This window comes from Periplaneta americana, chromosome 6 (genome assembly GCF_040183065.1).
Source record: "Periplaneta americana isolate PAMFEO1 chromosome 6, P.americana_PAMFEO1_priV1, whole genome shotgun sequence".
In the NCBI taxonomy this organism is placed as follows: domain Eukaryota; kingdom Metazoa; phylum Arthropoda; class Insecta; order Blattodea; family Blattidae; genus Periplaneta; species Periplaneta americana.
Genome location: NC_091122.1, coordinates 326,269 through 902,984, shown reverse-complemented (window position 1 = coordinate 902,984; position 576,716 = coordinate 326,269). Strand labels below are relative to the sequence as shown.

General features: G+C 38.4%; 20 protein-coding genes and 1 non-coding gene across 48 annotated transcripts; 15 read left to right on the top strand and 6 right to left on the bottom strand.

Annotated features, from left to right (window-relative positions):
* The first annotated feature begins 196 nt into the window (after positions 1 to 196).
* On the top strand, positions 197 to 7,034 carry LOC138700859 (corepressor interacting with RBPJ 1). Its single transcript, XM_069827235.1, has 6 exons — positions 197 to 449; positions 542 to 636; positions 2,531 to 2,680; positions 3,782 to 4,031; positions 6,035 to 6,132; positions 6,399 to 7,034. Exons 1-6 carry the CDS (start codon positions 378 to 380, stop codon positions 6,955 to 6,957), a joined length of 1,224 nt encoding a protein of 407 aa, XP_069683336.1. The 5' UTR covers positions 197 to 377; the 3' UTR covers positions 6,958 to 7,034.
* Positions 7,035 to 10,336: 3,302 nt separating this feature from the next.
* On the bottom strand, positions 10,337 to 36,271 carry Sf3b1 (splicing factor 3b subunit 1). 2 transcript variants are annotated; one of them, XM_069827228.1, is made up of 21 exons: positions 36,162 to 36,271; positions 35,782 to 35,960; positions 32,218 to 32,301; positions 30,801 to 30,927; positions 25,524 to 25,603; positions 25,000 to 25,185; positions 24,314 to 24,530; positions 23,892 to 24,185; positions 22,600 to 22,740; positions 22,270 to 22,451; positions 20,133 to 20,414; positions 17,981 to 18,338; positions 16,197 to 16,342; positions 14,607 to 14,879; positions 13,998 to 14,219; positions 13,724 to 13,906; positions 13,462 to 13,650; positions 13,117 to 13,292; positions 12,731 to 13,003; positions 12,420 to 12,636; positions 10,337 to 11,646 (listed from the first exon to the last, which is right to left on the bottom strand). In XM_069827228.1, the coding sequence occupies exons 1-21, from the start codon at positions 36,226 to 36,228 to the stop codon at positions 11,488 to 11,490; spliced, it is 4,035 nt and encodes a 1,344-aa protein (XP_069683329.1). In that variant the 5' UTR covers positions 36,229 to 36,271; the 3' UTR covers positions 10,337 to 11,487. The 2 variants fall into 2 exon arrangements, with proteins under 2 accessions (XP_069683329.1, XP_069683330.1); XM_069827229.1 differs by lacking the exons at positions 30,801 to 30,927; positions 32,218 to 32,301; positions 35,782 to 35,960; positions 36,162 to 36,271 and adding an exon at positions 27,704 to 30,461.
* Positions 36,272 to 36,590: 319 nt separating this feature from the next.
* LOC138700857 (coenzyme Q-binding protein COQ10 homolog A, mitochondrial) lies at positions 36,591 to 39,019 on the top strand. The gene is made up of 3 exons (XM_069827230.1): positions 36,591 to 36,739; positions 36,956 to 37,084; positions 38,397 to 39,019. Exons 1-3 carry the CDS (start codon positions 36,660 to 36,662, stop codon positions 38,854 to 38,856), a joined length of 669 nt encoding a protein of 222 aa, XP_069683331.1. The 5' UTR covers positions 36,591 to 36,659; the 3' UTR covers positions 38,857 to 39,019.
* Positions 36,873 to 47,888, bottom strand: LOC138700858 (peptidyl-prolyl cis-trans isomerase H). Of its 3 annotated transcripts, none has more exons than XM_069827232.1 (5): positions 47,674 to 47,888; positions 44,492 to 44,668; positions 43,205 to 43,300; positions 40,547 to 40,752; positions 36,873 to 38,867 (listed from the first exon to the last, which is right to left on the bottom strand). In XM_069827232.1, the coding sequence occupies exons 1-4, from the start codon at positions 47,755 to 47,757 to the stop codon at positions 40,555 to 40,557; spliced, it is 555 nt and encodes a 184-aa protein (XP_069683333.1). In that variant the 5' UTR covers positions 47,758 to 47,888; the 3' UTR covers positions 36,873 to 38,867; positions 40,547 to 40,554. The 3 variants fall into 3 exon arrangements, with proteins under 3 accessions (XP_069683333.1, XP_069683335.1, XP_069683332.1); XM_069827234.1 differs by having other exon boundaries at positions 36,873 to 38,861; XM_069827231.1 differs by lacking the exon at positions 36,873 to 38,867 and having other exon boundaries at positions 40,049 to 40,752.
* Positions 47,889 to 48,136: 248 nt separating this feature from the next.
* On the top strand, positions 48,137 to 72,084 carry Ptpmeg (protein tyrosine phosphatase Meg). 2 transcript variants are annotated; one of them, XM_069827213.1, is made up of 18 exons: positions 48,137 to 48,201; positions 49,042 to 49,108; positions 52,789 to 52,971; positions 53,260 to 53,388; positions 53,479 to 53,521; positions 53,720 to 53,887; positions 56,706 to 56,826; positions 57,642 to 57,729; positions 58,695 to 58,847; positions 58,924 to 59,156; positions 60,836 to 61,006; positions 61,089 to 61,239; positions 61,647 to 61,932; positions 62,012 to 62,263; positions 63,549 to 63,665; positions 64,594 to 64,826; positions 65,891 to 66,175; positions 68,241 to 72,084. In XM_069827213.1, exons 3-18 carry the CDS (start codon positions 52,822 to 52,824, stop codon positions 68,322 to 68,324), a joined length of 2,664 nt encoding a protein of 887 aa, XP_069683314.1. In that variant the 5' UTR covers positions 48,137 to 48,201; positions 49,042 to 49,108; positions 52,789 to 52,821; the 3' UTR covers positions 68,325 to 72,084. The 2 variants fall into 2 exon arrangements, with proteins under 2 accessions (XP_069683314.1, XP_069683313.1); XM_069827212.1 differs by having other exon boundaries at positions 48,142 to 48,750.
* Positions 72,085 to 74,546: 2,462 nt separating this feature from the next.
* On the bottom strand, positions 74,547 to 100,872 carry Mettl2 (methyltransferase-like protein). Of its 3 annotated transcripts, none has more exons than XM_069827226.1 (5): positions 100,850 to 100,872; positions 80,500 to 80,865; positions 77,939 to 78,052; positions 77,692 to 77,864; positions 74,547 to 75,785 (listed from the first exon to the last, which is right to left on the bottom strand). In XM_069827226.1, coding segments are annotated over exons 1-5 (807 nt in total). In that variant the 5' UTR covers positions 100,852 to 100,872; the 3' UTR covers positions 74,547 to 75,633. The 3 variants fall into 3 exon arrangements, with proteins under 3 accessions (XP_069683327.1, XP_069683326.1, XP_069683328.1); XM_069827225.1 differs by lacking the exon at positions 100,850 to 100,872 and adding an exon at positions 81,960 to 82,234; XM_069827227.1 differs by lacking the exons at positions 77,939 to 78,052; positions 100,850 to 100,872 and adding an exon at positions 81,960 to 82,209.
* shep (alan shepard) lies at positions 82,330 to 186,177 on the top strand. 9 transcript variants are annotated; one of them, XM_069827216.1, is made up of 15 exons: positions 82,347 to 82,461; positions 82,565 to 82,750; positions 82,894 to 82,983; positions 98,046 to 98,158; positions 145,384 to 145,623; positions 153,318 to 153,529; positions 153,612 to 153,670; positions 158,608 to 158,732; positions 164,973 to 165,130; positions 166,060 to 166,222; positions 166,305 to 166,493; positions 166,609 to 166,692; positions 166,783 to 166,881; positions 171,710 to 171,861; positions 181,890 to 186,177. In XM_069827216.1, the coding sequence occupies exons 4-15, from the start codon at positions 98,051 to 98,053 to the stop codon at positions 181,897 to 181,899; spliced, it is 1,599 nt and encodes a 532-aa protein (XP_069683317.1). In that variant the 5' UTR covers positions 82,347 to 82,461; positions 82,565 to 82,750; positions 82,894 to 82,983; positions 98,046 to 98,050; the 3' UTR covers positions 181,900 to 186,177. The 9 variants fall into 9 exon arrangements, with proteins under 9 accessions (XP_069683318.1, XP_069683317.1, XP_069683323.1 ...); XM_069827217.1 differs by lacking the exon at positions 82,565 to 82,750 and having other exon boundaries at positions 82,330 to 82,461; XM_069827215.1 differs by lacking the exon at positions 82,347 to 82,461 and having other exon boundaries at positions 82,488 to 82,750.
* A 5,218-nt stretch (positions 186,178 to 191,395) lies between these two features.
* On the top strand, positions 191,396 to 204,975 carry LOC138700851 (zinc finger protein 260-like). Of its 3 annotated transcripts, XR_011332405.1 has the most exons (7): positions 191,397 to 193,490; positions 194,354 to 194,629; positions 198,762 to 198,932; positions 199,013 to 199,202; positions 200,622 to 200,749; positions 203,574 to 203,670; positions 204,838 to 204,878. XR_011332405.1 is itself a non-coding variant. In XM_069827209.1 (6 exons), the coding sequence occupies exons 1-5, from the start codon at positions 192,709 to 192,711 to the stop codon at positions 200,742 to 200,744; spliced, it is 1,542 nt and encodes a 513-aa protein (XP_069683310.1). In that variant the 5' UTR covers positions 191,396 to 192,708; the 3' UTR covers positions 200,745 to 200,749; positions 203,553 to 203,670. The 3 variants fall into 3 exon arrangements, 2 of the variants coding, with proteins under 2 accessions (XP_069683310.1, XP_069683311.1); XM_069827209.1 differs by lacking the exon at positions 204,838 to 204,878 and having other exon boundaries at positions 191,396 to 193,490; positions 203,553 to 203,670; XM_069827210.1 differs by lacking the exon at positions 203,574 to 203,670 and having other exon boundaries at positions 204,838 to 204,975.
* On the bottom strand, positions 202,643 to 215,406 carry LOC138702146 (protein I'm not dead yet-like). The gene is made up of 12 exons (XM_069829753.1): positions 215,324 to 215,406; positions 211,573 to 211,838; positions 209,658 to 209,772; positions 209,447 to 209,490; positions 207,808 to 207,939; positions 206,396 to 206,515; positions 206,033 to 206,320; positions 204,824 to 204,918; positions 204,446 to 204,535; positions 203,774 to 203,967; positions 203,563 to 203,700; positions 202,643 to 202,744 (listed from the first exon to the last, which is right to left on the bottom strand). Exons 1-12 carry the CDS (start codon positions 215,348 to 215,350, stop codon positions 202,643 to 202,645), a joined length of 1,611 nt encoding a protein of 536 aa, XP_069685854.1. The 5' UTR covers positions 215,351 to 215,406.
* A 4,163-nt stretch (positions 215,407 to 219,569) lies between these two features.
* PIG-S (phosphatidylinositol glycan anchor biosynthesis class S) lies at positions 219,570 to 252,557 on the top strand. Its single transcript, XM_069827208.1, has 12 exons — positions 219,570 to 219,645; positions 237,364 to 237,427; positions 238,577 to 238,645; positions 240,117 to 240,347; positions 241,825 to 242,031; positions 242,864 to 243,082; positions 244,331 to 244,522; positions 246,620 to 246,900; positions 246,979 to 247,101; positions 249,626 to 249,849; positions 251,184 to 252,242; positions 252,380 to 252,557. Exons 2-11 carry the CDS (start codon positions 237,418 to 237,420, stop codon positions 251,302 to 251,304), a joined length of 1,677 nt encoding a protein of 558 aa, XP_069683309.1. The 5' UTR covers positions 219,570 to 219,645; positions 237,364 to 237,417; the 3' UTR covers positions 251,305 to 252,242; positions 252,380 to 252,557.
* A 19,680-nt stretch (positions 252,558 to 272,237) lies between these two features.
* Positions 272,238 to 305,584, top strand: LOC138700849 (protein I'm not dead yet-like). Its single transcript, XM_069827207.1, has 13 exons — positions 272,238 to 272,394; positions 288,390 to 288,561; positions 289,240 to 289,333; positions 291,619 to 291,733; positions 294,165 to 294,286; positions 294,569 to 294,697; positions 294,777 to 294,899; positions 296,779 to 296,982; positions 297,063 to 297,154; positions 297,360 to 297,446; positions 298,944 to 299,137; positions 301,066 to 301,203; positions 303,016 to 305,584. The coding sequence occupies exons 1-13, from the start codon at positions 272,296 to 272,298 to the stop codon at positions 303,175 to 303,177; spliced, it is 1,731 nt and encodes a 576-aa protein (XP_069683308.1). The 5' UTR covers positions 272,238 to 272,295; the 3' UTR covers positions 303,178 to 305,584.
* A 6,977-nt stretch (positions 305,585 to 312,561) lies between these two features.
* On the bottom strand, positions 312,562 to 314,456 carry beag (IC cytokine homolog beag). Its single transcript, XM_069827211.1, has one exon. It carries the CDS (start codon positions 314,299 to 314,301, stop codon positions 312,772 to 312,774), a length of 1,530 nt encoding a protein of 509 aa, XP_069683312.1. The 5' UTR covers positions 314,302 to 314,456; the 3' UTR covers positions 312,562 to 312,771.
* Positions 314,457 to 315,219: 763 nt separating this feature from the next.
* On the top strand, positions 315,220 to 346,383 carry su(w[a]) (suppressor of white-apricot). Of its 2 annotated transcripts, none has more exons than XM_069827203.1 (16): positions 315,220 to 315,459; positions 321,991 to 322,166; positions 323,917 to 324,113; positions 324,192 to 324,411; positions 324,488 to 324,561; positions 326,747 to 327,036; positions 329,471 to 329,634; positions 329,701 to 329,943; positions 331,571 to 331,867; positions 331,944 to 332,108; positions 332,179 to 332,302; positions 332,383 to 332,465; positions 333,590 to 333,719; positions 334,143 to 334,250; positions 335,927 to 336,107; positions 344,506 to 346,383. In XM_069827203.1, exons 1-15 carry the CDS (start codon positions 315,272 to 315,274, stop codon positions 336,099 to 336,101), a joined length of 2,634 nt encoding a protein of 877 aa, XP_069683304.1. In that variant the 5' UTR covers positions 315,220 to 315,271; the 3' UTR covers positions 336,102 to 336,107; positions 344,506 to 346,383. The 2 variants fall into 2 exon arrangements, with proteins under 2 accessions (XP_069683304.1, XP_069683305.1); XM_069827204.1 differs by having other exon boundaries at positions 315,321 to 315,459; positions 320,141 to 322,166.
* Positions 346,384 to 347,074: 691 nt separating this feature from the next.
* Miox (Myo-inositol oxygenase) lies at positions 347,075 to 355,197 on the top strand. The gene is made up of 7 exons (XM_069827205.1): positions 347,075 to 347,214; positions 347,652 to 347,838; positions 350,899 to 351,107; positions 351,404 to 351,540; positions 351,712 to 351,846; positions 352,365 to 352,460; positions 354,706 to 355,197. The coding sequence occupies exons 1-7, from the start codon at positions 347,203 to 347,205 to the stop codon at positions 354,812 to 354,814; spliced, it is 885 nt and encodes a 294-aa protein (XP_069683306.1). The 5' UTR covers positions 347,075 to 347,202; the 3' UTR covers positions 354,815 to 355,197.
* A 4,269-nt stretch (positions 355,198 to 359,466) lies between these two features.
* Positions 359,467 to 409,799, top strand: LOC138700861 (small G protein signaling modulator 2-like). Of its 4 annotated transcripts, none has more exons than XM_069827241.1 (23): positions 359,467 to 359,611; positions 375,921 to 375,964; positions 377,307 to 377,382; positions 378,959 to 379,121; positions 380,878 to 381,069; positions 382,054 to 382,121; positions 383,220 to 383,362; positions 383,513 to 383,653; positions 383,734 to 383,858; positions 385,930 to 386,007; positions 388,248 to 388,315; positions 388,401 to 388,565; positions 389,277 to 389,396; positions 389,485 to 389,683; positions 390,316 to 390,595; positions 392,035 to 392,277; positions 393,383 to 393,554; positions 394,008 to 394,099; positions 396,955 to 397,057; positions 399,249 to 399,762; positions 401,273 to 401,382; positions 401,673 to 401,840; positions 401,924 to 409,799. In XM_069827241.1, exons 1-23 carry the CDS (start codon positions 359,593 to 359,595, stop codon positions 402,010 to 402,012), a joined length of 3,372 nt encoding a protein of 1,123 aa, XP_069683342.1. In that variant the 5' UTR covers positions 359,467 to 359,592; the 3' UTR covers positions 402,013 to 409,799. The 4 variants fall into 4 exon arrangements, with proteins under 4 accessions (XP_069683342.1, XP_069683341.1, XP_069683343.1 ...); XM_069827240.1 differs by having other exon boundaries at positions 380,875 to 381,069; XM_069827242.1 differs by lacking the exon at positions 385,930 to 386,007 and having other exon boundaries at positions 380,875 to 381,069.
* Positions 409,800 to 413,389: 3,590 nt separating this feature from the next.
* Positions 413,390 to 433,108, top strand: car (vacuolar protein sorting-associated protein 33A). Its single transcript, XM_069827202.1, has 12 exons — positions 413,390 to 413,548; positions 414,126 to 414,319; positions 417,513 to 417,597; positions 420,124 to 420,228; positions 421,662 to 421,953; positions 422,027 to 422,144; positions 425,778 to 425,938; positions 426,698 to 426,852; positions 427,911 to 428,063; positions 429,679 to 429,919; positions 431,600 to 431,722; positions 432,363 to 433,108. The coding sequence occupies exons 1-12, from the start codon at positions 413,390 to 413,392 to the stop codon at positions 432,467 to 432,469; spliced, it is 1,893 nt and encodes a 630-aa protein (XP_069683303.1). The 3' UTR covers positions 432,470 to 433,108.
* Positions 425,432 to 425,504, top strand: TRNAN-AUU (transfer RNA asparagine (anticodon AUU)). The gene has a single exon. It is a non-coding gene; the product is annotated as a tRNA-Asn (tRNA).
* A 1,642-nt stretch (positions 433,109 to 434,750) lies between the features above and the next one.
* LOC138700844 (uncharacterized) lies at positions 434,751 to 455,337 on the top strand. Its single transcript, XM_069827199.1, has 9 exons — positions 434,751 to 435,086; positions 436,830 to 437,106; positions 439,515 to 439,739; positions 440,262 to 440,588; positions 441,115 to 441,303; positions 443,789 to 444,140; positions 446,035 to 446,371; positions 447,073 to 447,203; positions 449,944 to 455,337. The coding sequence occupies exons 1-9, from the start codon at positions 435,026 to 435,028 to the stop codon at positions 451,198 to 451,200; spliced, it is 3,156 nt and encodes a 1,051-aa protein (XP_069683300.1). The 5' UTR covers positions 434,751 to 435,025; the 3' UTR covers positions 451,201 to 455,337.
* A 6,808-nt stretch (positions 455,338 to 462,145) lies between these two features.
* Positions 462,146 to 483,094, bottom strand: LOC138700845 (zinc finger protein 605-like). Of its 2 annotated transcripts, none has more exons than XM_069827200.1 (13): positions 482,434 to 483,094; positions 481,277 to 481,476; positions 476,189 to 476,602; positions 474,827 to 475,057; positions 473,312 to 473,488; positions 470,779 to 470,911; positions 466,873 to 467,420; positions 466,622 to 466,799; positions 465,676 to 465,852; positions 465,143 to 465,309; positions 464,779 to 464,876; positions 464,541 to 464,705; positions 462,146 to 464,149 (listed from the first exon to the last, which is right to left on the bottom strand). In XM_069827200.1, the coding sequence occupies exons 2-13, from the start codon at positions 481,448 to 481,450 to the stop codon at positions 464,083 to 464,085; spliced, it is 2,529 nt and encodes an 842-aa protein (XP_069683301.1). In that variant the 5' UTR covers positions 481,451 to 481,476; positions 482,434 to 483,094; the 3' UTR covers positions 462,146 to 464,082. The 2 variants fall into 2 exon arrangements, with proteins under 2 accessions (XP_069683301.1, XP_069683302.1); XM_069827201.1 differs by lacking the exon at positions 482,434 to 483,094 and adding an exon at positions 482,269 to 482,389.
* Positions 483,095 to 491,006: 7,912 nt separating this feature from the next.
* D1 (D1 chromosomal protein) lies at positions 491,007 to 504,239 on the top strand. Its single transcript, XM_069827198.1, has 3 exons — positions 491,007 to 491,819; positions 491,898 to 492,043; positions 503,493 to 504,239. The coding sequence occupies exons 1-2, from the start codon at positions 491,122 to 491,124 to the stop codon at positions 491,905 to 491,907; spliced, it is 708 nt and encodes a 235-aa protein (XP_069683299.1). The 5' UTR covers positions 491,007 to 491,121; the 3' UTR covers positions 491,908 to 492,043; positions 503,493 to 504,239.
* A 488-nt stretch (positions 504,240 to 504,727) lies between these two features.
* On the top strand, positions 504,728 to 576,311 carry LOC138700842 (eukaryotic translation initiation factor 4E transporter-like). Of its 7 annotated transcripts, none has more exons than XM_069827196.1 (24): positions 504,728 to 504,861; positions 520,039 to 520,148; positions 522,187 to 522,260; positions 527,291 to 527,399; positions 528,352 to 528,506; positions 529,456 to 529,620; positions 529,693 to 529,826; positions 532,937 to 533,059; positions 534,395 to 534,723; positions 534,809 to 534,938; positions 537,384 to 537,602; positions 540,124 to 540,269; positions 543,010 to 543,099; positions 545,904 to 546,140; positions 549,158 to 549,416; positions 549,496 to 549,612; positions 552,601 to 552,732; positions 553,134 to 553,208; positions 558,014 to 558,143; positions 558,669 to 558,880; positions 559,005 to 559,127; positions 562,113 to 562,319; positions 566,247 to 566,393; positions 573,415 to 576,311. In XM_069827196.1, exons 2-24 carry the CDS (start codon positions 520,056 to 520,058, stop codon positions 573,672 to 573,674), a joined length of 3,666 nt encoding a protein of 1,221 aa, XP_069683297.1. In that variant the 5' UTR covers positions 504,728 to 504,861; positions 520,039 to 520,055; the 3' UTR covers positions 573,675 to 576,311. The 7 variants fall into 7 exon arrangements, with proteins under 7 accessions (XP_069683297.1, XP_069683295.1, XP_069683296.1 ...); XM_069827194.1 differs by lacking the exon at positions 504,728 to 504,861 and adding an exon at positions 504,901 to 505,236; XM_069827195.1 differs by lacking the exon at positions 504,728 to 504,861 and adding an exon at positions 504,911 to 505,059.
* The last annotated feature ends 405 nt before the right edge of the window (positions 576,312 to 576,716 follow it).

Here is a 576,716-nt window from a genome sequence, read left to right as displayed (position 1 = left end):
GTGAAAAAAAAAGGTCACGTACTTGTTTGTTAAATAAACAACAGAATTTTGAAAATATAAAAACCTGTTTTTTTTATCAACTATAATACGTCTTGTATTTTCAAGACTTTCCTTGTTATTGTTGTAATCACTTACTCCACATTTAGCGTAATATACTATTGCAGGTTGGCATTTCTGCATGAACAAACAACACGACCATACCAGATAAGAAACAAGATGGCGGCGACAATTAGACGAATAGTGACGGTAGAATAGCGTAATTGTTAAAAGAAGAGTGAGCTAGTGACTGAAATGTGTAATGTGTGCGAGTCTCCCGATTTAACTTCAAATCAATACATTTTCTAGGGTTTTGACACCAGATAAGCTACACAGCTAAAATGGGGAAAGGTTTCAATAATTATATGTGTAAAAAATTTTTCCATCCTGCTTCTCGGGACAATCTGAAGAGGGTAAGAAGTAATTTTTGTTAGTACCCTTACAGACATTTCCATTTAAATGACCAATTCGTAAAACTGAAATTTAATTTTATTACGCTCTGCAGGTATGGATGGCAGAACAGAAAGCAGAGTCTTATAAAAAGAAGCAAGAAGAATTAAGAGTGCAATATGAAAAAGAACAAGATCTATACACAAATAAGTATGGTTCATTTTTGTGTTTAAACAGTGACTATTAATTTATAACGAATTAAGTTAAAATAGATAACGATATTTGATAATTCGGTAGAAAACTTTGGTCCGTATGACAGACATCAATAACATCATCGAGGATCAGTGACAGGTTAGGTTTGGTTGTTTAGGTTTTTGGTATGACTTGCATATACGTTTCTTTGGTAGACATACCAGAAACCTGAACAAACCAAACCTAACCTGTCACTGATCCTCGATTAGGTCCGTCATATTGACCAACGTTTTGTATCGAATTACCAGATATTTTTGTTTTAGTTAGCCTACAAGAAAAAGTCGAAAAATAGCAGATGCAATATAACCTATTTCACCTTATCCTCTTATCTAAACTCACTCCAACCTTGTCGCCGTTCTCGGCCCTCTGTCACTCAGTTATTCGCTCATCTAACTTTGGCACTGTTTTCAGCCTTCTGTTAGCTATTCGAAGATGTACTCATGTCTTGCAGAATACTCCTCATGAGATAGGCCTACGTGTTATAACTTCGCTGGAGGTTGTTAGTGCTGTAGTGGGCCAGTCCTCAATATCTCACCACACCACACGTGGGAATGACGTCTGATTTATGTTTCATTTTGGGTTAGCTGGGTTAAATGAGGGGATAGCTAAGTGACATGTGGCAAGGTTAGTGGGGATACCTAAGTGACGTAAAGCCGAGGATTGTGACAGTGATTTAAGTTCGTTTTCTTTCCCTGTGTAGTGACTATTGATGTTTCTTCCTATAATGTTATGTAGATAAATTAAACATTCTGATAATGTCTGGATATAGAATTTTCCATACCATACAATAGTAATAAAATTATGCCTTATAATCTTCATCTTACGATGTTTGGTGACGTATACACGTCCGTTGATGTGACATATTAATGAATTTAAATACTATTATAGTCACAATCATGCCATGGTATGAAAGAAAAATTTCACAACCTCGAGCAGGAACTGGTTGGCGAGTTGGTATAGCGCTGGCCTTCTATGCCCAAGGTTGCGGGTTCGATCCCGGGCCAGGTCGATGGCATTTAAGTGTGCTTAAATGCGACAGGCTCATGTCAGTAGATTTACTGGCATGTAAAAGAACTCCTGCGGGACAAAATTCCGGCACATCCGGCGACGCTGATATAACCTCTGCAGTTGCGAGCGTCGTTAAATAAAACATAACAACATCGAGCGGGAATCGAACCTGCGACTTCCTGTTCTCCGCTCAGGCGCTCTACCACTGAGTTCGTCTCACGCCAAAGGCTTGGAAATTTTTCTTTCATACCATGGCATGATTGTGACTATAATAGTGTTTAAATTCATTATGCCTTATGTTTGATATTGATACCTACAATATATTGCTGCTAATTTTACTCGATATTATTGAATTTTGAAAAAGTTAAATGAAGCTTAGTCAAATTAACGAGTCTCACGGAGTCTTGATACGTGGGGGCGTTGGCTGAAAACACCGTTATGTAATCGTTGTTTGAAAAGTTCATAGAAATTAAACAATTTTAATTTCTCGACTCCCTCTGAGATTCACACAGTTGGTCCAAGAAGCCTAATGGAGCGAAATCCGGTGAGTAGGAGGAGGGGCTGCGGCAACAATTTTCAACTGTAGTTCGTGTAGTTTAGCAACCACGATGGCAGACGTGTGAGCAAGTGCATTGTCGTCATGAAACAGCACTTTCTTCTTGGCCATACCCGTCTCTTCTCGCAAATTTTCCCTTTTAAGTGCTGGAGGAGTGCAAAGCCCAATTACTTTCGTTAATGATGTGCGAAAGAAATTAATGGAATTAGTATAAACATGCGTGGTTTGTATACATTATTTCTGCGGAATGCTTTGAAAGCTGGCATCAGGTATGACTGTTGTTCGCAGAGCGATTCTGAGCAAGGAGAGCAAGGACAAGCTGAGCGTGAACTTCATGTACGAGCCTCCCCCGGGCACCAAGAAGGAGCGGGAGAGGGAGGACGACGAGCCGGAGTACAAGTTCGAGTGGCAGCGCAAGTTCAATGCCCCGAGAGAGGAGTGAGTCTCATACATTTATTACACAGGTTGTCAAATTTTTGTGATAGAACCACCAATACCAGCCACCTTTCTCGACACCCATTGAATTGCAAGTTTTTACTGATTTGAAAATTAGCCACTGTCACATGAATAAAATAATAGAGCTCTGAATGCTGTGTACACAGGAGGATGTATTCGAAGTCGCATGTTGCACAAACACTTAATTCTTGTAGTTCGTCATTAGAGATTAAATATTGTAGACGATGTCACAGAACTTGAAAAACAATTTCTTTTTGAGCAGTAAATTTTGTTGCATTCAGTCATTCTCTAAGTTGAAAATTGACAAAGTTTTATTCTATGCGTAAAAGTCAATCTTGGATTGTAATATACAGAGTGTTTCAAAAGTAACGCTTAATTGCAATTAAAATTGAATGAGGGGATTTTGGACAAAAGCTCAGACATGTCAAACTTAATTTTTGGAAAGGAATATTTTTGAGACTATTGTTGTGCAAGCCATTTAAAAATTCTCCCGATGACTCATAACTCGCATAAAAAATATTTTGTTTCCATAAAAATATTCCTTTTTAAAAATAAAGTTTGACGTGTCTGAGTTTTTTGTCCAATACTCACTCAATTTTAATTTTAATTGCACTTATCTGTTACTTTTGAAACACCCTGTACATCTTGAGCAGCTGCCATATCCAGTCATTGCCTTCAATATGATCTCTCTGTGAACAAAGGTGCGTTACCGTTGTCAGTTTGAAATGAACGTAATTTAAGTTAATTGTTGTTAGCAGATAGGCTTGAACACCAATTTATGATATTACCTGCTCTCTTTCTTTTACAGTAAGTTCAAAGTTTCAGTGACGCTTGGCATATAAATGATTATTATTGTGAGAAAGTAAATAGGTATTTTCTCTTGTTGAAGAAACTTAGGGAACAGAGAACTTGTTTCAGGTCATATAAGTTAACTGTCACTTCATTTAAAAGTGTGCTTTTAGTTTATCATAAGTGACATTCTGGATGATTGATCACTTGCAGGTATGACAGAAATTATTAAGTTGTGTGACACGAACATCTCTCCTACACTTATGCATATAAGTGAGTTGATTGTTGTTGCAGCTACTGTAAGGGCGACTCGGAGATAAGAGATCAGCCATTCGGCATTCAGGTCCGCAACGTGCGATGCATCAAGTGCCACAAGTGGGGCCACATCAACACCGACAAGGAATGCCCCATGTACAACCAGGCATCGAGCTCTGACCAGACGGGTCCATCGCTGGACCCACTGCTCCTCATGCAGCAGATGCGCGAGGACGGTCTGGCCATGAAGAGAGGCCTCCAGCAACATGTGCACTTCTCGGGCAGCAGGGTGAGCACTCCACCAGTGTAACCCTGTCGAGCAGAGAGCTTTCCAAGCTGGGGAAGACTTCATTATTTTCCGACATCAGATGTTATGTCATGTTTTTTTGCTGTTATTTGTACAATAACATATTTGTGGGAGGTTTCAGTATTTTCTTTTTAATAACATTTCACATTATTTTCTAATTGTTATTTGTACATAACATAGCTGCTTGTGAGAGATTTTTTTATTTTCTTTAAAATAATTTGACTTTTTGACATCAGTTTTTTCCTAATGTTGTTTATAGGCTACATAATTATTGGTTTTCAATGTCATTTCAATACTTTAATAGGTAATGGACTCTTGCCATTTTTGTTTCTTATGTATTGTGGATCCCTATCGCCTTGGCATGGCGCGTCCTCAGGTTGAGGATAGAGGAGACGTCTTCCAGATATGGAGGGTAGCTGCGAATATAGTGAATAAGCAGTGGCAAACAGCTGATAGAGATGGTCCTCCAGTTTGGGGGTTGGTGAAGGGCTAACAACCCATCACTATAAAAAACAGCTTGTTACGAAATCCCAACATAATGGGACTGATTCTCTGGCACGAACACAGCAAAGGAATCTCGTACTTGGAATGTCATAAGTCTATACAGAACAGGAGGGGTAAGATCAGTAGCAAAAGAACTAGCTAGATATAGAACAGACTTTGTGGGAGTTCAGGAGGTTAGGTTAGATGGGAATGGCATATCACAAAAATAGAAGATTACTTGTAATAAGGGGAAGGAAACAATAATCACCAATTAGGAACAGGATTCTTTATTCATAAAAGAATAAATTCATTCATAATGTTCTGCCCAAGGGCAGGTCTTTCACTGCACACCCAGCATTCTCCAGTCTTTCCTATTTTCTGCCTTCCTCTTTGTCTCCTCATATGATCCATATATCTTAATGTCGTCTATCATCTGATATCTTCTTCTGCCCCGAACTCTTCTCCCGTTCACCATTCCTTCCAGTGCATCCTTCAGAAGGCAGTGACCTAGCCAATTCCTTTTCCTCTTTCTGATCAGTTTCAGCATCATTCTTTCTTCACCCACTCTTTCCAACACAGCTTCCAGCAGTAAAAATGGTTGAATTTATCAGTGACAGGTTATCGTATTTAGTACTTGAGGGTAAATGGTGCGATATCGTAGTTGTAAATGCTGACGCCCCTTACAAAAGGTTTTTAAGGAACCTGCAGGTTCATTGCCGCCCTCACATAAGCCCGCCATTGGTCCCTATCCTCTGCAAGATTAATCCAGTCTCTATCATCATATCCCACTACTCTCAAATCCATTTTAATATTATCCTCCCATCTACGTCTCGTCTCCCCAAAGGTCTTTTTCCCCTCTGGTCTCCCAACTAACACTCTATACAGAAGAGAAAGACAACCGTATAAAAAAGATACGTTTGGAAGTTAATCCCGAAAAGACAAATATCTTGGAGCAACAGTAACAAATATAAATGACACTCGGGAGGAAATTAAACACAGAATAAATATGGGAAATGCCTGTTATTATTCTGTTGAGAAGCTTTTGTCATCTAGTCTGCTCTCAGAAGCTGAAAGTTAGAATTTATAAACAATACCATTTGTTCTGTATGGTTGTGAAACTTGGACTCTTACTTTGAGAGAGGAATAGAGGTTAAGGGTGTTGAAGAATAAGTTGCTTAGGAAAATATTTGGGATGAAGTTACAGGAGAATGGAGAAAGTTACGCAGCTCAGAACTGCACGCATTATATTCTTCACCTGACATAATTAGGAACATTAAATTCAGATGTTTGAGATGGACAACTGTTTTACTTAGCATTGTAGAAACATTTACAAGTATTGCCACAATGTGCTATTATTAGTCTTAGAGATCTCAACGAAAGAAATTGAGCAAAACTAGCCCATTTTCTTAAAAGACAATTTTTATATTGCCCAGTCGAGCCACAGCATGGTATGTGCTGTTATTTGACAATTATCAGCTGCAGGATGTTATGTTTTGTTTCAGGACCTGATACCAAGTGACGATGAGGCGGAAAGGACCAGAGTGTCTGAAATGGAGTTCCTCAAGTCTCTGTCAGTGAAGCAGAAGCGGAAATTGCTCAGGTGAGACCTCGCCATTATTATGAAGAGCAATGCAGTGTGAACTCTCACAGTAAGGTCATAGTAAACAGGAAATTGAAATTAACTTCAAGTGTAAGAACACGTTGCTCATTTCCAGTTGGTATCTAGTTTTAATTGCAAGACAGCAACAGTCCAATGCACAATCATTCAATAATCTTTTTATTTAAAATGTGGGTTACATATTTCATGCTAGTGTAACATCGAGTGGGTAAAAAATCCGCCTGTAATAAAGTCTGTGTTATTGGCAGGAAACTAGAGAAATTAGAGAAGAAAGAGAAGACTAACAAGATCAACAAGAAGAAAACGAAAAAAAAGAAAAGATCAAAACAGAAGGTGAAGGTGGAGACCTCTGACAGCAGTTCAGATACACAGCGCTCCGAAGAGCACAAGAAGAAGAAGAAACCGAGCAGGAAGGAGAAGGAGCGACACAGCAGGACTGCAAAGGATGCTTCGAGTCCGAGCAGTGATTCGGACAGACAGAGCCTGGAGAAGGCGCTGGGCAGGAGCATAGACTTTGACGGCCCCAAGAATGTGAAGAAGGAAAGAGTGACAAATGGACAGCAAGCCCATTCAAGTGGTGAGAGCACTTCTGAACGGCAGGCACATCATAAGAGGAAGGAGGAACGGCACTGTTCAAGTGGTGAAAGCTCGTCAGAACGGGTGAGCTACAGGAACGTGCCCCACGGTGAAAGTTATGCAGACAGACCTCGCAAAGCGGTGGGAAGGAATCATGAGAACAGAGACAGGACCCACAGGAAGAGGGCATCGGATGGGAGTGACAGTGCCAAGAAGCGACAAAGACAATAAGCCTCCATATTTATTTTGTTTATATACTGAGTCTTGTAAAGCGCCAACAAGCAAATAAAAGCCAATTTTGTGTACAACCCATTTGTAGCTGTAACCTTTCAGATGTTCGTAGAGGTATTTTATCTCCTTCCTATATAACATTTTGATTGCTGATATATATATATTAGCTTGCCTAGTATCAGTAAGCATATTACCATATTTACTCTCCAATAATACCCTTCCTCTTAATTTTTTGAAGACTTACAAAATATATAACATTTTTTTTTTGCCTTATACCATATTTACTTGATTAATTTTCGCACCCAAGAATTTAAGTGCTTATTTTGGATTTTTTCATCATCGTATAATTTTCGAATTTTTAATAGCAACAAAGAAAAGTTTAACCTGTGGGGATGTCTGAACTTGAACAGTTGTGACAGCATTTTTTTTTTTTTTTTTTTTTTTTATCTTCAGACTCATGTTCCCCCATTCTGGCTGAAGATCATTAGTAAGAGTAGCATTCGTTTCTGGGTGCTGGATGCTGCAGGTTTGCTTTGGGATTTTGACCATTTTGAAATGTATATAGGTAATACTCGTATATTACAATGCAGTTAACTAATGCTGAGTTCTCTGATCAGAGAATTCTTAACGGATTTCCACTATAAAACTCAATTTCGTCCGTGGGTGGACTTAATACGGTGTGGAACGGATCTCCTCATATATTCCTTTTTCACAAAAATTCTAAATGCTTTAGCTTACCCTGGATGCATGTAACTCATGTGTTTTTTAGATATGTCACTCGTACCCCTTTGCTTCTGACCCCCTCACATATGAAATGCCCAAAGTGGCCTCTTCCTACCTGATTACAGGTCTCCGCCCATCTTTGCATTGAGTGCTGAACACGAATAAAAAACTGTGTGGTGTAATGCGCACTGCATAGAGATCAGTGTAATACACCAAAGGTAAAAGTCTAGGGTATTTAAATCAGAAGAGCCAAGCAACTGCTCCACTTGTACCAATCCAGCATCGGAGACAATGTGCATTAAGGTGCCCAAGACTATGGGAAATCATTTTGGGTGTGAAGAGGTATTCACGTCAACATCAATTTATTTCGCAACGTAAGTTACTCGTGTAACAGTTGTAACCGGAGTCTCGCATTTTAGTCCAGTGATCAAGGCATGTCGGCATGCACTAACATTAATGAAAGTTCAGATAACTATGTAATTACGCATTTCCAGACTCGTAATGCACTTTTCTTTTTCTTTCTATATGAGGAATCCATTCCTGAAGTTTTCCCGTCGAGTTTTGATACACCCTGTATATAATATGAATACATGGATTCAGAAGAAATGTTCTGTAATAACATAATTCCAATAATACGTAAAATAAATTATAAAATTATATGTGTAAATTAATTTGCAAACAAAATTATCAATAAATCGACAAAGAACAGTAAATGTGATATTTATATGGAAGTAATACCATACAAATAGTTTCTGAAAATTGCCAGAGTATTTCATAATTGTAAATACGAGTAGCTTAATTTCGAAGATACTATCAAAGACTTTGCTGTCATGAAAGTATGCTGAGTGAACTTTTAAGAAAAAGGGGGCATCTATTACAAATTTTGTAATATTGATGGTAGTACAGTGTTACAAACTGGGATTTTAAAACTTACGTAATTTCATTAAGATTAATAGAATTTGCATTTCCTTTCCTTTTTTTTCCATTTCAAATAAACTATTTCTGCTGAATCATGGTTATTATTAGGATGTGTGTATGTTCTGTGTTCTGACCCTGGATAATGGTGACAAACACGAAGACATCGTAAATACTGGCACAGATACGTAGATTACATACCCTACTAATAGGAAACAAGAAACAGATTCAAAATCTACACCAATACATAAACAAAATACATCTAAACTACACTGCACACTAGAAACTGAGAACAACAAATCCATCAATTTCTTAGACGACACAATAAGATCGATAATAAACATAAGTTCAAAATTTATAGGAAAACCTCTAATCACACAGCACAAACATGCAGCATTTCGATCCACGAACCAACAGGACTGCAAGGATGGAATGCACACTGTCAAATAGCACAAGAGAATCGATCACATATAAAAAAAAAAACAAAACACAAGAACAGAATAAATATACCAACACACGAAAAAAATTAATTAATAATGATAAAAAAAAATACAAGATTGTATCTTCTTACAGGAAATTAAAATACAACATTGCATACAGAATGCAAAACACGCAAACAATGTGATATGTGTTTAAAAACCGCGCATATGACGTCAAGCTATTTGCATCATGCTTTTTGGCGATTATTATGTTCTGAAGTTGGGGCACTCTTTAGGTCGAATTCGTTAGCCCTTTATGATAGGGTAACATGAGTACGGAAGTAGGCAGAATGGATGATGAAATGAACCCATGGAAATATTGCAAATTGAAGAGAAAATCCAGAAATTAAACAAACTAGAACAATACGAAATTTATACATATGCAAAAACACATTAACAGTCAACTGAATTTCAAAAAACACCCTTTTCGATGCAATACTACATCATAAACACAACCACCAGCAAGAAGAAAGCCTAAGACCTCACTAGCAATCTGAAGATGGCGTACATTCCTGCTGAAACCAGTCATTAAGGTAATTACCAAATAGTTTCAATAGTCTATTAACACACTAAAGTTATAAAGTTGTTAATTTAACAAATTTAATGGTTAAACACTGATATGCAAGTGTGTAACCAAGAATGAAGAATAATAACAATAGACGAAATTGTTCAGCAACATTTATATCTAGCGACGTCAGAGATTGCCGGACACTCTGTTTAAAATTAAACTAGAAAAGTATGTTCTGTCCTTCAAAATGCGTTACTGGAAAGTTGCTAGGTTCGTGCACACAATGCTCTTAACGTTAACATTTTAGTAATGTTTTTCTTATGTTAATGTAATCGCTTTTATTTTAATTGTATCATTCCTTAATATGTTAGACCAATTTGTATTATTTTGAACTTCTACTGGTATGTGCAGTTTTTTTTTTTTGTCACACATTATACTTGATTAATTTGCATGGTGATGCACACTTTTCTCCATAGCTGTATGACATTTCTGGCGGCCAAGCTCCACCAGAGTAAATAAATATCACAGCTGAGTGTTCCTGGTGTCGTCTTTTTTAAATTATTTGACATGATACGTCTCTGCAAATTACATTTTCTTAGTTCATCTTTTGTTAATGAATACAAAGTGGCAGTTCGAACACATGTCCATGGCAATGTGGCAACAGGTCCCGGCATTTATAATGACTCTGACGTGAAGGGCAACAGCTGATTCCTGAGAAGGGGGCCAGGGCACAAATAAAAACGCTCACAACTGGTTACTCGTCTTTCAATTTATTTATCATATAACTTGATTCATATAAAGAAATTCAGGAGATGATTTCAATGTGCAACTTGTGCCAAGTGACATCTCTCAGACCCTCGTAACCTCTCACAACTTCACTTTAGTCTGTGGTTCTAGAATGTTTTCAATTCATGGTTTAATAAAGGAAATATAGTACAAAAGAAATATAGTAATAAAAAATCTGCACACACACTGCCAGCATATATAGCATAAGCCACTAGAATGGAACATTTACAGAATTCACCTTATGTTAAAAACTCTGAACTATAGTTGACAGGCAAGGAATTAAGAGAATGCTAGACTCTTCCTCTATTTTCCAAGTAGGACAACATCTTAGTATTCGGAACCCTGCCAGTGACCACTCAGGAAACAGAGTACAAACATACTGTTTGTAACTGAAGTCACACTCCAATGTATTTTTGAAATACAATTATGACTTTTACATAAACATTTATGTCTGGAATGCTATGTCCGATAAACTACAGTTCTGCAACAGCAGATGTCACCAGTTTGCAATATGCCTTACATACAATAAATAAAACTTCATGGCATACCCTGTGAACTAACAGGGAGATTGAATTCATTTCTGCTCCTAAAAAATTTGGATATGAGAAAGTCTTTTTCTCCATCTAACAGGAAATCTTACTGTAACACACTACAACATAAATACTCAACTTTATCTTTAGGAATACACTTGCGTGTAAATAGAATGATTTCCACTCTGCTTGCAAAATGGGAACTGTTAATGTCTTTTGTCAAATTAGGAAATCGTAGTCAGAAGTGAAGGGGATACGAAACATGTAGAAATAAGTAAAAGTAGTTCTTGTTATGACAGCCATCTGCTTGGCAAATGTGATAATGGAGTTATGAACTGGCCACAGCAATCTGTTCAGGGTCTGCATCCTCAAAGAAAGAGTTCAGGTTGTACACGGCACATTCCCAACACTGATGGTTACACTAATTCGGATTGTTTTCATCTTCTTTCTGCTCAACTGTAAAGGAAATCCCATTCTGACCAACACAAAAGACGATGATCAGAGTTGGTGTGAGAATCCAAACTCTTTACAGACATCTTCGGTAAAAAGAAACACTATGACACACTATGCTACATTTAAATAAATTTATTCAGAGAATGTAATCCAGTTCATATCGAATGTATTGGTTCTTAGGGTCATTGACTATCCTGGGGTAACCAGCCACCAAAGCATCCTGTCCACCGATATAGAGCGAATTGTAGATCTTCCAGTACACGTCCCGCACTTTCCTTGCTGGATGGAAGAGACCCTGCAATGAAATATTGTCGCACTAGTTAGAAAATATACACATAATCTGCACTACTTAAGAAAACACAGCTGAATATGTATTAAAGCAAATTGTACAATTTTTGCGGAAATGTGCATTAACCCTTTAGGTCCACTGCCCTCTACCTTTGAATCAACTATTCATAAGCTTCACAGAACTTTTCAAGATTTGCTAACAGTTTACAGGTTTTATTGTCAAATCACTTACAACAGTTTAGAAGTGTTTGATTGTCTTAAAAGTGGATAACAATATGTTCTAATCGATCAAAGACTTGACAATTCTTTGAAGGAATTGATAAATAGAATTCGAAAATATTATGGTGCCAAGAACCACAAAGCACATGGCATCCTGGTCCACCACAATCAAGGTGAAGAAAAATAATGCATATGGTATGAGGAAATTTCAAGGCAAATATCAATACATGATATATATTTTGTGAATGTGGAGATTCTAAGTCTCTATTGATTGTAAATATTTCGTTTAAAACAATAAGCAATCACATTCTTCATTTTATGGTACCATATAGTTAAGTAATACAAATATTATTCTCCAAAGATTTACATACTTATATTGTAATATCTGGTAGGTAGGCCTACATAAGTAATTTTTAATAATAAAAACGGAATTACAAAATTTCGCCTGTCTACCGTTAAACTAACATAAATTGCTCAAAAAGGAAATGACAACTGTCAGATGTTGGCGGCTTTCAGCAGCTCTATATTACGAAGTTCTACCATTTCCCCACAATGTAGTACCTGCAACACATATTGAAGTATCTTGTTTGGTCCCAGGGCAACTCGAAGGCCTTCTATGGAGTCCATGAAGGCTTGAACGAGATGTGGAGAAGTTTCGAATATATTGGGCCACACGTGGTTCAGCAAGTGTATGAGTGCGTCCTCGCAGCCAAAGCCGTACACCCCCAGAGCCATGTGCTTGATGGCCGCGCAGGCCGTCTGTCTGTGCACCAGATCCCTGCAACACAGCTTCGTATTTGTATTTCACGTTCATTGTGAAGCAAATTATGTTTTCGAAAACATATAATCTGATCCTATGTTCCTCACAGTACCTGTCCATCAAGGCGTCCTCCAGTAGCGGTGTCACGGCATAAATGTAGTCCTTGCCCATTTCCCCAATGTATTCGAAGAGAAAGGATAATGACTTCAAAACGCCATTTTGTACATTCAATTCTGGAACCCTGTATTCATTCATAAGAGCTGGCAACACTGTGAACGGAGAGCAGGTTTCTGCCACAATAGCAATCGCCACTGTTGTACAAACTCTGTTCTGACGCTCCTGCACCTTCAAGTTGTTTAACAGGGTTGCCAATACATCGTGTGGACTGAAAATGAGCAATGCAACACTCTTAGGTCTTATAACAAATTAAAACAAGCCAGTGACGTCCTCAACTTTTATTAATTTAATCATAATCTGCAATAAAATGCTGTTACATACCCGATAGCCTTTGCAATATACCCAAACGTATTGACAGTGGCTCTTCTGATGGCCTTCTTGTGGGCCTTGAGCAACTCCAGCAGTTCGAAACAAATTCGCATCCACTCCCGAGCGGACACGTACTCAGGACCTCTGTCAGCAATACGACCCACCAGATCGATACAGTTCTCTTGTACCTGTGCACATAAACCTCATTCATTAATTCAGGAACATAAAGAGAAATCACATACAATAACTTCACTATAGTCTACCATTCTTGCTGTAATCGCCGATCACAGTACTCCAGGCAGAAGAGTTCTTTACTTATCACGTTTTCTTGTTGGAGTAGGTTAGTGTTGGACTCACCTTTTCATGTCGATTCTTCAGGATAGGTGTAAGCCTTGGAAGCAGGTCTTTGATGGGTGGCGTCATTTTTGTCATGCCAATAACGTTGACAATTGCCTTCAGAGCCCCGAGAATGCTGCCCAGCACCTCTGGGTATTCCTCTCCCAAATACTCGTACAGCACAACGCCCAAGTGGCCCATCAGTTTTTCCTGCAACATCACAAACTCAGTTACTGAGCCACGCTCTGTCCTCTGTTGAGGGTTACATGATTCCGGCACTCACCTCCTGACACGTCTTCATCACAACGGCTATTCTCGAAATGAGATCCGCAGCCTGCTGTCGCACTTTGGCAGACTTGTTATTGAGTCGCCACAGGATGGTGCCGCAGATCTGGGGCAGGTACGGCTTCACCCGCTTGCCCAGCTGGTTGACAATGGTGCCAAAGCCATTGAGCATCACAACGTCCTGCAGGCAACAAACATCGGTCAGTATCAAGGACCATCAAGTGCTGATGTGTTATTTTCTACATTCCAACTTATTGTTTACACTGTGTTACCTCGGTTGTCTGTTCCTGGAATGCATACAGGATTCCATCTATCAGCTGCTCCTCCAGGCGGGAGTCGATGTCTGCAGCTCCAAGATTCCCCATGATCTTCTCTATAGTCTCCATCACCATTTTGCGGTACTGCTCATTTTCATCCTTCAAGTCGTCCACCACACGATTTATGATTTCAGAGGCCCCGACCTTGTTGGCTATCTCCACAGTCGTGTCCACAAGCTGAAACAGACGATAAACAAAGTGCATGCAGTGTGAACAATCATTTATCAAGAATGAAAGAAGTGCATTTCACAGCAATGTAGTGCTTACCAGCAACTTGAAATGTCCCAGACATGAGTATTCATATTTTTTTCACTCTTATCTGGTGTTTCTTAGTTACATTTTTTGACCGACACTTTCATATTAGAAATTGTTCCTGTTGGAGTGAGAGTAAGATTTCTACAAATCAATAAAGAAAAAATTAGGGAAGTATCATTTGTAGTATGTACTGAGGACATGGACAAATAACCAGTGCATTGTGTCTACACTCTTTCCCTTCTATCCTCTATGACAGCAGGTACCAAGAAATGAACAAGGAGCTGGCAAAGCAAAGAGAGAGGTCCCTACCTGTCTGTAGTTCCTACGGTCGAGAGCCATGCGGTGGTTCCAGAAGTGTTTGAAGAAGTGGGGCAGGATCTCGTCCTTGATGTACTGGGACTCCACGCCGTCAGTGCCACAGCACTGCTTCACCACCTTCAGCACGATCTTCTTCATCTCCTCGTCGGGCGACTGGAACTCTCGAATCAGGATCAGCATCACTTCCCGAGTGTAGTAGTTGGCATACTCGGCGTCCATCAATGGGATCAAGTAGCCGATGGCCTTCAGGAAGGCAGCCAGACCCTAGCAAAGGAACAGACTGGATAATTCCTGCAGGCTTGTATGTGCTCCACAAACGTTCTAGTTATTAATTGCAAAACTTTCTGGAATTCACAGTGTCATCAACAAGACTTTATTCTCCATAAAAATTTTGGTTTATAATTTTCGACTGAGGCGATCCCGAAAGAGTTCCTATCTCAAACTGATACTTTTGTCCTTCTCCAGCATCCCTGAAACCCGTCACCATGGAAAACCCTACATAACTTTCTCAGACACTTTTGAAAATGTTCTTAATAATGATAACGATAATTAGTAATAGAAGATTTATCTTCCTTTTGTATACTGGTTTTACTATTGAGTATATTTAAGTCTTTCTGGAAAAATACCACACTTCACTGACAAACTCATAAGCAGCTTAAAGGAGGAAAAATTATTCCAGAACAGACTTCTAGAGCTTTGTCCAGAGGAATTTTTTATTTGTAGGTGTTTTAACACATACATAACTTCTGCTGCAGATCTGGAAATGTATCTGTTAAATGCCAATTGCAGCACAGAAGTTGTTAATGGAATCTGCAATAAAATTTGGATCCTTTACTTTATGATCATGAATTTCAATAAAAGAAGTATTTTCATTCTTTGGATATCCACTTGATTTCATTTTTTTATAATATTCTAAATACCTAAAATATAATTATTTATTGTATTTTAATTATATTTTAAGAATTTAAATTCATGAACACTGTTGAAAAGTGACCACATTGCATATTAAAGGTAGGCCTATATCCCAAAATAGTTTTGATGTTATTTTCAGAATTTTGTATTTTTTTTTTTTATTCAGATATATTATTTTTGTCTATTTTGTAACATGTGATAAAATTCTGCAGTAAAGCTTATAGTGGTTAAGAATATCAGAATCATTATTGTTCTTACTCATTAAATATTGATTCATGAGGTTTTTTTGTCCCTGAGTTGCCCACATGTTTTTACTTTTGAATTTTTTCACAACCTCAACTGGAGAATATTAATTGAAATCATTTGTAAATGTAAATAAAAATATAATACATTAAATTAGTATTAATATCAATATTATATACATTTTCCCAAGAATAATTTTGTAGAAATGAATTTAAATGATTGATGGAGTCAGCATTTATATTTTATTCGATTTTTAAAATTGATGTTTAGATTTTTCAGTGACATTGTAGAAAGGATTTGAGCATTCTGATCAGACAGGCCATTGATTAAGAACTGATAATGCGACTTGACAATCCTGGCATCCTGCAACTGAGTCGGTAAACAATCAAGCATAAATCTGCTTCATTCTGTGAGTGTTCTGCTCACCTTTCCTCTGTGTGTTCGGATACCCTTCCACAAAGGCTTCAGGACAGAGTCAAAGCTTTCGATGCCGTACGGAGTAGCAGCTTCTGCAAGCGCAGCAATGGCCAAGGCAGTGATAGTCCGAACCTTCTGCTGCTCGTCGACAAGACCTGCGAACACACCAGCACTAATCATAACAAACAAACAAAATGGCTCGTCTACTGCTCTGACCCTGCGAGTTGGCAGCAATAGCACCGATACTGGTTTTGAGGGGGCTCACCTTCCAACAACACTCGCTTCCTCTCCTTCAACTTCACCCTGACATCTTGTATTACGTTCAAATCTGGTGACTTAGATGGCCAGGCGATCACTTTGATCAGCATTGAACAGCCTGTGCTGTGTGTGCTGAAAAGTTATCCTCCTGAATAATAATCTTCCTTCGGGAAAACATTCTCGGGCAGATGTGAGGAACACATTCTTCAAAATGCGTCTATACCATGCTGAATCCAAGCGGCCATAGGTCCTCTCTAAGACATGTGCCCCATCCGCCACGCTACGGCCGAGCTCCCGATAGACTCCAACAGGTCCGCTGTAATTGGTCGAGATGGCAGTTTCGTCAGAGAAAATTACTTTTGTCCAATCGAAACCGTCATCTACACCAGTTACAAAGGCGAGGCAGTCTACAGCTTGTTCCTCAGTCATTATTTTTATTCACTGCCCAGCAGCATCTAATATCAGACAGTTAATAACCATTCGTAAACATGCAGATGTCCAGAACCAGGACGTCTACTGATTTCCCCATGATTCTGATAACAATGAACAATAGGCTCACCGCTGAAGCTGAAAAGCCATTTTGGATCAGAACAATTAGTTGAAACCTCCGGTCCGCCACTGGAAAGTGGACATAGCTCCACTACTTGGATCGACATAATTAATAATGTTTATACACGTTTAAATCCAGACGTTTGAGATGGGCAGGGCATGTAGCACGTATGGGCGAATCCAGAAATGCATATAGAGTGTTAGTTGGGAGGCTGGAGAGAAAAAGACCTTTAGGGAGGCCAAGACGTAGATGGGAAGATAATATTAAAATGGATTTGAGGGAGGTGGGATATGATGATAGAGAATGGATTAATTCTGCTCAGGATAGGGACCAATGGCAGGCTTATGTGAGGGCGGCAATGAACCTCCGGGTTCCTTAAAAGCCAGTAAGTATACACGTCTAATAATGATGATAATAACAACATTATTTAACAACGGTTTTCAACTCAGTATTATTTTAACAGTTTTACATTAAGGTATACTTTCACAACAAATGTAAGAAGCACAAAATTAATCTGAAAGTAAGGTCAACTTAATGACGAAAAGCTATTCAGTAAACAAATGCGAGCAGTATAATATGATAATCCCAAGTATGACACTTCTATTCAATTGTTCCGATACCTCTGTGCTATCATGCCTGCTCATAGACCAGAAGGTTGAGGGTTCAAATCCTGGTGCAGAAGATGTTTTTTTTCATTATGCAGGTTACATTTTGCTGCAAGATTTACAAATATTCATCCACTATTAGTAACAGACTACTTTTCTTCGCATCTTTTAAAATGCTTTGTGGCTTGCAACAACAATCGAAGTACAGTAGCTGCCAAAGCGATCGCGTGTGTACCAGTCTGCTATAACTGGAACTTGGAGAATTCAGGCGGGCCTGATTTTGTTTCTGGCTCTGCACCTTAATGACTTCCTACAACACCTTTCTTCTATCATATTAATACTTCTGGATTCCCTTCTAAAAATTAATTTTGATCTCTTACCGTGTTCTATGATCTCCACCAGACTCTTAAGATGGGGCAGAATTGCACAGCCCATCAAGATGGCGATCTGCTGCACTATTTTGATGCCGGTGTGCCGTGCTTGCCACGACTTCTTGCTGCGACACACTGCTTTCAAGAAGGGCAGCAGAGAGGGGATTCCCAGAGCTGATGCCACCACTGCAAAGGCTCTTGCTGTGGTGTTACGCACGTACTCATCGATGTTGTCAATGTCAGGCCGCATTGTGGAGATCATGGTTGCCAACCCAGCAGCTTTCGCCAAGTTAGAGATGATCTCACGACCTTCCACACGTGCATAGTAGTCTTCATCAATGAGCAGGGGCTCGATCACCACTAGAATCTGCAGATCACAACATAACATTACACTAGTACAAGAAATAACGCATTTCAAGGTTGACTAATACAATACTGACTCAGAGAATAACACATCCTAGTCAATGAAATGTTGACCTCACGATTTGAGTTTGCGAACCACCTAATGCAGTCCTACACACTGGATATCAAGGGATTGCCACTGCCACGTATTCATCTAATATCAACTTGAAAAAGCTCCCACATCACCCAGAAATGGACCAAGAACAAAAGACAAGTGCACAGATACATATAGAAAATTCTGTTGAAATGTTTTATTTCATTTGCACCATGAACGCACAGTATCTACCAGCTCTTTGTTATTGATTTAAATCAATACATTTCGTTTTAAAACTCTTCTTAGTAACACGAACTTTATCATATATACTTAAACTAGGGTAGGCTACGTGTTACATTTGCAAGCAGGTACTCAGACTCGAACAAATTTAAATTAACGCTCTATGTATGTTACGAGACGTGGTGGGAAACAACTGACAGACACGGCCTCTGCGAGTTCGTGTTTTCTAGTCTTTTGCGCATTTTTCATTCGCAATTTCTTTTCAATTTTTTGACAAAAATCATTATTTATACTAATATTATTTTTAATTATAGTAGGCCTAATGACTTACTGATATTTTTTCCTTTTATTCTGAGATTTTACGTATACAACTTTTAAAAATCGCACGTCTTTAATTAAACCAAAAGAATTGATCAATAATTGCTGATACAGAGTGACATGACACCAACAAGTTACGGTGAATGTGACACATAGCTAGAGATAAGAGTGCCTGCATAATATAATTTTAATCTTGAGAAGTTTTTAAATATTATATTCGCCAGTAATTTTTGTCTGGATTTTAGGATGAAAAAATTGGGGTGAATATTATATTCGAGTAAATATGGTATATTTGAATAATTTCGAGGGAAAAATTGTTCCGGAGCTGGGTATCGAACCCGGGACCTTTGGTTTAACGTACCAACGCTCTACCACTGAGCTACTCGGGAACTCTAACCGACACCGATCCAATTTTTCCCTCTATATCCACACACCTCAAAGTGGGCTGACAACCGTCAAGCAACCAACTTCGAGTGCACACTAACTCCGTGTGACTTAAATTGTGGTTTTCTGTTAACGAACAGTGACGTGTATTATGCAAATCAAGATTTCAGGTATAACTCCCTGTAAAGTTGATTTGAATAATTTCGAGGGAAAAATTGTTCCGAAGCCGGGTATCGAACCCGGGACCTTTGGTTTAACGTACCAACGCTCTACCACTGAGCTACTCAGGAACTCTAACCGACACCGATCCAATTTTTCCCTCTATATCCACGGAGTTAGTGTGCACTCGAAGTTGGTTGCTTGACGGTTGTCAGCCCACTTTGAGGTCTGTGGATATAGAGGGAAAAATTGGATCGGTGTCGGTTAGAGTTCCCGAGTAGCTCAGTGGTAGAGCGTTGGTACGTTAAACCAAAGGTCCCGGGTTCGATACCCGGCTCCGGAACAATTTTTCCCTCGAAATTATTCAAATCAACTTTACAGGGAGTTATACCTGAAATCTTGATTTGTATGGTATATTTTTTCATTAACACATACTGACTGTCCAACAAGGTAGGCATTCATCACTGGTTTAAATTTGAAAAGTTACGTCACAACCTGCGAACTGGAGTGCAGATCTTTTCCCAACAATGACTAGCAATTTGGTCCAGATTCTGAATCACACAGGGTAATCATTTTAAAGCATGAGGAATTCCAGTCTCATTAAAATGCTGCTTCAGAACTAACCTTGTGGACATAGGGCCTCACTAAGTCGTCCAACTTGTACAGGATGCGGTCAATGACTTTAACCAGTAGATGCCTCTCCTGGTCCTCCAAAGTCGGCGACATGAGCAGGGGCAAGATCTGGTTGAAGAGGGGGCCTGCTCCGAACTCACGCGCTTTGTCTGTGATTTGACGGAGAGCAGCCTTGCGCATGGGAGGTGTGCCGTTCTTTATCTTGAGCAGCAGCTTCATGATCTTGCGCTCCTTCTGCTCCTCCGGGCTCAGGCTCTCCTCGTCCACCTCCACCTGGAAGCCAAGCAAGCAGACGAGAAACACTTATTACTGCAAAGCAGTGGAAGTCCATCCACACAATCATCATCATCATCATCCTCGTTGCTGTCATGTGTTTCAGCCCACCGCACTAACATCCCTGCAAGTTTTCGACTGTGTTTTGTTTTCTAGCATGTCAGTAGTATTCATGCCCCAAAGAAATTACTGAAGTATCTAGACGAGTTTGATTCGACATGCCATTCAAAATTTCCACGTTCAAGAGTGTTCTATTCCAACTACAAGGAAATTGTTGCCCAAATTACAAGATACTATTAACTTTCAAGGGAACTGCACAAGCCTACAAAGTATTGTAAAAAGTCTTGGTTTCTGGCGATGAAAACAAAATCTAAGAGAAATTTCGACAGAAAAACATGATATAGACTCTAAACAAGAGGCTTACTGGGCATGTTTTCGAAAACACCGAGATGAAAATGGATCAATCTTTCATCCAAATGAAACCTACGTCCACAGCAGCCATAACATCCCAAAAAGTGGGACTAATGAAGGCAACTCGGGTGTTCTAGCACCTGTATCAAAAGGAGAGCAACTTATTATAGTTCATGCAGGTGAAAGACATGGTTTCAACCCCAACACCTACCTCATTTACAAATCAAAACAGAAGACAGCCAATTTCCACCAAGAGATGGACACAGAAAATTACACGAACTGGCTCACAACAATACCAATTCCTAATTTACTCCTCAATTCCATCCTAGTTATCAACAAACCACCTACATCCAACTCCTTGAATAATGACGAGAAAGCATGGTTAAGACGAAATTGTAAGATGTAATTAAAACTCATAGTGACTATCAGATAATGGCATGCAGCTCTCAGGTTACTGCTTTACCATACAGAGTTAAACTTCATGGGATTAATTTGGGAAGATGTCTTGCACTAACGTCACTGTAAACTTCAGAATGTAGAACAAATGTGTCGCCAAAAATTTGCGAAAATTGGTCAAGCAGAATGAGAGAACGTATATCACTATGTTGAAGAAATTGAAAACCATTATGACGAGGATGGAATTACTGAATGGACCATCATGAGAATTCTCATTCAGGAGATAACAATGCCGGAGTGAAGATGAAAGTGTCAGGAGTGGAAGAATTAGAAAGTGGTTGATTTTTTTTAATCTCTGAGATTCCTCTTTCATGTCATTCATGTAAAAATTGAAATAAAGTGTATTTATTAGACAGAACAAATAAGAACTGAATATTGCTTGGTAGCGACTGTACAGATCCTGACAACAGGAAACCCAGCATATCGATAGGGGAACAACTCAAAACTGAAAACTACATTTTAAAGCTATGTGTTGCTGTGAAAAATCCAATTAACACACACTAATCTGAAACTTATAGTATAATTATACAAAACATCATTAACAAAATTTGGAATAATTTCAATGATCCTTGGATTTTTCAGAAAAACATAAAGCTTTAAAATGCACGTTTATCAAAACTTTAAATTTTAAGTCATTTCCCACCTGAACTGGGTCGTCGATAATCAATAATGCTGGTTCTACTGATACGCTTGCTCTTGGAGATGGTGAATACTATCATGAGGAAATTTTCATCTATACCCAATACTTCTCACATATATTGTCACGCTGGATATTGCAGAGGATGAGATCAGCAACTTAATTTTGGTTCAGAGACATGCAACGTATTGCCAACTTCTCAATGGAAAATACTGCCATCTTGCTACAGGTTAAGTTTCCTCTGAAATCCAGCTTGCAAACAACGGCCACACAATGACAGAATGATTACTGCTTCAGCCACAAAGATCGAACTCTGCCCCTTTACTAAGACAGGAGGAAGGTTTACTTTACCAGCAACTTGTCGAAGTACTGCGCGTCTTCCGGCTTCATGAAGGGCAGGTTCCCCTTTGGTTGGTTGTCCATGTACTTGGCAGATTTGTCCTCCTGCTGGATGAAGAATCCTGCAGGTGTCCCAGCTATTGGTGTTGGCGTGGCAGTCAGTTTGCGTGCTGGTGTGCGGATGGGTATGTAACCTGTTGAACAGTCACAAGTGCCGTGTGTCATCTACAAGTCATTACAAACATTTTCATTTATTTACATCGAACCTCGAAACACACTGACTACCAGTACTGTAATGAATGGAAGAGTAATAAAGCAAATACTGCACACATGTATCCGTACCTGCAGGTGGAGTCAGCACTTTGTAGCCAGGGGGAAACATGGCGTCCAGTTCGTCATCAGACAGAGGGCGGTTCCTCTCGTCTATCTCTCGCTCCCAGCGATAAGCCTGCAGTTGCTCCGGCGTCATGGTGGCCAAATGTCCTGAAGCAACAGAACACATCAAATCTGGGCACTGCACAATACATTACTTAAAAGTCACTTTTTCGTTACTGGGAAAGTTGAAAATACGTCTTTCTATCAAAGTATAGAAACTCGTTTTTTTTTCTCTTTCAACTTAGTATAACAGGAAAGCCAACATGTACTGCACAAAGAGAAATGTTAACGATGAGCCAAACTTTATCATTACTATTAATTACTCAGGAGACTTATATATCGTATCCCTCCAAACTTATCTCCACCACCAGCACTATCATCACTTCATTGCATAGGAGAATCCCCTGCTAAAATAAACTCTTTCCATCTTTTCTTTGGTCATCCATATAAATAAAACATATGAGAAATGGGCAGTAGAAGGAGATAGTCTGCTTCTAACCCCAGCACTCAATTTGATAGGAGGGTCTGCAATGAAAGATCCTGGCAACGAGAAAATTCCAGTCACCATCTGGGATCGAAGCCAGGACCTTCCAGTCTGTTGCCAGCTACTTTACCATCCTTATAGCACTAGATATCAGGCAGTCATATCATCTAGTTGGTCGTGTTCTCTTTTAGGTCAGTGGTCACATTGTTTGTTTGTTTTTGCCATTCCAACTGACTAAAATGATGATGATGAAGGATTCAGCAAGAGGTAATCCCATATCCATCACGTGTAATACCTTTAAGGCCCCAAGGTAAGCAGCACTGGTATGGAATAATTAATATTAAGTACTTATTTCCCTCTAGCGTAAACTATTGGTAAGAAAAGTTAAGGGGATAATGCCAAAGCTAAAAGCGAAATTGGCTATTATACTATGAAATGCAAAATGCGTCCTAAGCCCAGGTGATTTGTGGTGTTACTGTACCTTGGCACAATAAGATCTTCGTGTGCAACCCCTCAACAAAAACTAATATCATGGTAAATTTGTACAATGGGTCATAAACAAGCAACTGGTGGAGGGGGGAAAGATTGACTAAGTCCAGGAAAGAGTCATCGCTGCATCCAACTCAAAAACGATATTGCTATACTGTGTTATCAATAACATGACATATTTGAGTCATGTGGTATTATTTTTTTAATTTTATCATATTCGAATCAAGAAAGATGAAGTTTTCTCACACTTTCGAATGTGAGGGATGCTGTATTTCTAGGAACTCACCAGGGGTGGGTGTGGCCATTGCCATCGCCTTTGTCCCTGTGGGAGTGACACCGCTAGGCGTCATGAGTGAAGGAGTGGCATGGGGGGTTCCATGCGGAGTGCCGTGGGGCGTGTGTGGAGTCCCTGGTGTCTGGGGGGTCATAGCCCCTGGAGTCATCTGGCTTGATGGCGTCTCATCCCATCGACTGCGCCGTTTGCTGGCAGATGGTGTTGGTGTCTCCTGGATCAGGTCTCCAGCTCCAGTGCGATCTGTTCTGGGTGTCTCTGCCCACCCACTGTTGTGTCCAGGCGTTTCTATGTGCAATAAGAAACAAAGATAAGCACAAATGTAAGGAGAATAAAGTTCTAAAAGGTTATGTAATTTATGCATTAGTCAAGACACAATCTCGGTTGTGTTTCCAGTCCATGTAATAATCTTTCACCTCTCTCAGTTTTGGGGGTCTCATCCCACCGGTTCCTCCTACTTGACGCCCCCTTGTCATGACTTGGGGTCTCCCTCCCTGGTGTGGCGTGGCCTGGTGTGGCGTGACCAGGGGTGGCATCCCACATGCGAGTGCTCTGTCCTGGGGTGGCTCCTGGAGTCTCTCCCCCTTTGCCATGACCAGGTGTCTCGTCCCAGCGAGTTGATGCAGGAGTGGCCTAGAAGAAGAACCCAACTTATTTATAAATAGTAAGCGAAGCTGCTCCATTTTGGTGATGCAATACATGCACAGTGTACTAATCTCTTAATTCAAATTAACAGCAAGTTTCATGACGGAATAAATTAAAGTTGTTTACAAAAGCTTTCTTATTATTTCAGAATTAAATCATACTTGAGTGTTTATTGTCTATATATGTGAAAATTGATTAATTTTATAGGATCGAAGTTAACTCTTCTTTATCTGGACCAAAGCTTTTGAAAAACCAGAGAACAGTGTCAGAGACCGTCCCTCTTGATTCAAAACAAAGAGCAACAACTCGAAACTTTCACTGCCATACTGATGGGAAAATCTAGTAGTCAGTAATTTTCACAATTTTCATTTAGCTTGTCTTTCATTGTGAACTAATTTACAACGCAGTTAGAGAAAAACCTGAATACATAGTCTGCAAGTAAAGAGGACAGTCTTACATCTTCCTTGTCCCACGAGGAAGACACGCTGTTGCTGGTGGCTTTCTTCTTCACTGGAGTCACTCCTTCATCGCCTCCAGTCTGGTCCCATCGCCCGCGCTTCTTGGGTGCAGATTTAGGAATATCACCGTTACTTACAACCTTCAGCGTTCCGTCTTTGGACTTCTCAACAATCTGCTTTCTTAGCTGTGAACAAAGTAAGCAGAAAGGTCACTTACACATTTCAGTTATTTTCACAGGTTAAGGATGAGACAAGCCACTCGCACTTCAGTCTGAATGACTGGTCAATTTTGCCTGTAGTCGTCTCAACTCTCTTCTGTGCGAAATCCACTGTCAACTGGGTTTGAACTCAGATCCAATGAGATAGTAATACAACCTGGTGGTCACATTAAATCGAACAGAAATATATCTGTTTTAAGTTCACAATGAGAATTTGGTGGACCCAAATCAATTTCAAAAACAATAATTTTCGTGATGATACACTCAAGTGAATATTGATCAGGATTTGTTTAGAGTTCACTCACCTCTGTCTCTTCTCCACGGAGCATCTGTTCCTGCATAATCACGGTGAACGTTCGAGAGCCGAGGTCTGGAGTCTTGCCACCTGCAAGAACCAATTAAAGTCACGCCGAGCGCAACAGTTAGTCACAAGCAGATTCTCCCATGCTACCCCGATTACTTTGTCTCAAATCAACAATAGCAAGTGGCTTTGAAGCTTAACTGAGACTTGCATGATCAACTTTCTTTCAAGACTGATAGAATATCCAGCACTCAGAAGTGGTTTCAAGAAGCAAGTCTGTCTGGTCCAAAGTGTCTTCAGAAATCTTAATATCATAAATGTGAGCAAACAGAGAAATGTTCAAATTAATCTCAATGTAGATTCACAATAACATGGCTGGCTATGTCTGTCTAACAAGGAACAACATTAATAGGTGAAAAAGTTAAAAAAATGAACGCATTTCCTATCCTTATGTACTCGTAGACTTTCTCACTTCTTGAATCTAGCAAACCACCCAGTTATTTTTCGAAGAGACTGTTGTTCGTTGTAAGGACAACATGAACCACAAATAATTACGCAAGTTTAGACAAGTACCTACTGAAAATACTTGTCTATAATGGTGAATGTCGAGTATGAAGATTATCAAGCCTCCTCAAACTACATGGAGTAGAGATTTTCAAAGAAATCCTTTTATTTACCATATTCCCTCGTGCAATATTCCCCAAAAATTTTTAGGACATAATTTTCATAATTTTTTGTCACGTAATTTCCCCTCCTTACATTAAAAAATAGACACATCTTTACCCTTCAAGACTGTCTTCCGTGAGGATTCGTAATATCTTAAACATATGCAGCATAGCAAACCCAAAGTCATTATTATAAAATGCTCATGATTTCTCTAATGGCCCATAAGATGATCTTATTGAAGCAGCAGAATGTTCATTATCTTTACGTAATTAATGAATTACGAATATTTTACGCACAAAGTGTAACACCAAAGTTAGTCAGGACCAGCTACCAGCTCTAGAATGACACGCAATGGTAAGCTGTACATGGGCAGGCCTATGTTATGGTTATTTAGCACTGAACATTAGACTATGAATTGTTAGAAGTTATTTATCACCAGTTCATGCCCGATACTTGGTACTCATCATATAATTTCCTCCCTCGATTTTTGCGATTAAATAAGGTATTTATTTTTGCAACCATCATACCAAAAGGAAAATTTTTGGATTTTTTTGGTATGCTGTCTAGTAGTTTTTTCCAAGCACTGAATGAATTTACTTTATATTCAATACTCACAAAACAGTTCATCCAAGGGTTGAAGTACTCAAGCAAGTGGTCAGCCGATACAATTAATGTGTTCGGAGTGTTAGTTGCCAGGCACATGGTTCAGGGTTTGGGAAGTGTTATTGACCAACTTCCCTGCAGTGGGAATTAGTTTTTATTCTGCAAGAAGGGTGGGGAGGGGGGGAGCTTACTTGTTTAGCGATTACTTTAACTGTTACACATTTATGTGTTGTTCAGTGTACCCACTAAGCAGGCCTGTATTGTATGTCAGCTGGCAATGACATCCATCAGAACTCGAATACTTCACTGATCTGCTGCTCAGTTTCACGTTATTAAAAATGGTTCAGCAGTGATGATAAAATGTAACCATCTCAGTTAACCCGAATTAGGTTTTTCGGTATTCCAGGACATGGTAGAATACCCTAGAACCTAATCCTGAGTCACCGTGAAAGCCTAATACTCATGTTATTTCATTGTTCAAAATGAACTGACATTGTTTCAGATGTTACATGCAGTCTGGCTGGAAGCTGCATGTGGGCACTACAATGAAATACTGAATTCTATCTCACATACAGCACCTGGGTAGTGTAAGTTCCAGTGAGGGCAAGATTTGCATACTAGGGTCTGCTTTGTTTACTAACACTGGAATTTTTAAATCTCTGTGTGGGTTTAATCTAAACTACTCATTGTGCTTTTCGATTTTCTGTAAGCCTGATGAAGTTCTGACAGGAAATTAAAATAATGTAAAGAACAATTTCAAATTACAATTTATTCTTCTTGAAACTTGACACTTCTGAAAACTGCCCGCTACATTTAGCCAAGTGAAAGACATAGCAACTGTCACACCCAATTAGTAATTTTGAAAACAATGTCTTTGCAGTTGGGTAAATGCAGCTCTGCCTCCTAGATACGTACGTGACACTTCTCCAGCTCACTTCATCAAAACGGTTGAGTTTCAAACATCTTGAGCTGCTGTGATGAATTTTACTAGCCACCTAGAAAAAAGCTGGGGTGATTAATAATTTTCTGATAGCTCACACACACTCTCACACCAAGGGGGGAGTAGCTTCAAGCTGATGGCAGTCGCTGATCCAAGCCGATGTCCACTTAGGTTCCAATGGAATTGATCTCACTGCAATTTACTTCTTGCTCTTTAAATTTTCAATCAAAAGACTATGCAGTAGAGTTCACTCTATTTGAATGTCAAACCCTTGCGAATATTCACTGTAGTGAACATTCCTAGCAAACTTTTGTACTAACACTGAACCGTGCTTCGAAATCCCAGATTGGCGTTGTAGATCCAAGACTCCGCTGTGGAAAATCCTCGGATGGGAAAGAAAATTGAAGATCATTAGTAGAAGTGATTCAATTCTATATGTCCTGCCCAACCCTCCCCATGTTGTGTGATATACTACCCCTCCCAGAATGCAACATCTATAGATCAAGCACATTACAATGCAGAGCCCTCTTGCATACACACACACAAACACACCCTCTCACACGCCAAGCAACTGACAGATATGGAATGGTCACCCGCATCCTAGCACCCGCACACCAACTGACATGTGGGACGACATGCACAAGTACGCCACAGCTGCTTGTAGAATGCAGTGCAACTCACATGTTTAAAGTCATGGATGAAGCAGTATTGACCAGGTGAGTCTTCATACTTTTTTTCTTATTTGTGTGTCTAAAAAATCTCCAGAGAAAATGACGCAATAAATTATAAGCCTCATAATAAATATGCTAGTAAATAACTAAAATAGTATGTTTTGTAGCGTAACGATTCAGTATGTACAGATATACAACATTTTATACTTATGCTTATCATTGAACACAAATTAGATTTAACAATAATTGTGTATTATGTATATTAAAACTTTTTTCAAATTGATCAAAGCTCAGTTAATCTATCGATTAAATTCAAATAGTTAATCAATTAAATATTTTGATCGATCAACAGCATTATTAAAATGCATAAAATCGTTACCAATGCAATTCAAAGGATCACATAAAAATGTAATTTCTGTGTAACATGCAGTTCTCCACTCAAAACCATTGTTATGGCTTCACGACTGTGGGCATGCTAAAACTCAAGTCATTAAATTTGGAAAACATTCTACCAGCAAATCTGGAATGCCATTATGAAAACTAGTTATATCCTATTTATGTTCAACCAGCCAATAGAAAATTTTGAATGCATGTCATCAGTCAATCTTTTCGATTATATTTAAGTCTCAGAACGGTTTTAGTTCATAGGTATTAAATGTCAGATGCAAGCTCAACTTTTATAAAATTCACTTTCATACATTACATAAAAATTAAATTTACTATCTAAGCACAACTGAATTCATTAATTTCTTTTTTCGGCACATAACTGATTTCACGTCTGTCCACACAGCAGACTGCAGGGTACTGGTGCACGACTGTCCACAGCACAGCAATCAATTCATCCTCGTGGTGAACGAGCTGAGATATATTTGATATTTTTGGCATTATAATGCAATACTTTTCTTTATAACAGAAAATGATAAACTTTTTAAAAAGAGAAAGCTTACAGTATCGTGTAAAAATAAAAATTTGAAATATTCAAATTTGTAAGACCATTATCTTAGAACATCACCACCACGCAGAAGAAAGTGTTTAACTTCCACTAAGTGTAGGGTTGGGCGTTTTCCTGTCCCTTAAACACAAGATGGTTCATGAATCTTCCCACAACTATCAAAGGACGCAGTCACATGCAGAGGAGAAGTTCCTCTCTTTCAACTGCTAGATCTTTTGCAAAATGTGGTAGCTTGTAGCTCTTTCCATTAGTTTTTAGAGGGATCGGATCGACTCGTACTACTATTATTATTCTGCCATTTCTCTCTGATATAATAGTATTATACCTTGCAAATCAGACAGCAAAGGTTTAACACTGACTGAGGTTCTGCACATCTATTTTTGCCAGGCAGTACATCTCACTTGACGATGTGTGTCAGAGGAAGAACGATTGTTTGTATGCAACTGAAGTCTGACTAGTGTAATATGTAGCTTGTCAGTGATGTATGCAAAGGAACTGGCCAACCTACCCCATTATCTCCTGGTTTAGTTGCCTCATAATTGGTGCCTTATTGGTGAGGTTCAGACCTATCTTCAGACAGTTGACTAAACAACACTATTTTCTCATCTAAAAATGTTAAGTGTATTATACATTGTAATTCAATAGAAATGGTTTGTATTTCACAAAAAAGTTATACGTACTTTATTACAGATTTAACATCACTGCACTGCTGATAACATTCAACTAACTGTACTTCAAGTTACCACCATAATGTTTGTGGATATCAATGCTTGTATATTTCCTAGTTAACTTCTCAATTTCAAAGCAATGACAGTTAGGACATTTATAAATTAAATTTTGCTCATTCCTCATTCCAAATGATATCAATTTTGAGCTCAGACTAAGGAACTTCCTTGTAAAGTGGTATATGCCGCAAAATTACAGCTTTTGCATTCCAGACAGAACAGGGTTATCTTGGAAGTTCTGTGGCATTATTCCTGTTGATAAAACTATTGATAGTTCAAATCTTTAAAGTTTGTTCATATCAGTGGAGGTAACAGCAAATTGTTATTATTATTATTATTATTATTATTACTGCTACTACTACTATTATTGCTAATCAGAAGCCAAGCTGGGTAAACACCTCTCACCTCTCTCTGTCTGTGTGTGTGTGTGTGTGGGGGGGGGGGGGGTTCTGTATGCAGACATTTCTAACTTACTCAAGCAACTTGCAACATCTCATAGTACTAATCTGATGAACCAGCAAAATTCTGTCACAATGGTTATACTCGGAAACTAAATATGAGCAGATGAAACTCTAATGTCCAATGGTGAGTTGAGGTGAACCTCTGCTTCAAGAGGGACAGGAGCCCTTGCGCAGTGGCAGCTGGCAGTGGGGTGTTGGGATGCGAGTGACAACAGATTCACAGCAACAAAACAACTGCCGCAAGTATGAGCTGGAGGACAAACCTTCCTCAAACGGGTCAATTCGTGGTGGTGATATGATCATCTGCCTTCTCTTCTGCCTGTACTCGTCCTCCTTCTCCGCCACTGTTGGACGTCGCCGCTGCTCAAACGGGTCGTAATCCTTCTCACTCTGAAATATCAAGACAACCACATCACAACCACGTCACAACCACATCACAACCGTGCTGACGCGATGTTATGATAACATTTTCAATCACATTTGGTGCATGTAGTTACCATAATCACACAAATACTGTTCTGGGGTAAGTTGATAAAAGAAATGTTTCCTTCTTCTAAATTAAATTTATTTTTTATCATATATTAAAAATAGAATTATATTAACTAATACCAAAATTATTGTTTACAACTGTTAGTAATAATTCAGCTACACTTGTCTAACACTAGACTTTCGTCAAAGGTAGACTGGATATGCTTACTATTTCTCCTTACATGTTAAAACTATAGCAAACTTCTTTTATCACCTGATTCCATTACGATCCCAAAATGAAACTTTGCGAGGTGGAAGATGATAGCATAAAGTGTTTTTTTTTTTTTTTCAAAATTATAAACACACCATCTTCTAACAAATTTGGATCTTAAAATTTTGTTAGATTTTTATGAAAAAAATTTATATTGTAACCCTCACATTACATATAAAATTAAAGTCAATAATGAGATATTGCCCAGGTCTGTATAACATCTTGTTCCAGAGAAAATGATAATTAACCATTTCAGGATGCAATTTTCGATTAAAAAAATATAAAAATACTCAGCTTTTGAAGGAAAGACACATTTTTTTTTTCTTATGATTTTCATCACTTGTTACGGCAAGTTTCATCAAAATTCCAGAATGCCAGTCAGAATCAGTGTGTTGATTTAACATGGAATGGCTCAGAAACGATCCAGCCAATGTGCTAAAATTCGTAATGGTAAGTTAAGGTTATTGTAAGAGATGAGTTTCATTATATTACGCAATAATGTTTCCTTGGGACTGCAGGAGTTGTTATATTACGAAAAATGATTTAACATTAACCCTTATGACGTAGGTCAAAGAACCAGGAAAATGACATGTTCAAAGTGGAGACAGATTATATGCAGGATCGTTATGTTCAGGTTTTACTGTATTTCATTAATTATTTTTACTTACACTCCCTGCCACCCTCACATAAGCCGCCATCAGTCTCTATCCTGAGTCCCTAGCATCATACCCCACCTCCCTCAAATCCAATTATCATTAAATTATAAATACTTATAATTTAGAACACTGCAACTTTGTTCCTGCACAATGTGTGTGTGTGTTGCAGTAAACAAAAATAAATAATATTTGTAATTTTATTTAGGAGCACATAAAAGTGTAAGTAATACTTTTTTTATGAATGGTGTGTATCGTTACTTAGTCCTAACAACTGCAGTTCCTCACCTGAGCCACATCGTTGAGTAATGCAGCTGGAGCCGTGTAGCCGGGACGCTTGGTGTGGCTGAGGGACACAATGTCATCTTCATCCTGCGAAATTACACAATGCAACATAATGTAGTATGACTAGTCAGTGCATTCTGATTTGCTCTGTAATAATCCCATTCATAAACTCAAACAGAAAACTGATATGCAGAGTTTCTGTGGCTGTGAGCTCACCTCCCAATTTTTTACTCATAACGACACCGCACTATCAATTCAGCATCAAATTAATTGTTATAGTGAGACGAGTACAAGAATTCACAATGGGATTACCTCACCTTTGCCTTACAGTTGGGGAGAACCCTGGGGAAAAAGAAGTCTACCTGCATCATGCACATCTTGCTTGTGACAGCTATGGTGTTGAATGTTCTGTCATATTTTTGTCATATCTTAATTTCGCAAACAGCACCAAAATTTTTCCATACTGGATGTACGATATGCTATCTGATAATGACTGGATGTGCACAGTTTACTTTTTATATAATGCATCTGAGTGACGTGTTATAATGGCAGCATTTCAACTGCCGATGTACTGGGCCTACGCATCTGACTTACGTATGTCAGCAAATGAAAATTCATTAGAATAGCAGATGCCATGTGTGCCAGCACCACAGATTTCTATCTGATGAACTGCTGTCCAAAGTAAAAGTTTTTGAAATTATGTAGGACTCAAAAGCTGTCCTGTGCAGCTCATAGCTACTCAATTTGTAACACACTTTTCCGGTGTACTGTATTTATTACGTCACCTTAAAAGTATTGTAGTCTACCTCATTCAATCACTTTATGTTTTCTTTCATAATGCCCTGTGTTATGGTATCAATGGTGTCAAAGTAGGCAAAATACTTATTCTGCAGAAGAAGACCCTAGGAATTATTACTAGTTCATCTCACAATGCCTACTGTCGACCATGACACACAATTGTCTGATATTCACAAAGATGAACTTAAATAACTATCTTTGATTTACAATGTGAACTCCGCAGTTACTCCACCAGGTATTAACCATTTAATAGCAGCCACTCCTAAAGCAAGGTTAATTAAAACAAAACAATGGTTCTATATTGCAGTAAATTTGCCAAGTGATGCCCATTCCACTAGCTTAAAGAAATTTGGTCTAAATTTGTTTCAAAAATTTGGCCAATCCATTTGATAATATTGAAGAATTTTTTTTAAAATTCAAACACCTAACATTGCATTTTAATGTGTTTATGTTTATGTATAATGTTGATTTTGCCTAAAACTTCTGAAAACTGTAATCTTTTACAATAAAACTGATTGAGTGTTCGATCTTTAACTAATAGATTTCCCTCTCTACACATTTTTTCCCCCATTTTTAACCAATAACATTTGGCATGTCATTTTAACGTCTCCATCAGCTGTGAAGTAATGTAAGGTAAGTCATACGGACTAATTAGGTGAATATCATTTCTTCTACTACTTCCAGTTAAAATCACTTCAAAGTATACGCAGTGTCGTTGGTTCGAATCCTATAGCCTCCAATGTCTGCCAATAGGCTATGGTATAGAATGGAACAGTTGATTGAAAACAGAAGAGAAGAGATGTAGACAGAGAGAGGAAAATGAGGGAGAGTGGGAGAATTCCAATAGAAAGCTATAACCATAACCAACTTTAAACTTATTTGTCTCTAATAGGTCGCTGCTTTCGTGCAACAACAGTTCAAGTCGCATTATATGTATTCTAGACTTTTACAGACTTTGTTGAGTGTTTCTGCGAGAAAAAAAAAGTGAAATTGCTAACAGAGATGGTATCCCACTTTCCTCAGCAGCCGTTTAAAGCTTTTCCAAGACAAACTCACTCTAAAAAGGTAGTTTTCGTGAGAGATGTCTGATCTTATGATTAATATGAGAGTAAAAAAGTGTGTGTGTGTGTGTGTGTCTAATGCTCAGGATTTAACAATGAAATTATCTTCCTTCCTGCTTCCCATTATCTGGCCATAAGATACATAGAAGTCTCAAGAGCTTCGCAATTTGCCAGATGTTTCATGTCCATATCCTCTTCCTTTATGTACATAACAACCATTTGAAAGCAAAAAATGATAACAGAATTCATGATAGGCCTATAGATTTTTTTTGCTCCACTGCAAATTCTTCCCTTGAACAATTAGTAAAAGTAAATATGAAATAATGACTGATTTTATCAATGTTTATTGGAAGGCCTACGACTTATGGCATCTATACCAATTTTCATAAGATAGAAACTTTTTAGCGTTAATAAACCATTTACCTCTGAAGAATTATGTGCACTACTTGAACACTAAAATGAATTTTACGAAGAATTCCGTGTCGTTAGAAAAATCTTGCCAGCTATGATGGAAAATCACTCTTTGTCCCTGAAAATACTTCCACACCTACATATTAATAATAATAATAATAATAATAATAATAATAATAATGATTTATTTTAGCTGGCAGAGTTAAGGCCGTAAGGCCTTCTCTTCCACACAACCAGCAAAAAGTGTATATACATATGCATGAACTTACAAAGAATTCAACAATTTGATTTAGATGAGAGTTACATGTATACAAGAGTTATTTACGAATTAAACAACAAAATACTATGAACTATTAATTAAACACTGAAATAAACTGGGTAGCAGAATTAAACTAAAATACATAGAATGTTAATATATTTCAAATTATATTAGATAATAGAAAGAGATTATTATGAGACAATTTTGAAAATGCAGCACAATCAGGATGATGTCTAAAGAAAAAAAAGCAACAGTGTAGTCAGTAATATTTTAAATTAGTATGATTGGAGTGAAATGCTAATAAGGTTATCTTTTAAGCTGTTCTTAAAGGTGTTTGTTGTCTTGCAGCCCCTAATACTTTGTGACAAGGAATTCCATTGACGCGAGGTGGATATTGTAAAAGATGAGGAATAACAAGATGTTCTATGAAGAGGTATATTTAGCGTGCCACAGATAAGTGATCTGGTATTTACGTCGTGGTTAGAGTATAGATAAGAGAAACGAGACGAAAGGTAATTTAAAACCATAACAAAAGGATTAAGCTAACATGAGGTTCGGACTTTGGTAATGAGAAACCCTAAGGTACTTGTCGAACTGTGCTCCAACCAGGAGAACGCATCTGAACAACGCATAGGGGCGAGGCTTGACATCGTACTGTTACTACTCACTAAGAAAGTAACAATCAGGTACAAAATCATAATGCAATGTTCTACTAAAATATACGAGGAGAATGTTTTCAAGTCTGATATAAATTGAGAGACTCGTCTTATCGCCAGCCAATTACAAATCTAGAATCCACCTGCGAGCGATAGATTCCCCAGCAATGGTGTACCACTGAAGTCCCCTACATGCCTTTTTGCTGTCGTATGCATTCTCCTGCTTGGAGAATTTATATAGCTATATAGGCATAGATTAACCTAACCGCAAAATGAAATGAAAAACATAACAAAGATGAACAATACAATTTTTGATTGCCATGTCGGCACGGAGCCAAATACAATACATTAACACTAATATGCAACGAAAATTACTACTTACGTCCACTTCATCGTTAGCTGCAATTGACGTTACGTAGCCGTCGTATTTATTGCCGCCACCGTCATAAATATCCCTGTCATAAAATCCACTTTCACCCAGCCCAACTCGCTCTTTTTCTTTCATCTCATCAATAAGGTCTTTCTTCCGGGACTGAATGTCCCGAATCTGTGCTTCAATATCTGAAATATGTAACATTATATTATGGTCAAATTGTTTACGACACCCACTGTTGCAGATAATGAATTAAACTATATTATGTTGAAAGTATAATTTATAAATTAATTGCAAATATTTTAGATCTATCATTCCATATATGGTTCAATTTGTTATTCTTCAGAATTCATGCTTAAATAACGTGAAAATTACTATTATTTACTCACCTTCATGGGTTCTCGGTATAGCCTCCATCTTGTACAAGTTATTCCATAGATGAAGTGCATAGAACATACACTGTTTACAGGGAAAGCCGATTGAGTTTCCACCTATTGAAGAAATAAAACTTCCATGCCGCTAGATGTCTCTCTTTTACATTCATGAAATCTTTCCCTTTGGTTGTATCGTAATAGGGAAATTACATCGATTTAGATTAAAAAAAAATTTCCTTCACAAAATTACCGTCCAGGATCTTCTATTAAGTTATTTTTATTTAGAAAAACTTCAAACCAGTTAACATTGGCAGACCACAAGGATCTTGAATTATAGAAAGCAGAAATTTCTGGGTGTTTAAAAACAGTAAATTATATAAATTTTGTTTGGTGTTGAATACCAAAAATTGACTTCACTATATTAAAAAAAAAACCCATAATAGGAATGCGCACGAGAGCTGTATTATCTGTGCACGAAAGTGACCATCCTCAAACAAAAGCGCCCAAATCAATATGGCAACTCTAAAGGGCGCAAGCGGTTGGCGAATTCTTAATAGTTATTACAATGAAGCGAGGTCTTTCGCGACAATTAGGTATACAACATGAATTGATACGGTATTTTATGTATGTGTAAATAAAACAGAATGACCTAACTTATTGTAACTCATACGAAATACAGTAGTAGTTCAAAGGGCGCGTTGGAGGATTTAAATAAAAATAAACTGCTCGTTTTTATGACATGCAATATAAACATTTTTTTTCTTTTAATACGGTATGTATACACTGTATTACCAATTTCACTATTACAGGTTTGCAAAGCCAGAATATGAGTCACCAGTCATTCAACACTGTTTAATTACAGTTCCAATTCGAGGATTTTTCAATCTGCCAAAAATCACTGACAAGAAGAAGGAATATGTGGGCAAGAAACTCGTAGGGTGAGTGTCATACTACATTTCCCTGTCTTACTTGAGCTAAAAATGAAAATGATTAAATCATTCTGATCTACTAACTAGAGTGTGTGACGTTCAGACCTGAACAGCTTGGGGAAGGGGGATTGGTAATTAGTCCCTTTTTTTCCGTTGTAATTTAAGTGATGATAGTTGGGCGTGTTGTTTTCAGATTGGTATTCGTTAGTACGTGATGTGCTGTTGGTTTAGCAATCGGTGGAGGGTCAGTTGTTTTCTGATATTTTTTTTAATTTATGTGATAATGTGTGTATATGGATAGGCTAATGCTGGGAGAATATATTTTCTGGTAGTGTTAGATTACGGTAATCGCACTTGATATGGCACAGATATGTCATGTCACCCTGTGAGCCAATAATGCCCGTTTCAAGGTCTTCATTGCCCTTCCATGCAGCGAGTTTTGTGATGGTGGTGCTAGTTTATCTGGAGCCATTCAGCAGATAGCAGCACATCCTTCAGTACACGTTTCTTTTCCTCTTTCAGTGCCGAATGTGACAAGAGAGAAACGAGGACTGCATAGTGCGATTGTTAGAAAGAAATGGAAGGAATTTTGAGGTTGTGATTTAAACAGTCTGTAGTGGGATAGAGTTTTTTGTAAATTTTTAATAGGTTATATTTCTCCCCCCCCCACCCCTTGAGCTGTTGTTTATGCACTTTTTTCTTAGCACGGATTTTAAGGGAATTTTTTTTTACGTATGAAATATTGTAGCGCTATGTCTGCAGTAGTTGGTTTGGAATAAGTGTAGATGAAAGTCTGTCTATTGTTTTTGATGCTCTTGGCTGTCCGTGTTTTTGAGGAGATATGGTGTCCATGTTGGTCTCCTTTCCATGGCAGCGAGATCTTTCATTTGTATAGCAGACGTTAGAACTGCTACAAGACATTTAAGATTGTGGGTCTAATTATCAAGTTGATTCGTAAGTTGGAGCATAAGTGTAACGTTACAGTGAGTCTTATATTATACTGCGGCTATTACCTATCTGTACCTGTTTGTACAGAGTGGTTCACGAGGCCACTTTGCTATTTGTGGAGCATATTCTAGGGACCAATTTGCGCGATGTTCTTGTGAGCTTGTCCAATTGTCTATTCAGTGATTTAACAACTGAAACTTTTTCTCTCAAGTTTGTAAAATATTTTTTTCTGATACACAAAAACAGTTACTGTGCTGTAAAGATAATAACATAATTGCTGGTGTGTTTGTGTGTGGTAGCAAAATTTCACTTGGACCAATTCACATCATGAAATAATCTAGAGTCTGACCCAGCCTTGTGATTCCCTGTACAGATATTCCATGGAGCAGATGTACACCGTTGTGTCGGACGTGGAGAACTACAAGCAGTTCGTTCCGTTCTGCAAGAAGTCCACTGTATGGGCGCGGGGACCACAGCACATGAAGGCAGACCTGGTGATCGGGTTCCCGCCCATCCACGAGAGCTACACGTCACGCATCACGCTGCGCAAGCCCAGCCTGGTGCGAGCCGTGTGCACGGAGGGCAAGCTGTTCAACCACCTGCTGACGGAGTGGCGCTTCAGCCCCGGTCTGAAGGGCAACGTGCACAGCTGCATCATCGACTTCTCCGTGTCCTTCGAGTTTCGCTCTCTGCTGCATTCGCAGCTGGCGCACGTGTTCTTCAATGAGGTGGTGCGGCAGATGGAGGAGGCTTTCCTGCACGAAGCCACCAGCCGCTTCGGCAAGCCGTCCGTCAGAACCCAGCGCCTCAGGGTTGTGTCCCTCGGCTCCTGATGACACTGCACCTTAGACCAATCAATTACATCAGCGTTACCCTCCTCTGTAAATAATGATCCCAATCAATTCAGCGTCCTTTCGTCAGATAGTAATACATTTCTTGCCTGTACATATTTTTCTCTGTAATAAATTATGATGTACATTTTTTATAGTAAACAAAGTGTATCACTTTAGTGAAATAAATGTTTCCTTCATTTTACAAAAGAATATCACAGTTTTCAGGAAAATGCAAGCATGGCAGTAGTCCTCTTGGATTACTATCAGGTGATGATATGACGAGAAATGAAAATGACAGGCGAAAGTAAATTGTAAGGCTCACTTGTCTGGTAGGGATTATCATAAACCAAGCCTTTTGTATCACGTGCACAATGAGTGCCAGCTCTGAAGACTTAAACTGTCCTGATTGGTACAGACCAAGTCTTAGTTTAGCTACGAATGGTAGTTGGGATGGAGCCTAGCCAGGATTTGGAATGGATAGGAGGGAGGCCTCTCCGCCTCCTGTAAACTTTTTATTATATTATAATTTGTTTCGGAGGAAATCATTTCATTATTTTTTTTTAAATATGAAGACTAATGACCATTAAAAAAATGTTCATATTGATGAATTTCCTGACAAGATAGAATCTCATATTTCAGATACATTCCTGCTGTAGGGAATATATTTCAATCAAGAGGCCTGTCTTGTCAAAGCACAAACCGTTATTAGCATCAATAAAATAAAGAAAGTACGAAATATAGAAACACTTAATATTAGTGGGTCATTCCATGCCAATTCAAACCTATCTGGACACACTTTCCACCAACCATTTCTGATATAGACATCAGTAAAGCAGGATATTAGTTTAATATGACATATGGAAGTAATTTTGTTGCATTTCTTTCACCTATAATTAATATTATTTATGAAACACTTCTACGCAGGTATGCTCTTTTGGGCTTAATTAAGACGTGCCACTGCTTTCATGTTTACGAAAACTTAAGTGGGGCTATTTTGTCCGCATTACAGTGAGCAACAAAAGAACAACTTGGCAACTTTTAAGCAATGGAATATGGGACACGACCCAACTAAAACAGACACTCTATGTTCTTATCATAAATGAAGCCAACATCACTACAAATTGAAAGAGTACTCAATTTATGCTCTATTCAAAGCCAGACAGGTATAAAAATACCTCCATGTTTCAGTATGTAACGGTTTAGCATTCTTTTTATTTGTTTATTATAAATTCGCATATATTGTGATTATTTTGTTACAAACAACTTCAGAAGCATAAAAAAAATTTATGAGTGGTATGTTATATGGCTATTGAATGAAAAAATTAATTCTTTCAAGTTGTCTTCAACAGGAACCCCTCCTTGTAGTGAAAAGTGAATTGCTTTAAAAGTTTTGTAAAAATAGAAGACATCTGGTCTCGATCAAATTGGTACTGTCATTTAATTCTTCGACGAAAACATTTCATTTTGATATTATTACTTAAAATGTTTTGCTAAAGCAGGCAGTAGCTCATCAAGGTGCTTATGTAGAGAGTAGCGACCTGAATGACTGGAACCAAGTTTTCATTTACAAAATGCATTACTGTGAGCCACATGATAATTATTTAACCTGGTTCACAATTTTACACGATGTCCAATCAGCAGCACATTCTGTACAGTGTTGCCAAGACAAATGATGTAACACTTCACTCACGTGTCCCCTCACATCTGTCCGCACTGTGAGATGACCACCGGGATCTTGGGCTTGTTGTTCGGGCCTGTGGGGACATTCTCTATCTTCCGCATCACCAACAGTCCATCCACCACTCTGCCGAAAACCACATGTTTGCCATCCAGGAAGTTGCACTTGGCACACGTGATGAAGAACTGGCAGCCATTTGTGTCCTTGCCGCTGTTTGCCTGCAACGCACCATCACAAGAGTTGTACGACATCTCAAATAATGCAGACTGTATCTGCTCGCATCATTTTCCTCCCAACATATTTTTCAGAATTTTATTTTCCTCCAGTAATTTCTCCCTCTTACAGTAAATAAAATTTCCCCTGAAAAGCGTCTTTAATGAAGATTTCAAGTATCGAGAATATGAGCAAGGTCATTATTCATTTATTCTATGATTCCTCTAACAACATTTATTTATTTAACCTGGTAGAGATAAGGCCATCAGGCCTTCTCTTCCCCTCTACCAGGGGATTACAACTACAATATTAAGAACACAATTACAATTAATATTAAATTTACAAATACAATAAAAATCAAAGTACTAAAAGATTAACTCATTAATAAAGGCTAGACAGTTTATTGTAGAAGTTAAGAAGAAAGAAAGATTTTTTTTACTTGAATAAAAATTAAACCTATTCTATGTAGTAAGAAAATGCTTAATAAGTTTGTTTTTGAACACTGCTAAATTCCGACAGTCTCTGATGTCACTGGGTAGGGTATTCCACAAGCGCGAGAGCGAGATTGTGTATGATGATGAATACGATGATGTCTTATATGTTGGTATGGCTAGTATGCGGCTATTTTGCGTGCGTGTGAAGAGATTATGTTATGATGACAGGTAACTGAAATGGGAGGCAAGGTAGGTAGGTGTAGAGGTGTGAAGGACTTGGAAAAGGAGAACAAGGGAATGAAAATTTCTACGTTTGTTAACCAGTAGCCAGTTTAGAATTTGGAAGGATGGGGTAATGTGGTCAGCGCGACGGACATCGCAGACGAAGCGAACACAAGAATTATGAACACGTTGTAATCTTTGTGACATTGAGGTCAGTTAGGAATCACAATAATGAAAGTGGGGCATTACTAGTGTTTGCACTAGTATTTTTTTGAGTGATAGCACGAGAAATTTTCGAATGCTGTTTAAGGAATGTAGTATGGAAAGCACTTTTTTGATAACAAGAGTTACTTGGTTATTCCAGTTTAAATGTGTACTAAAGTAAACTCCAAGGTTTTTAACACGGGAAGCAAAAGGGATTATTATGGAAGATGAACAGGATTTGTTGTGTTATGAACGTTGTGGAGGGTAAAAAACGTTTATTTTCTTTATGTAATTAACAAATACAGTAAGTTGATTTAATACGAATATTTCACGCGTAAAGTTTAACACCATGATCTGAGATTAGTCAAGGTCAGGCTATGTGCATTAGAACTGACATACAGGGTACAAAGAAAACCCACAAGATTGTTCATAAATACTCAAATTGTATGAACTTATCTGTAGCTATTTAGTATTAAGCATTGTTTGATATCGTTATTCTCAATATTTTGTAGTCCTTGCGAAGTTTAGAAGAAGGTGGGACATCACATCAGTAAATGTGGTAGATACAATGTTGCCACATCATATTCTCACTGAATGAACAATCAACTATCAATGCTGTCTGCACTGTTCTGCATCTAATAGTTTATGGATTAGGAATCTATAGTCGTCGTATACACAGGTAGGAAAGTGCTTCTGACTAGTCTGTTCAGTGGAAGTAAACAGAACATGTTGAATTAGAATTAATCTTGGAATCAAATATCTTATCAATGTCGTACGAATCTGTCAGATACAATGCATTGCAAGTTACTTGTGTTTAATGGAGATTATGTGGTTTAGCCCATTTAATTTCAAATGTACGTTTGTAAAGTTTCTTCCTTGTTTGCAATGAAAATCAAATTCTTACTACCTTCTTCTTCTGGTCAAGATCAAAGTTACGTGTTTGATGTTTTCCACTCCCCTCCAATGTAGGCTGTACAGCAATGAAATAGTTCCACATACTATTTCCAACATACAATATAAAAAATATCCGAAGATTAGATACAGTGTCACATTCAACTTGCGGGATGATAATGAACAAAAAATAAGCAATTTGAGTCCATAAATATAAGCCATTACAATTTGAAACATTCTTTGTTACAAACTTCTGGAGAGCACCACAACAATAATATGAATTTACAAATGGCACCTATCTTTGTACCAAAATCAGTCTTAGCTAAGAATAAGTATTTACTTAGTGTAGAAATGCCAAGAAATGTCATCTGCGGTAGGAAAATAGTGAGAATGAATTATCTGAATATTTCCTATACTTATTATTTAAGATTTTGTTAGCTATTCAGTTCCTCTTATATTGTTAAACCTGTAGTTCTATTCAAATAGGACAGCCGTGAGAGATATTTTAAGTTCCCCCTTCTACGTCATAGGTCAATGGCTGCCTTACAGAAACAAGTTCCATATATTACTGCTAGATTCTGCTGCCAGCTGATTAAGACATATTGAGAGTGCAGAATGACATTTTACTTTTTCCTTGACCTGACGAAGAGCACAGCATGTCATGTTATACATATAAGAAAGTGTTGTAGTCGTGGTTAATGCTCACCATTGACAACAACCCAGGGGCGTCGTGCTTCAGGTTGAAGTTCTCATCTGCGAATGTCCCCCCTCCATAAACGCTCATCACCCCTGTGCCGTCACCCTGCAATCAATGAACTGTCATATTACACTGCAGTGGTACAATAATAGTTTATAATGTAATACCAGTCTAGTACACACAGTCACGAAGCTCAATAGGTATGGAATATGCATCCATTGACAGTTGAACTTTAGTTGCTAGCTACTATCTCGTCATCACAGACTCCTTCCCTAGCAGGCGACAAAATGCATTATATTTTCTTTATCGTGTTCTTTTGGAAAAATTAATACCTTCCTTCCATTACTGAAATATTAAATACATAAGGTTTCTTTATTATTTTCATGAAGTATTATAGTATATTTTATAAACTCACTTTGCTGGATCTTTCGGAAGGACACCTCTGGCCTCTTTTTCTTACAATTTATAGCACTACAAACGTCTCCTCCTTGTCCCATATTATTATTCCAATTATTGTATTTTAGCCATTAACATTTATTACAACCGATAACGAACATTTCAGAGTTCACACAACTTTTCTTTTTCTTCACAACATTGCAAAATATGGCACAGTCTACTGTTCCTAGTACTCCTAGTTGCTCGCTGCTTGGAGCATTGTATCGCGAGAAATGCAAAAAATCACCTCAAGCTTCGTGACTGTATATACTAGCCTGTGGTAATACTTCATTGCACGAGTCAATATTTAGGAAACGAGCAACGCAAATTTCATAATTTTGACAATTGCAGTAACTGTATAACATTATAAACGTGTTTCATATGTTATTTTTTATACAACAGCATTATAGAACAATTAATAAAGAAATAATATCAGATTTGTAATGATGGGTAGTTTCATAACATGGTCTATGAAGAAATGGGTTGCTATGACAACAGATGTATTAAATATTACAGCATGGCAAATCGTTTCATAATGTTAACTTTATGGCACTAGTTATGCCATCATAATAGAAGTCATCACGTTTTAGTTGGCATGGTAATGTTTTACGGCACTGTGGAATATTATACACGATTTTCAATAATGATAAGCAATGCTGGAGATGCTGAAGTAGAAAAAAAAAGTATTTATTTTTTATTATTATTTTCCATTAGTTTGCTCTCTTCAAATTATTTTGGAAGTGTCTTTCACACACACTGTCGCTTACGTGAGTTGTAAGATAAAGTTACAGAAGTGTATCAGAATCATATTGTCAAAGTTATGGCAACACATGTAAATTATTAAAAGTGCTCCCTACGTACATTGACAAAGTCTCCGCCTTGAATCATGAAGTCTTTAATAACTCGGTGGAATATGGCCCCCTTATAACCAAGGGGCACACCATCTCTTCGGTACTCGCCTGTGCAGAACTCCCTGAAGTTCTCACATGTCTTCGGCACAACGTCTGCAAATAGTTCCAGTATCATTCGCCCAATTTCCTGAAATAAAAACAAATGCAGTTCTATGACAATGTTCACATATATAACTAGATGTACTATAACCTAATCCCACCTGAAAGTAGTGCTTCATATGTAGACATGAAACATATAATGCCACTGCTGAAGTGTTCGCGATTATTAGCTTGTGCTCACAAACCTGAAAAGAGCCTCTGAAGGCACGAATACCTACACTTGCTCTGATAGCCAGGCTGCACAGAGTCGACTGCACTCCAGGCTGGTTGAAGAATGCACAACTACTCTGGAAACCTTATCCATATGAAACAAAGTACGATGATCCTAGGATGCAGTAAAGCATACAACTCGCCACGCTTGAACTGCCAATCAATGCTATGGCCCTGAACTCTGTCAAAGTTCAAACAGGTTTACTAGTAGAGATCTACACCAGCCACGAGGCAGGCTTTGGAAAGGAGAACTTTTAAGTTGAGTAACTGGACACTGCCATGGGAATAAGCTTCTATACTTAAATAGGCCTCACTTGTACAAAATGTGGGATGGATGTTCAGTCATCACCTCACATTCTGCTGGGGCATCCAGGTCTAAGCCACATCAGGCATATGGAAACGCAGTCATGCTGCCTGCTGAAGAAATAAACACAGCATCATCGTGAAGCTGTCACACACTGCGTCTGCTGGGGTGATTTCCAGTTATGGTATGCACACTGGGTCATTCGTGCCTAAGTCCTACAGTAGCAGTTTATACCACTATTATTATTACTACTATTATTATTCTACGAAATTTCAAATAGTAAACGATGGGAGTATCTCAATGTATATCAAAAAATAAGAATTTCTTAGTATCCAAGGAAAAGTGCAGTTGCATTCTTTCGATTACTTGCAGGGCATGACTGTTTGTCAAACCACTTGAACAAAATTGGAATTATTTCTTCACCACTTTGTCCATAGTGCAGTCTTCAGGAAGAAATGGATCAGAATCATCTTCAGCGATGTCCAGTCTTTTCTTCTAAACTCACTGTGTGTGAGAATATTGAAGAGCAAAGCAGTCAATGTATCTCTGGCCTAGAACTCAGCATTAATTTAACACCAGCCTTGTATAGGATGAGGAAGAAGAACAAGAACAAGACTAAAGCTTCACACAAACAGGACACGAATCTAGCCTCTATCTTGCAAGTTTGCCTACAGGTAAAAATGGGAAAATTTGTATTTCCGCAGATAAACAGCTTAAAATTCTTAGTTCACTTGTAATACATCACCCCTCCCGAATTGCCCTGTAGTCCCTACAAGCATGGTTCAGTGGTAGGCCATAAGGCATACTTTGAGGCGTAACTTGTGATCAGAGCCACCGGCGTAGCTCAGTCGGTTAAGGCGCTTGCCTCCGGGGTCTGAAGCTGCGCTTGGGCGCGGGTTCGATCCCCGCTTGGGCCGATTACCCGGTTGGGTTTTTTCCGAGGTTTTCCCCAATGCCAGGTAATCTATGGCGAATCCTCGGCCTCATCTCGCCAAAATACCATATCGCTATCACCAATCTCATCGACGCTAAATAACCTCGTAGTTGATATAGCGTCGTTAAATAACAAACTAAAAAAAAAAAAACTTGTGATCAGAGGTGCAGATTCGAACCCAACTTGGACTGATTCCCTGGCTGGGTTTTGCAGCAGAAGTGATCATCACCAATGACAAAACGTGACTCGTGTCTGTTTACATCAATCTTGGCACCTCCTTCAATGACCTGGAGACGCTTGTACTCACTCAGTAATCTTGTATTGTACACACCAAAGGGGCCAGAAAGGGATACGGCAACATACCAATCTTTATGTTCGGTGACTTCTACTTGAACATCAAAGAGTTTATGTCCCAAGATCTCAGCATGGAGCATCACACTGGGTCAGCTGCTTTGTGTTGGCATTATTTGTAAAATTTATGTAAGTCGTTTCTCACAACATTATGGCGGTGATACATCCATATATTACTACGTACAACAGTAGTTGTGGAGAATATTGGGTGCAGGAAAGTAAAATCACATGTTTACTACTCTACAATAGCCTATTTATGGTGCGCAACTGGTAAAGAAAAAATGGTGCCTCTTTGGTTTAGTTCTTACAATTCACGCATTAATCGCACGACTACGTACAAAGTCCTCTTTTTCAAATATCTTTGCTACATTTTTGGACCACCTGAATGTAAATTACAGTGATATCTTGACCAATATGCCCCCGCTTCGTCTACAAATAGGCTAGGAAGGCATCAATAATCTGGAATTCCTACTTGTCAAGTTTCCCCTCATTACTTTGCAATCATTTTGTTAGAGCGCTCTTTCACAGTAGTCTGGGTTGCCCACTTGTTTAGTCAACTGTCCAAAGACATGTCTGAACCTCACAAATGATACCAACAAGGCACCACTTATGAGAGAACTAAGCCAGAAGATAATGGGATAGGGTGGCCAGTTTCTTTCTACCTCCATTCCATACATCGCTGACTAGTAACATATTACACTAATCAGACTTCAGATGTACAAACAACTGAACTTTCTCTAAAACATATCGTCAAGTGAGATGTACTGCCTGATAATGAATGTACATATCAGCCAGCACCTCAATTCTAGTGTTTTTTTAGTGGTTCAGAAAATTCTCTGGAGCAACTCTAGACCACAGGTAATTACATAACAACCAGCCCCTAACATTGCGGCAAACCATACCGGGCATCCTGCAATTCATAATTATTATCTATGACGAAAGGTACCTGCGGGTTGAATGGAATTCTAGTTTTCAAGGAAGACACATCTCTCTCCTCTGTACTTGACATTGCTTAAATATTGTGTCAATTCCGTAATCTTCGTTAAAAGAATGGTTTCCAGAAGTTAAGTTTCAATGCATCAATTAACTACGGATCTTACTATAAAGCAATTAAGTTTATATAATTAAAATGAGTAGAAAAAATGATATTCGATTAAAGATAATGTTCCCTTTATTTTAATGTCATAATTTCCAGATAAACATTCTATGAACTTGCAAGAGGTTGATTACTTACTGTTGTTCCCACGCTAATATCAAAAAATACAACTGGGTTGTTGGGATTTCGTAATTGTGACTGAATTTGATTCCACGTTGGCATGGTACAGTTGTTTTATTATTTCACGCTCGTATACACAAATACAAATCCCATTTAGAACTTCAAACTGTTCAATACAAAACGACCACCGCCTCCATGTGTTGCCGTTTGTGTTTTCGAGTGTTGCCAACGTGAAATAATTTAAGTTCAGTATTGTGATGAGGCCAGGGAATCGATGGCTTGCTTCAACATAAATATCCCGGGTTCATATTGAAATTATTCCGCGAACCTGGTGGCATAATATTAAACTAGAATGCACCCTCTAGCTTCGGCCCATATTTCTTATGAGCAGTTGGAGTCTTCTCAGATAACACACAGTGCTGTTCAATACCGTGGCTTATGGTAGGCAATGAATCCCGTTGCCTATAATCTGTGCCCAATCGGACAATCGGTGTGCTGTGGTGTTGGTGTTTGTTGTCGGAGGGTGGAAGTGGAATGAAAGTGAAGGAAGGTTTTTTTTCTGATTTTGAAATAGTATTTCCACATCATCTGTGATACAAATATATAATTAAAATAATTAAATTCTTTTTTGATACAAATTAAGTGATATTTGTGTGTTAAAAATTGAGAAAATGTCTAATTTAAGCACGTCCTTTTCTAGCCCTAAGGCAAATGGCTGTGGCCCTTCTGTGATACCCACTGATTAGGCCTATTTGTTAATAGATTGCGAAACTCTTAACTCTTGTCAACGAAATGTTTGTTTATATGCCTTCACTGCCAAATGTTTAGTATGTGGTGTAAAAGGCTATTTGGGTTGAATGTAAGAAGGGAACGATTTGTGCAAAGATATCGCGTGCATAGAATCCACCTAAGAGCCGTGTAATCTCGAACGTGAGAAACAACCGATCCATTTCACACCTTTTAGCACACAGGTATCATTTAAGTACTAGATGTGTGTTTCTTCATACCGCAGTATTGAGATGTGTTGTACATATTTTCAAATATTCACCATATAAAGTAAATATTGCCTGAAAAGTCTCTTCATAAATACTCGAGGTTAGTGGATTTACTTTTTAATATAAATGTTTGGCTTTACAGTGTACTTTACATTTTTGGAAGTCATAAAATTTAAGATCGGTTGGATAAGCTGGTTTCATAAAAAAATGTAGATTTTAGAAGATATTTTATTGTAATCTTTTTAATAGCTTGCTACAGCTTCTTACCTCAATGTATAGTTGATGAAGTATATACCGGTACTGATTATGTAGATATGTCACTGCCATATGAAATATTTTTCACTGTTTTTAAATGAATGAATGTATGAATTCTTACAAATTTGTTTTACAGAGTGCCTTTCAGAACGTGCCGCATTCGGCCAGGTTGAAGGTGGAGAGGGTTTAATATTATCATGATCGTAAGTATGTTTCTTTGGAGTACCTAATATTTCAGTATACGGATTCCTCACCGATAGTTATATCTTAAAATACTAAAAAGAGCAGATTTGCCTGCGTTTGTCGAATGCACATCATCATGCTTACGAAAAGACACTTTTCAGTGCCAATAATTTATTTTGTGTGCACAAGGTTGGAATTTTGAAGTAAGAGGGAAAGGAAGGAATCCGTGTTCTGAAATTTATCCGTTGCAGAGAACCTTGTATGAAAATTGTAACTGAAAGTTTCCCAACTCATTGGCTCTCAATTAAGCTGTTTTTGGGACTGTATCCAAAAGAAGGGACGTAATCATGACAAAGAATGTGGGCGCGAAGATCGTGTTACAACAGTGCTTGTGGTATTGTTATCCAGAAAACTACTAAGAACAGGTTTCTGTGCACTGTAACGGCTTAATCTGAAAAACTGCTCTCTGGCCACTGCTGCTACTGTAACACTGTCACTCACTAGTAATGCGCATTCAACACCTCGTAAAATAACAAGAAGCAGCAGATTTTAAGATTCTCTCCATTTACATACGCCACTAATAGGCTAATTCATATTTTCTTTTGTATGTGCTTAGGCCTACTATATTTTGTGGGATCCCTTTCCATTTAATAACCCTTGTTTGCTGCGCACTCATGCTTTTTGCCAAGTATTGTACGCCTAAACAAAGAAACATTGTAATGGTGTGATTATAGCAGATTGTCTAGAAATCATGGTCGTGGACTTTGAGGCTTCGCATATTGCTTCCTGATGTTTTTTTTTTTTACGTAATTACGGCATACTCGATCTGAAGAAGGTGAAAAACTATAGAAGATTCCTGGGTAATTATATTTCTGTTTCGAGGTTAAGCACCTGTTCACAAAACATCATTCTTACAGTGCTGTGAAATCTGATTTAAGCACCGCTTATCTCGTGCTTTGTAATATAAATAAATACTAAAATTTTGCCCCCTCAAGGAATTTGCAGCGTGTTATCTGTTCCTAAGGCCTGGCACACATCCTGTCTGGAATAGAGATTAGATAATGTTAAGTGTATCCAGTTTCTGCAGAAGAGGAATAGGAGGCGGAAAGAAAGTATAAAATTAAATACCGCACCTGAAAAAAATAAACTGTGTCCCTCAATGACATATTTATGCACTAAGTGTGGAATATTTATTTAATGAAATGAGTGGAAGAGAAAGTTTACAGAAGGATACCTAACGAATTGGTCAGAAAATACCTTTGCTTTGGTATATGGTGCATATATTTCTTCTGATTTCTTTTTTGATTATCAATCTGTTAATTCATTCCATTTAATAGGTGTAGTTATTTTCATGTTAGGCTAATGAAACGAGGTTTTATAGATAATGAAATATCTTACAGATAACGAAAGGTTACGAAAATGGCTGCAGAGAAGAACTGGAACGAATGTCAAGTGCAAAACATTACGAAATCTATGTACAGAAACAAACTACATTGTCAAAGATCATTAGGAAACTATGGCAGAATCAATTTTGTTTAGAGTTAGAATGGGTCAAGAGATTTTAATCACATTGTAGACGATGATAATGATTCTTTTTATGTTTCAAAAACTTGTTGATTTGGGATATATTTATGTAATTACTACAGATATTCGTGAACATTTGCGCATATTGACTACTCAGCTGTTTTCTCACATTAACTGTGTTTATTGTGTGTACACATTTGCCTGCTTGGCGTGTAAATATTCATGTGTTCATTGCAGTAAAAGAGCATATGACAATCCTGTTATTTGTTGGGCTATTCAGAATTGACGCAGGGGCATGCTCTGTCGTTGAATCGTTCTTGTTCATGACAAAGCCCGCCCGCACACTGCCAGGAAAACAAAGGAATTGCTGTGTGGTGAATTTCATTGGAAAATGTTTAGCAACCATCCTGCATTTCAGACTTGGCACCAAAGATAGAGCATCTTGCTGAATCAACAGGCAGCCACTTTTTACAATAAGTGCTCGGTTATTATGTGCAGAAGTAGTTTAAGGTATAGGGAAAAGCTTGTGTGTTAAATTTCTTTAACATTTTAACAAACAAAAAATATTTTTTGTGGCTGAACATTCTTTACATTACAAATTGTACAATATTTGTACACATATATCAGTATTATTTCATTCAACACTCAAACGACGATTATGGCCAAGTTCGAGTATATGACAGGTATGGGTTCAAAACTGTGTCATTTCATTTTCGGGTAGAAGTTGTGATATTTCATCTGTAAAAGAATTAAATCATATTGGACACAGCTCATGATTGTAGGCAATTGTTACATCATCACAGTGACTGCAGCTTCATAGGAATAATTTTTTGAGGAAATTATGTATGGTGAGTTGTCTTCAAGGACAGCAGTATATTTTTAGGAATGATTATAGTTTATATTTTCATTGTTAAACTGACAAGGAGATTGTGGCGCGCATGTTGAAACTAGACACATTGATCTTCATAGCAGACAGAGAAATAGCTCCCCGTATGAGCTGCAAGGTTGCAAAATGAAAGATTGAGAAGCCCGTGCTCACAGCTGGGAGAGACTGCTCTCTCATATCTCGTGGCAAAGTAGGCATTTACAGTCAGTGTGGCCAGCTGTTTATCTGCTGTGCATGGGCTCATCAACAGTTGTAAGTCGTGAACATTATAATAACATTAATAAAAAACATTCCCTTGTAAGAGTACTTCTATGCTTCAGAATATAGGAACAACTGGATAATATGCACGATAGACCAACGTCGAAACGACGTTGCTCACTGGCCACTAGCACTGGTCCGTACTGAGCTGTGTCAGACAAAAGACAGTCGAATTGGTGGTAGTAAAATTCGCAACTATATTCTTAAATAATTTACTGCATTAGTCAAGTGCAATGTTTATGCAGTACAACGGCGGTGTTTTGAATGCACCAAAAGAAAATGTAGATGTAGTAAGATCTTAAAGTAGGTTATCACAATGAAGTAAAGGGGGGGGGGGGGGAAGGTGTGTTGTGTGTTTTGGGGAATATCATTCAAATGAAGGAAAGTAAATTTCCGATTAATGTTCACCAAAGTGTTAAGTAAGTAATTATAACAGCGTTGCTGTTTTATTTGTGGTATAGAGATAATACCTCGTCTTTTACAAAGAAAACTTTCAGCAGCCATGAAATTATTGACTGCTTTCATCTTATTATAGTTTATCAATATTACGAAACAAAAACTATCATAAGGGCCATGACCGATAGGATCATTTTGGCTGTCTGCACGTGCGCGGACTTGGTTAATAAAAACCTAAACTAACCAAACCTAACCTTTGTATAATATGCAAGATGTGTAACCGGAGCAAGAAGAGATCTTCTTGAATTAATCTGGAATTTACACGCGAAATTAAATTCAAGTAAGGATCACGCTGCCACTGCATGAGAGGTCTGCGCATGCACCACAGCAAAACTGTTCCTGTCACAAGTCCGTCATCTAAGCCACGTAAGCTACTCGCAATATTTATGCAAATACATATTCTCGCTAACAGTGGTGCTATCTCTCAGTAATGTTCAAAACGAAGGAGGTAGAGAGAGAAAAAAAACAATTTCTTCTTCTAATGACACCACAGACAAATGTCATGTCCTTATGTTGGCAACATTGTGTGTTTAGTTCAACTTGGTCGTAACCGCAATGGCAATGTGTGTTTTGCAGGTTGTTCTGCACCCCTGGGAGGCCGGCTGAAGGATGATTGAAAGTGTCTCTCGGCGTGCATTCAGTGGGTCAAGTGGCACTTACAACGTCCGGGCGTCAGAATTGGCACGTGATCGGCGTCTGAAGACACTAGGTGCTACCGTTGTGTTCCTGGATGACACGCAACACTGCTTCCAGGTGGAGGTGCGCCAATTATATTTAACCGTGTGTGGATGTTTGTTGATCCTGGACTCAGGCAGACTAGTTATCAAGAAGTTGCCTCAGCATCGTGTACAGAATGGTTCAATATTCCTATGATTTGTGAAGTTGTGAGAGTACATTAATAGGAACTAGATAATACATCCCTGTATCACCATATAAATATATATTTTCCTGCTTAAGTACCTTAGACATGACAGATTATGTTAATTACAGCACGAGAAATGTACCTATTCTCTCTCACTGAACAATCATGCTGTTCTGTGTTCCCAGAAACGTGCCAAGGGCCATGTCCTGCTGGAGATGGTTTACCAACATCTTGAGCTTATAGAAAAAGATTATTTTGGTCTCCAGTTCTCTGAAAATGGAATGCTCCCAAGCTCTGGAAACTCTGACATCATGGTGAGACTTGAGTGCACTAGTGATAACAGTGAAGAGGAGGTCTTATTCTGGTACACCCACTGATTTGTAATGTTTATGTTCTCCTTGCAGCGATGGGTCGATCCCTCGAAACCAGTGAAGAAACAGATTCGAGGTAAGAATCATGGTGGAATGTCCATTTGTTTGACCTAGGCTCCAGAAGTGTCTCTCATCTTATTTTCAGGTTTTGTAAATGTATTTTATGTATTTTATTTTGTTCAATATATGATTCATAACAAAAAGATTAGATAATGGATGTGGAAGTTTAGCTCTTCACAGGTGAGGTGTTATCTTGACTGTTTGACTCTCGTAGGTGGGCACTTCTACTTCCGAGTGAAGTTCTACGTGTCAGACCCCAGCAAGCTGCAGGAGGAGTACACGCGCTACCACTTCTATCTTCAGATCCGCAGGGACATACTGCAGGGCCGCCTTCAGCTGCCTCCAAGCACCGCATGCCTTCTAGCCAGTTACACAGTACAGTGTACGTATGACAAAGGAAAGAACAAGAGTTAATGTTGACTGCCATGTTAATATTATTTATGACGTCTGCATTCTCAGCACAACTTCTGGAACACAGCAATCTAAGTGTAATTGAATATCAACGGAAAATCCCAGTTACATAGGCTATTGTTCAGAGAAATAAACATTCCAAGTTTGAACGCAATCTTTTTTACCTTTACCCTATTGATGAAAGATTTTTTTGGTGTAATTTGTACGGTTACTGAAATATCTGAAACAGTAACTAGGACGCTTGTACACTATTTAACATAGCAGAAATAGAGATATAGAAATGCAATTATTATGAATTATCGAGTAAATTTTAAGCAGGAGTATAGTGTGAACTTCTTCCATTGCTGTTAATGAATAAGGAATTCACAACATTTCGAATGGTGGCTCTGTCTTCGTCTTCAAGTGAAAAGAAAAGAGGGAGTGAGAAAGGCATTCTGTTGTTACAAAGCACTCTTCTGCTTGACTGAACCCATGGGGTGTGGTAGACCCACGTGAAGATGAAGCTGGAGCTGTAATCTTGTTCATTAAAAGCAATGGAGGAAGTCTAAACTGTGCCTCTTTTTAACAACGCACCATTGCTTTCTAGATCAAGTAAATTTCTTTTTCTTCCTGTCACATATTAGGGCTAATGTCTGTTATGACCTCATTCCACCAATTTAGCAGGTGGCCCATAGATGTCTTTCCTTATTTCTGTATCATTTGGCAGAGTATTCTTTCAGAAGTCTTTCTAAAGGCAAGAGTTTTCATTTGTTCTGTAAAATATTGTGAATGTTCTCCACAATTGGATCAGTTTTTTTTAATTGTTACGAAGTGACATTCTTCTTCTTTCATCTTAAAAATTTAATTTAATTGGCAGTGATTTAATGTTCATTACATTTTCTTCATTACCATGCATGAGGAATATCGTCATGCCAGTGTTTTGCCTAAGCTCTAATTCTAGCATGTTTTTAAACAAAGAGGGGAATTGAAAATTGCATTAATAATATTCATTGTGTAATGAAACTATTAAATTTTGCCAATATATCTTTCTCCAATTCATAGCTTAAATGGTAGTCTGGGCATTTAAAACATCAATTGGAATGTATTTTTGAGGAAATTTCGGTTGTAATGGGTTTCATAGAAAAAAATTGTCAAGTAAATTTTAACGCGCAAAAAGTCTTATCATTTTCATAGTTAGTGTTAGATTAATCGTAACTTCCGCCATTCTTTATCGTCATTACCAAATCACATCAGATTGATACTGGTAGTCCACACCTGTGGAGTAACGGCTAGCATGTCTGGCTGTGAAACCAGGTGGCCTGGGTTCAATTTCCAATCGGGGGAAGTTACCTGGTTGAGATTTTTTCCGGGGTTTTCCCTCAACCCAATATGAGCGAATGCTGGGTAACTTTCGGTGCTGGACCCCGGATTCATTTCACCGGCATTATCACCATATCATTCAGATGCTAAATAACCTAAGATGGTGATAAAGCATCATAAAATAATCTATTAAAAATTTATACTGGTGGAATAAATTGAAGTATTTCTTGTAAGTCATATTTTGCCTTCTTGTTAGGACGACCATCAGGATATTTTGGCACAAACTGATCAAAAGACACTGGTTCTTGTTTTTGATGTAGATGAGCAGTTCTACTTTCTCTTTACAATTTCTGTGTTCTCACTAGTAGGTTCTATCCATGCCTTTTTTCTGTTCAGTAATGTAACATTGTTCATGTCGTCTTTCACCATTGCAAACAACAAAAGGGTTCTTTTTTTGGTGCATTGGCAATAAGTTTCACCCTCTCCTCTGAATAGTATATAAGTTATATTGCGTTTTTTTTTTTATCCATTTGATTACTTCAAAATCCCCATCAGTTGGCATATTAGAATGGTGGAGTATAAAGAATGTATGTTTAATGCCGTTAACAGTGTCTGATTCCATAGTAAAATAATGGTGAAACTTTACTCTTGTCTGGGACATGAATCTTTCCAAAGATAAGGTTGCATTGTTCATTCAGAATTTTTGGCCAACAAACGCACTGTCACCTGCTGAGTTCAGCCATGCTCTTAGGTTTAAAAATACCAGAGAGCAGGAGCTGATGCTGCCCTTCACCTGGTCGAAAGTTAAGTTAGCTTCCTTCTTGACAATATCGTACATGTGCTTCTTCTTCTCCGTGCTGTCTTTACTTATTGTAGGCTTGAAGCTTGTTTTGTACAGAATCCTTCCATCTTTTCCCAGGACTTCTCTTCTGTCCAGGTAATGCATCCCTCACCATTCTTACTGCTCTGTCAGGTATGTGATTGTTCCATTCTGTTCTTCGTTTTATGATTCAGTCACCTATTTCTTGAATATTACATTTTTTTCTCATGGCATTACTTCTTTGTCATTTCTTACTATTTTTCTGAGAATAGCTGTTTCTGTTGTCTTCAATAACAGGCATGTTTTTACACTGTCTGGTCATGGTTCAGCTGAATATGATAATGTTGGATGTAAGTCGTGCATTTTTGTTTATTCTTTTCCTTTAAATCACAAGGGGACAAAAATAAATATGTCTGGCTCAGAGCCAAATGGTCCAAACTTACTTCTTTAGTATCGTAGGAAGAATGTGGGGAGAGGAATTTGAAGAGAAGAGAAAGTTGACAATTGGAAAATTTTACTACTCATTTGGATAGCCTGATTTTAATTAACTTCCCAGAACCAATCAAGTGACCGTCATTACACAAGAACAATATAGATATCAGCTTGAAAATGATAAATGCGTCTTTGTAATCTGAGTAAGATGTTCTGAGGGGATTGTTGCTTGTTGCAGCGGAGCTGGGTGACTACCAGATCGAGGAGCACGGACCCGGCTACCTGTCCAACCTGCAGCTGATGCCCAACCAGTCGGAGGAGATGGAGAAGAAGATCGCTGAGCTCCACAAGCTGCACAAGTAATGCAGTTATTAATGTAATCTTATGAACAGTGTGTTGCGTTTTGCATAGCCATCTTTACTATGTCTATTTTATTTATATTATTATTAAATAGCATGTTTCCATTTTTTTGTGGGTTTTACAACATTTTGTAAACCTACCATATTCGGTTTCTGTACACACTGTCTTGTAGAATTCAGGAACATAACTGAAAGAGAGTAACTTGGAATTGAAGTGATTTTGGGCGTAAGTTTATTTGACTTTTTAATTGTTTTAATTTCAAAATCTAATTTAAGTGGAAGTGTCAAAAGTCAAGTTTTTTAAGAAGATAATTGAAGACTTCCTTGGAAGAAGGCTGTAACATAAAATTCTTGAAACATGTGATGTATGTGGAAAAAGTAATTTTAAAGCATTTATTTATAACAAATTATTGCGTTGAATGGTTGAATAAACGTCAAATGGTTGTGATATTAAATAATAGGCCTAATGAAATATGCCCCTGAAATTATTTTCCTTTCTTCTGAAACATGAATTACAGTTTTGTTGGTTACATTCTCATTCTGGGATAGTCTTCAATTGTTCAAATACTGTGGGAGCAGTGGGGGGGATTGGATTGTGTGAACAAGTCAAAATTGGTAAGACAGTACTTTCTCCACTTGATCTTTTTGTGATTTCTATATAATTCTAATGATTTCCCATTTGTCTAAAGCAAAGGAAAGCAGGTTTGAAATTTATTCATGGCAGAGGTTACCATGTGATTGTCAGCTTTAGCATTAGCTTGTTTGCCCCCTATAAACAAAGCAGCAGTTGAGTGAATTGAGATATCTTGTTGCAGGGGGCAGACTCCTGCAGATGCAGAATTCAACTTCCTGGACCATGCAAAGCGCCTTGACATGTATGGAGTGGACCTGCACCGCGCACGGGTAAGGCAGAGGACGAACAAACGTATTGTAAATTAAGACTGGATTTATAAAGAATGGGAAGATCATGAAGTGCATTTATTAAGTACTGGCTCACATAGGAACAAGAGAACCATTGCATTGCAGTGGCAAGTCACAAAGATTGAAAACTGAGCATGAGTGAATGCGAACACTTGCCCTAAAGCAGAGGACAGACAGAATCAGGATTATTGCTGATCTGCTATTGTGGCCAAGAAAGCAAAGTTTTACTATCGAAGTGCATGTCAACAGCAAAGCAAGCTGGGTTGATATGGGGAAGTCTAAGTCAGATAGCTTGGCTGTGAATCTATCTTATGATGACAGGAATTAAAAATGGAGCAAAGCTAAGACATGCAGGCCTGTGTGAGCATGTTAGGTGTTGGGAGGAATCCGTGGCCAAATGAGATTACAACAGTCACTTCGTAAAAAGAAGTTAATGCATTGGATTTACCCTTTAAGGAATAGGCTTTAACTAAATATAAAGATGTTGAGATTGTTGTCACATGTCAGTGTGCAGGTTCTTGTTCTGGATGAGATGCAACTAATAGATAGACCAGGTGAGTCATCTGGAACTGTTTCCATTCACATTGTACACTTTTGTTACGTTGTTACTTTCCTTGTTCAATTAAAGCTTTCATGATTTGATGAAAGAGTAATGGAACAGAGAAAAATTCTCTCCGGTGCCGGGATTTGAACCCGGGTTTTAAGCTCTACGTGCTGATGCTTTATCCACTAAGCCACACCGGATACCACCCCGGCGCAGAATATCTGCATGGAAATATCATATGTACTTCGGTACATTAAAATAATATATTTCATGATTTGGTTTTTGTTGAAAATAATGAAATGTTTGACTGCCTTCGTATCAATGTATAATGTGAGAAGATTGATATGGTCAGATCGTTGTTCTTACTGACAATTGAGTAATTGACTGAATTTATTTGTTGCAGGATACAACAAACAAGGAGATACAGCTGGGAGTGACATCAGTTGGCTTGGTGGTGTTCCAGAACAACGTGCGCATCAACACATTCTCCTGGTCGAAGATAGTGAAGATCTCGTTCAAGAGGAAGCAGTTCTTCATCCAGCTTCGCAGGGAGCCGGTGAGTGTTGCTTGCTGCGGTGTGTGCTGTGCTGCGGTACGTGTTGCTCTCTGATGGGCCGCTTGCTCTCTTGTAGTCAGAGAACTACGACACGCTTCTCGGCTTCAACATGGTCACGTATCAGTCCTCGAAGAATCTGTGGAAGTCGTGTGTGGAGCACCACACCTTCTTCCGCCTTCACTCCCCCCAGATCCGGGGCCGACGCTTCCCACTCACCCTGGGCTCGAAGTTCCACTACTCAGGACGCACCGAGTTCCAGACTGTGGAAGAAGGACGGCAGCGGGCACGACTTGAGAGACACTTCATCAGGCGAGTAATGAGTATTACTAGCAGAGTTGATGCCTAACTTTGTCAGGATGCAAAATCTACAGTGGCTTTCAATGTTTGTGCTTGTGTTTCACTTTTTTACTTAATTACGTATGAGTACTTTACATCACTGGGTTGATTGTTGTTGTTTAGCCAACTGGAAGCTCATAACCCAAAAGCATATATATGGTTGCTACCCCAAACATTATTTTGGTTGTCAAACTGTCTCGATGAAACAAATGTTAGGAGCACAATAAAGCATAATTTAAAAAATAAAGCATAAAAGCATAATATTTAAAATAGAGCATAATACAAGTTTAACGGTTTTATGGCCAGTTCACACTCTGAATCAGAAGGGTTCACATCTATTTGATACCAGCATGCCGAAAACATCTGTAACTGCGATACAAAGGGTTCGCGAGTTTCCTACAGACAGTTTTGTGGATGAAAAGGGGAAACTTTTGTGTACCTTATGTTCAGAGTGTATTAATTTCGGGAAAAAAAAATTCATTGTGCAGAAATATGTGGAAAGTTTTAAGCATAGATCTCGGAAACAGAGTGATGGACAGAGTGCAACTTCAGGTGGTCCTAGCAGCACGATACCTCAAGTATGGCAGCGTTTGAAAGATCTTGTGGAAGCATTCACTTCTGCATGTTTTCGTAACCAACAATTTCGTCAGTGGATAGCAACAGCTACATGTATGCAGCTGGCTCTAAGTGTGCTGAAGACGACCTTCAGGAAACTAAGTCAAAATGTGAGGGAAATTGTGTCTACCTAGTGGTTGACGAAACAACAGGTATAAAGAATCGCAAGGTGGTGAATGTTCTTCTTGCTCCACTGGGTGTTGTGAATGAAAAACCCCGTCTTGTGAGAACCAAAATTGTTGAACTCTGCAATGCTGATGTTACAGTACATTTAACACTTGATACACTGGATCTTAATGTGTTCACAAAGCAATTTTATTGTTTTAATATCGTATTTGAGAACCAACAAAAATATCTAGAGTTATTATTTTTATATCTGAGTCTGTAAAATTTTAAGCAAAGTTATTTGAAAATAGGTTTAATTCTTCCATTATATCCCATGTAATATGCAAAGGGAACAGCAAGACTTTAGAAGGATCTACTAAGGGTTCATTGGGATGCCAAACGGCCACTTTTCCATCATTTTCTCAGTTTCATTACACAACCTCTGCAGTCTTTTTGCAGTGTCCATAGTTTATTTTGATCGCCTATTTTGTTACCAATGTAGGAATAGCAAGAACTACTTATATGAGTAGTTTAATATCAAAGACAGACATCTGTCATCTCCATAGTTTCGATCTACAAGCACTTTTTTGTTTCACAATATTCTTTGTAATATTTTAACACAATTTATTTTGTAAATGTAGTGTTAGAGTTTGCTAGAATTTGCATATGGTTTCACCATAACTGAAAAGAGCATGAAAAATTGTATAAGAATCCACATTATCTAAATTTCGATCTGAGGGTCAGATGTCCGCCTTTGATATTAAGCTACTTATATTCTGGTGCTGCTTTGCTTGGCTGTAACAGCCAGAATAAATCAGGATTGTTTATGCATCCCTGTTTATACCAGTAACACAAAGTTCAGAACACGTACTGTGCTCAGGAAACTGTTTGCACTCTGAACTTGAAGCATTGTAATGTAGTGGTGTGCACAGGTCTCCCAGCAAGAGGTTGGTCCGACAGACTGTGCCCCCACCGTTGGAGGAGAAGGCCAAGCATGTGGCGCCTCCCTCACGGCCTCCTCGGCCCTACGACAACAAGGTGACATCTCTGGGCGCCAGGGAGCCCCGACGAGCTTGGGGTGAGGCAGCTCATCCGTCTGATGAGTAAGTGTCAAAGTCTGCCTTGGAAGTTGAAATGTTGATTTTGTTTTAATCAGCTGTTCTGATGAGTCAGCTTTGGTTTCAGTGAAGGCGGATTCCTTGATCGAGGTGAGGAGTTGCCCCCGTTCACGCCAGTGATGCCAGCGCGTGCCCCACCGTATGCAGACGAGGAAGTGGAGTCGGACAGACCGACCAGCCCCCCGCTGTACGAAGCTCCTCCTTACACTGAGGTCCAGGTATGTTTGGGGTGCCCAATGTGAATGTTGCACACAGCCGGCGCGGACTGCATGTGATGACTAGTAAAAGGTCTGACTTGGGGAGTGGGCAGTGGCGGACAGTGCTGTGTTGGCAGCCGAGTCTCTGTGACACCACTCTGTGCAGTAACAACAGAGGTAGGTTTTCAGTCACTCGGACAGCATCCCACCTGCTGCTGAAAGTGGCTCTGTTAGAGACAGATAAGAGCCAGTCACACGCAGGTAACATGACAGCCACCTCCCATCTGCCACACAACACAGGTTTGCCACTGTTCCCTCCAAGGAATGATAACAGCACCTTCTGAGGCAGCCACTGTCGCCAAGCATAGTTAAACTGCTTATGTTACAAATAATGTAGGACTAAGACTGACTTGTGCTGATGTGTGCAGGCAGTGGAGGAAGGCCTGGTGCTGATACGGATCTGCCCCGACGACCAGGGCCGCTTTGGGTTCAATGTGAAGGGTGGTGCAGATCTGAACATGCCCATCCTGGTGTCGAGGGTGGCTCCCAACACGCCCGCCGACCGGTGCTACCCCAAGCTGAACGAAGGCGACCAGGTGCTGTTCATAAACCAGCATGACGTCACAGGCATGATGCACGAGCAGGTGGTGAGCCTGATCCGCGCCTCCCGGGACACTCCGTCTGGCGAGCTGGTGCTCATGGTGAAGCCGAGCGGTGCGTTAATTGAGGTGCAGGCAGAGTGGGGGGGGGGTGGTCAGGTGACACGGGCTCAATGGTGGTTGTGTGTTGGCAGCTGTGTACGAGGCCCACGAGGAGGAGGAAGAACCCCCGTACCAGTACGTGCCCGACTTGCCCCACGTGGCGGCAGGCACTGACCAGGCAGACGCTCTGGCGGAGTCCATGTTGCTGCTAGCAGACGGACTGGCCAGTGGTGCGTTGGTGGCACAGTTCGAGCAGCTGTACCGCAAGAAGCCGGGCCTCTCCACAGACGAGGCCAGGAAGAGCGAGAACCAGAATAAGAATCGGTACCGGGACATCTCTCCATGTGAGTCCTGGATGTGAATGAAATGAGATCGTAATCGCAGGCCAATGGCAAGTCCTGTTCATCTTATCTTGTTGGCAGTATTTCAAGTGTCTTGCAAGTTCACTAGAATTTCCAAAATCAGATTCACATGGCACACTATTACTGTGTCCAATTATTTCGCGATTCCTAAGTCCTCTATTATGATTACAGCAGAACCCCGATTATCCATCACCCTATTAACTGATCGGCGAATTATCCAACTGTCTTTCTCTCTCACTTGTTTTTTTTTTTGGTGCAGAAAAAAAATTAGGTAATGTACATTATGTTAGTATGTACTTTTTTTTTAGAAAGAGTTATTACAATGCTTTGCGTTATACAGTATGTATGGGAATGCTGCCACAGTCACTTTTTGTGGGATGTTTCTCCCAATGTGTAAAATAGTCACTACATGCTTTCAAAGAAATGACCCCAAGATCCTCCACAATACTACTGCAAACCCAGTCATTGTCCCTACTATTCCAGTGGCCGTGCTGTATAACTTCTATGCATAATGTCTTTCCTGGCTGTCGAAAGAAAACTTGGGATGTGCTGAGTATCGAAAAAAAGTGCAAATAATTGAGCAGTTTGGCAAAGGAGAATCTGTGGCTTATCTCGCATCAGAATATGAGATTGGTGTTAGAACTGTGTGCAGATCTACAACACAAAACCTCTACTATTCCCATCACAAGGCCATTAAAAATCCGTCTTTGACAGCCAGACTCAAATGAGGGAACTGCCAACTATGCATGACCACAGAGTTAATTACGAAGCTAAGTTCATGCATTTAATTGATAACATCTTTTATAGAACAGTTTATTCGATCCTTTGATTAACCGTTCAGTCCGTTCCCCTCATAATACAGGTTCCACTGTATATTGCAAGCTATTCTCTCATGTGCCTCCTTCCTTTCGTTGTGCTTGTCTGTCTTTGTTGTAAACCTCTCAAAGTAAAGAGAAGTCAGTCTCTTATTGCTGCTTCGTTAGCAGTCTGTTAATTGACTTCCATTATTTATGATGATTAGGGACTCTCTTTGTAATGTAATATTATTCTATTTCATCTGCAATATCTGTGCCATAGATTGTATTCGAATACTCATGTTTTTATTAGACGTCTGAGCCATTCGAGTAAGCTTTGGGAATCTTCACCTGTTTGTCATGGCCTTCGGACCGGTAAAACTTTATGAACAAATATTAGACTGCAAGGAACCAATGACGTGAATGCCAGATAGGGTAGCATTGGTCAAATATAGCTCATTGGTGTGTTGCAGATGATGTGACGAGGGTGATTCTGGTGGGAGGCTCGTCTGGAGACTACATTAACGCCAACTTCGTGAACATGGAGATTCCTGGTTCTGGCATCATCAACAGATACATCGCCACCCAAGGTGAGCTGGACAGCAGGCTCTTTAGTTTAGGTTTTTGAATTCTTAAATTACTTCTGCACTACTCTATTGACAGTGCAGCTTGAAACGTTAATAGTGTAGAGTTCATAATGTTACAATATCTGTATGTATGTATATGATTAATATTACGATTTTGAATCTTCCATGAACCTTAGAACATTATCACATTACCTTCAAATTTTATTATTTTCTCATGTGGATGTTTCAAAACAAATGCACCTTCATTCATTCAAATGTAGTTTATTGCGTAAACAGTACATCACAAACTAAATACAGCATTCGTTTCTTCACCCCTCCATAATCAAGATACAAGGTATCCTTCACGTCATTAAAATAATTTCCACAACAAAGAAAGTTCTTGTGGAAGCTTCACAGGATGTGCGATATTACTTGGCTACTGCGTCCATTTCAAAAAGAAAAGCACTCTTGTGCAGGAGTCGCTGAAAGCAGTCTGACAGTATGAAGAAGTTACAGTCCGACATTCTCTACAAGGAAAAGTCATTGGATATTGTTGATAGAGCCAAGACGAGACTTTGTGCAAGACAAAACAGAACATTTTATTCTGGAATTTGCACCATCATCCTGTGATGTGAGACATTTTAGCCTATGAATTGACTTTATTGAATAAGCAACATAGATAGGCATTCCTGCATCACAATTAGTTTAGCTCAGGGACTCCATTTTGCCATTTGTGTAAGCAAAATAATTGCGAAAGGTAATAATGTGAATTTAATTATATCAGTAAATTGTTTTTAAGAGAGTTTTAGTTGTATTCATTATTTTTCACTGCTTCTGTATATTTTGTTAATTGATATGAGGGAGCAGCTTAAGTCCAATTAAAGTTAAAGTAAGCTTGCTACTTTTCAGTCTTACATCTTGTAGCATTAACGTTGAGTGTTGGTGACCACAGGTCCACTGCCAAACACAGTGGCGGATTTCTGGCAGATGGTGGTGGAGGTGCAAAGCACACTGGTTGTGATGGTGACACCGCTGGTGGAACGGGGTCGCACCAAATGTCACCAATACTGGCCCGCCCTGCTGCAGACTTTAGAGCTCGGCCACCTGCACATCACGTGCACCAAGGAGGAGATGGAGCCCACAGGCAGCTTTGTGTTCAGGGAGTTCCGCCTCACCAATCTGGAGGTACGTAGTATTGTTTTGTCTTAATAGAAAAATGAAGCTCAGAACAAGGTACATACACAGTATATTTGCGTTTCTGTAGCAGTCCTACTTTGCTACCAAATTTAATAGCTTTGTTTTCCAACATTTCCATTTGGTTCTGCTTTCCTGTCTTTTGGTGGTAAATAGTTCTGAGGTCATGTTTGAAGCTCGACAAACTCTTACATCAGCACTCGCTGAATTGGGTAATGAGTAAGCAGTGCTTCGTAATATACCCTGTCATGCAGCAGGAAAAGGGAGAGAGCATACCTGCCAGCAGCCATAGTGCAATCTCTTATCCGCTAGACCAAGGGTGCACTGTGCTGATGACCACTGCTGTGTCCCCGCCAGGAAGTAATAAATTATTGATTTTATTTTACCTCTACAACGCCGTGTAAATTTATGAATATATTTAAAAAATGGGTCACTGTAAGATTATTGAAGCATACATTTAATTTGATCCAATGCGTGCATTGTAGAACTGCGAAGCAGGCTGTTAAGGGGTTGAACAGTTTGTAAACTCGAGGAATGCTCGAAAAAGCTTGCATGCACTTGATGGTTCTGATTATTGAACCATGTGACAGCATGTAGTCAACTACCTCAGCAGAAAACATCAAAAATGGGTTGCTGGTGTGTTAATCGGCATGTAATGACTCGAGGTAAGCAGGTATCTTGTGTTGTTGCATGGAAAGACTCCAGCTGATGGTAACAGTGTCAGTGCTGAGTATTGTCTTCTTGAAGCACTGAGCTTCCTTTGCTCTGCTACGCCTACTTGATAGAAGTCGGCCTCTGTAGCGCTGGCCTTCTATGCTCGAGGTTGCGGGTTCGATCCCGGCCCAGGTCGATGGCATTTAAGTGTGTTTAAATGCGACAGGCTCATGTCAGTAGATTTACTGGCATGTAAACGAACTCCTGCGGGACAAAATTCCGGCACATCGGCGATGCTGATATAACCTCTGCAGTTGCGAGCGTCGTTAAATAAACCATAATTAATTAATTGCACTTGATAGGCTGCAACACAGTAGCATGAAGCTGAGGTTCCCTTGCAGACGGAGGAGGAGCGCCACATCAGCCACATGCAGTACCTGGCGTGGCCCGACCACGGCGTGCCTGACGACTCGGCACAGTTCCTGGAATTCACCGACAGGGTGCGCAAGGCACGGGTCGGCATGGTGGAGCCCACCGTGGTGCACTGCTCAGCAGGCATCGGGCGCACTGGTGTGCTGATCCTCATGGAGACCGCCATGTGCCTTATCGAGGCCAATGAGCCCGTGTACCCACTGGACATCGTGCGAGCCATGCGGGACCAGCGCGCCATGATGATCCAGACAGCCGTGAGTTGAGTCAGGAATTCTGCTTTACCATATGGCGAAGAATGTATAGAATGGAGAAAAATTCTCTCCGGCACCGGGACTTGAACCCGGTATTTCAGTTCTACATACCACACTGGATTCCAGTTCCAATGCCGGATTGAATCCTTCTCAGTTGAAGTTCTACCTCTGTGTTCCCCTACTCTCATGTATTGTGTCACAGAATATGTGACAGTGGCACAATGTCCAGAGGTGCAGTGACCGGGGTCCGACGGAATAATGCACTGTCTTGAATCACAAAGTGATTACTTACGCTTATCATATTACTATGGTGTACTGAAGTAGTTATATTTCCGTGCGTTACCTTAGGAAAATGATTTGTAGAAGCTAAATTTAATTGACACACTTCCACCAAGCTTGTAAACCAAATAAATGTTCTTTAGTTTTCGATTCATTGTTGCAACCAGATCAGCTATCTAGATCGGGTGAAGCTCATCAAGCGGCACTCCACCTGTTTACTGAGCGCAGCTTCTCCTATTTACAAGTATTTTATTTTATTTCACTTCATTACACTCCGCGTTGTGATATGTTCTGCACTGTGAAACACTCGTCCCTTTGTACAGTAACTTGTCGCGAGAGAGGGGAAGGGAGGAGTGGAGATTGCAGCTATTTTCCTCTTCCCAAGGCATAGCTAATTTGTTTATGGTAACCATGGCAATGAACCCTTGTAAGATTTTTATAGAGCCTTTTCTCTAGGATATTTGAATTTTTTATAACACATTTGTTTTGTAGCTGCAAGCACTCTTGTAGCCTTTTGACACGGCTAAATCACTAATGTCACATGAGTACATTAAGATATATACCTTGTCTGTTCACATTTCCTTCTTCCTCTTCATTTCAGTTTGTGAAACGTGTGAATCACTATTGTGTTCTGTCTTATTGCTAAAACGATCATTTAGAATATTTCGTAATTATTTTAAAGTAGTGACTCAAATATTTTTATTAAAATTGGGGAATGTATCCTATAAACGATATAGTGTGTAGTGTGTTACAGACACCATTTTCCCTAAGACTGAAGGTGATAAAAGAAATGTATTATTAGCAGAGAAACAAACACCTCTTCTTAATTTATCATCAGAAAAGGTGCAAGATCTTACACCAAACATTTTGAAAGTGCGTGGTACAGTGAATATCAGTGGCTGTGCGGTAATTCTTATTTGGAAAGATTGTTTTGTTGGCCCTGTTTGTTAGTTGGAATAAAAAACACGGAGTTTTTAAGTTAATGTTTGCAACTTTGAGGAACTGTCCTTGAGGTTAATTTTAATATGGCCATTACAAATGCTAGTCACACTGAAATTGCTGTTACTTAAAATCGAAAGGTATGTTAGTGGGTATCATAGGAATGTGTGGGATAAAACAACTTCTCCTTTCGTTTAGTAGTTAATATTGTCACTTCTATTACTACGTTTTGAATGAGTTTTTTCACACCAATTCTTGTTCCATTATATAATTTTGGTGAGTCAGTATTTCGCAATAGTACTATTGGTGATTCAATATTAAGTATTAAATTATATGGTAGTAATCCTTGTGGTTTCAAAGAATTCAAGAACTCAGTTGGATAAAACACAGTCTGCTCACTACGTACAACTGCATCGAGAAATTCATAATACGGTCCTGGATTGTGTAAAGATACTTATTGCATGAATTGCCTAGTTTTAGCCTTCATGATGTGTATCAACAATGTTATTCAATTTCGTGTTATAATTTCTATGGCCTCGTGAAAATCGATGTTGAATATAACAGACAATAATAAAAAAACAATTGACTATAGAAGATTGCATTTTAATATTATGCATGAATGTTTGATCGTGTTTATTTCTATTTTTTATTTTTTAATTAATTTAGCGTCCATTTGCACAATTTTAATGTAGCCTATGTTTTTCTCCTGGTTATGGAGGTTAAATGTGCAAACTTTGGCACATATCGGTCAAAGCATGTAGATTTGTATACATATCCACATTAACTTTTATATATTGAGATATAACAGAAGACTGAAGTGAACACAATGTGTTTTCTCGTGTGATTACAGAGCCAATACCGCTTCGTGTGCGAGAGTGTGCACCGTGCCTTCACTGAGGGCATCGTGAAGCCCCTGCCAGAGTTCCACAGCTGAGTGAATAGTATTAGTCCCTAACATGCCGTCTCGTTGCACTGAGTCAAGCCTTAAGCAGCCAGCATTGCCATTTGAAAACAAGAGGCCTTAACACACGATCATAACGTGCACCTTTTGCCAGTTTTTCATTTATAAAAACTTTTTCATTGGGTGTTTTTTTACTGTAACAAAAGCATTCACACTTCCTTTTGATATGGTGTACACAACTCGTCCACATGCCATGGCTGGCAGGCAGCTGGGCTAACTTTTCACCATGTAGCCTGCTCAGAATCTTAAGAAAGGCAGCATTGGGAAGTTTTTCTCTGTCAGCAGTGTGGTGGCCATGGTGTGTGGACCTGCACATATCCCTACTGCAGCGTGCCTTCGACACCAACCGGTTGGAGGCCAGTGGTGGTGGCAGCGGCCACACCTCCTGGTTTATTTTGTCTTCCTGCCATAGAGAGTTCCTCAGTTTCGGTATTGGAAATATGTACAATGTGAGGTGGATGTCTCTGTTCACTTTGAATTTGCGATTATTGTAGCATTTGACGCCAATGCACATACCTGAAAACGTGTTTTTGAAGTATCAAATGCAGTTGAACCCCGCTTTTACACTTTTCAGGGGACCAAGGAAAATAGTATAAATTTCAAGATTTTAATTAAAGGAAATGGAGATATCTTAGCAAGTGGTGCTACACCAAATAAACTCTATAGATAATATGACTGAAAATATCCATAGAGAAAACCAAAATAATGGAATTTCAAGAAAAACTCCCAAGCACAAGTAAGATTATTTTAGAAAACAAGTGTTTCCAAGTCGTGCTCTCATCTCAATGCCACAGTGCTTCGTAGGAGCAGCTGAATTGGTTTAGAGAAAGTCAGTACCTGCGATTATCACCAAATTGCATACATTTCAAGGTGCCTGTGGTGCATTAACAGAAAACAAGAAAAGAGAGACAGCTGAAATTTTATAAAACATTAGCAGTCCCATTGTTATTGCATGGTTGCGAGTCGTGGATAATGAAGCAAAGATATGCATCACAAATAGTCATCAGAAATGAAACTTCTCAGGAGAGTGAAGGGATTACAACGCTGATCAAGATTAGAAATGACCAAATGAGAGCAGAATTAGAAGAAAAGATCCAAGATAATAGAATTTGTTGAACTGAACATCTGTCAAGAATGGAAAATAAAAGAATTGTAAAGCAGGCAATCTTGTATACACAACAGAAAGAAGAGATGTTGGCCGTACAAGACAAAGATGGAAAGCTGAAGTCAGAACAGGATAGTTCCTAACCTGCGAAGTGAAGAAGATGATGATGGACATGCGAGTGAAGTTGTATTGAATAAGCAGTTGTTGTTAGTGGCATATCAGATCAAAGTGGTTATGCAACCAGAAAACTAAATGTGTTCCATGCAAATCAGTTGCACAATTAATCATTAACAAAATTACTCACACTTTATCAAGTCTTAGTCACATACATCCATTGTATTTATCCGAAATTAGATTTTAAAAAATCTTTCCAACAGGCACATAATTTTTCTGTATTTTTTACAACTGTTGAATGTTGGTAGCTGACATTTGTTCGTTGCCTTGTGGTGATAGTGTTAATGATTACAAACAAATTCCCAAGTTTTTGCTGATGGTACTCATATTCACCTTTGTAATATAGGGTTTATCATGTAGGATGCAATCGCCTGCCCACATTTCCCACGGCCCGGCTTGTCTTCCCTGAGTTGTGCGTAAACTAAGAAGTAATGTGACTAGATTAAGCTTACCTTTATTTACAGAAGCTGCTCAAAATGACATCGCTCTGCTGCTAGAGAAATCTGGCACCTTTTGAACAAGTTATTAAGCACTTGACGAATTTCAGCTGCCGAAATTGTTGAAATCACATGCCGAATACTTTCTTCTAATTCAATTCTTCGAGTGTATGGAAATTGTTTGCGTACACCTTTTCTTTTAACATGGCACGGACTTGGATCAGGATCGAGGAGGCCAATACCTCGCAATGTAGTGTGTGCTGAAATAACTGTATGGCATGTCGGCACCTCATTGGTGAAATACTAATAGGGAAATGGGAGTACCCCACAAAACTCACCAAGCACTATCTTTTTTCCATCCCAAATTTCACTTGGACCTCCTGGAATTTGAACGTGTTGTAGAAACGTGAAGTGATATTTGTAATGTAATTTTATTTTATTATAGTTAAGTACTGTTTTATGTTGAAGCAGTTATATTGACCAAAGCTAATATAAGTGTAAATTGCTGATCGACTTCATATTTGACATGGGCAAATACAGAGCAAGAAAGGCTACTGTACATTGTGAACATATGACAACAAATGGAATCCAAAAAATGTGTGTACTGCTTGTGGCAGAAAAGATGTAAATTGTGGGGATGTCAAGGCGTGGTTCAACTGTATATGAAGCTAATATTGAATATGGACTTGTTTCATTAATGGGATGTATTAGTTTGAACTTTTTCCAATACTGAAATTGTTAGGAAAGTACAACATTTCGAGGGTTGAATCTCCTCTCGTAGGATTTGTACAGACTAGATAGGTAGATCTAATAGCCCCGTGGTTAAGATTCGCTTTCTTACTGATAGCACCTTCGAAACGTGTTGCTTTTTGTTATTGGACTGATTACCCCATTCATGACACCATTATTTCATGAGCTGTCCTGTTTCGTTGTGTCGTAGAAAACCATCAAAAGAAATGGGTTTTTATTTTACTTACTAACTTGATGCCGTGAGATCTTTGTCCAGATAGTACAAAATTGACACATGGATCTTAAGGCAGTCGTAGAAGTTACGTTATGTAGTTCGACCACGTGGCAGAAGGTAAAGCAGGGTAAGAGAAGTGCATCTCGCATATTGCCGCTACCCATCACATGACAGTTGCAATGTGTGTGATGCACTTCCAGCACAGGCCACAAAAACTAGGGACAGCTCCTTCTGATGCGCGCAGACTGCCACTCCGATGAGCAAATGTGTTCATTATCCTGTCTGAATAAGAATAACCATATACAAGTCTCGTCAGAATGGCAGACAGCCACGTGATCAGCTTCTGGGTGTCCTAGAAGGTCCTCTCCCCTTCCCCGTCCGAAAGACTGGCAGCCACAGCATCAGAGATAACTAAGCAGTTTAAATTTCTTCCCCTCTTATTGTAAATAGAAAAGCTTATACAGTATTTATATATATATAGGAATGTTAATGTATTTGTGACAATGTGGTTTTTGAAACTGAAACTCGATTTTGTAAGAATTCAATATTTATGGAATTTTTTCCTGAACTTCTTTTCTGAAAAGAAGCATCTTAACTGGTACAGCAGGCACCTCAGTGTTGTTTACTTATACTCGAATAAATGCCTGGCGAATAATTTTTATACAGTTTTCTACGTGTTTACTACATTGTTGTGTAATGTAGTCTGTATTGAAGGTCCAGCACAGTCGCTGCACACGAATGTACATGTATGTTCATTTGTAGAGGGGCTGAAAAACCCACATAAAATGCCATTTGTCTTGACACCATAAATTCCAACTGGTGTGCAGACTGTTCTCAGCAGTGACTGCTCTGGAACTTCATGTAGGATTGGTCAATTGTCTGTGTAACTTCTTAATCCTGCAAGCAAACACCTTTGAAGATTGAAGCAGCGGAAAATCTTGTATAGTTGTAGTTGAGGTTGTTGGCAGCTGAATTTTATAGCAGGAAACACCCAGGCATTTATTTTTGGGATGTACAAAAATTCTTTAAAAGATAAAGTATATATAATAAGAATTTATTTGATTTTGTATATTTATCCTGTTATTTTGATCCCAAAGTACCTAACCCTGTGTTACTTCCAAAGGTGTAGGAGTGTGATCGCAGTGCACAAGTCAGTTCCATACTGATGTAATAGAGAAAGAAGTCATATCATGTTTACTAATCACAGCTGCCAGTAATGTTGGAAATTGTATAATATTAGCCTACCTTTCATAGCAAAACCTGGCAAAAATGATGGCAAACAGACTGATAAATTGCATTTGGATTCAGGAAAGGTAAAGATTTATATACTGTCTATACGATATGTGAGCATCACTCTTGACGGGATGGAAAAAACAATGAAAGACAATAGCCACTTTTATGTGACATGCACACTTTAAAACATCCATTCCCAGTCAGGGCAAGTTACCTGGTTGAGATTTTTTTCTAGGGTTTTCCTTCAACCCAATATGAGCAAATGCTGGGTAACTTTCGGTCCTGGACCCATTTCACCGGCATTATCACCTTCACTTCATTCAGACACTAAATAACGTAAGATATTGATAAAGCATCGTAAAATAACCTAACCATCGACACATTTATGATATCTGACTGAGGTCGGAGTAATGTGGATTCCATGACCATGAAAACTCACATTAAAGAAATCTTCGAAGTACTGTACTGCAGTTTCACCAATTTTGCAATGCAAAATTTGAATATGCATGTAGCCTCATAGCATTTTCAATATAATAATAATAATACGAGGGTCATTTCATAAATAATGCACAGGTTAGCAGTACTGCAGATAGAGTAACGCAACAACAGTGAAAGCTTTATGAAGCAGCATGGGTTTTTCATCCATAGCATATCTGTGTTTAAATAACGAGAGCTAGAAGTGGAGCCTGCAAGTGTCTCGGTACTGTTACTGTGAAGATCGAAACTCTACCTGGCAAAAACGCCACAGAAATCCACAGTGCTTCAAATGGAGTTTGTGATGAGTTCACAGCGGATTGTAGCAGTTTCTTGTTGGGCTCATCGTATTTGTAGTGATCCAAGATCAGGAAGACCGAAAACATAAAATTAACCGAAACTTGTAGCAGATGCTCTGAAAAAGATCATAGAGCAACAAATGGGGAACTTCCTGAAGCCACGGAGATTCCACCAATGGTCAGTATTCCGTATTCTGACAAATAATTTAAAGAAGAGAAAAATTTCTGTGCGATGGGTTCCTCACTACTCGACTGCTGAACAAAAGCAGAAACACCTGGACATTGTAACCTTGCTTAAACAAAGATTCGATGTTGAAATTCAACCATTCTTGCATCGAATTGTCGCTATTGATGAAACTTGGGTTAGAGACTTTGAGCCGGAATTGAAATCACAGTTCAATGAGTGGAGAGGTTCAGCTTCCTCATGATCAAAAAAATTTTGACGACCTCAATCAAAGGTGAAGCAAATGATCTTTGCTATGATCACCAAAGAATCATCATGACAGCTCCATCATTGTCTATGCAGAGTTGGATACGTCTCCAGATCCTTTGTGATGTTTTACGTGACTGCTGTAGCATTACGTCTGTCACTGTGTCTTTCAGTTCGTTTGTTTGATACTGTCTAGCAACCACTTTTTCTTTTGTATACTCCCACAGGCTGTTGTCCAGTATTGTCAAGCTGGGACTTCGTGGAGGCCATGGTAATGGTGCTGGTAATCTGTCGTGTGTTGAGTCTGACAACTGGTCCACCACTTTGACGCTGCCAGTAATGAACGCTCGCTTCCCCCAAGCTAACAGTGTTGCTCCCGGTCGGGGCAAGTTACCTGGTTGAGGTTTTTTCCGGGGTTTTCCCTCAACCCAATATGAGCAAATGCTGGGTAACTTACGGTGTTGGACCCCAGACTCATTTCACTGGCATTATCACCATCTCATTCAGATGCTAAATAACCTAAGCTGTTGATAAAGCGTCGTAAAATAACCTACTAAAATAAAAAAAAACAGTGTTGCTTTTCTGGGTACGGCCTTCCAAATCTTCTTCCAAACTGTGTCATAATTTGCTGCATTGTCTGCCCCGTGCTGCCTTTCGTGGATCCAAACACTCGCAACCAACCACTCTTCAAGCGAATAATTACTCGTATCTGCCATCTTGCTCACAATTCCACTATCATTATTCAGCTGTTATTGTCACTGCTACCAAATGTTTTGGTCATTGTTGTCAACTGTCTTTCAGTGTTGCTGCACCCTTTTGTCATCAGGTTTAGTGATTAGTAAATCTACAGTATATTACGTTGTATATATCTAAGGGTACGGTGACTTATGACCCACCCTATACATTTCCATGATTGTAATGTATGGTTAGGAATTACATTAAATGTGTATACTAAACTGCTGTTGCATAAAATAATTTGTCGATGGACAATATCAAAGAACAAGGAATTTCATATGACAGATTGCAATAAAGCAACCATATTACTCTAGTGATCGAAATATTTAAATAAAATTAAACAGTAAAGTATAAATTAGTGTTTATTACAATGCCACATATCAATTATTATACAATTACATATATATTTTTTTGTTATTACCATTTTGGGTTTTCATACATAAAAAAATTGTACTTCTGCAGTTTCAACAATGTTATATTATCTGTTACTCTGCGACAAGGTTCACCTTATGTTATACATGCTGTGATAATTTGATAAATCTCACTCGAAACGTTGTTGTTTTCTAATCCCAGGCGTTTGACAATAAAGTCATTTGACCTCTTGCACTCCAATATTTTTCAAAGATATTATCATGACCAGCCAATGAAACATTTAACCATTCACTCGAAACGTTGTCACAGTCCTCAGCCAGCCAGCAGTGAGCTGAATGAAGGGAAGCCATACAGTCTGCACAAATTTCCGTGGCAGCTTTTCTTGTGCTTCCTCTACTAATATCTACTGCAGAAATCCATGAATGGTTGCTGTTCCAACGTTGTTATCTGCTGGTACTGCTTTTTACGTTGTGTTTTGAAATGTCGCACTATTCTTTCCTGGACAGAAAACTGTGTGTATCTACTGCCTACCCATTTCGTTTGCATGATTCGATTTCCACATGTTGCAGATAGATGATGGGACTGACCCATTTTCAAATTGCACACCACTGCGGCAGGCCACGTCATACATGATGTGTAGCTGTCGTGCACTAGGGTGAGTGTGTGTGTAAGTGTGTAGGGAATGGGTGAGGACGATGGTAGAACAGCACAAGGAAGCTGCTACGCTTAATGTCCCTGTCTGACATTAACAGTGACATATGCCTTCGGACAGAAAACTGTTGTTTTTCAAATGTCTAAACATTTGGCAACAAAGCCATTAGTCCAATATTCGGACAGAAAACTTTCTGCACTTAATAATTATCCTCTCTTCAATGTGGTATGGAGCTAATGGTCATGTGCAGTCCCAGTTTCTCACTTTCCATGGTCACGTTTAATAAACACCAATACAGAGCTCAACACACTTTTACACTAAAATACACAATTGTAACTTGTAGCACCCGCACTGTCTTGTACCATACAGTCTTTGCCTTCTTTCACATTGGACTGTCTCCTCGTGCGTCACGCCGTGTCTACAGGTGGTTTTCTGTACTTGGCCTGAATCCACACACGATACATGGTCAGCAGCTTACCACGATTCACCTGCAGGCGTCGATCCACGAGGTTCTGGATCTCCTCAAAGCCAGCTGTTGAGAACAAGTCCTTCACTTCATCTGCAACATAAGATGGAAATGGCTAACTTGAGGTTAGTGTGTCAGGAATCGAACTGCAAAACTCGCACTCCAACATCGCATTACTTTAGATCACTTTTAAAAATAAGGAACTTTACACTGTTATTGATCACCGTAATCTATCGTGTAAAATAACTTGCTATTGCATATAGTTACTAGAGTTGCCAACTTTTTTTTTTAAGAAAATGCTATGGAAACGACAAAATTTCACATAGAAAATAGACAAATTATTTGGTTCAGTTACAAAAAAAAAAAAAACTTTATTCTACCCTTCGTCAACTAGAATTAAATTACGAGTATTTTGAGACAGATTTTGTCCCGTGTAATAGTTGAAGTCGACTGCAGTTTGCAGCTCTGATTTGATTAAATATGTCGTGCTCATGTTTCGAACATCTGTCCAATTATTGTTCATGAGCTGGAACAGCCTCTTTGTATGAGCATTACTACTTGGTATGTTTAGAACAAAACTAGCCAGTTTTTCCAAATTTATAACATTAATACTGTTTGATTTTAAACGGGTGAGCACTAAAATCCATTTCTGGTGAGCATTACATTCTATAAAGACTGCATATTTTAATCCATCTCTTGAACAACAAAACTCATCATTGTAAATCATCATTGATGGCAAAACCAAATATTTAAAATAAAAATGTTTACATTATGCAAAAATAAGGGAGAAAAATAATACGGGAGACTGTTAAAAATTAGGGTTAAACAGTGAACAATTATGTCTCAAATAAATCGTGATGTCGTAGAATTGTAAACCTGTGTTGAATATTGTAATAATGTTACACTACCAGACTTGAAGAAAGACAAAGGGATGTTACAGCTGTATTATTTTAATGTACATATACAATGGGACCTTTTGCTTTCCAGCAATCTGTCAGTAGTCATAGGTAACTGCTAATATTATAGGCTGATCCATTTCGGACCACAAAATGCTGCAACAAGAGAACTGTTACTTGTTTTTTAGTAATCTGTAAATGCATTCTAGAGGCATGGGAGTTCACACCTCAGCATGCCACACAATACAGTTCATATAGGCTAGTCAGGCTTATTCCTAACATCTCAAGGGTAGCTTTCCAAATCTTTGCTTTGAGATCATCAATGTCCCTGGGCTGCTCTGCATAGACATCATTGTTCACAAATCCCAAAGAAATCCAGTGGCATCAGGTCCGGACAATTGACTGCTGTGTAATTGGCCACCAAGTCAGTTGATGTCGAATGTTATTCACGAACTTCTTTTCCTCATTGAACGCCATGCCCATGTTGTTTTTCCTGTTGCAGCTGTGCTATGAAAAACAAGTGTTTCCTTTCTGGATCCACATCATGTAATGCCTGAACACACTGCATGCAGAAAGGGTGAAGTTAAGTTCCAGGTAATGTATGACGTAGCTATCTCTAAGACTCTTCTTGGTACTCGCTGTCATACCAGCGCTAACAAAAGCTTCGGTTTCGAGAACACGCCTATGGCCACCAAGAAGTGTGGAGCTCTCTGAACAGCATAGCTACTCAACGATGTTGAACTGATGTTACTCTTTCAAATTCTGCACAACACAACATACATTTTGCTAATTCCCTTACAGTCGCTATCGAGTGACAATATGACTTCTTTTGTTCTTATATTCGTAAAAAGAATGACAAAGACTCACGTGTTTTAACGTCATATTGCAACTAATATAACTAGTATAGTTGTTACAGTCATTTGATTTTACGTCTTCCCAGACTAACGGTAAAACATGTTCTTATGGAAAGATTTTCATGCAAGAAAATACAGCTTCAACAAATAATTGTACATGTACTGCTCTCCAAGTCCATCCTGCCTAGCAATTCATAATAAAACTACAGCATGGTTAGAGGAGGGGAGAATCTGGATGACGTGATATACCTTGAGTGAAGAAGTAGACCCTGGTGCCATCACCCCTTACATAAAAGTTGTCTGAAAGGCACCTTCCTTTCTTGAACCTCAGCTGTGCCATATCATACCGCCCATAGTCCCGAAACAAGAGCAGGCCGCCTGGACGTAGGTACTGGAACACCTTGCGCAGCACATGTGCCATCCTGCAACACATGCCAACCTCTGCACTGAGCTGCACTAATACCATGACTGCTATGTCCAGGGGAATGGTACCTACCTGTCAGGATTAATTGCTGACAGAACAAATATCATGACTGCTATGTCCAGGCTGTTGGGTGGAAATGGTGCCTGCCAGTCGTCGTCTGTCACATCACACACAAAAGCCACACATCTGCAATGGCCAGAATGATGTAACCTATTTTAATATAAGCTAAGTAACTGATTCAAGCTGAAATTAAAGAAGGATTTACAGCTTATTTAAATAGAGCACTTACTCATTTCAAACAGGAATCATATAATGAAGTATATGCCGAGCAAATTGAGAACGTTTTGGGAATTTGCATTGAAACTTATATAATACAAATGTGACTCTGGAAACTGGAAATTTAATTTACATCAGCGTAGTTTGCAGTAGAAATGTGTGGTAAAATGTTCTGTATGCAGTTTAATGTAATAGGGGATTTTCAGCAGAAAAGCATTAGCTATTCTTCATTTTTGGCTTACAAGACCACATTTTTTTATTAAATTTTTAAACCTTAATAATTACTACTTTTCTGTTTATATAATCTGCGAAAACATACACAAGAATGAAATTTAGAGTGAAATCTTAAAGTAACTGCACAGTATAATCGTTAAAAATACAAAACACCACATTAATAGCCTGTAAGTTGGCAGTAGTTACCAATGACATAATGAAATAGTAAATTTTATATAGACAAAGATGGCAGCACAATGGCGACAGGTAACATGCAATGTAAAATGGCTTTGCCACTTAAGACATTCGCAAAATTACAGCATCAATCATCTGTTTTTTGGGTAGGTCCCTAGTGAAGGAGAACCCTTATGAAATTCATCACAAAATAAGTTTCATCGTGGTGATGCATAATGTGTATGAATGCAGTTATGTCCTGCCGCATAGGACTCAAGGTATCATTTTTCATTTATCCCGTCTCCTGCCATCATTTCACGTTCCCCAACTCCCTGATCTCTTCCTTTATAGTTCAAGTGTTACACGTTTTCTGGATCTTTGAAGGTTCCAATCTATTGCTGCTTTTTTTTTATGCATTCTTCTGGCTTTCTTAGCATATGTTTGATCCAGCGCCATTTTCTTGTTAGGATGTAGTTGATTGCCAACATTGCATGTCTCACAGACATGTAAGAGTAATGACTTCACATTTTATAAAAAAAATTCTAATTTTTTTCCTTTTTTAATATTATACAACTTCTCCATATAGGGTATAATTATATAAAGGCACTGTTTGCTTTTGGTTTCCACATCCTCATCTGCACCACCATCTTTATTTACCGTACTTCCCAGATAAGTGAAAGATCAATTTTTCTATTTCTTTCCCAGTGAAAAAGACAAGTATTACTTGGAATTTAAAATATTCGGCTATGATTTGCGTGCACAATTAACTGTAGAAAGTTAATACAAGATTGGCATTACACATAGATGGATAAATAATAATATTATGAGATATTCTTATAATACAAGATACCAGTTATCTGCTGCTCAACAACAGTTCTTTACTTTCCTCTTAATAGGCCTAGTGCATTGTTTTAATGCATTATTATTATTATTATTATTATTATTATTATTATTATTATTATCATAATTATTATCATTATTCGAGGATTGTCTGTTATTTATAACATTTTATTCTGTCCGTTAGACAAACTTAAATCTTACAAGAAATTGTATTTATTTACTCTACTGCAATCATAAGGATTTCCTCACATCCCTGACACTTTTAGTGTGAAATACTTTAAGTAAGCTGGATTTCTTCAAGTGGAGCAACAGTAAAAGGTAAAGGTATCCCCGTAACATGCCATGAAGGCACTTGGGGGGCATGGAGGTAGAGCCCCATGCTTTCCATGACCTCGGCACTAGAATGAGGTGGTGTGGTCGGCACCACGCTCTGACCGCCTTTTACCCCCGGGAAAGACCCGGTACTTAATTTTATAGGAGCAACAGTAACAAATATAAATGACACTCGGGAGGAAATTAAACACAGAATAAATACGGGAAATGCCTGTTATTATTCGGTTGAGAAGCTTTTGTCATCCAGTCTGCTGTCAAAAAATCTGAAAGTTAGAATTTATAAAACAGTTATATTACCGGTTGCTCTTTATGGCTGTGAAACTTGGACTCTCACTTTGAGAGAGGAACAGAGATTGAGGGTTTTTGAGAATAAGGTTCTTAGGAAAATATCTGCGGCTAAGAGGGATGAAGTTACAGGAGAATGGAGAAAGTTACACAACGCAGAACTGCACGCATTGTATTCTTCACCTGACATAATTAGGGACATTAAATCCAGACGTTTGAGATGGGCAGGGCATGTAGCATGTATGGGCGAATCCAGAAATGCATATAGAGTGTTAGTTGGGAGCCCAGAGGGGAAAAGACCTTTGGGGAGGCCGAGACGTAGATGGGAAGATAATATTAAAATGGATTTGAGGGAGGTGGGATGTGATGGTAGAGACTGGATTCATCTTGCTCAGGATAGGGACCGATGGCGAGCTTATGTGAGGGCGGCAATGAACCTCCGGGTTCCTTAAAAGCCAGTAAGTAAGGATTTCTTCAAGTTTTAGCAGTTTGTATTCCCTCATCAAACCAACCTTTTGGAGTCATACTCAGGATTCTCCTTGAGAATCTCGATTGCTGCTGGAGAGAAGTCGCAGCAGTACACGAGCAGTTCCGGATCTGCGCTGTATTGCAGGATGGGGAACACAGTGTTGCCTACCCCACAGCCGATCTCCAGGACCCTGGAGCGCTGCTGTGGAGCGAGCTCGGGGAACTCCGTGAAGAGCCAGTGTCGGTCCTTGAAGAACCTGTTGTGGTGCACACCATAGAATGCGTCCCAGTAGCTGCTCGCTCCACTCTCGTACTGGTCCCGCTCCGCCTGACTGGCCAGCACGGACGAATTCTGCAGAACCTTGCACTGCGCCAGCTCTTCCTGTGCAGCATCCCACTGCACGTTGTCCCTGCAAACAACCCGACTAGATGACACTCTGTCTACTGCTACAGGACGAGGAATTGAAGGAAATCGGACAATATTATTTAACAAGTACCTCCAGAATCAAAATAATGTACAAAGGCAAAGGCGACAACACATCGCCTGATTCATATAGAGGAATAGCTTTGGAAAACACAATTTTCAAGGTATTCACGAAGATCATTATGGAATACAAAGCAACAGTCCGGTTTCTGAAACGGAACACCCTGCAGGCAATAACCAATTAATAAAAGACATGAAGGTATATCTAAGAGAGCCAAAAGGGGAGGAAAAAAAATTCCGATCTCCTGACTGCTCCAAGACAATAAGAAACCATTGACTGGGAAGACAACTACTGCACATCAGTACAATAATCATTAAAGATCACTGCAGTACAACAGATTACACGTGGGAAACTTCAAAATCTGGGAAAGCAAAGTCACATTCATGACGCATGTCAAAATACACGCACTACAAATCAGTACATGTCCCTGCTCTTACTAGAAACCATTATTAATAGAGAAATGATTCAACCTTCTGCTGCCACCTACTGTGGTGGTGTGAAAGAAAAGGCCTGGATAAACTTAACATGGTTACCTTCCTTCTCCTCTTCCCCCAAAATCCCAACCTTTGTATACAAAATAAATTACCGACACTGCCTTTTAAAACAAGTTGGGTGCACTGTACGCAACAAAAACGCTAGTCTCCAGACTACGACAACAGTGAGATGAAGTGGGGGTGAGGTTATGTTTATTGGTGCAAACATTGTGTAAATATACAGTATATAGTCCTGAATGTTATATTATGTGCCTTCCTTGGAAATATGTACGTTAACGTGGATATGTTACCAGTTTGTTTTAGAGTTTACAAATCTCTCTAGTGGGCAGACATACCACGCATTGAACTCAAACACCTTATCGGGATTTGTTAAAAATCTTGTTCCAAGCTGAGATCTTTTTCTGAATCGAGTGTGACACGTTTTCACATGATATAAACACCACAGAAAATTAAAGGTAAGCTTTCTCTGCTTACTTAATAGATGTATAATAGAATGCATAACTGCTAAACGTCAATATGTCCTACCAAGCATTGTGTTTGAATATATTGTCGCCATTTTTAAGATATCGATTTCCAAATTGTGGCCGCGTTCCAGCAATTCCATCTTGTTCTGCGTTTTGTTTTCCTTCGTCAGCCATGAATATTCTGTTTCTGGTCGTAGTTTGTTAATAAAAAATGAGGAACTATTTTTTTCAACGCTACGAATTATCAAATTCCGTATTTTTAAGTTCACTGGCGCTTTCGGAAAAAGATGGGATCAACGAGCACAGAGTATTCTTTGGATGTGATCAATGATGATAATAGGCCTACCATAGATAATATATTTATCCATGCTCTCGTATCTATTGTGCTTCGTTCGAAGTACATTCTCTTGTGACCTACGCTCGCTAGATGGCAAGAGAGTAGCTATGGTTATAGTAGGTAGTAATCCACGCCCACCGTACGTTTGCTTTTAAAAAGAAGCAATTTCGGGTTTACCATTCCAAAGGGCCTTCTAGATTGAAATATAATGTAGAAAATTTAAAAGGTAATTATTTTGTGCCTATAATAAGTCTACATATCGGACAGAAGACCTTAGATTCAATTTCCGAAAACTGTCAAAATCTGTCAATATTTTTACTTGTCAATAGGCACTGCCCATCCACAGCAGCCGGGTGTCAAATACGAGGAGGAAGGGAGTGTTTTTAATTAGTGTTTATTTCTTTGAAGTCTGTTTCTTCCTAACAAAATTCTAATGTATTCGTTCGTGCCAAAAGACTGACGACAGTGCCTTTTGGTTTGTTGTGTTCTGTGCATTCGATTTTGCGTAATGATCGGTAAGTTTGTGCTCCAAAATGGTGAAATTTTATAAATGCGATTGAGGAACAATTTGAACATACGAATGTGTTTTTAAAATGTGAGGGAATAACTTTTGACAATTTCGATTGAAGTATGGAACAAACTATCTTTTTTTTTTCAGATAGTTGCTTGATCAGCATGAAGCATCCTGAGTACCTCTAGTTCCTCTTAATTTCTTCCAAATCGGGAATTTCCGCAGTCAGCATTCAGCGTAAGTTTCATCAACATGTACTCTGTCCCCTAACTATAGTAAATAAAATGTCGGTCCTCACTGACTGCCTTGGAGTACAGCCATTACAATGCAGTATTTAGTGGCAGTGAGGTGATATAATTATATAATGCAATACGTTTACTTTTATGAAGTAATTAGGCCTATAATGGAACACCTAACCTATCTCAATCGGAAACTACAAACCTGACATCTGATAAAATAGCCTAAATGAGAAAAATATTTAAGTAGGTATGTTTGATTACACCAATGTTTATACAATAACTGCATATTTTATTTATCGCACATAAAAAAAACGAATTGCATATTGTGTTACAAACGCATTAATAACACCAATTGCATTCTAATGACTGATAGCCCTGATTATTGTCAGTTACACGATTACAAATGTAGGACAAGAAAAGGGAAATAATTCAGATCCAGAGACAATACTCTTGAAGTATAAATAAACGAAGTATATATAATCTCTACATTCATATGTATGTATGATAGGCTATTAGAATTCAACATAGAGCATCTGTCATGAATTAGATATCGATATTTATGTTTACACATATTTTGATTGTTATAATGCAATTACGTTTACATTAATGTCATAATGTTGATTCTAATTATAATTAACAAAGGCATTGGCCAAATAGGCCTACGGTAGCATGTGAGAAATTTGGTACTAGTATTTAAGTATTGTGAGCGTTGTTCCGACTGCAGCCGTAAATAAAAGGCATATGGTTGTTAAAGGAGCGTATTGTTCGTTAGCGTTTCAGTTTCGAATGGTTTAATGTGTTATTAGGAAAATTTAGGAAATTAAAGTTTGGTAATTCTCCAGCAGAACTACACCAAAGTGTCCACACTTGTGGAGTAACGGTCAGCGCGTCTGACTGCGAAACCAGGTGGCCCGGGTTACCTGGTTGATGTTTTTACGGGGTTTTCCCTCAACCCAATATGAACAAATGCTGGGTAACTTTCGGTGTTGGGCTCATTTCACCGGCATTATCACCTTCATCACATTCAGACGCTAAATAACCGTAGATGTTGATAAAGCGTCGTAAAATAACCTGCTAAGTAGGCACATCTTCGTCCCTCCCTACTAATTACCAATATAACGTGCGAGAGGTCCAGGACGAATTACTAGGAGAATGGTCTGTTCCGTGACTGGACAATTTGCCCAAGAATATTTGTCGCAAGGAATAGGCGAGGTAGTTAATGTACATAATTAGGCCTACCATCCCAATACTGCTGCCCGTCAGCCCCGCCCCTGACGTCTTCCCAGAACATAACTTGCAGCTCGTCAGCTATTTCGCCTTTGTTGGTGCACATGGTCAGTGCAGGGAATGAGTGGAACTGAACACGAATTTAATTATTATTATTCTCATCCATATACAAGTCAACAAGATCTTCAGCCTGCATATGACGCCACATGGCCTGTGAAAAGTGAAAGAAGTAGCGTGTAATTTGTACTGAGTGCTATCTCGTAATCAGTTAATACATAATCGGGTTTAAGTACTCCCGAAATTTGCCTTGTACATTTTCTCTTAATATATTGAATATTTCTCCATATGTTTCTTGATTTTTTTCTAGTAGTTAATGCTAGAACCACGCTTTACGCGCTTTACAGTGGATGCTATACAACTGGTTTGGAATTTTGTGTGACAACTTAAACGTTCCATCGCATATCCAATATTTTTCTTTTTTAAGCATTCGCAATTGCCAACCAATCAAAAAAATTGCTATTTCCCAATTTGCATCTAAGGGCCGGTTTCACCAACAGGGATTATTTTCTGCATGAAGAGAATTCGTGAAACGCACACAAAATAATCTCGATTAACAAATGAGAATAAATATATACTGAGATTAAGTTACTTGTGACAATAGAATAATTAATTCTGTTTGGTGAAATCGGCTCTAAGTGAAGCAGCCAATGTTCCCTGTCTTTAATAACCTCAAGTTATACCTGTCTGGCAGATTTTCTATATCCTCAATAGATGTTGGTTTCACTCTCCTTGTCCAACGTACAGACTTTTTCAGAGACTCCTCGGAAGGCAGAAAAGATTATACAGAGGAACCCTGATAATACCTGCCCCTTTGTTACGCTACACCGCATTATACGTTCTTTTCGTCCAGTCCCTTCCCATCCCTATATAAAACCATGTAAAATCCATCGCTTAATATGCTCATCATCCTGTTTAATACATTCTTTCTTCTGCCGGAAACTCTAAAATATCGTACTTTAAAGGATACTGAGAAAATTTTCCTGGACTTCTACATTTACCGTACCGCTAGCGCCTGCATATTCAAGGATTTGTAGGAGTCTTTGTTTGGTGAATACAATAGAATGGAATGCGACCCTTGAGTACCTGCAAGACTGCTGTATTCAGAGCCTATCCTTGCTGGCAGTTTTAAATCGCATTGTCAGTGAAGACTTGACGAAGAGGAAGTGGAAGCGGTACACATTCCATATCCTTTCTGCAAGGAACCCTTGCCATGGTATCTGTGATTCGTAGATTCGTTAATGTTTCTAGTAGTCAAATTACTGATGTCACTTTCTATTAATCATGTGGAAAATGCAATTATTCATACTACTGGATCAAGTGCATGATGGAAAACAATTTTTGACTTTTTTAATAAAGGAACACTTTAATTGATAAGACAATGTATTTTTTTCTGACATTTTCTGAAAGTAAAGAAAATAAAATGACCTTTTATCCTGCATAATTACAGTATTTAATCCTTAAATTTCTTCAACAAATGTTTCTGCTGATTCATACCTTTGTGTTAAAATTGAAAAAATCCAACAATGACCCACTCTCGCTAATACACGGTCCCGTTTAATACGCTATTTTTAAATAACACCGTGAGTTGCCGACGAAAGTCAGTCAGTCGCGAGTAAGTCAGTCTTCAGTCAGCCTTCAGGTCTTGGACAGCGGCGACGTTTCTGGAAGACTTCAGTTCGATGTGCATTGAACTTGAGAGGGTCCGTAACTGTGGCAGCGTCCGACGAGTGCGGCATATCTGGAAGACCTGAGTTCGATGTGCAGTGAACTAGTAGAAGAACTAGCCAGGGCAAACGAACTATGAACCGAGAACTGACAGTTTTGTTCTGCACATAGTGCTTGTGAACATTAGTTGAAATTAGGAGTACATTGTTGTTCTTCTCAGTAATACCGTGTATTGTCATTGTCGCTGTGTGGAGTGCAATAACGACTACTGTGTTGAGTGGAATACCCATTGTTGATAGGTGTGGTGGTTTAAAGCAGAATAAAAAGTTACAGTATTTACCGGAAGTAATATATAATTGTACAATATTAGGACTTTTTTTTAGTTCTTTTTTTTTTACAGAGAAATACGTCCAATTAGAGGAGTCTCTAGGCGTGGCTTTACGTTTTTCTCACTTGATGTTCCTTGCACTAAATTCTGCACAAGACTCGCAGCTGATTCTACACTAGAGCTAGATCTTTCTTTTATTTGTTGTTTAAGTTGTGCAGCTTGACAGGAACCCAGTCTGGTGCATGGCTATGAACATTTTCACTAGATGTGGTGCAGCTCCAAGATACAGAATTTCTCCCTTTCAGATCTTATAACTCTTATGATTAAGTTTCTTACTTCCGTGGGAAGTACTTACATTAATATTATAAGTTATGAAATATTACTCCAACATACAAATTATTGTATGCATAGGATCTGCTACACCAACAACAATACAGGACGTCTGGTCTGTCTTGCTTCTGGTATCTTGGATTTTACTGAAAACTGATTATGATAAATGTTAAAATATACATACAGTAACTGATACAAATAATAAATGTGACATTTTGGTACCTGTAACAAATTGTCTGTGTTACAAAATTTCTTGGGTAAAATGTCCTGTAATTGGTTCGTTCCCCTAGTATTGCGTCCCGGACTCCACGTGTTATGTTGGTAAAAAGTAGGAGGCGAAGGAAGGTATGTCTCCTTAGGTGTAGGGCCTAGTTTTAGTGGAGAGTTGCCGTGCCCGAAGTTGTTTCTGCATATTCGAGCAGACACAGATAATTGCTCGGTCTGCATGATGTACACTTCGTTTAGCAGCTCAATGTGTTGTGTGATGTCCTCTGAAATTAGGAACAGGATTGGATCATTGTGGACATGGCAACATAGAATTAAAACTGTATTAATATATCTGTCGCAAGAAATTGTAATTTAGGAAGCTCTGTGCAGAATTCAAACATATTTCAATGTTAAAAGAGAGACTGCTTTTTATTACAAGGAGGAATGTGAAGAAATGTTAGATTATTTGTTTCCGTGACTTATCTTCTTCTTACATATAAGTCAATGTGGTTATGTATGTATGTACTCTATATCAATCTACACGCTTTGACCGACATTTGCCAAAGTTTGCACATTTAATCTTCAGAAGAAGAACATAGGCTACATTAAAATTGGACAGATGGACGTTAAATTGTTGAAAACAATAAAAATTAGAAAGAAATACGATCAAACATGCATGTATAAGTTGGACATGATCCAATCTGAAATCAGAAACGCAGTGATGCTCATCTTTCTCCGTTGTAAATGTGACCATATTGCTACTGAAATATTAAATAAAATAACATTAAATTAAAATTACGTAAATGAGGGACGATCTCTTGATTGAATGTGTTATATGGCATAAATATACAATATAATGTGGCATAAAACACATTTTTGTGTAATATTTAAGAATTCAAAATCAAACATAATAGGCAGCAAGCATGAAAGTATTCATAACATGTAAATTCAACCACTTTACTACATACGGTAGCTCTTTATAGCGTAGTGCAGGGCTGGGCACCAGGAGCGAATCCAAACTCTAAACGAGGACGCTTAATATTCATTCATCATGGCATCAACGCTGCACAGAGTACAGCAGGGAAGAAAGGGGTTGAAGAGAACTCATATGGCTCCCCGTGAGAGAGTAGAATTCGCTCTTGGTGCCCAGCTCTGGCATAGTGGTACAGTCAAAGGCTTTGTTGTAGGGGGACCCAGGTTCGAACTTGAGATTAACTGATTTTTTTTATTATTTTGATAATTTATTTATATTATTTTAAATACGTTATTTTATTTTAACTCTACATAAAGGGGGTTTTACTACATAAATAAAATATCCGTAGTATTTTATTTATGCAGTCTCAAAGTTACCATACAATTATGTAAATGTAAATAAGCTCACTGAAAATAACAGTGTATTAATTCTAAAATATATATCTTTCAAAATATTGTTGTTCATGTCCGAATATGTATTATTGCTAAATTATATCTGTATTGTCATGTCGAAATGTACAGTAGTATGTATGTTAAACCTACTGGAAAGAACAATCTGTTAATTTTTTAAATACGCTTCTCTCAAAATATTTTTCTTCAAGTCCAAAAATGATTTATAGGGAGATTATACTGTATTCTGTACAAAAAATAAAAATGACATAATTATTATACAGTATTATATACGAGTATTTGTAAGACGTAATTTTTCAAGTCATATTTAAGAAATTGGCTATGACATAAGTGGGCATAAAGCGGACAGGAGGTACAAAATTCTCCAATTCTATTATAGCCTATATATTTTTATTTACATATTGATTCTTGATACGACCGATAAAGAGGTACCTAAATTTTAACTCACTATGATACCCCAAGCAGTTCAGACTGAGAACAAGAGAATTCCCTCTTTATCGTCAGCTATCTTTAAATGTCAAGCAAAAGCACACGTAGACAGGAAATTATATTAAATTTGTGTCAACACAGCTTTAGATCAATGTAGAACATTGTGTTTATGCTAAACAGGTGTAAAGGGACAAAAGGGGATGTTTTTGTTTAGCTAAACTATAAGACAAAACTAATTAAAAACAAAAACAGTAAGGCACATGATGACATCTTTTCTATGCCAGATCTTCAGTTGTTTTAAATTGTGTTAATCTTGGGAGGCGTTTTGGCTAAGGTCATTAATTCGTGTCAATGACGCTATGTAAACCAGGGACGAGAAAAGCTTAGTAAAGACAGCAATTCGTTTTGGGTTTCTATAGTTGAGTTGTCGAGATCTCCTTAAGTCAGAAGCAAAAAGGAAAATCCAGGCAACGCAGGATGCTTTTAGCTAGTGTATAATATTTGTGAACATTTCTCAGTTGGGATATGGGTACTTCATCGGTTGTCTGTGCTGCTTTCCCATACAACTAATGTACGCCAGTAAATCCAAGACATTGTCATACAGTATATCAGTTTAATGAGCTTGACTTAACATCACATATGGTATCTCCATGAACAGAACCCATAGCAATGAAGTAGTCAATATTTTTGCAAGACAAGTTGTGCTGAGCACGGGTTCGATTCCCACTTGGACTGATTAACTGGTTGGGTTTTTTCCGAGGTTTTCCCCAATAATAAGGCAAATGTCAGGTAATCTGTGGGAAATCCTCGGCCTCATCTCGCTATCACCAATTCCATCAACACCAAATAGTTGACCTGGTTGGCGAGTTGGTATAGCGCTGGCCTTCTATGCCCAAGGTTGCGGGTTCAATCCCGGGCCAGGTCGATGGCATTTAAGTGTGCTTAAATGCGACAGGCTCATGTCAGTAGATTTACTGGCATGTAAAAGAACTCCTGCGGGACAAAATTCCGGCACATCCGGTGACGCTGATATAACCTCTGCAGTTGCGAGCGTCGTTAAATAAAACATAACATTTAACAACTCCAAATAACCTCGTAGTTGATCCGAGCTTCAAAATTTCCAAATAGAAAAGTGCACATGGAATTGAATTAAGATTTAAATTACTTACAAATGTTATTTGAAATTACATCAAACGTATATTTTATTTATCTTCATTAGGGACTGTAACGTTTGAAAATATTGACATAATAATGGCAAGTTATCATAAATAACCGCAGTTATTGGCGCTGGTGTTGATTGTTCTTTGAATATGTTATTGTTTTCTAATGCTAGACGTTTGACCTCTTGCACTCCAATATTTTTCAAAGATATTGTCATGGTCAGCCACTGAAGCAGAGATTTTGAGGTGTTCCGAATGTTCTTTGAATATAAGAGATAAATAAGAAGAATAGGAAGAATACTGTAGGCTATATATAATTATAAATTTAATTCAATATTTGTAAGTGTTAATTGATTCATTAAACAGTAATATAATACAAATTTATAAAATAGAAAAGTTCGGGGCAGAAGAAGATAGTTAGGTGTCATTAAGATACTGTATGTATATGGATTGTAACAAAGAGGATAGATTGGAGAAAGCTGGGTTTGCAGTGAAAGACCTGCCCTTGGGCAGAACACTAAATGAAATGAATATGGATTGTATGTGGAGACTGAAAGGAAGGCAGAAAATAGGAAAGATTGGAAAATGCTGGGTTTGTAGTGAAAGACCTACCCTTGGACAGAAATCTATGAATGAATATATGTTGTGATTACATTCTGATTAAATTGTTGTTGAATCAATATAATTGTTTTTGGGAGGAGGGGATAGCTGTAGAGTAATTATATTGATAATAATTTGATCCTGCACATCTTTACCAATTTTGTATGTTCCTCTCCATTGCACAAAACATTTTGTAATGGTACTATGTGGACCAAAGAACAGGCCAGTGAATTTATTTTGATTCAGTTTATATTTTTCCAAAAAAATAATTTATAGTTGGCTTGTAAATTTTTTTTTTTCTCTTCCTCAAGAGGTTATCTAATCGAGATTTCAAATCTGACTGTAGGGTTACTATTTCAGCAGATTCTTTCTGTTAATAGCTATTATATCAATCCTTCTGTTGCTACACTCCTCAGAGAGACAAAACACGTCATACAGCTCTTGACCTTTATCACATAAAGCATTTGTCAGTGTACTTCGGATGATGATGATGTGGCATTTTATTGTTAGGAATTCTCCCTGAGAACAGTTCCCTAACACATGAGGAAGAGTTTCTACCACACTGCATTGCCTGCTGTGGTTTGTGTTACCAGATAGATCTAATGGGTGGGACCATTGCTGTCATGTGAACCGAACAGTCCATGGCTTTGCGGACAGAGAAGAGATCAACAGGGCAGTTCCTCCGTGATTTACAAGGCGTGATCGTAATTATCGGACAGATGGATGTTCATCTGACTCATTCATCTTTAATTTAGTGACACAAGTTTTGTGAATCTTCTCATAATTCTATACAGCATTAACACGTTGGTGACTTGCATTTTGTAGCGTATTGTTAATATTTATTTGTTGCAAATAAGTTTCCCATTAATTTCTGAAAATTGCTAGTCCCTTGTTTTTTTTTTATGGCATGTATAAAGCATACTTTTAGGTGTATTGCTTGGCAGTTATTGTAAAATTTGCTTATCTGCACTTCTTATATTGTCTGATGCCTTCAAAAATTTCAGAGGAATGTTATCTACAGAAACAGTTTGCAACTGGTAGAGCAGTCTTGTGCCAATAAATTGATTATAGGTTAACAGCTGGAAAAACTCCGTTGTAGGAGGTTACTAAACCTTACCGCTGTGCTGGAGTTTCCCTCCATTAATCTGAACCATTGTCACTACTGATTGACAAGTCATCTGACGCATCACTGCTATCAGTTAAACATCCTCCTATCGAAATTATTCTGTCAGTTTCACTGTCTATTACCTAAGCACTGGAAAAATATTGTTATTTGTTATTTTTAACGTGATCAATCGATCAATCATCTACCTTTGGATTCCTCAACGAAAGTCGCTACATTTTTTGGTCTCGATTTCGTTACGCGTAGCGGAATTACTCTGCTGTTGGTAACACTGCAAAAGTAGTGACGTCTGATCTCACCTGTACATTGCGTTGCCGCTGTGACTCACCGTCACGTGCCTGCAGATAAGCTGTGAGACACGAATGCTGTTCTTCCCCGATCCGATAATACGGCTGCACAGTTAGTGGTTCATATATACCAGTTGTTTGTTTACGGTAGGTACTCTAGTAATAGTTTGTTTAGAGTCGGTTCATTATTTCTTCTAAGAAGTAAAGTCTGAAAAGTCGTAAGATAGTTTTGCCATTCAACGTCGCATACCAGCATCAGCCAAACCCACAGATTAGCAATAATTGCCTCAGATAGTGGCACCAAGTTATATGGGTCCATGGGACCCGAGCTCACCCAATAATTTGTCTGTGTTGTTGGCGCCACTGGTCTCGGATATGATTTATTGCAGTGCGTTCAGGTAGACTTCTATGCTGGTGTGTAAACACAGCACAAATGTGACATTTTCAGTTCAAAAGTAACACCCAGGGTGTAGCCTAGTCACGTTCCGATATTGCTATGCGAAGTGTGTGAAGGTTTTTGCTTCCAAATTCAAGAGAATTAAAAGATTTGAGGCTACTATGCTTTATAATGTGTATGAGGATGACCAATGACGCGGCACAATAATTCGCGATAACAGAGATAGGCCTAATGAAAAATTAAGTTATGGAGTTGCCTCCATAGACCAGTGCAGTATGTATTTGAAGGACTGTAGTACATAGTCATTATTATTATTATTATTATTATTATTATTATTATTATTATTATTATTATTATTCTACACCTGTAGAGTAACGGTCAGCGCGTCTGGCTGCGAAACCAGGTGGCCCGGGTTCGAATCCCGGTCGGGACAAGTTACCTGGTTGAGGTTTTTCCGGGGTTTTCCCTCAACCCAATACGAACAAATGCTGGGTAACTTTCGGTGCAGGACCCCGGACTCATTTCACCGGCATTATCACCATCTCATTCAGACTCTAAATACTAAGATGTTGATACAGCGTCGTAAAATAACCCAATAAAATAAAAAATATTATTATTATTATTATTATTATTATTATTATTATTATTATTATTATTATTATTATAACTATAGGAGCTCATGCTTCGTGGCATTTTCATATATTGACATTTCTTTTATTGCTTGATGTTAACTCTTAGAAGCCGCTATTGCACGCAAATGTCTAACTCTTAACCAGGGGTTCGAATGCCTGCATAATCGGGTAAATTCGTGTTGGGTTCGTTAGCTGAGCTGTTTAAGGCGCACAAGATATGTCCTGCCAGCTCATTGTGCCTAAGATCGCAGGTTCGCGTCCCGGCCACTGCAGTCAATTGAGCCTGTTGTAAAGGATGGGGAGGGCCCATGTAAAACTATCGGTGTAATGGTACGCATGGAAACTGACAGAGTTTCAGTTGACTGCAGTTGAAATGATTTTGGTTCTTTTTTAAGAAAAAATACAATTTTGTTTTGTTTTAATCAAGTGCAATGTCCTTAATTTATATACAATTAAAGAATATCAACGTATTTTATATATAACATACATCGCGTCATGACCATAATACTGGCTGGCCACTATAATGGACGCACGACGATAAAAATCTTTGTTTTTGAACCCACATAATTAGCGTAACATTTAATACTGCACGTATCCGCGTGTGTTTGAACCAGGCTGCCGTCAGACGTGATTTTGTCAGTCATGTTTTTATTTTTGATTACATTCATAGACGAAAATTCTACTTCGCAAATATATCTCAAACCAAATTTGTTTTCAGAGTGGAACTTGTAATTAGAGGATACTTATTCCTGTCCACGAAAACTGACTAATCTTTCACCACATTCGGGCAAAAGGGTTTCAAGATGTCACTTAAAATTTGGAAAAGGGAGTGGCTGTTTGAATATGCAGTCCATAGCTTTACTTTTTAGACTACTACACTTGCAGTGGAGTGCCCATGAGGTTTTTTCCGTTGTAACGTTTTGGAGATGAAGGAAGCTAAACGATACGTAATCAGGCTCCTCGTAAAATTGACCAGGAGGTCATTTAAGGAACTCCTTGGTCCGATCCTAGTAGGCCGGCTGCCTGAGAAATCAGACGCCATGTTCTACATACAAACCATTCGAGCTGATAATTTACTACTTTTGAGACGTGTTCAGATTCCAGTATGTCTGAGCTGCTGCTGTGAACACGTAAACATGCCGAATGACTGGATTTTGCTGACTGGAGTCAGTGGCAATTTCTCTTAAGCAGGGTTGAGAAAAACCCGGGTATTTAAAAAAAGACCCAACCCAGTGGGTTTTACTGGGTTTTTATGGGTTTCTTTGGGTTTTTATGGGTTTTATTGGGGTTTTCTCTAATGGGTATTAAATAGTTCAATTTCGTGACTAAGTGATTCAGAACACCAACATATTCTGAGAACTACTTCATGAGCAAAAACTGGTAAATTAAATAAGCAAAGATTGGTAAATTATTATTAAATATTCTTAAGCTGGCAGCCTGCATATTATCAGAATACTTTAAGTATATGGTTGTTTTGCTTTCTGTGAATTGTGAAAATCCATGTTTTGCTGCAGCATTGGATTCAAATAAAGGTAAGTGTATCTTACTTATGAGTTTATCATTCTATATCTTTCCATAGTATATAATATTTACTGAACACAAATCAAATAAACTTAAAATGCTTTGTTGTGTACTTCTAACCTAAAAATTACCAACAATCTATCAAAATCAGTGTAACAAAGAATAACCTCCTTTAGAATTGAATTTAATTAAACAACTTAGTTTAATTATTATTCTTACAGGTAAAATTCAACATCATGCCATTTGGGGCTGGAAGGAAGGCATCACCAGAATGGTCGGAGGTTTTACATGATGATGATAAGAAGAAAGTTTTTTGTAAGCATTGCAATGTTGAAGTCAGTGCTAAAATTGAAAGAATAAAATGTCACCTGAAAAAATGCACCATGAGAAACAAAAGAAAGGACTTAACTCTCCTGGAAATAGAGTTAGATGACTTAGCTGCACCAACACACAATGATAATAGTTCTATATTGGATTCTTCCTCTAGTGGCAGCAGCAGCAGTGCAATAGTAGTAAGTCATGCCAGTGAATATTCAGTCCCATTGAAAAGGAAACAGACCAGCCTGGGATACTTCGTAATTAAAACCACTGATCAACAAAAAGAACAACTGGATCTTTTCATAACAAAGTTCTTCTATGCTAATAACATAGCATTCAATGTAGCTTCAAGTAAAGAATACAAAGACATGATTCAAGCATTGTGGCCTGGTTATGTTGGTCCTGATCACCTCAACTTAAGTGGGATATTACTTGATAAGGTTGCAGATGAGGTCGATGCAAATATAAAACTTCAGTTACATGAACATAATAGCATTGTACTGTTGCAGGATGGGTGGTCTAATATAAAAAATGGCCCAATTATAGCAACTAGTATCCATACAGGACAGCAGGCATTTCTACTAAACGCAATTGATTGTGAAGCCAACCAAAAAACAGCTGAATATTGTGCGGAGTCATTAAAAAATTCAATTAAAATGTGTGAGGATAAGTTTCAGAAAAAATGTGTTTGCTGTTTGCACTGACAATGAAAATAAAATGCTAAAAATGCGACAGCTTTTAAAAGAAGACCTGCCTGAATTATTGACATATGGTTGTTCTGCTCATTATGTTAATCTACTCGAAGAAGAAGTAACACCAAAAAGTGTAATTAAGCATATTGCTGAAGTCCACAAGTACTTTCGGAACCACCATCAACCACATGGTTGGTTAAGAGAAAAGAAAGGTCTTATGCCACAACTCCCAAATTCCACTAGATGGAATTCTCAACATGATTGTCTGCGTACTTTCATTGATAATTATTCTAAATATGTAGAAATTATGACAGAGCACTCTGAAGAAGTTCCTGCAAATGTTAGCAAAATCTTAGATAGTGTTGTAATATATAAGGATGCCACTTATCTTCTTCGCCAACTGTCTGAGGTTTGTAGAGTCCTGGATCATCTTCAAGCGGACAACACAAATATTGCACAAGCTGTAGAACTTTGGATTGATCTCCTAGAAAATCCTGACATGGAACCATATAAGGATGCCATTAAAAAACGAAAGGAACAAGCACTAGAGCCCTTCCACTATCTTGCTAATATGTTAGATCCAAGATTCAGAGGGGCAAGAAAACTGCAGATCAAGAGGAAAGTGCAGAAAATTGGCTCACAGAGATTCATCCAGAGTGGGTGACAAGTGTTATGTCTTTTAGGATTGCTGATTCTGATTATTTTCCTGCTACTATGTTTTCTGACGCAGTTGTACAACAGTTCAGTCCAAAAAATTGTGGAAAATAATGGAATTGAAAACAACAAAAAAGGGGAACCTGCCAACAGGATTTATTAGCTTTGTGAAAAGTTTAATTTCTTGCCCTGCCAGCACTGCATCCATTGAGAGAATCTTCTCCACCTATGGGCTTGTTTGGTCAAAGTTAAGAAATAAGTTAGGAGAGGAAAAAGCTGAGAAATTAGTGAAGATCTACAGATTTCTGCATGTTAAGAAGGACTGAATTGTGATGTAGTTAATATTAATACCATTCTACAATAAAACACCGTGTTGATGAAAGTAGTTTTTTCTTTATAATGAAACATTACCTAATTAATAACTTCTGCTGACAAATTGTTATAGTAAATAAATATGATGCATCTTTTTGTAATATTTTGTATGTTGATTAAATTACGAGAAATAAATATATGGGTTTTTTTGGGTTTTGTGTCGGGTTTTATTGAAGGGTTTTTTTTTTTAAACTCATATGGTTTTTTTTGGGTCGGGTTAAATTACAACAACCCTGCTCTTAAGGAGCACAGGAGCAGTGCACCACCTCTTCAAATAACACATGGTTTTAAATTTATATCAATGAGCTGCAGTAGACTATGTGAGCGACATAATTCTTTATTATAATACTATGTAAAAATAACACTTCATGTGTACTGTTCTTGTTGACGCCTGGAACTTACGTTTACCGCTCGACACTTGCGGCACACTGTTCCATTCGAGCATGCGCAATAGTACTGTTTCACTGGCAGGCTTCGGAGCATGGTAGGGAGGCAATACAGTGTGCGTAGAGGGGGTTAGGAGCACTTTCAGATGTGTTCTCAAGCTCGTTCCATCATAAATGTTACTATGAATAGTGAGCAAAATCTTTTAAATGTGTAATTTTCTGTAAGACCTTTACACGAAAAGATCAAAATAAAGAAGATGGGTAGACCTACACATGAATTAAAATTATAAGTGACGAAGAACAGTAATAGAGAAGTGACAAGAAAATTCGACATTCGGACTTACGAAAAATGCAATATGCGGCTGCAATATAAAAGACGCTGTATTTTGTTTTCCTTGTCTATTGTTCGACGGCGAACATTTATTGACAAAAATAAGTATCATACGTTTTATGAATTTTTTTTTTTTCTGTTTGAATTTAGGACTGTGCGTAGTAACTAAATAATTTTGATTACCGTTCTGCAGGTATGATTGATTTGAAGCACATGAATGAAAGAATTAAAAAACACGATTCATCAGCTGCACACATCAACAATAATGTTAAATTAGCAGTGTTGGGCCAAACAAACATAGAGACATAATTGGATTAAATTGGATTGTTGCACTTCACAATGATAAAGTTACCAAGAACAGATATGTGCGTGCGGTTTTGTGGAGCTTTTGAGTTGGCTTTAAGAGGTCACGAAGACTGAAACTCATATTTAAACGCTAGTATTTTTTTGGCCTCATCAATTGTAGTTCTGAATTAGACGCACTCTTAAGGAACATTTGGAAAGAGGAACAGTGTTTAAGAGCACGTCAAACACTATACAGAACGAAGTCCTTCAAGCCATTTTGATGTATGCCATGATGAGATTTCAGAGAAATTAAGAAAGCTGCTGACTTTTTAGCAGTTAAGGCTGATGGGACAACACACGTATCGAATGCTTGAGAACGTGTGAACTGTGTTATAAAACGCAATATAGCGAAAACAATATTATTTACGGTATGCTGCAATAGAAATTGAACACTTTACTTTGTTATTACTGGACCTACATAGGAAACTGATTAACTGCAATTTCTTGACTAACAAAATTATGTAAATCTATACCTACGTAACATATGTAATAGTTATGTAGTAGTTAGTACCTATAATAATAATAATAATAATAATCATAATCATAATAAATATTTGTGCACCACCAGAATTATTTATCCCACACGCCACTGACTGAGTACTGATTGTTGCAGCGGCGATGCAGCAGCAGACGGCCCCGATGCAGCATGGCGGTGCCTTGTACAACTACTACCGACCACCCAGCGCCCCGGCCGCGGCGCCCCGCGCGCCCCGCCAGCACGCCAACGTGAGTTACCTGTTCATTCTAATGTGAAAGTGTGCATGTACTTTCCTCTGGCAATGACGTATTGCACATGTGACGTCAGAATGCAAGACAGGAGCGCGCCACTCAGACAAAATGGTGGCGCTTCTTCCGACTTTTATCTCGTCAGGACTAAATTAAAGATAACTTACTGGGTGTCTCAAAAATAGACCGACAAATTAATTGTGGTAGTAGGCCAGGGAAAACCCCCAGTCCTGTTTTAAATATTTTTCAAGTTATTCTGTGAATTTGTTAAAGCCCAGTGTGAAAGTTAGACATTTTCTGAAAGGCCGAAAGAAGGGAAATGACGTGTTTATTTAGGAAAGACATTCCCAATATTTTGTTTATTTTCTTTCAAATGATTTCCCATTTTTAATAGGTAAATACAACCTAACTCAATAGTGATTAGACAGTGTATGGAGAGCGGTCCTATGATTCCGCGACGAATCAGAAGTCAACAGTTCGATGCCAGGTGGTGTAGGCTATAACACATATAACACACTGCCTAATCACAAATCATGTTTATTTGATATGTATCAATTTTATTATTTGAGTTGGAAGATTGACACCTTTTGAATTAATGTTTTTTTAATTGAGCGTTGCAGAAGATTTTGTGGGTTTGTTTTTGAGATACCCTAAATAATACAAGCCCACACATCCTCGAAGAACTGATAGTTAATATCCGTCAGAAGATTTCCACCACAGCGAGTCTTGAGGTACCGAGAATATGTAGATAGTGAAGGCGACGAGCACCTCCTCCCATAACTTGTTAAGGACGGTGTGTGCATGGTTGCCTAACTACACATGCGTTAAACGCCGCAAGTGTTCGCACAGCGTATTTCATCGTTATTTAATATTGGCAATATCAATACCATCCGGATGGGTGAAAGTAAAAGGCCTATTGAAGATTTTATTGTTAATAACAGTAATAAGTTTATTAATAATTGATCAGTTGTGATGAAAAGTCTTACAGTGAGCTGCAGAATGATAGAAATTGTCTGCAATATTGCATTCCACGCAAGTGCCGGCATTGTCCACTAGTTTCTGTAATAGCCTCGACTGACTTCAGTAACTAGTGTTGATCAGAGCGTGCCGAATGCGATCCAGAGTTTGTGGTTTGCTGCTTAAACCTCCTTCGCCCAAACCTACATGACGTGAGGTCAGGACTCCGTGCTGGCCACTAATGCGGTCACATCCTGCATCCGATAGTTCCCTGACAAGTGGTGCAACTTCCACGGGCGAAAATTTAATTATTTTGAACAGTTCGAGCGGCCTGGGGGACTTGGAGTGAATATATCCTACACCAAACGCACATTTTCATTTGTGCTGGATGTCACCACTTCTGCCACTGTCTACCACAGGTCCCCTGTTCATCAACTTGATGGCACTGCAGCCACCGTACCACACTTCACTAATATTTACAACTTTTATGAGCAGTTTCTTGTCACCAAAAAATCCTGGAGTCGCCATTAGTATATATTGTGAAATATTGAATTGCGCTGATCTCAGAAGGGGCTTACGTATTCGTCATCAGAACAGCTAGCATTAGCAGCTCGCTAATAAACAGTTGAATGTCCACACCTGTGGAGTAACGGTCAGCGCGTCTGGCCGCAAAACCAGGTGGCCCGGGTTCGAATCCCGGTCGGGGCAAGTTACCTGGTTGAGGCTTTTTCCGGGGTTTTCCCTCAACCCAATACGAGCAAGTGCTGGGTAACTTTCGGTGCTGGACCCCGGACTCATTTCACCGGCATTATCACCTTCATTTCATTCAGACGCTAAATAACCTGAGATGTTAATACAGCGTCGTAAAATAACCCAATAAAATAAAATAAAAATACACAGTTGAATGAGAGCAAATTGTACAGTTCACAGTTTTATTCATTGAGTTTTTTGAGCAATTTGGCTGTCAAAAACGTAACATCTTTTGAAGAATGTCATTGGATGATGAATGACGTTTTTAAAAATAAAATGGACATTTACATTAGTGAAATATTTTTTTTTTCGTCTTAATCTCATATAAATGTAGAAATTTCGTATTTTGAGGATTTTGTAAATAGATGAAGCCAATGTATCAGCTAATATTAAAAACTAATACATACAATTACACGTGTTTTGGAAGCAGTTCGCATTAATATCTATAGTGACAACTCATCGTAATGCTTAAGTTTGCTAACGTCCATTCTGCGAGATCTGGCCAGACACGAGCAAAAAAAAAAAAAAAAAAACTAATGCTTGTTTAAAAAACAAAGGTCCATCAATAATAGGACGACAACGGTTCACAGCGACAGTAAAATTTCTGGCAGATGAAATTAATTACTTTAAAAAATGGACATGGATTGTCGTGGACCACGCGGGTAGGCTGTTGGTTTTAAAGAATGCAGCAAACTGTCGGAAGTTCTCCATGAAACCGATAGAACAAAACATAGTTAAGATCTTGAGAAGTGAGAGCTTACGAATGCAGGGATGGGGGAAAACAAGCACTTCGGAGGAATGGAAGTGAAGTGTTTGAGGGAAACCTGCTCCGCTGTCCACTGTTGCAAACATATCGTCCTACAATCTCGCTAACTTTTCAACGAAAAGTAGCTAAATCTCTCCAAAGTTTGTTTTAAAAAATCCCCAGAAATGTCGCTAAATATTAATAATAAATGTCACTAAATAAAAATAGGAAAACCATACATAGGCCTATGTGGAGAAAATTATCATTTCTTCTTCATCACCCTCTTCTGCGGGGTCTGGTTACACTGTTGACGGCTGTGATGTTGAGGTGGAACAGCTGACTGTGAATACACTGCACTTAATCCAATCATTGACACTAAGTTACACTTCGTGGCAAATTGTAAGTGTGGAAATTTTCACCTAAGTGTTTGACTACAAATCTTTCTTGTGAAATCTAACACTTTTTAAATATATTAAAATCAGCAAAAACTACAGTCTCATTTGCTTCGCACGAACTGTCGGCACAAAATTCCAAAACTCAGTTGCCTCGGGTCGATTCCGAGTGGAAAATCTCCGCGTTGCGGGGAAGAACCAAGATTGCATTAGCCGCAGCCCGCGTCTCGTCACGTGTCAGTCAATGGAGCAGTAGCATTGAGAGAGACCTAGCCCGTGAGAATCATTGAATGAGCATCTTTCACCCCTGATCACTGATCACAAATATATGAGATCAGGGCTTTCACGTATGAATCATTACACTCATGCACCCGTGCCTCTTCTAAAACTAAGAAGTGCATGACTTCAGTTGAATGTTTTAACTTAAAAGAAAGAAAAAAGTGGAAAAATATAAAAATCAGCAGAAAAGTCGCTAATCATATTTTACAAAATTTGTCGCCGAGATTGATTCAAAATTCCCTAGATTTAGCGACTTATCGCTAAATATGGCAACACTGCCGCTGTCCGTAGTGTGCGTTCTTAATTGGCCGCTTGTTTCCAAGGCAACAACCATGACGTCACCGAGTTTTGAGTACTAATTGCGAAAAGTCCGCGCCCAGTTGCGGGTTGCCTAGCAACGCAACGCGGAACAGCGATGACCCATTCATGAATGAGCAGAGCAGGCGCAGCCCCCACGAGGCGCCTCTCGTCAGAGTTCACTCACTCGCGCATTCCACAAGGCATCAGGCTCCGGCCGTCTTGTCTGCCACATCCGCTAGTAATGTGATGCAATACTGGCCAAGACAGGGATGATTATTATTGTAATGAGATATACCAAGATCAAGTTCTTTAATCCTTTCAACATATGATTTTCATTCCAGTTTAATGTCTTGTTTAAAATTTGACTGAATGCATCAGAACTGTATTGCTTGGGAAGCAAAATAGTTACCAAGTTTCAGAGAACTATCTTATTAAACAAAGCTGAATAATATTGTAATCCATGTTGCAGATCAGTTGTTATATCTGAATTACGCACACACTTAAACTTTTGATATTAAAGTTCATAGCACGCTCAGTTCCCCGTCATGTACTTATTGTATGTTCCAGCCCCGATCATTGATTTCTCTTAATGTCGCCGTTGCTACGTAAGATCAGTCCTACGCGTTAGCTAGTTGTTTACATTCCATTGCATGAAATGTTGCGGGCGGTTATTGTTTGAAGGAAGTCTTGGTGTTCCAAGAACTAGTGAGGCACACATCTTGTGAGTCATGGGAATAATTGCTGATTATGTTTATGAAGTTCGTTATTAGCTTCAGCTACAGCCAGTATCACATCCAAAGGTATGAGAGAGAACTTGCGTAAGACCATTCCGCGAATAATAAATAAATAATAATAAAAAGACGATATCGCTATTAAATAAAATGTTCCAAGTTGCTAATTTAATACATTTCATTGGTCGGCCTCTGTATCTGGAAATTCCTGTAGAAAGTGAACCAGCAGTATTAAATATTTGAGCTCATAACATTATATTTCGTACTAGACACTTTCATTCAATGAGTTACGGACAACATGAGAACTCTTGTGATGTTTGATTAAAACTATTTCGACAATACACTCGTATAAATAAATAATTTATAATATTCAGGAACAGATTGTTGTAAATTAAGATATTAATTAAATATTTATTGACAGCACGGCCATCACGCAGTATCACGGCCCTCTGTATTGTTAACAATGAAAATATTTAACATCTGAATATCAGATGCGACAAGAAATTAAACAAATGCTCCTCACATGAACAAGATTGGCTTTGATGGTCGCAAATCGCTAGTATATTATGTCTGTTATAAAAATGCGTATTTGGTTCCTAGGTTGCGAAATTGTGATAATATTCAAACTGACATAAGCAAATCGCAGTTATTGCCATTTCAGTCCACCTCAGGCTTCTGCATGCCTCGCAGGCGCCGCATCTGAAACAGAAGAGCGTCTTTGGGCTGCGGACTCAACAGGTGTCGGAGCTTGGACGCTGGCTGTGGTTGGCGTATCGAGATATTATGTATTATATTTTTTTCTTCATTCTTAGAAAACCGTTGTTTAGGTCTTGCACTTCAATTAGCCCTCTAGGAAGAAGCAAAAGACCACCTTGAAGTCTCCCCCTCCAGCACAGTTCTGTGGGTGAGAGGCGAGGCAACTTCAAGAACATCTGATTGAAGCTCAACATTGTTGGTTAGGCCGAGCGCGCCTGGTTCATCAGAATGCGAAGTGAAATACAGAGACACGATGTCTGGAAGAGAGCAGACTGACAACAGTAGAAGAGCACTTGACGTTCGTTTTGTGTTGCCATGGAAGTATGGCGGCAGGCACCGTGAATAGAGATAACCTCAACGTTGGAACACGTCTTCTGTTTGGTTGGTTATTTATCGACGCTGTATAAACTATTAGGTTTATTTAGTGTCTATGTAATAATTAATGATAGCAGGATGGTATTGGACGAGATGAGGCCGAGCATTTGTCATGAATTACCTGATATTCGCCTTACAGTGGGGGGAAACCTCGGAAAAACGTAACTGGGTAATGAACCCAAGCAGGAATCGAACCTACGGCCGAACACAGCTCCGGAACAGCAAGCTGCGTATTAAAATGGTCTGCATAAAATCAGCCACATCTGATTCTTGGCGAGAGTGAACAAAACTTTGACCAAGTGCTGTTATCAGCGATCGTCTGGGAAATGAGCCGGCCAGCATGTGGGATAGCATTTGTCGTTCACTGGCAGCGTCGTGTTCAACTTTTGACAGTTCATTGATGGGCTAAAGAAAATCCCCATGTTATCGATCAGTATCAATGCTGGTGGGACTAGTTATAGTTGTTTTAGTTTTAGTTTATTTAACGATGCTGTTATATTACCGGTTGTTCTGTATGGTTGTGAAACTTGGACTCTCACTTTGAGAGAGGAATAGAGATTAAGGGTGTTTGAGAATAAGGTTCTTAGGAAAATATTTGGGGCTAAGAGGGATGAAGTTACAGGAGAATGGAGAAAGTTACACAACACAGAACTGCAGGCATTGTATTTTTCACCTGACATAATTAGGACCATAAAATCCAGACGTTTGAGATGGGCAGGGCATGTAGCACATATGGGCGAATCCAGACATGCATATAGAGGGCAAAAGACCTTTAGGGAGGCCGAGACGTAGATGGGAAGATAATATTAAAATGGATTTGAGGGAGGTGGGATATGATGGTAGAGACTGGATTAATCTTGCTCAGGATAGGGACCAATGGCAAGCTTATGTGAGGGCGGCAATGAACCTCCGGGTTCCTTAAAAGCCAGTAAGTAAGTAAACGATGCTGTATCAACTACTAGGTTATTTAGCGTAGATGAGATTGGTGATAGCGAAATGGTATTTGGCGAGATGAGGCCGAGGATTCGCCATAGATTACCTGGCATTCACCTTACGGTGACTAGTTGTATATAATGTAATCGAACAGGTTTTGGGTGTGAGTTTACATTATAACAGCGACTTTAACAGAGTTGCTGGATGTGCCTTTTCACTTACCTAACTAGGCAAACCAAGGAAAGTAGTAGGCAGTGCGTGAATCAAGAAATCAGTGCGTTATCTGGAACTGTAGACTACCAGCACTGCCACAAAACTTTACACCTGTGGATCCCAGTCGTCTCTTGTAATGTTTACAACGCATTTTTATCTCTTGGAAATAGAAAGGTGGTGACAACCTTGGTTGCAGTTTGCGCAACCGGCACGTAGCATTTCTGGGCATGTACAGTGTTATTCAGTAGCACACAATTTATTTGTGTTTACGTTTGTTAACTAGTCGAGTTAAAATATCCTTACTAATTTGTCCACTTACTTTGTAAGAAGAATATTGCAGGAGTTCAATAAAATCCCGTTAGAAATTCTCTGCAACGTCCGCAGCTAATGAGTGAGCAAACGAAAGCCGCGCGTGGCAGCGGTTGGTTGAATGGCGATTCTCTGTCTCATCTAGCCAAAATGTCAGTTGAGACAGCTTCGTGTGTAGGTTTTCGCACAGATGTAGCCCTACATGCCGTGGACTGTCATCACTCCCTCACGCCGCGCCGGGTGCGAGAAGTGGGGACAGCACCGCAGAGACCTCCCTCCCTGTGAACTAAAATTTTGGAAAGTGTTTTTCAATAAAACATTAATTTAATGCAGTCCTGCCCCTCCCCTTCCTGCTTGGTGCATTACCTCTCCTCAACTGATCAGCAGGATTTTGGATAGTCGCCGTTAATCCATACGACCTCTCGCTTCACTGAATGATCTCAAAGCCATGTAGCGTGCAATATGTCAGCTTCAAAGATCTGTTTTACGATACAGTAACTTCTTCCACGCATTAAAATGCAGCAAGAAGGTACCTAGCCATGCAATTTACTCTGACCTGCAAGGATTCATTTCATTTTCTTGTGTTACTTCTCGCCCTGGGTGGCATAAACGTACAATGAGTTCATGTCGAAACCTCCCCTCGTACTGCACAAAGACAAATACAAGTGCTGACTGTAACAGTGCTCAGTCATTTCACACGAAACGCGTCAGTTATTAGCCTTAGTGTACACTAAAATTGATAGTAATCTAAAGTAAACTAACTATTTAAGTGTACAGATTATAAATAAGCTTATACCTTTCTTAGTTTCCTGATTGTTGGTACTTTTCTGACTACCAAATTTGTTTGAGCGAAGAATGTTGTTTCTCACCAGTTGAATACGTGTGGAAATCCAAACAGGATAGACGTCTTCAATTAAATTTTACGAACATAATTCTTCTAATGGATTTCAGACACTTCAGTCATGAAGCAGTTCAAAACTTTGAGCAGTGTGTCTTGGTCTCAAACCAGGCTTCTTGTTACTGCTTCATTCCATGAAAACTTCCTTTTTTTAATTCCGAGAATAGGCAAGTCCGAGGGAGAGATCTGGGATGGTTAACCAACTTGAGACTGAGCAGATGCATGGAGTTGCAAGATCAGCCTCCAAAAAAATGAAATCACTCGAAATATGGTTTGAATATTGGATTCATAGTTATTTATTTATTCATTCATTCATGTATGTAATTTATTTATTTATGTATGTAATTTATTTATTTATTTATTCTGCTGGAGTTAAGGCTATCAGCCTTCTCTTCCACACCACCAGAAATAAAATACAACTACAAGAAAAGTATGTATAATGTATTGAAATAGAGTCGAAATATGAAATTCAAAATTTTGTTCATAAATATCAATCTTTAAATCAAAATTTCATAAAGAAAAATAAAAATTCATCTTGAAAAACATTTGTGCTAAAAAAAATTTCGCGTATTCGCAGAAGTTCGCGAGTTTAAGCTTGCGTTATTTTGATCTGGAAGGCTCGAAACATAAAAGTTTGCATTTGTCAGCTGAAGAACCGTTTTTCGCGAATCCGTGGTTGGGTATCCCCACTGATCTATTTTACCTCACTATTTATTATATGCAAGATGGTGAATAGCGCAGTTTAATGCATGGCCGCGATCTCGTCTTCACATTTGACTGAGTCGTCTTAATCGTTATCGTTCGTCGTGATGTCGACTTAATGGCGACCCATTTTTAATTTCTGCGTCTCTTATATATCGGCGGGTATTGTTAGACAGAGAAGGCTGTATGTGTAGATCAGAGAGATTTTATATCTGCATGTTCCCACTCTTTTCTACGAGAGGCTTCCACAACTGTTATCGTAACCGAAAACGCCGTAACGATGGGTTGTTTTCTAATTCCATACATGTTTATTCAGTGCGCTAAATCTGCTGTGTGGGACCATTGCTTCTCTTCTTCATTTGATATTTTGATTCGCCCATAGACCCCTCGCTTTCGGCCAAAATCGAACTCAGAACCCAGCACGGCAACCGCTAGACATGACACATTGAACTCATCGGGTTTGCAGCCATTTTTCTGACGCGGATAATTTAGATGGGAAGACCGGCTGAGCTGAGGCAGGCACGATGAGCTACAGGGTGTTGGTAGCCGGACGTGGTTTGTGCGCCCCCCCCCCCCGCGCGTCTAGCAGGCCCAATCAATAATTTAACACCGGACGGAGCTCTGCTGCCATCTATCAGTCTTCATGTGTCTGCCGTTCCTCGCGATCGAACTCGGCATGACAGAAACCTTGTCTATAGTGTTAACAGGATTTTCTGACTCGTTACTGTAGCCTGTGTCGTGCTATAGGCGTTGACATCTTGTCTACAATAATGGGCCATGTTTTGCAGAAAGAAACCAACCCTAGGCGGAGAGAGGGGAGAGAGGCAAAGCAAAACCATAGAATCCCCATATAACGGGGTTATGGGGGACATCATTTACCTTCTCCCAGTGGTATAGCTTGAACGTGGTACAGTATATCGGAATATGATTATTTAATAAAGGTATTTTCGGGGGGCATGTATCTTACACTTTCTTCCATATCCGCGTTGTTCGGACCGAGTTGTACAGGGCTTGAACTGTAGGTCTACTACAAATTATAATAGGGCATAACTTAAAACAATCTCCCTCTTTTTCTCTCTCATACAGAAACACAAGCATGCATCAATAAAACTACGTAACAGTGCTAACAGAAACTTTTTTTATGACGCTTACCTTCCTGAAGATATATCATATGCAATGTAAACTCTATTTTATTTAATCTCGTCTTTAAGTTCACACATTATACCGGGATCACTTTTCTTTTTTCTGCATTTTTGTGCAGTATGTTATTCATGTTTCTGCAAGTGGCGGCCTGAAGACCTGCAGACATCAAACACATGAATACAGGCTGTTACAAAAGAAACATTACAGTGCTTTCGTTCCTCAAATGAGGTAAAGAAATTCTTATATATTCAGAAATTTAAAATAAATATTATAGTCCGAACACATGATCTGAAGACAATTCGTCAGTTTAAGCACAGGAACTCAATCATTAACAAAAGCAAAAAAGATCTTTTGAATTCAATATTTTCTAACGCGAATAGAAAAAAGAAAACGTTCAGACAAGTTTGGGGGGGGGAAGTGCCCCCTCAAGGCCCCCCCCCCATAACTCCGCCTATGGAACCAATGCACATTACACTTAGTCATAAAAATTCACTTTAAATTTAAACGTGAGTGATAAATTCACAAGTAAATATAACTACATACTTATTGCTTTAACCAAAATTGATACTTTTGGAACCAAGAAGAATCGACGCCTGGACCTGCTGTATAAAAATATCAGGTAAGGAGATTTTTTCAGCCTACCGGTATTAATTGTACTTTAGCTTCGCCACTGCATAAGATATTCCCATTTGTTGAAAAAGATGAAGCGATATCCAGAGCCATGTCCCATGTTATCTAGGGTTCTTCTGCGAGTGCTGTACTCTTCTTATCAAGAATACTTCCCGTTTCACGAAATTTATTTACCAATCTTTGAGTCAAACATTTTGGAGTTCCGTTTTACCTTAAAAAATTCGAGACAGACTCGGAAAAAACAAAGTCTGTCGCGGCTAATGCAGGACGTCTGGTCACCTTGTTAAGATTGCATTCAGGAAGAACAATTTGGCGGCGTAAATGATGCTTTTGTTGCAGGAGTTGCTTTTCGTAAGTCGAAACCCCCCCCTCCCCCAAAAGAAGTTTGATTTCAACTTCGATTGTTGATGATTTTAACGAATTCAAGCTCTGGGGTAAAAGTAATATGCGTTACAAGAGCGGTATGTTGAAGTTTTCATGTTCGAGGAAAAGTTTGAAAAAGTGAAACGTAGTTGAGCTTTTTTAATTTCCGAGAATTGAAAGAAAACATACCGCTCGTGTATCGTACATTATTTTGTGCGAAGATCGTTTATTACATACCTGAAAGAGGAATTTCTAATTAGTTGCAATGAAATCTCCATCTTGGTTTCTGTTCAATGACGGCAATTTTGGAAAACAAAAATATCTATCTTCAACATTGTTGCTTTAAAATGTTTTCTGTGTTTGCATACTCCAGCAGGCCGTGATATACGTCTGTCTTTTTTTCCCCCCAGTCTATAAATGCGAACTTAAAACAAACGGCTTCCTTAATGTTACATGCATCAGAAATGCAGTAACTTTAGTGGAGTTGTAGAGTTTACTTAATTTTTGCAAATATTTAAAAACAATAATTAACAGTGCAATTTAGGTGAAATTGCAGTGGTAAGTTTCCAATTTATAATTATAACTATATTGAACGTCTCTAAAAATAATATGTTAAAAGCCTAAAGCAGTAAAATGAATGTCACTTAAGCGGTAAGAAGAGGAAAACTGTTACGTGTGTTAGGTTGGGAATACTGAATGTGGAATTTTAGACTTACCGCGTATTGGTTTTGTGCGGAAACCAAGCAAATAGGCACGATCTCGCACAAAAGAAGTTTCAATGCTTGAAGACGTAGGCTTACGTATGGCCACTGTTGTTGAGGTATTCTGAGCAACGCCCGGGGATTGTCTCTTAGCGAATTTCGTAAAAACTTCAGTGCTTAGCTTGCAGTCGAATGTATACATAATATAAAACTGCGACCAAGCTTCAAGGAAGCGATTTAATGTAAGTTTTTCATTTCTATGCCATGTGCATCTTCTTGTATTGTAAGCTTGATGCTGTTACAAGAGGCTTTAGCTATTTCCACTTCAAGCATGCACAGGGTTCCGAACTGGTGAGTGAAATTATGGTGACATAATAGTGAAATTTTCGTGTTAACCAAAGATTGAGACTTCATCTTTAAGTTTAAAACTTAAATAATCTTTGCGACAAAAAAACTTCATAAAATGCATTAAAATTCACGCCAATAATGCAATATAATGAAGTACCGTGTCGAAGTGCTTAAGGTACTCAGTGGTAAATTACGGTAAATTGTGTCGATTCATTGAAAACATTTTTAAATGTACATTAAATCGTTATTCTGGGTGATAGTTATTTCCTGATTACAAGAAATAAAGTATAAAGTTACTTTTTTATGTAGTGTAGTTTATCTTTATGAAAAAAAAAATACATTTCGAAATGTAGTCTCGTGAAGAGCAAGCGTGGGAATTAGCACAATGTTGACTAAAAGTAAAAAATGTTGAATCGAACGCAGATGACATTATTCATGCAAGAAGAGACCTGACTTCTCTCACCATGATTTACATTTTATTCACTTGTAATATAAGTTAGTGGCATTAAATGTGTGTCTCTTTTTCTAACAACTTCATATTTTCCTCCAAAAATTGCTTCTCTTAGGTAACTACCAACATAGGTTAAGGGTGTTTGAGAATAAGGTGCTTAGGAAAATATTTGGGGCTAAGCGGGATGAAGTTACAGGAGAATGGAGAAAGTTACACAACACAGAACTGCACGCATTGTATTCTTCACCTGACATAATTAGGAACATTAAATCCAGACGTTTGAGATGGGCAGGGCATGTAGCACGCATGGGCGAATCCAGAAAAGCATATAGAGTGTTAGTTGGGAGACCGGAGGGAAAAAGACCTTTAGGGAGGCCGAGACGTAGATGGGAGGATAATATTAAAATGGATCTGAGGGAGGTGGGGTATGATGATAGAGACTGGATTAATATTGCTCAGGATAGGGACCGATGGCGGGCTTATGTGAGGGCGGCAATGAACCTTCGGGTCCCTTAAAAGCCATTTGTAAGTAAGTATGTAAGTAAGGTAACTACCACATAGACGTCAACATTTTGAAAAGGCAGGGGATTCTTGGTTTCGTTTTTGAAAAACAGTAACAACATTTTAATCAATATGTGTAACATTTTGAAGTTACACTGGCTGTTAGTAAAGTACATTCACTCTTCATATCACTGTTATTTTATATAGTTCACTTGTTTAATTGTTCTGTTCTTAATAGTTTTCATTAATTCACATTATTAATGATACCCTCCTCATTGTTGCGTATTATGAGAAATGTTTGTGCGTGTGAATGAGGAAGGAGAAGCGGAAAGTGCGTACAGCTGGATGCTGGAGCTGTCGATCGCCATAGAGATGAGACAGTCGTGTATATTTCAGGATTAATAGATTAGGGTACTTGCAACTTTTTTAGCTAATCGAAATATTGCTAGTATATTCTTGGGCTACGTTTTTAAAGGAATATAAAAACTCAAAATAAAATGTTAAAATGTTGTCAGCACACAAGCTTATTCCTCGTCACCGCATACAAAAAAATTACAAATTCGACCAAGGTTAAAGATTACAACTATCAGTGCTTTGTAGAGGTCAACAGTTCACACCTGCAAAGGAACCGCGTGCTCACTTGAGTACAGGCAGTCAGCGGCCTTATCAGTTCGTTTCAAATTAATGTTATGTAAGTTTATGGAGCTCGTCTGCGATCAGTAATCGTACAAAATAAATAGAAAAAGAAAACTATTTTATTATAATGTGAAAAATTGATTCGTATTGTAGGGAGGATTTTATTACCAGACTGGCATATAGTTTGTTGGATGAAATTATGGAAGAAAAAAAAAAAGATATCCTAATTGATTATCGTACGACTGAGTAACCAGCGATCTGTCAAACTGCAGATGGTGTAATCAGGAAATAGTCGGGAGAGATTATTTTATATTCCACATATCTCGTAGCACCGAACCCTTGTCCTGTCGCTTCACAGTGTAATGTCCCGAATTAAGCATCCAAGGCAGACTTGATCAGTGCGTGCGGATTAGGTGAGTTTGGCTGTGCCTCTCAGCTGATTTGGAAGCCGGCATGTTTCTACGTCACTCTGACGTGATCAGCTGGTCGGGGGCTCGGGAGTACCGCTGACTTCCGATCACCCGACATGTAGAATGTACAGTGCAGTCAAGCGACACGTTACATAATAATAATAATAATAATAATAATAATAATAATAATAATATCATTATCATCGTACTAACCGACGGCATGTTTCCATTAATATCTAGCGGAATCAAATACAAAAAATAAATAGATAAAGAAAAAAAACGAAATTTAAGTAGTTCCTGAAATTGTCGTTTATATAAACTATTGTTGGCAAAGAGTCCACATTTTTACTGTGTAAGTTAGCAATTTTAATACACCTCGACGCTGAGAAAATAAGAACAATAATTCTGACTTATCATGCCTTTCAAAGGAAAATATTAATAACAGAACTGCTATATATCACCAGACATCTATCTTATAATTGGAGCATTCTGTATCATGCTTCAGTAATAAGTAGTTTGATATAGCCGGAGTTCTTCATGATGTAGTCAACATGGTGCTTGACGGAGTGACGTGAGTTATTCCCAAATAAAATAAAAATATACGGGTTTCGTGTGCACGTATAAAACTAAGCGACAAAGAATTAATACTAATAAACAATAATAATACTTTAAATGATAAAAAGTTATTATTATTATTATTATTATTATTATTATTATTATTATTATTATTATTATTATTATTATTATTATTATTATTATTATTGTGTATGGCGGGCCTTTTACAGGTTATCTCTAGCAATGATTAAAAACAAAGCCTTCCTAGACAGAAATTAATTGTTGCATAATTATCTCAAGTTTTTGGCGAATTTGCGTTGTCCTCTGTTCGTGTGCTTATTAAATACAAACTCGACCGCTGCTGTACCATCGCGCTCGTGCCCTCACACGTCGCTATTTTGTTTGATCGCAGCGCTGTCTGGCGGCGTGTGCCACGAACTCGCTGTCATAGTCAAGATGGTGGCCAGTCCGGCGGCGAGTGTCTGCTGTGTAGACTTTTCTGCTTAGAGGATTTCGGATCCAACCACAAAAACAAGAAGATTCAACCTTTCCACGTTAGTTTTTTGAGAGTAGTGCAACTTTCCGCGGTGGCCTTGGAGTGCAGTGCAGTGGGGATGGCGCAGTGACGGGTCGGCACACCCCTGCGACTTGTCAACGAAGCAGTGTTGTAACCTTGAAAACATGGCAGTCAGGATGGAAAATGCGGCGGCAGCGCCCAGGAAGCTCAACTATAAGATGATGGTAAAGTTATTTTTCTCTTGTTTTTAGTCGGCAGATTCGTTGCTAGGACTTTGGATATTTCTTTTGTCTCCCTCTTCACGTCTACTCCTCCCACTTCTGCCCGATACTATCTGTTGCGCTTTTCGAGCTAGACGATCAGTTTGACATTTGCTCCCTCTATAATTTTTTTTTGTCAATTCGACCCCACCCAGTTTTTGCGTATAATAAGGTTTTTGAACCCACTCAATTAATCCCTTTCGCACCTTTCTTGGGAGGAAAATATATACATATACGTATGTACACATTTTGTGTATTTGAATGCGAGAGAATAATTGGTGTTTCTTCATTGGTAGGAATTTTATGTGTAATGTGTCCGCGTCCATTCTCCGCCTTTTCGACTTTCTCTGGATCATCGTATCGACGTGGAAGCCAGTGGTGGTGAATGGTGATGCAGCAGCTGGTAGATGGGTCATTCCACTTTACGAAGTCACTCCCACCGGCTGCGGAGCGAGGAATGACGCAGGCAAATTATCAACAGTGAACATGCAGGGGCGGTCCGGACCGTGCTGAAAACGCATGTCACTGTCACGAAATCACAGCTTTTCAGGGGAAAAAAAATTCCTTTCGGCAAAGAAATGTGTGCACTGTTACCGATAGAGGAGCGAATTGCGACAGGAAGTGTGTTCGGTTCAAGGTCCATGTCAACACGTGAATGAAGTGTGTCAGAGCCCCATGTGACGTCATCATTGCGCTCTCATGTTTCGGAAGTGTATGTCTATACCGGAATTTGAGTTGCTAGTTTTCCGCGTCCTAAGCTGGTAGTTAGGAGTCCGAGCCAGGAGGATGTGGTGGATGTTTCGTTATCTCTGCTGTCACCATCGTGTGTTGCACCTCACTAACAAGTCCTACCGTTAACGGCACATCATGCAAGGTAATGTGACATGCAATCGACCGTAACATTATTGACTTATAAAGATCACGGGGTATCCCGCTTTATTCGCTTCTCCTCTCGTGACTTCCTATTTCTTGCATTCTTTCTTTCTTTGAATTTCATTACCAGAATATCCACTTTTTTTTTATCGTTGTTGAAAGAGAAAATGTATTTTTTCGCTGCCTGTCATTTCCTAAAAGATTTATGGTCCTGTTAAAGAACAAAATAATTGAAGAATCCGTAGTAACTTGAAATTAGAACAAGTATATAAGGAACCTAATATAGTAACTTCAATAAAAATTAGAAGACTTGAATGGGTAGGTCACTTAATTAGAATGGAGGACGAAAGAATGGCGAAGATGATCTACACTGGAACACAGGAGGGAAAGAGAGATAGGGGTCGTCCAGATTGAGATGGTTAGACTGTATTGAGGAAGATTTGAGGAAAGTGGGGATAAGGAGATGGAGGAAGAGGGCAGAGGACAGAAGTGATTGGGCTGTTGTTTTGAAGGAGGCTTTAGCTAAACTATAAGAGCTGTATGCCAAAAGAAGAAGTCATTTCGTAAATTGTATGTTCGCACTCAGTACCCAAGCAGTGAGGGTGTACATATTAATGTGAGAGATTTTAATCATTTCATCTTTGGAAGGCTGGGGCAAAAACATATCCCAAAACTGTTGCCGTACTAGTGATTTCTGTGCCTAGGTGCGTGCGGTAATTTTATGTGTGTCACGTCCCAGTCAAGCAGCAGTGATTTATGTGGACGTGCGTCTCGCTAGTCAAAGCATTGCCTACGAAATGCTCGATTTTGTAATTTTTATCGTGTTTTCTTTGGAACTTGCAATATAATTCTTATTTTAGTGTAGACCTAGTCATTGATACTGTTTCTCCTGGCATTGGTTTTCAGCTGATGTTTCAAGTCTTATCTCTACTGATAATGCTGCAATAACCTTGTATTTTATTTTGTTTTCTGCGTTGTCATAGGAATTGATATAATTATTGGTTTTCATTTGTTTGATACTTTAACCCCAGTTTTTTTTTGCAATAATTGTGCTTTTGTTATTTTACTAATGCAGGCTTGTTCGTTTTGGAATGTACGTTACTTGTCAGAAAACATATACAGTATTAACGTAATTGTCGTTCTTAGAACTGGATTGCACCGTTGTATCCCGACATCTTTTCAGTTCCTTAAGAAATGTTTTGGAAAATAAACAGATTCAATAATATTTGCCCAAGTTACAACAGGCTGAAAGTCTAACGCAGGGTTTATGAAGCTTGTGCAGTACTGTGGACATTGTCAGTTCGGGAGCTGGCGAATAGGGGCGTGGTTTAAGTAGCTGTTATAGTTTAGGAAGGTGTAACTAATATACCGGTTTACACAGTGTGAAGCACGTATCGTGAAGTGATAATGCGACATGTAGTTAACTACTTAGGCCATTGGTTCGCAACCTTTTGAGGGCCACGGATCCATATTTCAATTCGACGATAATTTAGGGTAGTATTCATGTAATATCCATTAAACATTTGCATAATGTAGAGAATTAAACATCCTTAAGGCCCATTCACAATGAAAATTAAACATAACGTAAGCATAAAACCTTGTGTCCATGTTATTTAATGAAAGCATTCACAATGAATTACATAAGCATAAACTTAATCTTAATCATAAGACGTTAACATGAAAGTTTGCAAACTCCAAACTTTCATGCTTATGTTTATGCGATTTGGAAACAGTACACAAGCGGAAAGCGTGTTTTCAATTTTTGTTTAACATCTCATGGGCTTTGCCTACAGGCAATATTTTGATCTATTGGCCGTGATGATAGCTAGGCGCGCAACATGGAATCATATGACGAAAAGTTGATTATTTTACATCTCCGTTTCTTTGATTTCAAGTATTTGAAAGCCATGTTAGTTATTAGAAACATAAATTGAATAGCTACATCGTCAGTCATTGTGCAATTCTCCGTTTTTATGTAATATATTCTGTAGTTTTGTTGATTCGGTATGTTTGTTTCCACACACGTGTTATGTTTAATTTTCATTGTGAATGGGCCTTGGCTACTTAAGTTTGTGGCATATGTTTATGTGCTTATGTTAATGTTTACGTTATGTTTAATTTTTATTGTGAATGAGCCTTTATTCCATTTATTGCGTGTGATCTGAAAATACGTAAATACAAAGTTGCCTGACATTATATACGGGTTGTCTTTGCTTTTGTAGGCTATGTTACGATACAGGTTGGGAAGTGCTTTTTACAAAATCAAGGAGAAGTTTGAAAAATGAGGCAGAGCGAGTTTTTTTCCCTTCGAGATTTTGTAATGCACTTCACAAACGTGTATTGTACATTTTTTGCACGATGATATTTTTAAAATTGCAAATACAATATACTTTTGATTGAAAATTTAGAGCAGTATTATTCCATGGCCTTCGCAAAACTGCACTGTAATGGTAACTAAATAACAAAAGGTGCACTGTAATGGGTCCTTTTCAGTATAGTTTTATGTTGTGAAGAATGGTTTCCTAGCTACAAGTTTCTGTGTGGGAATTCTAAGTTTCAAGGCCAAACAACAATAACGGTAAATACAGAAAAAAAACACGACTGTGCAAAAAGATTTTTTTAGACCCACAATAAGGTTATCTCATTGGGATGACTGATACAGCTTTGCGAAGTCTGGCTCTACCTCAACGTCTGTATTACTTCTGTATTCTTCAAGAAGATACGACAGAAAATGTATCACACACAGGAATGATTATGTTGTATTGCAATCTGGAAACATTGGAATAGCAATATAGGTAGTGCATGCAAGGAAAATTGCAACTGGGACATTATAAGAGACGCGGTTTTTAAACTCGAACCACAGGGTAATTGTAGTTGTTTTATACCGGGCAAACTGTTATCAACAGTAATCTCACTAGACGTTTTGATTTATCTAGAGAAAATCAAAACTCGAATGGGTTTTAATTGACTATTACATGATTAGAAGAAAGTATATAAAGATTAGAAGTAACGAAGTACTCTAATACAATAAAATATTAATTGACTTACGAAAATACAACTGTCTTCAAATGTATTATTGTACCATCTCAACATTACAAATATTACGCTAGATGCATGCTAGATGGCAGTAGTGAGCAATGCCTTCTCGTCGAGAAGTTCTCGATCTATTATACACGATGGCAATGTTACTAGTCAAGAAGGCTTTGTTGATTCAGTTTCATTTTTATTAAGACAGTTGCATTCCACTTCAATTATCCGAATCCCAGTAATCAACGTCACTTGATAGATGATTTTCAATAAATCTTAATATTAAACAATCTCTGATACGTGACTATCCATAATATCATATAGCAGAAGCTATAACATAACCTAACTAATATACACAAGTGTTAGAAAAGTTTTAATTAACGACGATGACATAAAAAATAAATACGAATAATTTTAAAAGGAATAATTATTGAATGTACAATTTTCAAATTTGAATGTGCTTGGTGCTTCAATTGATGTTATATTGGACGTGTGCGTAATAGAAGTGGAACTCGTTGATTTAGGCCTACATGGTGTATTCAACTTATTCAGGATTTCCGAATGGTGCTCTTCATTTATTTGTAAATCGGATTTCAGAAGATGCATAGGTATGATAAGTGATTTTTATTAATTCTTGTTCTTGAAAGCCAATGCGAGTCATATTTGAAACTGCTGTGCATCGACTGGAGTGGTTTGTAATTTTATATATATTTTTGACGTCCAGACCAGCGCAGTTTCAAATGTTGGCAAACAAAGAAACAAATGCTAGGGACGCGATAAAATTAAACAAATGCTAGGGATGCGATAAAATTAAACAAATGCTAGGGACGCGATAAAATTGTGCGATAAGCAGCCATGATTGGTTGAAATACGTCCTTTCGTACCGTTTTATTGGTCAAAAGTAGTATGACGTAGTAAGAGTGTAATAGTCACCAAAAAACGATTTTTCATGTAATTGTTTTTGCAGTTGCAGAAATAAAAGTATTCCTTTAATTTTAAGATCGGTCAATGAAGATGTTTTTTTTTTTCTTTTTACTTCCAGAAGAATGGGACGCAAGTTAATGTGTTGCTAGAAAATCACTGAGCGTGAAAATGACCCTAATTCTTCATTGCTACCTTAGCTACACCACAAATTTAATTTATTTATCGATGCTTGAGTCTTATCCTGAACTGTGAACAACAGTTAAAGTTAGACCCTGAAGGTGGGGATTTAAAAATTTTAAATGTTGGACAGGTACGCAAGACTTGCAAGCCATTCCTGTTAAACTGTGTCTCAAAAGTCTGAAACAAGGAAAAAAAATATTCCTCCCATCTGATAAAATCAGAGAACATGATATAGTAGAGCTTTGTCAGTTAAGATACCGTTTGAAAAGATAATTTGGTTCCGCGAAACACAGATTGGGAATCGCTGGCCGAGACTTGAAAATTGTGCTGATCCCAAGCATTGCTGGAATAACATTGTGTGAAGTCATTCCTGTACCAGCACCGCTTCATGGAAGTTAATACACTCGTAGTAAAATAATAACTTACCAAGAGCAAAAAGCTGCACAAAACTGAATAAAATAAGAAATTAGATATAAGACATGAGTTCAGTAGTTGAGAAGGTCGTGGAATGTTTGTTTGGAGTGAGCAGTGCGACATGCCTACTGTAATGCGTTGAGTTAAATAGTTGCAAATGAGCAACGGCGTTTTGTCATTTTGTACTATTAATGCCAATATTTCTGAAAGTCAGATTCAAACTTCGACATGTCGTGTTTCTCGCACGTCATCAGCTTGTGAACAATCCCATACATGTTATAGGTGGCGTCACCTTCGCTTCTTCGTAGCTCTGATAATGTTTTGTTACAATAATTAATTAATGCAAGCGAGTTAAAACGGCAAGGTTTCCATAGCAACTGGGAGCGTGGAATGCCTTGCATTGCGTAACGTGGGCCGAAGTGACGATGCACTTATTCGCTCCTTCACTATAGAGCTATTTTCATGAAATTCAGAAGCCTGTGGTGGATGTATACCTGAGCAGCAGAGAGCCCATGTTTCATAACCTACCAGGAAATATAATAGTAATAATAATAATAATAATAATAAATACATACATACATACATACATACAAATGGCTTTTAAGGAACCCGAAGGTTCATTGCCGCCCTCACATAAGCCCGCCATCGGTTCCTATTCTGTGCAAGATTAATCCAGTCCCTATCATCATATCCCACCTCCCTCAAATCCATTTTAATATTATCCTCCCATCTACGTCTCGGCCTCCCCAAAGGTCTTTTTCCCTCCGATCTCCCAACTAACACTCTATATGCATTCCTGGATTCGCCCATACGTGCTACATGCCCTGCCCATCGCAAACGTCTGGATTTAATGTTCCTAATTATATCAGGCGAAGAATACAATAATAATAATAATGTAACAGTTCCGTATAGTACACAACATTCCATACTGGATAATAATTAACAAAGCAACATCTTCACCACGATTTGTGACTTTACCATTATTGACAGTAGGTATATCAGTCATTTTAACTTCATAAAATGTCAGATGGAACTATGATGTATTTAGTACTATCATTCTATCCAAAGGCTGTCCATTTTGGTGCAAGGATAATTCGTTTAACATGTTTTTAATTGCTATTGTATTCAGATAATAAAAATGCCATAATTTTGGTCCAGAGAGCACATATTTTGGTGCAAGAATAATTCCTTTAACATGTTACTTAATGGCTATTGTAGTGTATGCAGGTAACTAAAATATAATCATTTTGGTCAGGGTGCATCCGTTTTTTGGTGCAAAGAGAATTCGTTTAACACGTTTCTAAGTTAGTCTCGAATACATTCTGTAATTAATTATTTCAAAAGAATGTGAATATAGCGTGGATTGTGCACGAAGATTTTTTTGTGCATAATTGTTTACGGAAATAAAGACAAATAAAGTGTAATGTGGCACGTAAACATTATATTAAGAAGTGCAGGAAACAGCCATGAATAATATTCGTCGTTCTCAATGATCTTGGAATAGAAAATAACAATAAAATAGAAATTTCATATTGGTGAGGGTGTCATAAACAGCAATTAGAACCTGTAATAAAAAAGTGTGCCTCACGGAATAACTGGACTCACTGCGGGGCTTCCTGACGTGTTGTCAACACTGCGAAGACGTTACACGTACTCTCATCGAATGGAGATAAATCTATCCCCATGTCGAGAATCGAACCTCGCGAATAGTGGCGGACCCACAAGGTATGGCAAGAAGTCAGTTGCCGTGAAAATACGAATTACGGGATTTGACCTGCTTGCTGCCGTCAGACAGTTGGAACCTCATAAGTGACACCAATAAGGCACCACTCATGAGGTAACTAAGCCAGGAGATAATGGGGTCGGGTGGTCGGTTTCTTTTCCCCTCTATTGCATACATATTACATTAATCACACTTAAGATGTATATAAACAAATTGTTCTTCCTCTGAACATAACATTTGGAGGGAGTCCATCTGTGTGTAGGCAACAATTTACACGACAGTTCACATGTACAGGGGCTCTTGTTTACTGTAAATGCGACACATACAATAAGGGAGCTCCAGATTTTATTTCCGTATCTATACTTATCTGACAGAACCTCAGAATCAAATGCTGGTAGAAATGTACAGTCTTGGAAAAAAGTTTTGTCGCACAGATAATTTATAGGCGGTACGCATGATCAGATATACTGTACAACGAAACAAATATAATTTTATTACCTCAACTAGGGTTACCATAAGAAGAATTTCTATAGGAGGACATGGAATCTAAAATATGCTGAAAAAAAAAAGGAGGATTTTTTAGAAACTGGTATGAACAATTAAAGATAAAAACAACGACTCACCTTAGTTTTCTGACTAGATGCTGGATCAGTATTACATCGATGGAGCACAAGAGCCTGACGAGACAAACTTACATCTTGCAACCAGTGCGGGAAGTGAGACGGTATGCGTCGGTATAGAATACCGCCACTGGTTTATATGGTCCGAAAACATACCGTTAATGAAAACTGACATATCGTCACTGACAAAATGCGATCCGTAAAAATTTGTTTATACATTTCTTCACAGCAAAGAGTAGGTCTACTATCTGTTTGCTTCGTAAATCTAAACCACAGCCTTCTGGAACTGTATTCAACGTGTAATAACTAGATCATTGAGTTCTATAATATTGAGATCACTGATTTAGATACGCTTATTTGATAAGTCAACCCCTGGCTTAGAGAAGGCTGTGGTCCGTAGCTTGTGGTGGCTGTTATTGCCAATTTAGTGACTGTCACTTTTGATGTTGCACTTCTTATAATTAAATCAGGCACTTTGAAGCTTTAGCATTATTTTAAATGATAAGTCTCAAAGGACAGACATACATTGTGCGAATATCATAAACTACAACGCAGAGTGAACCGTTGAATTCAGGGGGTTATTGTTTAATATAATTTTGTCCATTTTTGCTTTTCGACATAAAATTGTTTTGTATGAAAAATTGCATAGCGTGTTTCGAGAAACTATTGAATTAATTTCCAATATGCTCAGTCAATTTAAGAGAGCAGTGTATTATGATAATAAATGATTGAAAGAATTTTAGTTTTGTCCTTTAAATGTGCAGAAATTTGATGCGAACAAAACGTAATATTGTAAAAGTCCTTTGCTGAACGAAATGTTACATTTGTTCAGATCAAATTTTGCATATTTAAAGGACAAAACTAAAATTCTTTCTATCACTTCTTATCGTAATACACTGCTCTAGTATATTGACTGATCTTGTTGGGAATTAAATCACTGGCTCTTTCTAAACACGCTGTGTAATGTTTCATATAAAACAATTTTTATCTCGGAAAGGAAGTAAAAACGAACAAAATTTTGTTGAACTTTTTTGTTTGAAATTCTCAGAGACTAACCCCTGAAATTAATGGCATTACTCAGGTTCATCCTGTGTATAGCTCCGGCAGCTGCCTCCTGATTGGTAGCTCAGCTCCAGTTCCGCTGTAACTTACTACCAAATGCTTGGAATCACACCGTTCTTGCACTAAAGAGTGGATATATTTCTTAACGTATGAAACAAGCAGAACGTTAATTTGATAAAATAAAGTGGAGCCAGCCCCCTTTTGCAGAGAGCCCTTCAATTTCTAAACGTAATAACTTCCAAGTTCTTGTGCAGGGCGGTAACACTTCTGATCCGATATTTTTATTATAAATAATTCACTTTCGTCTCAAACATTCCAGCAGAATTTAAAATTGAAATGCAAAATAATTAGGCCGAAAGAAGATTTTACATAAAATAAGGACCAAGTTGCGAGAACAGTTAGCTTTATGGTAGCATTTGTTCGCTGAGCTAACGTCGTCACTGTAATGGAAATGTCCATTCCATGTTAATTTTGACATAATCACTAAAATATTGCAGTCAGTTTTTTGTGGATTACGACAAGTTATAATTAATTTTATGGTCATTGGCATATCACAACCAAATATTGTTCCTGTGTGTTCTGTAACATTCCAGATTTTCTAATTTAAAAGTTAATAAAATTATTTATTTATTTACATATTGGTTTAGTTATTTATTTACTTATCTATTATACGAGTCTGAGATTACCGACCCTGAGAGGAATGCAGGACGGTTGTATCAAGTCTTCACTTGACGCCACGCCCCTATTCCAGAACTGATAACAGACACAGTTTAAGCTACAAACATATGACTCATAACTATGCCACACATATAGGAGCCATACACAATATAAAACGAATTTGTTTTACATTCAGTGTTGCCAAATTGGAGATTGTCACGAGTTCTGGTGTTTTTGGAAAGCTACTTGGTGCCAAAAAATGTCATTTAGCGACATGTCGAAATTCTTGTCTTTTAAAAGTAAGTCTAGTGATAAATCTGGGGTATTGTAAGCACAAAATTAATATGTGATTTATTTTGGTTTTTCTTTTAGTTAACCTCAAATCTTAATTGATTGAGGAAAGGTTGGCATCACTTAGCATTTCAAAATAATGTGTAACGTCCCCACGTGGGGATTCCCCTTCCTATTAACTCAAAGAATAGGAGTTACGAGGTCATGAGCATGAGGCAACAGAAAGTAGGTACAGAACTTCCATTTCAGTAGCCGTTCGCTTTGTTAATCCCTACGCAACGGCCCTTTCAAACTGTTAGCAGTATTTTATAAGAGAAGTGCAGTGTGGAGTTGTCTTTGTGGTAGTGAAAATCCCTTTTTTTGAGCATGCTTGGATTCGACAAAATCTAAATTGCGAAATAGAATGAAGTTTGAAACACTTCATGGTATTGTGTGCTTTAAATTCGGCTTGAGAAAAGTCAACAAATCGGTAGGCTACCCTTACAGTCATATGCGTCCGCAGCGATAACTTCTCTACAGGAGGATCTCGTCTTTGGAGAGGAAATCTTCTAAGCCTTAAGGTGTAATTATTTTTGAGTAATGGGACATATCTTTTATTTGTATTTTAACACACATGTTCCCACATAAGTAAAATTAATAAACTTAGCCAAGGAGTCTGCTTGATCACTTCCATAGAGTGACAGTGACAGGTATCCACTGGAGAGCAACTGACAGTCTTTTGTTTCTGTTGAACCAGGCCGAAAAGTCTAATTGATTGGATAGCCATTCTAGAGTCGCAGAGGATGACTAAGTTGTAATGCCTGAACAGGCTACTATGCACGCATTCAAGTGTCCGGCTATTTTGGATCCATCGGTGAAGATGTGGGATCCTGGGCGTCTGGTGTGACTTGCTGAATGCTATGGAGGATCTAACAGTGGTCATTTCAAGAAGGTTTTGGAGATTTACCAATGGTTGGCTGCCTATTTTTAGATGAAGTTTTGATTTCAGACTGAATAAAGCCTTCATTTGTGTTGTAACATAACTGCGCCACAATTCATCTGAGCTCTTAAGAATTGTTTCATGGAGAAGAAGTGCTCTTTCTCCAGTCGGGATTAGCGTTGCACCCTTAGGTGCTGTTAATATTCGAAACGCTTGATTTTGAAGTAACACTGTATTGTCCGCGGTAGTATTATGATTTGTAAAATTACATTTTTTTAAATTTCATTTTCTGTGGTTTGCTAAATTGTGTTGTGCAACTCACAATTTTTTTTTTTTTTTTTTTTTTTTTTTTTTTTTTTTTGTTTTGAAGGCAGCCATTGCTTCTTGTTTAATTTTGGAGGGAATTACATGTTCGTTATAGATTCTTCAGTTTTTATGCTAAATATATTAAGCACATTTGCCTTAGCATAGTTAATAGGCGTTGATATCACACTCACAATCTTCATACAAAACGTGAATAATAAATGTTTTTCATACATTTAGAATAATTAGTACGTGTTTATCATTTTATATAAACATTATGTATATGCAGATATCATGGTATGTCATTAAAATTTTTAAACAATGTCACAACCGTCACATACGTTTAAAGAAATATCCACTACGCAGAGCTATAGCATAATATCACTTAGGAATATAGTAATAATAACCACCTCCATGTTAAAAAAAAAACTAAGTTGTAAATTACCAACTTGACTAGTTTCAGCTTCGTATCAGCCATCTTCAGAATTAGTGAGGTCCTTCTGGCTTTTCGGTTGGATATATAGGATTTCAGTGTCTGTTTCTATGTTGCTGTAGCTGTGGTTGGTGTATGTGATTTGTTCTGCTCATTTGGAGATATGTGATTTGCAAATATACTATAATAATAATAATAATAATAATAATAATAATAATAATAATAATAATTCGTGGCGCTACAGCCCACGAAGGGCCAAGACCAACCAGCCGGCTGCTGGCCTCACGGCCACATGCCGAAGCAGAGGTGGACGATCATCCAATCAGAATAGAGGTATCGTGTGGTTAGCACGACTGCAAATACTATAGGCTCCAACATGTGTGTCGGTATATTTCGTACTATAATTTAATACAACTTATTTTTTATTTTAACTCATGAAAATGGTTATTATAACAATATTCCTAAAAAGTGTGCAATCAAAATGTAACACCATATATATGAGCCCTTACGCGTTGCTATCTAATGTATCAGGAAAAAAAAGGTGGATATTATTTATTCCAAAACCTCACAGAAGTCATGCCTTAAAGAACTCTTGTGGGAACTTTGTCATAAAATGGTCACAACCGCCACAAAAAAGTATGTTTTGTAGGATCGACAATCTCTTTTATAATTATGTTATGTTAGAGATTTTGAAGTAGTTTTGTAAATACTGTGCAAATACATTTTTAACAAATTTGAACATGTAGTTTATTATTTTAAAATATTTTCTTTCGTGAATTATAGTACAAATGTCACAACCGTCACAGTGGAATTACCCATATACAGAAACCACAAGATAACATTAAAGACGCATATGTTTCACGTGTGTGTTTTCGCAATATCTAATACGTTACAAGTCATTTATGTCTGCTCAAAGAAATATTTTCCACTTTACTGCACTGACGAATGGAGTCAAATTGTAAGTTGTGAGCATTACAGTGACTGATCTTTCGAGCTGTATAATTTGTAGCGACCACAGAAATGTTACGGAATAGAATATCGGTTGTAGATTTTGCGCATGTGGTTTCTCTCTCCTTTGCACTGCGGTGTAATGCTGGGTGCATATCTACAGGGAAAATACACAAGAAGGACATCACACAATATCTGGCCGGTGATCAGCAAACGGACAAACGTCTTCCGTTTTGTAAGTCCAGAGCATCTGAAATCGTAGAACAAGTGACTAAATTTAATGATGTAGGTGGCAATGCCTCTGATAGGCACGGACGTTGAACTGCAGATGCTAAGATTGGAAGTAATTGAAACTGGCGTAGTGTTATCACTTACCAGAATCAGGGACACGGAAAACAAGAAATAAGGGATGCTGTGCAGAGCGTTTGGGGTCTGCGAAGTGAGTTAAACTTGTCCATTGCTATTCCCTTACTGTTTTCTATATTATCTACATTTATTTACATTTTGTATTATTTTCATATTATTTACACAAAGTCAAAGTGCAAAAGATGATCACAGAGAATAGATGATTCAGTAAGTATCCTGTGATCAAACCTGGTCTAACGCTGTTTTATGATTATTGCACCGTCACTCTGTTGACATATCAAAAAATTAATTAAATTTCTGCCTTGAACATTCATAGTGAAGTAATTTCTCCGTTTCGTCACATATTGGAAGCATGTCTCTGAGACTGTGCGAAAATATCTTTCAATCCAGACTAAATCCAACAATCTCATTGGAACGAAAATCAGCTGTAAATGTCTACTATGCCATGAAATCGGGATATTTTGATGTGTGCAAATTATTTCGGGACACGGGACGCAATGGTCGAGATCAGGACCGCCCCTGGAAAAACGGGACGGTTTGCAAGCCTAGTGATAGAACACGATGGATTGCCGACATGAAAATAGTTAATGTTAATTTAAATACAAATAATGTTGGTGGCCGTCATTTCTCTATACTTATGAGGTACAAAATGGTACGTTATTTTATCGTCACACTCAAAAGGTGAATGTCGACAATCATTTGATACCCAACGCTCACCGCGTGTTCACTATTTTACTCGTTTGTTTCCCGCGCCAATTGTTATATCTACAAAGTAATTTGGATCAGTGAAGGGAGAGGTCGAGATCGAGGTCGGCATTCAGGTCTTATCTTCACCTTAAAAGCGTGCAGTATATCGATATCTTGTAAGAAAGAAAAAACTCGGTCAATGTTGCTAGCGAGATCTGCGAGTGATAGTTTGTAGTACAGTTAACAGTAACTCTTTGATTTGACGACGTTAACCATTTGAGTGAGACGATAACTGAGATCTTTAAATGATATGGGCATAGTTTTGAAATGTATATAAGTGTAAATATATGTAAATGATAATTGTACTTAAATGTAGATAATAAGTGTAAATAAATGCAAATACTGTAATAAATGTAGGTAATATGGAAAACAGTAAGTGATAGCGATAGACATGTTTAAGCTCTTATCTCCTTAATCTGACTTCGTAGACCACAGGTTCGCTGTCTCAAAAAGTTCTGTAGAGCATCCCCTATTTCCTGTTTAATTCTGTACGTCTTACGGAATCACCCTGTATTATGTGATAATTTCCTCAAAGTTAGATAGTCAAGGCCAATGGTCTGTTAATAGGCACAGCTGGATAATTCTGTTCCTAATAGGTGACTGAAGTGTGGATGTCACCTGAAGGCCTCCCCTCCCTCGCCGACTCATCTGCTGCTTATGACATCATGTGTCTGCCCTCCCACAACAGTTGGCAGCACATCCGGCCGTCGAATTCGCGGAGCACATCTTACATACTGGAAAATTAGCCTTTCACATTGATAATCTCCATCGATCGTGCTGTGAGAAACCTTCCAAGTCTTTTCTGAGTTCAGATTTTAATGCTATTTCGAGGTTCCAACTGTAGTTTGACGAATCGGCTCTCCCACCAATACACGGAAATGCGTGCACAGTGTGTGGAAGTCAAGTCAGGGGTTAGAGAATATGCGGTTTTCAGCGTATATACAAACAACACAAAATACTGTTTGTTTGAACGGAGTTTTCGGGTAGACAGGTTTCTCATTGCACCATTACTCCTGTCACCCGACTTGCCTCGTACATTGAGCGCCTGAATTCCCTGATATGCTGTTGCTAGGCAACCAGACTGAAGCTCCTGCTATCTGTGGCCGCTTATCTCTTATCTGGCAGGACGTTTCCTCTCTGTGATGACGCCTTTCAAACCTCACAGGCCTGTGTTCATGTTGGCTAAGACACAAACCAGGGTTGCCAATTGAGTATTAAGGTAGTCACGTATTTTGGAAAAGCTTTGGCCAACTTCTTTTCTTAATTTAGCAATGTCTAGTCATATTCATTTGTGACATTTTTATTGTGGATTTCAGCACAACAGGTTATGAAAATATTTGGAATTTAGGTCATTTTGTAAAATAATTCTTACATTATTTACGAGTAAAAGTAATTGGGCTTCCTTGTTTACGACTAAAAATGTCGATTCGACTGTTCTCACGAGTTCGTCTCCCTAATGTTTGCTTATAACTCCTGAGTGGCGTTTAACATTGAAGGGGATGATGATGATGATGATGATGATGATGATGATGATGATGATGATGACGATGATAAAATGATGGCATATATTTTTGTTACGTGAGTTCTAAATAATTGTTACGTAAGTTAGCCCTTTATCCTTCTCCTTATCTCTTAGCTGTAAAAAGTATTTTGTTTGTGTTTACACACATGACTAGCTGCACTGACTTCTGATTTCTGGCCATTTTCGTCTGCAGGCGTTGGTAAACCTGACAAACATTTTCATGAGATTCATTCACGTCATTCATAGTTCTCTGCCCAAGAGTACAGATTGCGCTGCTCGGAGCCCTGATTTTTTACTCCAGGCAATTTGAGAATTTTTGAGCTACTAGAAATTTGGACGGATGGAAACTTGTTATTTTTAAACGTCTAATCTTTTTCATTCGTTTTTCTTTGAGTTTATACTTTTCATAATATGGTTTGTTGTCTATCACCTGATATATTTTTCTCCCTTGAACTTTTCTCCCGTTCACCAGTCCTTCCAGTGCATCTTTCAGTAGACAGTTTCTTCTCAGTCAGTGACCCAACCAATTCCTTTTCCTCTTCCTGATCAGTTTCAGCATCATTCTTTCTTCACCCACTCATTCCAACACAGCTTCGTTTCTTATTCTGTCAGTCCAGAAAAGACTGTAAGGCAAGGGAATAATAGTGGAAAAGGATAAGATGCAAGTAATAGCCAGGGAGTGGTAATAAGTAAGTAGTGATACAAATATAATAAAGAAAGTGGGAATGGAAATGTAATGAAACTGTAGAAACTACTTCGTCTGAAAATATGCAGATCAGATTAATGGGAATAAGTGGTCAGTGAACGTTAGAAAATAAGTTGACAACTATGGGAGAGTTCAACTTAATGTAAACAAGGAATTGGGAGAAGTGATCGTTTAGTTAAGTGAGATTAGTAATAATAAGATAGATAACTGCGAGAGGAGGGTGAGTAGGAAAAGAAGGACGGGAACAGAGGTGAGAGACGTGATAGAAAAGTGATCAGGGTCATTTAAATGTAATGGCCGAGTGTTTAAAAAAGCGTAAGCAGGAAATGTATCCTGGGGAGTATGCAGAAATGTGAAGGGCCATCACGACCGATGTCTGTCCACTTCACACGCTCCATTCTTCTCCATATCCACATTTCTTCACTTCGTCGTAATGTCCATGTGTTAGAAACAAGTGAACGGCACCAATACCGGTATGTGGGTTGAGTTACAATTGGGATGGATGGAGGCATCCCGTCTGCACTGGTTCCAAGGTCGGTCGTGGGTTCGATGCTCGGTGGAAACGGTATCAGCCGAGCACGGAAGTGGCGCAGGTCTCTGTCCCGCATGACCGCGCACAGGGCTGTCCAGTGTTGTAGTTTAAGGTGATATCAGTTCCCAGCGAATGACCGCTTGGCTTAAGGACCCCAGTTCGACAGGCGCATCCTGTGATGGAGCCAGGACTCATTGACAGACGAGTAGGCCGAAGACTTGACCCCAGCCTATTTTTAATATTGCGGATGATAGATGAAAAGAGGGGAGATGGAGATAGAGGGAAACGGGAGTACTCCGAGAAAAACAGTCTGCAATGTCTGCTTTGTTCACGACCTGGCCGGGGGTCGAACCCGGGCCGCCTGGATGCGAGCCGCAGACAATAAGACGCGTGGCTGACGATGGCCACTGACATTCCAGTGGACAAGCAGGTGGCTGCTACGCGCTGGTATGTAGGCCACGCGAGGTCACCGGCTGGCTCGTCCGTATCCTGGAGCTCTTTCTACGAAATTTTCATCAACTCTCTTTATTTTTCCATTATATCGATTTCGAGATTTCCACGAAAATGCGAAAGAGTTGTGTTCCGTGTACAGTGATTCTCCTCTGTTCGATTTAATTAAACTGACCCTATGCAAATGAAGTATTCATTCATAGTTTTCTACCCAACGGAATGTCTTTCACTGCAAACCCAGCATTCTCCAACATTCCCTCTTTTCCGCCTTCTTCGTCTCCGCATATCTTAATGTTCTCTATCATTGATATTTTCTCCTGTCCCGAACTTTACTTCCGTTCACCATTCCTTCCAGTGCATTCTTCATAGGCAGTTTCGATATTTGCAGTCTTCTATTCGGAAAAATATAGTCCGATCATCGGCTCTGTGCCCCCGTAAGATATGCGAACTGAACCCTAATTCCTTTTCAGCCTCGGCAATTCATTTCTCTCCCTGTATTCCTATTTCTCTCTTTTCTACCCCCTCTCTTTCTGTCCCCCATTACTCACAATTTTGAGCCTTCTTGCGGGACAGTTTATTTGCACTTGCAGTCCAGTGTTGTCAACTCAACATGAATACTGTAGCACGGAGTGGCGAAAGAAATATTATTAAGCAAGTACGTAATAGCATTTTGCGATTAAGAGAAACAAACAGGTCAATATCTGTTTCCTATAAATCAGGCAACGAAAAGGGCAGCTGCGATCACAGATGAGGCTTATTTTATTTCAATTGATTACGTATTAAAATTACTTACTTAACTAATACTAATATAATACAACTTTTTTTATGTAATTTATATAGACAGGTCAGAGCGCCTAAAGAAAATCAGGAGAGAGGGAGTCTGTGCAGGAGATGAAAAGCTAGAATCACCAGGGAAGAACAGACCAAGGGAACCTTTAATTCTTGTAGATGATATGGACAGATGTATTTTAAGAAGAAAGATAGGCCTACAAGAATTTTATACGATGCAGAAAGAAGTTCCGACATTGGAGAAATTATTGAAGGTTGCGAGAGAAGCAATACATTTCCAAGGAGGGAGAGAAACAGCACGGAAAGTGATTCGAGACATGGGATTTAGATTTAAAAATGTAGAAATACAAGATGTATTTTGAATGAAAGACCTACTTAAATTAAATTATGAATAAGTAATAATTAACCTTACATTATTATAAGCAATATTCAAGAGACATGACACTGTTTGCCGGAAGTTTGGCAACATCCCTATTCGGGAAGGTTCGTGGTCTGCTGTTTGACGTAGTGGGAGAGAAACGGGTGGAATGGGGTGAGTAGAGGCGTTAACTTTTCCAAGAACAACGACAGCGCTGAAGGGGCACAGATCCGATGGTGCGACAATAAATGGTGTAGTTTTCCGTTGCTTTTCGCACACCACTCTGTCTTTCGCTTCTTAAAAGATTCCAGGGTTTAGCGTGGGCTTGATTAATAAGGCCCTCCGGTCTTCACTATACCGTCAAGTGAGATGTACTGCCTGATAATAGATGTATAGGGTACACATCAGCCAGAACCTCAGATGCATGATTAGAAGCTGTTTTATAGTTGCTTTGGAAGGGGATAAATAATGTGGTTCTGCTCTTGGAATTATTTGGTGTTTGAATTATGTCTACGTTTATCATAAGCGATTTACCCCCACCAAAAGTAATCCGCCGTTTTTGTCCCAAAAGACGAGGTGGAGCACTGAGCAGCAGTTGACTTCGGGCTGGCCCTAACATTCGTTTGTACTGCTTTTGCTTGTTGGTTAAGACACGAATAAGTTCCTGGGATATTCTTGGACTGATCAGAATTTCCTCTGTATCTAGTGTGTGATGCACGAATATCGAGTGTTTCTTAGGATCAATAAGTCGTGTAGTCAGATGTTGCTGCACTCCACAGGTTGCCATAAAATGCAAATGCAGCAGTTTTATGACGTGTGTAACAAGTGTCAAGAATACAGATTCGAATTCTCTTATTTAATCGAATTTCTTAATCCGTCATGCAGATGGCGCTCATTGGTTTTCTTTTGTTTTTAACACTCGGTAATTGGGCACTGCTGTACCTATGAAGATATTATTTGTCCCTTTATTTTCTTCTGGATCCCGTATTTCCTGATTGTATATTCTTCTCATCCTAGGTACCTGTGTGTGTCATATCGCGTATTCCGCCTTCCCCAGCTTTTTCAGTTTTTCTCATAAAATCAGGCATGTGTTGTTTTAGTTTGTGGTTCCCAACCTTTTTTGACTGACGACACACTTTACTGAACGCCCACGGTATCGCGACACACTTGTTTCTTAATAATAATAATAATAATAATAATATTTATTACTTATGGCTTTTAAGGAACCCGAAGGTTCATTGCCGCCCTCACATAAGCCCGCCAGCGGTCCCTATCCTGTGCAAGATTAATCCAGTCTCTATCATTATACCCCACCTCCCTCAAATCCATTTTAATATTATCCTTCCATCTACGTCTCTTAAGTGCAAGTTTGAACCAATAAAAGTATTGAGATTTGCGATAGATTAATTAGTTAGGAAATTGTATATTTATTATGTAGAACTACATTTGTATATAGATCTTTTGTTAAATTATTAAGTTTTGTACTTTTGTGAACAATATCAATAAAGCTATCTATCTATCTATCTATCTATCTATCTATCTATCTATCTATCTATCTATCTATCTACGTCTCGGCCTCCCCAAAGGTCTTTTCCCCTCTGGCCTCCCAACTAACACTCTATATGCATTTCTGGATTCGCCCATACGTGCTACATGCCCTGCCCATCTCAAACGTCTGGATTTAATGTTCCTAATTATGTAGGGATTCGTAACAAGTTGTTTTTACGGTGATGGGTTGTTAGCCCTTCGCCCAACCCCCAAGCTGGAGGACCACCCCTTATCGGCTGTCCACGACTGCTTATTCAATATATTCGCAGCTACCCTCCATATCTGGAGGCCGTCTCCTCTATCCGCAACCTGAGGACGCGCCATGAATAATAATAATAATAATAATAATAATAATAGTAATAATAATATAAACTTCTATTTAGTATCGTACATCCATTCTATTCAGGCCGATGATAACACGCAGTCGGGCGCGTTCTTAGCTTCTTCCTCTTTAATTTCAGATAAGAGTGAATGTCCAAATACGTGTTTTTCTTTTTCTTGTTTTGGCCAGGAAATGTCGATAATGTGCCACTGTGCGATATCTAGAAATAATTGTGTATAAAATCATTTCTTTCTCGTAGCAAAAGTTGTTAACTTCTTCGTCCCAGCTATCTGTTTGTGCCGAATCCGGGAGTTGATCATCGTTATGTTTCTGATTCCAAGTATTGTTGTTTAGTAAACTGTCGGAAGACAGTTTGGGACCTCCTAAGTGACAGCAATAAGGTGCACTCATGAGACAACTAAGCCAGGAGATAAGGGGGTAGGTTGGCCAGTTCCTTTCCCCCTCCATTGCATACATCGCCGACTAGCTACATGTTACACTAGTCAGACTTCAGATGCATACAAACATTGTTCTTCCTCTGACACATATCGTCAAGTGAGCTGTACTGCCTGATAAAAATAGATGTACATGTCAGCTAGAACCTCTATCAGAGGTAACTTCTAATATAAACCCATTATTTTAGTAAACTATATTTTATGTACATTGTTCCCGGATAAATAGACTTACAAATATTGAATATGAACAAAATGCATACATTTAGACACTTATTTACTACCATAACAAAAATGGGAAGTGTTCTTTCGTATGAAATGTAGGTCTGTTCTGAATACCGTGAAATGGATACTCAATGCCTGCTGTATTGGGAACACGACCCTGCAGACAACTCAAAACTGATGTTTTCGTAATTCCTACATGATGGCTCTGCTGAGTCTGTGAGAAACTAAAAGTTATGATGAGGCTGGACTCTTGTCATGTGTTGTCTCAGCGGAGGCCTATGCCTTGCACTGGCGCGCACCAAGTCCTTGACGAGAATGCGCGGAATGCAAGCGAAGTGAACGACCCCGGCGACCGACGGAATCTGCGCATGCGCACGTCGCTTCTTCTTGTCCCAGTTCACACCCTCGTGCTGTGTCGTCTATTCCAATGAACCAGCTAGTACTCCGACAAATTAATTAGTAACGAAGAATATACAATATGAAGTCGGTACGGACGCGAAGTAAAGCTGTCGATCCGTTAACGGGATGCCTTTAATCGATCAATCGACCGGTGAATGGAATTTTAAGTGTTTGTGTAGTAACAAAAAATTTTAGTTGGCACACTTATTTACAGTCAGCCAAACACGTCACTGCGTTCACATTTTACTTCACAGTTTGTTCGTTATTTCAGTTTCTGTAACATAGGCTTCACTATTAGGTGCAGCAACGTCAGTAGACGGATGACTTGTTTAAGGTGATATTGTGTTTCCGCTATAACTGAACGATTTCTTACCATACACTTTTCTTTTTGTCCGTCACCTTTCCACAGTCGTTTAACTTCCACAACTTTTTCCGCGCAAAGGTTCATAAGCCGTATGTGTAGCTAAAGTTCCAAAAATATTAAACACTGCTTTCTGAATACCCAGCAAACTCCCACAATTTTTTAACGTAACAGTTTACCTCACCAAGTGATATACAGATTTCCTGCTTGCCAACTTTCGTAAGTAAAAATTATGGACACAAACGTTGACAATTTTATTGCACTAATTATTTCCACCTATCAATCTACATATTCAACAGTGGTACTTTATTATACAATATATATATATATATATATATATATATATATATATATATATATATATATATATATATAAAAGAAATGTTAACTCGTTGTGAACTAGGGACCCATCATATAGATGTAATTACTAAACTAATATAAACTTAACGTAAACTGAACTAACACGAACTATCTTAACCTACCTACACAAAAGATTTCAGCCACTCTTCTCGGAAAACACAGAGACATTTACATGATTTATCACCAGGACTATCAGATCTTATCACACTGCGGCATTTTACAGGTCTTTGCTGTGTCTATATCTATCGTGCGAAACTGAAGTCAAAGTGCGCAAGATGAGCATAGAGAATAGATGAATCAGTAAGTACCCTGTGATCAAACCCGCCCTAACTTGTGTATTATGATCATTGCACCGCCACTCTGTTGACACGTCACCGTGAATTAAATTTCTGCCTTAACATGCGCAGTAGAGTCATTTCTCCATTTCGTCACATATTGGAAGCATGTCTCTGAGACTGTGCGGAAATATCTTTCAATCCAGACTAAATCCAACAATCTGATTGGAACGAAAATCAGCTGTTAATGTCTAATATGCCACGAAATCGGGACATTTTGATGCGTGTGCAAATTATTTCGGGACACGGGACGCAATGGTCAAAATCGGGACTGTCCCGGGAAATACGGGACGGTTGGCAAGCCTGTGCTACACAGACTTCACCACAGTGTGTTCTGTCAATCTGTTAAAACACATTTGATCGGTTAATCGAATTTCAAAATTAGGTTTAATCGTTTCGATTAATTCGACAGCTCTACGTTTGTAAATCCGTATTTCGACAAATGTGAGTATTTGTATTTGTTGCTTGTAAGATGTATTTGGTAATATATCGCAAAGCTGCAGTAAACCACTAAAGAATTCGAAATGGCAGTGTAGAATACTGCTCTTCCTCTAACAGCATTCGTAGAATACTATGCTACCTTGGATACACCAAGGTTATGGTAGTTGCATATGCAACAGGAGACGTTATCTATCATATACAGTAATAACCGGATTCTACAACACTGCTTTGAGGTCTAGCTGTCAGCATTACCTACTGCAAATCATGAGATCCGGGCTCGATTCTCGTTCTGAGCATGGGAATTTGTCCCTGTTTAATAGTCCCTGTTTAATACTTTCACTACACCACCTCATTCTAGTGCCGAGGTCATGGAAAGCATGGGGCTCTACCTCCATGCCCCCCAAGTGCCTTCATGGCATGTTACGGGGATACCTTTACCTTTTTACCTTTTTAATACTTTCACTAGAAGATGTTTCTGGAATTCGTCAAGTTCCAGACGTTACCTGCGTGATAGCATATTAAGAGATTCAATACGAAAAGCACATTGGTCCTTACTGGAAATAGATTCGATGTTTCTGGAACTCCTAACGATCTAGAAGCTGAGTGAGAGTGTAGACAGGGGCACACTTTTGTCTGCGCATACTATGTCGTTTACAGAGGACAAGATTTTTTTGGAAAAAATAAATCAAATTTCATACCCACTTAGAGTTTTAAAAATGTGACAGTAATTTCATGATTTTTAGCATCATACATTCTTGTACACGGCGTTGTATTAATAATTTGCAAATCCGCCTTACTGTTACAAAGCCGAATCCTGCTGCCGAGGGGAGTAATAGGATTACCCCACTGATGATTTTTGAGTATTGTTTTCATTTTTGTCCATATTTATTTTTTAAATTCCTTTATTTGCCTCTTATATGTCTACTTACATTTTAAAATAAGAATAACGTAAATAATTCGTCTACTTTAAGAAGTAATTGGTTTAATTCATGCGGGGTGATCTTGTTACCCCCTTGGTAGTCTGTGCCACGAAAATTCCATGATAATAAATTCAATCTGTAGCTTAATTTTCTTAATTTATGAGTTTGACCAAATTATTTTCTTTCGTGTTCTTTATGCCATTACTCATATTTGTATCTATATTATCATAACCTTTGGTTTCTATTTTTTTTTACTCCTGCGTGTTATGGTTATTTTAAAAGCGATTTTCTTAGAAATAATTATTAGTGAACCCCTTTTTTCCGAGATGACCATAGTATTATAGGCGGTGTTCGAATATTTGAATTTCAACAAAGAATTCAATTTTGTTTTAGTGGATTTATATTTTTATTTATTTATTTTTAGAAGTTTTCGTAGATTTTTTTTTTTTTTTACTTATTGTAGGGATTCGTAACAAACTGTTTTTTACGGTGATGGGTTGTTAGCCCTTCGCCCAAACCCCAAGCTGGAGGACCACCCCTTATCGGCTGTCCACGACTGCTTATTCAATATATTCGCAGCTACCCTCCATATCTGGAGGCCGTCTCCTCTATCCGCAACCTGAGGACGCGCCATGCCGTGGTGATAGGGACCCACAATACATGGATAGATTTTTTTTTTTACAATTTTATTTTATTAGAAACAAATATTTTGAAGGTGTTCGTGATTATGTAGATTGTATTCTTATATTTAAATTTCAAAAAATAATTGAAATGATTTCCAGTTTATATTATAGTACTGTGACATCTATAGCTTATAGCTGTGTTGCCCACTATGTCAGAACTATATAGCTTTGAGGAGTTTGTCTTGAAATGGAAGTGAGGCAAGTTTACATTACTGCATAGTGCATACCCGTATGTTATCTTATGGTGTCACCTGTAACATATCTAAAGTTTTTTAATTTTGGTATACGTTTTCAGCAATAAGGAACGCCGTGTATATTAAAGAAGAGGACGGTTATTTTATATTTTTACATTTTCTGGAGGTCTAGAGTCAATAATACACTGTCTCTGCAAGTTGTGTTCCGGGTTCGATACCCACGGCGTCAAGGTGAACTTGCCTGCAAATATGCGGACATCGGCATAACTGCTCGCAAGAGCCTTGACCCAGTGAGGCGGCGCTGTCACCTGCGATCTCATTTACGAGAGCGGATAGTTCTGATAGCGGGATTCGGAACTGTTAAACTATTCCAGAGGAACTACCTTAATTACACTGCAGGATGTGTACTACCCTGCAAAATATGAACGCTGTACAATAGTCTTTTGAATTGTATTTTTTCCTGCCCAAAGTTACGGGCTACCGGTGCTGTTAGTAACGAAGGATCAACATTGGCTACATTAGAACAAAGATTTATTCTCTACAGTAATTACAAAGATTCTAGATTGATGGGACACATGTATGTTTCTTTTTTTAAGTAAGAGGTAACTCTAATTGCTTATATTTTCTTCATTTTCTGTACAATCTTAACAATTCTGGCACTGCACAAGAAATAGGATTTTTCGCATCACCGTATGTGTCGACCGCTGTGTTCTTTTACAAGTGTGAGTACATCGATGTATTTTTTTCTGTGAAAGAGAATATGAATTCATATCAGTTTTCTGCAAATGTGAAGTTCTTCAGTAAACATTTGAGGTGATATCATAACACTTTATTGTGAAATATGTTGTATTTAAACTCACAAGAGAACAGGTCTTGGTGATTTAATTTAATGAAAATGCATATTTAAGCTAATTTTCGTTCGTACAGAAACGTGGTGATAGTCCTCGTTTACGAAATTGACTTGAAAATCGATGCTACTTATGCCGATTCTTGCGCGCACTCGGATCCTCATATAGTGAGGATCAAGTAAGAACAGTTCCTAAACAGCAGATATTGCCGTCTTGTCAGTGTTGCCAACTGTTACCAGATATCACACGATCCTACATACTGAATGACTTATTTACGTACCGTACTTTACCTTAATGTTGGAATGTTATTCTAAATAATTCAATAATTTGTAACATATTTTCGTAGGCAAACTATACGAAAAAGGGATCAACATGTTAGGTATTTTGTCTGGCAATACGAAATTCATTGGTTTGACTAAACAATTGACTCACGAGACCTAACCTAAAAATGTATTTTGTTTGACCACATGAAATTGTTAGTACTAACTCCGAAAACTTACCTGACCATAGTCTTGAATTATAACCACAACGCAACACATAAAATAACTATTCTGTGTTAATATTAATTAATATGTTCAAATTTCACTGTCTTCAAGTAACCGGCTCAGAAAATCTAGTACAATTTTAATTTCATGGAACTCCAGTACTGGCAACATTTGTCTCATCTGCCAACATAACAGTTACAAAATCACTACCATTTGTAGTATTTATCAGTATCGAAATTCTAAACTAAGTTGGTAAAAGAAAATTCAACCTGCAAACAAGAAAATCACCAAAATCCACTAGCATATGTAGTAATAGGGGAAAAATGGTTAGGTTTCACCCTTAGGGTATGAAGTAAGGTGATCCGGACTATAGTTCAGCGATACCGCATCACATTAATGCTCTAGTCCAGGCATTTCCAACTGCTGGCTCTGTGACGTCACACGTCTCTGCTCTCGAGCTCCTTAAGAGGGGAAGCAAAGTAGGGAGAGCGGCAGTGGAGGGATGGAGATCTTTAACACATCATTAGCCTCCGTCACATGCGGAGAAACGTGCTCCGACGTCACAGGTTGTCCAGTTGGAAATGACTGCTCCAGTCAATTTTCTGTTTCTCTTTAACTCACATTAATTTAGTGCTCTTACTCAAATACAAATTCAATATCATTTTAAAATATGTTTTAACTTTCCGCTGCAACTTTTTTAGTATTCATGATATTTCTATTTTTTTTTTTTTTTTTTACTGGCATGTATTCTGTAGTCAATTGTCCCAAGACAGAGTTGAACCTCATAAGTGACACCAATAGGGGATCAATCATGAGGCAACTAAACCAGGCCATAATGGGGTAGGGTAGCCGGTTCCTTTCTCCTCCATTGCATACATTGCTGACTAGTAACATACTGTAGTATAAATTCAGTTCAATTCTTTCTCTGATACATATCGTCAAGTGAGATGTACTGCCTAATGACAGACGTACATATCAGCCAAAATCAGTCAGAAGTGTATTCCAGCTGGTGAACCATTAACATTGTCAACTTTTGTGATCCAAATGGCGCATAATACTAGTGGGAAAATGGTCAGATTCTAATGGATCCCTGGATTCTGTAACGTAACATCTAGTCATTGCCATTCATTATGTTTTATATGCAACTGCAATTGCAAAGATATGAGCTATTATGGCATACTTCAAATCTAGCCTGTAGAATGAATGCTCATGTTAAAGCCGTAGTTCAGTTCGTTCACCGTGCTTCTTGTTTTCGAGTAAATGTTGCGGGTTGCAGCCGCAGTCCTCTGTGCAGAACGGTGCATGCAGGTGAATGCGCCGCGGCACGACACTGGCCGCATGCATGTAATTATGCCAGTGAATTTGGCAGCGGAATGGAACAGGTTTCCAAATACAGAAAGCTGCATGTGTTACTGACAAAGTTACGTGATGCCATCTGGAAGCGGGAACCTGTAACATTCTCAAGGTTAAGTAGGCGTATCGTCACCAAGGCAATGTTCGGTATTCCGTGATTTTGCTGTGCCATGACATCCGCGGAGATGGTGGTGAAAACCTGACCATGTATTATAGCTGAAATATTTAATTATTTCAGAAAATAATAGTCGCTTGGCATCTCAAAGCGCATTACACCCTGGAGGCAGTCTTAGCCTGTGGTTTCCATTATGTTCGCTTTATGATTGCTGACGGGTTCAAGAGTCGGCATTATAATAATCTACCACATGTAGATTTATACAAATGTGGTAAATACTTGCATGTCCGCCAAAATTCGAGGCTGCAGGCCACAAGGTAAGCAGCACTGGTATGGACTCTTCTTGAACCTTTATTAGTGACATTAATGCTATGAGATTGATTTATGTATTTATTTCCTTACTACTACTACTACTACTACTACTACTACTACTACTACTACTACTACTACTACTACTACTACTACTACTTACTGGCTTTTAAGGAACCCGGAGGTTCATTGCCGCCCTCACATAAGCCCGCCATTGGTCCCTATCCTGAGCAAGATTAATCCAGTCTCTACCATCATATCCCACCTCCCTCAGATCCATTTTAATATTATCTTCCCATCCACGTCTCAGCCTCCCCAAAGGTCTTTTCCCCTCTGGCCTCCCAACTAACACTCTATATGCATTTCTGGATCGCCCATACGTGCTACATGCCCTGCCCATCTCAAACGTCTGGATTTAATGTTCCTAATTATGTCAGGTGAAGGATACAATGCGTGCAGTTCTGCATTGTGTAACTTTCTCCATTCTCCTGTAACTTTATCCCTCTTAGCCCCAAATATTTTCCTAAGAACCTTATTCTCAAACACCCTTAATCTCTGTTCCTCTCTCAAAGTGAGAGTCCAAGTTTCACAGCCATACAGAATAACCGGTAATATAACTGTTTTATAAATTCTAACTTTCAGATTTTTTCACAGCAGACTGGATGACAAAAGCTTCTCAACCGAATACTAACAGGCATTTCCCATATTTATTCTGCGTTTAATTTCCTCCCGAGTGTCATTTAATTTGTTACAGTTGCTCCAACATATTTGAATTTTTCCACCTCTTCGAAGTATAAATCTCCAACTTTTATAGTTCCATTTCGTACAATATTCTGATCACGAAACATAATCATGTACTTAGTCTTTTCGGGATTTACTTCCAACCCTAGGTCTTTACTTGCTTCAAGTAGAATTCCCGTGTTTTCCCTAATCGTTTGTGGATTTTCTCCTAACATATTCACGTCATCCGCATAGACAAGCAGCTGATGTAACCCGTTCAATTCCAAACCGTCTCTGTTATCCTGAACTTTCCTAATGGCATATTCTAGAGCGAAGTTAAAAAGTAAAGGTGATAGTATATCTCCCTGCTTTAGCCCGCAGTGTATTTGTTTCCTTATAATAGAAAATGTAGTGGAAAGTACTGTTATCAAAGGAAGCTAGGGCATATTGCGTTGGGTATTCCAAATCAAGCGTGGAAATGACAGTTTCATTTTCTAATGCATAATGTGTTATAAATACAGACGGCGAGAGCGTTGTGTTTCTGCACAGTACACTGTTGTTTAGTCAACGGTTCGAAGATGGGTTAAAACCTCATAACTATGACACCAAGAGGGCAACTGAGCCAGGAGATGATGGGATAGAGTGGCCAGTTCCTTTCCCCCTCCATTGCATACATCGCTGTCTAGTAACATATTACACTAATAACACTTAAGAGCGCAATACACTACACACAAGATTTCTTCTGGTACAACTTTTCAACAAAGAAAGATGTAAATTTCTTGAATGTGTGACAAACAAGCATTTGGCAGAAATGAAAAATAACTAACTGTAGGGAAGAATAATTCACTGTGTGCTGTTACGACGACATATCAATGACGTGATGTATTGTATAATTTTATCCCATTTCATTTCATTAAGATACAAATTCCCTACTAAATAGCCATTTTTGGATGAAAAATAAAATTATGTATGTCCCTCATTGCTTCTGTTGCTGTTATATTTAGCTTCTCTCATCGCTGTGCGTGAACCAACAATTTAAATATTAGTTACAGATCATTCGTGAAACCAAATGCAAGCGTGCGCCGAGGCTCGTAGTAAGAACCTAACGGTGGGGGTTATTTTTCTGTAGAGGATTCAAGCTCAAATGCATTCTGCATATGGGGCTATTCCATCAATTGACCAGTTGCCATACGAACGTCTACCTGTCACAGAGCTTCTGCTGCAGACCTACACAAGGTTTGCGCTCTGTATAAGGGTGGACTGGAAGAAGGGGCGGATCTCGTACAAAATATACACAAAAAGGCTTTTGAAATGAATTCCCGTTCAGTGTTTGCAGAACTATTCTTGGACTATTATTAATTAATAAAGAAATATATATTTTACAGAAGTAATAGATATTCTATAGCTACTTAAATGTACAATATCATTTTGTTATATTTTTATTTATCAGTACATCAAAACGAGGTTTTATGCTGTTGGCAGCTGAAAAGAACAGTAGCCTACTGATCGTAATGAAACATCAATTAAATGTTCGATGCCTGCCTTTGTTAAAGTTGATTATAGAAAACAGTTGGTCACAAAATATATAAATATTGAGCCAAACATAGCAATCATTTTCACAGCCAGCCTGTGTAGTCGTGTATATTATTGCTAATGTTTAGTCTTGTAAAACTCAACCAGGCTAGTAATATTATTCAAACGATCTTTAGCCTTTAGGTCACATTGAAGACAATAAGTTCGAGCTGTAAATCGTTAAATGTTAAATGTTATGTTCCGTCTTTTAGATTCCTCCATACTGTACTGTAGCAGTAGGTAAGCAACGTGAAACAGTTACTGAGAATAGGCCTACACACTGCACTCCACTACATAGCTGAGTGGTTGTTTCCCTCTCTTCTACCTATAGCAAGTCTATGTCATTCTGACGTATATTCCTCTCCGTTTCGGCGAGCGGTAAACACCGCTCTCCCGCTCCGAAGGAGCTGTTTGTGCAGGCCTGTTCTACAGTGTACTAGGCGTGGCATGATTTTTTCTAAACCTGTAATCATTTATAGCTAGCTGCAAGTGGAAGCGTAGCGAGCCAGTTGGTTTCACGAGATAAGGAATGACCTGTAGCCATTCGGGTATTTCTCCTGCATTTCAGACGTCAACAGTGGACACTAGGTTTCTAGAATAATATCAGTTCTAGCATTAACTTATGTTTCCTCCTTCAAGGCCTTAATATCTTTAAAATTATCTTTTGGCTCGAATTAGATCATGTTCTAATCTTTAAGACTAATTTTTGCCAAGAGTCCGTCAGATCTTTTCACACTATTCCTCTTTTTTTATTCAATATCGTTATTTTTACTATTGGCCATTCTTTCTCGTGGTGAACGTTTTGAGATGATACACTCCACCTTTTGAAAGGTCTTATTTTCTGTTGTGTTTCCAGTGTTTCTCCGCCTGCTTTTAATATGTTAGTTTTCAACAGATCTTAACATTTTCTGATCACTTTAATCGTTAAATGTATGTTTGGAGTTCGGAGATGTAATTCTACAGGCAGTAATTTCTCTGACACATTTCTGGGCTATACACCTTTCAATTACTTTACGTAGAGTTATGTGAATCTGTTGCTAGGGAATCGTTATTTTTGGTGGGTACAAGAAACATTTATTTCACAAAAACTTTCAATATTTTTCATTGCAATTATAATAAGAATCTTTGGGATTCGAGTACTTAAATTAGCGTCCATGGCAGAAAAATATATTAATTTGAAGTGCAACATGACAACGATGAGGAATAAAATCTGTACAGTAGGCTGGCATGGTCACAGCCTTGTCTTTTTAAGGGAATGAAAGTCTCGAAACCCGATTATTGTTGTTCAGTCAGCTGTCCTAAGACAGGTCAGAACGCGGCTATTTAGTAAGTCTATGGTCTGAACTCACAAGTGATACCAATAAGGCACCACTTATGAGGCTACTAAGACAGGAGATAATGAGGTAGGGTGGTCAGCTCCTTTCCCCCTCCATTGCATACATCGCTGACTAGCTACATATACACTAGTCAGACATCATGTGTATACAAACAATTGTTCTTCCTCTGACACATATCAAGTGAGATGTACTACCTGGTAATACATAGTTATTTGTTCTGAATAATATTTTGAAAATACAGTGGAACTTGGTTATAACGACATCCAAGGGACCTTAAAAATTATGTTGTTATAAACGAGTGTCGTAGGAACCGAGATTTACATTATCAATCTAGTGAGGTGGAAAATGAAAAATAACAAACTTAATTAGACTTATTTTAGATTTATGTATTGACTTTTAAGCCTACAAAGAACATAATAAAATACATGTAGGCCTACAATTATAATTACAGTATTCTGTATTAAAACAGTTTGTTCAGTACTCACCAAACTATTTTACATAGAAGTGAAGTAATCAGTCATTTTACTCTGTTGTCTTCTACTTGCCCAATACACACTTTCTAGGGCTAAATTAATTTCTATGTTCATAATTTCAGTTGCAATTTCACTGCTCCCTTCCCTAGCTTCATAGAACATGTTCATAATTCTAATGGCTTCTAAAGCGTCACTCACTTCTTTTAGTGGCCATATTGTGTTAAAATGCTTGCACTTAGTGAAAACTTCCTGTCGAAACTGATCTAATACCGCATGAATTCGGGCAGGTTACAATGGGGTGGGGAATCCTCCTGTATTCCAGAGGTCTATGACAGAAGGAGACTGTAAAGAATTTGTCAGGATCAGATTTCAATAAAATATTTCTTAAGATACTTTGTTTCTTAGAAAATCTTATTCCAAACTGACGTTATATGCGAGATAGACGCATATGCCTTTGCCTTATTAAGCAAGGTAGGAAAGCATATGTCTCATGGGGAATTAGTTGGGACCACAGAATATGTAACGTTATAGGCGAGGTGTCGCACAAAACGAGGTCGCTATAACCAAGTTCTACTTCTGTATTCCAGAATACGTATAACAGTGCCCTTTCAAATCTGAGGTTATAATAGATAATAAAATATTAGAACAAGTGAATGTGTTCATTTATCTGGGATGCCAGTTATATTATGTCGGTAGAACGACTTTAAAACCAAGAATGTTAAATACAGTTTTTGAGCCTAACCGAAACCAAACACAACAAAATTGAATGCTTATGCGCCTTGGCAGTAGGCCTAAAGCATGTATAACTGCGAGATTTGTATCCTTCGGTATGACGGCAGAGATTACATTCACTTCGCTACATCACAAGAGAAATTACGAAATTTTGCAGGAGCTACTGTGGAAAAACAATCCATTCTCTACAAAACTATAAGCACAAATATGCATATGCTACAAAAATGAATGAATACAGCCGAGAAGGAATAGCAAGACACTAAATGTATTTGTTTGCCTGGTGGTAGTGTAAATCCTGAGGCGCTGTGGTGCTCTAACGTGGTGGTGATGTTCTTGTTGCAGGGGACCAACGGTCCTCGACCAACTTACACGGGAAACGGCGGCCAGGGTAAGAGCGGACCCCGGGCCCCCCCTGTAGGCGGCAGCATCACAACACAACCGACCAATATGGGGGGAAACAACATCTACCGAGGGGGTACGTGGGGCGGAGGGCCCAATCCGTACACGTCACTGAGATATCCTGCTCCGATGGGCCCCGCTAACGCCACCTCATACTCGACAGCCTACACGCATCAGCCAGCGGTGAGTAAAGACACGAGGATACTCCGTGAGTATGACCACAGTCTAGTATATACAGTCGCGAAGCTCAATACGTAGTAAATATGCAAACATTAGATAGTTGCTCACCACTAGGATCGCTAATATCGCCTCATTACAGGCAATGCAAAATAGTACCGTCACAGTCTATTGTTTCTAGCACCCTCAAAACTCAAGCTTCGTGACTGTATATAGTAGACTGTGGTATGACATTGTTCGGTTACTTTATATAAGGGCGCCTGTTTGATAATGGTTCGGATGAACGTGAATGTTGTATGCGAGTAGCAGAGGCAATGTATACGGGTTGCCGAGTTGCAAAGCCAAATGATAGAACTCTTAATGGCTGACAACTTATTTGTAGTGAAAGTTCTAGTCTGCACTTAGCTTGTTCTGTCGTGTAGTCGAACGTCAGTCTAGTAAAAACGTCCCAAGTTCGTAGCTCGGTTAGTTTACCCTTTTCTTATATTTCTTTCAAGCCACGTTATTCTTCCATAGAAAGGACAATTGCCTTTCCTCCACCCTCTGAGATTAATATTTAAATAGTATCGGTACTACAGAAGAAAAGAATGTCAACAGTGTACTGTGAATATTAAAATATTTCACTCTTGTAAACGCTTAAGAAATAAAAGACGAGCTAGTTGATGACTTTGCTCAAATGAAACCAAGGCGTTAGTTATCCTTTGCTATATTAGTGGTTGTTACGTATTGAAAATAAAAGTGCTATTTATTTTGTTAATTGAAGTTAAAATTTATTTGTCAATAAAATTGTGTGTTCATTTGTTCGGACCTACCTCATATGATCAGCACGTTCATGTAAATGATGTATGGTGTAAGGCCTATAAAGGATGAAGGTAAGTTGAGCAAAATTGTACGTTTGACTGATCTGACAAGGAAAGGGTTTCGGCTCGAACAGGAATTTTTGGTTAAATATTTGTACATAGGCTTACCTCACAATGGTGATGAAGACCGTAAAAGCATTCATTTGTGTAACTCTCCGTTTGGTTGATATTGGTCAATACACTTCTTTAAAAATGTACATGAGGATTCTCTATAAAATGCATGAAACAGCATGGAGCAGAGCAATAAGCACAACACGCAAAAGCAACACCTGAACAATCTTCTGAACCACACTCCAGTGCTGAACAATCAAATGCCACCTGACTTACATTTTTGAAGTCCAAGACTTGTTCACCAGCTGACTGCCAGGAATACTGAAGCATAGGGCGGTATACTGGAGCAGACAACTGGTTATGAATAAGAGTGCATTTTCATTATAAACACTCGATTTCCCAATTTAAGTTCTGGATTCTCAGCAAGAGTCCTTATGCAATCTGTTATCCTCCGAGCATATAGTTTATATTGTCTAGGGAAATATATATCCTGAGGCTGGAAATACTTAGTTTTTTTTAGGTGGAATGATCATACATTTCATGTCTTAGCCTTGGAATGATTCATTTATTAAGGTTGTGTCCTTGTGCACATTCAATGACTCGCACAACAGTCTACATTTTTGATTAGCTGCAATATTTTCAGACAGAATGTTGGAGAAAAATATTCTTAAATGGGCTTTAGACATTTTACCACTCGCACTAGCTTCTAGGTTAGGCTAGGCTTACGGGTAAGGTGTCCCATCCCCTCAACTTGTGCAGTGCTCTAACAGACAAACCACACATTACACAAGCGAATGCTTTTGGGAGCTTTACAGAGATGTAAAGATGGGCCTGTATACAAATTTTGGATACGAAATTCCTGTTCGAGCCGAAACCCTTCCCTGGTGAGATATCACTGTAAGTAGGGTAAAAAGTTAAAATTAGGCCTTGTGTGGTACTGTGAAGTGGGGTAAACTTCACCTTAAAACAAAAAGGTCTTCCCTAAAAAATCTTGCTTCTTCACCCCAAGCAAAAACTGAAATAATGCCTCTGTATTACTGTGCTTTGTTTGTAATGATTGAAGAAAATAAATTTCGTTTGCAGTGCTTTACCGAGTTTACGTCCAAAGGCGTGCGAGGGGGGGGGCACAGGACAACCATTCAAAGCCTCTGTTTTATCGCGAAATTAAAATTGATACAGCTTAGTCAGCGAACGGGCAGTGGCTCAGCCAGTTAATACTGAAGTACTACTACCCGACGTAATCACGTGTTCGATTCCAACTGTTTTCCTGTACAACTTTTCTTTATTCGGAATTAGAATTCCATTTTCGCCGTAATTGTTCAATGCAGAACATGATGACGATGATGATGATGATGACCTGCAGTGAAAAGAGTAATTACATTCGCGGAAAATTATTAAAGGATTATATTTAAAAATACTTCTATTAACCCTTTATCACAGTCTAGTATATACAGTCGCGAAGCTCAATACGTAGTAAATATGCAAACATTAGGTAGTTGCTCACCACTAGGATCGCTAATATCGCCTCATTACAGGCAATGCAAAATAGTACCGTCACAGTCTGTTGTTTCTAGCACCCTCAAAACTCAAGCTTCGTGACTCTCAATACGTAGTAAATATGCATAACATTAGATAGTTGCTCACCACTAGGATCGCTAATATCGCCTTATTACAGGCAATGCAAAATAGTACCGTCACAGTCTATTGTTTCAAGCACCCTGAAAACTCAAGCTTCGTGACTGTATATAGTAGACTGTGCCTTTATCATGTGATAGGCCGTCTTCCTATAACAACCTCCAGGTTTGACATTCAGTGCTTCGTAAATATTTCTGTCTTGTATTATTATCGCCGCGCTCTCATGGTTAACATGTCGGCGTGATACAATAACGTGCGGTGTGCTTTTAAAACATAATTTTGCCTACCGATTGTTGCTCTGTAGGTTTCACTCTAAGCGTCACGTTGTCACGTCTACTTCCTCGATAAGAATAAGCACTAGTTTGTTATATTGTTAAATGACTATTATTATTATTATTATTATTATTATTATTATTATTATTATTATTATTATTATTACTACTACTATTATTATTATTATTTCATCATATACGATTACGTTGACATTCTTAATACTTACTGGCTTTTAAGGAAGCCGGAGGTTCATTGCCGCCCTCACATAAGCCCGTCATCGGTCCCTATCCTGAGCAAGACTTTAACTCTTAATAATAATAATTTTAAATCATATACCTTAATGTTCGTCCTCAGCACAAGACGTCGCAACCTCGGTTTTAGTCCACGTGGATTAGACAAGTACGTGTCATTTAATAATGGAAGTAGCGTATTGGTTGCAATATTGAAATTGAGGCGAGTGATTGGAGCGGCGACATAAGAAATTGAAAACAATAATATAATTAAATTTCAAAGACCTGCCGAATGTTATGCACGAGGCCGCTCAAAGACCTGCCGAATGTTAACCATGAGTATGGATATTAAAACTTCGTGTTGTACTAGTATATTGTAAAACTCTTCTGCATATGTTTCAGCTGGACTGTGACTATAATAAGACTTGCTAGTGCCGGTACTATTAAGATTTTTTTGACATGTTCCATATTCTAGTTATGAAGTGATGTACGAATACCATGGAATACAATAAGATGTAGCTTAATATGTGAGACTAGTGGGGTCAGATAATGGTTCTTGAATAATGGCTGTGCTAGAACGAGTAATGCTGAAACTGACCACGAAGAGAAAAAGGAATTGACTGGGTCACTGGCTAACAAGAAAATATCTAGTGACGAATGTACTGGAAGGAATGGTGAACGGAAGAAAATTTCGGGGCAGAAGAAAATATCGAATGATAGCAACATTATAATATATGGATTGCATGAGGAGACGAAGACCATGAATGAAAATGAATTAATTTTTTTCAGACCTATGTAAATGTTAACTCTGCTTGGCCATTCTTTTCTCTTCCATAACTCTTATATCCTGTTCACGCAAGAAACGAAGATTTTTCTATACAATCACTTTGGTGACCCATTAAATAAACAGTAACGTAGTATTCTACTTTCTACAATGCCATTAACTGTACGAAAGTAATTTAGTATCATCTCCATGATTTCTTGATTTTCTGTTTACCTTGAGAATTCCAAAACAGTGATAGCGATTTCTCCCCCTCCCCAGTTCTTCTGAACCCATAATCCGTCCACACAAGTTCTACTTACCAGACTCGGGGCTTGTCATTATCCCCTGAACTCAAAATACGCGTTTCACAAAATCACTTATTTTCTATCTTTGCTTTGGAAAATCTGGATTATTTGCACATCCACGACTTTGCCTTTTAAACGGACAGCACTGAACTTCAACTATCACTGTGAAGTGATAGCCTGGACTTGGGCCAGCGTTCACTAAACCGAGAGGGTGAAGTGCTTGTAATTGTCGTAAAATCTGAGGAGGATGAATTGGGAGAGAGTATTCCATCTTCTGACCTTTTCCTTACAAAATGTAGACAGTAAGTGCTTAACAAGGAAACACTTCTACGTAGCTCAAATGAAAGACAATGGAACTTTGGGAACCCTCTAGATTAGAGCATTTTTTAAATATATATAACATTGAAGCTTCATTGTTCCCTTTATGAAAAAAACAAAATTCCATTACGCAAGTTATTCTGACAACTTTACAGGGAGTTATACCTGAAAGCTTGATTTGCATAATACACGTCACTGGTCGTTAACAGAAAACCACAATTTAAGTCACACAGAGTTAGTGTGCACTCAATGTTGGTTGCTTGACGGTTGTCGGCCCACTTTGAGGTCTGTGGATATAGAGGGATCGGTGTCGGTAGAGTTCCCGGGTAGCTCAGTTGGGAGAGCGTTGGTACGTTTAACCAAAGGTCCCGGGTTCGATACCTGGCGCCGGAACAATTTTTCCCTCGAAATTATTCAGGTCATGTTTAGTTTAAATTAGTTTTAAATGAAGTGTTACAATTCAGAAAGCAATAAATTACTGGAATCGAAATACATGCATCTTACTTGTGAATTATAAAGATTTCCTTCGCACTTTCTTCACAGAGGAAGCATTGATGACGGCATTAGTCGATCTGACGAAGCACATCAGACTCGATGCAAAGAAACATTCATCGTTGAAACAAAATTGATGGCTGTGGTTTATCTTTAAGCATTGGTTTTGTTGGTGGTATAATTATTACCAGTATGTCTTACTTCCATACGAAGTACAGGGACATCATTTTATTTTTACTAACATTTCTAATATTAACCTGGCTATACCTTTGGCTTAAAGGTTGTGAACCGGAAACACCCCTTCCACTGGAGTTCAATGATACTGGCGTAAGATACAAACAAATCACTTTACTAGGTATAGGAGGGATGAAAAGTAGTTCATCCATTTACGTAAAGTAGGAAATATCGCAATTTTTAGTTTGATAATTTTCATTAGGTTTTTCTTTAATCAAAATACAGTAAAATATTAACAATAAGTGTTTTTACTCACGAACTGAGCTGTCCGTTCGGACGTATTCATTATGCAGTGTATATTATACTGTCTACAGCACATTAGCGTACAATATAGAGAATGAAGTTAAATTGAAAAATAATCATAATATGGATATTTAAACACATATTTGAAAATGATGGCCGTTCATTTCTATACAGGTTTCAATTCTTTTTTGCATATTATCGCACTATATACAGTACTATTGTACCTAACTCCAATTACCAGTTTCGTCTTTCGTACTACTAACTTATGTTGAAATAATTCTGTACCTACTCTATAAAAGAGTACCTTACGTACTGTAAATTCAATCTTCACTTCTGTCCGATCCGAAAAGATAAAATTATTCAGACATGCTATTTATTATCCGTTCAAATGGTTTTGTCGAGAGTCGTAGAAAGGAGGGAAATCACGTGACAGTTCTTTGACTGTATGCGCTTGGTTCTGTGTGGAGATCGGTTGCAAGTTCACTAGTAGAGGGGGTGGGAGTGAAGTACATTCAAAAACTCAGGTACAACAAAAATTGAAGTAAAAATAAAATGATGTCCCTGTATAAAGTAAATTGAAAAATAAACTGCAACCCTTGGCGAAATAAACTTTTCATATGGAATTACTGTATATAGTGCACATGCTGGAAAGTGAATAAACATTATTGTTGGCGATATTGGAAATGTAACTGAGAGTTATGGTTACTGTTCATAGCAATAAATAATAAACACACATCCGATTTGATTTTCAATAATGCATTCTTGTTTATACAAGCACTTTCATAGAATAATAACGTGATGCGACGATGCGAAAACAAAACAATATCCAACTTCCACAAGGTGTACAACTGTGTTCAAGAACAAACTTCAGAAAAGATTTACTGGTACCAAGAAGTGTTTTGAAATCAAATTTCACTGTAAAATGAAAATAAAAAAAAGAAGAAAAAAATAGGGAGAGAGAGAGAATGCCGCCTCCTGGAATTTGCCGCCCTAGGCCTATCAGCACATGATATTCTATTTGGTTTGTGCTCATCACAAGTTACGACGACAGTCATGTAAAGGGCTCCTCAGTCTGGGATGCTACAATATTCGTGGAGTTGAGTTGTGTGGACCTCCGTCAAGCGAGGTCGCCGTGCCTCGTGCTCCAAGGCCGCACTCGGGATCGTTGACTCCGTCCATCGCGCCTCAAACCCCGAATTGCACTGAATGTCTTGGTAACGGTGCAATGTTCCGACCAGCTATGTACCATCGCAGCTGAGAGAGTCTGAGTTCACGACTGCAGTAGACTCAGTGGTGTAATCTATAACTAGGCGTGAACTCATAACCTACCCCAAATTGAATTACGTTCTGGCATTGCGCGGGACAAAACTGTTACAGAACGGCGTTCTCCATTGTGGAACAGCGGTGCGCAGTTGTGTGACATGGCATTTACATTTAGGTTCACACACACACACGCATAAAATTACAGTTAAATTGTAAACATTAAAGGAACATGTCAAAAGATATGGCGTGATTTTATCCTGACACATCTTGTTACTCAGTCAAAATCATCCACTACCATACCACATACACTTTGTTTGTGTGTGAACACTGGACGTAAAGAGATCGCATAGGTAGCCAATATTCTACCACCAGCACCAAACAGATTAGTTGAAAACTAGAGATAACAACAAAGAGGGTATTAGGTAGGTCACATTCCTGTGCTGTTCATACTGTAAAAACTAAATACACTATTTGAAAAGAAATGTAAGAACCTGTATGTGGTGGGGCCATTAGAGAGATTCTTATTTTTTTTTTACAAAAAAAAAAACATAAAAATGTCTCATAAAATATGAAGAGTCCACTGCAAGAATGATGGATGTCATTTGGAATATATTTTGCAGGAGAAGCAATTGGAAATTTGAAATGCTTAGCGCTCAAAGCTTAACTGTGATTTTCCGATCATTACTGGACAATGACTATCAGTGTTAATGCCATATAACTCTGTATGTACATTCTATATGTCTTAAGCTATGCATTGACAGTCTTGGTTCATTTTCGACAAGAAAGTGACATCCATCATTCTTGCAGTGGATTCTTCATATAATATCGCTGTTATTTAGTAGAATCACATACATTTCGCATTTTGTACCCAATTTCGTATTTTATCGCAGATTAAATTACCACACTAATATACTTACCAAAATTATTTAATTTCGACAGCATTTGGGCACATTTCGCATTTATCGTGATGCGAAAATCTACCATCTCTAATAATGATTAGTTAGAACATGGCAATTGTGACTGATTGTTGCAGTATGGATCTCAGCGAGTGCCGACGGCCACGTCGCCCTCGAACACCAGCAGCTCCAGTTCGAACACGGGTTCGCAGAGTGGCACGCTGAGCACCAGCCTCAGCAACAACATGGGGCCTGCCCCCACGGGCGAGCAGCTGTCCAAAACGAATCTGTACATACGCGGCCTGAACCAGAACACCACAGACAAGGACTTGGTCCAGATGTGTTCAATGTAAGCTGCAGTCATTTGCAGATGTGTAGTTGTATGCTGAATAAGCTGAAGTCAGTTGCTTATCTGACGTTGTTGTTTGCAGGTATGGCAACATCATATCCACAAAGGCAATACTAGACAAGAACACAAATAAATGTAAAGGTATGTTCAACTTCTCTCTTCCAATGATGGTTCGTAGAATTTATACACTTTGCTGTGGGAGAGGCATCAGGGAATACTTGTTGTTGTTGTTGCTATTCTTGTGCATGCTTGTCTGGGAACTGATCTCTCTGTTATAGTTGTCATTAAAATGTACTCGGCTCTGTTACAATACAGTGATTACTGCAAGCTACATCTGAAATCAGTGAATAGTAATGTCAGATGTGTATACTGGGTGTTCAAAGTGTGTCATGACGTCACTGTTGATGAGTCAGCGACTTGAAGCGAGTTTCAGCTTTTGTGTCAGAGAAGTTGCCTATTAATCAAGTCGTTCAATCTGAACTTGAGAACGTGTACGGTATTACTTGAACGTCGTAGCAACAGATGGCAGTCTGTGTGCTACCATAACCTCTTTCGAACTGTGTTTTGCGCAGGCAAGTCTTACGCAGGGTATTTGTTATCATCGGTTGCGTACGGCAACATTCCACAATACAAATGATCCGTGTCCATGCTGACTGTCGAAGTTAATGTCAACAAATACGTAAGTAATCGTCTTAACCCTCTCCCCATATCCCGACAGTAAGAAAAAAATCACCTCAGTACATGTTTCGAAACAGTTCACATTCCTGCCACTGCCTGCGTTACCGTACATATCGGTAAGCACTCTTCTGAATGAACGCCGTACTTGCTAGGCAACTTCTCTGGCAGATAAGTAATACACCTCTGGGGAAGTGTAGGAAGATTGAATTCTCTAGGCTCATCGACTAGCCACGTGACGGCACACAGCGGGCCACGACACACTTTGAACTGAACACCCAGTATATATATATATATATATATATATCTTTAATATAGGTCTAATACTTTGAGTATCGTTCGCCATGCTGGATATAATTTTGCAAGATATGTGCTGGACACCAACAACAATTCTAATGTTTGGTCCTACAGAATATATCTGTTATATGTTATATATGTTATCTAACCTAACCAAAAAATCAATGCAGTTGCAATTTTTTTGCAAGATGGAAAAAAGTCGGGTTGTACAGCATTGTTATAGCTACATGTAGAAACAAGCAGTTCAAAACACAGAAAGAATGGGGAAGAATTGCTCCAAATTTAAGAAATGATTCCAAGTGAGTGAGGTTGTCATGTAGTACTCTGTCACGAACCTGAACTGTGTAAAGGATGACTGTGCTCCACATAGCCAGTGGCCATTTTATCTAAAGATGTCGGAGTTCCTGTGTGGCATAATAACCTTTTTTACTTTGAAATAGTAATACTGCTGCTTGAGGACCAACACTGTTGAATTTTATTTAGCTATTCGTTATATTCGCCCATCCTCTGTTTATGTGGCTGTGCTAATACTCTCAGAATGTAGGAAGAAGTTTCTCGCATAACATTGCAGAGGTTTAGGCAAGTGTTGCCTACCATGGACCATCAAAATGAGTGTTGGTACCGCACACTTTGGTATGGATTACTGCTCTTTACGAAAAGGTAGCTTATTGTCAGAATATTACAAGCGGAAGGAGTAGGGAAGGGACAGAGTAAATTGTACTGGACTCGCAGGATTATGATGATAGTGAACAATAATTTCCTTGACTGGTTTAAGAAGTGGAACCGGGATGTGCGTTTTTCTTGCGTCTATAGCAGATGTCAACTATTAGCAGAAGCATTGAGTGGGGAATAAAAGAAAAAGTGAATAGCCAAGATTCGTACAGTTCCTTATCGTGGAGTTCCAGATGAGCCTTCAGTGTAAGCTTTAGGCCTACTTCATGTTGTCGTTGAAGAGAAGGCGATGATAATATCTTGTATTACAATTCTGTGGTTGAACTCTGCGACTTCATGTAAATGATGTACCCTATTTGTCTGTACTCTGTAATTTACCTGTTGTATTAAATTATAAAGTAAGAATTTTATCTTGTAGATTACGACTTTTATCCAGTCCAGTTTTTCTTACCTCGATTTACTTCTTTTCAAGTCGGTTTCTGATCACGTTAGACTTAGAATTTTAGGCTCTTACGGCCCTCACTTAAGCCTGCCATTGGTCCCTATCCTGAGTAAGATTAATCCGGTCTCTACAATCATATCCCACCTCCCTCAAATCCATTTTAATATTATCCTCTCATCTACGTCTCGGCCTCCCCAAAGGTCTTTTTCCCTCTGGCCTCCCAACTGACACACTATATCGGTTTTCTGGATTCGCCCATACATGCTACATGCCCTGCCCATCTCAAACGTCTGGATTTAATGTTCCTAATTATGTCAGGTGAAGAATACAATGCGTGCAGTTCTGCGTTGTGTAACTTTCTCCATTCTCCTGTAACTTCATCCCTCTTAGCCCCATTCTCGAACATCCTTAACCTCGTTCCTCTTTTTTTTGGAGGGGGGGGGGAGCTCTAAAGTTAGATTTTAGGTGACTAAAATAAACTCAATAAAACTACGAAATGAGCTCTAAAAATTGAAAATAGGTTGTAAAATTCATATCTAAAATGACCTTTCATCACATCTTGCTCAGAATTAATACAATTTGCCTTATTCCTACTATCATTAATTAATTGAATATTGAATGTCCTTTAGAAATTGCCTTAAATAGTAATGTAACTGTCTATAGAGGGATATACTAAAATGGAATGGAATTTTTTTATTTGGTTATTTAACCATGCTGTATCAACTACTAGGTTATTTAGTGTCGATGAAATTGGTGATAGCGAGATGGTATTTGGCGAGATGAGGCCGAGAATTCGCCATAGATTACCTGGCATTCGCCTTATGATTGGGAAAAACCTCGGAAAAAACCCAACCAGATAATCAGCCCAAGCGGGAATTGAACCCACGCCTGAGCACCACTCTGGATCAACAGGCAAACAAGCTACTGCCTGAGCCACGCCAGTGGCCGGAATGGAACTAATCAGTAATGAATGATGGTGAAAAACTGAAGCATTATTTTCTTCCCTAAATTCACTTTCAATTGATTTTTATTCTGTGCTTTTCTTTTTGTTTGAGTATCCGTACTTCAGGGAAGGGCTGTTGTTTCTAAAAAATTGTATAACTAACAGGTGTGAGAATTTTTCCATACTCCTAATATTTGTATGAATTCTACATTTTTTTTTTATTGGAAAGCACGACTGCTAATGGCTTCATTGCCAAATGCAAGGCACTAGACAACAACAACAACAACATTTTTTATGAACACTTCTACTGTAAACAATAAATATGGCTGGAACTTGTGACTACTTTCTTGAGCTGCAGAGCTTTCCTGTCGTAACATACATAATAACATAACTCCCTTACTTGCTTCTTGATACACTGCCAAGCAGAAAAATGGTTTCATGATGTGTTGGATATTTCTGCTGCTATTAACCAGATGTGGATAAAGCCAGTTTTTTCGTTTTTTCTTTTCTCTCTCTGTTCTATAAGTATGTGTTTGAGAGCTTCGGTTTCACGAATTTTGCAAAGAAAGTGGGTGAAACTTCGATATCTCCCACCTCACACAGGAAGAAAAGCTTAATTACAACATTGAAAATGACGCCAGAATTGTTCTAGAGAGACAATGTCATCGTAGTCGTCATTATTATTATTATTATTATTATTATTATTATTATTATTATTATTATTATTATAGAGTGTTAGTTGGGAGACCGGAGGGAAAAAGACCTTTAGGGAGGCCGAGACGTAGATGGGAGGATAATATTAAAATGGATTTGAGGGAGGTGGGATATGATGATAGAGACTGGATTAATCTTGCACAGGATAGGGACCGCTGGCGGGCTTATGTGAGGGCGGCAATGAACCTTCGGGTTCCTTAAAAGCCATTTGTAAGTAAGTAAGTATTATTATTATTATTATTTTACTGTTCATTCACTGCGTTGCTTCCCAATACAATGTCGATGGGATCACTGTGAAAGTGGTTTGTGGACCATCTCGAACTCTGACCACACCCCTCTGAGCGCAAATACTTGTCACTGTCACTCATGGCCTACTGCTATAAATAAGAACAATTAACAACAGATATATCAGTCATAACAACTTCATAAAATTTCAGATGAAACTATGAGCTAATTAAATAATTAAAATACGGTAATTTGGTCCAGGGAGCATCTGTTTTTGGTACAATGATAATAATTTAACATGTTTCTTAGTTACAATTTGTATTTAAATAATTAAAATATATCCATTTTGGTTCAGGGAGCATAGATTTTGGTGCGAGAATAATTCGTTTAATACCAACTGTGACAAAAATAGTTAATAAAATAAAAGTAATAAATAAACTAAGAATACATAAAACACATTTCAGTTTTTTCTCTCTCTGTCTCTTTCACGTTTCTAATAATGGTATAATTTTTAAATTGTTTTGAATACATTCTTTAATAAATCATTCCAAATAAATGTGAATTTAGCGTGGGTTGTGTAGGGAGATAATTTTTGTGTTGACTTCATTGTGCACCATTACTTACGGAAATAAAAACAAATAAAAATTAACATGGCGCATAAACATTATTTTGAGAAATACAGGAAACAAATGGTAAAGGAAGTAATAAAGAATTTGTACCTTACAGAACAATACATACTTAGTATGTGCTGTATGTGTATTTGTAAAGATATTCCACCTCTCACTTCATTTGATTATGAAATAACGTAACACTAGTGAGACATCAGCCCCATCATGTGTGGTGTGAGAGAAAATCGAAGCTTCATTGAGAACTGTCTTCTTCACAAAATCTATATGCGTAGAAATCTGTTGTTGTTTGTGCCATCCTTGCTCGAAATTATCTTCTTAGATGTCTGTGTTGTTTACAGTTTTTGTAATACAGTGTTATTTCTTCCAGAAGCGGAATTAGGGTAATTTATTTCGTTGATGGTGAACTTCCCTGGCTGTTGCATTCTGGGTGTAGAGTGCTGTGACACAGCCACTTCTTCACTCTGATTGTTTGTGCTTGCAGGTTACGGGTTTGTCGACTTTGAGACTCCAGCTTCGGCCGAGTCTGCAGTTAAAGCACTCCAGGCAAAGGGAGTGCAGGCGCAGATGGCGAAAGTGGGTATCTCGTTGCTGCGTAGACTGCCCAGTGTACGTTACGTTGCATGACGAGCAGGGAGAGTACATTTACACTACATAACCTACCTACCTAACTGCTAGCTGCAAGGTCTTACTGCTGCATGAGGCGTGCATGAGGGCAGCACACCGGCAGGGTTATCAAAAGTATTTTATTGCTCCACGTCTTCATTGCACCAGCTTCGAATAAAAATAAAGCAAGACACAAGCTTTTGGTTAGGCAAGAAGTAACATAAGTTTTGCATGATCCCTTCACAGTTGAGAGTCAGTCTTCAGTCTGAAGATATGGACGGGTGGGTTACAAATTCACAGCTTTCCATATAGCAGCGTGGTTGTGGCCAGCCTGCCGACTGTAAGAGATGGAGATGAATGCAGTAAAACAGTTCAGTATAAAGTTTTGTCCCAGAAACAGACTTTTAACATATTCCATTATGCATTGCTCGAAGGATAACTAACAGATAATAACAAATGTAAGCCACTTTGCATAAGACAATCTTTATATAAAAGGGAGAAAAATTTCTGCAGTGCTGGTGCAAGCCACTTCGTGCAGGGTCTGCTACATGCGTTCCCGTTTCGTTGAGTGAAGCAAATGAACTGTGACAGAAATCCTCAACTCCTGTATCTGTCACTCTCACTGCATTGTGTTGAACTCTGGATGTGATGCTTAGTTTATTGATGAGAGATTATAAATTGAGGTAGAACAAAAAATTATAAAAGTCGCGAAGATCTAGCAAAGGAAGATGCCACGGGACTAAAGAAAGCTGTGAAACAAAACAAAACTGTATAGGGAAAATTAAAATTGTCAAATATCAAATTAAGGAATAAAAGACATGACGAAATGGATAAAGGAATAGACTAATCACACGAACAGAAAAAATAGCTCCAAATCAGTAATGTTAGAAGGGCTGTAGATGCAGTCCACAGAGACATTTGAGAAGAAGCACGGAAAGTATCTCTGGTTGACATGAAGCAGGGGACTAAGTCCTGCATCATATCACTTCTCTGCATGTGAATGAGGGCATCTGCGCAACTAAATCTCTAATGAATTGTCAAGCTTGTTAAGTAACGCGATAGATAGGCGCATGGGATTCATCTGGTAGCAAGGGCTCCCTGTTAACCACAAGAAGTTCTGTTGAATTTCAGGAAGTGAATGCAGTAGAGTTGTGACATGGTAAGGCCTTGCAACTTGAGCACTCCTGGTTTTAAATGTGACTCAGCACACTCTTACCTTAAGGTTGTGATAGCGAACTTGTCTTGTGTAGTGTTTTTCCTCCATGCAGTTATTGCAACTATTTCATTTCCCTTTCGAAATTGATATTCTTTGAGAATGAGGTGTTGCAACCATAGAGCGATATAATTTCAGAAAAATATTTTAAAATAGTAGTGATTGTCATTCTCCATTTCAGGCCGGATGTCTGTAACATCTTGATGTTAGCTCATATGTAAATGCATTTTTATAATTTGTGTTGGAGTGAGACAACCGCTACTCAGACAGAGCTGCCCTCTAGAAGTGTGAACAAAACTTTAATTACTTACTATTCTAGGCCCTGAATTTCTCTGCGTTCTTGTACTGTGCAATTGATATTGGTGGGAAATATGTTTTGAATTGTTGATAAGACTTCAAAGCATGTAGGTGGGCCTCCAGGTTGACATTGAGAATTGTCACTTCTTTGTATTGTCACTTAATCTTGACAGTTCTCCTCCTACTTGAATTTAAAACATTTGTTGACGTGATTAAGCTGAACTCTTACGAATTCTGCCATGAACTAAATTTGCTTTTGTAAATGCATAAGAGCGCCAACCCTGGTAAAAATAATTTGATGATTTTTTTTTAATAGAGACTGTTAGATTTTTCCATATTACAGTGAACATTCTGATAATCACTGGAGAAGCAGAATTGTGCTTCTCTACTTCGAGAAAGTTGAAACATTCACATAGAATGCAGTGATTGAAGGCCTTACTGTATACTAACAATGTGTTTGATTGGAATCACTTTCCATAGAGAAGGGCCGACTATAAACAGATAAAGTGATATAGTCCATACTATGAAATAAGGAGTTACTTCATTTATCATCCCCCAAACCTCTAAGAACCCATTTTATGCCCCCACTTTGTATGTCACAAAGGTAAAGATATTCCCTTTACACTCCCTCGGGGGCATGCTGGTAGAGCTTCATGATCTCGTCACTAGAGTGAGGTGTGGTGTGGTCTGAATGCTCTGACTGCCTTTACACCCCCCCCCCCCTTCCCAAGAAAAATCTGGTACTCAGTCTGACACGAAGCTGAGTGGACCCTAAGGCTGCTCTGGAAGTTCCAGCAAAAAAGCTCCACCTCCCAAGATTGAATTGGGGACCTTTTAGTCCGTTCCCATTTGTTGTCTGTCAGAGCTTCCCAGATTTCGAAATCACGAGCTGCAGTTAATATTGTGACTACTTTCTGGTAACTGTGCTTGGGAATGCAAATGTACAGTATTTCATAGTAATAAATTAAAAAATAAAGAATACTGTATACTTTTGTCTTGTAGGCCTTGAAATCCTTTCAGAAGTTAAAAGTGAATGTTAATTGTATTACTGTCTTAGCCAATTTAATATTCAGGAATTGTTATACGGATGCAAGCATATTGCTTGGTTACTAAATCATGAGATTCTCGTCCTTATGGCCCTGGAAAGTTTCCTATGGTTTTGGATGTTACGTGGACTGATCCAGTGCCCACTCTTCTTACCACATCTATGGAAACTCTTTAAGAAATATGAACTATTGCGAACAAATGGCAAATTTGAGATTTTTTTTTCAAAACTGGTCTGAAATTTAGTTTGTTGAACCATGAAAAACACTATCCCCACATGTGACTTCACAGAAATGCGTGGAAGAGGGCAGCACCTTCAGCTAATATGCTGCTGTCCACCAGAGAAGATAGTTATGTACAGAACATTAATTTGCTGATTAGAGATTAGCAGGTAGTTCAGTAGCACACATTCATATTTTCTGGATATAACTGGATTTCTATAAATTATCCTTGCAGTTTTTTTTTTTCTCGAATTTTGCATAATGAGTTAATGGACTCCAAACTGATTAATTTTCCATTGCAATAATTGAGATATTCATTAAATTAGATTGTTTTTCGATCTTAGCTAAAGCAGTATAATTATCAAGTTTGATGAAATCCACTTAACACATCTCATAAGCTGATTGCCTTTTCGAAATTTATATTGCTTCATGGGTGAGAAGTAAAGGCACTCTGTGAACAGGCCTGAGTTACATTGCCAGACCTTCCTGTAGCATCTGACTTACTGTAGCTTGGGTTGGAAGGAGAGCATGTGCTTTACTATTAGATCCAGCATGAAGCTGTATCAGCTGCAGCGGTTATTCAGAGTTATGAAAATGTAGTGCAGTCCATACCATACACTGTCTCTGTCTTCTATCCAGAAGCGTTCTTCGACATTATTTTGCAAAGGTGAACCCTCTCATAATGTGTCGTCACCTTGGACTTTTAGCTCATTGTTCATAGTTTTTAGAATATTAAATGTGGGAGACACTGTCTTTTATAATTCCTTTATTATTATTATTATTATTAAGTGAGAACGAGACAACTGTTATTAGGTAACATATAATAATCGTCTGAGCCCGGATTTTATGTAATTATATATTCTGTTCCTATAAATGTAACTATAAAAAAAGCTAAAATGTCGGCGAATCACACCAAAAGGGTCATTATTCTGAAGTTTTAAGTTCTATGTTTTTATATATTTTGAAAGAATGCACACTTTATTCACCAATTTTCCCTCGACTTAATTCATAAGTTCTAAGTTTTAAAATTGTTTATAAAGCTTGTCCCTTCATCTCTAATGTATAACAATAATTTAATAATTTTTTTGTTTGTGTGTGTGTGTGTGCATGCGTGCGTGCGTGCGCGCGCGCGCCTGCCTACCCACTTCACTTGCGTGATTCGGGTTCTGCATATTGCGGATAGATGGCAGAACTGTGACCCATTTTTCTAGTTGTACACCACTTCGGCGGGTCACGCTGTACATGATGTGTATTTGTGGAGAGTTATGTCGTGTACTAGGGTGAGTGTATGTGTAAGTGTAGTGTCTGGAATGAGTGGTGATGATGATGAAGATGAGGAAGGGAGAAGGGGAAACCCAGTGCCGGCACGTAGCCTACTCCTGTCGAATAGCATCAAGGGGGCCGCCAGGCTTAACGTCCCCACCCGACGGACGAATCACTATCAACAGTGACATATGCCTTCTCTTCATATGCACTGCGGAGAGATTTGTGATTAACCCAGGCATATTGGTGCACAATTTAGTGATTAGAAGTCGTGCACCGCCATCTCTCCTAGTCCCGAAGTAGAAATTTTACATGAAAATTTCTGACCCCCCCTGGGAATCGAACCCGGGCCGGCTAGTCTGGAGGCAGATATGCTACCACAGAACTAACTCGGTAGACAATTTAATAATTGAAAATAACATATTCTGTCAAAGAAAAATGGATATCCCTTTGCCATGCTAAAATTTTGTGTAACCCTTAAGAAGTAACGGTAAAGAAGGAACAAATATCAATGTGAAGGGTGAGTCATTGTATTGATATCGCAGTGAAGCACAGACTAAAAATTACCCTGTGGGTGTGACCGTTTGGCACAAACACCACCGATGAGTTGCTCTGAAAGAAAACAGTAGCTCTTTCAGCTTTCTTAAGAAGCTTACTCTGTTATCAGAGCTAGCTAGTCTACTGCTATGATGCCAGTCACATCCAAGTTAAAAGATGGATTTCTATTGACGATACTTTTACTGGTGATAGTAAAATCGTGCTTTTCAAAGTGTGTGATAAATGCATTGGGTGCTCCATGAAATCACAGTTGAAGACCTCCCTAGAAAAAGGATGTAACATCAAATTAATGAAATATGTGACTTTAGTGGAAGAAGTAATTTTGAAGCATTTATAACAATAAATGAATGCATCCAGTAGCTGAATAAACTTGTATCCTTGATTGGTCAAATGCTTCTGCTACTAAATACAGCCTAACAAAATATGCCCTGAAATTATTTTCTTTTCTTCTGAATCGTGGATTGTAGATTTGTTGGTTCGAGAGAGGTCTTCAATTAGAAGAACATTTAAAAACTGAACTTGATGTGAGAAATATAAAATGCGTGCTGTCGAAAAAACAAGTTCTTTGCGCACAAGTGGTGCTGGAACCTTCTTCGGCTTTTATCAGTGAATTTAATAAAGATTTTTGCATGGCAGTGGTTGCTGCAAACATGTCGTGGCATAAACCTGGAGTGCCAGAGTTTCAAGCATTCCTACACAAACACCGCAACTTCAATATTCAGGATGGATCAACATTCCGGCAAAATTATTAGAACTCCTGCTACACTGACACAATGGAAACGATTAGAGCTTAATTTGGCGATACCTACATATGGGTTGCCATTGACAAGACAATCGACTGCAGAAAATATGGAAAAATATTTAATAATTATTAATTGCACATCCAAATATAATTAAATGAAGTTGAATCACATGTGCATGTATAATTTTTTATCAGTGTGCAGAAATACATTGAATAAAGTTTGGATTTTAAGTTACATATTTATGTACTGTACATATTTCTCATTTTCATATTACATAAAATCCGGGCTCTAATCGTCTGACTTTGCTTACTTGAGTACATGAATAGAATTGCTAATATAATAATGTAAGCTATGAAATGCTCGCCGTCACATTGCAATGCATGTGCATGCGGCTGTTGTGCAACATGGAACAGATCTCATAGAAACGGATTTGTGTGAAAATATTTGGTAATGACTGTGGCTAACTTGACGTTTACTTACATAATTTTAAACTCTGTTTAGCTCGTAGATTTGAGACATGTATGTAGGTTGACGCCCCTCAGACAATGTCCCTAGTTTACTCTTCATTCCTTTATATCAGATAATTATGTATGTGGAATAGTGTATAACATAATAAAATTGTTCAAGTTTTAAAAAAAAAAGAAAGTACATATTTGTGGAGTGCATTACTTAACTGATCTTGTATAATAGTTCAAGCATCCCGAAATCTGTGTAAAAAAGTTTATAACGGGTTTTTTTTTTTTTTTGTATAAGAATCTAAGTACTGTAGTTTTCACAGCATGAGAGCACATTCTAATAACGATTAAAGCACAACAGCAAGGAAAGGGATTATTAAAATGCAGAGTGTGTTAAGTTTGATGATTTGAGATGCCAAGCTCACTCATTGCTCGTTTGTGTTGAACAGCAACAAGAGCAAGACCCAACGAATTTGTACATTGCCAACTTGCCACTCACGTTCAAAGAAAACGACGTAGACAATATGCTGGCCAAATATGGACAGGTCATCTCGACGAGGATACTGAGGGACACGACTGGGCAGAGTAAAGGAGTGGGCTTTGCCAGGTGAGTGCTGCTCCTACCTCCATTGCTTTGTTTCTTATTCCCTTTGTTATGGGTCATTCCATTTTGATGGCTGTGACAATTTTACATTGTTTCTTGAAACATGAACTCAGACTTTAAGATACCTTAATTAGCACTTTTTATTACAAACTTCTTGCAGTTCCAATTCTTGTTTTGTTGGCATTTGCTTCAAGTTCTTTTATAAATCTAACTTTATCTTGTAGCTCTTTCTTTTACTGTCACACATGATTGCTAGACAGGCACTGATTGACCTGCAGCTGTTTTCAAATGTTTGGAAAAAGTTCTGTGAGAAAAAAAAAAAGATAAGTTAGCATACAAAGACAGAACTTGTCAGCTCTGTATTCGATGAAAGAGTAATGGAACGGAGAAAAATCCCCTCCGGTGCCGGGATTTGAACCTGGGTTTTTTTCAGCTCTACTTGCTGATGCTTTATCCACTAAGCCACTAATATATAGCTCTATATTCGCCTGTGCTGTGAGAGTTTGCTGTCATATCAATATGAGTCCCGTAACCTTGTCACCACTAATATAAAGAGGCAGTGCCTTCACTGTCGCATGGCTTATATGTTCTCCGTATCCCTTGGCTGTCATTGAGGATTGTGTGAAATTGTTAAAATGTATTCATCGTCGTCAGACAAATCATGTGAAGTTAAAATGAAGCTTTATTACGTATCCAAGCAAACAAAAATATGTACAGTTCAAATTCGATTTTACTAATTATTCGTACTTACAAAAGTGCTGTTCAGCAAAAGTGAATTGCATATTTTAGCATTACTTTTCATGTAATTTATGTACATATAACCCAGGCTCTGTTTTTAAAATGGTACATGATATGTTTGGTACTGTTATACTAATTTGATTTGTCTAGTCGATGCTTTGTATAATGAGAAAGTGAAACATTATTTGTTGTAGGATGGAATCCAAAGAGAAATGTGAACAAATCATCCAGATGTTCAATGGCAGCCCTCTGGCAGGGTCAAAGGAGCCGCTGTTGGTGAAGTTCGCGGATGGCGGCAACAAGAAGCGCAGCCTGTACAAGAGTGCAGATCAGCGGATGTGGCGGGATGGGGGTGAGGTGCGTGCCGCTCGGTTACTCCAAAGTGAGTGTGGCGTGATGAGTGCTGCTGGGTTCATGTGGTGTTGTTTGTCTGGCACAGGCCCCGCCGGTGACCTACGACCCCGGCAACATGACGCAGAACGGGGTCACGGCACAGCACATGCTTCCCACGGCTCTCACGCAGTACGGACGACACTACGGGGGCACCATGCCCGGCTACTCGCTGACCGGCACTCCGTGGCTACCCCAGTATGTGATGCAGCCCGCACCGCACATGACTCAAGTCGAAGTGAGTACGAGCTGACTGCGACTTGCCTGAACTTTGCTCGAGACTGACAGACAGCCAGCAGGCTGATGTGCTTGCTTGCTTGTGTTTTAATCGGAGGTGCCTGCCCTGTTTTCAGGACCAATTTGCTTGCCAGGTGGCCACCACCTCCCACATGCATAGTTACAAGAGCGACAATCAGCACTCCAGGGCTGTCTCTGTGGTAAGTGGCGCCACAGTCGTGGTCCCGAGCAAAGCTCTGGCGCAGGGTGCCGGGTGGCAGCGCGGTACTGAGGACTGGCTTGTGTTTCAGATGATGCCAACGTCGGACCCCAGCTCGGTGCAGTACAGTTCCATGATCCCACAGCTGACAACACACATGTCGGCCCTGCAGCTCGGCACCACGGGATCGGTGAGTTCTTAAAATTTCTACATCTCTGTTAGTTCAGTCGGTAGAGTGCCGGCCTTCTGTGCTTAAGGTTGCGGGTTCGAGCCTGGCCCAGGTCGATGACATTTAAGTGTGCTTAAATGTGACAGGCTCATGTCAGTAGATTTACTGGCATGTAGAAGAATTCCAGCACACTGGAGATGCTATATTGCTGACTGAGAGCCAGTTTGTTCTATCTCCATTTCTTTACTATCTGGGAAATTGAATTTAAAAGTTTCACATAATTCAACACGCATGAACAAATATATTATATATTTCTTCATATCATAGAATTTAGAGTATTGAAGACAATAAAAATGTGTAATGCCTCTCTTCCTCACATTTACTGAAGACGAGATTCAGGTGGGGCAAGAATGGAGATAGAACAATATGACTCTGACTTTTCAACGTTTGTGTTACAACCATATTATTCTATCTGCATTTGGTGATTGATATTGTGAAATAAACATAACATTTCACAAGTTATATAATGTTATTTTACTCTTTACTTAGGATACACTCTTTTGTAAATCTGTGAAGACATTTAACCAACAATAGGTCTAGAATGGCCTTTGAAAATGGCTTCATAAAACTGAATGTTAACTCGCGAAAATATAGACAGAGAACTCTGATATCTTTTTCCTTTTCAGTGGAAATCAGTCAATTTTGTCTTTTTACTACATTTAACTTCATTGTCAATCCGATTACAGCAGGCCTAGAGTTTCTTCTTGCAGAGCAACAGTTGATGCTGGAGACGCTTCTACAAGGCTGATTTTATAAACTACAGAATCTATGGAATAGTCGGGGAGCTTCACAGAACAATATGGAATCACTGACAAATTTGTAAATACTGATCTTGCTTTGAAATAATTTGAAATTACAATTCTTGTAAACTATTTCTGGCTACAATTGAATGACTTTATATTTGCGGTCTTACTAATAAAAACTCTATATACAGATGTTTAACTGTCTTATACTTATACATTGAGTAGCTCGTTTATAAGTCGTGTGTAAATTCCTTACTAATAATCACTACATACTTTGTGTATAACAGTATAACTGTTACACAGCTACGTCATAGTTTCGTCATTACTTCGTTACGAACACCGTATTCCGAATCTCACCGGTCCAGTGGTATCAATGACGTCACATTGCAGCGAAATAAGGAACAAAACTGCTGGAAGGATCGATGGCTGTCATGGCGACTGTACAAGTTGTTGTCTGTGCTACGCTAGCAAAATTTTGCGAAATTTTTCCTACTCCCATCTCGTTCAAAGAACAGATAGCATAAACAATTTATTTCTTGAACCAATAGTAATAACAGGTCCGTTGACATGTTCACTCATAAGCCATTAATATATTGTTTTTACGTTCTGCTCATTACAAACAATACAGCAGAACTAAAGCAGAACACACCGCCATGACACAACAGTGCACGATGTTATTCGTCTGCTAATTCCCGCCCTACACAAGAACCAATCAGATTCACTGATGGCGGCTGATGGAGACTGCCACCACCTCTGCAAGTTGATGGCACCGGTGCGACACCGGTGGAGCATCAATGACGTCATTGGTGGAATTCGGAACACCGTGATGCCATCAGATTGCTCACCGGTGAGATTCGGAATACGCTCGAAAGGTAATAGAATATCTGAGGTTCTCTATTGCATCCGGTAGAGCGCTCTAGTGTGGCGTGTTAAATATCGATAGTACAACTGGCTCTAATCGATTACCACACTACATTTTGGTCAAAGAGTACAAGCTACTGCAATATTATTCTAATAATTCTATGATCTTTGGTTTGTTCTTCTGTGGTTACGAGGTAAACATCATCATAAAATGACAGTCGATACGAACAGCTGTTAGAGGGACGGCCATTTTTTCGCTATATACAACGCTTAAACAAGGGGTTTCGTGTATATAACTACTGCAAAGCAATTCCCATTGTATAGTTACAGCCTGTTTATACGTCCATCGCTTATTCACGGTTTATTAGTAACGTTTTCTGCCTCAACTCTGCGTAAGTCTCGTATAAAAACTATACACGGTTTATAGTAAGACTGTTGGAAAACAACTTTAAAAAACTGGGTGTGACACAGGCCTGTGCAGTTCATATTGCATCTTCAGTTTCCTATCAATAGCAGAGAGCATACTGTCCACTTCTGTGACCTGACTGTACAAACTGACCCTGGCATTTCTTTCATTAGCAGTACTCATTACTGAATTTCTGTTTTTGAGCCACACATGAATCAGATCACAAAATTATTTTTTTGATATCTGGAAATTCTGAAATTTAGTTCTTTAATAGAACAAAGAGCACTGGCAATTTCATTTAGTCCCCTACCTGCTAATTATTCTTCATACCAAATATCACAATATGACTTTCCATTCTTTATTGCCTTAGCAGTCAGGTTATAAACAGCCAAGTTCCTTGAATAATAGAACACTGATGTATCAGATTCTGGACTTTGCATAATACTTTGCAAATCAAAGGAAATAACTTCTATGATTTTATCAACGTTTTCGGTGTCCAGTTTTTTCTCTTCCTTGACTGCAGCCTTCTCAGTTCCATGAATGTTGTGTTGATTTTCACATTCATAATAATAAAATTAATGTTTACTCATCTAGATTTGTCTTCATCGGATGTAATACTACTTCGATCAGATATGTCAACATAATCTGGATCGTCAGTATCTTTCTCAATATCACTCGTTATTACTTTTTTCTCGAATAAACAAACTTCTTATATTGATGAAGTTGTATCCTAGCAAGGAATAGTGACGTGATTACAAACGGGCGTCTCATTGGGTCACGCAATTGTTGCAGTCCACTCGGAGATAGAACAAATTGGTACTAACAGATTCTAATCGAGTGGACATGGAACAAATTAATTCTTACGATATTGACCTGTAGAGTGCAGATAGAACAAATTGGGTACAAAGGAATATGTAGACTGGTATATAGAACAAATTGGCTCCAAAATCTAAAAAAGGCCAACAACAAAATGGTTCTCAGCCAGCGATATAACTAAAGCAGTTGCGAGCATCGTTAAATAAAGCATAATTTACATTTATTTCTTATTAGTTCAGACCCATGCAACTCTGAACTGTGACAGGGTATATAATAACCATTCAACCAGTGGCAAAGGGTGGCTTCATAAGTAAGGGGTTTATAGCTAATCACTTTGATTACTACTACTACTACTACTACTACTGCTACTGCTACTGCTATTATAGTAGAATTCCTCGTATCCGGCAACTGTGGGGACAAAACCAGTTCCGGATAATTGGAAAATATGTTTATAGGTTATGTAAAGACACATGTATTACACAAACATTTTTTTCATTTAGTAATTTTTATATAGATATTTAAAAATAAAGTTTTGAAATACGTACAGTGTTTATTTTTAGTACTGAATAAGGTAATGTACATTAATCAGTTCATACTTATTGTAATACATAATAGTGTAAAAAATACTAAAAGTTTTCATAACCTTATGACGGTCGTGAGTCATGTGACGTTAAGAGCAGTGTAGCCAACATCGCAGATATGAAGACTATGAAGTAACGCTCGATGATTTGAGCGTAAGAATATTTCGCTTGCATTTTGCAGAATCCATTGTGCAACAACAGCACTTAGTGGTAATAACCATGATACTATCTACCACTCGAATGAAATTTTTACACGCTGTAGGAACAGAGAATTTCACACTTTCCTGTTTAGACTCGCCCAACACTTCTTCGAAACGGGTGAGTTCAAGTGCTAAATTTAAAGATATAGTCTCTGCAGATTGTTGCCAGGCCCAAGTGACAGCTTACTAATGCTACCCGATCTACTCCAGGGACATAACTATGTTTTCACCCGTGAACAATGTAAAGAGTAAACACAGAATGCGACATGTGCGACCCATGAAAATCAGTCACATCTTTATCCAACTCTTCCCTTTCGCATGAATATCTTTTTTTTTTTCCCCCCTAGCCAAAAGTGTCGTTGTTTTGGTATTGCCAGTTATTTTGGTGCCAGATATGAGAGATATTACTGTACTACATTGCACACCAATCTGTCCACATCCATCTGCTTATGCTTACACATGTGGACTCAAATAGAGGAGGTGAGGGTTTAAAAATAAGTAATGTAGCACATTTTACAGAGCTACCAAGTATTACGGATTTCCCCCTACTATTATGATATTACAGGCAAAGGGAAAATTATTGCAGAAAAGCAAACTTCATGTACATGTATAGGTTTTTATGGGGGTCTGAAGAAAAAAGAAAACATGTAAGTGAGAAAAACTTACAACTGAAATGGCATTAATATAATTAATAACATGTGACTAAGTTACAAACACACTTTCTCTTTCTTCCACTCACTGCAATTCAAAAACCAATTAGCAAACTTCTCATCATATCAAGTTCAGTCTACTGTGAAAATATTTTCAGTTTGGAGGAGTGTTAAGGTGGTTGTATTCAGTGCAGTCTCAGCTTTGGCGCTGGATCCTCAGTGTTTAAAATGTTCCATTTCTCCCTCTCTGAATTGATTCTCCCACTGGCACAAAACCTATTTACTGAAGCTGGCAGTGCGAAGACAAGAATGGACAGCCTCGAATCTCTAGAAATTTCAGTGCCGCCACATCTTAACAATGTACCATATTGGTGTGATTATAATACGCAAAATGTCTTCTTGAAAACTGACAGAAACAGCCACTGCGAGTTCGTGTTTTCTCATTTTTTGTGTAATTTCTTGTTCATTTTTGATAACAATCATTAATATTTTTAACTACGAGAATGACTTCATAACTTTTTTTCTGTTGCAGTACATCACAGCCAGCCCCCACCCGTACCCCTTCTACCCCGGGCCTGGTGCATCCATCATTCATGCGGTGCCCATCGCGGACTCAGAACAGACTTCCAATGCTGCCTCACCTGATGACACTTACCAGCCTTACCAAACCAACCAGCCACCCAAGTAAGCAAGCATGTGGTAAGTAGACCCACACAGCAGCCTTGCTTTGGTGCTCACGATCGTCTGATAAAGAAGCGGGACTCAGCAGGCGGTGTTAAGCTAGTAAGGTTTTTACTTCTTACTGGAGCGACATGATCGTGCCCACCACCAGAGCATTAGCTGTGTGGGAATGACTGTGTTGTGAGTGTAGGCTGCGCTTTGTACTGAAGTACATAGTGTCACCGTGAGACTCCTCTATCGTATGGCGATATTCCATTATCAGGATCCTCGACATACAAAGCTGCGGAGATCAATGTAAGGGTACGTACACATTGAAGCAACGATAAATGATAAGAGAATGAGCTAGCGACGCTTTGGTATTATCAAAGAATCAAGTGTTCATATCGGAGCAACGAGGACGCGGGAAGAGAACATTTTGATTTATCAGTAGAAGATATTCTATGCATCCACTTAATGAAATAAGATATATAGGAAATATCAGCTGCTAAGTTCAAGGTTAATATAACTTAAATACGTACAAAATTAAACCCGTTTCTCATCCCAAAGATAGTATACATTCGTTGTGTTGTGATTGGTTCTTGTGATCACATAACATATGACGAATAAATACACAACTGATCATTTGCTAATATCTACAATAATTAATTTAATACGCTGAAATAATAATAAATCGATTAATATTCGGATATATTGATAACCACCGGTAATTATACAGATTAATATTATCTTAATCAGAGATCATATGAACCAGAGACCTGCAAGAGAGCGATGCTTAACGATATCTGAGATCGGTTTTACCGAATGCACTTCGTGTGTAATCGCTCGAGCTCGGGTTTGGCCTGCGCTCGCTCGAGCTCGCCCGGGGGATCGCTCCCCTGTCGGAACGAGCGCTCGCTTCAACCACTGTACGCGAAGCAGTATGCTACAGTACTACGTAGTACAGCATTGGTAAAAATCGAATGCATTCATTTGATTATCAAAACCATTCGAAATAATAGAAATATTCACAATATCACTTGATTATTCATTGATTTTGCTTACCACCACAACAAGCCGTATGAAGTTACACAAAATATGTACTCGCATAACAGAATATGTTCCATTTTAAGATAATGATAAGAGCTTCGAGTTCAGAATCATATGACGCAAAAATAGAATGATAAGCTTCGAATGTTCTGTGTGGTTGTAGCGTAATGACTCTTCTAACAGCCCCAGAATCTGACCCTGATCTTTATTAAATTAAACACCTGACCTACATGGTGATAAGAAAAAAGAGCGCTGCTCTCAGGCTATAGGCCTACGTATAGAATGACTAATCAACATACTGCAATGTTATTGAACAATTCATTCATGCATTCGAATGATTTAATCCTACAATGGAATAATCATAGAAATCATTCGATTGTTTTCAACAATTATATATTTTAGTGGAAATTTAATTAATTACACATTTTTCTTTGTTTAGATTGAAACAGCCTGAAATGATTTTCTGTATAAATATATTTCATTCCTACTCAGTTTAACATTTAACTTCAAAAACAAACTGAGACACAAATTTAATCGTGATAATATTGTAAATGCAAATGAAATGTTTGGTTATATTACTATAAAATGTATATAAAACCGAGAAATTACATTTAATACGTGATAACTAAAAATGTCTATCGAAGTATGAAATGCAAATAATAAATTAGTAGCGATATATTTTGTTTCATCTCGAACGTAATATGAACTTCACTCATTAACTTGAGAATATTTTTATTTTAGTAGGTTATTTTACGACGCTTTATCAACAGCTTAGGTTATTTAGCGTCTGAATGAAATGAAGGTGATAATGCCGGTGAAATGAGTCTGGGGTCCAGCACCGAAAGTTACCCAGCATTTGCTCGTATTGGGTTGAGGGAAAACCCCGGAAAAAACATTAACCAGGTAACTTGCCCCGACCGGGATTCGAACCTGGGCCACCTGGTTTCACGCTGACCGTTACTCCACAGGTGTGGACAATCCTATGTACTTTAAGGTATTCTTATCGCTTACTTCTCCGAATTTAGTCCAAGCAGAGCTAGTAGGTAACTGCTTTCCCTTTTCTTCCACTACTCTGACTCTGCTGATTTAACTTTATTTTCGGCATATACTTTTGACATCGTGTCTTGTAATCTTTTACCATCAACAGAGACGGTGTCCGAGCCTCTGCTTGAGATCGACGTCGATACTATTGAATCATCTTCAACATTCGTTTTGATGAAACGTACTGATTAGACAAGCTTACAATTCGCAATTCACCCACTGCTTACTGCTACCGGAAGAGCACTCATGAACACCGAGCGCTCGTCGTCAGACCCGATCGCTCGGTGTGTTGCCTTACTTCGTGATTTATCGGAACTATTCGTATATGATCGCTATTCATTCAGTCAGTGCCTTCCTGGACTGAAAGCGATATCCCGCGCTCGCTCTCTTGCAGGTCTCTGATATGAACGACAAGAGCGAAGAAAATGGAACTTTTCATTTTTGTCGCTTTTATCGTTACTCCAATATGCACACTTCAATGACAATACATGCTTCAATTCTCTCTGATATAGCATCGCTGCTTCTTTTATCGTTTATCGTCGCTCCGTGTACGTACCCTTAAGAAGCCAAGCGATGAGAGAACTTGGAAGGAAGCTGTTGACAGTTCACAAAGTTCTTCAGCATCGTATGCTTGATCAAAGCCAGGATCAGTATACTGAGTAGCATTTCACCACGCATAGTGTTTTCGGACCACAACAGAGAAATATTGGAGAGCAAGAACGCTAATGGCTTCGTTGCCAAATCCCGGCATTAGATGACAACATGTTTTCGGACAAAGCCACCATTCACATTCCAGGGAAAGTGAATCGGCACAGTATACGAATTTGGGGCTAGTCATAAAACAGATGACGGTAGTCCAAAGACTAGTGTTTGGTGTGGTGTCCTGCATAATCACATTGTTTGGCCTAATGTTTCTAGATATGCCGTATCATAGATAGCTACCATGCAGCCAAAAGTAACTTTCCAGCAAGATGACGTCACACCCATTGCAGTTATGTCTGAATGACATATTCCTGAGCATTGGATAACGACAACATTCCTCAGACGTGAAGTCCAGCTCCTTGGTCTCCACATTACTCCATTAGATTTTTTCTTGGTGGGGGTACGTCAGAGACAGTAACACTGCAGTAGTGAACAACATTTAAAATAGCGTGTACAGATGCCATGGCAGGCACGCTGAATGTCACAATCTACATGCCACCAAAAGTGCCATGTGAAAACTTGTGAGTTTCATGCATAGTAATGTTTGTATACGCGTTTTTCTTTTAACTGCATCTGTTTCGAACGTTGGAGTCTCATGATGAACACTGTGTACATGGCTTTTACTAATCTGCTAACTCACATGCAGTTTTAAGGCCTCTGGACCCAAATTCTAGATAAAGCTGCATGTACATGAACAGCAGTGTATGTAAGCTGAATTCCACAATGTCCACGTAGTGACTTGAGATTACATGCCAACCAAACCAATCGCTCCACTGCGGAAAAGTATGAAATGAGGAAAGTAAATTACTGGAATGTTACAGCACTTTTTAAGAAGAGAAAATAAAATGTTCGAAATCTATAATAGCAAAATTATTGAAATAGTATAAACCAACGGCAAGTAAATTTGGTGGATTTTGCATAAGTAACATCATCTTTCCAAATAAGGGTACTAACTCCACAATTTGGGACATCTACAGCTCACCACTAGGATCCAGAATACAAAGCACAGGTTAAATTAAAAATAGAATACAGTATGATTTGCGGAGAAAATACAGAATAATGATACATTTAAAGATAAAGTACTGTTTGATTTCGGAGAAACATGAGATGAAAGTACAATTAAGCAATTAAGAGTAATGAAGTGAAGTAAAAAAAAATAATGGATAATGAATCTCTCAATACCATTAGACAAATTTTGTTAATGTCCTCATTAAAAAATTTAAGAGAAAGGAGAATGGTTTTGGTTAACTTAAATGAAGTTCCCCTAGCACCAAAAAGAAGTCCTTTCACTTCCCATGTGTTAATATTAATTTTGTATCTCTCACTGAAGTGAGGAATACTTGAGTTGTAAATAGACTTATTTTCATCGTTAACGTTATTGGCTTGTTGACCATTCTTCTCAAAACGGACAGTGGGGTCAAGAATGAGGCGCGATCGATGCCTATAATGTCTGCTCTTCTGAGTGACCCATTCTCAGCCAAGCAGTGCACTGCTTCATAAACCTCTCACTTTGCCTTCCGAAGAGTGTTGTGATCGAGCTTCTCACTTTTCACGTGTTCAGGTATCAATTATTTGGATTCATGTGAATTTCATTAAGCTGTGATTTCCTTGGTGCTCACTTCTTGCCCCTCGCCCCCCCCCTTCCCCTGGAGTGCTGCATGCTGCACAACTCTGCTTGCCTTTGAGCATGAACTCTTGCGTATTCGGGGTTCCAGTCCTGTGAAAAAACGAGAGCAAAGATGCCAGTCTGGGATGTAATTTAGTGCCCACTACTCGTGAATACGTCTATGAGTTCGATGCCATCGACCGACACTGGCCAATTTTTTTCGCGTCTGTAATTTCTAGACTACACGACATATTCCAGCGAAGTAAACGGCAATCTATAGATGAAGGATCAATGTATCCAATGTGATCTTTAGTTGGAGCAATGCATAGGAAGGGAGAAGCATGAATTGACAGTTAATATTTTAGGAGAAAAATTCGCTCCGGCGCCAGGGATCGAACCCGGGTCCTTGGTTCTATGTACCAAGTGCTCTGACCACATCGAAGGAGGAGAGTTCGGTCCGGTACTGTGGATTGAATTCGGCATAGTGTTTATGTTCCCATTGTGAATGTGCATCTAGTGTCATTGTTGATTTCTTGTATAACATTTTGTCGCTTACTTAATCTCCCATATTTTCTTGAAAAAGAGTTGGCAACCCTAGTGAGGAGAGAAAATTCGCAATGTGAGGCATGTGCAGTGCACATCCAGAGAAACAACTGTGATACAGCCTACTCCGATTCGATTTTTTTTTTTATGGAGTTTAGAAGTTAAATTTTCTCGTTACTTTCATTTACGTGAATATTCGTAGGAATAGTACTATTCTGCAACTGTCATCAGCACATTCATTATGCTGTCTTACCTTGTCGCTTGACAATAGAAGTGTTTTTTTTTTATTTCAGTAGGTTATTTTACGACGCTTTATCAACAGCTTAGGTTATTTAGCGTCTGAATGAGATGAAGGTGGTAATGCCGGTGAAATGAGTCCGGGGTCCAGCACCGAAAGTTACCCAGAATTTGCTCATATTGGGTTGAGGGAAAACCCCGGAAAAAACCTCAACCAGGTAACTTGCCCCTACCGGGAATCGAAACCGGGCCACCTGGTTTCGCGGCCAGACGTGCTAACCGTTACTCCACAGGTGTGGACAATAGAAGTGTGTAGGTGCGGTGTTGCACTAATTTCTTTTTATAGTAATATAACCCATGTCTGCACCTAGTTTGGCTTTCTTCCAATAAGACATTTTGATTACCAATGTTTCTGGAATCTGGTGTGGCTTAGTGGATAAAGCATCAGCATGTAGAACTGAAAACGCGGGTTCGAGTCCGGTGCCGGAGAGAATTTTTCTCTATTCTATCCATCCTTCACGATACGGTAACGCAGATTCCTGCACGGAAATATACGTACTTCGGTACATCATAGTAATGTTTCTGAGGCCGTAAAAGTGATAAAGTGTGAACAGTTCTTGTTCATATAGCACTTCACACCTTTTCAGTGATCCTTCCTCCATGTTGTTACGTCTTTTCAGAATGATGTTATTTCATTTCTCAAATCGTCGGTCTGACGCTAGTAGCTGTACTGCATTGGAATATCACGAAATTAAATTAGACCTGAAAACTTGAGCGTGTGTTTCAGTTAAATAAACATCCTGCTCACATCTCGTGAGAACATTCACATCCAGTGTAGAATATTAGATTGGGTAGTACTGCACGACAAGAGGTGAGATAGTTGTTGAAGGCTGGTAGCTGTGGGCTGTTCAGATGTTTTCTATTGCATTCAGATGGGAATAAAATTAATCATGTTTAACAATAGTTGGAATAACGGAACATTATTTTGAAAAAGTAGATCCGAGACTAAGTGCAAACTCAAGATTATATTAATAGGCATATCTGTCCATTTATCACCACGGCATGGCGCGTCCTCAGGTTGCGGATAGAGGAGACAGCCTCCAGATATGGAGGGTAGCTGCGAATATATTGAATAAGCAGTCGTGGACAGCCGATGAGGGGTGGTCCTCCAGCTTGGGGGTTGGGTGAAGGGCTAACAACCCATCACCGTAAAAACAACTTGTTACGAATCCCTACAATAAGTGGATTTGAGGGAGGTGGGATATCATGATAGAGACTGGATCAATCTTGCTCAGGATAGGGACTGATGGCGGGCTTATGTGAGGGCGGCAATGAACCTTCGGGTTCCTTGAAAGCCATTTGTAAGTAAGTAAGTATCTGTCCATTAGTGTTGGAGAAAAGAGATGGTCGACTATATCCCACAAGCCTAAGTCGTGTTTTTCTATGGAAAGTAGGGTTGCCATGGAGAAAATCTGGCACATTTTACTTTCATCTTTAAAATTTACGAATTAAAAAGGACAAAATTGCATTAAATGGTGTAGTAAATATAAAATGGCCTCAAACTTTAAAACAAACGAAGTACTTACTGTAACCAAGAAGTTTTCATTTAGGATACAAACAAAACAACACAATCTTTTGGGAAGCATTGCAAATTAAATCGGGTTTCTTGACAATGAATGATAGACATAATGCACCTGACAAATACAGAAGCTGTGCAGATAAATTGATTACCTTAAGAATCACGTAGATAGTGTATTTTATTGTTCAGCACTCAGCACCAAATTAATTGCTACTGAGATCACAGGTCGGGAGCAACAGAAAGATTGAAAACTTGTCAATCAGAATTATTTACTAGTAGGTCTTTACAAATTTTTCTGTAGCATATAATACAAAATATATTTCCATTCCATAATTTTATGTTTTTGAACAGTTTCCGTTGTTGAGTGTCCAGCATAATATTGGTAAACTGATAAGACTTGCCAACAAGAAACGTAATTTTCTTCTTGGGATTGTTGTGACAGCGGTTCTAAAATGACCAAGGAATTTAGTATAAGACATTACTGTAACATAAAACGAATTTCAATCAAACTAAAGAATGAGGCATATACACGTCATTACAAACAGTAACATACCCAAGCGCTTCCTAGTCGAATGTTGCATGTATTCATCAAGTCCTCTATTTTCAACCCATTTGAGCTGCTGTAGCCATAAATAAAATTGAAGAGAATAAGATAGTACGAAAAGAAAGGACGTACTAATTTTTTATTCTTTATTTCTTTCTTGTTTGCTGAAAACTGGGGCATTTATGCATCCAGACAATTATTTTCCGGATGCCAGGATGCAGATCTCGATTCCAGTATGGTTCCAGAAAATTAGGGACTGATGGCAACCTGAAATAAGTTCTTTGTGACACTGAAATGCTTATCTTACACCTTGCGTAATAAAAGAGTAGTAGGGCTGTAGAAAAAATCCACCTGACTTAGACACACAGTCAGACATTCGTCATTCGTGATGTAAGGGACTGCAGACAAGCTTGAAGTATGCTTTGCTGTTGATAAGACAGACTATAGAAAAATGAATATAAGAAGAAGTTGAAGCAGACTGCTATAACAATGTTGTTGTATCCAGGGCTGGGCAAAATACTGACATCCAAGTATTTCAAATACAAATACAAAATACTTTTAAAAAATTAACCAAAATACATTTGTATTTCAAGTACTCGATACAATATATAAAGAAATAAGAATATTACTGAAAATCTAAGTATTTTTACCTCGAAGTTTTATATAAACACTGTAACTGAACATTCTTCCTTTCCCCAGTCAGCAATGAAATTATGCTATACATGAATAATTACTGCTCCCTTTCAAAAAAAACAGTTTCTCAAGAAGTTTATCAGATAAGGATCCCCTTGCTGGTGAATGAATAAATCCTGCAAAACAGAACAATCTTTAGAGTGCACAGGGTTGTCTCTTTGCCATTGAAGAATTGTATAAGGTCATACTCTGCAGTAGACAAGTTCTTTTTTTTTTGCTTTTCAGTGTCTGTTGTACTTGAGTTGAAAACATTAAAATTGTTTTCATCCTCTGAACCGACCAAAGGTGTAGCAGAGAACTGCTCAGCTGATTTCACGCACATATTCTGTATCCTCTTATCATTTGGTGAGGCAGCCATCTCATCTTCAATGATGGGTGGAAGCAAGCTGCCAAAATAGCTCAATTTGCTTCTGGGGTCAGATCAAACATCGCTTTAAATCTTGATGAAAGCGAACTTATTAGGATTGGAGTTACTTGGAATAGATGGCATAGATTACTAGATAACAGAATATGTAATCTTTTTTTGACGGAAATTAATGTGGACAAAAGTTGCCCGTAACAGCACGTCTTCTCATTTTGCATTAAATCAAGGGCTACGGCAATGGGTTTCAGAACTGCACAATATATTCTTCAAGGTACTGAAACTCAACATCTTTGAAGGTTGGCAATCCCAGTTTTTCACATATACTGTTTATATCATGTTTGAATTGCAGTATTTGAGAGATAGAGTCATAAAGAGAATTCCATCGAGTTGGGCAAGGAAACTTTAATGAATATTCAAGACATCTGATCTAATTTCTGAGGATTTGGGTCCCCTAGACGCATTCCATAATGCTGAACATTTAGCGAGTGTTGGGTGATGGATCCTTGATGCTGTTGGAGATTTCTTTATGGCATTAAGGAAATCACTTGTGGTAAGAAAACTAAGTGTATGGCTAGCACATCTGAAATGGGTAAACAAATAAGACAAAAGTTCATTCTTCAAATCCAAATCCAAAACTTGGACAAGAAGAAGAAAGTATTTTGAGTATTTGAAATACAAAATACATCAATTTTATGTATTTAAATACAAAATACTTTCGAAAATCCTTACAAATTACAAAATACAAATGTATTTCAAATACTGCCCAGCCCTGGTTTTATCAGACAAAACTGGCAATAGTTCAAACAGTAAAAGCTGCTGAGCATAACCACATCAGCCGGTATACATGCAAGCATTGACTACAGGAAGGGACGTGTACGAATCTCCTGCATTGAACTTACGAGTGTACCATGTACGTATTTTAGTAGGGGAACAGTGTTCATGCTGGCCCTCACTTTTTGTACGCATTGTGGGTTAGGAATTTAACTTCGTCGTAAAGCATTTCACTTGCACATGCAAAACGTTGCAAGTAAGAAGGAGCATGTGAACCATAAAACTGAATGAAGACTGAGCACTGAGCTGTGTGGACACTCTACAACTCAGACGATTTACTTGATGGCTTGCATGCGCAGTTCTACTTGATGACTTACTTGAGCATCTGTACGGGCTTAAAGAAACTTACGTACATAAACAATGAAGAAATAACTTAAGAGGCCATGTTTTACAGATTATCAAACCCTGCTAATTTCTGAACACAGTCACCTGATTAAGTTATTTCGTAATTGCTTTGTAGTACATAGGTTTCTTATGGCGATGCTAACCTAGAAAAAGAGAATCATGAAATTCCAGAAGCTGTTAATAGGGCTCGGCATGAGTACAGAGGCTGCAGTGACTGCTTTGCATGCCAGCAGACTTCCCAGTTTGCTGTGTTTATATAAATGCCTGAGTCAGCAAATTCAAGTGCCATTTTCATTTTACTGAATGTCTTGAACCTAACAAAGTGGTTCAAAACCAACTGACTTCCTTCAGAAGGGAATTGAAGCCGGAAGTCAGTCCCATATTTACACATCAGTGCTGTCTCCACCACGAGAAGCAAGCAATGACTAACAACAATCCACCCGTATTTTTAGACTTGTCTTCCTCCCTCTGATTCTCTGATGGAAACTGTCGAGTGATTGTGTGTGGTGATGTGTTACAGATTTTACTAGGAATGTTCGAATCCATTCTTTATGTGAATGGAGCCCCACTGACACAGTTTTCAATGACCGTGAAGGGAGAAGATTCCTGACAAGACGTTACACCTGGAGCTGTGGAAGTACGAGCAACGTGGAGATGGCCACTTAGAACCGACCCCGGACTTGCCACCATCTGCTGAAACAAAAATAAGAAACAAATATATATAAGATAGTTTATTATTTTTTTATTGTAGTGTGGAGATATGTTTAGCTGCGCTGTCGATTTTCCAATTGTACGTATTTTTTATTATTATTACTATTAGCTTCTTTTGAATTACAGAAGAGGTTAGAATGATTGTTAATAATGGAACATGGACGCCAAATATTTCCATGGCATTCTACCAGATCTAATGTTATGTAAGAATTAGCTTCTTACAACTGTTGAATCGCCATTGCTTGGCGTGTGTGTGGCAGCGGTAACGTATAAGCATATCATCGTTTCATTGACTTGCATGCTGTGTATATAGTTTTTATGTTGGAATTGGAGTTGCCCCAAATTGAACTACTGAGCTCTTGTCAGTAGAAGATCTTGTTTTTTTTTTTTTTTTTTTCTTTTTTTCTTTCTCGGATCGACTGTTGCTGAACGAACGCGTCCCACCCGCCCTCCAGACGAGAGGATTGGTTGTGCTCAGTGGGCGGGTGTGACGCACTCGCAGCTGTGAACGAGAGGAGAGATTATTTGTGATACGTTTTAGTTTACTCGTGCCATGGAACATTTGGCACCCATAGACGTGAAGTAATGATCACTACTTAGGATTAGGGGTTGTGAACCCTAAAATAAAAGCTGCTCACATCAAAGATTTCTTCCGACATACCTTCCAAAGCTGAAACTCGAATGAACGAGTTAATTCTGTTTAGTGCGTTTTGTTTTGTTATCTTTCTTTGTCCGGCACTGTAGAAAGGAATGCCATTGCATCTGCAGGGATGGTGCATCGCGACCTTTCTTTTTCTCACATTCCAATCAAATGGCGAGCATTGACTTTGTTGCCTTGTAGCAAATTTTTCTGTTTTTGTTTAATATTTTTCTACGACTTTAACTGTTGTTAGTGCAGAGTTTTTTCCAGTGTTGAAATATTTTTTTTATGAAAATGCCTATATCAACCGTACGTGAAACGAGTTTTTAAACTGTTTCGTTCTTTTTTAAAGACATATTTTTTTTAGATATTGTGCCTTTTCATGATAATTCAAAGACAGGGAAATAATTATATATATTATAAAATACTAATCACGAAGCCAAATTTATCTTCTAGTTGCTGATTGTTTCAGTGTTGTAGCAGTTCAAAAATGTACATTAAGTTGATCTAGATGGAGAGAGCCTAGTTCTTCATGTGACTCAGAGCGACGTTTTGATAAACTGATCGATATTTCCGAATTAACCGAGAACATATTTGTAAAAGTTATTTTTTTTAACCGGACTCGGAAAAGAGAGCTCCATTTGGTTACTTACCGAACCTTACTGTGGACTTTTTTTGTGGAAATAACTGTAGATTTTGCATAATTTGTAAGGTAGACGAAGCATTTAAAGTCGTGAGAAATCTGCGGAGGCTGAATGAGTGACATGAGTATTAACGCAAACAGCTTTCAACCAAATGCATAGTCTGACATGATTGTTTGTTACTAATAGAGGTAAATATAATTGTTTATCAGTTTTGCCAGGACCCGGTTTGTTAGCCGCGTGGCCAGTAGCTCAGGTCGTTGGGTCCTCGCGACAAAGAAATCCGGTCTTGGCGTGATTACTCTTATCGAGGAGATCTTCGAGCCACCAGGTTACTAGAAGTTTAGAGCTAATATCCCCGTAGTGCATGCGTCGTATTACTGTATTGAGAAGTGCGGAAAAGAATTTTACACTGTTAAAACTGATGAAGTAAAAATAAGAGATATTTAGTTTATTTTGGTACATCTGAATTCGATGGCGAGATGGTAACTATTTTTTAAGGATCACATTACTGACAAAAGAGTCCATATTACCTAATAAAAATAAAATGGTGTGTTGTATTTACATGTTTCGTAACTCGAGCAAGACAAAAGTACACACTTTTTTAGGGTTTTGACAACATTTACACAAAGAGACTTGTTTGTTAGTTGAAATGACAGAACTATGTTCCGCTAATCTCGTTTCTATGGAATAAACAGATGGACGGACAGAATCTTGTGTGCAACTCCATCACAACGGATGGGGACATTGTGAATTAAATAATAATAATATTATTATAAGTAAAAAAATAACAAAAAAAAAACAGAAGACTTTTGATGTTAGTTTCCGCATTGTGAGGAAAAGAACACACACACAGCTTTACAAGAAATGTGAAGGTTGCACCTCATGAACTTTGGTGCGAACATTACAACTTAGATATAGTTACTAGGATTAAATCTGTAGATTTAGTTTGTACTGTACATGTTACTGTGAGTGGAATTTGGATGCCGTTGCTGCTTTTCCATTAGATTTAGGGTAGAACCATTGGATTATTGGTAGGTTTAGTGACATTGTTTCTTTTTTTAAAACAAATTGTGACTGAAGAAGTTTGTAGGTTTTTAAGGGGGAAAACAAAATCCAAGTTTCACGTGATCTTCTAATGTGAAACTACATATGTAGAGGTTAGGTCCAAGTGGTTCTTCATTTTATTGTAAAATAACATGTAAGTGCCCCACTCTGTTTCTTTTGTAATGTGCGTGTAATTTCAGTTCGTATCCGTAATCTATGAGAACTAGTTGTCGTGTTTGTCCAAGATGTGTTGGTTTCATGTTTTCCGTGTGAAAGAAACAGTAGTTTGTAGTCGTACTAGGTGTTAAGCGGATGGCAACAGCGAGTTGCGTAGAGTAGGACTGGTAGTTTAGACAGAGAGGCTGAGTCATAGCAGGTGGGACAGTGGCAGAGAAGAGATGGTCGTTTGGTCGAGTTAAGTGTCCTTAGTTGCTTTTCTTCCTCACCACCTCCGAAAGGGAAGTCCTAGTCTAGAAGCTGTACATACACCTATTGAGTATCTTTATCCTTAGTTGGAGGTCGATGGGCGGGTCCTCCACTGGACAGGAACCAAGAGGCACAACTTAAAAAAAAAAAAAGAAAAGTTTATTTTGTTACAGAACCTTTTTGTGAAAAAATAATGTAAGTCTTTTTCTTGTTGTCGTGTTAAAACAAGAGTGCTGTGTTTAGGTAGTTGTCTCTTCTCTCCAACAAACATCCTAAGAAGATTGGGAAGGTGAACTGGACCGGAGATGAATCGCGACGTGCTGCTGGCGAGTTCCTTGTACATAATATCTAGAAGCTATGTTTCAGCCTCGTGTAGTTAGAGTATACATACTTAGCTGTAAGCAGTGAGAATGCTGGACATACGGACCAAAGCTCAGTGCTGGAAGAAGCAAGAGATCGAACAGTGTTTAGCATTCCAGTCTTCCCCACGTCCGCGAGTGCCGAGTGTTGGACTTACTGAACGTTTGTGAAGATGCCAGGCTTCTTGCTCTGCTGACGCAGTGGTTGAAGTTATTCGTTGATGTGCTGACAAGCCATTGTTGCACAAGAATGGCGAGCTCGGCTGAATGCTCGTTGGTTTGTGTTGGCAGCAGTGGGTGTTTTATTGTATTATATTAGCGTAGTGAATAGTTGTGTTACGACTGGCGAGACACGCTTCCAGGCAATCCAGATTCTTTCTGTTGTGTACTGGGGAAAACGGCTCACGTTAAATTATATATAGGAAAGTACCATATCATAGTAGCGCGGTGATTAGGGCCTATGAATTGTTACATGGGAGTTACTTTCCAAAGGACTATATGACTCTTGAGTTCCGGTGTATCTCTCCACTCCACCACCTGTTTGACAGTCCGGGCTCGCAACACTGACGATATCTCAGCCTGTGATATGAATCGCATTGCCTTGACGAGCACAGGTACACCGCAGTCTCCTCTATTCTCGGAAGTGCCTCATCGGAGAAGCTCTATTTTGACATATAATGAAGACGATGTTTTCTTTAAAGCAGCTTTCTTGTCAATATACATATTCCTCCACATTTACATAGCAGAAAGGATGTACGAATATTTTTTTCATCCAAAGACGTTTTGTAACATGCAGCTCATTTGTGGTCTAGAGATTGACTGGAAGCATGGCGAAGCCAGACTCGAAGCAAGGAGCTTGGCACCGAACGGCAGATAGGCAAGGACAGTAGATAGTTGGCTTGATGATGTGCAGACCTGAGCATCGTCGTCTTGTTGCCAGTTGGGCCCCCTCTTCTGATCAATAAAGATCTTATGTTGGAAGAAGTGTGTTGTTTGTTGTTGTTGACCTCACCCACTTCCAACCAAATCGTAGATTTATACCCATTGTAATTGAAAGAATTTAAACAAATTGAATTTTAAAAATAAATGAATAGCTGAAAGCAATAATGATATCTTAAACCAATTTATAGTAATTTAGCAATTACTTCTGATGAGAAAAATTGGTTAAATATCCCAAACTGAGCAAGACCTTACTGGATGATAGGTGTAAGACTGATGTTAGAGAGTTTGTGCTGAATAAATAAGTGCGCAGTTTATACAGAAGGCAGGAAGCTTACGAGACATCAATTCATCTCATAAATTGCAATTTATGGTTTTTGTGTGCTTTGTTGAAATGTAAACCAACGACCGCAATGTAGTCACATCAAATTCTGCACATTTTGTACGAGTCTTTCCAGAAGGATGTGAGTGCATGTCAACTCAGAGGCAAGGACAAGTGGAATGTAGTTGAGATATAATGCTGTACGATTTCTTACCAGCACATCACTTTTACAAAGCACCTCCACAAACATTAGTAATATGTAGGCTCTCTGGCAAAAGGAGATTACGGTATTTTGAATGCCAGCTTTCACCTCGTGCTCCTTGCATCAGCATTGGTGCGGTAGTTCAGTGTCTGCAAAACATGAAACAGTGAATTATGCAGCATGTGAATGTGATACAATGTGCAGAGAAACTAAGCCCTTTTGCTTAAGGAAAATTTGAACTGTCCTCAAACTCTGTATAATATAGATTATGGTATTTCAGGAAAAATTATGGCAGCCCTCGTATACAGCTTCTTTTGACGCATATAATGAAAATTCAGTCATGCAGATTTATGGTTCTGCCCTGAAACAACTCTATGCAACATATTATTGAGATACTTTCAAATGTGTGACTATCCCCAGCATATTACAAATGATCTCAAGATTCACTTTTTCATGCTAACTGATTTGCATGTGAACACCCACTGATCATTGTCGTCATTAGTTTATTTCTTCTCGGTGTTTTTTATGTCATTTATCTGAGAGAACACTCTCTGGGATGTGGAAGAGAAAGAATGTCCAGTGAAAAATGTGTACAGTTTAAACCAAGAGCTAATTTTGGAAGTACTGGAATGGGGAGCTCATCACTTTCTGCTTTTAGTCCTTGAAGCTGTAAAGTATATATAAACAAATAAATATACATTTATAATTATATAGGATGATTCAAAACCTCTGCGGCAAACTCTGAGGGGTGATAGATCTAACAATAAGGAACCCTTTTTGTTAACCTATGTCTTTTGATGCATCGTTTCGAAGTTATAGTTGAAAATGTTTTTGCGCTGGCATACGGCAATGTATGCGAATGTGTGCACCCCTGTTTGTTTGTTGAGATGTAAGGGACGAGAAGGGTTGTTGTTTGTTTACGTTTAATGTTCCATACCTTTTCCTTTGAGTTCAGTGTAATCATCAATTGAGAATGGATGTCTGCACTTTTTCCAAGTTAGCTGACATGGTAATGTGTTATGGGGAGGCTCACGCAAACGGAAGAAGAGCTCTCCACATGTACCAACAGCAGTTTCCAAACAGAAAACACCCTCACCACACAATGTTTACTCGACTTTATCAGCCCTTCGAGATGATGAGTCTCTTTGTTCCTGGCGTGAAACAAGGACACCTGCGTTTGTAGAAGAGGTGCTTGAGAGAGTGCCAATGACCTTTCAACTGGCACACGTGTCATTGCCCATGCTATGGGTTCAAATCAATCTTTAGTGCTGCGAGTCTTGCAGGAACAAAATCTCCATGCATACCATCTCCAGAAAGTATAAGGACTTGGGCCCGACGACTTCGTACCTCGTGTTCGATTCGTCCAGTGGTTTTTTCAATGAAGTATCACTAATCGTGCCCTTCCTGCACACGTCTTGTTTACTGATGAGGCCTGATTCACAAGAGATGAGTACTTCAACAGCAGAAACAGCCATGTCTGGGACGACGAGAATCCTCACGCAGAGTTCACCAGGCGAGATTTGACGTAAACATCTGGGGTGGAATTGTTGGCGATTATCTGCTGGGACCTGTTATCATTCCACCCTATTTGAAAGGGACAACTTACCTGGAATTCCTTCAGAACACGCTTCTGCTGCTCATGGAGGAGATACTCCTTGCAATACGCAGAGAAATGTGGTTCCAGCATGGTGGCGCTCCACCTCAATTCAGCCTGGTTGTACAAACACATCTGAACAGATCCTACAGAGAGAAATGGATACAGAGAGGGGGACCTGTTGCATGGCCAGCACGATCACCCGACCTAACATCCATAGATTTTTTTTTCCTTTGGGGACTTATGAAGAGTATTGTGTACATTACCCTAGTTAACATAAGACAAGAACTGAATGAATAAATATTTACTGCGTTTGATCAAATCAGATATGCCTGACATGTTTGCCAGAGTCCGACAGGCGATGATACGACAACATAATGAGTGTAATCAGGTGTAGGGCATACACTTTGAACACCTCCTGTAATTTGTTCCAACCTGCAGAATAAAAATGAAGTCATAACAGAGCACCTATGTTTCCTTCGAAACAATGCATCAGAAGATACAGGTTGTTTAACAAAAAAAAGTTCCTTATTGTTAGATCTGTCATCCCTCAGAGTTTGTCACAGAGATTTTGAATCACCTTGTATAATAAGCAGTGTAAAATTTAATACTGTTCTTATATATCTGATAAAACATTCAGAAGATTAAAATTTTTATTTTAAAAGCAAGAAATATGAAGTCAGTTGTATTGCACATTGCTTTATTGAATTTTTATCAAATTTGTTTCTTTGATATTCTAAATTTAACTCTTCAAAATATTTTCATATAATACTATCACTATTTTCATAATCGTAATTAAAAACAACAATGTTTAAAAGATCGTTATTTTACATCATACCTTGCTTCAGAATTTATAGACTTCAGTGGAATCCTTCTTTTCACCTCAAAGATTAGGAATCAAGTACGGCAGATTTCTCAATTATCATGGAAGTCCTGTATTCCTTTTGCCTCTTGCAGTGCTAGTCCTGGTACAAGACACATGAAAGGCACAAAAGAGGGTGTGACATCACGTTCGTTTGCCGATATTGCTTTCTGAGGAGACATCAAAGGCAGAAGTCCAGAAAGAAGTTTTTCAAAATTGTGATGCTGCTTTATTCCCAGGCAAACAGCAATGAGGAATATCCTACATCTGCTCTTGAAACCATGAGCATGATCAGGTTTTGCTGCCATATCAGTTTTGACATTTGCATCATAACACTTGCATTCAGGTAAAGCTGAGAAAAGAGGTTGCCTATATTCTCTTTCTGGATCAATATCTTGAAGATTTGATTTCTTTACATAGTATCTGTTCATGAAAAACAAGATAATTTCAGTGTACATATTACATGTACAGAAGAGGTTGCAACCTTTTCAGACTGAAAATATTGATTTAGGTCACTGACTTTAGTAATCAGCAGAAAGTTTCTCTTCCAGTCACTGGGAATCAAAAATCTAAGAGCATTCCACTGTTGAAGTGTGTGGTTAACGACTGTTTAGGGAGAGCCATCTTGTCTGACTGGGGTGCAATAATTTCAGAACATCTAAGCCTAAAAATTTTGAAACTGTGACTCTCTCTTGGAGCTGCTGTGAAAAAAAATTGAACCCATTTCTGCACAAGTTCGAGGATAGACATTTGCAGGGTTCACTTTCCACAAGATTAAGAGAGTGGAAAATACACTTCATTATCATTAAGTCTGGACATTGGTCTTTGAAATGTGAAACTACTGAGTTGCATCTACCCATCACAACACTAGCCTCGTCAGATGCAAAGCCAATTATATTTGTAGAAGGAATATTCCACTTCAAAAACAGTTCTTTGACTAGAGTGAACAGACGTTCTCCAGTTGCTCCTGCTTCAACTCCTACAGGGTAAGATGAAAAAACTTGGACGAAGTCCCAAAACAACTCCGCACACACAAAAAAAAAAATATGACAATGATGCATAATGTTTTTACAGATCAAATATCCGTTGACTCGTCAATTATTACGGAAAACTTAACACTCCACAAAACAATTGCAAGTAATAACCTCTGTTGAATGGTCCATGGGCCTAAATGATATATTGTATGCAGCCACAAACAATGATAGTTTCAATTCACTCTTGTATCCAGTGGATCTTGGTCCTGAAAATTCTTGAATTAGAGCTGCTTTAATTAATTTATTTTGACTGAATATCCATGTAACGTTTTTGTTTTTCATCTTGATTATACAACTTTTAACACTATATCACTTCACGTGTTAATTAACTAGGTTACCTTGTTGACTAGTTTCGGCCTGGGGGCCATCATCAGAATTGGGTAGTCTTCGCGGCGCCTTCTGATTCTGTTTCCTGCGGGGGCACGGTTCACGTGATCCATATATGGAAACATGGGAAACCCCGTTGTAAGAAACTGCGATATCAATACATGTTGGCGTTGTTGCTTGGTTCAGTACCGGTATTTAAGTTACATTCAAGTTCAAAGCTGTGCGAACGAAGTTATATTCGGTTATATCTAGTGCAACAGTGTGTAGTCTACTTAAAAAATGCCTCCCAGATATGAGCATCTTTTCGGAAAGAATGGTTAAATGACCCTTTCTTTAAGTATTGGCGTTTAGTGGTCCCTGGTGAAAGTGATAAAGCAAAGTGTACATTTTATAAATCCATATTTAATGCCAAGCGATTTTGTGCAACATGTTAAAACAAAAAAAAAAAAAAACACATAGGCTAATACATAATCCAGTACATTTTCTTCTTAAGAAAGTTGGACAGCTGTAAAGATTACCTTATTGCCAATAGATTTGATATGATATGTAAAGTAGGGACAACAATAAGATTTGAGGGAGGTGGGATATGATGGTAGAGACTGGATTCATCTTGCTCAGGATAGGGACCAATGGCGGGCTTATGTGAGGGCGGCAATGAATCTCCGGGTTCCTTAAAAGCCAGTAAGGGACACGGACTATATGCAAGAAGGAATCAAGTGACGACTTGCCGAGTACTTCACATACATCTACTAGGTATATTGCCGACACTGCAAAGTTCTTCATTGCTACTGAACATCGAGTATCCAGACATTGACCCTGATGGTCGTGAGAAAATCTCTATTTAAATCAGGTAATAGTTTCAATATTAAAACGTGATATAAAATTAACAGTTCTATAAATTAAACTTTTAATTGCTTGATTTTAAAGTATTTTATGAAAATCTAGCTTTTTTTTTTCGCTCGAAAATATCTTAGATTTATGCCGGTTGGCAACACTGCATCCATGCTGTTGCGTACAGATTGAAACTTGCTCAGGTTTCTGTCTAGCGACAATTCTGATATAGCATGGTCAGATATGGACATGCTAATATTATTTAGTACATATAATTATTTGTCATTATTGTCAAATTCTCTAATACTACATAACACATTCGGAAATCAAGTAAAAAAAATGTTCCATGTTTACCGGCATCGCTTGAAGTTTAGCGGTATTTGCATTAGTAACGGGGTAGCCAATTTAGCGATTTTTTACGCTAGATCTGTTATATTTCTGTGTTTAACGTGTAAAAATATACCCAAATTTGTATTGTGATATAGAAATTCAGCGGTTTTTTTTATCCACACAACGGAAAAATACTCTTCCCATTAATAATATATCAATTTAGTGGCTTCTGCACTCTTATAGTGGGTTTTAAGAATTCGTGTTGGTAACGGATTTTCAATACTACAACTATAAAATTCGGTGTTGTCACGGTAGTCATTTCATTCTGTGTTCGTAGTAATATTATGACAAACAGACTGTGATGAGAGTTATTTTTTTTTTATTTTTTTTTTTTTGTGGAATTCACTTCATGATGGTTTTATAGCTGAATTTTAAGAAGAATTCTTTTTCACTCTTTCGAAGTCTGTTTAGACCTGCACCTAACCTCATTAATTCATTCATAGTGTTCTGCCCAAGAGCAGGTCTTTCACTGCAAACTCAGCTTTCTCCAGTCTTTCCTATTTTCTGCCTTCCTCTTAGTCTCCACATAAGTTATGATCCATGTATCTTACTGTCATCTGATATCTTCTGCTACCCCGAACTCTTCTCCCGTTCACAATTCCTTCTAGTGCATCCTTCAGTATGCAGTTTCTTCTTAGCCAGTGATCCAGTGATTCTCTTCCTGATCAGTTTCAGTATTATTTTTTCTTTACCCACTCTTTCCAGCCAGCTTCATTTCCCATTTCACACGCTCCATTCTTCTCCATATCCACATTTCAAATGCTTCTACTCGTTTCTGTTCACTTCGTCGTAATGCCCATGTTTCCGCCTCATACAATGCCACACAAAGCACTTAACTAGTCTCGTCCTTAGTTCTTTTTCCAGAGGTCCGCAGAAGATGTACCAAATCTAAAGTTGGCATTAGGATGTCATAAAAGTATCGGTACCCCATCCCAAGCACTTGTGCATTTTTGTTATATTGACGGCTTCGCATATCTGCGGTTAGAATGTTTTAGAATGTTGTGAGGAGGTGCGATGTTCGCCGGCACATGTAGTAAAATGACGTACAAACTTAGTGCCTTCTGCGGAGTGAGCAATGAAGCAGATTGGTATGGACATCGTTTACTGGAAAGGAGTATCAGAGAAGTGCCGAAAACAGATTCAGGAAGGTGTAATTCTGTAACAGATAGTCACAGTGCATATAATTTATTTCAAAATTCACACCAAATTTGTACTTTCTCAAGTGCCAATTTAAATGTGTCACCATTTAATGGTGAATACTGGCAACAAGATAGTTCGATTATGGATAATGATTTGTCTTCACGCACAGTGCAAGATGGAGGTAGAACCTCAGTTTCTCTGACCTACATAAAAGAGAGTAAGCTTACGGAAGAAAAAATATCTCCGCGAAGTTCCCATGTAGATATAAAGAAGGCAGCATGTAACGTTTCCTCCGAAGTAAGTGCAAAGTTTTCTAGCAATTTGACAGTAGATCAAAGATGTCAGCGCTCGATTGAAATTAAAGTGGAAGTGGATCCGAATGTGTACGTGAACTGTGAGGACAGCGGCAAGCAGGGCGGGAGCAGAGCAGCCCCGATAGAACTGGACGGCGACGACATGGATGCCCGGCTGCGCCGCTTCTACAAGCTGCAGTGTGAGCGGTGCCACGATGGACGGAGTTTCGCGGACTTCGAGCTGCTTACGCAACACTCCAAGCTGCAGCACCATGCCGCTGCCAGCGTCTCTTGCTGCGACCGTGCCCTGTGGGGGCGAGGGCAGCTCGTGGAGCACATGCTGGCTCACAGGGACTCCTACAGGTCGGGAGGGAGCGTCCTCGAAAAGTCAGCGGTGAGCTCACAAGAGCGCACCTGCCAGATGCCTAGCTCACTAATGATTTCTTTGAGATCGCTCCCACTAATATTTGTAGCTTGATAGTATCTGGACATCGTGCATTCCGAGATAATGGCCTAACCACAATCCCTGTCTAAATATCTTAGTCACGATTGTGACATTGATTATAGGTCTACAGCAGCATACGGTACTGGCATTATAGTCAGTGCCACATGTGACTGTTAGAAACTTTGTACTGTCAATCATTATGCCTAAAATAATTGAAACTGAGATACGGTACGTATATTTTATGGTAATTATGTAGTAAGCCAGGCAATCTTCTCGCAGCAGAGGTCCAGTCCAGGGCTCATACATTACCAATATGTATGCATTATTAAATGACATAATGTCAGCCTCTTTACTCTCTAACATTAAAGTATGTGCCCTGGACCTCTTGTTCTGTAGAAATGTAACAAGACTGTAATGGCACGTCCTTATGTTGCTCTTAACGGAATTATCAGAGCCATTCCTCATTGGCCTAATAGTCTGGCTCAGGCACTTCTGTCACCATAGCAACAGTGTGACAGAGTGCATTGCTTTCAAGTTAGGCAGTTTCTGTATATTTATCTTCGATAATTAATTTCTGAGTTATACCACTTAATTATACGAAAACAATTTGTAATTTACAATCAGCCAGATTGTCAATCCAGAAGCTTTTCTCTGAACAACATTGTGTAATCTTGTGACTGGTGTTTCATAATCATTGTTGTATTGAAACATGGAGGATAGTCGAGCTTTCAACTTGGAGTTGCTAGGCATGCAGCACGTGAGTGACCGAATTCTGTTGCAGATGTGCGGAGTGCTGCAAGGCATTTGACAGCAAATCTGTGTGGCGGCAGCACATGAGGCAGCACGTATTCCGTTGTCTTCGCTGCGACAAGCAGTTCAGCTCCAAGCACGGACTGGCTAACCACAGGAACCTACATCTGCCCGAGGGGGAGCGTCCCTACAAGTGCCAGCACTGCAACAAGGGCTTTGGGGCGAAACACGCGATGACCAAGCACGAGCGCACGCACTTGCCTGACGAGGAGCGGCTCAGCTACGTCTGTGACGTCTGTGGGAAGAGGTGCAGTGGTGGCAGTATTTGATGCTGTGGAACTTTTGGTGTCCATATTTTTATGCAATACACATTTTCAGCATTCGTGATTCAGTACTGTCTGCTAACAGTCGAGCAGATTTTGTCCTTATTCAGTAATGATCAATAAGAAAAAAAGAATGAACCCCTGAGGAATATGACTGAGCCAGTACCAGTATTCATAGTCGGTGACTTCTAGGCCTACGTCCTGAACATGTTAACTTACATGATATGATATTCACAGTTGGCTATCAAGTCGTCTCTAAGTTTAATTTAATATGTGTTATATATAGACAAAAAAAGTCGAACTACTTCCTCAGTATGAGGAATTGCAAGGCCATTGCCACAAGAATATGAATCAGTTAGTCATTTTTCTTTTATCTCGAAATTTGTGTGCATAGCTTCTGTACGATTACATTATTATTGAAATAAGGAAAGAAGAAAAGCAAGCATGTTCAAAAGTGAACAGAGATTGATCACCAATGACAGTATAAATAATGCAGAAAGTAGTAGCACAACTCCTTACATCTTCACTATTTACTTTCATTCTAACAGTAAGAAAGCTTTGATTAACCTTATTAATAATCAAATTTCATGCATATTAAAGAAATCTATCTAACCGATCTATTAAATGCCACACATATTACAGTAAATAACATGAAACTTACCTGAAAGTTCCCAGAAACATAAAATCTCAAGCAAACAAGAAGTTATATTACTGAAGGAACTAGCAAACCTTGCTGGTTTGGTTTTGCAAGATTTCTTTCCACTTTCGGAAGTATTGATTCAATCCCATGCTTTTGTGAAAAGGAAACTTTTTAAATTCAAGATCATTATAAAATTCAAAGAGGTCCATGACAATTGGATATAACCTTCAGAGAGTGAATTCCCTGCATTTCAATAACTTCCTCAGTGAATTCTTCAAAATCGTTATTAATTTTTAAGTTAAAACTGAAATAAGTCGAGGTCCCCTTGACTTGATTAAGTTTAACTTTTTCCTCACATAAATCAACCATGCCTCGGACAAAGAGTTAGAGCTAGCACAAGCGTTAAGACTTAACTGTCGGCCGACCGTCCTGCATATAGCTCGTAAACAACACGACACTTCAGTCCATGAGCAGGCTTACACATACAACTAAACCGTCATTGTCTTACGTTCCACATCCTTCTCTCTGTGCTCGCAGAAGTTAGCATTGTTACAAGAAGAGAATATCGAAAACACCCTGCTGTATAGGGCAACAAATCACTGCTGTTTATTTTAATTGGTTTAATATTAACTGCTATCAAGTCGTTTGAATGAAATTAAGGCGATAATGCCAGCAAAATGAATCCAGGGTCGATCACCAAAAGTTACTGTAATGGGTTGAGGGGAAACACTTGAAAAACTTCAACCAGGTAACTTGTCCCCACTAGGATTTGAACACAGACCCGCTCGTTTCACGGCTAGGCATGGTAAGATAAGATAATAACTGCCTCCCATTGGAGGTAGCCCAGAAGGACTCAGTATACTCTCCTACATGAATTTTACAATATTAAATGTTTACATAAATTTTGTAGAAAGAAAATGAAAATAAACATATATGAATATAAAGTGAATAAAAAAAATTAAACAGAGTGAATATGATGACTCAGAATTTGGCAAGAGCGTTTCAAAACTGAAGTTATGATGTCAGCAGTAAGTGTCTGTGGTAGTTCAAAAGTCTTCCTGAAGCTTTCAAAGAACTTCGGAATCGCACCATGAGCTCCAATAAGAAGACCAATCACCTCAATGTCTTCAAGCTGGTATTTTGCTTTGAAGTAATCAACTGTTGGCAGATAAATGTTGATCTTTTCTTTATTGACATCCTCCGGCTGGCTACTACAGCAGTGGACCAACTCTGGCAAGAGATTTGTTCAGCTGTGGTACCAGTATGAAGCAAATTGTCGCCCAGAAAAGAAACTGAAGCAAGTTGTTGTCTGTCTGAGTGGAGTGTTATGTCACCTCCCGTTTCTGCTGGCCCCTGTGTAGAGACTTGTAGATGGACTGTCTTAGCTATTTCCTGAAAATATTTACTGTTAGGAATTGAGACTTCTATGTGATATTATATAACTGTTTCAAATAAAGGACCCCGTTAAGTAACTGTCACGTGATTTCTCCCATTTTGATGACACTGCGACGTAACTGCTTGGATGGACAGTAGTTTGTCTTTTATTTCATTTCAACAATTACTTTTTAACAATTTAAGTTTACACTTGCCGTATAGGCCTATTTACTTGATAATATATTATGAACAATTTCATCACACTTTTATGGTTGAATTATTATTGTGTATCAAATTAAATGCTCTTTTATCTTATAAGACATAAAATCTGCCATTCGTGGTAAAATGCTTCTTGTATTCATATGGCTTATCTATTACATTTTTTCGTATTAATTTGGTGTTGATCCTTGAGGTGAAATGAAAAACTTCGACAAAAAACTCTTAATATCTGTTCCACAATTGCATATGATATTTTAAGAGGACACTCCTATACAGTATCAACGAAACGTATGCTATCCTTAGAGTGAACAAAATTACGAAGTACACAACATGCCTTAATTATGCAGTCAGAGAAGTCGATGCTAACATCTAGTTCGGTCTAACAATAATAAAAAGTTCATTAAAACATTGTGTATCATGCGAAAATATGAAAATAATTTTGGAGAACAATTCAGTTGTGTTTCGTCCATAGTATGGAGTTTTCCTTTCAACAATCTCTCACTATATAACGGATGCACCCAGCAATTCCTTTTCCTGAGGTGAACCACAAGTGCACATTTAGATTGGCAACAGGCCATGATTGTTTGGCTAAACACCTGCATAGAATTGGAATATATCAGTCCCCTAACTGCCCATTGTGCAACTCAAACCAAGAAATTGATTCGGAACACCTCAAAATCTGTGCTTCATTGGCTGGTCATGATAATATCTTTGAAAAATATTGGAGTGCAAGAGGTCAAATGACTTTATTGTCAAACTCCTGGCATTAGAAAACAACAACAACATACTGGAATAATATCCACAAAATCCATGTTTGACAATCCTCCACTCTGCAAATGCTCTCATGAAATGAAAGCCAGAACAACTGAAAGGTCGTTCGTGGGAACTCTATCATATATTTCGAAGGGCCAATGATAGTTGGCTGACAAAAAAACCTGAGGTTGTTTGCAGAGGTAACCAACTACTAATCTTGTCGTTGTTGTGTCGTAACAGTGTGTGCATCTCCATATGTTCTAAAGGGCCTTGTGCAAACAACTATACAGTCATCTGGCTATGTCTTAAGTTGCGGTAGTCCTTAATGACAATAGAAATGCAAACATTACGTAGCATCACAGAAAGACAAATGAGGAGATTAGGATCAAGTGTGGAATGCAGGATGTAGTAAAATGGACAAAGGATGGAGAGAACATATTTTAAGGATGACTGATGACCGTCTATCAAAGATCGCCATGAGTAAAAAGCCAATTACTACAAGACCTCTGGGACGACCTCCAAAATGATGGAAGGAAAGTTAAATACCTGATGTCCAGTAAAAGGAGCATCAGTTAAAAAAAAGCAAGACCGAGTCCTAAATAGGAGGAAGAAGAAGAAGCCCTTGAGTGATAATAAATTTCAAAAAGCTCATTTCATGAAGACAGACTTTATAAAGTGAATATTATCAAATACGACTTGTTTTGGCCGCAATCTGCAATAAAGACGAGGTGTAGGAAATTCCTATCCTGTGCAGATGGCCTGCCAAACAATCATGACATGATTTATGTGGCCCTTGGGGTTAGTGAATAAAATTTCCCAAATTTTATTTTTGCTTCATCTGAATTTTGTTGTTCCTGAGCAGATGTGACGCTACTTCCTTTTAGTTGTTTACTGAATAAAATGGAAGTCCCGTTCTAATTATTTTAAATGTTTGCTGAAGTCTCTTTGATACCACGCAAAAGTAATGTCAGTTTCAATGCAGCAGTGAATGTAATGCATTTGTTAACATCGTAATTTGTAGTGTAATTTAGCTTATTGAAGACATTAATTATTGTATCAGTTCTTAAAATGTTATCACCAAGAATTGATTTGCCATAGTAGTTGATTAGTGTGTGATGCTTTGCGAGCAGGTTTGGATACGCGAGCACGCTGGATGGCCACCAGAGACACGTGCACCAGAAGGAGCGTCCATTTGTGTGCCACGTGTGTGCCAAGTCATTCCCCATCAAGGGTGCTCTCATGTACCACCTGACCACGCACGAGGCCCAGCAGCGCGTGCAGTGTGCGCAGTGTGGCATCTGGTGAGCAGGGGGCAGTGGGCTGTGCTGCTAGTAGTGACGCTGCGAGGCTGTGCACCCAGCAGTTGCGTTGTGTGTTGCAGGCTCAAGAACGAGAAGATCCTGCGCATCCACAGGAAGTGCCACCAGGGAGAGCTGTTTGCGTGTCCACACTGCGACAAGGTGTCCAGCACGCGCAACAACCTGCGCATGCACATGAAGCGACACAGCAACACGCGCCCACACGGCTGCCCCCTCTGCTCCCGCGCATTCAAGACTTCGCGCGACCTCAAGGTAAATGAATCTTCATGTGTCCTACAAATTCTTCCTTTACATATCGGTGTCTGTTTCGTTGTCTCTCTTTATTCACCCCTGGTATGTGATCTTGCCATTTGTATGATCGTGGATGTTGAATTTTCCCAAAGAAGTATTATGTAAAATTTGTTATTGTATTTTGTTTTAAGAAACTATCCATATTCTGGAAACTTCTTGAAGCTACTTTGTATAAACAAATCTGGTCAGTATTCATAGAAGACCATAATGATTGAAATGCAGTATATTCTTCTGCAGTGGTGATCATGATGATTTAAAGAAATCTGGTCTTAGCACAAAGACTCGCAGTTTTATTCCTCACAGTATGGCCGGTACTTGTCTGTTCGTCATTCACCCGTATGAAGCCAGTTGTGTAGACCAATTCACCAACAGAGTCGTTGCCCAGGTTGCGCCACAGGAGGCTGGTCTGCGCTACACTCGTGATGAGATGATGATTTGTTGGGATGCCATAGGGCAGTGGTCATCAGCACTCGCTGAAATGGATATTGAGTAAGCAGTGGATCGTAATATGCCCTGTTGTGTAGCAGGAAGAGGGAGAGAGCATACCCGCCAGCAGCCACGGATGCACCACAGTGCAGTGTCTTATCTGCAGATAAGAGACACTAGCCCGAGGGTGCACTGTGCTGATGACCGCTGATCTAGGGGAACCAGTGCTCCTGGAGAAAACCCCTGTGTTACCTGGACCACGGGCTTGTCCGACATAAGTTATAAATCGGGAATCAAACCCAGTCCGCAGCACCCTAGTCACTACTAGACCACATGATGGCGTATATATTATTATTATCATCATCATCATCATCACTATTATTATTATTATTATTATTATTATTATTATTATTATTATTATTATTATGTTTTATAAAAATTTATGTTCTTTGCTGCTGAATGTACAACATGGTGTGAACTGACTGTATCAGTATAAAATATTTCCAATTATTTATATTTAAAAGTGTAATGTTTTTTCCAAATAATCTTGAAATTTCATCCGAGGATGCCCTAGCAGAATATTCCTTCCTTGTTGTGCTCTAGCAGTGTGTCCGATCCTGCAGATTCTTTGTTTGTTTGTTGCTACAATATCTGATTATTTATATAGCAGGAAAATTTTATCATTCATTAATATTCTCCATTCCTATGTTACAGGGTTTTTTATTGTTTCAAAAATCTTTCTTAATATTTTTCTTTAAAATATTCTGAGTTTTTGTTCTTCAGTCTTCATGCTTCTCAAGTGTAGTTAGGGTTGGGTGCAGTTTACTGTCCTACACGTTGTTTTTTAAAGGACATCAGACGCATGTGTGAGTACTTTTTCTTTGGGGGGGGGGGGATTTTTGTAAGGTTCACTTGATTACAAGTAACTACAGTGCAGGGTGTTGCATTGCGCAGACGCACATGGTGCAGCACACAGGACAGAAGCCCTACAGCTGCCCACATTGTCCCAAGACATTTGCTAGTCCTAGCAATTTCTACGCTCATCGCAAGACGAAGCACAAGCCACACCAGTGCTGACAGAGGTAATTCCTCCAATGATCTTATTTGTGCCAGTCACAATTCGACAAAAATACTTTTAGGTTTCGTAGTGAAACGATTCTTTATGAATTGTATTATTACTGAAAAAATTTAATTTCAACCTTTTGCTCATACCTTCAGTACAATACAGTTAATTGTGGTACTATCTTCATTGTGTGGCACATGCATTGACATTCATTTAACTTTCCTCTTACATCTTCATTTTTACTGCACGCAGATATGAATTTAAATATTATAAATTCATATTCGTTCAATTTATTTAAAATTATTTTTACTCTTAACATCATCATTGCCCAGACAGTTCACAACCATTAATAAAATGTGGTAATTAAGTGTAAGGCACTAGATTTTATGACTTTTGATATATTCCTATTTATATTTGGATACCCGGGGATTATTCCTGTGTTCGTCCATGGCCTGGAATTTAGGTTAAGTTTAGATTTAAGACCTCTCCCGGCACCACATTATCATAATCATCCTATCACATCATCGGGGTAATGTAACTCCGCCTTCCAGATGCCCCAACCTCAGAAGTGGGTAACAACTAAGCCACGGCCAGGAGAGAAGACCAGAAATGTCGAAAGACAACCTGGTGGCATTGGATTAAAAAAAATATATATATTTGGATACCCAAAAGGGAAAAAGATCTTTAGGGAGGCCGAGACGTAGATGGGAGTATAATATTAAAATGGATTTGAGGGAGATGGGATATGATGATAGAGAGTGGATTAATCTTGCTCAGGATAGGGACCAATGGCGGGCTTATGTGAGGGTGGCAATGAACCTTTGGGTTCCTTAGAAGCCATTTGTAAGTAAGTAATAATAATAAGTAATCTTATGTGTCCCTGCTCCTGTACCATTACTGCTACTAAATCTGGCAACACTGAATTCGTAGTGCTAACTCTCCCCCTCCCACCCTCGCTCGCTGCTCCTTCCCAAGACAGCCAGCACTCATGTCGGGGTTTCAGTTCCATTTGTCAGTTCATATATTAACTGAATTCAACAACATTGGACAGTCAAGCATATCACTTTCAAATGTTAGGTCTTGTTAGAACACAATTGCAACTACACTATTTCTGTAAAACAAGGAACAGAAAAGGGACCACCAGCATATAACAGGGAAATATAATTTTTAAAGCTTACTTGTTAAAAGGATAGAGGGATATTATAGATACAAATCAAATAGAGTTTGCAAATATAAAGAGACACGTTAACATTGGGTTTGAAATTTTCTTCTACATTGTGGTGAGGAGATTGTCTGTTATTGTGTGAATTCCGCTATTATCACACGCCACTGTCATGTTTGAAATATGCAGATAATATTTACAAGTTATCTTTATTTCTTAGGCATCTGCTTATATGCAAAATTTCAAGTAAGGTTGTGTGCTTCTCTAAGTTGACAGTGAGTTGTGAGTTACAGCTCAAATTTCAGAAATTGTACATACATTTGTTCTACCTGTAAATATACTGTTTATATACATTAATTTTTATAATTGAAAGCATTTCTAAATCCTTGTCACAGTCCACCACTGACATCAGACACACCCAGTCATAACGGGTGCACTGCTTGGCTGTAGGAATCAAACCTGGGTCTGTGCCACAGTGGAGAAATTAAAGTTTTTATAGATAATGTTTGTTTCCCAACTACAGAATTTCATGAATTTTGTTACTTTCAAATCGAACTATGCTTAACAGAAACTTCCCAGTCCTATATTGCTCGATGCTGTTCAAACATCTCATCACACAAATTGTAACAGATGTAGTTACATAAAATATTTTGTTACTCTGAAACTTTGCACATTTCGTTTGTAAGTGCATCTTAAAAAATGTAGTGAAGTGCAGTTTATTAACATTAAAACTTGAAGTACTACACACATTTATGAAACATTGTGCTCCGTGAATAAGGGGCCTGAAAGCAAATGGACGAAAACTGTGGTTGAAATTAAGGTGAAGACTGTTGGTCCAGTTCCTGCAATTATCTGAAATGTAGAACAATTTGCATTGTAAATCATACACTAAGTTAAATATCTGAACGGAAAAACATTGCAAAGGACATTTCATTTTCTATTGCAATATCTTAATATACTGTGGTGAACTCGGTTGAAAGTGGAAGCACAGCCTTCTATATTATAGGCTGTAGAACCTAGGGATTACAGTGCTGAGCATCAAGTATTTTTCTGTTCTTGTGAAATTTTAATTTGGCGCTTGCAACATTTTTGTGCATAGCTATTCAATTTGAGTCGAGTGGATTGTATAAGGGGCTGATTAGAAGGGATGTCTAACAAACCATTATTATAATCTGTTTTGCAGCTTGGATAGACATAGACAGCGGCATAATAAGCACTCTCCTTCTGTCTCAACTTTATGTGGTGTATAATTATATTTCTATTTCTCCTTATATGAAGAATAAAAAAGCCCTGAAATTTGAGGAAGGAGTAGTGATATTGTAGGATGTGATACACGAGCATAATCATCCATAAAGGATTCAGCACTCGTTCTCCCAGCCGAATTTTGTAGACGGTTCCTTCAGTCTTCAGCTATGTAAAAACATGCACAGTATGTATACCATTGAAAACAAATAAGAACTGGAGAGAGTGCATTTAACTCCTTGCAGGGTAAAAAGGGTAAAAAGGGTTGCTGGATATCCGAAGTTTTCAAGGGCATGCAGCATTGAATTGGTAAATTTTTGTAAGCACAAATTCCCTCTTTCGACATATACTTCCAAAAATGAGAAAGTAAAGATAATTATAAGTATTATTTTGTGAACCGATAAATGGAATGAAGTAGTGAGTTTCACCATGTCCTCAGTCCTGATGTTGGCCATCCCTGCAACTACGGCATTTGGCGGAGTTCCCACTGGCAGCATGAATGAGAAGGAGCAGCAGATGGCGACGGGGACGAACAGGTAGGCACCATTCATGTCGAGCTCCAGACCCTGCAGTTACACAGTTTGTTACTGGCAGTTGTGATTCGTGAATTGGCGTCCATACAGAACGGGCAAGTCTCACCATGGATCCGATGACAGGCCCCAGGATGTTCAACACAGCAACATTAGACGTGAACTCCGTGATGTTGGTAGCCATGAAGCAGCAGATGAAGACGATCCAGAACTGAGGCACGTGTCTCAGGGCAGCAAGGTAGCTGCCAATCATGGAGGACATGCCGGACACGCTGCTGGCCTCCGCTATCGCAAAGCCACAACCTGGAAAGGTGGTCTGTCTGTCAACAGCAGTTTCTCCTAAACTATTTGAAGATTTCGTTCATATTCAGTGTATTCGGAAATAATGCACATGAAATATAATAATTTTTAGCAAAAAATTCCTGGATATTTATTTGAAATCAAAGACACTGGGTGGTGATGTGTTTAAAAATGAGTCTTTTCTTCATGACATGGTTAAACTGACAAATGAGATGAAGTTACCATAAATACAGAATTATTTCTACTTCTCGTTGCGAATTTCGTCAGAGTTCTAGCAATAAACAAGTGAGGAAGAGTCAGATATACCTCTGTTGTAAGAAGATTGCCGTTCAGTTCTGTAATCACTTGTTACACTTGGGTGAACATAATTTTAACTGCTCTGACTCTATTGCTTCTCATCTGCCATCCTGTCATCACCCCATGATAGGCCTGCCACCTGTCTGACACACAAGTCATTGTGGAGCACGTGCTTGAAACCTACCTATCACAAAAATGAGTCCCCAGGGCATCCTCTGCTGCACGACCTCCCACACCACGAGTGCAGGACCCTTGCTTCCGGGGACCTTGTTGGCTGCAATCAAGTACCAAGACAAGGAGGCATTACTGCAGCGTGTCTAATAGCTTATGTGGCTGGCATTACAAACACAAGCAAATGCAAGTGGAACAAATTCCAGGCACATACAGCAAACCACATGCCTTGTGTATCGCCCATCAAGTGTGAGTTGTGACATGATTTTACGTAGACATTATTCACAGTTCAATATGCGACACTTACTTAATGACACTAAAATAATACCGGTAAGTGTCTTTGTCATGATACAAGGATTCGATTTCCATAGTGCTGACAGACATATTTTACCTTTTGGGTTGCAGAAGTGCAAGAAGAGAGGCGTGCCAGGCAGAGTGAAGAGCAGCAGATCCACGAAGAAAGCCGCCCCCGCATCCTTCATCCTGCTGCAACAGTTAACGGTGTGGTGTGAAGCATGCAGATACTCACCTTTATGGTTAACAATTGAGGCTTTCCTGGAATAACAACTTAATGTACGTCACTTCGTTTTTCCATTTCCAGTATATATTGAATCCTTAATAACACATTTCTCTTCTGACAAAATATATTTCCCTCCAACAAACACAGGGCCCTCTAGAAACATTTGAATGTCGTCCTGCGCAATGCTGTTATACCAGATCTAAAATGTATGATGTTCTGTATCTCAAATTCAAGAATTTCTATATATTATTTTAATGTACCGAAGTACATATGATATTTCCATGCAGATATTCTGCGTCATCATACAATGAGAGAGTAATGGAACGGAGAAAACTTCCCTTCGGCGCCGGGATTTGAACCCGGGTTTTCAGCTCTATGTGCTTATGCTTTATCCACTAAGCCACACTGGATACCCACCCCGGCGTCGGACAGAATCGTCTCAGATTAAGCTCCAACTCTCGGGTTCCCTCTAGTGGCCACCCTCTGCACTACGTCATAGATGGCGCTTATTCCGTTGGATCCCGGCCAACTAGTCACTCATAACGAGTGCACCTCAGCACATGTATGGACTTCGGTCTTACGTTCATAGACATCTATGATGTAGTGCAGAGGGCGGCCACTAGAGGGAACCCAAGAGTTGGAGCTTAATCTGAGACGATTCTGTCCGACGCCGGGGTGGTATCCGGTGTGGCTTAGTGGATAAAGCATAAGCACGTAGAGCTGAAAACCCGGGTTCAAATCCCGGCGCCGGAGGGAATTTTTCTCCGTTCCATTACTCTCTCATCGTATCAAGAATTTCTAGTTAAGTTCTTGTTCCAGAGAACGTCTTAATTTCAAGGTTGATGAGAAGGAGAACTTAAACCTAATTGAATTCTGTTCGCTTTGATGAGGAACTGTAAGCCATCAGTCAGTGCTCATCTTTCATTAGTTATTAAAATTAAATAATAATTAATTGATCTTAAACAGTGAAGCGAGAGCTTGTGTGGCTGAAAGATGGACTGTTAATCAGGACGTGCACAGGCTCATCACTTAAAGCATGGATAGCGCGAAATTGGAGCTCCAAGCCAGTGCAGGACTCACTATTTCTTCTTGAGAACTGTGTTGTTTTTCTGGGGCAGGCTGGGGTCGTTCATATAAGAGAGGTCCACGATCCTGTCTGCCCAGCCCGGGATGACCTGAGGCGCCCTCAAGAGCCACAGAAACACGCACAGCACGAACACCAGCCCCGTGAGCACCTCGTTCCATCGGATGGGGCCCAGCGCAGCATACTTCTCCTCAATGACCTTCCGGATTGTCTTCTCCATCTCCCTTCTCCTCTGTTTGCTCTCCAGGAGAGTCTCCCTGATCTCTGGGTCGCAGCCTCCCTTCCTGAAACATGGAGCCATCAGTCTCTCTTCCTCCCTTCTGCATGCAAAGTGGAGATTAAAACAGTAGCATCATTACCACAGTAGTCCCAGGAAAAGAAAGTTCATCCACACCCAGAGACACCCGATATCCACAAGCATGGGTGGGATTGCCACTGCCATCCATCTGTGGAAAGCTGGTAAAGAATTCGGGAAGAACCTGCACATCACACAAGAGCGCCTTAATATATGAAATCAAAAAGGAACTTGGAATGGTAACAAGGTGAGGTAAAACTAAAATAAAGTTTTAGAGATAAAGTGAAAGTCAGAACTTAATAAATAGTAATATTCGATAAAAACAAATGTAATACTATGGACATATTGAAGGGCGTGGGAAGAAAGAATCCAACAAAGTTTTGGAATGGACTTCACCTGGAAGAATAAAGAGGCGAAGCTCAAGTGATATAGGGAATACAAAAGGGTGAGGAGCAAAATGGTTTTATAGATGTGATAGCATTGTAAACCGAAAATGTATATAAAAGAATAATTCACGTTTTTAAATAATGAATGTTTTTCAGACTGTAAGATGTTTCCACTCATTCTCTAGTGGTTATTTAACAACACTGTGTCAACTGCGTGATTCCTTAGCATCGATGAGATTGAGGACTAAGAGGATTCGACATGGGGTTATGTTACATTCTACTTACAGTTTGGAAAATCTGGACAAAAAAAATCAGCCTGGCAATTAGCCTGTGCCAAGCAGAGAGAGTCTGCATCTACCTGTTCAGGTCAAATTTGTACTGTGACAACAATATTTATAACAGAAATAAAATTCATTGTGACTACTGGAATCTTGCACTTTGAAATAAATGAAGAAATACGAAACGAATTACGTATTGCAAAACAGGATGCATATAATTGGAATTAAATTACATGAGATCACATTTAAGGGGAACCTTAAAAAAGGCTGGAAAATGAGCTTAAACTAAACTATGCTGTGTAGCTTATGATGGTGATGGTTACTTCATATCTACTTTCAGCCTTGTAGCTGGTCAGATGCCAGTGTGCTTGAGGATGTCTTGCTGACTGGAATTTCGTCAAGACGTGGAGAAAATGAGACAATGGGAGCTTGTGGAGACTGTCTTTATCTTTCATTATTGTATTATATTCAGTGCTGGCACTACTGTATATGGAAAATATTACATTTCAGCGTTTGGACTCAGCTTTGTTTATATTTCAATAAAATTCTGACTTTCCTTAACTGCTTTTACAATAATGATAAAAGAAACTGGCTTCCTTCTTTATGCCTGCTGGCTTCTATACCAATTTATAGTGTATCTATTTTCGATTATAGTAAGAATTTCTCATCAAACTCTGATTATTTGAAATAAATCAGTAATAGGCCTATAATTTATTATAGTAGTTAGCAGCAATGATCATTTTAATTCAACTTCAGAATTTTTAGAAGTCGGTTAGTGAATGGAATAGTAAGCAGAAATCTGGATGGCTCACTTCTCAATCTGATCTCTTGCACTCAGGTTCGTCCCAGTACCCACGTAAGTGCCTGTTCCCCCAATTGACGCACTGTAAGCTATCCCCAGGAAGTAGCACAGTGTTGTCCTCGACGGTTTGGGAATGGTAGCGCTGCAAGCACATGAACACTGAAGCTGTATTTATGGGGTTTTCCTCAGCTTATAATTATAGAATTAGCGAGATGATTGAATGAGGATAGAGTACCTATTTTGATCTACTAAGATTTGAACCTGGACCATTTAGTAAGAAGCGTGACTAGGGTTGCCAATCTTCCCATATTTGCCCCAGATTTTGAACAGTCTCTCGACTCCTGTATTATTCTTCTCTTCGAGCATTTTTCTCCCTTATTTCTGCATAATATAAAAGTGCTTATTTTAACATTTGATTTTGCCGTGAATGATGATTAATTATAAATTCAAGACAGGTGTTAAAATGTGCAGTCTTTTTAGAAAGTAATGGGTTTCAGTGCTCACCCGTTTAAATCAAACCGTGTTAATGCTATAAATTTGGAAAAACTGAAAACATACCAAGTTGTAATGCTCATACAAAGAGGGTGTTTCATCTCATGAACAATAACTGAACAGATGTTCGAAACAGGAGCACGACACATTTAATCAAATCAGAGCTGAAAACTGCAGTCAACTTCAACTATTACACGAGACAAAATCTGTCTCAAAAATGCTCTTAATTTAAGCCTAGCTGCCGAAGTATAGAATAAAGTTGTTTTTCAGTAACTGATGCAAATAATTTGTCTATTTTATATGTGAAATTTTGTCGATTCCTTAGTCTCCTGTATTTTCTTAAAAAAAAAGTTGGCAACCCTAAGCGTGACAGTACTACAATTTTATTAGACCCTTAGCAATGATCAGTAAAGGCAACCATTGAAGTTAACATCTACAGTAAATGTTATGAATCATACGACTTTAAGAACTTGATTCTTTACAGTTTAATTCTGCATCCTAATGTACAGTCTTAAACAGTTTACAAGAGCGGCGTGATTTGTAACAATTGTTGTGACAAGTGTGTAAGAGAAATGTAATTTTGTAGTTAAGAATCGAAAAAAAATTCTGTACGAAGCAATTATGGAATCACAACAATTTTAGCTTCAGAATACTAACTGATTAAAGAAATGATACTCCCAATAGTTCATTCTTTATCTGTAATATTCTTTTACCTTAAATCTAAAGAATAAAGGTATTTTACAAAGAACTTCAAATTAGTGTAACTCTGAAAATATTGACAATAGAACCCATGTTTATATGACAGTTTTTGCTCAAAATGTGTTTGGAAATTTGCTCTGTAAGTGCCGGTAACTCCTCGTGAATCACTCTGCATATAATATTTGTATATGAAAGAAAGAAACAGGTAATGTGAATAAATGAACAAATATGAACTACATAATCAGATAATATGTAAATAAACAATCAAATATGTCTCTACTTCCAGTTATGTGGTCTGATACTATAGGCAGACACTCCCAGGTTCTATCCAGAATTTTTCTCTGGTGTGGCAGATAGTAATGAGTTATGGAAGAATTATGTAATGAGTAAACCAAAAATCGTCCCTGTTCATCACGAATTCCAGATTTCCAGTACAAACATTGCGCCAGAGTACTCACGGGACACTTTCTGGCGATGTACGGAAGTATTTGCACATGCCTTCCTGCGAACAGAGAAACAGCGTGCTAAGCAAAAAGCATTGCAGCAGGTTGGCAGGTGGAGGGGGGATGTAGCACCACAACCATATTTGTCAGATCTCAAAAAGTGGTTCGTATGAAAATTACATAGAATACAATGCTTCTTCAGCACATGGCAGTTCTGTCCTCTCACCTCTTCAAGTGTCTGCAGAATGGCTGTGACGATGGGCGCCATCATGGCAGTGGCTGCCGTGTTGGTGATCCACATGGAGATAAACATGGTGACCAGAAACAGCCCTGCAGACAGCCTGCAATGCACAACATCATTTCATATATTACAGGCACTTTTGAGCCTGACCTCCTTTTGAGGGTTAATAGAAAAATAGGCTATGCAGAAACAGAGGAACTTGCAAATGCATATATTCGTTAGCAAGAAGCAGCAGTCAATGCACTAGAAAATAGACTGCAAAGTTGTTACTGGTTAGAATAATGTGGCACTGACAGTGTTGTACTAACAAAAGACTGTATTTCATGATTTTTACCATTGAGGTATTAGGTCTTGTTATATCAATCATTATTTTACAGTTTTTAAAGCCGACTTTAGGTGTCTAAATCTACATTTTTAAAGCCTAAAAATCCGAGATCTATTGATTAAACAGTCAAGATACTTTAATATTGTAACAACTTCATACTGGTATTTTTTTAATCGTTATACAAGGATATGAAAAGTCCTTATTTTAACAGTTCAGGTATGTACATGACTATACAGTCATGGTACCTTAATATATTTTAACAGTGAAGGTACTTTACAATTTTTATAATTGAGGTACTGGATTTTCTTATACCAATCACACTTTTATGAAATTCAGTACAACTGACGTTTGACTCACATATTGTACTATATATCCAGAACTGCCCTAATTGACGTACTCCGTCTTCTTTCCAATGAACATTTCAACGTATATTACGACACTGCAATGTGTTGGCTTGCAAATATCGCTTTGTTTTCAAAGTAACAAGTTGGACTGCAGCCACCAAAGTAGAGTTCAGAAGTAAGGATCTGGCCTCACTCAAGTGTGGGATTGAGTCCTATTTGGACTTGTTGTATGATTGGGTTTATTCCTCAATTGTTGGTAGAGGTGTGAAATTATAGCATTTTTTTTTTTTTTTTGTATTTATAGCAAAAATGTTTTTTATAGCATTTCTAGCAGTAATTATTTTGTGTATGAATGTATTCAATGCCTACTTTATGTGATTCAGTTTCCGCATATAGCAGAGGGATGGCAGAACTGTGACCCATTTTCTGGTTGCACACCATTTTGGCAGGCCATGCTGTACATGATGTGTATCTGTTGAGAGTTATGTCGTGTACTAGGTGTAGTGTATGGAATGAGTGATGATGATGAGGAAGGGAGAAGGGGAAACCCAGTGCCGGCACATAGCCTACTCCTGTCAAATAGCACTAAGAGGGCCACCAGGCTTAACATCCCCGTCTCACCAAAAATAGTTCTTGTTAGCTACAACTTGTTTTGCTGCTTGATGCATTTGAGTGAGGTAAATATAAATGGTACCACTAATGGACATGCCTGGCTGTTGCCCCTTTTCCCTAAAGAAAAAAGAAACAAGCAAGCAAACAAACTCTATGACATTCTTAAAAAAAATAAATAAATGAAAACACAGTTATATGTTGAGGACAACCCATTTTTCTATAACAGTATAACACTGAATGGACGTTTGTGTTTAAATTCAAGGCAACTAACAATTATTGTAATTTCAAAATCAACAATCGAAATATTAGAAATGTCTGGTGCCTCCCTTCATCCCTGCCTGGGAAAAATGTCCATGTCAGTATCAGAGTCTAGTCCACGTGCTAACATAAATTCACATTAATGAAACTGGCTTCGAAGAGTTGAAAAGTGAAAAAAGGAGCAAAAAGCACACTTCTTATTTTTAATAGGTGCCTCTAACGATAAGCGATCCAATTGCACAGATGCCAGATAAGCTTGAAGTTCTGCAGCATTGTTAAACCCGATTTAAAAAAGAATAAACAAAGATAACCAGGAAGGTCTTTTTGAACTGTGAATGGTCAGTGAAGTATTTGACTAGACCTGCGATGCGAGGAGCCAATGAGGAGGAGGCATTTGAGAGCGAACCGGACGTGCAGGCCAGAATACTCGATTGTGATGGCAACAATGAGGCTGCCCACAAACATCATGGTGGTCTCCCTGAAGTAGCACATGCACGTGAGCTCCGTGTCCAAGATGCCCAGTGCAGGGAACATGAAGATGGGCAGCATGGACGTCACAGCAGGGGGCAGCGCCTCCGTCACCCAGAAGGTAGCCAGGATCAGGATGCAGTACAGACACAGGAACTCCTGCAACATACGCTTTTGGCTTGGTTAAGGGCTCTCTGGTGAAGTTAATCCATGTCTTTTCTTTGTTTCTGAGGGGATTTTGTGTTCGTCATTCTAATACGTGATGTGTGTTTGAAGTTTTAGTTTGACAAACTTTGCAATATGGACTGTTTGTTATTAAAATCTGTTGGAAGGGTTAATTTATATACCAGTACCGGTATTATGCGTTTCTTTTGCTTCATACATTTGAATTTTACATTCTTAACGTTGATAGATAAAGATATTGTCTTGAGTTTCTATGTTATAAAATGTTCTTCTGGAAATCGAAGTCCACCATAACTGTATTCACATTTGAAGGAATTTACGTATTTTGTTGGTAGTGGGACTAAATATTAAATTTATCTGGAGCATGCAGCAAGTTTTGCCTATTTTAGCTATTAAATCTGCAATATCATCATTAATTTAAAAATAAATTAAAATGACTTGATGTTTACTACATTATGACGTCATGATTTTTACCTTAAGCAGACCATCTTGTGCCACATCTTATTTTCTGCAGAATATATTTATATGGATAGCATTTACATACAAATCATTGTTTAGGAATAGGAAGTATAATGGGCCTACAGATAATTATGAACCAACAAAATGGAATATTAGGCAGTAGGCTAACTGATTTATATTTAAATGTGAAAGATAAAATCAACAGTAAGGGAAACTTCAGTATCTGTGATTACTAGTGCAAAAAAAAAACTCGTAACTAGACCTCATCAGAGTTTAGGCTAAATGCCTACATTTTTTTTCTACAAGATAAACTGAAAGAAGTTAAAAATACCTTCACGTTTTAATTATGTAAAATATGAACGTTTGGAAGGGGTTTTATGGTGCCTAAAATGCCTATTTTGCCCATTGTGATCTATTTTAAAGTTTCGGAGTCTAAAAATGCCTATTTATATGTCGTTAATACCGTATGTGTTTTTAATTTTTCGTCTAGCAATGAAAGATAAAGTTATGAATATCATGGGATGAGTTAGGTTCAAAGAACTTGTAATAGTTTGGATGTAGAAATAAAGAAATTCCTGCAATGTGATGTTTTTGTTGAGCACTTGAGCAGGCAGTAGAAGTACAAAAGATCAATATCTCGTGAAAAAATTGTCCGCTTATAAAGTGGTTCTGTCTGACAAAAGGCAAAGTGTCACAACGGAAAATTTGAATTAAATCATTGTTACATACTGAAATGCCAATTATGAATGTTAATTGTAAATCTCCAGCCATGGACGGGGATCCTTCTCTTAATCCTTTCATATGTGTGAGTGAATGTTTGTGTTGTATTGGAAGTGGCCCTGGCATTGAGCTGATCCCTCATCCAAGGAGGCCTTCCATGTCCTTGTGCGTTCAAAAAAGTATGTGTGTGATCCAATAGACTAATTCCTCTCTCAACAGGTCACGTGTGGTGTGGGTCATATGAATGAACCTAGAAGGGAATGGTTAAACTAAGATAAAGAAAGAAAGAATTGTAAATCCATTATTAAATTAATTAATTTAATTGTAATATTGACACTTGTATCAGGAGCCATAGAGCAATGACATCAATGAATTCGTTAAGTCATAATAAAAATAAAGTTTCTAACCTCAATAATGTTTCACTATTTTTGTCACTGTACACCGTAATACTTAATATTCACAAATTAATTGCATTTTTAGAGTTACTGTAATTTGAATAGCTAGAAACACATTCAGGTATATAAAATCCTAATTTTAGCTGCCTGAAATTGTATTGTTAGGTGCCTAAAACTGTATTCTTAGTGCCTACATTATGATAATTTTAGAACTTATTTTAGGAGTCTAAAAGTTGGTTTTTAAGGACCTAAAGTTCTGAAGTCTTCTCATCACCAATCGAGTTTTTTTGCCTCCACTGTGTGTGTGTGTACCTAATGCCTACCCACTTCACTTGCGTGATTCGGGTTCCACATACTGCGGATAGATGACGGGACTGTGACCCATTTTCAAGTTGCACACCACTTCGGCAGGCCATGTTATGCATGATGTGTATCTGTGAAGAGTTATGTCGTATACTAGGGTAAATGTTCGTGTAAGTGTAGTGTAGGGAATGAGTGAGGATGATGATGAAGGTGAGGAAGGCATAAGGGGAAACCCGGTGCCAGCACATAGCCAACTCCTGTGGAATAGCACCATGGGGCCCGCCAGGTTTAATGTTCCCATCTGACGGACGAATCACTATCAACAGTGACATATGCCTTCTCTCCATATGCACTGCAGAGAGATTAGGGATTTAACCCAGGCATATTGGTGCACAATTTAGTGATTAGAAGTTGTGCACCGCCATCTCTCCTAGTCCCGAGGTAGAAATTTTACATGAAAATTTCTGACCCCGCCGGGAATCGAACTCGGGCCGGCTAGTCTGAAGGCAGACTTGCTACCACAGAGCTAACTCGGCAGACTTCACTGTATGTAACATTTCTCTATTCCAGCCTGAATCCAGAAATTACATTTCAAGCCCCCTGTTCTCCTATAATTGGCTTCCCACTATTTCAGGGAAAATACGCCGTATTTTTTTCATGTGGACTTAAATTTTGAGCATAATTTATGGACAACAAATACAGTATATCGTATGACAGTGTGATGAGAAAACTGCTCGAATAAAAAATATCATCAATATCGAATTAACCCATAAATAGACCTATTTTGACCTCATTGGCTACTCTTTTTCAAAGATCTTCTTTTCTGCCTTTAACCTTGTGATTTGTGATCTATTATTTTAGACATTCTATTTTTGTCTGTTGAGACCCATTTACTTATGTATTATTCGATTTCGTCATTTTCCTATCATTTTCTAATTTTCATGTCCAAAAGTATGTATCTTCTGCTTCTTTTAATTTCCTCCTCCTCCTCTCTTTGCCCAAGTTTCCAGAACCATTGGTCTCTAATGGCTCAGTGTCTTTGGCAGCAAGTCAGCGAGTCCACATTGCAAGTTCCTCCTTTTGATGACTCTGGGTAACATTGAAACTAGTTGAATACTCGAGCACTACTACATTTCTGAGATAAGTGCATCTGAACGTCAGTAGGCACTTCTTTCTAAATGCAGCAAAATTGTAAATATCACTATTTTCAGAGCTTGAGACAAACACCATTTTCATCTTCAAAGACTTGTTAAAATCTCATTTAAACTGCTATCTTTAGTCCAGACTTCATTACGATACAACTGATTGTAATTTTTTTAACTTTTGTAGGTTTGAAAGCATTCTGAGATTGTGTAATTTTTTTTCTATAAATATTAAGTAGGCCTAATATTGGCAAAAGAACTAGCCCTGCCTAACTCCATAATTTATTCCCTTTCATGTCTGGTCTGATTCTGTACCGTATATTAATTTCTTTGCTTGTATAAATTAAGAAATATGTAGGTCTACTACTAAAAATATGAACTTAATATATAATACTACCGGTACTGTTCGAAGCACCTTTACAGTAAGGTACACATATCTTACACTTTTATGAGAAGAATCAGCAAACATCACTGGAATATAGACATATGGAGTCACGATCACAAGAATTGACCGCCAGTAACATTGTATGAAGAGCAAAACAAGCTTCCTTTTACCAGGACTGTAAAGTAACGTCAAGTAATTATTACCAATGTATTGACAAAAGAAACATTTCTAGTGTTATATAAAATTTAAGTTTTATTCTAAATGCACTCTGTTATGTAATACTAATGGACCATGAAAATCTACTCTGGAAATCTTTACTGAAAGAGTGCTTTGACATCGCTTATTTTCATGGGTGCCAGCAGGGAAACAATTGCCCCCACTGAGAACTTGAAAATTTTTTACTTTTTAATATAGGTATGTAGATTTTTTAAACATATTGTGTTCACTGTTACCTATATTGTCTATGTGCGTTAGTTTCATTACAATAATATATTGGGGAGAAAGATAATCAGCATAGAACATTACTCAAAAATAAACACCATGTGGATATTGTGGAAGTAGCCCTACTGAAAAGAAAACCTGTTGGTACTTCTGCTTATTTTGACTAGAAAGTCACACACACGGGGTATATATAAAACAGCTTAACAATACTTAAGCATCTTCCTGTGCCAAAATTTTTCTTCTCCATTCTGCTCTATCTTGCCAGTCTTCTTCTGCCAATCCTTTACGTTGCATAGTTTTATGAATATAAACTTCTTTGTAAAAGTTCATTAATAATAACTATATGGTATCTCATTTTAAATTATGCATGTGATGTACTGTATAGCCAATTCGTCTGTATCAACTACAAACACTAGATTAGTAATTTAAGTAGTTTAGGATGAGATTATTGTATGGTCACAAGTTAAACTAAACACTTAATATTATAAAAACATTTATATTATGAATTAAAATTTTGTGAGTTGATTAATTTTATAGTAACGAAAATAAACCTCTGCCCTTCTTCCATTTTACTAATTATTCGAGAATTCTTTGTTTTATCACTGATTAAACAACAAGAAATCAACACGATTGTGAATGATGACGTAATGAATAACAATGGATTAATTGCAATTGTTAATTGACAGTCGTTATTATTCACATCATTGCTTACATTCACATTCCCTTATAAAGCTGTTTTTTTTTTTTTCATTATAAACTCAAGAACTATAAGTGACTTGGTAGTTAGCAAAACTACCAAGATGAAAATCATGAATCACAAATTAGTGAGGAAATTAAAAAAAGACGAGCAGCTGTATTAAAACTAACAAGTGTTCTGTGGGATCAGGCCACGATTTCTAAAACAAGAACGCATATTTATCATGCTGTAGGTTATAGTTAAAAGTATAATAATTGCATAGACCTCTGCAGCAGAAACGTGGAATTGAAAAGCAAGAAATGTAGCAAAATGGAACTCAATAGAAAAGGATTTTAGCAATGGTCACCTAGAATTTATAGGAAGGACAAAATGAAGAATTCAATAATCAAATAACGAATGAACGTACTTAGGTCCCTTTCGGATGATATTAAAACAAAATAATTGAAATGATATGGACTGTCACGAGGATGGAAGAGAGCAGGTTGCCAAAATAAGTTATGGAATGGTATCCATCATGAAGACGGAAACGAGGCAGACTCAAACTTGGTTACAAGGAATTGGCGGAATGATAAGAGAGAAATGATTCATGAACGGAGATTGGGAGGGCACAAGTGGAGAATGATGATAAACTAAATGGGCAGTGAAAGATGCAGAAACAAAAACTGAGCATGCACAGTATGTTATAACTGGAACTTGGAAAATTCAGGTGGCCCAAATTTTGTTTCTGGGCCTGTACACTCAGCAGAATAAATTATATACATAAGTACTGTACATACATCCACTCTGAATTTATAATTTGTACATCTTGATTACACAACTTTTAACACTATATCATTTCGGAAAACGTATTATGTCTTTCTATTGTTAAATTTTACCAGCAACAACCAGTTCTGAAGATGGCCGATAACAGGCAGAAACATGTTAACGAGGTAATGTAAAAATTTAACATGAGAAAGACATAATACGTTTTCCGAAGTTTGAGTACGCCCATAGTCCGTTTCCTTCAGACCCTCCAGTTCCCCTGTGACATCCTAACAATACTATCACTACAAGTGTAATGTAGATCCACCACTTGTGGTACACTCTGGATGAAGTCTTTGTTTTTAGACTAGTAGTAGCCTATCCTATCTGTTAAACAATCACATTATGAAATTTTTACAGATAAAAATTAACTTAAATCCATTGGTTCCTGTTGCCCCTTGCTTGAAACGGATTACGAATTACAACTTGAATCAATGCATGCGAAATAGTCAAATTTGCTTCTCTTCATTAAGCTATAACCAAGTATGATTGAGAAATGACTATACCTGCACGTGAATAATAAGTATGTTAGACTTCAGGCCTGCAAGAAGTGTCTTTATAAAATAAATTTAAATGATGTTTTAACGAAATAAAATAATTCACTGCTTATATTCTGCTCTAAGAAGCGTCTTAAAAGAATTCCTAAATAAACATAGGCCTAATTCACGGATTTGATTTACCATTAACAATGTACATTAGCCTATAGCAGAAAAAACAAATTGCTATTCCTATAGTTATATAACATACTGTGGCACCCATCTGGAACGTTCTGGTCACGTCGGGGAGTTGCACGCGCCTCTGGCGAGAGGGAGGGCGCGGGGAAACGGAAACACGAACCCCTGACGCTAGCCCCGGTGGGGAATGAGGGGAAAGAAGTAAGGAAGCATCTGGAGACCGATTGTTGTGGAGGTCCAGAGGCTTCGCGACGCAGAACATTCTAGATGTTCGTGGTAAGTAAACAACATCGTGAGTTGCCGACGAAAGTAAGCCTTCAAGTCGTGAACAGCAGCGAGCAAGGTGGACCCGAGTTCGAAGTGCAGTGAACTTGAGTGAGTCCGTAACTGTGGCAGCGTCCGGAAGACCTGAGTTCGATGTGCAGTGAACTTGAACAGTGAGCTAGAAGAACTAGCCAAGGCAAGCGAATTGTGAACTAATTGCCAGTTTTGTTCTGCACTTAGTGCTTTGTGAACATTAATTGAACTTAGGAGTATTGTTGTTCTTGATAATACACGTGTATTGTCATTGTCGTCGTGTGGAGTGCAATAACGACTATTGTACTGCTATGTTGAGTGGAGTACCCATTGTTGTAGGGCAAATTATTAAGAATGAAAGTCACATTGATGACAGGTGTGGTGGTGGTAAAAGTAAAATAAAACGTTACAATACTGTATCTGTAGCCAATTCGTCAATTAGAGCCGTGCTACGGCTTCTTACAATAATTGTACCGTGGCCGTGCGCAGGATTTTTTAAAAGAGATGAGAGTTTTTGAGGAGGGAAACTTTTTTATTTTATTTCCCAGTAGGTACCCTAGATCGTAGTACATGATCTCACGTTAGATGTGTGATCCAGGCCAGTACTGAGCATGAGGTCGGAATCATTCACGATTTCAAATTGCGTACACCTCCAGTGTAGTATATCACATTGAAATATTTCACTTTTTAAGTGATTTCCCCCAAAATCCCCTTGTGTACTGCCTGACCCACCCTATTTTTCCATACCCACGATCATAGCGGCATCATGGATAAATATATAAATTATATATTCATCCAGTCCACACCTGTGGAGTAACGGTTAGCGCGTCTAGCCGCGAAACCAGATGGCCCAGGTTCGATTCCCGGTCGGGGCAAGTTACCTGGTTGAGGTTTTTTCCGGGGTTTTCCCTCAACCCAATATGAGCAAATGCTGGGTAACTTTCGGTGTTGGACCCCGGACTCATTTCACCGGCATTATCACCTTCATCTCATTCAGACGCTAAATAACCTAAGCTGTTGATAAAGCGTCGTAAAATAACCTACTAAAATAATATATATATATATATATATTCATCCATGGCGGCATTTTGGCGGCTTCGGAACGAATTCCTTGTTTTCATTGGGTACACTGTGTGGTGATTGTTGTGTTGAACGATGTCGCCAATTCAGTGGTTTTCCCGCTTGCTTTCACATGTTTGCTCATTAGGATTTATTTAGCAAGGTGTTTAATACTTACAGCTGAAAAGTAATCCAATTAATCTTATTTTACATTGATAATATCAATAACAGTTTAGCTACTTCTGCTCTGCTTTATAGCGGGTTATTTAGAATCATATTGGCCATACTGGTGAATGTGTCGACTGCTGATGTCAGGTGTCAAAATGTTTCATGTATGGATCATGGAACTTTTGTTAGCGCCGTTGGTGTAGCTGAATTGAGTGTTTTTTTGTTTGTTGTTATTTGAAATGGGTATAATCCAATAAACTGTTGCCAAGGCGAACTGTCATGGCGGACGCGCGCAAGGCTACTACGTAAATCAAATTAAGCATGTATGCATGGGAGCCAACACTACACTCCTTAGCGATAGCGATGAGAGAAAAGCTGCCATCATGTATTTCAAAAGGTAATAAGTTGTAACTGTATTAAATCGTGGACGTAGTTTACAGACAGAACACCAGAGTCGCAATGACACTATGCTTACAGCTCAAGATACCCGTACGGCAAAGAACTGTACAACAAACAAATTATTACCCGGGTTCGAACCCCCGAATAAATGCAATCCCAAAAAATATGTATGAGTATGACAGATATGCAAATTGTTGCAAAACCAGATCATATAATCCCCAATGACAGGAAAGGAAATACACTGAGAGCACATACAGTGGACTGAGAGGACAGAGAATGGACTGAAAGAACACTGCGTGGACTGAGAGGACATAAAGTGGACTAAGAATTCAGACAGGGGAATATGAGTACAGAGAGAGTACTGGTTTGACTGTGAGTGAACTGAGAGGAAGCAGAGAGGACAGAGAGTGGATTGAGTGCACATAGAGTGGACTGAGAGGACAGAGAGAGGAGTCCAAGCTCAGAGAGGGGACTCAGTGGGCAGAAAATGGACTCAGAGGACAGAGAGTGGACTGAGAGGAACCACATTGGACTAAGATGAGAGAGAGAGAGTGGACGGAGAAGAAAGAGTGGCCTGACAGGACATTGAGTGGACTGAGAGGACATAGAGTAGAGTGACAATTCAGAGAGTGAACTGGTGGGACTGTGAGCGGACAGAGAAGAACCAGATATGACTGAGAGGAGAGAGAGAGTGGGCCCAGAGCACATAGAGTGGACTAAGAGCACATAGAGTGGACTGAGAGGACATAGAGTGGACTGAGAGCATACAGAGTGGATTTAGAGCACATTGAGTGGACTCAGAGGACATAGAGTGGACTAAGAGGACATAGAGAGGACTGAGAGGACATAGAGTGGACTGAGAGGACAGGGAGTAAACTAAGAGGACATTGAGTGGACTGAGAAGACAGGGGGTGGACTGAGAAGACAGGGAGTGGACTGGGAGGACATAGAGTGGACTGAAGGGACATAGAGTGGACTGAGAAGACAGGGAGTGGACTAAGAGGACATAGAGTGGACTGAGAAGTCAGGGAGTGGACTGAGAGAACATAGATTGGACTGAGAAAAAGGGAGTGGACTGAGAGGACATAGAGGGAACTAAGAGGACATAGAGTGGACTGAGAACACAGGGAGAGGACTGAGAGGACATAGAGTGGACTGAGAGGACATAGAGTGGACTGAGAGGACATAGAGTGGACTGAGAACACAGGGAGTGTGTTCTGAGAGGACATACTGTGGACTGAGAAGACGGAGTGGACTCAGACGACATAGAGTGGACTGAGAAGACTGGGAGTGGACTGAGAGGACATAGAGTGGACTAAAAGGACATAGAGTGGATTGAGAAGACAGGGAGTGGACTGAGAGTACATAGAGTGGAATGAGAAGACATGGAGTGGACTGAGAGGACATAGAGTGGACTGAGAAGACATAGAGTGGACTGAGAACACAGGGAGAGGACTGAGAGGACATAGAGTGGACTGAGAGGACATAGAGTGGACTGAGAACACAGGGAGTGTGTTCTGAGAGGACATACTGTGGACTGAGAAGACGGAGTGGACTCAGACGACATAGAGTGGACTGAGAAGACTGGGAGTGGACTGAGAGGACATAGAGTGGACTAAAAGGACATAGAGTGGATTGAGAAGACAGGGAGTGGACTGAGAGTACATAGAGTGGAATGAGAAGACATGGAGTGGACTGAGAGGACATAGAGTGGACTGAGAAGACATAGAGTGGACTGAGAACACAGGGAGTGGACTAAGAGGGCATAGACTGGACTGCGAAGACAGCGAGTGGACTGAGAGGACATAGAGTGGACTGAGAGAGAATAGAGAAGACATAGAGTGGACTGAGAAGACTGGGAGTGGACTCAGAGGACATAGAGTGTAGTGAGAAGACATGGAGTGGACTGAGAGGACATAGAGTGGACTGAGAAGACATGGAGTGGACTGAGAACACAGGGAGTGGACTAAGAGGGCATAGACTGGACTGCGAAGACAGCGAGTGGACTGAGAGGACATAGAGTGGACTAAGAGTGAACAGAGAAGACATAGAGTGGACTGAGAGTGAACATAGAAGACATAGAGTGGACTGAGAAGACTGGGAGTGGACTCAGAGGACATAGAGTGGACTGAGAAGACTGGGAGTGGACTGAGAGGACATAGAGTGGACTAAAAGGACATAGAGTGAATAGAGAAGACAGGGAGTGGACTGAGAGTACATAGAGTGGACTGAGAAGACGGGGAGTGGACTGAGGGGACATGGAGTATACTGAGAGGACATAGAGTGGACTGAGAAGACAGGGAGTGGACTCAGACGACATAGAGTGGACTGAGAAGACTTGGAGTGGACTGAGAGGACGTAGAGTGGACTAAAAGGACATAGAGTGGATTGAGAAGACAGGGAGTGGACTGAGAGTACATAGAGTGGAATGAGAAGACATGGAGTGGACTGAGAGGACATAGAGTGGACTGAGAGTGAACAGAGAAGACATAGAGTGGACTGAGAGTGAACATAGAAGACATAGAGTGGACTGAGAAGACTGGGAGTGGACTCAGAGGACATAGAGTGGACTGAGAAGACTTCGAGTGGACTGAGAGGACATAGAGTGGACTACAAGGACATAGAGTGGGTTGAGAAGACAGGGAGTGGACTGAGAGTACATAGAGTGGAATGAGAAGACATGGAGTGGACTGAGAGAACATAGAGTGGACTGAGAAGACATAGAGTGGACTGAGAACACAGGGAGTGGACTAAGAGGGCATAGACTGGACTGCGAAGACAGCGAGTGGACTGAGAGGACAGAGTGGACTGAGTGAACAGAGAAGACATATAGTGGACTGAGAAGACTGGGAGTGGACTCAGAGGACATAGAGTGGACTGAGAAGTCAGGGCGTGGACTGAGAGGACACAGAGTGGACCGAGAGGACATAGAGTGGACTGAGAGGACATAGAGTGGACTGAGAAGACATAGAGTGGACTGAGAACACAGGGAGTGGACTAAGAGGGCATAGACTGGACTGCGAAGACAGCGAGTGGACTGAGAGGACATAGAGTGGACTGAGGGTGAATAGAGAAGACATAGAGTGGACTGAGAAGACTGGGAGTGGACTCAGAGGACATAGAGTGTAGTGAGAAGACATGGAGTGGACTGAGAGGACATAGAGTGGACTGAGAAGACATAGAGTGGACTGAGAACACAGGGAGTGGACTAAGAGGGCATAGACTGGACTGCGAAGACAGCGAGTGGACTGAGAGGACATAGAGTGGACTGAGAGTGAGCAGAGAAGACATAGAGTGGACTGAGAAGACTGGGAGTGGACTCAGAGTACATAGAGTGGACTGAGAAGTCCGGGCGTGGACTGAGAGGACACAGAGTGGACTGAGAGGACATAGAGTGGACTGAGAGGTCAGGGAGTAGACTGAGAGGACATTGAGTGGACTGAGAAGTCAGGGAGGGGACTGAGAGGACTTAGAGTGGACTGAGAAGACGGGGAGTGGACTGAGAGGACATGGAGGGGACTGAGAGGACATAGAGTGGAAGGAGAAGACATGGAGTGGACTGAGAGGACATAGAGCGGACTGAGAAGACATGGAGTGGACTGAGAACACAGGGAGTGGACTAAGAGGGCATAGACTGGACTGCGAAGACAGCGAGTGGACTGAGGACATAGAGGGGACTGAGAGTGAACAGAGAAGACATAGAGTGGACTGAGAGTGAACATAGAAGACATAGAGTGGACTGAGAAGACTGGGAGTGGACTCAGAGGACATAGAGTGGACTGAGAAGACTTGGAGTAGACAGAGAGGACATAGAGTGGACTAAAAGGACATAGAGTGGGTTGAGAAGACAGGGAGTGGACTGAGAGTACATAGAGTGGCATGAGAAGACATGGAGTGGACTGAGAGGACATAGAGTGGACTGAGAAGACATAGAGTGGACTGAGAACACAGGGAGTGGACTAAGAGGGCATAGACTGGACTGCGAAGAAAGCGAGTGGACTGAGAGGACATAGAGTGGACTGAGAGTGAACAGAGAAGACATATAGTGGACTGAGAAGACTGGGAGTGGACTCAGAGGACACAGAGTGGACTGAGAAGTCAGGGCGTGGACTGAGAGGACACAGAGTGGACTGAGAGGACATAGAGTGGACTGAGAGGTCAGGGAGTAGACTGAGAGGACATTGAGTGGACTGAGAAGACAGGGAGTGGACTGAGAGGACTTAGAGTGGACTGAGAAGACGGGGAGTGGACTGAGAGGACATGGCGTGGACTGAGAGGACATAGAGTGGAATGAGAAGACATGGAGTAGACTGAGAGGACATAGAGTGGACTGAGAAGACATAGAGTGGACTGAGAACACAGGGAGTGGACTAAGAGGGCATAGACTGGACTGCGAAGACAGCGAGTGGACTGAGAGGACATTGAGTGGACTGAGAGTGAACAGAGAAGAGATAGAGTTGAGTGAGAAGACTGGGAGTGGACTGAGAGGACATAGAGTGAATAGAGAAGACAGGGAGTGGACTGAGAGTACATAGAGTGGACTGAGAAGACGGGGAGTGGACTGAGAGGACATGGAGTGTACTGAGAGGTCAGGGAGTAGACTGAGAGGACATTGAGTGGACTGAGAAGACAGGGAGTGGACTGAGAGGACTTAGAGTGGACTGAGAAGACGGGGAGTGGACTGAGAGGACATGGCGTGGACTGAGAGGACATAGAGTGGAATGAGAAGACATGGAGTAGACTGAGAGGACATAGAGTGGACTGAGAAGACATAGAGTGGACTGAGAACACAGGGAGTGGACTAAGAGGGCATAGACTGGACTGCGAAGACAGCGAGTGGACTGAGAGGACATAGAGTGGACTGAGGGTGAATAGAGAAGACATAGAGTGGACTGAGAAGACAGGGAGTGGACTCAGACGACATAGAGTGGACTGAGAAGACTTGGAGTTTACTGAGAGGACGTAGAGTGGACTAAAAGAACATAGAGTGGATTGAGAAGACAGGGAGTGGACTGAGAGTACATAGAGTGGAATGAGAATACATGGAGTGGACTGAGAGGACATAGAGTGGACTGAGAAGACATAGAGTGGACTGAGAACACAGGGAGTGGACTAAGAGGGCATAGACTGGACTGCGAAGACAGCGAGTGGACTGAGAGGACATAGAGTGGACTGAGGGTGAATAGAGAAGACATAGAGTGGACTGAGAAGACAGGGAGTGGACTCAGACGACATAGAGTGGACTGAGAAGACTTGGAGTTTACTGAGAGGACGTAGAGTGGACTAAAAGAACATAGAGTGGATTGAGAAGACAGGGAGTGGACTGAGAGTACATAGAGTGGAATGAGAATACATGGAGTGGACTGAGAGGACATAGAGTGGACTGAGAAAACATAGAGGGGACTGAGAACACAGGGAGTGGACTAAGATGGCATAGACTGGATTGCGAAGACAGCGAGTGGACTGAGAGGACATAGAGTGGACTGAGAGTGAACAGAGAAGACATAGAGTGGACTGAGAAGACTGGGAGTGGACTCAGAGGACATAGAGTGGACTAAAAGGACATAGAGTGGATTGAGAAGACAGGGAGTGGACTGATAGTACATAGAGTGGAATGAGAAGACATGGAGTGGACTGAGAGGACATAGAGTGGACTGAGAAGACATAGAGTGGACTGAGAACACAGGGAGTGGACTAAGAGGGCATAGACTGGACTGCGAAGACAGCGAGTGGACTGAGAGGACATAGAGTGGACTGAGAGTGAACAGAGAAGACATAGAGTGGACTGAGAGTGAACATAGAAGACATAGAGTGGACTGAGAAGACTGGGAGTGGACTCAGAGGACATAGAGTGGACTGAGAAGTCAGGGCGTGGACTGAGATGACACAGAGTGGACTGAGAGGTCATAGAGTGGACTGAGAGGTCAGGGAGTAGACTGAGAGGACATTGAGTGGACTGAGAAGACAGGGAGTGGACTGAGAGGACTTAGAGTGGACTGAGAAGACGGGGAGTGGACTGAGAGGACATGGAGTGGACTGAGAGGACATAGAGTGGAATGAGAAGACATGGAGTAGACTGAGAGGACATAGAGTGGACTGAGAAGACATGGAGTGGACTGAGAACACAGGGAGTGGACTAAGAGGGCATAGACTGGACTGCGAAGACAGCGAGTGGACTGAGAGGAAATAGAGTGGACTGAGAGTGAACAGAGAGGACATATAGTGGACTGAGAAGACTGGGAGTGGACTCAGAGGACATAGAGTGGACTGAGAAGTCAGGGCATGGACTGAGAGGACATAGAGTGGACTGAGAGGTCAGGGAGTAGACTGAGAGGACATTGAGATGACAGAGAAGTGAGGGAGTGGACTGAGAGGACTTAGAGTGGACTGAGAAGACGGGGAGTGGACTGAGAGGACATGGAGTGGACTGAGAGGACATAGAGTGGAATGAGAAGACATGGAGTGGACTGAGAGGACATAGAGTGGACTTAGAGGTCAGAGAGTTGACTGAGTGTGGACTGACAGGACAGAGAGTAGACTGAGAGGACATAGAGTGGACTTTGAGCACACAGAGTGGACAGAGTGTAGACTGAGAGGACATAGAGTGGACTGAGAGCACATAGAGTGGGCTGAGAGCGCATAGATTGGACTGAGAGTGGTATATGAGTACATACGGTGTCCCAACATTTTTACGGCAAACTGCTTTTGAAATATATCACTAATCAGTCTAATAGTTCTGTATGTAGCTCATTTGGTAGAGCAGGTGACAACGGACTGGAAAGTCCGGGTTTCGATCCTAGCTGGTGACAGATATATTTCCCTCAGCCTCCCAAAAAATTGAGGACCGTGTTTTTCCCGTGGGTAAAAGGCGGTCAGAGCGTGGTGCCGACCTCACCACCTCATTCTATTGCCGAGGTCATGGAAAGCATGTGGCTCTACCTCCATGCCCCCCGCCCAAGTGCCTTCATGGCATGTTACGGGGATACCTAGGATACCTTTGCCTTTTTACTGTACATAACTCTCCCCTCGCTTAGAAAGGAATAGATTTGTATTGTGGCCTGCGGTACTGAAACTGCAAAATATTAGTGTGCCCTTGTAAAGTACCTCGTGTATGGCCACGTTTGGTAGCGAGCTGGTCTCCGTATTCCTGATGACGTAAGCGAGTTATATTAACATGTACAAAAGCTGCTACTAGCGTACGAAAAACATTTGCTCTATATACATAAGCAGCACAAGTAATTTATAATCCCGATAAGGAGAACAAGATTCCACTGTATGGATGTAGTAGCAAGTCTTTATTTATGATAATAAGCTCATTCCCTAGTGTTGTGTACTGCACACATTCCTTACGACGTTCTTGAATGTTGAGCATATGTAAATTACGAATATAGACATAGACTATCGAAGTTGAGTATTGTGTGGATTAGTAGTTAAATGCCAATTATTACATTCTTGAAAGTTATATATTATATGGATCATAAGAGGAGACAAAGAGGAAAGCAGAAAACAGGAAAGACTGTAAAATGCTGGGTGTGCATTGAAACACCTACCCTTGGACAGAACGCTATGAATGTGTGTATATATATATATATATATATATATATATATATATATATATATATATATATATATATATATATATATATATATTCATAGTGCTTCTGCCAAGAAGTGCAAAGGAGAATAGCAATGGTAAAGGAAGCTTTTAATAGGAAGAGTTGCATCTTCTGTGGACCTCTGGAGAGAGAACTAAGGAAGGGACTAGTGAAGTGCTTTGTGTGGAGTGTCGCTATTCGTTCCAGTGCATTCTTTAGTAGATAGTTTCTTCTCAGGCAGAGACCCAGCCAATTTTTTTTTCTCTTCTTGATCAGTTTCACCATTATTCTTTCACCCACTCTTTCCAACACAGCTTCATTTATTATTCTGTCTGTCCATTTCACACGCTCCATTGTTCTCCATATCCGTATTTTAAATGGTTCTGGTCTCTTCAATTCACTTCGTCGTAATGTCCATGTTTAAGCCTCACAGAATGCCACACTCCACACAAAGCACATTACTAGTCTCTTCCTCTTCGTTTTTCATAGGTCGGCAGAAGTTGCTCATTAATGTATTAAATCTTCTTTTGCCATTGCTAATCTCCTCCTGACTTCCTGGCAACAGCACATATTACTGCTTATACTACACCCAGTTTATATAATTATATACATAGTCTAACTTGTATATGTTATTATTGTCACATAAAACCATGTGTTTTTCACTCCAAAGGCATAGCTAAGACAGAGTTATCACTAGCACTAGGACTTTCATTCCACTACCACCACCGCCATCATCACTATCACTAGCACTTACTCGAATTATTTCGTCCATAGATGACTAGCAACTGTTACAGAGGCAGGTGGCAAGTTTGGAGTTACTTGCTCTCTCAACCATTTCTCTAAGCTGGAGGAATTCATTTCTTGGTGGTAGTCACCAGTAGTTGAGCCACCTTTATAATTGAGGAGACCACCATCAAGAAATCAGTTTCGAAACCTATATCTACTATTATTAGCCTTTTTGACTTGTATCCTTCTAACATCTTATCTTTTCTGCCACCAATTTTTGGAAATTCCAATCGGTGTCTATCGAAGACTCATAGAGACAATTTGTCTTTGCTCTGCTCTAAAGCGTTTAACTTTTGTCATATTCTTGCAACGCAAATCAATAATGTTCGGTCGTCCTCGAATGAGTCTTCGATCCTGTAATAGCTTCCACAGATATCTCATGCTTTTAGTATAGTGTAAAAACATAACATTTTGCTATCTCTCTTCCTTCTAAACGCAAACTGTGACCTTGCATAGGGGCAGAGATTTAAAAAGATTCTTTACAGACTATGGAGCGGCAATGTTTTTCAACGGATGATATACCCTACTGAATGTTATCTGTTAACTCAGCTCGGCATATCGCACTCATAGGTCGAGAGTTCGGTCTCCCAGTCCCTCAACATCTCTCTCAGAAGCATCTACTAAACCCTGCCCTACAATACTAAGCGCTTTTGCTAGATGTGACTAGTGGTATAGACCGTTGTTCCTAGCAAGAAATTCATGGTTGTGACTTGTGTAGAAGCGCCTCTGATACTGAAATTGAAAAATAATTTCTGTTATAGCTGTGTAAGACTATACAGAGCATTATTCCATTAATACTCGATTTTGAAAAATTGTAACATACCCAGCATCTGCTCTAAAAGGGTGAGGGAAAACCCTGGAAAAATCGTCAACCAGTCAATTTGTCCCACACACGATTTGAACTCTATAGGGAATAATACAGTTAAGAATCTGTTCAACTACAAGTTTTCCTTGCCAAAACTCACGAACTAATTATTTCCTATATACGGAATTTACTACTTGCACTGCATCTAAGTATTAGGGTGGTATTAATTTAATTTAAGACCTTACTTTGCTAATCGTCCTCATGAGCAAAACGAGCTTGTTCTTTTAGCGACGAAGCTCTGAAATGTATTAATAAAAACTATCTGCGGGATTTCAATGCTTAAGTAGGACGGGAGGATATTTTTAAACCAACAATTGGAAAAGAGAGCCTGCACGTAAGTAGTAATGACAATGGAGTTAGGTTAGTCAACTTTGCCACATCAAAAAATATAATAGTCAAGAGTACAACATTTCCCCATAAGGCTATACATAAATATATGTGGACTTCTCCAGGCGGAATGACACATAACCAGATAGATCACATCTTGGTAGATAAAAGAAGGCACACTAGTATAGTAGACATTCGAACTTTCAGGAGAGCAGACTGTAATTGTGACCATTATTTGGTAATTGGAGAATTAAGAGAAAGCCAAGCGAGTAGAGCAACAAGCTAATATTAGTAGATTCAAATTTTTCAAATTAAAGGACGAGGAAACTAAGCAACGTTATCAGGTTGAAATTTCAAATAGGTTTGATGCTTTAGCAACTGCTGACGAAGCTGAGGAAGAGTGAGATGATAATAGCGAGTGGGACAATATCCGGGATGTATAATTTGAGGCTTTCTCGGCGTTGGTTCGCTAATATGTTTTCGCGGGATATCAGCCGAGTTAAGATTTTGGAATGCTCCAAGATTTCGACTGCTATCTCTGCAGCCATCTTCAGGGAAGAAGCTTGGAGCATTCCAAAATCATAACTCGGCTGATATCCCGCGAAAACATATTAGCGAATATCCGAGATAATATCAAAATTGCAGCTGAGCAGAGCATAGGTTATCATGAAACTAAGAAAAAGAAACCATGGTTAGATGAAGATTGGTGCATTGTAGTAGATAGTAGGAAACAGGCAAAATTGAAATTCTTACAGGATCCAATTGTGGAGAATAGAGATAATTATTTCAATGAAAGACGGGAAGCTAGTCGTACACTTAGGAATAAAAAGAGAGATTACTTGAAGGAAAAACTGAATGAGGTAGAAACAAATAGTAAGAATAAAAACATTCGAAATTTATATAAGGGTATAAAGGAATTTAAATGGATATCAGGCAAGGGTAAACGTGATCAAGGATGAGAAAGGTGACTTGCTTGCAGACTCTCATTCAATCCTGAACAGATGGAAAAACTATTTTGCGCAACTACTAAATACACATAGGCCAAACAGAAATGATCAGGACGAAATTCAAATACAAACTGCTCAGCTCAAATACAAACTACCGTAATTGCATTCATCATTACCTAAACATTGTCTTGCAATAAGGTATCGGTACTGTACTGGTATAACATTATTTATTAGTTTCTTCGTATATTGTGTACTCAAATCTGTTGTTTATTATTGATTATACAAGTATTGGTTAGGATTGTTCAATATGTGTACAATAAATATTGGTATTGGTACTAGTTTCATGATTAATGTCTCCCTTTCCCTGTGGATCACTTTCCCTCATACTAGGCCTATCCTTACCATCTCTGCCAACTGTTGTTATTAGATCACATTATTCCACTCAAGAAAATAATGCCCTTCCAGGTGCGATACTAAGGATATTTTAGTATATGGGCAGATATCATGTATAAGCCTAATAAACTTCCAATTTTTTTGGCTCTCCATACATACACTTATATCTTATAAGTTCACTATTCTCGAACTTAGGGATTAATGCCCTCTCAGCCTTAAATCAACTGCCTATTACCATTTCGCACCGGGACATCTTTACAATTTCTGCATTTTTTAGAATACTAACTCCTTAATAGCCATACTAATGTCACATGATTACACTAGACATGAATTAGGAAAGTTATTCTTTACTTCAAAGTACGGCCTGTTACCATTCCAGTAACGGCATTTATATTTACAAATTCTACAATTTTTTTTTTTGCATTTTCTTCATACCTGTACCGGCTCAACCTGTCATTCATAAGTTTACATGGATCGAATTATGGAAATAATGTCTTGAGAGTATTCTAACTAAGGCCTGCTAATACGTGGTCATGGGACATTATGTTTAGAAACATTGCCCTCAATGAGTCAGTCCACTTTCTGTCCTCTCAGTCCACTCTATGTCCTCTCAGTCCACTCTATGTGCTCTCAGTCCATTCTCTGTCATCTCAGTCCACTCTATGTGCTCTCAGTCCATTCTCTGTCATCTCAGTCCATTCTATGTGCTCTCTGTCCATTCTCTGTCATCTCAGTCCACTCTATGTCCTCTCAGTCCATTCTCTGTCATCTCAGTCCACTCTATGTGCTCTCAGTCCATTCTCTGTCATCTCAGTCCACTCAATGTCCTCTCAGTCTACTCCCTGACCTCTCAGTCCACTCTATGTCCTCTCAGTCCACTCTGTGTCCTCTCAGTCCACGCCCTGACTTCTCAGTCCACTCTATGTCCTCTGAGTTCACTCCCAGTCTTCTCAGTCCACTCTATGTCTTCTATGTTCACTCTCAGTCCACTCAATGTCTTCTCTGTTCACTCTCAGTCCACTCTATGTCCTCTCAGTCCACTCGCTGTCTTCGCAGTCCAGTCTATGCCCTCTTAGTCCACTCCCTGTGTTCTCAGTCCACTCCATGTCTTCTCAGTCCACTCTATGTCCTCTCAGTCCAATCCATGTCTTCTCATTCCACTCTATGTCCTCTCTGTCCACTCCATGTCCTCTCAGTCCACTCCATGTCCTCTCAGTCCACTCCCCGTCTTCTCAGTCCAGTCTATGCCCTCTTAGTCCACTCCCTGCGTTCTCAGTCCACTCAATGTCCTCTCAGTCTACTCCCTGACCTCTCAGTCCACTCTATGTCCTCTCAGTCCACTCTGTGTCCTCTCAGTCCACGCCCGGACTTCTCAGTCCACTCTATGTCCTCTGAGTCCACTCCCAGTCTTCTCAGTCCACTCTGTGTCTTCTCTGTTCACTCTCTGTCCACTCTATGTCCTCTCAGCCCACTCGCTGTCTTCTCAGTCCAGACTATGCCCTCTTAGTCCACTCCCTGTGTTCTCAGTCCACTCTATGTCCTCTCAGTCCACTCCATGTCTTCTCATTCCACTCTATGAACTCTCAGTCCACTCCCTGTCTTCTCAATCCACTCTATGTCCTTTTAGTCCACTCTACGTCCTCTCAGTCCACTCCAAGTCTTCTAAGTCCACTCTATGTCGTCTGAGTCCACTCCCTGTCTTCTCAGTCCACTCTATGTCTTCTCAGTCCACTCTATGTCCTCTCAGTCTACTCCATGTCTTCTCATTCCACTCTATGTCCTCTCTGTCCACTCCATGTCCTCTCAGTCCACTCCACGTCTTCTCAGTCCACTCTAAGTCCTCTCAGTCCACTCCCTGTCTCCTCAGTCCACTCAATGTCCTCTGAGTCTGCTCCCTGACCTCTCAGTCCACTCTATGTCCTCTCAGTCCACTCTGTGTCCTCTCAGTCCACGCCCTGACTTCTCTGTCCACTCTATGTACTCTGAGTCCACTCCCAGTCTTCTCAGTCCACTATATGTCTTTTCTGTTCACTCTCAGTCCACTCTATGTCCTCTCGGTCCACTCGCTGTCTTCGCAGTCCAGTCTATGCCCTCTTAGTCCACTCCCTGTGTTCTCAGTCCACTCAATGTCCTCTCAGTCTGCTCCCTGACCTCTCAGTCCACTCTATGTACTCTCAGTCCATTCTGTGTTCTCTCAGTCCACGCCCTGACTTCTCAGTCCACTCTATGTCCTATGAGTCCACTCCCAGTCTTCTCAGTCCACTCTATTTCTTCTCTGTTCACTCTCAGTCCACTCTATGTCCTCTCAGTCCACTCGCTGTCTTCGCAGTCCAGTCTATGCCCTCTTAGTCCACTCCCTGTGTTCTCAGTCCACTCCATGTCTTCTCAGTCCACTCTATGTCCTCTCAGTCCAATCCATGTCTTCTCATTCCACTCCCTGTCTTCTCAGTCCACTCAATGTCCTCTCAGTCTACTCCCTGACCTCTCAGTCCACTCTATGTCCTCTCAGTCCACGCCCTGACTTTTCAGTCCACTCTATGTACTCTCAGTCCACTCCCTGTCTTCTCAATCCACTCTATGTCCTTTTAGTCCACTCTATGTACTCTCAGTCCACTAGCAGTCTTCTCAGTCCACTCTATGTCGTCTGAGTCCACTCCCTGTCTTCTCAGTACACTCCGTGTCCTCTCTGTCCACTCCCCGTCTTCTCAGTCCACTCTAAGTCCTCTCAGTCCACTCCCTGTCTTCTCAGTCCACTCAATGTACTCTCAGTCTACTCCCTGACCTCTCAGTCCACTCTATGTTCTCTCCGTCCACTCTGTGTCCTCTCAGTCCACGCCCTGACTTCTCAGTCCACTCTATGTCCTCTGAGTCCACTCCCAGTCTTCTCAGTCCACTCTATTTCTTCTCTGTTCACTCTCAGTCCACTCTATGTCCTCTCAGTCCACTCGCTGTCTTCGCAGTCCAGTCTATGCCCTATTAGTCCACTCCCTGTGTTCTCAGTCCACTCCATGTCTTCTCAGTCCACTCTATGTCCTCTCAGTCCAATCCATGTCTTCTCATTCCACTCTATGTCCTCTCAGTCCACTCCATGTCCTCTCAGTCCACTCCCCGTCTTCTCAGTCCACTCTAAGTCCTCTCAGTCCACTCCCTGTCTTCTCAGTCCACTCAATGTCCTCTCAGTTTACTCCCTGACCTCTCAGTCCACTCTATGTCCTCTCAGTCCACGCCCGGATTTCTCAGTCCACTCTATGTCCTCTGAGTCCACTCCCAGTCTTCACAGTCCACTATATGTCTTCTCTGTTCACTCTCAGTCCACTCTATGTCCTCTCAGTCCACTCGCTGTCTTCTCAGTCCAGTCTATGCCCTCTTAGTCCACTCCCTGTGTTCTCAGTCCACTCTATGTCTTCTCAGTCCACTCTATGTCCTCTCAGTCCACTCCATGTCTTCTCATTCCACTCTATGTACTCTCAGTCCACTCCCTGTCTTCTCAATCCACTCTATCTCCTTTTAGTCCACTCTACGTCCTCTCAGTCCACTCCCAGTCTTCTCAGTCCACTCTATGTCGTCTGAGTCCACTCCCTGTCTTCTCAGTACACTCCGTGTCCTCTCAGTCCACTCCCCGTCTTCTCAGTCCACTCTAAGTCCTCTCAGTCCACTCCCTGTCTTCTCAGTCCACTCAATATACTCTCAGTCTACTCCCTGACCTCTCAGTCCACTCTATGTCCTCTCCGTCCACTCTGTGTCCTCTCAGTCCACGCCCTGACTTCTCAGTCCACTCTATGTCCTCTGAGTCCACTCCCAGTCTTCTCAGTCCACTCTATCTCTTCTATGTTCACTCTCAGTCCACTCTATGTCTTCTCTATTCACTCTCAGTCCACTCTATGTCCTCTCAGTCCACTCGCTGTCTTCGCAGTCCATTCTATGCCCTCTTAGTCCACTCCCTGTGTTCTCAGTCCACTCTATGTCTTCTCAGTCCACTCTATGTCCTCTCAGTCCACTCCATGTCTTCTCATTCCACTCTATGTACTCTCAGTCCACTCCCTGTCTTCTCAATCCACTCTATGTCCTTTTAGTCCACTTTATGTCCTCTCAGTCCACTCCCAGTCTTCTCAGTCCACTCTATGTCGTCTGAGTCCACTTCCTGTCTTCTCAGTCCACAGTATGTCCTCTCAGTACAATCCCTGTGTTCTCGGTCGACTCTATGTCCTCTCAATCCTCTCCCTGTGTTCTAAGTCCACTCTATCTCCTCTCAGTCCACTCTATGTCCTCTCAGTCCAATCCCTGTCTTCTCAGCCCACTCTATGTCCTCTCAGTCCACGCCCTGTCTTCTCAGTCCGCTCTATGTCCTCTGAGTCAACTCCCTGTTTTCTCACTTGACTCTGTGTCCTCTCAGTCCACGCTGTCTTCTCAGTCCACTCTATGTCCTCTCAGTCCACTCCCTGTCTACTCAGTCCACTCTATGTCCTCACAGTCCACTCCCTGTCTTCTCAGTCGACTCTATGTCGTCTCAGTCCACTCCCTGTCTTCTCATTCCACTCTATGTCCTCTCAGTCCACTCCCTGTCTTCTCAATCCACTCTATGTCCTTTAGTCCACTCGCTGTCCTCTCAGTCCACTCCATGTATTATCAGTCCACTCCATGTCCTCTCAGTCCACTCTTTGTCCTCTCTGTCCACTCCCTGTCTTCTCAGTCCACTCTATGTCCTCTCAGTCCACTCCCTATCTTCTCAGTCCACTATATGTCTTCTCAGTCCTCTCTATGTCTTCTCAGTCCAATCTACGTCTTCTCAGTCCACTCTATGTCTTCTCAGTCCAATCTATGTCCTCTCAGTCCACTCCATGTCTTCTCGGTCCAATCTATGTCCTCTTAGTCCACTCTCTGTCCTCTCAGTCCACTCTATGTCCTCTTAGTCCACTCTATGTCCTCTCAGTCCACTCTATGCCCTCTTAGTCCACTCTGTGTCCTCTCAGTCCACATTCTGTCTTCTCAGTCCACTCAATGGCTTCTCAGTCCACTCTATTTCTTCTCAGTCCACTCTATGTCCTCTCAGTTTACTCCCTGTTTCTCAGTCCACTCTATGTCCTCTCAGTCCTCTCCCTGTCTTCTCAGTCCACTCTATGTCCTCTCAGTCCACTCTATGTCCTCTCAGTCCACTCCCTGTCTTCTGAGTCCACTCTATGTCCTCTCAGTCCACTCCCAGTCTTCTCGGTCCACTCTATGTCGTCTGAGTCCACTCCGTCTTCTCAGTCCACAGTATGTCCTCTCAGAACACACTCCCTGTGTTCTCAGTCCACTCTATGTCCTCTCAGTCCACTCTATGTCCTCTCAGTCCTCTTCCTGTGTTCTCAGTCCACTCTATGTCCTCTTAGTTCCCTCTATGTGCTCTCAGTCCACTCCTTGCTTTCTCAGTCCAATCTATGTTCTCTCAGTCCACTCCCTGACTTCTCAGTCCACTCTATGTCCTCTTAGTCCACTCCCTGTCTTCTCAGTCCACTCTATGTCCCTTCAGTCCACTCTATGTCCTCCCAGTCCACTCCCTGTCTTCACAGTCCACTCCCTGTCTTCTCAGTCCACCCCCTGTCTTCTCAGTCCACTCAATGTCCTCTTAGTTTACTCCCTGTCCTCTCAGTCCACTCTATGTCCTCTCAGTCCTCTGTATGTCCTCTTAGTCCACTCTATGTCCTCTGAGTCCACTCAATGTGCTCTAAATCCACTCTGTATGCTCTCAGTCCACTCTATGTCCTCTCAGTCCACTCTATGTGCTCTTAGTCCACTCTATGTGCTCTGGGCCCACTCTCTCTCTCCTCTCAGTCATATCTGGTTCTTCTCTGTCCGCTCACAGTCCCACCAGTTCACTCTCTGAATTGTCACTCTACTCTATGTCCTCTCAGTCCACTCAATGTCCTGTCAGGCCACTCTTTCTTCTCCGTCCACTCTCTCTCTCTCATCTTAGTCCAATGTGGTTCCTCTCAGTCCACTCTCTGTCTCTGAGTCCATTTTCTGCCCACTGAGTCCCCTCTCTGAGCTTGGACTCCTCTCTCTGTCCTCTCAGTCCACTCTATGTGCACTCAATCCACTCTCTGTCCTCTCTGCTTCCTCTCAGTTCACTCACAGTCAAACCAGTACTCTCTCTGTACTCATATTCCCCTGTCTGAATTCTTAGTCCACTTTATGTCCTCTCAGTCCACGCAGTGTTCTTTCAGTCCATTCTCTGTCCTCTCAGTCCACTGTATGTGCTCTCAGTGTATTTCCTTTCCTGTCATTGGGGATTATATGATCTGGTTTTGCAACAATTTGCATATCTGTCATACTCATACATATTTTTTGGGATTGCATTTATTCGGGGTTCGAACCCGGGTAATAATTTGTTTGTTGTACAGTTCTTTGCCGTACGGGTATCTTGAGCTGTAAGCATAGTGTCATTGCGACTCTGGTGTTCTGTCTGTAAACTACGTCCACGATTTAATACAGTTACAACTTATTACCTTTTGAAATACATGATGGCAGCTTTTCTCTCATCGCTATCGCTAAGGAGTGTAGTGTTGGCTCCCATGCATACATGCTTAATTTGATTTACGTAGTAGCCTTGCGCGCGTCCGCCATGACAGTTCGCCTTGGCAACAGTTTATTGGATTATACCTTGAAATGTAATATAAAATAAACTATTATATTATTACCGTGTGTATATATATTATATTCAATATGACAAAAGGCATGTATGAAAATGGCAACGATTTAAAATAGGTCTAGGAGCATAAAGAACTAAAGTGCAAGTGAACATGAATAATATGTTGTGCTAAATGCTTTTATTTGTACTTAGTTTGTGTACAGTTACCGATTTCCCTACTAGTATTTAAGTGCATCTGTTTGCATAAATTAGCGCTGAAGTAGTTCTCTTCGTACTCTGCATATACACCTTGCATATACGAATCTGTTACAGGTTAGTTAGGGTTACTAAACACACGATTTATTGTATTTTCAGTTAAAATACGGGAATACAGAAGATAAAAAAGATAAATACCTAGTTTAGTTTTTGTGGGCGAAAGTGACAGTTTTAATGACAACTTAAGTTCTCTACAGGCGTTATTATAGGTCATACTTTGCATTTCTAAGGTGAGCGAGTAGCTCAGTTGGTACTGGGTCTTTCCCATGGGTGAAAGGTAGTTTGAGCATGATACCCACCACGTTTCATTCTAGTGCCGAGATCAAAAAAGGATGGAGTTCTACCACAGTCTAGTATATAGTCACGAAGCTTGAGGTGATTAGAGTACTAGGAACAATAGACTTTGCCGGTACTATTTCGCATTGTCTGTGATGAGGCGATAGTAGCGATCCTAGTGGTTAGCAACTATCTATGGATGCATATTCCCTATGTATTGAGCTTCGTGACTATATATACTAGACTGTGGTTCTACCTCCAAGCCCCTGAAGCACCTTTACCTTTTTAATTTGTTGTGTACTTTGGGATTCATTATTCTTAGTTTATAAACTAACGATGGATATATTTGGTATTCACACCTGTGGAGTAACGGTTAGCGCGTCTGGCCGCGAAACCAGGTGGCCCGGGTTCGATTCTCGGTCGGGACAATTTACCTGGTTGAGGTTTTCTCCGGGGTTTTCCCTCAACCCAATATGAGCAAATGCTGGGTAACTTTTGGTGCTGGACCCCGGACTCATTTCACCAGCATTATCACCTCCATCTCATTCAGAATAACCTAAGATGTTGATAAAGCGTCGTAAAATAACCTACTAATATATATATATATATATATATATATATATATATATATATATATATATATGGCCTTTTTCCCGCAGCATAGTTGAATGGCTACTAATATTCACTTTTTTCATTTCTTAGCTGAAGTTATGACGGAGAAAGAGACATCAGCGGTCTCCAGCAAGGAGGATGATCCAGAAAATGAAAATGGTAGTGATATTAATGTCCTTCAGTGCATGTACTGTACTTGTGTCCATATGCTGCACACCCCTGTAAGCTTGATCTGCTGTCACTATACTAATTGCATTCGTTATAGGACAAAAGTCGAAGTATGTAGTATCTATAATAAGAATATGAATTGCAACCATTGCAAGAGATTTTGCTGTGCAGATAAATGAAGGTACAGTAGTTGCTAAAATGTAATTTGTTTCATGGTAACATAAAGATGCCATATAGGTCAATTTAGTTCTCATAGCCTATACAGAATTTGGACTGTTTATATCGATTACCTATCTTTCAAATCATTATGCTTACAAACTTAGGGTAAAAGCCATTTTCGTAAAATTGCCGTTAGTTGCGATCTATGTTTTCCAAAAATGGTAGGAGATTTTAATCCCAAATGTTGATTCAGAATGTTTTAAAATCGTCTGTCAGCAAACTTCCTTTCTTTGGTAAAGCATGTGCATTAAATTCTATGTAGATGTAAATTACTGACATTTTATTTTCAAATTCCGAATTTGAATAATTGTGTTGTTTTAGTGCCGTATTAAAAGTTCGACAAGAGATTTTAGGGTTTCTGGTGAAGGAAACATCTTTTAACGTTGTAATTATCACGAACAAACATTGGCCCCTCAATCTGGCCTGTCTGTCAAAACTCTAATTGTGACTTATAGTTAAGAGACTTAGGAATTCATCCCTGCCAGATCTTGTGGCATTGTGATGGAAAAAACTTAGAATAGATTTTTACCAGAAGTAGGTCTATTTTGATATTGTAAGAGTTGTCAGCTATTTTTTTTCTTAAGGTAAGGTAAATAGGATTCGACAAAACTGACAGAAAAAAACTAGCATTATTTTACAACTACGTGATATGATTATTTACAACATAAAGTACGGATTTCAGATTTTACAAATAAAAAAGTGGGACACTTTACAAAAGTTTTAAACTACGATATAATTAAGCCTACTTACCCTTTAAAGAGCACTTCCTGATGCACAGCAAAGATGTTCCTTCACCTGAGTCCGAGAACTGTGAACTGTATTCAGCAGATTCATGAATATTTGTTAAAATCTTACGATTTTCGAAGAGGAAGTCATAGCAATCCATACAGTTAGCCTATAGCCATTGCAATAATGTTTTACTGTTATAAGTCAGTGTCCATAAAATTTCGCTCTTTTATTCAAACCTGCACTCACAAAAGAAAGAACAGTTTCTTAAGAATTTCAAGTGATGTGCCCTCTTCTTCAAAATACTGAATCATTTCCTGGCAGCACTCAAAGGAGACAATTTACATTCCAGTTTCATTTCTTTGTTATTGTTGTATCTTCATCATTTTATTGAATGTTTGTAGTTACTGTTATTAAATAAATAATTCCATAGTGTGTAGATAAACTATGAATAGTTTGATAGGAAAAATAATGTTTATGAATCTATTGAAGAGAATTTCTGTTTATATGTTTATAGAAGCATATCGAATTTATGCAGCAATTGCATATGCAGTGATCCTGATCGTGATTGGGTTACCATTGTGGTGGAAGACAACTGAGGTATATCGTGTGCCGTTGCCCTACTCGCGAATCGGAGCCCTTGACAGTCTAGATGTGGTGCTGGCGATGAACATCAGCATCTCAACTCTGGATGCCGCTCGAGGAGAGAAGTTGACAGTAGACCTAAAGCACATCTTCAAAATCTCAAGTATGGGACGATTTGTTGTATGACTTTATCCGTAACTTGCTGAAATCGTTATATTCTTTACAGCATGAACTGTAATTAAAATGGAATTTAATTCTTAGTTTTGTGTGTACATGTAGTGGAATCTGCAAAAATTTCAGTATAACGTAACTTACAGTTTTACAAAATGAAAGTGCTTCAAAAATAGTAGGCCACTTGAAAAATAATATAGGAAATTATTCCAGTGATCTAAAGATATTATTTTTGGAATGTCAGAGAAAAGAGGAAATGAAAATAAATTGAAATAAATGCAGTTGAAGGGCTGAGAATTGTAAAAGCACTACCTGTCTTTTTTACATTTTACACGACAAGAAAACAAAGCCTGTAAATTTTGTATCTTATTCATTTTTTATACATACTGGCATATATGATATTCTGTCAAAGTGGCATCGTAGAAGTGCTCTAAGTGAAAAACAAGTGCGTGGATCATATTCTAAACCAAGAATATATCAGAAAAAACGCTTAGGCTATCTCAATTTCGACAAAATGACAATAATTCTCAACCCTTCAATTTGGAAAATAGTTGCAATTATGCATATAATAATAATAATAATAATAATAATAATAATAATAATAATAATAATAAATATATATCCAAATTACCCTTTGCTTAACTTGTAAGAAAGTCTTTCTTAGAAGTAAAAACTGTTTCAAAGAAATAAAGAGTGCTGAGGACAACAGGTTTTTCTGTGCGTCTTTGCAATTAAAAATTAGATCTAAACAGAATATGAAACTGTAAATGTAAACGAGTTTTCTTTATCATACATATTACTTTAATCACTTTAAAATCTGAAATTATAAGGCCTTCACACACATTTCAAAACAAAACAAAACACGGCAATTGTTTTTTTTTTTTTTTTTTTTTTTTTTTGCAAAAGAAATGTGATATTTTTTACTGTTTACATCTCGCATGTCTCAAGTTTTGTGGTTCGTGCAGTTTATCAAAAATTGAATCAGTTTCTTCTGTAGCAGAAGGAACCTCCTCAACTACATCTGTTCTTGGGGAACACCACCACCACTAGTACCAGCACTATTATCCTCTACAGTGATCACATTATTCTTCATGAATTTTTGTACTTGAATCTGCTTAATTTGACAGAATTTATAACAAAATTCACGTTGCTAGTCCCAATTTTATGTTCAATTTTTTTGCATGGATGCCTTTCCCCCCACCCCTGTTTGGCTTATACAACGTTAATTGCAGGAATGTAAAATTGGGACTAAAATAACGAAATAGAGATATAAGAACAATTTTGAAACTGTATCATTAGTATAAGGTCCAGGGGCTATGTTTGATTTACTTTAGGTAACATTCTTCGTAATTTTCTCTCTTTCTTCATTATGACGAAATGGTGGAGTAACAGCATTCCTCCTCCTCAAATTGAGTTTCGGCTTACCAGTATGAAAATTCAGATGACGGTTTACATTCATATCTTTTCAGAGTTGTTTGATCTGAACTTCTCTGTGGTTGACCTGGACAAGCAGTACTTGGCCTCCGCTCACAGTCCCGAGGACTTGGAGAAAGCATCTTTCCAGCCCCAGCTGCCAGGACAACTCCTGCTTCTGGAGGTGCCTGGACTGGCTAGGTTCACTCCAAATCACGTGCTTGCAGGAACCAAGAGGACTTTGTACTTCTCATCTGAAACCAGTGAGTCTAACTGTGCAAACAACTTGCAGACAGGTCTTGTTTCTTCCTTCTATTCAGGAGAGATCTTCACTTTCCCCATCCATTACTTGATTCACACACTAGCCCACTAACAGCTCCAGTATGCCGCAAGAAGTTGTGAAATAGCTATTTATATTGAAAATGTTGATTTTAACAACAGCTATGCAGATAAGACACATGTGATAGAATAAGTATTATAGTTTAAGAGTTGTCTTTTTCTCGTTTTAGTAAGAATGCTGACAATTTTTAAAACATATGAAATAGGCGTTAATGATTAAGATAGGCATTTTAGGCTATGGAATTTCATAGTTTTTCATGAAACGAGCATATTTTAAAATTTTTGTATTATACTTTAAAGAACAAAACAGGCCTTTGTCCTAAAATTCCAGGTCTACTCATAACACATTGAGTTCATTTAAAAGACGATCACACATAACATAACTATGTGTATGTTGTGTTTGTAATATAACGAAGCAGCAGTCAGTATTGGAAAGTAGAGACATCATGTACAACGCATGCTGTAGCTGTCAATGGTGAGTCCTCTTTTAAATTGAACTCTCCGTATTCTTATTCAGTATTTGTTATTAAATTTTCTTTCATAACCCATTTAATTGATTATGTTTTTATTAAATATTTCTGGTCAAATTTATACCAGAAACGGAATCAGAGGAACAGGATTTTACCCAAAAATAATCATATTTAGCTACTACGTCTACTAGTTTGTCATTTTAAGTTCGTGAATTTCGAAATGTCAATCCATGTTTATTTTACTTGCTGGAAGACTTCTTGTTCTGTTCGATGTGTGACGTCACAGCCGCTATAAAGCTGAGTGAGGTATTGGAGTTGTGGCTGCTGCAAGAGAAGTCGCTGATGCAGACCGTTGCAGCCATGACAGCTCCTACAGAAGCAGACCAAGACCACACCGGGCGCCGTCGCATGCCAGCAGCAGGGGAGTATGACGTCATGGTGACGGTGGTGAACCCTGAACCCGAGAAACTGCAGCTTGAGTGGGACCTGCCCCAGGCTATACAAGGTGTGTGCGCCCTTGCTTAATTTTGTGCTTCTTAAGCACTGGAACCAAAGTATTGTACCAGAAAGAAAGGAAAATGTGTGTTGGGGTTGTCTTATGGAGCAGGGCTAGGTATGGCTTGCACTGGATATTGTTGATTGACATTTAAGTTTAATGGTAAATATGAATGTACACAAATTGAAATAGTGTCAGTTAAGCTGAGGCAAGTCGAGAAGAGTCAGTGACTTGGTTGTCAAGTGTTTTGCATCGGAAACCAATTAACCGTATTGCAAAGGAAATCCAGCTTGTTGTAATATGCTGGCATAGAAATCATTACTTGCAGATTTTGATGTAAGTAAAATAATAACAACCCAGAAACTTAGAACTGTATGCAGTGAAAAATAATTTAAATTATAATGATCTCAGATGTTTAGGCACTATAGTCCCATCACTCTTATTTCCGGCAGCCAATCACGTTGCAGGTCGGCTACATTTAAACGTGTGCGTCTTGTGATTCGCTCCTGATGACATTATGCATTTCCTAAGGCCCGATAAATACTTAATATAATCGCCCGCCATTTTGGCTCTTTCGTTGATGTTTGCAGAAAGCACACAAGGACGCTATTTGCCGCTAAATTATTTGCTCAATTGCAGTGCATTTGATTTATTATCATAGGAGGTACGACATGATAATGTTTAACGGTGTGGCAAATAGATTTCTCATCTGGTAGCTCGGCAACGAAAGAACAAATATGGCGAACGATACTACCTACCTAGACTTTATAGAGCCTTCACTTCCTAAGGTGTAAGCAAAGAGGAGGAGTCACACCGGGAATAAAAGTGTCGCGACTATAAAAATTAATATTCCAACATGGAAGCCACACTATACTCATCCTGGTGTAAAATAATGTCTCTGGATTTGGAATGGTGCGAACTTTATGTGCAACTGAAAGGTCTCAACTGCTACTAAACATTAGCAAGTGTAATATAATAATAATACATTGGGCTATCTGTCTGTACTTATCTAGTTTGTATTTGGATTAAACATTAGCGTTTTCGGCACTTATTTGCCATTTTCAAATGTATGGAAATTGCCTGTTACATGATCGGAGAATTACACAAAATGAAAATATTAGCAAGTGTGCTTCACTAGATGCAATGTAGCGTTGTGTATATATCACACCCACCCAGGTATATGTGGTGTCAGTTTTAAATTCTGAGCCCTTCATTGTTGTCAGTTTTATACTATTTAAATAAGTGATGGGCTTGCAGACTATGTGGAGCCCCTGCTGCAGCAGCTGTCGCCACTGGCTGGCTACACGGTCAAGTCGCAGTGGCTGTACTTTGTGACGCTGAATGTGCAGCCTAAGCTGGTCACTGACGTCTCCATGTCCGGGCGCCAACACTACGCCCTTGCAGAAGACATCCTTCCCCAGATCATTACGCCCCTTGAGAAGAAGCTGGGTGAGCTGTGCTCCATTTCAGTTTGTTTTTATTATTTGAGAAGTCAGTATTGTCTTCAAACTAAACATTTCCAGTGTCGGCTGCTGTTTTCTACTGCTGCATGGAAGGACAGTGGATTATATATCAGTCCGTTAATAGGTTTTTGTGTACAAACTAGTAATTTTCTGTTCATTATTAAAACCATTTGATTTGCCAAATATCTGGCATATACCACAGTTAATGTGGTTGAAGTCGCATGTTGTAACATCGCAAAGCTAAAGAACTTATCATTGATCATAGTGTAATCACAGTCTACTATATACAGTTACGAAGCTTGAGTTTTGAGGGTGCTAGAAACAATAGACTGTGACGGTACTATTTTGCATTGCCTGTAATGAGGTGATATTAGCGATGCTAATGGTGAGCAACTATCTGATGTTTGCATATTTACTACGTATTGAGCTTCGCGACTGTATATACTAGATTGTGGTGTAATCTTGGAAAATGTTAATGTAATTGTTTGATCACCACAATAAATGCTACATATGTATTTGGTAATACACCGTGTCCCTTTCAGACCTCCCACATTTGAATTAATCATTGCTAACAAAGTATGCGAAATTATGAAATGAGACTGGTATTGAAAGAAAGAGAAGCTTAAAGAATTGTTATTTCATTTGTTTGAAGTAATTCATCTGTCACATTTTGGGCAACAATGGCATAAAACAAAATGGCGAACTCTGCAGCAATGCGCACAAACTTTTTTCTAGTATGCAGAGACGAAATCAATAATTACAGTGGAAAGAAATGACCGGAGAGAATATGGAGGAAATGACCTGATGGGAAAACCATTAAGACATGGTGTGAGAAGTTTCTGGGAAATGGATGTGTGAACAAACAATCCGGATAACCCAAAAGTAAACGTTTAGTGCGGCCTGATGAAGAACAGGATTATCGGTCTTTTTTTTTCCATGAGGAGTCAATAACTGGCCCGGTATACCAAGACATGTGGGATCAGTTCTTGTACTCCAGGTAGCTGATCTGCATCCTCAAGTAATCTTTCAACAAGACGAAGCCCCCCCACACTGGAGCCTGGATGTTCGGAATTCCCTCACAGAAACCTTCCCAGATCGCTGGATTGGACGCGGTGGACCAATTTGGTGGCCACCACGTTCGCCAGACATCACTCCACTGAACTTCTTCCTCTGGGGCTATGTAAAAGACCGTGTGTTTGCGATTCCAGTACAAAATCTTCAAGATATGTTGTTGTTGTTGTTTTCTAATGCCAGGCGTTTGACAATAAAGTCATTTGACCTCTTGCACTCCAATATTTTTCAAAGATATTATCATGACCAGCCACTGAAGCACAGATTTTGAGGTGTTCCGAATCCATTTCTTGGTTTGAGTTGCACAATGGACAGTTAGGTGACTGATATATTCCAATTCTATGCAGGTGTTTGGCCAAACAATCATGGCCTGTTGCCAATCTAAATGCAGCTACAGACGATTTTCGTGGTAAATCGGGAATTAACTGTGGATTTTGATGCATAGAATTCCATTTTTTCCCTTGGGATTGTGTTATCAAATTTTGTTTGTTGAAGTCTAAGTATGTAGATTTAATAAATCTCTTCACAGAGTAGTACGTAGATTTAGTAACAGGTCTGTAAGTAGCAGAGCTGCCCTTCTTTGCTAAAGCATCCGCATTCTCGTTTCCCAGGATTCCACAATGGGATGGTATCCATTGGAATACAATTCTTTTATTGAGTGATATTAATTGAGAGAGCATTTTAGTTAATCTTCAAGATATATGAACCCGTATCCATGACACAATTGCAACAGTATCAATGGATATGAACAGAGCATGGATCGAAATCGAATACAGACTTGATGTTGTTAGTGCTACCAATAGTGTACATGCAGAGATGTATTAGTGTGTGACAATGAAAATTCTTTGAGTTTCTCTTTTTTTAATACCAATCTTATTTCTTAATTCCGCATACTTTGTCAGCAGTGATTAATTAAAATGTGGGAGGTTTGAAAGGGACGCACTGTAAAATATAAATTCCTGAACACACATCTAGTCTTAGTAAAGACATAAGCTTTGTTCCAATGCTGCAGCATCACACGTGTCCCGCAACCCTTGCCTTAACTTCGTGGTCTACGTGCCTCCATGCGATGCAGCGCCCTTACACATCTACCGGCGGCAGGGTGTGCGTGTGCGTGGGGGAGTAGATGCATTCTTGTCGCCTCGCTGGGGCGGCATCGTGATCCACAACCCCTCCAGTGTGGTGTGCAGCAACACGTCCGCTCCTGAGCCCAGACTCTACACACCGGACACGGCGGCCATCATGGGCGTGTTTCTCGCACAGCTTAGGCTGCTCATGGGAATCCCCGAATTGGTAAGGAGTTCCGCTGCACATCATTACAAAAAGTGTGGTACAGTAAGCTGCAGTGTTTGATTGTGTCTTCCTGTGCAGGAGTCCATTTCCAGAGCAGATCAGCTGCCGCTGTTGACCACAAGTCTGCGCCAATGGGAGCTTGACTCACTGCTGAGGGTCAGAACGCTGGAGCAGCTCACCTCGGCCAAGCTCACACTCCAGGTGCGTGCACAAAGTGATTAGCTTAGAGCAGTGCAAAGCAGAGATAACACTTTTGTCATATGAAGAGTATCCATGGAGGATGTTACACCAATAGAAGTATTGCTTTTCTTCATTAGCGGGTGTGGCAGAAAATCGTGTTAGTATGTCATTCCCAAAACGCTTGGTCAATGACTCGGCGAGTTCTAACTGCACCACTTTGTCGCTTTACGATTGGCCCCATCTGTTATGTGACTTTGATAGCACATTATTCTCAGGGTAACATATTTCAAACTTGACTAGACACTTCTCATGTGATTTCAATGATAAAAATGCACTCTTCAACAGAATGTAGAAACTTTATGTGGGTTAGATTTAAAAATTTTAAATACAGGAAGTGTAACTCGATGAACAGCAAGAAGCCAATCCTTTCTTTGTGATGAAAGTAATGGCTGTGACTTCTGTGAGCTGACACCTGATTCCCTCTCCTTATTTCTGCTTGCCTGAAACCAAAGATACAAACAATTAAAAAGTAATAAATCGATTTACATGTACCCTCCAACTGTTTTTCTACATGATAGCATTAGTTTCTGTATTCAGTGCTATAGAACTTGTAGCCAGGTAGTGACCTTGTTTACACTTCTGCATCTTACATCAAACATCTAGACAAATACTTCTTAGAAACGAAAACAGATGGCGTTGTGGTCTATTAGAACTCGGCAACAACTCCTGCATTGTTGGTGCAGCAAGCTGACATGACATGTCTCAGCCTTGCAATATGCTACCACACAAGACTGTTTCAGAGATAATGTTGTGCCTCTGCCATTCATTGTTGCTTGTGGTGAAAGACCCAGGTTTCGTCTTGGAAACAGAAAACAGTCACCTTCTTAGTAATACAGAGTCCTGCAGAATGATCTCCCCGATTTGAGAACAACATGGATCCTATTGGAAATTTTATTTTGCCATCTTACAGAAGAATGCTTGCCATTTTCACATCCCTTTGCTTTGAAGATAATATCGTCTGAATGCTTGCCCTCATGAGCTTATGTGCATCCTTCTTCCTAAAAAGTATGACCTCTTTATTCTAAACCGTAACGGAGAGACCGCTCATACATTTCTGGTGAACAGAAGAAATACTGAAATACTGAAACAATTGTCTTTAGAGACAATTAATATTAGGTACCCTCCACAAAACTGGCTTCATTTATACACCGACGGATCCTTGATCTCCAGAGAACAAGGTTCCGGTGCAGGTGTTACGTGCTGTCTCTTCTCACTTTATAGATCTCTTGGATATGGAACAACAAGTTTTGATGGAGAAATCATTGCAATAAGTGAATGTCTCAGGAATCTTCTATGCCACATCAATAAATTTAGGAATGCAGTTATATTGTCAGACTCCAAAGCAGCTATTCTATCAATTGTCTCTAAACACACACCTTCATCTCAAACAGCAGAAATAACTAAAATGCTCTCTCAATTAATATCACTCAATAAAAGAATTGTATTCCAATGGATACCATCCCATTGTGGAATCCTGGGAAACGAGAATGCGGATGCTTTAGCAAAGAAGGGCAGCACTGCTACTTACAGACCTGTTACTAAATCTATGTATTACTCTGTGAAGAGATTTATTAAATCTACATACTTAGACTTCAACAAACAAAATTTGATAACTCAGTCCCAAGGGAAAAAATGGAACTCTCTGCATCAAAATCCACAGTTAATTCCCGAACTTTATTGTCAAACGCCTGGCATTAGAAAACAACAACAACATTTCTGGTGACTGTTTGCTGACAAAGCCCAACAAGCGAAAATGAACTTAGTCACTACTGAGCACAACATCTCCTGGGACATCTCGCAAGCAGCTTGAAGGTTGAGCCAGTCACGGTCCCGAGTTTCTGAACCACCGTAGCTTTGTAGGGATGGAACTTGAAGTCTAGGTGTAAGATTCGTGTGGCACTCCAAGCAGATACGCCCAATGTCGAGCGTTGTGGAGAAGTGCTAACAGCATGTCTCACGCTGCGATATTCTCGTGAGTCCAAACATTGTGACATCTTCCGGACGACTTCTGTTTGAAAGTTGAATCTTTTGTCTGCAATTTCTTACCCATAACAGTATAGTTTTCTTTCGTGTCGACTTACTATAAAATGGGTACAAAATTGTGCTGTGTTGTAATCACAGAATCACCATTTTTTAAATATACTTCAACAAAATGAACGATGTTCACCTGTCCGCACCGTGATTGTAACTGAAATGGCTTGGCTTGTGTGGCTGAAAGAGATATGCCACTCAAGCACAACTATCAAGAAACCTGTGCGGCGGCCAATTCAAACTGAGGAGGTCATTCTGCATCAGGAAGTAGTGCAGCACTTGTTCTGTTTAGATCTACGCTTGGCTTGTGTAGCCTAATGCAGGATCATGGAATGCTTTCCACCAATAGTACTATTCAGCATGAATGCCTGTTATTGCTGCTTTGCCACATTATTTTAATTGCTTCCCCTTACTTAGAAACAGAATGACAGGACGCAATAACTGCATGTTGCAGTCACTGTCACAGCTGCTCGGGGAGATAAGCAACATCGTGATCAACGATGCCGTGGGGGACTCCATCTACCGAGCCGTGGACAGCATAGAGCAGGCTGCCGACCTGCTGCGAGCTGGCCACTTGAGCCAGGCCTTCAACAAATCGAAGGAGGCGTTCCTGTCGGCCGAGGCAGCCTTCACTGACCCCTCACTTCTGGCTCTGCTCTACTTTCCTGATGATCAAAAGTAAACTGAAACTCTTGTATTCGAATATCAGTTGTGTCTTGTGTGGTGCTGGGCTCGTTGTAAATAGAAAAGGTATAGTTAACATGAGTCAGAAATGAGTAATATCGACTTTGTATTTTCAGTGTCAGATTTAAGGATATTACATGTAAATTTTGGTAAACATTCCCCGCTCCAGATTGTAAACCTGTAACGTCCCAGTTGTATATAACAAAACTTGTTGCAATTACTTTTTACCAAAATCTTCAATAATAATTAGAGCTCGATTCAAAGCTTAGGAACTTGGTGACAGTACTTGTCTCATGACAGCCAAAGTCAGTTCTATACTTGATGTTTATCTGTGCTATGACTTCTCGAATTCAGAAATTGTAAAACATGTCTCATTAAGATTTGAGAGAATTGGTTCATGTTGTCTTAATATTTTGTTGTTTCAAGAATTCTTGTATTATGTATGGGTTCACATGATACAGAGTGAATACTAAATTCCATCTACAAAGACCAGAGCGTAATATATGTAATCAAAACTTGCGTAAATGAGATAGGAACCAGTACTGCATCTTGCAATTTTTCCCAAATGTCTAACATGGGTAATGCTTCTATATGCACGGGTTTAAGCTCACACATGTCCTCATCGAACATCCCGCACTTCCAAATTTGCACTTTTGTCACTCCAAGCATCGCACACACAAGTTTGCTAGGATTTAGTTCAACACCGGACAACTGGTAGGTCGTGCAGCATGCTTTGAGAACTGGTGCCTGCTTGATGTAAACCTCACACGCTTACCTTTACAATGTGAAACAGATATGTATTGTAACATCAGTTTGTACTGGGACACTGCACGGAGAGCTCACAGTACAGTACTTGAAAACAAACCAACTACAGTCATTTTCCTCGCAGTTCTTGTGCTGAAGCCAAGAAATCCGACCATTTCAGGGACAGGTACATGTCGCACACATCACATCGTTGTTATTTACTATGCGCTATGTATCATTACTCCATTTGACCTCTAACATCTTCATAACTAATCATACCGTGATGTTTCTTATCTCGAATTTCATTGCCACATATCATGATCGGTCTTCAAAGATGGCTTCTAGTATTTACACTGTAAATCGTAGGCAGAGTAGTGAAGTCTGATCCTTGTGCATCAGGTTTTACTGCAGAAATACAAAAATAGGAAAAACATGTAAAATTCGATGGATTCGTGTGTGGTAAAGTATGTTTATTATGTACTCATCTTGAATTAACATTTTGCCTTGAGTTCTCTGCCCAATGCATTTGAACAGTTGAATTCTGTTGAGAGTTCCCATACATTGCGAGTTGTTTAACCTTGCAGGTATGCCGTATACATTCCACTGTTTTTGCCTGTGATGATTCCGGTGATCATGTCTCTGAAGAACATCCGTGCCTGGCTGTCCAAGAAAGCACGCTCCAGAAGCAAGATCAAGACTGATTAAGAAGCAAGGTCAGGTGTGTTGGTAGTGGTGAAGGGTAATGTGACTGCAAGAACTTGGGATTGTTTGCAGTTAGAAGTCTGTGTGGTTACAGGGAGAGACACTGTGCAGTATTAAAAATAAATACTTAAGCAAATTAAATTTTTGTCATAAAAAGGATAATATCAGTTTTCCTCTCCATACATGCCATTAAGTCAGTAGATTGCAGTGTACTTGACGCAGTCTATGTGATGTGTAGAATTGAGTATACTTAAACACATTATGAGTCATTTCAAATCACCAACCATTCCAGATGAAGAATTTGAATGTACGTTATTATTTCAAAAGTTTTTTACAATATGTCGAAAGCTTTAGATTACAAAAGACAAGGTGAATTAAATGTTTTGATTACTGTAATATTAAATTAAATTGAAAGTCGAGAGTTGAAGCCATTACAAACATCTTCAAATTAGTGTAATTGTGAAAATATTGAGATTAGGACGCATGTGCGCAGGGGTGTGTGTGTGTGTGCGTGCGTAGGGGTGTGTGTGCGTGCGTGCGTAGGGGTGTGTGTGTGCGTGCGCAGGGGTGTGTGTGTGCGTGCGCAGGGGTGTGTGTGTGTGCGTGCGTAGGGGTGTGTGTGCGTGCGTGCGTAGTGGTGTGTGTGCGTGCGTGCGCAGGGGTGTGTGTGCGTGCGCAGTGGTGTGCGTGCGTAGGGGGTGTGTGTGTGCGCAGGGGAGTGTGTGTGTGTGTGCGTGCGCAGGGGTGTGTGTGTATGCGTGCGTAGGGGTGTGTGTGCGTGCGTGCGTAGGGGGTGTGTGTGTGCGCAGGGGAGTGTGTGTGTGCGTGCGCAGGGGTGTGTGTGTGCGCGTGCGCAGGGGTGTGTGTGTATGCGTGCGTAGGGGTGTGTGTGTGTGCGTGCGCAGGGGTGTGTGTGTGTGTGTGTGCGTGCGTGCGTAGGGGTGTGTGTGTGCGTGCGCAGGGGTGTGTGTGCGTGCGTGCGTAGGGGGTGTGTGTGCGTGCGCAGGGGAGTGTGTGTGTGTGTGCGCGTGCGCAGGGGTGTGCGTGCGTGCGTAGGGGTGTGTGTGCGCGCGCGCAGGGGTGTGCGTGCGTGCGTGCATACGTGTGGTTTTTTTTACGTTCAACACCAAATTCTCACTGGGCCTAAAGAAAATTATTTTACTGAAAACGTTACAAAGAAACATTTTTTTATTGTTTTAATTAAGTACTATGCCCTTAATGTTATATAAAATTAAAGAATATCAACGTATTTTATATATATACCATACAATTTATAACATATTATATCACGTCATGACCATAATTCTAGTTGGCCACTATAATGGACGCACGGCTCCTAAAGGTTAAAATATACAAATGAAATTTCGGAATTATCACCGTAAATTTCACCCTTTATGTGGAATCAACCCAAGTTATTATTCTCCTCTTTCCGTACCTCCTCCTCCTCGTCTTCATTGTATATGAATCCAACCACGTCTAATGCTTGTGTAAACTGCACTTATTGCATACCTGGCGTTTACACTATTCTGTTTTCTTACGAAGAAATTGGGCAACATAATTTCATACAAGAAGAGGGTCTTATGGTATTCTTTACTTGGAGTAACTGTTTTTATGTGTAGTAGTGACTGACGTGGGTTCAAGTTCTGTTAGAGTTGATTATTTGGTTGGATTTTTTCCGAGGTTTCCTTCAACTGCAGTCAGTCAATGTTCTCATCATTCCAGCGTGGAACATGGGGCTCCATCTGACTCTGTTCTTGGCGAGCTCTGTGATCTCTTGCCACTGCTTTTGGCTTCTGCAAGGATTTACGTTTCCAAGCTATCTTAGGTCTGCCAGTTCCTCAACTGCCTTGAGGATTCCAATAAAGTGCTTTCCTGCTATAATATTTGGAGATTGGCGAAGTGTATGTCCCAGCCATCCCCTCTTCCTCTCCGAATTTCCAGCTCTGTTGTCTTTGTTTGGTTTTTAACCATAGACTTTCATTTGTAATCTGGACGGCCAGAATATCCTGAGTATGTACGCAAATCTCAACTATAATGCATTTATTGTAATCTGGCTCACTGTTATCAAATCACAGGTCAGGATAAATGCCTTGCCTTGCTTTGCAGCATTCTCACAGTGAAAGGCAACAGAGGACAGCTTTTGAGCGAAATATCTGGTTTTACCTTTTGGTCCGAGCAAGTTGTTATTTTTCATTATGTTGCAGTAAGAGAGGAAATCCATTGTTTCACAAAAAATGACTGGTTTGAATTCTTATTTGAATTGTTCGTGTATGTGTGTGTCTAATGGTGGTTATTTATTTTGTTGTTTGTCATTTACTCTTAAGAAGCCAATTGAGTATACCAATTTACGACAGTTGTTGCCCAGGGTGTGCTATAGGAGGCTGGTCTACGCTACATCTGCGATGGGATGAGATTTGTTGGGGTCACAGGGGAATTAGGAAACCCTCTGTGTTACGGACTTGCCCAGCACAAGTTACAATGCTGGAAATAGAACCCAGATGCACAGTACTACGAGTCCAGCACTCTAGCCACTGGGGAGGCCGAGACGTAGATGGGAGGATAATATTAAAATGGATTTGAGGGAGTGGGATATGATGGTAGAGACTGGATTAATCTTGCTCAGGATAGGGACCAATGGCGGGCTTATGTGAGGGCGGCAATGAACCTCTGGGTTCCTTAAAAGCCATAAGTAAGTAAGTAAGTAATGTAAAATCAGATTATTGCTATTACAGAGCAGATTTTCTTACACAAAAGGCTCTAAAATACCACAGCAAAACCATTACACGTAGTAATAGAAGAAATTAATACATAGACCAAACATACCTGCAGGAAATTAGAACAAAATATCGTGATGAGAAATGAGAGGACAAGGATATAGTAGGGAGATTGTTCACATTGTAAGTGTGCTGTTTTATGATTCAGAATCCCAACTAGCCATAACAGCTTTGAACATCATTTAAAAAGAATAAATGCATAGTGGAAACAGAGATGTGTGTGAAGACAATATGCTTTGGTGTAGTGCTCTCATAAGGATAGCAAGGAGCAGCAAATATCATCAGCTGTATTGGGATGTTAGAAGAGAAATAGCACAAAAACTAATATCTCGGTCATTAGAAAATAAAGACTTGCAGCTTAGTTTCTTGTTGCACCATTATTATAAATCACTAATAGATGACAAATGGAGTGGTTAAATAGCAAGTTGTAGTCGATTTAAGTGAACACTATATTTTAACATTTTGGTGGCTACTTCATCCACACACAACCCCCAGAATGTCTGGAGGACCACACCTGCTGTTGGTCGACGGTCTACTAGACCTAGTTGGGGGAAAAATGGAACTCTCTGCATCATAATCGATAGTTAATTCTCGATTTACCACGAAAATCGTCTGTAGCTGCATTTAGATTGGCAACAGGCCGTGATTGTTTGGCCAAGCATCTGCCTAGAATTGGAATACATCCTTGCCCATTGTGCAATTAAAATCAAGAAATGGATTCGGAACACCTCAAAATCTGCGCTTCAGTGGTTGACCATGACAATATCTTTGAAAAATATTGGAGTGCAAGAGGTCAAATGACTTTATTGTCAAACACCTGGCATTGGAAAACAACAACTAATAGATGACATGAAACAACACAACCATGACTTTCATTGTTACGGATATCAGTAATTATTGGCTTATTGGTCTTCTGTACCTGTTCCCTTAGAAATGTGATCACCCGCAACGAAGACAAGCATGCTTTTAAACAGCATGCTGTTGTGTTATTTTACCAGTTTTTGTGGCACTGGCTTACCTCAAAACTATTTTCACTGGATGATTTAAACTGTGTTTTTAATGTCTTTCTCATATATTTCTCTTTTTATTTAAAATACTAGCCGTACCCGTGCGCTCCGCTGCACCCGATAGAAGTAAATATAAAGTAATTACATAATTAAAATAGGACATTTGATCCAGGGAACATTCGTGTTTGATAGAAGGATAAATCGTTTATGTTACTTAATTTAAATTGTATTTGCATAATTAAAATGCAATCATTTTGATCCAGAGACCACTCAATTGGTCATAAAAATTATTTTAGAAAATACAGGAAATGAATGTACAGAATAGCCTATCAAGTTTTCTGTGCATAAGAAGCTATTTTAATCTTACCTGTCCTCGATTCACTCAGAAGTTACTGTAGTAACATTATAGCATTATGTCCATCTAGAGAAACTACACTTTCCAATGGTGAAATAATAATTAATTTAACAAATCGATTAATTTAGCTTCCGATATTACTTCATACAAACACAGAAACATTCTCTGTAGGCTATCTTTCATAGCTTTCGATTGTTGCTGTCCAAGGCCCCTTATAGACGAAGTCATTGTTTTTTAATTCATTACACGGCCTTAGATGGCAGTTATTTTAATTTTAAAACTCATTTATCTCATTAAATATCAGTCCTATCAAAATTTTTCAAGGAATAAAACTTATCGGAAATTATTGTAAAGAAACTTTTGTTATGTAACATTTTTCACAAAAATCAATAATAAGCGAGATATTTCGATTTATTTAATTCAGGCCCCCTTATAACCCCCCTTTTAAAGAATGTATTTTGAATGCCATATAGCCTAAAATCTAAGTTACAACAAACTTAATTTATATTCCAATTTTCATCGAAATCCGTTCAGCCATTATCGCGTGAAAAGGTAACAAACATACAGACAGACAGACAGACATACAAACAAAAATTTCAAAAAAGCGATTTTCGGTTTCAGGGTGATTAATTATATATGTTAGGACCAATTATTTTTGGAAAATCGAAAATTACCAGAAAAATTTCGGCTACAGATTTATTATTAGTATAGATTTTGGAAGGGGTTCTGCAGTGATAACATGTTTTGTAAACGCAGCAATATCTTTGTTGTTGCATTACACTTTGTTCTTAAATTGAATTTTTTTTTTTTTTAAATATGGAAATGAACGAGCAGATATTTTGGCTAATACAATACAAAAGTTGCAACAACCAATAAGTTAGAAAAACTTTTGGAATTGGAACAGGACATTCATATGGCAAGACAACAAAATAAGCAAATTCTATGTGGAAAGAAAAAGAACCTAAAAACTATACAAAATCAATATGAGAATCATTTACAGCATTATTATAAACTGGTTACGTCTGTCTCAGTAAGCATTTGAATGAAACAGGAATCAGCATGAGAAAGCAATATGTAGTATAGGAGTGATGAACAAAGAGCGCCTACTGCACTGCAGACCTTCCAGGACTCTGCTGGGAAACAAAAGGGTTAATGGTGCAAGCCAAAATCTAACCACTGGAAACCATCCAAACATTTTGTATGTCTTGTGAGTTCAGGCATTGCAATGTATCTCTTATATACTGTAAGTCCCCTTTCTCTCGTTTTGTAGTCCTTATTAATATTAAAACGAATCTTATAGTTTCAACTGAGAATATTCTCATAATCCAGCAATTTATACATAGTCGATCTGGAGGTTTATATCAATTTTTCTTAAACTGGAACTGCGTCCATTCTTAGAAAAATAATAATTATTATAGAACTGCGTAGTTGGAGGTAGAACTTCGGTGATATATAAGACAAGCAATAGTCCCCTCACTAGCATAAAGGTGAGAACCCACAAGAAGGATTTTTCTGTCCTCAAATATTACAAAATTTATTTCAGTTGTTGTTTAGTCAGTTGTCCGAAAACAGGTCTGAACCTCACAAGTGATACCAACAAAGCACCACTTATGAGGCAACTAAGCCAGGAGATAATGAGGTAGAATGGCCAGTTCCTTTCCCCTCATTATTTCAGTATTGAAGAAGAATGTGAAACTGGGAATTGGGTTCCTTTACTACTTCCAGGCAAGATAATGACCCCTCAGTACGGAGTTATGTTTGGAAGAGAATCCACAATCCAGATCTCAGAGTGACCAACGTGGAGCATGTTAAGAGAGTTCTACAGAAGTAGAAGGAACAGGCTGGAAGCTAACCAAGTACTGAGTACAGTATGTACACTTCATAATGAAACAGTATTTTTTGTTGGTGTATGCTCAATTTTGTGAGAGCGATAGAATGAAAATGTTTTTACTTTACTGAAGCCAGTAACTAGGCTTATTATACAAAGAAATTATTGTTTTATGGGAAAATATTAATAGAAGAGGAATGTTACGAAGTGATAGATGAAAACAAACCTAAAACAGAGAGTGAGTGTACACTTAATTCTGTCAGCTGCTGCAGGCCTACATAATTTGTAATGAGCGTGACATCTCCCAAAGTAGAAATTGTAACATGAAAACTCCAGAACATTTTGACAGTTCATCTTCACAAACTGACCTTAACATTCAAGCATACTTCACTGATTTTCCGAGATTTAATTAAATATTGACCTAAGAGTTGAATATTGTGGCTGATGTACGTGTTTGTTCTCATTAAAACTAAATTTAAAATGGATATTCATGTCCTTTTACCTTTCCATCTCCTTTGACCACTTTCATACAAGTGTGATGTATACATTCAGGATATCAAACAATCTATATCTGGAACCAAGTACTTTAATTTTTTGGTTGAGGGAATGAATCAAACAACTTCCGTTTATCTGGTTCCCTTCTTCTAAGCACATGCTACGATTTCGTCATTGGTTGCCATCACATCACAGTACAATTTAGGGCAGCAGTGAATGAGAAAACTAAGTACATCATGGCGTAATCTGTCCGAAACAGACTTGTCCAGTTTCAGATGGTCCGAGACAGGATGTCTGATGCAATATGCTGCCAGCTGTAGTTATCCTCTGACAACTTTGCAGACAAGGACGTTTACTAATGTAACATTGCCAAAAAAACCTCCTAATTTACCTTACATTCTACTAAAGTCTAGTCATTTTAACTTTAACAGGGTTTTTAATATTTGTAATAAGGAAAAGCTTTATGGCTACTGTGTATATTACTTGTTCAACTGCAGGGCACAATGAAAGCTGTCTAGTCTTGCTATGGGGCAGTAACTTTTAATAACAGCAAACTCACAGTATTCTTTAGGACTCTCAGTCCTGACTGTGTATGTATATATATATATATATATATATATATATATATATATATATATATATATATATACTGGATGTTCATTTCAAAGTGTGTCATGACGTCACTGTTGATGAGTCAGCGATTTGAAGCGAATTTCAGCTTTTGTGTCAGAGAAGTTGCCTATTAATCAAGGCGTTCAATCTGAACTTGGGAACGTGTACGGTATAACTTGAACGTCGTAGCAACAGATGGCGGTCTGTACTGTCTGTGTGCTACCATAGCCTTTTTCGAACTGTGTTTTGCGCGGCCAAGTCGTATGCAGGGTATTTGTTATCATCGGTTGCGTATGACAACATTCCATAACACAAATCAAATGCTCCGTGTCCATGTTGACCGTCCAAGTTAATGTCAACAAATACGTAAGTAATCGTCTTAACCCTTTCCCCATATCCCGGCAGTAAGAAAAAACTCACCTCAGTACATGTTTCGAAACAGTTCACATTCCTGCCACTACCAGCATTACCCTACGTATCGGTAAGTACTCTTCTGAATGAACGCCGTACTTGCTAGGCAACTTCTCTGGCACATAAATAATACACCTCTGCGGAAGTGTAGGAAGATTGAATTCTCTAGGCTCATCGACTAGCCACATGACGGCATACAGTGAGCCATGACACACTTTGAACTGAACACCCAGTATATATATATATATCTTTAATATAGGTCTAATACTTTGAGTATCGTTCGCCATGCTGGATATAATTTTGCAAGATATGTGCTGGACACCAACAACAATTCTAATTTTTGGTCCTACAGAATATATCTGTTATGATAACAATGATTATTAGAGCACTTGGTATGTAGAACCAAGGACCCTGGTTTGATCCCCGGAGACAGAGCGAATTTTTCTCCTCTAATAATCATTGTTAATTCCATTCTTGTTTGTGAGAACATTTCTGCCATCCTTTCTATTTATGACTCCGAAATTTTTGTATTATTTAATAAACAGTGTTTATCTTAAGAATCTGTAACAAAAGCAGGAATTGCGTTAGCTGTTTCGTTTGGAGTGGTTTTCAATCTCAACATGTTTGTTAAAATTTCACTTGACGTAGGTATTTTTGGGGCCCACGGTTGGTTCCATCTGTTGTTACAATAAGACAGGAAATTCCTCGTAAAACTTGATCAGTTAACATCAGTTGGGCCTACATGTGTCCTATAGCTTCTTTTTCGGTTGAGGCAGGATGATGCATTATTTTGTCCAACTTGGTACGCAGTCCGTTGATCTGCTTGACAGTGGAATGCGGCAGCCTCTTCTGTTGCATGAACTCTGTCGGCTGATTTTATGTTTGTTTGTACAAAAGAAAATCAGTTAGTTTGTTGTGGCAGTACCATTTTGAATACTCCTCCCGTGTTTTTGTGCTCACATGTGCTTCTAAGCCATAACACATTCTGGTACCGTTTAGCTAATTCCTTATTGAAATTTACAATTGCGTTTTGACATCTTGGAACCCTTATTAAATTATGAGTATACTTTCACTCTGTACCTCACGACAGTTCTTCCTCCTCCTCCCCCCACTTTATTTATGGACGTCCTATTCAGTAATGAGTTCGAATTGTAACGTCTTTGTTGTGTCAGATTCCAGAAAATCGATATCTTTACATAAACAAGTTCCACAGTAAGTTAAGGCAATTTATAATCATACGATGAAAGAGTAATGGAATGGAGAAAATTCTCTCCGGCACCGGGATTTGAACCCGGGTTTTCAGCTCTACATGCTGATGCTTTATCCACTAAGCCACACCGGATACCCATCCCGATGTTGGACAGAATCGTCTCAGTTTAAGTTCCAACTCTTAGGTTCCCTCTAGTGGCCGCCCTCTGCACTACATCATAGATTTCTATGAACGTAGGACCGAAGTCCACACATGTGCTGAGGTGCACTCATTATGAGTGACTAGTTGGCCGGGATCCGACGGAATAAGCGCCGTCTTAAATCACGAAGTGATTTTACGCATATCATATAAATATATATATATATATATATATATATATATATATATATATATATATATATATATATATATATATAATTTATAATCAGTAAATTACTGTCCAAAACACGCGAGGGTAATGGTGAGAGGGATAATAAATGAACACATCTGCACTTTAGGGAAGCAGAGAAACAGACTGATGAATCTGCTCCAACAAATAACAACGAAGATCATAAACACTAGAAACAACGATGTTGCCAGATTAGTTTGCGACATTTCTTCTTCTATATCTTTAGTAAAAATTTCCCTTTGGAGACCTGAAATTTTCCTCCAATTCCGAAAATTTATAAATCAATATTCTCAACAATATTGATAGTCTGAAAAGAGGGCATTCCCGGACATATAAATAAAAATTGCTCGGACACCGAATAAAAAGGAGTGAAAAGGAGGACAATCCACTTGAAGGAGACATCTGGTCACACTGCAGGCATAAGAAGACAAAATGTGCGAGGGTTCAACCTGTTACTCAAGATTACCTTCAAGAACTTATACGATGTTCTGCCCAAGGGAAGGTCTTTCACTGCAAATTCAGCATTCTCCAATCTTTCCTATTTTCCGCCATCCTCTTAGTCTCTTCATATGATCCATATATCTTAATGTCGTCTATCATCTGATATCTTCTTCTGCCCCGAACTCTTCTCCCGTTCACCATTCCTTCCAGTGCATCCTTCAGTAGGCAGTTTCTTCTCAGCCACAGTGACCCAGCCAATTCCTTTTCCTCTTCCTGATCAGTTTCAGCATCATTCTTTCTTCACCGACTCTTTCCAACACAGCTTCATTTCTTATTCTGTCTGTCCACTTCACACGCTCCATCCTTCTCCTTATCCACATTTCAAATTCAAGACCTTTTGCTTCTTTATTGCTTTCCTCTTCCATTTCTTCCAGTTACACTGTTGTATACTCACGTGTCATATTGGCTGCGTTTTGACGGCGTCAGGGGTGATGAAAGTTATATTTAAGTAAGGTTTATTTTCTTTTATGTTTACTGTAATATGTACCGAGGCCTTTCTTTACAAAGTAAGTACAGGCTCGTTCAGTGTATTAGTTAAGTCAATAAATCAGCATTTTAACCCATTCCTGATGGCTTGATTTGGGTCGTCTGTTCGAGTAATGTGGACGGGGCTTCTGGGACACTCTGTATATTTTTCGGACGTGATTCGTAAAGTAATGACAACAGAGTACAAGCGTGTCTAATCAAGTATGGATGTGACTGGTCAATAACCTGCAAGAAGTAAGGTAGTAGTAATGAATAGTATTTATTTAGAACAAGTACATAAATCGGTTTAACTATCTAGAATGCCAGTTATAAAAGATAAAGAAAAATAATGAAACTCCGAGAAATATTATCTGTTTATATTTCTTTCTTTCGTCATATTGAATTAAATTTTCAAACCTAATGAGATTCAGAAACAAACAAGATTACAGTACACATCACTCAGCAGTTCTGCTTCGCGAAATTTGGACACTTCAAAAACAAGATCTAAATACTGCAGAAATGAATTTGTGTAGGAAAACAGCTGGATACACTTCGTTGACCACAAAGGGAATGAAGAGTATGTGTTCTATGTAATGTAATAATTGGCGATTTCTTAAATCTGATGCTGGTTATGAGATAGAATGCTGCAACACTGTGAACAAATTGGGTGGTATTTACTTTGTTTGCAAGTAGCTTGCTCCTCGATCCTGTTTTTTCCTTTGCTAGGCCTATATACCATTTTACGTGACCTATATACTTATTACAAGGCCAGAATAAGAAGAAAACACCGACCTCGCGCTATGCAGAACGAAACTCGAGATGAGTGACCAGATGTAGCCAAACAAGGATGACGTTCACGCCAAGATGATCAATGAAGAAATATTGAAATTGTGGCAGGAGAAACGGCAATACCCCCAAAAACCAGGAAACAAAGTTTTTGTGCACTTGGATTCGCCGGGACACGAACCCGAGTCTGACGCGCTGTCTGTGCTGAAGCGGAGGTGATATATCATCATAATGTGGGGTCAGCGGTTCATCAGCGTGCCGGATGCGGGAGCAAGTGACGGACAGGGAGTTGGGGTCAGAGGAAATACCTCGTTGGCTGCACATGTAGCACGCACGGTCTAAGTATTCTGAAGTAAGATTTCGGAAAACGCGATGGTAGATGATAATGTGGCTGTGCCTAGCTTGCAGTCCGTCTGGTGTCTCCAGGCGCCGTGCCTGATTCCGAATGTGACGATCTGTAGTTCATTTCTACACCACGTAATTACGAAGATCTGTCGTTCAGGGATTACATATTCCAGCTGCGTTATGCACTCTGCAGCCGTCGTTCCCCAGCAAATTTTGCGCACCTGCATTTTTCTTTAAATAATATCGTAACATAAGCAACTAGAATTTGATAAAGACAGGACACATCCATCACTAATACTTATTGTACGCTTCGAATTGAATTAACTTTATCTACACGCATTGAGTTTTCTGTGTATTAAAGTAAGCCTTGAATAACGACCTGCGTGTCGTGTTGGCAATCTAAGTTAAAGGCGTTAGGGATCGCTCTGAAAAAGAAGCGACCGAAAATTCCGTTACGGCTTATAATTCCTTTGAACGAAAGAAATACTGTAACTGTACCGTGGAGTTACAACTAAAACTTGATGCATTATTATTATTATTATTATTATTATTATTATTATTATTATTATTATGATCATCATCATCATCATCATCTTCAGTTTTCAGACAGTAGGCTTAAGATTCGTAACCTTTTTATATTAACTAAGACTGATTAATACATAAAAGCATATAAACATATTTACTATTTTACTGGTCAGGTCAGAAATAAAATTTTTATTCGGCAAGTGACCGGAATATTTTCCTAACCGTTTCAGAGAGTGAAGTGGACTTAGATAGCTCAACTTCTGAATGAAATTCTTCCTGTAATTTCTGTTTTCCAAATGTAAAAAGGAATAATAATAACAATAATAATACGATCAAGATCTTTGGGCCGTCCGCTGAAACGATGCAATGAGACCGTATCAGGCCGCCAGGCTTAATTCTTCATAGGAGAAGAAAGAAGATGAAGAAAAAGAAGAATAGTAGTCAGTGTTGGAGGAATGCACTGTACGTCATGCTGATACTGCAGTCAAGCACTGCCACATGTAGGAACAGATATTGTGCATTGCAATATGACAGAATGACGGATTGCTAGATTACTGATGTCAATTGTTTGATGCTTACAGAGTTCGGTTCGTTGCCCGATGAGATTACGTGGAATTAAAGCTGGCCTACCGCTGTTAAGTGACTTACTTGATGATTACGAAATCATTTTCTCACGTTTATTTGTAGCCTACTGCCTGCTGGTTCGATTTTGTTGAAATGCAGATTATTGTTTAAGTGTACTGTCAGAAGTTTGATTGCTTACAACGTGATGAAAGACCGTGGTGTACGAATCATCTAGCCTCATTGCGACTGCATTTGAATTCTTAACGTTCGTTGTTAGCTTATGGTTATGTTGATGAATTTCCTGAAGTTACTAAAGCTGTGTTGATCGGCGGAAAGAAATTGTACGTACTGCACAACGATATTCGGAAGCTTAGGACTGACACTGCGTTCAAAATTGATTGGTTCTAGTGGAGAAATAATTGAAATTAACTATTTTGATATGTTCTAGAGCGATTTCACTGCAACTAAAAGCTAAGATGTTTCTACTTAGTGGATTACATCCAGTATGATGAGCACGAAAGAATATTTGCATAGTAGCCTATATACCAGTACCGGTACGGCATACCTACAGAATAGAAACTAATTACGCTGGATGGATCTGCAGTAGGCGAGGCAGTCCACAATAGTTCATTATTGGAAGAAGGGCTGTTTCATTACGCGAAATGAACAAGTGCTTTAAATACATAACAGTAAACAGTGTCGTCTTTGTCGCGAGTTCCTTGATGTAGCTGCCAGCATTCCGAGATTCGAGAGTCATTGCGCATGCGCAGCGTGATCTTTATTTTTCCCAAGAAACAGTTGACAACCGCTTCGCACTCGATTTCCATGGAGTAATTGTACAAATAAGAGAGGAATTCGTTGTTTATTTTTACACGTGCAGATGGACAGACTAATTTCGCAAATTGCGGGGAGGAGCAGGTCGCGGGTTCACTCCCGAGGCCGCGCAGTTGCGCCATGCGCGATCTCGTGGCTGCAGCCGAGGAAAAGCTTTCCACTGCGCACAGTGAAATCATATCATTAATATGACGGTAGGCTAATAAATTAATTAATTCCTACAGAACACTTCCGCTCTCCAGATTAAAGATCAGAAGAAATTAAAAAAAAAAAATAGTTACGGAGGTCACACACCTCATGAATGAATTATACAAAGAGACGAGAACTTTCGGCATAATAGAATAGGACTAATTTGCGAATAATAAGTAAATAATAAAAAGCAAAGAGCATAATTATACTACTATTAAATAAGATATTTAAGTCGATAACTTAATACATTTCATTGGCCGACATGACCTTGGCCTCCTGCAATATGAAATTCATGGTAAGCATTTGACAGTATTGTGATTAGTGAAGCAGCAAAATTAAACTAACATTTGAGGTTATAACATTTTATTTTGAGCTAGGTACTTTCGTTTAATGAAGATAGAATTCTTGTGATATTTGAATTAGACTATTTCACGACTATATGGTATTAATAGGCTAAATCATTTATAACGTACAGAGACGGATGATATATACATTAAAATATTGAAGTCTTACATTTGCTAGCACGGCCCACTGCACTGTGGAGGAACAATGGAAATAGAGTGCGTCTTCGCCATTTTGGCCGCAGCGATTGGCCGGATGCATGCTCGGTGGAAGGACGCGCTTCTGCCGCTGAGATGGCAGCGCACTCGTTAAGACTTACAATGCAGCTTCATGCACAATATCTGGTTCTCTGATGATCAATATGTCATTCTGTGATACTGCGTGGCCATGCAGATGAAATCAAGCCTCATCATAAAAAAATCAGTCTGGGATCAAGCTCTTCATTATTTACCTTTTCTAACATCTAATTGCAAAAATTACGCCTGCGATTGTAATCTTGGGGCTGTAATTCACGACATGATGGAATTCTGTATGGTTCTAGTTTCAATAATTTTGTTGCCAGTACCGCAGATGCTTTAGAAATCCCTGTCTGCCGTGCTAAACGTCTCAGAGACTTGCGTGGGCTACGCTTTAATGCCGCACCAATTTCATTCAGTTTTTCCTCCGTAAGAACACGGGGCTTTTGTCGTCTTTTTCTGTCATTTACAGAACTTGTTTCATTGAATCTATCGGCCTAGGTAGCGTAGTCGGTATAGCGCTGGTCTTCTGTGCTCAGGGTTGCGGGTTCGATCCTGGCATTTAAGTGTGTTTAAATGCGACAGGCTCATGTCAGTAGATTTACTGACATGTAAAAGAACTTTTGCGCGAAAAAATTCCGGCACATCGGTGACGCTGATATAACCTCTGCAGTTGCGAATGTCGTTAAATAAACCATATTATTATTATTATTATTATTATTATTATTATTATTGAATCTATTAAATAACCTTACTATTGCTTTTATAGAGGGTAGTATTATGCAACCGTATTGTTTCAAATCTAACATTAAATTTATATTATATCGCTAAAGAACGATAACAGAATATAATAACTTGAATATTATTTATATCACTAAAGAACGATAACAGAATACAAATGATAACTTGAATATTATTTATATCGCTGAAGAACGATAACAAAATAAAATGATAACTTAAACAAGGCTCGAACTCACAACTTTCGAATCATTAAGCGAACACACTACCGCTCCTCTAGGAGATGCAGTTGTGAATGACTCCTGATTAAACATCTTACAGTACCGAAACTGCTTCTATAAGCGCCAGCATCATGTAACTTAACCGTTATCCGAAGTGGACTTTAGAAAATACTCGCTGTTCACGAGTGCAGCCACTTTTTTTTTTTTACAACTGTACAGCAAACTGACAAATAATGACTTTGGTGTTTCTGATTTTAACGAGATTCTATCGGCCGAATGAGTTTTGATCAATTGGTCGTCATGGAAACTGCACGATTGGCTTCCCTGACTGCTCAACTTCACGTTTCATTTCCCAGATTTTTTTAAAATAAAGTCACGGAAGGATTCCGCATGTTTCTTGGAATGAACTCATTGGATCACTTTCACCAGTTTTGCAAGCTGCTCTTCTTTAAGTTAATATTTTTGTGCCCGTCGACTACTTTTTCATTCGGTTTGGTAAAGCGAGTCATTTTATTCTTTGCTTTCTCTTCAATGAATGCAGAACAAGTCCGTTCAAGTTACTGAGCATTTTATATACAATATAGATGTATGTATTTGTTTATATTTATCAATTTGAGAAACTGTAAAAGGGCTCAAAATACTCCGTAAGAATTTTCAGTTGCCCTGCTGCACAACTTCCTTCGGTAAGCAGATTCAGAGAAACAATTAGTGTGTCTGAGTCTGCAGTAACCGTATTTTTTATTCTTTTATAATTTATTCATTCATTCATTCATTATTCATTCATTTATTCATTTATTTATTCCTCTCCGGTGTAGTATAAATCGCCTTCCTGGTGAAAAGGTCTGATTTCAACTTACTGTGACTGACTTTTCATGTCAGACAAAAGGTAACAGCGGCATTACGATCTGCTGTCATCCACTGAACTTATGTTTTATTGCTAATGTATCTATGTCCAAATGATTTCGTTTTACGACGAAATAGCATTCACAACGGAAATGGCGCATCCGCCTTTGTTTGTCTTAGTATTTATACTGCGCAATGTATAGCACTCTGAAGTACATTAGTACGTACTAGATTCTGTAATGAACTTTCATATGGAACGGCGAAAATCGGAGTGAGACAAGTGGCCAACAGGCTTGGAGCCCACATAGACACTTCTCAGCCCCAGTTCCCCTTCATGGACGCGTTTTCACATACCTTTAAAATGTTTTCCATTCATTCATTCATTCATTAGTGCATAGCTATGTATAATTCGCAATGGAATTGTGATACAATTCTGCAAATTAATTTTACGAACCTTACTAAATAAATGAATTAAGCGATTTGCAGTCCATTTTAAACGCTTTACTGAGGACGAAATTCTTGTGCCGTTCCTTAATGATAACTTCTTCTGAGGAATCTTGTAATGTCTGCTGTTAGTATAAAATTTCGTAAATGTAAATAAGAAACTAAATCCTTTCTTATATATTCTTACTTCAATTCATTGACACATTTGAAGTTAGGATATTGTAACTTCACCGAAAAATGCGCATTTCCTAATTATATAAATAAGCCAGATAATGGAATCATTGTTATGCATTCCATACAATGTGCTAGGCTACACTTATCTTCGATTTTGGTTCTTTTCTTTATTAATGCCACACACTCTTCATCTTTGTACTGATCTGACACGGCATAGGACTTTTCAACTTAAACACGTTGCATACTTCTAGTTTCCTCAACAACATTACAGTCATGTTTGCTGGTATATACAGCTCCGAATGTGACGTCACAAACCGTTGGGTTTGGTCCACGCTTATCGCTCACAGGTTTGAGCGCGTGCAGGGGATGGACCGAAGGGAGGGAAAGTACTGCGTTGTACTTGGAATTGACGGCGGTTAGCGGTTTTCCCGTATGCGTACGCGTATTGCAACAGTCCACTCAAGCGTTCTTGAGCCCTGCGGCGACAAGTACATCCACCCCCTCCACGCTTCCTACAGCTTGTTCGCAACACCTTTTCCGCCCTCTCAAACCGCTGAAAACTCTCACCGATTATCGCTATTTATTAGGCGAACAGTGATGCACCTACTTGTATGCAGGCTGACCGAAGCTTCTGTTAAGTGAAAGAGAGGGAATATATACAGCGGCTCAAAATGAAACTCCTGCAGTAACCTGTATTCAATGCGGTGATGAAGGAATATGTTGATTCACTGAATTGAAATCTACATTTTCTAATGCCTTCAATATTGTAGATTGTATATGAAAAACACTACTTTCATAGAACAGCACATTAAAAGTAAACTAAATAATGTATTTGTCTTCGCAGAAATCCAGGATCAAAGTAAAACTCGTACACTACACTTATAAAGGAAATAAATACAATACAGTACACACAATGTTAATCCCTCATTCTCACTCCCGTGTAGACGTGCTTCACTTCGAGGAGAACTGCTTGTATGGGCCATCAAAAGGCCAGAGTTCTATAGCTGGACGTGAGGTGATCATTCATCGCATCGCATTCCACTGTGCAGGGTGTTGTAAAACTTTAAGGGCTGTATTCATAGTCATTTTTAGCGCGGGCTTTCGGTGGATTATCAGCGTTTTTCGTATTCATAAACCAGTGTTAGCGATAGGATATGATTTGAATTCTGTACAAGTAACCAGTGGATAGCCGGGGCTAGCTTAGTACGCTCGTAGCGCGTGCTGCGAAATGTCTATGAATAGCACCCTAAAAGAACGAAAAACAGTAGTAGACAAGGAAAGAGAGAGCTCCAGAAAAATCTTTAGTAATAGGGATGAACGTTGGTTATTCAACGAAGTGAGGGCTAATTCAAAGTTATCTGCACCTGCGTTGGCTTTGGAGATTGAAAAGCGCCTAGGGAAGAAATGTAACCCTGAAACAATTAGAAATGTATCACCGCGGCCGAGTATCGAAGAAGGAATCGTGCATTAGTGAGCTCAACAGGAGGGGATGAGCACATGAATAAAGACTTTGAATTTTGGAAAACTGTTCTATTCACTGATGAGGTGGAGGGGAGGGTTTATGTGTGGCGTACGGAACTCCAAGAACTCAATTCTGATATGGGGTTGTGTGGGGTCAGTAATTTGGAGTTCATTGAGGACACCATGGACCAAAGACTGTGAAGCCCAGGACACAGAATCTAGGAATAAATAACGTATTCAAATTTTATCAGGGCAATGATCGAAATATAAGCTCTGAAAATACGCGCTTGGCTTCCTTACAACTGCGCCAGAGTGTTAGAAACCTCACCCCAGTCACGAGACATAAATATAATAGAACATTTATGATCTGAATTAAAAGTAGCATTCCATAAAAAAACACACGAGTTGAAGAAAGTCACATTAAAGGAATGATAGAAGATTCCTGCATCTTATTGTGAAAACTTGGTAATAATCTGTTCCAAGAAGATTGCAAGAAGTTATCAATAATGAAGGATTTCCAAGAAAATATTAATAAATTAAAGTTGTAGCCTATTTTCACTTTCTACTGACGTAAAAGATTGTTTTATTTTGTTATAATCAGAGTGCGTAAGAGTTTTATTTTGAGATAGAAAACGTTCAATTTGCGTCCAATCATTTATTTTTCCAGTATCGCTGCAAGATGTAAATCTTAAACACATATTGAATATTAAGTAGTATTATAAAGGGTAATGGCTGTTCTTCTTAGCCTACTTACTATATTGTATATCGTTTGGTAGTTTCACTTTGAGCCGAGGGAGCGCTATTGTTGGCTCGGAGGGACAGTGCTCTCCTGCTTATCGTATGTCTACGTCATCTCCCTTTGCTAAATATTTGATGCCCTCGACCGGGTTTGAACCTCAGACCCAATAGTGAGCAAGGTTCCTAGATTGTACCCCTCAATCGTAACTAGAAGTCATTAAGTGACATGTTTAAAAGATACAACTACCAGACATACTATTATTAATTCAGCTTTTAAAAACAGTTCTTTCATATACACGTGAATAGGAAGTCAAGATTGTAAAAGGAAATACCTATCTTATAACAGCACAGTATGAAATAATAGTTCATAGATCATGAATCATCAAAGTTGTCAATGAGATAGGCTTGTCTGTACGACTCGACACGATGTCTGGATTAGTGTCGTTGGTGCATTATTCGGTTCAAGTTGGTCGAGTATGGTGGAGTTCGATATTCACCGATTCGAGGCTTAGGAGTTTACCTCCGTTGGGAGGCAATTTGTAATAATAATAATAATAATAATAATAATAATAATAATAATAATAATAGTAATAATATAACACATATCATGTAGGTCTCATAAAATTCAGAGCTAAGCAATTCTGACCTTTCCTCGTGACGTTTCTAATATATTACATTTATTTTTAAATTTGTGTTTAAGTGAGCGAACATCCTCGACGCTTTGCTTAATGTTTCCTTATGTTGTAATCGCACGAAGTCATTACGAAATAGGAAAACTTTTGCAATAGTAAGATGAGAGATAACAAGTTTGTACAGCAAGCAATTCAGAACGCGTTCCGAACCAATACCGAACTTCTTTCGACGCATGCGCCAGTTATGTTCGGTATCAGAACTAGTTCAGGATTTTACGTTGTTGGAACTTTCTCGAACTGTTCTTTCACGGTCTTCGGAATGTCTTATAATTTTAAAATTATATTCACCTTCCGAATTTAATTCGTCATAAAATATATCACTAACACGTTCCAACTCACTCATAATCACTATTTTTTTTAACCTGCCTAGCCTCGGAGCATTTTAACCGTAATTTCAGATTAAAGCATCTGCGCATGCGTCAACAATTCGGAATTCCCAGATCCTGCTCTTAATCGAGAACTAATTTCACTCGTTACGAACGAGTTCTAAAGCACGGTGGGACAGGGAATGGGAGTTCAGAATCTGTCCGAAATCAGTTCTAGTCTTGTTGGAACGCACATTGAGCTACTGCGCATGAGCAAGCAGTTCAACAAACCTACTATATTCACATATTCATGCCAATGAGAAGTAGCGATGAACCGAAGTTGCAGGCTCTGGATCATAATGAAGCAGATATTCAAGAAAATTTCCTTGTCCTGCTGGTGGGACAAGGAAAAGGTTTAGCAGATTTATTGCGAACTCACAGTTCGCCGATATCAGTTGTTCTTTTGTTATGATGCAGCTTTCTTCTCGCACTGACGCAACGTCAGAGGAAGCTCTACCACAATAAATCCGATTCTGAGTTGAAATTTTCCATTACAAGTTTCCCAGAGATTTGATGTAAAATTACCCGCGGCAAACGGGCCGTTGAGTTACGCTTCATTGTTGGCACTTGACAAAAGCCACTCATAATATTTTGCAGGACATGTTTTTAATTTCGTTCCAGTCCAACATTTTAATAAGGTTGGAATGTGTGACGAGAAAATTGATGGAAGAATATAAGAAATGGGGCTAACATACAAAAAACAATGCAGGCCTACATGTGCATAACTGCTACACAGCAAGATCTAACAAATCTCATAGATGGAACTGAAATTAAAAACTGCTTCCAATACCAATACCTAGGCTTAAAAACAACCCAAGATGATATGCTCGATGCAGCAATTAGATAAAGAAATTACAGCGCCTCGTATGTTAAACATGTACTTTATAGGACGAAAATGTACATATTTGAAGAAAATAAAAAACACTATATGACACTATCGTAAAGATTACAATTATATAATAAGGCAGTGAAGTTTGGCAAATGAAGGATAGATAGGGAAAACAGTTCAGTGGAACAGAGATGGATCTGCGGGAAAATAAAAATTTCAAACGATTTAAAAGATATCAGAAATGAACTGCAAATATTTAATATGAATGAAAGGATATATTTATATAACAGTAAGAAATGCCAAGAACACTTCTTACGAATCATGAACTATACTCCTAGAAGGCAAAGGGATGTCAGACGCCCAAGAAGAAGATGGGAAGGTGAATTGTAAATGCTCCCTGTATGAAAGGAACAGATCATGACGACTTACCATGAAGATGATGATGATGAAAGTTGCCCCTTCACAGCCGTGGAGGTAGACATGATCCCGGCACTAGCCGACGTGCACAGTAACTATTGTTGTGTTATTACAATAAGACGTAGCGATCGGCGCGGCGATACTGGGTGTGCCGCCGTGCCGTATATAAGCGGCGTGACGGGCGGCGCGGGCGCAGTGTGCAGCGATGACGGTGCCGTTCCGCAGGCTGCTGGTGCACTGGAGGTCGCTGGTCGTGGTGCTCGTGCCACTCGCCCTGTCGCCGCTCGTCGTGTCGGGCAGCAAGGTTCGTACCTCGGGAGGCGGCTTGTAACCCCCGATGTGTTGTGCTACGTGGTCCAGTGAACTACAGACAAATATCAGTTTTTCTCTTTGATGATGATGATGATGATGATAATAATAATAATAATAATAATAATAATAATAATAATAATATTTCAGTAGACTTGTAGGCCTATGCACGTGTCAAAACCTAAAAGTTATACAAATATATTAAAATATTACAGACTGACGTTATACAAAATCATTAACGCTGACGCCAGCGTTTTTGGCGTGTGTCCTAGAGTATAATGCCCAGTTTGTGAGCATGTTGCTAGTGCAGCTGAGATTCGTACCACTTCCTATGCATGGCAGATCAGTCATTTGCCAAATACAGCTGTCAAACTGACTGCGGTAAAGGTAAAACACTTGTACTTAACGTTCCCATTACTTATTTCGCATGCCAAAAACGGTAACGCGGACTGTAACAATAACGATTACAATGGAATAATTGCTCTTCAGTTGAAATTATGCAGGATACAAGTAATATAATTCTGCAGATTGAAGGGGGAAATAGGATACACTGAAATAAATAAAAAAAAAAATCCTATTATGCCTTTTGTAATTAAGTGCATGATTAATTAGAAAATTAGGCTGAAAATCTCGTAGTTTGGCAACAGCGCATCGCCGGCTCACTTAGGAAAACACGTATGCATAGCAGCATTCCGTCCCCTAGGCACTGCAGTAGAGTTGCCAGACTTCCTGATGACAGGAAATAACGGTACGTGTTAATACTTCTTTATTTGCAAAAAGAAAAAGTCCATTTATTGAAAAACTACAAAGAGATAAATCATTTCTTTTCGCTTTCCCTAATGATGAGAGTACAAATCAGAATCGTACGGATAATACTTTTGTAGTAAAACAGAGTTAACATTTACGGGAAAATTATTTCATTTTTCTGAGCAAAGTATTCATTTGAAACTAATATTATGGTATTAGAATCTTTTGTTGTACTCTATCCATGAAATGAGCTCTTAAGACAGTGCAGTTGCATCCTGTATAAAAAAAATAAAAGTACTTGTAACAAAGATTACAATGAGCTAAAATTATATTGAAATTATACAAAATTAAGGAATAACAAGCATTACAATGAACTACAGTTAAATTCAAATTATACAACAATTCGAAGTAACAAACTACAATTGAAATTATATATATATATATATATATATATATATATATATATATATATATATATATGAAAATTGGGATTAACAAAGATTACAGTGAACTACAGTTAGGTTGAAATTTTACAAAACAATGAATAATAAGCAATAATATATTCGTTACTGGAGGTACGTTGACAGAAAGCCACAATTTAAGTCACACAGAATTTGTGTGCACTCAATGTTGGGTTCTGGCGTCTTGTCAGCCCCATTTGAGTTGTGTGGATATAAAGGATAAAAATTGTGACGGTGTCGTGTATAGTTCCTGAGATAGCTCAGTCGGTAGAGCATTCGTGCGCTAAGCGAAGGGTCCCGGGATCGATACCCGGCCCCGGAAAAATTTTTCCTTGAAATTATTCAAACCTGCTTTACAGGGAGCTACTGCCTGGAGGCCAGATTTGCATTTACAAAACATCGTGAATAACAAAGATTATATTGAACTAAACATTCACTGAAATTATACAAAACGACGACGACGATGATGATGATATAATAATAATAATAATAATAATAATAATAATAATAATAATAATAATTTTTATTGTCAGTAGACCTGGAATATATGCTTTCAGCATTGTCAGTGTTGAAATTAATCTTATTTAAATTAGATTAACATTTACAGTACCAGTTAACCAGACGCAGTGATACAGTTACAGGAAAATTTAATAAAATTAATTAAGACCACTATAGAATAACTATAACGTCATATTCATCTGCAGAACTAGTTAATGGTCAATTGCTTGCAAGATAACAATTAGCTGACGGAGATGGCTCACTGCTAACGTACTAGACTCGCATTCGGGAGGTCACGAGTTCTAACCTAGTGGTTGGCCAAACTGACTGAAGTTTTTCATGGTTCCCCTCAGTCACAAAGGCAAATGCTTGGTTGGAAATTTAAATAGCATGATTCATCACCGCCTTAATCCTTATTATCATAATCATGAATAAATGTGAAACCAGTTAAAAATAAATACAAGCCATTTATAACATACGCAGTATAAAGAGAGTCTCAACAAAGTTCCACGGCCTACTGATATACCCAACGATCGCCACTCGCGAGATTACCTAGATTTTTTTAGTTATACATACTTTACTTGGGCATCTGAAATATTTATAGAAAAGCATGATAGATAATCGCATAATATAATATTAAAATGTATCCTAGACCTTTCACGCTACAGCTGAAGCACCATAAAGTTGCAAAACATTGTCAATTTGCTTGGCACAAATTTGTCAATTGAATTGAAATTAAGAATACTGCGTAGAAACTTAAGTACTATTCTTGATTTTATTATATTCGGTGCAAAGAATATCTTTTTTATTTATTTATTTACCTTTGTAATATCAATAAAAACACTTTTTTTTTGTAATTATTTTAAGTGTCGGTCTTTGTATGTAAGTAGTGTACTTACGCCGTATTCTGAAGTATAGCTAATTGATTGCAATAAAACATTATTTTCGAATCCGTAATAATTTGAATCTTGATCTTACATTTGTGCATAAAGTGATATTGAAAAAGTGCATGTTACATACAACGAAAGCAATGGGGAAGCACAATTATATCAATGTCATTTTGGAATCTCTCGCCTCCCCTCAGTGTTGCCAAACCTACCCATGCTCCGGCTTGTAAATGAAGAAGGCTCTGTCTGTGGTCATATCGCGTGTGTAGGATCTTTGAGTATATCAGTACGTAGGCCGTCTTCACTATTGTTGAGCTCTGTTTCTATTGCCGTGTTTTAGATGGTTTGTATTCATGTAAATGATTTTAGATTTTGATTAATGTTTATGATGTTGATGAAACACGGTATGTAAATTTCCAATCCAGTATTTGCCTTTGTTACTGAGGGAAAAACCACAGTAAGATTGGCCGACCACAGAATTTGAACCCGGGACCTCCCGAATGCGAGTCTCAAACGTTGTATCTGAGTCAACTCGCTCGGTCAATCTAGATGTCAAAACGTTTATAAATAAGCCTTTATTATTATCATTATGATGATGATGATTATTATTATTATTATTATTATTATTATTATTATGCTGGGTATATATAATTTTTTTACTCTGTTAATATGTATAATTGATTTACTTTTTAACAGTAAGTAAACTACATTTATTAATTCATAAGATAATTTTAATTTAATAAAATAGCATAAAGCAATTGGCATCACTTACAACGTTTATTAATTACATTCATAGTGTTTAATTGTATAGAATATTTATTTAGGAAGAAATAATAAATTATAGTTTTTCAGATAAAATTCTTCCCAAAATCACAATGTCCGTAATTCTTATTTATGAAGTTACGCTTATTACATAGTTAGCCCTGTTCACTGCCTGCAGGGCATCTCTAAAGCAATATTTCCAGTATGTTAGGTTGACGCAAAACTTCGTACCGTTTTTTCGTTGACAAAAGTTTTTATGAAACGAAATGAATCAGTAATATATTCTCGTAGGTGTACAATATTTATAACTCTGTGCCAACGCTACGGCAGTTTTTCGATTCCGCTTCCGAAGAAATCTGCTGGTTTGGAGTTCAAGAAGTCGTCAAGCCAAGTTCGTAAAGCATCTTCGTTATCAGAGGAGTTTTTCATGGTTTCCCTTAGTCATAAAGGCAAATGCCAGATTGGAAATTTACATGCCATGATTCATCACCGCCTCAGTTACAGATAGGATAAACATTAATCAAAATCTATAATCAGTTACGTGAAAACAAGCCAACTACAACACTACAGAAACCGGAACTCAACAAGAGTAAAAACGGCCTACTGGTATACCCACACATTCCACATATGACCACATGTGTTAAAGCGTGTCTAAATGAACTTAGCAAAAAAAAAAGAGACAGAGTAAGGTTAACATAAAAATTATCTTCGTACACAATCTATATTGACATTAATTTGGAGTCATTTATTAAATGATGAAGTCAAGACTAATTTAGAAAAAGTTAAACGAATTACCCTTGCACCAAAAACGGGTGTTCCCTGAACCAAATGATATTTTAATTACTTGCATGTAATAACAATTAAGAAACACGTTGAAGGAATTATCCTTGTAGGAAATGAGTGCTCTCTGGTCCAAAATTATCTTATTTTAATTATTTAATTACAATTTCAATTAAGTAACATATTAAACGATTTATCCTTCTATCAAACACGGATGTTCCCTGGATCAAATGTCCTATTTTAATTATGTAATTACTTTATATTTATTTCTAACAAGTACAGCGAAGCGCACGGGTAAGACTAATATATTAATAAGACTGAATATAAACTACAACCCGTTAATGTATTTGTAAAGGTACAGTGCCTCGTATGCACGCATTTAAAACTACAAACAGTGGTCTTCGAGACCATTGCAGTTCACTCCATGACATGGCACAATCGGTGTCGAACGAACTCGTGCCTGCTCGTAAACCACCCTGTCTCCTCTTCTTCGCAGCATCAACCCGTCCCATCGAAGTCCCACAGTTATTATCGGGAACTCCACTGCATGTTATCAACGCAATGTCACTCTTACCCCGTTCCAGTGCACGGCCTTGGAATTCCGCCGTGGCACGGTGCTATGCCAGATGATGTAACTGCACCGAACGCCTTGAGCGGATCTGGGCCCGCGACGTGCCGTACATTCCCTCTGCATCTTTCCTTTATGTCTCCAGCACATGAGCCTCTCTTGCATGAACCATTTATGTGCAGACGTGAAAGCTAACCCATGATTATGCAGAGTGTCCGGAATCTGGGAACCATCACCCACTGGGAATACATGACTGGAGTCATATCACACTGGAAGCTCCAGGATTATTAAAAAGGCTATGATTGTATTCATTGTACTAAATTAGCCCTGGGCATAAGATGGGAAGTGAAACCCCCACCCATGGCCTTTTCGCTTACCCCACCTTATAAACAAGGCTCTAGACATCAGTGGTGGGATTTAAGCGACCAGCTAGAGCCGGAAGTTCGTAAAAGCTGTGATATAATCCATCATGTCTGCTCGTACCGTACCAAAACATAGTGCCCCGGCCGGGGAAGGTGCAGTGGGGAGTTGAGGGTGGTCTGCAGTGACTCAATTGAGGTATTTATGCCCAGGCCTGCAATGTTTGCAAAATGGTTGACAACGTTGGTTCGTTTCGACAGCGTCCTGTCATTAAATTCCTTGTTAAAGAAGAAAAATCTGCTGCTGAAATTCACCTCGGACTTCAGCGTGCATACGGAGATGTGTGCATGGGCGCCAGCAGTGTTAGGAGACGAGAACACGAGCATCCAAGATGAGCCTCGTAGCGGTCGCCCTCGAACTGCCTCCATGGAACGCAACAAGGAAAGAGTTGAGTTCTGGGATGCATTTTGGTTGAATTTCTTGAACCTGGACAGACCGTAAATAATGCTGTCCTCTACAGTCAGACAGTTTTGAAGCTCCGTCGTGCATTGCACGAGAAACGCCCTGGAAAGAAAATCATCCTGCAACATGATAACGCGTGGCCTCACACTGATCGTGTCACCGTGCAGAAAATCAGAACATTTGGGTGGGAAACTCTGCCGCAATCTCCCTACAGTCCCGACTTGGCATACTCCGACTACCATCTTTTCGGTTCTGTAAAGGAGCAGCTGCGAGGCCAACGCTACGAGACGCTGGAGGACATCCGGAAAGCAGTGCGTCAGTGTCTTCGGGGAGATGAAACGGACTTCTACAGCAAGGGAATTTTCAAACTTAAGAACGGAGGGAAAAACATGTGCAAAGAAATGGACACTATGTTGAAAAGTGACAGAAAAGTCTGTAGATTAAGATAATGTACCTGGTTTGTCTAAAAAATAAAAATTAAGATTTCTAATAATGGGTTGCTCACGACTTTCAGCATGACCCTCGTAGTATATAGCCTTCATAACATAACCTATGTAACATATAACAATTACGTTTAAAAATTACGTACAATAAATAATTCGTAGAGAAATAGTTAAATTTTGCAGCACACAAGACTGATGCATTGTTTTCCAACGGAGCTAGGTCGCAAGTAGCCAGCGAGGCAGATAGTAGATGCTTCGCATACAACTTGAGACTTTCATCTGTTTGGAACGGATCAGTTTCGTTTGTGTAACAGTTCCAGGATTTTTGTTTCATTTCTATAGGCAACAATGACTCGCCAGTATTGTACGGTACATGCTATTTCAGTCCGGTGTTTATCACAAATAAAAGTTGGTATTTTAAAGTTGTAAACTTTCTCTCTGTCTCTCTATTCTCTCTTTCCCTCTCTGTTTTTTGTGGAATTTCAATATTGTTGAGATGAGTTCGGAGAACAAGAGATTGAAAATTAGAATATGACGTCATTCTGTCTAGCTACTGCTCTAAGGATATTATTTATTGTTAAAATACACGTTTTTCTCTCTTCAGTATGCAATTAAAATAATTATTACTCATTACTTACAACTTCACCGGTGCTCTGTCTGGTTGAAGACTTCCAACTCCTTGGAATTGGACACCAGGGGCGTTATTTTCCGTCTGTTAGAGCCCAAATACACGCCAAGGTTGTTTGGGCGAATTCTGGGAATTTGAATTGAATTGCTAGCAATGCTTGTAAACAATCCACATCTTTGTTTGTCTCTGTGTTCTGAACAATGTGGCCATGGAAAGCTATATGTTCTGCAAAAAATGTTTCAGATTCGCCTCACAAAAATTGTATCTTTTGATTATTCAAAAGCACAAAATAGTAGTTTAATGGCTTAATCATAAATTATTTCTGCCCGCATTCATAAGATGCTGTACTCTCTTTTATCAATTTCAGACAACAGCACCGAATGAAATACCAACCAAGTTTCTTTCCGATGCTGACGCTATTAAAACCACGTGAAGAAAATACTTCAATTCCCTACCGACACGTCAGACAGCATTCTTTATACTTACAGAAAATACAAGGAATAGCTGGGAAGCCTTTTGCAGCATATTAATGCTTGTCAAATTTTAAAACGATCCCAAAACATTAATGTAAATACTTGTTGCAATTTTCCTCATGAAACTGGGGTTTCTTTAAATAAACTTCTTTTCAGAGCATCACTTCTGAAATAATAATAATAATAATAATAATAATAATAATAATAATAATAATAAACAGGATTACAATGTAAACTACATCTTCCTGTATCCAATGTGTTTAAATTCTTATCTTCTTCCTCCATTCTTCTCTTGTCTCCCAATCCCGTTCTTCCAAGCCTCTCTCCTTCATTCCACTTCTTATATCGTCCATCCAGGTTTTCCTTGGTCTTCCCCTCTTTCCTCTTCCTGGCGGAATCCATTCGAAAATCTGTCTGGGCAATCTTGTTTCCGCCATTCTACGTACGTGACCATACCATTTCAATTGCTTGTAGCTAACGAAATCTAACAATGTAGTATTAAATAATAATAATAGTAATAATAATAATAATAATATTATTGTTATTATTATTAGTATTATTATTATTATTATTATTATTATTATTATTATTATTATTATTATTATTGTTATTATTATTTATTCTTGTGAAGTTAAGGCCATCAGACCTTCTCTTCGACAATTAAAGTAAAAATTTAAGAAAATAACTATGGGAGCGAACGTTTCAATCTTGGTGCTCTTTAAATCAGAAAGGAAACTGCGTCATCCTCTACATAAGGAGTTCACTTCCGCCAATAAATGGATCCGACAACCTGATCACCTTACTAGCAGTGAATAGAGACTGACTCTTAAAATGACAGTTAATGTCCTCTACGTGCTTTACCAGGAAGTCCGAGACGGAAAACTCTGTCGTCCTTGTGAGACTGAAACTCTAGCCAACGTTTTGGTCCCACTAGTCACTGTAGTCCATGGGATCTCCCCTGTCGGCGAATTGGCATGCTTGAAATTCCACCAGGCTCGAGGCACAGGAGAAATAGCCTGTTGAAGTCCACGCAGAAAAATGCATGATTTAAGGGCCCGCAGTTCCATACTATTTGGAGAAACATCACCTCCATTGAAGTTATGAGACACAATACCTGGCCTCTTTGTCAGTAAGTTCTTCATCCCTTGTGCCATCAGAGAATCGCTTGCCATTTAAAGTGTCATCTGTACTTCGTATCGCAACATGAAGAACTTTTGTTCCAATGTTTAATCTGTTTGTTGAATTTGTTTATTTTCTGTTGTTTTCCTGTTCTTAACATTTCAGTTTTTGTTCATTTACTATGTTTCTCATTTGTGACCTTATCTGTTCTCTTCTTTTAGTTTCACATTTCTTTTTGCTGTGTGTATTATGTATTTTTATAATGACAGTTCCATAGTGGGAAAACTAATAGTTTTTCTTTCTTATAATAATAATAATAATTTATTTATTTATTATTTTATTTATTTATTATTAATATTTGTGTGCTGAACAACAGCCAGAGGCCAATTATAGTTCAGCACAATACACAAACAGAAGATACAAAGGTGCAAAACAAAAATAAATAATATCTTAAATAACAAAAACATACATGAATAAAATTGAGTACAAACAGTAAAAACTAATAATCAAAACGAACTAAACCTTAAAAAGGATCTAAATTGTGCCCATGCAAATTGGCATATTTTATGCATCTACAGACTGGAGAAAGTGATTTTGAATTTCGGTTATAAAAATTTTTTTGAAATCTTAAACCTTTTGTAGGAATACGAAGGCTGATATTGTTTATGATAGACTCACAATCAATATCACCCTTGATAACTTTGCAAAAAAATTGATAATCAAGATTTAGACGTCTAGCATAAAGGCTACAACAGTTAAAATATTTACAGGTAATATCATAGTTAAAGTCAGTGGAATTGGGTATATATCGAAAAGCACATAAGGAAATAAATTTTCTTTGAATATTTTCCAATTTAACCGAATCGGTTGAAGTAATGGAATTCCAGGCTACAGATGCATATTCAAGTTTAGAGCGAACCAAAGTAAAGTATAGAATTAATAGTGACTCAGGAGCAGAAAAAGAATAGGTTATAGAACTTATTAAACCAAGCATTCTTATTGAATGATTATAAATATATTGAACATGATCGTGAAAGTATAATTTAGAATCGAATAGTACACCAAGATCTTTTATAGAATTTTTCCTAATAATACAGGCGTTATTAAGAGAATAATTAAATTTTATGGAAGTAGTTTTTCGAGAGTACGAAATGACAAAAGTTTTTGTTTCATTAATTTTCATTCCATTAATGTCAGACCATTATAATAATAATAATAATAATAATAATAATAATAATAATAATAATAATAATAATAATAATAATATCAGCAATTCCACATTCAGAAATGGACACAAACCAGCGCGCGTTACTCCCTTTCTATTAGCATTATCTCGCAGAATTTAGTCAATGGTCCGTGAAGAGACGTGAGCATGACGAACTGCGCCAGGGAGGTACGCAGCACGCCACGCAGTCGATGTTATTTTGGGCTCCACTGAACACGGAAATAATTCAACAAAATCATTGAAGTGACAATGACAACTTTCACGAGCACAAGAAAGGTAAATCGCATTCCTGTTTTTTTTTCCCTAGAGTATTGCCAACAAAGCCTTGAGCGATCGTCGAGTCGATTGCCTCCTTGCGCGCTCAATCATTCGATTGTTTTGAGGAAAATCCAGGTTGTGATGCAACAGTCGAGGTGTTTTCAAGATAGCTGTTTTCTTGATAGTGTGTCGCAATAATACGATGAATTGTACAGAGATTAGGAAGTTGATCTGCTTTATCTCACACGCTGCGCTGCACTGTCTGCATTCTCTCAAACTGCTTCCGTTTCAATGGCGGTGAATTCAAAATAATGACGCCGCAATCTAGCGGATACCGCGTTAGCTCTTGGTTCCGAGGTTACTGGGTTCAAACCAGGCCGAGGGGGATACATTTTAAAGGTGGTAAAATACTCGAAACAATCTATTACGGAATGTGTATAGTTATGATTCATGTAGGCAGAATACCGCGTAAGTATTTATGCACGAAGACGAATTAAAACACATGTTTTTATTGATGGCACAAGAGTAGGTAAATAAATAAGTACATAAAAAGATATGTCCCCTGGACCAAAAATAAATAATTCCATAAAGCAATAACAACATATGTATTTACGCGGTATTCTGAAGTCATTCCAAAAGTTGTTTTATAATTTTTGCAAATACAATCATGAGTTCACAGAAACAGCTTGTAAATAAATTACAATTGGCAAGTTATGTAATAATAAGAACAAAACCACCGATTTATAACAAATCCGCTGTTTTATAAGAAATGCAGCGTTTGAAAGGAATTCATTGTTTTATAGGAAATTCTCCGTCTTATATTACGATAGGCCTATATGGATGGTATGCGAGACGAAGAGGAAATCGGAAAAAAAGGAAATTGGAGAATGCTGGGTTTGCAATGAAGGACCTGTCTTGGATAGAAAATAATGAATGAATGAACATGAAATCCGCTGTTTTACAGAAAATTCACTGTTCCATCTAGGCAATGTACTGTTTTATACCAAACTCCTTAGGGCTAATAAAAAAATTAACTTTCGTGTGTAATATTTGTGATATAGCGAATAGCCGATACAGAGACTTTGGAGAACAATGAGAACCCAGAATGGTGAGATCTTCAACTACCGAAGGAGGCAAAATGTGTAACATAGCAGGTCGTCTTGTCCCACTCCCTGAAAGCAGAACAAGACAGATTTCAGGTAATCCAGGCTATCTTCAAAGCTACATGCTGAGGACGAAGTCGGGCAAGTCCTTGGATAGGACAATTTATATAACTGACTTCCTTAGTGGCGATAGCCGTGCTAGCCTGTTCTTGTCATTGTCGTTGTTGGTCTTTTCGTTCTTTCAGCTTACGGCGTACTGGGAGAACATGCCACTAAAATGGCTTCTATCGCAGTGAATCCAACTACTGACCAAGATACCAATAAGTTTGTGAGAAACTAGTAAACAGTAAAATCAACGATAATCTTGATGATGATGATGATGATGATGTCATTCCAAAAGACGTGTGACCTCGCAGTCGGTGACGGTTTTGAAGTCGAGGACTCGATTACTTTTTCGTCCGGCGCAGCAAGGCCTTGTCCAGAATGTGGCCATGTGCCTCTTTCTGCGCTGAGGTCGGGCGAATCACTACCCAACAACATTGGAATTCTATACGACACTTCATCGTTAAAATCTAGCTTTGGTTAAAAACGGTAAATTACTGCGCATAGTCGCGAAAATTTTGTAGCCTACTTCAATTAACAAAAGAATGAATGAGTTAAAATTAGTATCGATGTCTGAATTGGAAGTTCTTTAGACCAAGTCAATTAGGTCACACATCACGACGTGTTTATATTAAGGGAAGATAAAATTTCTGGTGGTTCGGATTACAGTCCACAAATTCAGTTAATGTATCTAAATGAATCTTATGTTGGATAATTTGAATGTATCATCACATTTTTCACTCTTTGCATTCACTTTGACCTTCAATCTGTGGAATATCAAACTCCACGTGTCAAGTGGATTCCGAATTAGTAACGTTCAATTAGCGGAAACTAAAACTCTGTTCAAGGAATAACAAACAGAGGAAAATAGAAAGCGCAAAGATCTATACGGAAAGAGCCGATATTACAAACGCGAACAAGTTAAATGTTTACTTGTTAAAAAAAAAAAAAAAAAAAAAAAACAAATTATAAACTATCAATAATTATTTATCAGATGCTCGCAGATGTCATTTCCCGCCTCGGGTAGAAGTTAATCAAGAGCTACTTGTGATCAAGATTATTCAAATTGTCATATACGGACATTAATTTCTGATAAGCAAACAATTAAATATCCGTCTCCGCACATTTCAGATGCAAAAGGAAGTAAATAATGAAAATAAATTAATTTGATGGAGAGCTAAGAATGTGATGGTTGAAGCTGTGAAATAATTGAACAATGAAACAGCAGAAGAGCGGCTCTTTTAAGTGGCACGGGCCTCTCGGAGGAAGCCAGCTTGTAGTCCAGCGTAGTAATGACCGTCCGAAGAGCAATGAGCCTTTATTTATTGAACTATTTATGTCTTTTTAGTGTTTGTGAAGGTAGAAGTAGATTTAAAAAAATATTTGTTCAAAGACGTGACGTTTGTAGCCATGACTGTTTTGTTCAAGTACTAACGCACCAACGGAATGTAAGAATCTATCGAGTTTTAACCAATCAAAGCCAAGTATCAACTGCAATCTTGTTGATCTGATGTGCATTTGTTTAATATCTTGTCGCACCTGATGTTCAGATGTGGGCCGTGATAGCCACCGTCTGCCAATCTGGCGCGGGTTTGATTCCCGCTTGGGCTGATTACCTGCTTGGATTCTTTCCGAGGTTTTCTCCAACCGTAAGGCGAATCCTCGGCCTCATCTCGCCAAATACCATCTTGCTATCACCAATTCCATCGACGCTAAATAACCTAGTAGTTTATATAGCGTCGTTAAATAACCAAGTAAAAATAATATGTGATGGCTATACTAGCAAATGTAAATACCGGTATTAAAAATATCGAAACAACTTCAGAATACCGCGTAAGTACATATTATGTTATTTCATTATTGAATTTGTATTTATTTTTCGTCCAAGGGACATCTCTTTTTTATGTAGCCCAATTATTTTTATCTATCCTTTTACCGTAAAAAGCATGCCTTTTTAATTATTTTTAATTTGCACAGTCTTTGTACATGAATACTTACGCTGTATTCTGAAGTATAGCGAAAATATCTTAATTTACAATATAAGCTCTAGAATAAAGATAAGAAGCTAAAACCGGCCGTAACCCTGAGGGAAATCAAGAGCAACTGTACAGAGAAGTTTATGAAGCAGTCATTTCAGGAAAAATGCTTACCTTTCATTCGCTGTTTGTTTTTCTGTGCAAGGGAAATAGGCATACAAGTTTTTGGTCCAGGGAAAATAATTTTTTTTTATTCGTTGATCAAACACATTAGGCCTTCACAGTCTGATAGAGCGGTTTCTGGAAGAAACGGATTTCACAGGTGGATTTATTGCTATAGAAATAGGGGGAATCCGTTTCAAACAGCATTTATTCTGCTGATGAACTGAACACTTTTTGATTCGATACTTCTCAGTTTTTATGTATCGGAAAATTTCCAGTAGGCCTACCTAACTGACAAGATAAAATCGGAATCTGTTTAGAATTTAATAGCTAATTGTACTGCAGTTCAAGAGCTACGTATTTCGCAAATGAACTCAAATTTTATGGACACTGTAACTTCAGTTTTAAATCATTAACATTTTCAGTTTCGTTATGACAGATCAACATTTCGTTACGTACACATCTTCTGCATCGAAAGGAGATAATATGTAGGTCAGAGATATTTCTGCGGAGTGGCTGTACTTTTGCGGTAATGAGATGATAGCACTGCATGTTTCTTAGCAAGGTATTTAATCAAAATGTATCCGAGTGTTGTGTCAACATTTGACAGCGGATTGTAGTCTAGTTCCTTGAGGATTACGTAAGATCCTTATCACGCGGCCTTGAGCTGCTTCCAGACGATTGCTGATAAAAATCTCAGGTATGGATGTGCAAATGTCATATGCCTCGCGAAAATACCTACTCGATTTTGTCGGCTTGGGTTCGTTCCCCGGCTGGAATTCTTCGGTTTCCGCAGTCATCGTCACAATAGAGACAACGACAATTTAGTTCCTAGGAACGAATCTAATCGGAGGTTGGGAGGATGTTTACCGTCATCCCTGTAGTTAAAAAGAACAGCAAATGACGCTACCATAAAGCGTACCATAAACGCACTTTATTTTAAGTTTACTGAGCATGCATAGAAATATCCGGATCTGACGGGAATTGCTTGTGACATTCAAACCTTCCTTGTTATTTCACATTAATTATTTTTATTCTATTTATATTACTATCTCTTTAAAATTATTTTAACTGTCAAGTTTATCCCGTGGACGGATAACTTTGGCAGTGGCGCTACATTCACTTTGATTGTCATGGAGATGGTTGTTACGGAGTTAATAAATACATTTGTAATAAAGTGATACAACAGGCAGGTTCATTTCTTAAATCATAACTGTATAATTCAGAGTTCCTTTAACCAATTATATCAACATCTCATCTGAAAAAGTATTCAATTTTGTTGCAGATGACGCCATTATAAACAAAACACATACGCATTCCAGTAACGTCGCGCGGTAAAAGTTAACTCAATTTCAACTTTCGTCGCGTCGCGATCTGCGTCGTGACGTCATGGAATTCTCATTTCCTATTGGGCCATAATTTATATAATGTCGCGTCGCGTCATTGTAAACGATGCATAACTCAGTAGGATAACTTTGGCATGTAAATACGCTTTTAATAATATTAATCATTGCGGTACGTTCTATATAAGCATTTTTTTTTCATAATAACTGAGGTGCAGTATATACATACCGGTAACCAATAGAATTATTGCAAATACTGAAGACATTATGAACATAAAAGTGTTCCAAAAATAAAATTAACACAAAATTATTTAACCTTTATTTATAGTCGCTTCAACTCCTAGGTCATATCGCGACTGTTACTGTTGTTCTACTATTTCGTGGTAATTGGGGTTCAATCCGGCATTCGTCTTTACTTAACTAAATGTTAGTTATATTCCATCGAGGAAAACCGCGGAGAAAATTCTCGACTAGATTGGTCGGCACCGGGATCGAACCCAGAACCTCCCGAATGTGAATCCAGTTTGTTACTACCGAGGCATCTCCCCGATGACCTATTATTACTTAGTCAGAATCAAAGCAGTTGGGGCTAGATAGCAAATCCAGGGAAAACACTGCACACACTGAACCCAATCAGGATTTTTGTATTTACCCAAAGGCAGGAACTTCTTGGTGCCTGCCAGAGGTTGAACCATGTGATCCTGAAAGTTACTCGGGGTCATCTTCGCTTTCAGAAAGCTACAGACTCAGATTCTGTCCTGGAATTATTGGCACTTTCTTCCTTCGTTTTCTTTTGTTTTCCTGGTCTTAGCTCTCAATATCTGCAGCTTACGACACTCTTATCAAGTGACCGTCCTTCGATATCAGGAATTCCATCTAAAACCAGTGATGGATTAAATGGGAGAACCCCAGAAACATAGTTGCCAAGTATTGTAATATTCGTTTTTGTGGTTCCGATAAGTTAAAATTCACAGATTTTATTCACATGAGTGTACAGTACATTGATGTGAATAAAAATTGTTTCCAAAGTTTTTCCTATGTATGCCAATGTTACTCCCAGGGTTGCCAGATATTCTCATCAGGACAGGTGATGATACTTCGTTTCTGAATTAATTCAATTTGCAATACAGCTGATTTTATTCATTTTATGCATTTCAACCAATTTACTAATTATGCCTAAACTTTTAGTTTTTCCACAGTGTTCCTAGACTATGAAATTTCCTTTGAATTATTTATATAGTCTGGAAAAATGTCACATTGCTCCCTGTTCTATTCAGAAGGAATGCACGATACAGTGTTTAAATTCTGTCGATAATAAATAAACTTCCAAAGAGACTAAATAATAAAGGTACTGTATAATACCTAATACATACTGTAGTATTATCGTTTTTATTTCAATACAACCCGATAGGAGGTGCCAGACGACATTGAACATAGGTTGGACAAGGTCTTTAAAAATGGAGGAATTTTATTAAAAATTTATAGAAATGAGCAAAAATTGTATTTTCTTTACATTCTGGAACAATATAACTCATTACAGGACACACCATTAAAATCCAAAACAATCTGGCAACCCTGGATACCCCTGCTTGCCAAAGCTCCCCCAGTAATTCAGTATTACATGACTCTGCAGGAGGCGCGATGCGGCTTCGTGGTGGTGCTGATGTCCATATATTGGATGACGGAGGCCGTGCCCCTGGCCGTCACCTCCTTCATCCCCGTGGTGCTCTTCCCCCTGCTGGACGTGCTGGATACTGAGAAGGTGTGCAACGCCTACCTCAAGGAGACCAACATGATGTTCATAGGTGGGCTGCTGCATTTAGAGCGCGTTTGCCTACTGATCTGTTCGGGCTGATTATTTGGATGTGTTTTTCCGAGTTTTTCCCCCCAACTGTAATGCGAATGTCAGATCATTTCATGGCGAATCCTCAGATTCATCTCGTTATAACCAATTCCATCCATACTATATGATAAGGAGTAATTAAAAGGTTCCGGTACGTCAAATATTTAACTTTGGACAAACATTCGTCACGTCTAGAGGATGAAAATACGTTAGGCCTATATGAAATGCTTAATTTCCTTGTTAGAACTCTTTTCTACATTGTATGACAAACAAGCATTTAAATTGCTGTACCTATAGAGAAGATTCAACAAATTGAAACATCGGACAGACGGTCCTAAAAAGTTTTGTAGTCGCATGTGCTAAAAACAGTTGTGAGCCAAACATAATAATGATTGAGAAATCAGTAAATTCGGTTTACACACTTTGTTGGGAGTGTGTGGGCATGGGTACCCCAGCTGGCTATGGAGAGAGTATTTCTTCATTTTTATGGAACAGTTACAGTATACTGCTGGGTGTCGGTTTGTTGCACCATGGTGTTTGAGTAGGAGAGGTTATGGAATGCACTTCACTACATCTTGCAACCCCCCAAGCAATTGTAAACTATGAAAAACAAAGCACTAGTGATGGTTTTTGCTTGCAGGTGGTCTCATCGTGGCCATTGCTGTGGAGCACTGCAATCTGCACAAACGCATTGCCCTCAAGGTGATCCTCACCATCGGCACCAGCCCTGTCAGGTATGCAGACGCCTGCTTTAAAGCATGAATTCTATTCGGTAGAAAACTAGCTACAAAACTCATACTTACAGACAAACAAACAGCTGATGGATTTTCCATACGACATAACGGCTTAAGACAAAATTATTACAGCAAGAAAACTCAATGTTTGTAACCCATCGCTTGATCACAACTGCTCGTGATCCCTTCAGAAAGAATCTGAAAATCTGCGAGTGAGATCTTTTTGTGTTTTGTGTGTCCAGGATCTAAGCTTTGATTTTGTGAATGAGTTTTGAAAATAAATCGTGTGAAACCTCAGATACACCCACAAACAGAAAGTTATATTACAGAACTACTGAGAGATATATTACGAAGAAGTTGCGTCGCTTGTAAGAAGTGAAAATTACGCGCTGAGATTAATGCTGAATATGAAATCGTAAAACATAAGGCAAGAAAGGTGAAGATAAAACCCCTTCTTTGTTACAATGAGAAACAAAGGCAACCAGTACAGATTGGTTGTGTACAACATTTCCAGTTACGTGTAGTGAGATAAACCAAGAAACAATTGAATATACACAACAGGTACCATTTCCCTTGTCTACTCGTGGCATCAGAGATGTAAATGCAATGAAACTTATCCTCTGGTTGGATCTTTTTTTAATTTCCATTGAGATAAAATTTTAGTTTGCTTTTGTCATTACTGAAAAGTAATAATGATATACAAGGAAAGATTTTCAGTCATTCATTGGCGTGTTTCCGTCTCTGGATAATTGATTCTGTTAGTCAGTGACTGATGCCAAATCTGTAAAAGACAAGCAACCATCTATCTACTGTACATTCTTCTGCACGCAACGAAATCTACAATTGCGTGGAAGTGTACGATCTTTTTTGGTTCAGCAGTTTTATTAGTTTGAGAAGAAGCAACTTTGTTTTTATAGCAGACTCTTCTAACCAACCTGAAACTGAGACTTGTAGATGTTAAGTTATTTATCATCTTCTTCAGAGAATTGTTTCTTCCACAAGATGCCCCTGTCAAGTATTGTTAAGAAGAACAATTTATTATTGGTCTCCTGAGTTGTCATTTGCTGTGACAGTAAGCTGAAGCTAGTACAAATTTAGATGACGAATTGAGATATTTTAGGCTTGCAGTTTGTAGCTGCACAAGAGATTTCCACTTGCAGAAATACAGGGTTGTTTCTGATCTCTGATAACGAATTTGAATGACGTCATGTGCGTCAGGAATCACACCGACAGCTGAATTTTGGCGAGAGGTGACAGACCAGTAGTGAGTAATTTCATAATCAGGGTGCACGGTGTATCACAGTAGCAATGCCCAAGAAAATCGAGTCTTTTGGGAGGGTTTGACCTTCAAATCCTTTCACATGTGATCTGTCACGGTTGAATTGGCAGCATGTTTACGAGTCCACTTAACTGGAGATCGCGTTACTGATTCTTCACCAGTTACCAAACGTGTGGATGGTGCATCCTATTGTACAGTCTTCTGTTCCCAGGCCAGTAATGTTCAAAGTCGGTCATAATTTGTGCAATTGTTTGTCCAATATCGTAAATCCACTCTGAAGTCACTAAACGCTCTTCAATGGAGAATATGCTTAAATCCGCCATATTTTTATTCACTGCTCGCTTGTTTGATAGTTACCACTGCTTGATTATGATTGTTATTGTCTGAATGCCGAATGTAGGATATGTTATATGATCCACGAATATACCGAAGACAATTATATCCAGGGGTATGTATACTGATTTTTCGTCCTGTCTGTACTACATGCAGCCACATTGCTCTCCATCTCAGGGTGTTTTCTTTCAAGTAGGAGAGGAGAGATTTCAGACAGTGACGTAGCCAGGTATTTAAGATCGAGGGGGGGGGGGGAATTTTGGAAACATCACATGACAAACTTGCCCATAGCTTACATGCAACATGTTATTGTGTAATTAGACTCCCTAAAGTTGTTATAAAGCAAACTTCATTCTCCGTTGTTACAGACTACATCAACAGAAGACGACCCTAAATAAATGTAGTTATTGTTGGGAATGGTAGCTTCATAATTTCTTTGAAAATCATCGATCAATTAAAAACATCCTGTCAGCAGAAATATAAAGGATTTGCCATTCTAAATGTTTATCATTGTCGCTAGAAACAGTCCAACAATATTTTTATTTTAGTATCGTACTCGCAACGCTAATGGTGGATTGTTTCTTCGTGCTTTAAATCTAATATTTAAAAATATATTTTAAGAGATGGGGGGACTTCAGCCTGTTGCCTAAGGTACTGTGACGTAACTTTGCAGACTGCTGCTGGGCTTCATGGTGACGACGATGGTTCTGTCCATGTGGATCTCCAACACGGCCACCACCGCCATGATGACGCCCATCGTCAAGGCCGTGCTGGACGAACTCAAAGCCGTAAGCACACATTTCCTTATGTTGCTAGGGTGAAAGTGTTCTGGCTTCACAAAAATCGATTTAGAATTTTCACGAAATTACGAAAATTACATTTTCAGTGCCACTGATACCGAAATAATTTTGGTTTTACATAAACTGTCTACATACAGCTTTTTCCCCCCCTGAATAATAGTTCGAATTTTCAATACTTATAAAGGAGAGATGGTAGATTAAATGCGAAATGTGCCCAAATATTGACAAAATAAGTAACTTTACACTTAAACAAGTTGTATGTGATAGCAGATGATTGCGACTGAGTAACAGGATGGGTCAGGATCAAATCACATCTCATCATTTGGCATGTTCCTGAATCTTCACAAATTCACTGTAACTTCACTGCATGTGTTGCTTTGCTTATTTTTTTTAACTAGAAATGCACGTGTTAACACTTGACGACATTGAATTTCTACCACCAAACTTTCCATTAAAAATCTTCCATCCCAAAATGCTAGAAAATGCTAAATTCCAACATTAAAGGTGCTATAAAATACTGAATTTGCAAAATTTTTAATTTTAAATTGCTAAAATCTACCTTCTCTACTTACAAGCCAATTCAACAGTAAATTACGTATTTGAAATATCAAAACTGTGCTTGAACAATAAAGAAATTACGAGTATTTAACAGAACGGCAGTTACCAAATCTACAATCAGCATTTCCTTCTTAATTCTTCCGTAAAGAAGATACATTTCCGAATGAAAGAGCATGCTGCACGTGGCTCAAAGCGTTAATTAAATGATATAATTAAAAAGAAAGAACCAGAAGAGGCGGGTGATCCTGTTGCAACCTGTGGCCGCTCTGGTAGCACCCCCCCCCCCCCCCCGCTAAAAGAGAGTTGGCAGAGGTGGCGAAATAGGCTGCCACCACGCGACTACGAGTATTTGAAATTTGAATTTTTGTTCAGGTACCTACGATTCATTTTATTTACCTTCATTTTATTTCTTACACCATTTTCACATTCTTATTTATTTTCATCCTTCATTCGTTCATTCATTCATTGAGTGTTCTGCCCAAGGGCAGGTCTTTCACTGCAAACTCAGCTTCCTCCGATCTTTCCTATTTTCTGCCTTCCTCTTTGTTTCGTATTTCAGCCATCTTGAAAGGAATGGCAATTTGGTCTACGTATGTTTTTTTTCACTTGGCGGCGCTGTGAGCTAAAAGTATACTTGGAACCCCTTCAAACTACGAAGGCAATTCAGAATTGTCGATATAACGAGGAAACACGCCCCACAGTTACCGACAGTTCGCAGCCAACCTGTGACCTGCTGTGACGTTGGTCAGTGCCGCCCGCGATGATGAGTGGCAGAGGTCAATTGTTGGAGTCACCGAGCAGCTGTAGACAAGTGCGCAGCGCGGCAGCGAGTCGCGCACTGTGCAAGTTGCATTTCGCGCACAGCACAGGATCTCTGCTTGCCCCACGGCCTATATTCGTTTTTGCGAGTCTTTGTTATTGAAGTTTATGAGTTTCAGCTGATCCAGTTGAATCTAGTTGAACACTAATCGCACATCATTTGCGCTAGCTGACCACTGGCCTTGAAAACCGTGTCCATAGGATGCTTGTACCATCATCCCAGTAATTGAGAGAGTAACTGGACAAGTAGACAAACAAAGGCCCACGATTACATATCTTGTTCCTGCGTTGTTTTGCCCTACTTCAGTTACTGACCACCTGTCTCATTAATATTTCATTGTCTCCAGTGTTTACACATGCTCCCTGCTGCGTGCCTATGGGTTACTTACATATTAACAGCCTCAAGAATAAAGGGGATGGGACCCTTGCATCCCTCTGCAATAGGTTTGCTCAAACATTTGCGACTACAGACTTCTTGTACCAAATTGTTTTGCTTATATTGTTATATTGCATGCCTGTGTTTCTTGTTTATCATCTTATACAAAGTGTTAGTCCTCTGATTGAGGTTCTGGCTGATATGTACATCTCACTTGACGATATGTGTCAGAGGAAGAACAATTGTTTGTATGCATCTGAAGTCTGATTAGTGTAATATGTAGCTAGTCAGCGATGTATCCATTGGAGGGAAAAAGGAACTGGCCACCCTATCCCATTATCTCCTGGCCTAGTTGCCTCATGACTGATGCCTTATTGGCGTTACTTATGAGGTTCAAACCTGTCTTTGGACAGTCGACGAAACAACGAAGAATTATGATATTGCAAGAGTCGGTTTTGCGATTTTCACTAAATTTTTGGGACTAGCATGTTTTGTATTGTACTCAAAAGCGGCATACGACACGTGGTCTGTCTCCTTGTACATGTGTAAGCTATGTAAATCAAGTCGCATTGTTAACGGAAGTGGTTCAAACGCTTCAAAACTGAATTTTAAGAAAAATATTCATCACATGGTTGCAGTCTCCTCAGTATGAATCAACTGTTCTAGAACAAGAACGACGCGGAGAACAGGCGGCGCACGTCGTCGCTGAACACGGCTGACTCTGAGCACGCCAGTGGGGCGTTCGACCCGGAGACACGTCGGAAGTCTGTGTACCAGAACGACTATGAGTGAGTCAGTATTAAGCTCTAAAACCGCTAGTTGTGAGTGCATACCACCAGTACAAGGTATTCAGTGTGTAGTGTACCATAATATGTGAGACAGTGTTCTAGGAAATGTAAATCAGTCTTGCAGTTTCTGTATGAGTAGTATCACATCACCGCATGTGAGAATTCGTTTGAGCTTGCCCCCTGTTTAGTCCTCATTTTTAACAATGGAAAATTAAAGTTTACTTGATATTTGTGAGTGGGCCGCCACTGAGCGCGAATCAGCTGATGTCTGCCATGTTGCAGGCAGGACGACCGTCCAGAGAAGACGGACATATGCTACTACCTGGGGGTGGCATATGCGTCGAACCTGGGAGGGGCGGGCACCCTCACTGGGACAGGGACCAACCTCACCTTCAAGGGCATCTGGGACACGTAAGCTGCAACCTCAAGGTGCATCGCCTAGCGTAGGTCTCTCTGCTACACTCGAGCTGTGAGTGCTGTGTTGTTGCAGGACTTTCCCAGAGGCGGGCGGCGTCAACTTCGCCAACTGGCTGATATTCGGTGCGCCCCTCATGCTGATCAACATGTTCGCAGGCTGGGTCTGGCTTCAGTTCCTCTTCATGGGTTTGTTCAGGTGAGCCTGTTGTCTCTTCCTCTTTCCATGCTTGTGCTGTTCAGTTTTCCATCCAACACTCGCCTCGCCTCGCCTGATTCCAAGATTCGCAGCCATGTAATAGTCAGCCAACATTAATGCTTCTCCTCTCATTATACTAATTTTTATCCAATTCCTTATTCATATCCTTGCTTGTTAAATGCCAGATTACGTTCTGAGTATCAAACAATATTAATTTTCTGATAAAATATTTTTATTAGTCATTAAAATTCTGGCTTTAATGGTGGTGTACTGTAAAGACCAGTGATGCGGTTTTGTCATATATATATATATATATATATATATATATATACATACACATAATCTCATTTGACTTACATAATTCACCCAAGCACCAAAGCTATAGTTCTTTTACTCACTATAGGCATTGACCTTCATGAATGGCTAACTACATAGCACAGCATGATGATCATGATGATTAATGGAGCAATGATGGAATGCTGGTAGGGGAAACAGAAGTACCACCGAGCACCATCTTTGTCACTAGAAATTCCAATTGGACCTGCCGAGATTTGAATGCCGGTCACCAACGTGGAAAGTCGATATGTATATTCATTTAATGTAGTGCATGTTGGATTTCACTTTCTGGTATTATTTGTATGATTTGATCATCAGCGGAAATAGGGTTACTCCGTGGAAACCTTGATTTATATATTAAGCCCTAATTTCACGTTGACAGACATGCATCAGTTTTTCAGTCACTGTTACTCATAACGGCACAGTCTGTGGAGTGCAAGCTTTTGTACATTTCTATTTGTTTGGAAACTGGCTTCAACTTTTCTGAGAGTTGGAGAAAAGAAGCTCACTGGCATAATATTTAATTGGTATTAAGTGCAGAAGACCATTAGCACAAGCAGATAAGACTCGCTTCAAATCAGCACATAATTCTTAACTTAACGTACTGGTAGTCTGCAGAGCTCTTCTCACTGACATCTTGAACTTGTATCACTAATGGTGTGTTAAATTTGTTAAATAAACAACTTTCTTAACTTCTCTGTGTTAATACTAACACTATTATGATATTTTACCTTAGTTAATTACTATTTTCCGCTATCTTCATATTTCTGGTTATGTCCTGTGATTGTTTCCGGCTTTCTCTTTCTGGGGTCTTAGCGGGGGTGTGTTTATGATCAGTAGTGTTGTGTCTAAAAGGATGCGTGTTCTGAAATTTAGTTGAGTGTTCAAGATGTGTTGTGTATGTGTTTTTGTATGTGTGTATATTTCGTATCGTATCACAGCCATAACCAAATCACCCAGTACTTCCACTTACGCAGAACACATCACCAACACCAATTACAACTACATAAGTATAGAAATAGACGTGGAAATTCTACACATCTAACCGAAAAGTCAGAAACTAAACACACTAACAGTACGAAATATACGGACATACAAAAATACATGCACAATACATAGTCAATACTCAACTAAATTTCAAAACGCACACCCTTTTCGACACAACACTACCAACCACAAACACATCCTCACCAAGACACCAGCAAGAAGAAATCAGAAACAAGCGTAAGACCTCACTAGAAAACTGAAGTTGGCGGAAACAAGCCGAAACTAGTTATTGGTAATGTAAAATACCATTATAGTTTCAGTATTAACACAGAAAAATTAAAAAAAAGTTGTTTATTGAACAAAGTTAACAAATCATTAATAATATTTTATACAGTTAATGGCCTGTGTCAAGAACTGTGTGAAATAGTTTTCAGTGTAAATCATGAACTGCAGTATTATTAGGTTAAAATGAGAAACTGCCTTGCAAATAGAATTCCTGCTGCTTCGGCTGCGAGCACATTAAATCTCTTTTCGCATTGCATTTGTTCCCTTGTAGGAGAAAGAAGGAGGAAGACAAGAAGACATCGGCGGAGGAGCAGGCAAAGATTGTGCGCGAAGTGATCAGCGTCAACTACAAGCAGCTGGGCCCCATGACGTTCCACGAGGGCTCCGTGCTGGTGCTCTTCACGGCCGTCGTCTTCCTCTGGTTCTTCCGCAAGCCGGAGTTCATACCAGGCTGGGCTGAGCTCATCGCAAGCGTGTGAGTACTCTGAAATCGACGAAAGCACGTGTTAAACACAGGCTACTTACAGCTGAAGCACTGTCTCCTGTTTCTTGCAGAGAAATTGACGATGCCACGCCAGTCATGCTGATCGTGTTCCTTTTGTTTGTACTCCCGGCAAACCTCGACTTCTTGCGTTTCAACTCCAATGGTAAGTATAGCGATGCTTCATTAACCCCTGGGAGGTTACATAATCGACTGTGTGCGCGAAATGAAAGAAAATTGGTATTTTTCACTGACGTTTATTGGTCAGAACTTACAAGAACATTATTTCAGTGTTAATTGTTCGTTGTCAATATGATGTACAGAAATATGAAAACTACACATAAATGAGTTTCAGTGTTTGCTTGTTGCAGAGAGGAGACCAGCAAAGGCTGCACCAGCGCTGCTCACTTGGAAGGTGGTCCACGAGAAGGTTCCCTGGGGTCTTGTGTGCCTGCTGGGTATGTACACACGCAGACTTACATGAGCTAGAAGGTTCCCTGGGGTCTTGTGTGCCTGCTGGGTATGTACACACGCAGACTTACATGAGCTAGAAGGTTCCCTGGGGTCTTGTGTGCCTGCTGGGTATGTACACACGCAGACTTACATGAGCTAGAAGGTTCCCTGGGGTCTTGTGTGCCTGCTGGGTATGTACACACACAGACTTACATGAGTTAGAAGGTTCCCTGGGGTCTTGTGTGCCTGCTGGGTATGTACACACGCAGACTTACATGAGCTAGAAGGTTCCCTGGGGTCTTGTGTGCCTGCTGGGTATGTACACACGCAGACTTACATGAGCTAGAAGGTTCCCTGGGGTCTTGTGTGCCTGCTGGGTATGTACACACACAGACTTACATGAGCTAGAAGGTTCCCTGGGGTCTTGTGTGCCTGCTGGGTATGTACACACACAGACTTACATGAGTTAGAAGGTTCCCTGGGGTCTTGTGTGCCTGCTGGGTATGTACACACGCAGACTTACATGAGCTAGAAGGTTCCCTGGGGTCTTGTGTGCCTGCTGGGTATGTACACACGCAGACTTACATGAGCTAGAAGGTTCCCTGGGGTCTTGTGTGCCTGCTGGGTATGTACACACACAGACTTACATGAGTTAGAAGGTTCCCTGGTGTCTTGTGTGCCTGCTGGGTATGTACACACGCAGACTTACATGAGCTAGAAGGTTCCCTGGGGTCTTGTGCGCCTGCTGGATATGTACACACGCAGACTTACATGAGCTAGAAGGTTCCCTGGGGTCTTGTGTGCCTGCTGGGTATGTACACACGCAGACTTACATGAGCTAGAAGGTTCCCTGGGGTCTTGTGTGCCTGCTGGGTATGTACACACGCAGACTTACATGAGCTAGAAGGTTCCCTGGGGTCTTGTGTGCCTGCTGGGTATGTACACACACAGACTTACATGAGCTAGAAGGTTCCCTGGGGTCTTGTGTGCCTGCTGGGTATGTACACACACAGACTTACATAGCTAGAAGGTCCCCTGGGGTCTTGTGTGCCTGCTGGGTATGTACACACACAGACTTACATGAGCTAGAAGGTTCCCTAGAAGATTCAACATAAGATATATCTAAATTTTAATTCAATATTTTGAAGTTAAACTTATCATAAATAGTTTAAAGTTAAAGGAAAACAGTTTAATGTTCCTGAAGAAATGTTCAGCCCTGGTACGGAATTTTCTTGTAATCCATACACTGAATTCATGATATCGCATGTGTCAGTGACACTTACAGCTTGCTAAAGAAAAAAATACCAAAAATTGAATCTGCTGTTTCATTTGGATTTTTTTTTTAATAAATCTGGCAATGTACTTTGTTTTTCTTCTGGAAATTGTTGTTACCAGTACTCATTTTACCTTAACAATCCATTGATATTTGTGGTTGAATATAATTTGTACTATTCGTGAGATGCTATTATGAAAAAAGGCTTCTTATGTGCTGATGGCTGCAGGAGGCGGCTTCGCCATGGCTGCTGCCAGCAACGAGTCGGGCCTGTCGAGCTTCCTGGGGAAGGAGCTGGTGTACCTGGAGGTGCTGCCCGCGGCCCTCATACTCATCATCGTGGCCACAGCCACCACGTTCCTCACTGAGGTGTCGTCCAACACCGCGGTGGCCAATATCATCCTGCCCGTGTTGGCTCAGATGGTAAGGCACCGTTGTTTGATAAGGAACGCGGTTACTAACCAGCCAGCTGGAAGGTCCTAACCAGTCACTGCAGAGGATTTTTAACAGGAATTTCCATGCAGGAATAAATCCTGTCCGTTTAATTAATATCATTATCAATATATCATTAAACAGCCGACTTTGAATTAGACCACAATGCTAACTGCAGTTACGATGGTGAAAAGGATTTAGCCAAAAACATTCTGATGTCTGCTCGTGATAGGATCGATACTTCACTAATCTGTTGACACAGTTCGTGTTGTCACTAAGTTATACTCATAGTGGCAGACTGGTTGGAGTTGTCCTTCTTACTTCCTACTGATCAGTTTACGATCAAATGTGATATATTGTAATGATGGCATTAATAAATTACAGTCATTTTACCTGATCATAGTTTGCGTGAATACTTAACAAACACGTGGAATTTAGTGCCGCTGTATATTATTAATCCATGCGCCATGCACTGGCTGTGTGAGGTCAGGTAGCAGAGATTAGACAATTAGTAGATCAGTATAATGAAGGCAACTAATAATAATAATAATAATGATAATAATAATTATTATTATTATTGTCATCGTCATTAATATTGTACGGTACTATATTATTATATTATCATTACATTATTATTATTATTATTATTATTATTATTATTATTATTATTATTATTATTCATTCATTGTGTTCCTGCCCAAGGGCAGGTCTTTCACTGCAAATCCAGCATTCTCCAATCTTTCCTATTTTCCGCCTTCCTCTTAGTCTCTGCATATGATCCATATATCTTAATGTCGTCTAATATTTGATATCTTCTTCTGCCCCGAACTCTTCTCCCGTTCACCATTCCTTCCAGTGCATCCTTCAGTAGACAGTTTCTTCTCAGTCAGTGACCCAACCAATTCCTTTTCCTCTTCCTGATCAGTTTCAGCATCATTCTCTCTTCACCCACTCTTTCCAACACAGCTTCGTTTCTTATTCTGACTGTCATTTCACACACTCCATTCTTCTCCATATCAACATTTCAATTGCTTCTAGTAGCTTCTCTTCACTTCGTCGTAATGTTTCTGCCGCCATACAATGCTACACTCCACACAAAGCACTTCATTAATCTCTTCCTTAGTTCTTTTTCCAGAGATCCCTAGAAGATGATCATCCTTTTTCTATTAAAAGCTTATTATTATTATTATTATTATTATTATTATTATTATTATTATTATTATTATTTATCGGCTGTCAATAGACCTGTGCTGTAGTATACAATGTCAAAATCTTAAAGTTACATAAAAATCTTAAAATTGTAAATTAATAGATTGAAATAAATTATACAAAATAATTAAGAATAAGTACCAGTAACGATTGCAAAGAATTACACAGATTGAAATTATGGAACGAATTGGGATTACAATGAACTACTGCTGTTATAGTTTACTCGAATTCCACATTAACATCTAAAATCAAAGGCCTAGAAGCCAAATGTTAATTAAAGGCCGTAAGATGGAAAGGACAGCTCCGATTTCATTGAACCCAACAATGGAAGTGCGTATGCTTCAGCTATTCTAACAGAACACGCGGAGTAGATGTTGCCAGAATGTAGCTTATGTATTTAATATGAGAAGAGGATAGATGTGACAACTATGACTATGTCTTAGTCGCACCTCAGAATACAAAGGAAGCCGGCAGACTAAATTTCCATTGTCGCTAAATCAATGGCTTGGCAGTAGTTAACGTGGAATTCGAACCTACTATACTGTCAATATTTAAGCTAACCTTACAAACTGTTTATTCTTATTAAAATTAAAATTATGTAAGTTAATCAAAAACAGTAATACAGTTACAGTATCAGACCTGTATCAGACTACATTACTAGATGATAACTTACACTTGCAAGGCGGTGTTTGAGGACGTGACTGTTGCAGGCTGTGGCAATGAAGATCCACCCCCTTTACTTCATGATCCCCGCCACCATGTGCTGCTCATACGCCTTCATGCTGCCTGTGGCAACACCTCCGAACGCCATCGTGTTGGCAGCCTCCAACATGAAGACCACAGATATGGTAACACAGACTTCTTTCTAGCTTAGTCTGAATGTTCAACCTCCCTTAAAACAACAGGTCCGTAATTAGTGACAGGCGCGACACAGACTAGCCAGCAACTGAAATACCAGAGAGAATGTTTAAAAGAATTCTTATTATATTATTCCCTCCACCACTAACAGAGGCCCATTTGCTTTACACTCCGGATGCACGGCAACCTGTGCTCGTTAACCCTGAGGCGTACAGTGCTGTTAATGAGTCTTCTGGTACTGAACTTTGTAAAACAATTAATTGAATACTGTAAAAATATAGAACCATTCGTAAAAAGCAATATATGATAAGCGGAAAAACTTCTGAAGGAAGAAGAAAAGAGAATTCACTTACACAGAGACATTATTATTACGTGAGGCAAGAAAACAGCGGGTTACTGGTGGCCACTCCCTGCACGGTCTGTGATGCGTGGCATCAGTCACCATATGGCATTCGCTGTAGTCACAAGTCGTGTTACAAAAGTCATGATTCTTCAAGTGTACAAAGTTAGTGTATAAAGTTTAGTGATTATTATTGTGTATTTAGGTAATCCCTACTAACAAATTCTCATTGCGTGAACGTGTGTATATATATATATATATATATATATATATATATATATATATATATATATATATACAACACGTACATGAAAGGCAGAAGGCGAAGGCGAAAACAAGACGTAAATTTCGAATAAAGTTTCCGAACAGATCTGTGCCTTCTGTCGAAACAATTAGATGACTCGCTAAAAGATTTAAAGGAATAGGCTCAGTGAACAATCGAAAATAAAACAGAAAACGTAGTATACAAATCTGGCTTTCAGGTAGTAGCTACCCGTAAAGCAGGTTTGAATAATTTCAAGGGAGCTACTACCTGAAAGCCAGATTTGCATAATACATTCGTTATTGGAGGTACGTTAACAGAAAGCCACAATTTAAGTCACACAAGTATTTGTGTGCACTCACAGTTCAGTTCTGGCGTCTTGTCAGCTCATTTGAGTTGTGTGGATACAAAGGAAATATTGTGACGGTGTCGTGTATAGTTCCTGGGGTAGCTCAGTCGGGAGAGCATTCGTGCGCTAAGCAAAGGTTCCCGGGATCGATACCCGGCCCCGGAACAATTTTTCCTTGAAATTATTCAGAAAACGTAGTGTTCTTACAGAAGAAAAATTAGATGAGAAGAAATCGAGGCTATCAATGATGTGGAACTTCAGAGTGTTGTTCCTTCGTTTATCAGAAGACGTCAGTTATGTGTGTCGGCAAATGGGAGACATTTTCAGCAACGACTGTGAGCATGGTACGTCCAAGTTATTGAACATTTATTGTTAGTACTGTTATGTATTGTAGAAATGGTTACGCGCTCGCTTGCAGTGGGGCACAAGTCATTCGCCGTTTTCTCGCCTCACGTCATAATACTGTCTCTGTACATAAAGCAAATATTAGCTACTGCAGAACTAAGAACAATCTATATGCGCCTCCCATCTGCTTGCGAGATGCATCAGGGTCGATTAAAGCGCTTAAGAAGAATTTCCTTGAAGTATAAGGTGCATTTAGCACAGAATAGTTGATGAAAAGTTTGCGCAGTCGTCATCTTGCATGCGATCATTTTCATAACTTGTTTCACACAAGATTCCCATGTCGCAGGTCTTGTACTTTTTATTGTCTGTGACCAAAGTGGATGTTTAAGTGTTCAAACATTCAACAGAAGAGAGAACAAGTGCAGGATATTAAAAACGTAAGATGTGATGAAAGCTACTTTGAGGATATGCAAGTGGCACGGTTCACTGTACTGTCTTGCTTGCAGATGAAGGCCGGCATTGGCATGAACATCATCTGCCTGGTGCTGCTGTGCGCCATCTTCCTCACTTACGGCTCCTTTGTGTACGATCTCAACGACTACAATGAAGATCTGTTCGTAAGCAACGCAACCACCGTAGCAGTGACGACCACGATGGCAACAGTGTAACCAGAAACCAAGGATCGCGTTATCGCAGTGGGTTTCACAACACTACAGTGAACTCTATAGCATCTTCAATACCGTCAGATTCTGACTCCATTCGAACAATGACTTTCAATATATCTTCAAGGCGGCATAGTGTTGCTGTCACATATTCTGCCATTATTATTTTTTTTCAGTACCTATCATTAAAATAATTTTCATCCATTCATACATCTAAATAAACCATCCAGTATTTATTGGAGGCAAAATCCTGGGCAGCTCACGACGTTATGCTGATAGAAATGTGAGAAAATAAGTCGTGTGTGCTGCGTTGTCAATATGGCCGACAGCTTAGCAGCACACGAAGATGCTATAGTGTCCCACATGTGCAGAGGCAGGAAGCAGCTGTTTTCAAGTATTTATTTGTACTCATCTCTTCATCTCATTGAACTCTGTTCCATCTCATCAGTAGTGTTTTCAGGTACTTAATCATAAAGTGATGCAGGACAGCACTACCATTACAGTGGCTGAAGGAAGGATTTTGTTTCCATTGCTGTGAGGAAGGGAATGCCTCCTATTTTCTCGTTAGAATTCATAAATCAGACGGTCATAAAATAGACAGGTGCTGTAATGAAACAGGCCACTCCCTCTCAGAGAAAATAATCTTTTTCATATTTAATTTTGAACTGTTTCGAAATTAGTTATTATTTACATTTTAAAAATTGTTGCGAATACGGTGCCGTAACAAGTGAGTGTACAATTACCAGTAAGTGTGGAGATGGGTGAAATTTCCATAATTTTTGTTCTGCTGCAAAAATACATCCACAGGCCCTAATCTACGTACGTGTCACCACAGCTCCAGGACTCCACTACACTTGGAACTGTCACGTGGCTAACAAGAGAGACAGGCTATGGTGCGAGTCACATTCCTAGTCATAACATGGCTAAATGCACATTTAACATGAGTCTAATATAGCAATTTCTTTGTTTTTTTTTTATAACTTTGAACATGTGTTAATGTTAGGCTATTGTCACGATGGCCATGACTAGACCGAGATAATCATGTAACTCCGATTCACACTTTAGCCTCTCTCTCTCTCGTTAGCTATGGAACTGTCGGTAATGACGTCATATTTAAATGACTTACTTACTTGCTTTTAAGGAACCCGGAGGTTCATTGCCGCCCTCACATAAGCCCGCCATTGGTCCCTATCCTGAGCAAGATTAATCCATTCTCATCATATCCCATCTCCCTCAAATCCATTTTAATATTACCTTCCCATCTACGTCTCGGTATCTCCAAAGGTCTTTTTCCCTCCGGCCTCCCAACTAACACTCTATATGCATTTCTGGATTCGCCCATACGTGCTACATGCCCTGCCCATCTCATACTTCTGGATTTAATATTCCTAATTATGTTAGGTGAAGAATACAATGCGTGCAGTTCTGTGTTGTGTAACTTTCTCCATTCTCCTGTAACTTCATCCCTCTTAGCCCCAAATATTTTCCTAAGCATCTTATTCTCAAACAGTCTTAACCTATGTTCCTCTCTCAAAGTGAGAGTCCAAGTTTCACAACCATAAAGAACAACCGGTAATATAACTGTTTTATAAATTCTAACTTTCAGAGTTTTTGACAGCAGACTGGATGATAAAAGCTTTTCAACCGAATAATAACAGGCATTTCCCATATTTATTTAAATGGCTGCGATCTTTAAATATTTTGTTGCATATTTTGAAAGTGATTTTTCGATACTTTTTTGGAACACTTCTAGATATTCAAATTCTAAAAGTTCTACAATTTTAAAGATGTCAAGCTGAATTTTTTTTTTCTGCTTTATAAAATATGCTTAACTAAATATAGTATCCAAGGAAAAATGCAGCTGCATCCTTTCGATTACTCTCAGGGCATGACTGTTTGTCAAAATACTTTAACAAAGTTGGAATTCTTTCTTCACCACTTTGTCCATTGTGCAGTCTTCAGGAAGAAATGGATGAGAATCATTTTCAGCAATGTTCAGCCCTTTGCTCTAAATCCACTGAGTGTGAGAAAGCAGGAGAGTTAATGGCTTTATTACCAACAACTCAGCATTAGTTAAGAGGAACATGTGTGCAAAAAATTAACACTCTAGTTAAAAAATGTTCACCCATCTCCTCACATAAGCTTACAGGCATCGACAATCATGGATAAATTTCATACGAGATGCAATTTTATAGTGGCTATTCTTTACTGCCCTGTCGAACTTCACAACAGCAATTGAAGTAATGTGATGAAATCCCCTTTTGCATGACAACTGAAGGTCTTGATCTACAAATGAACTGTTGCGAGACTCGCTCAATCACTTTGTTGAAGTTGCCTCAACTCCAGGCAGGCCTGTATTATGTTGTGCCATATGTACAGTATTGCAAAATAAATGTATATCCTGTAAACATTATCCATCTCCTTCCTTCATGCACATGCCATCTAATCTACAGAGAAAGAAACGAAAAACTATCATGGCACTTCTTTAAGAAGTTGGGAAGTGCACATCATTTTGATGTCGGCAACAACAGTACTCGTGTCCATAACAGTGTGTAGTGGCATAAGAGCCGACAACTTTGACGAATGCTGGAAAAAGAGAAAGAGATAGGCATAGGTGCAGATTAACAGTCCACATGCAAGAATCACATTAAAATATTCATTAAGGGCAGGTCTTTCACTGCAAACCCAGCTTTCTCCAATCTTCCCTGTTTTCTGCCTTCCTTTTTGTCGCCACATATGATCCATATATCTTAATGTCGTCTCTCATCTGATATCTTCTTCTGCCCCGAACTCTTTTCCCGTTCACCATTTCTTCCAGTGCATCCTTCAGTAGGCAGTTTCTTCTTAGCCAGTGACCCAACCAATTTTTTTTCCTCTTCCTGATCAGTTTCAGCATCATTCTTTCTTCATCCACTCTAACACACCCTTCATTTCTTACTCTTCCATTTCACACACTCCATTCTTCTCCATATCCACATTTCAAATGCTTCTTTTAACTTCGTCATAATGTTCATGTTTCTGCTCCATACAATGGTACACTCCACACAAAGTACTTCAATAGTCTCTTCCTTAGTTCTTTTTCCAGAGGTCCGCAGAAGATGCTCCTTTTTCTATTGAAAGCTTCCTTTGCCATTGCTATCCTTCTTTTGGCTTCCTGGCTGCAGCTCATGTTACTGCTATAGTACATCCCAAGTATTTGAAGCTGTCCACTTGCTCTGCTGCCTCATTCAGAATTTGCAAGTTAATCTTCTTTACTTTTCTTCCTATGACCATGGTCTTCGTCTTGTTGGTATTTGTCTTCATCCCATACTGCTCACAGCTGTCATTTAGCTCCAGTAGCATATCCCTTAATATCATCTCCTCTTCCGCTAACAACGCCATATCATCAGCAAATCTTACGCACTTTATTCTTCTTCCTCCTACAATCGCTCATCCCATGTCCTGAAAAAGTTCTTCACTAAATCCTCCAAGTAGATGTTGAAGAGGATAGGTGATAAAGGTCATCCTTCACCTTTTACTCTCCCTATTTCATTTCCTTCTGACATTTCTTCTTCTATCCTGACTTTGACTGGTTTCATATAAAGGTTACTGAACAGCCTCCTCTCTTTCCAATCCACGCCAATTTTCTGTAGGATCCCCATCAGTTTATTCCAGTTCACTCTGTCAGAAGCTGTTTCTAGGTCCACAAATACTACATACACTTTTTTATTCTTCTCTAGGTATCTTTCGCCGATTGTTCATAGCAGTCCAATTGCATCTCTCATACATTTTCCCTTCCTGAAGCCAAACTGCTCTTCTTCCACCTTAGAATATAAACGTCGATTCAGTATCTGCAGAAGAAACTTTGTCGAGTGCGATGTCATTCATCAAAATAGTCAATCAGTCAGTCTCAGTCTGAGATGTAATGTTGAATGTGTCACATTTCTACACTAGAAATCTGGCAGGATTTTGTTGAGATACTTCTCCTTTATCATCATTTTTTATCCTGGTCCATGTTGCTTTCTTTAGAGTGTACCTGCTGTTGCAGATAACAAAATGAGGACCACCACAGAGCTACGACTTATTGTGGCAGCTATTGAAAATTCAAAGTACGAAGTTTATACATTGGTAAACATGTTTTATGTTGTGACTGGCAAATGGTTATAACCAGGATAGCCAGATATCTCAGATCAGAGAGAGAAACGTAATCACCTCTCAACATGTAAATAATATAAATTATTGAATAGGAATGCTCATACATTAATATAATTTGTAGTAAGTTCTTAATTTTATACCTTGAAGTCGCCCTCAGTAGTGTAGTTGGTATAGTGCTGGCCTTTTATCCTCGAGGTTGCAGGTCAATCCTGGCTGAAGTCCATGGCATTTAAGTATGTTTAAATGCGACAGGCTCATGTCAGTAGATTTACTGGCATGTAAAAGAACTCTTGCGGGATAAAATTCCAGCACACCGGCAATGCGAGCATCGTTAAACAAACCGTAATATAAATTTGTAATTTATACCTTGAATTACATGTTACACAATCATTTGCAGGGTCAAACCCAACACCACAGTCAAGAGGTTAATTCAAAATGTATGCATACACCTAGTAGAAAAATTGATCGCAATAAACATCTTTGCCTCATTTAAAAGAGGTGAACATTGTTAGTGCAGATGCATCCTTTTGATTACTTACAGGGCATGACTGTTTGTCAAAACACTTGAACAAAATTGGAATTATTTCTTCATCACTTTGTCCATAGTGCAGTCTTCAGGAAGGGATGGATCAAAATCATCTTCAGCGATGTCCAGCCCTCTGCTCTAAGCTCACTGTGTGTGAGAAACATTGGAGAACCAAGAACTCAGCATTAGTTAACAACAACATTGTTAGTCCATTTTTTAAAGTCGTTTGAGGAAACACTTTCTATAAAAGCATTCAAATTTTGTAAACTTAAAAAAAAAAAAAAAAAAACTAATTTTGCAAAATTTGGCACTTTATTGCTCATAATATTGAAAATTGCTCCTATTTTACTGTCAACATTGTTTACACACTGCAAAGAATATTTGACATACGACATTCACCAGAAAGCTGATCTAAATTAACACATGCCAGTACCAGAAGTGAGTTGTTACCTACAAGCTAGATGTAATAAGGAATGGATGTTTTAGAACAGACATGCTCAAAATGATAAGTTGGGGACACTCAAAGAAATGCATCCTGCAACACACAGGTAACTTGCGTGTAGGGTGGGAGGCGATTTCAAGAAAGAACTGAAGCAGCTGATGAGAGTTTATGTATCTAGTTACTAAGATGGCCATAAGTAGAACACAGCTATACTATGAAACATTTCATTGCATTGGTGTTAAGATATATTAAAAAAGCTAATGCTTGTTCGAAAAAAAACGTATTTAGTGTCGTGAACTAAGTTACAAACCTTTATGAAATCAATAACAATACGGCATAGATACTTTTAAAGTACTGTTTTCAAAAACAAAACCATTCATTTTTACATTCAAACACTTTAAATACCGGCATGAAAATAATATAGCCTAACTTTATCTTCAGTATAAACCCCTAAATGTTTAACATAAACAAAAGAAAATAAATTGATGTTTATGAATCTTTCACTAACTTGTAAACTCATTAACATAATTAATAATTATAGCCATTTAGTAATTACCCTAACATAAAATAGTTTCTGAAAATGAAAATGTTTAATGGTCTCAAAGTGTAATTTTCATTTTCAGTTCATTCTTTTTACTTTTTACTGTCATTTTTCATTGTCATGTTTTCTTCACTTTCTTTCACGCAGCTTCTGTGACTAAAAATTATGGATTCAAAATCAGCTGTTATGTTGGCTACAGCAATATGCAGTTGTGCAAGAAATAATTTGGAGCTTACCTTCTAATAAAATGATCGGCTACGTAATGTCGCCTTATATTAGTTTTATACATTCTACATATAATTTTAGAACAGATAAGGCATTGGATGTTGCCCTCATGCTCGCGACAAAAGAACGTTTCTTCCCACTCAGAAATAAATTTTCTTTTTCTGAACACTGGTACAGAAGGCCACGCCTTCAACACAAACATCGCTAATAACAGTAAGCTAAATACCACCACTGTGTAACACATCAGTATTACGTAATATACCCCTTTCTCCTCTTTCCAGGGGTTGGAGTTAAAACTCCAGGTTTGAATGTCTCTGTTTTAGAAGAATCAAATCATTTTTCAAGATAGTTTGTGTGAGAGTGGGGCACTACGACCCAGCAGATCTATTATGCTTACGCTCTAGTTAGGTGCATTCCCAACCTACACAAGTGCCCAGGTATCGAGCAATCACTCATCCCTAGGCAAGCCCCTTCCATACGTCTCCACAACAGAATGTGTGGGGAGCTGCGACCTTGTCCGTCACAAGTATCACTGTAGATTTTTCTCAGGTCTGTCAGGAATTCAAACTGGACCACCGAATGTCTGACCACTCAGCCATTGCAGTGGGAAAGAATTTTGGTAAGTCTGTTAACCTTGGCTCTTCCATAGAGCTCTGGTCATCTGGCAGTTTGGACTGTTTCAGGAGCGAGATTCTTTCTAAATTTTTATTAAGGTTTTTTTTTTTTTCCATTTTTTTGTAAGTGTGCTAAAAGATTTGATATTTTTTCAACATAAGAATTGGTGATGAGAACAAGTGTGGCATTCCCGTTATTTGCCAGAAAGTCTGTGATATCATTATTCTTTCTTAAGACAGAAGGGCATGTTTCTCTGAAATAAATTGTTTTTGGGCTATTTCAAAATGTTGCTTCCTTTTAATTTCTTCCTCTGTATCTTCTGGAAGATCTTTAATACCACTGAGATTATCTTCTATTGGTAATATGGTGGGAGCTACAGGAAAATTAAAAACCTTTAGATAAGGTTAAAGTTATATGTAGAGCTAGTGGGTTATCACTTAGATTCACAACTGTTATTTTGATTATGATATAGTCTGCGGAACTTTTGTTCTTGATTATCCTATGTTACTTCAATCTTTGTACAATTTGCATTGATTATCCTATCACTTGGTGACCAATCTTCTACAACGTTTAGCAAGAGATACGAAAACTGAATCTGAATTCCTAAGTGTGAAGAGTATACTCTTACTCAGTACATGGGTAGGTTCTGTGTGCAAACGATTTTATATTGTGATGTAACTGCAAGAATTTTGGTATTGTGTTCATATTGCAGCATGTAAAAGGAAAGTTGAAGTGCATAATTCTCTCTTTTCAAACAACACTGTTCCATCTTTTTTAACTCTCAAGCAGTCGTGGCTAACTTTGTAACATAGATTCTGACAGTGTTTTGCTGACATTCCAAATATAATGGGTTCTTATGTACTATCTTCTTACTGAACAATAAATTGCTCCTTTTTTATTTATACAACTATATGAAATACATTAATAACTATCACAATGTTATAATTAATGTACAATAATGGTAATATTTCAATATTGGTTCACATGGAATATTCCAACATCTATTCACTCCTAGTCATAATTTACTTTTTAACTTCCTTTCCAGACCACTTTCTTGGTTTTTCTGTGTGCACAGTCGCTACTTAACGTTCATTATTATTGTTACACAAATATGGTCAGTTTAGTCACTGTCGCTATTTACAATAGAAGCGCGGGGTGTTGGTGTCACCCACCACTTATCTAGAATATGGCAATTCCAATTTCAAACATATTTATGGTTACTATTACCAATTCTAAGAAAGGTACTGAAAGTTTCAGAAGTACAAGCTTACTCTAAATCACCCTACCCAACTGCTTAAGGATTAATATTACTTCGTGTTTCTTCCCCATGGAGGCTGAGTATATGCATTCTTAGGCTTCCATTGTGAATGTGAACAGATAGACTTTAGTGACTGCCTCCGTGGTCTGTTGGTCAGCATGCTGGCTTCCAGATCAGGAGGTCCCAGGTTCGATTCCCGGGCTAGGCTCTCGGTGAATTTTTCTTGAAGAAGAGGAATTCCCTGGGTGTCTAGAGTCTGGAAATTTGTATGAATGTGAGTGTGATTGTGAGTGTGCCGGGTTAATATTAATTAACCAATCATCACAAATATAAAATACATCAGGACTGTCGCTGGGCAGTAACCTGAACACACGTTTCAGCGTCACATTGTTGACAAGTAACTCCATCTGTTAGCACAACCGTAAAGCATCTAATAGGTGCTATAGAGTTACCAACAACGAAAAAAGAAAAAAAAAAAAAAAAGATAGACTTTAGTGTATTCCCCATGCCCTGAAGCTTGACACTGACGTTCCATACAGTTGTTTGGAGTATCCAGACATGACGAAGCCAATGAAGGAAATGACCTCTCTGCCCTGCTGGAACCTGAAACATTGGAAATGCACGGTGGCATACCCAAGTCTATTTCTTTACCTAGTCAAACATGACAGTGGAAGGTATAGGGAGTTCCCGCAGTGCCCATATCAGCACAGTGTTGCTACATTGTGCGAGCAGTAGCAGGAGCCATGCACAGTGCACAGATTTTTTAATTATTTTCGCAGTTAGGGAGACATTGCAATGAACTGTATGACAACAGACCGTTGAAAATGGCGGAGAGGGGAATTCCACTCATTACTGGTGCAAATAGAAACAAGGCGTCATCTCCCAGTGTGGCACATCCACATCGGAACTATCAAGTTAACCTGTCTAGCAATAGTAGATGCAGCAATGTTAAGTAACCAATTAAAACTGCACATGACAGGACTTGTTATTCCTGATAATGTTCCAATATTTTTATGATCACAACCCCATGTCATCTGACATGTCACTGCTAACGAAGACAGCAACAGCTATGTAGGAAACCATCTCCATGAACTAGTGCATGGGGCATTTCTCGTGGCTTCTTTCAATTTGCAGAGAATTCGGACAAAGTCTTAATTTTGGAAGATATGAAACAATCTAGCCTAGCCTTCGAATGTGGTTGGTGGGTTCTTCATCATTTGATTAGTCAAATGCTCAGAGATTGGATTTTCCCCATTTGTTTTGTAATATGCCATTAAACGTCTCTGAAATGTTGAAAGCTTTGCAATTTAGTATGTGCTGTAAGTTCAAAATTAAATCTTCAAATCATGTTGGGTAGCTTTTATTTTTGTGTGTGCTGTTGAGAATTGCAGTGTTTTCTTTTAACACGTTGACTGCCGCTTGAAGCGTATATACGTCTCACAGCACATATAGGGACGTATATACGCGTCAAGTGGCAGTCAACGTGTTAAGTAGAATGCAAACTGAAGTTAGCTGAAGTATGATTGCTAATTTGACTACAGTGTCCATTGAATTGTACTCCTTTGTTCTGTTTTCAGAGATACACATAGCCTACATAACATGTACACAATGCCTGTGAATTATCAGAAAGAGTATTTGTAAAGATCAAATTTGTCCTGAATCCTTTATTTGTATATTACAATTTGACATATATATCATCATTTTCTCTTTAAAGAAACCAACTCTACATTGCTGACAAAATCCATTTCCTCACATTGGTCTATGTGTTAGTGGTTTGCTTACCAACTACAATGTGTGAGCAACTTTTGAAATATGAACATTTTCAAACAACACTAAGTAAGCAGCTACGAGCTGTAGATTCAGTACTTGGGCTTCTTGAACTCCGACTCGGCAGGGGTGGGCAGCTTGCGCTTCTGGATGATGTTCTGGATCTTCTGCCACTCGCGGTCCAGTTCTGCCTTCTCGTTCTTCTCCTTGTGGTACTTGCGTGTCCGGCGCCCGTCCGCCATCTTGACGCCGTACTGGAACGCGGCTTTGGGCAGGGCCTCCTTGTTGTTCATGTAGTCGCTGTACTCCTCCTGCGTGTCGAAGTCCCAGCGCCCTATGGGCCCCTTCTTGTTGCCCAGGTCCATCTTGGTGTAGTCCACTTCGTCGTCCGAATCGTCGATGGCGTCCTGCATCTCCTCCAGGCCGGGGTAGCACTCGGCGTAGCCCTCCGGCTCGGCCGCCAGCCTGGTCAGCAGCTGCTGCGCACGGCTCTGCCCCTCGCGCTTCGCGGGCGCCGGGGGCTCCGCCTTCGGGGCGCGGGTCTCTGGCTTGGGCTTGGCTGTCCAGGGCGCGGGCTCCTCCGCGGGCTTCTCGAAGTAGGGCGCTCGCCGCTGCTTGTCGGCGCCCTCGCGTCGCGGCGCCGAGGGCACGTAGTCGCCGATGTCGCCGTAGATGCTGTCGTCCGCTGGGCCCTTGCCCCCCGCGGCGGCGCGCCCCTTGTCCTTCTTGCGGGCCTTCTTGCTGTGGCGCCCGCCCTGGCGCAGGTACGACAAGATCTGCGCCAGCTTGTTGATGACGATGTCGTTGGTGGTGAGGGTGGCGGTGGACTCCAGGCTGGGCACGTCGGCGCGGCTGCGGATCAGCGTGGTGGGGATGTCGCTCTCCGCCAGCTCGTCCTCCAGGTCGATCACGTAGGCCATGCGCCCCGGGGCGAACAGCTCGTTCTTCTCGGCGGACCGCGACTTGAAGAGGGCGCGGTACACGTTGCGCCCCAGCTTCGTCTTGAACTGCATCTCCTCCTCGTCGTCCTTCTTCTCCTTCTTCGTCTTGATCAGCTTCTCCATCTCCTCCTCCTGCTCCTGCTCCTTGGCCTGGATCTCGCTGCGCACCTTCTGCAGCAGGGCGTAGTCCAGCCCCTTCACCAAGTGGGTGTGCTCCATGTCGCCGCCCAAGAACTTGGACTCCTGGATCATCTGACGACGTCTTTCGGCCGCGTCCATGCCAGATTTGAGGTCCGGTGCCACGGCGCGGTAGCCGCTAGCTGTGGACAGGGGGTCTTCGGCCTGGTAGTCTGGATTGGCTCCGTCTCGCCTCTCTCCTGCTCGATCGCGATATTTTTTGGCAAGTTCTGCCATTTTATCATCTTCTTGCTTCTTAAGTTTTGCGTAAAAACTTTTCTTTTTGCGTCGTCTTTCGGCCCTGTCATCTCCATCTGCATCTGGAGTGGCTGCGACGGTATCCCTGGTAGGGGCTAACGATGACGGTAAGGAAGAAGGAACAGATGCTCGAGGTGTCATCAATAACCTTCTGAAATCATCATTCGTGAGTCGTTGCGATCTATCAGGGGGTTCTTCTCTTGTGTCGCCCGTAGCAACACTTGTATTATATTCGTTCTCTGGCATGATGGTAACTTACTCTTAATTGAATAAAAATACGAATATTTCACTGTGTTTAAACACAAAGGCAACAAATACACAAGACTTACAATACTTTCACATACGTCACACTCGCTTGTGATAATTACAAGACAACCAGTCTGCAGTGTTGCCAACACATAAATTGTATTCCCGTCAAACACCTGGATATCCGTCAAAATGAAAATAATAATAATAATAATAATAATAATAATAATAATAATAATAATAATAATAATAAGAGCAACTCAATATATCACAAATATGAAGCAAATTTTAACACAACTTACTTACTAATCTTGATTAAAATTATAAAATATGTATTTTGCTGCCAACTATAACCCTAATATACCTCAGGGTGAAATAGAGTTTATTAAATTTGATAAAAAAATCTTGATTAAGATAATAATTCATCCACATCATACGCAGGGCTGTTCAAAGAAAAAGTAAAATTCCCCAAAGATTAAACAATTAAAAATGACAGCATCTCAAAAAGTCAAAAGACTGTGTAAATCATAATTTCCGCCACAAAATCCGTCACTTGTCAAACCCCTGATGAGGTCAAAGCCAATCTTTTTTCGTCCATTTGACGGAATTTCCGTTCAGTTGGCAAAATTGGCAGGAGAAAAACACATATCCCTCTCTGTAATTGCATTTTTTTTACCCTTTTTTTATGTACCACCACAATCTAATAAAAGACTGTGGTACCACGTTAATGTTTTATGAAAACTAAATTATTGCTACGATGCAATCATCGAAATTTAAAAACTATTAAATATTTTATTCTATATAATCTTAAATCAAAAATTTAATTCTCGATAATAGAAGTATTAGAACAAAAGATAAGCCCAAAGAATTTGGATAAGCCAGTTCGATCAGTTCTCACGAATATATTCTCTTTGACTATGTAACATTCGTTGTCTGAAATTCTGAATTACGGATTACGGGAAAAATTAAAATGGCTGCTTCCAGGCAAGGGTGGTTGAGTAATGATTCTGGAATACTTCGCAAAAAAGAAGATGAAGATGAGCTCCTGGTGTTTGGATATTCCTGCAAACTTTTTCGTGATGATGAAAAGGCACTTTTCATTGATCAGGGAAAACATTTGATTCCATGGATGGGGGATGAAACATTAAAAATTGACAGGTCCGTGTATGGTTTATTATGTATTTTATTCTTTAATTGTTAATTTATTTGCAAATATATTTAGATGATTATAATATATACTTCATAATTTATGAAAATTGTGAAGGTTATTAGACATGACGACTAATAATAGTTCATAAGTTCATTATTTGCATACAAAAATCTATGGCGAACTCCTAACTATTATGACTATGTGTTAGTTGTAGTGTAGTGATCAAACCTGGATAAAATAAATCATTTATGTTATCACACATTTAAGTATATGAAAAATTTTCATTTTTTTTGTTTCTTCTCAACTGAGGTGACAAGTGAATAGTAAAGTTGAAATTTCTTTTTTGGTTCTGTAAACAGCAGCTGTATGATGATATGCATGTTAAGGTTTGTACCAAATTAAGGATTGAAATATTAATTGAATTGTGTTTTATTGAAACTTGAATGAATTTAATAAAAAGGCTAAAAGATGATTGAAATTAATAAACTTAGATGGCAATGGTAAAGTTTAGCCGTCCCTGCTTAGGTCGTTCTTGCACTCAGTTTGTTTGCCATATCAAACATACACAACTAATTCTTCTTAAAGTAGTAAGTTGTAACCTTCTTAATTATAGAATATTATTCTGCAATAGAAGAAGGGGTATTTATTTCCATTACTTAATTGGTGTACCAAGACCAATAATGCAGAGATTTTTGTATAGCGAATGTTAAATTCATTAAGTTAACACAATTTTGGGAGAGAATTTTATAGAATGAAGACAATTTCAGAGAACATAAAATGCTCCCCATAGCCTCAATTTCGAAATTAGCTGTGAATCACATGCAGTATAATATATAGGCCTAACTAATTTGTATTATAATGAATGTTATTTTCTTTTTATTCGTCTGATGGCTTGACACAAGTGAATTTTATTTTAATTTGTTGTAATTCTTAAATAGAATGAGATATCACAACTAAACAGTAGATTTATTGAGATGTTCACATTGTTTTACTGTTATCAGTATATAGGCTACTGTCTATTCATAATTATCGTCAGTTTATTATGTTGAGTAATGAAGCATAGTCTGCTAGTAAGGAGTGCCAATGCTAGTGTTCCAACTACGAACAGACTTCATGTTTCGATACTAATGCTTGCACCTACAACTGTTACGTAGATTTGTAAAGCTCTGAAATGTAGTTGGTTATTTTATTTGAGAGCTCTGGGTTCGAATCTCATCGTGAGCTTAAATCACTTAAGTATATAGGCTACATGAAAACATTTTGGAAAAATTATGCATTCTGTATTTTGTTCAGTTTTATGCTTTTATTCAATGTTTCAGGTGATTTGGACATATTCTTTAACGAACTTGAGTTTGAAGTTTAGTTTAATATCTTATATTACTTTAATGTTCCTTATTGTTTAATTTTATTTTTTAAGTACGTACCTGTAAATATAAGTTATGCCAGTAATTCTGTACATGTGATTTTCATATTCAAGATTTGATGAATAATTATTTGAAATATTCTGTATTAAATCTGTGCATAAATGGGCGATGACATAATTGAAAATTCACCCACACCTATCTGACATTTTTACAAAGTAGCCTATTTGATTCATGTTTAGTATTTGTTCATTTAAACCAAACTGAATGCAGAAAATGGAAAGAGTAAGCTCCAGAATTTAGGTACGAAGTCTTTACTTCTGCTGTAAGAGGGAAGTGGTTTGTGCTTATGAATCCTTTCGGTTTTCCCACACAATCAGTTGAAAAGCAGCACAGTCACACAATAACAGTAATAATAATTAATAATAATAATAATAATAATAACAACAACACTAATAAAATTCCATCGAACCAACCTGTTCTGAATGAACTGCATTGGTAGTATCAGTAGTAGTGAGGCAAGTTTCCTTAGGGGATATCTATTCTCAGCTGTTTGGGAGGCCCATAAGTCGACTATCTCTATCTTAATTGCCAGTAAGTGCTGTCCATGGAGAATAGCTCTTGATAGGTTTCCCTGTTCCCCCTACCCTACCTTCCCTGATGATTAGAGACAGTCAGAATTCTTGAATAAAAGGGCTAAAATTCTTGGTTAAAAAGGATAAAAATTCTTGAGTGAAAACGAAAATTTCTTGAGTAAACCTGAAATTTTCACCCTGTTTCATTAAATTATTATGTTGCTTAAGATAATTGATATTAATTTTAAGATATTTAACATTCAAAGTTGTACGCAGACAACAGTTCCAAGTTTGTCATTGTAAGATTTCTTCTTCTATTTGTTAGTACACACGAGAACTGTGAAAAAAAAAAATGTTCGCAATCGACATTGGAAACTGGAACCCATATAGCTTGGAGTGCTCCGTCCACAAAATCACTGTGATCTTCACGTAACGACAGCAAACCTTCTCGTACTGAAAGTCCAGGACTATTTTTAACTGTGTCCTTCAGTTCACTGTATGCATGTACTGCTACATTAGGTGATAGATTCTTTAAGATTGGCACCTGGTCAAAGAGAAATTTCAAACTGCTTTCAGTTGCATCAAACCGTTTACGAACCATTTCAACTCACACCATCTAGCGCCAGCATTCCAGACCTTGTGCATTTTTCAAACAGAACTTCTAAAATTTCCGAATGTAGATAATGTATCTATTAATTGCTGAAAAATTGCGTTTTTTCGCGAATAACAACAGAAAATATGCTAAATTCGCGAGACAGGATTTTTGCGATTTTTCGCGAGTTGAAACATGTAATTATATGATATTTTATTATGCTTACCATGTTTTAAACTGTTTTTATTTGGTTCTTTGGTTTTTCGCGATTTCGCGAGTCACGAATTTTGACTGTCTCTATTGATGATGTAGCCGACATGTAGCCACAAAACGTTAGCTGTCTTTACATCTAAAGACATAATGCCTATAGCAAGGAATCTTGTACCATGTTGACTACTGTAAAAGTGTCAAACAATATCAATTGATGAATATCCAATTCATAGAAATCATTAGGGGTTTGGAGATGCTTGGGAAGGGGTTGTGTTTGTCTTGTTTCCTTCTAGAAGTGCATTGCCTCATAATTTGTGATTCTGGAGCACATCCTTCATTCAGTGTGATTTATCTGAACAAGGCGGACCAGATGACAGGAAGAGCATGACGTTACACTTCACAGAGTGAGTGGTGTGTGCATGGAATGATATCCCCAAACTGTCTGACTCGTGTGGGGATTCAGTGCTGGTTATGTTACTCAAAAATCGTAAAAATATATGTACAACTTTTACAAGTCACGAAGAAATATGAAAATGACTGAAACATTTGTGTATTGAATTCGAATCTTTTGTGGCAAGTATGGAAATTACGAGTATGTAAGAAAATGTATCTGACTATGAAGTCATCAAGTAAAATTAGCTGCAAGCAGTGTAACAACTGCTGCAGAAGTGGCATGTTGCCAAGAGAAATCAATAATGGGTTGACTTCTTTCTTTAAATATCAGCGGGATGAACGAATCTAGAAGGTGGTTGTCACAGATTTACTATAAAATATCATGGTTTTGTTACCTAACAAGGGAGGGTTTTGAGTACGGCACGATGAAGTTGGATGAAAGTGTTAATGTAGACTGATTTAAGGTTCCTGAAAACGATGGTGAAGGTCTCTCATTTCGAAATTGCATGTTGTGAAAATACAGCAATTTTAAAAATCTGGATTGCATGTCGTTCTTGCGCGCAGCTTGCTCATAACTTACTTGCGCAGAGCACTAGAGGCGAGGAAACTATTTTCTTCCATGATCTGTTTAGAAACTTTTGGGCTTACACCGCGTTGTCTGCTGTGTTGTGGTCATCTTCAGAGCAGTGGAAGAAGATGACAACAACACAGCGGTCGAAACGTCAGCCACCAGCACCAAGACAATGCGGTGTAAGCCCGGAAGTTTCTCCATCTCCACAGACTGTGTACACCGGCCACGGAAGCCCACGCCAATACTTTCTTCCATCCCTGTTCAAAATCTAGAAATGGAATATGTTCACATTTGCATCTAAGACGAAAGAGATAATGTTTAGGGTAAACTCACCTGTTATGTTCACACACAATATTGCGGGTTCACCAAGAAATGTCCAGGACACAGCATCTTATAATAGCTGCTTCTTCACGACCCTATTTCCCACACGCAGCATTGTCTGAAGTACATTTTTGAAGGAGTTTATTTTCTTCCTGTATTGTATCCACATTTTTGCCAAGCATATATTAACATGTCTTGTAGAAGAGGAGAGCAGAACTGGTGGTAAACAACTGAACATATTCCACTTCTAGATTTGGAACAGGGATGGAAGAAAGTAGTTTTCTCGCCTCTAGTGCTCTCTGCAAGTAGGTTATGAGCACAAGAACGACATGCAATCAAGATTTTTAAAATTGTTGTATTTTCACAAACGTGCAATTCCGCAATGAGAGACCCTCACCATCATTATCAGTGTACATTAACGCTTTCATCCAAATTCATGGTGCCCTACTGAAAACCCTCCCTTGTTACACTGTTGACAGAAACCCCACTGCTCGCATTCCTTAGAACATTCACGTAAGCAGAAGCTGCAATGTCATGCCTGCTTCCCCATCTGGTTGCATTTCAGCTGCAAGTCTCTTTCCTTGTCACGCTTAATTTTTGAGTTGTAAATAAGATGAAGAGTGTGATGTGTGTGTATTTGAATTAACGTGTTTAAGATTTCCACAGGTTGGACAGCTTTCGTGAGATTTTTGCTATAGCTTGTCTCTCCCTGGCCTCTGCCATGGGTATCACCGGTGGCTAAGATGTTGACCACCTTCGCAAGTTTGCCGTGAAGGTGAGAATGGAAAGCCAGCTTGACACTAGGTCGTGGTAAGATTGAAGGAGTGACAATCTTGCCTCCTGCAGAAACTTAGTATAAGAAGCAAAACTAGTTATTACAATAAGCCTAAGATGATCTGAGACTTACTATTAAGTTCTGTGTGGTCTGCAAACACAGCTGGCAATTACTATGAACGTCAGATGGTAGAACTGATTTCTCTTTGCAAGGTACTTTAGTCTCATGTTGTAATGTGAGAGGAGAGCAAGGTGCAGGTATATCAAATATGTGATTGTTTGAGAAGGCAGAGAAGACCGTCCATTGCAGAACAGAAGGATGACTGCTCGCCTATATTGCAGTACAAGCATGCTATAGCCTAGTTGGCTAAGTGTCCACCCCATCCAAATTAAATGGAAAAGGGTAGTGATTTATTCTGTCACTGTTTCTTCCTTCTCACTGTCAGTAACTGAATACAGAGTGAGTACTTCACAGCACCTACGATATCAAAGTGTTGCTATGGAATTCTTCACGTCACCAAAACAGAAATGGGGAGAGGGGTTAAAGTCCCTCTATAATAATTGAATGTAAGGATTGAGACAATGAGCATACTCCAACCGTGACTTCCAGTAACATACACTTAATCAACTTTATGTACTCAAAAATAAATTGTATAGATGAAATAACAAATCCCTCATTACCTTTAATGTCTAAACTCTAGAGTCCCTTTATAATGAAAGTTGAGACGTTCTTCTCATCAACAATTAAAGTATGTAATGATTTGATAGCACTGAAAATGGAAAAACAAATCTCCTATGAAAAATAAAACCTGTAATTTTGCAGTATATTATATTATAATTTATTACAATCCTCCGATTGAAGTTCTGGCTGATATGTACATCTCACTTGAAAGATGTGTGTCAGAAGAAGAACAATTGTTTGTATGCATCTGAAGTCTGATTAGTCTAATATGTTACTAGTCAGCGATGTATGCAATGAAGGGGAAGGAATTGGCCACCCTGGCCTAGTTGCCTCATAAGTGGTGTCTTCGTGGTATCACTTGTGAGGTTCATACCTGTCTTTGTATAGTTGACTAAACATCAACAACATTTTATTATATATAATACATACAAGTTATTATTACAACTAGTTTACCACTGAGGAATAAAGAAAACCTATTAACTTGTATTTACTAGAAACAAAGTCGTTGTGAAGTGCTTACTGGATTATGCTACAAGGTAGGCGATGTTTGGATCCTGTGTCTCAACTTTTATATTCAAATATTATCAAAGAACTCTAGGAGGGGTTGGTAAGCAGAGCTATCTGTATCTGAAATTATGAACTTAAGGCAGACATTACAAAAACTATTAAAAATATTGCATGCAACTTTAATAATAAGAATTAGTGCTCTGCCTTCATCTTACTTCTCGACTGCGTTTGACTCCGTTGCAGTAATAAGTATTGTTACTGCTGGTAAACATAACGTGTAACATTATCTCATGAGGAGGAAATAAAGTTTCTAGTGCTGGGAATGTCTCCACACGATTTGAGAATGCAAGGTACAAGTCTGCCGTAATCTGCTTCCTCCTCAAACAATCGCAGTGTGTGTACAGCCGACTGCGGGGCCGTGTCTGTGTGCATCTAAGCTTGTTTTTATTGCATTGAAGTGATTCTGTTTCAGGTGACCTCACAGTATTGCCACACTTGGACAGTAGGTGTAATACCCATTTCTTGCTGATTGCCTGTCTGGTTTGTCGTGCAGGTATGATGGGCGAGGGGCTTTGTATGACTTGAAGCAGTATGAGGCTCAGCCGGGGGGCCATGATGCAAACCGCTGGGTTGGCTTGTCAGATGCCGAGCGTCGTGTGGAGCAGCTGTGTGACGAGGAGCGATACCGGGCATTGCATCACAATGAAGAGGAGGAGGCGCTCTATCAGGGTGAGAAGAACTCTTGACGTATTTGTATTACTTTGAAACGTCGATTTTCGTAAATAGAAAATTAGTATTAGAAAATAACTAATATATGAATAGGTATTCAATGTAAATTTGTGCAAAATAATTATATACAGCTTATTCTTTGGATTCTAATACCATATTAGTTCCAAATGAATACTTTTCTCAGAAAAAAGAATCATTTTCTCTTAAATGTTAACACTGTTTTACTCTATAGGTACTGTCTGCACAATGCTGATCATTAGAGAAACTCATAAGGAACATTTATCCCTTTGCAATTTTTAAAATAAAATGGATGGTTTTCTTGTGAATTAAATAAAAGCATTGATACTTATCGTTATGTCCTGCCATTAGGAAATCTGGCAACCTTGCTGCCATTCAGACTGAGTGTGTGTGTGAGTGAGTGTGTGTGTGTGTGTGTGTGTGAGTGTGAGTGTGAGTGTGAGTGTGAGTGTGTGTGTGTGTGTGTGTGTGTGTGTGTATTCGTACTTGAGCCAGTGATGCACTGGTTCGAAACTATGCAGACTTTCAGCCTAATTTTCTAATTAACCATGCACGTAATTACAAAACACATGTATTCTATTGCCCCCTTCAGTCTGTACAGTTCTTGGACGTGTCCCATAAATCCTCCTCTCTGTTTCTCCATTTGTGCCTTTCTGCCACGTTCTTCTCGGCCTTCTGTATTTCTTCCTTATAGGAGATTTCCAGTCAAACAGTGTCTTTAGAAGTCTTGTAGTGGGCATTCTTTGAATATGGGCATACCAGATTAGCTTTTTTGTCATTATTTCTCCAGTTTCCATTTCAGTTGCCGAAAACTCCCCCCCCCCCCCCCCCCGGACATCTGTGTTCTTTAATTCTTTAACTATTCCATTGTAAATAATGTATTTTTTTCTTTTCTTTTTTTTTTTCCTTAAGGGTTTTATTTATATCTTTAGCCCACAAAACACCATTTCATGATGATACAGCCTTTCTTTCTTGTACATTCCCCTGGTCTTGCTAATTTTATCATTTCTAAATATTTGCAATTTTCATAGTTTGTAATAATTTGACCATTTTCCAAAATCAGTTGCTTTCTTCTAATTGTGTTAATGATAAGATTAGGCCTATATTTAAATTTTTATTGTTTCTTCTTAGGCTGGGTGAGATACGATTCTTGTATGCAAGCAACCATAGACTTTTCATCTTATAGTTTTCTTTTGAAGTCAAAGCTTTAATTTCATGGATGTAGTGCTCTACTGCATAAGTTTGAATTTTTTGTGAAACTTGATCCTGAAGACACATGCACGTTACTTTACTTGGGTGTCTTCTGCTTGAGATTGGCTCCCTCCTCTTATTTTCATATTAAGGTATTTATTGGTGTGTATTAGTTCTCTGAGAACTTCGATAGTTGCAAATATGTGTGGTAATGGTTATGCTAATGTGTGACTCTTGATTCAAGTCTGGGACTGCTGTGAGCACCACTTAGTTTATGTGTTGACGTCCACGCTTAACAAGTTGAGTGCTTCCAAAGGGGCTGCAGCATTTATTGTGGCTTCTTGGGACATAATTCCATCTTCTTTGATTTGTATGGTGGATAAGAGTGATACAGTCCATCAATTGTTCGCAAATTTTGGTCTCAGGTATAGCATAGGAGTCCTAAGTTTTGTCCCTGTCCCTGAATGAACCATAAGTAACTAATTTTGGAATGTCGCTACATGTTTTATTTCCTTCCATCCTCTGCTGGTTGTGTGTGCAGAGGAGGAACTGAAGCGGCTGCACAAGGCTCTGGGCTCCAAGTCGTATGGCGAGGTGGCGTTCAACTATGACGACGACTCGGGCCCTGGGAAGATTGAGGAGAAGGCTGGAGGAGAGCCGACAGAGGAAGAAGTGGAGGGGGGTGACGAACCTTTCATGGCTCCGCCTGAGTTGGACATTCCCATTAACATGACCCTTGTGAGTACTGTGGTGCATCGACTATACTGTCGTCATTATCATTACAACTCGCCAGTATTACCTTGGATGTGATTTCAGCCGGACTCTGTGAAGCTGAATGCCATCATTGAGAAGACAGCTTTGTTCATCAGCCAGCAGGGCGCACAGATGGAAATCTTGCTGAAGATGAAGCAAGCGAATAACCCACAATTCCAGTTTCTCTCATTTGATTCGCCGCTGCACCCATATTATCGGCACCTCCTGATGGCCATAAAGACGGGTCGCTACAGACCTAAGACTCAGCAGCAGGAGAAGGAGGGTGAGCACTTGGCTGTTACGTCATGACATTGGTGAAGTTCACGTCGGCAGTGTTGCATTTTGTTGTGTTGTTCCAGGGGAGCAAGACGACACTAGCGACGACCACTACTTGCATCCCAGCCTGGCCCCTGGCAGTTCGCGTGTGGAACTGGTAGGTTGACCTCCCACTGCGCCAGTTTGTGACATTTGTACATATGCGTTGTTATCCGGATAATTTGAACATAATTTTACACAACTGTGAGATGATCACAGACTTTTACGAAGGATGGACTGTTAGCATAATGGCTGAGTATTAAGAACGCTTTGAAAATGTTTACAAATATAAAAATTGTCCACTGTTAAATACTCATCTCTCAGGGAATAAATCGTACCAACTTTTTACATTTAGTGCTTTTTTTTGTCTAAAATCAGTTAACCTTTTCCTAATCATTGGATCTTTGAACACTGCCCAAAGAGTTTGTGGAAATATTACCACAATGACTTTCCACAAGCTTCATGAGCACTTAGTGGTGAAGTTTGATTTCTGATGATAATCAATCGCCTATTTCTATTTCCAGGACTGGTTTACAGTTTGAATTTGGATGGAAGTTCTAAATCTGTTGTCTTGGGGTAAAGAGCACATTATTAATTAGTTTAACAAACGAGAACATATGTTGTTCATAGATGCGATTTTTCTTTGGAGTGATTATTGTTCTATTGATGACCAGAGAAGAAGGGATATGCAGATTGGAGACTGCCTTCACTGCAGAGTGTGGGAGCCCTCGTCAGTGTCACGAGCAAAGTTCATGTCCGGCCATAAGTGTGTTGTTTAAGGACATTAGTGTTAAAGTTTAGGCATTTGAGCAAGACTGTCAATTGTCATTCACTTGTATTGCACTGTAACTGAGGTGTTTGGCATATAGGTCCTTGAGTTATTGTTACTCTGTAAACAGACAGAACAATAAATATAAATCAACGTGGTACTAGCAATACAAATGTTTGTCTGTTTTCAGAAATATAGGCCTGTTCTTTCAAAAAATAAATTCCCTAGGATACCTACATAAATGACGTACAGATATGCCATTGAGAAATTGTATTATTATAGTGCGAGTTTGTAGAAGATTATGTTGTTACATTTCAGTGCAAGTGAATGTTATTCTGTACATTCTGTGAGTCAGTTTCATTAATGTGTGGATTGGAGGCAATGAAGACACATTAAGTCATTCATTCTGAGCTAAAACGGCAGTTGCTGGCTTGTAAATGTGTGTCATGAAGCCAGCAAGCCTTCTTCCGTATGCAATACTGGTTATTTATGCACACTGATTTTTTTCCACCTATGAATAAAAACAAAATGGCAGTAATGATTTTGTACACGATCAAATTTTGGTCAAATTCAGTGCCTGACAAGACTTTCCAATTCTTTACAAGTTTTATTGTCAAATTACGAATTTTAAAAGCTTTTGATTGCTTGAGTAAGTAAGAACATAGTCTAGTCAGTGAAAGACTAAACATTTCTTTGAAGGAATAGACCAATGGGAATTGAAAAATATTATGGCATCAATAACTACAAAAAACATGGTGTCCTAGCTGAGAGACGTGTACGAGTTAATTCAGTAACGTGACTTAAACCTGTCCCTCTACACCTTGAATTGTAGAAAAATAATAAAAATAATGTATATGAGGAAATTGCAAGGCAGATGTCTCGAGTTAACTACAATGTATGTAGGTTTTCAATAAAGAAGGTTCTAACCCATAAGCTAGGCGAATACTGGTTGTAAATATTTTGTTGTAAACAACATGCCATCGTAATAGGGTACCATATAGTTAAATAATACAAATATTGTTTTGTGTAGCGTAGTTATTCTGTAAAGGACTTGCATATTTATATTGTACTAATGTAGGGAGACCTTTATAGGTTGCAGGATGTGCTTTAAAATCTTGTTAAAAATGTTTAGCAATGTGAAACAGTCTTTGACAAATCTTTTTCAATATCGAACAGATTTTGACAAGTTTTCTTGTAAAGTATTGAATTGGATCGTATACAGGCAGCTTAACATTTGGGATTTGATTTCTTACAACCAGATTTCTTTTCTTGGATTTGAAACAAAAATTATACAATTTGGAAGTAGTTTGTTGTTTAGTCAACTGTTCGAAGACAAGTCTGGCGACACTATAAGGCATCACTCATGAAGCAACTAAGCCAGGAGATGATGGGATGGGGTGGCCAGTGTTATGCAAATTTACAATTGAATTTCACGTGCCTAAGTTAGGAGAATGCATCTTGCTAGCCCACCGTTGGTCTCCTCCCCACTGCCTGCAGCCTGTTTTGCTCAGCTGCGCTGCATTATTTTCCATAGGCACCTTCGATCCCCAGCATCAACTACAAGCCGTCTGCAGACTGTGCGTACTCGATGCTTGTGAACAAAATTAAGAACCGGCAAGCATCGTTCACAGCAGGCCAGCCGCCGGCTCCAGGCACGTCGGAGCACCCCGCGCTGCCCATGCAGTACCACATCATCCAGGCGTCACCGGTCCTGTACAGACACGACGCTGCCGTGAAGGAGCCCGTGGCACCTGTTTATGTGTTGGCGGCACCTGTGGTGAAAAATGCACAGAATGGGGACTCGTCTGATGATGATGTTTACAGGTAAGGCGAACATAGGATGATTATTTTACTGTTTTTCTCTTCAATCTGGATTGGTCTCACGTAGGCAGTCAGATATAATCTTCTGTAATGTGACCAGAATTTTGAAGCTTTAAACAGGACACTTAATAATACTAGAAACTTCTTTTCATAGTCATACAACATTCAGTACCGGAAATAGAAACTTAATTATACTTCAATAATGTGAACACACTGTAAAAATTAACTGTTGATTTGTCATATACATACTTAGGGTGATTCACGAGGATTTACCACCACATACGGAGCTTATTTCCAAAGACATTCTGAGCAAAAACTGTCATATAAACATGTGCCCTATTCTCAGTATTTTCTGAGTTACACTAATTTGAAGTTGTTAGTAAGATATCTTTTTTTCTTTAGCTTAAAGGATAAAAGAATATTACAAATAGAGAATGAACTATTCAGAAGTATCATTTCTTTAATTGGCTAATGTTCTGAAGCTGAAAATGTGTTGTTTACTGCTTTGTATAGATTTTGTTTTTCAATTTTTAACAAAAATTATATTATTTTCACGCACTTATCTAAAAAATTGTTACAAATCATACGACTTAGGAACTTGATTCTTTACAGTTTAATTATGCATTCTAATGTACAGTCTGCAATTTAAAAGACTGGCGTGATTTGTAACAATTGTTGTGATAAATGTGTAAGAAAAATATGATTTTGCAGTTAACAAAAAAAATCTGGATAAAGCAACTATGGAATTCACAACACATTTTTAGCTTCAGAATACTAGTCAAAGAAATGATACTCCTGAATACTTCATTCCTTATCTCTAATATTCTTTTACCCTTAAAACTAAAGAATAATGGTATTTTACAAACAACTTCAAGTTAGTGTAACTGTGAAAATATTGATATTAGGACATGCGGGTGTGTATATGTGCGTGTGTGGTGCGTGCAGGCGCACTTGTGCAACCTACCTTATGCATCACATAAACACAAAGTTATAGCCTCTTTATTGGACATATATTTATTTTTGATGAGTGGATTTCCATAAGGCCTTTCTTCAAGAAATCGAGGAAGTGATGGAAACTGTATTTGAAATTAACCTTGCCAATTGGCAATGCCTTCAATTGTTTTTCTACAATGTCCATATTTTGTAAATTCTGGCAAAAACTGTTTCTACAGGAGCATTGGTTTCAGGCAGGGATAAGCCAGATTGTACAATTTTGGCGAATCTCACGAGACTTTTGTGGTTCTTACGTTCAAATACTGGGAAGCAAGAAGGAAGTTTAACTTCATTGTTAAATCCTGAGCATTAAATACACACGCACACAGTCTGACACACACGCACACACGCGCTTTGCACTTGTACACACACAATCTCATTCATGTTTCTGAATGACAATTCAAAGAAGAAATGCTGGAACATTTCGTATGGACTTGTTGCATTGTGTGACTGTCTGCACTAACAAATTGCTTCAAGTAAACAGATTGTTTGAACATGGCTTTGTCAACAATGTTGGAATTGCCAAAAAAGTTTGTGATGTTATCTATACACATTTCCGCATCATTCCATTTTGACACATTGTTCAGCAAAATTCTTTTTCTCATCTTTGGTTGAAATGAGACTAATAGGCATCCCAACAGAAACTGTTGAGATGGAATGTCTAAACCTGGAACTTCCCATTCAAAATGGGACATCTGGTCACATTATCCCTTGTTACATTTGGCTACTATTCAACTGCAGACATGTGTCCTCTGTAAATATGGGATATGGGCCTCCAAGCTAGGGGAAGTAATGCTTTAGTTGATAATGGGGAATTTATGAAATTACAGCAAAGAATTTGAAGTAACTTAGAAGTGTGTCCTTCCATAACATATTCCAGAAGTGTCCACACCTGTGGAGTAACGGTCAGCGCATCTGGCTGCGAAACCAGGTGGCCCAGGTTCGATTCCCGGTCGGGGCAAGTTACCTGGTTGAGGTTTTTTCCCGGGGTTTTCCCTCAACCCAATACGAGCAAATGCTGGGTAACTTTAGGTGCTGGACCCCAGACTCATTTCACCGGCATTATCACCTTCATATCATTCAGACACTAAATAACCTAGATGTTGATACAGCTTCGTAAAATAACCCAATAAAAAAAAATAAAAAAATATTCCAGAAGTTCTCGATTTCTGAGGGGATTGATTGAAGAATGATGTTCTTCTAGAATTGGGTAACACCAGACATTGAAAAAGTCAAGTCGGTGGAGCAAGAGCAAGCTCAGGACTGCAGCAGATTTAACACACCGCCTGTCTGTCAACTGCACTGCCTGCAGAGAAGGAATTCACATTCTCGTCCTCACCTGTTCACAGGACTCTGTTACGTTTGAATGGAGCCTCTAAGTACTTTGAAACTATTGACGAAATTAGAAATGTGCATAACCCAGTCTCTGTTTTGCTTGTTGCAGACGACCAGTGGACTCCGTGTCAAGTGGCGGTTCGAGATCCACTTCACCGCAACACCATGAGACATTCGTAATGCCTCCGCCCGACATACAGCTCATCATAGACAAGATGGCGAGTTATGTGGCCAAGAATGGGCGCGACTTTGAAGCCATCGTAAGGAGTAAAGGTGCGTGGCGTTGTTTGTGACGTGGCAGCTGCCGTGACGTGGGCTCATGTGCCCTTCTTGCCGTAGGTGACTGCCGCTTCGCATTCCTGGATGTGACCCACCCATTCTTCTCATACTACCAGCACAAGGTGGGGCTGTACGAGAAGCTGGAGGCCCCAGCTGGCGCGGCACCTGTGGGCAGAGTGGAAGCAGACGAGTCCAGTCAGGACATGAGCTTGATGGCAGGCGGCGGTGAGGACAGCCGTGACGGCTCAGACAGGAGCAGCGACGGCAGCAAGCATGAGGCCAGCAAGCCGAGGCCCAAGCCAGGTGATATTTCATCAACTGTTCTGCTGTTTCTTTAATTTATACTTTATACAATAACATTAGTCCATTTTAATAAGTAATCTACATATACATCAATCATTCAATCTTTATTGTCATGAGCAGTAGACATTAACATAATACAAGGTAAACATGTATGCAAGATACTAACATAAGTATGAAAATAATACAGAATATATGACATATGACTAGGGCTTGGAAGATGATGACCTAAAAAGCACAGAAAAATGACCTTAAATTTCTGAAAATATGACATATAAATTTAAAAAATGACCAAGTAATAATAATAATAATAATATTTATTTATTCTGGCGAAGTTAAGGCCATCAGGCCTCCTCTTCCACTTAGCCAGAGTTTAATAATAATAATGATAATAATAATATAGAATGTCTCCGAAATCATGCCAGTGCACATTTAAATATTAGGAGGAACTGAAATTCCCAGACATGCCTCTTATTCAGCATTGCATTAAAGAGCCATCGCCATTCGTCGGGTCTCGAGTTTGAAGAATCACCGGTTGCTTTACTTTCGCAATTTTTATGTCTTCACTTGTGAGATACAGTATGCTGACTCGGGCACTGCAGTTGCAGTATTTGTTTTGTTGCACTGAATGTGGGTAACATACATTATCAGGAGTCAAGGCTGATGCAACCATAAGGAAAATTCCTTTATGACGCAATCGAATTGTGTAAGCAATTTGTAATAGGTTGCCGAATATAGACTACGACTACACTAAAAAAAAAAGTCAGTTCAAAATCAGAAAATACAAAAAGTAGAACATTTTTTAAAGAAGAATCAATGAACAGAAAAATACAAAAAGATTCAAAATTAAAGTAGGCTTTATTGGTTCGTGGTAACTTGAAACGAGTTTGTATTAGATCCTGCATTGTCTATGATGTCTCACAAAAAAGATATTTCATCAACTTCCGAATCCTACATATGATCAATTTACCCAGTTTACAAGTAAAGCTTGGTATATAAAAACATATCAGCCTTTTACCGAAACTCATCTCGGATCACTGCTGCTAACGTCAAATGTCGTGAGTCTGCATAATTTCGTTGAATATGCCGCGATTTTCCTTAAAAGTAAATAATATTGCTTTATTAGTTTTATTTGTATAATTTTGTAAACATTTCGCGATTTCGTCCTTCACGAAAAACGGGTGCCTATAATAATTACGGTATAGCAAGTCAGGTGAGGAGATAACAGAGGTCAGCTTTGCAGAGCGCTGGAAGTAAAGCTGAAGCTCTTTGTCCATTGTTCATTCCATTTATTTATTAGATAAGGTCTTCTTAAATACCTTCGATGGCTTGGGGACACTTCCACGTGGCTGCTACTTGACATGGGCGATTCTACTGTGAAGTGAATAATTCTCTGAGATCAATATTCCACTTCCCTTGGCCCTTGGAGCAAGAAAGGGCTATAAATCGTTATAATCTGTTGGGCAGGGCCTCTAACACGAGGTCAGCAGTTACAGTTCGTTGCTGGCTGCAAGTTGGTAAGTCTTGCGGATTGTCGTAGATCTTTAATACAGTTTTGTTACTCGTAAAACTAGGGAAAATTCTCCTGTATGACTACCGAAGGTTGATTGTCTGATTGCTGTGTTCGTAGCACCTGTCTGCTTCTCCATCAAGAAGCCGAAGGAGTCAGAAGCCCTGCTGCTAGAGAAGCGCAGCGCCCTGCCTGTGGAGGAGAGTTCTGATGAAGAGGAGGGACAGGAAGGGGCAGAGAAGGACAAGACGAAGGCAGAGGAGAAGAAAAAGACAGAAGAGAGTGTCAGCAAGGAAGAGAAGGAGTCTAAAGAAGAGGCGGAGACGATAGACCTCACTGTGGAGGGCACATCTGCCTCAGCAGAAGAGAATGCCACTCCCAAGGAGAAGAAAGGAGCAGTTGATAAGGCGAAGTGGGGTACGTGAAAGACATTACAGTCAACATCGTCTATGCATTGGCGTATTCACTTAAATAACATTGTTCTTAATTTCAGCTGAAGAGCGAGTGAAAGACAAGCTGGCTGCAGCAGCACGAGAGAAGATAGCAGCTGCAGCCCGCGAAAAACAGCTGCAACTCGAGCGCAAGCGAAGAGCGGCTGCCTTTCTGAACATGATTCGCAAAGACCATCCCCTGGGGGCACCTGACCCTCCCATCATAGGTGCGTTGACTGAAATCAGACGCAGCAGGTTCAGGTACTCAGTGTAGCTGATGTGTCTTTCTATGTGCAGGCCCCCAGCTGCCAGATGGCGCACCAGTGCAGAGGGTGAGTGGGGACGAGGGGGAAGTGTCGTCTGTGCCTTCCCCCACTTCATTCAGCGATGTGCCTTCGCCACACCAGATGGGCAACGGGAGGTGAGTGCCCTTCTTAATGAAGGTACACATTACTGGTACTGCCACCCCTTGTTAATGCACGTGGAACTTTCCTTTTTCAGCCAAGAGCTGGAAGAACGTCTGAATCCGAGGCAAAATGGTGATGTGCAGCCTCAGACAACATCCCTGTTTGCACGGATACAAGGTGAGTCAAGGCATCATGTGCCATACATGCAGCTAGGACAAGTCCTGTGTTGAGTACGCTTAAAACAAATTGAGATGACACAAAGCAATAAGTTAAGATGCGTGAACAATATGATTTCCTATAGAATGAAAGTCATAAAGAATACAGGAGACAAATTAAAAATGAACAAATTATTTTCGCAATTGGAAACATACAGAACAGGAAGATGTAATGGAAACTACATAATCTGAGGATTCAGATAGTCTCTCATATCCAGGAAAATTTGTTATATATTTCGTATTGTGTTATTATCAGACAATTTCAAAGAACTATATGAGAATAAAGGAAGGACAGTGGACTAAGCAAGTTTATTAAGAATTCGATTTGTACAAGTATTTTTATGAATTTTCCAATTTATAAGAGTTGAATATGCCCCCATTTGTTTTCGATGTTAGACCCATAGCTTAACTAACATAAACACAATATCGTATATTTTTTTAACATATTTTTTTAGTGTTAAATATTTCGCATTTTGTTGATTCTTTTTTTATCTCGTACTTAGAATATTTCACATTGTTGTGTGTGTAGAAATCCATGCATTGTATTGTTTTGTCACTCATTTATGATTATATTTTACTGACACTACCTCTTAAAAACAGATTTACGTCCTTGCTTTGTTTGAGTGTCACTTGCATAACACAATTTATTCCAGTTTGCTGTCCCCCTCCACAAACCATCTTCAGTGATAGTAGACTGTTTACATTTATAATAAGTATCTCAATCATATTCCGAATCATGATTACTTTGAGGAATAACTTCTACGTCCTTCTCCATCTTGCCTTCATTCTGCTTCTCGAATTCTGGATCCTTGTTGAGTAGCCAGTCTAGATCGTTGGGTTGCTGTTCTGTACAGAGTATTTGGGAAGTGAACCAGAAAACTTATAAACATGTCTTAGATAAAAAGAAGTTAAAAATTACATGAGATCTGGACTGTATGCATGTCTTTGGTTATTTTAATTTGCTGCCGTGTATAATGTAACTTCTTGCTTTGCAGCAATGTACGAATAGCACACTTTGTATAGGTTCACATCAAGGTATAGGAACTGTTAATGGCAATAATTGTAATCCTGTGCATTGCCCTGCAGCATCAAAGCAGAGGGTGAAGCGGCGCAACCAAAGTTCCAGCAGTGAGGCAGAGAGCAGTAGCAGCCACAGCACCAACAGTTCCAGGGGACACCGGCATAAGAGAAAGAAGTCCTCAGGCTTGCACAAGAGGTGAATATTGTTTATGTGTAATGAGTGTTATGTTCATCTGTATCTTAGATGGGGGAAGAGCTGTTCTACGAACTGGTAAGGTGATGGATAAATGCCTCTACACTATGACAGTGCAAAAACCTAAAAGACCTTCACCACGAAGTTGGGCTTTTGTAATAGGTTTACGGCATATAAAGGTGAACACTGCCAGAATGCAGTTTGAGGCCTGCCATCATTCCTCTCCATACCCTTGGTAACAGCTGTTACTTGTGCAGTAAAGAAAAATGAGAACCTGCTGATTCAGAATGCCTCTGGTTCTTGTGTATTTGAGGCTGCAGCTAAAATATTCAAATCCGAGAGTGGAGGTGTACTTACACGTTTTTGTTTAAAGTTTAATTTGTGAAAGTTTGAGAAATGTTTTGCATGTTGTACTGATTGTTGTAGATCTCAACCATCGTCATCGCCTTCCCGTTCACACTTCCGATCCCACAGGCACAAAAAGGAAGACAACCTCTTGAAGCTCAGGAAGTCCAAGAAGAAGACACGATCCAGGTAAGCAAGTTATGCTGATTGAAGTGTATTCATTATAAAATCCTCATTCGAACACTTATCACACTATATTGTATAATGCAGGTTAACCCTTTACTCATCTGTCATGCTGGTATGCTTATGTGTCCACACAGTCCAATCGTGCAACAACGTATTTAATTTGGACATACATATCTCCAGATTTTGGCTACATGAATTTCATAGATAATAATTGACAGAGTTTAACAAAATTTCTTTATTCTAATGTTATAATCTCAAGTTGCACTACACTATATAAGCTGTAATGAAATGGACAAGTCGAAAGGTACAATATTATGGTATGGAAAACAGTAATATTGGCTTTAAAGATAAGAAAACATGATGTTGGCTGTTGGTATTGGGAAGAAATTCTGGCGAAGTTGTTGCATTCAATCCGTACATCACATGGGAGTCTCCTAGTTGACACGTCAGACAGTAACTGGAGATGTCTTGTCGTATCAGGCAGGTGTAATGCCCACAACAGCAAGTAGATGTGGATCTGAATCCAGGATAAGCATTATGCTTAACAAGTTCTGAGTGTTTCTTCAGTCAGTCTGACATCATTGAGCGATTCTCAGATTGATTGATTGAATGAATCAAGTTGGCTCCCAGAAGCAGATTGCACATTCTGACAACTTCGCAATCTAGGAAGATCGCTAAACCTTCTGATTGTCTACAGGACTACGCAGTGTGATGTTAATATTTTTCCTTTACATTATTTAAAAATGTCATCTGTTTAATGCCCTAAATTGGTATAATGTGTTGTAAGTTGCACCTTAACAGATTGTTGGGGTATGTCTATGCAAAATAACTGCTGCTTTTGATGTAAATAAATGTCGTGCTACAGTTAATAGTGATTAGTGCTGGCTGATACTCAACCATCACTTATTTTATTATTCGATGCACTTTTCTATTTTCTTCATTTAGCAACGATAAATATGAAGAGAAGTACCTAGTGTGGGCTTTTTTTGAAAAACTCTCGGTGAGCATAATTCGAAAATATAAAAATATATTGGGTACTCCATTTTAAAAAAGAGAGTACTTCTGGTTAAACCGGAAGGAAGTAACTCCAACTTGTATTAGCATTATAAGGCTGTCTCCACACACCCAGCGTCATGCTTCAAAAGTTATTTAGATGGTGCAGGACTTTTTACAGTGAAGCAATTGCTTGTCATGATTTTGAGTGAGCTTATATTGTGACTTTTTAATATACCAGCTATGAAGATTTGGCATTCAGTACATGCAGAGTGAAGCAAGTGTGCAGTATTTCAGTTTCTAAGTTACAAATATGTTCTGTTAAAAAGATGTAACTTTTGGAAAATGAAGAGTAAAGTTTGGGATTGTAAAGAAGAGTGGCATGACATTTAATAATTTTTTGGGACATTTCCTGGTTGGTGGAATTAAAAGTAAAATTCTGGAAATCTAATCTTTAAATATCGGAGAATAAAATTAAACAAAAAAGAAAAAAATTTTTTTGACCATTTTCGTTATGTGAAGATGAAAAGGGAGGCAGGAAAGAGGGAATATTGGAGAATGCTGGGTTTGCATTTAGAGCAGAATACTATGAACGAAATGAATGCATTGACATCTCCCCTTAAGGCACTAGATGCAGAGGTGTAGCATACAGATGCATAGGCTGACCAAGTGATTGTTGTGTGCAGGTCCAGATCGAGGTCGAAGCCTCACCACGCCAAGTCACACCATCACAGCAATGACAAGTCACGACACGGCACGTCCGACGTGCACAGCAGCAGGAAGGTGCGGCACAAAAAGAGCAAGAAGAGCTCACGCTCCACGGAGCGGCGGTCAAGCTCTGGCGTGAGCAGTAGTTCGTAACTACAGGTACAGATTTATGAGATTTGTAGTTTAAGTGGGCGAACAGTTCCACTGCACCTGTTTTTTTTTCCTCCAAACATATCCATGCATGAAAATTGTGTTGGTTAGAGTTCTTCGATAATAATTGAATAAAAGAGTTGAGACACAGGATCCAAACATCACCTACCTTGTTGCATAATCCAGTAGGTAAGGAGCTTTGCTTCTAGTAAATACAAGTTAACAGTTTTCCTTATTTGTCAGTGACAGAGTAGCTGTAATAATAATTTTTATGTGAGGAGTCTAAAGCACGAGGGGTATAAGTGCACTTCGAGTTAAACATAGGAGAGTGAAGTTAAAGTTCTCTTTTATTCAGTGCATAAAGGCTAAGTGTGCCAGTCAAATAGGTGCTGCACTGTAAAGGTCTAAAGAAAATCTACTTCACCAGTCAGCTCTTTGGTTTGGAGCACAAGTGATACGTTGCAAGTGTGCTCCAGTCTTTCCATTGGGATATTACATGATTGCAGATTTCATTGTCAGATTCTCTGTAGTAGCAAAATTCAGACTGCTTACGGAACACGATTATTTGGCCAAACACTTGAATAAAATAGGAATTTACACGAATCCAAATTGTCCTCTATGCAACAAAGAAGAAGAAATGACTGAAGATCATCTACAAACCTGTGAAGTTCTACCTGATGGATCTTCCACAGAGAAATATTGGAGAGCAAGAACGCTAATGGCTTCGTTGCCAAGGCCCAGCATTAGATAACAACAACTTGTCAGATTCTGGTTCTGTGTTATCTGTAACAGCAATATTCAGACTGTAGATCACAAATTCATAATTTCTATAATTGATTCAGGAATTTTAGAATAACAGAAAATGCTAAGAAGAATAGTGACTGGAAGGTGTCTGTTCCAGAGCACATACTGTACGTACTTACTCCAAGTCCAAAGTAAAATGACACTTTGGTACTTCTACTGGCTAAAACAAAACATGTACATGTCCTGCTCAAAGTGGTGAGCATTACAATTAATGCGTAATTACAATCTTTGGATGAATGACGCCCCAGGTCACTGTAGTGTTGCCTATTACTGCTTACTGATTTGGAACTCAGGTATCCAACTCAGCATTGCCTGGACACCAGTGATAAAAAATTTGAATATCCAGATGGCGGCCCATCATCAACGGTGGGCACAGGAGAAGATGTGTGCTGAGAGACCTGTGATCAATCTGCCACGCACAGCACAAGGGAACACATCGGCTGTGTTCATGCAATGCCTGGAACACAGAAAGCCAATCAGCACCTAGCTCCTCAGCTGGCTCTGTAAATAAGAAGCATGATATCCCCCTAATCACCAATTAACACTGAAGGCGAGGAAGATGAACATCTGAGACATCAGTGTATCACCAACTTTTTACCTGGATGAAAGCCCAAGAAAGTTTGGAATCAAGACCCATTATGTATGTAAGCACAAAATAGACAAAGTAGACTTTGCATATAAGTTTCTATTGCCACTTAACTTTAAACTCAGTTTTCTGAATATTAGATTTATGTCATGTATATCCCTTGTGCTTTAGATCTCTTGTGTATTACAATTATATAATAAGTTATATTATACTGTATTATTTTATATATAAAATTATGTATCGAATTTGTTTAATATCTGTATATAATATACAGGTCTACTGTTTTACTTTTCATAGGAGATTTGTTTTTCCATTTTCAGTGCTATCAAATCATTACATATTTTAATTGTTGATGGGAAGAACGTCTCAACTTTCATTATAAAGGGACTCTAGAATCTAGACATTACACAAAACACTCCGTGAATGTTTCATATAAAACAATTTTTATTTCGGAAGAGAAGCAAAAACGAGCAAAATTGTATTACAATTTTTTGTTTGAAATATCTCAAAGAATAACTCCTGACATGAAAGACATTACTTACGATTCAACCTATTTACAAATTACTGTAATACCTGAATGAATAAATGAACGTAGTAATTACATATTCATATAAAGTGATTTACTTTGGTTTTGAAAATAACATAGGCAATCATTCTACTTATATTGTTGATACTTTACCCAGGCCGTTGTAATCTTGTACTTGACAGTTGTTATTTGCATTGGCAACCCTTCCTATGAAAAAGTTGAATAACACTGTGGGGTCGCCTTCTGAACCAAGCATTTTCTGTCAGCTGCTACGTGAAGTGCTGTTGTGTGGCCAGTTTGCTGCATGTTGCATTACATGCTTAGTTTGCAGTGCTGTTGTGAAATGTCGCAAAAGAATTGTTGTTGCGTAAATAGACAGACTCAGTTGGGAGAGCGTTGATACCTTTAACCAAAGGTCCCAGGTTCGATACCCGGCCCTGGAACAATTTTTCCCTCGAAATTATTCAAATCAACTTTACAGGGAGTTATACCTGAAAGCTTGATTTGCATAATACACGTCACTGTTCGTTAACAGAAAACCACAATTTAAGTCACACAGAGTCAGTGTGCACTCAATGTTGGTTGCTTGACAGCTGTCAGCCCACTTTGAGGTCGGTGGATATAGAGGGGAAAATTGGATCGGTGTCTGGTAGAGTTCCCGGGCAGCTCAGTTGGGAGAGCGTTGGTACGTTTAACCAAAGGTCCCGGGTTCGATACCCGGCCCCAGAACAATTTTTCCCTCGAAATTATTCAAATCAAAACAGGGAGTTATACCTGAAAGCTTGATTTGCAGACTCAGAATTGGTGTGAAGGACTCGTAAATTTTACAGGTAGGAGAAGGAATTTGTCCGTATATATGTGTATATATATATATATTATGGCATCCGTCTGGAACGTTCTGGTCGCATCGGGGAATTTTGCTCACGTCTGGGGAGAAGGGAGGCGTGGGGAACCGGAACTCGGGCTTCGGCGGGCACTGAGGCGTGGCGCAGAGCAAAGGGGAAATAAGGCTACGGGCTGCGGAGTGGAGAAAGCAGGGAAAAACATCTGAAACGTGTCCCTCTGGCAGTTTCGCAAAGCCACGCGAACCGAAGATTCGAGAACGTGTGATTTAATAAATAAAAAGGGCGAGTGAGTCAGCTGTAAGTCAGTTAGTCAGTAGAGAGAGAGAGCCAGCCTTGGGCAGCGAGCGAGGTGGACCTGAGTTCGAGTTAGTCTGTGGAAGTCAGTCTACATGTGAGTCTTCGAGTGAGCAAGGAAGCCAGCTTCGAGACCGGGGTTCACGTGAGGAGGATCGCAACTGTGACAGCCACCTGGCGAGGATCTGAGTTCGACGTGCAGTGAACTTGAGTGGGTCCGTAACTGTGGCAGCATCCAGGCGAGGATCTGGATTCGAAGTGCAGTGAACTGTAACTGGAAGTCTTGGGTTCGAAGTGCAGTGAACTGTAACTGGAAGTCTTGGGTTCGAAGTGAAGTGAACTGTATCTGGAAGTCTTGTGTTCGAAGTGCAGTGAACTGTATCTGGAAGGCTTGGGGTTCGAAGTACCGTGAACTTGAGTGAGTGAGTTAGGAGAACTAGCCAAGGTGAACGAACTGTGAACTGAGAACTGATAGTTTTGTTCTGAACATAAGTTAAAAAAATTAGGAATACATTGTTGTTGTTCTCAATAATACACATGAATTGTCATTGTCGTTCGGTGGAGTGCAATAACGACTACTGTGTTGAGTGGAATACCCATTGTTGACAGGTGGGTGATTAAACTTAGAAATAAAAGTCAGATCATTGTTGAATAAAAGTTACAATATATATATAGGGCATTCCTCCATTCCTGCAGGTCATGTAATACAGTGGACATCAAAAACTTTAGGCCTCTCTAAGAGGGCAGTAATAAAAAGCAGAGTTACGTAATCATTACCATTTAAATTAATGGTGTAGAATAACAAACTCCGTGTTGTGTAGTGGTCACTGTGCCAACTTCGCATCTCTCGCTACCAACATTACGCAAAGCTGTCAGGTGCAAGACTAAGTATTTCCTTTTTTGTCATTTCAAAGATTTTTTTTTTTAATTTCCTGAATCTGGCAAAATATTCATCTTCATATAACTGATATTTAAGCAACTGGCCAGATTTAGTTCTCGATATTCACAAACTGCGGCTTTAAGATTAGCTTTAACAGTCTCCACTTGAGCTGTTTCTCTATTTGGTGCAAGTGAGTGTGGTGATTGAATATCGCCTTTTATCACTGATGTACTCCATGACAATCCCAATAAATTACTTTTACTTCCATAGTACAGGGTTTTCTCTCAACCCAATATGAGCAAATGCTGGGTAACTTTCAGTGCTGGACCCTGGACTCATTTCACCGGCATTATCACCTTCATAACATTCAGACGCTAAATAACCTCGATGTTGATACAGCGTCGTAAAATAACCCAATCCATAATACATATAGGTCCATCCATAGACAAGTGGTGTTAAAAGTCTAGTACGAATATGTATATGTATATTATATATATTATTATTTTTGGTTTTGCATTCGTCTTGTAAATTTTAATCATGTAGATAAATGAAATGTAGTCACCAAGCAGTGATACCAAAATTGTTTATAATATTGTCCAGCTTTACTGTGGGAACCCTGTTCCGAAATTTTCATGTAAAGTATGTGTGCATTCGGGGAAAAAGATTGGGGAAATGTCCATCCAGAAAAATCACTATTCAAGGATTGGATTCCCAAAAATGATCAGAAACATTACTTTATATTTTATTCTCCTTATTTGAATTTAATTTAATTTTCATTTCTTCTTGCATGACACCTCATGAAATGTCAATGTGCATTTAGTCCAAAATCATGTACAAGATATAATATAAAAACAATAATTGCAACATATATGGCAAATGCCAGAGTAGCTGACGCTCCCTTTTTAAACCCCACTGTCTATCTATTTATCTGTATGGTAAACGCACTTGTGATGGTTTTGACACACTCAGCATTTGGTCGCAGTAGTGATGTAATAATGACCTTGGCTAATGTAATTGACGATAAACTTTCCTCTTTTGACGTGTTGAAGTATGGTGACCTATGACAGTTTGAGATTGCCAACTAATGTCACATATTACTCTGTGAAGAGATTTATTAAATCTACATACTTAAACTTCAACAAAAAAAATTTGATAACTCAATCCCAAGGGAAAAAATGGAACTCTCTGCATCAAAATCCACAGTTAATTCCCGATTTACCACGAAAATCGTCTGTAGCTGCATTTAGATTGGCAACAGGCCATGATTGTTTGGCCAAACACCTGCATAGAATTGGAATATATCAGTCCCCTAACTGCCCATTGTGCAACTCAAACCAAGAAATGGATTCGGAACACCTCAAAATCTGTGCTTCAGTGGCTGGCCATGATAATGTCTTTGAAAAATATTGGAGTGCAAGAGGTCAAGTGACTTCATTGTCAAACGCCTGGCATTAGAAAACAACAACTAATGTCACAATTGTGTTGCACCATGTGAACTTTGTCAGTCCATGAATTTTCGACCTGTCATTGTTGAAGTGTAGTCCTCACTGTTTTCTATTATGAATTGGCCACTTTGGACTCAAAACTCATTTAATTCAGTAATCTTTGTTGAGGACTCCTACAATTATCACATGAATCATTCGTTCCACAGAATTGCAACTGTTGTCATGGTGATGAGGTAATTTATACCTGTGTCATAGTGATAGTCAAGAATAAACATCTAACATAATATTTTAAGCAAACTTATGTGTTATAAGGAATATCTCTAACACTCTGTGGTATTAATAAAAGTGAGCCATGCGTCACTTTTGTGTTGTCAGAAGCACACCTCCTATTTAGCTCACCTAGCTTACAACCAGAATACAATTCTCAACCCTTTCCTATTATTCTCTGCCTATTCGACTTAACAGTATATTCACCACACATTGTAGAAATTGTCAGGATCATTAATACACTTAATGTGATGTATTTAACTCTGTGGTCTAGTAATTTAACTTCACATATCAGTATAAACACAAACATGATAGTAAACCTTATAAGTGACTGGAGGCTGCTAACAAGGGGCTGAAGAAATTTCTCTGGGGTGATCTTGACCTTCAGATAAGGAGTGGTGATATATGAAGTGCAGGAACACTTAGGAGTCAGTTTTGTATCATAATAAAAATGCAGGGAATGGAAAAGAAAACAGACTGTTATCTTTATTGAATTTTAAGAGGAAATTTAATATCCTCACACCGGGATCCTTGTTGAATAAAGCAGTAAATCAATAAGGCAATTAGATTAAATTACCAGTATTGCTTTTTATTATTGTATCAAAGAAATATTAGCATTTGAAGTCTCAAAAACCAGAACCGACTCAAAGAAACTGAGGGTACCAGAGAAAAATTAATTGCACCATTAAAGTCAGCGCTAAAACCTGCATTGGAAGCAGCTAATTTCATGCAAAAAAATGTTCTCTATTCAGTACAATTGAAGCTCCACCATATTTTTCTTTTACCTAATGCATGATGGATGTTTGGTACTATCGACTTGTATGGGTCATAATGATATTTACTTCAGTGTTATTATATGAAACATCTCCATTAATCCTAATGCAGATCAATTACTGGACGCATTAGTTTCAGTGTTGTGTGTAGAGAACACAGAACCCTAGAGCAGTTTTGCGTTGCATGAAAATTCATATTTTTGGTTTAGACTTCAACAGTTCTCTTGAGGATTAGTACGCGAGTATTATGCGTTAATGTACCCAAAAAATGTATTCGAAACTTATACAAACTTACAAATGGCTTTTAGAGAACGTCGAGGTTCATTGTCACCTCACATAAGCCCGCCATCAGTCCCTATCCTGAGCAAGATTAATCCAGTTCCTATCATCATATCCCACCTCTCTCAAATCCATTTTAATGTTATCATCCCATCTACGCCTCGTTCTCCCAAAAGGTTTTTTTCCTTCTGGCCTCCCAACTAACACTCTATGGTTACACAGTTATATGTATTAAATGGTGTAGAGAAATGAATACAGACGATGTTTGCTGAGGCACTTATGCATGGACTGAAGAGAACCTCTGCCCATAACATTTTGGACTGCATGCTTGTAAATATGACTTGAGTGGCGTGGTTGATGATTTTGTTGATGCCCTCTGACATGAGGAGATGGCTCGCAATCAGTATGCGTCTTTTGACCTTTTTCATCGTGACGTAACGAACTTATCTAAATTTTCTGCAATGAGCATATCACTGGGGTCACCCACTTTCTTTCGAGTCCCATACCTCAGTCACTTCTTCACTTCATTAACATCTGGTATGCAGAATTGGAAATCAAATTGAAATATTATTTGTAGTGTATCCTCCACTAATGCCATTACCTTATGTTTCATTCTACTTGTGGTTTTAATAATAATAATAATAATAATAATAATAATAATAATAACAATAATAATAATAATAATAATAATAATAATAATAATAATCCATGACGCCACAACCCTTGAAGGGCCCCAACCAACCAGCCGGGTGCTGGCCTCACGTTTACATGCCGAAGCAGGGGTGGACGATCATCCAACCAGAATGGAGGTATCGTGTGGTTAGCACAATGATCCCCCAGCTGTTACAGCTGGCTTTTGCAACCCAATTTTGCTATCTATTGTAGCTCCCCAAGTGCATCACGATGCTGGGTGGGTACTGGTCTCGTACACTGGCTGAAATTTCATGAAAAAATTTCTTCCATGAGGACTCGAACCAGCACGCATTCCGTAAAACGAGTCCTAGGCAGGATGCCTTAGACTGTGATGCCATGGCGTGGGACACCTGTAGTTTTACCATAAACAAATACCAGAATGAGCCCCACAAGAAACAGATAGTAGACCATATCATTTATATCTACAGTGGAATCCCTCATATCTGACAATTCCAAAACAACGACACTTTTAAATAAGAAAAATAAAAATTGAAATACATAGGAACGTCAATAATTACAAATAAAGTAGTGGCCTACAGTTTTTAATGAAGCACCTGAATCTACCCCCACTAGATTGCTATATTATCAATGTTCGCACAAGCTAAACAAAGAAACAGCCGTCTAAACCGCCATGAGGCTGGAAGGCGCCATTTTTAAAAGAGGACAAGAACCTGTGTTCACTGTCACGTGCTAGAGATGTGCAGTATCTACACTGAGCTGACAGTATCACAAAATGCTGATGTGATATGTCTCTTTTGGATGCACAAATACAGTCGAACTTCGATATCTGAAGTGCTTCCAGAAACTGGTATTGTGTGGAGTTTCGAATATTTAAGATCATCCTAAATTACTTCGCTGTAGTTTCCTCTGGTACTCTACTGTAATCTGCAGTTTTCTTTCTTCATATTGCAGATGAAAAGAATGAAACCCAGATATAATTGATGTGAACCGTAATTATAAAAAGATTGGTTAGTTGATAGTGGCTCGCGTTTCATAGCAGATATTTGTGTTGCAGGTGTCGGCTAAGCAGAGTACTGCCAACCCACTGGGACCAGCCTGCCTTTGCAGCACAACCTCAAGGAAATCGGCTTGTCTTCAATATATTTTTATGCATGGATTTTCGTTTATCACGTGATTAAGAAAACAAATCTTCCTGGTTGCTGAGGTCTCAAGCAGGCACGTGCGATGTGTGACTGATAGGGAACAATTTTGTACAGTGTTTTGTATGTACAGTGCAGTATCAGGTAATCGTGTTGCAGACACAAAACTCTTGCGTTTCTTTATTGGAGAAAAGGATACTCGTGCAGTTTCTAGTGGTATGAATTGGGAACTTACTGCGACATTGAGTCATCCGAAGTTTGGGCGAGTTCTTTTATATTTATGTAATACAGAAGTTTTATGGATAATTCCAACTGAATGCTTAATTTCTAAAAGTAAGTGATTTGTGTTCTTCCTCCCTGTGTTTGCTTCCTTTGACGGTTATTTCTTTTCTCTGTTTCGTTTACACTTTATAATTTTTGTCACCCTGTGGCACTTCAGGTCATGATAAAACATCCTGCAGTACAAAGCCAGGCTGTTTAAACTGAACATTCTTACGTTTGTCAGCTCTCATTACCATTCCTCTGCAGGTTTGAGGCTCGCCTTGCAAGGCTCTTACTGTCTGCTACTTTTTCGTACAGAGTTCTGTTCCCGAACTTTGGACTGGTGTGGTGTGGCCCCAAATGTTTTAATCGAAGATGATTATTCCTCAGTCTTCCTTGTATTCTAAGAGCTGAATTGCTTCCATAAACCCCAGATCACATATAACAGATTGATCAGTCAACTTTTATAAATTTGACTATGCTGCCATCTATCTGCTGCATAAGAAGTCACGTTATAACTCTCATTTGAATTGCATACTTCCATCTAGCGGTCGTTCCCAATCGGCTGTGGCGATCCTGATGGTTGTTCTCGTCCACATGTTAACATGGGGATGGCCAATCTGTTACATACTGCATGTGGTCAGGGCTCAAACCAATACATTAGAAGACCTCGAGCTCAGTAAATATAATCGAGAGACTTTTGAATTATAAGTGAATGTTATTCCCACTGGTGCCACATCTCATGTTACAAGTGCGATCAGCTATTCATTACACCAACAATATTGTTGTTAGCATTTCTCATATTACTTCCCAAAGACACAGCGCACAATGATTTATCAGTTTAAATTAAATGTTTAACCACTATATGCATACCACATAATTATGGTTTTTGGTTTAGCATAATAATAATAATAATAATAATGGTTTAACATCAAACTGAAAACCCTTCACAACACATTCCTCGTGCCGGGCCTGTATCTTTAATATTCACTGATCACTGACCAACTGAACAAAGTGGCTAATATAGCTAAAGTTTTAAATCTGCTATACAAAGAGACGATTTATACTGCAATAATTATATCAGTGTTGTAAGACTGGTAAATTCTGTAAATAATGGGTATTTATAATATGAACTTAAAAGTCAGGTTGGCAACACTTATAACCAGTTTTTTTCATTCTCATTGGAAACAGGTAGCAGCACTCCAGCGCCAGTGTGGCAAACTGACAAACTTCTGTAATGACGTACTTTGCGCTCCCCCCCCCCCCCCACCACTTGTCACTTGTTTTTGTAGTGAGTCAGGGAACTCCAGCGATCATAAAGGTAAAGAGAATATGATTTACTCTGTGCTAGATGAATGTGGTGATCCTCTAGCAAGGTGACCAATGAAATCTCGGGAACAGGACTCTGTGGTAACAGATACAATCTGTGATAATGATAGCAAAAGCTGGGATCTCCGTTTCATGTGTACATTGTTTTAATTTATTGTGTTCAGCTGGCCTGACTTGTTTTGCAATAAACTGTATTGAGCCTGCGTAGCTTGTTTCATTCTGTGAGTCCCACGAGTTTGTGCTGCCCTGACTCTTATCTCTGCAGTGCTGACCTCGACCTCCTCAGGCCATGAGTTATCTGCTTCTGTTTTCTCGTGCGTGAGTGACGGCCAGTCCAGGTTCGAATCTCTGATTAACAGACCTGATGGGATATCGTGGATGTAAACGAAATCCTCAGTAAAACCAGATTTGAGTGGTTGGGGGGTAGTATTCAGTTTCCTTGCTGTGCTCATTTTATCGTGATGTCCAGTCTGAAATCACCTCTCGTATCTGTCAGGTTTGCACTGCTTCACCATAGCGAAGTGCCATTGTTTTGTTTTAAAGAATAATTTGTTGATGTGCATATCCGACTGCAGTCAGCCTTGTGACAGCAAACATCACCATGCTTACAAATGCACACTGTTCACTGTTGTGCACTGAGATCAGCTTACCATTCTAATATTGCTTAAGAGTAGGCACAGTCTAGAGAATTTGTGACTCCCACAGTCTCAGTTGGTGGTGGTTGCAATACTTAGTGGAGCTTTGCACAGTTGTCGTATTTAAACAGTGAATTAAATGGAAACTTACAGTAAAGAACAGGGTTTCACGTACATCATAGAATAAAATTGAAACTTGGAATGCTGTGTCGCCATTGGAGTGGTTGTAAGTATCAGCCCTGGACCTGGCTGTGTGTGTTACGTTCACCAAAAGAATTGTAATTACCCCGGCATCTTGCTTTGCCAGTGTGAGAGGGGCAAAGTCCAGCTGATAATGTCGTATATAATGCGGAGAGCAGCGCAGGCCGGCATTTCAGAGTGACAGCCATGAGGGTCGTGGTAAGTTACATCAGTTGAACATGTTTCTATTGCACTGTTAAACTGCCTTTTGAGAATATAACTGTGAATAATTTGTTAAATTTTAACGCAGTTGAGATGACAAAGTCCTCAGACAGAAAGAGTGTGAGTTCAGGGGAATGACAGTACTTTGAAGACATCAAATGTAATTTTGATACTGCCACTAGAAGTATCGTTGCTTCCTCTTTTAATTTTTATTTAACACTTAGTACATCAGAGTTGCATGTCTTTTCATTAAAAAATAATTTTGTTCCATTGCAACAAGATAGTTGTCTCATTTTGGATCATCTTTCATAATTCATGTCAGCTGCGCCATGTTTTAATGACTTCTCAAAAATATTCTGAAGCAAAAACACGAGCTTTTTAAGAGAAATTCACTCACATCACGGCAAATTAAAATGTATTACGGTGCACTGCAGCAAGAAGCTTCCGGGCCAGTGGAGGTGCTGGACCCCTCCCTGCTGCTCCGGCCGGAGCCAGCGTTTGCAGCGAAGCCGGTTGGCATGTTCCGGGACTACTCAGTGGACCCAGAGGACCCAATTAAGGAGAGGGTCCGCATGACGTACCATAAGATGCACACATACCAGACAGTGGACTTTGTAAGAGGTCAGTCTGACTTGCTTATTGGAATTTAACAACAAACATTATAGAATGTAGTGCAGTCAACTTACAATTTTAAATTTCATTGTAAAAGCTTCGAAAATGTTACTGTTTTGTTTCTTTTCAAAACTATGCAATCAATCACTTACTTACACTTGACTTTAGATGTTTCGTTGCCTAATCATTAAATATATTAGGCAATTACAGTAAAACTTCGTTTATACGTTTTTGGGAGTCGGAAAAAAAAGTATAACTGAGAATGCTGAAGTGGCATTAATAACTTCTGAAATAGCATTTGAAGAACGAGTTAATATTTAAGTAAAATGTTTCACAAGAGAGATTTAGAACTTTATAGTTAAGTCATTTTTGGTATCTAATAAGTAGTCAAACTTATAACACACATTATTGAAGAATGTAAGATTATATGTAAGCTGCTTAGAGCCAAACCTGGCTGATAGAGTATATTACACTTCAAACTCCACCCAGAAAATCGTGCGAAATTGACTTACCTTGTTCCTATAATGTGATCTTCATTTCCCAACCTGTGATTATTTTATAAGGTCAGCCATTTTGGACGGCTTGCTACTAAGGAATAAATCACGCCCTCAGATTGTGATCACTGTTCGGTAATTTGGTCTGTTGCATCATGTTTCACAAGATTGGTGGAGGCAAACAAGGGCAACTTCGAATCCCCACGAATTTCGAAGTGTGTTGCGTCTTAGCAGGGCCTATGTAGGCCATTTGCATATATTTCGCTTTCTTACATTTTCATGGCAAACCTTATTTCGAGGAAAATTTATTTAGAATGTATAAATGACGTTCTTCACATCTCCTGGACAAAAAACAAATTAACTTGAAAAGTATGAATCCTCCCACGACCTGGGGAAAAACGAATAAGTGCGGAGTGTGTAAAAGAAGTTTTACTGTATTCATACTGTTGTCTTCTTTGCACTTCCTTTTCTGGTGATGTGGCAGAGAAGCCTGATGGCCCTAACTCCATCAGATTTAATCTATACTAATAATAAATCTGTAGCCGAAATTTCTCTGGTAATTTTCGATTTTCCAAAAATAATTGGTCCTAACATATATAATTAACCACCCTGAAACCCAAAATAGCTTTTTTGAAATTTTTGTTTGTATGTCTGTCTGTCTGTCTGTATGTTTGTTACCTTTTCACGCGATAATGGCTGAACGGATTTCGATGAAAATTGGAATATAAATTAAGTTCGTTGTAACTTAGATTTTAGGCTACATGTCATTCAAAATACATTATTTAAAAGGGGGGTTATAAGGGGGCATGAATTAAATAAATCGAAATATCTCGCTTATTATTGATTTTTGTGAAAAATGTTACATAACAAAAGTTTCTTTCAAAATAATTTGCGATAAGTTTTATTCCTTGAAAAATTTTGATAGGACTGATATTTAATGAGATAAATGAGTCTTAAAATTAAAATAACTGCCATCTAAGGCCGTGTAATGAATTAAAAAACAAATGACTTCGTCTATAAGGGGCCTTGGACAGCAACAATCGAAAGCTATGAAAGATAGCCTACAGAGAATGTTTCTGTGTTTGTATGAAGTAATATCGGAAGCTAAATTAACCGATTTGTATAATTAATTATTATTTCACCATTGGAAAGTGTAGTTTCTCTAGATGGACATAATGCTATATGTTAGTACAGTAACTTCTGATATGATATAATATAATATAATATAATATAATTTAAGTTATTTGAAGGGTTCAGAACCATAGTGGCCCAAGCGCCATTTACTGAATACGTAGAAAACATGGGTTAAAATTAAGTTATTATCATAATTCAATGGAAACATATAGCAAGTAAAATAAAATATACACATTAAATCTAAATGATATGTCAGTCTTCATTAAAGTATGGTTGCATGTAATAAAAATTAGAAACATGTTAAAGGAATTGTCATTGCACCAAATGAGTGTCTCTGGACCAAAATGATCGCATTTTAATTATTTGGATGCAATTTAAATTAAGTAACATATTAAACGATTTATCCTTCTATCAAACACGAATGTTCCCTGGATCAAATGTCCTATTTTAATTATGTAATTACTTTATATTTATTTCTAACGGGTGCAGCGGAGCGCACGGGTACGGCTAGTAAATAATAAAGAAAAACCTGTTGACTGGTGATACTTTGAGGCCTCTATAGTCACCATCAAGACTCAAGAACAGAACACCAAAGGACTTGGAATTTTTTTCTTTGAATTTTCATTTAGTGAACAAAGAGATCTTCCACAAGCAGGCCAGTTTCCATCTGATGAAAGACACACTGACGAGTGAAGTAATAAAGAGTGTTTATTGCTCTGAACTTAATAAAATCGTGGAAACTTCTTACATGATCGATAGAATGATATTTTGAGGACCTTGAACATATTTTAAAATCATATAATTCTAGAATGACTTATTTCTTTACAAACATGCTGAAGGGCTTAGCAGTCAGCACTGACATATGGAAATGAGTAATTTGTTAAAAATATCTTCTTTTTGACAAGAGTTGCAGCCTGTGTAAGTTGGCACAGTGTTGCCCTCTGCTGTAGTTTAATGTAGACCAGATCGAAATCAATGCAGCTAACTTCATTGCATTATAAATTTAATCATTCTTTCTTCGTGCATTACATTACATAGCTGCTGGTATGTTGCAACAATCATTTGGTATTGAGGTCGCAAGTGCAAAAACGAAAAGGCTGCCTGTTCCAAAGACATTTGAAACACTCAGCTCCACAATCAGCAAAATAAGTGATTTTGTATGTAGATAAAGTCTTGGCAAATTAAGCTTTTCTAATAACTCTTTTATAATAATCCGGTACATAAGCATTACTTCTAAAAAGGTTAAAAACGCAAAATTCAAATGTTAGTAGGGAAAAGAGGTTACATAATAACTGGAATCAGATTTCACATAGCAGTTTAGTTTACAAAGTTAGTCAAAGTAAAGCTAATAGGTACTTTGAAATGCTCAATCTCTCCAGGAACAAAACAGAGAATTGGATCAAAAGCTTGGAGATGCAGAACTAGCTGCCTGTTGTTGCAGGCAAGATGGATTACTGGCTGCGATTCGACAAGATCCGGTCCACGATTATGGATGCTCTTGTGAAGCTGAACGACCTCGTGGATGAGAGTGACCCAGATGTGGACATCCCAAACATCATGCATGCCTTCCAGACAGCCGAGCGCATCCGGGCAGATCATCCGGAGGAGGACTGGTTCCACCTGACTGGCCTCATCCACGATCTGGGAAAGGTAACAGAAGTTACATACTCATTAAGCAAATAATAATGTGCATCAACAATCAAGTCAGTTGAATGCAGACGAATGTCGGGATTTTTGACCAATAGGCGAAAAAAAATAATTCGTGATTGCAATTTGCTCGACAAATTTCCAGAGATTTTCTGCTTGAATTTTGTTCTTTGCAATACTTTTCATCTCTAAATATCAAACGTGATTCATGAGCTTGATTGAAGGTAACCCATGACTTCGGCATTTCTCCCAATGGTGCTCAGGCAGGGGACTCAAGGCCTGCACGTGTGTGTTAACAGATCATGGCATTCTATGGTGAACCCCAATGGGCAGTGGTCGGGGACACCTTCCCTGTCGGCTGCGAATGGGGCAACTCCATCGTGTACAGACAGACGAGCTTCAAGAACAACCCAGATGGCAAGAACCCACTGTACAAGTAAGTGCAGTCTCCTGAATTTAAAGGCAAAAAAAGAGAGTTACATCTGTATTTAATGCATGCATTGATTTCAAATACGCTTAATTAAAGAATACAAACTCCTTAAGTGTTTAAAATGAATGCTGGGCAGATTCAGGAAGCATGCAGTGAGAGTGTGGTCTGTGTTGGCAGCACCAAGTACGGCATGTACCAACCGAACTGCGGTCTGGAGAACATCACCATGTCGTGGGGGCATGACGAGTACATGTACCAAGTGCTGAGGCACAACAAGAGCACCCTGCCAGAAGAGGCCCTCTACATGATAAGGTGAGTGAGTATGTTGGAGATTTTCGCGGAAGTCCGCTTTTCCAGCATTCTGAAAATTTAGTTTTTAGTTTGTCTGTGTGTGTGTGGGGAAGTGATTTTTCTTTAAACTATGCTCAGATTCTGTTCATATATTATCAGAACAGAATAACGCTCCACTTAAAACAACATTTTTTTATTAGAAAATGTGAAACGTATAATAAGATGAAGTTGATATTAAGTAAGGGAAATTTGTTATTGTTGTAATAATTATTGTTACTCTTATTACGAAAATGCGGTATGTCAGGTGTTTCACTCTAAACGAATGTACAACTTACTATTGCAGACGACCAGGTAATCATATCAGGCACTAAGACAGTTTATAGAAAACCACATTTAGATTAAACAAACTGATAACAGAATATGGACTAAAAATTTCCAAAAGGAAATAAAACTGATGAGATGAAATACAAAGTATAAGTAAAATACATGTGCTTCAAAGGGGAAGAAGAAACAGATGAATAATGTTTAATGTGCTGCAGATTCCACTCATTTTATCCGTGGCATGCTGGCGGCGATTACACTCACCTCTGCAACGAGAAGGACAAGAAGATGCTCCACTGGGTGCTGGAATTCAAGTAAGTGACGAAAATGTCTTTTATTGCATTAATTGCCAGACAGTGCAACTGGCAGAATATATTGGCATTAAATGTGTATTTCTCTAATAATTGTGTAACGTCAGGTTATTAATACGAAATACTTTTGTAATACAGGGTGATTCTGTTGCTAGAAGCCGCAAACTTTGGTCTATAAAATTGTAAGTTACTTAAGTTTGTCTTGAAAATTTATATGTCCAACAGAACCTGCTTGTAGCCAGTGTTGAAAATGATCTCCTTCCACATCCAAGCACACTTGTACAGTCCCTCAAGATTCTGAAATACTCTTCGGTAATGGTAACTTCATTCTCAACTCATTTTATCCGTGGCATGCTGGCGGCGATTACACTCACCTCTGCAACGAGAAGGACAAGAAGATGCTCCACTGGGTGCTGGAATTCAAGTAAGTGACGAAAATGTCTTTTATTGCATTAATTGCCAGACAGTGCAACTGGCAGAATATATTGGCATTAAATGTGTATTTCTCTAATAATTGTGTAACGTCAGGTTATTAATACGAAATACTTTTGTAATACAGGGTGATTCTGTTGCTAGAAGCCGCAAACTTTGGTCTATAAAATTGTAAGTTACTTAAGTTTGTCTTGAAAATTTATATGTCCAACAGAACCTGCTTGTAGCCAGTGTTGAAAATGATCTCCTTCCACATCCAAGCACACTTGTACAGTCCCTCAAGATTCTGAAATACTCTTCGGTAATGGTAACTTCATTCTCAACTAAGTAGTTGGGTGGCATTAGATCGGGAGATGTTGGTGACCAAAGATTTCAATTTTTCTCAGACTGACATTTGAAGTGTGACATGTTGCACCGTCTTGTTGGAAATATCCATAAGCTAGTTCATCATCTGTTAACTAATTGACAAACTCGTTAAATATTTGGAAGTATACTTCTGTGGTAACCATTTGTTAAAAAAAAAACATAAAGCATTCAGTCACACCACACTCCGATTTTCTGAGAATGCAAAGGTTTTGTATATTTTGCACGAGGATTTTGTTGTGCCCATATACGCGAGTTTTGAGAGTTTACATAGCCACTCAGATGAAACCATGCTTCATCTAAAATTCCAGCTAACTTTCTGAGTGTAACACTTTGCAAAATTCAATCTGAAATGCCCTTTAATGTACAGTAGAACCCCGATTATCCGTCACCCTATTAACCAATTGTTGGATTATCCGACTTTTCTAGCTTTTTTTTTTTCTTATTCTCGTGTAGAAAAAATTATGAAGTACTGCACTTTATATTTCTACGTAGTTTTTCTACAGAGAGTTACTACAAGCCTTTACCCTTACAAGTCTCACAGTATGTAGTAGGAATGCTTTGCTCTCGGCAACAGAAATAGTTAGTCTGCTTATAAAATAGTCACTACCTCTTTCAAAGAAATTACCCCAAGAACTTCCACAAACCCGTGTATCATTCTTTCCTTAGCATTACAATTCGAGTAGTCGTATTGTATAACTTCTATACAAAATGTCTTCCACAGTTGTCAAAAGAAAACGTGTTGTGTTAATTAGCGTAAAAACAAATAACTGAGAGGTTTAGGAAAGGAGAAACTGTACACGATTTAATAAAAAAAATGATACAGTGCATAAAGTATGTAAATATACAACGTGAAACTTCAAGTATTCCTATCTTTTCACAGACAATCAACTATCAACCCTTGACCTTTAAGAACTCATCGTTAACAACCGAATTTTTAGTGAACTCTTGACCTACTACATAGCATGTTAAACACAAGACCACGAAGGAAATCACGAAACTGTAGACCAAAGTACTATAATGCACTTAATTTATGAAAATCTTTTATGGTACGGATTATCCGATTTTTTTCGATTAACCGTTCAGTCCACCCCCTTCATTACCATGGATAATAGAGATTCTACTGTGCTTTAAATGAATCCATTTGGCACTTTGTACGAACGAGCAACACATGCTCTTCATTGTAATGACCAGACATTCTAGTCAACATTGTGAGATGCAAAAATAAGTGAAGGTCACTGGAGGAGTCCGAACTTGTCATTGCGGAACTAGATTGTGTTTTGCATTGTTCAAGATGTGTGTATATAGGTTTACAGGACAAAGTATATGTAAATGGAAATTTTATAGACCTCTCTTTATAAAACAACCTTTAAAATTCAGAAATCCCTTATTCCTTACTATAATTGTATGATAATTAAATGATTGTTAATTGCATACTTCTCTTTGCTTGCAGCAAGTACGACCTGTACACCAAGAGCACGAGCGTGCCAGACATAGAGGCCCTCATGCCCTACTACCAGAGTCTGATCGACAAGTACATGCCAGGAGAGCTGGAGTGGTAGATGCTACCTGCTAGTGTGGTTTCTTGCCTAACAGACAAGGAATGTGTACATTAATTTTCACAATGTGAAATATTTCGCTTGTATTTAATAAAGAATTTTTATATTCAAATAATTACTTCTTTAATTTCCGTTAATGATTTATCTTATTGATATCACAAAGTGAAATCTTTGCTAATTACATGTTATACATATTTGTAGTATTAACGTTTTCGCTAAATACAAAAAAAAAAAAAAATGTATAACATGTAATTAGCAAAGATTTCACTTTGTGATATCAATAAGATAAATCACTGACGGAAATTAAACAAGTAATTATTTGAATATTAACAAAGATTTGTCTGAACTATTCAATGTGAATTGTAAATAAAGAATTTTTTGTTACATTGCTTGATTTTCTGGTCATCCCTGTATCCACTATGTGGGAATACAAATTTCCCCCCAAAATGCTGAAGGTAAATAATTATCGATATGGTAGAAAACTAAGGAGTATCGTGAGCTGGGATTATGTGGAACTGAGGCAACCAAGCAAGCGATCCGTAGTTCTATTCTCAGCGTGGAGCCCTACTGTGTGACAGCAACTAGTGTTCATTCAAAGGAAAACCAAAACATCAAACATGAAGATGTAGCACCTAAAGAAGGAAAAAAGAAAGCTATCTAGCATCGGTGGATCTGAGGATTTGCCATGAGATTACTTGACATTGGTCTTACAGTTGAAACCTGTGAGGTTATCAAGCAAGCCTTTGTGCCATATTCTCTATATTGTGGGACTCAAATCCGGTTCGTTTGATGAGCAATCAACACTGACACTAGAGCGAATGCTGACCTCCCATTACAAATAACAGACATCACATCCCTAGAAAACTTGTTCTGCAATGAAGCTGTATTGTTTTGTGAGTTACTGTAAAAACTTGGAACAATACTTTTATTTTCAGACAAAAAATGCTTTAAAGCTTGTAGTTCACCGTGGAAAGTGAATGATTGTTGAGATTGAATAGGCCTAATAGAAAATTGGTGGGATATCCAAAACATTTTTTGTTCCTCTTCCCCCCAACAGGAATGCATTTCAGCTCGTAGATCATAGCAAAAGATGAATGATTTTGGTGATTGACTAATAGGGAATTCGTGGAATGCACTAGACACTGTTTGAAAAGAGAAATTATTTATAAAGACTCAAGTCTGGTAGAACCACAAGGGTTTGTGTAGGACTACATTATATTGTGTTGAGTGATAAATAAAAAAATTTGTTCAGAACAGAAGTCATTGGTGACACAAGTTCAATAGATGAGTGAAGATTGTTCAGTGGTGGGAGCAGCACTTTCCTTCTTGTGCTGTTGAACCATTTACCTCACACGGTTCGAATCTTTATAACTTGCTCTTGTCTTCTGTTGAGATTTTTGCTATTTCTTGTTACATTAATAAGCACTGTTCCATGGCATCTTCAAAATGTAAATTTTTTCCTGTGAAAAAAAATACACTGTCTTCAATAAAATAAATTTTCGTTCTTTTAGGCAGATCTCTTCGATGACACTGAAGATGAATATGTTATGTCAAGTGAATACTGAGATAAATGAGTGCAATGCTACTATGTGACCGAAAAATGACATTATCTTCAGGAGAAGAGTGGCAAAGTGCACGCAACTAAGTCACGCATCACTGCTATGGAACTTCTTGCCTCTACAATATTAGACAGAGCGATCCATTTGAGAAGACATACAGTAAAATAAAAACGTGATAAAATGAGAATTGTTGCTATTTATTGTTGAATAATTTGTACATGCATTCTAGAAGAATGGGAGTTTTGTCCAAATTGGACCTCAATGTGCCCACCATTGCAAACACGACACAGTTCATATCTTGAGGCTGATTCCTCCCATGTGCGGTCTAACATCTCAGGGGTAACTTTCTCAAAAACTGAGAAAATCTTTGTCTGAGATCATACACATCATTCTTCATGAAACTCCATAGAAAGAAATCTGGTGGTGTCTCCAAATTTGGAGGCCACATAATTGGCCTTCCTCAACCACACCATTGTTACAAAATGTATCATCCAGATAATCACTGACGTCTGTTGCTCAGTGAAGTGGTGCACCATCCTGTTGGAACGTGATACCCATGTTGTTTTCCTGTTGCAGTTGTGATTCGAAGAAGTTTTTCAAATGCCCAGGTATGGTCCTGGTTGAACTGTTTCCTCTATGAAGATAAACGACCCATACAGATCATAGCAACTTACTGTGCACCAAACATTAACTTTAGGACCAGCTTGTTTCAGTTCATATGATTGCATTATGGGTATTCATTCACCTACTGACATGGAAGACACATTTCGCTCGTTGTCAGTAAGCGCCATTTTGTTTATTTGGTCTTTTGTTTCTTATGTGGTAATGATGATGATACAAAACTCCCGTGCTTCAGTGTCACATTGGAACTGAAATGCATTCTACAACACTCTCATTATAAATTTTATAGTCATTTTATTTCATGTCTTCCCAAACGGATCAGACTGTAGTATTACTTTAAAAGTGGTAGTGTAGTGGTTTCCACTATACCATTATTTGCGTTTATTACATAGCCCAAAGTGCAGCCCCTATACTCACTTGAGTTCATAGAAGTAGGCCTACGCCAAAAATAATTGAAGAGCACAGATGCATTAAAATTGGAGACCTCATTTCGAACGTATGGAGGAAGATAGATTATTGAGAAATATAAATCTCGTGGCAGACCAAGAAAAAGATGGAGTGGCCTGTGACATGGGAACAGGCAGAATTTCTTACTTCCTGCAATGCCAGCTTTGGAGTAAATTATGAGAAAGTTGTCTAATGAAATGGTTAAAGGACAATGAAAGTGTAAAATGTATTTAAGTAGGATTTAAAAGGAGTGAGACAAAATTAGCGTCAATCCAGGACCGTTGAAGGTTATGCGAAAGATCGCTTACATTCTGTAGGTTGACCGGGTGGCACATGACCGGCAGGAAGGTGGTGCATCATGTGGCATACCATCTCCCACACTCTGCAGTCCATTTCAGTGTCCATACAAGTAGTTGTGTTGACGTTAGATTCCGTGTTATTGTTCTGATTGTGTTAGTGAAGTGTTTAGGTTTAGGAGTGGTTGTGCGTTAGTGAAGCATTTAGATTTATAGGAGTGATTGAGTTGACGTTAGATTGTGTGTTATTCTTTTGATTGTGTTAGTGAAGTGTTGAGATTTATAGGAGAGATTGTGTGTTATTCTTTTGATTGCGTTAGTGAAGTATTTAGATTTGTAGGAGTGGTTGTGTTGACGTTGGATTGCATGTTATTCTTCTGATTGTGTTAGTGAAGTGTTTAGATTAGCTTGCTCATATGGCACCATAGAAATTTACATTAGCCTAGAACAGAGAATTTTCATGGTTGAGACTTATCTGAAAAAGAGTGATTGCGGAAAGGAAAAAAGATAACACGCCACCACACAGCCACTTCTACAGAGAGACTGAACTGGACTGCCGAGCATGTTGCATGGCCTTTGTGCTGGTCGACCTACTTTATGTAAGCAAACGCTCCGTATATGAAGACTGTAAAGTGATTATTCTTGGCCTCTCATTTCTACGCCCAGTTTACCAGTAATGTAACCGCCAAGTATTACGCCAAAAATTACGTTACCAAAAACTATAAGCATGGTTTTCATAATACCGGTACTTCGCTTACGCTTACTGTGCATTGGTTAAAGCATACAATGAAGCGATTCGTAGATATTTTAGCGTTAAAGAGGAGTATTTTTCATAAACCAAAAATGTGTGATGCAAGACTACAGGTAGTAATTCCCCTGGACCAAACACAATACAAACTGATAAAAAGTACAATATACCTATTTGGAAATGCATGTGCCCTGGACCTCAATTGCAAGAAGATGGCCCGGCTGATGTTTACTAGGATAACTACAAAAGTTAAGTTTTTTTTTCTTATAGTGGACCTAAAATAATAAAAATGGAGTATTTTCTCTCCAAATAATTAGCGGCATTTACACTTACGACTGGCTATTTATTTTATTGGGTTATTTTACGACGCTGTATCAACATCTAGGTTATTTAGCGTCTGAATGATATGAAGGTGATAATGCCGGTGAAATGAGTCCAGGGTCCAGCACCGAAAGTTACCCAGCATTTGCTTGTATGGGGTTGAGGGAAAACCCCGGAAAAAACCTCAATCAGGTGACTTGCCCCGACCGGGATTCGAACCCGGGCCACCTGGTTTCGCGGCCAGACACGCTGACAGTTACTCCACAAGTGTGGCTATGCTGCTGGTTACTTTAGAACAAAAGTGGCATAGGTATGTTAATTCGCTTCCTTAGTTACGGAAGTTAGGGTGAAGATTTATTTTCAAAAAGCAGAGTGCTAAAGATTTACGGATTTCAGAATCAAATTCAGAACTAAATCTGCATTAGATAGTACCTATTTGGCACAAAAAGAAATCTTCAGTGTTATTATTGCAACATTTATTATTATAAACGTTTCCTTGGTCTGCGACAAAAGCTATCCACTCATTTTGGAGTCTGTCATACTTTCCCTGCCAGATATTGTCCAGACCTCTCGAGCAATTAGGTAATAGCATAGTCGGGTCTTGACCCGACGCATTCCAAAGGCCATGTCATCGATCGATGCTGGTCGTCCGGCCCTGCCGGAGTGCGCAGGCGCGGGCAGGGACTGTGACAAACACGCACGTAGGTTGTCATACGGCGGCGCCGGTACTGTAATGGCAGTGAGCAAGATGGACGAAATCGAAGTGTGAGCAGCCGTCCGCACACCAATATGGCCGTGTCGAGCTCTGGTAAGTGTTATTCGCATGTGTTCCTTCGGTAACTGACACCCCGCGGGCTCATTGTTGCCGAGCAACACTGTCCCTCATCGCGTGGCAGTTCAATATGGAACGTTGCCAAGCATGTCATCGCCTGCATTTGCACAATCTCGGGGGGAGTTTTGACGAAATTTCATACGTCCCTCTATTTCTACTGCAATTTTGTCGGTCCGGATGAAGGACAGATAATACCTGTTGCCCCAGGTGGTGGGGTCCACCACAACATGCGATGGGATCTTCATCCCGCCCTCATTCGTTGCTAGGATACGGAAATGTGGTGGGTTAATATCTTGGGTTGGTCGAGATGTGATGTAGCAGGTCAGGGCTGTGTGCCACCGTGCTCCATTGATAACTGCCAGTACCGAAATGGTTCTACAATCAGTATTCAAGTTTTTCTTGACTTTCAGCAAAACTTGTATATTCCTGCTGCGTTCATTGAGTGAATGTAATTTAATTCCAACGGTCGCAACAACAAAAAATGGACGATAAAACCCAGAAATATGTCTCTCAATGACGTGAGAGTTCTCAATACACTCCTAGAAAAATAAATATTTTAGTTAAGCACAGGATCAGGAAACTTAAAGATATCACAACGGAAGAGAATGGTTTATTCAAGAATTCAAAACATGCATTTATAAAATAAATTGTTGATTTTTTGATTCCACATGCCTTTTAGCCGCTTTTACGACAGCAAATAATAGATATATTAACAATATATTTGAAAGTGTTGCGCTTTTTTTTTATAGGACAGTGTACTATAATTATTGTAGCTTCAGGTTTGTAACTTCACAATACACAACACAACATATTGTATCCTAGGGGATGAAGTCTTTTTTGTCGTCTAGATGGCGTCTCTTTGTTTTATCCTTGATTGCCCTAAATGAGTGGAATATCTGGTTATGATTCCATTTTGTGAAATAATTTAAAGAACTAAATATCGTGTAGCAATTATGCAGCGTGGCTTGCAATCGCAGTCGTCTTTTTCTCTCATGGTCATAGAGAACCCCTAGAAATTCAAATACTATGCAATCCAAGTACACGACACTTTCTACGACATTCAGCATACAAACAGAAACTCCAATCCCAACTTTGTTGATGCAAAGGTAATAATAATTTAATAACGAACAATAAAGACAAGATACTGTTGCCGTAGGGAACATTTTTATTTTTATAATGAGCAATAAACGCCTAGTCCTACTGTCCGATCAAAAGTAAACAATTTCTTCACATTCAGTGATGTATCTTTAATGGCTAACGGCTTGAAATGTTAGGAATTGAATTAGAATATTATAGCAGCAAGTATACATTTTTAAAACTTAATGAAATCTTACAGAAGTTTTCGGAATAATTGTGATGCGAGAAGCATCGCATTTGTCCCCCCCTCCCCCAAAATTCATTGAAGTCACGGCACATGATCGTCTTTTTTTCTCTCTCACGTACGGAGGAGGGAAGCCAAGGCTTGCACTACAGCCTGAGTCCTATTGTGCTTACCACTCCTGAAAGCCGCGAACAACGAACGAAACCTTTCGCTGACTGAATTCGGAACATGTGTCCACATGTCCAGCGAAGGCGAATCGATCGTTTGGTGATCCGTCACTTGTCGGTACATCAAAGGACGTCCACATTCGCTGTGGACGGGATTTGTCACTTGTTCGTTGCAACAGCAGAGATCAGAGGTTAGTATATATATATATATATATATATATATATATATATATATATATATATATATTTTTTTTAATTGGGTTATTTTACGACGCTGTAACAACATCTAAGGTTATTTAGCGTCTGAATGATATGAAGGTGATAATGCCGGCGAAATGAATCCGGGGTCCAACACCGATAGTTAGCTAGCATTTGCTCGTATTGGGTTGAGGGAAAACCCCGGAAAAAACCTCAACTAGATAACTTGTCCCGACCGGGAATCAAACCCGGGCCAGACGCGCTGACCGTTACTCCACAGGTGTGGACAGGTTAGTATATAATTTCACCAACCGCTACTAGAATGTCAAAACTGGAGTGGACTGAAGAAATTGCCATCAACCCAGGGCAGTAGTCTACGCATGGGCCAACATGAGCCGTGTCATTGGACGGCAAATTTTTGGGACTATGTAGTACCGTACTCGAATTGTGAAAATTTGAGAAATTTTATACACTCACATTTATAACAGACATTTTACATTAATTGCAATATATCCGAACAATAATAAGTAGACCTCGGATTTTAGGACTTTAAAAACCAATTTTAGGCTTCTAAAATAGACTCTGAAATTATAAAAATAGGCACTAATACACTTTTAGTCACATAAAAGTACAAATTCAGGCAGATAAAAATACGATTTTATACACCTACTATGTGTTTCTATCCACGCAAACTAGCACAGCAGCTTTAAGGACACAAATAATTAGTGAGGATTAAGTATTACGGTTTACAGTGACAAAAACCGTAAAAAAATATTGTGGTTAGAAACTGTATTTTTGTTATATCTTAAATTCATCGGTCTCATTGCTCCATGGGTGCTGCTGACACGTGTTAATTTAATTAATTTACGAATGCATTTACAATTAACAAATTAATCTTGCAGTGTAGGCTTTCACGGCCGGAGTCTATAGATCTAGATTCATTTTCCGGGCTGAGAGGCCGTGGTCTATTGGTTGGTTTTATATCAGACGTTTCGTCTGCAACTGCGGCAGACATCTTCAGTGGAGCCGCAGTTGCAGACGAAACGTCTGGTATAAAACCAACCAATAGACCACGGCCTCTCAGCCCGGAAAATGAATCTAGATCTAATTAACAAATTATTTATAATTGGCATTGCAATACATAACATACTTTTCTTTCTCAATTTCCTGCTGTAAAACTTTGCCTCTTTTTGGACAAAGCAGGGAAAAATCTTTCGATTTTACCGGAGTACCGGTAATAAGTGCGTATTTAAATGTAGCGATGAACAATAATGATATGTTTATTTATGTAATATAAGGCTATAATTTATATATTTTTATTTAAACAGTTTATTTCTTCCTTTTTCAAGCTTTGAGAATAATGTAGAAATATTAACAGTATTCGTGACGTGAAAATGGTTTTAATATTTCATTTCCGTGAACATAAGACGTCCAGTATTTTAACATGACTTCGTTGGGTGGCAGTTTGGCCCAGTTGGTTGAGGCGCTATGGTGGTAATTCCAATTTCGCAGGTTCGAGTCTCGTGCAGATAAGATATAAGAATTAAATTAATAAAATGAAGTAAGATAGATGAGAATATAGTGTAATATAGAAGAAATTAGGATATAGATGATGGTGGATGTATTGTAGCAGAAGTAGCATTGACAAGGGCAAGGGAGTTGGAAATAGGGAAATTAAAAAAAAATGAGGTTTCTCCTGGCTGTGGGTATGGGGAGAGAGGAAAGTATTATAAGGGGAGGATCATTCTATTTTCTACTGGGGCTACTCGATACATGAACTTTCCAAATCACAAGTACGGCTGTATAATATCAATGCTAACTTTAATATTTGTACGGTTAACACATTAGGGCCTATTACGAATACTCGGCAATTTTTTTAAGAACTCTTTAGGGGAATTACAAGTTATCGCTGCACATTCATGTCACTTCGGTTTCATAATAATGAATAATCTCGATTCACAGACTGTCAGCCATATAATTCTATTCTATGCTTCACAACAAGCGTTCAATGCTGTTAGCTAACAAAACAACGTGTTGCCACATTTTTTTAAAACCTTCAGAATATTAATTCTTCAGATTTCTCTAATGCAACAAACAATATACACAGATTTCGTCAATATTACAAGTTGTGCAATGAAAAGCGTAATCGACTTTCTTGCTTCTCGTTAACCATCCCTTACGCCGTTCTTCAGATTTTCCCGTGATTTTAAGTATTTCCGTCTTTGTCAATTTTTTAGCACTGAAAGATCTGAATGGGAATCATTCCGCATAATGTCTGTAGAGAGTTAAAAGAAGCCAGTGCCTATCATTTTATTGTTTCTTGTAGTTTGATATAGCAATTTATAATTATATTGTTAAAACTTAGATTTTGAAACCTAAACTTATGCTATCTATAACATTACTAAGGTAGGTGTATCAAACAGGCCCAGCTCTTGTGCTAAAAGCATATACGGTGTACCGTTTGCTACATGGATCCTTACTAGTGCGTTATTATCACATGTCAGCTGTAACTGGTTTGCCACCATTGTAGGCTATATTGCTGTGTTTGAGTTGTTTGGCTAATAATGGAAGGTGCAGTTTTCACGTATTTATGCAGCCATTTGTACGTAATATTTCAGGTATTATACATTTTTCGAAAGCTGTTTTATTTCTTACTTTTACTTTTACTTTTATAGGCGTTTCCACTTTCAGCTGTTGCCTTTTATTCCCCTTTTCCATTGTTGTCGGTCATCCCAACGTCCATTTTCCAACCCTCTAGCCTGCATGGCCTCAGCAACTCCTCTCCATGTAAGTGGTGGTCGTCCTTTTCTTCTCCTCCCTGGGAGTGACCAATTCAAAATCTGTTTTATTTCTTCTGAAGATAATATTGTAACTTTTATTCTACTTTTCCACCACTCCCCGATAACAATGTGATTTTATTCTTAATGATTCACCCTACAACAATGGGTATTCCACCCAACACAGCAACACAGTAGTCGTTATTGCACTCCACACAGCGACAATGACAATACACGGTATTATTGAGTAGAACAACAATGTACTCCTAATTTCAACTAATGTTCACAAGCACTATGTGCAGAACAAAACTGTCAGTTCTCGGTTCACAGCTCGTTCGCCTTGGTTAGTTCTTCTAGCTCACTCAAGTTCACTGTACGTCGAACCCAAGCATTCCAGATACAGTTCACTACAAATCGAACCCAAGCTTTCCAGTTGCGGTTCCCTGCACCTCGAACCCAAGCCTCCGGATACGTCACACTCGCCTGGATACTGCCACAGTTCGAACTCAGGTCCACCTTGCTGGCTGCTGTCCAAGACTTGAAGGCTGACTGAAGACTAACTAACTGACTCACTCACTCGCGCTTTTATTTATTAAATCACAACATCTCGAATCTTCGATTCGCGTGGCTTTTCGAACCTTCCAGAGGGATACGCTTCTAGAGGCTCCCCTGTTCTCTCCGCTCTGCGCCGTCCCGTAGTCCCCCCCCCTTTCGCTCCGTGCCGCGCTACAGCGCCTACCGAAGCTCGAGTTTCGTTTCCCTGCGCCTTCCTTCTCGCTGGATGCGCGCGCAACTCCCCAATGCAACCAGAATATTCTAAATGGCGCCACAATCTAATTAGATTTTAAGATATAGTTGGTGGCGAGGGAACAGTGAGCAAGAGACTGAAGAAGCCCTCTTGTGTGCCAATTAGCGTAAACTCAGTGAATTTTAAATCCTGTAAATACTAAGTGAAAAGAAACATGTTTATAACTAATTTATTACAAAAAAATAATATTAATAAACAAATCTTGAAAACCAACAAAGCGAGTGTATGCATCCACAAATTATAGGTAGTTCTGACGTATAGTAGGCATTCCGAATCTTCAACAAAACTGCAAACAGCTGTTTACAATGAACTTGAAAATCAACGGCGTAACTTTATTGATATATTATGTAGCAGGCGAGACCCAACAATTTGGCTAGAATTCTGATACACCACAAACTACAATAAGACTGTAAAAATGTAGTTTATACAATATTTAATATTTAGAATGTAAATTATGAAAATAAACTGTCATTATTAACCGTAAAAATTGTCAGAGACTGCAACCATTTTATTTTCATTTGTTGTCTTGCTTTTATCGCCAATAAGCATTTAGTTTATAACACATAAACAATAAACGTTTGGTATGGCCGCGAACATAATTTCATCGACACACACTTGTTATAACATTCATTTACATTGAAAATTGACATTAACACAAACACGTGCTTTTGTACCGTAGGCCTCCGTTTGACAGTTAATTACAGTGTTGCCGACTCAATGCTCCGGCTTTGTATATAGATGGCTCTGTCTCTGGCCATATCGCGAGTTTTTTTTTATAATCTTCTATGTGAACTCCGAAGGCCTGTGTACTATTGTTGAGACTGGTTCTATTGTTGTGAACTAGATGGCGACTATATTTGTATTACTGATTTGTTATGAATATGATTTCGGTGATTAATGAGGCCGGTGATATTCAAGGATGTTGTGGCCCGAATTCCCTGGCATTTGCCTTACGGTTGAGGAAAAACCCTGAAAAACCTAAACCAGGAAATTCAACCCGACCGGAAATCGAACCCGGGCTCTCTGCGTAAGAGACCAGCATGCTGACCTCTACACCACAGAGGTGGTCTATATTATATTATTCAAAACTTTACAGACCATATTTTTTTAATCGAAGTCATTAACGTTCATTGTTGACAATATCGTTGCAATATGCTTCGAATTCTCTTCATTTCTGAATTCTACACAGATCACCAGGGTTGCCAGATTGTGATGAACAGCCTACTACTCGCCGATTTGCGAGTATAGTAGTATTGTGGTAGTATGTAGTCTAAAGTCGCCTTAAAATAATAATTACCGTAAGCCTATTCTGAATAAAATGCGATGAAAGCATTATATGTGCGCGTATCCTATAAAGTGCTATGTTTGTTTACATCGGTTCGTATCTTTGGTGGGGAGTAGTGAGAATAGACTTAACTATAGCGCTGTAAAGAAGCTAGATGAATAAAATAAAGCAATAAACCCACTGAAGTTTTCATAATATTAATTTCCCAAGACTTGCATTTACAAATCTAGCGCGTAAGATAGGTCTAGGTATCCTTTTAATTTTAGAGTCGTCTGAAGTAGAAATTGAAGAACATTAAAACCTTATTTTAAATGGAGTAGAGACATTAATGTGCTGTACACAACATAGGCCTACTCAAGTATTAATTTGATTTTTGCTTCTTTATCTGATGTGTCGCAGACCCCAGTAGGCTATTTGAATGTTTAATGAAATCAATTTTGTGAGCTCTCAGATTAGTGTGCGAACTTTAGGCCTGCATCCCTCCTTCTTTACCTTGCCATCGTCTAGAACTTTCTCCAGCCAAGCTAGAGTAACAAATACATAGTATTATTTAATAATAATAATAATAATAATAATAATAATAATAATAATAATGATAATGATAATAAAATGGGACATGCGTTAGGGGTTGCTGCGGTATATCTTGTTCAGGAATAAGTTGTATCGTCTTTAACTTTTCGCTTTTGGATGCAATACAGTGACAATCCTATAAAGCTGTATTGTCATTAATAACGCCTACACAATATTTTACACATGAAGACTTTTAACTCATATCTTTAAATTCAGGCCATTTCTCTCAAGCTTTGCGATATTGTTTCTCATATTTCCCGTGTTTTCCCATTATGCCATTATTATTAGAATACAGAGATGAAGAGAATTCGAAGTATGTTGCAACGATACTGTCAACAATGAACAAGAGCGACTATCCAGGAAGATTTGCGACGGACGGAGCGAGCAGCAGACTGTAGTTTGCCAGGAGAACGGCCGTTATCGCAATCTGATAATCCTTCAGGAAAGAGGCCTGCTTCCCGTTCCCGGTTTCTTGACGGCTAGTTAGCGCAAGAGTTCTCAACCACCAATAACAGCGTTTTGCTTACGACGTATTCGTATCAACAACGTTAATGTTACGTTTTATTTAACGACGCTCGCAACTGCAGAGGTTATATCAGCGTCGCCGGATGTGCCGGAATTTTGTCCCGCAGGAGTTCTTTTACATGTCAGTAAATCTACTGACATCAGCCTGTCATCGACCTGGCCCGGGATCGAACCCGCAACCTTGGGCATAGAAGGCCAGCGCTATACCAACTCGCCAACCAGGTCGACTTTTAACAACGTAGATTAGAGTGTGGTAACATGACAAGGTTCAATAAAATTATAATTAATAATGCACATAGGCCTGAAGTGAACTTAACAGCGATTTGCTTATGTCATTCATAGTGTTATCAGGTTTTGTATCCTAGCAATCTCGTTTACAGGAAGTTAACTCAAGGGTTCAGTGATGTACGACTAAGCAAAGTATGATTAATAACACAGGCCCAAAAAAAAAAAAAATTCTTGGTGCTTTGGATTTTAGACCTGTTCTTGGGGTTATTGATGTGCTGATTCAGAAAATGGCATTGGCTAGGCCGTATCAACTCTAGTTTCTTATATATTGTTGAATTTATATAATTATAATATCCTAATTCTGTTTTGTTACAAAATTATTTGTAATAACGTATAGGTGGTTTTCATGGAACTAAAAATAATTTTGTTGGCTTATTTTTATTGCTAATATCACAGAAATCAATTGAAATAATCATATCCTGATTTACCTTTGGCTATGAGATCTGTGCCGTACCCGCACTTTTACTATTCCACCCCCATCAGTCACCACAGCTCTCAGAGGATGGATCTTATATGTCTGATATTGCACAAGGTAAAGAAAGTGGCGACAGCTGGAGTGATTTTCAAACAGCCTCACATATGAAAGCTTTGAGCAGAATGAGTTGAGTGACCTGATTAAGGACTAAATCTTCCTAAGGAGTCTTCTGAATTGCTCGCCTACAGACTAAAAGAAAAGAATGTACTTTAGCCTGGAATGAAAATTATTTTTTATCGATGGGGAGACGGAGATTTGCTGCCTTTTTTCTTTCTTACTAAAGACAAAAACATAGTATTCTAGAGTGACTTCGGAGGCCTCCTGAAGAAAGTGGGTGTATCAGAATACACCCCAAGTGAATGGCTCCTTTTAATCGACAGTTAAAAACGCAGTTTGAAATGTATTCTTTTAAACAATTGCAACAAATACGCCTCCATTCCAATCGATCACTCCACGAAGATGTAAGAAGAGTACAACGCCTTATCTTTAGTGTTGGAAAAGATAAATTACCACGAGCATCTGTGCAGACTTGAAGATGGTTCATTTTCTTCTTAGTCAACAAAGTGGCTAGTCAGAATATCCTCACTTTCTACATATGTCTTTGGATAAAAAGGATTGGCCTCTGAGGAAAGATATTGTGGCTGGAGAGTACATTGTTATAAATGCACCTTTGGTAGCGCGAGACTGAATAGCTACATAGCGCATAAATTACCTGGACTTACCACGGAAAAACTGAAACAGAAATTTTCGATGGTTCACGATCAGGCAGCTCATGAATGACCCACATTTCATAGAATCAATATTAACGATATCTAATCTTGTTCCTGATCTTCATTTGTTCTCCTTGTGAAAACTTCATTGGCAACAGGAGATGTGCGTCAGTTCTAAATGCAACTTCAAAGCCCGCGAAATAATACAGATAGCAGACCCGACCAGAACTCTAGGGCCTCAGGAACAAATTTTACTGCAGAACAGATCTATATACATCACAAAGTTTTCAAATATTTCTGCGACTCTATATGCTTCATTCAAATAAACAATTTGCTGCATAAAAACACAAATTTTGAGTTCGGTAAGCCAAGTGATTGAGGCCCCACTTGACTCAACCAATGCGCCGCCGTTGTAAAGAGTCTATATATCATACCTGCACAAACAGCGCTCAACGAGCGTGAGAGCTGTGTTTACCGCTCGCCGAATCGGAGAGGAAGATACGTCAGAATGACATAGACCTGCTATAGGTAGAGGAGAAGGAAACGACCACTCTATCTAGTGGAGTGCAGTATGTATTCTCAGCAACTGTTTCACGTTGCTTACCTACTGCTACAGTACAGTATGAAGGAATCTAAAAGACGGAAAAGCAGTGATCAGGCAAATTCTTTGAATGTTGCATGGGAAAATGCTTATTTTTTCATAGCTGCTGGAGTAAATACTCAGTGATTTATCTGCCACAACATTTTGAAAGGTAGAAAGAAACGTAACATAATGCGTCATTACGAGTCCAGACATAAAGATACTAAAGATATTAATCTTCAACAATTTAAATATCTCTCTTCAGGGAAAAGGCCAGCTCAGTGTTGATATGTTCAATGAATTACGGGATTTCAGTCGTAAACTTACACTTTTCGTAATTCAGTTTCGGGAAGGTAATATGGCTTACTTTCGAACGATAGAAACTACTCGTGATGAAGCCATGTTAAACGATTATGTGCAAATATTAATTGAAATTCAAAATAAATTTAATTCTAGGTTCCAAGATCTTGTCTTAAGGTCCACATCTGTGGAGTAACGGTTAGCGTCTAGCCGCGAAACCAGGTGCCCCGGGTTCGATTCCCGGGTCAAGTTTCCTGGTTGAGGTTTTTCCGGGGTTTTCCCTCAACTCAGTATGAGCAAACGCTGAGTAACTTTCGGTGTTGGACCCCGGACTCATTTCACCGGCATTATCACCTTCTCATTCAGACGCTAAATAACATAAGTTGTTCATAAAGCGTCGTAAAATAACCTACTAAAAATCTTGTCTTAATTGGAAAGAAGTTTAAAGTTATCATAATAAATTCTTCAACACCAGTTGAAACAATGCCATATAAGTTACAGGTGGGCCTGGTTGGCGCAGTTGGTATAGCGCAGGCCTTCTATGCCCGAGGTTGCGGGTTCGATTCCGGGTCAGGTCGATTACATTTAAGTGTGCTCATATAACCTCGGCAGTTGCGGGCGTCGTTAAATAAAACATAACATTTAACGATTTACAGCTCGAACTTATTGATCTTCAATGTGACCTAAGGCTGAAGATCGTTTTAATAATATTACTAGCCTGGTTGAGTTTTACAAGACTAAACATTAGCAATAATACCCACGACTACACAGGCTGGCTGTGAAAATGATTGCTATGTTTGGCTCAGCATTTATATTTGTGAGCAACTGTTTTCTATAATCAACTTTAATAAAGCAGACATCGAACATCTGTAACTGATGTTTCATTACGATCAGTAGGCTACTGTTCCTTTCAGCTGCCAACAGCATAAAACCTCGTTTTCATGCACTGATAAATAAAAATATAACAATGATATTGTACATTTAAGTAGGTATAAAATTTCTATTATACCGGTATCTGTAAAATAAATATGTCTGTATTAATTAATAAGTCCAAGATAGTTTTGCAAACACTGAACGGGAATTCATTTCATAAACATTCGTACTAGTACCTCCCTTTTGTGTACATTTTGTACGAAATCACCCCTTCTTCCAGTCCACCCAATACAGAGCGCAGCTAATATCTGCATTCCGCTCATGAGCTGTGAGCCGGCTCGGAGAGCGCAAACCTTGTGCAGGCCTGATCTATATGATCGACTTGTATGTTGGCATCGCTCTGTCTTTGAGTGTGAACAAGACTTCTGTGTGCGTTTGCCTGGTTTTGTGATTACTGAGCACTTTCGTGAAAACATCTTGAATCTCATCAACAAATTCAGGACAACAGGATCCACGTAACGAAAATGTACGTTGAGTTGACATTTAATTCGTGTATTCGCATAGTGAATAGGTATGCAGACATGCTTTTCGTTTATGGATTTTGTCATGGCGATGCATTGGCTGCTGTTGAGAAATAATTACAGACGTTTTCCCAATCGAAGGGTTCCATCTAGCTGTGTGTTTTCCCGTGTTTACCGGATGTTATCTGAAACTGGCAAGCTACCAAGTGCTTCATTGAGGTCGGAAAGAGAACCGGTACCGGTACCTGATAAGAATGTACAGTTCATGGAATCCATAAGAAGGGCAACCTGGGTAATTTGTCTTGTGTAATTTTATTTTCTTACTGAGTTTGTTCTTAATTATGAAATAAACTCATTGGAATAACACAAGATGCAGCATTTTCAATAATGTATCATACCACAATGTTCTAAAACGTAGACATACATCTATAATGCTTCTCTCCATTTAAAAGTTCGTCCATGAATAACTTCTCAACCGTTACATTTCGGGCATTGGTATATAAGATTAATTCGATGTACATTAACCCAAACTACATTACCCTGAAGTATTTTACATTCCTCATGAAACACTCTGTGTATGCGTAGTTTATAAATATTCAAGTGATATATAGTTCATGTAGTCAATTCACAAACTTTGGGCTGCGGACATTTTCTGTCCAAAGAAGAGCCCTGCGGAGACCTTGAAGTTACTGGCATGCAGAGTCCATTTCCATGTTTTCTATAACTTCTGAAGAAGTTGGGAACGGAAACCGCCTTGAAACTCTGTAGAATACCGATAACACCACTTGCACGGCCCTTATCTAGGAGCAGTGTCGCTAGTGCCGAAAAGCATAGCCCACTTACCGTGTGATGTAGGCCAGTTCACAAATGGAAAACGTTGCTCTAATTGGAAGTACAATTGTATGCAGTATGTTCAAGATGCGCTCCATTTACTTGAAGACTGTGCCTCACTCCATTCTGTCACGCTTAAAAGTGTTGCAGGTGGGGTAACACGGTGTTCAGTGGCCAGTGTTCGAATTGAGGGGGAGAAGACGAGGAAATTCTCCCCTTCTGGATTTTTTTTCCCAATTTCTGCATTCCTGTGTTCGTTCCCAACCGGGGAAAGAAATTTCTCTGTCTGGATACGTGCATGTTTGAGTGCTATCGGCCTGAATAGCTGAAGTGTGCATTCCGGAAACTTAATTTTCTGTACGGTGATAAAAACATTTCTTTTTCCTTCTAGAACGAATTTCCTGCAGTGAACGTTTCTGAATTTTGTTTGTAATATCACCTGAATTTCAACATTTAAAAAAGTTATCCTTTGATATAAATAGTAGCCTATATTAAAACATTTTAGACTGTGTGTGTGTGTTTTTTTTTAGAACTGTGCTGGAAATACTACACGTTTGTTTTCATAAACGTTTGTTGGCATTGTTTTCGTAATACCATTTTGTAATTGATTTGTGAATTATCTATTACGTGTTAAGTAATGAACTCATAAAGTAAGATAGTGTTATCTTATCATGGTATGTACCAGAAATTCAGAATACTATGTCAGGTGCCGCAGTAATTAAAATGAACGTTAACAACCATAATAATAATAATAATAATAATAATAATAATAATAATAATAATAATAATAGATACACTTTATAACAATAAACTTTAAAATAGGACGTTGATGTAAAATACTACTTTAAACAAAAACAAAAAATTAGCATGTACCGGTACTATCCATAAAAAAGATACTATGTAAATGAGGAATCACTCCTCTAAATTTTTATCAGTTCGAACACTGATTGGGACACTAAATCCACGTCTGTGCCTAATTTCAAGACCGAGACAACGCAATTCTGTTCTCATGACTGTTGTCCAGTGAACTGTTACAGTTTGTATTAAATTTTGAAACAGAAGAAGATTTTTGTCTCACTGCTTGTGGACGTCTGCCGCATCATGGCCATGAATTCTTGCACGAAGTTTCTTCAATAACAGTTAGTTATTTTCGGTATACGCGACGGTCGCACAGTCGCTGCTGGGTCTTTGTCTTTAAGCAGAACAATCTTTCTTTCGTTTGTTTAATTACTTACTGTAGCTTGTAAATTTGAACGATGATTTAGTGTCCTTTGAATGTAGCACACTCCTTTCATAACGCACCTTCGTTTGGGCGTGGTTCGCTTCCTGCAGGCATGACCCTCTGTTTGAGTTCTCCCAACTGTATGGCGAATGTCAGGTAATCGCATAGCTAATCCTGGATTTATCTCGCCATATACCCTCGACGTAACAAATGTACTAATTGATATAGCATCGTAACAGACTTAAAAAAAGACAAGCGCACTGGTAATGTTTCTATTAATAGATTAATAGTCCTGAGATCACCAAATGTGAAACTTGAATAATCTACGTTGCATTGAAAATTATGCTTAAGTACTGGAAGTTGGTTATATTCATAATTACACAACATCAGTACGTAAGATAAAAGATGGAGCATCAAAGTCACGTAAAATGCTTGGCGCGGCAGCCCATCAGGAGTCTAGGCCTATTAGCCTCATGTCCACATAGCTCACCATACAACCAGTGTGGTCAGCATGAGATAAATATTATGAAACAATAACTAAAATAATGAAAACTAAACCAAAACTGAAATAATTATTTAAATATTTAAAAATCACAAAAAATACATAATATAATTTAACAAACTCTGATATACAAGGTACAACAAAAATCTACTTCCAGAAATGACTAAAATATCCCAGAAAGAAATCTCCGACGTAGCTCAGACGGAATGCGTCCGGGCGTCTGTTTGTTTCCCACCTGCGCAAATACCTGATTTGGCCCTTTCCGAGGTTTTCTCCAACTGTGAAGAGAATGTCAGATAATCACATGACGAATCATCGGCTTTATCTCACAGTCATCAATTCCATCGACGCTAAATAACCTAGTAGTTGATACAGTGTCGTTAAAAACAAAGATAAAAACAATAAATATGTGATCTAAAACGTAAATGTCAAGTAAGTGTATACACTAACGCAGTTTAAGTAATAAGCGAGTGAAAATAAAAATGTTCAGTTATTGTGCAAACTGCACAAACATGTCTGCTACCATATTGGACGTGATGGTTGGAACATCTCAGGAATTGAGTTCGCAGGAAATTTGAGAGAGGTCAGCTGGGTAGGCGTGCCTCGTATTATTCTGAAGAGATCTGCTACACTAATATTTGCACTGCTGCAAACCACAACTGACATGCGGCCCAGGTTTTAAAGGCAATTTTCAGTTGGTTAGTTAGTTCATTGCTACAGTTTGTGTACTAATCACTGCTGCTTTACCATATGTTACAAGAAAGTGTAAGAGTTAATTTAATTTTAATTATGGTTTATTTAACGACGCTCGCAACTGCCGAGGTTACATCAGTGTCGCTGGCGTGCCGGAATTTTGTTCCCTTACATGCCAGTAAATCTACTGAAATAAGCCCGTCGCATTTAAGCGCACTTAAATATCATCGACCTGGGCCGGGATCGAACCTGCAACCTTTGGCCAGCACTCTACCGACTGCGCTACCCAGGCCACTAGTCACTGTTCACAAAACTAAATTTCATATGGCATTCCAGGCGGTACATTGCTTCGCCGTTGGCTAAACAAATTGATTTGAGTACCTTCTGATATTTGTTAGAATTTAAAACATTTTTCTCCAAAAACAATTTTCGTTATGAAATATCACTCTTATTCTATAGAAGACTACAAATGCCTACGTTATGTAACATAGGCCTATTTCTAAATCAGTAAATTTAGTAAGTATAATAAACACAAATTTATTTACATGGGTTTAAAGGCTTCTCTTAAAAGTTCAAAATTGACTAATTCTTTATTTTTTTATTTCTCCGAGAATACGAAAAACTTTATTGTTTTGAGAATTGTAGATAATAGCCATTTTGCATAATTGCTTCTGAGAAAGGCCCATTTATAATCGTTTACGGGTATTTAAGTCTGATTTAGGCCTTTTGAGGTTTAATAGGATTCAGAGATTCGAATCCAGCTGGCATGAAATGGAAATGCACCTACAAATTTTATAATTACGAAGCAAGGAACTAATAGGTTAAAACGTAAAATTCCGGGTCTAGTAATTACATTTCTCCCAAATGTCATTAATGTGCGTTCTAAATTTTAATAATAATAATAATAATAATAATAATAATAATAACAATAATAATAAACAGCTTTAATGATATGACTGTTTTTCCCCTCACACTGTGCTCGCTTTAAGATGCTAGTATATAGTTTATGTAGTTACAGTTTATAGTGGCAGTGCAAAGTATTTGAATAGTGAAATGTTTTTGAAGTATTAGTGAAATCAGGGTAGTGTCAGTGAAATGTGTTGTAGTTCCAATGCAGTGAGTGAGTTGACAGCGGGTACTTGTGCATGTATGAACATATCATACTCGTGGGTTTTAGTTCGAAGATACAAATTAGATTTACTTTAAATGTTATTTTAAGTGATCGTGCTTCATTTAATTTAGGATGCTCCTTGTTAATATTATTATACTATTGTTATTATTTTATTATTAGTATTATTATTAATTGCATTTATTATTAATTGTCATTACTGAGTGTTGTTAGTTACCACTGCCACCGGGTATTTACCCATTTGCAGTGTGAATAAATACATAGGCCTACATACATATCCTGAGATGTTCATACTTGTCTCTCTTCCTTTTTAGAAGTTCCTCGTATTTTCCTAGAGTTAAATGTTAATGTTCCTTATTTTCATTCTAAAAACACAGCAACACTCCTCTATGGTTGTTTTACAAAAACCCGTGATGGTCGAGACAGAAATTACGATAACCATAGCATGTCCAGTTGTGAGAGTCATTTGCATTGAAGACCAGATATTAATTTCTAATATTTGTTTTCCAGATGGCGACTTCAAGGAGAAGCTCATCAGGAATGTGAAGAAGGAGGTAACAGACTGTCTGTTGATGTCACATTGGCTAATGCTCGGTTTTAGTTCAGTCTAGAAAACTTCGAGGAATTTAGTTTGATAAATGCTTAAACGAATAAATTTACTGATAGGAGAGGCAATGATCCATACAAGGATGAACAGCTCCATGGCACATTTGGGAACAATCATTGTGACGTTGATCTTATTTTGTGCAGTAGGGCCAACACTGTTTTCATTTGTAATTTTATACCAACCAAGTTTCGGAACTCAGAAGTGTCCTGACTTTCGAATAGCTGTATCGGTATGTTAGTCATTATAATCTTTACTTTTATCTCCATCAATAAAAATCACCATCAAGCATAACCATAATGACGTACGTCATCGTGATGAAGGCGCTCAGTGCGTGCTTAACACGAAAGAATAGGCCCTCCACAGTAAATCCTCTCCCTTTTTATATTCAGAGGCGAAAAATCGAGGAGGTAAATTATGCAATCAGTACAAAAAATATTTGGAATAAACTGGTCATCAATAACATTTACAGTTCATGTAGCCTACTAATAAAATTAAAGGTTAATATTAAATAACACTACAACACAGCTCGGCAGTTTTTTTGTACAGCTGTGTGCCAGCTTTTATGCTGTGCCGGCAGCCTGATCTTGAGTAACTTCCGTGTTAAACTTTGCACGTAAATTATTCGAATGGGAATTAATTTATTAATTACATTCGAGGTAATAAACTACATATCATATTTACATACTACTTCTTTAATAGGAGAACAAATCCAGATCACTTTTCATGCCGTCAATGAAATAGTTGGCGTTTTTCACTTTAGAACAATTTAATAATGACTTCGGGTTTTCTATGCTTATTTTTACGGTAGCTGCTTTCAACCTTCACGAAAGACGCTCTTGAAGGAAAAGGTGTCCATTTTTTTTAATGTAAGAGGAGGAAATTACGCGAGGAAAATGAAATTAAGAAAAATATGCCCTAAAAGTATTTGGGGTGGAAATTGCGCAAGTAAATACTAAATACGGTACTACACGAAAGTCTAAACTTTTTCATTTCCCATAATCTAAAAAAGCAAAAGAAACGTATGCGAGAATACCATGCACGCCAATCCTAACAAAATACTGCATATCGTCTTTACAAGAAAGGCAAACGCAGACCAATCCCTACAAGAATAAAAACACATACAGCAGTTCTTGCGGGAAGCAATAAACACATTCCAGTTCTCGGATATAGAGCGTGCTGTTTCAGAAGCACGCACCTGATTTTATTTTCAATGCATAACAAGATAGTTCGCCGGTGTGTATAGATAACAGCGCATTTTGCAGCTGATGTCCTGATGAATGTGTTGCCAGGTGAAGCAGATCATGGAGGAGGCTGTGACGAGGAAGTTCGTGCACGAGGAGAGCAGCTCCATCACCTCTCTTTGTGGTGAGTACCAAGATCTATTGTACTGACCCCCAAGCTAGGCGCATTCCTAAACTCACACCGGCTGACTACACTAAGGTTCACTGCATACTCAAGTTTCTAGTGGGCAATCCCACTGTCCCTAGGCCAGGCTCCCCCGTGCGTCACCAGCCGGGACTCAGAATGCTATGGAATGATGACGGACGGAATGGAGAGATGTTGGCGGAATGATAGATGCCTAACTGCGACCCTGTCTGCCACAAGTGTCACGATGAAAAATCCCAGACCTAGCAGGAACTCAAACTCGGATCGCCTGCATGACAGACTGAAGGTCTAACCACTGGCCACCGCAGATGTTCCTGAGATAGATTATTTCTTTCTAAGGCGGGTACTTGACTATTCGTCATTCACCCTATCAAGCCAGTTAGGTAGATTAGTACCGTATCATGTCAAAGATTAAAATAAAGTCATCTGCTTGTTCTTGTGTTGGGTTGTCGTTTGTGAGGAGAGTTCAGTGAATCAAAATAGGTTCTGGGCACTTACATAATTATGCAAAAGCAGCCGGATCCACACAAGGAAGCAAGACAATCGACCAACGCCTTCATGGCAGCTTTCCTATGGACAATCCAGTAAACATGTTTGTTTGTTTGTTTGTTTGTTTGTTTGTTTTTTACTATCAACAACATTTTCATTATCTTATTATAGAAATAGGTTTGTTGATTATTTATCTGGAAAAACGCTGACTTTTCTGTACTACATAACAATGTGGTCAGAACCCAGAGAACGATATGGGGCATTACACTTCAGTCTGATGATTATAAGAGTTTGTATGTTAATAAATGTGTTAGAAAGTTTATATTTAATTTATATCACTGTTTACACACACACACACACACTCTCTCTCTCTCTTTATATTCCGAAGTTCATATTTCATTATAATTATGTACATTCTTTTGAAATAGAAAGTGTTACAAAGATAAACCTCAACCTTAACAATAAAAGGTAAAAAGGTAAAGGTATCCCCGTAACATGCCATGAAGGCACTTGGGGGGCATGGAGGTAGAGCCCCATGCTTTCCATGACCTCGGCACTAGAATGAGGTGGTGTGGTCGGCACCACGCTCTAACCACCTTTTACCCCCGGGAAAGACCCGGTACTCAATTTTATAGGAGGCTGAGTGAACCTCGGGGCCGTTCTGAAAGTTTGGCAACGAGAAAAAATCCTGTCACCACCTGGGATCGAACCCCGGACCTTTCAGTCCGTAGCCAGCTGCTCTACCAACTGAGCTACCCGGCCGCCCAACATACAGACTGAAATTAACAATTTTGGATTTGTCTGCCATAATAATATACCGGTAAATCAACAAATTTGCACTTCCAGATAGGTGTTACGTTACAGCTTCCATACATTTGTGTTTTTGAGACATAGCAAGTCTAAGGTAAATGATTGTAATTAATAATGCACATAAAATTAACTTCTCTGTGTGAGGTTCTCCCTCCTCAGTAAGGTTTTGCATTGCTGCTGTAGCTCTTAGCTTAGGCACGAATCACAGTGAGCTGTATGATAAAACTGACAACGTTGTATAAATTGTGTGTTGCAGGGGCAGTGGAAGCCTGTCTGTCACAGGGACTGCGACGACGCGCCCTCGGTCTGTTCAAGACGAGCTCCACAACGGCGCTGCTGCACAAGGTGGGCAAGACCTTCGGACCTGCCGCCATCATCTCGAGGAAGGTGCAGGAGATCGAGAACGCCGACCCCAACAGGTGAGCAGCTCACACCAGGAACTTCACACGATCATATTTTGTGTGTCTCTCTCCACAGCACGGAATATGAAGCCACTTCTCTGTCCTGTTAATGTTGCCCCTAGTATAGCGTCAATAACCGCCAGTGCGTTGGGCCTGGGTTCAACTCCCGCTCCTTCGTGAATCATTTTCGTTGGGCAACACAGGGGTTGACATCCCAACAATTCTCCATAATTTATTACGAGTGCAATGTAAAGACCATCACCAGAGACAGCCACCGTGAGTCTGGCGAATAATGGCAACTAAAGAACTCTATTATCAGCGGAGCCTTGCCCAGCCTTCGTTCACTATACTCGACACTTGTTATTTTAATATATTGCACAGCACAGCCATAATAAGCTATTGGAGGCGAGAAAGGTACCAATAAATAAGTGTAAGTCCTGCGTACACAGATCGTTGCTGAACAGACCTTTCCTTATATTTCAAGTTTTCTCTTCATATTTTAGTTATTCTTTTTGTGTTTATGTTAACATACTCTGTTTATTTCTCAGTGTTTGTTTATTTGCTTATAATTATTTCTTTACTTGTCTATATTTATTTGTGCTAAGTTTATTTGTATGTGTGTGTGCATATATTATCGAACCTGACGATGTCATATCCAGGCCTTGTACACTGGTTTCTGACAAATTATTATTATTATTATTATTATTATTATTATTATAACCATACTTCCAACTTGGACTCTCATTTTGAGAGAGGAACAGAGATTAAGGGTGTTTGAGAATAAGGTTCTTAGGAAAATATTTGGGGCTAAGAGGGATGAAGTTACAGGAGAATGGAGAAAGTTACACAACGCAGAACTGCACGCATTGTATTCTTCACCTGACATAATTAGGAATATTAAATCCATACATTTGAGATGGGCAGGGCATGTAACACGTATGGGCGAATCCAGAAATGCATATAGAGTGTTAGTTGGGAGACTGGAGGAAAATAGACCATTGGGGAGGCCGAGACGTAGATGGGAAGATAATATTAAAATGGATTTGAGGGAGGTGGGATATGATGATAGGGACTGGATTAATCTTGCACAGGATATGGACCGATGGTGGGCTTATGTGAGGGCGGCAATGAACGTTTAGGTTCCTTAAAAGCTATTTGTAAGTAAGTAAGTATAACCATACTCCCAAGAACACCGGCTGCGTGTGTCCTGGTGTGAGGCCCCTTGATTATTAGTCATGATCCTAACCCACCTTGAGAAGTCATTAAATTGTTATTTAGTGCAGTTGTCTGTTTTTGTATTGGAAGCTGACGTGTCTAAAGTAAGTTTTCATTTACGTAATAACGATAAACCTTAAGTATACATTACAATTAGACAACAATATTTGTATATGAATTTGGCTAGAAGACGATGTGCTTTCAGCGTCCAAAGAATAATAGGGTCAATTTTCTTTAATTGCGCAATTAACATATACCAGAGCCATTGGACTGACCAGGGACAGCAACAACAACTCATACAGGCAGTACCGGTATCCAGTAGCAGTAGTTTAAGTTTCTAGTGTTGATGATACATTCTGTGTTTGTTCGACTTCTCTCATCCACACAGTAGGTGGTGTAGTGAATTAGGATTAATCTCATTGTCTTTGTTCACAACCCTCCCTCAGCAATTGGTGATGTCGTATTAGATTCGATCTTCATTTTGTTTCGTGGCTGGAAATGAATTACGTCACTTCACAGTCACGATCTACCCCCATGACAACTCTGGTTGTTGCAGAAGGTCGTCGTCCAGTGGGGACAGCACTAATCGTCCTCCACCCAGTGGCAAGCCGCCACTGCAAAAGAAAAACTCTGCAGGTGGCGCTGCTTCCTCAACCACGGCAGCTCCCGGGCCACGCTACCTGTGGATCCGCCTGGCGCTCTTTGAGAAGCAGCTTGCCGTCATCATCGACTACCTGGTTCAGAACAGCAGGTCAGCCATGATGAAGAACTTTAGGTTTATTGTTATTATTATTATTATTATTATTATTATTATTATTACCACCATCAGCAGCAGCATCATCATCATCATCATCATCAATCACCATCATGATGCAACATCTGAAAGCGCGAATGTAATGAAGAGTGAACAGCATTTAACAAAGCCTTCTAAATTTATACATCATATCGTACAAATTCAGGCCTGCATAAATGAAGAACATCTAACTGAATGCATTTGCCTTTATGTCATAATCTGTAGCTGTAGAACCGATCACATGGCATCTCAGCATTGATGTCAGCATGTAATAAATAATGATGGTAGTAGTGGTGATGTGCCATGAGAATCATGTAGGTACAGGAGACTGATGAAAATTACGTCTTGTGCCGGGTCATCCAATTATCGTCTGACCAGAGCTGCAGCCAGCCGATAAGCCGAGGTTCAGCTTGCATTACTGAACTACTGCATATTTAAACTAGCTTGGTAAACACCCTCGGTACACAGTTTTAAAGTTTAAAGTAAGCTATGTTTAACCCCTCTTTGATATCCATTGTGCACCACCATATTTTCGAACTAACAGCCGCCATTGAATACAATCGAAAAAAATTTGGAAAAATTCTCTTGAGAATTGCGGCAGAGGGACTTAATTTGTTTGTGATCAGCATTCAGACATTTAGGGATCCATTTAGCCGATAATCATGTTGCAGGGTGTGAAAGACACATTCGTAACAAATTGTCAAATATGTTAGAGCCCAATGTGTCACCCTCCAAAATCATGTTATGCACGGCATCTATATTTTCTGAAGTGATCACAGAGAGTGGGCTGTGATATCTGGGAATTAACCATGCATGTCTCTCCTTTTTCAAACCACACATCACGGCTGCTTGAACAGACACTCTTCGTACACGACTTCTTGCAGTGCAGAGTTTGTAAAGTAATAATTGTGTGTCCGCTGACTGATGTTTGTATTGTTGCAGCAAGTACTACGAGAAGGATTCGCTGGTAGCGGATCCTGACTACGGTTCCATCCTCAGCTCCCTGTTAGGTGAGCCAGTTTGCATGCTGAGCTATCTTCCATGCTGCATGTGCACAGTCGCCTCTTGCGAGACTTACCAAAACAATGCCACCACCATCATCACCATCTCTGTAGACAAAATGGTCATTCTGACATCTTCAGGTCCTCATGTTGACCCTTCCGTTACTTCTGAATTGCTGGTTATGCTGTTCTTGCACCTTAGTGAATGCTTTGCAGCCTGCTGATATTCACATTTCTGCCTCTTCACTTGCTTTTAATTGTCCTTCCTAAACCCGATGATAGACCTCCATCATATCTGTAATTAAAAATATTTAATCTCCAACGTATTAAAGTTGGTATGACCATCACTAGACTGTGAACTTTTTTAGGTTTAAAGAATTAGTTTCAGGTGTTCAGCATAGGCTCTTTCAGAGGACTAATTAAGCTTTATAAAATACAAAATAGGCCCAAAATTAAGTACAAACATCAAATTGAAGTAATGTAAACTGAGAAGGTAACACATTGTTATAATTGATTAATGGTATTGCAGCAAATTATCTAAGTTTTTCAAAGTTTTTAAATAAAAATTGTAGCGTTTTCCACAAAAAATCATCTTTGTTCTACATCCATTAATTTTATTGCAGAGTATTGCAATTCTAGCTTCTTTCGTGGAATCACACACCAGATGAATATATGCAAATGTTAAGTTGTTATGTTTAGAACAACAGAGAAGTGCTGGATAGTGCAGTTAGTGTAGAAGACTGATTACAAACGTTGCGAAGTGTTCAATGACAGTCCTTTTAAGGAACAAATTCTGAGCATATTAAGAACGGGAAAATTCTTTACCGTTTTGTCTCTATGGGTTTAGATTTCCAAGAAATTCCTACTTACGAATCAAATTCGTCGGTGAATAATGTGTATGAAACTGTCGTTTTCGATAAAAATCTTCTTTATTTGGCAAAATAATACAATTTAAAATTGCCACATTCTCAAAATTCAAGTCAACGAATTATTCCTGTGTGTTCTCAAATGAAGCAGTATTGCAGCCATAATCATACCACAGTCATTTAGAAGTAGTATTATGTGCTTACAGCCATTTATTTTTAGCTCCCTACTTTACTTTTGCAGTGGGACCATGTGCGCTCGACTATTCCAAAACGAAGACACAGGACCACTACTGGACTGATCCGCCAGCAGACGAGCTGGTGCAACGCCACCGCATCTCCAGTGGCCACGCCACCCCGCCGTCCTGTCGGCGCCCAACACTAAATGTGAGTCCTCATAGTTCTCATTATGGCTGGAGCATACCACAACTCGTAATGCAAGAGAGTGGCTGTAAAGATAAGAGTAGCACTCAACGCTGTTGCCACAAGGATCGTGTCTGTGAGAGAGAAAATATCATTTGGTTATTGTTTATGCAGTTTCGGCGCAGTCTCCATGCTGTTAGTTCAGAGGAAGGCCACCGCCAGGTTCCACTATCAGCCAAGGACTACGTGGAGTCCTTGCACCAAAACAGTCGTGCCACACTGCTCTACGGCAAGAACAACGTGCTGGTGCTGCCGGTAATTGTTGTATCAGTATTATTGATATTAAAAGCCTCTTTGTGGTTGTTTGTTCAGGACTGATACCTCTTTGTCTGCAGAAGGACTTGACGGAGCCGATGCCAGGTTACCTGTCCCTCCACCAGACTGCGCACTCGCTCACCATCAAGTGGACACCAAATCAGCTGATGAACGGCTATTCCGAAGCAGAGATTCAGGACAAGAGGTGCGCCGGCGCAGGGGTGTCCAAATGTGTTGAGTGCTTCCTGACGTGTAACAATACAGCTTAATTTATTATTTATTTACTTATATGTTTATTTGTTTATGTTTTGTTTATTTATATGTGTTATTTATTTTATTTATCAACAGTTTTCTTTAATTTAGCTAATATAGGGATTTCAGCGACTTATGCAACCCGCAGTGTTATTAATGCACAGCTGTTCCTGACGTAAACAAGGACTAACGTGCGCGTGTCCACTACAAGATCGTGGAGAGATTGTTCAATCCATAGCCTCTACCCCATGTTGCAGGTTTGTCTGCCGAGCCTAACCAAAGATTTAGTAATTTGTGGTAGTTTTGAATGTCTGAGTTTCGCACTTAGTATTTTAATTTTTTTATAATTTATCCGTTTCTGAAGACATGTATTACTTTTTCACGTGAGTCGTTGTCCAGGGTGCCCCTAGGAGGCAGATCTATACCACACCCACGATGAGATGGAGGTTTGTTGGGAACCGGAGCTGTGTTACCTGGACCACAGCCCTGCCCAATAGAAGTACATCAGGGATCGAACTCGGGTCCTCGGGATTATAAGTCCACTGCCCTAGGCACTAGACCAGCGTGACTGTTTTTTGTTCTAATTTATATTGTAATTAATTTCAGTATTGCCATTTTGTACGGTAATTATTGTTTCCTGTGATGAAATTGTCAATCAGATATAGCAGGGCTGGTCACGCACATATTCCACAATAGTTGATCTATTTTGCTAACCTCTAGTGAGCGAATTGTATCACATGGTTTCCCCAACCGTATTTTCCGGTTTGAAAGGGAAAATATCCTCTTGACATTATGAATAGAATAGACACTAACATAATTAAAGACATTATTTTCCAGTAATGTGCAGTAGATGTAAATATAACTTAACAGTTTGTCATAATAACGTGTTTGCATGACAATAACTTAGTGATTATTCCTCAGAGATAGAGACAAAAAAAACGGGGAAGGAGAAAAGCTGTATCGGAGACACAACTACAAATTTTATGCGTGAATGCATCACTGATAGAATTGCTGTTAGGGTAAACGTCAGCTGTGACAATCAACATCTCTTCTTTCCAGATACCCTGAAAACCCGGTATATATTCGCTGTGCTGGGACTCTGGGAGTAGCCATCTAGTGTTCATTGAGAGTAAACATGTCAGTTACTATCGTCTTGCTCTATCGTTTGCTCATACATCCGCTCCCATTTGCTCTGCATATACCTTAACATTGTGAATTTTCTCACTTTACTCAACTTGCGATTTTTTTCAATTTAACTTCCCGACTGCTGATTGTTGTTCAATTGAGATTCTGGCCTGGTTCGTTACGAATCGTTTAGAACCACTGTGAACGTTCTATCGCTTCATATTCTCGAACTACACTGCCTCGGCTCTCGTGCGACCTGCAATTCGTATCTCAACTTCCCCCTCCCGCGTATCGCTAGATGACGTCATCTGTAGATCCCCATTTACGTCGTTGGAATATGTCGTGTAGTTTAGAAATTATAGGCGTGACAAAACTCACCTGAAAATGTGTCAGTCACCGGCATACCTGAGGCTGTAACATGTTTGCCTGCTATCCGAAGTTGCGCTCGGGCATGGGTTCGATTCCATCTTGAGCTAATTACCGGTTGGGTTTTTTCCGAGGTTTCCCGAACCGTAAGGCGAATGTCAAGTAATCTATGGCGAATCTTCGGTCTCAGCTCGCCAAATACCATGTCGTTATCACCAATTCCGTCGACACTAAATAATTCAGTAATTGATACTGAAACGTTAAATAACTAAGTCAAAGTGTTGGTTGACCCTAGTACTAGACCAAACTTATAGACGTGTCCACATCAAAAGAATTGTTGTATACTAATGTTAAATGTGCAACTCGCATCTTTTTCCCGCTGTTTTGATAGCTGGTGTCCTTTATTACATAAGTTGCACAGGTCGCAGTATCCCTGTATGTTCGATTTCTTTTTAATAATTTTATTTAGCTTACAAATCTTTAGTTTTTGTGTGTTTGTATGTGAATATGTTGTTGTTGTATTTTGTGACCAGGCGAGGCAGTCTGCCAGGGCTGCAGTCTATCAGGAAGAAACCTCTGTACCGACGATCTTCCACTCAGACGCAACTCGTGTAAGTTACAGTGACGAATCTGAGCTTGCAGTTACTAGACTAGGTTGTATACAATTGAATGGGTACCTATTTACTTTTTACTTTATGCTTAAAAGAATCAATTTACAATGTGTCACGTTCCATACCATACTACTGGACGAATTTCATTCATAATGTCCTTGAGTCATTTCATATGAGATTGGCGGACTTGGTACCTGTGGAGTCATTATAACTGAAAATACGGATATACTGAAACTATGAGCCCGCATTGTACATGTCACTGCAGAATCATGTGTAATGGAGGACTTCTGTGGTAAAAAAATGTAGATCTTGAGATTTATTTCAGTTACATTGAAATACTGACGTAACACCGCCTGTTGGGGGTATTGACAGGCCAGTTCAAAAAGGAAACAACTGAAAATGCAAAGTTTTGACATAACTGTATTTTAAAGTTTCATTACTTACTTATGGCTTTTAAGGAACCCAGATGTTCATTGCCGCCCTCACATAAGCCCGCCATCGGTCTCTATCTTGAGCAAGATTAATCCAGTCTCTATCATCATATCCCAACTTCCTCAAATCCATTTTAATATTATCCTCCCATCTACGTCTCTGGATCCCCAAAGATTTTATTCCCTCTGGTCTCCCAACTAACACACTATATGCACTTTGGATTTGCCCATACGTGCTACATGCCCTGCCCATCTCAAACGTCTGGATTTAATGTTTCTAATTACGTCAGGTGAAGAATGCAATGCGTGCAGTTCTTCATTGTGTAATCAAATCTCATAACCTTATTTCTTTGCTGTGGTTGTATCAGAGAATCAGTTTTGTTCTGAGGCTTATTTTGAGATTTCGTAACAAGCTGTTTTTTACGGTGATGGGTTGTTAGCCCTTCGCCCAACCCCCAAGCTGGAGGACCACCCCTTATCGGCTGTCAGCTACCCTCCATATCTGGAGGCCGTCTCCTCTATCCGCAACCTGAGGACACGCCATGCCGTGGTGATAGGGACCCACAATACATTGCACTAAAAATCCAATTGACATAATTCTAATTGAAACTTAACGTACCTATAGAAGAAACATCTTTAACAGAATTTGGAGTAATTTCAATGATCCTTGTATTTTTCACAGCAACATGAAACTTTAAAATACAGTTTTCTCAGAACCTTCAATTTTGAGTTGTTTCCCTTTTGAACTGGCCCATCAATACAGAGCAAGAAATATATGTTGCAGAACTTGTGAAGTCTGCTTGCTTGCACATCAGCAAATGGAGATGAAGTCCAGCAGTGGGTTGTTCCTTTCGAAAAGAGCTGGATCCCACAACTTGGCAAAACAGTTACTATACAAGTGTATTAACTTAGTTATTTTACAAATTTGTTGTTGCCATGTATATTGAAATAGTTTTTATTAATTCTAACTTCTCCAATGTATTACTATCCAATGTGATGATTTCTGTGATAACGATACTAACCTTAGAAAGAATTTGAGAGTCTCCAGTTAGATTCATGGCACAAAGGCTAATAAAATGTGTCTGCGAGTGAGGAGACAGTAGGCTATACAAGTTTGCCAGAGTGAAAAGACAGGCTCGTCCCTCTCATGATATTATAGAAACCAGCTGACCTCATGGTTGGTATGCTGGTTGTTGGTGCTGATGTTCACAGGTCCAAGAACTCCATATTATATAGAAATTCACTTGCAAAGGGACCATAACATTTGAATGGACACTCCATATTATGCACAAATTCACTTCCAAAGAAACCATAACATTTCAACAGACAAAACAAAATTAGCATTTTAAACTGCTTCTGCAGGGAGTGTGGTGCCAGCAACTGTCATTGACAGAAGGCTCGCATCTTATTCTAGGGGTGCGATGTTATCATGTTTTCTTCTTGTCTTCATCTGCTTTAAGCGTCTCGGAGTCAGGCGAAGGCTACCTTTTCTCTTCAAGGTCACGTGTGATGCAGCAACTTGGCGGATTTGTATGAAATTTTTTTGTTCCTGAAATTGCAACATCTTTAGGTTTATTTATTTATTTGCTTCAGTATGTTACGTCACTGTAACAATAATAAAATTTATTTGTTGTAATGAATTGTCTTTGTTAAAAAGGTGTGTTTGTAGCTATCATACAAGAGCTAGCCACTTGGAAACAGAGGAATGGTTGGCTGTCTGTGCCACTCACCAACAGAATCACAGGAGCAATGCTGGTCGACTAGTCTACTGCATGGAGAGTTTCATAAATATTTTGCGTGTTTTTGCAGTCTGTACTGGGACTATGCGATGAACGTGCAGGTGGACGAGGTGGTGTACGTGCACTGCCACCAGCAAGGTGAGTCACTACAATCACAGACTGAACGTATTCTGCGATCAGTTGTTAAAATCTTCCTCACAACTAATCAACGTAATTATTGTAGCTGATAGTGGGGGCACCATCGTACTAGTGGGGCAGGATGGGGTGCAGCGGCCTCCCATACATTTCCCCAAAGGGGGCCATCTGCTGGCCTTCCTCTCGTGCCTGGAGAACGGCTTGCTGCCCCACGGACAACTGGACCCACCACTCTGGTCTCAGAGGGGCAAAGGTATGCCTTACAGTTCGTGGGAAGAACTCTAGTTCTAATAAATGTCACCTACACTATTAATTATGACTTTGCCTCGATCATAGTGAAATGGGTTGTTTGTAGGTACAGCATTGTTGCGTCTTTTCAATGTCTTAATGCCATAACACTGAACTGTAAACGACCAGGTCATTCCTGCGTCACGACTTGCTCCTGCATAGTTACAGGTTAGATTGATTACGAAGTCCTTCACTTTCAGCTTGGAAACATTAAATGTTTGTTTATAAAATAATTCATTGTTAATTCAGTCAATAGGAAGGCAATAAAGTATTATTATTATTATTATTATTATTATTATTATTATTATTATTATTATTATCTTTGTTTGATAAATTTCATCAGTACTAGCATGTTTATCCCATAGATATTTTAACATATTGTAAAGTTCAGCAAACTAATGCAGTTTAAGTAACAACAGTATTTTGAGATTCGCTTTACTATTATCCACTATCTCCTTATTTCAGCTATTTTTTTATTTGCGTATCCAATAGTTCATCTCTCCTGAGTGTGGTATTTTGTAATGTTCCCTATTTTGGCTGCAATATGGAATGTGCTGTAAAGGGTTGTTTTATAAATTGCTGCTTTTGTTTTATAAGTAACATTCTTACTCCATCCATCTCCTTTTGCTCTGTACCACTGGGAACATTGTGTCACGATATAGCAACACATTTACAGGCAAGGTGTTCCCCAAGCTACGGAGGAAGGGCCGAGCCCTTCCATCTCTGCGCGACTCAGAGGATGAGTCCACTGACTATGTGTTCCGCATCGTCAACAAGGCTCGACACGAAGACTTCTGTAAGTGTTGTTAAGTTGGTATCGTAGATGGGAACAACATGGTTATCTTGTTTGAAAGGCGTCAGTGCACGGTCTGGTTTGTCTGCAGTGGCAGGACAGGAGTTGATGGACCCCAGTCAGTGGACCACAGGAGCCCAGCAGCTGCAGTCCCGCGTGCGAGCCCAGCTCATTTCCACATCCACTGCCAGCTCCACGTCATCCTCCAAGTCCCTGAGCCTGGACCCTAGCAGTGGCCCCGAGCTGCCCGAGAGTCCCAAGCCAGTCGTCGTGAGCAAGCTGACCACGGGGTGAGTGCATGTGTGCCAGTCTGATGGATCCACATAAAGTTGACCACGGGGTGGGTACATGTGTGCCAGTCTGATGGATCCACATAAAGTTGACCACGGGGTGGGTACATGTGTGCCAGTCTGATGGATCCACATAAAGTTGACCACGGGGTGGGTACATGTGTGCCAGTCTGATGGATCCACATAAAGTTGACCACGGGGTGGGTACATGTGTGCCAGTCTGATGGATCCACATAAAGCTGACCATGGGGTGGGTACATGTGTGCCAGTCTGATGGATCCACATAAAGTTGACCACGGGGTGGGTACATGTGTGCCAGTCTGATGGATCCACATAAAGTTGAACACGGGGTGGGTACATGTGTGCCAGTCTGATGGATCCACATAAAGTTGACCACGGGGTGGGTACACGTGTGCCAGTCTGATGGATCCACATAAAGTTGAACACAGGATGGGTACATGTGTGCCAGTCTGATGGATCCACATAAAGTTGACCACAGGGTGGGTGCATGTGTGCCAGTCTGATGGATCCACATAAAGTTGACCACAGGGTGGGTGCATGTGTGCCAGTCTGATGGATCCACATAAAGTTGACCACAGGGTGAGTACCATTCCTATTGTGTATTGTTGCAGGGACTCGATCCAGCTGGTATGCGACACCATGAAGCGCCAGATCATCTCGCGTGCCTTCTATGGCTGGCTGGCTTACTGCCGCCATCTGTCAACGGTGCGCACACACCTGTCGGGGCTTGTACACCAGAGCATTGTGGCACGAGACGACCCCTGCGACGCCTTCGAGGGGCTGACGCGTGACAAGTGGCAGCTTATGAACGCTGACGGCAAGGTCACTGACCAGCAGGAGGTGTTCCGCCTCACCTACTACGGGGGCGTGTGTCACGAAATAAGGAAGGAGGTAATGAGGCACATCCAACATGCCTACATACATACATTCATACAGAATGACACCACCAACAATTAATATGCTTCAAATGTGATTGAAATAAACATATTTCAAATAATTAAAACATTCGTATCTGAGAAAATAAACTTATACAATCAGTAATCAGTATACAGTACTATATAGCGTTAAATAAGAATAGGTACAGTACATAATTGTGTATTGAGAATGTTATAATATATGTATTATATGTACACACCCAGAAACAAAATTCGGGCTGCCTGAATTTTCCAAGTTCTAGTTATAACATGCTGTGCATGCTAAGTAAGCACGTTGCAAAAAACCGTACTGCTCTATGTCATGTGGCTTCTGAGCAATGATTGATTATAATGGTTCTGGAACTCTATGGACATGGTGTACAACTGCCATCAGACTTTCTCCTAGTTACATAAAATAATTCATCACTGTGCAACAACACACAAAACACTAGCCGTGATTTTGGCATTGTCTTTTTTAACGACGCTTTTCTACAACTGGGTTATGTAGCGTCAAAATTCACCTTTGAGTGACAATTGAACATTAATTTTGCCGAGAGAAACCTATCGTGCCTCAAGGGTTCTTTTACATACTGCAAAATACACAATATTTCTATCACAAGCTGTTCAATGTTTTTCTTTTTTCCTTTTTCTTCTTCTTCAAGGTGAGGTGACAACGCTAAAATTAATTCCATTTGTCTTCATTTCTGTTTAGGAAAAGAATTCTTAATCTGTTCTGTATCGCCTAATAAAGTATACCTGAACATTTACAATAATGAACTAAAAAATATTTGTAAAAATATCTCATTTTTCTAGTTGGGCAGGATATTAATCATTATTATCCCATCAGTTTTAAAGTAATAATTCTCAAAATAATACCTAATGCTGATACACATTCATGAAACAAATGAGTGTGAACAAACATTCATGAAACAAATGAGTGTGAACAAAACTTGTAAGTTTTTTTTTATTATTATTATTTGAACAAGTCTGGCCTATCCTAAGAATATGAGACAAATATACTGTAGGTACATCTAAATATCTGCTACAACCTAAATATATACAAAAATCTATATACTTGTAAATATCTAAATATTTACAATAAAACATTAAAAGAATCCCTTATTTCTAGTGGAAGAAATATTTATTGTCTCATCAATTATTTAAAATCGATCATTTTCAAAGTAATTCAGAAAATTTGTTATAAACATTTATTTGGTTGATTTACGAAATGTCTTCTCATTCAGCTAGTTTTTTCCAATATTTGTAACGGTGGATCTCATTATGTTCATCTCAGTCAAATGCATGACCACGTGACAGAGCCAACACCGCACACTGCTCACTGCTCACATTTGCTTCAGTCGCTAGCCTCTAGATCATGACAAAGAGTAAACAAGACGAGCACTGTAATGCTGACAGATGTGGCCGTACCTGCTCGGACACTACCACTTCGGCAGCTCGCCGCAGGACAGGCAGGAGCTGGACATGGCCACACGCCAGAGCTACGAGACCACTATGTCGGAGTGGCTGGCGGTCGAGGCCATTGTGCGGCAGCGCGACAAGGAGACCATGGCTGCCAACCTGGCCAAGCTGTCATCAGAGAGCACCAGTGGCGATGTGCCACCGCCCACACCCGCCATGGCACAGGATCTCAGCAATGACGTGAGTGTAGTGGGGGTTTACTGCAGTGTTCATTAATAAAGACAGAATTCCCTGTCTAAGCCATCCGCAACTCTGGTAGATGGCAGCATGTCAAGTAAGCAATGTCACTGGTTCACAGCCAACTTAATGTAGGACGTGCATAACTTGATACGTAATTAAATACGAAGCAAAACCACAAGAGCAGAATCTCCAATGAACTGCAATTACGATGGCTCTTAAGGAAAGATGTTTGTTATGGTGTGAAAAAAAATTTGAGAAAACCGCCTGAAATCAGATTGCGATAGACTTGGTGGTAATAATCGTAGTTTTTGTAATTTTATGGCTGAATGAGGAAACTTTTGGATATTGAATTAACCTATAATAGTGAGCACTGCAACAGGTCAGTGTGTCCTGAGGAAACATCTGCACACGATGGGCAAGAGGATGAAACAGCCTCTCAAATGTGGAGTTGTGGTAGACCATGATGAGGATCTTCCTGAAAAGATTCTTGAACCTAACATGGGGCAAAGATGTCTTCAAGTAGAATCAATGAAGATAAATAATAGAATAGACCTTCAAAGTTCCAGTGTTACGGAATTATGACCCAATCTTACCTTTAAATTCAGTTTTCTGCCCAAAGGCAGGTCTTGTCATTGGTACACTTTATTAGTTCTGATCGTAGCTTTTTGAATGGAATTACATGACAGGACACTAAAGTAAAAGCATACTAGGCCTATATCTTTTAATATGCCCATTATTTTTCTACTAGGGCTCAAATGAATATTCGTCTTCAAAAAATTACTTTTTTCCATCTGGAAAAATGAATACAAATCGGAAACTTTTTTGAGATATTTTAAAATACTGAATCATTAAGACTATCATGTATGTGTTAACATGCCCTGAAAATTTCATAATCCCTAGTTAAATAGTTCCTTGAAAGAAAGTGCAGGTCTACCAATAGAATGAAAAATGTGACTTTATGGAAACCTGATTCCAGGCGATTTTGTCTGTTTTTTGTACACCATAACAACCACCTTCCCCTAAAAGCAGAGACTGATACTCGAGGAAACGCGATGATTTTATCTGACATGGCAACACAAGCTGAAGTGGATGTGCTGTGTTGCAGGTATTCGAAGACAATGTGAGCCTCACATCCGACGACAATGACATGGGCGACGACGAGGAGGGGGAGGACGTTCGCTGCCCTCCCAACTCTCTGGACAACAACCAATCAGATGTCGAGGAGCAGCCACCCACCCCCAAACGCGCGAGTGACGAGAAGATTTACGTGAACGTAGGTCAGTTGAGCATCGAAATTCCTGATTGTCATTACCAGTTGCCAGGTTTGACTACCACTCAACTTATTCCGTTCCAAGCTATGTAGTTCTTTATATCCCAGGAGAGTAAATGCTATTTCATAGTAAGTAGGCTAATGTTGTTTTGTACTTATTTTTCATATGTATATTCTCTTTCAGAGCATAAATATGTGTAAAATTTCATAACCCGTCAATACAGTAATAACCCTGATATAACAATACAATTTTCCTGTCCTCAGAAAATTGTTGTATCGAGATTTAACTACCGGTATATATTTATTGGGTTATTTAAAGCTGACTACATTTACAACTCAAATGTCGCAAAAATAAATAAAAATATTACGTAGTTTTGTACTGAAAGATTTGCAGATAAGTAATTTAGAGGATAAGAAATAGGATATGTAATTGCATAATACTAGCAATGCATTATTTCAGAGGAGACAAAGCAGATGCTGAATGGCATTCTGGAGGAAGAGGATGACGAGAGCAGACATCTCGTGAATGGGTTCGCGTCTGAGAACGAACAGGTATGTGCGCAAATTGGAACACTAGGTTGCAGTGTATGAACCCGTCTCCGTAGAGAAACTTTACAAACATTTCATAGCCTTCCAGAAGGCCCAAGTTTACACACTGCCAGTTTTTCACCTAACCAACGTCTATAAAAATAATATTATTATTACACTTAAAAAAATAACAATATTTTAAGATGGCAGTAAGAGAATAACTTAATTCAAAACTGTATTAGTACCAAAATATTTAACATACAGCCTGCAGTTAAATTATCTTTCAGCTTAACTTCACAGTGTTTACACATTCACTGAGAATGCAGTGTTTAGTGTTTAGTCAGAGAGTTTTTAGCCATATCTTAGTCCTAACATTTGCATAGTCAGCACAAGATTTTACTTTTTCTTTTGTTATCCTAAAAGCACATATGAAGACATTAAAGCTACGGTTTGTCTATGGCGATCTTCGCTAGGATTCTGCCCCATTGATTTGAATGTGCATGGTTTCTTTACGGCAATGAACGTCAATGAACATCACTGGGCTCGACGAACTTTGTCCAAGTTTGCCTTCGAGGAAAAAACCTGGCGATCATCGCCGAGAAACCAATTGTAAAATTACAGTAGGCGATGAACTAAATCATTTAATAACATGTGATTTACGCATTATACATACCATAATGGAGTAAAACAGAAATCTTTTGCAATCTCTCCACTAATGAAGACGAGACATTGATTATGTCTCTAAACACAAATCCCTGTTTGAAATGAGCCAAAAGGAAGAATCAACATAAACAATAACAAATTATATTTGCAACAACCAGAACTGTTAATACAATTGAGTAAAATGGTTCATAATTGAAGGACATACACACAATGCGGCAGATTTAGCTACTGAAGCAAAAGTTTCAGTGTGAAATATTAAGCAAAGTGGAATTCCGACAAAGGAGAGAAGTGCAACAACCTCCTTCTCACACTGTTTTTTTATTTGTAACATTATTTTCTAAATAAATGCTCCTAAATTAAAAAAAAAAATTGTAAAAAGTAAAAATAAAGTGTTTATATCACAGGTTTTCACCTTAAAGTTACTGCTTATCTTTCAGCTGGGCTTATCGGTTTGTGAATAAATTTTGTGGGTAATTTTACAATATCATTTTCAGTTGAACTTAGAACAAAATGAAATTGTTCGGGAGAAAGTCTGAAATATTCCTTAAATTGGTGGGATCATTTTCAAGATGTCTTAATAACAATGAATTAAAAGAGCCGTCTGTATATCCATTTCTAAACATGACATTAGCTACTTTAAAGGTCCGTACTTGTTTTTCAAGGCAAAACTTATATTATAACGTTATCAGATTATCATCCACTATCAGCTGATCAGACATGGTCAACTATATAAAACAATTTACTATCCACCTACGAAGTTTGCCGGTAAAGAAACCACTCTCTGACGAATGCTGGCGATTTCAATTGTCAGTGTTGATCGTTCGGCAAAAATCGTTGTAGACAAACCATAGCTTAAGGCCGTGTCTCAAAGCTACATTTTCAACTGAAGTGAACTAGATAGTTTTCTAAACAGCTGGCTGTGACGTCAGAAGTCATGATCCAACGCTTCATAGTCCTTAGCAATCAAGTCTGTAGTAGCTTGTAAACGAAAATGCTTGCTCGATTGTTGACTTGTTCACTAAACAAACATGGATACCTCATCAGCAATTGGGGTTACGATATCTTAAGATGCTTTGGAACTGAAATACCTAATACAAATATAATGTACAATAACACGTTAACTTTGAACATTGACATTATTAGTGCCTTCTTTACAATGTTTTAAACTTTATTGTAATATATTAGGGCCTCATCTTTTCTACATAACTCGTAATGAAACTGCATTAGGACACTGCCTTCTTAATTCAGTGCTGCACTGTGATGTCATGGTTTTTAGAAAAATAGTCTATGAAGAAAGTCCAAAGCTCCCCAGTGCGTAGTTGCTAGTAACTAGTGTGAAGTATGAACTTGACCTTTGAGACACGGCCTGAATAATGTTCGATTCTTATCCTTACTAGTAACAGTTCGTATTAATTGACAACAATATGTTACTTCCAGAATAATAATGCATGTGTAATCAGCAAAATGATGCATAATCGTACACAAATTCCAAAAGTGCAAAAAACATTACACCCAGTGAAATTAAATGGAATTTGAATATGTAACAAAAACAAAGAAAGTAACAAACAGAACACTTTAATATTACTACTGTATATTACAGTACATAATTAAAATCTATTTCTTGAGTTAGTACCTAGTTTTAAGATATTTGGAAGTTGAAAATTTTTTTGGTGCCTGCTAATTCTTGGAAGAAGTCTGTTTCCTGTCGTAATGGTGAAATCAGACATCCTGGTTTGTGTGGGTGGCTGACTGAACAGTCATAGTTTGTGATGAGTCTAAAGACTGGCCCCTGAGGCATTACATCTTGGTTGAAGAGGAGGATGTCCCATGTCTTGCCTTCAGGACTTTCTTTATTTTCTGTATGTGAGGACGTGGTAACTGTGATGCAATCAGACGTTTGTAAATGATAGATTGTTCGTTTTAATCTGTACACAATAAAAGTAAAACTGATGTTATTTGTAAGGGTAAGTGAATCGGGTAAAACACGAAGGTTGGAGAAATACGTATAACATGTCACCTGGACGACTGCATAAGAATTAACAAAGGAAGGCATTTCTATTAAACCTTTGATTTAGCTTGAAAGTCCTGTAATCACATCTGTGATCATTTTCATTCAAATCAGAGTGGGGTGTCTGATGAGGTGATTCGAGCATACTGTATGCAAAGTATAGAGGCATCTGGTTACCTTGTGAAACACCCTCAATCATACATTGCAGGAGAAGAAGTCTTCATCCCCTGATGAAGGCGTCGTGGAAGATGAGGATGCAGAGGAAGAGTTCAAGAATGAACTTACCGACTTCAAGAGATCACGCAAGAGCAGTAAGTAGTTATCTATCAATGATGTAAGTAACATTAGGATTTCCTGTGACCAGTCGTGGCTCGTGGTTTTAAAATTGAGAAAGGCTCTAGGCTAAAATGACAAATTTTCAAGGCCTCGAGCATTAATATTTGTTTATTTTTTGTTTATTCCTGTATTTCCGTAACCGGGAATTTTTAACAGTACAACAATGGCCTACAATGGCCTAATTTCATGTCTGGAATATGATGATGATGAATATTATATAATAGAACCAGAACATTTTGATAATCAAGATCTGTTCTGTTTTGTCTTTTTGTCTCATTTAAACCTTTATAATGTTATTTACTTCAATGATGTACGTTATTCAAAATTACGAAATCTTTCCACGCCGACCAAATGCTATTTCGATAATGATGAAACGATACTCGAAAGACAAATGCAGCGAACACAGCGAGCAAGAGCGGCAGTTAGTTTTGTTCATCTCCAGTGTGAATGTGTCTTACAGTACCAGTCCCACCTGTTTGTGATTGTGAGAGAAGTGATGAATCTCTATAATCAGATGACATAGAATTAATACCCATATTATAAAAATTCACTTTTTTTACGAATCACGAAACCTCAGTGAAAATTTAATAACTGCCTTCGAATTGCTGCACCAGCCAAAAAAAAAAAAAAAAAAGATAGAGGAAAATGTAGGATGAAGAAGAATTTGGCCACTTTCTACTTGTCTAATCTACGTGTCATTTTCTTTCTTGCGATCATTATAAATGTTTTGGTGTGAATAATATCGCTAACCCTTTCTAGAAACTGCACAAGTGAAATCTCATAGATTAGGTGCATTTCAAATGGAGTGTCAAATCAAGCACATATGAAGGGTACACGGGAATAACGATCAAGGTCCATTTTAGAAAGTTTCGAGAAAAACGAATTTAAAAGTTCAAGCACTTAATACTTTCTTATGTATGTATTTAATAGAAACTGCCGTAGTGGAATGTCAAGAACGATGATTTCTTATTACTAGCTAGACCACATGATAGTACTTCCTTTCCACTATAAGATAGCATTATTAACTCAATTTCGATTTTTGATGGACCTTGATCGTTTTTCCCGAGTACCCTTCATATGAAGAATGCAGAGTGGCAGTTACAAAAATGGTATACATTGCTTTTCGACTTTGTGTGCAGCGAAATTTAGGAATGCAAACAAAGAAAAATAACATTGGTGGGAACAAAATTTTTCGTGTAAGTGATTTCTACACAAAGAACGTTAGTGCAGAAAGAAGATGTATGTCATATATGTGTTACGCCTGTATCAATTAAAGACATTTAACAACCAGCATTATTATCCTCGCAGGTTGAAGAATTGTTATGGTCTACCAAAGTGTTTTAGAATGTCTCAATGACCTAAAACTGGCTATATTTTGGTGATAGGCTTGAAAGCAATAAAATATCCCTCCAACTGATTGCTAACCAGGAGGAGGTAATTGCAGTCATGGAGCTGCTGTCTAATACTGCATTTCCTCCGTATATGCTGGACTGGCTGTACTCGGTTCCCAGAGCCTCGCTTGTTTATGAACAGGTTGCACCACGTGAAGGTGAGGATGGGATTTGGGTAGGAGAGGTTTAGATATATTTAATGATAAATTATAATACTTTCCACTATAATTCTACTGAAATACATTGGATCAACTCCAGTTATGGCTTTATCAAAAGTGGATTAACAAGGAATTAATTAAAATTATCTGAAATTCCTTTTAACGTCATACAAATTCAGCATATTTGTTTATTTAATATTTATAGTTATACGTTGCTATAGCAATCCAGTGGCTAGAGTCCTGGACTCATAATCCTGTGGGTCTGGTTCGATCCCTGGCGTACCCCCAACTTTTGACTTGTGTGGTCCAGGTAACACACAGGTTTTCTCCGGAAGCTCCAGTTCCTCTGTGGCATCCCAATAAGTCTCCACATCTCATCTTATCACGGATGTAGCGTAGACCAGCCTCCTGTGGCACACTCTGGGCAACATCTCTGTCAGTAAATTGATCTACACGACTGACGAACAGACAAATACCCGCCATTAGACCTATTTGTAATTATTACTGAAAAATATATATTATGCACTTACTTAAAACGAAAGAGAAAGAAAAAAAGTTTACATTGCTCAGTCCAGTTAGTTAAGTACAGTGCACAATGTATTGCTGCATCTTTGCAGAGTCTTCGCACGCTACCACGCAGTCCATGGCGGTGATAGTGACGACCAACCCATCAGTGGACAGCGGCCATCAGTCCGGCGACCCTGCGCTGACCCCGCACGATGACGAGGAGGGGCTGGACAAGCTGGCCGTGGCCGAGGAGCCGGTGGAGGGCGGCTCGGGTTCGACGTGCGTGTCGCCCGCCAGCTCGCAGGGCGGCGTGTACTCCTTGGAGCTGCTGGAGACGTTCGGCCTGAACCTCCACCGCATCGACAAGGACGTGCAGCGCTGCGACCGCAACTACTGGTACTTCAGCGCGCCCAACCTGGACAAGCTGCGCAACGTGATGTGCACGTACGTGTGGGAGCACCTGGACGTGGGCTACATGCAGGGCATGTGCGACCTGGTGGCGCCCCTGCTCGTGGTGTTCGACGACGAGGGCACCACGTACTCCTGCTTCTGCCGCCTCATGGAGCGCATGGGCGCCAACTTCCCCAACGGAGGTGCTATGGACACCCACTTCGCTAATATGAGGTATGAACAGACATACTTCCTCTTTAATACGACGACATTCACGGGTTGAATAAGATGAGTGATCGTGCTACTAGTCGAATAGGTGAACGTGTAGCACAACGATGGTTCCAGGATTGGAGACATTGAGAATACACGCAGAGTGAAGTCAGAAGATACAATACATCGCCACATTAAGACGCTTAGAAAATCATAAGAAGCTGTACCTCATGAATTGACACTTGAACAGGTTCAACGCAGAGTGAATATCTGTCGTCAGCTTATTGCTAATCCCATGGATGATAGATTTATCAGGAGAATTGTCACATGTGATGAAAAATGGTTATATTACCGCAACCCTGATACCTCAAAATAGTGCCATCAGCCTGCGAAAGTCGTCGTTAAACAAAATCGGTTTGGCCTCAGAATAATGTTTTAGAATTTTGAAGGTGTGATTCACTAAGAGTTTGTTCCAAACAGACATTAATAATAATAATGTTCACATGCCGAAGCATAGGTAGACAATCATCCAACCAGACTGGAGGTATCGTGTGATTAGCACAATGATCCCCTCAGCCGTTATAGCTGGTGTTTGCAACCGGATTTTGCTACCTATTGTACCTCCCCAAGTGCATCACAATGCTGGGTGGACATCGGTCCCACACACTGGCCGAAATTGCATGAGAAAATTTCTTCCTCCAGCAAGCAGTCTGTAATGCGAGTCTTAGGGGATGCATGTAGTCTATTCTAATCTTTATTCTTAACAGCTAGAGCGAGTTCATGAAGCTTTGAGAGAGAGGTACTGGCATTAGTTGATCGAAATGGAACTCTTGTCACAACAGGAAAATACGAACACGAACAAGCATGGAAGAAATCCAGGAATTGAACTGCTACCACATCCGGCATATAGCCCACGTCTTGTGTGTTCATGGCCCACTGCCTATGGAAGAAATTCGTACACTTTCAGTTGATTCATGTGGAATTCTTGCATTCGAGCTCTAAATAATTTGTAAAATACTGAACAAAAGATGGCTTGTTATTAAAATCTGTGAGCCTATTATTATTATTATTATTATTATTATTATTATTATTATTATTATTATTATTATTGTTATTATCATCATTATCATCATCGTCATCATCATCATCATCATCATCTTTGTTTCTGTCGTATTTACTGCTGTTATTTCAGAATGATATTCCCTATATTAATTACACATTCAGGTATTGAACCACTGTCCACACAGTGTGGCAGGTGTCAAGCTTTGTAAGATGGACTGTTGGGCCGTATTCATAGACATTTTTAGCGCGGGCTTTCGGTGGATGATCAGCGTTTTTCGTATTCATAAACCAGTGTTAGCGATAGGATATGATTTGAATTCTGTACTAGTAACCAGTGGATAGCCGGGGCTAGCTTAGTACGCTCGTAGAGCGTGCTGCGAAATGTCTATGAATAGCACCCTTGAAGAACTGCAGTCAGGTTAGGTCGGAAGTTTTAGAGTAGGAATGTTGTATATGTATGTAACTGTTGCAGGTCCCTCATCCAGATCCTGGACTCGGAGATGTTTGAGCTGATGCACCAGAACGGAGATTACACACATTTCTACTTCTGCTACCGCTGGTTCCTGCTCGACTTCAAGCGGGGTGAGTGCACATCTCGAACGCTTCTGTGGTGTTCGCATTTCGTATATTCTCTGTTTATGTCCGTTACCAGAGGCAGCTCTAATACTCACGAGGTATTTTGTGATGCATACAATAAAAATTTGAGGAGGAAAAGATTACATTTTAAAGTAACTGAATTACTGACAGATAATGTAAAAAAATACTGGACGGTGCTATACTGTGTGGTTGGATTATTTAGCTCATTTAAAAGCTGTGCACATTTCTGGTGTAGAAATATGCAGATGGTAAACACCATAGCATGGTGCTTGCAGAGCTGCTGTACGAGGACGTGTTCAGCATGTGGGAGACAATCTGGGCCGCCAAGCATGTTGCATCCAGCCATTTTGTGCTCTTCATTGCACTTGCTTTGGTTGAGTCCTACAGGGACATCATCCTCAGCAACAGCATGGACTTCACCGATATCATCAAGTTCTTCAATGGTGTGTACCCCATACGTCATCTTCACACATCTAATGTCAGAGCAATGAAACTTCAGATGAACATGGCGCTTGTTGTGTTGCAGAGATGGCAGAGCGACATGATGCGAAGGCGATCCTGTCTTTGGCCCGTGACCTCGTGCTGCAGCTGCAGACACTCATTGAAAACAAGTAATGATGATCCTTGCTGTTCGTTGCGAGAGATTAACTATTTTTGTGAAAAAAAGAGAATATTGTAATTAATATATGTATTGTTGAAAGTTAATATATCATGTTACCTCAAGGACGGTACAAACTGACACAGTCTGTCACGGCATCTGTTGGCCAGCGCTCCGTCTGCCTGCATGTCGGCCGGCTGGGTGCACTTCACTGCGCGTGAAGCCTCATCAAAACGCTTGCTGCATTCTCTGAGGAGGAGAATGGTTTACATTGCTAGGTTTACCATTGAACTGCTTGACAGTATTACAACGAGAGTGCGTTTACTGATTTAAAACATATCAGTTGAATTCTTTTAATATCTTCTATAGAATGCGAGTACCCAAAGATATCCTGTGGCAGACGGACCCTGGCCGCTGTGCACAGCCTGCCTCTCTGTGTGTATAGTGTCTTTGTGCCTTACTCGGCTGAGTCCTCCAGGACTGGTGGGAGAGTGTTTTCTTTCTCTCGATGTTTCTGTGGTCTTCCTCGCTCCCCTGAGCTGTGTTCGCTTTGTAAAGACAATCAGTGTTCTTTTTCTCATAGAGGTCAGTGCTGAGTTGCTTTTCCAGTATTTCATTTTTTCCCCATTCTTCAAAAAGCAAACAGACTGATGAATTATGTATTATGCCCCTATAATTGTTTATTAATGTGCGAACTGATTTCGACAAAACTTGGCCAATTTAATACCAATTCAGGACATTTCAAGCTCAAGTCTGAATACTTAAAACTTTCTAGAGTTAAAACATTAAAAGTGTTACAATTTTTAAAAAGGTTATGTACCTTATGACAGACGAACCCTGTTTCAACACCAGTGTGGTGTCCTCCTAACTACTGCTGCTCCGGCTGGTCTTGATTTCCAGCGTTTGCTTTTGTCGTTGGTGGGGGTGTGGTGTGATGCTCTTGTGGTGGGGGATGGTTGTTTGTGTGTCATGTATTATGATATCGAATAATGTATGTCTATAGTGAATTGTAAATGCGTATTAAGTATATGCTGTGGATATGTTATTGTGTGCTTGTATATTTCGTATTGTTCTAGTATGTTGAACTGTGGACTTTCTATGTTATTGTAGTCGTGATTGTTGTTAGCAATATGTTCTGCGTAATTTGATGTGATGTATGGTTTCGTTATAGCTTTAATATGTCCATTGTATCTTATTTGAAATGATCTTCCTGTCTGTCCTATGTAAAAATGTGGACAGCTATTGCATTTTAATTTGTAAACTCGGTTGAATTATATTTATTTGTTTGTTTGATATGATTATTTAGATATTTCTGTACTGCTGTTTGTTTTATATGCTATCATGTATTTTAGGTTTCTGAACAAAGTTGCAATTTTGTATGTATTAGTATTGTGATATGTTAATGTTATGTATTTATTCTCGTGTGATTTGTTGGCTTGTTACGTTTTTGTTTTGCTTTTTTTTTATTAGTATGTCTATTATGTTAGAGTTATATCTGTTGTCTTGTGCTATATATTCTATTGTATTTAGTTCTTCAGTGTAGTTGTCATTGTTCATTGGTATATTAATTAATATGTGTCTTAGTACACATACTTATTCGATATCATAATACAAACAACCAATCCCCACCATAAGAGCAACACACCCCACCCCCACCAACGGCGAAAGCAAATGCTGGAAATGAAGACCAGCTGGAGCAGCGGTAGTTCGGAGGACATTGAAGATGACACCACACCAGTGTTGAAATGGAGCCTGTCTGTCATAAAGGTACATAACCTTTTTTAAAATTAACTTTTAACGTTTTTAACTATAGAAAGTTTTAAAATTTTAATCAAGTGTTAAAGTGAACATAAGAAACAATGAATATTTAAATTTGAAACCTCACACTATAGAAATTGGCCGAAATTGTTTTCGTCTAATATAATTAAAATATTGGGAAGAATAATTTCATGAAAAATTACTGAAATATTTATTCCTCTCTTTACAGACTAAACTTCGTTTAGGTATACGTTTTATGGGGGTCTGAAGAAAAAACGCATAAGTGAGAGAAACTTATAAATTAAATGACATTTAATAACATCTGAAATAGCATTTGAAGTCAGTTAAGTAAAATTTTTCACAAGAGAAATTTAGAACTTCATACTTAAACCATTTTTGAGTTTATGATACAGTACATAAGTTTATAACACATATTCTTGAATGTAACATATGTAGGAAATCTTAGCTGCTTAGAGCCAAAACTGGCTGATATTACATTTCAAATTCCAATCCAGAAAATTTTACGGAAGTGTCTTACTTACCTTGTTCTTCGCATGTGATCTTCATTTAGCAATATGTGATTATTTCACAGAAAAATTCAGTTATTGCTCCTAAGAAATAAACCACGCCCTCAGATTTGTTCAGTTCCATCATGATGTGTTACGAAACATTTCAGTAACAGCGTCATTGAAGGACACAAGATTGTTGGAGACAAGCATGAGCAGCTTCGAATTTCAAAGTGGGCCACATCTTCACAATGAACACGTGCTGTATTTACAATTCAACGACAAACCTAATTTCGAGCAAAATTTATTTAGAACGAAAAAATTACGTTTCATATCTCCCAGGGTTTAAAATAGAGTCGTATAAGTGTAAAACACGAATAAACAAAAAACGTAGGCCTATATCCAAAATAAATTAACATGGTAAGTTTAGTAATTTTATCGGGACTTCAGAAAAGAGAAGTGCAAAACATATGAAAGAAGTTTTACTGTATTACGAGAGTGTCGTGGAAGATGATTAGAACGTTTAAACATGTATCCAACGAACTAAAAGTGAGCCGAAATTACTCCACTTTTAATATCACTATCCTTAAATATGATAAGAAAGAATTTGAATACCAATAACTTCCCACAAAATATGTAGCATGCGCATGATATGCATATTTATAGTTCTGTGACCTTTTTTATTTTCGGAATATCTTAATTTCAGTTCTATAAGCAGACTGAAGAACTAGCCCAGGGCACATGATAAACAAGACTGTGCACACGTCGTGATTGTGGGTTCCAGTTTTGTTGCCCGTATATATCTTTCCTCAGGACTTCACATGCCATGGTGATCATCTAGTTTTAGAGAAATAAGTCTAAAAACAAAATTAGATCAACGTCTGTAGAAATAGACGAAGTCAGGAACAGATGAAGAATGAATTAAATTATGTGGTCTCCCCTCCCCCCCTACCCCCTCCCCCAAAATTTTGTGAGAAATATCTGTGTCCAGGTGGAAGAAATGTTCAATGAAAGCATTCTCAAAATTAAAATAACATATATTTAATACACATTTAAGAGTGCCCTGAAATGTCCTAATACTTAAAACACTGATTATGAAATAAAATGTATTACCTAAGCACTCCATTAGTGTCGAACAAAGAGCAAATCATCATTGCTTTAACAGCTGTTGACATACAACATTCTAGCAGTAGAATTATAATGTCAATTACAACACTGACCTCTGTAAGTTCACTGAAGAAGCCCAAGTACAGCTGTGGTGTGCATGTGTGTCGGTGAGGCAAAAGGCTTTGCACAGACATCTCGTCTGCGTTATTGAACTGGAAGATGAATGTATTCAGTCCTCGTAGTGCATATCCGGGAGTTTGGATTGTAGTGACGTCATGGAATTTGGCAAAGAACATTTTCACCCATATAAACTTAATTGGAAATGCTTTAAGATCGTCCCAAAATAAATTAACTGTTTTCTGTACTCTGAACATTTTAAAAGCTCTAGTTAATTGTTCTTACTGCAAAATGCCTCTAGTGAACAATATTTGCCAACCCTGCAGAGTTAAAATTATCCATCAGTGGTGGAAATTGTGCCGTATTTTAAGACAGGTGAAAAGCTAAATAGCTTTTATGTAACTCCCAGTGGCTTCAAAGTTGGAGAGATGAATTCTGACCGAAACTTGAGTGGGCCACATGCTGTGCCAAGCCAACCTACTGCTGTGAGCGCCAGAGAATGATAACAAGTCGAGTTGGTTCGATTCCAGGCTCTAGTCTTCCTTCTTATGTGTCTTGCTCATACATAGAGTTTAAGAAGTACTGGACACTACAAATAGCATGCAATATAGTAAATTATATTTATAGATACGGAAGGAAAAAAAAGCTAGAAAAACCGACGATTTTCAAAATTTAAATATGAAATAATCCAGAAATACGCAAATGAATACTGATTTTGTTCGTGGACACTGACTTGTTTTCTGATCTTCTCCCAACACTTGTGATATAGTGATCAGTATGGTGCGAGATTTCGGGTATTTGCACCATGTCGTGTCGTCAGGGGGTGTGTTACCAAGAACCATGCTGTAGTGAGGGGCTCCCCAGTGTGTGAAGTTGAGAGTGGCACAGGAACATGAAGCACTGGTGTGGCTAGCATCTGGTGTTTGGTCAGGACCCGGATGGGTGGACGCAGAACAGTGGAGCCACACAATGTGTGGTGAAAACTTATTTGGGTGACCATCTTTTAACCAGTCGATCCTTTTAAGGCCAGAGAGTTTTCTGCCACGAGAGAAGAAAGAAAATAATTTAAAAACAGTAAAGAACCGAATTGAATATTACCACGTATATTTTCTCTTTTCACTTCTCCTGTTTTCAATATGGCGCAGTGAAAGTTTGCATGATTTACTAAGTGCGAAACCATTCTCTTTTGTCATACTGTATAGTGTTCTGCAATCTGCAATCTCAATAGCTTCTCTGAGTATTCGTTTAATGTAACCAGATTTCTTGACCAAGATGGTAACCTCATCAAAGTTGATATTGTGGAATTGGAATTACTGAGGAACACTTTGCTACAGAATGGCTGTTCTAACACTGATATCAACCGGGACTTCAAACCACGTCCTCACAATAGCAACACTATTGAAGAACTTACAACACTAGATGCTTCACATGTTTTACTTTCTGTGAGCAGGACTGTTGGTGCTTCATGTTCTGTGGCCACTCCAGACCACACTAGGGTACGCTCAGTCCTGCAGAATGGCTCTTGTAATGCATCCACAGACAGCTTTCTCACTCCTCTTTTCCTACCTTCCGTGATGATGAAGCCGACATAGTTAACAAATGTTGAGAACACGGTGCAAATGCCTCAAAACCTCGCACCTTCACCCAACAAATTTGTGGTATTTATTAAACTGAATGAGTGACTCCAGACATTTTAGTGTTTGGACAAGTATACACATTTTTGGATAAGACTTTAGTTCACATGAGTAATTATGTAAATTTGTAAATTTCTTTGCAGCCTCTTTTTTGTGCGAACTGGGTGAAGTTTTATTGTTGCATTTCAAAATCTATTTTGTAATTAATTACAGCAACGTACTCTTTCTAAGCACACTGGAATAGCTATATTTTATTATTCACACTCTTCACCATTATTGGAATTGAAGAAATTAAAGTGAATTTCACAATTTTGAACACAACCCCCTTCGCACTTCAACAACTACGGTAGTTGTTTGTACGTTGTAGCACTTTGAAGTTGTTTTGCTACATTTACTCAAAACTGTCATTCAGTCTAGCAACTACTGTAAGGGATCTACATAAATATTAATTTTTGGTCCTACACAATTTATCTGTTATGGTAACAATGGTTAGGCCACAAAGGGAAAAACACAGGAGGAGGGAGATTCGATCTGGTACTGTGGATTGAACTTCGGCGTAGCTCAGTGGTTAGAGCAGTTGGGACGTAAAACCAAGGACCTGGGTTCGATTCCCAGCGCCAGAGCAAATTTTTCTCCTCTAATAACTGTAGTAAGGGATATTTCGCCATGTATTATCAGTACCACTTTGCGAAGCAGTTGTCTCATTAGTAATATTTTTAGTATTTAGCTTAGGATATTCTTTTATCCCTTACAATATTTCTTCGTCTTCACGCACATTCAGCTTTTGCGCATTTTTCTCTCAGTTTGTGTACAACATTGTCTGTCCACAAACGCATGTATTGAAATGTGAGTTTTTTGCCATTTTCACATCTTGATTTATATTGATTGATTATTATTTTACTCGCATCTTTATTAGTTACATTTCCTACATGCCCATTTTTTAAGTTTCTTTTTACTATTTATCTGACTACTTTAAGCACAACTGTTCTAATATAGGTATGCGAGATATTACCAAAATAATCCGATTGTGTTGGATCAGATGATGACAGCTTTAACAGACACATGATAAGCAGTAAGGGAATAATAAAACATGTAAATGTTTTATAATACTTTTTACATTTAATTCTGAAATTCATTCTTTCATCTAGTTAATTGCATGTATTTTGAACTACCAGTATTGTAATTTTGTGCTATATATATATATTTTCGTTAAAATACGTTTGCCAACTTATATCACATTTTCCTTAATTTCTCAGTTGTTTCAGTACTTCTGGCACTCGATGTATTAACACGACTGGTGTGTGTGTGTGTCTGTGCGTGTGTGTACGTGTACTGTATATTCTTCTTTCTCAAATATTAAACCAATATCATATATGTATTCAAACGGGTCCTAAAAATCGTGAATTGTAACTTCTATTCTCCCAAAACACAAATCTACTATATATTAATGTTGTATCTTGTTGTTATTGTTGTTGGTGATCTTAAAGCTGTTGGAATGGTTTTGTTCAACGTATGCATTATATGAAAATGATATGTTAAAAAAAAATCATATCAAAGAGAATGAAACATATTTTTCGGTGAAGATAGTGTAAGTGTCTGTCTGTATACGGAACTTTGCTTTCACACTTGCTGTATGTTCTGTTAACCCGATACTTGCAGGTTCAAGTCGTGTTTTGTAAATATCCAAGTCACGCAGTTATGCTTACACTGTTACTAAGCGTCTGCTTTAATTGCACCTTAACAGAATGTTACTTTGTTGATCACAATTTATTGTTAAAAGTTTTATATCTCCAAATTGTGATAAGTAGAGACAGATTGTTTGGATTCTGACCTCATTTTGTCAAATTTGGACAATACGAAAGCTTAGTTAGGTACCTGTATGAACATTTTGAAATGAATTGTTGCCAGTCTTGCTGGTTGTATGAGCAGCACGAAATGCTCCTCACATTACAAACAAACCTTACGCCGAGAGATGCAGTTGAAATGATTATGTACATGGTCACATGAGGGCACGTCATCTTCGTGCATTGTTAGGTTTCTGTTCTGTGATAAATGCGCAATATTGGGGTTAATGTAGTCTAAAATAAGAAAGCAAGGATAAGCTGTCATGAGAAGAAAATCTGTTTGGACTTCGTCCATCAATATAAATATGTCTGAAAATTGGATCTGCCTGTAGGGCCATTTCAATTATATGCAAATCAGACGTTATATAGGGATTAAATACTGCAAAGAAAATCCTTCCAGATGAAAGTAGTAGTGATTTGTTTCTTCGTCTGTTATATAAAACAGCGTGATGAGTGCACCCTTGTTATTGTATTTAGAATAAGGCCTACATTCAGCTATTTAGAAATTCAGTTCGTCTGCAAATTACATTTTTCTTCATCCATAATTGTATGCTTGTTGTAATTTTAAGGCGCCCAATAGCTGTAAATCAGTGTTCATATTTCTTCCTCGAGCCCTGTGTCAGCTCAGAGCTGGTCTCATGCCCCATTACTGTTGTGCATTTCTTTGCCACAATGTTGACGTGATACTTGTTCAATCATTATAGTCTGGTTTACTGTGATCTTGACAACTTCTGAAGTTACCTTTATCAGTGATTGTACTGATTTCAATTATATTTGCTTTTCTTCCGTTCAGAAATGTATTATAGTTCCTCAATAAAAATGGACCTAATTTATTGTATACACTCCATTTCTCTATTTATGGAAGCACTTAAAATAATAATGTCAGTATTTTATTATTTATTTCTGTAAAAGAAATAGGAACAACTGGGAGAAGAGTAAGAAGAAGAAGAAGAAGAAAATGAGATGATGATGATGATGATTCAGAATATAATACAACAATAGACATCAGCCAACATGGTTTCTTACTTAGTTAATCCACTCAAAGAGAAATGAATGGGTTAGACCAGACATGGGTAAGCATGACTCAAATAAGCATGCTTCTCGATATTCATTCAATATGATGACGTAAGCATAATAAACCCCTTGTTTGTACTGCAGGCAGTACCAATGTGCTTTGGTGAATGTCTTCCCTGAATTGCACATTCAACAAGGATGCTCAAGAAGTGAAGGCTGTGGTTGGTTGACATGACTGCGTCTGGGCACGTCTCTCATTTCGTGATCCTCAAGCCTCCACTTGTGCTCCCGTGGTACAGTTTTGTGAATAATTTTCTTTTTTCACTGGCCTGAATGCAGTAAGGGTGAAAGGGAGCTGTGAACAAAATGCTGAATTGCTATCTGTGTAAACTCTAGCGAAATGCTGCGACATCATTTCAGTTTATCACAAAACTGAAGACTAAGAGCGGGCACATTAGAATATGAAGCTGTTTCACAGACTGATGTGTTTAATTCAATTACTTCTGATGATAGTGTATTGAATGTCATTTGACTTCAACAGATGATGTTAAGAAATCTGATATCCTTCCAGACATTTCTCAAGTTCTTTATAATTACAAACGATAAATTTAAATCAACCGGTCAGATGGATCCCATTTACCAAACTATGAGGCGCTGGTGCTGGTGCAATATGTTCTGTTCCTACCCGCCCCATTTACAGAGGATTAGATTCAAACACTAATCATTTTGTTGGTGACATTTTATCTTTTCTTTCAAGGTCCTGTACGGAATTGATAAATTTGAAAAGGCTGTGATACTATGAGATTCAAAAGCGGGTGTAGCACCTGATCTAACAGTAAAACACAAAAGTATTCCACAGCGTCGTATATTTTTTAGACAAATGGTCGAATTAAATAAATTATCGATACTACAGTGGATCCCTGCACATTACAGAGTGCGAGATAATGAAGCAACTCATTTCTTGGCCAAGAAAGGTAGCAGAATTATTCCAAAGTCATCTATACCTATGTCTTACCAGTCTATAATAATAGTAATAATAATGTCGGAATATAACAGTTTAATAGAAAAATTACTAAAAGCAAAGAAGTAGGCTGCATGTAATTTAATAACTTGACTACCACGAAAATCTGTGATGGCAACATTCAGATTGCTCAAGGCCACGATTGCCTCAATAAATGTTTACACAGAATTTCCTACATGCTCTTTATAATATTAATGAAGATTTGGATTACCATCTTGTAAACTGTTCATCTTTTACTCAATTTTCCAGCTCCCTGCTAAATATTGGAGTGCAAGAGCAAAGGTCATTGTTAACTGTTCAACTGTATATTGCACACGAGGTGGAGCAAGCAAAGAACCGACTTCTGACAGTTTCTTAGCGTCTATTTTTTTTTTTTTTACCTTTCTATCTGCTAAGAACGGTTAATATTTATAGTAAATTCGTCTCTCGTCTTTCTCGTGCCACAAGGCAAGTGAAGACAGCATTGTCACATAGATCCTTATATCGGGGAGGGTAATGTAGCTAGCTGTAATGCCATGCTTTGGCCCTGTGCCTTGTACAGACCTGGCATGAGAGGAGAGAGGATGCACGATCAGAAAAAGTGTGTTTCAGGATTGTCAATATTATACAAATCTACCGACAGAGTTCAGTCAGACTAAAACCTTACCTTCCCCTGTGATATAGCCACAGCGCATAATATGGGCCTTGTCTCCTGTACATTAGAGATGCAGCAAATCACTTCTTTGCCGCTACAGCTGTAATTTATTGCCACACAGCAGTCTCGCAACTCAGTAAGAATGTCGGCATGTACTACAGCTCTTACCTGTAAACTTTGATGTATGAATGATATTTGTGGGAAAGACAAAAAAAACTTGAGCCAGGAAATAAATGCATATCTGTATCTTATGTGGACTGTATGGTCATTCTCACCTAATAGTCTGTGAAAAACAAGAGATCATTAATAGACGAATACACACAAAGTGCAGCAAAAATAAAGTCCTTACATGAATGCAGCAAAGATTGAAACCTAATAATTTGTAATTAGTTTTATGAGTAGAAATGCACACAAATGTGCAAGGTCTGTGCTCAATTTTCACTGTGTAATATGCAATCCAGGGCGTCATTTTGCTTGGGGAAGGGGAAAGGTACAAGATTTTTTTAGAGAAGACCTTATAGAGTATAAAGTGTGGCATACTCCCTCCCAATTTCCTCTGAAATTAACTATTTTCCATACCGTAGACTTGACCATGAAATGAAAAAGAAAATATTACAGTAGGTACATCTCTAGTTTCCACACATAGACTAGTTGTAACTTCTTATCCTACATATATGATACGCAATTTACTGTTAATATGACGTACATGAGAACAAATGAGCGCAGAGTTCTATTGGAAAATAAATTTTAATTTCAATTAACAAGAAATTGTACTTTTATTTATAGGTACAACCACAGCCATCTTACATTAATTTAAGATAGCTATGGTACCAGTACAATAGGTAACAACCCTTAATATTTATGTCAAAGAGTAACATTTCGAATATTCATTCTTTTTTATATAGGCCTACCTACATTTAACATTTGTATTTAATTAATTATGATGTTAATTTAACAAATCTTTAGTAATGTCTTGGTTTCATTTTAGCAAAGTCATTAGCTATCTCTTTTTTTTTAAGTCACTATGGCAGTCCAATGACTAAAGTACTGGACTTATAATCATGTAGACCCCGATTCAATTCCTGGTGTTCCCCCTATTTATGTGTTGGGCAAACCCGTGGTCCAGATAACACAGAAAGGAATTTTTTCCAGGAGTACTGGTTCCCTTTGGCATCCTGACAAATCTCCATCTCATCGTGGGTGTAGCATAGACCAGCCTCCTATAACGCATCCTGGGCAACAACTCTGTCAGTAAATTGGTCTACACAACTGGCTTTATTCATATGGGTGAATGACAAACAGTCAAGTACCGGTACTAATCATTATTATTATTATTATTGTAATTGCCCTATCCTGCCTCCCGAAATGATGCCTTTATTAAGACAATGCCACCGACTTGCACACATTTATATGCTTTCTCTATGTTTTTAATATTAGTTCGTATTTTAAGTCCAGTTAAACTTGCAGTGCTAATGTTTTGTTTTGAAAGAAATGACGGACCGCAAAAGTGTGGTTAGGCATTTCTGTACTGTACTCGTGTTCCTCAGCAGCAGTTAATACCAAAATCTACCACGTGCATTTAGAAAACGAACGGGTTGCGTAAAAACACGTGTTCGTACTTTACAATATTAATTTCTTAAAAGTTAATATTGAAGTATGAGGGAAGTCGAAGCTGAAAAACCTTGCAGAAAGTTGCAGGGAATTTAGGCTATTGAAAGGGAATTTTGAGCATTAAAGAGGGAAATTTTAATAATTTGATATGGCAACTACCGCTTTAGCTCGTAGAGAACACGATAAGATAGATTATTGTATGAAGATGTCGTCTCATTTGTCAGGTGGCAAAGTAAATGTAGCTCAAGTTCAAGAATATGCGAGAAAAGAATTACTTCAGCTTTTGGGGAAGTGTGACGGCAGTAAGGTATTGAATTCAGCACTGAATATTTTACTAACACGTTTTTATGGAAGTACAGAACAGGCGACGGGTCATGTCAACCCATTTTTGCGGTCTGGTGGGGATGGCGCCCAACTTGATTTTATTTCATCGTAGGCTCGAGAAAAGGAAATTATTCCGAAATGTAGTAAATTACGTGTGAAATGAGAGGTACGGTATAATGGGAGTGCAGGTGTTGTGATTTCTAGTGAAGGAAAGGAACGTAGGGACATAAAACATACGATACGATGCAATGTGAAGAATTTAAAACTTTATTTATTCAATAACCACTGGAATACAGTGAAGCACAACAAGTAATAATAAAATAAACACAAAATTCCACGTTTCCACGTCTGTCATTACGTTGACAACGTCACCAAAACGAAAATCATCATGCTTTGAATATCTTTCATAAATTCGTATATGCAATTATTCATTTAAAAATATTGTCAAAAATATATCTGTTTGCATGTGTGTGTTTTTTTTTGACATTATTTTTTCATAAATGGAATGCCTTAATGTTAGTGTGAAAGGAACTCGACATTGCAGTGAAGCTCTGTTGCAGGCCATCGTGTGGGATGAGTCGCTGGCCGGTCCTGTGGGCCTTGTGGCCAAGTACAGTCTGCTGCGGGAGAATGAGGTGCTGAAGATGTTTCCCTTGCGGGCAGGCAGCTTGCCACCTGCTAATGTCCGCAACATTATTTTCATCACACGGCCACAACTGCACCTCATGGACCTAGTAGCTGACAACGTGTATGGGTGAGTAGGTTAACAGTAGTTGTATGAGGCTATATATTATTTTGTGATGAGTATTAAGTTTTAAAAGTTTCATGATCCTTCTTAAGGCATTTTTTATAAGATTGTGATCGAATTTTGCAAGAATGACGCAAATACCACATAATTGATATTTACACTTACACAGTTTTTTATTAAACTGATTAATGTTTCTTCACTTTTACTTTTATGTTAGTTTACATCATTTCACTGACATTCTTCTTTTCCTCCTGAAGTGCATTAATGACGGCTTCCAACCTCTCAGACATGCACCTGACCAATGCTTCAATCTCCTCCTCTGAGGAATTAGCGTCCCTTCGTCTTGGAGGGCCTGCCCCCAGACTGTGTAAGGTTCCTGAATAACACCTCCAGTCTCCTTCATACTCTTGCCCTGCCATCTGGTGACTGAAGGCAAATTCGCGACTCATCAATGAACAGCACTTGCTCCCATTGTTGTACTGTCGGGCCCGCAATATTCTATCACATAGGCTAATTCAGTCAAGCTGCAAGATGCTTCAGGCGAGTTCTGTCCCATGGCAGATATGAAGTGAAGATCGGCTTCTTACAAACTCCTTTATAGACAGTTCTCTGATGAGGACTCTTGAAACTTGCTGGAGTCGATATTAGAACTCATAATGATCCCTAGCTGGTCTCCTTGAGAATGATCCAGTTTGCCTGTACTTTCATGTAGTCTCGAAAATCATGGAAGCCGTAATTCCCAACATTCCTGTAAAACCCGAGAGGAAACTAGTCTTAATTACGAATTCAGTGGTGTTGTAATTCCGCAAGAACAATGTTGTAAATACCTAGGAGTGTATTTAAACTCCAAACTTTCTTGGGGAGAGCATGTTGATAATGTTACGGGTAAAGCATGGAGGGCACTTCACTTTATTATGAGAATCTTGAGAAAGGCTAGCCCCAAATCGAGGGAAATAGCATATCTAATGTTAGTGCGACCGTTAATGGAATATGGAACTACGTGTTGGGATCCCTATAGAATATATCAGATAAATTCCTTAGAAAGAATCCAATATAGGGCAGCTAAATTTGTTAAAGGTAAAAGAGAAGATGGAAACGATACGATAAAAGAACTTAAATGGGAAACTTTGGAAAACAGACGTAGGAAAACTAGAATAACATCATTGTATAGAGCACATCTAGGTCAGAAAGCATGGGTAGACGTAACGGCTCGGTTAGAAAAGCCAACGTACTATGGTAGGAACGATCATGATTTTAAAATCAAATGTAGGAAACAGAAAACGGATGTAGGTAAATTCTCATTTTTAAATAGAACTATAAATGATTGGAATGACCTACCTGCAGCGATCTTTGAGGGCTGTCCTTCCTTAAGAAGATTCAAGAATAATTTAAAAAGTTGTATATAAAGTGAAAATTAAAATTAAGGTGACATGTATTTATCTAGGCTGACGAGTTTACTTCCTTGATTTGAATTGTAAATTATTTAAAAATAGCGTGTAAGAGGGCCTTAGACTAGAAATGTTTAGTTTAAATGTAGTTCTGTTTATAAGTATGCATAAGGGTGTAATTATTTGACTTATTTGAACTGTTGTATCAGTGAAGCGAGGTGAGTCAGTGAAGTTATGGTTTTACAGTGCAGTGAACAGTTCCGATCAGTGATAATTTATAGCGTCAATGAAATGTGTTCTATAGTGTCAGTGAAATGTGTTACAGAGTATCAGTGAAATGTGTGCTAAAGTGTCAGTGAAATGCGTCATAGTGCCACTACAGGGAATGAGATGAGAGTAAAGTGAAAGACTATTGAAACTTATGTAGGACCTATACATAATTATGTAGGTTGTATTGTAAAATTAGGTATTTTATTTTATGTTTTATTATTATTGTGTTAAATTGTATTGTGTATTCTTATTGTATTGTGTGTAAAATTGTATATGTGTTGTAAAATTGTATTGTGTATTGTAAATTTTATTGTGTATTGTTAATATTGTATATACCACTGCCACCGAGTGCTTGCCCACTTGCAGTGTAAATAAATACATACATACAACATAATGCATACTGTGCCCATCATTCACTAACACAGCAGGTTGTGCAAACCTTCAGGACTTTGCATGTCTACTGTTCAAAATCGATTTTAAAACTGAAGGAAATGTGTGGGAAATCCATCTCATTCATAGACAAACACTACCAAGAGTTTGAAGAGTGCGATATATATTTTATTGCACAATTTCCAACATAAACAGTTTTGAGACCCATTGAATGGTCATGTAAGTTAAACCACACAAACAGTGTCAAAATCCACCCTCTGGTCTGATGTCCTCTCACAAAACATAGCCGACAACCTTCCTCATTGAAATAAATACACGCATGCACATCAGAAGTGCTAAGCCTTGGTTAAATAGAAAATTCAGTTTTCCAGCTGCCATGTGACGTAGTGACTGAAGCTTGTTCTGTCAATTTTCCAGCTGCCACGTGACGTAGTGACTGAAGCTTGTTATGTCAGTTTTCCAGCTGCCATGTGACGTAGTGACTGAAGCTTGTTCTGCCAGTTTTCCAGCTGCCATGTGACGTAGTGACTGAAGCTTGTTCTGTCAATTTTCCAGCTGCCACGTGACGTAGTGGCTGAAGCTTGTTATGTCAGTTTTCCAGCTGCCATGTGACGTAGTGACTGAAGCTTGTTCTGCCAGTTTTCCAGCTGCCACGTGACGTAGTGACTGAAGCTTGTTATGTCAGTTTTCCAGCTGCCATGTGACGTAGTGACTGAAGCTTGTTCTGTCAGTTTTCCAGCTGCCACGTGACGTAGTGACTGAAGCTTGTTCTGTCAATTTTCCAGCTGCCACGTGACGTAGTGACTGAAGCTTGTTATGTCAGTTTTCCAGCTGCCATGTGACGTAGTGACTGAAGCTTGTTCTGCCAGTTTTCCAGCTGCCATGTGACGTAGTGACTGAAGCTTGTTCTGTCAGTTTTCCAGCTGCCATGTGACGTAGTGACTGAAGCTTGTTCTGTCAATTTTCCAGCTGCCACGTGACGTAGTGACTGAAGCTTGTTCTGTCAGTTTTCCAGCTGCCATGTGATGTAGTGACTGAAGCTTGTTCTGTCAGTTTTCCAGCTGCCACGTGACGTAGTGACTGAAGCTTGTTATGTCAGTTTTCCAGCTGCCATGTGACGTAGTGACTGAAGCTTGTTCTGTCTGTTTCAGGGAGGAGCGGTCGAGTGGCTACAAGAAAGAGTTCCATTTGTTCTTTGTGCCCCGCAAGAGCCTTCTGTGTGAAAAGTGGCTGAAGGTAGAGTGTGATCAGTACAATCCTTCTGCTCAGTAATTTGCCTTCTAACCAATTCCTGATATGAAAGATGAAGGGTACACAGGAAAAACGATCAAGGTCCATCAAAAATCGAAATTGAGTTAATAATGCTATCTTATAGTGGAAAGAAAGTACTATCATGTGGTCTAGCTAGTAATAAGAAATCATCATTATTGACATTCCACTACGTCAATTTCTGTTAAACACACATAACAAAGTATTAAGTGCTTAAACTTTAAAATTCGTTTTTCTCGAAACTTTCTAAAATGGACCTTGATCGTTATTCCCGTGTACCCTTCAGATGGGATTCGATATGATTGTAAATCCTATTTCAGTGCTTCATGCAGTATCTTCTATATATATTCGGAACATGGTGACAGTAATCTGAAAAAATAATTCGAAATAATAATGAATACACATATTTTTTTACATTTCATATACGTTCTGTGGCCCGTAATTAGGTGAGAAGAGTATCATTTAATCAAATTTATCATTTCACTGCAAAGTATAATAAATTTTACTTATTTTTTCGGTGAAAGATATGAAATGACTATGACATTACTGTTCGTAGCACATTAGCACATAAGAGCAGGCATCTACGAATGAGTAACTGGCAGAAATGTAGTATGCAGCTAGGGTTTCCAACTCTTCCTATTTCCCGGGATCTCCCGTATTTAGCCCTAATTTTGAACAATCTCCCGACTCCCATATTTTCCTTATCTTCGAGCCTTTTTCTCCCTTATTTTTGCATAATGTAACAATTTAGTTGAAACGTTTAATTTTTACGTTATTAAAGGTGATTTATATGATGGATTCTGTTGTTCCAGACATGCGCTGAAATGTGCAATCTCTGTAGAAGGTAATACTTGCCAGAAATAGTTTCAGGGCTCACTAGTTTAATATCAAACAATGTTAGAGTTACAAATAAAAAAAAAAAATAGTGATATGTGTTGTAAGCATACCAGGCAGCAAAGCTAATGCAAAGAATGTTTTCTCTTACGAACAGTAAATGAACAGATGTTCGAAACAGAAGCACAATCAAATCAGAACTGCAAATCACAGTCAACTTCAACTACTCATGTAGGGAAATTTTACAATTTGTTTGAAACTATTAGGCAAGGCAAAATATCTGAAAATACTCTTAATTTAAGCCTGAGTTGATATCACCTGTAAATATGAGGAAACAAGGAGAAGAATGACTTTATTGTTAAATCCAGAACAATTCATACATGTATGCATAAGTTCCGTACGTACGTACGTACATACATACATACATACATACATACATACATACATACAACATACAGTACATACATACATACATGCTGGGTTCATACTTTTTTCCTCATATTTTTTTAATATACCATATGTAAAATGTTTTTTCCATGGGAATTAAAATATTCGCACATTTCCATTGTGTGGAGCATCAAATAAGTAAAAACTATAAAGTTAGTAAAAAGATAGCTACGTTATTAAGTCCTTAATATGACTAGCAACCAGCTTGTACAATATCTTCCGAAATAGTGAAGATTACATTGCTTTTAGCTTTTGATGCTGAACAGATGGAATTCTGTTAACTGCAACAGATGGTGAACTTTGCATTAAAATTTAAAGTTGAGGAAATACACATTTGCCTCGGAAGGCATAAAGTTAGCTAAATGACTGGAACAACGTATTTCCGCTCTGAACTCCTGAGTTCAAACTCGTGCAAGGTCAAGTGGGAATTGTGTCTGAGGCAGGTTTTCGCAAGATATTTCAGTTTCCTCTATGAACATTTTACCATTTCTGTACTGGCATCTTATGATCAGAACAGTACTGAAGGAACATAGTGATCTACAGTTTGGCGTGTTATGCTTGAAGCCAAGGATAAGAAATGAAAGTACTTGCACTAGACTACTCTTACCCCATTCCATCTGTTATGAAACACGTGGAGCTTCGAGGTTATTGGACTGGTGTCCAGTCGTAAATTATAACTGTGTACATTTATAAGGAAACTTCTTCTACTGAAGTAATGCTTACAGTGAATGAAGACTTAATTTCAGAGTGTGCAATTAAGAGGACAGGAGACTGTTAGGTGACACTTATTATGACATAGGCTACCTGTATTGCTTGTATGGGGAATGATCTGAAGATTTTATTTCATAATTGAAAGGATGGAAAAAGAAAAAAATTGTCACATTTTAAATTAGGAAGCAGCAAGGAGTTTGAAATGTGAAAGCTAGTAATGTAGTGGTGGTAGTAGTAGGAGCAGTATTTTTATTGCCTAATTTCTCTTTTTCTGGGTTGTTTCATCTTTCTGCCATTTTGTAGACAGTAAAAACATATTCGGATATTTTTGGACTCTGCTGTCCTCCACATGTCTGTCTGCTAGGTGGATGTAGTTTATGTTTGAGAATTGAAGACCATTGTGTGGAATTCTCTTTGCTTGTGTTTGGTAATGGAGGGTTAGCTGAGTGGGGGTTCAGATCCTCTGAACATTTCATTCTTGTCCTGTTCTGGGTGCTGCAGAACCGTGGCGTGTTTGGCAACTTCACCTTCATTGAGGAGTTCAGCTGTGACCTATTTCCTTTCGATAGTGACCTCATGTCGATGGAACTGGAGTCTGCATTCAAGGTGAGCCAGATTCTGTACACCAAGTTAAGTAGAACACTTATTTTTGGGGCCATATAGAGTGAAGATTAGTCTTTGAATTCTCATATATGACAGTGCTACAGCAGTTTGAATCTTAAAAAAAAACAAGTGTAATAATGAAAGAGAGATGGAACGGAGAAAAATTCTCTCCGGCGCCGGGATTTGAACCCGGGTTTTCAGCTCTACGTGCTCTATATGATATGCGTAATAAATCACTTTGTGATTTAAGACGGCGCCCATACCGTCGGATCCCGGCCAATCAGTCACTCATCTGAGTGCACCTCAACACATGTATGGACTTCGGTCCTGCGTTCATAGACTTCTATGACGTAGTGCAGAGGGCGGCCACTAGAGGGAACCCAAGAGATGGAGCTTAATCTGAGACGATTCTAAACGGCGTCGGGATTGTATCCGGCGTGGCTTAGTGGATAAAGCATCAGCACGTAGAGCTGAAAACCCGGGTTCAAATCCCGGCGCCGGAGAGAATTTTTCTCCGTTCCATCTCTCTTTCATCATGTGATGATGCAGAATATCTGCATGGAAATATCATATGTACTTCGGTACATCAAAATATATATGATATGCGTAATAAATCACTTTGTGATTTAAGATGGCGCCCATACCGTCGGATCCCGGCCAATCAGTCACTCATCTGAGTGCACCTCAACACATGTATGGACTCCGGTCCTGCGTTCATAGACATCTATGACGTAGTGCAGAGGGCGGCCACTAGAGGGAACCCAAGAGATGGAGCTTAATCTGAGACGATTCTAAACGGCGTCGGGATTGTATCCGGCGTGGCTTAGTGGATAAAGCATCAGCACGTAGAGCTGAAAACCCGGGTTCAAATCCCGGCGCCGGAGAGAATTTTTCTCCGTTCCATCTCTCTTTCATCATGTGATGATGCAGAATATCTGCATGGAAATATCATATGTACTTCGGTACATCAAAATATATATAAAAGTGTAATAATGTTGATTATGAAATAAAAGATTGCAAAATATGAAGACTGACCGTAGAAAAAAAATACAATTTCTTGAAATCATAAGTACGTAGTGTTGAGCTCAGCTCCTGGACATCAGATGCTTGTAAGCCTGCATCATTGCCAGTCCGTGTAACATTTGCTTGCACACATTCGTCATGAAGAGTATTGACCCATGTTACAGGATTTCTTCAAAGTGGCGTCTGTCTGCATTCACATATGCCCGACATCTTTTGCTGAAATTGTTATTCTCACGCAAAAGTTGGGTATTACGAGTATCTGGATCCGCACATATCGAACTATTCCTTAAACTAATTATTATTACTTCAAGAAAATATTTAATGCAGCTTAGAACTTGACCAATGTCCATTCTCCTACTGTACACACAAGCTAACTAATGACGTGTACATGTCAGTATCCTTGACTCCTGCAGGAGTACTACCTGGAAAGCGACCCCACGTGCCTATACCAGGCAGCTCAAGCCATCATGACGCTGCAGCAGCTGTTCGGGGTGATCCCTCGCGTATCGGGCAAGGGGCCGGCTGCCAAGCAAGTGTGGGAACTGATGTGCCGCCTGGCACGCAAGCAGCCAGTGTCAGGCCAGGTGGCCCAGTCCCAGATCGACCACCTGCTGCTGCTGGACCGCGGCGTGGACCTGCTCACCCCACTCGCCACACAACTCACCTACGAGGGCCTGATTGACGAGATCTTCAGCATCAACAACAGTGAGTGACGTTGGTAGATGTGCTGTCGGCCGGCCGCGCCGGGATTCGTACTCACCAAGTTGATATGTTTCAGCCACTGCACAGTTCCCCCCAGAGAGGTTCACCAAAGCAGATGACGGGCCTGGCGACATATCAGCCGAAAAGAAGCAGATCATTCTCAACTCTGGAGAAGAGCTGTTTGCAGAAATCAGGTACGAAGTGGTACATCTATATTTTAATGGAGAGAGATCATACCCATTCTTGTATCCACTTTGGTATTCAGTCACATAATTTGCCTCCTTTCTTCTCCCTTCCCACCTAAAAATAATTTGGAGGGGAAAATCAAGGAGAGAAATTATACGAGATAAGTTCAAAATACAGGAATAAATAACAGTAACACTTCCTATGCTAATCATCAGTTGTAAAGTGCAGTCGATATAAGCAGCGTTAAAAGTAGGTCAGTGTTGTGAAGAAAGTAACTACATACAGGTCGCGGATAGGTAGATGTAATGCAGCGAAGATCCGAAGAAGTACAAAAAATGGAAAGGAAGCAATTTCTGACAGAAACATCATATTTATGACAGCAGCTGTTATATCAATACTATTAATAATTGGAAATGTGGAGCTAAACCCAGGACCTGGCAATAGAGAAGAAACAGACAATAATGAGAAGATGTTCCAAAGCGAATGGGAAAATCTACATGAAGAAAACTAGGGAAGATAGACAAAAGGCAAGTGTTCTCCTAAATAAAGTTTCTAATGACATAGAGGAATCAGTCAATAGATATTTGGATGTGGAAAATAAAATGAAAGAGTAGTGGAACGGAGAAAAATTCTCTCCAGTACCAGGATTTGAACCCGGGTTTTCAGCTCTATGTGCTGATGCTTTATCCACTAAGCCACACCGGATTCCCATCCCGGTGCCAGATCGAATCCTCTCAGTTTAAGTTCCACCTCTTAGTTCCCTATAGTGGCCGCCCTCTGCAAAGCATCAGCACGTAGAGCTGAAAAGCCGGGTTCAAATCCCGGTGCCGGAGAGAATTTTTCTTTGTTCCACTACTCTTTCATCGTATGATGACGCAGAATATCTGCATGGAAACACCATTTGTACTTCGGTACATTAAAAATAATATATATAAGATAAAAGAGGTTATCCAGGAGCAGGCTACGCTAAAATCAATGATTAGAAAATGGGAAAGTGATAGTAGACTCAATAACATTGTAATCTATGGGCTGAAGAGGACCCTAAAGAAACAGGAATCGATACGCGTTTAATAGTGCTACAGTTATTAACTAAATATTTCAAACTAAACGTGGATGTAAGTGCAATAAACAGCGCATATAGAGTCAGGAAGGGAAAGAATAGACCAATACTAGTTACATTCAACTGTTATTTCATTAAAGAACATATTATTGCAAATAGGAGACAAGTTATAGGCACAAATATCTACATAGAAAATGATTCAGCAAAAAATATGAGAGAGAAAAGAAAATAATTAATTCCACTGCTAAAAGGAGCTCGAAGCAAAGGATTTAGAGCAAACTTAATTAAAGACAAAATCAAGATTAACGGAAAGATAATCAGCTCAGATATCTTGAATAATTGTAACATTGAGGACATACTTAGTAGCTGTAGCAAATAGCAAACAGATTTTTAGTTATAAACTTCTTTCTTTTTCGTAAGTTCTCCATTTTTATTTTTCCTTTCATTTTTTTTGTTCATTCCCCAACGATGCCATTGCAGTTCACTGTGTACTGTACAACATGATAGCATTAATGAATAGTAGGCAATAGAATTAAGTAAGAAAGATGTATTGAACAGTACTAGTAAATAATAGAAATTATCAAATGATCACGTGAGCAAATAAGAAAAATGTGTGTGCATGCGCAAATTTAATGTACAAGTATGAAAACATAAACATTCCATTCATGTCACTAAATATTTTCATAAATGTTAATGGAATTTCTTCCAGCAACCTTGCACAAAATAAGTAGACATAATATTAATGTAAAGTAGGTCCTCAATCTAAGTAAAGCTAATAATATGAACAGAAAAATTATTGAAATAAAACAATATTGAACATTTATCATAGTTGAGCTGAATATTGTTGATCATGGTTTTCCTGACTGGAAGAGAAAGAATAATACCACTTTTTGCGTATGAAAAATGGGTGGGGATCTCTTTAATTTGCGTATTGAAATAAATACACAAGTTGTCCAATCTTCTTACTGTACAGTACACTAAATAATGCCGCAAGCATAATAATTGTTTTTCCTGTGTCTGCTTGTTCATGGTATAATAGAATATTGAGACTCCTGGGCCCTACAGAGATACAAAATTTCATGTTCTAGAACTATAGTTAATAATGGATTGATTGTCTATGAATTCATAAAAAATACCTTAAATGAATTAAATTCTATAGAAGCCATTGGAAAACTAGGAGTTGTCTTAAGTTCAAGGTTGTTTTATATTCGGATAAATAAGGTAGTTCCAATGAAGGTTCGTTATGAGGAATCAACAAAAGGTATGTGATTTGTTTAATGAAATATACACTGGATAGAAACATAACACAATAAACAGTTTCGAAAATATTGCTGAAATTCAAAGGAACATGAAGAATAAGCCACAATCTGAAAGATGAGAGACAATTGTAAGACGAGAAATTACCCTGACATGGTGTTCTCTATCCAGTGATAATTTTATTCATACTTTCTCTCTTATTAATTGTAATTACTAGGCTTAATATCGTTAATTACTATTGTGTAAGATCATTTTATTTATATTTATTTTAGTTTATTATATTTTATATTGTTTGTAGTAGTTAGTTCTGGTTGAGTGGAAGAAAAGTTCTGAAAGCATTAATTTTACCAGACAAGTCAATAAATAAAAAAAAAATAAAGTAAACCCACAAGACAGGTGACACTTGAATACATTATCAGCTGAAATCAGAGAAATGGCATGCATACAAAATTCGGCTTTGGCAAGAATTAAGTGAAGATGATTTTGGCAGAAAAAAAAAAAGGGAGCATACCGTTAAGAAAAACACACCCAAGTGAGGCTAGCAACCTGATGGGGTGAAATTAAGAAATGCTCAAAGAAATAACTGTGCCTCAGATATTGATAGCACAGTTAAAACACACAGAACTATGTCCTAAAACAAGAAGAAGAAGAAAAGAGTTCTGTGGAAGAGAAGGTAAATCAATACCCAGACCTTGTGGGGCAGTGCCAGTTGCAGTAGCTGTCGATGCTGATCTCATTGGATTGGGTGCACACACACCAATCAGTGTGCAGGAGATCATTTTAGTGGGGAAAACCAAGTTTGGGCGTTATACCTGAAAGCTTGATTTGCATAATACACGTCACTGTTCGTTAACATAAAACCACAATTTTAAGTCACACAGAGTTAGTGTGCACTCAATGTTGGTTGCTTGTTGGTTGTCAGCCCACTTTGAGGTCTGTGGATATAGAGGGCAAAATTGGATCGGTGTCTGGTAGAGTTCCCGGGTAGCTCAGTTGGGAGAGCGTTGGTACATTTAACCAAAGGTCCCGGGTTCGATACCCGGCCCCGGAACAATTTTTCCCTCGAAATTATTCAAGTTTGTTCATTTTTATAAAAGGAAATTTAGGCTTTATAAGTATGTCCAGCTCTTGTGTGATTGTTATCCTGACTTGTTTTCTGCTCCAACACGATGAGAGTCTGCTCATTAACAAAAGACTGTCATTGTTGATTTAGTTTAGTGGCTGTCCATTCATATTATCAGTTTTAGGGCCTTTTGAAGACATTTTAGACTCGCTTGACTATGGTACTGAGTAAGGAAGAGGTCCATGGCAATATTTGTTTTAGGGACAAGAATTTCAATGCGGTGGGTCCAGCACTGAGCCGCAAGGCCAAGCTGATCTCGTCGCAGTTTGAAGAGCGACATGGCGAGAAGACAGTGCAGGAGATCAAGCAGTTTGTGGCTCGCCTCCCACACATGATGGCTACCAAGGCCTCTCTGGCGACACGTGCGTGGTAACCTCCAGCTCTGATGTCTCCTTCACCTGTTTTTCCCTCTTACTCTCTGGTTGTAGTTCTTAGCTTTCTCTTTCGCTTGCATGAAAGTTTAGTTGAGTGTCGTTGAAAGTGTTCTGTTGTCTGGTGAGTATTACATTGCTCCTGAACCCAAGTTGTCCCAAGAGAAAACATAGTAGTATTTCTTAGGAGGAAAATTCCCAGTAGGTGAATATGTAAAGGCATTGGTTCTGTGCAGTAGATATACCACACACAAAATATGCAGCGTGAACCGTAAGTAAAGTCATTAATGTCTAGTAGTTATTCTTTGAGGTATTTCAAACAAAAAAGTTTAATACAATTTCGCTCGTTTTTGCTTTCTTTTCGAGAAAAAAATTGTTTTATGTGAAACATTTCGTAACGTGTTTTGGGAAAGCCATTGATTAATTCCCAATATACTCATTTGTTTTGCAAAGACAATGTTACATTTGTTCAGATCAAATTTCTGCGCATTTAAAGGACAGAACTAAAATTCTTTCAATCATTTATTATCATAATTCATTGCTCTCCTAAATTGACTGAGCATACTGGAAATTAAATCAATGGCTTTCACGAAACACGCTCTGAAATATTTCATATAAAACAATTTTTATGCCGAAAAGGAAGCAAAAACAGGAAAAATGGTATTAAAAACATTGAAACTGATACGAGAGCAAACATTGCTGACATGCATTGGAAGCCAGCCAAACAGCTAGTATGTGTTTTATGTGCAGATACGACAATAGCTGAACTCATTAAAGAGGTGACTGACTCAACCAGCTTCCTGGAGTCACTGCAGACAGAACAGGAGTTCATGAACGGCATTGACACGGATAAGGTGCATCCCCACATAGAGGACTGCATCGCGCAGAAGGAGCCTCTAGTCAAGGTGAGAACATCTTTGTACTGTTGTTGCTTGCTAATATGACTTATTTGATGAGTTACCCTTCAGTTACGGACCAATCTTTCACTAACAAAGGCTCTGTGTGCATAACAACTGACAGAGAGAAAGAGAGAGATATTTTTTTTATGAACGAGAACTGGTCATGTGTGTGTAATAACAGCAAAACTTACTTTGTGTTATATTAAAATAATTTAATGTTTGAAAGCTCAAATACATCGTTTTAACATTTGTTTTAAAGGACTGATTTTTATGTTTCACTTCATATGTTCAGTCTTAGAAAAACGTTTTGTCACACAGACACTTTATAAGTCCCAGAAATGAGGCGGTGCATGATCAGACAGACAACGAAACAAAACTAATTTTATTACCTCAACTACTCCTCATGTGAACCAGGTCGCCCATCCTCTGATCATGCGCACTGCCTCCTTTCTGGGACTTACAAAGTAGCATAAACTACAAATAACTATATTCTTTACTGTACTGCTTTACTTCAAATATTTCTTGTGCCATTTCAAAATGGGCTAGTGTCACGTCATACTTAAAGTTAACAATTCATTACAATAACCAGCGATAAGACACACAATACAGAAATAGTTTACCATTTTAACACACTGAATTTTAAGAATATATTAAATAAAGGAAATATTTACTCTCAAAATCTTTTAGACTCTTATCAAATCTACCAATATTTCGAAGCTAGAAGGTGTTATGTACATTTCTGTTAATTTTCTGATTCAATTAGGAAATGCCATCATGACTTGAAGCAGAAAATTAATTTAAAAGTAATTAATGTAGCAGCTGGGCTGAAGTCATCCCATCTTAAGTGGTATGGAATGAATGTTTTTATTACATGACTTATTCCATAAAACTGACATTATTAGATTCTCTTAACTTTAAGTAATACGGCAATTAAAAATATCTTAGATTGAAAAGTTATTTACTTATTTCTCTGTGATAACTGACTGACTCCTTCCATCTGTTTTATCTGTCTCTGCTCTTTGCCTGAAATAAGCTTCCTAAGCCACCTCGTGTCTTTGTTGCAGGTGTTGAGGTTGATCTGCATGCAGTCCGTGACGAACAGCGGCCTGAAGCCCAAAGTACTGGAGCACTACAAGCGGGAAATCATACAGACATACGGCTTCCAGCACATATTGTCACTAGCCAACCTGGAAAATGCTGGACTCATCAAATTGCAGGTATGGGGCTAGAAAATGCTGGACTCATCCAATTGCAGATGTGGAGCTTTGGCGAAAATCAGAAACAGAATGATTTGTATTTTCAGGGAGTAAAAATTACAATATGTGTGAGACAGTCAGATATGTTTATTTATGAGCACTTCAACAGTAAGGAAAGTACTGTAACAGTTACAATAGACTTTGAGTCTGCATTTGATATCTTTCTTGATACGGCTTCTACTAGTCACGAAAAGGGAACAACTAAAATGTATATGTAACTTTGTAAAAAAGATAGAAAATGAAAACCTTTGTAAATAATGCAACAAGCTCACTCAAAACAGTTGAGTCCATCAGGGACTTTAACATAATACTGCATGATGTATCTAGCCATCTAGAGTACATCAAAATAGGAATCTGAGCTTATGATACAGTATTACTATCTGGTTACAAATTTAGTCCCAGGAAAGTCATATGTAGATACAAAACAGTGATTGAACAGTATATTCAAATGGTCATAGTACTGGTCATGGCACTTAACTATTTCTATCAGTGAAACAGAATTTAAGTTAGAAAATATATTTTAAGAGTAATACAGTATATTATTTATTTGGAAGATAATTTTGTAGAAATGGATTCAACATAATAGTGATGAAGAAAATATTATTGTGAGATGTCCAAGAATTTTCAGACCTAAAAGAGATTATGTTGTTGTTGACTAGTGCTAAGAATCTTAGATTTCTTCCATTCTCCTGCGGGCGTCCCAGTAGTGAGCTGCGATGGTAAATCAGAATCTATTTTCTTTATTGATGGGCATTGTAGCAAATGTTCTTTGTCCATGATGGAGTTCTGATTTCTACAGAGGGTGCACTGTGGATGCTGGTAGATATTAATGCGAAGTAAAGGGACACGAGACAATCATGTCCAGTGGTTAAGCGAAATATAGCAACAGCCTTTTTTTTGTTGCAAATCTGGTATGTTATTACTGTCTAGCAGAATGTTCATCACTTTTCTTCAGGAATTCCTGTTTACAAAAGGTCTGGCTTATATGTTTGATCCTGACTTTTGAGGCATGAAAGGAAATTGTATTATTTCTAAAGGAGATATGAATATAAATTCAATCAACTGTTAGTGCATAATACTTGAAGGATTAGGGCTCTAATCAATTACAAATTGCTTCATATTAGTCAGACACTGGAGCTCAATATCACACCATTGCAGTTTTTCAAAAGGAACTTTTTGTAGTGAACAGTATTGATTTAATGAAATTCTCTTTCCTTGAAAAGTTTTGTTGCTTCAGGACTTTTTCAACGATTTTGACATGTTGCAAGATGACATGCAACTGGGTTACTATATTATAATAATAAAAATGCATAGATGAGGCCATGAATTACAATAGAGAGATTAATTTATATCTATGTCACATATTCTTTGAATGAAGCCATTCTTCCTCTTGCACTCCAATATTTTTCGTTGGAGAGTTTAAGTGGACGTATGAGTGATTGAAGGGTAAATGGTAAAAGTAGTGCAGGACATTTTAGGAGTGTAGAGTTTTGTTATGAAACAGAATTTTCCACACTGCTAACTGTAATTCTAAGACCCTTAATACTAAAGTCGCAGCTCTGGTCTGTGCCGGCAGCAAGGCTCACGGCAGTACACGGTGCTGCGGAAGACTCTTCGTCTGACAGTGGAGGATGGCAGTGAGATTGCGCCCACCGACATCAGCTATGTGCACAGTGTGTACGCCCCCGTGAGCGTGCGCCTGGCTCAGCACCTGGTGCGCCCCAATGGCTGGCGGGGCTTGCAGGACGTCCTGGGCTTGCTGCCTGGACCCACAGTCGAGGAGAGCCAGGCCCTTCCAGCTGGACACGGACCCCGGAGTGAGTCATCACATCTTTCAGTTCCAGTGAAAGTAATGAGAATAGTGCGGGAATTTTTGCGCTAATTTCAGAAGCACTTATGCATTATGATAATTGTTCAGATGTGCACTAAGATGATATTTACACTTTTTTTAATATTATTTTGTGGTTGAGCCATTAATGTTTCAGCTGAGAGCATAAACATTAGTGAATAAAGCAAATGTTCAGAACATTGTATTTTCTCCATTTGTTTTCTAATATATATCTGGGATGTTAGTAACACTTTGCAGTTTAGTATGTGACGCCAATTCGTAATTGAATCTTCTCTGCACAGAACGTATTTGGTGTTGTATAAATTCCAAATCTGAGAGATGCGCAGGATAGCCACTGTAATCCGGTATTAATAGCTTGTAGCATGCAGAGTATTCTTCTAGTGTAAAAAATGCAAATGCAGTAATAATGAGGGAATGCCTAACAAGAATATGTGATGCCATATTCTAAAATTTAAAAAAAAAAAGCTATTAGTCGTAATATAATATAATACTTCCTGGTTTTTCTTCTCCCCCACTAAAATGAAGTTACTTTGCACCATCTCTACCTTACTGGACTGAAGCTGCTGATTGATGGCTGATCTCTAATTGATTTGCATCTTTCAACAAAGTCTTCATTTTTCTGTTTGTCTCTTTCCAGGACTTCCATTCAATATATTTTGTTCTACACTATATATCTTGAGTTGATATGCCAAATCTGTGTACATAATCAACACAATTTCGCAAGTACAAAATTTCACCTGTTGTTAACTGTTGGAAGTAGAGGTATTTTTCATCCTGTACTGCATGTATAAGTGAAATCCGTACAGAAAGGACTGAATACTAGTGGAGTTATCTTTCTTACATTGGTTCTGGGTGAAATGCTGCGTGTAAATTATGGCTACATGGCAAAGACAAATTCTTCAAATGCACTTTTGCATACAGGACTTTCATGAAAGAGCATTCAATCGTTTATACACCTCATTCATTGTTTTCGCATCTTTTGTTTTCTATCGTCGCCTGGGAACCTGGATTGTTGTTATTGTTGATTAGAGCTGAAGAGAATAAAGCTACAAAACCTTATTGAGCATTTCATTAATAGTTGTGTTTGTGTATTAAATTATTTTAAAATGGTGTATACCCTTCAAGAGAGAACAGAAATCATCCTTATTGATTAAATTTAGGAAATTACACAAAATAAGCTGTGTTTTCATCCTACAATCAACTGATAATAACAAAAATACAGGTTGCCAGGTGATGGTAGAAAACAAAAGATGCAAAAAAGAAATGAATGAGGTGTATGGACAATTGAATGCTCTTTCATATTTAAGTATAAAAATATAGGGGTGTCATTTGAAATTTCAAAGTAAGGGTGGCTGGGTGGGAGGTGAAATATAAAATGCTTATTAAGATTGGTTTCAGACTTCCCCCTCAATATCTAAATTGACGTGTTTTTTTTTTTGTCTAAATTGAATTCAGTTTAAATAATTTGTTGTTTAGACTGGGAAGTTTGAAATGAAAGGTATATATATATAATAGACACACACACACGTTATTATATATGCTGAACACTATAAAATTGCTTTTGACCTCTATGATTGTTAAAAGAATATGAAACATTTCTGTAATATGTAAATGCAAAGGGTCCGCTTCATGCCTCTGTGACTTGCAGGAGGCTCCATCAGCAGCCAGTCTTCACAGAGTGACACGCCGCGAGTGGTGCTGGTGTTCTTTCTGGGGGGCTGCACCTTTGCAGAGGTCTCAGCACTCCGCTTCCTTTCCCAGCAGGAGGATTGTGAGTAGCACCCTTGTGTACACAGGCTTTATATACATGTAAAATGAAGCTGCAGGATGGACATTCGCTGCAGAGCTCTGGTATCCAGTAAAAGGAATGCTAGTTTCAGATATTCTCCTCCTGTCTCCTTATTGCGTGTAGTTCATCTATTTCAGGGATTCTTAACCAGTGGGTCTTGATCCATGTTTGGCCACGCTATGAGGATAAGTTGCTATAGCTCCCCAAAAAAATAGAATTGTGGCATAAACGTGTATGAGGGCCTATGCTACGTGTCGCACATTTTGAGAGAAGGTGCACCGAATCTAAGAACATAATAACTTAGAAGACTAGATTGTAAACGACTGCTCTGAAGTGCAATTGGGAACAGATCAGCTGTACAAACATGCAGCATAGACCTTGTTCAGCAGCTCACTTCACCTGAAAATTTTTTAATTTTGATGCCATCTATTTTCATAAGCTAAAAGTAAATAAATAAGGAGGAGGAGCTGTAATGCAAGTAACTCTTGAAAATGATGGTCATAATTGAGAGGGTAAAGATGTCCTCGATAATGAGACTCTAAAATTAGGGATGATAAAATTATTGTATAATCGAGCAACAACAGAATAAGATTACAGTCACCGAACTCTTGGCTGGTTGCAGCTCTGGTGGAGTTCTTGGTGGCCACGACGAAGCTGATCAATGGTAACAGTTTCCTCAAGTCGCTGATGGAGCCACTGGGACCCGACATCCCACCTCCCCGGCAGTGAAATGTCAACAGCCGAAGGATGTGCTCATCACAAGAGATGAACAGATCCAGAAGCGTGACGTTACGAGTAACTGTACACTCCCACGCCATCACAAGCATATGGATTGGGTCTGCTTTATGTTAGGAGGAGACTGTTGCAGCTGACCGTTTAATGAAAGTGTGATGATGGGGCCACTAAATAGGGGTAATCGGCTGTAATATTCCCTCCTACTGATAAAGATCTTCTGTTCGAAACTAACTTGTGAAACTGGTACGTGCATTACGCTGGTATGTGTGAATATCGTAAAAGCAGAAGTGATGATGTGGATATTCTGCGAGTTGTATGTCAAGTGATAGTAAAAGGACATTCAAGATATAGTACCTGCCTAGAGAGACGATTTTAACATTCTTAAAGCTCATATTTAGAAGAATATATACAGTAAAACTTCTTTTATACGTTTTTTATATACATTTTTTTCTGCAGTCCAGGCAAAATCCGTACACTTTCCATGTTAATTTATTTCGCTTATAGTATGCGTTTTATACTTCTGCAGTCTTATTTTAAACCCCAGGAGATATGAAACGTCATTTATACATTCTAAATAAAAAAAAATGTATATTGCTCGAATAACTGGAAAATACAGAACCTGTTCATTGTTAAGATGTACCCCTTTGAAATTCATGACAATTCCAAACTGCCTGTGCTCGCCTCCAACAGTCTCGTGTCCTTCAACGACGCTGTTACTGCTTTATCATAAATAACTGTACATGTTATGGAAGAGTTATCACAATTTGAGGGCATGGTTTATTTCTTAAGAGCAAGCTGTTCAAAATAGCTGAAATTTTTGTAAAATCATATGTTATTAAATGAAGATCGCACAAGAAAAACAAGGTAAGTCATTGTTGCAAAATTTTCTGGATTAGAGTTTGAAATGTAATATATCAGCCAGCTTTGGCTTTAAGCAGCTGAGATTTCCTACAAATAATCTTACATTCTTCAAGAATATGTGTTATCAATTTCAGTACTATATTATAGGGTCAAATATGGCTAAACTGCGAAGTTTTGAATTCCTCTTGTGGAAAATTTCACTAAATTGATATACCTCGTTCTTTCCATGTAGTCTTCAAATGTTACTTAACGTCATTTCAGTTACACGTTTTTCTCGGGAGTTTTTTTCTTCAGACTTCCATAAAAACGTATAAATGAAGTTCAACTGTATTTGAAAAAGGAAAACTCATGTTAAATTGATAACAAGGTCTTTTTAAAGTCCATTTTGATTTTCCTCCTTTATTTGTAGCTATTGCGAACATTGCCTTGTATGCACTGAAAGTTCAACATGTTGGCACTGATTTGCTTGCAGCACCTCATCCAGACAGTGCAGATGATTGAGACATTGAATGTTCTAGTTTGAGGTACTTCGTTATTGAGGTGGACTGTACCATAGCTAGTTGAAGATGGTGTGTTATTGATGTGGACTGTACTATAGCTAGTTGAAGATGGTGTTTTATTGATGTGGACTGTACTATAGCTAGTTGAAGATGGTGTGTTATTGAGGTGGACTGTATCATAGCTGGTTGAAGATGCTGTGTTATTGAGATGGACTGTACCATAGCTGGTTGAAGATGCTGTGTTATTGAGGTGGACTGTACCATAGCTAGTTGGAGATAGTGTTATTGAGGTGGACTGTACCATAGCTGGTTGAAGATGGTGTGTTATTGAGGTGGACTGTACCATAGCTGGTTGAAGATGCTGTGTTATTGAGGTGGACTGTACCATAGCTAGTTGGAGATGGTGTGTTATTGAGGAGGACTGTACCATAGCTAGTTGGAGATGGTGTGTTATTGAGCTAGTTTTCTGTTATGGGTTCCTTGTTAATTTGTCTTTTCATGTATTCAGATTACGTTTCCAATATACTACCAGTCAAGAGTAGCATGATAAAAAATAATGGTCGTACTGGAAATTTTTAAATAGGTAATTAGAAATCCTTCTAAACAGTTTTAAAGGTTGAAACCATGTAGTAACCGCCTACCAACCATTCTGTCTTTTTTGCATTGTGGGTGTGAAATTGCTCTGAGTGGTCCTCTCTTCTCTGCTTGCCTTTGTTCACAACGGCTATTCCAGGATCCCCACTTCACTCTGAGAATGATGGTTGAAAATCTGACCTGTGCAAAGGAAGCTGAACCCTTCTCTAACAAGTCATTGAGTCACTATTCGATGATGTAAACAACTGACAAGCTGCTGTGGTGTCTCTCTCTCTTCATGGTTTGGACCATAGATGTACACGCCATCTGATGCTAGGAATTTGTGTTTACCCTTAGGGATACTACCAAGAGCGAAAGTTTTACAAGGAAGGAATTGGAAGACAGTGGCTCACTAGTTCTCTTCCAGCAATACATTTATCTTGCAAAGTTGTCACTGTTCACATATTCCTGCTCCTTGTGCAGCCTCCGTCCACTTCCTCTCCTTGACCTTGTGATCTGTATCGCTCAGGAAACCACAATTGTGTCATCACTGAAAGAATTCGCTGCCGGCAGGAAACCTCTCCCATCTCGTGGACGAGTGTGGTGCTTGGCTGCCATGGAGGTACAGATCTGGAGAACCTTATTGGGCGTTTTGCTCGCATTTATACACATGTCAGGTACATATATTAGTTATACAGCATAATTTATATTAAATTTAGTTTTCCATATTTCATTTAAATGAATGTACTGCTAATACACATAAGTTCTCTTATTTTGTGGCTTTGGACATTTAACTCTGTTCACCTAAATGTAAAAAAAAAACTTGAAGCAGTGGTCATTAAACTTAGAAGAAAAATTTGAAATATATCAGTTCATTGGCATTGAAAATTTTCGCACTTAGAAAATGTAAAAATTTAAGCCCTAGCCTAAAATATATTATATCAGTTCTCGAAATTTAATAAATGAAGTTTACTAGCTATCTATTAAAAGTTACGACATGAACTGTTATGTTCACGAACTTGACTAAGGTAGCATTTAAATGTAATTTATATTTTTCATATTCTTAACTGATATGATAACGTCATTCTATTCAGATGTACATTTAGAGAATTTGATGTAGCCTGAAATTTTTGTGAACACAGGCTTTAGCGGCGCCAACTTTGGGGGTGCTTTGCATTTTGAGCAGCTCCAATATTATTTATATACAGACTTCCCTGTTTCCACAACTATCCAAACTAATGATACAAAGAGATAGTCCATGGTACAAGCTATAACATATCACTAAATTCAGTAATGAACAATTACGATGAGCTGATTGCATCAGTATCACAAACTGAAAGCAAATGGCTTTTAGTACAGTTGCAGTCATTTAAATTTTTTGTCACCTAAGCCTACGTGTGAAGGTATTTTGTCACGTTGATGCTGCCAATACTGCTTTGCAAAATCGAACCTTGTCTTTCAAGAAAGCCATCTGTATTCCACAATGCAATCTTCCTTATGTGATGGATTTCCACAGTCTGGAGTGAAGTAACATATAAATGAACAACAAGGCATTGCCCGAGCCATAACTGCCAAGTAACCAGCAGTCACCTCGACATTTGGACACTGGATCTATGCCACATCTGCAGTTGTTGATAATATTGTGAATTGTTGGATGATCGCACTGACACTTTTATTGCAAATTTTCTAAGATTGAGAATTTTTCTAATTGATGGTTTGAATGATGGTGATAAGGAAATGGAAGAAATTCTCTCATTTTATGACTTTGACAAGGAGAGACTACTTTTACACAGGAACGTGTTACTAGATATTGCAAATTCGAACTGCACCTCGTCACAGATTTTCAGACTTTTCGATCTCTTCGGGAAGAACCTTTTCTTCGTGACATGCTACTAGAACTTGTTAAGTTCTACAATACCGTGTCTACCTCTACTGCTGAGCGATCATTCTCCTCTCTCTGTAGACTTACATCCTGCACTAGGTCTACCATGTGGCTATCATTCATTCTCACAAAGAAAAAGCTCTGCATTCAGATTTGATGAAATAGCAAGTGACCATCACTAGAATGAAATTTGCAGGCAGACGTTTGCTATGAAAACGTAATTCGTGAAGTTCTACCCGTCTGTGGTACAGTATGTTAAGATTTTATTAATCCTCGTGAAAAGTGGTAGTGTTGTTAATAATGAAATAATTATTGATTAAACACTATGAACGGTGTATTTATGTTTACCAGTTAACAATGTCGTTTGTTGTAATGAAGAAGTACTTTCAACAGTTTCAACATAAATTATATTAAACTTCAATTTGAGCACTCCCTATAAATTTTACAAGTCGTTGCGTATGCCTTAGATGTTCCTGTGTTCAACAAAAAGTACTAATCATAAGTGAAATGTACTTTTTCTGGGTAACTGCTGTTGCAGCATGCTCCTGTCCGCACGACTACACAGCTGTGTCCAACGTGTGCGTGCTTGTGGGGCCGAAGACGGACTGGCTGTCTGCTCTCAAGGAATGTCTTCGAGCAGAGAGCAGCACAAGCTTGATCAATGCTGGAGAACCTGTGCTGAGGCAGGTTGTGGCGACACTGTTGAGCCGGGGCATCCCGTCCATATGGGTTGAGGCACGCCGGAGCAGGATGCTGGACCCCATTGTGTACCAGCTGCAGACAAGCACCGACTATGCCAAGCAGCTGGCTGCCTTGTGAGTGACTTGTTAATAATGGATTTGTCCAGCCACGGGCATGTGCTGTGTCTGAAGAGAACTTCCCCCCCCAGCTCTCTCTCCCCCCCTTCCCGTCTCTCTCTCTCTGTTTTTTAGAAACTTAATTAAATGACATGTTCCATTACAGTTTGTAACATTACATGTTCTGGTTTACATCAATATTGCATGGGATGCATATTACTTAAGTTGAATTCCAGTTGTGTTAATTTGATGATTGATTAGCTATACCTGATTGTTGACTAATTGCAATATAGGCCTAAGCGTGTATTATACCGCTATTTGTTTGGAATGCCTGAGTTTAGTAATGCTGTACTTTGTACAATTTGGGTTTTACTTCTTAATAAATCCTGTTCTGTCTTACCTACAGTAAGTCTATGTTTATGTACTTACATTATGTACAGATATGTGCTTATTACTACTCTGTCTTCTATTCTACTTTAATTGTTTGTAAAGTCAATTGAATTTACAAATTTGCAAAAGTCTTTTAAGAATCTTTTCACTAAGTCTCTTCTATCTGATGGCCAAGTTCCTCCTTTGATTATTATGCTTCTCTGTAGTGTTTGCCTTTCCATGTTGTATTTGGGACATTCGAGCAGAAGATGGTGGACGGTTTGGTCTCCTCCCTCGCAGGGGCAAGTTGCATCTGGCGTTATGTGGAATCTATAGAAGTAGGCCCTTATTCTTCTGTGTCCTGAGCATGGTCTGAGTCCTGATGTAATTGGGATTTTTGTAACTATACTAAAAGCCAGGTTATGAATCGACTAAACCGGAAGCAACGTTCTGTCGCTCGCTTTCTGAGCTCTATTGCCAGATAGTGGCGCGAGATTCAAAGTGTGTTCAGCGTTTGTCACTGATATGTTTAAAATAACTACTGTCTATAGTTCTCTATAACACTATCAACAATATTAGTAATTAAAATTACTGTTTTTAAGGAAGCACGAGCTAATGACGCTGGTACGAAATGCGACTCGTAATGCAAGTGGTACTCCAAAGGAACTGGGAAGTTTGACTACACTGTCTCCGTGATTCCATTGCCAGATTTTCGTTAGCAGACGACATTTTCACGTGAGGTCCAATGAAAAGCTCCGTTCTCTTTCCCCACTCCGTCCCGCCATACTCAACGTGTCATCGCTACACAGGCTACCCCTCTAACCCGCACTTTCCTCTCGCCCTGCCAACTACTTCCTCTTTAGTCAGTTCATAACCTGGCTTTTAGTATAGTCTCTCTGCGATGCTTGGAAAGTACTTCTTTGTTTCGACTCCGTTGTTTGTAGCTCGCCATCCTCGTTCCCATCTCCTCATGCTCTCTTCTCGCAGTGTCTTCAGTACTTCGGTCTTTGAAGGATACCGGCTCGTCACTACTGGCAGCTTGTTTAGCAAGGTGGTGTGCTAATTCATTGCCTTATCTACCGATGTGAGCCTTGACCCACGAGAGTGCTGCCATCCAGTGGTTGCTTTTCAGATAGCTCAATACCTGCCTGATGTTTTCTATTAAGTTGTTGTGATTACTGGTAGCGAGTCTAGTGTAATTTTGCTGTCAGTATATAGAGCTAGAGTTCTAGGAGAATTGAGGTTCTGTTGCATTTCTGGTACTGTTTCTAGTGCTTTCAGGAATGCAAGTTGTTCTGCCTGAATGTTCGAGCAGTTGTCATCAAGCTTACATTGCAATTTTTGTTTGTGTGTTTTTTAAGTGCAAAGCAATGATTTTGTGTTAACATATTCTTAATATGGTTTAATTGCTAGTTTGTCAATAAATTATGCTTCTTTTTATGAATATGATTTCTTAAAGTTTTAGAGTAGAGTTGTGTATGTTTTCTTTGCATATGACTTAAAATAAAACATTACTCCTCTCTTCACCATATTGTAGTTACAGTGCATTGTAAGTGGAACTGGAACAAATTAGAAATACCTTCCATAATTCTAACTAGCAACTCATTTTTTTAATGGCTGTGATAGAGTAAGCCCGTATCTGGTCCTGACTATGTTTGGTGAAGATGAGAACAGCCGATAGGCAGTGGTGTGCTTCTCAAAATGAGAAACCAGTTCTGAAGATAGCCCATAACAGGCTGAAACTAGTCAACAAGTACTCTACCTAATATTTAACACGCGAAAGTAATATAATACATATTTCGAAGAGAAATAACTGTAATTGAGGACCTAAATTCTACATGTACTAATTACATGGAAATGGAATGATTTAGAATTTAGGAGGTTTCTCATGAAGTCAATAAACTTGACAAAGAACAAGTAGTATACTGTTTCTAACGTATGATATCAAACCCTGAGACATAACAATATCATATATGTGCTTAATTTGGAGTTGGCATGTTTTACAATTCAGGTCCTCAATTGTTCACTCAGTAAGTATCGTGTTGTTGTGAGTGCAGAAACCCTGAGACTGCGTGGCTGGAGGGGGAGCCAGCACTGGAAGTGGACCGCGACTGTATGGTGCTTTCTGTGAGCAATGTGACATTGCGGGCCAAGTTGGATGTGTGCAGCACACCTGCACACCACTTTGTGTGCGTGACACGCCCGTGTGCTGACCAGGATTACAGATGTGCGGGGCGGACAGCCATCCAGACGGAGCAGCCAGCGACGAAACTGGAGATAAGGTGAACTAGGAGACAGGGACAGCAGAGCACTGTGGGCGGCTTGCTCACATTTCTTATTCTGTTTCTGTCATATCTCTGAATAGCCTTTGACATTCAAGAGAATAAAACTTCCTTCCTTACTGTTTCCTTCCTTGTTTGCCCTACCTAACCTTGCCTCCTATCATCATCGTCGTCGTCGTTGTTTAACTGCCATGCAGTTAGGCCACTTGTTGCTGTTCTGGTCTTAGTATCTTCACAGATATCCTCGTTGTCTTCTTCCTATAGGTTTATAGTGTTTTTAAATCTTGTCATTCTGTGTACATGCTATAGCCATTCTGTGTTGTAATTTTCTATTTTTTTTGAAAGAGCATTTCACGTAATAGTACCATGGAAAAAATAGTATCAAATAGACTGAATTCGTATTTGGAATCTCCAAATTTATTTTCGCCGTGTCAGATTGGATTTAAAGAATTCTTGATGACGTCGTTCATTTCATTGTGTACTGCTTCGCAAAGTTGAGTGCAACAGTGCTCTATGATTCAGGCAGGAGGGCACCAGGTTCTTCCTGGATGTTTATGGACAAGAGGGGCTGTGGGAATTCAGCGACACCCACCACATGATTGTGAACCCAACCTGCGTTATAGAAGATGGCAGCAGTATGGTGGAACGCCTGTGTCTTCTGGACCCACAACGAGCCCTTTCATGGACAGCACGCAACCTCACGGGCTTGGGGACTGCAGCCAAAGACCTGCAGCTATCCATCACCAAGACTGTGTACCGCGTCATCTCTGAGAACCAGGGCTACATCATATGCCAAGCCCTGCGTGCCGGCAGCTTGGATGTGGTGAGCACACACAAGCAGCTGTTCAGGTGAGAACCATGCTTTCCCTCTACTGTGCACGGCCACAGGTGCAGAAACTGAGATATTTGAAGTTTAATGTGTAATAGGTCCATTTCATTTGCAATAACCCATACAGACACAATTACGCCTGCCTCCAAATTTTAAACAGCCATTTGTGACCATATAGAAGCAGATAGAGAAAGTTTTTCCCTATTATGCAGCAGTGTTATCTCAAGTCATGTTATATTTGCACTTGTGGGCCTCTTCTTTCCAAGGGGCCACTTGTTGGGTACGGGAGTAAGTCATCTAGGGGTCCTATAATATCCAACTAACAATAAGCAAATAAAAATAAATAATTAGAAAATAATATTATAATAGTATATTATGAAACTAGTTGCAAGAGTCATTTTTAATAGAATTTATGTTCATTTTCAAATAGATAAGTAGGTAATTTAATGTTACTTTTGCTTAAGGCCTTCAAAATAAAATAGAGACATATTTTCATGTAAACATGTGCTTTCATCTCAGGTAAATCAATTTGTGATGTTCCTGCAGGTCCAGTACTAAAAACCACGTCTATGCGGCTAGTCTGCGCTACAGGGCAGGGATGGGACAGTGCCCTCTGTCGGTGTGCGAGCCGACTTACGCCTTGGCTCACTGGAAGTCTCTTGCTCATAACCTGACAGAAGTCCTCCTCCCAGAGTTCAGGAAAATATCTGTGCGACCTGTGAAAATGGCAGCCAGGTAACTGCAACTCCACACATTTGGTTTTCCTAACATTTTATTTTTTTATTTTATTAGATTATTTTACGACGCTTTATCAACATCTTTGGTTATTTAGCGTCTGAATGAGATGAAGGTGATAATGCCGGTGAAATGAGTCCGGGGTCCAGCACCGAAAGTTACCCAGCATTTGCTCATATTGGGTTGAGGGAAAACCCCGGAAAAAACCTCACCCAGGTAACTTGCCCCGACCGGGAATCGAACCCGGGCCACCTGGTTTCGCGGCCAGACGCGCTGACCGTTACTCCACAGGTGTGGACATGTTTTCCTAACATTTCCAGGTATTTTTCCTTTCTGTTTCTAGTGTGAGTGTTGATTCATTATCTCGTATTTAAGTTAGTCTTCACAAAATCCATAGGCCACAAGTTCCAGTCAGTCTTCTTTTAATTCTTTAATACTTGTCATAATAATTTATAGTTCAGATAATATCCATTAATTGTAACCTATTAGTAAAGTCTGTATTGTGTTAATTGAATTTGATTTATAGTTCAAGTTGCAATATGACTTACAAAGTCTACAGTCCACTGTCGTTGAATTCCATTCTGTCCAGCTAGTACTGCGACCTGGAGGTAATCAAGTGAACATATGCGCTTCTGCTGTAAGAATAAAGTTACTAGTGGAGTGAAATGTCTTATTTGTAAAAGTGTTTATCATCGAAATTATCTGACATCATCATTGTAAATGAGAGCTCAGTTAAGTGTTGTGAAGAAAAACTTAATAATGATGATTTAGACGTAAGTAATGCATTGAAATAATATGTTGATGAAAATAACAAAATTGATGTTAAATTAGTGAAGGGAGGGCTACTCATCCATTAGCACTGGTCAGCTTGATGAGTTAATGACTGAATTTGGTATAATTTTCCTCTATTCAATACCTAATTCTCTCTTTACCCTTTCCTATCCAGTCCTCTGACTGAACTCTTACTTTCTTTGACCCCGATGGCATTAGAGCATTTGAGGCCTAGGGGTTCATTTCCCTTTCCTTCCTCCTCTTTCTACTTTTCTGTTCCTAGTGCTGACCTGCTATGGCACTAAAATCGTCCTCCAGTGGCTTAAGGAGGGAAAGCTGGTGATCAACAAGATCTCCCAGCTAGGTCCAATGGACCCGTCGACCAACAGCAGGTGTGGTCCTCCAGACATTCTGGGGGTTGTGTGTGAATGAAGTAGCCACCAAAACGTTAAAATATGGTGTTCACTTAAATCGGCTACAACTTGCCATTTAACCCCATTGTGCAACTCAAACCAAGAAATGGATTCGGAACACCTCAAAATCTGTGCTTCAGTGGCTGGTCATGATAATATCTTTGAAAAATATTGGAGTGCAAGAGGTCAAATGACTTTATTGTCAAACGCCTGGCATTAGAAATCAACAACAACAACATTTTATATCAGAAATAGCCTAAGTGATTGTTAGTGAGCTTCGATACAAAGTAAGTATTTTGTCCAAACATGTAAATAGAATAAATGAAATTAACACACACAGACTTCCTTCTGAGCAGACAGTGGACGTGAAGTCTTTGAACAATTTAAGTTCTGAGAAGGAAAATAGCATTTGCGTAAATCTCAAGATGACGACAAAATTTTCGTTTCAAAATCTGAAATGGTGACAGCGACAGGTGAAAACTGTAAAGAAACAAGTGAACAATCTGCACCCAGTGAACATTCCAGCTTCACATAGGAATGTGAAACGATCAGTTGTTGTTGGAACTAAAGATACGAGTGGTGTTAAGGCACTATTTCACTTCATGTATACAGACTTGTATCAGATCTTAAACAAGAGTCTCCCTCGGTAGCGCAGTTGGTATAGCACTGGCCTTCTATCCTTGAGGTTGTGGGTTCAATCCCGGCCAAGGTCGATGGCATTTAAGTGTGTTTAAATGCGACAGGGTCATGTCAGTAGATTTACTGGCATGTAAAAGAACTCCTGCGGGACAAAATTCCGGCACACCGGTGATGCTGATATAACCTCTGCAGTTGCGAGCGTCGATAAATAAACCATAAATTTCTAAAATAAAATTTCTTAAACAAGAGGATATCATACAGTTTTTGAATCCTGTTTTTCCAGTAATAAGTTGTGAACAATTGAACTCTGGCCATGCAGAGATTCACGCAGCTCTCAAAATTGACATCATGAAAGAGCACTTAGAATTGGCATTAGATCCTAATAATTGGCCAGCTATTTTTTCCCATACGCAATACAGTGTTTTAATGTTGTTATTGTTTTCCTTGTTACTGTTGACTTTGTTGATAGTCTTTTGGACTCTAAGAAATAATAATAAATATAAAATATCAAAGCAACTTTAATAAGTGAATAATAAACGATTTGCCATTATGACAGTGCAGTGGCTAGAGTTCTGGACTGCGTGGGTGTTAAAATGAGGTGCAGTGCTGAAGACTGGGGACTTGTTGCTCGATGGATCTGAACGCACTTCTTCTTCTCTCAGGACTGAAGGCACTCTGACACTTCTGTTTCGCATCGAAGTCCCAGCAGAGCCTCGCACAGAAGAGACAGAAGGCGACTACAAGAACTTGCACAGCCTGCGTCAGGCATTGACGGGTGCTGCAGTGCGGAGCAGAGACGGTCTGGAGGCCGTTGTGTACGTCCGGAGCTCCAAGTTCTGCCACGCACAAGATTTGAAGAGCAACGGAACACTTTCGTGGCCTACAGCCGCAATTGGGCAGGAAATCCTTCCTGATCAGCTTTGTGTCAGCAGTGAGGGCGTTGTGGTGCAGCAGCACTGTCGTGGAGACTTCGTCCAGGGAGGCTTCTGGGCAGAGAAGACGTTAAGAGCTGAGGTGAGTAGCTGGACAACAGATTTCAGTTGAATTTACAGATTTCTCTTACGTTTAAGTCTTTTTTATGTACGTCTGCTATTAAGATCCCATTGTTAATCCTTTGCCAATGAAGGACAGTATTACTGAGTAATTTGATTATGTAATAATGCTTGGCCTTATCCTGGAGAACCCGTAAGGGATTTCATGAGAGGTGAGGATATCGCTAATACCAGATGTGAACATGTTGAAAACGGCAGTTTTTAATCATCCACAACCTCCAGAAAGACTTCAGGACCTCATGAAGAGGGCATCAATGCACGTCACAACATGTTTGAAAGACACACCTACAATTTAGTTTTGTTATTTATTGGTTTGTGATATTGGAAAAACAAAATGTTTGATTTGAAACACTTTACATTTACAAGTTACCTGTCTATATAATATTCCTATGTTCCGCACGTGCTAGTGGCTGTGATCAGAGCAAGTTAAAAATATACAAACTTGATGTTCAATACCTTTACACTGAAAGCCTCTTCTGTAACACAGCAAAAGGACATACATTAGGGACACCTATCTTTGATGTTCTTACTTCAACTATGTCGCTAGTATTGGCACGGCTGCCATCTGTTTTTAGCAGTGAGCTGTTTGAACATATTATGCTTGCGTATGTTTATCTGTTAACTTTGTGTCTTATTGAATAGGCCTAATGAAATTCACGTTTTCTTTTCCAGAAATAAAATGCACTATTAGCTGTGTGCTGCCAGTCTTATTCTATTCATATCCATTGTTCTTTTTAAAATGCAAACATTAGGCAAAATATTGGTATATCGAAATATCTAATAAACAGTAATTTAAGATGTACATCTGAGTACTAATTGTAGGCCTAACTTACTAGATGTACTAAGTGGGCCTAATTTATCTACCTCACACATAACTAAATATTTATATGACCTGAAAACTTAATTTACAATAATAATAATAATAATAATAATAATAATAATAATAATAATAATAATATCCAAATTCCAGCGTTCATCATTGAAATGAACTAAATGATGGCAGTTTTATTTCATTCATATCCATTGCATTTTGTATTGGATCTTAAGGGGACACTCAACTTAAAAATTGGAGAAAAAGTGTCATAGAAATGAAAAATTAAATTTCTACACTAATTTACGTGACAGAACTAAATCAATACGCAGAATTCTTCCTCTATTCATTGAGAAGTCACAGTCAAATGCATAAAGCCAAAAAAATGAAAATTAAAAGTGATATTTCAATTAATGATTGATTAAAAATTGAATTTTTTTTTTTTTATTTTGAAAAGTATTGGATCTAATGAGCTGAGATTTTGCATGTTACTTTCCATGTGTATATTAAACTTTTTCTCCAAATTTGAAAAAGATTGGTCAAATAGGAAAAAAGTTCCAAAATATAGTTGAGTGTCCCCTTAATGTTTTATAAAATACATATTCCAAGGAAATATTTAATAAACAATAATTTGGGCTAACTTATTAATTGAAATCTGTATTCAGTGTATATCTGCTGTATTAATTGTAGGCCTAACTAAAATTAAAATACTGCCAACATAAGCATTAAACAGTGAGTTGATCTTTAGCGTCAATTAGTGAATATTGCAGAATTTTACATACCGGTATGACAATAATTAATATTATGGTTATGTTGCCATTCCTTTGCCTTATGTACTTTAATATGTTTACAAATTAGTAATAAATGTTCTCAGTTAGTATTAAATTATTATTATATATATAGAACCATGTGGTGGGATTACAGATACTAAACCCAATTTCGTCGCATGTTTCAGTGAATTATGCTAGCTGTTCTGCTGACTGTGTTGACACAGGAGCAAAGGGTTAATACATGCGTACACTAGAGGAAGGATTTCCGGTTTCAGTGCAGTGAGCCGTCCTCGAGGACGAGACTCCTGTACGAGCTGTCCGAGCACAGGCAGAGCACCTCCAGGACGCTGCAGACACTGGGGTCTGCCCTGGCTGAGTGTGCTGACGCCCTCTCCTGCACAGCGGCTGATGTCCTGCTAGCCTCCCGTGTGATCGCTGGTGTGGAAGATGGCACCCTGGAGAAGACGGACCTGCCGGTTGTAGCCAGTGTCGCTGACTCTGTGATGAAGGTGTTGGCTGATGGCAGGATGTTACAGAGCACGTCTAATGCCAGCAACGTCATCCTGGAGTCCCTGGATCGGCTGCTGAATACAGTGGACTTGGACTTCCCAGGTGAATACATGATGGACGCTACCTGTGTGGTTATCTGCTCTGTGACTTTCCTCCCAGGCCATCAGAGGTTCTTAATTTAGTCTCAGTCTGCTACTTCTGTTCCCTCTTAAATCTGCCCAATCAGAGTAGCCTACTGATTGTCGTCCTCTCACTTTTCAAAACAGTCTGCAAATTTGTGTTTCGGGAGTGTCTTCAACTGCCTCGTCACATTCTCGCAGGTCCATTGTCCAAGTGTCATTAATTGATTTTTCATATTCGTCTTGTGACCTTGTGGTCTAGTGGTCAGAGCTTTTGGCTACAGTTCGTGAGGTCCCGGGTTCGATTCCCGGTTAGAGCACAGGAATTTTTCCTTAAAGGGGATTATTCCTGTGTTCGTCCATGGTCTGGAATTTAGGTTAAGTTTAGATTTAAGACCTCTCCTGGCACCACATTATCATAATCATCCTATCACATCATCGGGATAATGTAACTCCGCCTTCCAGGCGCCCCAACCTCAGAAGTGGGTTACAACTAAGCCACGGCCAGGAGAGAAGACCAGAAGTGTCGAAAAGACAACCTGGTGGCATTGGATAAAAAAAAAAAAATATTCGTCTTGTTATTAATAATGATTGCAAAAAGATTGCTGGATGTGCTTCGAAGAAGCCACAAAACTCTACCCCATTGACATCAGGATTGAAGTTAATTTGCCGTGATCTGTGCAGGATCTTCGTCCAGCCCTACACTTACAGTGACGCCCCGGTTTGTGTCGCTGGTTGCAGATATTGAGGAGAGTGATGCAGGAATCCAAGGCCTGGCCGTGCTCAAGACGCAACACAAATTCTTCAGACAAGAGGTGGGTCGAAAATACTGGAAGTAGGATCTCGTGTGGTTGGTGCCATTCTGATCTGTTTTGTGTAATTATGCCAGAACATTTGGAATATCTCAAAATCTGTGCTTCAGTGGCTGGTCATGATAATATCTTTGAAAAATATTGGAATGCAAGAGGTCAAATGACTTTGTCAAACGCCTGGCATTAGAAAACAACAACATTTGGAATATTTAACTCATTTTGTATTTCTTCATCTTTTCTATAGTTGAATAAAGTGTATTGGAAGTAGGGTTGCCAACTTTTTTTGAAGAAAATACGGGAGATTAAGAAATCGACAAAATTTCACTTATGAAATAGACAGATTATTCGGTTCAGTTACTAAAAACATCTTTATTCTACACTTCGGCAGCTAGGCTTAAATTAAAAATATTTTGAGACATTTTGCCTCGTGTAATAGTTGAAGTCGACTGCAGTTTTCAGCTCTGATTTGATTAAATGTGCCGTGCTCTTGTTTCGAACATCAGTCCAGTTATTGTTCAAGAGATGAAACACCCTTTTTGTATGAGCATTACTACTTGATATGTTTAGAACAAAACTCGCCAGTTTTTACAAATTTGTAACATTAATACTGTTTGATTTTAAAACTCATTCTTGGCGAACATTACGTTCTATAAAGACTGCATATTTTAATGCATCTCTTGAACAACAAAACTCATCATATAAACAAATCACGGCAAAATCAAATGTTTAGAATAAAAGTTTTTACTTTATCCAAAAATAAGCGAGAAAAATGCTTAAAGAGAAGAATAATACAGGAGCCGAGAGACTGTTAAAAATTAGGGGCAAATACTGGAGAGTTGGCAACTCTAATTGGAAGTAACTTAACTTCTCCTTTATCTATTGCATGCATGAATAAAATATACCGGTTTAAGTGTTTAACTGTTTGCAAAGTTGGTACAATATGGTTTTCTTTTTTTTTCTTTTTTTTTTTCTTTTTTCAGATAATTGTTGTGCAAGTTTGGGAGAATATTTCACAATAGTTTAACTACACCATAGAGAATTAAAATTGTTTTATTTTATTTAGAAACAAAATGACAGGAGATGATAAGGAATGGATCAAGAATGTGAGGTTTAGAGTCAAACCCATTAGTGAATCACCAGAATGTGAGGTTTTGTGTTTCCAGTTCACCAAACAATATCATGGAACTGCCTTCCCACAGCCCAAAATGCTCTGTTAGTCATTGTCTTCCAAACTGCTGCACATCTCAACACGTTGACGCTTGTCTTGAACTGCTAGCGAGTGTTTCACTTGTATTTTGAGTTCTTTCAAAATTCTCCTATAGATGTAGGGCACGGCCTCAGTTCTTGTGCACGACTTCGGTATGCTTTTCTGGTCCCAGACTGACTGACTGCCATACACTTCAATGTTTTATTGTGTCCTCGGTCTTCCTGGATTCCTTTTTTATTCACTTTCTGTACTGCACTCAGTATTGTCTTTGGCATCGGTGCTGATCGAGAATTAAAGTGAATATGATATCTACGTTATGTCTCTGTTAGTAATTTTGTTTCTAAATAAAATAACACAATTTTAATGTTTTGTGGTGTAGTTAAAACCATTGTGAAAGTATTCTCCCAAGATTGTACAACAATTACCTGAAAACAAAAGAAAAATATTGTACCAACTTTGTGAAACATGTTATTTTCCAATGTCTGGATATTAACTTATACTAGTCTCCACTTATGAAGCGACTAAACTGTAAATGACATCATGTGGTGCCAGTAGAGACCCGGTTGTCACATAAATGATTTCTCTTTGCTCCATCTTTAATATTGCTCTTCTCCTTGTAGCACTTAGGGGACTGCCTACTTCGAATCACAGTGTTACACTCGCAATGAAGGTAACTATGTGGCCTGGTGCCATAAGTTTGGCAACATTGTCCCACTGAACGAGACATTTGGTTGGCATTGTGTTGCCAGTTTGTCTCTAATAGACGAATTTTAGCATTATAAACTCCAGTGGAAAGTTACGTTCTTACGCAATGTGTCAATGCTGTACAAGCTGTCCCTCTGGCCCACACTCACCCCTCGCCTATAGAACTAAGTACTTCCTATTTCGTCGCTTTAAAACATGAAATTAATGTAAGCCATTAATCCTCATGCTTCCCAGTGTAGTCACAGATGTATTTCATTCCTATTTTGTTCATTCAGTCAGTTATGGCCAGTGAAGAGTCTGAAGAGGGCATTTGTTTTCCTTGGTAGATGTTCAATGTATCTTGTATATTGTTGTATGTTTTCGTATGGTTTTCGAGATAATATTTCTTAGTTTTGTTTTTGTCTTCTGTTATTTATTTTATTTTTATTTTGTTTTGTTTCTTTTTTCAAGTCTTTTGGTCTTTTGTGTATTGCCATGACGTGTTGGCTTTTGGATTATCACACTGTGTTTCTTGGTTACTTGATCATTTCCAATATGCAAAATAATTGATTTTTCTTGTGCTTGCAGAGTTTTGATGCTGTATCTTATTTAATCTGTATTCTGATTTGGAAGTTGCTTACGACTTATATTGCACATTGAGTCTGCTAATAGTACTGTCTTATTTTGTTTTGTGCATTTATGACTTGGAGTTCTGCTTCAAATATTGTTGTCAGATAATGTGAAAACTTTCCCCTGTATATCCTGATCCTGCACCATCTTCTGGGTTCATTATCAGCCACTCCCCTAGTAGTGACTTGTAAACTATATTGTATTACTCTGATGTTTGCACAGGACATCGTGCGCCTGTCCTCGCATCATACTGTGGACTTGCTGCTCACCATGAACGTGTCTACCGCAGTGATAATGCCCCCGCAGCTCACCCTGAGTGGAGGACGGCATCGCCTGGTGGTGAGTCTCTTCTGGGACGACAGTCTGTTTGTGTCAGATGCCCGCGTGTCGTCACCCGTGGTGAGTGTGGCCCTGGATGGAAGGAGGCACCTCGACTTGCAGTCCCCGCTCCTCCTGGTGTTCGGCTCGTCCGGGGGCGAATGCGTGTTCTGGAGGTTCGAGGCGGCCGGCGGGCGTGGCAACTGGTCGGACGCAGGCTGCGCTGTGGGTGGCAGGGGCCTGTGTGTGTGCACGCACCTCACCCACTTCGGGCAGCTGCTGGCCCCCGTCACGCAGGATGCGAATGCTGTGCTCGACGTCATCTCGGCAGTGGGCTGCGTCCTGTCGCTTCTCGGGCTGGGGGGCGTGGCCCTCACTGCTGCACTCTTCCCCGCCTGGCGCCAGGGTGCGAGCCAGAAGGTCCAGCTGCATCTGTGTGCGTCACTCGCTCTGCTCATGGGGACCTTTCTGCTGGATGCGTCGGGGTGGCGTTGCCCTCTGCTGGGTGTGGTGCTGCACTTCTCGCTGCTGGCCTCCTTCTGCTGGATGCTGGTGGCGGCGTGGTTCCAGTACCGGCGCCTCACCAGGCCGCTTGCCTCGCTGCGTCGCGCACCGCACATCCTGCTCAAGTCAGGCGTCTTTGCCTGGGGATTACCTGTCGTGCCGTGTGCAGCACTGCTGCTCACTGCACCGCAGGCCTACGACCCCCCTCGCTGCTACCCCTCTGGCATGGCTCACCTGCTGTCTGTCGTGGTGCCAGTCGCTGTTGTGGTGTCACTGAATGTGGCCGTATTCGTCCTCATCACCTATTCCATCTGCCGGCCCTCGGACCTGCAGTCCAACGGCTACCAGTGCCGCCGCAGTGTCGCCACCCGCAGAGTGAGCACTCTTGTCTTCCTCTTCTTCCTGCTGGGGCTCTCCTGGCTGTTCGGCATCTGGCAGCTGTCGTATCTGTTCTGCTCCACCGCGACGTTGCAAGGCTTGGCCTTCTTTGTGTTCTTTGTTATACTGGAGAAGAGCACGAGGGCCAGATGGCAGCACCTGTGCCACAAGAAGAGGAACGACCCGGCTTACACCCTGTGCAATAGAGGCAGCCTCGCCTGGGACTCCAACCGGTGGTCCCTGGCTCTCAAACGCAGCACTACGTCGTCTTCCAGCTAGCAGCACACAGCACGACGTTATTTACTTGCTTATTTTATTCATTCAAAGTGAGCAACATTTTACAGTTGGTGGTTTTTCGCTCATATGCAGATTTCTGTACAGTTATTCGTGGTAATGTGAACTCTAGATCACAGAAGATCATGGAGTTTCCTTAGTAGTCCACCACTGTGGAGTAACGGTTAGCATGTCTGACTGTGAAACAAGTGGGCCTGGGTTCAAATTTTGGTTGGGATTTTTTCCAAAACCAATTGAATTGCTAGGTAACTTCTGGCATTGGACTCAGAATCATTTGGCCACAGTTCTTCGCATGTTATCATAGCCTGAGTTAAGTTCACTGCGCAGCATGCTGGCTAAGTGCAAGAGCTCAACCATTCAGGAGTGGAAAGCACAATAAGCCTCAGGCTGAGGTCTCTCCTCCATAAAAGAAGAAAGAAGTCTCCGTAGTAGAATTACATCTTTATTTAAGAGAAGGGTGATTCTGCTTTGATAATCTAATTGAACATTATGCAAGTCTAGTTTTCAGGTAAAGCTCCCTGTGAAGCAGAATTGAATAATTTCAAGGGAAAAATTGTTCCGGAGCTGGGTATCGATCCCCGGTCCTCTGATTGAACGTACCAGCACTCTACGAACTGAGCTACCCAGGAACTCTACCCAACACTTGATGTGGGTCTCTGACATCTCGGCAGCCCACTCGAGTTGTGTGGATTTAAGGGGAAAAATGTAATTGAACATCACCACATCTGTAGGCAGTAAAAACTTCAAAATGTAATGTGTTAATTCATGTATACATTTTGTAGAAAATTATCTTATCTTCCATTCTCTTGAAATATTCGAACTGTTAGTATTCTATTGATTCAGTATTTATTTGGATTGCTAATTCCACATACACTGATCTTCATCCAGCTAGATCTTTGAAATTCCTTTAGAGTAAGAGTTGAAAGAAACACCATTTTGCAGACTGTGATCTTGCCACTGTAAACCAACTTGCAATTCCTGGAAGAATCACGGTTATTTGTGTACCTTCCTTAGGCTGTGCAGATGTTACATGTTTTGTCACAAATACCTTTCTTTGCTCCCAGTTCATATGTTTTCAGAATTTATTAAAGGTGATTAATCTGTTTTCCTCGGAAATATTTTCACAAAACCTTCCCTCACATGTAGAACTGAATGAAATGAAGTGCATGTAGCTGCAGTTACATGTATGTTCAAGAATGTTGTGCAAAATAGCAAGAAATTATGTCAAGGATGATATCTTTCTGCATCAGAATATAGCTCCTACGAACCTAACAAGGATAAAGGAAGTGGAAAACATGTTCAAAAGAAAGATGGGGCAAGAGAAGAAAAAGGAAATGACAAGAATGCAAGTGCACGATGGTGTGCATTGCATTACAGAACTAAACAACTTCACAAGGATGAATTCAGTCATACACTATTGATTTAGTGAAGTGGATTCTGGCCCAGGGGCCTCTACATTCGAACCTGCTCTGTTAGTACATACAAAATCACTGTTCGAAGGAAAAGAAAAACGTAAGTTTATCATATTCAGAGACAGCTATACTGATCAAAGAGCTGTTCAATGATAGCAAATGCATTGCTGAGCATTAGTTACGGAATAGATCTGACAATCGGGCAAAAGTTTTTGTAAAGAGGGCGCACACGATTGTGCACACAGCTCTGGAGAGACCAGTGACTGTCTGTATTCAGAGAAGCCAATAACATGAGGTGATTACTCAGGAATGGACAGTGTAATGATAGTGTGACCTGTATGTAAAATAATTTAGTAATCTGTATAGCATTTGATTGTAATTACAATAGTTCTCAGTTTATTTTTACATTGAAAAACAAATCTGATGTCTCGTTGACTGCCTCACTCCATTCTGTATGTATGTCTCTGTGGTTATCCTAGACCTTCATGTTGTAGGTGAAACACCTTTAAGCAGCAAACATTGTCAATTTGCTAGCTACAAATTGGTTAATTGGTTGGAATGACTTCAGAATACTGTGAAAATATGTCGTTATTCTATTACTGAATTATTTATTTTTGGTACAAGAAACATCTTTTTATGTATTTATTTATATATCCTTGTACGATGAATAGAAAACCTGTATGTATGCTTTTAATTTCTGTAATTATTTTAAATGACGCAGTCTTTGTATATAAGTACTTGTGCATTATTCTGAAACTGGAACAAAACATTTTAGATTATGTAATAAATTACATACATCAATTCTCTGAATCTTGATCATATCCACTTACCTTTGTATAAATTATTGCCGAAATGTACACGTGACAACGAAACTAAAGCATTATTATATCAAAGTGTCAATACCACTTTCAAACCTCGTGCTCTATTTCACCTGCACTCAGCATTGCCAAACATGCGAATGACGGCTCTGGCAATGCACATGCCTCTTCCTGTGCCCAATTTTTCCTTCTCAACTCTTCTCTATTTTCTCAGTCTCCTCCTAAACTTCTTTTTTAGGTCACATGACTGCTGGGTTAGAATAATGGTTACAATCAAAACACATGATATGTTACAATGTATCTGGATGTAAAAACATTAGGAGTAGATTGTTTTCGACATGAAGAGTGCAATTATTTTCTCATTCCATGTAATATATGGTCTTTCCCCTTCCTCTGAATATGACCATACCAGTTTCATAGAATTGTGATAATCAATCCTCCACCTAATTTTCACATCTCTCTATTTTGAACGTCATGCAGACCACCTGAGGAAGTGCGTTTGTGTAGATTTAACTTTTCAATTTATATTCTGCTTCATAAGCTGTCACACTCCTAAGAAATGGTATGCAGTATATTATGCATTTATTTTTGTTATTTTAAAAATATGTTTATTACTTAAGGTTCTACTTAACCTTCTCACAGCCACCGGTGTAGCTCAATTGGCAGAGGTGCTTGCCTGCTGACCAGAACTGCACTTGGGAATGGATTTGATTCCCATTTGGCTGATTACCTGCATGGGTTTTTTCCCGAGGTTTTCCCCAACTGTAAGGCGAATGTCTAATCTATGGCGAATCCTCGATCTCACCTTGCTGTCACTAATTCCATTGATATTACAGCATTGTTAAATAACCAACTAAAAGAAAACAAGAATCTTATCATTGGCCTTCCTCTTGCTATCTTTTCTTTCATTTTTGTTTCAAGCCCACCATTTTATAATTTTTAATATTAGATATTTGAATTTCTCTCATCCTTCAACCAGTTTTTCAGTTTCTAACATTAAATTGTTCACCTCTGTATTGCCAATTGGCATTTAATTAGTCTTATCTATAATTATTTGTCACCAGTTGTCTTGCTATTCTTTCAGTTATATATTAAAGAATAATTGTCAGCTGTTATTATTAATTGAACGTCAGCTAAGGATAATGTAATACAATATTCTTGAAAATCACTGTACCCATAATGCTGCATTTTCTCTACCATATTTTCTTAGCCTTCTAAATATAATTTGAATAAAGTTTCAGAGGTAACAAACCTTTGATGTAATTGTTTAGTGACGAGAAAGACGTCGTTTCTGGTAATTATGTAGTTAGCATCGGTCAGACCACCATCTTCCTGCAATAGAGATCCAGGGCACATACTTTCCCGTTAGAGCCTAAAAAGCTGATGATCATGAAAAAACGTTGAAAAATTAATTGAAATACATCTATGTGTGTTCCCTGGATCTCTATTGCCAGAAGATTGCCTGGCTGATGCTAATCTCTTTCCTATTTTAGTTTCAGCTGTAGCTTGTGGTATAATTCCTTTATATTTTTTTTTACTAGTTTGTTTATTGTCTAGAATCTCCCATAATTTCTAATGACAAGCTATCATATGCTTTTTCAATATCAGCAAATAATAAATTTGGAGTTTGATTTCATATAGCTTTTTTCTCAATTATCTGTCTAATACAGAAAATATGATCAACATTGGCCTTTCAACTCTGAAACTTGCTTGCTCTACACTTTTCTTATACATATTTGTTTCCTTCTTCCATATAATATTTTAGACTGTCTTCGTGGTCTGGTGGTAGTCTTCATATAAAATGCCATCAGAGCTGTCACTGGGCAGAAACTTGAACACACATTCTAATATTACATTGTTCACAAGTAACACCATCTGTGTTCAACTAAGGGATGCTAGAGACATCCAGTCTGCAGGTGCCTTGCCTTGACTGCAGGAAACTTTACGTCTTCCTCAGAATATATGTATAATAATATACATTTCAATAAGTTCCCATACATCGTGTCGTGGTCTAAGGCATCCTGCCTACAGAATGCACCCTGGTTCGAGAAGAAATGGTCATGAAATTTCGGGGCCCACCCAGAATCGTGGAAAGCTACGATGGGTAGAGAAATCCGGTTATGATAGCCAGCTATAATGGCTGGGGGATCATTGTGCTAACCACACACCTACACGACATTTATTAATTTTTCTTCATATTAAATTGTGATTTTTGTATACATACTATTTCAGCAATATCTTTCAATAGTAAATGAAATAAGAGTGGATATGATTAATTTGTTTTTTCATGTAAGCTTCACGAGAACTTACAATCATACCAGAAACAAGAAATTCTGTTCCGGTAGTGGAATAAATGTTCTAGTCCTGAATTCTGTTCTGTTCGATTCGATTTGATGTGCCACTTTCTGCTATCTGCCATTTAAATACATTGTGAAGAGAAATTCGATTCTGCTAAGTGGGAGCGGGCCTTAATCCCTCTGTAATTGAATCAGGAATTGAAAAAGGATTTTTTTTTTTTAACGAGTTAGCATAACATTCTCCAAGAAAAGTCATAATTATATTCTCTCTCTGTACAAGGATGGGTGGAGTTCGACGCACTCATAATATCCATTGTGTTTGCTAAATTTGATTTAATGTATAAAAGGTTACCAAGCTTTCACCAAGTACGGATCTAGCACCGTTTTTAAATGTCACACATTCATTAGTATATAGCACGTGTTTCTTCTGTTTCTACAGCAAACTTTAATCTTTTTCGCGCCATAATTTACAGGAGGAATTTTCAACGATTTTTAAACAACTGCTATAAATCCGAAAAGTGACATGTTTCGGCTAATTTCATGCTTTTCTTTATTTGTTGACCTCACTGGTTTTAGGATCTCTCTTAGAAAATGGGTTTAATGAAATCTTATATCGCAAAAATTAATTACTTAAATCCTTTTGCCCGCCCACCGAAGAATTAGCTATAGTTACAAGATGTCTGCCATAAGCAGTTATTCGATTGTAGAATTAAATCATTCAAATGAATTGTCCAATAAATGCAATATGTTGCTTACTCCCTCTGTACATATTGACTGAGCATTTAAATGAAATGAATGTTTTCGAATTAACTAGCACTTCAGTGGTTCATCATGGATTCATTGTAATGAAGGTCAAGGTCAGATATTCAACACCCGCACCTAACATTCTTTCTATTGTTGCGCGATATGACCCTGAATGTGACATTCTTATCATATGGAATAAAACCTGTAACTTGATATAGCTTGTTGTGGAGGTAGGCAAAGTGAGTGAATAATCGAATGATATTGTTAACATTTCGTTTATTTCGAACAGTTTTAATCGGAATAATTCGAATGAATTCATTCGATTTTTCATAAGACGAGGATACACCGGTATTACCAAAGTCCAAAGAATAACGAAGTTTGAGGAATACTGAGCTTTATAAAAGACAGGAAAATTATTAAAGGTGGGCCAGCAGGTCGTAGTTATAAAAATATGAGGAAAGCCGTGAGTGAAACAGGACAACAATGCAAGTAACTTTGAGTATGGAACGAAGTCTTGGTTCTGGTTTTATAATTCATCACTTTTTAATTTTTAACAGAAAAGGCAAACACAATATTAACTTCTTTTGATGTTAGGAAATGGAAACTTATATTGCGTCTCCACAGTTTTCAGCTCCACACCTCGCACTTCACATCCCAATTTAATCGGTGTAAGACTAAATATCATTTTTTAGTTCATATTCAATAGTAAAGGTAAAAAAAAAAGGTATCCTCGTAATATGCCATGAAGGCACTTGGGGGGGGGGGGGCATGGAGATAGAGCACCATGCTTTCCATGACCTCGGCACCACGCTCTGACTGCCTTTTACCCCCGGGAAGGACCCGGTACTCAGTTTTATAGGAGGCTGAGTGAACCTCGGGGCCGTTCTGAAAGTTTGACATCGAGAAAAAAATCCTGTCACCACCTGGGATCGAACCCCGGACCTTCCAGTCCGTAACCAGCTGCTCTACATATTCAATAGTAGACTGATGAACTATTGGTTGCATTGCAGGTATTGGAACAGATTTGATAGCTTCTGTAATTAATTGGAGACTTTGTTTTTCTAATTGTTTTAGCTTTTTCAGATTTGCTCTTATAAAAACTTACCACAGTATGTTAATACTGGTTTTATATAGACGTTGTAAGTAATGTAGTAGTAAGAGTTTTTTTTAATATCTCTATTATGCCTAATAAGTATTTTATAAGTGATAAATTCCTTTCAACATTTCGTGTTATATATATTCTATATGTTTAGTATAAAAATTCATCCCCAAGTATTTTACTGAATTTGTAGTTGATAATGTGGACATCCCAAAAATCCGGAATGAGTTTAGAAACTGTTCGAGCCATGCTTGCTATCTTAACCAAGTTCAACATGAGCTGCCAGGAATTTGCTGCAAAATTGAGATCCAGAGAAGACCTGCTTAAAAAATGCCAGTAATTTTAGTAGTATGTAAGTAGAATGAGTATTCTAATTTTTTAAGTATATAAAAACAATACAAGTGAATAACAAACTAACAGAAATTTTGACAGAAATTCTTTCTTATGCCAATTTCTGTCCCCTGAAATATCTGGTAACTTAAGCATATTGGATATTGGTATTTCTTTCTTGTCTGATCCGAGCTTTGAAACGTGTTTTGAGACTGTCTGAAGTCATGGGAGTGTAAACGACAGCATGCAAGAATTGTGTATAAAATTATATATTCTGAAATTTATACGAATATCATGTATGACTGCCATTTAATTCCTTTACTGTTTAATTTCTCCATTTCTGAAAATGATAAAAGCGTAAGGTCAAAGTTGTACTAACTGTTGCTTAGAGTCTCTTGTACATAACATTTCAAATATTGCAATGAATCATGCAACAACGAGATAGGTAGACATTTAATTCAGAGATCTTTGATTTGCAACTGTAATTACTTTATTGCTAACTTTTAAAAGGAATTTTTATAAATGTAGTGTGTCTAGTGTTAATGTAACACCTCTTGCTAATTATTATATAACGTTATCACAGTACAAAATCCCCATTACAGAGATGCGACCAGTCCCATAACAGAACCATGGAAGTTGAGAGTAATACGCTGTTAGAGAATTTGCATAGCTTTTCGGCCTTGCTTCCTTTGTCAAGACTCTGGCATATGGAATTTGTTTTAGTTTATATTTGGTAGGTTTTGAGCCTCAAACCCTGTACCATAAGACGTTATTTATTACATGCCTCATGCAGTCGACCACAGTAACACTGCCATGTTCTTTATCGTGTTGACTTGCTCAGTCCATGTACCCATTTTTATGATTTATACATATACAGCAGAGTCTCGATTATCCTACCTTCAGTCACTGTTCGTGGTAGATCTAGCAGTGAGAAAACGTCATTCAGCAGGCAAGCGAACATTAATGACACAGTTTTTCTCAAGCACTGTATAATTTATTACTGTGAGCCTACTGTGTTCTCATTGTTCATTAGCATTTTGTTCTACTTTTTTTTAACAAGTAAAGTATTTTACTATAACACTTGTTTCATCATATATTTCTGTCCTGTTCTCCATTATCCGACATTTTCCCTTATCGACCCTCCCAGATCCAGTTTAGATCGGATAATCGTGACTCTACTGTATATGATTCTTTTTAGACCTCTATCATTATATTTTAAGCATCTTTTCTTCAAAAACAACGCCAATCCATGTCTAAAAGTTGTGTTATTGTGCATATCACTTGAATACTCGCTCAGTCTGTAGACTGGTGGATAAAAAACTAACTCAGTCCTTTCATAAACACGGAATAAATGCGTTTTGAGATTACTCTTCAATTATAGTTTCGTTATAGTAGATTTTCTAGAACCATTATTCAAAAGACAGAAATGAAACACTTTATTACGCACCTAAATAAAAAGATAACTAACTTTTTCCAAAAGGCATTTATTATAGGTAGTGGTGAATGTAGGATAAGCTATAATTTCGCTGACAACAATGTTTTTCTTTTTAAACATGTTGTCCATATCATTTCATTATAACATGATCTTAATATGCAAAAAGCAAAATCATTAAAAAAAATTGTTATAGTTGATTTTAAATAAATCGTTTTTCTTTTCATAAGAGAGCCCTTTAATTAAGTTTTTAGTAAAAAATTGTGTAGGAGAAATATCTGCACACAGATAATATGCTGAAACTTGGTTCTCAAGTCCCTGTGCTGCTGCCTTCAATGGGGAGGTACATCTTCATGCATAAAAAACTACATTTCCCCATTTTATTTATTTATTTTGATGTAAAATTCACTTTTCTCTTTCTTGTGGTCCACTATTGAGAACCAAATCGGAAATATATGAAGAGGTGCATTGTATGTCTGAGGACAACAGTAATCGGTGAGTTGATATAGTGGCCATTGAAAGGTCTATGAAGAAAGCCATAATTTTCAACTCAGCAGTCCAATTTGAGACAGCAGGAACAGGTTTAGATGAAGAAAAGCAATCTCTGTGTCTTCCACGAATTCCTTAAAAGAGTTACAAAATTTATAATTATGCACGGGAAGTGCGAGGTTTGTCTTTTGGTGCAAGAAAATCCTCCTATAAATTCACTAGTAATATCTTACAAAGACATGGGGTTACTTATGAAGATATAAAAAAAAAATCTGTTTATATAATATAAAAGACTCAATAGGAATATTGCATGACAATTTATATAACGCCTAATCTTTAAATTTAATTGTTAATTTACATTATAATTTTTTTATTATTTGTCTCTGATCTGATGATTGCAAAAATTATTTATCGTTACATCTTATTCCGGACCTCTGTAGTCAACTGTAAAGAAGTCTGACGTCCTGGGGAATGAGATCTCTATAAAATATTATAGATTATATTGTTCCTGCAGTTACTAGAAACATTTTAAAGTAAGAATCACTGAAATATTTATAGATTCGTGGAAAATAACAGGATATGCATGATTTCATGCACAAATGAATATTACTGTCAATTAAAAACAATTGATTGAAAAGATTAAAAATGCAAACTAAAGCAGAAATTGTTAGATCAGATTAAATTTTTTTTTTATCCGTAGAAATTAGAAGTACTCATGGCACCATGATGCATTGTCAGCACACAGGATGTATTGCAAGTTTGGCAATCTCATTCCACCAGGACTGAAGAATACTGATATAGCAATGTTTTAATTACATTTGGAAAGATGTACCTCCCCCTTTGAACAAGTAAAAAATACGAATAATTTATGAGTGTCGACAAAAGACAACATGAAAAGATTTGATACATCAAATTATTTGTCACCATGGACGAAATGTGTGATCCAATTTTGATCTCATTATAGCAAATACCTTACTATAACACTACCGGACAGCTAGCAGTTTGCATGTGAATGGTGCAGATGCTGCTACCAGGTGGCAGGGTGTGCTGAAACAAGCTGTAATCTGCTATAATGTAGATTGTTGCTGGGATAGTAAATAGATTGATTAAATGGCAAACTTACTAGTGTTAAATTATTATATAACCACGTGTGGCTTACAGTGACACCGAAACAGCTGATATGTGGTTATATAATTTAACATTAGTAAGTTTGCCGTTTAATCAATCATTTATATTTAAGTGTTAAAAGTAGTATACGCAAGATTGAAGATGGATAGTTTCATTAATTAGTGCTGTGTTAAAATGTCAGGGTGTATATGTGCTGTTTATAATTGTGACAATTACAGCATTACAAATTGCTCCAAATCGTACTCTCGATTTCCGAGGGATCATGTTGTTGTTGTTGTTTTCTAATGCCAGGCGTTTGACAATAAAGTCATTTGACCTCTTGCACTCCAATATTTTTCAAGATATTATCATGGCCAGCCACTGAAGCACAGATTTTGAGGTTTCCGAGGGATCATAAAACGTGAGTCAAGAACATTCTTTAGTAGGCCAATGCCTTCGTCTCTGTGTTGATAGAACAATAAAAATTAGCCTTTTTATTTAGGCCTAATAAATGAATAGAAGTGAAAATGTATTGGAAGTTTTAAGGTTTTATCAAATTAAGTTTTATTGTTGTCCACATGGTTTACTACTTATTGCAAGCATTAGATTACTACCAATTTTATCTTTGCAGCAGTCAGCAATGCATATATAAAGTGTTATTGTAAATTCAGTCTTAATGTCAGAATTAATTTTGTCTCACTAAAGCTAATAAAAATGTGTAACAATTAATTACGGAAAATAATAAAGTATGCAATATTTCTCATAATATGCAGGTTTGATATAAAATAATGTTACATTAAATACTACTCAACATTTCTTAAGTGTCTCATATATTATTCCACATTAGTACCTCACATTTTAAACAATAGTCAGATTCCCACTATGTTAATATTTGTATTTGTGGTCGTAATACCACACCTCTCTGCCAGATGTCAGTTCCGCAACATTTTGCACTCGCGTCAATGCTGTCCGCTATTATTATAGTAAGGTATTTGATTATAGTTCGTTTATCGTACAGAAATGAAATGCTACATTTAAGTGTGCAAAGAAATATGAATTTGTATATATAGGCATTGTGTACAAGTGAAAATAAATAATAATAAATTACCTAAAACTACAATGCCTTTCCTTGGCGACACTTATATGTAACAAACGAAATTTTCCTTATAGATATGTTGAATTTTGACACAGAACTTCAGAAGTAACAAAATCATTTCTTTTTAATTCATTCAAACTCACTGGTAACAATGATGCAAGTATTTAAATGTGTCCCGAGTTCAGCAAGTTCAATTCATGTCACTTGTGATCACACTATGTACACCACAGGATTAATGTAATGAAATTGTTCACATCTTTCATTTTAAACACAAATTCTCTTAAATGAGTAAGTCCACAGACACTGTTCACGCATTCGCAGCATCCCATAAGTATTGACTGAAATTAAAAATTCTCTCTCTTTTCAGCTTGCCTCAGAGGCAGGTTCCTTTTCACTTTGTACAGGGTTGTTTCCGATCTCTGATAATGAATTTGAATGACGACACATGACAGCTGAACTGTGGCACGAGGTGACAGACCAGTAGTGAGTGATCTCATAGTCAGAATGCATTCCGACTCACAGCAGAAATTCCCAAGAAAATCGAGCGTTTTTTGGAGGGGTACATAACTCATTCCGATCCCAAGTACAGTTAAATGAAAATAAAAGAAGCCTACAATAAACGAGGTTTCGTTATTTCCAAGAAAGATTAATCCCATCCGAGCTTTGCCAGTCTTACTAGGTACACACAAGATGTCTTTCTTGGAAATAACTAAACCACGTTTTTTTTGCAGGCTCCTATGATTTTCACGTAACTGTACTTGGCATCAGAAAGAGTTGTTATGTACCTCTCCCAAAAGACTCGATTTTCTTGGGCATTGCTACTGTGATACACCGTGCACTCTGATTATGAAATCGCTCATTACTGGTCTGTCACCTCTTGCCGCAATTCAGCTGTCGGTGTGGTACCTGACGCACATGACGTCATTCAAATTCGTGATCAGAGATCGGAAGCAACCCTGTAGAACAAACTGCTAAGAACCATCTTTTTACCTACACTGTTATTCGGGATCATGTACCGAGTACAGAAATAAATGTAGGCTGAATGATTATGAATAAAAAAGTAGTCTGAGCTTTCATGAACTGCTCACTTTTTGCATAGTACTTCGCAAAAAATTCAATATAAAATCAATTCATCCCAAAGTTGGCATGCACATGAACGGCATGCCAGAAATGTTTTTGGTATCAGAGACGTAATTTCATTGAAATCTCACAAGTGTTGTTTTGTTCTATCACAGTACAGGTTCTTAGGTTAAGTTAATTGTTACTGATGGTTCAGTGATGACATGTGTATGCTTTCTTGCTATTGAACACAACACAGTTAAAGTTAAAGCTTTGTGTTGTAGTTCCACACGACGTGCGTGTCGCATCCCTTAACTTCATAATTACAATGCTTATCTAGCATGTGATTCTCGCCTTAAAGAGTTCTATGTAAAAGTGTCGTCACATTATAACATATGAGCCTCATTTCTACTTCCCTGTTCTTTAAATCATCACGGGAATTGAGGAAATGTCCCTCAGTATGCAACTTGCTATTTTAGCCCATACATAGTCAAAGACTGCCTTCAGCATGTAGTTGTATAGGGAGAACAATGAATTGTTATATAAAACTGTTTACAGCATAATGGTCTCAATACATGTGCCGAAAATGAATTTAAGTATGTTTTCGTCTCGGTTTTTTTACTGAAGCACAGAAACCCGCATAAGGTGTACAACCAGACCAAAGTAATGTTGCATATTGCATACATCAACTAGTCGATGATCGCAAGTTAATAAAGTCTTTAGTGATTGCATTGAATCGTGGTTTGTGGCCTCCAGTTTGATCCTTATATGCGGCAGCTTGCGTGAGAATGCTCCCCATTGCCTGGAGAGACTTGCAGTAAATATCAGGAAAACAAAACTTAACATTTTTTGTGAAAAACTCCTCCCACGTGTTTCGAAAGGCGTGTGTAGGCAGAAGGTCATCACTGCGATGTATTCCGTGTTATGTTGCATGGCACACACCAAGTATCACAGCCTGAGGTCCAGCAGCCACACACGCTAATGTCAGTACGACAGGGCTCCACCAGACTGCACTGGTTCCGTCTTTGGTATGCACTGATTCTGACGCTGCCTGCAATATAGAAGTCACTCATTCTTTAGGCCTATATTGAAAGTGTGTGAGAGAACTTTCAATTTTTCAAACAAAGCTTTAATTTCTACAATTCTATGATTCAGAAGGCAAAAGGTGATGTCAATTTTTGGAGAAAATGAGATTTTGCAATATGTTGTGTACCCTGATGGTAGGTATCTTCATTGTGGCAAAAGATGACGTGTATATCTCTTTATTATTATGGTTTTATACAGTCGTTCAAACTTTAAATGCTCGCTCGTGAAAAACTGCAAGAAATGACATCGCATTTTGCCTTGGAACCACATATTTGTAAATGTTTCCACTTGCAATTAAACCATCAGCATAACTTATGCAAATTTTCGTCTTCTGCTACAGTTTCATAGTTGCTCACCTGTGACTCTTGAGTGAGCTGGACTGGTTGAACTGCCGGCCGCAGTCAGAGCAGCGGTACGGCCGCTGGCCCGAGTGAATGCGCTCGTGCCTGATGATGTGGGACAGGTGGTAGAAACTCTTACCACACGTGCCGCAGATGTATGGCCGCTCCTTGGTGTGGGTCCTGCAGCAAGCAGAACATGTACAAGACAATGTTCCTAACACATAAACAACTGAAACGCATGGGGCACACCCACCTGAGATGGATTTTGAGATCGTACTTCTTGTAGAATGTCTTGCTGCACATGCAGCAGGCGTGCGGGCGCTGTTTGTAGTGGTCCCGCTTTATGTGCTCCTGCAACAACAGCTAATGCTGAGCTCTTCAACCAATTTTTTCCATACTTTTTAGATAGATTTGTTCGTTTCATAATATTCTTACAGCTAGAGTAAAGAACATGTCCAATTCTTATGTTTAACATAGAAAAATGCAAATATGAAATATATATAGAATTATTATCTTAATAACAATAACATTATTATACAATGCAGTATGGGGTAGTTGGAATAGCCAGCCTAATCAGCACCTTCAGATAGGTAAATAGTATGTAAAACAAAACACACCTGCACCTGGGTGGCGGCCGCATACTCCTTGGTGCACAGGTCACACCTGTAGCGAGGCAGCGGCCCAGCAGTGTGGCTGAGCATGTGCTTGTTGAGCGTGGACTTCCAGGCAAAGGACTGACCACACGTCTGGCAGTGGTAGCGCTGCTGGTCAATGAAATGGATGCCTGCAACACCAGCCAAGAGTGAATAGTTTGGAGGAGCAGACCCTTTCTAGCAATTCTACTGTCCTATGTTTATGTATATCACAAACTCAGAGTTACATTCAGCAGCATTTCCCACATAGGCCATATTAATTCACAAGAAATTTGTCCATATCATTAGTTAATTTAGAAGTTAATTCTTTTAAGAAAAATGTAAAAAAAAAAGAACTACTTTTAAAGCAACATTACCCAAGTAAAAGTGAATTTATGAACTCAACCCTCTGCCCTTAGGGAACTTCTACTTCTGTTTACTTTTCTTCTGTTCTTTGTCATGAACTGTGTAATTTTTATCATATAGTACTTCATGCTATCTGTTAAGATCAGACTGACCAAGGTGCTGCTTGAAGTTGCTGTTCTTGACGAACGTCTTGGGGCACTCTGGACACTGGTACAGCCGCACTGGCTTCTTAACGCTGTCTGGTGGCGTAATAGGCACCTCGGCCTCTGCATCTTCCGTCTTGCTCACCTTGTCCAAGTTGTGGCCTGGATCCCCCAGCACCTCAGCAGCTGTGGACAGCAGATTGTAGGTTGAAACTTTTTCTTTTGCTGATGGCGAAATTACAGTAATAAAAAGCATATCAAACAGAAGTCGTCGTACTAACTGATGCCATCTCCAACTACAACCCCTACAATACATGATTTAAGACCACAGATTAAGCTTCTAAAACCAAGACTACAACAAATTGTGATACAATGGATCCCTGCTCATGTAGGAATTGCGGGAAACGAAATGACAGATATTATTATCATCATCTTCTTCTTCTATATGGTCAACCCAAAGGCTTGCTCCAGCTCAGAGAGAATCTCTCCATCTAGTTCCAGAACGACCACTGACCTTGACCCACTCGTTTCACATTCAGACATACTAACCGTTATGTTTAAGTTACCAGTACTTCAAACATTCTCAGCTCCCGTATCACCCCTTCTGTGGTCGGCCATTGTAAATCATTATGATTTTGATAGCAGAAGTGCCCTAAATTGCGATTGGCCATAGCAAATGTCTAAGAGTTGATAGCAAGAAGGCCCTATCTCTCATTCAATGTCACATTGAACCTTCATGGTAAAACCTGAACTTCATCTTGACACTCCCATTTTTCCTATCGTGTATCGTTTATTATCACTAAACTACAGTTAAATAGAGCTACTATCATTATCTTCTTAACACCTTCTTGACCGTGATCAATTTCTGTCTCTCACGGCCGAGACATGACAACTTGGAAAAAGTGCTAATGAGTATTACTAAAGGCTAAAACTATTATTGTTGAAGCGCACCCACCTGGTGCAAAGAGTGGGGACGACACAGACGCGGCCAAGTCTAGGCAACTGCCCTCAGCCTCCTCCAGCAGCGTCATCTTGGAGGGGGCTTCCTGCTGCTGCTGCTGAGGCATTATCAGCAGCGACTTGGGCTCATCCGAGGACCCCAGCAGTGGGTCCACCGTTGACTTGATGCGAACCTGCAAACATCTCGAGGATAAGAATGATTCACAGCGCAGAACACAGAACTGCGTGGGCTCACCCTGTACCCACCTGCGTAGGCTCGTCCTGACCTTCCTGCGTGACGTAGATGATGATCTCGCCCATGACGCCGGCAGGCGGCTCGTCGTGCTCCTGCAGCAGGGACTCCAGCTGCGAACTGAGGGCGACCCTCTCGGCCTCAGCAGCGTCCTCCGCTTGGCGCTGCAGGCGTTCCTCGGGGGTCTGGCATGCGTGGCCCTTGAGCATCTCCACGGTCTGCAGGTCCTGGCCGCAGCAGCTGCAGTGGAAGCCATTTTCCTTCTCGTGCTGGCGCTCATGTTGGCGCAGCAGGGCGGCGAACTCGAAGCTCTCGCCACATACTTTGCAGTAGAAGCGTCGGCTCTGGCCGCCTGCGATCCGTGTGCGGGGTGCGGTGCTGACTTCACTCTCGCGGTGCAGCTGGCGCATGTGCTTGCGCATCACCATGTGGGACTTGAACATCTTGCGACAGATGGTGCACGCCACGTCCTTGCTGGTCTGGTGCGAGGTCTTGTGCTGGTGCAGGGCATTCAGCTGGCTGAAGCGCCGACCGCACACGGTGCAGGGATACGGCTTGATTCCTGCCAACATACAGCTGCTATGTAAAATATGCTTCACTTGCCTATTGTATCATACACACCAATGGGATTCATCTTCACTGTGATGTCATTGAGAATGGAGTGATGCACACTAAATTTAACCTTTTCTCATGATTCATGAACAATTCACCAATGAATTTTTTTTCCCATTGAAAGTAGTGGGGAAAATTATGTAACCTCAGAATGCATTCGAAAACTAAACTTATAGAAATGCAAATGAGATGTGATAAAAATTGTAAAATTCTAGTGACACTTTACTGGTATGACATCACAGCTATTCCCAACTTTTGCTTACAAGTTGCACACTCGCCCTCATCACACTTCACTTGGGACATGTCAACCAGCATTATCCTCATAACATTTTTCTTATCAGACTGTGCAGTCTTGTAGCAGGAAGCAATCTTCCTCTTTTTTTGAAAATCTTAGCCTTTAATAAATCCACAATTGGAAGATTACCGGATACCCCTTCCTGAATCCTTCATTAAGCATCACTTTAGTTTCGGACATTAAAAAAATAGTGAACAGTTTCTCTGCAGCCAACAATGCAATCTTACATGGGCTACAATTAAAAGGGCACTGAACTAAAACTCAAATTCTGGGATAAGAATTATATTCTAAGAAACATGCATTTGATTATACAGAATGGCGCAAAACTAAACTTTTCTACGGCTAACAGTTTCCAAGCAACATGTGACATCACACTGCTGTGCCTCCAGCCTTGTCACGTTACACCTGCTGTAATTCATGTCCAATGCCTATCTGCTTCTTTCTTGCTTAATGAACCTGCTTGTCCTCCTGCAGTTTTACTTATTCTGCAGTTACAGCAGCATGTAGCAGTTGTCTCCATTTTACGGATTTCTTACTATATTTTATTTTATACACCCAATCACTCCAAACCACCTAATGCTTCTCTTTCATGCGAATTGTGGTCAATACCCTCGAAACTAAAATGCACTCTTTCTTCCATTGTCATGGCATTCTAAACTGTCTCCCAGTGCGCTTGAAATTCCTGCTAATGTAATATAATCGTTGCAGTTAGATTCAGTCCGTTTTCTACAGCAGCCTCTTCTTGACTATAATCATCGTGAGCACATGATGTAAATTTTCTGCTGTCTTCCCATGAATGTAGGTAAGTTACATAGAAGTGAATTTTTCTGTCAATAATTCACTTTATTCACGTGTAGCAATGGACCACCACACATGAGTATAAGTATGTCGGAGCCTTTGCCTTTTTCATTAATAATTTTTCGAGATGACAAACATCAAATTCATGATGGATATTGGGAACTTTATTTTTTATCATGGCTCTTACCCTGTATGCCTACCAGATAAAAACAATTTTACACGTAATCTTTTGCATAGTTGATTTTAACAGTTCTTCACAAGGTTCTTTCCATACACCTGTGTAGTGTTTTCAAGTACAGTATTTTTGAAGTACTTTAATTTATTACAGTGTGATGTAACAATTTTGCCGAAAAAGCGGGAGAATCATACTGCCCGTCAGCCAAGCACAAATTTTCTTCAACTAAAGCAATTTCATAATTGTTTTTCTTTTTTGTAATCCATGCAGGATGGACAGATGGAAAAAAGAACTGTCTTACAAATTTGTAAAAGTGGCAGTTAGTGAAAAGTAGTATTTTTAAAGTTTGTGCAAATGTAGAAAGAAGTTAAATGTAATAAATTTCACCCACAACAACAGCGTACTCTTATTTGTTGAGAATGACCAATAATAGGAATGGCTTCTTACATTTAGACGCGCACCCTTACTTCTAATAGTGCACCACACATGAAAAGGAAGAGCAAGTAAACACTGCAAATGTTTCATCCCTTGAAAGACATTTTCAGTTTCAGTTTAGTAAACGAATTGGAATCACTGCAGGGGTTATAACTGTACACTTCCATCAGTTTCAGTAGTGCAACACTTCATATGCTCAGGTGATCAGCATTATCACTTGGTTGATTTAAGTCTTCGTCACGGAAGTGAATTCCACTATTACTGCATTCGACGTGGGAATGAAATCTGTATACTCAGTTCTTGTGTAGAACTGGAAACTTTTATTTTTTTGGAGAAACACATTTCTATTGTTATCACATCCCAACACACGATAGCATGGAAAATTCCTTCTAATAATAATGCACCACAATAATGAAGAGGGTGAGGCATCACTGATAACAAAGTGTTATAGCAGTTGCAAACTTACGCAACGCAAGCTATGGATGAGGCAGTGTGACGTCAGCAGCAGTGGTGGACAAAATTCTTTCACTTTGTAAATCGAGAACCAGTTGATATTTTAAGTTTCGATTTTCAAATCGATGTTGTCTACAAAAGAATTTTTTTGTTCAGTACACCTTTAAAATACAATATAATATTTTATTATATCATACAGGTTTTTATTAGAGTATGCACCTTCCCCGTTATTGAGGATCATAGAATAAAAAATTATATAACGCATTTATTTGTTTTTTTTTTTTTTTTACACAGAGTTAATTCAATGGGTTCGAACCATGACTTTGTGTCGTGAGGTAAGCATGATAATCATGAAGATGACAGAACAGAAAACTAAATCAATGTAAATTTCTATAGAAATTCAGGCACGACCGTCTCAAAGAAGGGCTATCAAATTTTTTAAGTATGTTTGTATGCAATGGTAACCTCCTCCCCAACGTGTTTTCCCGCGTAATATTCTCATCTTCTCCATCCCTTGACCTACTGCAATGAGCCTGTGTAAGAATTCCCGCTTAAAGGGGATTCCTGGGTAACACATTCACGTTTCATCACTCTTGCCTGGTTAATGCGCTCGTGCAAGGAATTTTGTTGCACTTGCCTGTGTTCACTGTCTGGATCTTGAAATTTCCTCTCAGGACGGAGGTTTGAAGGAAAGTACAGATACCTATTCGTTTTATACGAATATGAAAGTGCATTATTGTAAATATATTTATGACAACTGAATTTTTGACAGGTGGCTTACAAAGTTATCTTTTCATTTACACTGCCATAAGTTGTCTCTGAGCATTAAGAAACTTATATTGATATACTGTAGTGTACAGTACAATAAGATATGTTGTACATTTAAAGACTCTGTAACAGTTTTGTTGCCGTTGCAAACCTTAGAACGCTATCTTGCTCCATATTTAGTTGCAGAAGTGGCGTGACATCAGGAAGGAATTCCCATCTGAGACATTTTCCTGGATAAGACGCGTTCTTTCCCTCGAAAGCATCTTAATGAAGTTTTACTGTATACCATTTTAGTTCGAATTCTAATTAGCCTCTGCTAACTGAAGTACAGGTTCAAATCATGACAATGCCAGTGCTGTCATGAAGATATGAACTGTGACCCACCAGAGTGCATGCGTGTGTGGCGGATGAGGTTGGACACATGGTTGAACTTCTTGCCACACGTCTCACAGATGCACTTGTTGATGCCCAGGTGGATGTTGAGATGAGTCTTCAGGTCAGAGCGCTTGAAAAAGGCCTGTGAACAGACAAGAGAAAATGTTCATTGGCAGCAAGTGACGGGAGGGAAGAGAAAAGGAATCTCTGCAGGAACGAGAAAAAAAAAGCATCCAGTGACTGCATCAAACCAACACATTTCCATTTCCTAGTATGACTTGGCTTGGAGGTTCAACGACATGCAACTCCATTCTGCTCTGCTGTCGAGCAGATTTGGATGTGATGCCACAAGGTTTAGTATTATTTTCTAACAAGCTGTAACTTCTCAAGACCTCACAAGAATGTTTTGAATAAAAGTTGCCAATTTGTTGAGCAGAATCAGAGTATTAAAAAATGTTCATTCCATTCAGAATATCAGAGCTGCCTCCCACCAGTGACGTCGCCAGGATCAGAGCAAGGGGGGTGCGGATGGGGTGCGAGATTTAAAAATGGGGTGTGAGCTGTAAAAATGTGGTACATAAAATAACCAAAATGTTCTCTCATGCACTTGCGCGCATACTATACATGTGTTTATTAATATTATTGTCGTACCATCGGATCTGTGCCCCTACAGCGCTGTCGTCGTTCTTGGAAAAGTTAACGCCTCTACTCACTCCATTCCACCCATTTCTCTCCCACTACGTCAAACAGCAGGCCAGAACCTTGCCGAATAGGGATGTTGCCAAACTTCCGTCAAACAGTGTGTGTCTCTTGAATATTGCTTATAATACTGTAAGGTTAATTATTACTTATTCATAATTTAATTTAAGTAGGTCTAATGACGCTGATTGATTTATGCAAAATGCTATTACTTGCGTAATAATATTTCTTTCACCACTCCGTGCTACAGTATTCATGTTGAGTTGACAACACTGGACTGCAAGTGCAAATAAACTGTCCCGCAAGAAGGCTCAAAATTGTGAGTAGTGGGGAGAGAAAGAGAGAGAGATAGAATGAATTGCCGAGGCTGAGAAGGAATTAAGGTTCAGTTCGCATATCTTACGGGGGCACAGAACCAATGGTCGGACTATACTATGTATTATTATTATTATTATTATTATTATTATTATTATTATTATTGTTATTGTTGTTGTTGTTATTATTATTATTATTATTATTATTATTATTATTATTATTATTATTATTATTATTATCATTATTGTTGCTTATCACATCCATAACGATACACTAAGGGACGTAATTTTTTCACATCCAAGAAACTGTTTGTTTGTTTGTTTGTTTTTGTTCTTCTTAAAATAAATTGTCCTTTGGGGTGCAGAAAGGAGTGCTCCGATTTTTTTCTTTCGCACCTCCCTAGCGACGTCCCTGCTCCCACCATCCCTATGAGTAAGGTCCATGATGCAGCCTGAAATGCCCCCTCCTCTAATGAGCCTTCAGCTATTAACCCAGCCAATGTATCTGTAGACACTGGGATACCATCTCTATGTTACTGATAACAGGGACTTAACCGCCATATTCATGGAGGATCTCACAATTTCTTAAGTGGGCATTTCAATCTAGATGCAAGGATGATTGACACTGTGAAGCCGTTTTGCGATCTGTCCAAGGATGCAGATATAAAGGCTGTATTTAACACCATTGGCAGTGATCTCGATCTATCAGAAATAGACCTTGAGTATCGAGATCATAAGGATTTGCCAAATATAGACATTCTCCGCTGCAAAACACTTGCAGAAGAAGTGAAATATTTTGCCTCTTCAGCGAATTACAAAAATCTAGCAACTCTTTTTGCTTGTATCCTTGTGAGTGCTGATGTGGAGCAACTTGTGGGCTTGAAGAGCAGAAACGTGCCAGAATGAGTGAGAACTTTGTTTCTATGTTCACTATAACATGCCATCTCTGGCTGAATGGAATCCTTGGGAAGCAGTACCGTTCTGGCTTTGGAAATGTGAACAACATACCCGCGATCGTCCGAAGCTGTCACAACAAGATTACTTCACTGGCATATTCAGCTTGCCGAGAAACGTCAAGGAGACAAAAACAAAGAAAAAAAGACATTCTAAGATACTGTTGGCTGTTATGAGTTAATTTCTTACATCAATTTTGCACAATTATGCTACAATTGTTTACATTACTTGTACTTTTCTGTTTACTGTAACTGTGTGTAACTTATACAATGCCAATTTCCATGAATACAAGGCTATTGGTTTTACTTGGTATCTGTTGTTGTCTTTTAACTTCTATTACTGCACAAATTTTGTTTTATTACTGCACAAATTGTGTATGACTGCACACTAAAAAAATCTGCTAATAATAATAATAATAATAATAATAATAATAATAATAATAATAATAATAATAATTACTACTACTACTACTACTACTGCTACTACTACTACTGCTGCTACTGCACTACTCCTGCTGCTGCTGCTGCTTCGCCTTCAGTCTGGAATATTTTTCCACGATCAGAGTGATAACGTACCTTGTGGCAGATCTGGCAAGCATGCGCGCGTTCACCAGCATGGATGCGACGTTGGTGATAGCTGAGCTGTGACACACGGTCAAACCGTGCAGCACAAATCTTGCATATGTGTGGGCGCAGGTTCAGGTGCGACTCCTTCTCATGCCGTCTCAGCTGAGACTGGCTTGAGAACACCACCTGCGAAACAGAGGGTCGTAATTACAGACAGCACAATATGAAATAAATATTTCAATGCTAAAATATCTTCATTCCTAACCATTTGGAGCAGGTTTACATAAGCCTTTAGAGGGTCACAGTTTTGTCTGTAATATGCTACCAAATGAAATACATACATGTGCATAATGAAACAGCTTGTGAGCATCATCAAATCACTGATTAACTTTCCAACTTCTTTGCTATGTTAATATTTAGGAATTTACCTGGTGACTAGTTTCGAAGTCTTGTTCTTCATTGTCCAAAGCCTAGTCCACACCTGTGGAGTAACAGCGCGTCTGGCCTTGAAACCAGGTGGTCCGGATTCAATTCTCGGTCAGGGCAAGTTACCTGGTTGAGGTTTTTCCTGGGGTTTTCCCTCAACCCAATATGAGCAAATGCTGGGTAACTTTCGGTGCTGGACCCCGGACTCATTTCACCGGCATTATCACCTTCATCTCATTCAGACTCTAAATACTAAGATGTTGATACAGCGTCGTAAAATAACCTACTAAAATAAAAATAAAAATCCAAAGCCTAATGGAGATCCTGCACTATCTTCTGGTTTCCTCTTCCACTAGGCTTTGGACAATGAAGAACACCACTTCGAAACTAGTCACGAGGTAAATTCCTAAATATTAACACAGTAATGAAGTTGGAAAGATAATCACTGATGTATAAGTGTTAAAAGTGTATGTAGAAAATGAAGAATCATCAAATCCTTGTCTGACTGCAAGAACTAGGATAACTGAATTTTTTACAATTGTGTTCGTTCGAAAAGAACAAAAAAAGTTCTAAAAGTTCTTACATTAGGCCTAGCTGGACTCAACACTGGTTACAGTACAACAGAAATAACTTTTCTCTATTTTCTGGTATAAGATTTCACTTTCTGTCAATTGATATTGTTTTGTACGATGAAAAACACATGAAGCTGAAAAAAAAGAGAAGAAATTAAGTAGACAGCAAATTGATTGTTGAAAGCCATTTAAAACATCAATTTACATATATAAAAATAGACATGGCAACACTGAAAACACTTCCAGTAGATTCGAAAGAATGAGCAAAGCTGGAATAGGAGACAAGCACTTATTTTGTTTTGGATTCTCGAATTCAATGATAATACAAGCTCAGTGACTCTAAGGAGGGAATCTAAAGACTTCACTTTTCCTTGGGAATGTTAGTGGACTGGGTGACTTGGGGTTTTCAATTATTTCCTGGAAAACATCTCTCTTGTCTCGTTATAAGCCCGGTTCAGTGGTCATTACAGAAATATTAATGGAAGGGGAAAATGTGAAATATGGGACATTTAACTGCAGGCCGCACCTTGTCAGGACAGGCGCTGCACTCCCACTTGCGCTCGCCGCTGTGCGAGTGCAGATGTCCGTAGAACTGCGTGGCGCGGGGGAAGGCTGTGTCACACAGGTCGCACATGTAGCTGCCCTCTGAATCCTCTGTGCCGGATTCTTTCTTCTTACGGGAGCGCTCTGGAGCAGGTGTCAGCATGGCGTCCAGCACCTCGAGCTTCTCTTCAATGTGGAGCTCACTGCCAATAACCTGCACACACATGGCTGCGTCATGGAAGTCGAGTAAACTTCGTTTTGTATCATTCACACAGCAATACCTATTCATTTTTTTATACTTTCGGAAATGAAATAATAAAATGTCCTATTTCTTCCAGACTGACATACACAAAATGTTATAAGAATGCTTTCAACACTCTCCAATATAAGTTTAGGCTTACTTGTATCTGTAATTGAATGAAACAGCACTTTTACAAGCATTTTTTTTTTCGATTTCTGTAATATAGCTTCCTTATTAACACAATTACAGAGGTGCCAACTATTACGAATTTGTCGTAATTATTACGGATTTCCCCGGATATTACAGCATTACAGCCAAAGGGAAAATTATTAGGGAAAATGAAAATTATGACGGAAAACAATATGTATCTTCAGAAAATAAGAGAAAAAATGTGCAAAGAAAAATTGAATTGAGACTGAATTTCTTAATCATGCAGAAGTTGTAAATATTTCACACAGAAAAAAAAAATCATATTCATCTCTTGAATATTTTATTCAAACATTTCCAAATTTGGTTCATGAAAGTGAACATCAAAGACTTGAAGAGGAATTTGCAGTTTACCAATGCGGTATTTTTCCTAATACATTATAAATAATGAATCTAGAATAGATGCAATAGAGCCAAAATTGCAGATTTTAGAAATCAAAGAGAGTATAAAACATTTTTGTAGTAGGCCTACTAGGTGTACCTCACAATGACTCTTATACAGAAAGTCTCTTCAGTGTTGTGAGAAAAAAATCAGACAGAATTCAGGCCTACATTAAGCACATCAACACTGAAATCACTTCAGTATTACATCACAATGAGAAGTTTGCTTCAACAAGAAATTTTAGAAAAACAGCTGCTACATGCCACAAAGCAAAAGTAACAGGTAACGTGTGATTAGGGCCCATGTATAGTACTGTATGTCTTACAACTGGCTTTGCTAGAAGGGGGAAGGGGCACCGAGATTACTAATAATTCACTTGAAAAGTTGGCACCTCTCCTCTCCGAAATGAAGTAGTAACAAAAATTGGCTATTTTTTTCAAACTAGCATACACAAAATGTTCAGCATTCTCTACCACAAGCATGGCTATTTTCTGTAATTCTGTTTCCTTTGTAACCTGTTCAGTTCGCCTCCGGTTGTTTATCTCCACAAATGGCCGCAGCTTGGGCTTCTCGTCATCGGCTGCCGGGGCAAGCGAGTCCTCAGCGAAGCTGCCGCTTGTCACGAGAGAGTAGACGCTGTTGACAGTCAGCTGTGGCATGAGCCCGGCCTCACTGGCCCCGATGATGTCGAATCCCCCCACCTCAGGGAGCATGATGGTGCTGCCATCTTCTGCCACGTGCAGCACCACCCGTGAGGATGGCTCGTTTGCTGGAATGTTGGGGTTAGCACACACGTCGTCTAGTGTGTAGGTCACATACAGGATCTGGCCATCCCCCTCCCGCTGCTGAGAGAGCAGTGCGTCATCACCGGCGTTGCCTAGCAACCCCGCCATGTCCTCTCCAAGTGCAGGCAGCGTGTCGGGGAAGCTCTGCCACATACAGAGTTAACAGTGTCCACAGTCAAAACATGCTACACATGGCTATAGCACTAGAAATAATCATGCTGAAACTGATCAGGACAGGGAAAGGAACTGGGTTCCTGGCTAAGAAGAAACTGCCTACTGAAGGACACGCTGCAAGGAATGGTGAACGGGAGAGAAGTTCGGAGCAGGAGAAGATATCAGATGATACATAACATTAAGATATATGGATCATATGCAGAGACTCAGAGAAAGACAGAAAATAGGGAAGATTGGAGAAAGCTGGGTTTGCAGTAAAGGACTTATCCTTGGGCAGAGAAAACTACAAATGAATGAACTTTAGTAAAGCAGCTACTGATACAGATGGACACAATCTTATATAACAAATTACCCTCAGAACTGAAAAATTTAGTGGATTAAGTCAGTGATCTGCATCTGCAAATGCCCCGCAAAGAAAAATCAATTAAATTAATGTGTTAGGGTCTCAAAATATGAATTTGTGTGGCCATGAACTGTGTACAGGCAAGTATTGCTGCAGCACATCACCTCAGTCAGCATGCAAGACATTCTCCTCTGTAAGAACTTCCAGATATGATACTTAGCTTCGACACCTTTCCAGAATTATCTGAAACGTTCCTACTGCATATTAACACCTTCAATCAGCATTCAGTCCAGAGTCGAACCACATCAAGTCGCAGTGCAGCGTTATTTATTTATGACTGCTCTTCAATTTAAAGTTTTCTTTTTGTAAACAATGATGCTAATATAACTTTTCGGGTCTTCCATCTTGAGGAAGGACCAAACACCTATCTGATCAGGTTTACGGAGCAGCTACGCAGTGATTATGACTACATCTCGATTTTCGTTCAGTGGATCATTGGCTTCAGTCTGGGTCCTAGGGAAAACTGTCACAGTACCTCTAGTAGGTGTCGAGGCATCAACAGGTAACAATTCCGTCGAATTATTATTATTATTATTATTATTATTACTATTATTATTATTATTATTATTATTATTATTATTATTATTATTATTATTTACCCAGCTGACACGAATATTATTTTTCAATTACAGTGTGGAAGAAGATGCACCAGATGTTGTGTCAGACTTGCAGTTTTGGACGAATGAACCTCAGTGGATGAGCTAGAACCTCCTGAAGAGTTGAATCAACTGCCTAGTTCTTCAGAGATCAGTGCCACAGAAAAAACAGTACTAGTCAGAAGGAAGTATCACGATTCCTGCTTGGTATTGAGTTCCTTTAGACCAGTGACAAATCACAGTGCATAATCCACATGATTGATTGAAACTATAACATTGACCACTATGCCAAAAACGAGAAAGGATCTGGTGGTGGTGTTAATGGTAGCGGTGGTGGTGGTAGCAGTGGTGGCAGCAGTGGTGATGCTAGTGGTGGCGGTGGCAGAGGTGGCAGTGGTGGTGACAATGAATAAATAAAAGCTTCACTCTCATCTTTCTTTCTTGGGCAAGCAACTTTGATCAAGTAAGATGACTTCTTGTGATATGCAAAGTATTTTTTCTGCCTTCAGAAATGTTACTACAAGAAACATTTTTCTAAAAGAAAAAAATTCTGCAACAATATAAAACTGAAATGATCTCGACACTTGAGTATGTTCAGTTTCAAAATAAAAGTAGGCCTATGTATTTTAATAAAACATCTCAAAAGGTTTAATGAGCTCATAAAAACATAAAAAACCGTAATCTAAATAATACATCTTCCAGCTGTATTCCGTTGACACCTATATAGAGTGGTTTTAATAGAATGGAGAAAATTCTCTGTCGTTTGACTCTTGACAATTTGAGTAGACTCCTTTGTTTGAGAGAACTCCACATTTCTTATTATTAAAGTAAGTAGAGAATTTTTCGTGATTTTGAAGAATCCTCACACTACTGAACTCTTGCCGACTATTAAGAGTTGTTGTTGTTGTTGTTGTTGTTGAACTCGTAATGACAGTTCTCGATAGTGATTTGGAGTGACAACAATTTGTCTACATTTGTTGACATGATAAATTACAATTCTGTCATATTTCAAAAATCGTTCCTATCGGAAATACCAAAAAAAATTTCATCATTTAAAGAATTCAGAAATATGAAAAAGGATTTGAGACCCCTGTCACTAACTCTCAATTAAACAAATATTCAGTGAATATGAAACATGGCTAAAAATGACAGATCCACATAAAACTGGAAATAAGCTGGTATTATTAAGAAAGTGAGAAAAGATGCTTCTACATGTAATGGAAGAAGAAGTTACAAATCCTATTTTGTTCAGAACACAAGATATTATTTTATACTCTCATTAATTATTATAGCCTTAATTAACGTGCTGGTTATTACTTAAGGGTGCACTAAGGTGAAATTTCAATTTTCTAAATAAATAAAGATATAAGTCTGAAATTTTGTACAGTTATTATACTCCTTATAAATAGCGTGTATGCCAAATTTCATCTAATTTTGCTTAAGAATTTAATCCAACAAATGTTAACACTTTTACTTAAAATTCCATTTTTATAACTTTCAAACACCCCTAAAACAAAACTTACTATGCAAAGTCTTAATTTCTTTTATTCCCTTCCCCAAAAACGTGTATTTCATATTGTCAACTGTAAAAACAGCTAAAAGAATCAGCAACTCCTGCAAATAAAAAATAATATATGTTGTTGTTGTTTTCTAATGCCAGGCGTTTGACAATAAAGTCATTTGACCTCTTGCACTCCAATATTTTTCAAAGATATTATCATGGCCAGCCACTGAAGCACAGATTTTGAGTTGTTCCGAATCCATTTCTTGGTTTGAGTTGCACAATGGGCAAAAAAATAATATATAAAACTGTGAGATTTAAAGAGAAATCTGATGTTTTGTTACATACATGGGTTAGGCCTATTAAAGAAGTTTCACAAAAAAAAAACATTCCTGCAGTACAAATTTTGTAGGAAAAATATATTTTTAGCAGAGCAAAATGTGCAAAAACAAAAGCAGAGAAAAATGACTTTGAAATGCTTTAAATTAATATAAACACATGCATATGCCTTTTAAAAATGGCCACCGAAATAGGGAATTGGAGGGGCATAAATTCATGAAAATTGTCCCAGAGCTTCCTTAGACCACACACAATTTTTAATGCTAGAAACTAAAAATGTGATTTTTTGACCATAAATGACAAATTTTCATTAAGGTGTACCCATAAGTAACATACATACATAATTAAAATCATTCAAAATTAATTTAAGCACGTAATATTCGATTTTGTAATTTACGGACTCAACAAAGCAGGCGCCATTTTATTTCATAGAGGCAGTTAGCTGTGGAGTTGGACATCCAAGATAGTGCCCTCCTGTTCTCACAAAGAGGATTTGATTGCACCTCGGTCCAAATTGCTACCCCAAACTACAGATATCTAAAAAAATTTCATTTTTTGTCCATTTTAGATCTCCTCCTCTAGTTCCAGGAAATGATCTGTCAAATTTTCTGTTTCAAATATAGTCTATAAAGGGACTGACAATTTTCTAGAAAAGACTCTCTGCAAGCCACAGATGGCTAAGGCGCTTGCCTGCCAATCTGGTGTTGTGCTCGGGCGCGGGTTCGATCTCCTCTTGGGCTGATTATCTGGTTGAGCTTTTTCCGAAGTTTTCCACAACTGTAAGGCAAATGTCAGGTAATTTGTGGCGAATTTTCGGCCTCATCTCGCCAAATATCATCTCGCTATCACCAATCCCATCGACACTAAATAACCTAATAGTTTATACAGCATCGTTAAATAACCACGTAAAAAAAATTATATAGGCTACTGTGCCTTCATATGTTGATCAATATTAGTAAATGTTGCCATATCAAGCAATCAGGACTTAACTCTTGCATTTTGAGTCTATAAATCAAGTGACTTCACATTTCTGAAGAATATTCTCCCAAGTCTGAAAAATTGTTTCACTTTATTTACAAGAAACTGTGAGTTTTCTCCGCGTTACTGACGCGCACTCCGACTTGGAGAATTTCTCAAGAAGTCTGCTCACTTTTATTAATAAGAAGCTGGAGAATTCTCAATCTTTCGAGAATTTTCATTTCTCTCCATTTACTAATGCAGCATTTACAGTAGTTGATCACGTTTATTTGTTTTAAAATGTTCTTGGAGGGCAAGCGTACAGAGAATGACAGGCATAGTGCGTGGCAATAAAAGTTACCAGTTGCCATAATGGAAAGTAAGGCCACCAGGCAGTACTAGGCATTCTGCTTCTACTGATAACTTGATTTTTCACCCAAGTCTTCCTCAACCATAAAGCAAATGTCAGGTAATCCCTGGTGAATCCTTGGACTCTTCTTGCCATCACCCATTCACCGATGCTAGAGGATTTTTAAATGAACAACGGAGCATAACAAAAAGTGCAAGTGGTTCTTGTTTTCCTTACTTTCACATCATGCCTAGCTATTATTTTCTCTGGTAAAGATTATTAATGAAGCGTGGGAAAACTAAGATGGAGATGAAGAGAATGAGCCAAGATCGAGAGAAGTGGCTGAAATGGACAAAACGAGGTGCCCCGAAGCTTAGTGACGTAAGAGGCTAATGAAGAAAAAGAAGAAGTAAAGGTAATTAAGGGAGAAAGGAAATAAAAAGCCTTTATTCCAAGCATGCTTAGGTATCATTTTCAAAAACATTTTGCTGCACCCTACTTGTGGCACAAGTGTTACAAGTTGTTGCTCTGAGGAGTTGTTGCTCGCAGTGGCTGGTTGCTCCTGCTGCACGTAGATCACCATGGATCTGTCTAGACATTCCTCCTTCTTTGCTTCACTTCTCTCCTCTGTGCCTATTGATGCCACAGATAAATCCCTGTCCACTTTCTCCATTTCAGGGTGTCACTACATACGCTGTCCTGCAACCAGAAGCGTTCAAATGTGTGCTATGACAGTACAGAAAGAAGTGTGCCATTCTCTGCTTTGAAGAAGTAATGTGTAGAATGTAAATTGCAAATAAAATTGTAAAACATGTATACAGGTAAAATAACTGAAGTGTAAGTACAGGAAAAGAACGAACTCAGTCCACTTCAGCAAATTGTTCAGGAGAGCAGTTTAAAATGTCTTCACCACATTCTTTCCTAGTATGTCAAATACAAAATCTGTCATAGCACCTGGACTGTTCACACTATCAGTGTTTCACGCATAGGATTAAAGTACATGAAATACTACTACACACAACACGCATTAACTCATTTTTGATGAAAAGTAGACAAAACTGGTTCTTTCCCTGTACTGCTTTGTAACATAAAAACGATAACCCCAAAGTACGGACAGTTTTGGTAAGTAAAGTATTCGCATACTGTGTAGGGAGGTTATGTGATTTTCAAAACTCAGATTTAATGTACCATAATTGTGAGCTGTCGTGTTGACTTGTTGAACATGCGTGAGTATAAGGGGAATCTTGGTTAAAGTGCAAATAATATCAGAACGAAACAACAAAAATTGAAGAAGAAAAAACATTGTGTAACATGAATATTAAATTTTACTGTAAATATTTATATATTTTAGTTTCTAAGCATCATAGCATCTCATTAATAACATTTAAATTGCATACGGGCGCTTCATCAACTTGGTGCTATCATGCGCCCCTCCCCCTAATATTGCCATTCTTTTCACTAATAGGTCGTCGAGAGAGAGTCTATACCTACCATCCCAAAGAATCTCTAGCCAACTCGCGCGTTACGATAACGCAGACATTCAAATCGAAATTAAATGGGAAGCAGAGTATGAAGTAACATATTTTAAATTATTATTTATCCCGTATATTAGTTCCATGAAAGTAATTAATATTTTCGTATTATGACGTCACGTACCTTGCTAGCTGGCGAGATCGGCCATGATAGTAATGACGTCACACAACATAATTCCCTGTTGTCCATTAACATTCTGATTTCTGTGCTGCCTGGATTCTCTGATCGAGGATGTGAGGAACTATCGACAAACGAAAATAGAGTTTGTGTAATTTTGATGATAAAAAGAAGATTAAACGTGTACTACTGTACTATAATATTTTTGAAGAGGGGCTGATGTTTAATATGATATTGTGAAGTCCGACATAGCTCATGTCCCATATTGTAGACTCTAGAAATCTAGAGATGAGCGAAGCCCGCAGGAACATACATGCATGTGATTACGGATTAGCAAACATGGGCTTCATCAAAATGTATTAATCTTACGCTTACAGTATGAAGATAATATTATAGAAGAAAACAAAACACGAAATAGGAAAAGGAATGATTAATATCAATATATATGTAACTTAGTTACACAAATGCTTTAGGTATACATTTTCACGTGTCCGCGTGCATCTTTCATAAAACTATGTAAAATCGATTAGCTGGTGATGCTAGTATTGAAATTGCTCTTATCTTTATATTGCTTCTAGTAAACAGATTACCTCTATAATTATTATGCCTAACTATCATAAAGCAACACAATTCGCATTCGAGAATTCTCAGGTTTGATTCCTGGTGGCGACCAATCTGGTCGAGGTTTTTCAGTGGTTTTCCTCGACCTCGACTTAATATAGCGGTAGGTAATTTTCAGTTAAATAAAGGAATTGCCAGATTGGATCCCGATTGCCACGAATGTAGAGTATCCAACGCCCACTGAACAAATATTTCACTTTTATCACTGCCAATGTTGCGCTATAATCGTATATGCAAGGTAGGCTATAACAAAAACCTAAACGAACCAAACCTAACCTGTCAAAGAAGCAACAAGTTATGCTAAATATGTGTATAATTGGCCTATGTCTCTATAGTGGGCGGGACACAAGTAACATTGACCATTATATTATCTATTCTAGTCGTTTTAACTCCTAGGTCATATCACGGCTGTGATTACTATAGGGAATGTTTGTTGCTGTTGTACTATAATTTCGTGGCAATCGGGATCCAATCTGGCAATTCCTTTATTTAACTGAAAATTACTTACCGGTATATTCAGTCGAGGTCGAGGAAAACCACAGAAAAACCTCGACCAGATTGGTCGCCACCAGGAATCATTCAATGTGTGAACCACGAGTGACTTGGCAGATGTCCAAACGATAATCAAACTCTTCCCATACCCTTTTCAACATATCCTCTGTGACTGTGGCATCAGCTTCTCGAATTCTGGTTTTTAGTTCCTCTAAATCACGTGGCAAAGGCGGTACAAAAACACGGTCCTTTAAATAACCCCATAGAAAAAAATCGCATACAGTCATATCGGGTGACCTTGGTGGCCATGTCATGAAACATCTGTCCCTTACTCCAGCACATCCTGTGTGTTGAAAGTGTTACCGGACTTTTGATATGCCCTGTATATAAATAAATTATGGTTTATTTAACAACGCTCGCAACTGCCGAGATATCAGTGTCGCCGGTGTGCCAGAATTTTGTCCCGCAGGAGTTTTTTTACATGCCATTAAATCTACTGACATGAGCACACTTAAATGCCATCGACCTGGTCTGGAATCGAACCCGCAACCTTGAGCAGAGAAGGCCAGCGCTATACCAACTGCGCTACCCAGGCCGAAATATATATATATATATATATATATATATATATATATATATATATATATATATATATCTTTTTCTTTTGATCAGATGAATTTATTATCATTCCCATTTTATTGTGGATTTTATTTAAATTTCGTATTTTTTTTTATTATTTTATTACATTCCATTTGTTGTGTTAACTGTCTGTACTGAGTTGCTCTCATTATATTCCAATCTTCAGATCTGTATTTTACTTTCTTTTTTCTATTATGGAATTATCACAGTCTTGTGTATACAGTGACAGTCACATACCTTGAGTTGATGAAGGTACTAGGAACAATAGACTGTGCCGGTACTGGTTCACATTGTATGTGATGAAGCGATAGTAGCGATCCTAGTGGTTAGCAACTATCTATGATGCATATTCCCTACGTATTGAGCTTCGTGACTGTATATACTAGACTGTGGTATTATTTTCATATTGTTTAGTATCGATTTTGTTATGCTATTATTTTTTGTAATATGTTAGTATTCTGTTCTTTAACTTTTTGCTAAATTTCTCTGCTTGTATACTTTGTGACCTGATAAAGTGTAAGAGAAGGCCCTGTGGCCTTAACTCTGCCAGTATAAATAAATAAACTATTATTATTATTATTATTATTATTATTATTATTATTATTATTATTAATACAAAAAAACTTTTATTGAAACTTTTTTTATAAATAATTGAGCAGTTACAGGGTGTTTCATTGAAGTCTATAGTAGTAAAAAGATTATAAAATGAATAAGGAAATCAATAAATACCAAAATATTTATTTTACACTATGTCATTAATTGTTTAAAGTAGTCTCCATTAATGTCTAAGTACTTGGTGATTCTTGTGGAAAGGTTTTCTCTAACTTTTAACTACATACAGGGCCTAATAGTGCAACTAGCTTCACTTATTCAACATTTCATATCCTCTTTCGTTGTAGGTGGTGTAAACATGACTTAATGTTTTATGTAACCCCCCCCCCCCAAAAAATAGTGCAATGGTGTTATATCTGGTGAGCGAGGTGGCCATATGACAGGTCCAGCACGTCCAATCCGTCACCAAATTTCTCATTTAATAGTTCACGCGTACATATTGCAAAATGTGGTAGTGTGCCATCCTGCTGATACCACATTTCTCTTCTCGAATTCAAGGAAATGTTTTCCAAGAGGGAAGGTAATTCATGGTCGAGAAAATGGCAATATGAGTCAGCTGTAACTGTGCCTTCAAAGAAGTAAGGACCGATAACAAAGTTACCAAACATTCAGTGACCAACGATGCTGAAAAGACACAATTCTCATCCATTGGGGGTTTTCAGGTCCCAATAATGCATATTATGCCTATTAACATGTCCAGTGTTAGAGAATGTCACTTAATCTGAAAATAATGTTTGCCAAGAACGAACCATTCTCTGCAGTAGCATTACATAGCCACTCGCAAAAAACAACTGGAAGCTGAAAATCTCTACGTGAGGTCTTGATGCCTACAGGATGGCGATGGTGATGCTTCAGTACCCACTGTACTGAAGTGCAGCTATTCCCACTGTCTTTGGTCAATCCACGTTGACTTATCTGTGGATGTACTTCTACAGCGGCAAGAATATTGATAGCATTTTCATCATTCAGTTTTGATTTCACCTTCAAGCGATTCTTGTTCTTTACACTTCCATTGTTATGCAGCCGTGTTTCCAGTTGTATGAGGCATTTGCATCCCGTATCTTTCATTGAACGCTACTGCGGCATTTCTATAGTTTTCCTGCATTCACCTAGCACTAACATCATCAGCAACCCCTAGCTATGCTAATCTCATACCGGTATATGTGTAACTTAACGCATCATACTGGATGACCATTGATTACTTACTTACAAATGGCTTTTAAGGAACCCAAAGGTTCATTGCCGCCCTCACATAAGCCCGCCATCGGTCCCTATCCTGTGCAAGATTAATCCAGTCTCTATCATCATATCCCACCTCCCTCAAATCCATTTTAATATTATCCCCCCATCTACGTCTCGGCCTCCCCAAAGGCCTTTTTCCCTCCGGTCTCCCAACTAACACTTTATATGCATTTCTTGATTCGCCTATATGTGCTACATGCCCTGCCCATCTCAAACGTCTGGATTTAATGTTCCTGATTATGTCAGGTGAAGAATACAATGCGTGCAGTTCTGTGTTTTGTAACTTTCTCCATTCTCCTGTAACTTCATCCCGCTTAGCCCCAAATATTTTCCTAAGCACCTTATTCTCAAACACCCTTAACCTATGTTCCTCTCTCAGAGTGAGAGTCCAAGTTTCACAACCATACAGAACAACCGGTAATATAACTGTTTTATAAATTCTGACTTTCAGATTTTTTGACAGCAGACTGGATGATAAAAGCTTCTCAACCGAATAATAACACGCATTCCCATATTTATTCTGCGTTTAATTTCCTTCCGAGTGTTATTTATATTTGTTACTGTTGCTCCAAGATATTTGAATTTTTCCACCCCTTCGAAGGATAAATCTCCAATTTTTATATTTCCATTTCGTTCAATATTCTGGTCACGAGACATAATCATATACTTTGTCTTTTCGGGATTTGCTTCCAAACCAATTGCTTTACTTGCTTCAAATAAAATTTCAGTGTTTTCCCTAATCGTTTGTGGATTTTCTCCTAACATATTCACGTCAACCATTGATTACAGTAACTAAAAATTCGTACTGTAAGTACAGTGAGGGCAATATAAAACTACAGCTACTGCAGGCTCATGAAGTTTCACATCAGGTGATGTTTAAAATATTGAGTGTTTCATGTCTCATTATTGTTGTACTAATGATGAATAGTAGATAAATACTTTTGTACCAGGTGTTTATTGAATTGTGTTCAATGTCAAAAAAAAAAGAAATTTCAGCTCAAGATCAAGCTCAGTTGCAACCCCTAGTGTTGTCTGCAGGTTACGACCCTGGAAAAATCCCTTCAATAATAATTAATAAGTTTATTACCATCGCATTAATGGATCATGTTAGTGCAGTAGTAATACATTTCCTTATAGTAGTGGCGTGTAACTAAAAACAATAATTATTCTAATGCTTATAACAAAACGTTTGGCTTGCTTAAGCATTTGCCCCCCCTTACCCCTCCTGTCACTGTCCCTGTACACACCATTGTATACTGCTCTTAATATCTCAATAGTTGCTATCCTGCAAAGAACTCTTATTGCATATCCAGTCTGATATAATTTTCTATGAGACCGGGAGCAACCCCGGTGTCTAGATATTTGTAGTTGCTTCAACAATGTCTCGTCTTCAGTCATGAATTTTAGAGCATTTTTGTGTGCACTATATTGATTGAAGTGAATAAAATTTGTTTAATCAATACTTTAATATAGGTTTGTTAACCCTTCAGTGTTGAGTTGTCAACACCCCAGTCACATATGGAGCTGTTAACTACATATTGAGTAAGTCTATACTTCTGAAACTTTCAGTACCTTTCTTAAAATTGGTGAGGCAACAATAACCATAAACGTGTTTGATATCGGAATTCCCATTGGTACTCTAGATAATAATGGTCTAAGACACCAACAGCCCGCACTGCTGTTGTAAATAATAACAGTGACTAAACTGACCATACTTGTGTAACAATGATAACAATGGCTGTTAAGTAGCGACTGTGCGTACAGAAATCAAGAAAGTGGTCTGCAAAGGAAGATAAAAAGTAAATTATGATTAGGAGTGAATAGACATTGGAATATTACATGTCAACCAATATTAAAATAGTATCATTATTGTACATTAATTATAACATTGTGATAGGTATTAAAGTATTTCGTATAGTTATATAAATAAAAAAGAGCGATATTTTAATTGTTCACAAAAAAAAAAACAGCCTATAAGAACCCGTTATAATTGGGAGTCAATCCGTGTGACTCGTAGTGTTACAAAGACACGACTGCTGAAGGGTTAATATTTAGCGAGGATTGTAGTGTAAATTGATTCAGTTGCTGTTGATTCAAGACAAATGGAATCTTTACTGGAGAAGAATATAACTGTGTTATCGGCAATGAATAGTATGTAGGTATAGTAATTTAGATTATAAAGGGAAGGAGAAAGAGGAGACCTTTGATTGCAAAATAAGCAAAAAATGTTTATGTCCCACTTTATCAAATGCCTTACTGATATCCAAGAAAACTAATGTGACTCTTTTTACAAGATGTAGCTGAAGTGACGACTTCAAAATGGTTGTGTTTATGAGAGTACCAAGGGAATCAGTAGGTCTTTAAAACGTGACCTTTGACCTCAAAATTTATCAAGAATTTGTTCACAGCTTCCTAGGAGGCCGTAATCCGTTTATAAAGTAAACATCTCCTGATCACAGAGCAGATTCCAATTTTTCATTTCTCATAAGAAAGAGTGAGAACGATGCATATTGTTTGTCCATTATAATTTTAGAAGAGTTGATTCGATCGGCTTCTGAATGCCTCATTTAAAAACCAATAGGTTTGTCCCTGCAGCAGTTTCTAACCATCATGAGCATGCACACATCCTGCAGCGATAACTTCAGATTCTGACTACTTGCTGGTTGAAGTCAGGTGCTCTTGCAGCAAATCAAACCATTTCCTGACAGAAAAATTTGCAGATCAAGTGCAAACCAACCAACCTCAAACCAGTGACGTATGCACAATAAGATAGTTGTGCTTTACTTTTATGCACTATAATGGCAGACACATACTTTCTGCATTAATATTTTATGTTTCCATGCTTATCTGTTATTAAAATATACTTACTTGCAAATGGCTTTTAAGGAACCCGGAGGTTCATTGCCGCCCTCACATAAGCCTGCCATCAGTCCCTCTCCTGAGCAACATTAATCCAGTCTCTACCATCGTATCCCACCTCCCTCAAATCAATTTTAATATCTTCCCATCTACGTCTCGACCTCCCCAAAGGTCTTTTTCCCTCCGGCCTCCCAACTAACACTCTATATGCATTTCTGGATTCGCCCATACGTGCTACATGCCCTGCCCACCTCAAATGTCCTGATTTAATGTTCCTAATTATGTCAGGTGAAGAATACAATGCGTGTAGTTCTGCATTGTGTAAATTTCTCCACTCTCCTGTAACTTCATCCTTCTTAGCCGCAAATATTTTCCTAAGAACCTTATTCTCAAACACCTTTAACCTCTGTTCCTCTCTCAAAGTAAGAGTCCAAGTTTCACAACTATACAGAACAACTGGTAATATAACTGTTTTATAAATTCTAACTTTAAGGTTTTTTGAGAGTAGACTGGATGACAAAAGCTTCTCAACTGAATAATAACAGGCATTTCCCATATTTTATTCTGTGTTTAATTTCCTCCCAAGTGTCATTTATATTTGTTACTGTTGTTCCCAGATATTCGAATTTTTCCACCTCTTCAAAGGATAAATTTCCAATTTTTATATTTCCATTTCTTATTATGTTCTATCACGAGACATAATCATATACGTTGTATTTTCAGGATTTACTTGCAAACCTGTCTCTTTACTTGCTTCAAGTAAAACTCCCATGTTTTCCATAATCATTTGTGGATTTTCTTCTAACATATTCACGTCATCTGCATCATAGGCGGAGTTATGGGGGGGGGGCATGGGAGGGCACTGCGCCCCCCAAACTTGGCCGAACTCTTTTTTTTTTTTTCTTTTCTATCAACGTTATAAAATATTGAATTCAAAAGATTTTTCTTGCTTTTGTTTATGATTAAGTTTCTATCCTTAAATTGACGAATTAATGTTTCCAGACCATGTGTCTGGACTATAATTGTTATTTTAAATTTCTGAATGTTTAAGAATTTCTATGCCTCATTTAGGGAATGGAAGCACTGTAATGTTTTTTTTTTTTTTTTTTTTTTTTTTTTTTTTTTTTTTTTTAATATGTGCTGATGTGTTAGAACTCTAGGTGTTCAAGCAGCCACTTGGAGAAATATGAGTAACATACTGCACAACAATGCACAAAAAAGAAAAGTGATCCTGGTACAATGTGTAAACTTAAAGACGAGATTAAGTAAAATAATTAGAATTTATATTTGATATGACATCTTGCTTTTTTTTTTTAAATAGAGTAAATGTAAAATTGGTCCACCGCTGTGGAATGATGGTTAGCACGTCTAGCACGAGCAGGCTCAGGTTAAAATCCTGCTTGGGGTTTTTCCGAGGTTTTTCCTCAACCAATTGAAGCAGAATTGCTGGGCAATTTTCAGTTTGGACCTCTGACTCATTTCCCCTTCATTAATTCAAACCACTGCCTGCTGGAGTGCTGGATAGCAACTTATGACTCCATATATTACAAACTCTTTGCTCCATATGATGTGATCCAGCAGGCAGTGAGTGAAACCATTCACAAACTCGCTGCAGAAACAAACGTACGTCACTTCACTGACTTCACTGTAGTGAACCTAGGTTAAAATATTATAATCGACGTTATTTTGAATAAATTTTATTCAGCTTCCTCCAAGTGAAGGCTTCCTAGACAAAGCTTACCACAAAATTGTTGTTTTTTAGTAAATGGTAGGTAAACAATTATAATGGAAAAAAAGGAAACAGTGGAAGAGGGAGAGAAAAAGTCTTTGTCGTCTTCCTAACAAGAAAAAGAAATAACATAATTATAAATAATTGAAAACGACTAAACAAAACATCATTAATTCCAGAAGAAACATAAAATTTCCTACTATCTATTTGCTATCGGGTGATCACAGTCGTCTATTTAGCACTATATAGTTGCAAGACCCATAAGTGAGCAGAAAGAACAATCTTTGGGAGTTCCATTAAATGTGAATGGAAAGCATTCGAATGTCTTTGTCTATCGATTTTGAATTAACCAATAGCAAAGGCAGATTGATCCCGCGTATTTCCCATGAGTCTTGTCGGTCACCGTTCAAGCCGTCGTTCTGCGTTGTTCTCGTGCTTGAATTTTGGTTGTTAAGATTTGTGGGGTAAAGTAGCGTTTATAATTGTATATATATTTCACAATGCCGGCCAAGAAAGGGAAGCGAGTTACAACGAAACCTGCAACAGATGTAGAAGAGAATGAGGGACATGTAGAAGAGCAGGAAGTTGAAGAACAAGCACTTGCAAAAAAGAAAGGAAGAGGTGCAAAATCTAAAGCCGCTGCAGAACAAACTGAAGCTCCGGTGAAAAGCAAATCAGCCAAGAATGATCTAGAAGATGATCAAAATGAAGCAGGTTCAGCTAGTGAAGATGAAGATGAATCAAAATCTACATCAAAACGTGGACAAGCGTCCAAGAAGACAGAAAGTGGAGATTCAAAAAAAACTAAAGGGAAGCTGAAAGATAAAGGAAATGGTGTACAAGAATCTCAGAGAAGGGGGGCAGAGAGAGCAGCTAAAAAGGGCCTGAATATGACTGATGAAGCTGAAGATACAGAACAGAAGCCAACAAAGGGACGAGGAAGGAAGCCTGCTAATAAAGACATCGGTGGTGATGGCGATGTAGAACCTGCTGCAAAGAAGTCTCGAGGCCGACCCAAGAAAGAAGATGGTAGTGAAGCTCAAACCAAACGCAAAGGCCGACCACCAAAGGGCGCAACCAAGAATAAAGAAGCGGATGAAAAGGAAGACAGTGGAGCAGAGAATGGTGATGACGCGGACGCAAATGTTGATATGGCAGACATTAAAGGGAAAGAGCTTAGAATTGCCGTTGAGCACTGGTAAGTAGAGGACACGTTGTGTTAATTTAACCGTATCACCTTTTTCTTATTAGTTACATGGTCACTTTTTTTTTTCAGTAAATCTTGACAAGTGTACCGACGCCGGGCTGTGGAGCTGATTGACGCCTTAAAAGCTCTGTGGCCAAACATTGAAGTGACGTTAAATTCGAATGTACCTAGGCGAGGATCTTTTGAATTTGTTCTCATCAAAAGTAATGGTTCAGGTAAGACACATGGCATGGACTAGTAGTTAAGTACTGTATAATCTTCAGAGCCCAATTTTGTAATACCGTACGCAAGAAATATTTTAACAGCATCAAAATATGGTAACTTACCTGGATCATAAAAAAAAGTGCATTTAATGTACTAACTTAGTGAATTAAAAAAGAAAAATTGCTAATTTCCGAGAAGACTCTGGTCTTTTACAAGGTTAGTAGGTTAATTGAGACTTTTTAGCAGCAGGTTCTACATCGCCATCACCACCGATGTCTTTATTAGCAGGCTTCCTTCCTCATCCTTTTGTTGGCTTCTGTTCTGTATCTTCAGCTTCATCAGTCATATTTACGCAATTTTTAGCTGCTCTCTCTGCCCCCCCCCCCTTCTCTGAGATTCTTGTACACCATTTCCTTTATCTTTCAGCTTCCCTTTAGTTTTTTTTGAATCTCCACTTTGTCTTCATGGACGCTTGTCCAAGTGATGTGAGAGCGAGAAATATATGAAAAGATTGCAATTGAAATCACGTCACTTAGATATCTCAACTAACCCACTAACCTTGTGATATACCGTGTAAAGGACCGGCATCTTCTGGGAAATTACCGAAATATTTAATAGGCCCATCTGCTGCTTTTGCGTTATTTGAATTATAATGAATTTTAGTGCTGAGGTAGTTCCGGTGATTTCGGAAGTGGGTAATTTTAGAGGTATGTCATATCACTTAAATAATTTCTTTTAACTCACTAACCTTATCACATACATACTTTATGGGTTAAATGAGGAAATAACTAAACGACATTAAGCCGAGGTATATAACAAGGTTGGTGGATTAAGTGAGAGGATTATTTAACTGATATGACATCGTATCTTTAAAATCACCCGGAAGTGAAAATCGTTCAATTTATAAGGGATTTTTGGTAATTTGGTAGAAAACCTTGATCACTACTTATGACGAACATCAATGATATAATCGAGGCTCAGTGACAAGTTGGGTTGAGGTTTTTTTTCGCTAAACCGGAGAATTTGCTACGTGCCATTACGATTACGACCAAATTGAACTAAATACACAATGTCGCCAACATGAGGACATGACGTTTGTCTGTGGCGTTGTTAGAAGGAGAAATTTATTTCTCTCTCTCTCTACGTCATTCGTTTTGAACATTACTGAGAGATAGCACCATTGTTAACGATAAGATGTATTTGCGTAAATATTGCAAGTCCGTGGCTTATGTGAGGGGCTCGCGACAGGAACAGTTTTGCTGTGCGGACCTTTCATGCAGTGGCAGCGTGATCCTTGAATTTATTTTCTTGTGTATATTCCAGATCAAATCATAATCCCTTGTATATTATACGAAGGTTAGGTTTGGTTAGTTTAGGTTTTTATTACTCAAGTCCGCGCATGCGCAGACAATGAAGATGATCCTGTCGATCATGGCCTGTATGATAGTTTTTGGGATACATTTCAGAACACTGCTTCCTTCCTTTCCCTCTTACTTCAAAATTCCAACCTTGTGCGCACAAAATAAATTAATGGCACTGAAAAAGTGCCTTTCCGTAAGCATGTTGATGCGCATTCGACAAACGCAGACAAATCTGCTCTTTTTAGTACCTATTTAAAGATATTGTCAGTGAGGAATCCGTATACTGAAATTTTCCCGTTTTCACTATGACTTTTTTTTTCGACGGCTCTTATTCAGTGTCTAATCCAGATCTGCAGAACTGTAGCTCCCAAGAGCGACTGCTTTACTCCCCTTTCTTACCCCACCCACCTTTTCTACCAGTGTGGTCATGACGTTCTAGTTATGGTCGGCTGCATCAATGTGGCGGCAGGTATACAATACATTATCAAGAATTACAAATGAACAGATAATAAAATCCTTAGGAACATACCTTTAGAAAGGAAAAGAAAAATGAATGGGGGAAATAAATAAATTAAAAGACATGTAAAATAAATTTTAAAATGTATGTGTGCATATAATGTAAGAAGGTCTACCTATGTATATATCGTCTTATTACTAGTAGGGCCAATTAAATCCACTTTTTGTGTAAAGTAAGTTAAGTACAGTCGCCAACTTGTCTTTCCGTGCTCTGTATTCTACTAAAATGAAATAAGTCCGAAATGTTGCATGCAGGCATCAAACGAATTACTTTATTTGAAGAATTTATTATGATTTTTCGTGCATTAATAAAGTTTTAATTCCTGTTCTTAAAAAACTTGTATTACTGGTCTTAACTGGTTTTACTAGTAATAGGACGATAAATGAATTGTACGATGATAAGTGAGTGATAGCTATACGATCGGATGTCAGTGCTGTCATTCAACATTGTAATGCATTCCAGCCAAATAAATAAATAGACAGACAGAGATAGATGGATGGATGGATGGATGGTTAGATAAATAAGTGTACTGCAGTTTAAAGAGAACTGGAACATTGTAAAATCTAAACCCGTAAAGAAATACTACTTCCAAAGGAAATGGGAATATGATTATTTTGTTGTTGAAGACGAAAGAATTGCTTGTTTACTGTGTCCCATCCAATTTATTTCTACTTGTCATTTCAATATTAAATCACATTTCAACAAAGCCTATACCAGTATTAAGAATTGAGGATTGTTTTTGCAAAACTTTGCTAACTGAAAAAAAAAACTAAATTTTACAGGAGACACAAAAAACTGAATGGAGACGAGTAGGTTATAGATGCAACCATCACACTTTGACACACTACAATGAAGAGAAATAATTCAATTTTACTAAGATAACTTTAACATCGTGTAGAGGCCTGCTTTATGTTAACGAATCCACTAAAATCTCAATTTTGCAAATTTTGCAGTTAGCAAGTTTTGCAAAAACGGTCCTCAGTTATGGAATGCACAAACTTTCGGGTAAATTCATTATTGCGAACTCTATATTGATTATTTATTTACTGTTAAATTAAGGACGTCACTCATTGTGTTCATTTTGAATTGAAATTAATAGTGACTTTCAAGGTTGATTACTTAAATGCTGTAAATTTATGTTTTCGTAGGTGATGATAGGAGGAAAATTTTCGAAAATCTAAAGCAGGTTAATTGCAAAGAAATCTCAAAGAAACTTCTGACAGGAAATCTAGCATAATTGTAAATCTTGAAACGAGATAACGCATTATAAAAACATTGAATTTATTACAATCTTTTTTGAAAATTACATTCATACTTACCCCATTATTGCACTAGGTGCTTAATTATGTTCTTTCATGTCCTTTCAGTCAAAATACTAACAATATGGTCTACCCGAGAGTTTGTGGAATTTTGGATGCAAGTGTTGAAATACAATTTTAATATTTTATTGCTATTAGTTTTTAACTGGGTTTGAAACTGAGTTGTAGTGGTTTTATACTTATTTAGTGTAAGTCCATTACTAGTGAACCATTTATTTGGTTTATCGTTTGTCTTCGAAATAGGCCTACGTTTTATAAGCTACTGCTCGTCTTCTTCTATAAGCAGTAAGGACACAAGGAGCAGAAATGAAGGATGCCAGTGTCGAAATATAATTTTAATATTTTACCATATATTTAGGCCTACCTGAAGAATTCAATTCCATATTTATGGACACAGACTCTGGTACTGGTGTTGTATTCCTAACATTGATAGCTACCATATTTTGCCGTTCTTTTGGCAAAGGTCTATTGTGTTGTTTTTTCTGGAGATGAGCAGGAAAATAAATTGTAGGTACTGCAGTGGGTAGAATGCGTCTTTTTTTGGAGTTGTACTCTGTATATTTATCTTCCAAGTGTTGTGAACACAAAAAGTTATGCTTGGAGGGACACCGTTTGTCTTGTTTTATATTTATTACCCACTATATCACCAGTTCCCCCCCCCCCCAAAGGGAATCTGCAAGAAAAGAAAAATACTGTACACACCACATAGCATGCCGGGCTTTGTTACATATTTACGCATGAAAAAATGCTAATTAACAAAACTATGGACTTCATAAAATTTATTTTGCAATTCATTTTGTATTCAGATAAATCTAATATAATATAGTGAAAATATTTTTAGTTCAATCGTAAGATTTATCATAAAATTTGCCTGAAATATGATATATCAGTTGTCTTTTTTCTTTTGATATTGCAGTTATGTGCAGCACACACAAGAGGTATATATATATATATATATATATATATATATATACATATACAGTATGTATAATATTTTTTTTGTAGCTCTTATCTCCGTATACACAACGTTGTAAGCAGACGAATTTTTACAATGGTAGATGCTTATTCCATTTCTGTCGTGTTTCAGCACTGTACAGGACAACTTGGTCACTCTATAACCTCATTTCTAACCCGTTGCTTTTGGATGTTTGTTATGGCAGTACTTTTTGTTTCTGAACAAGGATTTTTTTTTTTAATATCTTTCACTCTACATATTTTTCTTTCATGTGCCACAATTTCGTAACAGCTCATGACAAAACTTACACCATTTCACAAAAGGTTTGACTTGGTTAAGTTCACATATTAAAATATTTTGGGAGTATTTCTCGACCCAGTAATGTGTTAAATTCAAGCTGTTACTCGAAGTCAAATTGGATGAGTCAAACCAGATATGACACGAGAATTGGGATCAGGGGTGTATGCAAGGGGGAGGTTATCAGATTTGAACTCCCCCCCCCCCCCCTTGAACTTTTTGAAAAAAAATGACATTTATAGAAGTGTTTTTGTCCATGAGGGTTTCACCTTTAATTTTTCACTGTCAGAGTAACAAAATCTACATCGACATAAGGCATAGTATTCCTACTCATCCTTCAATATAATCCCTGTGCGTGGTGCTGCAACACATTCGAATTATAACAATGATATCTTTATTACAGAGAGACTTACTGTCCAGTACCGATCTTGTAATAAAATGAAGCCGACACAATGTGAAATTTAACTTGTGAAACATGTTGGAAAGGTTGTTTTGACAGTTCTGCTGTGCAGTTAAATACTGTGCTTCGTTGATTTTAAACATTTTAAGAGCGGTGCCTATTCATCTATTCATTAGAGTTCTGACTTTATTGTGAAACGTTCGTTTAACATTTTGTGAATTTGACAGTTCATATTTTTAATACCGAAAAACTCAATTTTATAATTTTTAGCAAAAAGTCTTACAGTAATTCTCTGAGGTTATTGAAATTTTACATTGACAAATAAATGCTGCTTTGCAGCTGCAGCATGACGATGTTTCGCGAACGTTGTTCCTGGAACTAGTTTCGCATCCCCTGTGAAAACTCAGCTGATGATGATGATACTAATAATAATAATAATAATACACAACATTTTAAATACCGAAAATATAAATTGAAAGCAATTTTAATATTGACCCCTCCCCCCCTGACAATTCTGCGTACACCACTGATTGGTATCATCTGTGACACAGTGGTGCCTAGAACCTAATGCAAGCCTTGCAACCAGTTCACTAAATTCCTGGCATCCTTGCACAGTATCATTGTTTATACAACATTGTAATCCTTGTAACTTTGTTGTATTTGGTATTAATTTAACTCCTTTTTTTAACGAACCACAACTTGCATATTGTTTTGGCCCCCTATATCGGCTCCAACATATGACAATTTATGGGAAACATTTGATTTTCATTACAACTGCTTCTGTTTGGAAATCCTACCAGCATCAGTGGTAAGTATGATGGGAGTCTGCAATGAAATGTGATGGTTAACAGAGCTGGACGAGACAAGAAAGAAGAGGAACCTGGGAAAGGGAGTCACCCTTTTTAATGTTAGGTGTTTGTTCTTTGAGGCTCTGTATTATATACACTTTCTCGTTCGCGTAGTGATTCAAATTATCTGGATTATAGATTTTACCCAAATAAATACAAACGAGAAAATTGTTCCACAAAAGCATTTGTTGTGCACTTCTGTATATTTATTCTATACTTAGAAAAGTATTACTGATATATCAGCAAATAGTATCTTATGTGTGGTGGAACAGAACCAAGAGCCTAAATCTGTGTCAGACAGAAGAAGTATCTTGTATTGATCTTTTTACTAGTGAAAAAAAAAAGTTGTACTTTCAATTGTTACTGTTATTTCAGAGAGACAGAAAAAGTACAGTATCTTGTATTGATCTTTTTACTGGCGAAAGGAAAAGTTGTACTTTCAATTGTTACTGTTATTTCAGAGAGACAGAAAAAGTATAGTATCTTGTATTGATCTTTTTACTGGTGAAAGGAAAAGTTGTACTTTCAATTGTTACTGTTATTTCAAAGAGACAGAAAAAGTATAGTATCTTGTATTGATCTTTTTACTGGTGAAAGGAAAAGTTGTACTTTCAATTGTTACTGTTATTTCAGAGAGACAGAAAAAGTATAGTATCTTGTATTGATCTTTTTACTGGTGAAAGGAAAAGTTGTACTTTCAATTGTTACTGTTATTTCAGAGAGACAGAAAAAGTATAGTATCTTGTATTGATCTTTTTACTGGTGAAAGGAAAAGTTGTACTTTCAATTGTTACTGTTATTTCAGAGAGACAGAAAAAGTATAGTATCTTGTATTGATCTTTTTACTGGTGAAAGGAAAAGTTGTACTTTCAATAGTTACTGTTATTTCAAAGAGACAGAAAAAGTATAGTATCTTGTATTGATCTTTTTACTAGTGAAAGGAAAAGTTGTACTTTCAATTGTTACTGTTATTTCAGAGAGACAGAAAAAGTATAGTATCTTGTATTGATCTTTTTACTGGTGAAAGGAAAAGTTGTACTTTCAATTGTTACTGTTATTTCAGAGAGACAGAAAAAGTATAGTATCTTGTATTGATCTTTTTACTAGTGAAAGGAAAAGTTGTATTTTCAATTGTTACTGTTATTTCAGAGAGACAGAAAAAGTACAGTATCTTGTATTGATCTTTTTACTGGCGAAAGGAAAAGTTGTACTTTCAATTGTTACTGTTATTTCAAAGAGACAGAAAAAGTACAGTATCTTGTATTGATCTTTTTACTAGTGAAAGGAAAAGTTGTACTTTCAATTGTTACTGTTATTTCAGAGAGACAGAAAAAGTACAGTATCTTGTATTGATCTTTTTACTGGCGAAAGGAAAAGTTGTACTTTCAATTGTTACTGTTATTTCAAAGAGACAGAAAAAGTACAGTATCTTGTATTGATCTTTTTACTAGTGAAAGGAAAAGTTGTACTTTCAATTGTTACTGTTATTTCAGAGAGACAGAAAAAGTATAGTATCTTGTATTGATCTTTTTACTGGTGAAAGGAAAAGTTGTACTTCCAATTGTTACTGTTATTTCAGAGAGACAGAAAAAGTACAGTATCTTGTATTGATCTTTTTACTAGTGAAAGGAAAAGTTGTACTTTCAATTGTTACTGTTATTTCAAAGAACATATTGATTGAACTCTGTGGTTCAGCAGTAGTCACTATTGGTCCAAGTCATTCCTTTCACGACCAGAAGTAGAGAACTCCTGTTGATGTAGATTTTAATTGCGTTCCAAGAGTGAGGACGCTATGCACTGTCGAGTGTTCCAGATGCAAAAGTGCCAACTCTTATGGATTTCTCCAACTATGGGGTGGGGGGACAAAATTATCACAGCAAAGAAATTATATATTTCTTCCAAAAAGAGGGGAAAAATATTTCCAATTGAAACTGAATTTCTTAAGTATGCAGAAGCTGTAAACATTTCACACGCATAAACAATATGTTTTATGTTCTTCTCTTGAATACTGTATTCAAAGTTACTTCAGTTTGGTTAAGGAAGCTGAACATGATAGACTTGATGCGACTTACCAATGTGATACATTCTAAATGGGTCTAGAGTAGATGTAAATAGGGCCAAAATTGAAGATTTCGTAAATGAAAGTGGACACACATACACTGTGGCGCTAAAGTTCTTGTAGAACCTTGGCCACCCTGCATACAGCATGTCCTTCCAGGTACTTCTGACCTCTACTTGTCTTCTCCCTCTCTTTACTCCCATCTTCCACTCCAATTCATCCTGCATGTGGTCTTCCTCAAACTCTTCCTCCTGGTTTACCATGCAGTGCTTTCAGGCATTCTGTATACATGCCCCAACCACTTTAACCTCTGCACCTTGGTTGATGTTACTAAGTTCATTTCGTTACAGAGTTCTAAATTTCTTTATTTGTTCTTGTTCTACACCTCTCTGTCGTTTATTGATTCAAAAATTCTTCTCGGCAGTTTTCTTTCCCATATATTTGTCTTTCACCCCTTTTGTAAGCATCCAAGTTTTGCTTTCATACATTATACTGGGTCATACTATAGTTTTGTATACATATATTTTAACTTTTCGTGATAGATTTTTGTCCCCCTTTTTTTTATATAATATTTTGTAATGAATAACATTTATTCCCAGATAGTAGCCTTGTTTATATTTCCAAACTTGTATCATTTTTCTCTGTAATATGGGAACCTAGATATTTAAAAGTTTTTGTCTTCTCAAATTTGTAATCGCCTAGTTGTACTTGAGTCTCTTTGTTTTTAACTTTGGTGTTACATTTGACCAATTTTGCATTGCTTTCATTGCCAATATCTCTTGCTCATCCTTCAAATTCCTTAAAAGATCTTGCTATCATGCAAACATCATCTGAAAGAGCCAAGTGGAGGTACAGTCTGTTGTAAATGCTGCTTCCTGGGTTGAATGTGATCTCTCTTATTGAAAGTGGACAAGTAGAGTATAAAACATTAAGTAAAGTCGTGTGGCTATCCCTGAGATCTTTGCTTCGTTGCTGTAGGCTGTATTCAGAGTTCAGTTGTGGGTAGGCAATAGCTCTCTCCAGCAGGTTGACGTGCTTTGAGACTTGATGCCGATCCTAAACTGTCTGACATAAATATTTGTTTCGACCTCTTCTACCAAATTTAATGCATGGACTTTCGGGACACCCAATTTGTACAGTAAATGTTAATGTAAGAGCAGTGAGTTTTGTCCAATTTTGCCACAGAGTTGGATATATGATGTATGTGTAGCTGTACATCTCACGTTTTGTTTGTAACGCATTAGGTAATTTTATGTATTGCAATGGTACTCAAAATTTAGTTATGGAAGGTTAATAGAAGCTGCAGGACACCAAAAGATTAATAATACTCTATATGAAAGCAGTTCAGTCATTAAACGGAAGTAACAAATTGTTTATATACCATATGCTTCGATTTCGTCCTTCTATTGTGTCAAAATATACAGATACTGACATCTACTACAGTCTTGGAGACTCTTGAATTGATTAAACTGCAAGTATTCCATAAATGATATCTTATGTGAAGCATTTTACATGTCAGTAGGCTTCCTATTGAATTGAGATCAAGATGCATATTGTTAAAACTCATGTGAAATCTATCATTTGCTCACACATATCACAACTGAACAGGATTGTGAAATTTTTGTAAACATCTGGCTTCCCCCCTCCCTCCCCCCGAAGGAAAATGTCTTGAAAGTCTGTAACTGTGAACTGATTTGACAGCAATAACTTTGGGATTCTGTACTTGTAGCGGTGTTAAAGTTGCAGACTTCCTGCATGTGAAGTACCTTTCATGTGGTTCACAACAGTCAAGTTTCCATGTTTGTGATGTGACTGCAGCAGAATTCATTGGACTTAAGTTTGGTGCGTGGGGAACAATTCCCAAATTAAAGGTTTCTGAAAAGACTCTTCAGACAGTGCATGAACTATTTTAAAATCTTCATTCATCATCATCAATCACCTCTCTGTTCATCTTGATAATACTGTATATTATTTATTTTTTCATTAAATTCTTATTGTATTGAGAGCTACCACATCTTGTTGCAGAGCATTAAATTTTAATATGCATATTTCTAACATTAATTTAAATTTTCATCTTTTGTTCCTTTGAATTGATTAGGATGCCGATATGTTAAATCCAAGATTTGGACGGCTATCAATATGATACTACTATGGAGTTAACATGCATGAATTTTTGTAATTGCAAGAATCTGCTGCCATGTTATGAGCACAATATGTTCTGCTTGTAGGGTTATAAAAATTTCATCTAGGGAGCAAAACTTCTTTGAATCTCAGCAGAAGATAGTTTATGATCTTATGCAGGAAATGATGCACAAATGTGAGAATTTCATAGAGGACGACGGAGTTCTAGGAGTTTTATATCATTGATCATTAGGGTCACACATGTGAACGTTAACTAGTCCCTCCAGAAAGAATGGCTTATTGCCAAGTAGTATATTTCTCTGAACAGACTTGTTAGTATGAAATTTATTGGTTGGTCATTCCTTCACATGGCTTATGTGTAATATATTGCAATGGTCCTGTGTATGATTCTTTGTTACTGCAGCTAGATCTACTTTGTTTCTGTGCTTTTTCTCAGAAGTGTTTTTAGGATTATATTTGATGGTAGTTGGGTGAAAGGAGAAAGCATTTAGAAATGTCGACCATGCATCACAACTGTGCTGTTTCATTAAGGATGACCCTTCCTCTGATGCAGCTGATTTCCTCAGGCATCAGGCCTCATAGAAGTGCTATTGCCTCAGTGTAAACTAACGTGCTCACATTGAAGAAAGATCAACTTCTTCCTATCACTGAATCTGTTCCTGTTCAAAACATAAAATAAACTTTGCCTATGAGACAAAGACTACTGGATATGAGAGTACATTGTCTGCAGTATTTGGGTGAAAATGGAAAAAAAAAAAAAAAAAAAAAATGAACAAGAAAAAACTATATAATTGAACGTGAGAGTGATCATGGATGAAAAATATTTTTCCTACTATATATACTTAATTTCCAGTTCGAGAGGATTGAATGCTAGTCTTTGATAGGGTTACTGACACTCCCATATTTCCCAGAATCTCGCATATTTGTCCCACATTTCTGTTAGTCTTCTGGCTCCCGTAGTTTTCTTATGTTCGAGCATTTTTCTCCTTTATTTTTGCATAATGTAAAAATCTTTGTTCTAAACATCTGATTTTGCCGTGCATGATTTATATAATGAATTAATTTTGTTGTTCAAGAGATGCAATAAAATTTGCAGTCTTTGTAGAAGGTACATAATCTTGCCAGAAATGGTTTTTAGTGCTCGCCCATTTAAAATCAAACCATGTTAATGTTACAGCGAGTTTGTTTTAAGCATACCGATTAAAAAGGACGTTTCTTCTGATGAACAGTAATTGGACAGATATTCGTAACAGGAGCACGACACGTGTAATCAAACTGCAGTTGACTTCAACTACAATGCGAGAATTGTGTCTCAGAATAATCTTAATTTAAGTCTAGCTGCCGAAATATAGAGTTGTTTTTTTAGTAACCAAACTGAATGATTTGTCAATTTTCTATGTGAAATTGTGGCGAATCCTTAGTCTCATGTATTTAAAAAAAAAAGTTGGCAACCCTAGTTTTTGATATCACATTATGTAATAGGGCCTTTTGTCTGTTTTTATTGTCATTGGATTGTGAGTTTAACTTCGTTTTTCTTACATGCTTTGGGATGTGTGTTGCAGATGTTGTGCTTTGGAGTGGAATTGAAAAAGGACCTCCCCGAAAGGACAAATTTCCAGAAGCAGAAGTCTTAATTGCATCTTTGAAAGCTACGTTGTAGATGATAAACTTCTGTTTTCCTCCTGGTTGATTCCATCTTATGACAAGTTGGGTGGAAAGAATGAATGTTCTCACTCAACTTTGATGTTAATGGAACCATCAGAAGGTTTTCTATTTTCCGTGAACCCCTCGCCATTCCAACATACTTTTACGTGTTTCTGATTTGAACTTCCATTTTTAAAATTTTGTATGTTTGACATATATGGGGTGGTGTGTGTATGTTTAAAACAGCTGTCCCCCAGTTGTATGGGACCAACTCTGAGGGTTGTACTTGCTATTTGCTGGTACATGAAGCGTTCTGTTAATTTAAAGTTGGCTGGTTGGAGTAAAAGTGTGCTCCATGTTTCATGTGAGAACTATCAGCTGATTTAATGTTTTAATCCAATGTTTCTTAAAATACAGACAAGCTCAAGTTGCATGAGAAGTATTTCGTCCATTAAATGGTTTGAAGTGACAGTCAATTTTTAAGCATTTTCATTAAGCACTGGAATATGTGCAGTCTGTAAAGATTCAATTCGTAGTTAATAGTTCAATTCTGTACTTTAGTTCCATTTTCAATTACAGTGTATTTTGAAGATTGAATCTCATTTGTTGTATTATGGTTGTCAGGCTCGAGTCACTTTGTGTGAAATAAAGTCTGTTTATATATATATTTGTCTATTATTTATGCACAGTATTTCAAAACTTATTTCCTACTACGATTTCCTAAAGTTAAATAACTAGTGTATTGTTTACACATTTGGAGTAATGGTTAGCGCGTCTGACTGTGAAACCGTGTGGCTTTGGTTCGAATGTTGGTAGAAGCAAAGTACCTGGTTCAAGGGGTTTTTTTTTTTCCTCTCCCCCCCCCCCCCCCACAACACAATACGAGCAAAGGTTGGGTAACTTTCGATGCTGAACCCCGAACTCATTTCACCGGTATTATCACCTTCATTCCATTCAGACGCTAAGTAACCTGAGATGTTGATCCAGCGACGTAAAATAAAAGGGTACTAGTTTTAATATCGTATGTAGATGGCGTTGGAGCTGCTGCAAGAGTATATGTTCCTGAATTGCGCAAGAGATGGCACTACTATGCACATACCAAAGCACTTCAATTACAGAGTTTGAAAAGATGTCATTTTGTGCAAGAATTTGTTTTGTTGGATACTTTATTATTAAATCTCGTGAGAGTTGACATGCACTGAAAGCCTTCTGGTGGCATGCTTAAAAGGAATATTTTGAATGTTTCTTCGTAGCCGATTAACCACTACAGGATTTAATTTAGCCGAGGTGAATTGGCATATCTGTCGATCTTACGATCTTAGAATTTCAGTTCTTGGGTTTCTGAGCGGACATTTTCTATTTTTGCATCAGTGGATTCTAAGTGTATGGATTTATTTGTGATTAATTCTATAGAATGCTTCCCTTTTAACTTTTTAATACTTTGTTGATGACACAAAAAGTGTGTCTGTATTTAGATTTTAAGCGGTGAGTGTGTTGTGTGTTTGTGTCTGAATGTACAGACTAAAAATAAAATAATCTGTGATAAAAACAGTAGCCCAATTTGCAGAACAGAAGGCTAAAATACAAATAGAACAGTTTTCAGAATGTCAGTTTCCAATAGTGTGGGAAAGAGTCACGATAAACAGGATTCAGTTTCTGAAGGTAAGAGTAGTTACATTAGTTACATGAAATTTCAGCTGTGAATTGAAATATAGTAATAACCCATTTAACGATACGAGCAAAGGCAGCATTTTGTGTCAGCTGTCATGTTTGTTTACATCGCGAAAACATTATTCGAATGGGATGTTAATTGTGTGAGGGATGATACAATTTTGCTAATAATCTTTTGGGTTAATGTAATTTTATAGTAGACTGTAATGACTGAATTTCAAATATTTTGTAACGGAAATAATTGTATAGGCAAATATCCACAATAGGTTTTATATATTACAAATGTCAATAAATACAGTTGAAAAATACGTTTGAAATCTGTATGCATATTTTTCTTTCGTTAACCTGAAAACATTGTTTTGAAACAATTTGGGTGTTGTGCAATAAAATTTACGTGTGTGGTATTATATGCAAGGCTGTAACTTGCATACAAAGAAAACAGTTTTTAATGTAGGCCTAAATGTAGTCAGTTATAACGTTAGTCTACATTACGAACGAAATAAAGAATAGCATTGCAAGCTAATTCATAAAGTTGTTCACTACCTGTATCAAATCAATAATACATAGCCTTTATTTTACCATCTGCATCGCTACGTTACAAATGCGTATTTATGTAGCTTCACAAAGAATTTTCACAATAACCTCACTGATGGTTAGTCAAATGATATTGAATAAGCATGGTTTCCTTTAACTTTGACTGTGTGGCTTTTTCTTTTCTACAGTTCAACAGTGTTTTTGTAGTTAAAGTGTAAAACAACTTTGCATAATATTTTTAAAGTTACAGTGTAAAAAACTGGATATTAGGGGGCAAATAGCCTTGGTTGCTGATGTCCGTTTTTAATGTGTCATTATTTGTTTTTGCTCCTTTTTTTTTTTTTTTTTTTCCATGGTTTACTAGAACCATTGCGCATGACGTATTCATATACCGGTACTGTAGTTGTACAAGGGTTGTTTATTGCACCAATCGGAAATAAAACCTCTCTGCTTCACTTCAAATGTGTCTTTAAATAAAAAATGGTTAGGTGTATAGCTTTGTTTCATGGCATTGTGCGTGAATTCGAATACTGTTGGCGTTGTGAAAGACTAGATCGTATCTTATAGGTTTAACTTAATCGAAGTTGATAATTGGGATGAATACGTAGGCTATTCACTTTTAGTTATTTTTTTCGACTGCCAGTGCCTTAATTTCTTAACGCTTTTTCTTGTGAACTGTAGATAGAGTCGGACATTTGTAATACAGTTTACAGAATTTTTTCCATTCCCGAGCTACAATTTGCTAGGAGAATGGTTTCACAGAAGGATTACTGTAATATTTTTTGTATTCCGTAATTTCACCAAAATTGATGATTTGTAGATATGTGTGAGCCTTGTCTAAAATTTGTGTGACTTAATGTTTTTTAATCTTCAGAACATAATTCTGTATTTCTTTGATACCCACTTCAGACTACTGTTGTTTTAAGAAAGTATCCAAAATTCTCTATAAATAGCACTGAATATTTGAAGGTATATTGAATACATATGTCAGAATATAATATCCTATATTCTTCTTTTAGTGAGTGAAAAGTTTGTAGGCTTAGTATCTAAAATAGAGTAGGGCCTATGTATTTATAATTTCCATAATAAAATGGAGAACGAATGTTTAATATAGGCTAATTGTTTCCTTAAGGTCAAGATTCAAAAGTGTATTTGGTTTGAATGTCCATTATTAGGCCTATCAGTAGAAATCGTGATCTGAATCAAATTTCAGTTATTTTGTGGCTTCTCGTCGGAAGGACTGTGAAATGGTTCTGCTTTTCCAATAAACTTATGAAATAAAACATTGTATTTCGTCACTTGATGTAGACTAGGCCAGCAATTGTTTTGAAATGGAAACCAGAAATGTACCATAATAATAAGAGTGTTGTTGCATAGACTAATTATTTCCTTTAGAACTTATTGGGTCGAAGATTTTTCCAACTGATCTACTGTAGTAGGGAAGGAGGTAGGAATCACATAAGTATGGTATCTTCTGTTTGTGTATTTATTATTTACTGTTCTGTTTGAGTCTCAGGTGACAAATTTAGAAATTCCAAGTTAATGGTGGAATTTGAAGTGTTGTAAACACACAAACATATGCACATTGTACATATTGAATTGTGGTGGAAATAGTGAAATTTGCTGTGTTTGTGTATTAATTGTGCATAGGCCTAGTATGTATTTCGTAAACCAGTGGTCATCAACACTAGCTGAAATGGGTAAAGGGTAGTGAGTGTGTCATAATGTGCACTGTCAGGCAGAAGGAAGAGGCAGAAAGCATAACCGCCGGCAGCCATGGATGCACGCTAGTGCAATGTCTTATCCACGGGTAAGAGACGCTATCCCGAGGGTGCACTGTGCTGATGACTGCTGTTGTTAACTCTCCCGACATCTGTTTTCTTTATTGTAAAATAAATTCTTGAACCAGTGCAAATTTCATAAATTGCTTCGTTCTTTTCTGGAGGTCAGCACATGATGTTTGGAGGAACATACAGCTATGGAGGTTTAAGGGTTGTTTTTTAAAAGAATGTACTTGTTTAGCCTGTAATGTGTTCCACTCAATCTCTGTAAAAACTTTAAATCTCCGAACTTCAATAGAAGCACATCCACCACATGTTTTGGAAGTAATTGTTAATTTCTGTTACAGTTTTAATCATTTTCATTTGTATTCCCCGCTCAGGTATTTTTTTCATTTCGCATTATTTTGTTGACCATTAATGATGAATTACAACTTCTTGTTAGGCTTGTTATATGAATAAGTTTTTGGTTTTGTGTGTGTTCAGATATGCAGATCTGTATCTCTTTGTTCATGCCTCTGATGAGTGACACATAAATAGTTGTTGTTGTTTAGTTTATGAAGACAGGTTTGAACCTTATAAATGACATCAACAAGGCATCATTAATGAGGCAACTAAGCCAGGAGATAATGGGGTAGGGCGGCCAGTTCCTTTTGCTGTCCAGTGCATACATCACTGACTAGTAACATATTACACTATCCAGACTTAAGATGTATACAAACAATTGCTGTTTCTCCGACACATATTGTTGAGTGAGATGTAGCCTACTGTAAGTTGCAGGGATGTACGCAAGGGGGGGTTATCGAGTTTGAACCCTCCCCCCTTGAACTTTTTGAAAAAAGAAATGATATATTTAGATTTGAGTATTTTTTTTAATCCATAATCGTTTTCCCTTCTCTAATTTTTCACTGTACGAGTAACAAAATCTACATCGACATAATGTGTAGTCTTCCTACCCCTCCTTCATTATAATCCCTGTGCCACGTTCGAATTATAAATATGCTATCTAGAGAGACCTACTGCCTAGTACCGACCTTGTAATAAAATGAAGGTGACACAGTATGAAATTTAACTTGTTGTGAAACATATTGAAAAGGTTGTTTTCCCTCAGCCCAATATTAGCAAATGCTGGGTAACTATCAGTGTTGGACCCCGGACTCATTTCACCAGCATTATCACCATCTCATTCAGACGCTAAATAACTTAAGATGTTGATAAAGCATCGTAGAATAAATAAGCTACTAAAAAAAATCTTACGAAAACTAGCTTTCTATTTACCTACATTTGCTTAAGCTAGTTTTTACTAATTGAAAGTGGTTTTGACGGATTTCGGGTTTTAATGGTAACATATACATAAGAAAAATGAAGTGCAGAAAGAATGCCTACATCTCACCACTCCAGTAATAATACATTTCCATCTTTCCTATCACATTGAGTGAGTAGACATGACAAAATATCCCCCTGTATTAATGAGAGTGTTGTACAATGCTACTCATGCAGGACGAAATAGGTTTATAGGCTACCTAGTTCGAGAGAAATAGTAACTCAGAATTACTTACCATTTTGTTTTGGGATTAACTTGTTCTTTTTACTGAAAGTTAAGTACAGCTCATAATTAATGTCTATTAGATATATATTTCTATTTCTGACTTAATAAATGTAACAAAAGCTTTTAGTAATATGGGTACATTGTTTTGGATGTTCTGATTTTGTCTGATTATGAAGCTTCTTTGAATTAGGCTATGTAGTTCAATAAAACATAAAAGTGATTAATATTGGTCAAGGAAAGTGTACAGTATCCACTTATTCACTCATTTTTCATTATATTATTGTCTTGTTAATTTTTTTTTTCTGTAAAGAAAAAAACTGGACATATACTTTTGATTTATATGCATTGCATTAAGAAAATGTATTTCCTTGGGAAATTAAGAAAACAAGTTAATGTAGCTGCATCATTGCAGTTTGAAATGGATGTGATTCCTTCATGTAAAATGTGGAATCATCCTACACCTTGATTTACAAATAAATATTTCTATTTTAATAATAATAGTATTGACATCGTAAATGATGAGGAAACTATTAGAAGAGTATAAAGAATGAATGAGGGAAGAATAGAAATGATAAGAAAATCGAATGTCTAACATGGAAGATGAACAAAAGTTAGAGATTAAAAAAGAAATTGAAATAGTCAATAAATTTAAATATTTGGGGCCAATTTTAGAAGCTAACGGGAAGAGTCTAGTTGAAATTGGAAAAAGAATAAGTGTAGATTAGGAAAATTTAAATAAAACAAAAATCCTTATTTATAAGTCATTGGTACAAAGTGTTATATGGGGCAGAATCTTAGACATTAGACGGAATGCACGAAACCAAAATTATTGGTACTAATATGGACCTTTTGCAGAGAGCAGCGAGAAAATCAAAAAAGAAAAAAAAAAAAAAAAAAAAAAAAAAAGAATCAAAGAATTAGAGAAATTATAGAGGTAGAAAAGAACGTTATTGAAGTAATTGAAGGAAGAAGATTCATTCTATTTCTTTTGGATAATTTTCAGTACTGATAGTGAAACATGTCTCTTTCAATTCAAAGTCTTGGATAGGTTATGCTAAAATATTTCATAATTATTATATTCCAACTCAAAGCAAGTCTGTTAGCAAAATTCGTTAATATATTATTGCATAATATAAATTTAAAGCAGCAGACAGAGCCAGACGTTCAATTGTTGGGTGTTTATTTGGTATAAACTTGCCAACTGCCGTGGAATGAAATTGGCCAATCTTTGATATCTCCCCACACTACATACATCTGATTTGCGTTTCGTTATGGATAGCTAAGTGAACTGAGGCCGAGATATGTGACAAGTTTTGTGGGTTAGTTGAAGGGATATTTTAATGACAATGATGCCGAGGAATGTGAAAAAAGTTTCAATTATTTAAGTACGTTTTCTCTCGTGCATTGTGGGGATATATTTCACCGTGAAATGTATTCTTCAGAATTAAACTTAAAAATTCGTTTTCTTCTCCTTTATGTAGAAGAAATTAAGTTAAAAAAATCGAAGTGCAGACAACTCTAATCCACCACAAACAGGAACTTAAATATGTCAACATGTCTAAATGAACATAATATAAATTATAAAGTGAGTGAATTTTCACTAATTTCAGACCGAGTGTGTTGTGTAATTCCAAGTATAATATTACTTACGGTGGTCGTCTGGATACTGTTATGTAGATAGAGTGGGGAGAGTTGTGGATAATAGTGTCATTAAAAAAAGTAAACACATGATTTTCTCCCATAATCTGAAAGAACGATGCAGTAGCCACCCATTCCCTATAGTATGTACATTTGACATCTCATAAAGATGAAGGATCGGTGGAGCGGAGAAAAATTCTCTCCGGCACTGGGATTTGAACCCGGGTTTTCAGCGCTACGTGGTGGTGGTGGTGGTGGTGTATTGAATTCTGCTTTTATCTCTAGAGGTAATTTAGTATCTAAATTCAGCACGGACGAAAAATTTCTAACATTGTGTCTGGAGCCCTGTTTTAGGGACAGAATTCTTTTGTTCCGTAAATCTGTGCCACGGACCTGACAATTTTACTTCTCTCTTGGAGTAAATCATGCTATGGATTTTAGAGATCACTCTCTTTCAGGGGAGTGCTATATTTGCAATATTTCTTTATATTGTATGTTTCTGGCAATAAACATTATTATTGCCCTTTAAACCCCCATTGCTTTCGGCAGGCTTTGAACCAGCGAATCTTGGATGGAACAGCTGCCTGGTAGCCATGAGACTACAAAGAAGATGTGGAGAAATATTGCTGTTTCACAGCATTCATTCATTGTTTTCTGTCCAACGTTAGAACTTTCACTGCAAACCCAGCATTCTCCAATCTTTCCTGTTTTCCGCAATTGTCTCAAATTTCAGAATGGATAAAGAAGAACTCTTTGGTGAATCTTTTTGCTTGAACAAATGCTGTGAAAATGTATCTTGAAATTGGTTTGAATATTAAAGTTTAATTGTAACAAATGATATGAATTGTTCTTTTTTTTTAATAAATATATATCAGTAAGAAATGTTTGTTTTCGTAGGTATCATAACTTACATCGTGAGCCCACTTTAGAAACCGAACTTCTTTTATTTTTTTTTTGTCGTGTGACATTCTTTACTTACAACACATTCACCAGTATGTATTCTCCAAACTACAATTTTATCATAATGTAATGAACACCTTATTAGTTTGTGTCTATGTGATAAGTGCCTTGTTATTTGCCTTTTCAAATGTGGGATTCCTTTGTCAATTTAGGCCTATCTGGAAAAATTTCCTTAACATGTTTTTACTGATCTGCTTTAATTCCGTTACTTTATTTTTAAAGAACCTGAAAGTATTTCTTTTTATTCACTTACATATTTTAAGTGAGTTCTCAACTACATTAATGCGTACATTTTTGTCAAGGACTTCATTTCAGCATTTGCTTTGGGCGGGGTGGTGAGGAAACAAGATATTTTTAGGGAAGACCTTACAGGTTATGTCGCCTGGTATACTCCCTCCTTATTTCCTCTGAAATTAACTATTTTCCATACCATAAACTGGGGTAAACTAAACCATAAAAAAAAGAAAAAGAATTTAAACTTTGCATTGAACGTATTTCTAAAGTTCGTTTTATTTTTCCACCGTTTAAGTATTTCTTTTTATTATTCTAAGACACCAATGGGGTTAATATCTTGATTTAATTTTTTCTTGTGGTCAAGTTCACCCCACTTTATATTTCTAGTTTCTACACACAGGCCTAGTTTTAATTTCTATTCTATTTATGTGATACATAATTTACATACACATGCTTTTGTAATATAACATATGCGATCAAATGAACACACACAAATTTATTGATCAATTTTTAATTCGGTTAACAAAACAGAAGTACTTTTATTTGCAGTAGGTTACAACCATTTATGGAGCAAAGGGTAACACAAAGTCTTAACTAGCTCGTATTATGTTTTTTAAACACCTATAAAAGTGGAATATTTTAAATCTTAGAAGTATAGTTCTCACATTTTTAGTAGTCCTAAATTATTATTATTATTATTATTATTATTATTATTATTATTATTATTATTATTATTATTATTATTATTATATTGGAATATAACAATTTATGTATTATTGACTAAAGACTTCCAGAAAATGAAAAAAAAAAAACAAATTAATCATTCTGTTTGTAAAAATACAGGGTGATTCAAAAGTTCCCTTTCATTTTGTTGAAAGCGTATATAAAAATTAATAAACTTTAGATATGTTACTGGTGGCAGTATTAGATAACATCTCCAGTAAATTTAAACTTGTTTCTCTTCCATTTCAAGAAAACTTCTCAATGCTGTATAGTTTGAGATGATGAAAAACACATTTACGAGCCAAAAAAGTCACAGTACTATAGCATAAATTGGAAATCATTTCAGTTCTTGAAATTTAAATATTCGAATACCATCTATACAACCATGAACATCTAAAAAACATTAATTTGTTTATAATAAAATCCTAAAAAAAACCTTTTTAAGTTCAAAAACTAAATAAATACAAATATAAACGTAATAAAAAATTTAGTTCTATGTTGAAATTCAAGAACACCACCTGTACTGCAATGAACATCTCGAAAAAAGACTCCTAATAGTTCTAACAAAATCACGTTTAGGAAAACCATAACACACAGACATAAAAAATAAAAAAATATGGAAACAAAATATCATGATAATATGAAAAACAATATAAAATATATGTTATAAATAACACAAAATAATTTGGAAGCAGATAAACTAAAAAATGAAGCAAATTAAGCTACAATTGAATTTTATATCCTGAAATTTTCATGACACAGCTTGCCGTGGAGGTAACAAGATCACCCCACATGAATAAGATAAATTACATCTTAAAGTAGATTAATTATTATTGTTACCAGTAATTTTAATTAAAATTGTTACTAGACACATAACAGACGAATACATGAAATTAAAAAAAAAGTAGGCTAGAATCCAAGGAAGAGTCGCTGTTTTCACGATTAATAAGTTGGATGACGTCACGCATGCCCGCGCATTACATTGAAATACGAAATGCGTTTTAATAAAAATGTGGCAATTTAACATACCTCGATAAGATTAATAGAATAGTACTGAAGGGAGTAGTCTAGTTAATCGATTTTTAATATAGCTATGTATAGTAAGGCAATTGATAAATGTAAATCATTTGGATAGTTGTCATATTAGTTCCTTGTACAATATAAGTTAATTCGTAATCTATTTGCCTTATTAACTAATAAGGTTAAGAGCAAATTAATTAATTCAGTTCTATTATATAAGAATGGTCATATGTTTAACACCTTTGAAGGTATTTGATGTTAATTGTGCAAGTATAATTTTTAAGAGTTTGTTCATCAACGAATTCATGGAGTAATGACTATGATAGTCACTACTAGACGAAAGGTCCTATGGAATCCGAGCATATTCAAAGGTAAGTTAATAGAATAAAGTAGGTAGAGGGGAAAAAAAAGAGAAGTAGAGGTAAGTATGCAGTGGAGGGATGTCGGATAGGAGGAAGAAAAGCGAGCGTAGCAGGGGCTCGGGATGAAATTAATATTTTGAAGTATTGCCGTCGTACATCGTGTCATCGATCTCCTGTTGGTTTGGGAAAGCAGCGACTTATTCTTGGATTTTACCAAATTATGGAGAAAAATGAAAATAATATTGAAAAATCGTCAGTGGGGTAATCCTGTTAACGCTTCTCAGTGGAATGTCATGCTGTCGTACATTACGTCTGCTTATGTATTTTATTAAGGTTTCATACAAATTACTGGCCTAACTAAATAATCCCCGTAGACTACAAATGATGCCCATGGCTTGTCAGTATATTTTTCATTAATAAACTTCCTCCTATGTAATCATGGAAACTTCGCAACTAATTCAACAATAAAATACTTGTCAAAAATGCCTTTCATACTCCATCGGCAAGTCTATGTTATTACTGAAAAGGAGTGCGTTATATGGCAGTGAAAATTTTTAATAGACTCCCTAGGGGTATAAAAATAATCAAACTCAGAAGGTAAGATTATTTAGAGCCAAATTACAGAAGTGTCTAATTTCTCACATCTATTCTGTGGTGAATTTGACATGCAACAATGCTGAATGAATATTATTCTGTCTTGTATTAAGTAGGACAGTACGTGTTGAAAGTGTGTATCCAACAATGAAGGAAAAACGATTGTTACTGTATAACAGATATAGGCGTTACATTCAAATTTATTTATGGTGGAAAAATTTAAAATCTCAACAGCGTTTACACTAAAATGCTTCTGGGAATGTGTACATGTATTCTAGAAGGTCTCGATATCGGAATTTTAACGGCGACGTTATTTCGAAACAAGCCCAAGAGACCGCAGTGGAATAGAACTGAACACGCCCAGTACTGAGGAGTGATGTTTTTGTTATAGTTTGTGAATTGTTCGAACGCTAGGGCGCGTAATAGGAGACCACTAGCGAATTCGTACGCAATTACCAATGTTTTGTTTTTCTTTGGATTTGTAATCACGAAATTCAATACTGCGGAAAACTTGTGATAGCAGGCAGTGTTTACGAGATGTTTTCTCGGGTGTATGACATTATTTTAGTCGTCGTGAAATCTCTTCACAGTGTTTGTGTGTCCATATGCGCGTTCTTTCTTTATTACGCGAGAGATGTCTTGTCTCTGTCTGGTAAGAGGTTAAACTTACTAATTTGTCACCCACATCGACTGTAATATTGTCAAAAACTTTGGTTTGTAATTTCTTTTCGTATCAAAGATTCACGTGAAACTAGTATCTCTGTCTTTTTATAAGCTATTCCAACCAATCACTGTGTAGGTTCTTCCACCCCCGAAAGTACAGTCTTTGAATGGCTGTTAGTCGGTTATTACGTGTGGTGTGTTGGAGTTGCAAAATCTTCGTTGTAAATGTTTATCACTCTTAAAAGGATTATTTTATTTTGTAGAAATTTTTTTCTATAAAAGTGATTTTGCCTTATTATGATTGTTCAGCTTACTAAAAAGTTGTACTGGTGTCGTGAACTATTCGTTTTTTTCTTTTTCTTTTTAGATATAGGGCATTTCATACTTCGTATGAATTCCATTAAAATAGCATCCGTTAATGGCGATTATCATATTAACAAGTAATAGACATTGTTTAATGATTTTTAGAATAATCATAATGTGAAAGAAGGTAAAAAATGTATTGGTCCAATTTCACTGTATATTTTAATTCGTGTAATTTCGAATGTATCAATTGCCAGCTTTTTATACAATACGTACAAAGGAAAATATTTTTGAGAAATTAGGAGAAATTGCATACGACGTAAAATCTTTTCCAACCGCTATCTTACAATGTGAATTCAACTATTTATTTGATATAGTCGTCTTGCTAGATGAGTTGAATATGATACTAGTTAACGTTAAAATTGGTGCAGGCCTCTAATACATTGTGTAGCATATCGTATCTGAAATTCAGTGTGTTCTCAGAAATACTGTTTAAACTTAGGTCTTTCACTGACAATATGAGGATAGTTATGTATGTTTTTGTATGTTGTCCATAAGATATGTGCATATTCTAGAACTCATCAGTGAGCTTCAACCCCTAATAAAGAGGATCCAAACATTGGTGTTCTGCACAAACGTGATTCTTCCTGCCGTTACGGGCTGCTAGAATTGATTGTTAACCAAGTAAAATGAATCGACCGGGCCCTCTTCGTTACCGTTATAACCGAAGGCGACGTAATGTTGCAACTGGTAATCCAATTGCTGAAGCACAGTCGTCGTTGGTGCCTGGTGCCAGAATAAGATGGTTTCGCCGACAGGCGAGACGAACAAAAAGAGTAACATTTTGTGAGTAACTTTTGTTCATAAAATCCGAACTATGTGTAATAGTTTAATGCTGTATGAAACTCTCTCTAGTAGGGAAAAGTTGCCATGAAAACTTCTTGGTTCAATATGCTCATTATTTGAGCTTAATCGTATTTAATTAATCCATAGCTTACTTTATTTCCAAATGTTTCAATATTCTCACGTTTGTTGTATCATTTCGCTAATCGATTTTTTTTCTAACCAAGGAATGTGCTCACTAAATTAATTTATTTATGGGTCTTAACAGCGCGAGAATAAGTACAGTAAATATCATTGAATTCATTTTCTTATAAGAATAAGTAATCTGGTAGTCCGCCGCTGTGGTCTCTTGGTAGCGTCTTGGCTCCCGAACCCAGTGGGCCGGGATTCGATTCTCCACTTGGGATGAGTTGCCTGGATGAGGTTTTTTTCGGGGTTTTTCCCTCACTCCTATGAGTGAATATCAGGTAATTTTATCAGGCGTATGGAACCCCATTCATTCTCGCCACTTCCTTTCCTCCCTCAGCATCCTTTCCTCCTCATTCCAGTTGTCTTCCTTGGTTTTCAGATCGCGCCCTCCGAAGCTGCTGACACTCTCGGCCGGCGTCCATGGTTATGTCAAGTGTGGTAGCTGGTGACCCAGCAGCAGAACCCCTCCCCTCTCAACAGGAGAGGGGGTCTACACCTCAGACTGTTGAGGCGGGAGGGGTGGTTTACACTTCAGACCGTTTGGGGGGGGAATGGTATATGGACTTGGAGAGATGGCGGGACTGGTCCTCAGGGTGTTAGTGGTTAGGTCAGTTCATCGTGGGTGCGGTCGGTGGGCTTGCAACTCATCCCAGGGGTGCACAATAGGCTTCAGGTCGTGGTGCACAGGGATGTTTCCCCTCCCGACCTCACAGAGAGGAAAGAAAAGAGTAATCTGCTAATCTAATACACTAAACAGTAGAGAAAATTGATTGTACATTTATGCCATAAAGTACTGGAGATGAAGGTCGTACAGGGATCTAAGATATCGTTGCTTATGAAAAGTATTTTGTTTGGAAGAGTAAATTCAAAGTGCGTATTAACTACATCTTCACTAGAAAACGTGGTGGATGTCATCCAGAATCAGTGACAGGTTAGGTTTGGGTTTTTTTTTTTTTTTTTTTTTTCCTCAGGCATTTAAGTTAGTATGTCTACAAAAAAAAAAGTATATGCAAGGCATACCAAAAAACCTAAACAAACCAAACTTGACCTGTCACTGATCCTGGATGATATTGTTGATGTCCGTTTTCTACCAAATTACCAACTTGGCCTATCCATACGTTTTGCTTGCTACTGTTGGATAGTCCATATCAAGGTTAACTGTTGGAGAGTTTTTATATATATTCATAATTATTCTAAATTAAATACTGGTGTGTTGTTTCTGTATTAATCTTACTGCTAAATTTTTATAATATAGGCTTCCTAATGGAATTATATTAATTTAAGCCGATTTTGAACATTTTAAGCTACATTTAAGAAAAAAATAAAAAGAAAGGAGAGAAAAAGAAATCAAACTTCACTGGTAATGAAGTGGATGTCGTCTAAACGTCGGCACCATTGCCACATTTCCAAAGAGTTGAAATGTGTTAAATGTGTCCTGGCAAAAAGAATCTCTAACCTTCACATTCCTAAGTCTCATGTCACTTAGCTATCCCCTCATCTAACCCACTCTAACCTTGTCTCATTCCTCGGCCTCACATCAATTAGCTGTCCCCTCTTCTAAACTAAAGCAACGTAACATTCAACACACAATATTAACGGAGCTATATGCCTGCAGAGAGTAAAACACAGTGCAATATGACCAGACGCTACCACTACTTCAGTCACCCCCTGTACACTACACTGCACACTGAAGCTTACCCAAGATCATATACCTTAAACTAGCCTAGTTGAAATTAAAATGATTGCTTTTCTGTCAGTTTTAGTAGTTTGTACAAACTTCCAAAGTCTAGGAGTGCCGAATAAACTTCGTGGAGAAAATGTGCTGTCAGCTAACGTAAATAATTTTATTACCATTGTAACAAAATTAAGCTAACCTATCAGACAATATTGAGGTTTCGTAGTATCCACACAATGGTGTGAGTGAAATATAATGAAGTAGGAGGATTAGGATGTTTCATGAACCCGATGAATTTTTGTGTTATTGTGGAACTGTGAAAACTATACTGTGTCTTTTGACACAATTGGCTAATAGATAGCAAATTGTGGAAATAATGTTGATGACAAAAGACTAGCAAAATTAGAAATGAGTATGTGAAGTGGAACAATTTGTATGACAAAAGATATGTTGTATGGCACGAATTCGTGATTTTTAAGTTACGATAAATTGGCTGAATTTTTCTTTAGAGACAACTAGCCGCATCTTTAACAGTGTAAGAAGAATCTTTGTTATAGTACAACTTAAAACTTTACAGGCCAGTCTGTGTCTTCTCTTACATTGCAAGAGAGGCTAAAAAAATGAAATATGTAAATTGGTGTTTTGTTAGTCCTATTGATTTCTTAAGAATTGCAAGCATAACTTCTCAAATTCATATTTTATATTAAGCTTCTGAGCTACTTTTTTCTGTGTTATAAGCCTCTTGTTGAATGACTGTATATAACTTAATGGAAATGGCGTTGGACTTAATTGTAATATTTTTATGATCGTGGAAATTATTTTAGCTTTGTAATACATACGCACATAACTTAGTGCTTTTGTCTTTGTTTCTTGAGGGCTTTTTATTTTCTCTTTTTGAAGCTCAGCATATGTAGCTTGTGTTCCGGTTATTTATTTTGTTGGGTCACAGCCTAGTTATTCTGTACTGTGATGAATTGTGCTGCATCTCAAATATATTTTACAGTTCGGGTCTTGCTGACTTTACGAAAAATAATGCATTCTGGCTTAATTCATCCAGAATTGGTAATACATATCACAAACTGGTTTTATTATTTAATTGATACACAAGAAAACATAGCTATGTTTGGAATCTTATTTGTATATTGGTACAAATTGTTTTTGGTACTTAATTGATACACAAGAACACATAGCCTATATTTGGAATCTGATTTTCATTTTGGTACAAACTGGTTTTTAGTACTGATATTTAGTTCATGTTAGTTGTCTAAATTTATTCACATATTTTCCTGTAATTGACTTCGTAACTACTTGGTTGCAATACATCCTCTTCTTCCAATGATATGCTGAGATGGCCATGTATGATAATTTGGTGCCAGGGAAGATCTTAAATCTAAACTTAACCTAAATTCCAGACCTTAAACTCACGAACTATTCCCTTAATAGGAAAAAATTCCTATGCTCTGGCCGGGAATCGAACCCATGACCTCTTGAATTGTAGCCAGAAGCTCTGAGTTTGGTCCTTTTTCTAAATGTAGAATTTTTTCTTTTATTTGTTACTGTTCATTGATGGGTGTTCCGCCATTATTCATAGACATTATTTAATTCATCATAAATTTATTCGCACATAATAGCAGTGTTAGGTTAGATGTAGTCAAAGCACTATTCCTTATGAAATGTGAAGAGAAACCTTCATGAAGGCGGAACCTTGGCCTGATGTGGATGTTGCAGGTGATGAAGAGCTGGCAATGTCCATCTCAGAGGGTGGCGAGGCCCTGGATCCTGGAGCAGAGGAGAGGCAGAAGACAACTCCTGTCCTACCTCACTTACAGTACACAAGGGTGAGTGAGGTCCATTTACGTTCAGCCTTTGTGATTTATGTTTTGTGCAAAAAAGTAAGGAATATGACTCGTAACTTTATCATGTTTAGTAATACCATAAAATCCATTTGCAGGTATTTGACTTTGCATGATTCACCCAGTTACCATAGAATATTATGATATGCAAAAATTATTTGAAATAAATGAAGTAATATTATGCAAGTATTTTTTGGGGGAGGGGGTGCGGTGGAATCGGTTATAGAGACTGCGGTAAGAATATCTTAAATTACAGCCTCTTTTTCTGTTTTTACACATTTTAAATCTGCATTAAATTGTATGTATCTATTATATTTCATGTCGCTGAATATTCACTCCTTTACAATCCTTTTTGAAAATTATATGCCACTTTGCACAGGCAGAGACTGTAAACAACTTTAGGTGGAAGTCGATCATCCCCAATAGAAGTGGAGTGAGGCTGACGTCATATTTCCCCTACTTACGGGTTCTACAGGCCTGTCTTTGGCAAAGAAAGGAACAAAAATGAAACATAGCCCTCTAACAAATGTTACCTTTCATAATGTAAAATTATGGGTCAACTATATATTCCAGAATAAATTCACGATAACAGTAAAGGTAAACCCTGGGACATTTTATTAAAAGACTGTAACATCATCCCAGATCTACCAGGAACTAAATCAATTGCAATCTTTCGACTAACAACTGGCCACTACTGTCTAGCTGCTCATTTACGCATATATATATATATATATATATATATATATATATATCATCCCAGTGTACTCTTTGTAAGGATCCAAACTCTGTAATGAATAAAAACCATTTAATGAGGTGTACAGCAATTAAAAAAGATAGCTTATATCGACAGCCCAGTTCAAAAGGGAAACAACTAAAAATTTAAAGTTTTGAGAAACCTGAATTTTAATGTTTCATGTTGCTGTGAAGAATCCATTTAACACACTCTAATTTGAAATTCACAGTATATATAAAATATCAACAGAATTTGGAATAATTTCAACGATATTTTGTCTTTTCACAGCAACATAAAGTTTTAAAATGCAGGTTTCTCAAAACTTTAAATTTTGACTTTCCCTTTTGAAGCAGGCCATCGATACATCACAAAACTTACAACATACTGCAGGGATGCTTGCAAGAAAATGGAGTAAATTCAAGTGTTGAGGATTGGCAAAGAACAGCAACTGCAACATTTTCATGGCAAACCTAATTTCGAGAAAAATTTATTTAGGATGTATAAATGGCGTTTCACATCTCCTGGGGCTCAGATTACGATCATAGTGTAAAAACCGAATAAATTAAAAACTTATCCGAAATAAACTAATATGGAAAATACAGGAATTTTGCAGTGACTTCAGAAAAAAAGAATGTGTAAAAAAATAAGTGCAAAATGTACAAAAGAAGTTACTCTGTTTGATGTAATGTTGAATCAGGAGCAAAGAGTTTTTCGTACATTCCTTGATCTTGAAGGTCATACTGGAAATGTCCCCCAAGAAAGTGAATATACAATTGTATTTCACACTATGAAAATTTCACTGTATACTGCAGGTTAATAGCTAATCTCTCCATGTAGTGCCTGAGCAGTACTTACAATAATATACGAAAGAATTCAGTAAATAATTCTTCTGTTTCGTGAAAAATATTACCACAATGAATCATTATATAAGGAACTTGCACTTTCAACTGTTGAGGCTTCTGTTATGTGTTGTCAGTATATGCCAAAAGGTTGCATAGTACAAGGGAAGTTCCATGAAGCAGCACTTGTGTATAGAGTCACAGAAAGGCTGTGAGGTTTAAAAATCTACGCAGCTTATTGGGGTATTTAAAACATACGAGTAACACTTCTATTTCATATGTGATATAATATAGTGGTCATTTCCTTTCTAACTCCAGGGAATTTGATTTTCTTCCATGTTTGCTATCGTGTGTAGATTTGATTAGTCTAATTGCATTAGACAGTATAGTTCAGCATTGTACAGTGTTCAAAATATTGGTATAAAACACAAGGACTCACTGACTGTTGCAGGAAGAATTGATGGAGTTCCAGTCTCATCCACTGTCAAAGAAGAGACCAAAATGCTTGGACCCCGCTTTCAACAAGTAAGTGCAAGGCAATGCAAGTAAAATTGCCGTTGAGTTCTTTTCTTTATACTGCATTATCCCAATAAAGAAGATACTAACCATGAACTTTTTACCTTGTCATTACAAGGAATAACATATAAAATACAGTTGTGTTGCTCAAGGTAAATTTGGGGATTTTAATATCAATGTACATTTTCAGCATTCAGAATTCCTGGGTATGTAAGAAGTTTTTTTGTGCCTTTTTGTCTGCATATGGTACCTGACAGGAAGAAACCAAAGCAATATTGTGTGCTGCGTGGTTTATGATATCTTTTTATTGGTAATCAGTTAAAAGTTAATGGACAGAAAGAAACCAAAGCAATATTGTGTACTGGGTGGTTTATGATATTTATTTGTTGGTAACCAGTTAAAAGTTCATGCACCTGACAGGAAGAAACCAAAGCAATATTGTGTGCTGGGTGGTTTATATATTTATTTGTTGGTAACCAGTTAAAAGTTCATGCACCTGAGAAGAAGAAACCAAAGCAATATTGTGTACTGGGTGGTTTATGATATTTATTTGTTGGTAACCAGTTAAAAGTTCATGCACCTGACAGGAAGAAACCAAAGCAATATTGTGTGCTGGGTGGTTTATGATATTTATTTGTTGGTAACCAGTTAAAAGTTCATGCACCTGAGAAGAAGAAACCAAAGCAATATTGTGTGCTGGGTGGTTTATGATATTTATTTGTAGGTAACCAGTTAAAAGTTCATGCACCTGACAGGAAGAAACCAAAGCAATATTGTGTGGTGGGTGGTTTATATATTTATTTGTTGGTAACCAGTTAAAAGTTCATGCACCTGAGAAGAAGAAACCAAAGCAATATTGTGTGCTGGGTGGTTTATGATATTTATTTGTAGGTAACCAGTTAAAAGTTCATGCACCTGACAGGAAGAAACCAAAGCAATATTGTGTGCTGGGTGGTTTATGATATTTATTTGTTGGTAACCAGTTAAAAGTTCATGCACCTGAGAAGAAGAAACCAAAGCAATATTGTGTGCTGGGTGGTTTATGATATTTATTTGTTGGTAACCAGTTAAAAGTTCATGCACCTGACAGGAAGAAACCAAAGCAATATTGTGTGCTGGGTGGTTTATATATTTATTTGTTGGTAACCAGTTAAAAGTTCATGCACCTGAGAAGAAGAAACCAAAGCAATATTGTGTACTGGGTGGTTTATGATATCTATTTATGGTAACCAGTTAAAAGTTCATGGAACTGACAGGAAGAAACCAAAGCAATATTCCGACACTATAATTTTATTTTCTGTTCATGCTGGTATTCTGTGATATTCTACTCAGTTTTAAACAAAACGTAAGAGTTGAGTTACTCTTAAGTTTCGAGGATACTGCTAAGCAGTCATGGTAATTGAGGATGGGCGCAGCTTGAATTTTGTGGCTAACTCCAACAATTTCATGTACTGTGCAAAGGTACTGGGAACTGGATTCATATTTTCGAAGACCGGGATCTGGTAGGAGATCAGCTTCTGCAAGGGTTGAGTAGTTTATGGACCTTAAGAAATCACCTTGAAGTTCTCCATAACCACCACATGACTGATCAAAGCCAGAAATAGACTTGAACAAATGCAAGATGTGAATGTCAATGAGTGGACTGTGAGGAGAAGGTTACATGACGATGAACTGACACGACAACATTGTCACTCATTTATATTTTGCAAGAGATCTGCAGGGGGATAACGAACACTGGGAAAGAGTTTTATCCTCATATGAGTCCTTATTCAGCCTTAGATTCCCAGATGGACGAGAAAGAGTGCGGAAGAGGACTGGAGACAGGTATTCTCTGTGCAACATTTCATGGTGTATGCAGGGATCAGCTTGGATGCCTGATTAGATCTCGTCTTTGTGGAGGGAGGATCTCGTAATAGTTCATTGCTGCATTGAATAAATCCTTGGGGAACACGTTTTTTGTTTGAAACCATATATTGGTGACGATTTCATGCTCATGTAGGACATTGCGCGTTACATGGTGTTGATGTGTCAATGAGGTAGGGATCCAACTCATGCAGTGGCCAAGATCTCGTGTGTTGAGCAGTAACCACACTGCAGGGACTCTGGAAAAGCTAAGCAAGTTTTTAGATAAGAATGGGAGTGTATCTCCCAGGCAGAAATTGCAGTTGGATGTAGCAGTACTTGTGCAGGAAAAGTCGCACAAAAGATTGAGTTTTAAAAATGTATGTAGCTAATTGGATATATAATTTATTTCAAGAAATAGTCTGCCCAGGCATCCTGGGTTGCCAAAAACACAGAATAACACACATATAAGAATAGTAATGATCAGGGAAAGGATTTATATGTAAATACATATTTACTTATAAAGCTAATATAATTTATATTTTGCATTATCTTTATGTTTCACAATGTGTAGGGTTGAAAAATCCTACTTTTATTTTCCATATTTTTCCATATTTTAGAGTTTAGTACATATTTTCGTTAATTTCCATATATTTTCCATATTTCATATAAAACAGTCCATATTATATTAGGTTTAACAATAAAACAAAACAAAATTCCATTAACTTTTAAAAATACATTTCAACAATAGAGATTTAAACACATGTTCAGTAATCCCTTTAACATCAGAGTTATTTGAAAATTAGCAGTCCTATCAACAATGGGAAAGTAAGTTACAAAACTGTATTAATTTAATTTAAAATTTTTAACAGACTTCAGTTGTGCAGCTCAACAGTTAAATGCCAGTCAGAGTACACATAGGTTCAGTTTTGTAAATCATACTATAAAGACGGTAAATATGCCAAAAGTACGTCATTCAGTCAATTTAAAATCAAAACTAACAAGTTACATTTCAGAATTTAAAGAAGATGGTTTATCAACTGACAATAAAATATTATTTTGTAATTTGTGTCAGTGTGCAGTATCATCTACACAAAAGTTCCTGGTGCAACAACACATTACAACTAGTAAACATCAGGCCAACAAACAACTAAATTCCAAGCAGAGACAATTGTTTTTAACACAACCAACAACATCGAATGTAAGATCTGAGTTTAACATCGACCTGTGCCGTTCTCTCATCTCTGCTGATATTCCTCTCTACAAACTAAAGAATAAGGTCTTCAGGGAATTCCTTGAAAAATATACTCAACATACAATCCCGGATGAGTCAACACTTAGGAAGACGTATGCTCCATCCATCTACGATGAGACAATACAGAAGATAAGAGATGAAATTAAAGATAGTTCAATTTGGGTTTCCATTGATGAGACTCCCGACAAAGAAGGTAGACTTGTTGGTAATGTAGTTATCGGTTTGTTAAGTGAACAATATTCTGAACGAATTCTTTTACATTGTGATGTTCTAGAAAAGTGCAATAACAAAACTATAGTTAAACTGTTCAACGAAGCTATGGGTATCCTGTGGCCAAAGGGTATTATGTACGATAATGTGTTATTCTTTATTAGCGATGCTGCCCCTTATATGGTCAAAGCTGGACAAGCATTATCTGTTGTATATCCTAAATTGACTCATTTTACTTGTGTGGCGCATGCATTTCATCGTGTGGCAGAAGTGGTCAGAGACAATTTCCCTAAAGTAGATTTGTTGATTTCATCAGTGAAAAAAGTATTTCTCAAAGCTCCCAGTAGAGTTAACGTGTTGAAAGAAATGTACCCTGAAATTCCATTGCCACCAAAGCCAATTTTAACTAGATGGGGTACATGGCTAGAAGCAGTTGAATATTATGCCGAACATATAGACTCTATTAACAATGTTCTCCTTGCATTGGACTCTGAAGATGCAGTCTCAATTGATACTGCGAAAACAGTTACCTGTGACATAAGTGTGAAGAATGACTTAGCTCACATTCAGCATACATTTTCATGCATCATAAAAACGCTCAAAAGTCTCCAAAATAGGCACCTTTCACTATCTGAAAGTTTTGAAATTATAAATAGTACTGTGGAACAACTGAATCGTGGTAGAGGTAAAGTTGCAGATGCAGTAAGAGCTAAGGTGGACACTGTACTTTCAAAAAACCCTGGATATGAAGAACTACAAAAGGTTGTTGCTGTGATGAGTGGTGAATCAACAGTGAAGATTAACTTGGACTTATCCCCAGCAGACATTGTGAAATTGAATTATGTACCAGTTACTTCTTGTGACGTCGAACGCTCTTTTAGTCAGTATAAATCTATCCTCAGAGACAATAGAAGAAGATTCACTTTTCAGCACTTGAAAGAAATGTTTGTAACCTATTGTTATGGTAACAGACAATAAAAATTGTGTTTTGTTGAAACTACATTGGAAGATAAGGTACGTCCATTATATTTTTTGTTTAGTTTGATTAAAATGTACCAATATTTAACGTACATAGTCATTTTTTTATAATTTTAAGTCCATATTTAATTCCATATTTTGGTAAAAATCCATATTTAATTCCATATTTTGGTAAAAATAACTACATATATATTTACATATTTCATATATTTTTAGTCCATATAAATCCGTTCCCTGGTAATGATTATAGTAAGATAGATGAGCCAAATTTAAATGTGAACTAGGAGCTTAAGTTTAAGAAATAATAAATTTGTACATATATTTGTAACAATCACACATTAACGAATAGAAAAGGGGGGGGGGGGTATTATGATATTCCGTATAAATGATTTTTCAGAATTGCCACAGACCCTTTAATGGTTGAAGTAATTATTTTTGGAATGATGTCATGGATTCCAAATGTTTTGATAGTGTTTAATTTAATTTAATTTAATTTATTTTTATTGCTAGTAAGTCTGAGATGAATACAAATTAGTAAATACAAAGAAAGATAAACTAGCCCACTCCTGAATGAGCAAGACTCGTGCTCAATTCAATTAAAGTTTTCATTCAAGACACCGATTTTATTGATATATTCACAATTTGATTGAGATTTCCTTGAATTAATTGCTTGAGAAGTTTTTGTGAAGTCTGTAATGAGAGATAGTAGGATTAGCACTCTCATATTATCACATTTTCATTTTTGTTGGAATAGCTCCCGTGGTGTATGGGATCCAGAGCGCTGGCACCTGGACAGGAAGAGGTCAGAGACTCCACCAGAAGATGAGCGGGGAGGGCGTGGAGATCTCCCATTGGATCACAAGGTAATATACAATGTATAGTTTGTTAAATTGTATCATTAGCTTGAGCAGCTGAGGAACTTTCTATTGTGGGGAGGGCCTGTTGCACACACATTCCTATCACTTACGTTTCAGGGAACTCTAACATTACATGCCAATATATTATTGTCGTTAGTGTGTGAGAATTGCGATAGTTACCAACACTACTGTAGTCAAATCTGATGTTGAGTTTAACGTGCATGTTCTAATGAAGTAGGCTGACCTAATTACCAGTAATTACGTTGTTTCATCTGTGAAGGTGTGCTTCTCCTCCAAAGTTATATTTGATTTTCATTTGAAACATCATCAAATAAGAGAATTTCATATGGTGAAGAATCGGTAGAACAGACAAAATTTCCAGCTTTACGCGCTGGTGCTTTATCCACTGAGCCACACCAGATTCAAGTTCCAATCCCTCTCATTTTAAATTCTACCCTAGATCATATATATCTCGGCATTATAGGTTTTGACGGTAATGACTTTTGTCAGGTTTACTATGCTGCCATCTAGTTGTTACATGAGGAGTCACGTCATAACTCCCATTTGAATTGCATTAGCGACTGTACTGCCATCTCGTGTTCATTTACGGCTGATGGGTGGCGATCCTGGCAGTTCTTTTCAAAGTGCAACCGATTTTAACATAGAAATGAGCAATCTATATATGATCTGGGGTTCCACCTACTGTGTTCCTACCCTCGTGTACCATGTCATAGTATGTGTGATAGTAGACAATGGCCAACCACTAGTACAGAAGTACACTTATTATGAGTGACGAAGTGGCCAGTGTCCGACGGTACAAGGCACTATCTTGAATCACAAAGTTTACTTACACTGAGTGTTATTAATTGAGAAAGCATTTTAGTTATTTCTGCTGTTTGAGATGAAGGTGTGTGTCTAGAGACTATTGACAGTATAATGGTAAATGATTGGTTTGCAGCGACGAACAGGAGATCCTCGAGAACGGCTCCGCAAGGAGCAAGATGGCATAGTGTTGAGTCCTCAGCGCCGAAGCTTCAACTCTGGCTGTTTCGTGAACATGAGTCAGAACAACAGGCGGGCAGAAAGTCCTCTGGGGAAGACTGACAGAGATAGGTAAGAAGTTAGTTGTGTTGAGAAGGGCGGTGCACTGTATTCATTATCTCGGATTAATGTAATGCTACACTATCATGATCTGACACCACTATTGCAATCAGTAGAATTACTAAGGATTAAGATGAGGATTCCTACTTGGTAATAACTTGCACTTCTAGAAACTGAAGTCTAGTTCACAACACAAGATTTATTTAGACTAAGTTTGGAAGTTGAAGTACGTGAAAACTGATAATTTATATTTACAATAAATTGTTGGCCTGATGTGTTTATCCATTGGTGACTGGAGCTTCTCACCTGATGTCATCGTTATTGCCTTGTCTCGAAGTCCGGTCTTCAGGCTTCTGACTTCGAGAGTCTAACCTTCCTTCGGGGATCGAACTGTTTGGCCACCTCCTGACTGACTGACTACTCGCCTCCTCGAGACATATCGGTCCCTATCTTTTACTTCCGAAAAACTGCCTTTCGACACCTACTTAGGGAAGGGGTGGGTGAAAGAAGTCAAAAGGCTTATGTGTCGGTTTTACCCTAAACTAAGATATTTCGATCAGTGATATACAAATGAGAATTTATGGTGGAAAGAACGTCTTAAGGGTCTTAAACGAGTTACAATCACGTAAATCTTAATTAGGTCAATAGTTTCATACAGTTAAGCCTTTTGGGAGTTGCTTCTAAGAAAATGATTAGTAAGCTCGAAGTGCACGCTGTAGTCATGTTTGCTGACACAGGTTCACGTGGAAGTAAAAGACTTCCACTCTGATGTAGTAAAACTCACAGTTAGCAGACAGCAATGCATCTGGTCTGTCACTGTTGTTAAGAAGGATTATAAATAATGTTAGTAGTCAGCAAGTACAAATATCATTCGCTTCAATAAATGAATGAAATGGTTATTTCCTAACCATATCTCATGATACATGATCGTTCATCATGCAGAGCTCTCCTTTTGATGCAGGGATATGAGCCACAGAGACATGGCGCCCACCAGACGCATAGGAAGTGGGCGAATTCTGACCCATAATGTGTGGGACTTCCGCATAGACCGAGAGAAGGACGCTGACCAGCAGGGGGACTACTCATTCCAGCGCGGTGCAGCCAGGGACAGGGACCGTGATGAGAGGTAACAGCTGTGTATTTATTCGCTGTGTGCATTGCTGGGACATGTGTCCTTTACATTTCTCGTTTGTCATAGGTTTGAACGGCGATCCTTTGGTCGTGACTTCGACCGTGATCGAGATAAAGATCGTCATCGGGATAGGAATCGTTACACTGATCGTCGGAGAGCATACAGCGACAGCCGAGAGGAGGAGCCAGAATGGTTTTCAGGTAAGTGGGCATATTGCAACGCTCCTTGCCTTTAAAAGGCATATTTGCTATTTTAAACTTAATTTACCGTAATGTACTTATTGGTAATACCGTGAAGTTTTGGCTCTGAAATTAAAAAACGTTTTAATGCTTGTAATATTATTCTTGCTAATTTCTTGACTCAGTGTCATCTGCAGTGCATGAAGTATTGAGGCTGACTTTGGCTCTCATTCTATGGATAGAATTTATAGGTGGTGAAGAATGGTTAAATTTGGAGTCGGATCATGTGGTCGTAAACTTTTACTATTTTAGTATGTACCTTATCATCGAATTATAGTACCAAGTGTATACTTGATCTTGCTTAAAAATGAATGACCTCATTTGTAAGCAAGACGTATGCTGCTATAGATAATGCACTTCATAAACATGAGGAGGTGAATAAGTTTAAATGTTGAAACTTACAATTTAATTTAAGTATTGCCGGATCTACTTGTCTATCTTCAATCAATACGAAGCAGTAATAGTAATATACGTTACAAGAGCGGTATGTTGACGTTTTCATGGTCTAGGAAAAGATTGAAAAAGCGAAACGTAGTTGAGCTTTTTTAATTTCCAAGAACATGAAAAACATACCGTACATTATCGTGTATCGTACATTATTTTGTGCGAAGATCATTTATTACATACCTGAAAGACGAATTTCTAATTAGTTGCAATGAAATCTCCATGTTGGTTTCTGTTTAATGACGGCAACTTCGGAAAACCAAAATATCTTTCTTCAACATTGTTGCTATAAAATGTTTTCTGTGTTTACTATACTCCAGCAGGCCGTGATATACAGTATGTCTGTCTCTTTTTTTCCCCCCCAGTCTATAAATGCGAACTTAAAACAAACGGTAAGGTTATGTAATGATTTATTTTTCATTTTAATATTTTAACAATATTATTTATACAACATATTGCAGTAATAACATCGGCATCTGGAATCTTGTTGATTTTTTCACGGCTTCCTTAATGTTACTTGTATCAGGAATGCAATCAGTTTCGTGGAGTAGTAGACTTTACTTAATTTTTGGAAATATTTAAAAACAATAATTAACATTGCAATTTAGGTGAAATTGCAGTGGTAAGTTTCCAATTCATAATTATTACTATGTTAAACGTCTCTAAAAATAATATGTTAAAAGCCTAAAGCAGTAAAATGAATGTGGCGCTTAAGCGGTAAGAAGAGGGAAATTGTTATGTGTGTTACGTTGGGAATACTGAACGTGGTATTTCACACTTACCGCATATTGCTTCTGTGCGGAAAACAAGCAAATACGCACGATCTCACACAAAGAAATATGAAAGACCATTAATACTAAAAACTAATGTATGCCTGAGATAGGATTTACTTGTAATATTCATTGTGCATGAACCACTGACTTGTTCCTTGCAGTTGTTTTGTTTCTGCATTTTTCAGTCTGACACTGTCGTCACTGAGTATTATCTTGTTCTGAGTCATTCCCTGAATTAGATAGGGCTGCTATGACTTTCTTTCTTTGAAATTACTCAGTATTAAATCGTGGCATCTCATATTTCTTCTTTGTATACTATGATGATTTGAGACAGCATGGTTGTACGTGAAGCAGGCCGAACAGAGTACTTCTTTGCCACTTGATCAAAGATATCTATGGCACTCTTGGTTTTGTTGTAAAATTTATTGTTTCAGAGATTTTTTTTCTGTAGTTCCATTGCGACTGAGGAGTTCAACAACAGGACATTCGTGTTTGTTTTTCTGTCATTCTGCTCATGTGTGATTCATCTTGTCGTCCTTTTCACTGGTGGAGTCATTCATCAGTATGTTCGCAAGGCTTTGTCTTTGTGAAAAAGTTGCTGGTTGTTATATTTCTTGACACATGACTGTCATCTCACAGCTGGCCTCTATTCATCCTTTCTGAGGTAAGGAAACTCGTTTCAGTGATATTTTGATTTAACATCTGCCATGAGCCAGAATTTAATTCCAGATTTGTCCTGTTTGTTTGTCATGTATTGCAGGAAAGGAAGGACATTTTGTTTTTAGAGGCATAGAGCTTCACTTGGACTGCAGGAAATGCGTCGGTTTTCAATGAATTTGTTCCTTACGCTTGACATTAGTGCATATTTATGTTTTCAGGTGTTTGGACCACGTGTTGCTTGGAACCTGTTTCTAGCTTTGGTTTCAGTGAAGAATTTTGGTCCCCATACTTTGGATCATAAGTCATGAACTTCCAAGTTTCTGGCTCCTAGAGCACCTTGCACTCCCACTAATTTTGCTAAATTCATGCTTCAGGAACTGCCTCTAAAGAACTCTTTGTGCCTTGGTCTGAGTATGTTTTTCAATCAACTTCGCACCAATTCATCATTGAAGAGGCACCATACACCTAGTACACATGTCTGGTTTTTCTTTCAGGATGTCCTACTTCAGTACCATCTGTATGTAGTAACTGCGCCCCTGCTACTCTGTTTTGGTCTCAGGGAACATTTAATATAAATGCAACAAATGGACTCATTCTCCAACATTGGCCATTGCTGTCCTTTTCCCCACAAGTCCCTTGTTTCAGGAAAGGTATCGATGTAAAGATTCCAGATTCGACTTCTTAGATCTAATGTTTTCATTCCTCAACAGTACAAGATCCTGCCTGACATCTTCATTTCTTGTGTTTATTTACTTTATTTTCAGCTTAGATAAATTGAGTTTGAGAGGTCACAACTGAAGGCTCAAGCAATAGTTTCTTATTTAAGGCTGCATTGCATTTATAATAATTAGAGTTGTGTTTCAGATTATGCATGGAATAAAAAGAGCGAAGTGTAACTTGATATTTGTGTGGCTTTTCTCAGTTGCTTGACCAGAGACATTTGACAAGGCTTCCCATTCAATGTTTCCTCATTTCAGAGAGTATTTACTTCAGATTTGTTAACTGAAAGGAAAGTGATAATTTACTTTTTATTTATGGTCATAATGAACTTATTGTAGCTAATTTTGGCTTATATGAATTCTATGTAGGGGATATTTCATGTAACACAGTTATTGTAACTGAGGAGCCTATTGAAGAATTCAGATATTTTAGGGAAAGTCAGTCATGCATTTGTTTGGTTATTTGTATGGGCAGGCGGTCCTACATCACAGCATGACACAATTGAACTCCGAGGTTTCGAGGATATTCCTGAAGAGCAGGTTGCTCGAGGTGGCTCCAAGAAGCAGTCTCCTTCCCAAACCAAGCTTGGCAAGTCAAGTAAGCGAAATATTTATTTTTGTTGGGATTTAGTTGAATGTCAGTTATTTTGAATATCTTGAGATTCAGTCATGCACCTGGGATGCCTGTATGTGACCTGGACACCTTATTGCACATGCGTGAACAGAGGATCTTAGGTGCCATTGAGTGAGCTTGTACGACAGTGAATCTGCTCCAAACCAGGACTTGTGCTGTTTCAAACACAGTCAATTTTGCATGCCCTCAGACTACAGCACAGATGAATTGTGTTCAACATAAGCTGTCCATTTACAATCAGTTGGTCGCTTTGCAACACTCGACATTTTTCTCCACTCGTCTGCTACTTCCCTCAATTTGTGCATGCATTTGGTCATTTTATTTCTTTCATCATACAATCGAAAGTTTTTTTTCTTTTGTCTATTCCTTGCATTCTGGCCGCCTGTTGCAAGGCAAAGCAGGGAGTGATAGAGAATAACAATGAACACTGTAGTCAAAGATGTGTTATTTTTATCCTAATAATTGACAATTTTGCAGTGCTGAATAACTTGAAGCTTTAATTTGTTCACAAAGGAGTAAAATTACATTGCAACATTTTGTTAGCTGTTGGAGTTTCTTTATGGTTGGTGAAAGTTTCAGCATTAAACACACCGCAGTGTGTTCAGTTCAGTAATACTGTATAACAACTATATTTAAGTAATTAAATTTGTTTATTTATTCATGATAGGTTAGTCATACATATCAAATTTCATTCTTCTGACTTTTTAAATAATGGCGAAATTTTCAATATTATGTGAAAGCTATCATCTTAGATTTGCAAATTCGAAAATTTGAGTCTCGGTTGCACCAAAGTTTGAAAGTTTGAAGAGATACAAATCTGTATAGGAGCTAAAAATCAAGAGTATTGCTATTATTGTGGTGTAGTACACTTTATTTTGACGCGAAATGATCCGTGTGATAATTCAGTTTAAGGGGACACTTACGTGATTTTTTTAATTTCTACAATTTTCATTCAAAATACTATGCAATACTATCATCTATATAAAATTTGGTGCCATTAGGGCTAATACTTTTGAAATTATATTTTTAAAATAGGCTATATTCTATATTGACATCACTATAAAAGGCTTCTTGCGACAAAGTTTTCAGAATTTTTAGTTCATATTGGCTCAAAAGCTTGAAAATAGTCATGAGAATATAAATTAGTTTTTTTGAGCTGGATCTAAATAGAGAGTCACAAATTTTTAAGTGGATTTTGTTAATTTTTCACTATTATTTCACTACAGAGCATGCATTACACAATGTCACTGGTATCAATAATAATCTCAGTAGTTTGCTTCTTGGGTTTGGCTTGTGCAGATGTGCGTGCCATTACTGTGAATCGCAAGTCCTCAGACACAGTGCTGCAGCAGCAGAACAACTCTGGGGGCCCGGGAGGGCGTAGCACCCCGACGCCTATTGGTGCAGTTACTGCTGCTCCTGCTGCTCCTCACTCCCCCATAACGGAGGATGGGCCGATGTCTAAACCAGGTGATGCATCAGCCGAGGAGGAAGCTGCTGGTGATAAACCAGCCATATCCTGGGAGCCAGAGAACGAGGAGGAGAATGGATCTCATACTTTACAAAACTCTGAATTCAACCTGGACTTGGACGACATTCTCAAGATCGATGCTTTGCCATTGCTGTCGGTAATGCTCTTACATGCGACATTTATTTTTATCAGACTCTCAATGTAAAATGGAATGGTTGTTCATATGATGGTTTATTTGGCAGAATGGAACTGCAAATGAAGGGAATGCTGGCTCCAGATTTCGTCAGTTTTTCCAGAGGGACAGTCCTGTCAATCAGGCTGAAAGTCGTCGGTCCTCTCTGCAGGAGGAACTTCTCAACAACATCATCAATGGTACGAGCATTCATTTTTTTTTTTCCTAAATCTCAATGTTCTGATAGAGCATTTGTGTTTGGCTGCAGTGAATTGAAAGAAAGCCATTCTTTTCCATGTGAAGGCAAAGAGATTGTTCTCTCCATCATTGCTTCCAGAATGATTGGAGGACCCTTGAACTGTAATGAAATGAGGATATTGGCGATTCATTTTCTAATGTTAGGATTGTAACTTCCTGTGAATGTATAATTGAACTCTGTATTACTAGGTCCATAATACAGTATATAAGAAATAAATGAACTTAACTCCATAAGCTTCTCGAAACTTTGTTAGCTGTTGTATCAAATTTTGTCGAAAGAATGTATGCTTTGTTGAAATAGATCATGGACCAATGAACAGTGGACTAGAAACAATCTAATAGGAAAGATCAACATTTTTCATTATAAATCTCTGTGTAAACAATTTTAATTTATTAAGAAAGTATATATTAGAACATTGCAACGAAATTTCAAATATTTTTATCGTAGTTTACTTACACAATATGCAAATATAATTTACCTGTATTCAGAGTGCTTTGAAATGAACTCAGCTACACATATATTATAATGGTTACACTCCCAGTATGTTAAAATAGCTTTAAATGCAATAGTAATGCTCATTATTAGTCACTGTTCGAACTAAAATACAACATTGTATACGGAACACCCTACAAAAACATCTTAACACACAGACAAGAGACACGAACAAATACAACTTAACAGTTGTATACAAACTATCGTGCAATAATTGCAACGACTTCTATATTGGACAGACTGGAAGATCATTTCAAACACTTTACAAGGAACATAGTACAGCCATAACCTACACGGAACACATCACAAACTCCAATCACAACTACAGCAACACAGACACTGACATGAAAAACATCCAACCAAAAAACCAGAAACTTGATACCCTAGAATAATATGAAATTTATAAACGTACAAAACCATATCCACATCACATCCTGAACACTCAACTGAATTTCAAAACAGACACTTTTCGTCAACACAACAGGAATCCAGAAGGCAACGTGGGACCTTCACTAGGCTTCGTTCAGTTACGGATACCACTTCGAAACTAGTCAGCCAGGTGAATTGCAAAGAAATCATAAAGTTATTCAGTAATGCTCACTCAAGATATTGCGGTTATGAGAAATTAAATACTGAAATGACATTTAATGTCATCTGAAATAGCTTTTGGAGACTGTTGTTGTTTTCTAATGCCAGGTGTTTGACAATAAAGTCATTTGACCTCTTGCACTCCAATATTTTTCAAAGATATTATCACGACCAGCCACTGAAGCACAGATTTTGAGGTGTTCCGAATCCATTTCTTGGTTTGAGTTGCACAATGGACAGTTAGGGGACTGATATATTCCAATTCTATGCAGTTTTGGAGACTGTATTAGTTGGTTTAGAACTTCACAGTTAAGCCATACATAACACATTCTTGAAGAAATTAAGATTATTTGTACGAACTCTTAACTGTATACTTAGAGATAGAACTGTCGGATATATTACACTTCAAACTCCAGACATTGACTTACCTTGTTCTTTCAGTGTGGTCTTGATTTAATAACGTGATTATTTTATAAAAAGTCAGTTTGGACTGCTTGCTCCTAAGGCCGGCAGCATACTGCATCGAAAATTCGTTCCAGGACGAGTGTAATCAATCACTACTCATCCACATTTCACTACACACTTCTTGACTAATCCTTCATTCCACTAACACACCATTTTCTAAGACTATGAGATGGCTTGTCCTTGCTGCACTTTCTCTTCTTACACTAACCCTCTAACCTTTACTAGCTGTTGACTGACACCACAAATGCCTCTGTTATCGCTCTCACTCTGACACACTTCACGAAATGCCGGTACTTATGTTCTTTGTTATTATTGAGTCTGTGTTTACTAACCGGCGTGTGGAAAAATTAATGTGTTCTGAAACATCACATAATATTTAATGTTTATATTAATTCTTGGTTACACTCTTTTAACACTTGTATATGTTTAATCATGATGTTGAACTTGTTTAATTAAGAAGTTTTATAGCTTTACTGTGTTAAATAATGAAACTATTGTGGTATAATTTCATTATCACACTGAAGTTATAAAAGTCTTTAATTTAACAAGTTTAATATTATTATTAATTTAATTTATTTGTTTATATATTATTGATTTATGTTTGCATTTATAATCCCTTTATCATTTAAACAAATAAACATACCAATGGGTTGAACACAGAAAAAATGTTAAATTAATCTGTAATACTTTGGAAACTAACCAGTTAGTCCATATGAGGATATCTTTATTCTGTTGAATCGTGTGAAGATGGGAACTATTGTGTCAACATTACAGTCTTTTTTTTCTTTTTGCACTTAAGCATGTATTTCGAAATTAATGATTATTTTCTGTTTCCTTGCAGATATCACCGAGCCGAATATAATGATTCCTCCCCTGAGCGAATCTGATACATACTTCGCACCCATCTCACCCGCAGCCAACACTGCCACGTCCAGCATGTCTGTATCAGCAGTGGGCAGCAACACGAAGCCCACTCTTCTGCTGGAGATGCTCCAGCGGGGTGGCCAAGGCGATGCTGCATTGCCCCCCGTTATCAGAGCGCCCAGTATCAGGGACTTGGGTAAGCATCTTGTCCCCTTGGTCGACCAACATCTCTGCTGAATCATAGCATCTTTGATTGATGCATTCTTAAAATATGGTCTTTCCAATTATTTTTCCTTTCTATTATTATATCATTTAAATTAAAAATTTCTAATTCTCTCCAGATCGTGAGGTTACTGATTTCATTTCTTTCATTATATCCAGTGAGGAATTAATAATTGTCAAGATGATGCATATAATGTTGTAGTTAACAAAACCACCACGTTTTCAAGTTTTGCAGGTTCATATTTTTTTTTTTTTTTTTCGACAGTAATGTGCTCAACTTTGAGGGTGTTTCTGGTGCACTATGAGAGATGGCTCTACATTGCAACAGTTTGACGATGACGATTAATGCAGGGAATGGAAATGGCAGTATCTTGCTGCAATCCCTATTTAAACAGTGGTCTGTGGCATGGTCAGGTGATTCTCGAGGCCCCCCCCCCCCCCCTCTGTCATCCAGATTTGTGACCCACAGTGGCGGAGTTATTCTCTGAAATGATTCACTTCCCTAAAACTCCAAAACGGAGTATAAAACAAGATTACACGAACAGAAAACACTAAAGAAATTGTGGGTAGAGTCTATATTATTCTTTTGACTGTACAGTACAGATGCTGCTATACTATAGAGGAAAATCAGCAAGGATGTCCATACAGGACAAATTCCGACCATGTTACATGTACATCCATTTGTACAGACCCAGAAACACAATTTGGGCCACCTGAATTTTGTTCCTGGGTCTGTACAAAAACAGAATTAGTTAAAAATATTATAGAAAATTATGTTTACATTAATGATGGTCTTTAAATCACATTGACACAGTCTGTCGACTGCTGCTTTGCTTTACATTTAATTTCAGAAATGAGCAGACGAATTAAATACATGAAAACATTTTAAAAATCTATAAAATGAAAACCAATAGAAATTAAAAGGTTGTTGTTGTTTTCCAATGCCAGGCGTTTGACAATAAAGTCATTTGACCTCTTGCACTCCAATATTTTTCAAAGATATTATCATGGTCAGCCACTGAAGCACAGATTTTGAGGTCTTCCGAATCCATTTCTTGGTTTGAGTTGCGCAATGGGCAGTTAGGGGACTGATATATTCCAATTCTATGCAGGTGTTTGGCCAAACAATCATGGCCTGTTGCCAATCTAAATGCAGCTACAGACGATTTGCGTGGTAAATCGGGAATTAACTGTGGATTTTGATGCAGAGAGTTCCATTTTTTCCCTTGAGATTATGTTATCAAATTTTGTTTGTTGAAGTCTAAGTATGTAGATTTAATAAATCTCTTCACAGAGTAATACGTAGATTTAGTAACAGGTCTGTAAGTAGCAGTGCTGCCCTTCTTTGCTAAAGCATCCGCATTCTCGTTTCCCAGGATTCCACAATGGGATGGTATCCATTGGAATACAATTCTTTTATTGAGTGATATTAATTGAGAGAGCATTTTAGTTATTTCTGCTGTTTGAGATGAAGGTGTGTGTTTAGAGACAATTGATAGAATAGCTGCTTCGGAGTCTGACAATATAACTGCATTCCTAAATTTATTGATGTGGCATAGAAGATTCCTGAGAAATTAAAAGGTGGTGCGGAGCATCTTTCAGGCATGTTCATGGTTGTTTACTTAATGCCTAACCAAAACTCAATGTGTTGTTGACCATGCCTCAGTTATGGTGGCAGTGTTGCTTGGAGCTGCTGTACCCTTGAGCAGTGGTATTCAGCCTTTTTTCTTCCCGCACCCCTAGAGAACTTTCCCATTCAAGCTTGTACCCCCGAAGTTGTTAATTCAAATTATATATAACTTAATTAAACTCGACAATTTATCAATTATTAAATCACCTACTTTCAAACTATAAAAGAGATGGTCATGCTAATAAAGGAACAACATTACAGATATAGAGACGAAAAGTTATTTTGATTCTGTCCTGTTAATAAGATGTCTAAGGTTGTTTTCTGCCTACCAGCTTCTTGAACTTCGTGAGCACGAATGCCAGAGATGATTCTGAATTTAAGCGATTCCTTTGTTTCCTTTGATCGATGTCAGTGCAGAGAAACCCTGCTCACGCGAATAAGGAGAGGGATGTGAAATGACGGTGTCACTAGTTCCATAACACACACTTTGCGAGCTTTACCAAAAGTCACAAATTGACAAGTTTTCTATTTTTATTTTCAATGAACTGTCAAGGATATTTCTAGCAAACTTTCTTTCAATTTTAAGGGAAGTTCAAAGACTGTGGTGGAAAACGGATTTGTAATAAAATCATTAGTTCTGATCATTCATGAAACTTGCATGCTTATTTTAAATTTTGCATACCCTCTAAAAAATCTTAGCGTACCCCTGGTTGAATACTCACTGCCCTAGTGTATCTGAAGGTTAAACTGTGAGCAAGAATTAGAAGTGGAATTTTGCCCCTGTTCAACATATTCATGGAGTCGAGCATTGTAGCAGATAGATCCTGAGAATTTTGATTAATGTGAGGAATATTTGTTGCTGTAGAAGTGGTAGGCAAGATGCAGAGCGTGGAGGAGCTGGAGGCCAGAATGAGGCAGCAGGGGTTGAATGTGGTGCAGCAGAACAACAAGAACATGGCGCAGTCGTCCATCAAGAAGACTGAAGAGGACCTGGTCGCCTTCAAGAAACTGGTGAGTGTGCATAAAGCTTGTGGGGTCGCTTGCTATCTTGAGTAGCTCTCGTGTTAAATTTTTACATCAGTTTGTGTTCTGCTTCGTGAGTAGAGATGTGATTTCGTACTGTTAAAGGCAAAATTTCATCACTGTATTGCTCCAAACTGTTTCTTCTAGGGTGATGTTTACTGTACTTTTTACCATTTTGTAGTGGTGGTGGTGTATAATATAGTGTGTGGAGGAATGTGTAAGATACTTCATTATGATAACATTGATAAAATTAACAAGTCGGTGGGATTTTATCAGTAAGCTGCTTGCACAATCATGAAAATTATTTTGAATGTAATCTACTTAGCACATCTTGTGCTCTTTGGAAACAAACATGTAAGCATAATGCATTTGCATTTCAGTATTACATTGATACGATAGTATCAATTAAGTGCAGCAGTAACGTTGATATTATTAGTATAATTTTATTTAATATTGGATTTTTTAAATTTTATTAAACATTTTTCAGCTAGCAAATTACCATATTTCATGGCATAATCGTCGCATTTTTTATTATATTTTTTTGGCGTGAAAATATATGGTGCGACCATTATGTGAAGAATAAATTATTAAAATGATATCGACTGGTTGCATCAAGTTTCAGTGATCAACTAACATATAATGGGGCCGTGTGCGAGCAAGCAGGGCCAAATGCGTGATTCGTAGCAGAAGAGGGAAAAGAGGAGAAAGTGTGGCACTGGAATCGTAACGCGAATAATACCTTAAAAAGTAAAAATTACTGTGGTGTTATTGAATCAAAAAACTCTTTTATTGTCTAAAATCATTCATAGTATTGTTGTTGTTTTCTAATGCCAGGCATTTGACAATAAAGTCATTTGACCTCTTGCACTCCAATATTTTTCAAAGATATTGTCATGGTTAGTCACTGATGCACAGATTTTGAGATGTTCTGAATCCATTTCTTGATTTGAGTTGCACAATGGACAGTTAGGAGACTGATATATTCCAATTCTATGCAGATGCTTGGCCAAACAATCATGACCTGTTGCCAATCTAAATGCAGCTACAGATGATTTGCGTGGTAAATCTGGAATCAACTGTGGATTATGATGCAGTATGATTCATAGTATTGTTGAATCACATGTATTGGTACACTGAAGTCTGTATCATCTGACTACTGGACAACCAACTCAGAACCAACAAATTGTACTGAACTGAAGGCATTTATGGCCATTGGCTTGATGCTAACACCTCGCACCTCCATTCCATTCACTTTTGTCAGCGGCCACTACTATCTTGAGCGTAATGGTACTTTTTGTTGCAATGGCGTTATTTTTAACTAATTTTTTATTGTGATAAACAGAAATATCCATGCAAGATTATTGTGGTGAAATTTTGAAATTCTGATCAGTTTGTTTATAAATAAGGGTGCGGCCATTATGCGAAGTCAACGATTACGCTATGAAATATGGTACTTGTGTACTATCGGGGCCAGGTATTTATGAAGATTGATTTTTATCATTTGTGTTTTTTAATATTGGTGTCGGTGGAGATTGTTGGAGATTGATTTGTACTCTTGGCAGAGATCAATGGAAATTTTGAAAAATACAATTATTTTGGAATTGGAGTATTAACTCAGTTTGAATATTACTTTCCAAGTAATTAACGTTAAAGGTTCGTTGGATTCTGGTAAAGATGCGGTATGGCCAATAGACAATATTTGTTGGATTGAGACAGTCATTAAAAAGGAAAAAAACTTGCAGCCCTCAAATGAACACTTTCAAATTATTAGTGAAATTTTGAATTCTCCATCTTTTGAGTTCACTAATGTAATCAGAACACCTGGAATACCATGTAATGTAGGCTACTTGGATATATAACAAATTCAAGTGAAAAAAAAAATCCGAAAAATAAACTCAGAATATGAAATTCGCTATAAAACAACGCAATAGTAATGATTCGCGAATGTGTTCGTATTTCGCTGTTAGAACTCTATTTCGCGATTTCTCGCAATTGTTTTTCCGCATATTATTAATCAGAATCCCTTAATATGTACAGATTAGCAAAAATCTATTGTATATCTATTATGTCGTGATTTTCGCGATTTCCATAAATACCCAGCCTGTGTATTATATATTCCGCGCATTTTTTTTTTTTAAGTAAAACTAAATGTGTCAGTTTGGTGAAAAGCAAAAAACAATTTACATATCGTAAATTGCATTTTTTCTACTACTCTTAATTATAGAGACTATCACAAAGGTTAATTACTTCGATTATTAAGAGTCCAAGCATAAAAAGGAATGATTTCACTATTGTAATAGGTTTGCTCAATTTAGTCTGTGTGGCAAGTCTTGGCATTCCTCTGCAAGCTGTAGAAGTATATTTGTTACGTGCTAATAGTATTACATTTGTTCCTGTTCATCATTTTAGGTTAGGATGTGTAATGCTGACAATTTAAATGTAGTATTGTTTACTTGAAACTAGCATTTTTTTGGAACAATACAGTACAGTTTTGAAATTTCTTGAAGTAGTGTTCCTTTAAGTATCACTTGGCCGTGGCTTCATTTCAGCATGTTACTAATGTTGTCTTGTAATTTTTGTTTAGCTTTCATGTAATTGGTGTATAGGTTTTCCTGTGTACTGAGTTCACATAAGACATTTCAACCTAGTTTAGTTACTTTGCATGGTTTCATTCATTTCCTCTTCATCCCATTTTCTTTGGCAATTTTTTTTACATTTTCGTTTGCAGCTTGCGCAGGTGTCTGATGGTAAAGTGATACCCGCTACGGCCACGAATGGCGCACTTCCTCAGAAACCACAACCGCTTAGTTTACTGCAGGTAATTGTCTTGGGTTTAGATCTAGCCCTGGAGATATTGGAGTAGTTCAGTGTCATCCCAATGGCTGTTCCATCTGTCTATTCCTGCTTCCTCTTCCTGTTCCAGTAACCTACGTGAAGCTCACTGAGAGCCGAGGAGATGCATTGTGGCTGTCTGAGAGAATGCAGGTTAATTCTTTAAGCACAAAGTTTTTGTAAAGATTCACTGAATCTTTTGTATTGGCTGAAATTGCCAAATCAATAATAATAATAATTCTTTATTTATACTGGCAGAGTTAAGGCCATAGGGCCTTCTCTTACACTCAACCAGGTCACAAGTATACAAGCAATGAAAATTTAACAAGTTAAAGAACAGAATACAAATCATGTAGACATTTAAATTTTTTTGAGAGCCGGAAACTTTAATGTAATGATTCTTACTGCACATAGTTTATCACTTGTAAATGTGACGTCATAGTAATGATGAAGATCCATCAAGGAGGTATACAGTGCACTGAACTGGGATAAAACAGAAAATATTACGAACATTTTCAAAAGAAAGAAGTCTCGCCAGTACTTTATACTGTTCTCCTTCCTTATCCTTTTCCCCTAAGCCACGAGTACCAGTGCTGTAATGGAATATAAATGTTAATTTCTGTAAGTCACTATACTTATGAAGTAATTTATACAAAAACTAAAAGATTTGAACAGATACATCTTAGGTTGTTTGTTCTGTATTTCTTGTGCCAAAGTTGACAATAATGAAGCTAAGGAAATATTGCTATACTTAATACATAATTTGCTCTCTACAAAGCTATTCTTGCTTCTTTTGCAGAATTGAATTTCTCGTATATATATACCATGTAGTAAAGTAATCTGCTTACAGTAGTAAATAGGTTTACAGCTCTCACTAGATTTAATCCATGTAGAAAGGAATTAACAAGAATTGCACTGTCGAGTTCAATGGTGATGAGAGTATAGGTTTCAGCTGAATGATAGACTGTACTGTACAGTTGCATGTGAGACAATCTACTTACTATTGAGTTTTAATCAACCCTGCATTTTATGGCATGCTCATTTTTGTAGTTTTCACTGCGAGGTTAGGTGAGAAATTTGTATGCTTTTAGGATGGGTAATTCTGTAATTGAAAAAGGCAACTCTGAATTTTATTTGGTTACGAAGGAAAGTTAGCACCAGTTGATTTTCGGCAATTTTTTCGTTTTAAAATACTAATGAAGTAAGCATCTATGATAGAGCTGACAATTTTTAATAACAAGACAGCAAAGGCAACAAAACTGAAGAATAGCAAGAAAGTACAAACTACTTGATTTAGCAGCATACTTGCTTTTGTGGGTTCTTTCAAGTATCGAAGTGCAAGATTGCATTAAAGAAAATATATTTTGATGAAGGAAGGAGGGGTAGAAAAGCAGTTCATTATACATTTTTTTCCCTTTTACTTAAAACTTAGGTGAGAGGTGAGTTGGCTCTGAAGTGACGCCAACTGGAAAGCTTCATGTTCAATCTCGGGCAGAGGCATAGATTTCTCTCTTTGTCAAACTTTCACAATGTTTAAGCCCTTCATTCTTGGAGAAAAAAAAATCTCCTGTAGCTTTGGTAGTAAAAAAAAGTGACAGCCTATATTATTGTAACGTTTTATTCTAACCTAAATGCTTACTGTGCATCAGGGAAGAGGACATGGAGATGGAGCACCTGGCTAATTGTGAAACTCTTAGGACACTTGTGGACCTTCCATCAAAATATTGGGAAGCAAGAAGGATGATGACTTCATTGTTAAATCCAGAGCATTAGATATACACACACACACACATATTCTACTTTTAACCACCACACCTGTCAACAATGTGACTTATTCTTAATAATTCATCCTACAACAATGGTATTTCCACTCAACACAGCAACACAATAGTTGTTATTGCACTCCACATGACGACAATGACAATACACGTGTATTATTGAGAAGAACAACAATGTACTCCTAATTTCAATTAAGGTTCACAGAGCACTAACAAATCCGTCAGTTCACAGTTCGCTTGCCCTGGCTAGTTCTTCTAGCTCACTGTTCAAGTTCACTGCACATCGAACTTAGGTCTTCCGGATGCATCACCTTCGCCTTTGCACTGCCACAGTTATGGACTCGTCGAACTTAGGTCTTCCGGATGCATCACCTTCACCTTTGCACTGCCACAGTTATGGACTCAAGTTCACTGCACGTCGAACTCAGGTCCACCTTGCTCCCTGGTGTAGGCTGACTGAAGACTGACTTTCGCCGGCAACTCACAGTGAACATCTAGAATGTTCTGCGTTGCGGAGCCTCTGGACCTCCACAACAACCGGTCTCCAGATGCTTCCTTACTTCCACCCAGTCACAGTCGCTTTTCCTTCCCCCTCACTCCGCACCGTGGCTAGTGTCAGGGGTTCGTGTTTTCATTTCCCCGTGCCCTCCCTCTCGCCAGATGTGCATGCAACTCCCCGACGTGACCAGGACGTTCCAGGCGGGTGCCACAATATAATTTATTTTATTTATTTATTTTTTTTTAAACTTCGAGAACGATTTTGGAATCCACTCGCTCTTTTAGAAAGAGTACTGTATTGGGATTTTCTGCAGGGGTGGGGCTAAAAATTGACTGATATGAAGTGCTGTCAGTTCACCTCTCTCCACTGTGTCGGAACTGGTAAGCTAGCAAATGTTTCGTTATTAAAAATATGAAAGTGCATCATGAACCGCATTTCAGAGAAAAAGTTTTATATTAGCTTACCATATGTTACGTCTGGTGCTGCTGACATGTGATGTCTCTGATATTGCAGATGTTGAGCAAGTCCCAGCACGACTCCTCCTTGTCTGTGGGAAGACCTGTGACACACCAGCAACAGCCACCGGCGTCGACATCTGCAGAGCAGGTTGGCTTGAATCCTATATCGGCATTTGGACTGAACTCTCACCACAGCCCCGGCTCCAGTGTGGTGACCTCTCAGCCTCAGAGCCAACAAACGCAAATGCAGATTCCTCAAGACCTCGTGATGAAGCTGCTCCAGGTTCAGCAGGTGTGTGCAGTACAAAACATGCTGAAACTTTCTCACCACCCTTTTCTGTACATGTTCTGCATCACTTGCTCAAGTTTCTGTCAATCTCGTGAGTAAAGCCATATTATTAATGATGACCCCACCTTCTGTGCCACCAGTAGACTGCTTCTGAACAAGGAAAGGACTGATTTATTTGCTTAAATCAACATTTCTCAACCTTTTGATGATGGAGTCTTCTTTTCTTCATATTGCCTTAGTGTGACCTATGTGTAAAGTGTACAACTTAGTAATGTAAAATGTATTATCAACAGTAATCTCACTAGACGTTTTGATTTATCTAGAGAAAATCAAAACTCGAGTGGGATTTAATTGAGTATTACACGATTAGAAGAAAGTATATAAAGATTAGAAGTAACGAAGTACTCCAATACAATAAAATATTAATTGACTTACGAAAATACAACTGTCTTCGAATGTATTATTGTACCATCTCAACATTACAAATATTACGCTAGATGCATGCTAGATGGCAGTAGTGAGCAATGCCTTCTCGTCGAGAAGTTCTCGATCTATTATACACGATGGCAATGTTACTAGTCAAGAAGGCTTTGTTGATTCAGTTTCATTTTTATTAAAATGCAACATTCCACTTCAATTATCCGAATCCCAGTAATCAACGTCACTTGACAGATGATTTTCAATAAATCTTAATATTAAACAATCTCTGATACGTGACTATCCATAATATCATATAGCAGAAGCGATAATATAACCTAACTAATATACTGTACACAAGTGTTAGAAAAGTTTTAATTAACGACGATGACATAAAAAATAAACATGAATAATTTTAAAAGGAATAATTATTGAATGTACAATTTTCAAATTTGAATGTGGTTGGTGGTTCAATTGATGTTATATTGGACGTGTGCGTAATAGAAGTGGAACTCGTTGATTTAGGCCTACATGGTGTATTCAACTTATTCAGGATTTCCGAATGGTGCTCTTCATTTATTTGTAAATCGGATTTCAGAAGGTGCATAGGTATGATCAGTGATTTTTATTAATTCGTTCTTGAATGCCAATGCGAGTCATATTTGAAACTGCTGTGCATCGACTGGAGTGGTTTGTAATTTTATATATATTTTTTTGACGTCCAGACCAGCGCAGTTTCAAATGTTGGCAAACAAAGAAAGAAATGCTAGGGACGCGATAAAATTAAACAAATGCTAGGGACGCAATAAAATTAAACAAATGCTAGGGACGCGATAAAATTGTGCGATAAGCAGCCATGATTGGTTGAAATACGTCCTTTTGTACAGTTTTATTGGTCAAAAGTAGTATGACGTAGTAAGAGTGTAATAGTCAATTTAAAAATAAACAATTAAATGATGTTATTTAATGCAAAATAGTCGAATGTTTAAATTTTCATAGAAGAACTTTTAAAAACTTTTACTATTTATTATTATTATTATTATTATTTCATTAATTCGTAGTGTTCTGCCTGAGGGTAGGTTTTTCTTCTATAGTTCCTCCACTACAAGTAATTGAAACGTTTGTCTTTGAATAGCCCAAGCTATTATTAAATTTTACCGACAATGAGTGAGGGAGGAGGGAAAAGTCGTGGGGTGACAGCAGTAATTATGTCCAAGAAAGGGTGAGCAGTCCAGGGTTAAGAATAATCTTAACAGTTTCACTGCTAGAAGTGATATACACAGTTGCTCACCTGATCTCTCAGCCACATGAACATACTATTACCATGTGAACCTCGTGAAGCTACTTCCGATAGATTCGAATGTTTTTTATGTAACTGGCTTACAAAAATCCTTTTTACAATTTCAACGAATTTCTTAAATTTTGTTTATGACAGTATGTGTGTAAGTCTATAGCAGGGATGTCAGAGCGCCCATATTACATGCTGACAGTACAAGCAATACAAATCCATCAAGGTTCACTTTTCAGCAAGACGAAGTACAGTGATTACCCTTAAGGAAGTGATGTGCATGCAGGCACTTTGACAGCCTGGTCTATAGCATTGTTCTAATGCTCACGACAGTAACAATAATGCGATATTACGCTTGAAATGTAAGATGGATATGTTTGGCCTGTGGTCTGATCAGGTCAGGAGATCAAGGGGCCGACATATTAGCATTAATGACTCTATCCTGGAACACTTGTTTAATTTACTGTAGGGAAATGTTCGGCGTAGGAGCAGTGGCAGAATGTGCATTTCGTTCCATTACAGTGAACTCTTGAAAAAAGGCTGTAAAATCAGATCGACATATCTAACAGCATTAATTATTTCTTAAAAAAAATTCCGTCAATTCTTTCCCCACTCATGGCAATAATTTTAAGAATTCACATAGCCGTGACAATGGAAGAAGAAACTAAGAAAAGAGTCTGTATTTCTTCATCATGTACATTGTTCACAATGCATTAACAAAATCTTTGCCTTTTCCAGGATCTCCCATCTGTAGCTCATGACCACTAATTTTGTATAGTTTAATTTTCAACAACTTTGTATCTCTAAATATGTGTTGAGCAGGCTGCATAATGTTTTAGGGGAATTTTCTAAGCAGGATGCAATACTTCTTCTGTCAAACCTGTTTTTTTTGCTTCTGTGCTTATCTGTAATACCAAAAAATCTTTCCATAAATAGTCTGTTGTTTCTGCTTCTTTTCTTGGTTTATAGGTTTTTTTTAATAAGATTTTGTAGACTTTATTTACGCAAATTTTCCAGAAAATTATTTTTTTTTTTTATGGAGCATACATTTTCATAATGTTACAGTAAATTAATATAGTACCTATAGTGTGAACTGAACTCATTTGGGAAAAATTGATTCACAACGAAACTTCTTAGATTATATTTGAATTTTGAAACCTAGAACCAATAGAGTAATGAGATTAGTAATATGTATGTTATGTTATTCCATGCAGATGTTAGAAATTAGATATTATTTTCGATGTACCTATAGTGACTTCAAGTCCTGCAGAAAGCTGGTAGTACTAATGTCAGGTCTGCTAACTTCTGTGCTTAGCAGCAGCAGCGACAGCAGCAGCAGCAACAGCAGCAACAGGAGATGCTGAACAAACTGCTGGCTTCAAATCAGCAGCAACAGCAGTCACAGCAGAGTCAGAGTGCGTCGCGGTTGGGTCACGTGCCTGTGCCCACGCAGTTCCAAGTGCCGCCTCCCCCATCATTGTCGCCTTTGCCCCCAGATCTTCAGCTGATGGTGACCAACGCTCAGCCCAGCAGGGAACTGCTGCAGAGGCCAGAAGCTCAGGCCATCATCCAAGGTATGTTCACTGTCGTGCTCATCACAGTTTGCTGCTGTCGTGTCTCTGTTTACATTGAGTGCATTCGCTGCGTGTCTAGGACTGAAGCATGGCGAGATCACTTCCCAGCATCTGGTGCAGCAGCTGCAGAACCCAGCAATGCAGCACCGGCATAGAGAAGTCCTCGTCAGCATCTTGAAACTTCAAATGCAGCCAGGTATGACTTCAGCAAGAGAGGAAATTGAATAAACCGAATTAATTTTAAAGAAACACTGAAAGTATGTTCAGAATATGTTGTTGTTTTCCAATGCCAGGCGTTTGACAATAAAGTCATTTGACCTCTTGCACTCCAATATTTTTCAAAGATATTATCATGACCAGCCACTGAAGCACAGATTTTGAGGTGTTCTGAATCCATTTCTTGGTTTGAGTTGCACAATGGACAGTTAGGGGACTGATATATTCCAATTCTATGCAGGTGTTTGGCCAAACAATCATGGCCTGTTGCCAAATGGCAAGTTGTAGCCGATTTAAGTGAACACCATATTTTAACGTTTTGGTGGCTACTTCATTCACACACAACCCCCAGAATGTCTGGAGGACCACACCTGCTGTTGGTCGACGGGTCCATTGGACCTAGCTGGGAGATCTTGTTGATCACCAGCTTTCCCTCCTTAAGCCACTGGAGGACGATTTTAGTGCCATAGCAGGTCAGCACTAGGAACAGAAAAGTAGAAAGAGGAGGAAGGAAAGGGAAATGAATCCCTAGGCCTCGAATGCTCTAATGCCGTCAGGGTTGAAGAAAGTAAGAATTCAGTCAGAGGACTGGATAGGAAAGGGTGAAGAGGGAATTAGGTATTGGTTAGAGGAAAATTATACCAAATTCAGTCATTAACTCATCAAGCTGACCAGTGCTAATTGATGAGTAGCCCCTCCCTTTAGTTCAGCTCGTAAAATTATGCTTACTAACAGCTGCACCACAGGAAGGTAGGGATGGGACGTTGGGTATTTGTCCAAGTTGGTTCCTTAAAGCCTTCAATGGGAAGGATTAATGGCTCTCCCCCCCTGTAGCCGACAGATATCCTTTTACAGCCATGTTCAGAATATGGAGCGGTTGATAAGTCAGTGTATAATTTCAAATAACTTTTTTTATTGAAACTATGAGGTTTCTATCTTATAGTTTACTTTCAACATAAACTTTTGCACTTTCCAAACACTTATTTAAATGATCTCACACCGTAACTTGGGCTCTTGAACTTTTACAATAGTAATATGGGGATTTTCTTGTGTGCAGTATGGCAATTAACATGGAAGACTTCTTCACCACTCCAGAAAATGTTGTCAAACAAATGAGGCTATTATCCTCCCATTGCACAAAAATTTTCACAAGTTCCATTCTTTATCATTCTTCACGGAAAAGATGTTGGGCAAAAAGTGATTTCCTAGGCTTGAGAGAGAGTTCTTTCTTAACCCTGGAGGAGTAACATACAATTCTAGGAACACAATATGTAACGTGGGGTATTATTTTACCATTTAATTGTTAAAAATATTTCACATTTTATTAAAAACAGATGAAAAAGGTAAATTTGGAAGTGAACAATCAATCTGGATAATTAAACCATAGGTAACAATAAGTCATTTAAATTTGAACATTGTTGAACTACAACATTTTTTTCTGAATTCTGAATCACTCTCTTGTCTGTTGTTTTTAACGTTTTCACTGCAGGCATAATGAAACTTTGTGATCTTGGCAAACAGTACGCTTACATTCACTGCACTGTATCTTGCTTTTGCGGTCCTTGCTTCGAGGACAAAGATGACACAGACGTTTCGCTCCTTCTCCTTGAAGCGTGGTTGATGTCTCATATTTTAGTGAATCGTTAAATATTTTAATGTTCAGTAGTTAATATTTCATTTGGAATGATTTACTGAAGCTTGGTGAAACCGGCCCTAAGAATTGGTTTTATTTTACATCACTGATGTCGTTTTTTTTTTTTTTAATAATTTATTGTAAATACAGCACTAATACATTTTTAAAGTTGAATTTTCAACATGTCCGCGAAAATTAAAAAAAAAAATAAATGAATAATCAATTTAATCGTTTAATTTTCTCAGTGTGTGTCTAATTTGAAGATGGAACTGCAAAAACTGAATTGTAAAGACTGTGTGTGTTGCCTGTATAGCTCTGCTCAGCAGTAAGGATCTGACGGGAGATATATTTTGACCATCCGTACTGTTGAGTAAATACTTCCTTGCGGAAAATTACACTAATCCTCATTCCATAGGTACATGAAGACTCCGCATATCAACAAACATACTGCAAAATCCTTCCTCTCCCCAACTGATGATTGGTTCCGTGTTTGCTCCTGAAAATGAGGTACACGTCGACATGTGTGGAGGAATGACGACGACATGACAGACAATTATTTTAAATTAACATAAAACATCGAATGCATGCGTCCATGTCAGGTAACAGACTGCATCTGAAGGGTTTCTCCTTTATGATCTATGACGTTTTAGGCCTGAATTACAGGTAACAGCTAGCCATTATAACTTGCACTACATGTCACAGGCCATTAACAACACGCAGTTTAACATGCACAGCACCGACAAAATACACATATTATAGTACAGAACAAACAGCAAATAATAATGGAAGTGACTGACTGACCGTCATTCTACATCTCTTTGGGTTAGTGACGCACATCACATGACCTCCTCATTAGGTTATTATGCCCAATTGCAAAGGTTCCTATGGACCCCACTTACAAATTACATTATTCTGTGACAACCTTAATTAGTTTTCCAGCTGCTTCAATTATCGTATTGCCTCTGCATGTTTAAAAAACAGCAAGTCTACCATTACTTCTTCGAAAATGTATAACAGAAAGGGGTCTTATTTAACAACTTAAAAGATTTTTATGAAGAAAACATTATTGAGAAAATTACTTACAAACAATGGATGACACTTGATAGAATAAATGTAGAAATTATTGAGTCACAAGATGAGGATTTTTTTTTAGAAAAGTTGTCCACAAAATTAGAAGCCCTTGCACCCAATGCATTTATTTGAGAACATTCATAAACTGCTTCTCTTTTTTTTCCGAATTAATTTAAAAGTGTGTTGTGTAATGATTCCTGTTGCATACTTGTACTTGTGGTATAGTAGTGAGGGCATTGAACTGATGTTGGTGTTTGTGCATAGGCGTTTCGCCTCGGGCTACTTCTCCTCATCCCCACGTGCAACAGCCAGATCTTCTGCACCAGATGATGCTACAGCAACAACAGCAGCAACATCAGCAACAGCAGCTGCGTATTCCGTCTCCATTAAATAGTGGTGAGCAGTTTCATCTACAGGAATTATCATGAATGGATGATTATGGATAAAGATTTTGTTTCTCATTTGTCTCCAGTTGTTGATAATCTAATTTAAGAATGAAAGCCCTCTTCTGATAATGAACTATTTGCATTGAATGAAACAAGTAAGGAGCTTTGTTTTGAATTTCATTAAACATTGTCAGAAATAGTTCATGTTGTACGTTTACATCGTTGTTGGGATAGAAATGAAAGATCAGACGAAAAGTTAAAAATATGTTGCACTCTCAACATACTGCAAAAACTAAATTCCCCAATGCACATAGGAGACAGTGTAAATAACAACCGAGATTGTCACAGCCATGTCAGTATGCATTATTTGTGTGCAGTAGGGTTAAACTGATATGTTGTCCATGCTTTCAGCATATTGTCAGCAGCCCCCTGTCATTTCTCCCAACTTGGCCAACAATCCCAACACTTTGTCAGTTCAACACCCAGGTGAGTCAGCATAGTGCATGCTGACTGCATGTTAATGGTTTGTTGACACTCGATTAAAGTTGCTGCTTATATAATTTTTATTGTAAAGGAATGTTTTTAAATCCGAGAACAGATTATTTTTCATCAGTTGACCTCAATGTGCCAGAACTATATCATCACATAGTCATTGTGTTTGCTGCACCATCGATTGTGCTGTGATTTTGTACAGTCCTGCATATTAATAATAATAGTTCTTGTTAAACACGAATGTGTAGAACTCCTCGCAGAGTGAGGGTGATTGTTGAGTATTGGTGGAATAATGATGATGGTGAAGAAAACCCCTTGCGTCCACTTTGTCCTTCGTGATCCAGATGGGTTGTCATGGTGAAAGGCACAGAGGCTAATCATTTGTCCTTGGGCGAGCTTTAGTGTTTGACTATTTAAATTGCTGTGAATGTTCAAAGTATCTGGAAAGTGTGTACATTGGGGTGTAAATCAGTGATTTTATGGCTGCTAAATATGCAATGGATTTTCTCTTTCCCAAAAGATATTACATACTATTTATAAAGATAGTTTTCAGTTGAGAAATTTGGCTGTTGCATGTATAAATTATCTCTTGGAACAGTTCATTGTGCGAGATCATGCAACAAGAGACAGGAAGTGAACTTACAGTACCACAAAAAACACCTAAAGTTTCAAAAATTGTTTCAGTATTTCTAAATCAACCATTCCATCTTCTGGACAACCATTGACACCTGAACAACCAGAAAAAAGGATTTATGAAAACTAGTATAATGAAGGGGTGAGAATAAATTCCGCAATGGTGTGCAGAAGATACGAAATTGTTGTGGGACTGTTACTGTCTGAAACGTCAGTTTTATACAGAGGTGGTAGAATGCAAGGCTTCGTCAAGTCATTTGAAATCTGCTGCTACAGTGCAAGCATTCATGGTCACATTGACAATACGTTAGAGAGATTTATCCAATATTGAATTGAATGAAATAACTAACAGCCACTTTGTTGACTATTGCAGACTACAGGATTAACAGAAAGAACTATTTTCCCAAATTGTGCAATCATCGTTTGTCACTTAATTTGAAGAAACAAATGAAACAAAGGTAAACAAATTACAGTAAAACTCCTATTTAACTTCTTTTTGAGGCTCTTTTAATCTTTTTTTTTCAATCGGTAAAATACACAAATTTTCTAGAAATCATGTCATAGACAATTAATATTTGGCAAGATTGGCCCTACTCATCTAGCTAATCTGGCTATTTACAAACAATAATAATAATAATAATAATAATAATAATAATAATAATAATATATTGTACTTAACATACTTGAATTTTTTTAATAGTCCAGAAAGTGTTGTTTGCTTTTAGTATAACTGTATTTCAAGTTCAAAGCGTCTCTTTCTAATTGCTTTACTGGATACAACAGTCATCCACTTCAAATGATGTTACATAGTTTCTGGCAACAGTTTCACTGAATGTTGGAGTTGGTTTCATTTCTGTATTCCAGTTAATGAAACAATGCAAAACATACATCAGTGCAGACTAATGTGGTTGCCAGCTGCTTCGTGACTTCGTGAATTTTATGTGAAATAACTAATTCAAAATAGATTTAAATATGGTAATTTTAATAAAGATTAGAGTGTGACAGTTTCTTGCATTTCTCATTAGTTTCAATGCAGGCTGTTAGCGATCAGATAAGTTAATATTTTTATATATCTGTAAAATGTTCTGTAACTGGCATTCTTTATGCTTGTGGCTTGGAATTCTCATTTTCGGCATTAAACTATGCTGCAGAATGTGGCCACCATTGTATTTTTAGTGCATTGAACTCAGGACATGCTACATTGTACTCAGTCTTCGCTGCATAGCTTCCAAACACGAAACTCAAAGGCTTCATAAGGGCGCAACTTACAAATAATCTCTTGCTGTTTTTTAATTTGTAATTCACACAGCACAGTGTGTGGTGTGACGTGGATTATTATTTCTGTTCTGTGTTTGCCTAAGGTTTAGTATAGGTTTCCCATAATGACTTTTTCGAAAACTGCGACATTCTGTATAAAAATTAAGGAACCCGAAAATAAATCACTGCACATTTCATTTGAAATAAGATAGTGTAGTACCACTATAAAAATACACACATTAACATAAATGTGGCTTCCAAATATTGCCAACAGAAACGTGCAGAAAAGCATCACCATAAGTATGCCAACATATTAATAGAAATTGTAATTGTAAACAATTTTATTGTAGTAAATACACAAAAATTCTAGCATTCTCATGAAAGAGAGTGATCTCGTGCTCAGGGGAGGATTCAGTACATAAGAAAATTATATAGATAAATTACAGTAGGTAACATCGTAAAAATTAATATTCACTAATAATGAAGTGCTTACATACATTTTTAAATTTAAAACTGTTTGAGTTAAATTTATTTTTTAATTTAGTATTAGAGCACTTTCAGAATAAGAAGGCATATAAGGCGGAGCTAGTTCAGGCCAGTCTGTGTCGACTAGCCAGTGACAGTGAAGCACTGTTGCCTAGTTAAATCGTCGCGATATCCCGCTGAAGCATCGCGTATTATTTTCTTTCTTGCGCGCTCAGTACGTATGGCTAGGAATGAATTTTAATCTGTGCCATAGAACTACACATACTGAAATCAACTGTACAAGAATGGCAATTGTATGTCAACTGGTTCGCATGTTATCGCTTTAAGACTAAACAGAGATATCCAACCTACAGCATTTTGCTCTGAAGTCCCTCTCTGAAATTTAGTATTGCAAGTGGCTCTGGCGTTTCCCCTGTTATACGCAAAATTATAGTCGTACACTCACAGGCGAGGAGTAAGGTATTTTCTGTATATAATTTTTCTAAAAGACTAGCTTATGATGCAATGCATGTCAGTTCTTCACAAACAATGAATCTGACTGCAGAGGCGTTTGGTTTAGAAGTGCATACGTTATCTCGTATTCTTGGACAGGGCAAAGAGACAATTAAAATAGGTGGTACACCTGAATTTACCTCTCCTGGAAAATAACGCAAAATGTGTTAATTGTACAATTTTCAGAATCGTGTATTACTTCGTACAATATTTGAAATATAGCCTAGGCTATTAGTAGTATGTGTTACCAGTGCCATTATAATAGAATTCTTAGGGCCGGTTTCATCAAGCTTCAGTAAGTGATTTTCATCCCAATTTTTATTACTTCTTCGTGTTACAGATCAGTAGATCTGTCTTAATTCTGTCTCAGACTTCCTTGTACAGCAAAGCTGAATTTATTATTGTTTATTTCTCCAGAGGAAAGATGAGATACAGTTTGTTTGTAGGGGCAGCCTACGAATCTAGCGATAATAAAACGTAAACATGTTTGTAGATGCGTAAACGAAAATAGATTGTTTTTTTTTTTTTTTTTCAAATTCATATGTTTTCTCTTGTGTGATGTGTAACTTACCGATACATTGTCTCTTCAAGTGATAGCTATCTTTATCCAGTGCTTTTGCTTCAGTAAAGTCTCATTTTACAAACCTATGGATCAATAATTGGCTCTCTTCTGACAAAGGAAAAATTTTACAGTCTGTACAAAAAAAAAAAACCAAATGACCTGGAAATATACAAAAACTTGGCTAGACATATTCAAACATTTTTAACAAGAGCCAGAACAGGTCACATTGTCACACAATTGTACCTACACCGATTTCACCTTTCTGATAATCCTACTTGTCTGTGGTGTAATGATCATGATGAAGATCTGGAACACATTCTTCTATACTGTCCATCCATAAACCACAAAAGAAGTAAATTAAAATCATCAGTACCAGTTGCAGAAGACACAGCCCTGCAGTATATATTGACTACACCCCAACTCTGGCTACTAGCAACAGGCATCTGTAATGAACACCGATTAAAATACCCCTCATTTCTCATGAGAAACAAGAACTGAATAGAGTACAGTGGACTTCATATTGTCAGCAAACAGCTGGATACATTAAGAAGATTGATTGATTGATGCTATGCAGGTTTGAATCTAGAGGTCATTTCATCCGAAATAATGGAAATAACTCCTGTAATATAAAGAAATGAATGCATAATAGTGATTTAATGCAATCAATTTTGTCAAATGAAACAATGTAGACAGTAGTCTCCAGAGATACAATTGTGTATGCAGCTATGTATCTGATAATAGACATTGACACAGGTTACTTCAGAAAGTTGAAAACTGGGCAAAAAGTGGTATATGTACCTGATCACAGTAGGTATGGAGTTTGAGTGATTAGAGAAGTGAGGTTATTACCTAGATAGTTTGGCTACCTCAGTTAACGAAAAAGTATGTCTCATTTGCAGTGACACTGTAATTTTTTCTGACTAGAGAATAAAATGCTGAAATAAAAGATCAAAGTTTGAAGGTGTCTGTTGTAATGGAAGCAATGAAGTGTACACAATCACGGTGAATGTCTCTTTGTGTGTGATAGGCCTAGTCCTCCTGTGTTCAGCACATTCAATGGTCCCTGGATGTTCTGATTCTGAGCCCACTTTAGCATGCCTTCTTCCTTTAACCTGTGTTAGTCATTTAACATCTTATGAATAAATTTTGTGTATAAAATTCTAGCCACTAAAACAAGTCACTCGTCATTAATCTTTGAACATTTATTCTTCTTTCCTAGAACAAGAACACACTGTAGACGAATTAGTAAATGCTGACATATGATTTGGTGGTGTGTTTCAAACCATGTGAAGGCTCTGTGAAACTTTAGTTGAAATTGTTGCAGTAAGGAAAGTTTCATGTCACTTACCATGAAACTGCTGTGTTACAGTGTTGCCACATCGAGTGCCATCACCACGTGAGCTCATAGTCCACACTCAGAACATCATGCAGTCAGCTCTTATAAAAAAGAAGCTGGAAGAGCAGCGGGAGAACTTCCGCAAGCGCCAAGAAATGCAACAGTAAGAACTAACTCTATCAACTTGCTGGTTATGTGAAATTTCTGCCTGATTTTCAGGATGTGCCTTGTTCAACTGGTCGAGTTTTTGAGGATAGAGTAAGATTTTCTGTTTGTATATGAAATGAGTCAGACGTGACTGAAGAGTGTTTAAACTATGAGACATACTGTGCAGCAATGTGTTGCGTTGTGCCCTGTGCATTTAACTACATTTTAATCAGTTGTCAGTGTTTTGCATTGAAACGGTTTCAAATGGTGTTTAATTCAGAAGGGATTTAAGTTGGACCTTCCATTGCTGATCAGTCACAGAAGATGAGTCAGTCAAGTGAATTTAACTCTGACAACTCTAGTGATTAGAAGTTTTCAGATCAATCAAGTATATTGAAATATTTGTAATGGCATTAATGAGTGGGACACTGTTTTCTCTTTTTTTTTTCAGTAGCTTCACCTACAATTTTTCAGCAATAGAAATAGTCTTAAGGGTATAACATGTGGTGAGAGGGAAATATATTTGACACATTTGCTGCAGGTCCCTTTCTCCAAATATGGGTGGGATGTCGAGCAACAGCAGCGGAGGGAAGATAAGCGACTCCTCCTCCCCTGCCAAACACCTGTCATCTCCAACCCCGCTTGCCTTTACCCCAACTTCTGTTTTGAGGAAGATGACTGCCGAAAAGGAGGCTGAAACATCAGGGGGACCTGTCAATGCAGGAAGAAGTGACTCGAAGCCGTCTGTTTCAGGTAAGAAAATACTTGATCTGTTGTGATGCAGATGTAAGGGTTCTGTCTTAATCTGTTCAACTGTGAACTTAGTGTTTGTCTTGAATTAATAGGAAGTCGTGCTATTTGTTTACTTTCCTTTCAGCGTCTAATGATCACAAACCTCAGTCTGCATCTGTCCAAACATCTCGCCAGTCTGTTACGGCCCCTCAGTTGCGAACCCAGCAAACTGCAGTGCCACCATGGAACATGACTAAGCAGCACCAAGGTACATTCAGTTAAGTTAGAGACTGTGTCAGTAAAATTGTTGGTACTGAGACTTGTGTTGTGAATGTTCTACGTGCACACCCGACGTGCAGATTCTATCGGTAGAAAGTCTAGTGTGTTTCACACACCAATTTTGTATGATAAATAGAAAAAATAATATCCATGTGAAAACCTATCGATTGGCATTAGTTTTCGAGATTTTAGCGTTTGAATTTTCTTCTATACCTTACAAGTCATTATGTAAGAAGATGTGGACTGCTGTGCGAAGATCTACACTTCTGTCCACCTTATTCTTTTCTTTCATAGTTCAGATATTTTTGTCAGCTCTTTTTTTTTCCTTAGGTTTATTTTATCATAATATCCTGGGAAGATGATATCCTGTGAGTATATACCAACGTCAACAGCATGAATAAATGACAACCTTGTCGTATTACAATATTTTTTTTTTAAATATAAGAACAGAAAAGTGCAAGTTTTGCAAAGAAAAAAAAAATCTTAAAATGTTGTTGTTTTCTAATGCCACGTGTTTGACAATAAAGTCATTTGACCTCTTGCACTCCAATATTTTTCAAAGATATTGTCATGGTCAGCCACTGAAGCACAGATTTTGAAGTGTTCCGAATCCATTTCTTAGTTTGAGTTGCACAGTGGGCAGTTACGGGACTGATATATTCCAATTCTATGCAGGTGCTTAGCCAAACAGTCATGGCCTGTTGCCAATCTAAATGCAGCTATGAAATGAAAATAAGATGTAATAGAGAATAAAGAAATGTCACATTATTATAGAAAGACATTTTTATTATGAATTTTACCTATAAACTTCTTCTGTTTCTGTATTTTATATTTTTAATTCACGATATTCCAGGTTCTTTATTTCACAAATATCAATTGCCAAATTTTGCTGGCGGAACATCATAAAAAAAAAATAAAAAACCACAAATTTTGTGTACAGTCAGAGCATGTTACAAATGCGCACTTCTCTACAGTCTCATTTTGATTGTCGAATGTCTGTAGGGAAAGAAATTTAAGTTATTTTTCGAAAAATAGTTCTTTCTGAACAAGCTTTGATGCGAATCATGCATACTGTATTTTCTCGAATAACCTGCACACCTCACTTTTGAAAGGTAAAATAAATAAATAAATTGAATTGTATTGCATTTCTGGTGGTATGTAAAAGAAGGCCTGATGGCTTTAACTCCACCAGAGTAAATAAATCAATAAAACGAACACGATTTACAAAAGTAAAACTTTCAACAAATGTATTCACGACAAATTAAAAACAATTAAATACAAAATATAGTTCAGTTAACAATAAATTCTATTCTGGAACAGGACACATTTCACACTCATCCTATCTGCATGTATGTCGGTTGTCTTGCTTATCCTACAATATTAATAGAAGCGTCACCTTTATTTTGTATGTTACTACCTTTAGTGGTACTCATTCTCAGAATTGAAAATATAAGACGCACAAAGTATATACTTGTACTGCTAATCCAAATGCCATTTGACAATGTTATCAATTGAAATACCCGCATGGGAAGATAATGGCATGTGCTTACACCTTAGGAGTTGCACGAGATGAAAATTGAGCATTGTTGCCAACTTCATTTCAAATAAGCTGCACACCTTTATTTTTTACTTGTATATTTCGGAAAAAAGTGTGCAAGGTATTCGACAAATTACTGTCTTTGACCATATCATTAAAATGTGAAGCAGACAACTGACAAATGAGAGAATGGATTTTTATTGCATCTTCCCTCAAAGAGAGGTGGTGATTGCTTTGTAGGGCTTCCACAGAGTTTCACATTTCTTAACTTTCCGAAGGCAGGGTGGGGTGCAATGAGAAGGAATATCTTAAACAATGTCAAGACTCCAGGATAAGCAAGAAATCTTGGCTCTCGCAGTATTGTTGAAGCATGTTTGACGGACATCATACCATCAGTTCTAAAAAAGTTTCATTTATAAACATACACGTTGATGAAAAATTTCTTTGGCATTAATAATGTACCTACCACATTCTAGCTGTTGAGTCCAGGGTCAGTACATTTGGCGTGATTACATCATCAACAGAATTACATGTCCGATTCATAGCTCAATCTTTCTCTTGGTGCTAATAAATACTGTCATTGACAAGATGTGAAAACTCCCTTTCAGTATACGAAATAATATTAATTTCAAATCCATGCCGATCTGTTGCAGTGAAAGAATGATTACTATAACTGAAAGAAAATAAAGAGAATAAAAAACAATTATTAAAAGAAGTACTGGCTGCAGATAGAATCAATTCATGATTACTAGTGCAGCACCTTATCCACTAGCTTGTAACTTCTTGCAAGGTTAACACGAAAATTCAAAAGCTAAAAATCTGAAAATTAACATCCATTTGACAGGGTTCTCGAGTGGATATTGCTTTTCTACCTATCTAGGTTGACCTCAACAAAACCAGTGTCTGACTTCCCCTGTAAATCTGACAACGTAACAATGACCAATAAGAGAGAGAGAATGTGTTGGCCACTTCAGCTGTCTTTCTTAGAGTTAGCATCAATATTTTGTTAGTGCTAGTATACAACAAAATTGATACAAAACTGTTTATAATCATTATTATTTAACCGTACAGATTATATAAGCTTATACCTATTTACTGGTAATTCTCTGATAATCCGATGTATTTGAGCACAGAATGTTGCTTGTCACCCAGTAGTAAATACTTGCAGGAAATCCATACAAGTTGTCTTAAATTAGGTTTCACAAGCGTAATTCTTGTAATGGATGTACTGTACGAGGGTATGGATGAATTAGAGACCAAGTGACAAAAGTCAGTGGTTTAGTTTGATGTCTTAGATTGGAAACCAACTTTCCATATGCATTAGGACAAAGGGACAGTAATGGATTTAGATCTGCACCTAGAGACAGTGAATAGAATAATGCAGAGATACCAGCAAATGTGGAAGAGGATATTTATGAGAACTTGTTCTTGTTTCAGGACGTCCAATTGTAAAAGGCAATACCAACTTCCAGTTTGCATCTAATGTAGACTACCAGCAGCAGCAGCAGCAGCATCGTCACACCTCACTGATGTCTGGCAGTGGGAGTGTTCCCCGCTCAAAGATGACTTTGGCCACTCCTCCACCCAACATGCCGCCACAGTTCAACTCCCTCATGATGATGCATCGGCAGTCCAATGTTAGAGGTAAGCTCCCAGTGCATTGCGCGGTGTGCGAGAGTTTGGTACAGTGTATTGTCCAATTGGATCATTCTTGCTTAAAATGTGTGTTCCCAATGCTCAGGATTTGACAGATCATTTTCCTTCTTGCTTCCCAGCTTCAAAGCTTTGCATGACTAGATGCACAAACTTGTAGAATTGTGGCTGAGTCTCTCAAGTTCAATATGTAATTTGTTCATTCACCAGTCTCTGCAAGGAATAGAGTTCGATTTATTTTATGTAGAAGATTCTTAGAAATTCTTTCTGAAAACATTTGCTCAGTTTATTATAGTATTGATTTGATTAAGAAGTTAAGGGAAAGGACGTATAAATGGCGAACTTCTTAAAATCAATTGTTATATTCAATATAGTTAATATCTAGTAAGGTAAAGGTATTCCCGTAACGTGCCATGAAGGCAGTTGAGGGGCATGGAGGTAGAGCCCCATGCTTTCCATGACCTCGGCACTAGAATGAGGTGGTGTGGTCGGCACCACGCTCTGACCGCCTTTTACCCCCGGGAAAGACCCGGTACTCAATTTTATAGGAGGCTGAGTGAACCTCGGGGCCGTTCTGAAAGTTAGGCAACGAGAAAAAATCCTGTCACCACCTGGGATCGAACCCCGGACCTTCCAGTCCGTAGCCAGCTGCTCTACCAACTGAGCTACCCGGCCACCCAGTTAATATCTAGTATCCAACAAAATACATCTCAGATGCCGTTAATAATAATCACCCATTATTCTATCAATTCAAATTCCAAGATAGTATTTTAAAGAGCTTTACATTGCACCAACAATCTCCATCAGGTGGGAAGATAGTGTATCCCCATCTCATAAGACTCATTTTACTTTTTTTCACCAAGGCTTTTAAGTGCTTCAGTTACATTCTTTTACCAGCAGGACACAATTCTGGATGCACTGTACACGTTTCACAGTTTAGTCCAGATGTTGTTTGCTCATAAACCTCAAAGCATTGTACATCCTCAGAAGAGGATGATAGGATTCTGTTCAAGGGAGAGCAGCTTTTATTTATTTATTCTTGCAGAGCTTTGGGCTTTTCTCCTTTCTTTTCATTGAGGTTAGGATCTGTAATGATACTGGCTGATAGATTGTTCGAGTATTTTAGGTATGCCTATTGGGGAGAGTTGGGAGTCAGAAGATCTTCACTGTAACATATTGATGATGTTTTACCTGACATTGCTGGAGCATTTTAGGTTGTGCTAGAGTTTCATAAAGAATAATCGACAAAAGTGAAGGCATGATCAGGGATTGCTAATCTATTCATGGGAAATATCCTGAAGCCTTAAATCCAACTGCCCTGTTTGCTGTAGTTGCTGCTAGTTTTCATACTTGCATGCTACGAAACTGAAGACGAATGATTTTTCGATCCTGATTGGTCAGCATCCAAGATTGGCAAGCTTGATACAAATAGATTCCAAGGGTTTGAAAGGAGGAAGGTCTGAAGGTTGAAGATAATGAGTCGTGTGGCTGGGAATCATTTTCTACTGTAACATTCAGCATTTGATGAACGTGACCGGAATGACAAGCCGTTGTAACTGTTCGCCTCAGCTTTGCGTAATGTTGAGGATCGACATTGCCACAGTGGCTACTACACAACTGACGTAACTTACACGGAGCTTGCTATTCTGCTCCGCTAATTCAAATGGTAATTATGTAACTTTGAGTTATAACTAATATTAAATTAATTACATATCTCAAAAATAATAGACTTCATATTATGTTCATCGTATAATGCCCTGCTCATAAAATTCAGGATTCTTCTGATGCCAGACTTCATCTATTACCTTCATAATGTAATAGATTCCCTTCCACTCCATATAATGACAGTGTTCGCATAATGTTTTCAAGTGTCCTTTATTTTCTAGATTATCGACTATATCTACCATTTTTGATTGAATGCCCTCAGCTTGATCAAAAAACTGCACTATCACAGAAAATATCTTATGATATTTGTGATTACTGGCATCCGTACTGCTGATTCTGAAAGATTCTCTTTCAGTTCTGCCTGTATAATAGAAGAACTTACATATTTACAATAGCTTCTGTTTTGGTTTTTGCACTGGAAAATGTTTTAGCTACCTTTGAATGATTGAACATTTCTGAAAACAACTTGCTTGCCATGTGGTGGAGTTGTAGGACTGAGTGTTGCCTCTGCAGCAGCTACGTTCCTTTCTTCGCACTTACTGGTGGTAAAATAAGTACTCTATTTCCAACTAAAGATTGAAGTAGACGTAAACAAAACCGAAATGTATTACTCCGCAATCGCAAGCTAGCTACCAAAGCAGCCACCAGGGCGCATTATTTTCAGCAAGTGAGCACGCAGGGCAGCCACTGTCTGATATATTGCAGACATTTCAACACGTTCATTGAACTAACCCGTAAAATGCTCAAAGAGGGTTAATATTTATTATTTCTCTACTGGGAATAGTGGATTTTCATTTTCTGTAGATTCGTGATTAAATGTTATTCTTTGAAGAGTGGAGAATTTCTTTAATTCTACAGAAATTTATTTGAGGTTGACAACACTCAATCTCGCGCTGTGTTATACCAGCTGTGCTGATGTGCTCTGTGAAGCTGCAAGTCACCTTGGGAGGGATTTAATGCCTATTACGCATGGGCGTTGCCATAAACACGTTACAATGATTTAACACGCAATGTCTGAAACTACTAATATAAACATGTTGTTTAAATCGTAAGTAAGTGTTCTTATAAGCATGTTTAATTCACTCGTATTTCATGTATGTTATACATTTTATTATTTTAGAAGGAACTATTTTAATATGAGGAAGAAGATGACAAGCATGAGTTTGGAGGCGTTGTGCGTCCAATAGCCAATCAGGAACCATTATGCCACGTGCATTTATTTACATTTACTTCAATCTTTAGCTGAAAAAAGAGTAGTTAGTTGCTTACTGGAGGACACTGACTTTAAGGCATCTCTGTGTTTAGCCATAACAATGTGATCTTTGATATCACTTTTCCCTCAGTGTGCAATTGAAAAGTAGCAACTGTGAACAAATATAATTTTCTTTTAGAACACTGCTCTTGTGATAGTTTTGGAAGTGTGTTCTTTTTCTAACATTAAAAATAATTTCAGTTAAACCTAGCTGCAGAATTTACATTCCGCTTCATACTTGTCTTTAAATTTAGTTTTACATTTTGGTGGCATAGTAACAGTATTAAATAATAATATTATAAATGTATATATTCTGTAAATCCGGGATTTTTACCGAACCAGCTAACTCTCGAAACCAGGACAATTCCAGTTTTCCGGGATGTATGGCAACCCTATCTCTGTGTGACCTACCATTCTTCGAAGTATGTCATGCCTTGTTACATTTGATACACCCTGTAATATTCCACCTTAACATATGTATGGGTATGCAGCAGTGCCACAGTAATATTTTTCTTTAATAAGTGTAATGAAAAAATTAAATTCATGACTTCAGTAGAACAGGTAATAGAAAGCTGATTCTTGTGTGTAGAGTTACCTTAATTTCATTCACAAAAAACAAAATAAAAATCTGCTATTCACTCACACTTTTACTGTGAACATAGTCTATTACAGAAAGTGGATTCTGTTAACGAAGAAGGTTGAGTGCTAACAGTTACTAATGCTAGTGAAGAGACTAGAGCCGTTTTAGTAACTCTCTCTCTCACATGAACTTCTCCAGCACAGACGTGTGAAGTCATGAGAACGATGTAGCTCAGGTGGTAATGTGTTGCCTGTTGTACTTGGCTGATTACGAATTTGGGTTTTCTTCGATGTTTTCTCTAACTGTACGGAAAGTGTAAATGCTATCACCTATTCCATTGATGCTAAATAACCAAGTAGTTAATACAGCGTCGTTAAATAACAGACTACAGTATAATATTGAACTGTTTTATGATGTGCAGCACAGGCACTCCAAGCTCATCTGGCAACACTGCAACAAGCTCAGCATCATACACAGCAACAGCAGCGTAATTTATCAACACCATCTCTGCAGCAGATACTTCTAAATCAGAACTTCGGCAACACAGGACGAGGTTCAGGAAAATCAGGTGAGCTTCTCTACAAAATTCTTACGGTGTGAAAATTGGAAAATGGAACAAATATTATCAAGTATGTATTATAAGGCATGAATTGGTGCTGTCGTCTACCAGAAGTGAATAATATAATGTAACATTTAAGCACTATACAGGCAATTGACAAGAAGAAAGCAGTATACAGTATAGGTCCTTTGTTACCTCGTGAAACTAAATTAACGCATGTGAGGGTAAGTGAGCAAGCTAGCTGCAAGTGGAAGCTTCCCAGTCTACTTTATTCTTCGCCTTACATGCAATAGGTTTCACGAGGCAATGAATGGCCTATACATTGTTTGAAAATAAATGGCATACAGTAAAAACCCGATATAGAGCAGTTGTTGGGGGACATACTTAACCCGTGCCTTATAGCGGAACTATGATATATTGGAAGTGATTATAATCTATGTGTCACAGAAATTAAAAGCCACATGAAGATGGGTAAAGCCAATAATTTAATGCACTAGAACTCTATACATGAATTTAAATAATGTAATATAAACTAAACACTCGCCAGTTACGCAGTTTATTCCATATTATGCTTTTCGTTTTTGCGACATTACTGCACTTAACATTTAATTAAATTACGACTTGGAACATATGATACAGACTAAAATACAGTACAGTATAACTTTCACTTATGATTTGAGAAAACTAAAATAAAAATGCATTCATGTTGTTAAGGCACAAATTGTGTCCCATTATGCCTACAAAATTCCTTAGAATGCAGTTTTACAACCCCAAAGAAAAGATCCTTGTCCACTAAGGGCTGTGCATATACCTGCTGATGCAGTATTATCTTTTACACTGATTTTTTTAAAGATTGATTTCCACTAAATGTATTGTATATTTTATGTTTCTTACTGGGAGACATACAGTGACTTGCATCAGTGGACTAGTAGGACTAGCCTAGTCCTCTAAGTATCATCAGCTTATAAAATTTATTACATTTCATGTTTGAATTTTAAAAAGTTTCAAGATATGACAGTTGACGACTTCAATCTGTTTCCTCCCTGAACTCGTCCAGCCACGGGACCCAGTCAGCTGCACCGGACTAGCAGATTTAAAGCTATTCTCTTGGTTGGGCATTCCCTGGTAAACTATTTCCGTGTCTCCATTCTTGTTAGAAAGAATATATTAGTATGTCTATTGTTTTTGTGCATTATCAGTTAAGTACTGAAAGTGTGCCTTCTTGTTAGAATCTTTAATGGTGGAAATGTGTGTGTATCTAATGCTCTGGATTTAACATGAAGTCATCATCCTTAATGTAATTTATTTTCTATGGAAAGCACTTACACCGTATTTTTGTTTCTGAAAATGTCCTCTAAGTTATTGTGTCTATAGAAAAGAAATAGGCACTGGTGGAATTTATGTCCTTAAATTCTGCACTGTTGTAAAGAATGGGAAGTTCAATCTTCAGTTTTGTTCTTGAATAAAAGGATAGTATTTAGAACTACTTAAATCTTCGAGGAATTGTGATTTGTATATCTGAATGAGGCAGGGTCCACTAAGCTGAAGCACTCTAAACGTGCCAAATCATTTCTTGATAATGATGTCACAACACTACTTTATTTGTGTTTGTTTTTCTCTTCTTGGGAGCATTTGATGTCTCAGAGTGCTCAACGTGCATATGAGTAAGCTCGTCTGTGATAGCACTACAAAACTTACAAGTTTTAGTTGGGCCTTAGGCTTATTGTGCAACCTCCTTGTCTTGAAATGATTGTAGAAGTCCATTAGAATCGCTCTTCAAGTGTGTGATGCACTGCATGGTGTCATCATATTGATTCAGCCACAGCATCCAGTCCTGATCCTCCACCTGCCTGTGATGTTATTCGGCAGCCTCCTCACATCGATGGCATCTGTTTGCAATTCATGTGGCTGAATCTGCTGCATCCTCAACCAGAAGAACATGCTGCAATTGATTCCACGACTCACCAAGGCGCCATCTATCCAAGGGAGCTACACTCCCCCAGTCCACTTACTAAAGCCCCTGCGACTTTGCTGGATATGTGCAGCTCCTGCCTATCAGCAGAGCCTGGAGCCACGTGCTCCTGGTCGACCTGTAATTACTAAGATGACTAATGGAATAATACTAATGAAGGCGAAATGAGTCAGGTCCAAGCCGAAAGTTACTCAGCAATTCTCCTTCGAATGGTTGAGGGAAAACCTCAGAAAAACCCCAACCAGATAACTTGTCGTGACCAGGATTTGAACCCGGGCCTGCTCGTTTCATTGTCAAGAAGGATAACTGTTATTTCACAATGGTGGACTATTAACTTAGAAGTTACTACATTCCTGCCAGTATGTCTAATTAGTTTCCAGTGACAGATTATCGAAATTGTACTATTTTCCAGAACAGGCCTGTAGTATTTATTTCTATTTTTCCTCGTTGAGTGCAGATTCTTTGTGGGTCACTCGACAGTTAGTGGCAACACTTAAATGAAGAACAAAAACTTATTTATCCGTAACTGACATACTTACAGTTGTCAATCTCCACAATGGATGCCATTCACCTTTGCCCCAAACTGCTCTACAGTTGTTATAATTGCCTATTTCTAAAGTGTATCCTCTCAGTAGTTCTTTCCTCTGTAGTTGCAGAATGCTGTACTATTTCCCAGTTCACCTGGATAGGCACATGACATGAGCAACATGTGGCACATTGGTGGTTATAAAAGTGACTGTAATACGCGCATTCCAATTGGAACAGAATGAGTGATTAATACACCTTCATAATCAATAACTATAACTTTGAGTGGGTCCTGCTCTTGTCTCATTCCTGTTTTATTGGCATGTTTAGATCCATTTTGTAATTGTAGGTTTGTCAGTGAAAGGAAGTGGGAGACCGGAGGGAAAAAGACCTTTGGGGAGGCCAAGACATAGATGGGAGGATAATATTAAAATGGATTTGAGGGAGGTAGGATATGATGATAGAGACTGGATTAATCTTGCACAGCATAGGGACCGATGGCAGGCTGATGTGAGGGCGGCAATGAACCTGCAGGTTCCTTAAAAGCCATTTGTAAGTATCAGTGAAAGAAATTCTTCTGGGTTTCAATATTTTTGTTGCTTTTTAGTATTGCATCTGTAGTATTTTGTTTTAAAATCTGTGTTGGAAATTTTCTTAGGTTTATGGACGGACATCTTGTTGGTTGTGGCCAGTTTGCATCCAAGTATTATGGCTGATGCCTGATAGAGTTTGACAGATTTTTTCTTAGTGTATGTTTATGAATTATATTCTTCACCTGACATAATTAGGAACATTAAATTCAGATGTTTGAGATGGGCAGGGCATGTAGCACGTATGGGCTAATTCAGAAATGCATATAGTGTGTTAGTTGGGAGGCTGGAGGGAAAAAGACCTTTGGGGAAGCCGAGATATAGATGGGAGGATAATATTAAAATGAATTTGAGGGAGGTGAGATGTGATGCTAGGGACTGGATTAATCTTGCTCAGGATGGGGACCAATGGTGGGCTTATGTGAGGGCGGCAATGAACCTCCGGGTTCTCTAAAAGCCATTTGTGAGTATGTTCATGAAAATAATTTGCTTTTAATCTTTCACGTTATTCATTCATTCATAGTTGAACACGTCTTTTTCAATGCAAACCCATCATTCTTCAATCTTCCCTATTTTCTGCCTTCCTCTTAGTTTCCATATATCTTAATGTTTTCTATCATCTCTTATCTTCTTCCACCCCGAACTTTTCTCCTGATCACCATTCCTTCCAGTGCATCCTTCGCCTTTCACGTCAAAGGATGATGATGGTAGGTACTTGCTTGTTACGGGAGGGGGGGGGGGTGCAGCTCATATTGGAGGATTTCATGCATGAAAGAGACATCTAGTGGCATCTGCAAATCGTTCCTTCAATAATTTCTCAATAGGTGGCAAACAAATCGGATTCTGCTGCAATTCCAATTTCAGTGTTTGAGTTCACAGACCACAGTGCCAGTAGGCTATACAGTACTAGTCACGTCTTTTGTTAACACGTGTTATACATGTCCTTTTGTTTTGATCAACAGACTGTCAGGTAAGGAGTTGATACTTACTGATTTTATAAAAGAAAATGTATTTACTGAAATTATAAATATAAAATATAATGAGAATTATGACTGAGCTTATTGTAAGTAAGGTTGTTGTTGTTTTCTAATGCCAGGCGTTTGACAATAAAGTCATTTGACCTCTTGCACTCCAATATTTTTCAAAGATATTATCATGACTAGCCACTGAAGCACAGATTTTGAGGTGTTCCGAATCCATTTCTTGGTTTGAGTTGCACAATGGGCAGTTAGGGGACTGATATATTCCAATTCTATGCAGGTGTTTGGCCAAACAATCATGGCCTGTTGCCAATCTAAATGCAGCTACAGACGATTTTCATGGTAAATTGGGAATTAACTGTGGATTTTGATGCAGAGAGTTCCATTTTTTCCCTTGGGATTGAGTTATCAAATTTTGTTTGTTGAAGTCTAAGTATGTAGATTTAATAAATCTCTTCACAGAGTAATACGTAGATTTAGTAACAGGTCTGTAAGTAGCAGTGCTGCCCTTCTTTGCTAAAGCATCCGCATTCTCGTTTCCCAGGATTCCACAATGGGATGGTATCCATTGGAATACAATTCTTTTATTGAGTGATATTAATTGAGAGAGCATTTTAGTTATTTCTGCTGTTTGAGATGAAGGTGTGTGTTTAGAGACGATTGATAGAATAGCTGCTTTGGAGTCTGACAATATAACTGCATTCCTAAATTTATTGATGTGGCATAGAAGATTCCTGAGACATTCATTTATTGCAATGATTTCACCATCAAAACTTGTTGTTCCATATCCAAGAGATCTATAGTGAGAAGAGACAGCACGTAACACCTGCACCGGCACCTTGTTCTCTGGAGATCAAGGATCCATCGGTGTATAAATGAAGCCAGTTTTGTGGAGGGTACCTAATACTAATTGTCTCTAAAGACAATTGTTTCAGTATTTCAGTGTTTACTTCTGATTTCAGTATTTCTTCTGCTAAATTTAGATTATATTCTATATATTTGTAAGTAAGGTGGAATAATAGATATGCCTGAAGTAAACAAATGTAAAAGAATTAAATACGTATGTATTATTTATTAGGGATGTTAAAAAAATCACGATAATGTTGTCTAAGATCATTCCAGCATGTCAGAAAACCAGGGGCCAGAACATGCTCTGTGTCTGGTTGTCTAGGTTCAATTGAATTACCGGAGATGAAGTCCACGGTACCAAATAAAAATCTTTTCCTGTCACTTCTGTTGAAATAGTCATTATAAAATGTGTGTACAGTTTGACTATTGCAATATTAAAAGGCACAACTAATAGAACGTTTCAATGTTGGATTCACCTAAAAACAAAAACACGGTAGTATTACTCTCTGTAGTCCCGAATACAGAAGTAATTTAAAGAAATACATTAAGTAAACAATATTGCATGCCTCTCAACATCTTTCGGGAAATGGAAAAATACCAACTCCTGATCCCTTCTATTTCATCCCACATGTTATGTATTTAATTCTTTTGAATTTGTTTGCTTGAAGCGTATCAATCATTTCACCTTACAATAAGCTCAGTCGTAATATATGAAAACATCACAATAATTCTCATTATATTTTATATTTATAATTTCAGTAAATACATTTCTATTTATAAAATCAGTAAGTAAATATCAACTCCTTACCTGATAATCTGTTGAACAGAACAAAAGAACCTGTAACACATTTCAACCCTTAGGAGTTATAAAGAACATGTTCTTTCCATTCCCTTCTCAACTCGAAATACTAACTGTTGTTATTGACAGGTGGGCTGAGTAAAGGAGGATGGAATTATAATCAAAATGAAATATAAATTAACGGTACTGTACATTGTGCCTGTGAATAAAATTGTCTAGTGTAGTAGTGAATATTTTTACCGACATAAGAGAGTTGGGTGGTAAGATAGTAAATGCTGTTACCAACTTCAGATTTGCAAACGCCCGCAGATGGCTCTGCAGTCATCCTGGCATCCTGTGTTGACATTGTTTAAGCATTGAGCCGCATATTTTTCTGAGTGTGATCTGTGCTTGTTACATAAATGTTTGCCTTTCTTTACTTAATAGTCTTTATTAAATACAATTTACAGCCATTTCATATTTGTTCTGAGGCTTGACGGTGATAATGGTGAGGAGGAATGGGAAAATATGGATGAAAACCCTTCGTGTCTATCACAAATTCCTTTGTGAAGCAAGCGGAAGTGAACCTAGGTCTGTTCTATCTATTGAGCAATGGATAGTTTACTTAAGCCAGCATATTTAACTTTAAGTCTAAGGCCATTGGCATGTTGGTAGTAGTGTCCTATTTTGAGTAGAGACGTATTGCAAGCTTCCTCTTTTATGATGATTGTCGTGATTGCTGTGTAAACAGCTCTGATAATGACATGCCATCTTCCTGACCAATTATATAGTTTGTTTGCTCTAAAATTATTGGATCATTTTATCATATTAATTATTTATAGATTTGTCTACAAAGTACAGTAAAGGAGACAACATCCGTCATGTGACCTTATGCACCATGGCTATATCACGGAGAGGGAAGATTAGGTTTAGTCTGAGCTGAACTTCCGTGTTGGTAGATCAGTGTAATATTAACCATCCTGAAAGAGACTCTGATCTTGTACAGCTCACATGCCAGGTCGATCTGTATGCACACGAAATGTCTGAATTATGTATTACATGAAGCCTTTGAGCAAGATATCACAAAGAGATGGACTGTTATATTGCTAGCAACTTTCCAGTCATTTCCATCCATTCTGATCTCGAATTTCTTTTTATTCGTGTCTTAAGTCTTAATGTGCGGGGAGAAATCTCATGTGCTTTAAAGTGATATACAAACTACTGTTCCGGCAGATTGTCTTGAGGCAACTGTGTTGCACTGTTTGTTTTCGAGTTGTGTACGTTTGTAATTTACATATTCTGAAGTTACAAGAGCAGCTCACTTGTGTTCTTCCAGATTCGCGCATAATGCGATCCCAGCAGTCGCAGGCCATGGGTATGGGACGTCAGGGACAGTCGATCAACTTGCCTGTCAACAGGGACATGTCAACCTCCCCGACAAGCAACCAGCTGGCACGATGGTTCTCGCCAGAACTGCTGGCACAAGCCCGGGCAGGCCAGCTGCCGGACATGCCTCCAATACTGTCGACGCAGAACATGCTGAGCTTGGAGGAGTTGGAGAGGCTGCAGCAGGCTTCTGCTGCTGTTCACAACTGAATGAGGTTTAAGGTTCTGTTGATTTGAAACAGAAAGTTGGATATTTTTAATTGTGGTTATGGTACAAAACTATTACAAGGATGTACAATGAACAGTTGCGTTTCCTGGGTAATCTATAACTGAGTAAAAGAAATTTCAGTAGATACATTCACTCGCGTTACGCAGATCTTTTCTCTCTTTCTTCGATTCAAAATTTGAATTTCAAGAAGTACATGATGGTTATTTTTCCCTCGTAATGATGGAAGATGTTCTGCAGATTCCCACTTGTAACACACAACACTGAATGCCAGTGTACTCCTTGCAGGAGAACAGTAGTAAGTTGAACTGAATACAGAGTATTTGAAATTAACAGCCAAAGAAAACTGTTTACAAAAAACACGTATATATACATAAGTGAATTAGCTGATAAAACACCACAATTTTATAAGCTGATTACTTTAAGTCTCTAAGTATAGAATGGTGAATGCGGAATAGAGGGCCTATCACGATTGATTTTTCAACCCTATAAATTAAGAGTGACGAATTTTTGATAATATTTGCAGAGTGGAAGTGCTGTGTAAAAGGAAATGTTTGCGATGTGAAGGAAGTAAGGCCAGAAACGAAGCAATGTGTAGCAGACCTGGCAGCAAAGTTACCGGATGAAGCAAATGGTTCAAGATAGTGTAAAAAAAAACCTTTGTAGTTGAATTTTCATTTCATGTCGTGGATGAGTGCACTAGTGTGGAAGACTTGTAAATGATTGTAGGGATAAAAAATGTTGCAGGAAGTTTATTTAGTTTTGTGGAAACACATTGCAGTGTTTAAAAGAGGGGGTTCTGTGTGCTTGCATTATTTTCCTTCTGATGTAAACTAGTGGTCCATTAGGAACTTTTTTTTTAATACCAGTTTGTACAGTTTCTTTGAGCATGTATTGCTGCAAGAAATAGGTTTCTTTGGAAAAAAGTAGTCCCCCCTTTTAAATTTGCTCAGGAACTACTTTGTTTTTCTGTAGTTTAAAAGGAAAAAAATGGAATTAAATTGAGTCATGAAAATAATGACAATGATAATATATACATATATATTTTTGTAGGTGCAGCTGAAAGTAAAAACAAGAATGAGGTATGAATGCGTTTTGTAGTATAGATTATCTAAATTATTTAAAAGTATGTATAAAGTGACCCTGATGCAGGAATAGTTAATGTTGTAAGAATGTTAGGTCTATCTAATTTCAAAGAATGGATGCAAAGAATGTTCTAACCAACTCTATTGATGTAATGATGATGAATCATTAAATGTTCCATTTTGAGTTAAGTTTCAATATTGTTCACATTCAGCATGAATAATGTTGATCTCCCCGCCCCTGCCTGCCATGGAAAATGTGACTAAAATACTAATGACGTTAACTATAGTTTGTTAAGGTGTGCGGTTTTGAAGACTGCCCGAAACGTTTAACTTTTTCAAAGAGAAAGTAACATTTAATATAGGCTAAACAAGTTACGCAACGAGTGCAGGAGGAGAGAAGGCAGCGTGCATGCGAAGTGTTGAAGTGGTAGGAAATATGCTTCCTCATTGGGAAACATTTTCTTTTTCTTCCCCCTCCCTGTAATAGGTAGAAAGAGGAAAACTGAGAAGTCACTGCCGATAGTTTGCTTCAAGAAAAGTTGGTTGAAAGACATGGCTGTGAGTGATCTTTTCTTTTTACCACAATTTTTGTAATGAAAACCTGTGTGATAAAATGAGCAGAATGAAAAATAGAAACATGCATTCCAACTAAGTGACAGCATGGCAAGCCAATGTTTGTAAGGTTTTTCTTTCTTTATTAAGGTACTTTTTTTTATAGCATTTTCATTGTTTCCACACCTGAAAGAAGTGGTTTATGTTTGCTGATGAAAATGCCCCGTTGATGCAGCATAGGACTTGAAATGACTGCTGCCAGACAATTACAAGACTGTTCCTATAAGCTTTTGCCTGCTACCATGTATCCTTGTGGAGGGTTATATACAAATTGCTTTGAGTCATTAAGACCAGGAATGAATGTGATTCTTTTTGTTAAATGTTCAGTGTGAGTGTGCACATGTTTGTGATGAGGGTGTGTGCGTGAGTTTTCAACATGACGGGGTTTTTAGAGAGGGGATAGCAGGATAAACCTGGAGTACTACACTGATCATTTTGGTAAGGAAGAAAATGTGATGTGTTGAAATATGGACCTAAATAAGGAATAAACTCGAACATTCTTCATGACAAACTAAATTTATAGCACAAAAAAAAAATAACATCTACATGCACTACCAGCAGCTTTTGTCTTCAAATAATTTAGAAGTAGAATTACATGTTAAACAGACCAATGTAGTAGCAGAACTTGAGACATATTAAATGAAGTGAGCCAGGAACATCATACAAGGACAGAGAGATTTCTTCCAATAAATTACGTTTATCAAATCTTACTGCTACAGGAGTGTGTACATTAAGTTCATTTTTTTAAGTATTATTTTTAATCCTGGCTTCATTTGACTGTTGAAATATTCCTTCTCATGTTTTATGTCTCCCTAAAAATACTCTCATTGTCAGCTCTTGTGGGCATACACAATTCATTGTGAATCAGTGGAGGTTGTATAATACGCTTTTGTGGCAAAAAAAAAATTAAACATGTGAACCTGATTTGTTGCCATATGTATGTATATATATATATACTTTTTTTTTTTCCTTCCTGACGGATCCTCAGCTGGTTGCAAACATTCTACACCTGTTTGCTTTCTTCAGATAGCCAATTTGAGCCAGGCTCGTGATTTTACCACATTTTAATCCGTATACTGAGAGTGTGTTTCAGTTCCAATACAACTGAAAAAGAGATTTCCAATCAAAATAAGGTACAGCACCTGTGTTATATGCAGGGGGGGAAAGTTGCAATCATCTCCTAAATAGCACAGCTATCCATTTCGTTCTGAGAACAGCTTGTTCAATGTAACTGTCGCTACCCTGCAAGATGATGAAATTCTCTTCCCATCACTAAATTATTTTACAGGCATGTTGCTATGTGTGGGCGTGGTCTTTTGACACCAAATT

Excerpts from the sequence above, each read along its gene's own strand:
- LOC138700849 (XM_069827207.1), top strand. The coding sequence starts at position 272,296 with ATGACGGTGCCGTTCCGCAGGCTGCTGGTGCACTGGAGGTCGCTGGTC. Across the intron at positions 291,734-294,164 it reads TGCTGGACGAACTCAAAGCC|AACAAGAACGACGCGGAGAA; the intron begins GTAAGCACACAT and ends CAACTGTTCTAG. Across the intron at positions 296,983-297,062 it reads GCTGAGCTCATCGCAAGCGT|AGAAATTGACGATGCCACGC; the intron begins GTGAGTACTCTG and ends TGTTTCTTGCAG.
- shep (XM_069827217.1), top strand. The coding sequence starts at position 98,051 with ATGCAGCAGCAGACGGCCCCGATGCAGCATGGCGGTGCCTTGTACAAC. Across the intron at positions 145,624-153,317 it reads CCTACACGCATCAGCCAGCG|TATGGATCTCAGCGAGTGCC; the intron begins GTGAGTAAAGAC and ends TGATTGTTGCAG. Across the intron at positions 153,530-153,611 it reads TTGGTCCAGATGTGTTCAAT|GTATGGCAACATCATATCCA; the intron begins GTAAGCTGCAGT and ends TGTTGTTTGCAG.
- beag (XM_069827211.1), bottom strand. The coding sequence starts at position 314,301 with ATGCCAGAGAACGAATATAATACAAGTGTTGCTACGGGCGACACAAGA.
- LOC138700845 (XM_069827200.1), bottom strand. The coding sequence starts at position 481,450 with ATGGAGAAAGTGGACAGGGATTTATCTGTGGCATCAATAGGCACAGAG. Across the intron at positions 470,912-473,311 it reads CTTGCCAGATCTGCCACAAG|GCCTTTTTCAAGCGCTCTGA; the intron begins GTACGTTATCAC and ends GTCTGTTCACAG. Across the intron at positions 465,310-465,675 it reads CAACTTCAAGCAGCACCTTG|GCATCCATTTCATTGACCAG; the intron begins GTCAGTCTGATC and ends CTGGTGTTGCAG.
- Sf3b1 (XM_069827228.1), bottom strand. The coding sequence starts at position 36,228 with ATGTTCTATGCACTTCATCTATGGAATAACTTGTACAAGATGGAGGCT. Across the intron at positions 32,302-35,781 it reads CAGCTAACGATGAAGTGGAC|GATGAAGATGACATTGTGTC; the intron begins GTAAGTAGTAAT and ends GTAATTTCGCAG. Across the intron at positions 13,004-13,116 it reads TATATTGCAAAGGCTATCGG|TCCACACGATGTATTGGCAA; the intron begins GTATGTAACAGC and ends GCTCATTTTCAG.
- LOC138700858 (XM_069827232.1), bottom strand. The coding sequence starts at position 47,757 with ATGCCAACGTGGAATCAAATTCAGTCACAATTACGAAATCCCAACAAC. Across the intron at positions 44,669-47,673 it reads ATATTAGCGTGGGAACAACA|GAAATTGGGCGAATGATACT; the intron begins GTAAGTAATCAA and ends TTTTTATTTCAG. Across the intron at positions 43,301-44,491 it reads AAGGCGGAGACTTTGTCAAT|GGTGACGGCACAGGGGTGAT; the intron begins GTACGTAGGGAG and ends CATTGATTGCAG.
- Miox (XM_069827205.1), top strand. Across the intron at positions 347,839-350,898 it reads GACAGTGGACTTTGTAAGAG|GCAAGATGGATTACTGGCTG; the intron begins GTCAGTCTGACT and ends CTGTTGTTGCAG. Across the intron at positions 351,847-352,364 it reads GAGGCCCTCTACATGATAAG|ATTCCACTCATTTTATCCGT; the intron begins GTGAGTGAGTAT and ends AATGTGCTGCAG.
- LOC138700844 (XM_069827199.1), top strand. The coding sequence starts at position 435,026 with ATGGAGGTACAGATCTGGAGAACCTTATTGGGCGTTTTGCTCGCATTT. Across the intron at positions 444,141-446,034 it reads AGAAGACGTTAAGAGCTGAG|TGCAGTGAGCCGTCCTCGAG; the intron begins GTGAGTAGCTGG and ends TTCCGGTTTCAG. Across the intron at positions 447,204-449,943 it reads ACAAATTCTTCAGACAAGAG|GACATCGTGCGCCTGTCCTC; the intron begins GTGGGTCGAAAA and ends ATGTTTGCACAG.
- LOC138700859 (XM_069827235.1), top strand. The coding sequence starts at position 378 with ATGGGGAAAGGTTTCAATAATTATATGTGTAAAAAATTTTTCCATCCT. Across the intron at positions 637-2,530 it reads CAAGATCTATACACAAATAA|AGCGATTCTGAGCAAGGAGA; the intron begins GTATGGTTCATT and ends TGTTGTTCGCAG. Across the intron at positions 6,133-6,398 it reads CAGAAGCGGAAATTGCTCAG|GAAACTAGAGAAATTAGAGA; the intron begins GTGAGACCTCGC and ends TGTTATTGGCAG.
- Ptpmeg (XM_069827213.1), top strand. The coding sequence starts at position 52,822 with ATGATTGAAAGTGTCTCTCGGCGTGCATTCAGTGGGTCAAGTGGCACT. Across the intron at positions 53,522-53,719 it reads AGTGAAGAAACAGATTCGAG|GTGGGCACTTCTACTTCCGA; the intron begins GTAAGAATCATG and ends TGACTCTCGTAG. Across the intron at positions 66,176-68,240 it reads CCATGATGATCCAGACAGCC|AGCCAATACCGCTTCGTGTG; the intron begins GTGAGTTGAGTC and ends GTGTGATTACAG.
- PIG-S (XM_069827208.1), top strand. Across the intron at positions 244,523-246,619 it reads GCCCCTTGAGAAGAAGCTGG|CATCACACGTGTCCCGCAAC; the intron begins GTGAGCTGTGCT and ends CCAATGCTGCAG. Across the intron at positions 249,850-251,183 it reads TACTTTCCTGATGATCAAAA|GTATGCCGTATACATTCCAC; the intron begins GTAAACTGAAAC and ends TTAACCTTGCAG.
- LOC138700861 (XM_069827240.1), top strand. Across the intron at positions 382,122-383,219 it reads CATCCTCAGCTCCCTGTTAG|TGGGACCATGTGCGCTCGAC; the intron begins GTGAGCCAGTTT and ends TTACTTTTGCAG. Across the intron at positions 394,100-396,954 it reads TCGCGTCTGAGAACGAACAG|GAGAAGAAGTCTTCATCCCC; the intron begins GTATGTGCGCAA and ends CATACATTGCAG.
- D1 (XM_069827198.1), top strand. The coding sequence starts at position 491,122 with ATGCCGGCCAAGAAAGGGAAGCGAGTTACAACGAAACCTGCAACAGAT.
- LOC138700851 (XM_069827210.1), top strand. The coding sequence starts at position 192,709 with ATGTTCGCCGGCACATGTAGTAAAATGACGTACAAACTTAGTGCCTTC. Across the intron at positions 193,491-194,353 it reads GCTCACAGGGACTCCTACAG|ATGTGCGGAGTGCTGCAAGG; the intron begins GTCGGGAGGGAG and ends ATTCTGTTGCAG. Across the intron at positions 198,933-199,012 it reads TGTGCGCAGTGTGGCATCTG|GCTCAAGAACGAGAAGATCC; the intron begins GTGAGCAGGGGG and ends TGTGTGTTGCAG.
- LOC138700857 (XM_069827230.1), top strand. The coding sequence starts at position 36,660 with ATGGCAACTCTAAAGGGCGCAAGCGGTTGGCGAATTCTTAATAGTTAT. Across the intron at positions 36,740-36,955 it reads AGGTCTTTCGCGACAATTAG|GTTTGCAAAGCCAGAATATG; the intron begins GTATACAACATG and ends TCACTATTACAG. Across the intron at positions 37,085-38,396 it reads GTGGGCAAGAAACTCGTAGG|ATATTCCATGGAGCAGATGT; the intron begins GTGAGTGTCATA and ends TTCCCTGTACAG.
- Mettl2 (XM_069827225.1), bottom strand. The coding sequence starts at position 82,072 with ATGGCTGACGAAGGAAAACAAAACGCAGAACAAGATGGAATTGCTGGA. Across the intron at positions 78,053-80,499 it reads CCTGAGTATGACTCCAAAAG|ATGTGTGGCTTTTGTGTGTG; the intron begins GTTGGTTTGATG and ends TGGCCATTGCAG. Across the intron at positions 77,865-77,938 it reads TCAGCAATTAATCCTGACAG|GATGGCACATGTGCTGCGCA; the intron begins GTAGGTACCATT and ends CATGTGTTGCAG.
- car (XM_069827202.1), top strand. The coding sequence starts at position 413,390 with ATGGCAACTACCGCTTTAGCTCGTAGAGAACACGATAAGATAGATTAT. Across the intron at positions 414,320-417,512 it reads GTAGCTGACAACGTGTATGG|GGAGGAGCGGTCGAGTGGCT; the intron begins GTGAGTAGGTTA and ends TGTCTGTTTCAG. Across the intron at positions 417,598-420,123 it reads TGTGTGAAAAGTGGCTGAAG|AACCGTGGCGTGTTTGGCAA; the intron begins GTAGAGTGTGAT and ends TGGGTGCTGCAG.
- LOC138702146 (XM_069829753.1), bottom strand. The coding sequence starts at position 215,350 with ATGTTTGCTGATTCTTCTCATAAAAGT. Across the intron at positions 206,321-206,395 it reads CTTTTCCTGGGACTACTGTG|GAAGGGAGGCTGCGACCCAG; the intron begins GTAATGATGCTA and ends TCCATGTTTCAG. Across the intron at positions 204,536-204,823 it reads GCACTTCTGCAACCCAAAAG|CCAACAAGGTCCCCGGAAGC; the intron begins GTAAAATATGTC and ends ACTTGATTGCAG.
- LOC138700842 (XM_069827190.1), top strand. The coding sequence starts at position 516,293 with ATGAATCGACCGGGCCCTCTTCGTTACCGTTATAACCGAAGGCGACGT. Across the intron at positions 533,060-534,394 it reads AACCAAGCTTGGCAAGTCAA|ATGTGCGTGCCATTACTGTG; the intron begins GTAAGCGAAATA and ends TGGCTTGTGCAG. Across the intron at positions 549,417-549,495 it reads AGCTCAGGCCATCATCCAAG|GACTGAAGCATGGCGAGATC; the intron begins GTATGTTCACTG and ends CTGCGTGTCTAG.